The sequence below is a fragment of the Chrysemys picta genome, chromosome 15 (assembly GCF_011386835.1).
Source record: "Chrysemys picta bellii isolate R12L10 chromosome 15, ASM1138683v2, whole genome shotgun sequence".
NCBI classification, from domain to species: Eukaryota; Metazoa; Chordata; order Testudines; family Emydidae; genus Chrysemys; species Chrysemys picta.
This window is the reverse complement of record NC_088805.1, coordinates 24,503,209-25,042,992: the sequence shown is the minus strand read 5'-3', so window position 1 is coordinate 25,042,992 and position 539,784 is coordinate 24,503,209. Positions and strand designations below refer to the sequence as shown.

General features: G+C 43.9%; 2 protein-coding genes across 5 annotated transcripts; both read left to right on the top strand.

Annotated features, from left to right (window-relative positions):
• The first annotated feature begins 6,097 nt into the window (after positions 1-6,097).
• On the top strand, positions 6,098-70,785 carry AACS (acetoacetyl-CoA synthetase). Of its 2 annotated transcripts, XM_065568665.1 has the most exons (19): positions 6,100-6,323; positions 9,216-9,319; positions 11,503-11,623; positions 16,078-16,191; positions 29,054-29,151; positions 40,127-40,241; positions 41,169-41,250; positions 43,788-43,935; positions 47,038-47,118; positions 49,576-49,700; positions 53,531-53,595; positions 53,754-53,876; positions 55,266-55,379; positions 56,233-56,358; positions 61,866-61,935; positions 63,459-63,517; positions 65,081-65,283; positions 66,327-66,453; positions 69,421-69,555. In XM_065568665.1, the coding sequence occupies exons 1-18, from the start codon at positions 6,206-6,208 to the stop codon at positions 66,417-66,419; spliced, it is 1,959 nt and encodes a 652-aa protein (XP_065424737.1). In that variant the 5' UTR covers positions 6,100-6,205; the 3' UTR covers positions 66,420-66,453; positions 69,421-69,555. The 2 variants fall into 2 exon arrangements, with proteins under 2 accessions (XP_005299630.2, XP_065424737.1); XM_005299573.5 differs by lacking the exon at positions 66,327-66,453 and having other exon boundaries at positions 6,098-6,323; positions 69,421-70,785.
• Positions 70,786-118,843: 48,058 nt separating this feature from the next.
• On the top strand, positions 118,844-497,336 carry LOC101934903 (transmembrane protein 132B). Of its 3 annotated transcripts, none has more exons than XM_065568664.1 (9): positions 118,844-119,324; positions 223,355-224,243; positions 277,897-278,043; positions 370,462-370,648; positions 421,557-421,700; positions 475,486-475,691; positions 489,154-489,427; positions 490,657-490,848; positions 492,355-497,336. In XM_065568664.1, exons 1-9 carry the CDS (start codon positions 118,859-118,861, stop codon positions 493,504-493,506), a joined length of 3,657 nt encoding a protein of 1,218 aa, XP_065424736.1. In that variant the 5' UTR covers positions 118,844-118,858; the 3' UTR covers positions 493,507-497,336. The 3 variants fall into 3 exon arrangements, with proteins under 3 accessions (XP_065424736.1, XP_005299628.2, XP_008161707.2); XM_005299571.5 differs by lacking the exon at positions 118,844-119,324 and adding an exon at positions 119,592-120,322; XM_008163485.4 differs by lacking the exons at positions 118,844-119,324; positions 223,355-224,243; positions 277,897-278,043; positions 370,462-370,648 and adding exons at positions 401,251-401,402; positions 403,654-403,750.
• Positions 497,337-539,784: the final 42,448 nt, after the last annotated feature.

Genomic DNA, 539,784 nt, shown 5'->3' with positions numbered 1-539,784 from the left:
ACAAAAACAACAAGGAGTCTGGTGGCACCTTAAAGACTAACAGATTTATTTGGGCATAAGCTTTCGTGAGTTAAAACCTCACTTCTTCGGATACCTCACAGTGCAACACACACTGCACACCCCTCCCAGTGCAACATACACACTGCACACCCCTCCCTTCACAATACACACCCCTCCCAGTGCAACACACACACTGCACACCCCTCACCTCACAATACACACCCCTCACAGTGAAACACATATACTGCACAACCCTGACCTCATAGTGCAACACACATACTGCACACCCCTCACAGCGCAACACACACCCCTCACAGGGGGTAGCCGTGTTAGTCTGTATCTACAAAAACAACAAGGAGTCTGGTGGCACCTTAAAGACTAACAGATTTATTTGGGCATAAGCTTTCGTGATGCATCCGAAGAAGTGAGGTTTTTACTCACGAAAGCTTATGCCCAAATAAATCTGTTAGTCTTTAAGGTGCCACCAGACACCCCTCACAGCGCAACACACACACTGCACACCCCTCCCCTCACAATACACACCCCTCCCAGTGCAACACATATATTGCACACCTCTCCCCTCACAATACACACTCCTCACAGTGCAACACATATATTGCACACCCCTCACCTCACAGTGCAACACACACACTGTACACCCCTCAAGTGCAACACACACACTGCACACCTCTCACCTCACAATACACACACACTGCACACCCCTCACTGTGCAACACACACGCTGCACACCCCTCACCTAACAATACACACCCCTAACAGCACAACACACACCACCACCCATGGTCAGACTCCCAAAAATCACATAATTGGCCAAAAGAGGGGTTGATTATCCTCTCTCCAGGCCTACAGGAGGTGGGGTGTGAAGGGGTAAGCGTGTGTGTTATGTATCAGTCTGATCCTGGCTGCCCTGATGCCTGGCTCTCTCTGAGGTGTGTTTGTGTTTTGAAGAGGGTAGGTGTGTGTTGTGTTGTGAGGAGTGATGTGGCAGGGGTGTATTGTGCTGTGAGGAATGGTGCCAAAGGTGTTGTGCTGTGAAGGGTGTACACAGGGCCGCCCGGGGGGGGCAAGTGGGGCAATTTGCCCCGGGCCCTGCAAGGGCCCCCACAAGAGTTTTCAGGGGCCCCGAGGAGAGTTTTCGGCGGGTCTTTGGCAGCAGGTCCTTCAGTGCCACCTCCGCCGGATCCGGAAGAGGTTACTACTGGCCCCTCGGCCAGAAGTGACGCCGTGGCTGGTGGGGAGCCCCCGGTTCCCCCACCCCACTCGTAGGACTTTGCCAAGAGCCTTGTGCGCCATGGGGGGGCCGCAAGGCGGGGCCGGCTGGGCTCCAGCGGCTCCTGGGCGCAGCGCGGGGCCATAGTGGAGCCCCGTAGTAATGTCACTGGCTCCCCAGGGCGTGAGGCAGAGCCCCGGGGCGGTGAATCGCGGGGAGCTCTGGGGGGCGGACCCCGGAGAAGCTCTGTGGGAACCATGTGTCCGCTTCGTGGCAGGGACGGCTCCAGACGCTGGGCTGAGCCGGCGAAGGCAGAACGGAGAGCGGCCTCGGGCCAAGCTGCTAGGACACGTGCAGGGGAGGCCGAAGGAAACTGGGCGTCCAACCAGTGCCTGTGGCCCTGAAGAACCCCCAGCTGTGCAGCCCGGGGGTGGATGGGGTGGGGTTGCTACTCCTGGGGTGGGACGTTTGGCAGGGGAGGCAGCATGCTCCGCTTGAGGGTGCTCAGAAGAGACGTTTGAGATTTTTTTCTCTCCTGCTCCACCGGCAGCACTCGGTGATCACACAGTGTTTAAGTTGCTTGCAAGAGTTCTGCTTTGTTTTGAGTCCAATTCCAATTCTGTGTGCATAATAACCAAACTTTCACAGCACCCAGTCCAGACTCTCTGTCTGGGAAGCTCAGTCTTTAAAGGCACAGCCTCATATACTACAAACTTTTACAGTGGGGTAGAGAGTGATTAAGGTTATCTCTCTGGGCCACATTTCATTAGACCCTAAATAGCAAGAGATGAAAGGTAGATACAGATAATTACTAGTGTTTTAGAACTACCAATCTCCTCACTTGTACAGGTATGAATATTATTTGTATCTATTATAATCAAGATCTGAAATTACAGCTAGTACTTTCATGTATGCAATAGATTCCAGGACTGAAGTGGCCTCTGGGTGTAAGCTTTTATATGTTGTGCACAAGAAGAACTGGATTTGCTTCAATTATAATGTTGAAGGTTTCCTCAATTGGAGAAGGATCTCCCTCACTCCTCCAGAACAAGCAAGGTCCATCCCTTTGTCCCTGCCTGGTCTGGAGCAGAACAAAGGACATTCAGTGTCTTTTTCGTTACTAAAAGCTTTATTTTGGGAGTTCTCCACCTTCAGAACAAGTCCTCAGAACCACTTGTGCTGAACCTGTTAGTGTCTGCTTATGGAGTTTGTCTATTTTAGAACAATCCTCATAAGGGTGCTTAAGAGTTTAGACTTCCAATCATTCCATAAAATGTCTGTGTTGTGGTGTATCCTGACACCTTGTATCAATCAGACAACCTCTTCAGTTCTCAAAATGGAATTTAATCTTTGGATACTTGCACAGGTTTATTCACATACTTATATTCAAGTGAGTGTGTGGAGTGTCCTTAATCCAAACTTGGAGCGAGGTGTGTGTGGGGGAAGTATCTTGTTTTGAAATGATTTTGTTATACAAAAGTAGCATTTGAAAGGTATTTGGGTGAAAATGGTGAATTACAATGAATACTGTTCACACTATTTTTCTCTGGTCTTTAAAGCTGCTGAAATGTGGATATATTCTAGTGTAAAAAAAAATCGAAAGTAGTCATACAACCATATCCAGTTTTCCTTCAAGTTCTTACAGTTTCCCAAAGCCTCCTTTGGAATCCTGGAAATTTGAGGATGAGACTGAGAAAAGGAGAGAAAGAAATGAAAACAAGGTAAGAAAGGAAGAGGATCAGTAGGGAGAGATGAGAGCAGAGATGTAAGCTGGGGTGGAGTTACTGTAAATGCTGAATATATGTGTCAAGATTTTCTATGGGTTAGAGCATAATATATGATAAAATTCCCAAAGTGCCCCGTCCTCTTTGATCCTCCTGTGTAAACTGGGCCACTTTCTTTTCAATTAAAAATCTCAGCTCAGTAAAGCAAACTACAATGTTCCTCCTAAGTCATTTTGTACTGGCATTTTTCAGGTATGGGCTGTTTTCGGGCAGAGGAAGGCAGTTGCTACTGCTTTTTTATTATCTTAAATGTAGTATAGATTTAATTATCAGCTGGTATGTCTAGACTGGAGCGTAGGTTAGGCATTCTCTTTAGGTCTCTGTCTTGGTCAACTCAAAATAGATAATGTTGCCATCTGCACAAGCGCCAAGTTAAAAGCTTTCCTCTGATTGGGCACACCTCCATCCCATTCTTCAGCTCATTGGTTCACAGCGTATTAGGTTTTTTTAAAGCTATTAGGCAATTAGTCTGTCCTTGTGTCAGTTTCTCCATTGTCTGGCTAGCCTCACATGAGGTGGGTTCTGGGCTGATATGGGACCAGCCAATCACGGGGCAATCTGATTGTGGTGCGCTGCCGCAGGGAATCACTCCGCCTTGCACAGCCGGCGCGCTGTTCAGAACAAATGGGACAGGTGCTATTTAAAGACACAATCAGCCCTTTTGAAAGGGAATTACAGTTTTTCATATAGTCCCCTTCTACACATAAACCGTGATTGTGGAATTTTTTTTCTTGCCGGTTGAATAATAGAAAGTAAAGAGACTGTTGATCATTCTGCAAGGCTGATAAACTGGGATGATTTGAATGAGATTTTTTTAAAAAGATGAATGAAATGTAAAATACCTAACTGCACCACCCACAATGCAAAAAGGCCTCACCTTAAGAGAAAGGTCCTTTTAAAACTGGCTGAAAATTAATGCAAAGTGAGAGGGATTTCACAGTTCTCTTTAGAAGCATACTAAGATACATGAAGTGAACTATTTGCTAGACATTTATATCAGTTTACTTATATAACAAGCAGGACATCTTAGAGATAGGAAGTAGCATAAATTAAAAATCTATAGGTTTACAAAATAATTACAACCTAATCTGGAAATTGGAGAGAAAAATAGTGTGGCCTGCTGGAAAACAGTAAAATTCTCATTAAAGGAGAGAATAAAATTATGATGTCCTTAGAATACTGCTAAAACTATTTGCTTTGTTGCTTCACTACTCCTGTACCAACAGCAGCAAAGAAGGAATTTACCTATGGACTTCCATTTGCATATTCCCTCCTAGAGTTGATGCAGATAGTTAAGTTTTTTTTTGCTCTGGTGTTTGATTTTACTTAGGAAATATTGGGGTTTCATACACTTATTTTTTTTCTGGATTAAAGAAAGTGAAAGCAGTAATAACTCTTCTCTGTCTTAAATCTAGATATATATTTTCAAGTGCCTTAGGAAAGTCACAAAATAGACAGTGCAGACCTCCCTCAGAGATATTGTTTTCGTGCCACCTGCAGATATCTTTAAATCATTTTACATTTGGCCAGATTTTTAAGGTTCTCTTCACACCAGAAGGGCAAGAAACTCAGAGTCAGAGAATCTGCTTCCTATTTTGAAAAGCTGTGGGAAGAGATTTACAGGGAATCTCCATGTAGAGACTACCCCTGCAACAAGCCCCCGTGGCCCCCAAACCTGACAGAACCTGTAGGACCTGTGGGAGGCCAAGGCCATCCATATGGAGACCATGTAGCTGTGTTGCTTTGTCTCTGTCTTCTTGGATCCCAATGTGATTAAATTGGACCTGAATCACCAACAACCTCCTCTGTCTGTAGTTGCCCCAGGAGGGGATCTGCAGAAAAGGTAATACAGTCTTTCCTTGCACCCTACTTCATCCCATTGTGCCCTCCTGGCCCAGTGTGACCCAGCCCCTAGGAAGGTTTTTGTGTGTGTGGAAAAGCAGCATTTCAAAGAAAATTACATTATTCAAACTTTTCTGCCAGCCTTCAAATGTGCTAAAAATGGGTGTATTCTAGTCTCAAAACATCTAAAGTAGCTATATAAGTAATATACTGTGATTTCTACTGTACCCTTCATTAGAGAGACAAGGTGGCTGAGGTAATACAGTATCTTTTATTGGACCAACTTCTGTTGGTGAGAGAGACAAGCTTTCAAGCGACACAGAGCTGGGAAATGTACTCACAGATATGCCTACACTGCACTTAGACACCAGTGGCTAGTCAGTGCCTGCCGACTCAGGTTCCTGAGAGTGGGGTTAAGGGGCTGCTTAATTTTGGTGTAGGCATAGGGGCTCAGGCTGCAGCCTGAGCTATGGGACCCTCCCATCTTGCAGGGTCCTAGCTGGAGCCTGAACATCTACACTGCAATCAAACAGCCCCAAACCTCATGAGTCAGCTGGAACAGGCTAGCGTGGTAGCCTGGGTGTTTAATTGCAGTGTAGACATACCCATAGTGTCACAACTAATGCAAGGCCGAACAGATTGTTTAGCACAGTGGCTTTCAACCTTTTTTTCATTTGCAGACCCCCAAAACATTTTGAATAGAGGCGCAGACTCCCTTGGAAACCTTACACCCCAAGGGATCCCTGGGCCACTGGTTGAAAACCACTGGTTTAGCACAAATAGTTCACACATATTTCAAGGGACCATTCATGGTGAGTGCCCCAGGTACACCTGTCCAGTCTGGAGGTGAGGGGTGTGGAGGGGGAAATGAGGAAAGCCCAGTTGCTTGTCCTTTTGTTACAGTGCCAGCTTGGAGCAGAGACTTGGGGTGCCATTCCCCATTGTGACTACATCACCACCAGGGATGGCAATAGTAGATGCCTGTTCTCCATTCGTTTATCACTGATCGCTTCCCTTCATTAACTGTTCTTAAATCCCCACACCCCTTTCCTTCCTGAGCATTAACGATGCTGGGGACTGTGCTGCATTTATCCCAGGCTTCTGGTTGCTTGGGGTGGAGGTGTGCGGGGAGAGGGGCAAGGCTACCCTGCACGTCAGGGGGTGGGACCCCTGGCTCGCTGTTATCGCCAGCCCCCGGCGGCGCACTCTTTTTCCTACCTGCCCGGCGGAAGGTTACAGGCAGGGGGCGCGCTGTCTGTAAAGGCGGGCCCGGGAGACGGGGCTGGGCAGTGTTGGCTGGGACGCCGGGAGAGTCGGGCAGGCGCTGCGGATCTGTCTCGCCGCTGTCATGTCCCGGAAGCCGGAGATCCTGGAGTCCCGGGTGATGTGGGAGCCCGACTCCAAGCGCAACACCCAGATGGACCGGTTCCGGGCCGCGCTGGCCGGCGCCTGCGGGCTCCGCCTGGGTGAGCGGGGTGGAGGGTGGGCATGGGGGAGCCCTGCTTGAGCCAACGCCTGTGGGGTGGCAGCGGGGGCAACCCGCGGGGGTGCAGCCCCGTCAGCGCCGGGGGCAATGCTGGGCTGGGATAACCTGCCTGGGTACGGCCCCAGCCGTCAGTGGGGGGGAGGCAGTGGTTGGCCTAGGGGGGGTTGGGGGCCAGTGTCTGGGATACAGCCCCATCAGCAAGGGGGGGTAGTGGTTGGGCTTAGGTGGGTGGTGGGGGGCAGAGCTGGGCTGGGATAACCTGCCTGGGTACGGTCCCAGCTGTCAGTGAGGGGAGGCAGTGGCTGGCCTAGGGGGAGTTGGGGGGCCAGTGGCTGGCCCCAACTAGTCACGGATACAGCCCCATCAGCAAGGGAGGGTAGTGGTTGGGCTTAGGGGTGTGTGTGGGGAGGGGGCTGGGGCAACCTGCTAGGGTTACAGCCCTATCCGTTTTTGATGTGTGACTGCACTGACATCAGTGGAGGTACACCTGACTTGCACCCTGGGAGTGAGGTGGGAACCAGGCCCTGTGTCTTTGGGTTATTGCATAACTAAGACAGACAGGGTCCCCTTAAGAAACATCAAATATATTATCTGCAAATAGCCGCGTGGGGGGGAGTCACTTTCTGAGAATGAGTTGCTTACGATTCCTAAAGCATGTTTTGAAACATCCTGAACCCTCTTAGGTCTAGAGGGTAGCCCAGGCTATGAATAGTCTCTGGTGCCCTGCCAGTGCCTAATACGTGAAGAGGCTTCAAAATGCTGCATCTAGTTTTATTAGGAACTAAGAGACTAAAAATAAAAATGTATGGGTTTGCTGTCAGTCTTGGCACTGGGTATCGGCCATAACGGCATTAATATTAGTGGCTACTGTGCACTTACAACTTCCGAGGACGTGAATATCATCAGGTGTAGGTTTTGTTTTGCAAAGGCCTCTATCAAGAGGCAAATTCTGCTGTCTTGGTTTAAAATTGATCTGTTTGGGGATCCCAGGCCTATGAGTCTGTTAGAGAATTAATTTACATAATGCTGTATGCACATGGTATTACACAGTAGCATGTCGGTGCTAAACTAACTACATCCTAAAGGCTCAAGTGAGGACAAACAGTACAAATAAGACCGGACAAACAAAATGGGGAATGGCCATCTCTGAGTATATGATTCGTGAAGAGCATGTGGATCTGTAATTTCTGGAAGGAGGAGACAAAGGGAGTTTGTCCTATATTAATAGGAAGGTTATCCGATTGATGTGGGAACAAATAGGGTAGTGATGAGAAGCTTAGGTGGAATGCAAAGGGCAGAATGGTATGTAGGAGGTTGAGATTAAGGCATATGTAGGCAAGACTAGGGTAAAATATGTAGGCAAGGGTGGAATTATGGTGTGCTTTGTGGATGTGGGGGGGGGGAGAAGTTGTTTGAATAAGATATGGTGGAAGAGTGGGCACTGATGTAGATTTTTCAAGTAGTGGGAAGACCTACTGGGAAGGTCTGGGTAGAGGTTATATTGGCAGTGGCTGCATATCTTTGATCAACTGGAGGAATGAGTGATGAGAATGGGGCAGCCCAGAGAGGTATAGGCTGCAATGATTTAAGATGTCCCGAATGCTGGAATGGAAAAGAACTGACTCATTTTTATATAGGGATCTTAAAAAATTGGTGACAGCATTTGGCAATGGACTGGGTATGAGGAAAGAGTAGAAGAGACGAGTCAAGGATAATCTTCACATGCATCTATCAGTCAATATCTGGTGTTTTTCTAAGGTGCCTGTTATCATGCAGTCTAAGCCCTCAATCTGAAAAATTGACACTTACTTCTCAGCTGAAGGCCTTAAAACAGGAAATAAATGGTTGTAGCACTTCCTGATCTGTCAACCATTGACAATGTGATAGTGACTGCTTATACCTAGGGATCTTGCAAAGAGGAGGTTCATGATGTTTATACTTAGAATTTTTATTCTGTATATCTCGGTGCTTTACAAAGGTGGGCAATATTTTTCATTTACAGATGGTGAAACAGACTTCCTGAGGTTGAGGTCCAAGTTTTCAAAAGTCATTAGTAAATGGGGGTGCCTCAAATGTTGGGTGCCCAGCTTGAAACAATTGGGACCTGACTTTCAGGGGTGCTAAGCATTCAACTCCATTTGAAGCCATTGAGGACTGAATGCTCCTTGATGGTGACCTTTGTGGTAGGGAATGGGAATAGCTTATTAACAAGCAGAACATTTTGTTCTTTGTGAGGGCCTATTGGTGTATGGTTCACAGATGGCTTGACAAAGGTGGGGGCTAAAAATCTGTTCTGAATAAACAAATACACATTTTTCAGTACATTAGTTAATGGCTTGTAAAGCACTCAGGTGAGCTGAAACCATGTGTTACTAATGCTATGTCGGCGCACGTGCGTTGGGGCAGATGCTCTAAGCCGATGGGAGAGAGGTCTCCCATCGACTTAATGACTCCAGCCCCTGCCAGTGGCGGTAGCTATGTTGGTGGGAGAAGCTCTCCTATTGACATAGTGCTGTCCGCACAGGCGTCTAGGTAGGTATAGCTTGCGTCGTTCAGAGGGATGCTTATTCACACACCTGAGTGACATAACTTATGCCAAAGTAAGTTGTAGTGTAGACATGGTCTACGTTGTCTGTGTGGATCAGTCACTACTGCTTAAAGTCATATTGGTAATACCCTTAGCAGGGAAATGGCTATTTATCTTTTGGATGCCTCAGATTGTCCCTTGTTAAACTTCTTAATGTGGATCTGTGATCAGTCTTCCCCTTCCATTTATTCCACTTCATTCACTGACTTTCTAAGCTGGTCGATTATCCTCAGAAGTGTTGTTTAAAAATGTAGATAAGTACACTAATATCCATTTTACTTTTAGCCAACTACAATGAGTTGTACCAGTGGTCTGTCGAGTCCTACTCTGATTTCTGGGCAGAATTTTGGAAGTTCAGTGAGATTGTGTTCTCTCGTCTATATGATGAGGTAAGTCCGTGCTTACTTAATTTTGGTGGTATTTAATAACCATCATAGTGTTTGTAAAATTGGAGTAGGTAGAGGGATGGGGAAAGGAGGTGGAAAATCAATTTTATTAAGCAAACAGAGTCCTGTGGCGCCTTTAAGACTAACAGAGGTATTGGAGCATAAGCTTTCGTGGGTGAATACCCACTTTGTCAGACGCAAGGTGAAGGCTGTGTTAGTTACTTAAGAAACATATATCCTGGCAGTTTACTGAGCTGTCAGAAGGCTGTACCTGGTGCAGCGTTCAGCACGTAAAAGCATCCAGGGACAGATACTGCCTGTGGACCGGATTGTGCCATTAAAGCACTGGCCCACATTGGGGGCAGTCTGGACTCTTGCTGCTTCAGGAGAGGAATTGTGCCTCTGGAAGCACAATTGATCCCTATCTCCATTAAGTGAAACATTTGATTGTTACTGCAAATTAGTCAGTTGTCTAAATGCTAGAATATTCACTTGCTGTTAGTTACAAACACGAAAACTGGGGGCATAGCTGAGGCCTCTTTCAAACCAATGCCCCTAAATACATAATTGGACAATACAGTGCTTCCTTGTGAGCTTTGCTGTTGTAAACAGACTTGGATGGTAAGTTCAGAGTTGCCTCTGGTCAGACACATGCTGAGCACTTACAATCATAAAAACTCTCTTCTTTGAAAGAAGCCCTGTAGCTGAAATTTTACCAAGCTTTTGTAGAAGGCAGCTTAGTACTCGACCAGAAGAATTTTCTCATTAGAATACCTCCACCATCCATGTGATAGGACCTGAGGGCATAAATGGAAGCTTTTTTAAAAAAAGAGAGCATTGTATGGTCATAAGAGAACATTTTTAATTTGGAAAAATAACTAATATGTACTCTACATGGCAGCTTAAAGCAAAACACTGGAACCATTCAGGAAGCTTGGCGTAAAACGAAGCAGTTTTTTTTTCTGTCCCAAATGCTAGAGATACTCCTGAAGTGTGACTTATTGTAACATAATTTGGGGAAAATTGTGAGATGGGAGCCTGAAACCTTCTTGGAACTGATTAGTTCAAGATGTGGCAGCGGATGTTTCTGTTGCACTTTTTTTTTTTGGTAACTCCTTTCTATTGTGGTTTTCCAATCTGTTGGGGGTCTCAGATCCCTGGATGGATGGATCTTTGGTGTGGCGTTGCTTAATGAATAGATAACTCCTTTTGCAGACTTATGTGCAAGTCATAGATGGTGCAAAAGTTTACTTAGGTGCATAGGATCCTGTTGTGCCTTAGGAGCAGAGACAAGGAGAGAGCACTACCTCTGCAAACTCATCTTAACAGCCCCCCACTCTTGTGTGTCTGGCAGTCAAGGCCTGGTCCACATATTAAATTGCGTCAGTTTAACTAAATTATTTAAACATAGCATGATTTAAAATGCCCCGCAGTTTGTTCTTTTTAGGCAAGTCCTAAATTTAATGTTAACTGCATTTTTTTTATGGATAAAATTAAATACCTACCTTTTGTCAAGCACTCTGAGATCTCCAGATAATACCTAGCACTTCCTCTGGATTTCCTAATTAGAGCTAGGGGTGTTGGACATCGCATTGCTCGAGCCTCTTGCTGGTGTGGCACTCAAGCTCTGCCTGCTTGCAAGTAGGACAGCACTCTGTCACTTGGGCACCAGGGTAGATTGTTCCTGTGAAGGAAACACTGCACTCAGTTTGAGATTAGTGGTAAATTTTTATTGAGCTCTGTGGGGGAGGGCAAACAATGTAAATACAAGTTTGCCTTGCTATGTGTATCCATCGTGTGTTTTTTATAAATAGGAAGTGAGAGCAAAAAGCACATTTTCTTGAATAGTACACAAGTGAAGCCTTTCTAGAAGTCACACAAACCAGTGATTGTCACCAAGGGGTTTAGTTCGAGGTATGTGCATCTGTCTTGAACTCAGGACTGGCAGACAGGAACATCTGAGTTCTGATCTTGGCTTGGACACTGATTCCACCTGTGGCAATGGGCAGGTCACTAAACTCTCTGTGGCCAAAGTTGCAGGACCTAGCCTGTCTGCTCCTTGGTAAATGGAATAATGGTACTTGGTTGTTAAAATTACTTCTCTAGCTTATGTCTGTAAAGTCCTCTGAAGATGAAGAGCTGCAGGTTTTCCTATTTTCCAAGGATGTCTGATACTGTTCCTGCAGGTAGTTGACCCATCTAAGGGAATTGCAGATGTTCCAGAGTGGTTTAAAGGCAGTCGGCTCAACTATGCAGAAAACCTTCTGAAGCATAAGGAAAATGACAAAATTGCTCTCTACGCGGCGAGTAAGTATTTAGTTGTGACTTCCATTAGCCAGTAGCCCCTGTGTTTTTCACTTGTGAGATAGTGAGTTTGTCCAACTAAAATAGGCAGTGCTTTTTTTTCATGTGCCCCATCACCTTCTGATAAACCTTGAGTTAAAGTAGGTTTTGGATGAAGGGGGAGGTGGACAGCAAATCAGCCAGCTTAGAAGCATCTGCCCAAGTCCCCTATCTCGGAGGACAGTGAGAAGATGGGCTGTGGTGGCAAGCAGCCAATTCTGGAAAAGTCCCTATGGACTGGTGAAATTGAGCTGGCTTAGTTGGGATTATGTTGTCTTGTTTAGCACCATCATCAACCCTTTCATTTAATAGTCTGCCTTCCAGCATCATTGGGATTTCCATTATAAACACTTGCTTTAAAATGGGGTCTTTCTGATGCAGTCACCCCTGATCTGTTACCTTAGATATGGTCAGAGATTTGAGGGGTTTAAAATCCTTTTTTGATATTACAGGAAGACAGGGTCACATGGGAGTGGGGAACTCCAAACTTCACAGTGCAGTAACATCAAATTCAGTTAAATAAATTTTCCCCATTGTAATAGGATAAATTTCAGGAAAATCAAGGTTTTAGGATGATGGATGGAATCCTCTATTAATGGATGTTTATTGCCCTGTTCATACACTTGAGGTATAGTTGTGCTTTTTTAAAAAAAAAAAAAAAAGGCTCTACAAACACTTTCTAACTTGCTGCTTTAAGTCTTCAAGTCACAAACATACATGGAAGAGAATTGTATGAACTGAGCTGAAATCCGAACATTATTTGCATTGGGTCTGAAGAGGCATATCCAGAAGAGAGATTCTGGCACTTACTTACATGATCTTTATTGCACATTAGTAGAGTTGTGTGTGTAGTCTTTCCTGTCTGCAGCCTCTTTTTACAATATTGGCTCACTGTGGCCGCTCCCTCCACCCAGAAGTGCAGCAGTGGAACTGCTCTGGGGCTTCTACTGCAAACACACAAGCTGTGGTAACTGGTGTGCCACCATTTATCATTTCCTAACATAATTTGCACCCTTAAGAATCTGAATAAGTGTAAGTTATACTATGTAAGTGTTTTTAAATAAATGTATATGACTGCCGTATATCTCCTCTTTTGCAAAAAGATGCACCGAATTTAGTGTAAAGGCTATATCTGGTTTCAGAGCAACAAGCTTTAATGGTTACCAATCGATGAGTCAACTTTTTCAGGAAAATAACTATAAAGTACAAATGCAAAACCAAGATTAAAATTAATTTTAAATCAAAGCAATTTGAATCCTGACTTAAATCACTCAACCCTACTTGCATGTACCAAGATTAAGATTTAGCTTTAAATTTGTCATGGAACTTGGTTTTTTTTTTTTTTTTTTTTTTTCATATGCATAAAAGGGCAGAGCTTAAAGATGTATACAGAACCACCTGAACAGTGCAGTTCACTTATGTATTTCCTTTCAAAAATCTAAACCTTCCTAGTACCTCACAGTATCAAATTCTCTTTTTTGTAACTTTTTTATTTTTATCTCCTACCCTAAGGATTTTAGTTACACACCTTGGAAGGAGATAATGTAATGTAAGGTGTGTGTTGACTCCTTACTGAGTTGTATTCTGAGCTCTCCATGTAGCTTTAGCCAGGCCTGATCCTTCCAGTGAGGACTGGCAGAGACAAATGCCCCTTTTAATCGCTTAATAATAATCAAAGACATATGACCTGCAGCCTGAACACTCCAATTAGACAAAACATGATGTAAAATTTTAGGCTCACTATTGGAATTGTAAAGAGTCTACATGGGATTCTTTTTCTCTTGAATATGGAGAACAGTTAAGTCCCCCCTTAGATACATAAATAAAAACATAGGAGAGCCATCTGCAGTAGGTTACCCTAATGAAGAAGGGAAAGTATAAATAGATGCATTTTGTTTCTTGGATTAATTAAAATGGAACTGAACACCTGTATAAAATCTATACTGAGTCGAGAGAGTGAGTGGCAAAATCTGTAACCTGGTTCAGCTGCAACAAGAAGTGATCTGTTAAAGTGTCATCGAAATGAGACTTATGTAGCTTCAACCTTGAAAGATCGACTTGTCACTTAGCTGCTTTTTTTTCTTTTTTTCTTTTTGAGAGCATTAAAAACATTGTGTAACTAAGAGTTGTTTTTAAACAAGCCCTCTGCAATGGCTGCAAGGCAAACAGTTAGTGAAAGTGGGTAAATCTGTGAAACTGGCTTTAATTGACTTTCATTGTCTCAAGGAAAAGGTTAAAAGTAAAATGAGGTAAATAGTTTCTAAAATTTTTTCAGTTCTGATAATCTAAGGAATTATGAGTAACCTAGGGTTACCATACTTAACAAATAAAAAAAGAGGACCCTCCATGGGGTCCTGGCCCCGCCCATTTCCCGCCCTAGCTCCACCCCTCCTCCCTCCCACTCCCAGCCACGCGAAAAGGGCTGCCCGAGCGCTACCGGCTTCATGGTTTGCCGGGCAGCCCCCAGGGCCTGCGCCCCTGGCCGGCGCTTCCCCAGCGCAGCTGGAGCCCGGGAGGGGAAGCGCCCAGCTGGGGGCGCAGGGTCTGGAGGCTGCCCGGCAAACCGTGAAGCCGGTAACGCTTGGGCTTCGGGCAGCCCCCTTGCCTCTGGACTCTGTGCCCCCAGCCAGGCACTTCCCCTCCCGGGCTCCGGCGGCGCAGGGTCCGGAGGTATGGGGGCTGCCCAAAGCCCATAGCGCTCGGCTCTTAAACAAGCCGAAGAGTCAGGAAGGAGCAGAGCCGCCGCGGGAGAGGAAGTGCCTGGCCGGCATTTTCCCGGACATGTTCGGCTTTTTGGCAGTTCCCCCCGGATGGGGGTTTGAGTGCCGAAAAGCTGGACATGTCCGGGAAAAAACCGGACGTATGGTAACCCTAGAGTAACCTGTTTTAATGAATTAGTTGGTTTAACATATGATTGTTGTCCCTTTTTATGCAGAGATTAGCTTTGTTTGTTCTATTAGGTGTACCTGAGACTCATCGCTTTGTTTAGCTTAACCATGTAATTCAACATCAATAGGAGGAAACACTATTTCCTGATTGACAGGATACTTTTTAATACATAGTTCTAAATCTGCACTATGATTGATTCAGCATGGGCAAGTACTGTATGAGTGCATGAATGCAGTGAGTATCAGTACTCCTTATGCAGAGAGTGCTGAGTTGCATCTGCATCTTTATTCCAGGCCCTTTTCTGCATTTAATCTTCTTAAGTAGTCTTATTTCAGTATATTACTGCTGTGTCAGAATGGAGCTTAAGGAATCTGTCTGGTTCCAGCACTCATTGGTGGTGATTTTAAAGGAAGGTTGTGGGTATTTCAGACGGAAAATTAAATGCAACTTTTATAAACCCCTATCCCCTTCCATGCAGACCTTTAATTTGGATTGCATCTTGGCTCTTGTAATATTTCCCCCAATTGGTTATGAATGTTTGAGGCCTACTACCCACTCCACAGGCAGCTAAACTTGCAGAGGAGGAGGGAGAGCAAATATTATACTCTGCTAAAGGAGCTGTGCTGACCATAGCCAGTCTGCTAGAATACATGCCATCAGATTCAGCATCACTAGCACAATTTACTTGCCACATTCCTGGACTTGTGTATGTGTGTTGGGAATTCTGGACCTTGGAGACAGGGCAGGCCCACTAGTCAGTGGGAGACAGACTGGGGAGCCAAGAGAAGACAGTTACATTTCATAACTCTTAGACATTCTCTTATTTTATTTAGCCAATTTATTAAGGACTTGTGTAACATCTAGTCTTGAATACAAAAATTTAAAACTCCCCATAGTTCTCTCTTGAGATGAACCTGGCCGAGATGAGTGTATTTGCACTGGAGAAATACTGCAGAATTTTCTTCTTGGCATCTTGGAGATCCTAGAGTGCTAGGAGGCCTAGAGTAGACCGTAACTGAGACCTACTAACAGGATTATACATTTCTTTAGTCACCCAGTGACTGGCAAATTTAACTAAAATTTAACCTTAAACTGATTGTTTTGGGTTTTTTTTAGCTCTAATTAGAAAACTAAACAGCAGGTTTTTTTTTTGTTTGTTTTTTGTTTTTTTTCTAGATCAGAAAGGTATGGGGGAAAGCAGTTCATGCTTTAAATTTTAAACAAATGCTGTTTGACTCTTGCCTATCTACAATCAGCAACTTACATTTTCAGGAACAGATGTACAGTCCTGCCCTGTAGTGAGTGAATCCCATCCATTAACACAGAGGTCTCATTCTAAAGACAGGCTTTGCACAGGACAAGAATATTATTAAAGGGCCAGTGTTCACAATTGTCTGAGAGCTTTTTCCTCAAAATAACATCTTCGTCTCTTTCTTTCCCCCAGGATGAATCTGTTGCAGTGGACTCTGGTTCTTGGATTGCAGTGTACCATTTCTAATTGACTTCTGTGTTAAACCTTTTTTCTTCAGAGGAAGGCAAAGAAGAAATCTTGAAAGTCACTTTTGAAGAGCTAAGACAAGATGTTGCTTTGTATGCTTCAGCCATGAGGAAAATGGGAGTGAAAATAGGAGACAGAGTTGTTGGTGAGTAAGGTTTTGGGCAGGGCTGGAGGGGAAATATCCCTGAAGCAAACTAAGTGAGTTGTTTAGGGCTCCAGAAACACAAATATAGGAGGAGCACACCAAAGAAAAGACCCTTGTGCTGGTGCATTTATATTGCTATGAAATATGCTTCTGGAGAGATGGAAGCTGGTTTAGCCTCAAGTTTTCCATCTCTGGAGGAAAAAGTAAATGATTTATTCATAACTTTACTCTGAGGTCTGTTTCACAACTTAATAAGCCCTCTGTGGAAGTCAAAAGTGAGCAAGATGTACACAGCCGACTGGTGATCCTGTTAATAATATATAATGTCGCTGCAGCAATTTGAGCAGATTAATACTCTCATTGAACTCTATCATATGTTTTTATTTTGTATCTTTTTTTTTTCTCAAGAACAAACTATTGGCTAAATTCAAGCAAAGTGTGGGCGAGCATTATGCAAGCTTCTCCTGTTCAGCTCTGTCAACACACCTCATTGGTGGGTGTTTTTTTGCTTTCAGTTTTCTGATCCGTGTGCATGTCTGAAATATAGCATAGGTCTTTGGGGCATGGATGGATCTCCTCTATCTCTGTCTGCACATCATATGTCACACTAATAGTACTTGCACAAATGATGATGCACAGTCCTTTCATCTTTGAAGATCTGGGTTCAAGTTCTCACTTGTGCATGCCGGTGGGCAGTGGAGCACATCTTAACCCTTGATATACTGTTATGCCACCACTGCCCTCACTCCCCACTTGTAGATGTCTCTTGAATAGTATCTGTCAACTATGCTAAATTGTAGGTTGGTCTTGGGGAGGAAACTCGCTCTCACTTATGACTTAAGTAGGGTTACCAGATAGCAACTGTGAAACAACAGGACAGGGGGTCGGGGGGTAATAGGCGCCTATATAAGAAAAATTCCCAAAAAGCAGGATCGTCCCTATAAAAACAGGATATCTGGTCACCCTAGACTTAAGTGAGAACACAAACCCAGATCTTCAAAGATGAAAAGATTGAGCATCATTATTTAAGTCACACTAATGGTACTTCCAAAATCTACAAATGGAAGTAGATGAAATCCATGCTGCAGAGACCTTTACGCTAAGTGGAACATATACTGTGCTATACAGATCAGATAACTGGACCTTCAACTGATATAGCAGCCTCTGGCTTGGTGAAAGGGAAGGACACTTATTAAATAATACACGATGCAGTCCTGAGGCCCTTACTTGGGTGAAATGCCTGTCAGTCAGTGGAGCTTGGCCTGATTAAGGATTGCCTCAGTTTTTATCCTGCTGGTGTCAGGTTCATAACTGACAGGAAAACACTTTTAAATCTGAAACCAAATGTTGAGTGAAACTAATGGGTGGAGGAAAGTTCAGATTTTAGCACTTGCATCTATATGGTTCCAGTTCCACTTCTTATTTGGGGCATGGTATCTTTAACAAGTGCAAGTCATGTATGAATGAAGTTCAGACTTCGCGCTTGCTACTGTTTATTCACCCCAGCAAACAGTCAAATCACTACAAGTAACAGGAACCAAAGGCATTTGAAAATCAGCTTGAGTCGCATAATTGTCCAGTTCCTTTTTCAGATTAACTTTGTAGTGTCTGATTGTGTGTAATTGTGGAATAGACTGAGCAAATTTGTGCAGACTTTGAGCACCATCTATTCTGAAATGAAGTTTCCCCTGGTATGCACAGAAGGAAGTCTGCAGACACTACTTTGTAGACCGTACTTCATGGAGAGAGGGAAACAAGCAACATACCTTGTTTTATATTGTAAAATTGTGACATCTTTTTTTACCACAGAACCTCTCTGCAAGCAGATGTTCTCTAAACTGTATGCTGAAGTGGTGCAAACTGTGTTAAATGTTCATCTGCATCCAGAGGGCTCTCCTGTGGTGGGGTGTGTTTGAATCTCACCTGTATGCTGCAAAAGTGAGATTCATGTTAGTAGCCCCCCCAAAAAAAAAATTGCTGAGGGGAAGCATTGGAAGGGTGGAGGGGAGAAATTTAGATGTGGGACCACAGGCATGTTTTGGGAAGCTGCAAAACTTAGCATAGGGGATGTGGAAGGATTGCAGCACATTTCTAGCCTTCAGGGTTGAATACCGGCCCTGTGGGATCTTCATTACAGCTCCATTGCCTGCCTGTGGCTAGGTTAATTCCATCCTACCCACCTTTGCTTAGTTCCTCTCTAAAAGCCCATTATTTGGGTGTTGTGCATTGATGGAGAATTCTGCTAAATTGAGTGAGTGTCTTGAGCTCTGGGATGAAATAACTTCTCACTAGACTGTAAAAGTTCAAAATAAGTCTACACTTGGCAAGTTTAACTTATTTTCGAGAAGGCTCATTCTGGATTAACTCTTAAAGCATTTCATTTGTTGGGAACTTTGCCATGTGCAGCATCATGAATTAAAATCTCATACATAAGTTCTATGATTGTCTAGAACTCTTCTCATCCAGAAGGGTCCCAGATGCCCTATTCATAAGGGGTGTCCACACTTGTGGCAGTGTGTATAGTACAGAAACTGCACACCCAGCTAGCCATAGGTCTGAATAGCAGCGCGGACGGTGATGCACTGCCTTGCTGAGTAGAGTACAGACACGCTAGAACCCTAGGGCAGGGGTAGGTAACCTACGGCACGTGTGCCGAAGGCGGCACGCGAGCTGATTTTTTCAGTGGCACTCACACTGCCCAGGTCCTGGCTACCAGTCCAGGGGGCTCTGCATTTTAACTTAATTTTAAATGAAGCTTCTTAAACATTTTAAAAACCTTATTTACTTTACATACAACAATAGTTTAGTTATATATTATAGACTTATAGAAAGAGACCTTCTAAAAATGTTAATGTATTACTGGCACACGAAACCTTAAATTAGAGTGAATAAATAAAGACTCGGCACACCACTTCTGAAAGGTTGCCGACCCCTGCCCTAGGGTATATATCCTACACAGCTCTCTACCTGCCCAAGCAGTGACTTCCCATATCTACACTGCTGTTTTTAGCAGCGTAGTGTCCCACTGCTGGAGCCTCCCCCCTCACCCTATCCTGATTTTTCACACTGACTATCTGGTCACCCTACTTGAACCGTGCTTTTTAGTATGCTTTAGATGCTATATATTTTTATTTTAAGTAAGGTCAGGGGACATACCTCCAAAAGCCAAGCAATTCCAAATTTAACTAATGCCAGCACTCCCTCCTCCCAGAAGTGTAGGCATCCAGGATGAGCTGCAAGCATTAGGGTCCCAATCCTGCTGTCCTAACATGAGACTATTCCCTTTGGCTTCATTGGGAGGCTTGACTCTTAAGAACTACGAGAAGAGGTATAGATTGGAATTTCTTGTCTTGTTGTATTACTATTTCCAAAACACACAACTTAAATTGAAAATTTTAGGGAGAAATACTCGTGGCATAGTGGAAAGAGCAAAATGTTTAATTTCAAAGCATTGTTATCTTCCTGGATTTGTGATCTATTAATAAGCATCTGATTCACGACGCAGGGAGGGGGGTCACTTTGTCTACATGTTTTATTCCCTTTCTCTTCATAACCCCCACCCCCTTAATCGCCTTTTAAATTATTTCTCAGGCTATTCCTGCCAGCTTAAATTGGTCTTCAAAATGAGTACAAAGGGAGCATCTCTTCCATTGTAGTGGTTACACTTTTAATGTTAAAATCTCTGCGGCACCAAAAGAAACATTTCTCTAAGACTTTATGTAAAATGCTAGCAAAGGTTCCTATCTGAAGAACAGCTATTTTAAGAGAACCTATATAGGAGTCGTAATATCATACACACTTCCTTATTGCAACTCTAAGGAAAGCTACTTTTTTAGTGATATATGATCTGACTTTTCAAGCCTTGATAGCATAGGAGTTCGTGTCTGACGTTTAATTTTGTGGGTCTTATTACATTACATGCTTTTTCAAAATGTCTCATTTAAAATACTAAGATCACTTGGATTCAGATCTCACAAGCTAAGTAAGAATGGCCTGGGTCAGAGCTCTTATGAGAGACCTTCAAAGAGAACCCAGTTTACTGAAGGAAGTGGTAGTAATGCAACCGGATGCAGTCTTCTGAGTTAGTATTGAGCCAGTGACCTGCTGTAGTGTTCAGGTGAACCACTTGATGCGCCATCTCTTGGATGAAATGAGGTCCTGATGTATTGTCTCTAGAGATGATCTGGGTTTTCACAGGAATAGGGAAGTTAACTCTTGCCACCAGACTCCTTGTTGTTTTTGTATATACAGACTAACACAGCTACCTCCTCTTTTGTCTTGGTCAAATTCCAGTTGGTATCCAAGTCCCAGAGAGCATCTTTCTTTCTGATAAACATGTGGAGGGGAGAGTGAGATGTCAGTTGATATTTTAAAACATGTTCTCTACTACCGCCTTCCTAATCAACTTGGACCTTTGTTTGCCTAGCTTCCTGCCTAGCCCCAGCAATTTACAAATTATTCCACTTCCTGTCCTAAAATTATATTGGGTAGTGTTCTAGGTTAAACAGCTGCCACCTTCCACTTGAGAGATGGCTGCACTTCAGTGGCATGCTGAGTGATATGTATGTGTGAGATAGATTGTCTTCTCTGGTTTGAGAACTCAGCTATTATCTTATAAAGATGTGCTGTAAAGCAAATAATTGCTCTTTATGATGTACAAAAGCAACTTACAAAAACACAAGTTATTTTTCTACTTTTTATATTAGAAAAGTAAGTCCTGACTTGTGCCTTTTTCTCTTGCCTTCCTTATCCTTGAGGATTTTGGCCATCTTTGGATGGCCTGAATTGTGACATGACTGCTGGAGGCTGAAACTGAGACGGTAGCTGTCCAAATGCTTAGTACTATAGGAGGTGGTGAAGGGTGTTAAGTATTAGGCTGGGAAAGCTTCAGCTCAGATTTCCCCACCCACATGCAATATCACAGTCCAGGTCCTCCCAAAGATTGCCACCTTCCACCAGGCCCTAACCTGTTTTGACCATAAAAATAGCACGTAGAAAACCTTTTGTTTGGTATGGGAGCTTTGAATGTTTTACAGCAGCAGTAATGGGCATATTTCCCCCCCCCCCATTTTAGTGAGTTATTGTTTCAAATGGGCAGAAATGCTGTTTAACTGAGTGAGCATTGCCAGACCTTTCCGGTTGCCCTACTGTGATTTGGATGCTCTCCCTGTCGTTTCTGGCCCAAAAAGCCCTCTTGATCTGCAACTACAGTAGCAGAGTCTTGGACTGTTAGAACCTTAAGTCCACGGAAGCCTAATCTATAAGGGAAGGTAACTAGCCCATCCAGTTGACACCCCCTTGTGAATGTTTTACTCTTGTCTCGTTATCTCTTGGACGACAAACTCTTCATCATAGGTAACATGTCCTCTGTTTTAAGTGCAATGAACACTTGCATCACTACAGTAACAAAGATGGAGGTAGGTGAACAAGACAGCGGTGTTGGGGCTTTCTCCTTCAGCTTGGTATCTTCTCCTGGGTCTTCAGCTACTTATCCTTGCCAGATGTACTTAAAAGCTTAGCAGCTGCGAGGAAGAGACATTTAGCAGCAAGCATTGTTTCAAAAGCTGTGGCAGCATCTACATTTTCTGGGGATGTCTTGCAGGTCTGTCTAGATCTTAGAGGCGTGTGTATACATGTTACTGCATCTGACAACCTTAAAATAAACTGAGGATCCCATTGGTGTAATTTGAATGAGCCAATCTTGAGGTACCCCATCCTCCCTCCCCCGCCTCAGTACCACTGCTAATGTAGAACTGGAAAAATAATCCTAGGTGGCAAATAACTGACTGATATCAGGAATAAAATAAGCTCCAGTTTATCTTTATTTCTCATCTCTGGCTAGATGACTCTTACTGTGCTCCTGTAGCAGGTCTTGTTTTATCCGCCAACAAACCCCTCAACTGCATTCAACACAACAGCATTGCATTTTATTGCTTAAAGCTAGTGCTTAAGCTACTAGGGCTAATACAGTTGCTAATGTGGTTTTAAAGCTAGCTTTCTAAGAGGATTGGTAGGTTACTAATAGTCTTGGGCTGTAGTAATATTAGCTTAAATCCAATATTACTGAAAAGGAGTATGAAATGTGTGTTAAGGTTAAAAGTTGACACTGGGGCTCTGGCCTTGAATTGTCCCCTTTCTTATACCAGGCATTTAGGAGTAGGGAAGGAGCTGCCTTGAGGATTTTTCAGCCTTAACTTTGTTGCTTTCCTTGTGTTGTACGGTTTGATGGCTTAAAGTAAATCTTGGCCTGAAGGCCTTTTGCCTTTTCTGAGTGACCAGTGATGTTTGGATGCCTCAGTTTCTGGGTGCCCAACTTCACTCTGCAAAGGAGCTTGATTTCTTTTTCTGAGTTGGGTGCTCAGCATTTTCTGAAAATAGGGTCCTGTGTCATCATTGCAAATTGAGCACCCAAACTCCCCGGCCACCTCTGCTAAAAGCTGTAGGCCCAAATTTCAGGACTGACTTCAGCATTGTAATGTCACTACATGTTTAAACTTAAAACCTCAGCAAACACTAGCTCAGGTAAATAGTGATTCATGGGAAATGCAGAGACCTGACAGTTCTGTGTCTTGAACCTATTTTTAGCATAAACAGCCACTTTTTCTCATTATTATTATTATTATTATTATTATTATTATTTTTTAAGTAGCATGTAGTATTAAGGTCTGGCTTGTGTCCTGCCAGAGTGGGTGTCATAGGTTAAATTACTTGGATGTAGCTTGTGCTTAGAGCCCTGTGTAAATCACTATTTACTGTTGGGAACTTTCTTTAATAAATCATGAAGTACTGAGTTGTGCACACTTTGCAAAATTGAATGAATTTTACAAGTAAACGTAGTCCATTTCAAGGGCAGAATGACTTTTACAAGCTACTTGTAAAAAGTCTTTGTATCCCTGAAATGGACTAAGGTCACCTTTTTGTATTTTAAGAGTTTGTAGATATTTTCCTATAAAATAAATGAAATTAAAATCATGGGGTGGGGCATTTTGACTGTTTTCATGCGCTCTGTGAAATTGATTTACTGTAGGCACTACTCATGCTGCCTCTGTTTTCATGGAAGCTGCATGCTAGTGGTGTAAGAGGTATACTCCCTGAGCCAGCAGTGAGTTCAGCTGATAGCTGGCCACGCCCTCTTGTACCTAGTCCCTGGTTTCTAGCCATGTGGGCAGAACTGGTTAGTTTAAATAAATATCCCCCATGTCTAGGGTTACCATATTTTGAGCCTCCAAAAGGAGGACACTCCACGGGGCCCCAGCTCCGCCCCTTCCCCTGCTTCCCGCGAACATTTGATTCGCGGGAAGCCTGAAGCAGGTAAACGGGGCGTGGAGGGAGGAGGCGCGGCCCAGTCTGGCCCCCCTGGCGTTTCCAGCCTGGGTCGGCTTGGGCCCTGGGGTGCCGGCCCGGGGCCTGGCCCCCGGCCCGCCCCCCCGCACTGCTGGCCCCCGGCGCGGCTCCGCACCGCACCACCGGCCCCTGCATGTCCCGATTTTCCCGGACATGTCCGGCTTTTTGGGATTTTCCCCCTGGACGGGGATTTGGAGCCCAAAAAGCCGGACATGTCTGGGAAAATCCGGACGTATGGTAACCCTACCCATGTCTGGGTTCTACCACGTGAACAGTGCCACTTTACCAGGTGTAACTGGGTTTGTCAGTTTTCCTGCCACCTGGATCTCTGGGTGGGAAGACCTCCAAAGCTCATTACACCATGTGGGCTAACTCCCATATCCTTTACACTCAGTCTCTGGGACAATGTGGGATAGGTTGCATGGGTGCTGGATTGAATTTATGAAAGGGATTATGTAACATGGTTGCCTGAGCTAGCCGGGGATTGGACTTGACCCAGGCTGTCCCTACCAGTTGTATTTTCTTTAGCTTCCTAGGCTTTCTCAGAGTCCATTGATATAAGTATGGTTTTACAGTGTGGGAAATGAGCACCAGCGTTAGTTTTCTCATGCTGAGCTCTGTTTGCTGTCAGTGTCAGGAGAGCTTGTCCAAACCTGCTTGCGCGTAACAGTTCTTTGTAGCGCAAATACAGGAAAAAGGGATGTTAGTCTGACATTTCCCCTTGGATGCTCAGGATGGATCTGTTGAGGAGATGGATCCACACACTTTTCCTGGTCTTACAGGAACACTGTTCTAACCTGTAAATGGTAGGCGTGACAAAGGTAATTAATAGCTTACTCCCATCAAAATCAATGGGAGTTAGGGCCTTTATGAGTCTGGCCCTAAAGTGATTGTAAAAATGGCACTTTCTCACTTAACAGATCAGCTCATTGTTCTTTTAGCCTTGCAGGACCAACAAAGCAGAGTGCACACACTTCATCCTGTTCCTTTTTTGGGTATCAGTAAAAACTCTCTTACCAGGTTTCAGTCACTTATACCTGTGCAAACGTACTGAAAGCATTGGGGGATTCCAAGGATATTCCAGAGTATGATTTGAAAGCAGTAAATTCCACAGATGTGGATAAAGGTTTAATTTGCCCTGCAGAATCGTTGGCCAATGGTGATGTGAGAAGAGCAGAAACCAGGCTGTTTTTCTTAAGTACTTGCTCATGTTGATTCCATTCTAGGTGTGTGCGTGCCCATGTGTGCAGTCATCGGAGATTTTTGCCTTAGCGGTATCTGTAAGGCCCACTGTGGTGCCCCCTATGCTCCATGCCACCGGCACTGCTGGCCCTATGCCCTCTCAGTTCTTTCTTACCTCACGTGGTGGTGAGTCCAGTTGGAGCACCTCTGTCCCTTGCTTGGCAAGCAGCGGGCCAGTGGTTTCTTTCTCAGCCTTATGCTTCTAGTTGTAAAATAGTTTTATTGTTTGTTAGTTAGTAACTAAGTAGCTGTTAAGTGTTCGGTTAGTTAGGGTCCCGACAGGGACTTTGCCACAGGCGGGCCAGGCCAGTCTCTGGGATTTAAGCCCTGCTCCATATGTAACAGCCTATGCCTGTTAGTGACCCACATAATAGTTGTCTGCAGTGCCTCTGGGAATCCCATGTGAAGGAGTGTTGTCACATCTGTAAGAACTTTTGTCCTCATGCAGAGGGATATGCGGACAAAATATGCCTGATGCAGGCTGCCCTGTCACATGTAGCCAAATGGTGGAGTTGCTATAGGGAAGGTTTGGGCCAGGGTAGGAGAGGTCCAAGCAGATTTCTACCTTTTAAAAAGTAGTCCCATACTGTGAAATGTGAGACCGCTTTTTGAAAACAGGAACATGAAGCCTTGCCTCACAAACTCTGATCCCAAGGGAATGAGCATGAGTTTACTACATGAGCCTTTATGCCTTTGGGCACGTGACTTATGAGTGGAACATGAGTCAAACATGGTAGAAACAATGCAAACTTTATGTAAGTCATTGTGAAGAAATACCATCTTGATGTATGGTGAGAGACTTGTATAGACAGTCCTGTATTTCTTCCAGAACTCAGGGCATGTCAGATTTATCTAATCTCTGATCAGGCACTGGATGTGATGTTCCTTGGCGAATGGCAAAAAGCCTAATGGTCCATAAATTAGTGGTGATTAGTCAGCCCTATTTAATGTGGCACACGCCAATGAGATGAAGGGTAATACAGAAATATATCAGTCCACCTCCGAAACCCTCCTCCTGCTCCCGCAAACAAATTTTGTGCTTGTTATCTGGGAACAGGCAGCTTCTTAAAGTGCATCCCAGTAGACTGGCAAACCAACCAACCCAGTGTGTGCACAGAAACCAATAACCGCTGAGTTAATAATTTTATTTTATTTTTTAAAGGGGGCTCTAGGGCCTTGTTTTTAGAAATACCCATCAGGGCAGGGATTGTTTTCCTCTGTGTTTTGGAAAGTTCCTAACACATGGTGGGATACAATGGTACAATTTACTGCGTTGTAAATTGGGCTCATTAAAATCCATGGGAGCTGCAGGTATTTGGCATTTTTGGAAACCAGGCCCCTGGTCCTGTAAAGAGAATTTTTATAAATATATGCATGGGCTCAATTTTAAACTTTGGGGTTCCTAATAAAATGCCTATTCTGTATTTGGGCATTGTTGCTTGCTTACTTGGATGTCGTTTAGGTCCTTAAAACAGATAAGTGCCCAAATCTATGTTTGGGCACCCTAATTTAGATGTCATTTGAAATTTGTGTTTTTAATCGGTGGGTTCAATCCTGACGATTCAAGAATCCATCTCAACCTCCCAATTGACTTTGGGGGCAGGATCAGCCTGTTGAAAATCTACCTCTCCTGACTCTTCTCTTGTCAGAATATCTGAGGAAGGGGATCCCTTTGTGTATTTAAATTGCAAAATTGTGCTGCAGGCTGATAAAGCTGTATTTCAGGTTTGGAAAGTTAATGCATTTTGAATGCAAAGTGAAAACGTACTGGCTGCATTCCTGCTTGAAAAGTGCATGTGTGAGAACACAGGGTATATCACTTTAGGATCTACTGTATATATCCTGCAGTATTGCTGACCCCAAATGTTCAAAAATCACATCCGACTCGCACAACAAACTCATGAGATTGGCTTTAAAATTATGAAATTGTATAAAAAAAAATAGATGTGGGTGTTTTTTTTTTTTTTTTTTTTAGCCTTTAGGGTGCACTGGGGTCAAATTGTGAAGCTTTCTCCACAGACACGAGGGCTAGAAATTTACTGTTTCTTTAAGAATGAAGGCTGAAATCGCGACACATCCATTTGATGTTGGCAACATGCCATAGCCAAGAGGGAAGAGCTGCCTTGTCTAGGCATTGTGATGCACGGTGCTTTTAAGGACACAGCTCTCATTTCCAGGGGCTAAAATCCTGCGAAAAGCCTCTCTGCCCCACACCCTACTCTTGCAACCACTGCAGCTGGCTCACCCCATCTGGGGTGACTTTTATCCCTCTCTGCTCCTCCCTATTCCTGGGTTCCCCTCTCGGCCATGTCTGGCAGTGCCTGTACCCCATTCTTAACCTCGGCTCCAAACCCCAGGCCCTGATCTTTATTTTTTTGTCCCTGGGCCCCTCTCCTTCCCCTGCCTCCAGCTGTTGGACCCTCCTCTACATTCAGCTTGGCCCTTGCTCAGATTCTGCCCATCCCTCCCCTACGACTTGCCTGTTTTGCTCCCCAGGAACAGCTAGGAGCCCCTTGTCAGCCCAAAGGGGTGCAGAGTCAGGGCAGGGGTGATATCAGCAGATCTCCCTGAGCATCCTCCATTCAAACCAGCAGGGTCAGTGACAGGTAACACAAAGCAGCAGATTGTATGGGGCAGCGGATGGAAATTTGACACGGGCACCCGCATCCCTCTGTCCCCTCCCACTCCCCCGTCACTGGGCAGGCTGGCATCACGCTCGCTGTAAACAATGAGAGCTGGGGGCCAGCTTTCCTGGGCACAAGGCCGGGAGTCCTAGTCTGCTCTTCTGGGAGCAGCCTGGGACAAAACCATGTCCCTGCAGCCAGGGTGTAACCAGAAGGCACGGTTCCCGGGGGGGGATGGGAAGGTCCCTCTTACCTTCCCTCCAAGTGGTGCACTCTCTGGGAGCAGGTGGCTGGGTCCCAAGCAGGCTGGGGTCTCTCCACTGGGAGAGTCTCCTGGCAGGTGTTGGAATGTTACTCCTCAATATTAACCTCTCCTGACTGTAACCAGGTCTCTGGGGACCCCAGCAGCAGGCTTGGGGATCTTGCAAGGAGTGTGGACTCCCCAAAGCGACCCTGAGTTACTTCAGCGAGTGCAATTCATTTCCTCCTTCCCCTGGGACCGAGTGACCCTGGTGATCACTGAGTCGCATCCCAGCACCTCCTGGTTTCTAGCGATCAAGCGATGGCACTGCAGCCACCCTGTGCCAGACCCTGCCACTTGAGGATTCCACGTTCCCTGGGCACGGGGCTGACTGGCTTCCTCACAGGGGCTGGGGTTCCCGCTCTCAGCCCCGGGTGACTGGGGCTCCCACTGTCGGCCCTGAGGCTGCCTGACTGCCGGAGTCCTGGCCGCCAGGGCTGATTAAGAGCGGGAGCTCGCCCAGGATTTAAAAAAAAAAAAAAAAAATTGAGATTTGACATTTGAGCTCTCTTGTGAGATCATACGTTGGGCTTAATTTTACTTACAAATTGTGTCAATCACAAGGAATTCGAGAGTTGGCACGTCTGCCCCTGACTCTCATGTTGATTAAGATTAGAGGCCTGGAGCCCAAAATAAATCAGCTGATCTTGACAGGAGATGTCTTGTCACTTCTGCTCATGTATGCAATGTAATGTTGCCTTTGGCCGGATAGCTTTTGCACAAAGCTGGTTAGGTTATCAAAGGTAGGTGAGGAGAGGCAATCTGCACAGGGATTATTTCTCCCTCCTTTCACCTGCCCTGGCATGCTTGTGGGGAGAGAGCTGCAGTTGACTGAATTTGCCTTACAGTTAGATACTGGGCATTTCATAATCCCACCTTCTAAACAAACTTGTTTTCCAGTACTTCTACGTGTCCGGTAGCTTTTCGGTAATGGGTAGCTCTATATTTTGAGTTCACATTTGCCCTGGCCATTAAATTACTGTCCTCTTTTCCCATCCCCCTGCAAATCTTCAGCTTCCTCGGCCCCCGAGATGTTGATGAATAAACAAGATCTGGATCTTTGTGACTGCAGTGTCAATTGGGAGGCCCTCAAATTTGGAGTAACTCTTTGTCAGTGCAGTTACAGCTAACTTTCCCCAGTGTCTGTGATCAGACTCTGGCCCCTTAAAAGGGGAAAATGGCAGCTGGCAGTAGAAACTTGCAGATGCAGTTATGTTTCTGATGAGACATTTTATTTTGTTTCTCTTATTTGCACATCTGTATAACCTGACTACAGTAAAGTTTAGGTTTACTTTAAGATCTGCAGATTCCAGGTCTCTTCCATCTTTAACTATTGAAATCCTGTTCGTAGGTTATTTGCCCAATGGTATTCACGCAGTGGAAGCAATGCTGGCTGCTGCGAGTATTGGTGCTATTTGGAGTTCAACTTCGCCTGATTTTGGAATTAACGTAAGTAATCTCAGTATTGCCCATTCTACAGAACCCTGCCTAGTGCAGATGGTGGTTAGATCTGGGATGCATCTGTTTAGAGTTGACTAAAGATGTACGTGTTCCATTTGTTTACTGCTTCTGCCATCTTGTGGCAAAACCCCAGAAAACTAGATTTCCTTCCCAACTTGAGAAAGGAAACTGATTAGGCTGAGACTTTGCAAACTGCCATGGAATCTGGAAGCCCAGTTTCCATTAATTAAAACAAACTAGGTGTTCAAGTCCATGAGACAGTTTTGAAAGTTTCAGCTTTAAATTGCTAATTTCCAAATCAAGCCTGGGCTGGTAGTGTGCAATAGTTGTTGCTGTCTGACTGCTCATTTGCCATGTTACGTGAATTGGTGCTTAATTCACTCCATAGAGAACAGATCACAACAAGCACCAAGTGGCACCACTTGGTGACCAAGTGGCAGGCCAAAGATTGAATAGGCTATGGAAATTGACAGTCTTCCTGGTGTCAAGGTGGCCTCTCCAGAATATGGCTCCAGCACATCAACATTGTAAGAATATACTGTGGATGGTATGAGACCCCTTCCTGACCTCATCTCTCAATCAATTTATGCCCTGAAACATGCAGATCAATAGCCCTTATGCTAGCTAGGATAGCTTACAACTGCAGAAGCTATACCTATTCGTAGATCTAATTATTTTTTGAATTATACTGAGCTATTTGCCTGCAATATTCACTGCCACGGAATGGTTTTGCAAGTGTTTATATGACAAAAGAAAAACCAGTATCTACTTTCTTCCAGTGGTGTGTGTGTGGGTTTTTTTTTTTTTTTTTCCCTCTCCCTCCCCCCCCTTCTGGTTTTACTTTTATCCTGTTTATTGTAGAATCATAGAAGATTAGGGTTGGAAGAGACCTCAGGAGGTCATCTAGTCCAACCTCCTGCTCAAAGCAGGACCAATCCCAACTAAATTATCCCAGCCAGGGCTTTGTCAAGCCGGGCCTTAAATCCTCGAAGGATGGAGATTCCACCACCTCCCTAGGTGCTTCACCACCCTTCTAGTGAAATAGTTTTTCCTAATATCCAACGTAGACCTCGCCCACTGCAACTTGAGACCATTGCTCCTTGTTCTGTCATATGCCACCACTGAACAGCCAAGCTCCATCCTCTTTGGTTAAAGGCTTCTGTCAAATCCCCCCTCACTCTTCTCTTCCCGGAGAATAATTAGCTGCAGGATGGGACCATGAATCCAAATGCCAAAAAAACCCACTGACGCTTCTATTGGGAGAAAGAAGGAACTTTTTTTGGTAGATGATCCTTCCCTACACCAGAGCTGCTCATCTTCCAGAGGGCTGACATTTGAGCATTAGTATTAAGGATTTTGGAGTTAAGTAGCAAGACTGTGGTTTTCAAAGTGATGTACAGATCTTTAGCTTTAAACGATCAAGGATGTCACATAGAGACCCCACATCTAGAAGAAGCAATGAGAGAATGTAGCCAGGATTGCAATGATCTTCATGTGCCTGCCAAACAGTAGCTAGTGCCATTAAGTGTTGTTGCAGAGGATAGAAGTCAGGCCAAGACTTCTCACACCAATCTCCTTTGGGAGGTGCTCTGAAAGCTAACAAGCAGCCAGTTTCTAACCACTTTGCTGCCTCAGCTTCTGTGCCACAGCAGAATCCTGTGTCTTTCTAGTGCTAAATGCTGGATCTTGCACTCTGCCTCATGTTTGTAAATGTCTTGGAAATCTTTGGCTGGAAGGAGCTGAATGAATGTGAAGTATTACCTGGGATAGGATATCTAAGACATGCCCCTGAGTTGGGCTCGGCCCTTTCTCCCTTTATTTTGCACACCAGCTGCTTAGTTTCACTTCCTTTTTCCATCCGATTGAGGAATGGCTCGGGCAGTACACAATTTACTTGTGACCTCTCCAGGAGCTTGCAGTTAATACTTTGTCATTCTCTTGTGCTCTTCCTCTGACGAGCTTAAGAGGCATTGTTGAATTAAATCTCAGGACACCCCTTTGAGATGAGTATCAACCCCATTTTACAGGTGAGGAAACTGAGGCACAGAGATCAAGGGACTTGCCCAAGGTTGCACAGGAACCCTGCTGCAGAGTCAGTGTTGGAACCCATATCTCCTGCTTCAGTCTGGTGCTTTAACAGTGCCTTAATGAGCGGGGGTTTATTGGCTATTTACCGGAGTCTAACCAAGTTTGGAGCTTTCTGCAGCACGAGACCCCTGTCTTTTCTATTGACTCCTTTATTCCTTTTAAGGTTTTTATTCCTTAAAAACCTCCTTTTTGTTTCCTCAAGGAGGTGAATCACTGAGACACCAGCAGGGCTTGTGCAGTTGGCAGCTTAAGGGTGTGCTTTTGTCTATCAGAAATGCAAACCCAGCTGCCACAAAATAGATGAACCTCTTCTTACTTTTGTGGGTTGCCAGTGACTTTGAACACAGTATCTTAGTGGGTGTCCAGAACTAAATGCCTTTGCCTGGACAGGTGCCTTTCTCAAACACAGTCCATATGCTTTCTGGGTTCTGATTTTATTTAACCTAGAAATGAACAATAATGAAACATAAAGTTCAGTTCAAACCTTCCTCTGGGGATTGGCCCATCCTAGTGCCCGAACTCCAGTTCCTCTCTAAAGAGCAACTCTGCATATATAAAGTTATTTATTCGCCTATCATCTAACTCAGTGACTTAGCAGAACCCCTTTAACTCTTTCCCAGTCGGATCAACATCTGTCAACAGGGTGAGGTGTTTCAGGCTAACATGGCTAATAAAAATGTAAGGCTGGAAGGGACCTTGAGAGATCATCTAGTCCAGCCATCTGAGCTGAGGCGGGACCAGCTATACCTAGATCATCCCTGACAGGTGTTTCATAGAATATCAGAGTTGGAAGGGACCTCAGGCGGTCATCTAGTCCAACCCCCAATTAAATCATCCCACCCAGGGCTTTGTCAAGCCTGACCTTAAAAACCTCTAAGGAAGGAGATTCCACCATCTTCCTGGGTAACCCATTCCAGTGCTTCACCACCCTCCTAGTGAAAGTTTTTCCTAATATCCAACCTAAACATCCCCCACTGCAATTTGAGACCATTGCTCCTTGTTCGGTCATCTACCACCACTGAGAACAGTCTAGATCCATCCTCTTTGGACTCCCCTTTCAGGTAGTTGAAAGCAGCTATCAAATCCCCCCTCACTCTTCTCTTCTCCAGACTAAACCATCCCAGTTCCCTCAGTCTCTCCTCATAAGTCATGTGCTCCAGCCCCCTAATCATTTTTGTTGCCCTCAGTGGACATAAAGAACAATCGATAACTCCTCTTTAAAAGAGCCCTTAATCTATTTGACAACTGTTATCAGGTTCTCTCCCACCCCCCCCCGAGTAATTTTCTCAAGTCTAAACATGCCCAGTTTTTTTTAACCTTTCCTCATAGATCAGGTTTTCTAACTCTTTTATTACTAGAGTCCTGCAAATCTGTGGATAACCACATCCGCAGATGCAGATATCCGCTGATCATTTTTGTGGATAGTGGATCAGATACAACTGTGCAGGGTTCTACTCACTGGCAGCGCCTGGCCAGCGGCGTCCGGTTCAGGCAGCCCCTGGGGCACAGAATGCTTGGGGCCTGGGGCTCGGCAGCAGATTGGAGTTGGGGCTGTCTAGCACCAGCTTGCTGCACCGCTTCCTGTCCAGCAGTACCAGCATCCCCACCATGACCCGGCCCATCAGCACTGGCTGGCCTTCCAGTCCAGGGCCTGGCCTGCCAGCTCCTGGGCAGCAGGACTGATCTGCAGCCACGGGGATTGGAGCAGGTGGTGCCCCACCCATCTGCTCCATTCTGATGCAACATGTGCTGCTGCTGTGTGCCATCACTCGTGGGCCCCGGGCAGCAGAACGTGATGCAATGGCTCCTTACCTCCAGTCCTCACCCTCATGCTGCCTCTTCCCCGCAAGACTCCACTGCGCTCACTCGCTCCTGCCTATCACCATCCCTTGTGAGACTGCTCGCTGATGCAGATACAGATAAAGGACAGCTAGCAGGTTGGATTGCGGGTTGATCCTGACGGATCCACATTTTTGTATCTGCGCAGGGCTCTATTACTTCAATTTCTCTGGGCTTCTCTAATTAGTCCATATCTTTCTTAGTGTGGCCCCCACAACTGAACACTGCACTCCAGCTGATGCCTCACCAGCACCAAGTAGAGTGGGACAATTATCTAGCATGTTTTACATCTGACACTCCTATTAATATACTCCAGAATGAAATTAGCCTTCTTTTCAATTGTTTATATTTGCCTTTTTTGCAACTGCGGTACACTGACTCATGTTCAATTTGTGATCCACTATAACCCCCAGATCCTTTTTAGCAGTACTACCACCTAGTCAGTTATTCCCCATTGTGTAGTTCTACATTTGAATTTTTCCTTCTGAAGTATAGTACTTTGCACTTGTCTTTTATTGAATTTCATCTTGTTGAAGTCTGACTAGTTATCCAATTTGTCGGTCATTTTGAATTCTAATCCTGTGCTGCAAAGTGCTTGCAACCCCTCTCAGCTTAATGTCCTCTGCAAATGTTAGGAGCATATTTTTCATTGTTATCCAAGTCATTAATGAAAATACTGAATAGTACTGGATGTAGGACAGACCCCCGCAGTATCTCATTAGATTCATTTTTCTGTCTCCCCTTCCCACCCCCTCCAGTTTGACAGCAAACCACTGATAACTACTCTTTGAATATAGTCTTTCACCTGTTGTGCACCTACCTTGTAATACCTTCATCTAGGCCACTCTTCACTCATTTTGCTTAAGAGTATGTCATGTGGAACAGTGTCAAAAGTCCTGACCGGCAATCTAGTAGGTGGGGCTCTCCTATATAAAATTCTATTGTAAGTATTCAGTTTTTGGGTGGAAGCTGTTTGTCTTTGCAGAATGAAACTGTTTTAGAAAACACTAAAATGATCATGACATCACAGTTCTCACTTGGCACCTTTGAGCAAGTTGTGACCTTCATTTTCTTATCCACTTTAAGGCATAAACTCCAATCTTATGGGATTGGAAACTCTCTAGCACATCATGAGCCATACTAGATGCAAACCACAATGGTAATACAGGAATATTGAGTCCCTGTTCATTCTTACAAGATTTCTAGATTGAAGGTGTTATGGGGCAGGGACTGTTGCTTGTTATATTCGTATTTTAGAAATCACAATGGGGACCAACCTGGTTTAGATGTTACTGCAATATAAATGGTTAGTAATCATAGAACTGGAAGGGACCTTGAGAGGTCATCTAGTCCAGTCTCCTGTACTCCTAGCAGGATTAAGTATTATCTAGACTATCCCTGACAGGTGTTTGTCCAATCTGCTCTTAAAAATCCCCAACGATGGAGATTCCACAACCTCCCTAGGCAATTTTATTCCAGTGCTTGACCATTCTGATAGGAAGTTTTTCCTAATGTCCGACCTAACCCACCCTTGCTGCAACTTAAGCCCATTGCTTCTTGTCCTATCCTCAGAGGTTAAGAACAATTTTTCTCCCTCCTCCTTGTAACAACCTTCTATGTACTTGTAAACTGTTATCCTGTCCCCTCTCAATCTTCTCTTCTCCAGACTAAACAACACCCAGGTTTTCAATCTACCCTCATAGGTCATGTTTTCTAGACCTTTAGTAATTTTTGTTGCTCTTCTCTGGACTTTCTCCAATTTGTCCACATCTTTCCTGAAATGTGGCACCCAGAACTGGACACAATACTCCAGTTGAGGCCTAATCAGCGTGGAGTAAAGCAGAAGAATTACTTCTCGTGTCTTGCTACAGTACTCCTGCTAATACATCCCAGAATGTTTGTTTGCTTTTTTTGCAACAGAGTTACACTGTTTGACTCCTGTTTTAGCTTGTGATCCACTATGATCCCTAGATCCCTTTCCGCAGTGCTCCTTCCTAGGCAGTCATTTCCCATTTTGTATGTGTGCCACTGATTGATTGATTGTTCCTTCCTAAGTGGAGTACTTTACATTTGTTCTTATTGAATTTCATCATATTTACTTTAGACCATTTCTCCAGTTTGTCCAGATCATTTTAATTTTAATCCTATCCTCCAAAGCACTTGCAACTCCTCCCTGCTTGGAATCGTCCACAAACTTTATAAGTATACTCTCTGTGCCATTATCTAAATCATTGATGAAGATATTGAACAGAACCAGACCCAGAATGAAGCTCTGCAGATTGCTAAAAGTATCGCGCTGTTGTAGTGCTCAATAGGTACTAGAGTGCACCATAATTCCATTTTCTTGTTGAAAAAACAATCTTTTGTGCAATATGAATAAAAAACCTCTACACCTTGTAATGACCAATCTGTTGTACAGATATTTTCTGCTTGGTCTGAAAATGACAGAGTATTTTCTTTGCCGTGTCATTTGATCTTTCATCTGGGGGAAGAGTGTTCATTTTACTTGTTCTACAATGTACAAATGTGTTTCTCTCCATGCTGATGGGCTATTTTCAGTGCCCAGTTTTATTAAGTTTTTGTGATTATTTTTTAACCAGGCTTAGCCTTGGGATAGCTGTATCATCAATATCCCTTATGCTCCTTCTGTTAATCAAAGGCTGGGCTGTCTCAAATTCAAATCAAAGTCTGTGGCCTTGTGATAGTCAGGGAAGTAGCAATATCCGTTTCCACCCAAAGGGTAGATCTTTCTCCTTCCATGTGTTCATGTAACTCCATTAACACAATTTAAAGTTTGCACACCTGCATTTTTGGGGTGGAACTGTGTGGTTCAAAGTAACTTGTGGCTATCAACAATATTTCATAATTAAAGGTATATGTTTGTTCTGTGAAATTTGGAGGTCATCTTGCATTGCTCAAACCATCAATATTTTATATTTTCATAAATCTTAAGCAAGCCTGGAGGAAACCTGTTGCCAGAGGCAAATAAAACAGAGATCTAAGGGGTTCCCTCCTGTGCGGAGCCCTTCCCCCTCCTTTCAACACCCTCTGTGGGCCTTCTGTTTGCCTCCGAGGTATAGCCACAGGCGAAGGGGACAGTTTGGCTCATGCATATGGACATAAAAGCGCAAGTTCAGATCTCACACTGAGAACTGTGTGGACAGACCCTTGCAGGCAGCCCCTTGGAGTCAGTGGGATCCCATGCAGGAACAGGAGACCACCTGCACAGTTCTGAGTACAAGATCTGAGCCTAGGAGAATACAAGCTAATCCTAATGCATCTGGGCTTCCTTGAGATTTGATCCCGGCTGAGCTATCTGGTTGGATTCAAGTCCCAGGATCACCAGTGAAGCAAGTTCAATCTACGTGTATTCTCTTTGCAGAGGAGGGCTTGGGGTGATCTGATCTCATCCTGTCATGAATCTAGTCCAGTGGGTTAGCGTGGCCCAGATAAGGTTCCCCCCGCCCCCCACTTGTAATTGTCTCAGTCTTGGATTTCCACTTCCCTCTTCTCCCCCCCCAACTCTTCCTACACAGGTATTCTCAGTCTTCGTTTTTAAACTTTTTTTAAAAGCCGCTTGTTTAGACACTGTATTCCGTATGGGAGACAGTGGTCTTTAGTGTGTGTGCATATTACTAGGACGCTTGAGCAATTCCTGGACAACACTGCAAACAAATCGATAAGATGGCAAACTGATTTGAGACTGTCACAGACGTGGCTGTAAGCTCTTTGGAGAGCGACTTGAATGTTGTAATGTAATTAAATCAGCATGTCTGAATCTGGGTCTTTTCAACAACGGATGCTTTAGAGAAGTTTCTTAAAAACCTGTGTCATGTCACTGGAGTGAGACTGGGGATTTTTCAACTAACTCAGTGGGTAGGACAAGAAGCAAAGGGCTTGAATTGCAGCAAGGGAGGTTTAGGTTGGACATTGGGGGAAAAACTTCCGAACTGTCAGGGTAGTTAAGCACTGGAACAAATTGCCTAGGGAGTTTGGAGGTTTCTAAGAGCAGGTTAGACAAACACTTGTCAGGGATGTATGTACCTAAAGTGTTAAATAATACTTAAGCCTATCTTGAGGGTAGGGGACTGGACTAGATGACCTCTTGAGGTCCATTCTAGTCCTGCAGTTCTATGACTGAAGCTTGAATGTATTGCCACTTTTTCTCTCCCCTTCTTCCTTCCACTTCCCTGAGAAACACACTTTGCTTTTCTGTGTACCAGAAAATGCTTTTCTTTAATTGATAACCCAGAGAGTTGATGAGTGACTGTTACTAGGACAACTTGTGGAGTCAGGCGAGAGTAGAATTTGAAGGAGACAAGGAAGTGCTTATTGCCCAAAGTGCGAGAAGAATGTCTGCAAAACCCAGGAGCAATATCTGAACTAAAGGGGCATATATCTCTCTATCTCTTCTCTTCCCCCTCTCTCCCCCCCCCCCCCCGTGTGTGTGTGTGTGTGTGTGTGTGTGTGTGTGTGTGTATGGAGAACTGGCATGAGGACGTCTGCACCACCATAAGCCCTATGGCAGGGATCTTAAACTCAAATGACTACAAGGGCCACATCATTGATACCCCCCCCCACCCCTTCTGTGAGGCTCTGCCTCTTCCCCCACCCCTTCTGTGAGGCTCTGCCTCTTCCCCCCCCCCCCCATTCCAACCCCTTCCCCCCCAAAGTCCCCACCCCAACTCTGCCTCCTCCCTGCCCCTATTCCAACCCCTTCCTCAATCCCCGCCCCTGTCCCACCTCCTCCCCTGAGTGCGTGGCACTCTGCTCCTCCCACCTCGAAAGTGCTAAGTGCCGCTAAACAGCTGTTTGGTGGCGGGAAGTGCCTGGAGGTAGGCAGAGGAGCTGGGGGGGGGGGTAGGGAGGAGGAACGGTGGGGGAGGGGAGCTTGGTGGGTTGCAGCAAATAACTCCATGGGCCGCATGTTTGAGACTCCTGCTCTATGGGGAGGCTGCATGGACATTGGAGAGGTTATGCAGGACAGGGTCTCTGCACTCCTTCTGGAGGTTGCATACCAACCCTGACTAGGCCAGCATGGAGAAAATACAGAGTGGGAAGAACTACAAGATGCCTGGCTATGATCTTGCTCACATCAGTCCTACACAAGAGTAACTCCATGGACTCACTCCTGTTCACACTGGCCTGAGAACAGAATCAGTCCAAGTTTATCCTCAACTGTGCAGATCCAGTGGCTCAAAATCGTCCTTCTGGCCTTGGAATTAATGAATCCGCATAGGGACAGTTGCTGGGGTTTTGCTGCAAAGGATGAAATAGTAGGTATACAGGCTGTAGTCCTGCAGCTATGCCTGCAGGTTGAGTGGGTGAAGTCTTTTTTTTCCCAAGCCCACACAGAGCTTAAAGCCAGAGTAATTATGCAGGAGGAGGAGGGGACTTCCAGTTTACTGTAGTGGTCTAATTAGATTTCTACTTCAGTTGGTGTGGTCCCAAAGGCTGGTTCTGTGTAGGAGACTTGTAAGCTGCTCATTATTTAGTACCATTTCTTAGTTGCTGTTACCACATTTACTGTGTGTATAAAAAAAAATAGTCTTTCTGGGCAAGTGATTTAAGGAAATTGCTCTAAGTGCAGTATATAAGAAGCCCACAGGAATTCCTAGAAAACTAGTTGTATCTCATTTGGGCTAATATGCAGAGGGCTAGGCAGGGGGCAGAAAGGAATGGAGGTGGCAGGCAGAGAAGAAACATCCCAGTGAGCTGAGGTGAAATTTTTCGGTCAAATAGTTAATTTGCTGAAAAATGAAGTTTCAGGGTGACCGAAACTATTTGCAAACTTGGGTCCAATCTGGTAAATTTTTCCTTTTTTAAAATTTGGTGGAAAGAAAAAAAAATTAGAAAGTTAAAACATTTCTAAATGTATAGTTGGATATTGTTTCATTTTGAAATGTAGCTCAGTCTGACATTTAATTAAAAAAAGGGGCAAAAAAACTCAAAGGAAAAATTGAGGGGTGAGAGGGACCATTGTTTTGAACAAAATATTTGTTTGACCCAAAATTAATCTTTTTTGGGTCAGTCACTAAACTGAAAAATCAATTACTCTCTCAGCTCTACTAGTGAGGTCTCCTGGCTTTGCAATGTTTTGGGAGATTCTTTTCCTGTGGCCAACTCTGTCAATTTTATGATGTTTAATATTTCAACTAGCACAGCTAGAGAGAGGAAGATGGTTTTTATTAATAGGATTTGGTCCTTGCTTTTGAGTACAAAAGCCCCGTTTCAGGAACGTTTTAGCATGTGGTGTAAATCACTCCAATGTGAGTATAGTCCTGATTCATTGCTGAAAACAGACTCCAGTTAACTGGAGAATAACAGCTGAATGTTTAGTATTTGTGCTCTAGGGAGAAGAAACTCAAAGAACTGCATTAACTGTTTTTTTTCTTTTTGCAATGCCTAATCATGTCAATCAAGTTAATGTTTCCTTTACTAACCTTCATTAGCAGAATAGATGGTTTCAAATTGATGTGGCCTTTCTGTTGGATGTATCTTTTTCTTTTAAATGCCGAAATGTTTTTTGGTTTCTTAGACAAAACGTTATTTTGCTGCAGTGGCTTCAGGCCAGATTTACAAAGATATATTTAGGTGCCTTATGATAGGTGCCTACCTAGCACCAGGCACCTATCTCCCTTACAATCAATGGTCATTAGGTGCCTAACCCACTTAGGCATATTTGCCCTTGTCTCCATCGTTAGACACCTAAATATCTTTGTAAATTTGGCCCTACAACTAATAGTGTTACTATGGTATTCTGGGTAATTGGTCTAGGACACAGTAGTACTTCTGGGGATAGGCATTGGGATTATAAAACAGATTGGCGTGCTCACCCACTGTTCCTTAAAATGTTGGGGGTGGATGGAGAAAACCAAAGTGATTAGTATCTTAACATTATCCCTTCACACTGCCATATCTGTTCTGTTCTTCTTGACATTTTGTGACATGGCTTGGTCTTAGCAACCGGTGGCTTTTCCCCCTTTGCAGTGTTGTTTGTGATTGTATTTCTTGTCCTTTTCCCTTTACTCCACAGGGCGTACTAGACAGATTTTCCCAAATTCAGCCCAAGCTGATCTTTTCTGTTGAAGCTGTCATATACAATGGCAAAGAACACAACCACATGGAAAAGCTGCATAATGTAGTAAAAGGTATTTCACTTCATGCCCTATTACCACACGTAGAGCTTGTGGGAAACTTCAAAGCTGTTCATAAGTGATGAGGAAATCAAATCTTTAGGCAAAACTATTTAGTCTTTTGGGGTTTTTAATTAAAACAGCAACTATAAAAATCCTTATTTTCCTCTTGATGAGAATAATTCACATGGTGGGATTCCTGCAGGATTAGTTGGAAAGAGCATATTGCTGAGCTGACTTCTCCCTCCTACCACTTCTTCCTGGCGCACTTACCTGGGATTGGGCCTTTCTCCACTCAGAGAAGCAGAGAGCACATGGAACATTTATATACTTATGAGGAAAAATGCCATATGTGCTTATGCTGAACAGATGGAGGCAGGGTTTGCTAGTGAATAGAGCACTGGATCATACCTGATTCTATTCCCGTCTCGACTACTAGCCTGCTGGTTGACCTTGGGGAAAGTCACTTTACCTCTCTGTGCCTCGGGTTCCCTATCTGTAAAATAGGGATAATGATACTTGCTTTTTGCTTAAAGCATGTTGAGATCTCCTGATGAACAATGGTCTATAGGAGCTGGGTATCGCTATTCATGTTCATATAGCCAAACTACGCTCTCATGAATGCTCATGAAACCTGTGACTCACCAGGGTTGTGTGGATTTTTCTAATAGGAAAAACTTGGCCCGTGGGACTGGTTCTAATCCTCCCATTGTTGATGTTACACTGTATTTACATCCAAGTTTCAATCTCTTGCTGCTGGTGCTGTTTTTGTTGTCAGTGACTATCAGAAAGATGAGAGTTGGGAAAAGCTTGAATTGTTTCCATTACTCAGTACATACATGACACAAACTAACAGAACAGAGAAGAGGCCTTTTGTTTATGTAACTGGAAATAAGTGAATAATGGTTTTTCTACTCACTTTTTTTTTTTCCCCCTCTCTAGGACTCCCAGATTTAAGAAAAGTGGTGGTGATTCCATATGTTTCATCGAGAGAAGTGATAGATATTTCTAAAATTCCAAACAGGTAATGGGACGGAATCAACTTCTGATAGAGTGCTGTCTCTATCAGAACTAGAGATGGGATGGACCCAGAACCCTACATGGATTTTTCTCACCAGTATGTCCCTGAATGTTGGGAAATTTTTTAGTATTTGGCTGTTTGTAACTAAACTAACTTCATATTAGGGGCCCAACATCATCTCCTCTGGGAAGAATCGAAGTATCAGACTCCTGTTACGTACAAGGATTCTCAGGCATGTGGCAATACAAATCTCATGGAGAAGAGAATGGACACTTGACATAGCACAAGAAGCTCTTCTCTTAGATCTGTGGGATAATCTTGACCGGACACTGAAGAAACCATATTTTTATAGCTTCTCTGCCCTCCCCCTCCCCCTTCTCAGTTGGTCAGATTTTTAAGCTTCTTTGTATTTTAACTTGTTTAACTTGTTTTTCTGTATTTAGCACAAAATTTCAGAGCTGACCATACAGCCCTTATGCAAGCAGTTTTATTGGATCAGAGCTGTTCTCACTTATACTTCAGTAACTCCAATAAGTCAGTGGAATCCTTGCTCTCACCTACACCTTTGTAGATCCGGAGAGTTTAGCCCATTGACTTCATTGGAATGATTCTTGAATTTTTGGGCTTTAGGATCAGGCTTGGAAGTTGACTTAGACTAATCAGGTTTTTTGTAACTTTCTAGTTCATTTCACTTTGTGTTGCATGCTCTAGTATAGTGATGGTGTGCTTAGGTTTCTGGCAGTGCTTAAGGATGCTGCAGTACTCTAAAAGAAAACCTCTTGGTTTAAAAAAACCTTTATTTTGTAAACTATCCATTCAGCAGAATTTTTTTCACACACTTGTGATAGAATAATGGGAGGGAAATGGGGTGGGGATGCAAAAAGTACTTTTGTCAGACTAGTAAAAATGTTGTGTACTTCAGTAAACTTTTTGCTTTATATTGGGGAAACCCCACTACTGACAAGCATGAAGCTAAATGAGCAATTGATTTGCTTTCTTTCATTATAATACTTCTTCTCTTCTCCTGCCCCCCCTCCCCACCCCAGTTATTAGCATTGACCCAGCAAGAAATCTCTCTACAAAGAGAGATGGAATTAGTTTGCTTACAAAATGAATGTATCTTTCAGCTTGTCAATACTAGGTTTATCACTGCTGTCTCCCTCTCGTTCCTTCCCCCAACATAGATTTGTAATATCTTTTACTCGGTCATATTTCACATTTTGTCCATGCAATAATTGATATAAAATAGGAACATCCAGTAAAATTACATTATCCACTTCATTTAGCTTTATACAAAGCAACAAGCTACCCTCGGTAGACCTTCTGAGTTTTGCTTTCCATTGCTGTTTACTTCTTGATTGCTGGATACTGCAGATAAACTTGAACATGAAAAGTGTGGTGAGACTTTTTTAAAAACAAAAAAATAAGTTGTTTGATTTATTGATCATCTTAAAGAAAATGTTTGCTCTGTGAAATATCCTATTAGCACATTTATATAAATGAGATCGGGTATAACGAGGAGAGGAAAGGATGCTCCAAAATGGAGCCATGAACAATCTAAATGACACTTAGAGGTAGTTTGGCTGGTTTATTTACTGTTCAGAGTTAGGTTACTCAGATACCTTTTGATACTACTAATGTTCCAAACTGTGAAGTAAGGGTCAGATTCTGTGTCACTTCAGAACAATTTCATTGTAATTGATACTACAAGCCAAAAGTACATTCATAGCTGAATCAAGGGCTGGCATAGCTGCCTTCTGACTGTCATAACAGCCATTCTGTCTGCAGTGCATCCTGGACCCACATTGTAACTAATATTTCAATTGAGGGACTGATCCTTTATTCCAAGCCATGCCTCAAAGATTTTTCTCAGGCCTGTCTCTCTATATTAAGGCCTGTCTACATGGTGAGTTAGTGTGGCAAGTTATTATTCTAAAATGCCCCAGGTTGCTGCACAGTAACATTCCATCTGGACTCCGTTACAGCACAGGGAGGTCCCGGTGCATGGCTTAGCCTACTATACTTTCAAGTATTACACTAATTTGCACTCTGGGACTTCCAGTGTGCCTGTAGTAGGGACTGCACAGGATGTTAACTGTGCCACAAGTTGGTGCATTGTAGATTCACACCTTGGCTTGCTGTGTGGTGAGTCACAATGTAGACCAGCTCTCTGGTTGTGTGATGGGGCCTACCTGCTACCTCTGCCTCTGTATGGGGCTTTTAAGGGTGACAACTCTTGATATGTGCAAATTTGTAGGCCTGTTCAAATATAGCCCTTGATATCTTAGTCTTAAACATTTTGTTGACATTTCATTTTAAATAAAACCCCCAAACAGCTAAGCAATTTAAACAAAGGTCTGAGAAGCCAAAAGAATAAAAGTGGGGTTACATATACACACTGCATTATTGTAAGAGTGCTGTTGGGTCTGAAGATGATCTTCTAGATATCTGTGGTTGATTAGCAGTTGATCTTGGTGGGTTTTTTTTTTTTTTAATTTGAAGTAGTGTTAAGTAGTTGCTTTTCCCTCTCTTTTGTGCAGTGTTTTTCTAGAAGATTTCCTTGCTACTGGGAAAGGAGACCAGGCCCCCCAGCTGGAGTTTGAACAGCTGCCCTTCAGTCATCCTCTGTTTATCATGTATTCATCTGGTACAACAGGAGCACCAAAATGCATGGTTCATTCAGCAGGGGTAGGTCTTCCCTCTTAGTGCGACACTGCAGCCCCATCTATTTATAACCATCGGAGCTCCATCCTTTTTTTTTTTTTTTTTTTTTTTTTTAACCTGTATGTGGTGATAGTTATCAAAAGCCACTGAGCCAACCTGTCCCCCTTTGAAACTATGTGAAACCTTTCACCTGTAGGTCCATAGTTGAAAGATATGGGTCAATAAGGACCAAAAGTCCTTACTATCTGGAGCTTGTTTTGGTTGTTCATGACACTTCCCAGTGGACAAGTAGCCACACAACCACAGGTGGCACAACTGATGCCCTTGTTGGTAGAGACGAACGACTGAATGAGCCTTGAAAACTGTGGTTAGGTCTGAGTCTCATTCGCAGAGATAACATGGGGAAGTTTGCAACCCCAGTGCTGGCCTTCTGTGACCAGAAGAATTCAGCCACTTGAGCTGTCAATCCAAAACTATCTCCATCCCTAAATTCACTTAGGGCTTGTCTACATTTAAAACACTCCAGCAGCGTAATAGAATTTTTCCGTTGACCTAGTATGGTCTACTTGGGGAGGTGTTAGGGTCAGCTTAACTCACCACGCAGTGGTGTGGATTTGCCACACCCCTGAGTGATGTAGTGAAACCAATCTAATAGTCTAGTGTAGACCAGACCTTTTTGTGACAGTTGGGCAGCTGTTGGTAGCTGCTCCAGGTTCAGAATGTTAGGATGAGCACTTGTAAAGACAGTTAGTGAGCAGAGAAGGTGGTCAAAGGTGTGTGATAAATGCAGTTGACCAGATAGAAAAGGCAAAGGGAAGGGAATTTTCCCTCTTTAAGGTTCTGTTCATCACCAGATTATTTACACAGCTGCTTAGCTTGCCATTGAATCCTACCCTACCCCCCCCCCCTTCATCTGCCTCATCCTCCCAACTTGGTTGGAGCCACACAGTGGTGCTGATACAGCTGAAGTTTAATTTCAGTAGTTAAAAATACAAAAGGAGACGAAATGACAGCAAAAGTCTATTAAATACTGATCACAGTGGATTTAAAATAGCTTGATTATCCCCTGGATCTTTTTACAGGAAATGTTTTTTCTTTGTAATTTTAACTTCATATATCCTCCTGTGTGCAATATGGTAAGCTTAAGCTCATATGTTTCCTCTGCACGTCTGTTGTGGTGTATATTTAAATGATAGCCATAAATAATTTAAAGGAAGACAAACCTTTAAAATGTATTATCCCGCAGGCAGAAGTAAGGGGTGTGTGTGTGTACACACATAAAATATTTTTTGTTTCAGACGCAAAGTGCTAGTGTATTAATGGTCTAAAGAGAAACATGTGGAGGTTGCTGTAGGGTTTTTGTTTTAGTTCTCTAACAAATTATCCAGTAACTTCTTTTTATTTTTTATTAAGTCATAGAAACATAATCCCCCAATTCTAATCGCCCTTACACCAATTTCACACCTCAGCAGTTTCCTCTGATTTACACCCATGTAAGCAAAAGGAGAATTGGGTTTTTTCAGCTAGAATCCAAGACATAAAGGGATTTGTTTCAAAAGAGCTCAGCAGTGTTCTACCACTCTGACCTGGTTTACACTCCATTTTCTCCATAGTAGTAGTTGATAGTTTGTGGGTGGATTCATCTTTTAAAAACTTCATTTGAATTCTCAGTCTCTGAAATAGTAAAGTGTAAATTGGCAAGAAGAGAGGCAATAAAATTTAATTGAATTTGATCCAAATAGGGTATAGTCTCAATTTCTACAGAACTGTAACTCTAAGGATACCAGTAAAAATCCTGCTCTTGCAAAGACTTATGCCTGCGTTTCACTTACCCACTCTGAACTGTCCCTTTAAACATGTGCATAAGTCTTTTGTGCAAGATTGCTTCTAATTTACTATTTGTGGTTCTAGCAAAGCCATGAATTCTGCGTTTAAAATGCAGATTGTAGAAAGTAGTCTGTAGCTAGATGGCAGCATTGTGACATCTCAGTGCACTGGAGCATTAGCAGGTAAAAATCCAGATGTGGCTCCTCTGAGATGCTAAGGGAAAATTGGATTTGCTTGTATATTTTTTATTTAATATTTTTTCCTTTCCATCCCTTAAAGCATATGCAATTTACATTAGTTTCTTTTGTGTTAAATCCATTATAGATAAAAATTTTCTTTCAACATATATTTTGCTTGATTCATGTGAAGTCCCTAATAGCTCCACCATGAGCACTTGCAAAAATGCAAAGCACAGCTTTTGTTTTTAAATCAACCATTTTAATGTGTCACTGTAGTAAAGTGACACAGGGAAGCAGTTTATAAATTCATTGATCCTGCAAAGTCACTCTTGAATGATGATGCAAAGTATTTTAGCCACATTTCCAACAAAAGAGAAAAATGAGTAATAGCATAGTTCAGTGCATTGTCATTGGCTAGTGGCATTTTCCATGCTGCCAGCCGTACGAATGCTTAGGAGGAGGTCTATGTAGTTCTGTCTGCAGTCTCCAAAGAACTACAATTTGAGACAGCTTGAGCTACTTTTGGGACCTAGTATATAACGTGAATGCATTGTGCCATGATGCCTAAGTCCAGAACAACTTTGTGTCCCTCACTCCTACCAGTCAGCTGGGTGTACTGTGAGCGTGAAACCATGTCAAAGGACTTGTTCACTTGGGGAAATGGATCTGCAGAATTAGAGTGGCCTATCAAAGGGTATAGGTATAACTATACCGCTATAGTTCTCTTGGTCAATATCCCCATGTAGACAAATCCTTATGGGCTACATAGGATGCTGCACTACTCTAGTGGCTGGCTATGGAGCGATGCTGCAGTTCTGTAGGGAGCAGGTTGTTTTGTAGGTTAAGTGCAGGCACTGCTGAGATCTGGTGAAGGAGGATGAAAAGTTATACGAAAGGGGAGTGGAGAATGCTATCCATGCTGACGTGGACAGGTTTGGGAGTTGTTGCCTGTTATTTACTTTGAACGGGGGTGGAATTCAATACCTGTCTGTAACCCTGAAATACTCACTGGTGAGGACTGTGCAGCATTAGGCTATTGAAAAGTATATTTTGCCACCAGATCTTTGCTTTACATTTACATAAACTTATTTACCCCTTCACTTTTTTTTTTATTTTTCAGGGCACACTAATTCAGCACCTGAAGGAGCATATTCTTCATGGCAACATGACCAGCAATGACGTTATTATGTACTATACAACGGCAAGTGGGACTTACCACATTTATAAAACACACTTTTTTTTGAAAGAGGGAGGACCTTTCCCACAGTAATACAAATACAATTCTGTGTATTTCTAGTGGTCTCTATAAGCATAGCTGTTTTCAAATTGGGTTAAAAAAATTAGGTGGATTAATAAAATACAGTTGGGTGTAAATTTTCCTGCTAATTAGTGAGAAATGGATTGTGGGTTTTTCGGATTTTAAGCTTATTGCTGTAATGACATCTGCAGTTGCATCTTCAAAGCATGCTCTACTCTCCTGCATCATGTGGGGATCTGGCCATGTTGGAGATGAGTGGCAATTTTGCTCTGTTCATCTTGGTGGAGTGGCAAGAAGCTGTGCCTCCCTGGGAGCCCATTGGAGGGGATATCTAAAAGGCTATGAACCTTCATGGTTGGCACATGAGCCAACCTCTGTCACCCCCAGTTGGGAACTCCATAAGTGCACTTGGACTTTTTTCTTTGCACTTTCCTCTGAGGCACCTGGTTCTGGCCACTGTCAGAGATGTGATGGCCCACTGGTCTTCTCAATTGTGGAAATGCTCATGTTCTAAATGAGTGATTTCTAATAATATAAGGGGGAAGAAAATAGAATGGCTGTTTTGTGACTCCTTGGAGTTTAACAGTCCTTATTTGGTGCTAACGTAGTCAACACAGTGCAACTTAAGTTTAAAAGTGACTTCTTTTTAAGAAAATAGAAGCTTAAAAGGATAGTTTTGGGACTTTTCAAACATTTTAAATATTCTCCTACTAAACTGTGATGCTTTCCATGCTCCCAACAGTCGCTTATATGCTGTTGGGGAAGGTTTAAATTATCTCTGCTGGAGTTCGTTTATATCATTTTGGGGCAGTAGCAAAGTAGAAGGTATCTGCAATACTGTACATGGTATAAAAGGAGTTTCTGCTTGGCTAGCCTGTCTTTCCCTGGTGAGCTCCTGTATAAACTTGTGGCAGTAACAGCTAACCTACACTGCCTCCACTGAGGAGTCGGGTTATTTTTCCCCATCGTTTAGACTCGTATTGTAATGGGAAACAAGATAATACAAGTAGGCGTGATCAGCAGAAGTGTGCATAAACTCAGATCTTTGTTATAAACTCTTAGGCTGTAGCAGTTTGAGGCAGGAAAAATTAGAGAGGTGTGGGAAAACTACATATTGTGCTTAGTTTGTAAAAGTCCTGCCGAAGGCCAGAACAGGGGCTGCTCTGTTCCCTTGACTTAAATTAGAGCAACCCTGCCTCTCCCAGGCTGCTCTGAAAAAGCACGATCTCCAATGCTCAGTGCTATGAACACACACTCCTACCATGACTTGTCTGCTGGAGCTTGCAGTGGAGTTGGGCAAGTAGGACCACTTACAGATGCCCTACTCAGTGCCTGGGCCATGGAGATTCTTTCCTGGCCAGCTGCAGGCCTCCATATGCCACCAAAGTGACATGTATGGGTGGAGGGAGGGAAGAATCTTTTTTTTAGCACAGACACCAAACCTGTGTTCCGCAAGGAGATGCGTATATACAGTGAACACTTCCATAGCTTCCAACACTTCCATAGCTTCTGATGAAGTTTTAAAAAAATGTCATGACATATTGTGTTGGCATATGGAGGGATTCTCAGTGTAAAGCAGCAATGGAGTGTCCTAAAATACACAATAGATACTACAAACCATGTCAGAATTGGTGTTTTAGTTCTCTGAAATACCTGCTGTCACTTGTATCCTGTGAAGTATTTTGGGCAAAATACCAAATCAAGTATCACCTAAAGTTTTTGTGAAAGTTGCTACACAAAATAAATTGTATTTTTGGTGTATAATTACCAGGTAAGTCATATCCCAGATTACAACTATTGTAGGGTATAAGTACAGGGGACTCTGCTATTCTGTTTGTGCTGGATTCTCCATCTCTTGATGTCTGTCTTCAAATCGAGACCGGATGCCATTCTGGTACATGTGCAAGTTACGGGGCTCAGTACAGGACCAACTGGATGAAATTCTCTGGCCTGTGTGTTAGGCAGGCAGACTGAATGATCTAATAGTCCCTTCTGGCCTTAAACCTATGAATATATTATTGGGGTAATTTAAAACAGACATACACATTTTGGGGCCCTACATTAACTCGGTGTGTCTTCTCCCCCTGCCCCCCCCATTTTTTTTGAAGGCCTGAAATAAGGTTACTAAAGCAGGGGCTAGGTTCTGACTCTGCTACAACCAGTGTAAATCTTGAATAGCTTCACTGGAGTTAACCAGGATTTACGGTGATGTTAACAGTTGAAACTGGTTCATGGATTCTGATTAATTGACTCTACTACATTAAACTGGTTTACTGTTAGTATTCTCAAGTAACACTGAGACTGAATTCACAGGTCAATAAATAGTTGGGAGAGATGTCTCCCTAAGAGTATGTGAGCTCTCAAAGATAGAAACTAACATGGGAGTCTTGTCTATTCTAGACTGGCTGGATGATGTGGAATTGGTTAGTGTCTGCGCTTGCTGCAGGAGCTTCGGTGGTCTTATATGATGGATCTCCTCTTGTTCCATCGCCCAATGTGCTCTGGGATTTGGTTGACCGACTAGGGTAGGTAAACAAGATGTTGAAGTGAACTATAGAACTTCTTCTCATTTTAAGTCCTAGAAATTGCTGTCTTCACTCATTAGTCTGTTTTTAATCCCACATAAAAACCGCTTCAATAGAGGCTATTTGCATGATCTGAAGCCAACATAGGGTGGCATAGTTTTTTAAACTCTGGCTTAATTTAGGATAAACTATATTGAAATCTTAGACTGAAATCCTCTTTTAGAGGGAGTGAAAGACCAAGGGTTTAATGTGTGTTTTAGAATTCATTCGGGCATTTTGATTCCCTGTAAATAATGTCAGTTCAGTAGTCAGTTTTAAGAGCAGCTTTTTCAAAGGACAGTAATTGGGAGCAGTCTAACGAGTAATTTCTCAGTGCACTCAGTTTTTGTGAAACAAGGATCCTCTATTTCAGACTACTCAGCATAAACCTGAATTTGGTGCTTGATAGAATTTGAAAGCCTTAAATTGACTGGGACCGTTCAGCAGGGCTGCCTGTATTTTCATATTTTGCTTTCTAATCTGTTTCATTCTTTGTCCAGCAATTTATTAATTGTCATATATCAGTGTTTGAACATAATGAGGTGCCGGGTGCCCTCTACTGGTGCATAAAGAAATAGCAAAACTGAAACAAAAGCTGCTTTAAGACCTTTCATGATATTTTACCTTTGCACACTGGACAGAGCATTGATTTTTTTTTTTTTTTTTTTTATAACTATACCATCTTGCAAACTGGAGTTAAGCAGCAGAAGTTTACATTTTTACTATGTAAATACCCAATGTTTTTAAATTAATGCTCCGTTTTAATACACTTGTGGTGGAAAGTGGATGTAGTGCATGTCACCTTCTAACTGCCAATTAATAATTAAAATGTAGCTTTGCCTTTTGTGCTATGCAATATTTAACAATTGACATTTTGGCGCTGGCTATTATAATTAAAGGTTACATCTTAGTGAAATTGTTTCTAGTGGAAAGTTGTTAAAATCTTAACTTTATTCAAGAGCAGAACCAGTGGGGTAAAGTTAGTCTAGAAATAGAATAATTATTTCCGAGCATCTTGGTATGCGGAAGGTAAACGAAAGCAGTTCAAGTATGTCTGCAGGTCTAATATTTTAATCTATTGCTAAAAGCATTAGCCAACTGTATGCTAGCCTTCTAATGTAGTTTTGTTGCAAAATATTCATGTTGGCTATTAAAGGCTGTTATCTTATGCCCTGTCATGAAGGTGCAGTGTGCTACACATAACTGTTACCCTGGTGATATTGAATAGCAATAACTACTTGATTGGGATGACTTTAGTGAAGTTTCTGCTCAGTATGGCTGGATTTAGCCCATACCAAGGGGTTAAGTCAGGGGCGGGCAAACTACGGCCCGAGGGCCGCATCAGGCCTCCAGACGTTTTAATCTGGCCCTCGAGCTCCTGCCGGGGAGTGGGGGCAGGGACTTGCTCTACTCCACGCGGCTCCTGGAAGCAGTAGCAAGTCTCCCTTCTCCCCCTCCCCCCGGCTCCTACGCATAGGGGCAAATGGGGGGAGGGGAGGTGTTTCCACACATTGCCCCTGGCCCAGGCACGGCCCCCGCAGCTCCCATTGGCCAGGAACCGCAGTGAATGGGAGCTGCAGGGGCGGCACCTGTGGACAGGGCAGCACACAGAGCAGCCTGGCCGTGCCTCCGCATAGGAGCTGGAAGGGGGACATGCTGCTGCTTCTGGGAACTGCTTGAGGTAAGCGCTGCCCAGAGCCTGCACCCCTGACCCCTTCCCATGCCCCTGACCCAGCCCCGATCCCCCTCCGAACCCCTTACTTAGTCCCAGCCCGGAGCACCTTCCTGCACTCTTAACCCCTCATCCCCAGCCCCACCCCACAACCCGCACCCCAACCCCCAATTTTGTGGGCATTTATGGCCCGCCATACAATTTCCATATCTAGATGTGGCCCTTGGGCCAAAAAGTTTGCCCACCCCTGGGTTAAGTGGTGGTAAACTGGTGTTAAATGCAGTCAGCAGGGAGGGGGGAACTCCTCCACAAACATCTGAAAGAGAGTATGTCAAATAGTAAACCAAAAAAACCCAGAGACAAGTATAGAGTGTCCTTGCTTTATAATAAATGGCTCAGAGGGCGCTAGTAAGTAAAATATCGCAGAAGAAAAATACTTCATATGATTGTAGTAAACCACAGCAAAAGGACCAGCCAATCCCCATTTGTAATAGAGAAGAGATTGTGATTTATTCTTTATACTAATAGGTGCCCATCCCTAGCTCATGCAATATTCCATATACTTGCATGTCTCTAAAGCACCTTGCAAAAATAATAATAATCTTCATACACTTCAACATCTCCTCAAGGGAGTTTATTGCCACCATGTAAAACTAACACAATGCCAGCACAAATCACTTGAGCATTACTTACACAGGAGCAGGATTTCTGAAAGGTTAATATATAGATCAGACTAACACTTCCCACAATAAATGGAGTTGGGTGAGGCTTCACTTTAACTTCTTAATTGGTGTGTGGGAACACTTTCTTTCCCTCTCCTTCTTTGTGATAAGAGAACTGAAAATGAGTTGTATGCAGTCATTTAAAAATCTGTTTCCTGGTTAGATTAATGGCATCTCAGAAATCCCATATTAAAGCAGTAGGCAAATGAAGCTCTTGAGATTATTTCAGCCCCAGTTATATTTTTAACTAATGTAGATGAATGTAGGTATTAAGCCTCATTGATTACTTTGGATAGTTTAACTTTGAAGAACTCCCACTGTTCTGTTTGGAGATTTTCAAAGTTTTAGTAGGATTTCTTTTTACTGCATTGCTGCTTGCTATGCAATGCTTCTAGAGTCCATTGGCTTGATTAGGGGGAGGGAGCCAGGACTCCTGGGTTCTATTTCTGATACAGGCTTTGAGTAAGTGACTTTGCCTCTAATTACCTGAACAAATGGGTATTACAAGAATATTTTAACTCCTCGGGAAGTTGTGAAGCTTGATTGGGGGGGAGAAAGGGGTAGCATGTAAGGAAAATGTTTATGCTCCAGATCCTTTAACTGGCTTGTCTGTTTCTTGCATTTGACAACATTCTCCAGCTATAAATCCTATTTATTTATTGCATTAATTGAAATATTTATTTCACTCTGTGCCGTCAGTGTTGGTGTGACTATCTTGTGAATAGTAATGCTGCAGAGCTGATTGCGTTGTCCTAAAGATCTGTAATTTGCAACTGGGAGAAGGAGACTGCTCAAACTGGGATACTGAACACGGTGCCTTAGCCTTTAACTCGGCAAGTGTAGGGAAAAATTGTCTTGTTTTGTGAGTAGCTGAAAGGTGCTGAACCAGGGTTTTCTCCTTATGAAAACTCCCCAAGTCTAGAATTCTTCAACATACAGCCATATATACACTATGCTCTCTGTGTATGCAACTCTCCTGCACACACACAATTCCAACTGAAGTCTATCTGAGAGCAAAACTTGAATTACTGTCTTCTATTACACTGCACTGGAATGACACCGTTCCGATACATGAGACTATAACAAGGCGACGATGCCCTGTTAAACAGGGCAATTATGGCAAATTAACAAATTATATGTTAGGAGATTCCCTAATGTATTTGGAGTGCTCTGTAGTTAAGGATTCCTGAAACTGTAAGTGAACGCTTTCTGCTAGATGGGAAGGCTGTGCTTAATATTTAAAGCCAGAATTAAAAACTTCAGTGCTACAGAAATAACTCCAATGACCTGACTAATTTTGATTGCTGAAAAAGACATGCCTAGAATCGTTAAAACTTTAGGGGCAGCTATGATACTTGCAGGATCAAAGTCCTTGAAAATGTCTTTCTCCTCTCTAGGATCACCATCCTTGGAACAGGTGCAAAGTGGCTGGCTGTGCTAGAAGAGAAAAATTTAAAACCATGTAAGCTTCAAACCTCTGTTTTTTTCTCTGGCCTTGTAGCCTGTCCACAGACAGTGACCTGAGGGTTACGTTTGACTTCTTTGATTTATTCAAGTGGTGAATAGATAATATGATAAAACTTAAATGTTTGTAATTCTTGGTTTTCTTCCCTCTTTAAGGTGACACCCATAATCTTCAAACACTTCATACTATACTATCTACAGGGTCACCACTCAAATCTCAAAGCTACGAGTACGTCTACAAACATATAAAGAGCAGCGTCCTCCTGGGATCCATTTCAGGTAATACTTACTCCAAAAGCTTTTTACCTTTGCTAATTCCTTCTGTAGCCAGTTTCCATCTTCGTTGCTTCTTTGCAACTTTGTTTACAGGAAAATTGGGCTGGAGATCAGTCAGCCTCGGTTATACTTAAACTGCAACTACCTTTGACTTGTGCAGGGTTTTTCTGCATAATTCAACATGCCATTGCATTAGTATAGTAAACTTGGTGCACTCAAGGACTTTGAGATGGAATTATTGTGACAGAGTAGATGTAAGGAAGCAGGATTCTTTATTTTGTCTGGCTGTCTTCAGGGGCCGCAGGGTGAGAGGAGGAAGAGTCTGTTAACCTACAGCACACGTTGTTCTCTGCGTAGTTGATTTCACCAGGAAACTCCTCCTGAGGAGATTTTTGCCAGGCTCCTATTTCAGTTAATGGCCCCGATAGACGGGTCAGTGCATTGGTTATGTAATTAACAATGGAGATGTGTTAAGCCATGTCCAGTGTGGTATGAGAGCTCACTTGAGCAGTTTGTTCTATTCATATAAAGTCGCACTCGGACAGGGCCCTGTTGTGCAGGGTACCAAGGGTCAGGTCTCAGAGGGACCATGTCAACCTAATTTAGACCCCAGATCCAGAGTCCAATCCTTCTGCTATTAAAGTCGATGGGAGTTCTGTCTCTGACTTTAATGGGAGCACGTCTGGACCTTAAGATGACATTAATGGTCTCTGATGTCAAAGAATAGTCATGTGGGTGAGATTTGCAGGATTGGGCCTTTTGTTGTAACTCTGCCTTTTATTTAAATATGAATAGAAATATCCTAATTACTCGAATGAAAACTTTTTTTTTTTTTTTAAATTAAGGCTTAAATATTCCCCATGAGTGCCAAGATCCCAAACATAACTACATTTGTGCTAATGCACAAGAACAAGAAATAACCAGACCAACAGCACCTATCTAGTCCAGCTATATTGTTTGATTGCGAGATGCCACAAGGAACCAAATGGCATAGTGTCATTTCCTCATCTCAAACATCTATGAATCTGTGACCTAACTGTTGACTAAGGGCCTGAATCGCCACTCTCACTCCATGTAAATTAGGAGTTACTCCAGTGACGTTAATGAAGCTTATACTAGTGTTAAACTAGTAGGAGAAGAAAATTCAATCCCTAAGGTATATGCCTATACAAAGGGCATGCACATTGTAAGAAAAGCCTCAAACTTTCTTCATTGTCTACTATTTCTATGCAATTTACAATTTGTATTTTAGGTTTCGTTACTTAAAGTGGACTGAGTTTTTTTTCAGTATTATGTGAAAATAAAATAAGAACTCACATGGCCTTTATTTGATCTTTTAAAAATAAGTTCTTTAAAAGTGTCTGAATTCTAAGTGTCCTCCTTTTGTTATAGGTGGAACAGATATCATTTCATGTTTCATGGGTCAGAATGTTACAATCCCGGTTTACAAAGGAGAGATTCAGGCCAGGAACCTGGGCATGGCAGTGGAAGCATGGAATGATGAAGGTAACCATTTTCTAGTCAACTCCATAGGAATTTCTAACTAAAATGTAATAGCTGCAGGAATTTGGATGGTGATTTATGAGACTGATAGAGACACTGTCTCATCTCTTGATCAGCTGATATTCCAACCCAGTGACCAAAAGTGGTAGCCATCTTGTGGCTAAGTGGCTAGCTGTAAATGAGTTAGTGATCTCAAAACTGTTTCACAACCGTGCCCTTAATGGTGGTGGTCTTTGGTGTGGAAGCTTGTCCCACAAGAAACTGGACTGATCAAATCTGATGGCTGTTTGGGATCCTGGGTTAGTATGAGACCATATCCCAACATCTTGTATTTGTGTTTACTAGTTACAGTCCTGTCCAATTAAAAACTGTCTATACCAGACACTGGACTAAATTCACCACTGACGTAATTCCATTAAATTTTAATAATTTTTTTTGGCCTTCCTCTGCAATGTGGAGTATGATTTGCCTGCTGTGATCATCTGGGTGTATCTCACCTAATCAGTTTCCTGCCATTCTAGGGACCTTGGGCATGGGTAGTACTTTGTCCTTTCCTGTTTAGCTCCTGAGGACTGAACTACCTTGGTCTAATTGGAGTCTTTGGTTTTAATATAGGGGTATTTGGGAGAGGCTAGAGCAGAGGGGACCATTAGATCATCTAACCTTACACTCTGAAGTTAAATCAAGGTTGAATTTAGCCCATTGCCCATAAACTTTTTAGATCAGCTGGCAATGTCCAGAGTGACAGGGCCTCTTGGTGTTACCATTATGCAGAGGATAATCCTATGTGCTTTGCTTCGGTACGCAGCAGTTTACAAAAGGGAAATGCAGAAAATCTGTTTCTATTTGTAAACAGGCGAACCAGTTTGGGGGGAAAGCGGAGAGCTGGTTTGTACCAAGCCTATGCCCTGTCAGCCTACGCACTTCTGGAATGATGAGAATGGAAACAAATACAGGAAAGCTTATTTTTCAAAATTCCCAGGTATGTAGTGAAATGCTTAGTTCATTATTTGAACTGACCAGGCATATAGAACTGGCAGTTGTTTACAAAATTATAAGCCTGCTCTTTCCCACATTTGGGCAGATACAGTATCTAGATTTGCTAGGGTGGCAATTGTAACAAATGTCTGATAAATATCTTGCTATTTATTCCCTGGTGCTTTGGTCTGAATTTCAGTCTGGGTTAGTCAAATTTGAATTTCTGGAAAACTAATTCCTTTCTGTTACTGCTGTCATTAGGCAGATAGGACTGCTACAGCAACTTGATCTGGCTCACCATAGGCGTACGCTGTTGGGTGTATATATGTGAAAGGAGCAATCTTCTATTGAGTGCTATTATATTGATACCAGACTGTTGCTGCCTAGTATTGGAAGTGAGTCCTAGGAGATGAGCCCTGGCCTAGTACCTCATTAGTGTGAGGGATAAGCCAGTATCTTGTGTGACATGCACGTTCTCCACTCACACACCAGCCCTGTGCTGATAAGAGTAAGGGGACAGATATACAGTGGGTTAGATGCTGGCTTGTGCTTATTCTGGGGGACTGGGTCCACCCATAGCCTTTGCTCACACTTGCACTGAAGTACAGCAACATTGCACTCCCTGCTGCATGTTGGGCAAGGGCTTGTGGGATCAAGACCTCGAGTCCACTTCTTTTCAGAGCTAGATGGAGACATTTATCAATCACAGCCTCACAAAGACGTTTCAAGTGAGTAACTGCGAGAAGCCACACTCTACAGTAGGAGAGTGCTACCTTGCACTTAACCACAGGGGTCTGATTACTGTTCCATTCCTGGGCCCTTTTCTTATTTTATAAGCAATATTAAGCTATTGCTGCCATGTTTATAACTTTAGCCACCTTTTCTGTCCCATTGTTTATACCAAGTGGCCAGTTTACTTCCTTGGGGGTGGGGAAGGGGGACGACTGCTTGACATCACCATGCTCGGCGAGACCCCACACATTAAAACTTTGAAATGCAGACACTTGTTGTTGTTCTACTATCTACATACTGCACAGACCACAGTGAGAGATTATGCCATACGTTATCAAAGAAACTGAGGAACCACCTGATCAGCATCCTATACAGCAAACAGAAAAACATCAAGAAAGAGCTCTCCAACCTGGAGACTCTCATAAATAACCAACCCTCCACACAAACGGACTTTACTAAAATAAGACAGGAGATCTACATTACACACTTCACCTCTCTACAAAGGAAAAAGGACCGTAAGCTGTCTAAAATCCTACCTGCCACATGGGGCCACAACAGGGGTACCCCTAACTCACCCAGCAATATCGTCAATTTATCCAGCTACACACTCAACCCAGCAGAAGAGTCTGTCCTATCTCGGGGACTCTCCTTTTGCCCCAGCACCCCCACAAACATGATACAGTTCTGTGGTGATCTGGAAGCCTACTTTCGCCGCCTCCGACTCAAAGAATACTTTCATGATAACACTGAACAGCGCACTGATACACAGATACCCTCCCACCAACAACACAGGAAGAAGAACTCCACATGGACTCCTCCTGAGGGTCGAAATGACAGTCTGGACCTATACATAGAATGCTTCCGCCGACGTGCACAGGCAGAAATTGTGGAAAAACGACATCGCTTGCCTCATAACCTAAGTCGTGCAGAACGCAATGCCATCCACAGCCTCAGAAACCACCCTGACATTATCATCAAAGAGGCTGATAAAGGAGGTGCTGTTGGCATCATGAACAGGTCTGACTACCAGAAGGAGGCTGCCAGACAACTCTCCAATACCCAATTCTACAGGCCGCTTTCCTCAGATCCCACTGAGGAATACACTAAGAAACTACACCATCTACTCAGGACACTCCCTACACTAACACAGGAACAAATCAACATACCCTTAGAGCCCCGACCGGGGTTATTCTATCTACTACCTAAGATCCACAAACCTGGAAATCCTGGACGCCCCGTCATCTCGGGCATTGGCACTCTCACTGAAGGACTGTCTGGATATGTGGACTCCCTACTCAGACCCTACGCCACCAGCACTCCCAGCTATCTCCGTGACACCACAGATTTCCACAATGCATTGGTGACCTCCCAGAAAACACCATCCTAGCCACCATGGATGTAGAGGCTCTCTACACAAACATCCCACATACAGATGGAATACAAGCTGTCAGGAACAGTATCCCTGATGATGACACAGCACAACTTATTGCTGAGCTCTGTGACTTTATCCTCACGCACAATTATTTTAAATTTGGTGACAATATATACCTCCAGACCAGTGGCACCGCTATGGGCACCCGCATGGCCCCACAATATGCCAACATTTTTATGGCTGACCTGGAACAACGCTTCCTCAGCTCCCGTCCACTCATGCCCCTTCTCTACCTACGCTATATTGATGACATCTTCATCATCTGGACCCATGGGAAGGAGGCCCTGGAAGAATTTCACCATGCTTTCAACAGCTTCCACCCCACCATCAACCTCAGCCTGGACCAATCTACACAGGAGGTCCACTTCCTGGACACCACCGTACAAATAAGCGATGGCCACATTAACACCACCCTATACCGAAAACCCACCGACCGCTACGCCTACCTTCATGCCTCCAGCTTCCACCCCGGTCACACCACACGATCCATCGTCTACAGCCAAGCACTGAGGTACAATCGCATCTGCTCCAACCCCTCAGACAGAGACCAACACCTACAAGATCTTCACCAAGCATTCTCAAAACTACGATACCCACACAAGGAAATAAAGAAACAAATCAACAGAGCCAGACGTGTACCCAGAAGCCTCCTGCTAAAAGACAGGCCCAGAAGAGAAACCAACAGAACTCCACTGGCCATCACCTACAGTCCTCAGCTTAAACCTCTCCAACGCATCATCAATTATCTACAACCCATCCTGGACAATGATCCCTCACTTTCACAGACCTTGGGAGGCAGGCCAGTCCTCGCCCACAGACAACCTGCCAACCTTAAGCATATTCTCACCAGCAACCACGCACCGCACCATAACAACTCTAACTCAGGAACCAACCCATGCAACAAACCTCGATGCCAACTCTGCCCACATATCTACACCAGCAACACCATCACTGGACCTAACCAGATCAGCTACAACATCACCGGCTCATTCACCTGCACGTCCACCAATGTTATATATGCCAGCAATGCCCCTCTGCTATGTACATTGGCCAAACTGGACAGTCACTACGCAAGAGGATAAATGGACACAAGTCAGATATCAGGAATGGCAATATACAAAAACCTGTAGGAGAACACTTCAACCTCCCTGGCCACACAATAGCAGATGTAAAGGTTGCCATCTTACAGCAAAAAAACTTCAGGACCAGACTCCAAAGAGAAACTGCTGAGCTCCAGTTCATTTGCAAATTTGACACCATCAGATCAGGATTAAACAAAGACTGTGAATGGCTATCCAACTACAGAAACAGTTTCTCCTCCCTTGGTGTTCACACCTCAACTGCTAGCAGAGCACCTCATCCTCCCTGATTGAACTAACCTCGTTATCTCCACACTGATATATACCTGCCTCTGGAGATTTCCATTACTTGCATCTGAAGAAGTGAGGTTCTTACCCACGAAAGCTTATGCTCCCAGTACTTCTGTTAGTCTCAAAGGTGCCACAGGACCCTCTGTTGCTTTATAAAGTTTTTGTTTTTTTTCTTCCTAGTAGATAGCATAGGATCGTACACCATGAAATAAGTCTTACTCTAAATAAAATAAAGCCCTGATATGCTTAAAACAGATCTTTGACAGCTTTCCACACAAACTGTTCCACAGTCACAAATCAAAACAGTCTTTGTGTTCTTCCATTGCTGTCTTACTACCATTTGAAAGACTGCGTAGAAAACCACAGCACACATTCTGCCTAGCTGTGACAGTAGTTACCAATACACAGACACATCGTCTGTCTTGTTTGTTTGTTTTGTAAGCTTTCTGCTGGAAAGAGGTGTGCGCTTACTTTTAACAATAGATTATTTCTTCCTTTGGCTGTATAGTACTAGGTTCTTCTTGATGCTTTGGCAGTTATAGTACAGTACATTTTAACTGGCCATTAAACAGAGGGGGTCTTTAAGCACAAAAGGGACCACTGAAACCAAGTAAAAGAGTGTGCATGTGCACCCCTAGCAACCACAACTCTAAAAGAACAGATCGCTGTGTTTGACAGCAGTCTTCTCTGAGAAACCTGTAGTTTCAGTGATCTGTTGGAAACCCCATTTTTTGTGGTGGTCTGTAGAAATGTGTTTCGGGTTGAAGCTAAGTATAAAACTGGTTAGCTGAGGAATGGAGTGGTGCCTGCGCATACATGGTTGGAGTTGTTTGTCCTTGAGCATGTCGGAGAATAAGAGTTCTCATTTTTTGTTTGGGTACAGCAAGTCAGGTACTTTATTTTCTCTAACAATTGCTTAGAGGGAGAGAGCTAAACAGGTCTCTCTACAGGTAAACAATTACAGCAAACCTTTATACCTTTCATTACAGACAATAATAAGCAACAACTGCATTTTGTTTATACATAGGCCATCTTGATATCTTATTTTTCTCACTTGTATGTAGACTAGAGTCAAAACAATATTTTCTACACAAGGTCGCAACAACTTCTCACACAGTTCTTTCCCACTCGCCTCACACAATCTTCGCTTCTACAAATCTCGCGTTATTAGGGTTACAGTTAGCCTGACTCTTGCTAACGAACTGTCATGCATTGCATCCCCTTCCTGTCAGTTCTTTCTCTGCTTCCACAAGCAAAATTTGAATCAAGTCAGGTCACATTTCCATTCCTAGCACTGGAGTTTCTCCATGTTAACCCCACTGTAGCTGAGAGAAAACATCTGGCTCAACATGTTTGGCCCAGCTTCTAGGGGTCTGATTCTGATTTTTGCACTAGTGTAAATCCAGAGTAACTCCATGCAAGCAAATGGGAGCCTCCTGTGGACTCCATTGAGAGCCTGCCATGTAGTCCCAGAGAGTGCCTCTGCCCCAGAATTACTGATAGGGTGGAGGGAGACACCAAGGAAGACCACATTCACCCTCTCCCGGGCATGTTATTACCTCTACTGGAGGACCCTCATCTGGGTTCCATACAGACGCATGTTGTGCAGCGTGCTAGAACAAGCCTCTGAAGTCATGGGAGTTAAACCACTGTGTGGAGGATCAGAATCGTGCCTGGAATGTTTAGTATTGGATAGCTCCCTGAAGGGAGCGCTAAGGGCTGTGCATATTCACAGGAGTAGTCTGACAGAATCACAGGACTTGCACCTTGCACATACTTTTAGACTTGTGTGTCCCCTTTGTCATCTTCTAGCTAAACTCTACACACTTAACTTCTAATCTTCCGCTTAACTCACTCTCCCCACACTGGTGCTGTCCCCTTCTGGTCTTTGGTAACTCAATTGGAGTTGCATGGTAAGTCAGTCAGACCTGCTTTGATGGCAAATGGGCTGGTTAACACTTTGTCACCTTCTGACAGGTGTTTGGGCCCATGGTGACTACTGCAAAATAAATCCTGAGACGGGAGGAATCGTCATGCTTGGCCGCAGGTAAAGTATATTTTGGTAAAACTGTACTGAGGGAACATGTGTGAAGTTGGCAGGCTCTGTTGGGTTGCAGGAGGACATGTGTATATTTCAGGTCAAGACTATAACAGGGTTCAAAAAAGAACTAGATAAGTTCATGGAGGATAGGTCCATCAATGGTGTCTCTAGCCTCTGTTTGCCAGAAGCTGGGAATGGACAACAAAGGATGGATCACTTGATTATCTGTTCTGTTAATTCCCTCTGGGGCACCTGGCATTGGCCACTGTCGGAAGACATGACACTCGGCTAGATGGACCTTGGGTCTGACCCAGTATGGCCGTTTTTATGTTCTAACATTTCAGTTGCTCATAAGTTCACAGTTAAGGGACAGCACATTGTAAATAGCTAATATAAGGTACTTGTGCAGGATTGCTAGCCTACAGGTCTTCTTGGGTTTTGAGAGGTCATGCTGCTGAGAAGCTGGGATTTCACAGGATGCAGTAAGGCCCAGTGGGTGGGGCACCAGACAGGGAGTCAAAACTGGGCTCAGCTCTTGGCTCTGCATTTGATTTGCTGCATAAACTTGAGCATGTCACTGGCCTGCACTTCTAAAAGGATCCTTTAATTAGAGTTCTTCTGTTTGGGTTTTTTGCCAGAGGTCCAACCTGAGACACCATGGGTATAATTTTCAAAAGTGCCAAGCACCACAACTCTAGTGGGCTTCAGTGGTAAGTCCTCGGTGTCTCTGAAAATTAGGCCTTGCCATGTCTCAAGGTGGACTCCCAGAAAATGGAGGGACTGAAAATGTCTGCCTTAACCTCTCTGTGCCTCAGGTTTCCTATGGCAGTGTGGGATAATGGTACTTACCCATCTTTTTAAACCACTTTGAAAGCTACAGGTTAAGTGTGAGGTGTTGCTTGGTTATAAGTCGCCGGGCTTGTTTTGAAGAGTTAATAGAACATCAGGATCAGGAGCATTGTTCAATTCTATGGCAGTATTTACCAATCCGCTCTTAGTTTTAATGGTGGGTTAGTGGTCCAGGGTTGTGTCCAGCTTTTCATGCAACAGGCCTGGTTCAGTTCATAGGCTCAGCTCACGGAGTCCACTGTCTGCAGGGCGTGAGAAGTGCTGCAGAAATGGAGATGCTCCGCCTCAGGTGGTGGGAAGGGGAAGACACAATAATCATGCCAAGGAGTGCCACAAAAGCACCTGGCTCTGTTACTTCATGGCTGGATATTGGTGGCTACTTTTGTGAAGGCCTGTGTGCATGCAGGTTTAAGTGAGAAATACCAGTGGAATCTTTGGAGCACGGAGGAAACAAATGATGAAGGGAAGAATGTGGCTTATTTAGATTCTGTGTAAAACTTCATTTTGATGAGCACGAAGCTTCTTTTAGACAAAAGTCTCTTGTAATCCTATTTCTACTACAACTTCCTGCATATTTCATTATACCAAATATTGAGAAACTTGGTAAATTGCATCATTTCTCTTCTTCATCGAACCCTAATTACATTTTTAATGCTCTTTTGTTTGTGTGTAACTTTCAGTGATGGTACGCTAAATCCAAATGGAGTGAGATTTGGAAGTTCCGAAATCTATAACATAGGTAGGAAACTTTCATCCACCTTTTGCAACTGTGACATTTGTGTAGCCTTAAATCTGAAACGTGAGCGTTTACAGCAGTGTTGAAAGGCTTAATTACTCTACTAACACACGAGATCTTTCATTGGAAAGGGGCTAAAGAGGATATCCTTAACAACGAAATACTGCTTTGCCGACTATGAAATTGCTTCCTTTCCAAAAGGATCTACAGAGCTGGAGGTGACTAACTGAAATGCACTGCATTTTCCTCATTAGATGTTGCATTCATGTAATAAGGCTTACAAGAATTGTGCAAACCATTTTATGTGACTTTGTAAGAGAATCCATTATTTCTGTGGCTTGTCCTTCCAAGGCGAACTGTTAGACAGTACTTGATTGTTTTTAGTGAGCCATTGTCAATAGCTGAAATAAATTCTTGTGCCTTTTTTTTACTGCCATAAGTGACTCTGTGCACAAAGGCAGTGTGTGACTGTATGAAGTCAGCAGAAAGTTAACAGCGATGAGGGAGGGCAGAGAGATGGTGTCAAGCATTCCTCTGGCATAGTGAATCGAGGTATTGTTTAGCTGTAAAAGCTGTCCTCCTTGTACAATGTGAAGTCTGGAGGGTCAGCTTCCCTTGTGGGTGGAGGGGCAACTTTCAGAATGTTCATGGCTATTGCCCTAGGCTACACTTCACTTAGTTACTCCCTTACGTAAGCTTTGGAACAGTCTCTCCCTTGTCTTGTTTTTGGAATATACAAGCCGGATTCTGATCCAGGTTACATTGGTGGAAATGATATCTGATTCTGGCTCCCTGTGTTCAAGGGCTTTGCTGTATAACTATCAGTATAGTAAGTAAATGTTTGTTTCAGTTGGGGATGCAGTTGAATACTGAACCAATTTGTGATCAGCCTGTTTTGATGATGTCCCCTCACCTTTTTTTATTGCAGTTGAGATTGTACTACTTGGAGGGAGGGATGCACACACGCACACCACTTAGTCTCTCTGGACCTCCATTCCCCATCTGTACAATGGGGATAATAGCATTGGCCTATCTCACTTGGTGGTTAAGGATAAATACATTAAGGACCCAGAAGTGCTCAGACAGTGATAATAGGGGGTATAGCAGTACCTTAGTTAGCTGTGGTAGTATTGCTTGTGCTAAACAAAAAAGTTTATTAATCCAACAACTATATCAAAATGTTTGGCCTGACCTAAGTCAGTATTTATTGGGTCTATAAACTTTGTTCACTTGAGCAGAAATCAATGACTGGGATTTAAAAAAACAAAAAACCACAAGGGAGTTAAGCACCCAAGTGCACTGACTTTCAGTGCGGTTTGCTTATCTAATTGTCTTAAACTTCTTTGAAAATCTTTCTCCGTGGGATTGGCCTACCTAATTATGTGGCACTTGGGTGCCTAATTCCCTTAGGTGTTCTCTTTAAGAATCCCAGTCAATATCTGCTTGTTTGCCTCATCAGTGCCAGAACAGATGATGGGAGATATGCCCTTTTTAGTGTAAAATTAAAAAGCATCCCGTGGAAAACACAAGTGCATGTGATAACGAAGCACTTTACTTCTCTTTCAGTGGAAGCCTTTGAGGAGGTTTCAGATAGCCTCTGTGTCCCACAGTACAACAAAGAGGGGGAGGAAAGAGTGATCCTCTTCCTGAAGATGGCGTCGGACCAGGTGTTCAGTCAGGATCTGGTGAAAAGGATTAGGGATGCGATACGCATAGCGCTGTCTGCCAGACATGTTCCTAGCCTCATTCTAGAAACCAAAGGCATTCCGGTATGTCATGAAAACACTGCCTAATTTTTTTTTCTTGCTCACCTTGAGCAGTAATTAAGGAGCAGTTGTCATCACTCTTCAAACCCACATGCCTGGAAATTTTAGCATCTTAAAAAGCATTTTCAAGTTTTATAAATAGTTTGTCTGTTGCCTAGCGACTTAACATTTTTTATTTTTTTTTCTCAACTAAGCTTGTTTTTGGAACTCTCTCTACCCATCCTTGGTTTATAAATATACATGTACCCTGCTGAGTTAAAGATTGTTATTTTTCTTATAAAATACTTTCTGTGCTTTCTCAATACGTATTATAAAACTAATTTTAGCTTTTAGGTGTGCCAAAGAGCTTTTGCTTGCCTTTTTTAGTTTTTTCCCATTTCAAATGGTATGTTTTTGAGAGCATTGAGCAAATGTTTGAAATCACTTTTACATCAGTTTTGCATTTCAATTTTAGGTCTATCCATATTAACAACCGCTATAACTACAATAAGAGACTTTTCTCCATTTGTCTAACAAATATATAATTATAGTCACACTATATATAGCACCACTGCAGCATCATTTTAATGTCAGACGCATTCTCTGCAACACAGCTATATCTTGCTCTGCCCATTGAATGGGCTCAGTGGAAATGAATCTTTTTTTCCATCTTGAGCTATTCTAAATCCGTGATCTTAATATGGTGTGTTTAACAAGGCCAGGGAGAAAGGGAAGTCCCTGGTGATGGCCTTTATCCGGTCTAGTGTGCCGTTTTGTGAGCACAGATGTGAATGAATCGTACTTTAATGGGGATATTTGCATGCTATATAGAGATATAGTCATCTTGTCTCTGTTCTCAAGTGTGGGAAACCTTCTCTTCTGATAAAGCAGAGCTGGACATCAAAAATACTTTCCCTGGTTTAACTTTTACCTAAATTCAGAAAAAATATACTCAGTAGTGAGAGAGCTTCCCGTAATTCAGTACTGATATGGAAGGCTGGAGCTGGGATCCTCAGAAAAGAGTATACGGTCAGTAAATGACTGACTGTGTCACTGCTAAACCACAGGGGCTCTTTCTGCAAAGTCGAACACCTCGTTCCTTCCCAAGGAAAACCCTGCTGCCTCCACAGAGTGGTGGACATCTTTATACATTTGTTTGAGAGAGACCCTCCATTTTCAAACGTGTCTGTGCAGGTGAGTATGCTGGGCCTGATTCTACTCAACTGTGCAGCACAGTAACCCGTCTTGTCTTCAGTGGAGTTACTGACACCCCCCCCTCCACCCCTCCGCCGTTGTAAGTCAGGCTTATGGAGCCTGGTCCAAGAAGAGTCTGCTTGGTGCTCCTCTGTCCTTCTTCCAACTCACTGGAGGAGCCTCTCCATTTTAAAAGCCCTATCCCCAGTTGCCACCTGCTGCTCTGTGAGCAGCTCACTGTTGGCAAGGCCGGAAGGTGCAGGTTAGTTCCTGGCAGGCCATGTGCATATGAGCTTAAGTCTTCAAAAACAACAAGGAGTCTGGTGGCACCTTAAAGACTAAGGTGCCACCAGACTCCTTGTTGTTTTTGTAGATACAGACTAACACGGCTACCCCCTGATACATGGTATCAAGTATCAGGGGGTAGTAAGTCTTCAAGCATTTTCTCTAAAGCACTGTAAGCCTAATTTTGCAAACATTGATGCCTAGCTAAAGCCAAATGTAGGCTCCTGACTCAGTGGCCTGCCTTTCAGAGGCACTGAGCACCAGGCGCTCCCATTTGGTTTCATACTTCAGGCAAGGGCCTGATTCTGGTGTCTGTTGGTTGCAGGGGAGTTCCTCCTGGCTTACACTGCTGTAAATAAGTAGCTTTGGGCCTAGCATGTCTTGTTTGCATGAGGGTTTAAAAAAAAAACAAAAACCCACCTTCGTGACTTCACTCTTGAGTGATGATATAGATTTTCTAGACCGCAACTTTGGCTTCTACATAAAATGTTAAATTTCAAAGATGCATAAATCACCTGAATGTAAAGAATGAAGTTGATGGCGATGAGGCATTTATGAGAGCCAGCCTCTTAGGAATGCCTGCTTAGAGCGTTAATTAGTTCACACTGTGACTGAATTTACAATGGAATGAATTTTAATTATATTTCAGATGATAAAATGTATCTGCAGCAAAGTGATCAAAGTTGTCTCCTTGCTTTCTTTTGAAGGTTTTACTTGTGAAGAAAAATCTTTCCATATACTGTTTATTTCTAGATGTAAATTTGCGTTTATAAAAACAAACTACCTGCCCCTATCTAAAATTATAGGGCTTTGAGCCTGGTGTCATTTTACACTGGTTGAAATTGGGAATAACTCAGGCATCAGTGGAGTTAGTTTGTAAAATATTGGCCTGATCCCTTATACCACTATCAAAAACGCTGGAAAAGGCTTGGAAATTGTTTCATGCTTATAGTTATGTTTAAAGAACTTTTTTTGCCTGTGCACAGATAATCTACAGTGATAAAGGGCTGTGCACACAAGCATCAATTTATATTGTAAATTTTTACAATATTCTTGATCTGGTCAGAACTCCTGATCCACTTTGACATCTATGCTGTCTTTTGGACTGGGCTTGTGTTAACTGATACAAAACTGTGGAAGTCCCCTGCTGTTCTGTCTGATGGGTATTTGGTATGGATAAACCTTTCAGGGTTAGTATTTAGGGAATTAGAACTGGGAGAGGTTTGCAGTATCTTGACTGAACGAGCACAGTGGCCCCGATTTTTGGCAAAGCACTTAAGCATACACTTAGTTAAATGCTTGCTGCCAGCCTTTTTTCTTTTCTTTCTTTTTTTTTTTTTTTTTTTTTTTTTTTTTTTGAAACCTGTATGACCAGCTCCCCTTCCCGCGCAAAGAGAAGTGAACTTCCAGCAGCTCCCATCAACTTCACTGGGAATTCTAGGTCCTCCTCGCGTCTCAAAACCAGACTGGCAATCACTGAGGAAGAAGAGTGGCTATTTAGGGTCGTGCAAAGGGATAAGAACTATGTAGTATTAAACAAGGGAAAAATTAGACCAAATGCCTGAATAATTTCCTAACTATACAATGTTGCTAAAGCCCATTTGGCCTGCTCTGAAATTAATGAAAAGGTGTCTCAGAAGGACTAATTTCTGGGCTTCACCTTAAGGAGATCTAGCAAAGCAGCTAGTGGAGTCCCTGGTCCATATGCAGATGGACCAGCTCAGAGTTATCTTGCTGCAACTTCAGTTATCTTAACCAAAATGAAGATTAGACTAAACAAGGCGGCGGTTCGCCTGATTTTTTCAGTACCAAATGATGCTCTTATTCAACGGCTTCCTTAATGGAGACACCTTGTGCTCCCTAAAATGGGATTGACCATCCCTGCCAACAGGAGAGACAGGTCTTCCCTACTGGTTTTGCCAGCCAAGAATTCCACTGTTTGGAGCACAGATTGGGAATTCTTCACTGCACAATTGCAGTAGTGCCTTGGTGAGCAACACTGAAACCCAAGCACAGAGAACCTATCTTTTTTGCCTCCTCATGATGTCTTGTTTCCACAGAAGCTGAGTTTTCTATCTGAATCTGTTTTGATTAACAGCAGTTAAACCTCTAGGGAAACAATTGAAAGTCCTTGAAATAGAATCCAAGTTGTGTAGCTTGGCTCAATCTCCAAGCTCACGGCTTTGAAAAGCAGGGTGTTGGTTTGGCCCCTTATAAAGAGAGGGAACGCTTCTGGAATTGAGATCAAGGTACATGTGTACACATGCACATATGCAGGGCTTCTTGGATCTAGGGTTTTGGTTTTGGCCTATTTCTAGAAAACCTAAAAAGCTGAAAATCAGGTGTAATTTTAAATGGCAGTAAGTTTCAAAATTTTAATTATTGCATCAAGGGGCTGATCCTGCTTCCCTAGAAGTAAATGGGAGCTGGCTTAGGCTGATGGTATTGTCTCTTAAAAACAAAACTAAACTCACTAATCACTCATCAAATTCCGTTTGCTTTTCAAATTGTTTAAGAAACTATTTGGTGTCAGGTGTAGCAGTGGAGGCAGGAATTCTGCGAGGGGTAACGATTCAATTCCAGCCTTGGTGGTGGCTTTTCCATTGGGTCATCCATAAAGCAACCAGAGAAGAGTGCAGCTTCATTTTGGTGACTTTTTTTTTTATTTTTTTTATTTTGCAGTACACAATAAATGGGAAGAAAGTTGAAGTGGCTGTGAAGCAGATCATTGCAGGGAAAGACGTTGATCAGCGGGGATCTTTCTCAAATCCAGAGACGCTGGACTTGTACCAAAATATTCCTGAGCTTCAGAATTTCTGAATGTTTGGTTGTTTGCATCTGTGTTCTGTGCTTGTACTGTATATATGAATACTGTATGTAAAGAAAACACTATTTAAATACCAGTAGTTCTTTTAAAGGAAAAATATTTTAAGTGCATTATGAAAGGCTTGGGTAAAATTTAGCTACTTTTTACCAGATGACTATGCCATATGGATTGGAGTCTATCTTTAAGCCTGGAAGAGGGAAAACTGCCTGTTGGGTTTTTATATATGTGACAAATGCATCTTTTCGGGTTAGATTTAGATCAACAAACTGGAACCTGAATAGCAAACTGTTTCCAACTGATAATGGAATATTGTGTTCATAAAACTGATTTTTTTCCTTTTTTTTAAATGGAATTCAAGCTATTTATTTAAAAAAAACCAACACTGTTAGAGCCAGGTGCAGGGATTATGTGGCTTTTTTTTTTTAAATACTTGATGTTTGTCCTATTCAGGAGGGTAAAGGCATGTCAGCATGGCCATGAAATATAAAAGTATGGAATACTTTTTGTGTTTTTTATAAAGCCACATCTTAATTCACTGTATCTCTTATTTGACTGTCTCAGTTTGAGCACAGTCTTGAAATATCTCATTGTACCGTTGGAGGTAACTGCTGCTTCATTTTGTGATATCTTCACATGTAGTTTTAAGCTTTTAGCTGATATGTTTTTAGATTTTTTTTGGGGGGGGGAAAGGGAGGGGGACAAATGATGTCACATTTCTGTTGGTGAAAATCAGTGTGTGTTTTGTTTTTTGTTTTGGTTTTTTGGATTTATATCAGTGTAACTGAGGATAGAATTTGACTTTTACTGCTCTAAAATCCATTATTAGAGTCCAAAGGCAAAAATCCAGTATTGTATTAGCTGAACCATTCCAGTCTATTAATGTAATAAAAGCCAATGTTTTTGTAAAACCTTTTTTACTATGTGATATTGAAAGTGAGAAACTAAATTTTTTAAATTCTTTATCCTTCCAGTTTATAAAGGGGGACAAACCTTTTATAAGTATGTTGACACTATAAAATGGAAACACACTGTTTTTCACAAAAGATACAATTGCAATAGGTATACAGAACCCCTGGCATTCAGCATCCCATGCACTATTTGAATATTGTGGGTAAAATATTTAATGCATTAAAATCATGGGTGTCCTTTAATTGTGTTCAGTGCATTCATTGCTGTTAATACGTTAAACTTAATAAAAATGAAATAAACTGATCCTTAAACATTGGTTTTCATTTTCACTCAATTGTCTCATTTGACTTTCTTTTTTCTTTCTGCGTGCTCTGGTATGATCTGATTCTTAGCTTAACTTCCTTTTTCTCTTCTCCCCCCCCCCCCCCCCCCCCAACACTTTTTAAAATCTTTCTCTCCCCTCTTCCCCCCAAATTCCTACATTGTATGCTCCTCAGGGCAGGGGTTGCCATCTTCCTGTTATGTACAGCACTGGGCACGTGGCACATTACTTAGATGCGTGTTCATGCATGGGGTGTGGCGCATGTGAACAATGCGGAAGCAAGCCTGCCAGGAATGTGCCACTCTGCTTTACATCTACTGGCACTGTAGTGAAATAGTATGTCAGGCTACATCGGGGTCCCCAACACAGTGCCCACGGGCATCTAAGTGCACCGGCGGACAAGCATCCGCCAAAATGCCTTGTTGGTGGCATTTCAGCGGATGCTCCTCTGCCGCCACGGTCCTCCGTGGCTCATCGTCTGGCGCCCGCCAGATGAAAAAGGTTGGGGACCACTGGGCTAGCACTTCACTGCAAAAAGTGTGTTACTATGGAGACAGCAAACACAGTGTAAAATGCTAGTGGAGATAAGTAACTGGAGTTTTTATCTCAGTGGAGCTAGTAGAGGTCAATCCTGTCTCCCCCACGTGTCTGGCATTTACCTCCCGTAGCTCTGTCCAGTATAAATTCCAGTGCCTGGTCTCCATTAGCATTTTACATTGCGTTCGCTGTCCCACTGTAAATATACACCTTCTACAAGGAAGAACATCTCAGGTCTGTATTACTGCACCTCTCATTCATTGTCAAGTTGTAACTTGAATTGAACTTTTAGGTAATGTGCTATCAGAGCTAACCAAAGCTTTGATCAAAAAGGGACATCATAAGGAAGATCTAGAAAAAGGTGGCTTGAGATGCTGAAGGAAGACCAGAAGAAGCTTAGTGTCAGTTTGGAAGATGTGCTTGAGATGAACAAGAACTGTTGCCCCATCTTGATGGGATAAGACAACAAAGAAGAAAACACTTTCCAAGGGGGGGGATAAGATGAAGAGAAACATCATCATCCTAGGGACAGTGACTTTTTGGGGGGGGGGGTCAAATCCTTCTCCAGAGAGAGAGCCTAATAGGCAACACTGGGTGATATAGTAGGCTTGCTTCAGGGAGCTTGCTTAAGGGGTCCACACCCTTGGAGTGCTGCACAGCTTTCTCTGGGGTCTCCATCTGCCCTAGCATTCAGGGAGGTTGCAGGATCATGGCCATCTGAGACTATATCCCTGTGTTCACCCTTGTTACAAGACTATAATGGATTTTATACAAAGTATACCTTGTGAGTTTTCATTTGAAAACTCATAATGTGCTGATCATTATTGCCCTGGTAAAATATGTGGCAACATTGTATGTTTTAAAAAAAAAAAAGTAAAATCTTGGTTTTTTTTTTTAAACATTTTGAGACTTTTCCAATCTAGAAAAGCAGCCACAAACCGGTTCCTCGAAGACAAAAGGCAAACTGATGCCTCAGCCAGGTGTCGTCAAAATCAAATGGACCATCACCTGGTTAAGCAGCCATTCTTTGGCAGGAAAAAGGGTGAGAGTGAGAAATGTACATGTTGGCAAAGAAACAGCTGGAAGTTCCCATCTCACAGACTGTCTCGTGAACCCCAGCTGGAGACGATTCTCAAAGGGAAGAAAAATTTATTTATGTATTTGTTTTATTATATAAAAAAATGGGGAACAGATGCTCCAAAAGATCTCTGCCTTCATCACTACTCATGGCATCAACACCACCTGAAGGACAAGGAAATTAACACTGAACTAGGAGAGGTCCTGGCTGAAAAGATTCCAGCCAGTAAGACTGCTAAAGCATATGGTGAGAGAAATCTTCGCTTTGAATTCACTTAGCTTGTTAAGTTAGGTATTAGTTTGTGTTTTACCTTTTTATTTCTTCGTAACCTATTCTGATTTATGCCTCATTACTTGTAATCACTTAAAATCTCTCTGTAGTGAATTATACCTCTTAATGTTTTATCTAAATCAGTGTGTGTGGGGAAATGTCATTTGGGATAATGAGATTTGTGCATATTTTCTATTAATGAAATGTCAGACTTTATCTGAGCGTGTGTTGTCCAGGAGGGTACTGAGCAGTAAAAGATGCACATTTCTGTGGCAAAGTCTGGGACTGGGAATTTGCTGGTGGTGTTCTGTAATTGAACACACTTGATGGGTTGGTGGCCAGTCTAGGGAGGGGTGATTTACATGGTGGAGGCTGTGTGGGGGGCAGGTCAGGAGTGGTTGATCTCACAGCAAAGCAGTGTAAAAGGCACCCCAGGTTGGAGAAGCGAGGACACCGCTGTCCATCAGTCCAGATTGTAGCCTGGGTAATGTCACACCATCCCAACACACAACCGTTTGTGGAACTCTTCTGCAACTGCTAATCTAGCTCTCTTCATTTCAGGAAGATGCGGGCCTGGAAACACCTTCCCGGCTTTTGGGGGTCCATAGAGCACTATTGCTAAGCCAAATCCGTTGTCTCAGTGGAATTTTTCTTTAATGGCTTTGAAACTTTAAACAAAAAAAGCGTTACAGGATAGTACCCCCAAAATCTTAGCCTTTCTAGCAAAGTGTTTGTGCATGTGCTTAACCTTATACATAAGAACAGTCCCGCTGACTTCACCAGGGATAATGGTGCTTAAAGTTGAGTACGTGCTTGCTTGTGCCTTACACTTCAACTCCCCTAGAGCAATACATAATCCCTTTAATTGTCCGTTCTGAACAAGCAAAGGGCTGTAGCAAAAATTAGTCAGGTGTTGAATATGCAGTTAGCAGTGGCTATTGTATCAATGCCCTAATAGCCAGGCAGTCCTGTCTTCATGATTTGAACTGAACTATTGATCCAACTGTGAGGTAGCTCTTTTCTCAAACCGGCCCTGCCTGAGCTGGGTAAGTGAATAATGCAGTCATTGTGGGCAACAGTTTCAGGGCCACTGAGGATTGCAGAGATCTTTCATTGCCAAATGAAATTTTGAAACAAGCCAGTTTCCATGTGACTTTGAGCTGTGGCAGGGTAGACAGTTCGTCGTGCTAATATGATGCGCGCTTCCATATAAAGGCCATGCACCCTCTAGAAATGTAGAAGTGAGTTGCTGAGCTGCCAGTAACCTATGATTAAAAGTCCCTCCTATGTACTTTGAATTCCCTGCTCCTCGAGCATGCTAAATATAAATTTTATATTAACTGTGTATATGTAGTCATTAAAACTTCATTACACTGTTCTTTAATTCATGCAAAACGTCTGGAGTTTATCGAGCACACAGATCCGTATAAGTAATTTTGGACTATTTCATTTATAAAAAACAGATGGTTTGGAGACAGATATGTTGATGACATACATACATACACACACACACTATGCCTAGAGGTTGGGTGTGTGTGTGTGTGTGTGTGTGGGGGGGTGTTTTCAATCATGTCTCATATCAAATGCACAGTAGAAAGTTTCTGATTAACAGATGGAATTCGATTTCTTACAAATTTCAGATTTAAAAGTAGTTTGGAAATGGCTTTAGTGCATAAACCCAACACTTGATGTAGGATAATATGCTGTTTTGCATTTGTATAGTGCTGCTGATCTAAGGAATGCAAAGAACTCTAGCACCATTGACTTACACCCTGGCAGGTAGGCGAGTACACCTGTTTTACAAATAACCTCTTTCTGCCTCAGTCGATTTAAGGGTCTTTCACAAGAGCTGAGCATCTGCAACTCCAGCACTCACAAATTCCACTGACTTCAACTGAACAGCTCTGAAAATCAAGCACTGATATAACCTACCGAAGGTCACCTAGGAGAGGCTGTGGCAGAGTTGGGAACAGATCTTCGATTTCCTGAGTCCCACTCCCACATTCGAATAACCTTTTTATTAAAACCACCACCCCTAAAGCTAGGCTAAGGTAAATGCAAATCTCTAAAGTTAGTTGTGTCTATAAGTCTGGGTGCACCAGCTACATTCCACCCTATTGGGGAAAATACAGTACCAGGATAAAGCTGGTATGTGGTGCAGGGACAGACTGACTGGCCCTTGCATGGGAATGCAGGAGGAGTAGAGGGCTCAAAGAGCTGCTTTCCTTCAGGTCTCCATCCCCCTGTGCTCCCCTCTTAGGAGCTGGCGCATTGGGAGTCTTTGCACTCGGGGAGATGAGGACAGTGCTGCCATTTGCAATAGCCTCCTTCAGTAGCCCTGTGCCCTGGGAGGAAGAATTGGCTGGACATCAAGGTGGGTTGATGCTGCAGCCTTCGCCAGGGTGGCGCAGCAGCCATGTGTTCTGCACTACTGTCAGCGTCTGAGCAGCAGAACAGCCTTTGCAGCAGACTCAGCTAAGCTCTTTTGACCACAGCATCACGCTGGGAGCTCATGTTCTGCTGATTATCCACCATGACTCCCAAGTTCTTTTCGGAGTCCCTGCTTCCCAGGATTGAGTCCCCCGTCCTGTAAGGTACAGCCTGCGGACTTTGTTCCTAGCGGTATAATTTTACATTTGGTCATTTAAAATGCGTATTGTTTGCTTGAGTCCAGCTTACCAAACCATCCAGATCACACTCTAATGGTGACTTGTCGTCCTCATTATTTACCATTCCCCTAGTCTTTGTGCCTTCTGCAAACTTTATCAGTAATGATTTAATGTTTTCTTCCAGGCCATTGATGAAATTGACTATCAGTGCCAAGAATTGACCCAAGTGGGACCACACCAGCAACACTCCAGCTCAGTGATGATTCGCTGCTTACAGGTACATTTGTGACCTATTAGTTAGACATTTTTTAATCCAATTAATGTGTGCCATGTTGATTTTTGTATTCTATTTTTTTACTCAAAATGTGTGGCACTATGTCAAATGCCTTATAGAAGTCTAAGTGTATTTCATTAACAATATTACTTTTATCAACCAAACATGTAATCTCATTTTAAAAAAAAAATCTCTTTTCTATAAACTTTAATTGGCAGTAATTATATTATTCTCCTTTAATTTGTTGAGTCCCATATCAGCTACTCCATTATTTTTCTCAGGATCAGAGTCAGGCTGACAGGCCTGTAATTACCATTTATTTACCCTTTAAAAATATTGGAACAACATTAACTTTTTTCCAGTCCTCTAGTGTTTCAAGACTTGTTGAAAATCAACATTAACAATCCAGAGGTCCTCGGCCAGCTCTTTTAAAACTCTTGGATGCAAGTTATTTGGAGCTGCTGATTTTTAAAAACATCTAGCTTTGTTTTTAAACATCTGTTTAACAGCCTCTTTAGTTATTGTGGGAATGGAGAAAGTATTTGATCATCATAAATCATATGACTACATCACTTGTCTTTCCCCTTCTCCCCCCCCAACAAAGAACAGAATATTTATTGAACACTTCCATCTTTGCTCCATTATTATTATTATTAATTCTACCATTTTCATCTAGTAATGAAGCAATGTCATTGTTAGGTTTCCTTTTGTTTCTAATAATATACATGAAAATCTCCTTCTGACTGTTAACCATAGTTTTCTCTGAGGCCTTTTGCTTCCCTTATGAATTTTCTACACTGCCTAGCTTCTGAATTTATATTCATTATTATTAACTTCCCCTTTCTTCTGTTTGTTATATATGGGGTTTCACTTCTTCCCTTCTAAGCCAGGTTGTTTTTTTTAACCCGCGTGACCTTCTTTCTCAGCTGTGGGATTGTGGCTTTTTGACACATAGTAAAATGTTCTTAAACCATTCCCAATTATCATTCAGATTTTTCTGTTTAAATTCTTTCTTCCAGCTAGTTTGGTTCATAATTAATGCGTAACTCATCCAGTTGTGCATTGTTGTTTTATCATGCCCCTACTTTTGAATCCCTCTGCTTTTGTCCTTTTGGTTTAAAACACGTACTTCCCCTCATGTTTACTTTTTAAAAAATTAATTTCCCTTTAGTGGTAGTTCTCCAAGAGGAAATAAAAGTAGGAACACAACAGCCCCTACTGGCTACAGCTGATTAAAATTTTATTTGTATGTGCGAGAGAGAGATTGTGTGTTACCTCTTCAGTGACTTAAAAACACAGGTAGTTGCCTGATGGAGTGGACTTTCCCTGGAGCCATTATTGTCTTTCAGGTTAATACATACAATTTTTAAAGTATATTATTTACAAGGCAGCACCGTCAGGGTCGAATAGGTAAATCTGTGCTAAAATAAAACTTGAAATGCATCAGAGAGAAGTATTAACACTTTAGATATGGTTTATTATGTTATGGAGTGAGAGAATCCCAGGACACAATGGCAGTGTTAAGTTTCTTTAATGCTATTTGCTATATGGATGGCTCGAAGAGAGATCCAGCCGAGTCCTTGCTAAAGGTGCACACATGTATTATTGTCACAACCATCACTATCTCTTACACGTGTCTGAGTCCTGGGCCTGGTCTCTTGACATAGTCGTCATACTGACAAGGTGAGGAAGTGGCATGTCTGAGTGACAAACATTCAGATTCTTTAGCGTCACCAAATATTGAGGTTATGTTGCTAACTAGCCCCATTGTTCTGGACTGTTCATGTGCGATTGCTGAATGCCAATCAGGAGCTGAAGTGAGGAGGATATAAGAACGGCCATCCTGGGTCAGACCAATGGTCCATCTAGCCCAGCATCCGGTCTTCTGACAATGGCCAATGCCAGGTGCCCCAGAGAGAATGAACAGAACAGGGTAATCTATTGAGTGATCCATCCCCTGTTGTCCAATTCCAGTTTCTGGCAGCTGGAGGTTTAGGGACAACTAGAGCATGGGGCCGCATCCCTGACCATCCTGGCTAATAGCCATCGATGGACCCATCCTCCATGAACTTCTCTAGTTCTTTTTTTAATCCAGTTACACTTTTGGCCTTCAAAACATCCCCTGTGAGTTACACAGGTTGACTGTGTATTGTGCAAAGAAGTACTTGCTCATGTTTGTCTTAAACCTGCTGCCTATTAATTTCATTGGGTGACCTCTGGTTCTTGTGTTGATCAGTGGTATTTACCCATTTGCATACTTTCTCCACCCCATTCATAAGTAAGGTGGGCAGCATAGGACAGGGACATCCTCCCTGAGGAGCATTGCGTCCTTCCTATTCATTCAGGAGAAGACAAATAAACTTGTCAGACAGAACGAACAAGCCCTAATGAATTTGTTGTAGTCCGGCACTTGGACTCGGTGATCTGCACTGCTAGTCACTAAGGAGAAAGTGCCTTAACGCAGTGGGGTGAGGAGAGACACTGACTCTGGCACCAGCCTAGCAGGGCTGATTTGTTTTATTTGAAAGCACTCTGTCTGCTTTGACTCAGTTTAAATGTAGATTCACCACTCTGATTGGGAGGAATTTAAGTATTTATTCAAAGTAGTATTCTCTCTCTCCTGGCACCAGCAACTCCTCTCCTCCCATTGACTGCTCTTTATTCAGTTTTTAAACCATGGTGCACTCTGTGACTCTGCCCACAAAGGTTCCTGTCTGACAGAACCGATCTAGTCTGCAGTCTCTCTGCACTTGTGCTTTGTCTTCCTTTAAATTTTTTGGACTGTGGCAAGCAGTTTGTCTGGTTCAACCTCTCATCTCGTTACTGACAAAAACAACTTCCCTCAATATTTTAGTCACCGTCTAGTTCTCAGCTGTCTCCCACAGAGCGGAGATCTTTATTTCACCTGTGCCTGATTCTCCCTCCAATTGTGCTGCCTTCTTGAAGATGGAGTATTTCTAGCTTTAAAGGACCAGAGTTTAATACATAAAGAAGATCTAATTTCCTTTTCCTCCAGTTTGTATCTTTTAGTTTTCACTAAAAAAAACATCTGGTCAATTGTAACTTACTGGAAAAATATCAGTGCATGCCTGTAAATCTTCATGGAGCTACAGTCACACACTGCAAAATATGGTGGCCATAGATATTTGGAGAGTGTACATATTTTTCCTTGCTGGGAATTGGGGCCTTTTTAGATTCAAATGATAAGATAATCAACATCAGTTCAAGCATCTTTCTCTACATGATCTGTTTGAGAAGTGGAAGCGAATGTTATGCAAAGCAGAGGGCGACAGTCTCTCAAATGCCACGAGGGAGTCAGAGTGGTTCAGATAGAATAATTTTAGTCACAGAACAATAAGAAGTCATCAAGTTTTGATGTAGCAGACAGCAGCCATCTGCACAAACTCTCATCATTACTTCTGATGGTGTCGGGAATTTTCCAAGCAACCAGACAGAGATGTATTTCACTGTACAGATGTTGGAGGGGCGATGGGGGTGGGGAATCCCTAGCATGCCGTTTATAACTGGGTTATGTAGCACATTAGTGAACGTTTAATTGGATCTAGTACTTCCCAATGAGAAGATTTTAAATAAGTCACGTCTCTCTTACTACTTTAGGCAGGCGTTTTTGCAAAGTTCAAGGGCATTATCACGGCTCAGTTTGAGGTTAAGCTGAAATCCTAGAAGATTAGGCTTAGAAGAGACCTCAGGAGGTCTAGTCCAACCCCCTGCTCAAAGCAGGACCAACCCCAAATGACTGAGTCCCTTGGAAGAACCTTAATTTCTAGTACTGTTAATTACTGTACAATAACAAATGTAACGGAACACACGTAGTCAATTAATGTAACTACTATGGAGTTTGCTCAAACTCCCCATCTTGCAGCTTAGTTCTTTCATTTGGCACTCTAGCAATAATAAAAAAAAAAAAGGGACAATCAAATCTACTGGGGAGAGGGTGGGAAGTTCTACTGGTGAAAAGTATATTCCAGCATGGTTTCTGTTTTAGTTTTTACAAAGAGGCCATTTATAGCAGTACTAGGATATTCAGATTCAGGCTACAAATTATCCAGAGGTATGAAAACATTCTTTCCTTTCATCATAAATCTTCACCTACAACTACAAACAATTATTTAATTATATTTGATGCTCTCCAAGATGGTACTGGGTATCCTCTCTGGTTACTGCAGTATGGAAGGAGTGAATCGGAAGGGATAGGTTCATAGCAGGCATATGCACCATGTTAGGCATGAATGTGTACAGTGACCTCTAGGCAGTAGAGGGCGAGGAGAGGTACATGTGTCTGTGTAAACAAGAAACAAAGATCATGGTGTGCTGGGTCTATGTAATCTCTGCTGCACAATGCAATCCGTGTGAACAGTGTTCACAAGGTCTCAGCTCAGCAGTAAAACCAGCTGAGGAAGGCGCTCAGGTTGGTATTATTGCCGAGATCCAAGAGCAGGGTAGATAAGACATTAGCAGTGTTCCAACTCTCATGATTTTGTCATGAGTCCTTATGATGATTGTTTTCCTGAAAGTCCCAGCTCCTGGGGTCAAGTGGATATGTGATGATTTCAGCCTTTGTTCTTAAAGAACAAGTAAGTTTCTAACCTTCATGACTGTGGAGAAAGCTTCAAAATGTGACCCTAGTGGCCCCTAAAGACCCAAAAAGCAGAAGACAAATTAAAAACACCAAATCTATTTCTACATAATCTCATGATTTTTAAAGCCGATTTCATGATTTTTGGTGAGCCTGACTCATGATTTTTCGAACACTTGGAGTTGGCAGTAAAGAGGTTCTGGGGCTCAAGCAATTAGGTGCCAGGGCTCAAGCCATTTTTAAAATTTCATAATTGATGCAGCAAGCCCAGAGCTGCCGGGGATATGAACTACCAAGCGTAGAGCTGCCGGAACTCAGCACTGGCCATACTGTGTTACTGAGAAGGATGTCCTGGCAGTAGGTCTGTGACAGGCAGGGGGTCAGAGTGGATGATGGGAGTCTGGTATTGTTCGTCCTACTGTTCTTTGACATGGTGACTTTCATATAATGTGGTTTAACTGACCTATCCCCGTCATCTTCGCCCAGTGGCTGGAGAACCCTGTTTGCTCTGACTCCGATATTTGGGAAAGCTTCTAAAGTTTTGTGAACTGTGGGGTAAATCCTGGTCTCACTGAAGGACTAACTTTTGCTGGACTATAATGGGACCCAGTGGCAACTAGTGACGTAGAGTACTCAGGAACCAACCTGCCTTTGTTGGGTTTTCTGGTTACTCGCTTTGCTTTCTCTTCCTTCTCTACAGTTCACGCTCTCCTCTCTGCTTGAGTCCCTGCTCTTTCCCCTTTTCAGAACAGTTTTTACTTAAGAGTCCGTGACATCACACAGGAATTCGGTATGACGGAAGGATGCCGAGCACTATTAGGGGAGTGCAAGCACTCGAGTAGGCGTTTGGAATTATACACGCACCTAGAACTTTGTCTGGGAGCTCGCCAGTGCCAGAGATTGGCCTGAGCTCTGCAGGCTCTGTGGCCGGATTTCAACATCCCTTCCCACCTAGACTTCAAGGACACTTGGATGATCCAGGAGTTTGGCCGGGCCTATTAATATTGGCCAGCAGTGACCTTTGGATCCAGATCTGGGTTTAGAGTCTGATTTCCCCTCTCTAAAGAGCAGAAGCATTTGGCTTAGTAGTTCTGGCTCAGGCTGTTCTCTGCTGAGTACTCAGCTAGGGGTGATGCTAGCTAGGCAGTGAGACTCTGTTGTTAAGCTCTATCGGTTCATTGCCTGCAAAGGAGTAGGTAGGATGCTTTATACCCAGTGAAATGCTGCTGCCTAAGAGCTCATCTACATGCAGAGTTGCTTCAGTTTAAGGTGTGATTTTATATATATATAAAAAAAATATAATTTTTTTTTAAACCAATTAATTTAAACTGGTGCAACAGTCTGCATGGGCACTCTCATTTTAGTTTAAACCTGGCTTATTTAATTTAACTTAAATTGGTTAGGAAGAAGTTAAAGCTAAAATGAAATAAATTGCTCTTAAACCAAGCTAAGGATGTATACACAGAATGTTGCAGTGGTTTAAATAAAGAGGTTTAAAAATGGATTTTGGTTTAAATGGGTGCAACTGTTGCGTGTGTAGACAAGCCGTAAGGAGCCAGTCCCGAGTGTACCTAATGATATCCATCCAAGAATTTTAATTCTCCTAGTTCTCATGTCTAATAAAATATGCTAGATACATGACGCTTCAGGAATTAATGCAAGTGTATAAGGCATGAAGAGAAAGTCTTATACAGGATTAGTTCTTGTAGTGCAAATTCAGAGTGAGGTTTATAAATTGACCTGGTTATCTGGGATCACAAAACCTATTTCACGCTTCGCGTTAGGAGTTTTGTTCCTGTTTCTTGAGCCATTTTATTGTCACAATGTGTGGGGTGGGCTGGGGAGGAGGGAGACGCACACTCCCGTGTGCACACACACACGCATGTGAACTTTTAACACATCTAGGGTCTCAGTAGGCTATTACCAACCTGTGGAATTGTTGGGAAGTAGCGATGAGCGAGATCAATGTGTCAGATTGCTATCCTCCATCTTCAGGAAATGTGTTAGGGAAAGGCATTATTAAACTCCGCTGGTGTGAATTGGATTACAAGTGCTGCTGAGGCAGGGGAAAAGAAGTCTTGATAGCTACACTACATGTGTTTCTACCTCTCTGGCAGGGTGAGCATGCAGAGGGAGATATATATATTTTTAATTTCACCAAGGAACAAGCCCTCCCCCATCCCCCCTCCCCCCCAAAAGGGGGAAATGCCAGGGTTTGGGTAATAGGCAATGCATGTGGATTATTCTTATGAGAAAGGGCCTTTTCTTAGAGACCGCTCTGGGAAGACAAGTGCATTTCAGCTCAGTCTTGGTGGTTTTGTTCTGCAAACTCAACAGTCACTGGTTGCAGTTATGGCAAGGTGCCGGGTGCGAATGATGCTGTAGAATCAGGCCTGAAACTCGTACTCCGGTAAAACTCCTGTTGACTTCCAGGGGAGTTTTGCAGGCTGAGGAGACCAACTGAATGAGTTCTAAGGCACCCAGGTTGCTTTCACAAACCGTTATGTGCTCCGTTCCCTGATCGCCTAACGTTTAAACTACTGCACTGGCAGCACAGAATGGAGCGACGGGGAGAGAGACCGGGTAAACATTGTCAAACTTCCTACCAGTTTTACCTGTAGTGGCTTGGGGATGACGGATCGATTTTAAAGAAAAAAGTTACCCCTCCCACTCCCAAAATCTCCAAACAAAACAAACCCCATGGAAAACTGATGAAATGAAGAGATTGCTGCATACCATTTCAAATCCATGTTGACACTAGCCTGTTCTCACGTGCACGGTGAAATCTGTAATTAGATTGAAAAGACGACTTTCAATTCCCCTGTCCTAAAAATATTGAGACTTCACCACAAGAATGGAGTTTTCTATTACTGTAGCTTTATTGAAATGTTGCAGGAGGCAAGTGAAGGTATTTTTTGTAGCCCTCAAGGCGAGCAGGTTTCCCCCCAACTATTCCTTACCTTGCTCACTTTAAAAATCAAACTGCAACTTAAGTGGAAAGATGAATTGGCTTAGGACACTCTGCTGGAACTAGATCACATTGTGGTGCTGCCACAGATGTCCCATCTGATCATGGGCTAGTCACTTAATCTCTCCTTGCCTCAATCCCCATCTGTAAAATAGGTCTAATATTTCCTTTCTCCCACCCTTCGTCTAGGCTATTTAGAAGTAAGCTCTTCAGGCCAGGGGCTGTCAGCACAATTGCTTTGCACTGATCTTGGTTAGAGCCTGCAGTTGGTACCCTAATACAAATAATGTCCAGACTTTTAGAAGGGAGGCTTGAGTATTTTTCCTCTGTGAATTAGTGTGTTTGTCTTTTTTCCCTGATGCAAAACCCAACTTCCCGCCAGGTTATGTATTACATAATTACGGTCATGTACAAACTTGAGGAAAGAACTTTTAAAACTGTGCAGATTCTGATATGACAATTCTATTAGGTTTCAGTGCGTACCTGATTGACCCTGTAAATTGAAACTCTGAAAGGTCAGTGCTTCTGTCTTATCACTGTATTTAATTTTCCTTGCCTAGACTCCGGGGAAAGAAACTGGAAAAGGTTTATTTAAATCTGTGTATGGATTGAGTGTGGGGACAAGAACACTGTTTTTTCTAAATGGCTCTAAACACGCAGATAGTGATGGTTTGCTTTATTTCTCCTATTTCTATCTCCCTGGGTCCTGAAATGGAAACATGGTTTTGCAATGAAAGAATAGCTCAGGAGACCAATGTGGCAATGTTGTTTTTCATTTGTTATGATCATAAAGCCGGCTTAATATAGATTCTACATTATATAATTATGACTGTTAAAAATATGTCTGAGCTGCATCTCTAGCAGGTATTTCCCAGATTTAGGGGCATTGTAAGATGGTGCTGTATGTGCATTAATAGCTGAGGGAAGAAACCTCTGAGTTGACATCAGTTGGAACTAGACTACACAACAATTTCAGGTCACAGGAGAAATCACTTCAAAAGAGGAGAATTTAATCATTTGCTGAAATCTTCAGGGTTTCTCCCCTCTCCCCCCCCCCCCCCCGCTCTAAATCTCCTGTACCATTTTTTATATCTTAAATGTTCTCACAGCATGTTTTTCCAAGGGTCTAATTATAAACTTCATTATAATTGTTCATTAGTTTTATTTTGTTCAATTAGTTTAACAAGTTGCCAAATGAAATACAAGGCAGGCAATTAGCTTGATATAATTGTAATGAGCCACTCAAATTGGGTTACCAAATATGTTCTTTCATAGCACTTTTTTTTTCAATCCGTGAATGCTATCGTAAATGCTCAGTGTCTCCTGATCTTTCTTAGTGGAAATTTCCCTCTGCTGTTTGTTAAAGTGGAGAACAAGACCAGAAGAAAAAGAGAAATGGAAACATCTGTTATCTTCAGCAGGAAAGGCTTCAGTGTTATTGGAGACCCTATAAAAATTCAATACACTGAAGACTTTAAAAAATATCTCTCGTATTTTGCAGTACATGACAAACCTTACCATGCCCCTGTTATGATCTCAGAGGACCCTGTGACCATTTGAGGTAGGAAAGGAGAGTTCTGGGGGGAGGGGGAGGCAGCAGGACAGATGGGTGAAATGCCCCTGTAAGTCTGAGTTAATCAAACTTAATGGTCCAACCACAGTTAGTCAAACTTGACTGTGAGCTTCTTCCCAAGCGTTAACATTATGTAGCTCCCTCAACAGGGAGGGGTGTGATCTCCATTTTACAGGGAAGTAAACTGAGGCCCAGAGCAGTCAGGGTCTTGATCCTGTCATGAGCTCTGTGCTAGTGTAGGGATCTAGAGCAATGAATAAGATTACAGGTCACTACAATTATTATTTGTATTACAATAGCACCTAGAGGTCACTTAATCTCTCGGTGCCTCGGTTCCCCCACTGTAAAATGGGGTTAATACAATGTCCTGTCTCCCATGCTTTCTCTGTCTTGTCTGTTTGGTCTGGCAGGGACCCTCTCTCATGGTAGAGACGGGCTCTGATTTTGGGTTGGGCCTCTTGGAGCTAATGTCCTATAAATGATTCCCATAAATATTTGGCTGGATCCATTATAGGTGTGTGAAACTTTCCACTAAGCCATGGGGAGTGGTCTCCTGCTAGAGGTAAGTTACTAGGCTTGATGGACTGACGGTCTGATCCTATTTGGGAAATGCAATATTCCTGTGCTGTAACGTAGCAATGGGAGTTGACCATGATGAACCTGGGTTCTGGGTTACTGAATGCAGCCAGTCAGTAAATCAGAGGATTAACATACAAGCTCCAGCCTTGGATCCGACTTGTTGGGACATAGCGAATGAGACCACAGCCCTTTTTCTTCTATTGCATTTGCAATTCACTGGGGGAAACCAGGAGGAAACTTCCTGTGACAGCTGAGGTCTGACTCAGGCACTTTTGGGGAGCTTTTAATTGGGGTGCGCCAAAAAAAGTGCCCGTTCCAGACTAAATGGTTTTGCATGTCTTGCTGAAATCACAATGGAGAATATTCTGTGTGCAGCCAAACAGAAGGTAAAGAGCCTGTTTCTGAAGAGCACAGTAGCCTTCAAATATCCATCCAGAACCAGTGTATTCTTTGCCATTCCTTTCCTTTTAGAACTTGTGTGTTAGATGAATAAGTGATCTCAGTGGGAGAAAATCTGTCTAAACTCTGCGACATTAGACACTTAAAAACGCCGCCTACAGTAAGCTTTGTGTCAGCTTAGTCTGAGAGCAGGGAGAGTCACCGGCTGAGAAGAAAGAAGGGTCAGGACAACTGGGGCCACGGATATTACAAAACTGTATTTCTCTCCTTGTCCAACAAGCTTGACCTAGAGTGACACAGTAACTCCTTCCCTCCATCGAGGGAGGTGGGTAGGCTCCTGACAGGCATGTTGGCTTCTCTCAACATCACTTACATTGGACATGCAGGATGTTAGAAATTGGGCTCCCCGCCCCTCCAAAGGCCTTGTCTCTCTGCAAATGTGTTCATCCCCTTATCACAGCAGTGGGCGTTCTCTCAGAATGGGTGTGGGATTCTTCGACTGCTGGTTGCTGTGTGAATTCCACATGTGGGTACACCTGTGGCTGGAAGTTTTCCCAGACAGTGCCCATTGAACTGCTTGTGAGCAATATCTTCCCTTGTGGACTTGACCAAGCGTAAAAGGGGCGGGGTGGGTCAACATCACTCCAGTTCCTTCTGACCGCCATGTGGCTTAAGTCGGAACCCTGTTCTCCCTCGCTCTTCTAATCTCTAAAGGAGCTGTAGATATTCGTTGTAAATAGTCATCCGGTAGTTTAGAAATTGTAGTTTACATAGTCTAGTATAGCATAGAAACCTCCCTGTCCCCAGTCAGGGAACCCCGTTTTTATCCTGGGGACCATGACCAGGGTCTCGGTCTTCAAGAACTGCCTCTCCTGCCCTTGCTCCTTTTCCATCAGCGATGAGCCTCAATGGTGCCTCTATTGTCTGGGTGAGGTGCACCTCTCTGCAAAATGCAGCATCTGTAAGTCCTTCCCTCCCAGAACCAGAGAGCAGTAGCGTAGCCAGGTGGAGGGAACAGGGGGAGCATAAAAAAAAAAAGCACCACCCGCTGCAGTGCTTTTACTGAAGGGGCAGTGATTTTTACTCACCCGGTGGTGCTCCAGGTCTTCAGCGGCACCTCAGCGGCAGGACCTTCACTCGCTCCGCAGATCTTCAGCGGCATTTCCTTCAGTGCCGCTGAAGACCCGGAGCGCCGCCAGGTGAGTAAAAATTAAAAAGGCACCAAGATGCTCAGTGGGGGAGCGGCCTCTGCCCCTCTCTCCCCCAGCTATGCAACTGCCAGAGAGGCCTGATAGCTCAGGCTGAGGAAGAACCTGATGGAAGAAGCTATGAGACTTTCCTCTGATCCTGGCCAGGAAGATCTCCCACTTGACAACAGCCTCAGCCAGCCAGCAGTGCCTCTCCGAGCACAAGCCATGGAGTGGAGCCACTGGCTTGGAAGCTCATTACAAGACACGGTGGTATAGTAATTGCTAGAATTAAGGATAAGGTGGTGGTTGTTAGGAGGAAGAGGAGGAGTGGTGGGACGATGGTACCTAGAGGTGTCAATTAAGATCAGGGCCCCATTGTATTAGGTGCTCTACAAACACATAGTAAGAGACAGCCTGTACTCTGAAGGGCTTACCATCTAAATGGACAAGGCAGACAAAGGAAGTGCTAGCATCCCCATTGGACAGGTGGGGAATTGAGGCACAGAGATTCTTTAAGGTCACCGTGGGTGTCTGCACTGCAGTTAGAGGTGTAGTTGCAGCTCGGGGAGGCATATCGTGCCAGCTTTAAGACCCGGCAGCCTGGGCTTCCAAGTGGGCTGGGCACACCCGCCCAAAACCCTGGGGCCCATGTCCTTGCATCCTACTGCTAGCGCTAGCTGTGCTCAGGTCTGTCTACCGTGCAGTCCCACCTTCGACCGGAGTGTAGACCTGCCCCTACGAAGCCTGTTACAAATTCATAACTTCCCAAGACCTTTCCCTTCTGGGGCTGTCGTCTGTCTTGCTTGGTTTCTGCCGGAAGGGGCCACTGAAAATTGAACAAAACCTCTTCAGCAGCTTTTGAATGATGAGAAGAGTGGGGAGGCTTGGAGTGACCGTATACAATTAAAAAGGTTCTAATTTCTATTATTTCAGGAAAGGATAATGCAAAAATGGGTAAACCTTTGCCACAACGGAAAGCAGCATTAACGTTTAAGTGGCATTCTTCAACTTGGCACTGTGTGCGTGCTGCTCCTTTCCTAGACAGGGAAATGCCTCAGCTGATCTAAACTGAGAATGACCTTTTAAAGTAGCTGGTGACAGAATCCCTGGGGCAGCTTTTAGCCTGCAGAAGATGGAGATAGCAGCTTGCAAGCAGAAGCACAATAAGAGGGAGGGCTGGGGAGTTTTTTCTAGGCCCCGTCTTCACTGCATGCTAACTGGGAGTTAGTCAAGCCTAACCCGCGACCGTACGACCATGTTGTTGATGATAACGTGGTGCTGTCATGCCCCACATCCGTGGCGGAGCTGTAGCTGGCCCTCTCTGGGCAAGTATCCTGAGATTCAGAGTGTCGCAACTCACCGCCTGGCTCTGTGCTCACATTCGTAGGGTGCGGGGGGCAGCTTGTCTGCCCATGCTTGGGATTGGGGAGGAAATGGCCTAGACCTTGGTAGGACTCAAAATGGTATGGCAGTGTGCTGCTGTGTGCTGAAGGTCTGGGTCCCACTCGCCCCTGCCGCTTCTCATAGAGGGAGAGCGTAACATAAGAATGGCCATACTGGGTCAGACCAAAGGTCCATCCAGCCCAGAATCCTGTCTGCCAACAGTGACCAATGCCAAGTGCCCCAGAGGGAGTGAACCTAGCAGGTAATAATCACGTGATCTCTCTCCTGCCATCCATCTCCACCCTCTGACAAATAGAGGCTAGGGACACCATTCCTTACCCATCCTGGCTAATAGCCATTGATAGACCTATCCTCCATGAATTTATCTACTTCTCTTTTAAACCCTGTTATAGTCCTAGCCTTCACAACCTCCTCAGGCAAGGAGTTCCACAGGTTGACTGTGCGCTGTGTGAAGAAGAACTTCCTTTTATTTGTTTTAAACCTGCTGCCCATCTTTTCCTTGCCTCTTCAGAAGCTGCTGCCAAGAAAACAGTGGCAAGTGTTTCTGAGGCAGCTTTTAGCCTGCAGAAGATGGAGATAGCAGCTTGCAAGCAGAAGCACAATAAGAGGAGGAGAGGATGAGGCAGTGGGAGTGTGGACTGAGTCGATGCTGTTTCTCATGGCAGATCCCCTGCTATGCACATGGCTGCTTCTGGACCAGGACCACAAGCGCCCGGGTGGGACTACGCTGTGATGGAAACTTGGATGCCCTGCAGTGGCCCAGAACTTTGCCATGAGGAAAGCCACATTCCTGGAGCTGCATGAGGAGCACGTGTATGGCAGAATAAGCTAGACGGGAGAGCCAATACTGCTCAGCAAGTGTGTTGCTATTGTGCTGTGGAAGTTGGCAACCTCAGATTGCTACAGACCCGTTGGCAATAAGTTCAGCGTTGGCAAATCCTCGGTTGGCACGGTGGCCATGGAGGTTTGCAAGGCAATTAATGCTGGATTGTCCCACAGGGCTGCAAAAATTGGAAACATTCCTGAAAATTGCAGTTTGAACAGATGAGGTTCCCAAGCTGTGCAGGTGTGATCGATAGCACACGCAGCATCCTAGGCCACCATTTCAAGCAAGTCCAGTAACAGGAAAAGATACAACTCCATCATTATGCAGGCTCTTGGGGACCATTGTGATAATCTAGGGGTGCACTGGTAGGGTGCATGATACCTGGTTATTCTGGAGGTCTGGCCTGTTGGAACGTGGGCAGTCTGGTACGTTGTATCCCTCACCCCTCCACCCCCCACACCACAGCCATCAATGGGGTGTCTGTGCCAACTATGATTTTACATGACTCAGCATAGCCTCTGCTGCCCTGGATGGTGAAAGGCTTTTCCTGATTTGTGCCAGCCAGACAAGACGCAATTTAATGACATGCTGAGCAAGCGCAGATGGCGGTGGAATAGGCAGTGATCCACTGAAAGCAAACTGGTGCTGCTTCCTGCCTCATTTGGAGGCTTCAAACTGCAGCTTGTCAAAGCAACTAGAACTTCCCTAGTATGCATCAGAACAGCCCGTGCAGACACTTAGTGCATGGCCTTCTGGAACTCCAGATTTACATGGCTGGCTCGCTGCACGGCAAGTATACGTGTAGACACGCCCTCACCGGCTCTCCTAGGCATGGTTGGGAATATGCATATGGATTGAGGATGCTGAACAGAGGTATATGAAGGTAGAACCCTTCTGGTCAGGGGGTCAGAGCACAGGTGGCAAGAAAGTACAAAAAAAAAAGCTGCCTGGGGGGCTTGTGGGAAGGGGGTGAAGGACTATCCGGTATCCATTGTACGATTGGCCATAGCTGCATGCTTCTGCTGCAGTTACCTTGGGTTAGCATCACGCAGCATAAGCTAACCAGAGGTCTGCCCTATACCTCAGGGCATGATGGCTCTCTCGCCCTGTGGCACTAATGGAGCTGTGTGGATGGTGACCACAGAGTGTATTAAGGGGAAAACCTGTGTTGAACCCAACTGAAGTCTGCAGTAAAGACAAGGCCCAAGACTGGATTTTACCACCAGGCAGGGCTGCCCTAGAGAGATTCTGTCCAGCTTATCCAGAGTGATTCCTTTAGGGAGAGGATGTCTCTTTGCTCTCTTAATGGGAGGCACGGATAAGGGCTACAAAGGAGTCATGGACCTTGCTGGGAAGAGTTCGGCTAAGGGAAGTCGAGAGAGGCTGGTTGTGCGGTTATCGCACTAGCCTAAGGCTCAGGGTTCAAATCCTGGCTCTGCCACAGAATTCCTGTGCGACCCTGGGGGAGGCACACTCCATGCTTCAGTCCCCTGCCTGTAAAAGGGGGTGAAAAAATGTACCACCTTTCTCCTGTGGCTGGTCTGTTTAGACTGTAATCTCTTCAGAGCAGGGTTTGACTCTGTGTCTGCTATTTGGGCTGCTAGGTAATGCAACACTGCAGTAAAAATACTAATGAATAATCAGAGAAGCTGCCAGCAAGAGTCTGTTGTTAGTCAAGCTTCTCTCTTTGTTTGTGCTATGGTGACTCATTAGACTGTGTCAATGTTTTTGTATGAGTCTAGGAAAATGTTTAGTTAGTCAAAATCTCTTTTAATTCCTGTACTCTTGCATTTTTGAGAGGATACCAATTAAAGCACCGTGTTCTTTATAAACAGCCAGTCCCTCCAAAAGGAGTAGGAATAATAATAAAAACTAGTTATTTTAACGAGTTTCAATTTGCTGACTTTAACCCTTCAAAGCTGACCGTCTCCAAATGTGGCTTGTGATTATCGATCTCAGTCAGACTTGATAACCAAGACAGCAAAGCACAAGCAGAGAGACCCTGCGCACTGTAAACTCTTTGAAAATTGGCTGCGACATTCTGGTTCGTATTGTGGTTTTACAAGGGCGATTCATAACGGTATCAACACAACCTGAAGTTTAAGGCATTAGCACAAGGGGTCGGAGATGAGGTTGATCATCCAGTCCCAATTCCAAGGGCTTGATTTGTCCGTTTGAACAGTGAAATAATGCTGGTTTTTGGCCTAGTAAAGTTACAGTGAGGTCATATAAACTGTGCGACACATCAAGGAATGACATGGGACCCTGTTCTGCTCTGTGGGGCAGTGAGAATCGGCCAAATCCATATGGAAATTCTGCTGTCATGATGCCTGGTACCAATGGGGCAAACCCGATGGACCTTTCTCAGGCCAATTCCTACTGCAGGAAGCACCCAGGATTTGGGCCAGTGACAAGAGTGGGCGTGTAGGTCCCTATCCTGCAATGAACTCTGCGTGGGCAGAGCCCCATTGACCTAGGTGGAATTCTGCACAGGGGCAGGGGTCCACCAATGCAGAGCGGATTGCTGAAATGGGGCTGGGCAAGGAATGCTTAATCAGCCCCCTGTCACGTCCGCTCCAAGGGGAGTAGATTGAAGCAGGCTGAATAGGCCTGTGCCTGCCTGGCAACTAGCAACAGCTGCCAGCCTAATTAGCCGCGGGCTATAAAAGGGCTGGGAGGACCGGTGGCTCTGGTCGGCTGCCTGTAAAGCCTGGCTGGGAAACAAACCTGTATATAGATGGGGGACAGGGCAGGCTCCAGGCAGCAGCTTAAAAAGCAGGTGCTTGGGGCGGCCAAGGGAGAGGGGCGGCACCAGCAGCAATTCGGGGGCGGCAGGTCCCTCACTCCCTCTAGGAGCGAAGGACCTGCCGCTGAACTGCCGCCGCCGATCGCGGCTTTTTTTTTTTTGCTTGGGGCGGCAGGAATGCTGGAGCCGGCCCTGATGGGGGAATAGCTACAAAGACCGTGCACTGGTGATTGCATCAGCCTGAGGCATCCCTGACTGGTTTGTGAGGGGCCCAGCTGTGCCTTGCTACAGGGGCCTTAAAGAATCTGTGTTTCTAAGAGTTAATTAACAGTTCTTCGCTTGGCAAGTCCTTCCGGAACCTCTCGCCTTCCCCTGCCCTTAGAGTATCCGTTTAAAAGGATGGGAGGGAAACGTGTAACACTTCTGCCATCAGCGGGACAGACTTGCTCCTGCAGGTACGTGCACGGTAAAGCTGCATCTCCTGTATTTTATCTCGGCAGCCCAGGCTCATCCATTAAGGTCTAGAGGGGCCAGGTTCAATCCCCACTATGAGGTGCATGGGTTGGTGGCAGCAGAGAACCCCTGGATCTAAATAGGGGAGACTTTACTGCCTGCTGGCCACGCCTGTAGCAGGATCATCAACCTCTGTCAATTGCTCATCACTAGAAGAGGTACAGCTTGCCACACTGAGCGGCTTCAGCCACTGGAGAAACTGCACCAGAGTGGGGAGGAATTCATCCTGGGGGAGGTTCGGGGGCAGCCCTGCCACCACTGGGATTTCCTCTGCTTTCAATTCCAGCTCGGGACTGCCCAGCAGCTGTCTCTGCTAGGGATAGGCACTGACTCGGGGCTGGAAAGGGGAGTTTCCTTCAATTCTTCCATGTCCCTGATCTGGTGTATGCACTTGTCCTGGCCTCCATCTGGAAGCATTGCCTCTTCTGGGGGGGAAAAGGAAAATCACTGCTTGTAAGAACAAATAGGAATATTGGATCCTCTTCCTTGTTATAAATCGTTCTAAGGAAGGTTATGGATGCACGCACTCATGGAGAGCAGCTGTTTCTGCTGAGACTTTTGGATAACCAAAAAAGAGTGCAGAGATTCATTCTCCAGCTGCAGAGCTGAGGCACTCTGGTTTGTCTAGCTGCTTAGAAAAAGCTCTTGCTTGCATTGTCTGATGAAATTGCTGGGCTCTCTACCAGAAGAACAGCATGTCAAATTCCTGCAAGGTGGCTGCACGTCCGATCTGAAGAACAGAGGAGACAACACACGTGGCTTTGTTTTTTGGCCTCTCAGATAGTGGCATTTCTGTGGCTCTGTGCTGGACTTTGACTTCTCTGTGATATTGTGCTGGGTTTTACTTAATGAAAAGATGAAATATTAAACTGAGCTGAAGATGGAGAGTTGCCGGTAAGTAATTTATAAAATGGTATTTTGATGGCAAGCACAGAGACTTACTGCAGGGCCCCTTGGCAGGGCGAGATCACCTGGCAGCCCTGAGATGAGCATGTGCTGCAGAGCCTGGGATCAAGATTTTTCAAGAGTGACCAGTGACTGGAAGTGCCTTAAAGGGGCTTGATTTTCAGAGGGTGGGTGCTCAGTACTTTCTGAAAATGAGGCTCCTTTAAGGAGGCCTTAAATTGGGCAGACAAAGTCACTAGTTACTTTTGAAACGCTTGGCTGTAATTTTTAAGTCACATTTTTGCCACTTGGTCCCACTGTTGATCCTGATCATCCAGATGTGCAATCACAGCTCTGCTGTTCAGCTCAGTTACTCTTATTGATTAGATTTATAGAGCGTTCATGGTGCTGTACAGTCCCGGCCTTGAAAAAACAGACCATCTACAGGCCCGTTTCTGCCTGCCCATTATGTGCATGAGGGCAACGTTGTGAGGTGGGTACCAAGAGGCGTCCTCCCCACCTTGCACAGCCCTTGTCGGGCTTGGGCAGACTTCCTGCTTCCATTCCCCTGGGGGCACATAGTGCCCTAAAAGAGGGAGGAACCATTCCCCTTCCCCTCTCCACCCTGCACAGCAGGGAAAGTGAGCTGCATCCCATGAAGAGTAGCAGCACGTGCGGCGTGCTCTGGAGTGCTGCATTCTGCTCCAGGTCTCCAGCTGCTCCTCCTGGAGAGATGTGGCTCCATAATACACCCTTAAAGATATGTATCCTCAATCCAAGACCCCTCCGCCTCAGTCATCATTTCCTGTGGAAGGGGAAGATGAGGGTGTCAGTAGGTGGCGTTCCCACCCTGCTTTGTACAAATGTGGATGGTCCAACCTTCACCGTTTCCTGGGGTTTGGCCCTATTGGTAAATCAGATTAAAGCTCCGGCTAAGCTTTCTTCCCAAGCTGGGCCCTGCAGGACCTCTTCCGTCCTAGCTCCCTCAGCTGGTGGGAGAGGCTAATATCACACCAGTGGCTTCAATGGGTTTACTTCGGATTTGCACTAATGTGAATTCAGAATCCGCCTAAGTGCCTGTGAAGTTGACAAGAGCAGGTTATTAATCTGGGGAGTGAGGCAGAAGTAGGTAGCGCTAGAGCAAAGGTCAGTCATGGAGAGTCGTGCTAGCCTAGAGAAGCTAGGGGGATGTTGAAGGAGGGGATGTTATCTAGTGATTAAAGCAGGAGACTTGAAGTCAGGGCTCTGTGATTCTATTCCTACCTCTGTCACTGACTCACTGTGCACCTTAGGGGCGGCCACTTGACCTGCTTTGTGCCTCAGTTTACCGTTTCCCCAAATGACTGTAATACCTGCCTCCTTGGATGAAGCAAGGCTTAATTTATGATTGTAAAGTTCTCTGAGGTGCTCTGGCAGACGGTGCTATATCAATGCAAAGTGTTATCAAAGGGAAAATCTATATTCATTCCTCATTGTTGGCACCTTTCCTCAGCGTCGCTGCCTGACAAACCCAGCGCTCTGACAGATGGATGAGTTTTGTGCTCTTTTAATGGGTTTCCTTTAAAGCTCTTATAATTTCACGTGGGGATCTTGTTCCCATGCCGAAAGGGGGAGAGAAATGATTTGTCTCATCTGAAAGACTAACACCTCCACCCAAGATAGTTTATATGCTTTTTTTTTTTAATCCCTGGCAAAACCCCTGGAAAGCGGCATTATGTCTCAGTACCGTCTCTAATTAGTCTCTGTTTTCCAGATGGAGTGCGGGCTGGTGTCAGCAATCTGTTCGCTTAGCAGGTTGAGATTAAAGACTCTGATAGCACGGGATGGAGGGAATTTCACACCTCTGCCTCTCACACTGAAAGCAGCTCTTACATCAGCTAGTCAAATATTATCTCCAGGCGTTGCTTAGCTTAATGAACACACTTGGCGTTTACTTTAAAGTCTGGGCTTCTGCCTAAACGCGTGTCCTGACGGTGCTTTTCTCCCCAGCTCCCCCTCTTCTCCTGCGTCCTCCTCAGGAATGGAGGGTGAGCCCACATCCAGGACGGAAGCCATTTTGCTCACTCTAGTTCAGAGAGCAAGGAGCACTTCTGAAGGGAAAGCCTTAGGCCTTTGCTGACGCATGTTGCGATGACGTGGAATGAGAAGGTGCTTGAACGGTTCCCGCGTTATTCCTGCGGGGAAAAGGCTTGTTTGGCTGTAAGGAGAATCCGTTCTGATGAGCTGGCCATTAGGTCCCTGGGTCGTCTCCTTCCCATGTAGGGTGGGTCTGTTGTGGAAACTGCTTCACGAAGCAGCCTGGGCCTGTTAACGTGGAGCTGTTAACTAGGCAGCCTCTAGCTAGGCCTGCTCCTGTGCTTTGACAAAATGAACGTGGCCGCTATTGGTCCCTTTTGTGCGCTGGGGACACCGAGTCCAGCTGAGAGACTAAACAAGCCTGGGTCTGAAAAGGGGCAGGTCATGCGGAGAACAGTCCCGGTGGGATTCAACTTGCTTGTAATTCGCTTCAAAGCTTCATTATTCTCTGTGCCCTTCCCTGCCTACGTTTGACCCCGGAGGGGCTGGCTCACTTCCTGGATCTGAGGGGTCTCAGAGCAGGGAATACCACTCGCTCCTGGTTCCCCTGAATCCAGGGGTAGCAGGATCAGGAGTCTGCCAGCACGGCTCTCAGTGCAGCGTTGAGGGCTGCAGTTTGGACAGGTCACAGTTAGGGCCTCTCTACTCTTATTTCTGTTTAAACCAGGCTTACTTCTGTTTGATCAGGGACAGGTTTAATCTAAACCGCAGTAAGCCACTCGGACTTAAGACGCTCCCCAGGGGGTTGCACTGGTTTAATGAAACCAATGCAAGTGTGTGTGTTTATACAAGAGTGGCCATACTGGGTCAGAGCAATGGTCCATCTAGCCCAGTATCCTGTCTTCGGACAATGGCCGGTGCCAGATGCTTCAGAGGAAACGAACAGAAGAGGGTAATCCTTGCGTGATCTACCCTCTGTTGTCCAATCCCAGCATCTGGCAGCTGGAGGTTTAGGGATACCCAGAGCATGGGGTTGCATCCCTGACCATTTTGGCTAATAGCCATTGGGGGACCTATCCGCCTGGATCTTACCTAATTCTTTTTTGAACCCAGTTATTGAGGGAAAACGATGTGTGGATAAACCCCCAAACTGTAATTCCAGCCTTATTCTTTGAACAGAGTTTACAAATCCTGCTGAATCAGACTGAATTGTGACCGTTCTGTGCTAGGAACAAACGTCCTCCCAGTTCAGGACCATCCAACTCATTTGCCCTGGCCCTAGAAGCAGCTTTGAAGCCACACCTCCAAAGGCAGAGGGTAGTCGAGCATTCTCAGTATGGTAATTACTTGCCCGGGAGCCTGGAGGCTCCACAAGGATCTCCTTACTGAGGTCTTGGAGCATTTGTTCCCTGGGGGGAGCAGGGTTTGTCCCTATCGATTAAGTAAGAGGGTCCAGCCCACTCCCAAACCAGCAGGTTTTTGAGAGCTGCAAAGTCCCTATGTATTTACCAGGACTCCAGCTACGCCTTGTCCCCTCTGGCCCCGTGACAACACGTCTCCTCTAGAGCAGTGGTGCTCAACCTTTCCAGACTACTAGACCCTTTTCAGGAGTCTGAGTTGTCTTGCGTATCCCCAGTTTTCACCTCACTTAAAAACTACTTGCTTACAAAATCAGAGATAAAAATACAAGTGTCACAGCGCACTGTTACTGAAAGTGCTGACTTCCTCCTTTTAACCATACCATTGTAAAATAAATGGATTGGAATACAAATATTGCACTTACATTTCAGTGTATAGTGTATATAGAGCAGTATAAACAAGTCATTGTCTGTATGAAATTTTAGTTTGTACTGACTTCACTAGTGCTTTTTACGTAGCCTGTTGTAAAACGAGGCAAATATCCAGATGCATTGATGTACCCTCTGGACGACCTCTGCGTACCCCAGGGTTACACATATGCCTGGTTGAGAACCACTGCGCTGGGGGGGCTCTAACCCATGGAAGGGGAAGCTAGAGCGAAGCCAGGGCTTGCACTAATTTACCAACAAAAGACCTCTGGGCCTAGGAGGGAGGAAGAGAGTTGCAGAGAGCAGCTGTCCTTCCTGCTCCAACCTCTCCCACCCGTAGCCAGCTCCCTCCCAAGGTGTGCGGCCTGGGCTCTGTGGAAGGGCTTCTGCAAAGTCACTTGGTGGAGGAACAAGGCATCATTTCCTCCTTCCCTGCACCCCACAAAGGGAGCTGCCAGCCCCTTTCCCCAGGCACAGGTGGCGAGGACGACTTGGCCCTAATTAGTTTGTCTGGCACCCAGCCTCCTTCCCCACCCCATTGTAAAGGGGCCATCGACTCCCTGGACTCTCCCCTACCTAGTGAGCTGCTCTGTGTGAATACAGCCCCACAGCAGGTGGCGAATAGCAGAGGAGATTGTTAGTCTTCCTTTAAGGCTGTTTCTTAAAGCCCCATTCCCTGAAACTCCAGCTAAGAATATCTACAGAGCGATACTGGGTGGGGAGGGAGGAGATGGTTTAAAAATAGTGGTTTTGGTAAGCCTGTCTTAATGTAAAAGTTGAGCCAAAGCAGATTTGCAGATAATTCTTCAAAGCCAAAGCATGAATGCCATTCAGGGAGCGGGTGGGTGGGGGGATGGATGTGTTCTCCATTCATTTGACTAGGAAGGCTTTTTATTTGCCGGCTTGTTCCGTTTCTGTCTGCAAGGTACCTTTGAAACAGCCTCTTTGAGGCGTTTCGCAGGAGGTGTGTGTGTGTGTGTGTGTGTGTGTGTGTGGAGAATGTGCAAACTTAGGAGAATCAACCTGTAAGAATGGTGTGTGTGTGTGTGTGTGTATACACACAGTAGACAGCTTAACTAAGAAGGGCTCCTCGGATGGAATTGGCTGATAACTTTTCAGCTGTGATGTCTGTCATGAAAACACGAGTGTTTTCCCCAAAACGCCAAGTAATCAATATGTGAAAGAAATAGACCCAGCGAGTCTATTTGGGACGGGACTGGCACTAGGAGCTAACCACCTGCGTAGCCTTTTTTGATGTGCACAATCACGAATGCCTGTGTTGACCATTGACCCACTGTTGAGAAAACCTGTGTGGAAAAGTAGATGTGGTGGGGGATCGCCAAGTCTGAAACTGCCTCTTCTGATAGGGCCTGAAAACTGAACTGCCTAGGACCAGTGCTACATACAGAATTAAAAATGTTATTAAAGTTAATGTTTAAAATCAAATATACACAAGTTCAGAGGGAAGGTACTGTACCTCTGGGGTCAGGCTTGAGTTATGAGGGATTACCGGTATCGGTTACAAGGATGAAGAGATACATATATAACCAGTATAGCCCTAGATTGGGGTGTGGGAGTTTTTAGAGTGTCAGTGGATAAGTGGGCTCATGGCTTAATACACCCATGGAATGTATTAAGAGTCCAAGTCCGCATTGGTGTAGCGAATAAGTACATGGGTGGGGTGCGTCCCTTGGTTCGTCAGGGAAGGAAATGGGTTATTTCCCTGGTCGGCGGTCTCGATTACTCAATGTGGTATTGACGGTGTCCTGTGATGTGTTCCGTATAAATGTCTCTGGGCCACCTGCTGGCATCAGACATCATGAGCTGTCTCATGAGCCGGGCGTAGCGTCGACTGACTCCGCACGCTGTCAGTACCGGCTTGTTGTTGGGGGTCCCACGAGCCTGGGGCTCCCACGATCAGGGCGTGGATCTGGACCTCGTAGCCCTGGGCTCTCAGGGTCTCGGCCAGCGGGGTGTACTTCCGAGCCTTCCGTGCTTGAGCCTCGTGGAAGGCTGGTGACCTGTTTTCAAATGGCACCGTGACGTCTACCATGAGGACCATCTTTTCTGCATCCGTCATGACGATTATGCATCCTAGCTGCTAAAACACAAATCTTGTTTTCATAGAAAAGCTTCAGTAAAAAGGAAAAAACACATTACTACTAATAAATAATAATAATAATATTATGACAGTGCCTAGATGCCCCCGCTGAGATCTGGGCCCATCGTGCAAGGTGCTGTGCAAACAAATAGCAAGAGACCGTCCCTGCCTTGGAGATCTTACAGTCTAAATAGACAAAAGAGTGGAGAGAGAAAATACTAAGCCCATTTTAGAGATGGCTAGCTTAGGCACACAGCGCTTAAATGATTCACCCAACATCACAAAGCCAGGAGTTAAATCCAGAACACCCCAGTGCTACTCCAAGGCCTTCTCCATAAGACCATTTTTTTTCTTGATGCAAATCTTTGGCTCTTCTCTCTCTCACCAAACACCCTGACCCAAGTGAGTGCTGTGTACCAAAGCCTCTAGTTGTCATGTTTTCAGCAAGCATGTAAGAGTTGCACGGAGCCAAATAAAATAAAGGCCACTCCACAAATAGCAATAACAACAAAAAGCCCATAAAATCATAATTATACACTTCCCGTCCAGCTCTGAACAGAGCTATAGTTAAAGCTTTTCAAGCAGTCTCCATCTGTCTGCCATGTTGTGAGAGAGAAGCCATTCCAGATGGCATTCAGGATTATAGCGGATGGCTTGGTGTGCTAATGACTGAAAGCTAATTCTTAATAATGATGTAGCTTTGTAAAAGGAACATCTGGATCGGCTCAAGGTGGCGTGTTAAAATGTGCCTACCTGTGTACAGAACCGGAATGACATTTTGACACTGGGACAGCTGCTGTAGTATTAGAATTAATTTTCGTCCTGAGCTCTGCTACCCTCCCTGGGAAAGCACGCTCGAGTTTAGGCAAGCTGCTTGATTTCTTTCCATTTTAAAAAAAAAAACAAAAAAACAAAAAACAAACAAACAAAACCACCCCAAACTTTGCATGGGGCACACAAGCCTTACCTGTACTAGCATGTTGCAGGAAATCTTTATGCCTTGCATTAGTGCCAGCCCAACTCTGCTCGTGGCAGCAACATTGGGAATGCAAAGATAAGCATGGCACAGATGTTTAGACGACCATGCCGCCAAGAGGAGACCAATCAGACAACATGGCAGTAAAAATGCCCACGGCCTCTGTATGCTACCACAGCCTCAATCGCTGCTGTCTGGCCAGGTGCCCTGCTGGTGGTCAACGCTGGGATTTTTCCTAAAAATGCCACTGTAAACATGACCCCAGAAATGCTCTTTGATGCCTACAAAGGGCATGCTGGAGCCAAACTCCATGGAAAAGAGAATTTTAACCTTGACTTTAGCAGCATATGGGCCCAGTCTGGCTAGGTTCTGAGGGGCTCTCAGCTCCCACGCACCTCAATGGGAGTGGAGGATACTCAGCACCAAGCATGGGGCTGTTCAGGACTCTGCAGGATTGGACCCTATGTGCCCAGCTCTCCTCAGGAGAGAGGGGAGGTGACCTGTCTAGCACTGATGAGATTTCCAGCATTATTTCCTTGGCCAAAGAGGTGTGGATAAGCTACTTAACCTTTCACATGCTTCCCAGAACTGAAGCAAAGATCCAAACCCTTAGCAGTTCACCCGTTGCTAATTTAAATGGCTGGGTTATGAAAGCCACTGAACGCCAGAACAAGGTTAAAAGGCGTAAATGGAGAAGAGCTCAAAGAGGAGTTGTCCAGGTAAAGAGCAGCGTTTGGATTCCCAGCAGCAGAGACAAGCTTCAATTCCAGGAGGCAGTGCTGGCCGCGGCCACGCCCCCGCCACTCCGCTGCAAAAGCAGGAAAAAGACAAGCTGTGTACCTCACCTATTAAAGTAAAGTGCTAACTAAAGACTGTGGGGCCAATCCTGTTCCCACTCACGTCCACGGACGTTTACTCCAAGGGGAAGAGGGATTGGGCCGTATAAACTCTGGTCCCTTGGCCTCAAGTTAATCTACGGTCCAACATTTTCAAATGCGACTAGTGATTGTGTGCCTCCCTTTCTGGGTGTCTGGCTTGAGATGCCGCAAAGGGACCCACATTTTTTTTTTAAAAGGGCTTTGAGCACCGGTTCTTAGAAAATCAGATTGTCTAAGATGTCTCAAGCTGGAGCAGCCAAAATCATTAGTCGCTTTGGAAAACCTTGAGCACCGTATTTTGTTGTACAGCACTGCTTGGTGCAAAGGAGTCCAAACCCAATGGAAAATATGCTCTGGAACACCAGAGAGCTGAGGATGGTGAAAAAAATTCTCTTTGAAGGCAATGGGAGCTTTGCCTGCCTAAGGGGGGGAGGGATAGCTCAGTGATTTGAGCATTGGCCTGCTAAACCCAGGTTTGTGAGTTTAATTCTTGAGGAGGCCATTTAGGGATCTGGGGCAAAAAATTGGTCCTGCTAGTGAAGGCAGGGGACTGGACTCGATGACCTTTCAAGGTCCCTTCCAGTTCTAGGAGATAAGTATATCTCCATATATATAGACTTTATGGTCAGATGGGACCATTATGATCATCTAGTCTGACCTCCTGCACAACGCAGGCCACAGAATCTCACCCACCCACTCCTGTAACAAACCCCTAACCTGTGCCTGAGTTATTGAAGTCCTCAGATCATGGTCTAAAGACCTCAAGGTGCAGAGAATCCTCCAGCAAGTGACCCGTGCCCCACGCTGCAGAGGAAGGCAAAAAACCTCCAGGGCCTCTGCCATATTTGGGGTCAGGAAGGAATTTTCCTCCAGGGCAATCAGTTAAACCCTGAGCATGTGGGCAAGACTTATATTAAATAAAAAGGACCGCAGCACCAGGCTTTTCATTTGCAGCCGATCCACAGTACCATTCCATAAACAGCAATCTGATGACAAGTAAACAAACACGCCGGTTTTATCCGAACTGAGGAAGCTCGCCATTTTGATCAGCCGAAAGCCATCAGAAAATGATGCATCCAGAATATGGTATGAAATTATTTCCCTTTATTTTGACAAAGCTAAGAGATAAAATCAGGTTCCCTGTAATTATGCAAATAATGGCATCTGTGTGGTATACAACTGGTGTTTGTTTATATGCTGAATTATCTTTTTTTTTTTTTAATGGTTTTTATTTCCGGCTATTAGCAAAAATAAATAGACTACTTGAAGGAGGCTTTATCTGATCAGCTTCCACAAGTCCTTGGGCTCCTATTATTTTCCTGCAGACATTGTTTTCAAGGCGTATAGAACATGCTTAGAAAAGCATGCACCGCCTGCAGAAGAGTTTTGCAAATTTTATGTCTTCATATGCTGTGCAACTGCTGAGGCACCCAAAATGAATGACTGAGCCATATTTACATGTACATTTCAAGCCTGGCTATACACATTTTGCAGTAAAGATAACGTTTTCCCAATAAAAATATAATTGAAGCTGTTCCCTTTAAAGCTTTCTTTACCTACCCATAAAAATCTCTTTTCCCTAGCTGTATGTAATACAAATTTTAGAACCTAATCCTGCTTCTCTTGAAGTCAGTGGTAAAATTCCCATTGATTTCAGGGGGAGCAAGATCAGGTTAACAGTGTTGTTCCTTCTATAGCAGTGGCCTGCTTATAATACCAGTGTTTCCTCTCTGATGAATGATAGCAGATGCCCAGGGCCTTGTAGATGTGCTTCCCTATGGAGGAGAAATCAGCGATGCAGAGCCGTTTGGGTGTATTCTAACTGTAACTTACTTTCATGTGTACAGTCTTCCAGAAATCTCAGCCCACATCCCAATGCCTGGTTCCCAGGAAGCTGTCCCGTCTGAAGAATTGAGAGAGAGCAAACTACAACAATACACATTTTTTTTAGTCTTTGAAGCTTACTCACACACTAAGAGCGAACTTGTAAGACTGTGTGATAGTGCCAGCTGGTGACACATGTCATAACAATTGCCTTTTGTCCAGTTCATATTCTGACTCTTGTGTCTCAGTTATGTAATTTCTTCGCCCGCTCCACTCTGTCTCTGGCAGTTTCCTATTTTTCCCCTGCCTCTTATTCCACTGAGGACAGTGAACTCTAGTCCTATCTACTCCCACCAGGCATCTACAGTTTAAGGCAGGGAATATGTTTGAGTACTGTAGTTAAAGCAGCAGCTTGTGATGTCCTGAGTTTTTTCCCAGTTTGACCACTGACTTGCTGTACAATGTTGAGCGATGACCTTGAAGGCAATGGCAGTTTTGGATGTTCAAAGAACACACGCACCAGCCCCTTATGTAAATCACTTTGAGCCAGATTTTCAGAATTGTTTAGCACCTGTAGGTCACAGGGCAACCCTGGCCCTTTAAGCTGGGAGAGACCGCTACCTACCCACGGGAAGGCACCTGGGCCATAGAAATGGGGAGAGAGTGAGACAGAAGGGGCAGCCAGGACAAGGGCAGGGGAGAACTGTCAGAGCCCAGGAGATGGTAGGAAGTTCCTGGGGGAAGGTTGGAGAGCAGGAGAGGGGTTTGCTGGCTGAATTCCCCAAGCCACAGACTGCAGGTGAGAGGGCTAAAGGCCAGAGAGCTGAAGTTGAGAGCTGGAGAGGGATGAAGGCAGGGAGCAGCGGAGGCACTTAGCAGTTGATGTCTCCACGCTGCAGAGCGGGAACAGAGGGCTGAGGGCCAGGCGCAGTGAGGGGTGCTTCCCTAGTGAAGACGGGCTCCCAGGAGAAAAGCTGTGGAGGTTCCCGGTGGAGGGGCGGGGTTGCACTCCATCGGGAAGAGCTGCAGTGATTGTCCTGGTGAAAGAATAGGAGAGGGCAGGTGTGGTGGAAGATGCTAGAATGTGCTATGACGATGGGCTATGTCTGATGGGATTTTAAGGACTGTGGGAGGGGGGGAGAGTGAGAAATGGGCTATGTTTGGGACTATTTGCACTACATTTGGGTAATAAACCTGCCCCAGTGAGGGGGTCTGAGGCAAGGAAGCTATTCTGGAATTACTGGGGACTCTGAAGGATGGAAACAGAGGCAGGTACATTGGCTCTGCTGTAGCCCGTGGCAGGTGCCTGGCCCCTTTAAGACCGAATGGGGCCAGTCCCCTGTGATTCATTATCTACCTCTCAGTCGGGACGATGTAGCTTACCTGGGGCCAACTCCATCAGCCCCAACTGGGGATGGACTTGGAGCCTCTCCTAAAGAAAAGAGCTGGGATTGGAAGGAGGCAGGGAGACTTGCTGGGTTAATGCTGCTTGGAGCAGGGGAGCTCAAGCCAGGGCAGCCGGATTCCCCAGAGGAAGGAAGAAGATATATATAACTGTCAGAAGAGAATAAAGCAGCAAAAAACACACCAGGAAAAAAATACAAACTGATCCTAATAATTGCTCCACATAAAAGCTAAGTGCTCCAGGCCAAATGCCAAGACATGGGCTCCCAACGAAATCAGACTGTGGGGAAAGCTAGAGAGGTTTTGGCCCTCAGAATTTATCATGCAGATGTTCTTCCATTCTGAGATGGTGATGGATGTGCTGTTTTGCCAGAAATAAAACATGAGGGCCCAGATTCTCAAAGGATTTAGGAACCAAATGCCTATTAACATCCAGGGGAGTTAGATATCTGAATACACCTCTACCCCAATATAACGCGGTCATGGGGAGCCAAAAATCCCTTCCGTGTTATAGGTGAAACGCAATTAGATCGGGGTAGGGGCGGCAGGGCTCCAGCGGTGATTTAAAGAGCCCGGGGCTCTGGTCACGGGGAACCCCGCGGGGGCCCTTTAAATCGCCGGCGAGCCCCGCTGCCGCAGCCCCAGAGTAGCAGTGGCAGGGCTCCAGCGGTGATTTAAAGGGCCCGGGGCTCCCCGCTGCTACCGCGCTATATGCGAACCCATGTTACATCGGGTCGCCTTTTAGCGGGGTAGAGGTGTACCTTTTGAAGATCTGGGCTCAGCTGGTTTGGGAATCATATGGGAGAGAATCCATCGCTCCAGGTCTTTGAGAACTCTCTGGTTTGGAGCTTGGAGTGCGTGACTCAATAAGGAATCTGGTCCTCTAGTCTGAGCAAGTGGTAGGAGGGGAGTTACAGGCAGGACACTTTAGGACTGAACTCATCGGCATCCAGTTCAGTGACAGAAACCAAGCAAAATACTCGGAAGCAAATAAGCTTCTGGTGATCACAGTACCACAGAAGGGGTGGGCTGAGGGAACTGTTATGCTACTCGCTTTCTACCAGTTTATTTTGCTTTGCACTTAAGCTGATTCTCTGTCCCCTGTGAGAGCTGTTAACATGGAAGCCACATAAAAGCGATCGCTTAGGAGAATGTGGCATGGCTGCCCTGTACGTAGGCAGAAACACTTGCACTGAGGTTTCTGTTCAATTTTTCACTGAGAACAAAAGTTCAGTTCGTGCTGACCTGCTCTTGAAGGATGGAATAATAACTCCGTCTCTCTTTGGAAACTCTGAACTGCTTATTGTCAGAACACTCGGCGTATTCCAGCTTTGTATTAATAGACCCCGCCTGTCTTATTTTGCACATAGCGCCTGTTTGTAATTCTAAGAGCTGGCACTCATTTTTTGACAGCTCATCCAGTGGCTTTGCCTTCAGCACACTGGGCTCTTGCATCTCCTTGGGGAATCAAGGTTCACAGTCCTCAAACTAATCGGTGGAAAGGCCTGGAGGCAGTGGGTGTCACTGTCTGGCTTTGTGTAGCGTGACCTTGCTTGATAGAGACTGGTTCACAGACAGGGCTATGGGACTATAAGCAGGTGAGGAGATGATAGCTTGCTGCAAACAGCTGCATAGTTCACGGTCCTTTGCTCAGGGCTTTATCTGACTAACTTGGAAGCAAAGATTTCAAGCCAAGCAACCCGAACAGTTTCACTGCTCTTCAGGGCTTGTTTCAGCCCTGGTCTCCAGGGCTACGCAGGCCTCTGAAGCTGGCTCCAAGTCCCTGCAGGCCTTCCCTCTTCTGTCCGCTGGGGTGAAAGCTAGATCTGAGTGGAGAATGAGAATTTTTCGTAACAATTGTTGAGGTTTCAGGTTTTCGTTAAGCATTGGAACAAAACCCAAATCTTTAGAACAGCGTCACAAAAGCAAAATTGCTTCAGGAAGGCAGGGGAAAGGGTGGGGGAGGAGCAGGGGAAGGTGTGCGCATGAAGGCAGGGGAAGTTGCGTTTGCATACGCATGGTTAGGGCTCTGGCCTGAAATGTTGGAGACCCAGGTTCACGTCCCTGCTCTGCCTGATCCGGAGCAGAACTTTTAATTCCCGATCACTGTATCAGACAGAGCAGGGTTTCCAACATCCCAGGACAGGGCCTTAACCAGCCGGTCAGCAAGTCTGTCTGTTGCCCTCCTTCCCAACTCAGACTTTGCCAACAAAAGTTTAATAGAAACAGATCTGAAACTTCATTTTGTCAAAAATGTTCCCACGTGCTCCAGTGAAAACCTCTCTCTCGATACTCGGTCTCTCATCTACTCCGATGCCTAGGAGGTGGAAAGCCTTCCGTGTGCTTTCCTGTAGGGCATGCGGCAAGGAGCAAGCACGTGCCCTCAACTACAACTGCTGGCTTTAAAGTCCCAAGGGTCATACCAAGTGTGCCTGTGTCCCACAAAGCCCAGTGCCCTGGTTCAAGGACCTACTAATGTCGGCAGGAGTTCAAGTGGAGACAAAGGGCCAGGAATGGGTTATACACTCCAGAGACCATAATGGAGGGGTGGGCGGCAGCTGGTCTCGACACACACTCAGTTTGTGGCAAGTTGAGGTTTAAATTTAGTCCGCTGGACACCAAGTGTCCATGGAATCCTGCTGTCGGGCAGTAACAGTTCCTTACTGCAATTTCATCTAGTCCTTGCTCTGGACACAAGGTACCACACGGCTTCCGGAAGGACGGGGCTAGTGATACCCGGACTAGAGGGCGGGCGCTGTCTGGCAGAAACAGGCTGCTGTTCGGGGTCAGAAAATACAGGTGAAAATGTGACCCAAACCATGAGATCTAACCTGCTCCTGGCCTGACCAGCCTCAGAGGAGCTGCCTCTCTCTGGTTGTATGCGACTGAGGGGGCCCGACGGTGGAAATGGAGCCAGGCTATGCGCACGCTTCTTTCTTGTAAAGATTGTATGTTGTGGTGGCGTTGAGCAGTTCTAAGGTTCTTCTCTTCTTCCCTGTGATTGTGGGCGTCTGTCAGAGAGCCTTGATCCTGAACCATCTTATCGCTCTAATGCTCAAGCCTGAGGCAAGATGAGCATGTGTCCTCCAGCCTCTGTTTCCAGCTTGCTTTGGTGCCTGAGGAACGGGCAATCATGTTCTCTGGCTCACTGCAAGATGTTCCCTGCCAGTGCTTTCCTTGCTCACCTGCTGAGTGGTACAAACAAAGCTCTGTTGAAAACCTTCTTCCACATCTCTTCCCTGCTCAGCTTCCACTGAATAGAGCCTCATGAGCAAAGAATCTTTCCTTTCCAAAAAGGAAATAAATAAATCCCACGGGCTGGATCCTGATCTTGCTTGCTCTGGTTTCTCCACAGCCAGGAGGCTGTTTTCTATGGAGTCGCTCCTAATATATGCTGACCTAACCGAATGCAGAATCTGGCTGCGTATGATGTGCCAGGACAAGGACTTTAATTCTCTTCCAAGCAATTGTGAATTGCAGTTTCAAGCAGTTATGTTCTGTCTCTGTTTGTTTGTAGCTGCTTGTGTTTGCAGCAGCGGGGAAGGCAGCAGCTAACCTGAGATGGAAATATTAAAAGTGACTTTAGGGTTGGCAGGGGGTAGGAGTTGTTCATTAAGGAATCTCAAAATCCCCACCTACGTTTTTCTTAAGCTGATGATTTCTTCAGGAAGATCAATAGAGCAGTCTGAACTCTGCCTCCTTGTCAAACTGTGCCAGTAGATGGTGTAAGAGAGGGGGATATGGGAGAGGTTGGTTTTGTTGACAACTGGGACAGTGCTTTTTAAAATTGCTCTTATCTATAAATATTTGCATTTGATAACTTCTGTTTTGAACTGATATATGTGCATGGGTGCTTTGACTGATTTCTTTTTAAATTTAATCTTCTGTCAGATCTGCCTTCAACCTCTTGTATGAAACAGGTGCAGGAGGGAATGTAAATTGCAACAATATACCACCCTTTAATCTTCTCAGGCACTTCTAGCTAATCGGAGCACAGCAATTCAGACTCCAGTTTGTTTTGGGGGCATAGAAGGTGACGTTATTAACTCTTTACCTGCTGGATTACAACACTATTCTAATCAAATATCTATCAGAGGCAGAGAGATGTCAGATTGAACAGAGTGAGGAAGGCTGATTATGGGGTTAAGGTTCTTGAGAAGGACTGAAGAAATCTGGGTTCAGTTCCTGGCTCCCCTATAGACTTCCTCTGTGACCTTGGGCAAGTCACTGAATCTCCCCTGGTTTCCGCTCCCCAGCTGTAAAATAGGGTTAATATTTTCCTTTGTCTATTAGATTGTAAACTCTTCAGGGCAGGGATTGTCTCACTATGTCTTGGTGCCGTGCTTAGCACGCTTGGGCCCTGTTTTCGGTGCTCCTGCAATACAAACGGACAGTGACATACCAAGAAAAAGCTTAAGAGGATTAAATATCCCCGGTCTCTCTAACTCTCAAAATGGAGGCAATGTTTTTGCATGATTTAGGCCCTCTCTCGCATGGCTCTAGCCAGCTAGCTCACGACTTGTGAGCTAACACACAGACGGGGTCTGAGGGGACCACCTGATTTAATGAAGATCTAAAATGAACCGTGGTTTCTAATGGGGACCATCTGGCACCCTGGCACAACTTCCTGCCACCATCTCTCCACAACACAGCCCTAAGGCTGCTTCTTACAAGGAAACTGGCTGACTGATTTGCAATGTCCAGTTGGTGCCTATTAACAATCCAGGTTAAACAGACTGGCAGCATTAAATGTTTTAATTCCATCAGTTCTCGGATCCCAGTGTTACATAATTGGAATGTGTTGCTAAATTGTTGCAGGGTACGAGAGACCCTGATGCTGACATGAGTCTTATGCTCCCTCTCAGTTAAGGTGGACACGGGTGATCTGATTCCAGGCACCGGAGAGGAGACATGAATAAATCCCAAACCACACCCAACTCTAGAGCAAAGTCTCTTCTTTGGTGGGGGGTGGATCCATACGGTTTAAACAAGGGAAGGCCAATGCAGTGAGGGGCCTCTTCCTTGATCCCCATCAAATCCCCTCTCTCCCTCAAAGGTGGAAGCAAACACAGAGCCAACATCGATGAAAATGCCCATAGAGTTCTTGCAGGGCTGTGTAGCTCCAGATCCTCAAAGGTAGGTAGGCACCTGATTCCCATTGATGGCAGTGGAAGTTGGGAGCCTAAAGGTAAAGTCTGAGGAAGCGGGCCTTAGCCAAGCACAGGGCCTGAGGAGATGAGCTGGGCTGGCTTGCAGGAAGCAGTGGCTCTGAATAGCAGCAGGTCCACCAGCCCACTCCCCTCTTTCTGTCCCCATGTGAAACAGCACTCGGGGAATGGCCATGGATCTCCGCTCTTACTGCCTCCTGCCCTGCCTTGAACAGCAGCAGAGAACTCCCTTGACTCTGGAATCACTGCAGCGTGGACCCATCTCCTAGTGGGTGTTTTTTCTTAACCATGCAGGCTTTATATGAGAATCTTGCTTTTAAAATACAGGGAAAGTTTACAGTGCTTGGTGTTGTGGAGCAAAGCCTGAAACCGCTACTCTGAAAGGCTCAATAACCAGAAGGCAAATAAAATTGAACCCAAAGTATGTGTGAGAGAGTTTTGTTTTTTTGTTTTTTAAGCCAGTCTCATGACTTTTGAAGGCGTGGGGTTGGCCCAACAGAGGTAGCAGGCGTCTTCCCTCTAAAGACCATGAAAATCCTGGGCCCCAGCTTTTTAAGCTTGAAATGCTGTGTAATAAACCCAGATTTGGTCCTGCTGCTCACAATTGAATCTGATGACCAAATGCTGTAGGAAGCTTTCAACTAGTGTAATGTACCTTAATGGGTAATTAAATGTTATTCTTTCCATTCGTTATGAATCAGCGGCAGAACAAAGCAGGGATGAGATAATATTCACCGGCTGCTCGCCTTACCTTACAGTTTCCTAAGGTAGTGTTGTTTCTGTTCTGCTCATGAGAACTGGGGCCTGCTTGCTTTGTCAAAAGGAAACCCTCCTGAATTCTCACTAGCCATCGAAGTTCCAATACTGAAAGTAATAATTACCAGTACTACGGCTCTGCACTTCTACAGCACGCTTCCTCCAAGAATCTCAAAGCACTTTACAAACACTAGTTCCTTAGGCATCACAGGATTATCCCCATTTAAAAAAGGGGGTAAATTGAGGCACAGAGGGATTAAGTGACTTGCCCAAGGTCACATATTGACTCTGTGGCAGAACTGTGAACAGAACCCAGGAATTCTGACACCTAATCCTCTTTTCTGTCCACCCAGACAACACTATTATGATTTTGAAACTGTGGATTATGTTGAACAGGTGCAATCCTGATCTTATACCTGAGTGCCCAAACAATGTCAGTTTCCCTTTATTTTGTTCCTCCTTGCAGCTGGGCTTAGAATGAAGGCACAGAATTTAATTAGGAGCTCTGTCCTGATTATGAGATAAAATTTTAGGCATGAGCTCTGATTGGTTCAGATCCTGGCTGGAGCCCAAAACTCAATTCGTACTTTTCTGAAGTTTGAAAAAAAGGTCCTTTTACTGTCTCCTGCCTGTTGTTTTTCACTGCCATGATTCCTCCAGGTTCCAGAGGACCAGATGACATACTGAAAGACAGAAGCATGAGGGAAGGTACTGGGTACCATATGAGAGAGCCTTTTCTCTTTAGATTTCCGCCCCAGTTGGCAGAGCAAAGAGGGGGTGGAAGTGGATTTTTGACTGATTAGATCAGATTTTGTTCAGACACATGGTGACATTTCTCACACTCTCCCATCATTAATGATATTCAAGCTTACAGCTAGGTTCCAACATTTTCTATTTATTGGACATCCAAAGAGTGCATGAGTTTAGGCTGGGATTTTCTAAAGTGCTATGAGAATTGGTGCCTAACTCCCATTGACTTCCAATGGGACTTGGGTGCTTAACACCCTCAGCCCTACTGTTTACTTGGGGCATTCCTGAAACTATATTCTGAGATTCAAGTGAATTAAAAACCCCAGACTTAGTGATGTTCCAAATTCTTCCCCATCATTCATATACAGTTTGTTTATGAGTGTGAAAATCACTTGGGCACAAGGAACACTCAAGCCACAGTCTACCAGCATCATTAAATAAAACTGTCTCGGGAAAAGATTTATTTCAAGAACCAGGTGTGGGAAAAGCCAGCTCATGGTAGCCACAGTTCTGTGTGTCTTGGCTGCTTCCACAGCGTCTCATCCGTGAGCTTGTGCTGCTCTCGCGCCATAAGAATGTGAAAAGACAAGACTCGCTCTAAGCCAGCCAAGGTGCTTGAAGGCAGCGCAGCCACTGATACAGAAACCAGAAGCTCAGATAAATTGAGCAGGTTCAGTCAATAAGCGTTCATTGTTTGGATGCTTTGATGAGAATGCCCACGTTTTAGCATCTGTAACTATGTATTGCATTGATTCAGTTGCAACACTTCCTGGGGGGCTTTATTCCCCAATAATCCCCTTCGGGTGGTGTCGCTGATGTCTCACACCTACTGCTTTAGACTTAATGAGGAAAATAAATCCAGACTGCCCCTGTACTTAGTGACTCGCTGGATTCTCTCTATCACTTTGTGCTCTGATGCTGAAAATGCCTGAAACAATCCCCAATAGCCCCTATTATAGAAGTAACTTCGCTACCAGAGGATCACCATGCACAGTGCATTCTGTGTTGAAAAGCTCTTTCATTCTGATGCCCTTTATCTCTGATAACATCTAGTTTTCATCTGTTGATTTGTACAGAATCCCTAGCGTTTGGTGACAAAATCCTCCAAGGTCTGCCTTCCTGTCATTCTTTTTCTGTTTTAAGATTTGTCTGTTGCAAGACAAATATGTTTGCCCACAAGAAAATGAAAGAGTCGTGTTAATGGGGGAAACCCATTTCACAATTTGTAAATATAAATAAGGCAATTTCCCCACTTATTAGCTAGCCGAATGGTTTTATGTTGCAGTCAAAGGTCTCTGTAGAAGAAATTTAAAATAAAAGCATTATACTTACAACAAGGAAGTTCATGACTTCTTGAGAAATCAACTTCAGGGGTAGTCAATTATTTTTTGTCAAGGTCCAAATTTCTTGGTCAAGGTATAGTGAAGGTCCTGGCTGCAGAGAAAATAACAATAATTAGTAAATAAAAATAATTAAGAGTCCATTCAAAAGTATCTGTCAGTCCAGATTTGGTCCGCGGTCCATCTATTGACTACCCCTGGCCTACATATTTAATGTTTATATTCTCCCTCAGATATGGGAAGACGCAGACCAAAAGAATCATGTATGCAACTAATGGAATCCCACTGATCACTATCAGCCAGTTACATTGTTACATATATAAGTTGGTGCTTCCTGATCAAGTCATCAGAGGTTTTCAGAATCTCTGGATCTGTCTTGCCTCTCAAATACTAGTTAGGGGGTTTTTTTAGTTGAAAAATTCATAGCAATAATGGGAGGATTTCCAGATACCCTGCTCTTGTCCTGTCTTGCTATTTCTCCTATGTAAGGTCCTTGACTTATGTGGGTTACTATTTTGGAGGGGGCTGGAAAAAATGAACCTTTTAAAGGGATTTGAATAAGAAGATGAGGTGGGGTGAAAGGGGAGGTTAGAGCATTAGGATTGGAAGGTTGCTCACAATATTTTGGGCAGCATGGAACAAGGCTTGAAGATAGGATTAGGAGAAGCTAATGAAGGACGTGGAATTATGTTGGTCTTTGTAGGTAAGGGGTAGACTGTGGAGAGGTATGCTAGTAATCTCTTTGGGGCAGGGGAATGCATTTTCGTTTGTACAGCACCTAGCGCACGTGAGAGTTAGTAAATAACTGTTAACTACTTCTAAGGGAAGGGGAAAAATGTTGTTGAAAGCTTTACCTTTGTAGGTGCTTCAAACAGATATTCAGGGAAGAAAGCTGATACTTAACCTAATTCCAGAGAAACAAGAATTGGTTCCTTTCTTCTCTGTTTTAACTCAAGGAAGCCTTGGTCATTGAGGGAATCCAGGTCAAGGACAATTTTACCTTAGGTCAGTAACATTAGTTTCCTTATCACCACTTGACTGGTTGCCAGCAGCTAGTCTCTTTTCTGGGAAAGAAACAGGATGTTGAACAATGTGCATCATATCCAATTAAACTTATTTGGGGTCCATTAAAGCTGAGTTAGCAGCTAAATGTGCCATATAGTATTTTATTATAGTGAGTAAAAGAGAAGAGCGCAAGGTGATCTTCATTATTGCAGTGAGTTCTTTTAATTAACCTTATGTTTCCTTAAGGAAATTTAAACCCCTGAGTTTCCTTTTACTTGCCTTGGCCTAATTCTTCCTGAATGAATTGGACTTATTTTATTTCTCCGAGTCTCACAATTACATACCATTTCATTCTCCTCTTATGAAAGATAAGCATTTATTCATGTTTCCATTTGCATGGAGCGGTAAATCAGAAGACTTAAAAAATTTATGACAATAATAGTTGTTAAGGAGGCAAACAGGATTACAGGAAGTGCTACATCAAAGCTGGCTCATGTGAAAAGGGGAAAAGGAAAAACCCAGAGACATGTTTACAAAAGCACGGAAGAACCCATGGGCATAGATTTAGTTAAACTCCTCTTTCCTTTTTCTCTCCCAGCAGTTTTGTTGTAATCGCATTAAAAACTCAATCCTTAAAGGACTCAGGTTTGCTTTTTAGTGAATATTGAAACTTTTGTTCCTGCAGCAGATTTTTGGATGGAGGGGATAGAGCCAGTGAATTTTGTTAAAGGGCAGTTCAGGAAATATCTAGTAGTTCGATATTTTTTTAAATTGAAACACATTTGAGGGAATTTATGATTAGTTTTAGGATTTTTTTTACTGTGTGTGTGTGATTTTTTTGCACATGGATGTGAGAGATTTTTCCCCCACAGATGTCTCAGCTTTTTTCCTCCCAGCAATAATGAGAATGACCGCTAGAGGGGAATCTTGCTCTTTCATCAATAGGCAGTAACTTGGCCAGCTGAGTAAGGACAGATGCGCTGGAAAAGTTCCGGTCCTGGACTGTGACCACCCAGACGCTGCCTTTTAGCCTGCAAGAAAAAATTCAGCAGTTGCTGGGGCGTCTCTAGGTAATTAAAATATTTTAAATGATAATCAAAGCAAAAATCAGGAGCTGTTTTCCCAGGACCCCTTGAGCACTGCAACTGCATCTAGGACATGTTGCAGAGGTGGTCATTTTGCCTTTTCTGCACTTAAGCAGTATGGATGGACCACTGATATTTATTCAGATGAAGAAGTGTAATCAACACACCCTATTCCCTCCCAAGGCCCCCAGCTGGACTGTGGAAATTTGCAGTGCAGGATGGACCCGTGTCTCCAGCTATATCCCAAAGTACTTGTTAGCTTCTGAGTGTAACCTCTTATAGATAGCTACTGCATCCTGCTGGGGGAAGGGAGGGGGAACCTGTTGATCTGTATTTAGGTGCTGTGTGGGACTGAGGCGTTCTTCCATCTCCAGAAAGGGAGCCCCTGTGAAAGCAAGGAACAGGGAGGGATCCAGACCAAATGCAGAGCAAGGCAGGTTATGCAGAGCACAGCAAAGCAATACATGTGCAGAGAAACCAGTTCAACGGCTCCATCTGGTTCCAAAGAAGATGCTGCCCTATGCCATTGAAAGGGCTGCCCATTGCTTTTCTTACCCTGTGTGGCTGTACTATGTCAATAACACTCATTCCAAGACACATGACCATGCAATCCCCTCTGTCTCCAGTTTTGTAGGGGCAAATGGCGCACACATACATTATGGATCAGTCACAGATGTGACAAATTCTGCCCGGGAACTGGGGACTCTGAATAATTATGTTCTCTTGAATGGAGACAAGAGTGATATTGTAGAGAACAGAGAGTTAGATCCTTAGTTTTTTTGTTTGTTTTTTGTGTTTTTTTGTAGTGAAGGATGATTGCAGTGAGGATCTGCATTAGTCAGGCCAGAGCTGGAGGAGATCAGCTGCAGATGTCATCTATTGTTTCCACTATCTGAGTTAATTTTAATTTTGCATTAGGGTAGGTCATTTGGTGACCCAGTGGGCTAATGAACTAAAACCATTTTACTGCTACTGACAGGAGCTCAGTACTACTTAGGGCTCAGTGAAATCAGTTTGGTGGTCTCCACCTAGGCCCTAGGAGATAGTTGTTTCACAAACGCACCAAGTTGGCCCAGTCTGACAAAAGTGGGATTTTCTACTGGCATGGACCCAGGCTGGGATTGCACAGCCGGGCTGTCTTGCTCGGCTAAAGTTTACAAAGCACCTGGCTGTCTAACCAGTGAAATCAGCACCTCCTTCTCAAGAGCATCAAATTCATAGGCAGTAGTTTTGCCCTTTTTATCCCAGCTGTTAAGTATTGTTTCCAAATAGATCCCAGGAGAGGGGGATTTTGTTATACTTCCCCTTTCTGAGCAAAGCCCCTCAGAAATAAAACTCTTTATTTTATCTTGAAATAAAAATGAAGCTTTGCCAAAATGTAGCAACCCTCAGACAAAAAAAGAAAAAATGTTTAACCACAAAAGCTGTGCACAAGGAAAGGAGAATGATGTTTATGCACAAAACAGGTTGAATCAAAAATCCACACCAGTTTGCCAGCTGCTTCTTGGAAACCTCTGCTTAATTTATTGAACTGAAAAACAAACTGGCTTGGATTTAGTGACTAAAGTTAGGATTCAAAATACAATGCAGCCTATTGTATCCCTGCATCAGAACCAAAATTTGTATAAGTAAATCCTGTGCTTTTAAAATTCAGACTCACTAGCAGAGCCTTTCCCTCTAGTGTGTTCCTAGGTTCGCATTTGGAAGCATTTGCAGTTTTAAATGCATGCTTAGGAAAGACACAACGTGCATAAATACAGCACTTCCCAAAAGCCGGTTGTCAGAAGAAGCCCTGTTTGAAACTGCAGCAAAATGATTCGTAGGGGGAGCCGTTATACGTTTTAACTGCTGTAGTTAAAAGATGGGTAAGAAATCTTCTAGCTTCATGCATAAAATGAGACTAAGTAGTAAGAATGGAATATACGGGAGGTCAGACTCTGACTCAGAATTTAATCTCAGTTCTGTGCAGCGTTGTCTTGGGTAGTTTGGCCATCCTGCCACCGGTAGATTAGGGACGTGAGGTTTCTTGCACTGTTCTCATGGAAGGAAGCTCTTGTTTCTCTGCCTTTTCTGGGTAAATGAACATGCTTCAAAAACAAAAATCAATCAGGCGGCATTGACTATGCTCAGCTGTCAGTGTGCTGTTAACACACATTCTCCTCCAAGTGGAGTGGCAAATTCTTTTGTCTGAAACTTAGTTGGGCATCTATTAACAGTGGCTCTGAAGATGCTCATGGCCAAATGGAGTGTTTTAATACATGGTTTAGTATTTTATGTACTGAAAGCAAAGCAATTATGCTAGCAAATGCCCCAAATTCTCTTAGAATGTAATCTGACCCTTTTTACTTTTGAAAACCACATACATATTTAGTTATAAAAAATCCAGTGGGTGTCATTTCATCGGTTTGTGGGAAGCGGATGTTAATTATATTTTGGCTTGTATGGGCTGGGAGAGACCATCTGAAAAACAAAACCGCTCTTGATAACCAGCGTTATGAGCTGGGTGACACTATGTTATGGGATTGAGGTTGATAGATATGAACTCACCCTTCAGTTATAATAACTGAAAACATAACCCCGCACCTATATACTAGGACATGTGGGCCTGCCCAAAGTATAGGCCCACCCCCTCCACTGAGGGGGAGGAGCTATTAGACCTAGGCTGCAAGTGAGCACTGGGGACAACAAATGAAAAAATAGGAAGGGGACTGAGGATTAAAACTCAGGGATCCAGGGGGGGACACTGAGCAGAGAAACCCTGACAGCAGGCACTGCTCCTCAAAGGTGTCTCAGGAGTCAATGGACATTGCCCCAAGGAACTCTGCCCAGGGGCATGATCGGATGAGGGATGGAAACAGGCCCCACACCTTAGACACAAGGAGTGTGTGAGCCATGCTGGAGCTTTGATTGAATATTGTTTTGGGGGTGCGTGCAGGATGTCAGAACATGAAGAAACTGAGATCAGACAAGAAAAACAGGCGAGAGAGAGAGAGAGACTGCTTAAAGGAGCAGCTGAAAGGAGGATGGCTGACCCTGCAAGAAAACTGGGGAGAGATTTTTGTGTCAGGAGTGCAAGCTGAAAAGCATGCCCTTGCTGTAAACAAAAGAAGCCATTTCCTGCTACTTGATTCTCTTTGCTTCAGAGACACAGGACTTTGTCATTTCTTTGAAAATAAACAACACTACATCAAAGAAATATCGGATTACCACCAATTTCTACTCCCAATTGGAACACCCATCAGGCCCCAAACTTTGACTGGGTGCTTGGGTCAAAAGGGGCAACGCCATAGAAATATGGCAAAATGAGCAGGTAGTTTTTAAACATAGGAGTGGCTGCTATGGATGGATGGAGTTTAGCTTGGGGTGAATTTTTCAGGGCGATGCTGATGGTGAAAAACAACTTCAATATGTGAAAGTAAAACAGAAAGTAGAATTCTCTCTCTCTTCTCCCTCTGGAGAAAACCCTTTGAGAATAGAAACTTTGTGCTGTGGGCAGCTACTGTCCCTTGTTTCTCTTCCATTGTAGTGCTTGATATTCTTGCAATGAGGGTGTGCAGCTGTGAAGCCAGAGGAACCGAAAAGCGCAGAGCATTGATTTGCTATTTTGTGTAGTTCTTAAGCGACTTGCATCCATTCTAGGGCGCACAAAAGGCTCCCTGTGGCATTGCTTGAACTCGGTGGGAGCGCGGGGCACCCAAGGGAGGCAGGGAGCGGTGCCCTTCGCTTTGCTTTTGGGGGTGGAAGGCAAAGTTACGGGCTGCGGGTGGCTGCAGCTTTTGGACATTCCCTTACCATGCTCCAGAGCTGCCTTTGAATCCTTGCTGAGGTTGGCGGTGCCATGCAAACTCCCCGTTGGCGGGTCACACCATGCACTTGATATGCCCTGTCAGGCACCCAGGAAAGGAAAGCCAGGCCCAACAGAGGCTTTGCCTTCCTTCATTCTTGCTGCGCTCTGGAACGTGCCATTCTACACTCCTCCGCCACAGAAGCGCTGCCACACGTTTAGCTAATAAAAGGCTTCTTCAGAAATGTCTGTCCTTATCTCTGAGGCGTCCACTCAATCTAGTGTGAGCACGATGAAAAGAGGGGTGGGGACAGTCACCCAGAGAAATGAGAGCAAAAAACCAGTTGGGGTTAGCTCTTGGTATTTTCCATCACCTACTGATTATTGTGTACAGATTGTATCTCTGGGGGGGGGGAGGTAGGGGCTGTATTTTGCTGCATGTCTGCACAGCCCTATCCTGAGTGCTACTCTCCTGTTAATAACGAATAGCTTCAATCCTTCTGCACTAAGTTCTGTTTGGCTGCAGCGAGACAGATTTCATGGTGGCTGAGGACCTTCTGAACAGCTAGGGACTGTTCATGATTTACAAAGAGCCAGTGTGACAAACATAATCTATAATTAAGGAGGGTTCAAAGGAAGCACTGGCTCTACTCCCCTCCATTTGTTTTTAAAGCAGGACCTGCCTTCACTGCGCTCTGCCTAAGGAGCTGGTTGAAAACAGCCCTGGGCCCAGGTGCTCTATGGCCCAGAGGAGTTTTGTGACAATAGCGGAATGCGAAAAACCTGGGCCTTGTTTGCGCCTCTCTCTTGCACCTGTTGAAACACCAGGGAGTGGCTCCTGCTGGGAGGGTATCCGGCTTTGCTGGGAAGTGGCCTGGGCCCCCACAGTAGTGTTAAGGGGACAGAGACGGGAGAAAGGCAACTTGGAGGGAAACCAGCCTCAAGCTGATACTGACTGTCCCCGAAAACCGCCTCCCGCTCCCCAAGAAATCCTCTCCTGGGTCCTGCCCTATGGATCTCAGCTCCTCAGGGGAGCCGGGGCTGGATTTGGCTTCTCCTACCGCAAACCACTCCGCACCTGCTCAGGAATCAAACCTCCCGCCCGGCAGCGAGCGGCGAAGAGCCCAGCCGGGGGCTGGTATGAAACCACCGAGCGCTGCCCTTCCTCCGGGCCGGAGCGAGCGGGGCAGAGGGAGCCCCGGCCGGGTACGGTCTATGCGCTTCCCCCCGGCAGAGGAGGCGCGCTGGGGTGTCCCCCACCCCCTGCACGGCGGAGTTGAACAACTTCCCGAGCAGCCGCTTCTACCGGCCTCCCCACGGTTGTTCTCCTGGCTGGGGCCAGCCTGGCTGAGATCCTCCTTCCCCCCAGGCTGCTCCTCCTTCGTACCCCCCCATCCTGCGCCCTCCTCCCGCGGGGTGAGCTAGAGCCCCCCCCCCGCTTCCCCGAGCCAGAGCCTCGCTGCCTCCCCCCGCTCCCCTTCGGGCTGCAGCCCAGGCAGGTAAAAGCGATTCCCCGCCCCCGCAATTCCTGGGGGTTCCCGGGGTGTCCGCCCGCTGCCCCCCCCCGCCTGTCCCGTTTCCCAGCCCACCCCCCTTCCATTGGCCCTGCCGCCTTGTCACTCGCCGCCCCCCCGCGCTGTAGCACTGGAGGGGGGGGGAGAAATCCTGCCGCCGCTCGCAGATGCGCCCCGCTCGGAGGTGAGACGGGCGCGCCGCGGTCCCCGGCTGGAGCGCAGCGGTCGCCCGGGCTGGGCTCCGGCCGCAGGCGGGGGAAGAAGCAGGAAGCAGCCGCCGGGGTGGAGCCGGCCGCCGGGGAGGATTTGCAAGCACTCGCGGTGCAGGAGATTCCGGCCGCGGCGCCCGGGGATGGGCGAGGGTTTCCCGCGGCGCTGGGATGAGCGGAGACCGCGGGGCCAGCCGCCTTGCGCCGAGGATGACGGGCTGCGGCGCCCCGGCCCTTCCCCAAGGGGCTCGGCTTTCCCGGGGGCTGTGATGATCGCTGGCGGGCCGGAGCCGGTTCTTCAGGGGGGTTTGGTTTAACCGCAAGGGGAAAAAAGCGGGGGAGGGGGATCTGTTTACTCAGACCCCCCCAAACACGCGCCCCTGCACATAACTCCGCACCATGACTGCTGGGGATGGAGCAGAGAGGATGGAGCCCAGGTGCCCGGTGCTGGCGCTGGCGCTGGCTGCCCTGCTGTGCAAAGGTAACTTCCCTCCCCCCCACACCCCCGAAGTTTTCCTCGTTGTGGCTCCCCGAGGCTGCGGGCTGGACACAGGGGGCGCGGTGCGGGGGTTTCTCGTGTGACCCGGGGAGGATGGGGCTCGCTGGCGTGTCCATTCCCACGCGTGTCCCCAGCCTTCCGTCTCCTGGCTCGCAGCGTTGGAGAGGAAAGATCCGGGCAGCGCAAAGTTACGCAAATAAACTTAAGGCGGAACCCCCCCCTCCCAGGTCGCAAACTGTCCGCAAGGGACTGAGGGTGCTGGGTACCTGGCTGGGGGCCCCCCGATCTCTCACTCTGGGGGGGGGGTAGCGCCTCCCACACTGCCCACTGTGTGACAGTCCCTTCCTGGACCGGCCCTTCTTTCCCACTACGGTCCTGGGGTTCAGTCTCCTGGGGGTGTGTGCCCGAAATAGCAGCCCCCCCTTCAGGTCCCAGCTGTCAGCTCTGGGGCGACCCCACAAGCCCTGCCTGACCCCTGGCAAAGCTCGCTCCAGCTGCTGCGGGGGAGCTCCAGCTTTCCCAGTCGGGAACGAGGGGAAAGGGTTTTCTGACAGCTGCTGCCTCCACCCACCTGCTGGGCTCCCTAGCCTTCGCTCCCAGCCCTGCCTCTCTCTCTCTGCTCGGGTCATGGGAATGCTTTATAGCCTCTCCTCCCCTATGGCTAGCTGGCCGATTCCAGCTTGTGACCCCCCCCCCCCCCGGGACACCCACAGGCGGAGGTGGGTGGCCAGAGGAGTGCTGCCAAATGGAAAGTCTGGCAGTGCCTCCGCCAGCACTGGGGAGATGTCAGGGATGGCTGTAGAAAGTCTGAAGCCATCTGTATTTCTCCTGCTTTGCAGCCCTAGATTTGCACATCCCAGTGACAATGGGGAACTCACCGGCACGAGGTGAAATGTCACCGCAAATCCATGTGCCGGAGGGCAGCTTTCTCTCCCCGGGTTTGCACTGATTGCTCCCCGGTGCCTTCTTATGCGATGCAGGTGCTCAACCAACAGGTTCCCTGATGGTCGCACAATTGCGTTTACTCCCAGGTCCTCGGCCCCTGTCCGGAACCATCCCACGGATCGGTGGGGACAGCCCCGAATCTGAGGGCTTTGCAACTTTCTGGAGGAAAACTTTACCGCTGTGTGTTTACAAGAAATCCAGGGGGAAAAGTTACTCCGACTTGCTGACTTAACAGCCCTGGGGCAAGGGCAGAGTTAACAAAAAGCGAGTGAACAGAAGTGTAAAGATCCCGACTGTCCCGGGGGGGTTGTCGCTGAGTGGGAAATGCTCACCGGACACACTCCTCCCCCCCCTTTTTTTTGCAGTTTCTTTGAAAGAAAATCCAGGAATTCCAAACGCGTAGGTAAAACGATGCTAGGGCCACCTTTCCTGGATGTAAGGAGATTGGCCAGGACGCAGTGTGTTACATGCTCTTCTTGGCTTGATAAATAGCAACAGGGATTGAGGAATAGCTGGGAAAGAAAGGTCCCCGTCCCACAAACCCTGTCTTTAACTCAGGCGAACTAGTCCCCTTGGACCGTATCCCGGCATTAATATATCTTTGCAGACAATGGGGTTCTGCTTTAAAATAACGGATGCCCTGATCGGACCCACTGAGTCTAGTGGGACCACCCTTGCAGGACTAAAGACTCTACCGAACTAGTTTCGCTGGCATATTTAGGACCAGCTCCTGCAAGCTTCACTGAGTGGGGAGTTGAGGGCTCTGAGCATCTCCCATGCGAATCTCAGCATCTTGCAGGTTATCAGGTCTATAGTAGACGAGCCAATCGATTCATGTTTTGAAAGCAACCGATTTTAAACGATATGATATACCTGCGTTATGTTTGCAATTGAGCGCGAGAGCAGCGTTTTATTTTGGGTCTGGGGAAACGGTCCGATTTCCTCTTTAGGGCGAACATTACATCCCCTGCTCTTGCAGAAGTCTCGAAGGACCTTCTCCGGGAACATTAGAAGTCTCCACTAGGAGCGTGGGCTCCCGCCCAGCTGTTTACAACTGAACAATGGTAGTTTAAAAACAAGTTTAATTTAGATGCGCCGGTGCTGAAATTGCGCGGTCTTGCTTCTGTTTTTATTGACCCTGGAGCAGCGTGGCTGTCACATTTGGTTGTAGATATTTAGCTTGCGCTGAGTATGGAAACGCTCACACGGAATAGTTAGTGATTGAAGGATTTCAGATTAAACACGAGTGACCCTCGTGATGTGAATTTAGTAGCCCAGTTATCACTATTAACTGGGACACCAAGAGTCTTTGTATGCAGATAGGACAGATTTCAATAAAGGTCCTTAAGTTAAGGGTGCAGAGAATGGGAAAAAAATGCTGGAAACTGCTAGCTAGAAAGGAGTCAATTTTCAGTCCGTCTGGATATGTCTTCGGGGGGAGGGGAGAATAGGAAGTGTCAGACAGAACTCGAACCAAATAGCCCAAGAGCACAGAAAAACTCAGCAACATTCTCCAAGGCATGTTTAGCTTTCCGCATCTCTGCACTTAAACCTTCCTCTCAGTGGCCTGTCCTGGGAGAATCAGTTGGGGAATTTTTTCTAATCCCAAATCCTGCTGCCAGTGCACGGATAGCGAGGCACAAATTCCATCTCCCTCCCCAGCAACGCGAGCAAATGTGTTTTATCAGCTCGCCCTGGGGGATGTGAGAAAACAGACCTGGGACTCTCTACTTGCCAAAGCTTAACACCCCTCACCCCCATTAATAGACATAGTGCGGGTGGGGAACGCCTGGGCAGTGTCACTGTGTTTGTTGACATGCAAGAGTCCTTTACAAGCTGTTGACTTTTTGAAATATGAATTGCCTGAGTAAGACCCAGCATTTGATTTCATGATAGTTAGAGCTGGAGACCAGTGCTTTGCAACCGTTTTTCATTTGTGGACGCTTTTAAAACATTTCAAACGGAGATGTGGTTCCTTTTGGAAATCTTAGATATAATCTGCGGACCCCCGGGGTCCACGGACCACAGGTTGAAACCCACTCATTGTAATGTGCATCTCCTTTCTGACTCGCTTTTACTGCCTTCTCCCCCCGCACTTCTGTGGGTAGCTACCATGGTGAGAGTAGGTTGTGGGTGTGATTCCTGCAACATTCTGAGTGCTTATATGTATGGAAACCCGCGTTGTTGCTGGAAATGTACCTTCTTAGCCGCCTTCTGTAATGTTCTACCTCTGCTCTTCAAACTACTCTGTGCGCTTTGGGAAGGAGCAGTGCAGTTGCAGTTCGTGCTGGTGTCTGGTGAGCACCTCCAGAGTCCCACTCTTCTCTTTGGCCATCTATTCTAGTGCACCTGTTCACCATACACTAGAGCTGGCCTGTGTCATGCCCATCGAGTATGGCAAGGGGTGGCCAACCTGAGCCTGAGAAGGAGCCAGAATTTACCAATGTCCATTGCCAAAGAACCACAGTAATGCATCAACAGCCTCGCATCCGCTCCCCAGCACCTCCCACCCACCGGCAGCCACGCCGATCACCACCTCCCCCTCCCTCCCCGCACATCCCGATCAGCTGTTTCATGGTGTGCAGGAGGCTCTGGGGGGGGGGGAGGAGTGAGGGCACGACAGGCTCAGGGGAGGGGGTGGGAAGGGGTGGAGTGGGGGCAGGGCCTGTGGCAGAGCCAGGGGTTGAGCAGTGAGCACCCCCCTGCACATTGGAAAGTTGGCGCCTGTAGCTCCAGCACCGGAGTCGGTGCCTATACAAGGAGCCGCATATTAACTTCTGAAGAGCCGCATATGTCTCCAGAGCCACAGGTTGGCCACCCCTGGAGTATGGGTTGTAGATGACAGGACAGTCTATGGTCTGTGAGCTGAGGGGGTTAGAATGAGTGAAAATCTACTTTAGAAATTAGAGACTAATCCAAATCCTGTCTAGCAAATGTCTTCATTCTGCATACTTGTTGTAGACTGCTAACAATACTAAGGGGTTTCCTCATCTCTTGCATTTTGGCAATGAAGGTGGGAATGAGTGGTGGCCCCAAGTTACAAAAGTCATGTCCACTCTGGATTTCAGAGATTGCAGAGTTCAGGGCTGTTGAGATCCGGGGTTTGAGTTTGGGCCATTGGGAAGACAGGAGCCATTTGTGTCTACCATACTCTGTTCTAATATAACCATTAGTAAGCTGAATTTAGTACGCAGCCCTAGGGGAGTCTCACGTGGAGGATTCTCACTCTGTACCTTTTTTGTTTCTTGCCTGCTCTCCCCATTGGTCCCTGCGACAGAGCTTTAGAAAATGTCCTCAGAGCCCCCAATGAAGCCATTAAAACTGGTGACAACCCAAGCCAGCTTTGGGGATTTTGGAAGCTTACGGGTGGCCTGTGTACTTTACTCCTCTTGGGACTTTTCCATGTCCTCCAGTTCTCGTCTTTGCAAATGTGGTAAGTACAGGGGTGAAAGTAACTTAAAGGACTTACTGGTACGCTGGAGTCCTGAGCGGGGGCATGGCCTCAACAGGAGAGGCATGGCCTCAACTGGAAGAGGCGGGGCCTTTAAATCATCCTAGATCTCCCAGCTGCAGAGGCAGTTGGGAGCTCAGGGGCGAATTAAAGGGCCCGGGGCTCTGGCCACCGCGGAGCTCCTGGCCCTTTAAATCACCGCAGGAGCCCTGCCGCTGCCATCCCGGGGCGGCAGGGCTCCAGTCATGATTTAAAGGGCCCGGGGCTCCCCATAGTGGCAGGAGCACCGGGCCCCTTAAATCACTGCCGGGGAAGCCGGTCCAGTCCGGCACAGCGTACCTGCTCTTGCCGGTACACCAGACCGTACCGACTTACTTTCACCTCTGGGTAAGTAACATCGTCTGAAAATCTTGCATGGCTGATACCTTCCAGAAGCAGCACTTTCTGGGGCATCACAAAACTTCACCCAAAGTTCAAACTTTCTGTGAGGCTTTGAAATATTCAGAACTCCTCCCCCCCTTTGTTATATCTGATGGGTATCTTTGCTTCTGCGTCTGCTGGTTCTGAGTAGAAGCAGAAGGTGAAATGCCAAAGGGCTACAAGAAAGTGGAGTTTGTGCACCTTTCTGACCTGCTCAGAAGCCAAAGGGAATTTGATGAGCAAGCCTGTCAGTCTGAGACTACCAGCCCTGTTTCTGCAGAGCCAAGAGGTTCAGATCCTGTGCTTCGAAGAAGCATGCAAAGGTTTGGGTCCTTTTGCGAAATAAACTCCCAAACTCTTTGATGTTTACCCATAATAGGGAGAATATTTTAAAATGATCCTACTCAAAGCATCTGGTGGCTCTTCTTTACCGCTAGTAATGAGAATATTCCACATCTCCGCTCTATAATGAGGAGACAATGCAATATGTCTGCTTGAAGGAAATCTGTTCGTCCGCTCTTTGCCTTTTACCCTTGCCAGCCAGAAGATGGGGAGCAGTGCAGAAATGTATTCAATTTCAGCAGCAACGTGGTTCCCCTTCCTGTTTTTCTGTTCCTCTCCTCACTTCTAATGAGCTCAGTTTAGACCAGTGATACTCGGACCTCAGTGGTTCAGGAAACAAATTAGCGATTAACACTATTCAAATTCATTGAATTCATTGTTTCATTTACTATAGTACTATATATTCATATTTAAATATTTAGTTTATATAAAAAGAGAGAGTGTGTGTGTGTGGATTTAGATATAAAATTCTCCCAGCAAAATGCCTGACCAAGTATTTTATCAACTACTGTTGGTTAATATCACAGTAAAGAACTGATTGGTTAATAACTTAGATTAGTTAATAATTAAATCACACAGTGGTTTAATATTGTGCTGCAAAGACCTGCAAGAGACACATTAAAGAGGCACTCATTGCTCGAGAGCCGCAGTCTGAGTATTACTGACTTAGACAGTCATTCATTTGCGAGCATGGAAGTTGGCATGAGTAAGGGCCAGATCCTGCAGGCTTTATTCTATGTATAGTCTCCATTGGCCTCCAGGACACAGGTGAAGGCCCAATGAGGAGGTTTAAGGGGCTGGCAGGCTGGTGGACAGTTTGGTTTCAGGATAGGCTCATTGCTTTCTCTTCAGGGGGAATGCTGCCCCCCGCACAACCAATAGCTCCACAGGGCAGCAGCAGCAGCTTCTGTTGACCTACACTTGAGCAGTGTTGGAATCCTACAGGGATACGCTGATTATTTCTTCCTGATTCATTAGCAAGTGTGGTAGGTTAACTCTCCTCTGGATATAAGGGTGCATGGCTCTTGGTGAAAGGGAACGTAAGAATGGCCATACTGGGTCATACCGATGGTCCGACAATGGCCAATGCCAAGTGCTTCGAAGGGAATGAACAGAACAGGTATCAAGTGATCCAAGTGTCTTTCTGGGTGCAAGAGCTGAGGTCTAGGATAACATGGTCTTTGCAGGGAAGCCCTGGGAACAGCCAACCTTGAGGGAGGAAATGCTTATTTTGGTGTTATTGCTCATTGCTACTAAACTCAGCCTGTTGGAAGGGGGTCACTTTAGATGAAATACAGGGTGTGCGGTAAAGCAGCTGGAGTTCACACCCTGCTCACAAACTCCCACAACACATGTTTGCTCATCGCCTGATAGGCTTTGAGTGCAATTTGCTTGTGGACCAGAGAGGTGTGGAACAGTGAAAGGCAGGGAAATCTTCCCAAGGTTTCCGTCTGCAAGGTGGTAGCATTTTAACAAACGCCTTTCAGGAATCGTCTGTGGTACGTTACTGATCACCCCAACCATTTCATCTATTTAATACCCCCAGAGCCATGGCAACCTTGGGCTTTATTCAGACAGCTCTGTGGGCACCTCTGTGTCTCGGACCAGTTGTTCTGCTCTGTGTTCGCCTCACCCTGTTCTGGACAGCTTTCTGAAGTGCACGCGACTTGTTTGTTCTCCAGTGCGTTGCCCAAATCACTTTGTGAGGCTCCAATAGAGAGATCAGTCTCCTGTCTCTGGTGGCACAATTACTGGAGCTCATGGGGTTTTAAGCAGGGTGCACACGCCTGGATGCTAGCGGCCCCATATGCCATGCTCTGGAGTGTATCTTCCTGGTGGTGGTCCTTGGTCAGTTGCCATGGCTCTGCCTGGCAGCAGTGAGGCTGTCTCTAAGGTTCTGTGAACAGGTATCCTATGGATGACCTGGACGAGTTACCCGACTTTTCACATGCCTGCCTGATTCCACCTGGAACCCTTCCCATCCTTAAGGCATTGCAATTAGCCTCCTTGCAGGTAGGAAGAGCTGAATGGGATTCTCTTTAGAATCCCTCCAGGTAATTTCTCAACTGGTTGTAGTGGTCACTTTTGATCAACAGGAGGTACTGTCGTCTCCTGTGCAGGTGAGCATGCATCAGTGCTGTTGTCTGCTTGTTGGGTGAGACGTGGAGAGCTCAGGGCCCTAGTTAACTCACTTTTGGTTTAATGACTTTACTGCCTTAATGGCTGTAAAATGTACACAGGCCATGAAGATCCCTGTGTGCAAAAAAAGCACTTGGAATGGAAGAGGTGGAGGGGGATTATAGATGTGTGTATCTACCTATTACTCTAGCTACAGAATATAGGAGCATTTTTATGCAGAGCCATCTTTGCAACTAAAAACCCAGAGTATCTGTTGTACAACAAATTTCTAAAATGTGATCGCACAAGAAGTTTAAAAATGCAGATTATTTTTTACACATTAGTACAGCATCCGCTAGATTTAAATATTTCCTCTAATAAGGTTTCTTTTCACAATGGAGCTTTGTGTGTGTGTGTGTGTGTGTGTGTGTGTGGAATCATATGCTGCCTCCTGCTGAAAGATCCACTAAAGGAATGTATTTCAAACGCTCTGATTTCACATCACACCAGTATAAATCTGGTGTAGCTCCACTGAAGTAAATGGAATTACTCTGGATTTATGGCATTGTTACTGAAATCAGAATCTGGCCCAGTGAGAGTACAGTGCTGTCCTTGCTCAATATTCTTTAGTCACTGATATGGCAGCCTGGTATTGTATATTTCAAACAGTAGAAAATCCTTCAGACTGAGCGTGTTTCAATTTTTGATCATTTTCTTCAATTTGTCAAGGTTGGTCTCAATGCTCCATTCACTGAAATCAGACTTTTTAGCTGATCGATAGTCTCTCTTTAGGTTTCGACTCCAAAATAGTTACATACAAAAATCCATACAGTACAATTAGATTTGGTGTATTTTATTACTGGGCACGATCCAGGCTTCGAGACGCTCACTCGAAACACTGCTGTCCCAGTGACTAAACCGGCGTTAACACTGCTTACTCTTTATAATGGAACCATCTAGGGCCAGACTGGCCCCGCTGCAGGAATTCCTGTGGGAAGAGGGCATGGGGGAGGGAAAACTCCCTGAGGTTCCACTTGCCGAGTTCCCTCCAAATGAATCTTTCGGGACATCAGGGTGACAGGATTTGCTTTCCCATGGGAGTAGCAGGGTGTCCCCAGCGTGTCATCGGCATGGAGATGTTAGGTGAAATCCTGCTGGCTCTGCTGAAGTCTCCCATTGACTTCAGTGGGGCCAGGATGTCACCCTTGTGCCTCCTGTCCCATCCTCTAGCTCCCTAGACATGTGCCTGCCAAAGAAGCCATGCTGCCGCTAAGGACTTGCTTGCTGATTGTTGCCCCTGGTTGTTAAACGGGGTTGCTCGCAGGGTGGCGTGAGTGTGGGTACAGATATGAATAGCATCAAGCTGCTCCCACTGATGTCAATTGTAAAGTTCTCTGGGGAAGCAGGACTGGGCACAGAATGGTATTGGCATCTGCAGATGGGTATGTGCAAAGATACAAGTTTTGTTCACGTAACTGTATTTGGCATGTGTGAAGGAGCCATGCATATTCTCAATCAGCTACGTATCAGCCACTCAATGGACCATGCTTTCCAGAGAGACGCATGCCTGTGAATTTGCCATGTTTACTGTTTAATGAGCCACATTCTTTTCTTGCTACATTAGTTGTAAATCCGGACTAACTCCTCTGACCTGAATTGTTTACATAGTGGTGTAACTGAGATCAGAGTCTGTGCTTGCCTGTTCTTCACTTTCTAACTTACTGATGATAGCGGGCCTGATTCTGCTCTCTCATACAAATTTAAGTGAGGACCAACTTTGCTGAAATTGACTGTGTAAGGGAGATTAAAATCAGGCCCATTGAACTTTCACCAGACACTTGATGCTATTAATGACAGGCAGTGGCTGGAATTTTTTTTCACAGAAAGATCGCACTAACCTTTGACAATTGCTCTGCTGGTGCATTGGAATGTGATTATCGCACATCAACACTCTCCAAGTACAGCCTTCAAATATTCTCACTTTAAGGCTTTTCAGTGAGAATTACCACTTGTTAATGTCCCTCGGTGCTTTTTAGGTAGTGGAAGATGCTTCTGTTCCACATTGTCAGGAATTTTTCCAAATGGTCCCTCAGTGGAGGCTGTCGACATCTGAAAGCGAAGAGGCAAAACTGACATGCAAAGACGTCCTCTGAGGCGAGTTACAGCAGTGGGTAAAGAGCATACTGTATCTGACTCTGTCTAGGTCCTTATGTGGCTCAGATTGCTGTAAGATTTGCTGCCCTGCCTATCCTGGAGGGTGACCACTGGGGTATATTCAGAGGAAGATCTTTGGGGAAGGGGCTATATGTTTGCACCGAACGCAATGGGATCCTGACCTGGCTGGCTTCTAGGCACAAGTGCAATATATATGATAATCAAAAAATACTCTTGCAACACTTTCAATTGTTCTTTGGTTACAGAAGTGGGTGTTAGAGCTGGGAAAACTTTGTTAATTTATGAGGTACTCCAGATTTTGTGTGGAAACTGCTTTTCTTCCAAATTTTGGTGATGAAATGAAGGCAGGTATGCATATTTCAGGAGAGCAGTTATTGAAAGGCAATGTAGACACTATTTTTCACAGAAAACCAGTTTGTTCAAGTGCAAAAGCAGCTGAGACTTGCCACTTGATCAATTTGGCTGTCATTTAAGATCATTTTAAAAGTGTTGATTACACCCCTCACTGTCTCTTGCCACTTCAGGCAAAGACAGAAACTAAGTGTGGCATCAGATTTCACACACACACACACACACACACCATTTTGCAGAGCTTGGGGAAGATGTTTCACTCACTTCTGTTCTCATGAAAGGGCTCTGCTGCGGGAGATACATATGCCAGGAGCAAACACGAGTCTTCCGCTAGGCCAGAGCCTACTGCATATGCGTGTTTTTTTTCTTCTTCCCCTTAATGCAGTTTCCAATATCTTCTATTTGTACAGCTGTGTTCCTCTCAAATCACTTTGCAGATTCTCTCTGTGTGATCACTTCCCCCACCACTGAGATGGCAAACAGAGAGAGGTCTGATGGTTAGGGCACTACTCTGTGAGTTGGGGAAACCTGAGTTCACTTCCCTGATGCTGCCACAGACTCCTGATGTGGCTGTGGGCAAGTCACTTAGGGCAGGTCTTCACTACGGGGGGGTTGATTTAAGATACGCAAATTCAGCTACGCAAATAGCGTAGCTGAATTCGACCTATCGGAGCCGACTTACCCCTCTGTGAGGACGGCGGCAAAATCGACCTCCCCGGCTCCCCGTCGACGGCGCTTACTCCCACCTCTGCTGGTGGAGTAAGAGCGTCGATTCGGGGATCGATTGTCGCATCCCAACGAGACGCGATAATTCGATCCCCGAGCGATCGATTTCTACCGGCCGATTCAGGTGGGTTGTGTAGACCTAGCTTTAGGGCTAAATCCCCAAAGGAATTTGCAATGCCTAATTTTTAGGTACCCTGCCACCTGGTGGAATTCTCAGCCCTGAGTTAGGCCCCCTCGGTTCCCTGTACAAGGCATGGGGACAGTTAGGTGCCTATGAATGGGATTCTCAGAAGCCAGCAAGCTGAGCGGGGAGTGGCCTAAGTCAGCCAGTAGGAAATACTGAGGAGAAGGGTGGGGCTCAGGCCCCACCCCTCTAAGGTACGCAGGTGCCTAACTCCATTTGGGATTCACAGCTGTGACGCCCCTCCTGGAGGTAGGTGCCTCACCCGGGCCTGCCCTTTCTTGGGAAGAGAGAGTGACCTCCACGCAATGATAGCCAATAGCCCACCCAGTGATTTAGTGCAGGGTCTTGATCTCCAGTTTCCCACGTCCCAAGAAGTGCCCTGACCACTGGGCTACAGCGTCAATCTTTCTCTCTGGCCCAGCGAATATTTATTTATATGAAGTAGAACAGGATCAATACGACAGACTTGCATCTGAAGAAGTGAGGTTCTTACCCACGAAAGCTTATGCTTCCAATACTTCTGTTAGTCTTAAAGGTGCCACAGGACCCTCTGTTGCTTTTTACAGTTTCAGACTAACACGGCTACCCCTCTGATACACGACAGACTGAGACACACCCTCCCCCCACACCCAAAAAGCCAAATAGTGCAGGAGCCCAGAAGCTCCCCTGGGATGCAGGCGTCCTGGGTTCATGTCCCTGTTCGAAATCAGGCAGAGCAGGGATTTGAAAACGGGTCTCTTGCAACCTGGGGCTGTGCCCTAACCACTAGGCTATTGGGTATTCTGGGACATGCACACACCCCAGCCCCAGCAAAGTACATTGCTGATCTGGTCACTGCTGGCTTTCTCTTGTGTAAGGCCCAGCCCAATAGGCATGCTCTGAGAACACCCGCGGGCTCAGGCCCCTCAGGCAAGATAGGCAGGGCAATGTCCAAAGCCCCTCTGGAGACTTGGGCATCAGCTAGGGTGCCAAGGAGCTCGGTGTTGTCAGGACTTAAGCGGTTTTGTGCCTGCCCACTGATAGAAATTTTGGGGCCTAGGGGATTTAGGTACCTGCAGGGTTAAGCAGCTAAGCTAAGGGTTTTGAGGGTCTGTGGCACCTCAGGTGTCAATTAGATGCCAAAGTCCCTTGGTGGATCTAGCCCTTAGTCTCTCTGTGTCTCACTTCCCTATCTGAAAAATGGGGCCCATAAAACTCCCAGTAGCCCTGCCTCACATGGGTGTTAAAGGATTAACTATAGAGGAATCTGGATGGAAATTAGGTGCCACTAGATGATGGTCCCTTCTGGCCTTAAACGCTATGAAGCTGGATACAAAGAACGCGAGACCTTCTGACATTATGGTGGTAAGTACCAAAGTTAGAATGGGTGTGGGTTTTTTTTTTCTTTTTTAAACAACAAACGGCAATGCTACAAAGCTATACAGAACGGGAAAGGGAGAAGAATACAATTGAAACCACTGGTCTGTTTAAATTTCCCAATGTAATTACCTAAATCAGAGTCTAGTTAAGACTCTGAGTCTAAAATCTCTACTCCTGTGAAAAGGGCCCTGGGATATTAAGGGATCTCCCCCAGCCTGTGGCGTGAGTAGTGCTTGCTTATTTGAGTTGGTCCCTAATGAGGGACTTTACCTCTCACAGTACAGATACTCCCTAGTATTGAACCACTGTCTTAGCCTGGTGCTAAGTTAGGGGTAGTGTGTTAAGGGAATCTCACCACCTCTAAGGGAACTCCAGGAGGAGTTTGCCTGTGGAAGGTAACGTTTTTTATGCAGGAAGAAAAGTCCTTCTTCTTACCAAAGAAAGAAATCAAGATCCTTTCGAAGATTCCATTCAAGGTGCCTTTGGTCTCTTTTGCTAATATGGAAACATTTCTAAAACCGATAGCAAAGCAGAGATTCATCTCTTGTTAAGTGCAGATGGCTGGTGCATGGGACCCTTATCTTCTTGCTGGCCATGTAATAAACCTGCCAGCAGATGATTTTAATCTAGTTTCTCTGATTGGGAGAGCAGTGGAAGCAACAGCATTTATGATATTTATACATTTTATGTGCAATGTTGGATTTTTAGGACACCGGCAGGATCCAGGCGTTGCCTTCTCTGAAAGAAGACTCGGACATCTTTCATAAAGAATTTCCCAAGTTGGAAAAAAGAACCATTTTACGTCATTTAGCAGACTCTTAGTTGGACTCCAGACCCTAGCCACGTGCATGAATGACACGCATGCTTAAAGTCTATCTTTGTTTAGGAGCCGCTATCATTTAGTTTGGCAGCTGCATGTTTGCCATGGGGTAGGAGTGGGGAGTAATTACATTTAACGGGATACGCTGCTTTGAAAGGAACAAATGTGGTACCCAGAACTTCCTACAGAAAGATACAGGCAGAATCCGTAGACTCTAGGACAGGGAATCCTTGAGCACACCGGAAACGCAGCAGTCGCGGCTGCCAAACAGAAACAGTCTGTTTTCTACTCACTCAGGGGTGACGTTTTTGATTCAGAGAAGAGGAGAACCCCACATTAACCTTAACGGGAGGAGGGGTGTTCTGGGGCTTGAATCACAGAAGTACAAGTTGGGAGATCTGGATTGTATTCTTGCTTCTGCCATGAACTTCTTTGGTAACATTCGTCAAGTCACTGGACCGCTCAGCAGCTCTGGAAATCAGGCAATGAGTGTGTCTGTTCCTCAGTTCTCCAGCTGTAAAATGGGGATGCTGCTGCTGTCCCCTCTCACAGGGTGTTGAGTGTAAATGTCACAGGTGTTTGAAAAGCCCTTGGGAGGAAGAGCGCATCGAAGAGCAAAGTATTATTCAATTCTTTCATGGCTTAATGGTGGAAATAAAGATGAAAATGTGCATGTGCATTAGTGAACTAGATTTTATAATTAGAGAAGTTGAAATCTAGGGTCTAAAACGTATGATCTAATAGCAGCAGCTCTGTGGCTATGCAGACCGAGACAGATCATAGGCTTCTCTGTGCTCTCGTCTTTTTTTTAATCATGGGACACTCAGCTACCCTCATGCATCAGTCACACAGAATCATAGGAATTATAGATGGGAAAAGACCCATTAAGTCATCTTTTTCATTCCCTCCGACAATGCTGAATTGTTCAGTACAGGCTATTCTTAAGCACTTTTAGTCCATTTTTAAATGACTCCAGCAATGAAGCTTCTATTGTATCCTTTGGCAGATCATTTCACAGTCCTATTAGACCTCCCTGATATTCGGCCGAAACTTCCCCTTCCCTCAGTGGCATTCCATGATTCCCAGCTCTGTCCCTTGGATGACCCAGAGGGTAGGTCTACACTTACCTCCGGTCCGGCGGTAAGCAATCGATCTTCTGGGATCGATTTATTGCGTCTTGTCTAGACGCGATAAATTGATCCCAGAAGTGCTCGCCGTCGACGCCAGTACTCCAGCTCGGCGAGAGGAGTACGCGGCATCGACGGGGGAGCCTGCCTGCTGCGTCTGGACCCGCGATAAGTTCGAACTAAGGTACTTCGAATTCAGCTACGTTATTAACGTAGCTGAATTTGCGTACCTTAGTTCAAAGTGGGGGGTTAGTGTGGACCGGGCCTAACTATTCCTCTTCCTGTTCGGTGCTTACACCCTTCAGATCCTTGCATTAGCTGACGGAAGAGTCGGTAACAAAAGGAACTATTTAAATGGTGGCTGGACAGTGGCTAGAAAAATGAGTTCTGTGCAGGTGGATAAATATGATAGTTGTAAGTTATCTGTAAAATAAAGGATACTGGGAATTTAGTTGAACATGGTGAAAGCACACTCTGGCTCATCAAGAAGCAAAAGGAGGAAGGTATGGTCCCACTATCTCTAAAAACATCATCGTGCACTAAGACATTCTCCTCCCTGTTTTGCAATGATGGAGTATATTAGTTATCAGCATTATTACATGTTCATCTATGGCAGCCGCTTGAATTAATATAAAAAGGTTTCTTCCTTTTTTTTTCTTTTTAACCAAAACGATATGCCCTTATTCACTGACTGTATTTCATTTGAAAAGAATCCATTGAAATTTGTTAGCGTCAGTGAATTTGGGCCAGAAAACTCATCTCCATTTAAAAACAAGTTGTATAAATGTTAATGTCATCTGAAGTTGAGACACTTTCCCCTCCCAAATACACTGGGCAGAGCTAGAACAATACCACCTCCTAGCTCTTATTTAATGCTTCTCCCCTGTAGATCTCAAAGTGCATTAGAAGTACGGTCATGCCCATTGTATAGCTGGCCACTATGCACAGGTCTCCAGGACTATACAGGGGGCAAGGCAGTGGAGAACTGGGATCTTGGGTGTCTCCCTTCTGGGCATCCAAAATTAGAGGTCACTTCTGCATCTTTGGCCTATGGCTTTCAACCTTTTTGAGCAGTTGTACAGGATTACCAGCGCGTGCCCTGATCCCGCAACCTCCTGGGAGGTACGGCGTGCTCTTAACTTCTGCTGAAGTCATTGGGAACTCAGGGTGCTCGGTGTCTTTCAAGAGACAGTCAGACCCTGCAGGATCGGGCCCTTGGAGCTGGGTGATTACGTGTGTGCTCTAAAATGCCGTATAGGTCCATGAGGGTTTCAAGTGCACGTGGCTGAATGGCAGCACTATAAATCCAGCACAGACTTACCAGCGAAGTAGGGAGGGGGAAGCCTGAAGGACCCATGGCAGGAGAGGTGTAAGCCCACTAGTGTCTGGGAATTGCTGTGTCAGGCTTTGGTACTGGGAACTTTATAATCTAAGTGGTTATCTACAAAGTGTGGTGTCAGCCCTCCGTTGGAAACGATCTCTTTCAGCGGCACATACGCATTTATTTACTGCCCAGCTTTTCCCATTCGCATAATCATTACCCTTGGCCTGGGTTTGAATTCGGAGCATCCAACGGTGGCACTTAAAAAAATTAATGACAGCAATGAAAGACTTCCTCTCCAGAGTTCCACACATTGGTCTGGCTGAAGTGTTTTAGCCTTGCTTCAATTGGTGCGGCTCTTGTCAAAGGATTGTGAGAACACGCATGGGTCAGTGATTTAGATTAGACAAATTAAGTTAGGAAAAATTGATTTGATTTAGAAAGTGAGCTTTCAGATCAAGGGGAATTACCTGCGTCTTACTCTGCTGGGCTTCCTCTCTCTGAATGAAGACCGGCATAGGCAGATGATTTAGGGTTAAAATAAATGGCTGTTTTAAAAGGTATCTCTGAAAGCTGAAGAAAAATGAGTTGACACGTTTCGTCAGATAAACAAGTATTGACCCATATATCAGAAAGTCAGCTGGAGATACGGATGAGTCGGGATACTTACAAACTAGGCTGCCAGCCTATTCACAAGGCTTGCTAAGAAACGGGTGGGTAAGTATGTACTTTGGAGTTTTAACATTGTGTTTAGCTTTGTTTAGAAATTGCTTTCATGCCTTTTGAATCTGCTTGTTGTAATCTTGGAGTTTGCTCCAGAGGTTGGCTGCAGCCAGCATGAGGCTCTGGTTTGCACTGATATATGCAGAGCCATTTTTACGACTGGGGAATTTGCTGTTCATGATAGTTTCTCATGAGATCAAAATTAGTATTTCTTTTGTCTGTCCGTTTTCCTCAGCTTGAAAGAGACGCTGTTGACTGCAATCCATTATCTTGAATGGGCCTGTGCCCCATAGCAAGCACCATGTCTGGCAGTAAATGCAGGCCAGCCCAGGCCCTAAGAAACACCGTCTGAATTAATCCCACTTCCGGCAGCAGCAAGGAGCTCTTTAGAGAGGAGCTGCCCCTCCAAGTACTGGCCTAGCCCACCCTTATTTTGCTTGTGAGCGTAAAAAGGGCAGCAGAACAAGGGTTGCTGTTGATGGGCAGATCCTGAAGATGCTTGTTGCTGTACTGAGTTACTACAGCAAGTAGTCTCACTGAACTACTAGAGGAGCTTGGGTTGTTTAGTCTGACAAAGCGAAGGCTGAGAGGGGATATGATTGCTATCTTTAAATATATTAGAGGGATTAATACAAGGGAGGGAGAAGAATTATTCCAGCTTAGTACTAACGTGGATACCAGAACGAATGGATACAAACTGGCCGTGGGGAAGTTCAGACTTGAAATTAGACGAAGGTTTCTGACCGTCAGAGGGGTGAAATATTGGAACGGCCTACCGAGGGAAACGGTGGGGGCGACGGACCTGTCTGGTTTTAAGATAAAGTTAGATAAGTTTATGGAGGGAATGGTTTAATGGTAAAACATAGTAGTCAAGGAAAGCCAAGCAATGGTGGGTAAATAGTATAATGGCTAACGGGGTCGGGCTGGAGACTCTTGCCTATATGCTCGGGGTCTTACTGATCGCCACATTTGGGGTCGGGAAGGAATTTTCCTCCAGGGCAGATTGGCTGAGCCTCTGGAGGTTTTTCGCCTTCCTCCGCAGCATGGGGCAGGGATCTCTAGCAGGAGGGTCTCTGCCGATTGCAGTCACTAAAAACAGGATTGGGGACTTCAACAGCAGAGTCCAGGGAAGGGGTAGGGACGGTTTTATGGCCTGCAGCATGCAGGGGGTCAGACCAGATGATCATAATGGTCCCTTCTGACCTTAAAGTCTATGAGTCTATGAACTAGTCAGGGTAGTAAGTATTTCAGGATTGGGCCTTTACAATTTTTTTTTTTTGTTTTTTTTTTTTTGGAGAATGCAGTATTCTTTGATTTTTAAAGAAACGGATCATTTGCTTGAGAGGAAGGATGGTCTGGTGGTTGGTGCACTGACCTGGGACATGGGAGACCTGGCTTCAAGACCCTACTTTGCCACAGACTTCCTGTGTGAGCATGGGAAAGTCACTTAGCTCTCTGTGCCTCAGTTTCCCATCTTTAAAATGAGCTGAGACTTGTGGTGGCTGGCAATCTAGGTACCAAAGCCAAGAAACCAACAGAAGCTGTCCCTACCCAACTTGGCCATTGGAAACAGGTGGTGGTGATGAGCATTTCCTTAGAACTTCAAGTTCTGCTACTTAAAAATAATACTTAATGAGACTTAGACTTTTTTTGCCTTAAAAGAGCTCCTCTAATTTCCAGTCTGCTTAGTGTCACCCATACACCAAACCTCTGCAAGACAGTGAATTTGAAGAAAGAAGCGAGGCTGGAGAAATTGCCAAATCGGAGACCTCTGCCAAATTCCACACTGTACCTAGTTTCAAAGTAGCAATCCATCTGTCCACTTAGTGGGAGAAATGGAGATTGTTCCGCAGTAATCCGCCCCCCTAATGTTTTTTAAAAAAATGTTTTTAGCTTTAATGTGTTTTACTGGGCAAATCTGAAACACACTTGAGTGTGCTCAGAAACCATGAGGCTTTATTAATCCTTTTGGCAAATCAGAGCTACCACATCAAATTAAAAAACGTGAGGAAAAAACTGCTTGCCTTTGCTTTTTAGATACCATGTTGTAACGCCCATAATGTTTCAGAGGTATTCTTCCCTCCCTGAAACGTTCCAGTTAATTACCAGCAGAGTTATCGGCAAGTGAATATTTTTCTGACCCTCCGGTAGAGTCGGGCAGTAAACATTGTCATCTTCCCATATCTCGCAATAATACAGACTCAAGGTGATGCATTATGCAACTGTATTCCCATATGTTATAGTCACTCAGTTATATCAGCCTTTCCATTAAAATCCACAATATGCAAGGGTTTTTAATCTGGTTGTAAAAAATTTGCTCCGGGCTCTAGCTCAGATGACAAAGTCTTCGTCAGGGAGTGATTTTATTTTCTGAATGCATTTCCCAGTGTTTTGAGTTGTAAGAGTGTCAAGGAAATGAACTCCAAAGGCACTTTCAATTTTGTAAAGCAAAATTGCCAGATAGTGAGCTGGACTAAATAGAGTTTCTCTTTTAATGTATGTATAAAAGATAAGAAACTAAATGTTACCCCTGCATTTAACTAATTATTTTTGGTTTTGTGTGCTCATCTCTGACATGTTGTTTCCCATCTCTGGGGCCTAACAGATGGGGCTAAATGTAGGAGTAAGGTGAGCAGGATTCAATCTTTTTGGGCTAAATTAGGACCTAGTGTGCAAACTTTTACTATCAGGCTGAGATTTTAAAAGCCACCTATGGGATTTAGGCACTCAAGCGCCATCCAGTTTTAATGGGAATTGGGTGCCCAAATCCCCTAAGTGCCTTTGAAAATCTCAGCCTGTCTGTGTGAAAACTGTTACACAACTTAAAACGGGGAGTCATTTCTAAGGGCAAAGTTTGAGTTCTCCAGGACTGCAGGTGCAGAGTGGTACAGGAGTCCTTAGGCAGCCTTGCTTATACAGCCCAGGAGAGGAGAGATGGTGGGTGAAGGCAGTTTTAAGGACAGGCTTTCCTTTGCTGGAGAAACAGTAAGGAGGCTAGATAGTCCCTTGTAGCACCAGTGTCTGAGATGCTGAAATCCCAGAGATGTGTTCGTGGAGAGAGCCCCCAGTAAATGATGCAGTGGGACCATGGGCATGTTGGCACATTCAGAATGTGGGTTTCCATGTTTGTGTGTGGGGAGGAGGAAGGAGGTGGTTGATTTTTGGCACCCATAGGCTTGAACAGCATGCGCAGAAATGTCAGAATACCAGGTCTTCTGCGCATCGGGACCATAGCCACTAAATCATAGCAGATGCTTCGCCTGTGCACACCAATTTGTAATTAAAACACAACTTGCCATCCTGATTAGATTAAGCAGTTACATTCATTTGCAATAGTTTTTTTCCCCTCTGCATTGTGTAATTAGTAACATATGATGCTTACATTAGCTCAATTAAAAGTTATAATGATTAATTTGCATTTCAAAGCCTAACCATGAATCAACTGGTACAACACGCTGGAACAAGTTCAGTTATATGGTGACTGTGTGAACTGCTCACGTGAACACTTCCCTCTGCTCATGCCAGGGCGTTTATGTAGAAAGTGTAATGTGTAACGCCATGGACTGATTTTCACAGGTGCTGAATTTTCAGAGGTGGGAACTGTAGGTGGTCAACGCCTCTGAAAATTACATAGGTTCTGTTTCAGAGTAGCAGCTGTGTTAGTCTGTATCCGCAAAAAGAACAGGAGTACTTGTGGCACCTTAGAGACTAACAAATTTATTAGAGCATAAGCTTTTGTGGGCTACTGCCCACTTCTTCGGATGCATAGGTTCTGTGTTCATCACTATGGTATCTGAGCGCCTTCCAACAGTGCATTAAGCAACGTGACTGATATCTGCCACATGGGGGTTCATACCTTCTTTCAGAATCAGGCTCTAGAGATTAATATTTTCAAAAGCACCCGAGTGATTTAGGAATTGATCATCATCCTATTTTCAAGGCTATGTCTCCGCTGCAGGTACTACATAGCAATGGCATGGGAGCAATGCTTGTGTAGGCTCGATGCATAGATGCAGACTACAGCCATGGAAGGGGCTTTTCCATCGCTGCAGGAACTCCGCCTCACCGAGCGATGGTAGCGAGGTTGATGGAAGCGTCTACCCCAGGGGTTAAACTGGCACAACCACGGTGCTCAGTCGTGTGGTTTATCATACCCCCGTAGTGCAGTAACTATGTTGAGCTATGTTTTCAGCATAGACCGTGCCTTACGCAGTTAAGAGCCCAAGTCTCATGGAAAGTCCAAGGGACTGAAGCTCCTAAATCACAGGAGCTTTTGGAAATTTTTATCCTAGGTACTTATTCAAGCCCCGTGTATGTAAGGTATAATTCTGAAATGTTTGGGCCAAATTCAGAATGCTTTCCCCAGGCAAGTCTCCCACTGAAGCTGTAACAGGAGATTTGCCTGAGAAAAGGCTTTGGGACTTAGGCCCAAAATTATTTACATAACTTCGTTTAAAAAAAATAATATTGTAGGCTAACTGTAACAAATTATTTTTCTTTACTCAGTCAAAATGTTTTGTCTTTTTCTCCACCTTCTGCCAAACTCTTAAACAAAAAAACCCCCTACAAAACAATGTTTTGAGACGTTAGAAAAGTACACTCCCATCAACAATATTTCCATTTGTTTGCCGGAGACAGACTCCATAACAAAAGAGATCAGTGTTTGAAAAGTACGTCAGCCGCAGATGGTTTATACAAAATCTGCTCAAACAGCAGTGACATCGTATGAGTTATGGCTCCAAACAAAGATGAAACACACAAGCAGTTTCCAATCTTTCGGAGAAATGGATGGGACAGGCTATAATAACGGATTGCCACTTTCACAATGTATGGGTTTTAAATAAAAAATCTTAGTGGTGAAAAGTCTGGGGGCGTTAGACTATTCATTTATTGCTTAAGTTACTGTATGAAGGCAAAGATAAGATTTCCCCCCCCCCATCTTTTTGACAGCCCTATGGGAACGATGGATACTTATATGGTGCCTCTGTGAACAGATTGCAGTGTTGCGGGAAATTAATCCCCAGCCTTTGGGGGAGTGTGTGTGTGTGTGTGTGTTTATGCTGATGTTACATTGACAGGATGTTAAATGTTTTACTTTTCCAGCCATCAATTTCAATTGAATTTCATACAGCCATTAAAGTTCTATGCTGTTTTCTTCGCTGTTCCAGTGATGTGAGCTCCAGCCATTTATTCGCAATTCCTGCGGCATGATTGCTACCCAGAGCAGCAAAAGTAAATTGGTTCCCAATGTTAATTTTTTCTTTAAATGTCTCTAACTGTCCATGAGCGATATCCTGGGCTGACTACATGCCTCTTCAGCTGGTTTTTCCAAAGTGCTTCTTTGACTCACCCGCTGGTAGATGGAGTGTGTTGAAGGCCCTTGAACGTAGAGTTTAATAGCTGGGTCTCTTGTTTTTTCTGATGATGGTGACAGAGCTGCCAAGCTGCTAGACATTCCCCCCCCTGCCCCACCCCAGGCTTGCAATCTTGTTAAGAATTATACTTGTTTGGATAAATGAAGGATTTCTAACCGTCTCCTGCTGACCTCATTTCAGTACTAGCAGTGTGGCAAGTAGCTAAAAAGCAATCATTTTCCTGTTCTGCTCAGGGTAAAATTAGTCATTAAGATCTTTGTGCTAAAACGAAAAGTTGCACATGGCTCTTAAAAAAAAAAAAATTTAAAAAAATCTATAACACTTACCTTTTTAATAGCTGTGATTTTGATCCTTTCTCTCCAGTTTGCATGCTGTCCTCTTTGTTGCCAGGCTAAAAGCTAAACTCCGAGTCGGAGGGGACCTTGTAGGCTGAACTTCATTTATATTTCAGGAATTCTCTACAATGCCATGATGTAGACTGTGGTCCAAAAATAGCCAATGGCTGTAGTAGTCTATGTAATTTAAACGACTGGAATTGTGGTCTCTAGGCCACCAATAGTTTTCCTAGTGGTTAGTGGAATGAAATGCTTATTTTTTCCCTCCCCCAGAACCAAGCAGTGGGAACCAAGGGAGTTGGAAAGGGAGATGAATACACTATTTTGATCTGTAGTGAAGTGGCTCATAAAACAGGGAAACTCTGAGATCCGCGAGGGTCCTGATTCAGCAGTTCATCCCTGTTCAGCAAAGCATCTAAGATTTGACTGGGACTAAGGCACATGGTTAAAGTTAAGTGACTGCTTAAATACTTTGCTTAATTGGGGCCTATATGAGAGGAGTCAATATTTGCCACATGACTTAAAATAGTTAGAATAAGCCTCTTTGAAAAGTTTAATCAGCCAAACAAATATGCTAGACTGGAGGAATAGAGCTGGGCTGCTAATTCCAGAAAACTGGCTGTGGCTACACATGGAGAGAGTTTGGCATAGCGGACAGAGCGTTGGACTGGGAGTCAAGAGAGCTTAGTTCTATTCCTGCCTTTGCCACTGACCTGCTGGGTGACCATGGACATGTCACTTCCTTGGGGTGCCTCAGTTTTCCTATTAATAAAATGGGAATTAAGATAGTGATGTCCTTTGTATAGCACATAGAGATCTAGTGATGTAGATCTAAAGGCTGGTCCACACTAAGCTCCCAGTTCGAACTAAGATACACAACTTCAGCTACGTGAATAACGTAGCTGAAGTCAAAGTATCTTAGTTTGAACTTAAAGGTACTTACCGCGGGTCCACACGCGGCAGGCAGGCTCCCCCGTCGACTCCATGTACTCCTCTCGCGGAGCAGGAGTACAGGCGTCGACGGCGAGCACTTCCGGGATCGATTTATCGCGTCTAGACAAAACGCGATAAATCGATCCCAGAAGATCGATTGCTTGCTGCCGAACCAGCGAGTAAGTATAGACGTACCCTAAGAATGAGGTGGTGTTCTAGTGGTTTATAAACACAGGAGGATGTCCACGTGTATTTTGCAGAAGTCTTACCTATTGTTCCCTTTTCTTCCTTTCCTCACTTATGCTACTGCTTATGTGAGCATGGATTCTGTGCATTTGCTTTCTCAGCCCAAAAGTTAAACTGTACGCTTAGGATTAGATGACCTACTACTCAAACTGGGGTGAAAATGCATTTGAGACACTGACAGAGTGGTTCAGGCTCTCAAAAAAACCTGTAATTCTGCATTTTTAAACATGAACCTGCATGGGTTAGTGTTTTAACTGAATTTCCTGGAGTTGCAATCCTTGTTTTGGGAAAAAGCGTTTAAAACAAAAATGACAAGAACGTTCCAATTAAGTTACTGATACGTGTTCCTGACCTTAACTCCCGTTTAATACGGGTTTGTGTCTGGGAATAATAGTTATAAAAATGCATTGTCCTGCCTTTTAAACACATGGAGGCCGACCATACTGTACAGGCCTCATTCTTTCACAGAGGCGACGTTTCACCCCATGTCTCCAGCTATCTGGGACAAGCTCTTCCAAGGAATTCGGAAGCGGTTCCCGTGAGGCCCTCTGACTAGCTGCTATTACTGCAGGCTGTTGTATCAGCAAAGAGGGCAGGGGAACAGTTTCCTGTGTAATTACAGTTCATGCTGCCAAAGGGCCTGATTCTGTCATACTGATAGTACCTGACTGGGACTACTCAGAGAGCAAAGTGTCCCTCAGCGTGGTAGAACCCTTAGAGCTTGTTCCAGGATACATCTCCTTCCATAAGATAGAAAAACATCCCACTCATTCCATCACCTTTACTCATGATGGGTAGTTCCATTAAAGTCAATAGAGTTGCTGGCCTGAATAACAGTCCTGGCTGCGGTCTCTTTCTCTCCGTGTTTGCTAGGCAAGTCAAAGTTCTGCTGGGCTGACGTCATTTTCAGAGCCAATGGTACACAAGGGACTGATGTAGTAGCATCATGTCCCTGCCTTTGACTGCCCATTTTGCAGCAGGGTGAACTGGAGGTGATCTTTCCGTGTGAGATCGAATGAGACTTTCAGGAATGCAGTCGAGTGTCTTAACTACTCTGCCACTGCGTCTCTGTCTTCTGTTCACTGTCTGCTACCTTGGCATCCATATATTCTGGGCAGAGTGAGTGATAAAAATATGACTGTCCTCATCCATCAGTGAGGCAACTGCTGGCTTGTGTTAAAAGAGAGAGAGGCAAAACAGCGAGACAAAGGTTTGTTACAGAATAGCGAAGGTGAACTTAGAGTTTCGCCCTTTGTTTTCTAGTATGGGGGGGGGGGGGGGGAACGTGATTTTGGTTCTTTAGTTGAAACCTGCCTCAAGTTGAGTCAGCTTTTGCTTTTGCTGACGCCAATATGTGTGTTGTTGTTGACTTCCCTAATAGCAATATTGGGTCCACTGAGTCACCTTTGTGTCTCTCTCTGAGAAGAGCCTTTTTAGCCTCCTCGTAGGCATTTGCAGCTGAAATTGAGGTTTAAAAATGTGTTACTTAGTGATAAGCCAGCTTTCTGTATGTGCTCTGCTGGGCCGGGCCACTGAAATTCCAGGAGACTTAGGCAAGCCAGTGGCTTGGGAAACTTCCCACGACGTCACCCGCACTTGTCTCATCTCAGATTCAGCGCGATACAGTTTCATGTCAGGAAGTGATCGAGCTCGCTAGGCAATGGGGAGAAATCTCCCTGGAAAGAGCCAGTTACGGGGGTTGGGAAATCAGAGCTAGAGGAATAAATGGATTTTTATGTTGGGACATTGAAGGCTGGATTGTGCCTGACACAGATCAGAATGCAAGGAGTAGAGGGGACAAGGAGCCTGCACTTCATACCCTGTGTTTAAGGGCCAGACAAAATATCAATCTTTGTGCTTGTAACCCTTCTGCTAGTCAGAGTTGGCAGCAACGAGGGTGGGGTTCAGTACCTAGGGGTTCCTTTTCGATACTACAACATAAAACCGGCTTGAGCCCCACCCAGTGATCTGGGACAATTACACACCACCCCTGGGCATCTCTGAGAGGCAATACTTCCCCTCTCACAAGCACAGAGTCTGAGTGTAGCAAAAAACTTTTAATAAAAGGAGGGAAATAATGTGGCATTAATTTGGGGAAACACCGCAAAAAGGGTTTATAAACAAACCATGAGCAAAAGACTCACCACCAAGTAAGTTGGGCCGTGTCCTTTTCCCCTCAGGTTCTTAAGTCCAGCAACCCAGAAGTCCCTTCAACGTGCCCGTCCCTTCAATGCACCCCACTCACAGTTGCTGTCCTTGGACAGTGCAGACCCAGAGTTCAGAGGTGCATCTGCAGAGTTCACCTCCCATCCTGGGTGGGGGTAAGGAGGCCCTTTACTCGCTCTGCTGCTCAGGCCCTCACTCACCACGCCTTTCCGCCAGCCGCCCTGCTGGCCATGCCAAGATGGCTTCACAGCTCCCCCCTTAACACAGCTCTCAGTGATTTCAGCTGTTAGTGGGGGAGCCTCATTGCTGATGCACGCTGGGCAGTCTCTTGCATCAGAGACAGTGTCCCAAAGTAGGTCTAATACTTAGACCTAGGTATCAGTGATTTCAGCTCTGCAGCGTGTAATAAGACTCTCAATTGAGTCTAATTTAACTCTGTTATTACACAGTGGAGAGAGAGAGTCAAATGGTGTCTGGGACCCTTAGGCAGGGCCCACACCACCAGATACAAGTACCTGTCCTCACCCTCTCTGAACTGGGCTTTGGAACCCATGTTCCCTACCTAACGAGTACCATTTAGTTGAGGGTGAGTCCCTCAATCAGGAAATGCCAAGTACAGTTCTGCTGACCTTGATTCACACAACAAGGATAACAACCTGCCCCAATAACAAGGAGACTGGGGATCCCACACCAGCCCAAAGTGACCATTTGGACAGACAATCCCATCGTGCTGAGCACTGAGGCAGGATGGGTGTGCCCATGCAAACAAGATCAGCTCCTGAAGTCCTTTTCCATAGCTCACAACTAGATGTCAGGGGAGAGCTCATTCAGACTCTGCTTACATGCTCAAGGGAAATAGGGATTGCTCCCCCCAGCTCCCTGAATGGGATTATGCAAATCCAAAGGGGGTGGGTAGTAGTTGAGGCCATGGCAAGTACCTATATTGATGTTGGCCCACTAAGCAGACCAAGCATGGGGCTGTACCGTTCCAAAGAGGGTGGCGTGGAGTAAGCCATCATGTTCTTACTATACGTTCTCTTCATGCAAGTGATCCCACTGAGGTCAATGGGAGAAGTCCCATTAATAAGGCAATCCAGATTTATCACTTGCACTTCTCAGTGTGAGCATCAGCCCTGTGCTGGATTGAAGGCGGGTTGCCGTACACCTCACCACTTTGCTGCAAAGTTTAACTGGGTTACAAGAGAACACAATTTACTTTGATTCAGTCATTTCTTAAACAAGTAGATTTAATCAACATGTATTCTAAATTAATTTGATCTGGGCATGGAGCCAGCAGTGATAGGAAGCGAAGATGAATACTCAGCCTGTCGCTTCCTCCTTTTAAAAGTACATTGAAGGAGATCAGAAGTCACGGCGGAGGCTGGCGGTGGATATTTTTCCGAGTGGCGTGTGGATGAATTCTGTTGGTTGTACACCGAGCTGCTGAAGGTAGCACTCTAACAACACCTCCCTTAACTCTAACGCTTCTAAGCAGGTTGTTTTGTAAATGTCTTACTGTAAAAATTGGAGCTCTACCAAAGTTGTCATATTGTTATTTAACTGTATGCCAAATGTTCCTTCACAGCCACCTCTCTGTGTTAGGGACTGGTTTAGGGGATTGTTAAAGGCACATGGAACTCTTGACCTCCAGGTCATCAGTTTGTATCTGGCCCTAGTTGTGGCCAAAGATCGTTCTCATCTAATCACCACTCAATAGCGTACATGCGAGTTGGTGTCTACCTGTCACAAAACTTCCTATCGCTAATTGGGAGCTTTAGTCAGAGAAGCCAGGAATTTAAGAACTGGATTATCTTGGCATGCTGGGAGGAGGTTTCTTCAGGCCAAAGATGTGTAGGACCTCCACCTCCAGGGCTACCTATCTGCCATGTTTAACTGTCTTTGAAGTCACGTCATGTTAAAAATCCCTCTGGATCAGTGTTGCATGCAGGCTAATAGGCAGCTTTGGGCTTCTTATTTTTCAGCAACGTTGAGTGGCCCAGCACTTGTCATCATGAAAGGAGCCACTCCACCCTGAAGCCTTCAATTGGGCAATTTCTGGGGGAAGGGATGAACCATTTCATGCAAAGCCAAGTGCTGTTGGGACGAGTTCCGAAAAGAAAATCTTGTGCATGTAATTTTTCAGGCTGTTAGAGGGGCTGGGGATTAGTAAAGTACATCATGTGCACTGGAATCTAGGAAATAATGTACCTAGAGTAGGTGGTAGCACCTACTGCCACAAAAATAATCGAAAGTATGTGAAAGGAATAATACAGAGATTCTAATCTGAAGGGAAAAGAATGGCCGAGTCCGGTGTCTGAAGAGCAGCTCGCAGTTAAAACGGATGGCCCATGAAGACGAGAGAGGCTGCTACAAGTCAAAAGCAGCTAAGCCATGAGGCAGATCCAGTGACGGTTTTAAAGCTATAAACATAATTGCCTGAGGAGTCTGCCAAGGAGCCAGATGCTGTAAATGAAAGAATCACTTCCACAGCTTGGCATCTGCTTGGAATCCAAAGGGGAGGAGCAGCGGTGGTGAATGCGCGTGGAGCTGGGCCACTCTCATTCTGACAGCCAAATATATATTTTAAATATTTGGTCTTACTGAGATTTCTGGTCTGATCATATTGACAACCGTGGATTCCTCAAAGAGAGCCAGGCGGGGGTGTTGATAGTGAGTTCGTCCGTTGTCTGGATCGTGATGCCCAAACGGGTTGTGCGTGTGTGAGGATCAACAGTTGTTCCACTGCTGTGAAGATTTTGGTGCTGCTCTCACATAAAGAGGCTGGGATAGTTGAGAATGATGCTTCAAATTCTAATCTTTGGGCTGGGTTTCCAATCTCCCGTGGCTCGTATCAGCACCTAACTCCAGAAAATCAGCCGCTTTCCATGCACTGCTAAACTCAGGAACTGATTTTGCGAGACAGGTGGCTATGTCTGACCTGGTGTTTACAGTCAGAAGGGCCTTTACTTTTGAAAACAGAAGAGAAAAGTTCCTTTGATCTTTCTCCAATTTATTTTTACAATTCAGAATAATCACAAACATAGTAAAATACACACCTGAGATTGCCACCATCATTTTAATCAAAACCATTAATCACTTGTTTGGTGTGAAGAGTCCACAACGAGAGACCTTGTCAAGGCAGTTTTGCTTTCTTAAAAACACATACCTTAATGAGAAAAATATTTTATCAGGGATGGGGCGGGGGAGGGGAGAAAATTAATCAGCTGTAGTTCCATTTTTGCACTCTGAGACCCGGCACACTTGGTTACCAACATCTGTGTTTGTAACGGAGACCTGGATCCTTTTTGTGTTTGGTTGAGCTGTCTATCCCAAAAGAAGGTGGTAGTAGCAACTCTGCTATGGTATGTTGCATCTTCAAAGAACATAAACAGCCAATGTTTCTCAATATAACCTTCCTTCTGCACCCCAGGGAAACTGTGGCAGAAAGCCGTGGTTGAAGTAGACTGAAACAGCAGAGGGCACTCTTGCCATGCCAGAGAGACATGGGGGCAGCTCTTTCCCTGCTTTGAGTATCCTCGCTTCTCTTTAATATAATCCATAGAAGAGAGGTTAAGAGAGTTGCCCAGAACTACAGAGGGGAGGCAGTGTCGGGAATGAGATTAGAACTCAGGAATTGTTAGTACCTAGTTCTCAGCTCAACCAATAGACCTGTGGCCCCCACTCGGGGAAAACTCACAGCAGGTCAGGTAGAAGTAGGCTTGGCAGAATTTTTATTTATTTATTATTTTTAAAAATAATTTCAATGGACAATATCAATGTTTATTTTGAAGCATTTTTTAGTTTGACTCAAGTTTTCAGTTGTGCAAAATTCTGGATCTTACACATTTTTTTTTCTCAACTTTTACCAAATGATCACAGTCGTGGGAAAGTAAAGGCGTGTCAGACAGGAATTAATGACAGACACGGAGAGTCAAAAAAGTTGACGCTTTATAACTGTTAAAACACAAATTGTCAACATCACATCTCAAAATAGACACAGCAAATATCCTTAAATCAAACTCAGATAAATTCCCAAGCAGCATTTTTCCTACTCTGCCTATCTGTAAGTTTCAGTTATCGATAGAAATATTTCTTGTCTGTTTGTGTGTTTGGTAAAATTGATATTTACTGATGATCTAATCCTTCCAAGTCGAGGTAAAAGATATTTACTGACGGGCCAGTGGAAGGTCTGTTTAAGTTAAAATGGAGGGTGGTGGCTAACACACACTTTGTCACCCCCCCCCCCCTATTTTGTTGCTTTTCCTGTTGCACCTCTCCATCCCATCCCCTCTGTGTGTAAGTTTGTGTGCATATTTATGTGTGTGTGACATTTAGCTAATGGTCAAAAAGCATTTTAGTAAGGGATGGAAATACATCCACAGTTCAGGGTTAGAATTGCATGTAAGCTCTCTCTCTACTATCCCTTCTCTATTCTGCTAGTTAAAACAAAAAATTGCTCTCATGACAAGCACTACAGCATGAGTACATAGGATTCCTCTCTAACCAAACCTTTATTAATGCTTTCACCTTGGAAATCTGTCCATCACCTGTAAATTGCACTCTGTGCGCGTTAAGAACACTGAACAAGGGCTTGCGTGAGCTTTTATGCACATTGTGGCTTGGAGAACGGTGCTCTATTCTCTGTTTATGTACCCTGCTCATCACCATGGTGTCGGAGTTCCTTGGATATAGGAGGTACCAGAGTGTTGAGCCTTTTTTCCCCCTTCATTTTCAAGGTGAAATTTTATCCTGAGAAGCATTTGGACTAAGTGTTTTTCCTCAGATATGTTACATAAAGAACCATTTGTCTCATTCCCAGCTCCAGAAGCACAAGTGTGTGTGTCTGCTCCCCTCCCCCCACCCGGTAATGGAGAAATTCACCTTCCTCACCTGTTGTCTTCCACAAAAAATGAGCTCTCATGGCAGTGGAGGATTGAATTCACCCTTTGGCCATGGCAGGAGTGAACAGGGCTCTAGCCCAGCCAGAGGCTGAAGTAATGGCTGCTGTCCATCTGCACCTACTCCTTAAAGATGTTGGACCACTGGAGCTGTATAAGCACGGCTGCCGTATCCCCATCCCTGCTCTGCCCCCAAAGGATTCCTCTCACTGGACTTTTCAGAGCTATTTGCAGAGCCTCTCCTACCAATGTGCCTAGGATGCCAGCGGTAGCAGTTTGAATGGAGGCCACTGCAGGGTTGAAAATGGTTGGATTGGCCTTTGCATGGGCCTGGTGTATCTGGGTGAATTTCACTCGCCTGGAATCTAGTGCTTGTGAGAGACTAGCAAGTGAAATCTTTTCCTTACCCTCAGAAGAGGTACAGCACAGATAGTAGCACCATCAACACTTCCCAAGGTATCTCTGCCCTGCTGTGTAGAGGAACCACCTTTTGGTTAAAGGGGATAGACAGATAATGCCCATCTAGACTCCGTTGTGGACACTGCCAATGTAGTGACAATTGGGGTGGTACTTTTGCGTGATGCAGGAACTGGACTGAGGCTAGGTCCACACTACCCGCCTGAATCGGCGGGTAGAAATCGACCTCTCGGGGATCGGTTTATCGCGTCCCGTCGGGACGCGACAATCGATCCCCGAATTGACGCTCTTACTCCACCAGCGGAGGTGGGAGTAAGCGCCGTCGACAGAAAGCCGCAGAAGTCGATTTTGCCGCCGTCCTCACAGCGGGGTAAGTCAGCTGCGATACGTCGAATTCAGCTACGCTATTCACGTAGCTGAATTTGCGTATCTTAAATTGACTCCCCCCTGTAGTGTAGATGTACCCTGAGAATACCCACCTCATTATGCAGCTGCTAAATGGGGGCGAGGTTTGGTCACTACCAGCCGAGGTCACGTTTGAACTGATGATCTTGGAGGGGCATTGGAGTGGGGGCAGACAACATGTAAATAGATTGCGGGCCTGATTCTTCCTCTGTGTGTGCTGATCTAAATCAGGAATCACTCCATTATAAGCAATGGAATTACCCTGGTGTAGATGTGGTCTGAGAGCAGAATCAGTCCCGTGTATTTCTTTAAAATACTGTTCTGCGTGAATTACAAGAATCAATTACTGTACAAATTTTCTATTTAAAAATTTACTTGTATTTGGTCTCCCTCCTTTCCTGACTGGAATCTTCCTTTCTTCACTGAGCAGTTTTGAATCCCCCTGCTTCCCCTAATAGACTTCAGGCATCTGTGTTGGGTTTAATTCTCCTAACGCAGGTGGTGTTGATTTTATATTAGTATCTCTATTGCAGCGTATTAAAATGACTCAGTTTCCAGGGGGCTATTTGGTTTGGTGGTTGCTTTGCCTCTAAAAGGAAGAATATTCTAACCCAGGAAAGAAACAGAAAGCGAAGTGAAAACAATGTGAACAGAGTCCCCATCAAGATTCTTCTTAAGTGTTTTGCGTCAAACTAATGAACGTTGACTATATTAGGCTGATTCATGTCGTCTCTATCCAAAGAGGTGCTATAATGAATGAGCACAAAGGATTTAATGTTCTTCTGCTCATACTTTGCTGACTTGTGGCTAAAAATAGGACACATTTCTAGTATTTCCTAGGTATTGGCTTGCCACATCTGCAGCCTTTTCCTCTAATTAGGGGCAGGGTTCAATACACAGGCTGAAATATTTTTTTGACCCACTAGGGGGGTTCCTTTAGGTTATAACTGAGACACTCATTTAACAGCAGTGTAGTGTTACCTGTGGAAAGCAGAGAGAGATTTTTTGAAGCTATTTTCAGCACAAGCTACATCTATTATAAATTAAAGAGATTGAATAATAAAGGGAACCTGATTGTTCTGGATTTTTTCCTTTTAGATATTTAAATAAGTTTTTACTCTGTACTCCCTTCCCCCACTCTCTCCAGCTCTCTCCCAACAATGCCATCTTACGTGGATGATCCTTTAATGTCACCTAACCTGCCACTGCAAGATCAATAGATGAGCAATTGTGAGTTCTTGGTTGCATCACAACAAGCAACTAAAATCCCCTTTAAATGACCCTGAAATGCAATTTACTTTTTTTAGTTAGTGTTTGAGGTTTCATTGATGTCTACCAAAAAAAAATGAGAATTTATGGTAGCCCCAAATGTAATGCGACACACACCTTGAACGCTGACAAGAAATCTTTAAGGCCAAGATATGAGGATTTCCAAAAGAGGAGCAGGTTGTTCCCAGTTCTCAGTTTTTCACGTCATTTTAACACAAAAAGCTTCAAACACACTTGCAATTTTTTGCATGCTCCTTTAGAGCAATCCATCTTTAGGGGGTAAAATAGACCATAGAATTCTTATTTATGTTACTCCAGTTTTAAAGATGCATCATCTTATTTCAGTAAAATACTTCAGGTGTACAGGTATTTTGATTATTAATGATGCTTTGCTCATCTTTTTTTTTATTTGCAAAATCTCAGTGTTTTAAAAAAAAAAAAAAGGCAGTAAATACAATTATCCCAATTTTACAGGTGGGAAAACTGAGGCACATAAACTTGGTCAGTGGCAGAGCCAGGAATAGAACTGAAGTCCCATGATCTGTCCATTAGACCACACTACCTTTTATTTTTTTAAAGCACTTGTGATATAGTTATAGCACCTTATTAGAATGTCTCTACGCCACCTATGGCCCTTATTCCCCATTGTGGTCTGTTAACTTTGGGTGCAGGGATCCACGTTTAATGAGATTCCATGCAGATGCGGGGGTTCACACTAGCAGATTCTCTTGCAGGGTCATGGTCCATGTTGCCTCAGGCCTAACGTTAATATAAACCAGTATAAAGATGCTCGCTCACCGCTAATGCAGTGCATCCCCTTGTGGCAGCCTCTGGGGCTAGAAATCAAGAGATTAGCTGAAATTCTCATGTACCCTTAAAAAAATTTTTTTTCTGGCTCTCGTGATTGCAGAGGAAAGCATGACCCAACTGTGCTCTAAGGGCTCAGAAACTGGAAGGCAAATAAAATGAATCCCAAATTTATGATTTTTAAAAAGCCAATCTCATGAATTCTGGGGGGCCTGACTCATGATTTTTGAATGCTCGTGGTTGGCAGTGTTGACAACTCTGATGCATAAATTTGCAAGCAGGAATGTATAAAAGAGATGGCAACACTGTTCGACATTTACAGTTTTTGCAGTGTTGAAAATAGTTTGCAGACTGGAAATGGTAGGTGTCTTAAGATCACCCGTACTCTTCTCAGATCCATCTCTGAAAATCAGACAAAATAAACGCTTCCATTTCCAGGGTTGTCAATCTGATGTCTATTGCCATCCACCTCAAATGCACTCAAAATTTGTTTTTTTTTTTTGCTTTTAAAAAATTAAACACAGAGCCCAAACTTCCATGACTTTTGATTTTAAAAAAGTACGGCCCCTTTCGGCTGATCAAGGGGGGTACAATATCTATCATTATGCCTATTCTTAGACACTAATCTTGCAAACACAGTTAGGCATATGCTTAACTTTAAGCATGCACCTAAGTGTTTGCAGGATTGGAGCTGTAGACCAGTGGCTCTCAACTTTTCCAGACTACTGTACCCCTTTCAGGAGTTTCAGAGTAGCAGCCGTGTTAGTCTGTATCCGCAAAAAGAAGAACAGGAGGATTTGTGGCACCTTAGAGACTAACAAATTTATTAGAGCATAAGCTTTCGTGGACTACAGCCCACTTCTTCGGATGCATATAGAATGGAACATATATTGAGGAGATATATATACACACATACAGAGAGCATAAACAGGTGGGAGTTGTCTTACCACCTCTGAGAGGCCAATTAATTAAGAGAAAACAAACTTTTGAAGTGATAATCAAGCTAGCCCAGTACAGACAGTTAGATAACAAGTGTGAGAATACTTACAAGGGGAGATAGATTCAATGTTTGTAATGGCTCAGCCTTTCAGGAGTCTGATTTGTCTTGCATACCCCCAGGTTTCACCTCACTTAAAAACTACTTGCTTACAAAATCAGACCTGAAAATGTCACAGCACATCGTTACTGAAAAATTGCTGACTTTCTCATTTTTACCATATAATTATCAAATCAACAGGAATATAAATATTGTACTTACATTTTAGTGTATAGAGCAGTATAAACAAGTCATTGTCTGTATGAAATTTTAGTTTGTTCTGACTTTGCTAGTGCATTTTATGTAGCCTGTTGCACAACTAGGCAAATATCTAGATGAGTTGATGTACCCTCCCGGAAGACCTCTGCGTACCCCCAAGGGGTTCATGTACCCCTGGTTGAGAGACCCTGCTATGGACTGTAAGTTCCTGAGGCCAGGAAGAATGTCTGTAATGCCCCGTGCGTAAATAAGTAATAGTTTCTTCAGGATTTTCAAGCAACTGGCATTATTGCACACTTTCATTTATTTAAAAACAAGTGTTCTTATTTTGTCCCCTGTAGGATAAAGTTTAAAAACAACTTAAAAAATCCCCCTGTGCAGTATTGTAAGTAAATGTTGATTGACAGCTGGATGTTTCCGATATAACTGGACTGACATTCTGTTTAATGCAAAGGGATTTCCAATCCGTAACCATGAGGCATCCCTTCGCGCACTCGAGAAGACTGTCAAAACCGTCACAACACAATTGGCCACTTACTTTGTCCCCACCGGTTAACTTTAGTTCCCGGAGCAGTTCCCCAGTGGGTTTGATTTACCAGCACAGCAGAAGCCTGGAATGTGCAACAGGTCTGGACATTGTGAACTGGAAAAGCAATGGCGCATTTTAAATACACTGTGTTCCTCGTTGGGGGCTTCAGCAACACACACTAAATTAAATCCTTATTTGAAAGGTTTCATTTGGAGTGTGACCGAGAAAACAAACAGCATGTTCATATTCAGTTGCTTTGGCAGTCACCATCTCTCTCTCACCCAACCCACCAGTAGTCATTGCAGGCCAAGAAGCTCTTCTTTTCTCGCTATAAGCAGTACCTATACTGACCTACGAATTTTGGCCCCATGAGTGCTGGCTCGACCACATTCATTAACGGCTCAGTGCAGGCCACGTTTAGCAATATACAACACAACTCTGAAGCACTGTCATGTCCAGCATATGTAATTTCAGCCCTTTAAAATACAATGGTTTTCATTTGTCATATCTATCAATGACCTGAGTCAATCTCCGCTCAAGTTATTCCAGCCTGAGTGGAAATTTGCTATCTGCAGACAATTTGCAAACAGAAGGAGAGACAAAACTGATAGAATATTGCAAATTATTTGCTGAGCTCTACTAACTTTGAAATATATCCCTCTGCAGCTCTGCTTCTGCAAGGGGATGAGCACTTATCACTGTCACTGAAGTCACTGGGGAAAACTAGGGAAATCTGTGAGGGCAGTTTTCCTCCGTAAAGCTGCGGTGAGCCATAATTGCCTACCTCTTGCAATGTTATGGTGATGAAAGAGTTAAGTTTTTGTAAACTATACTGGAAATGCAAAGTATATGTGCCATTATTTACTTCTCATGTAATCACTCCTCCTCTTTCTCCTCCGCAGCATTCCTATTGCTTTTGAAAAATCTCCCTTCTCCCATGGTGGGGTAGTCAGCACTGTGTGAATTGCTTGGGCTTCATTGCTAAGCAACGCTGAGCAAGCACTGTGTAGCTCAGGCTGTGTTGCAAAATGGATGTGATGTGTGTCTTCTGTGGAGCAGGCATGTTTCCTGGACGAAGTCTTTGCTACATTTCAATCACTCGGGCGTATACTTGGTCTGCACTAGGGAGGGGGGATCGATCTAAGATACGCAACTTCAGCTACAAGAATAGCGTAGCTGAAGTCGATGTATCTTAGATTGACTTACTTTGCGTCCTCGCGGCGCGGGATCGACGGCCGCCGCTCTCCCGTCGACTCTGCTTCTGCCTCTCGCCCTGGTGGAGTTCCGGAGTCGACAGGGAGCGCGTTCGGGGATTGATGTATCGCGTCTAGACGAGACGCGATACGTCGATCCCCGATGGACATACCCTCATTGATATGGGGAGATTACATTGATCGTAAAGTTAGGCAGAAAGTGGCATCGCCAGTAGCTGATGTGAGGCTAACAACATCGACATGTTCTGTGTGAATTGATGCTCATGGCTATTGACTGGCATATGCTTTGCGTTGAATTGAAAGTCAGTCTAGTTGGTTCATAAATGTATGGATGTCAGTTCTTCATTTGACACTAAACTTTCCTGCATCCTGTGTCATTCCTTGAACGTTTTGACTATAGATAAGACAGAAAATATCATATTGGCCCCCTATATAAATCCATGGTATGCCCACATCTTGACTACTGTGTGCAGATGTGGTCGCCCCATCTCAAAAAAGATATATTGGAACTGGAAAAAGAGCAACAAAACTGATTAGGGGGTATGGAACCGCTTTTGTATGAGAAGAGATTAATAAGATTGGGACTTTTCAGCTTGGAAAAGAGATGTCTAAGGGGGAATATGATAGAGGTCTGTAAAATCAGGACTGGTGTGGAGAAAGTAAATAAGGAAGTGTTATTTACTACTTCTTAGAACACAAGAACTAGGGATCACCAAACGAAATGAAAAGACAGCAGGTTTAAAACAAGCAAAAGGAAGTATTTCTTCACACAATTCACAGTCAACCTGTGGAACTCTTTTCCAGAGGATGTTGTGTAGCCAAGACTATAACAGGGTTCAAAAAAGAACTAGATAAGTTCATGGAGGATAAGTCCATCCCTGGCTGTTAGCCAGGATGGGCCGGGATAGAATCCCTAGTCTCTGTTTGCCAGAACCTGGGAATGGGCGACAGGAGACGGATCACTTGATGATTCCTTGTTCTGTTCATTACCTCTGGGGCACCTGGCATTGGCCACTGTTGGAAGACAGGATACTGGGCTAGATGGATCTTTGGTCTGACCCAGTATGGCCATTCTTATGACTAAAATGGCAACTCAATCTGTTGTCATGAACAAAATGGAAATACGGGGATAAGATCTTGGTTGTATATTTACTCTTTTTATACCTTGGAGAGGACAGAGTTTACCACACCTATGCTTTTTAAAAAAAAAACAAACACAAATTTTGCACCTATTTTTGCCATCCTGATGCAGACGACAGAAAGTGGAGTTCTGTGCTGATATCAGGATATTATTATTTGTGCAATTGCATTTGGAGGCTGTGTTATTAAGTAATTTACATTTCTTGTGCATGAATGCACAACGTTTATTTAATGCTTTGGGGACAGTTTGAGCATTTCAAATGTAAGCCGGGTAATAGAAAACAAATGTTCGCTGCTTTAAGATCGCTTTTCACAGTAGCCACGGTGTGAAACGCTGATTTTCCCCCCCCCCCCCCCAGTTTAGTATTAGTTTGCGATGAATTAAATGTTTGGATTCTTAAATCCTACCTGGCTCTCAGAGAGATGTGTTCATTGTCCTTTTGTTTCCAGAGATAGACAATCTAGACTCTGCACACTATAAAGTCCACAGTTAGCTCCCTCTGCATCCTGGCCACCTCCGATCAGGTGCATTCTTCATATCTCTCAGACTTTCCCAGCGGTGATTAGGTAAGCACCGTAAATAACTGGGGCTCTGCTATGGTGCTAAGAGCCTGAGTCCTGCTAGTGAGGAGCTGGAGGTTCACCCAAGCAGTGGTGGTTGGTGGTGTTATGCCAGTGGTGATTGGTAGTATAGAACAAGTATAACTTGCTGCCTCCTGCACTTGACGCTGCCTTCTTTGTGGTGGGAAGGGGCCCAAGCCACATCGCCACTCCATTTGCCGTGTGCCTCTGACAGCGTCAGCATCGTCAGCAGCCCTGCCAGGGCTCAACGTTGCACTCAGGTGGCATATGCAGTCACGCTGTGGCTGTTTCTTGTGAGAACTGGGCTAATGGCTTGCCTTCACTGCAGAGTTAATGCTTCTCGCATTAGCCTCGCTCCAGTGAGAGTGCCCATGCTCGGGAATAAAACGTAAGCAGCACAGAGCGGCTGTTTTAGCAGCTGACACATTGTGCTAGCCCAAGTTTAGCTTATGCCCCCTGCAGGAGCGCCGCCAGCTTTTCTGCCACCCTAGGCAGCGAAAGGTCCCGCCCCCGAAATGCTGCCCCTGCCAGAGGCGACGGAAGGTCCCGCCCCCGAAATACCGCCGCCGACCGGGGCGGCAGAAGATGCGGTCGCCGCCCCCCAAATGTTAGCGCCCTAGGCGACCACCTAGGTCGCCTAATGGGTTGCGCCGGCCCTGGCCCCCTGATGGGCCAGCCAACTTGAGTTAAGGCACCGCCACATTCGAACGATAGGTTTATGTGTGTGGATGGGACCTTAGGGGCCACACTTGAGTTATAAATAGAGTTAACTTTGCAGTGAAGACAAACCTTTAGATCATGATCACATTATTTCACTCGGCTTAACAAACAGTAGCTAGCTAGTAATGCCTTTCCATTACAGTTGACTTGGGTTGGATGCAGACCGATGACCTAGAGATGGACAGTGTTGTGTGTTCCATTACCAGTTCCTAGAGCAGTGGTTTTCAACCTTTTTTCATTTGCGGACCCCTAAAAAATTTCAAATGGAGGTGTGGACCCCTTTGGAAATCTTAGACATAGTCTGTGGACCCCTGGGGTCCACAACCCACAGGTTGAAAACCATTGTCCTAGAGCCATCCAGTTTCCTTATTTTTCTTTATTTTCTTATTTTTGAAAACACTCCCTGTGTTGATATAGGATCAGTAAATGTACCTTTTTCTGTCTGCCAACGTGGGGAGATGAGTATACTTGCACACCTTTGATTCACGGCACCTCTTTTTTGTTTCCAGCTAAACAAACCACTCCTGAAGGATAAGCTTAGACTTAATGAAGGGAGTTTAGAATGTGGTTATTCGTTGAAAAGAGAGTCTACAAATAACACCGTGAAGCTCAATGTTTTTGTGTCTCAGTGACATTCAGATCAAAGTTAGCCCCTTAACAGTGCAAGGATGTTTTCCGAACTGCCCTGGGAATTTAAAATCCAGAGACGTTCTTTGACTTGTCTATCATCACCAATAGTGAAGATACTGCAGTGTGACCAGCACTCAGGTGGTAATTCTGTTGGTGATATGCAAAGCAGAATAAAGTCCACCTTGCTTTCCTCGTGTTGTGCTGTCTTTTGGTGCTGCCTCAAAGAAGAAGAAATAATTAATAAAAAGCCCTTGCTAAAGTCAGCAGTTCTGACTAAATACACATGGGTAGCAGATTGTCTGAGGAAGAAGGTGACATGTTTACATGAAATAACAGAAATTTAAATCCTTATTGACCCTGGCCATAGTCTTTTTAGATACGCTGGGGCTCTGAGGAAGAACAGCTTCCTTTGTAAGGCAGGTATACCGAGAGAGGCCATCCCTGCTATGCTGTATAGTAATGCAAATGAAGTCATTTGTAAAATAGTTAAAATGAAAAGGAGCAACTCCAACCTCTAAGATTGACCATTTCACAGGTCCAAATGAAGTCACATTTTTCCTTCAGCTGATCTTTGGGTGATGGAATCAGTCACTGATGCTTGGGCTCATTTCTGTTTGAATCCACCCACCAGGGACTTCCTTTTACAGGAAATGGTAGGCTCCTGACTTGTCATCTTATCATAGAAATGGAAACCAATCCTGCTGTCGCTTGCCCCATATCGTCAGTCTCTCTAAATTTGCTCCAGTCCAGAGTAATTCTCTAACTGGCAAGAGCAAAGTTTTTGAAAAACAACGTAACCTCTTCCTTAAAACACACAAAGCTGAAGATTCGTCCTGCTAAATAAAACCAGCAGAGACAGCTGAAAATTCAAACCACTGAATAGCTGAGATATAGACACATGCTGTTGACTCATACAAATATGTCTCCTTTGGGAGAATCCCTAGTGTAGGAAATGTCTGAGCACTCATCCTATACGGTTATTAATGAGGACTGTTTTTTACCTTAGTGGATCTATTTAAAAACTGATCTTAATTCTCCTACGATTCAAAATATGTCAAATTACACAAATCAAATATCTGACATGTTAATAGCTGAGGAGGTTCAAAGAGGTGATACTGAAAATATAACCTGAGGAAATACATTGCTTGATCAGTGGCATTTTTTTTTCTGCTTCTGATCTATAGTACTGTAGCTTGCACTTCCTTGGTAGCTGTTTCCTATATGTCTGTTAACTGTAACCTGCATAATGCAAAATGAAGCTTGCATGCAGTAGGTGGACACCTACAGTGTGTGGAAATGAAATGTGGAGCGAGCAATTATTTTTCTTGTAAAGGGCGTGTAAATACACCCTTATTTTTCAGACCATATACCCAATCTGCCACCTAACGTGCATTAAAAAAATAAGTTCCCTTTGGAATCCACTATTCCATACTAGTTCTCTATGGGATTTCTTGCATCAGTGTTAGAGCAGATACTGGACAGGGTTCTGATACAATATGGGAATTGTTATCATCCTGACTTTAGGGACATAGATTGCACATAGTCCTTTCCGTTAAAGGACTCTGTAGCATAGAGCTTTTGTATTTTGCTTTCTAATTGAATTATAAAATTATAACTGTCCTTGTCAGAATAGCAGCTCTAACATCTTATCCACTCAAAAAATTTGGCTCCTGAGAATCATGATCAAGGGAGAATGGATCATAATTTCAGGATATGTACCACTCCCAGTCGACCTTTCTAAAGAAATTCTGACTTCCAGCAAGGATGTGTTAGTACAGTATTTCAGCAAAAGTTGTCAAGCGTCTGCAGACTAGATCAATATGCTGTGCTAGCATGTGTCTGCAGGGGATGGGGCAGGAGAGGGGCTCTCTAAACTGGATTTGATCTTAGGAGGATTAGTCTAAATGAAGATGAAGCATTTCAAATCCTCAACCAAATCCATTACTCCCCCCCCCCCACCCCATGCTCCCCTTCTGCCTGAGGGAATTCATCATTTTAGCAAGGCAATTTACAGCTGTTGTAGTCAGTTGTGCAAGAGGATCGCTCAGCAGAGGGTTAGCTCAATGTGTGGTGGTCATGATTTTGAAGGTTCCAGTCATATGCATAGTGTTGCACAACAACAAGAAAGTTGGTTGGAGCATTAGTTGCAAAGGGCATAACAAGAGCTAAAATCCATTTAGGGTCAGCCTGAAATCCCAGTTACATATTTACCAGTGACTCGGGAGAACACAGGAACCACTGGTCCATCAAGTTTTATATCTTTCCTTCAGCAAGGCCCAATACCTTCAGAAGAAGGCTGAAAGCTCTGCATGATGCCCCTAGACCATTGTGCAATGCTGCACGTGAGTGCACCATGAGCTAACAAAGTCTCCAATCACATACAGGTAGGTCATTCCCCATTTCACATAAGATCTAAACTGGATTTCTATGGCCACTTAGTGCCTGAGCCGCCATTCTTTCTGCACCCCCAGTCTCCGCGTGTGAGGTTATCAGGTGTCGAGTCTGAAAGGAATGCAGGATCAGGTGTACACTGCACAACAGACGCTAGATGTATTGCTCAAGGGCAGGCCGTATCGCTGGCCAGCGATAAGTGGCTATTCTGCGAGCCTTTGATGTGTACTTCCTTGATTTTTAACAATGTGATGCCTTTCTGGTTATGGTTTTTAAGGTATTTATAGAGAGAAGGTGGAGTCTTTACGCCGATAGAATTCCCCCTGAAGGCAAGAACTGCAAGGAAGGTTTACCTGAGTGAGGACAGTAAAGACTAAAGTCAGCATGGTGCTGACTCTCCTACAGTTCCCATTGAAACTGCCTCACAGTAACTCCAAAGGCCAGATGTCCAAGGGCTCAGCACCCACCATTGGGGCCAGATTTTCCGAAGCCGCCTTCTCCTGCTTCAGCACCTAAACGAGGGCCAGAATTTCAGAAAAGTGTTCCTCACCCAGCGACTGCCACTGTGATATTTATAGTCAGAAAAGCTTGGAGTATTGGGTACATAGTGGATGCAAAGCTCTTTTGAAAATTCTATTTCAAGAATCCACTTGCCAGAAGATAGGCTTTTTGGAAGTGTAGATCTAACTTATTACAAAGTATACCCTTGCTGGATGCGTGGGTGTGGAGGATCATTAGGAAAAGGCTGGTTGTTATTCTCTTGGTTCAAATGGACAAGAAGTCTGCATGCTTTTATTTCAAGATCCATGGCTATGTTGCTGTTCTGAGGTTATGAAAAACTGTACAACACGCACAAAATGGAGACTTAGCAAACAATCTCTGATACAGGAAATTCAGATTTTGAGAGTTCTGTTAGGCAGATGGGAGTGGGGACAGTGCTGTGTTTTGCCATGGATTATGAAAGTTCGGGAATGGCAAATTTTGAGCTTTTCTCTGCAGTGTTTTATGTCGCATCATATACCTTGGCAGAACAAATTGGGTCACTGTTTTTACTGTTTGCTTGTGGAATGTGTGGGACTGAAGGGCAACATTTTAAAATTTGCACAGAAATTGGAGTTTAGCTGTCAGGATTTGAGATACTTATTTTTCTTGGATTATGCTTCTATTTATTGGCATTTGGAGGTGCTTGAGAGACCTAAAGCGGGAATAGAAAAATTGGATTCTCGGTTTTGCAGTTTTTTTTTTTAATCCTGCTAAAATGATGTTTTCCTTTGAGAGTTGGATATTGAGTGATCTTACTCTCCTGTGTCTGTGGAAATATGTCAGGAGAAAGGTGAACTACCATATGTATTCCTAGAAGAGAAACAATAATAAAAAAAATTAGTTAAAAAGGAGTAGGGTGAACTATTCCGAATCTGCAACATTGGACTCTGACCCCAAAGAGGCGTTCTGAAACAGTTTGGATTTGTGCTTTTCTTTGTTCTTTAATAGAAAAAAAATAATTGGGCCAACTAATGAAAATCATACTCCTTTAAAACCCCAAATCAAGAGTTGGTGGGAATTTTCCTGAATAAGGGATGTATATAATGAGCAAAGTTAGGATTTGAACCTTTGACATTGTCAGTTTGTATGATGGGAACTTTAAATATTATCCATAGCTATTCCTATTCGTGTTGTTGCAAAGCATTTCATTTTCACTCTTTGTCCTTTAAATTTTGGCATTTGCTCTAGGGGAGGGCAGAGAAAATGAAGATTCTGAATTAGAAATAATGTTTGTTTTTGACAGGAACATATTTTCAGGATGATGTTTTTGTGGTGGTGGGAGGGGAACTCCAATTTCCTCACCCTTTAAACTGGATTTGAAATAACTGGTGTATGCATGGTGGCTGTTGTGACCTTTATGTAATGCTGCTGTGTTCCACCCTAGACTTGGCCATATTTCACTGGGGTGAAATAATTCCTGTTTTACATAAGGGCTAAATTCTTCCATCCACTATGTGCATGCGCCTCCAGTTGATATCAAAGTTGTACAGAAGAGCAGAATTTGGTGCAAAGTTTGTCAAGTATTTTGGGCTCTTTCAGAATGGACGACACTGTCACACTTGCAAGCTAATTCTTCTAATTTTGTTTAATTTTTTATGTCCTACTCTACATAGACTTGGAGTCTTAACTCCATACCTAGCAATTTTAAAATCAAGATTGGATTTTTTCCCCCTAAAAGATGTACTTTAGTTCAAAAAGGAATTATTTTGGGGAAGGTCTATGACCATGTTAGCCAGGAGGTCAGCCTAGATGATCAGAGTGGTCCTTTGGTATCTATGAATTTACCTTCTGTCCTGCTGGAAGGGGCTGGCTTTTTTTTCTGATTTTATTTTTTTTAAAGGCAGTCATGGGAAATCCCATGCAGGATAGGAAGATTTTCAAGGGTCAAGGACAATAATACTGGCTGGGAGTTCCAGCAGGAATTTCTATGGGAGTTGAGCACTCTAATCCCTTAGGGTCCTTACAAATTCTCAGGCATTGTCTGTGTCTGCTCTTAGTCTTATGGATTGGAGCATATTTCAGATTATTCAGTGTTTCCACTAAGTGGCTTCTTTTATATAAGAATGTTTATCTCAGCGCACACACACCATTCAAGAGAAAAATGTGACTTAGTCAAATACTGGTTCTGCTCCACCACTGTTGCAAAAGAATGGTACATTTTATATGACTAGGGGCTTTGCTATTTGAATTCCTACCGTTAAAATAGGGACAGATATGTGCCTGTCAGTGATATATTGATAGGTATTGACCACAGACTGAATAGTCTGTGTGACACAGAAGCCCCTGCAATCTTATCCCACAGTGTAATTGATTACTAGAGAGTTGTATGGCTCCCAAGCCAAAAGGAGTTGTTATCAGATCTGGACTTTAATGGCGACACAGTTACCTGAGGGCAGAATTACAATTTGACAATTCCCGAGCATTTATCCACTCCATCCCTTCTCATTCTTTAATGCTGTTCAAGGTGACTGTCAAACCCACAGAAGTCTTTCCTAATGAAATGTAAAAAGTATGTCAATCTAGCCTTCTGTGCACAGAAGGCTCTTTCTTTTTTATCTTCTAGTAATTGTTCCCCCTAGGATTGGCTGCATGATATTAAAGAATCTTTTATTGTTGTACAATTAGTTTCAAAACAGCTTATTCTGCCTGTGCATTCGTCTTGTTATCCTGGAGGCAGGTGGCTGCGGACCAGAAAGACCTTGGCATTGGTTCCATGGCTTGTTTGGTTTTTTTTCATCCTTGCAGGGTCTGTTTTTAAACATGTGTGTTGCACAAGTCGGATTAGGGCAGGAGAAGGAGCTGCTTGGAGGAGAAATCTGTACAGGAACAACTAGTAAAAAGGCTGCTCATTGAGGAAACATTCCAGTAGGAGTCACTAATGGGCAATTCCTATTCTCAGTGCTCAGCCCAAGGTGGGGGGAGGTCGCTGGAGGGATACAGTGGTAGCTCCACTAGCATGCAGTACATCTATCTATTGAGGATATTTATATGGCCACTGTTACCATAGAAGCCAAATGTCTCACAATCTTTAAGGTGTTTAGCCTTAAGTAGGCAAGTGTTATTCTCCCCACTTTACAGATGGGGTGCTGAGTGACTTGCCTGGAGTCACACTGGAAGCCTGTGGCTAAGCAGGGTATCGAACCAAAGTGAGCACCTTAACCACTAGGCCATCCAGCCTTTCTTTTTGCTTGGGGATTATTCCAAATGGCAAAGTAGCCTCTGTGCTTCTCTTTTCACACATCAATAGCTCTCTGGGGTGGTAGATCCACTGATCCCCCAGTAAGTCCCTACAGAACTGGATGTAGAGGTCTACTGGGGCTGCGTCCCACCTGCACCGGCTCTCAAAATCCAGTGCCCTCCACTTGTGTGGTAGAACCACAGCGTTTCTGATACAGGCAGGGCCTGGGCATTCACACAGACGGTCAGGTAGGGTTTAGGGTTTTACTGTGCTTACCTGATGCGCAAAAGAAATCTCCCAGCCCTATTCAAACCGTGCACAGCCTTGTACAAAACAAGTTGTAATGTACAAACCTTTCAGCTGTTCTGAGACATCCTATTATACATAGAAATATAGTCTAGGTATAAAAGAGTTGAATTAATTCTGATTGGCCTCTTCATACAAGTAAAACTGTGATGGAGATTTTGCCTCAGAAACACTGCACTGTCCCAGTTCGTGCGCCGAGATTGTATGTTCTTGGGGCAGGAATTCTGTCTGGGTTTTGCTGAGTATATTCTGCCTGGTGTAATGCAATCTGGCAGTGTTTAAACAACAATAATAAATGGCTCCATGTTACAATAATACAGGAAAACCGTTGCAGAACACTGTCCGCTTTCAGACTGTCAGCTACATGAACGAACAACCCACTGGTGAGTGAGTGTTATTGGTTATGTGCTATTTGTATCCTATATTTGTTTGTGAAACTGTCAAGTTAACTGTCAAAATAAAAGGTCATGAAACTTAAGAAAACATGAAACCAAACTTCCTCGCCTATATTAGAACGTTAACTTTGAAAACCTCAATGACTTTTCACTGTTTCTTTTTTGTTTTGTTTCCTTTTTGAACTTCTTTCAGTTAAGATGCTGAAAATAAACTAACAACATTTCACTTTTCAAAAAAGAGAAGTCCTTTTTCCTATTTAGGTTCCCTGCATTAGCCCAACGTTCCAGTGTTTAGGTTGCAAAAACTGGAAGGGAATATTTATTTAAATCAACACAACCACCACCACAAAATCCCTCTGTCTAGTGGACTTTCACGGAAAAGATCTACAGAACTGAATAGGTACGAAAACAACAGAGTTCTTTAGAAATTTAATACGTTTTGATAGGAATCACTCTTCAAACCTACAGAATTTAATAGAAAATAATAGGGTTTTTAATCATCCTATGGTAGTGCAGACCGAAATCTTTCTTAAATTTTGTAGACTGGTTTTGGGGGGGGGGAAACCTATGGGAAGATAACTTTCTATTAAAACCTATAAAACTTTTCCATAAAGAGAATAAAAAGTAATTGATTAGTTTCTTTTTGTCTTAAAATTTTTTTTTTTACAAAACCTAAATTTTGGCCATAAATCTTTCTGCCTTGACCTTTGTCCATGGTTCGGGTCTTCTTTGCCCCAAGATTGAGCAGGCAGTAGAAAGAGGAGACTCCATTCAAAATGAGGGTTATAATCTTGCCGAACCCCTGAGTTACTGTGATCCTATGTCTTTCACTGGACCTCCTTTTCTGCTTCGCATAATCCAAGTAGAAAACTGAGTGAAGCAGGACCTTGCTGAAAAAACCAGATCCTGAATGTGTGTCGAACTTTGCTGGATGCAGAATATAGATACACAAATGTACTTTGGCTTTCAGTTCAGAAACGGATTTGCAAGGCCTGTGCTGATGGTGTCTAAGATCTCCCTTCTTCTTTGCTACCTGGCTCCTTCTGCCTGAAAAGCAAGAATCCTGATGTCGCACACAGTCTCGAGTATCCTGTCTGGTGGCATTGAGCGCTCTTGACCGGTCCACTCCACATGTTTTAAATTTGATTCAGGACTGAAGTATATAAGGTAGCCACCCCCTCTCAGTGCTCAGAAGATTCCTAGGTAATCCAAGGAGATGAATCATGCCTCTGGGAGTGTTTAATACTGAAACTGCAAGATTCCTACCAACTGTTTGAAAGATTCAATTTCTGAGGAAGGGATTAAGTTTAGACAGGGGATGAAAAATGTCTGGTCCCTCCCATCTGGTTTGATACAGATAATTAAAAGAACCAGAATGGTTCTGGCCCGCAGTAAAGTGAGGGGGACACTGGCCATCAGCTTTTCTTTCTCTAGAGTTGTTGGATTTGATTTGCAGTGTTTCTATAATAGCTGTAAAATGAAGTAACTAAGGAAAAACCTGAGAAAATCGCCAACCTTTTGGCCACTTGTAATTTCTCGCCAGGCTGAATTGGAGCCTTTATAATGATTGTGATCACATGGGCCATTGGATTTTTAAATGAAACTTCATTCCATGCTTTGAAAAAATACTTGGTGTTTCCTTTAGTACGAGAGAAACCAAGTCCACGGTTCCCCTGGTAAATGGTTTCAGTAATTAATCCTATGAGGCTCGTCAGAGTTGGTGGTGTCTCCATTACTAAGGCACAGAAATAAAGATAAATGGCCCTGGTTAATAATCTTGGGAATGCATAAATCTTGCTTGCTTATGGTAAAAAGTAACACAAGAGGACGTTGTTAGTTAAAGTTTTGTTCTATTTCTGGGGTGACGCCTGTTTATTTAAGATTTAAGGAGGAAATGCTTGCATGTATCCAATATCCTATCTGTGTCTTTGCTGTCTGCAGCTGCCCCCTGAACACCTCACAAAGGGAGGCTCTACAGTGTGAACGGAGAAATATGTGTTGGGGAACAGGGAGGTGAGGCCTAAGACTGTATTAACTCAGGCCAGCTTCCTCCTGTCTGGTGGTGTAGGGGGATGGAAGATAAAATCTGGAGGAGCGTGACTTTCTGCACCACTCCTTCCCATCCTTGGTCCACCCATTCAAGTCTGGAGCCTGCAGATCCACTGTGTAGGTCCTCGCAGCCCCATGGAAGAAGTATGCTTGCTAGTCTGAGCTCCCTCTCTCTTTGCAGGTATAGTCTCCTCTTTGCTTATGGACTTGGTGGGGAGCATTGGATCCTTCTGTTATCACCTTTCAGAGAAGCTTTATCTCCATTTACACCACGCCGATCCCTTCATCCCAAAGAACGTGGCTATCGGAGACATGTCTGCACCTTCCTGAATTATTATTGTGAAGTGTCATGGATGGTGCCAGCTCTCACTGTGAGAAAGTTCAAAGAGTTTGTTCAGAAAAGCTATTGGGTTGCACGTGGCCCTTCATCTTCACTATTGCTGTCTTCTTCTCCTGTGCTTTCTCCTTGTCACCCACATTGCTCCATCCCCCAGTCCATACCAAATGCAGCTGGTACCCACCTGCATTGCCCGTCACTCTGGCTGTATCCTCTTCCTCTTTGGATGACTCCACTGGCTCCCCGCTTTTTCCACCACATCAGCTTCAAGCTTCTTCTGATCCCCTTCCAGGCTATTTTGTAACTCTGTCCCTCCTTGCTAATCCACTCGTGCTTCAGCTCCTCTTCCACGGGCCCCCCTGTTTCACCAGTGATGCCAGCCTTCATTGCCTGTTTGTCTGTCTTGGTACCTCCCATCACTCTGCTCCTTAAGTCTGGAATGCCCTTTTCTGAACTGAGTTATAAGGCCACTGTCCTCTCCTCCTTCAGATCCTTCCTCAATAACCGTTCCTCCTACAATGCCTAAAAGAAATCAGCCAACGAATAGTGTTGAGGGTATAGCTGATGGTTTTTGGAGAAAAAAAAATGTATATCAATACATATTGATTCTATCCCACTTCCTTGCTGTTCAGTTGTTGCTTGTCTCCTGAGATTGAAAATGCTTTGGAGTTAAGCACCTAGGTACCTGTCTGTATCTTTCGGTGCCTAAATACCTTTACAAATCTGGCTCTGCGGTGAGGATTTTTAAGGCTTGAGTGATTTTTGGATACCTCTGGTTTTTGGCTGCTCAATCTTAAAGGGGCTGATTCTCAGCACTTCCTGAAAATCAGGCTCTTGTTACGGTGTCTGAAGTGGGCTCCCTAAAACACTAGTCACTTTTGGAAAATGGGTTTGGCTCTTCCCATGTATGTGTCCAGACAGTGCTTAGCGCACTAGTCAGTGTTACAGCTGTGTTACTAATAATATGCAGTGCTGCATTAATAATATGGTGAAGAAGGACTTCAAGTGTTAACTGTACTGTAGCTTTTCCAAACAGTGCAGAAATAGTTGGGTAATTTCCTCTTGATTCTGAAGCAGTGAAACAAACGCTATTAACTCTGTGAGACTTGTATTAAACAGTTGATATAATTAATGCTGCTCTTTAGTTGGGGCTGCTATTTTTATCCATCCTGAACTCACGTACTTCTGTAGTAGCGGCTCTGGGGCAGACCTCCTGTTCCTCAGAATCCCAAGTGTGAGACACAGCTTTAATAATATTTATAGTTAGTTCACAGTTCAGTGAGCAGAGCTTGGGGCCAGTTTCACAAGTGCTCATCGTCTTTATCAAACTGTTAACAAACACCGGGAAACACTTTGAGTGAATACAAGCAACAAAAACTCTAAGGGGAGAGGAAACTCCTGTGTCATTAACTGTGCATTATGGCATCTGATGGAAGACCGCAACTAGCAGAAGGCGTGTCTAGGATGTAACTTAGAAATCAACAATCACTACAATTACATTGTACTGAAACACAATTTAACTAGCACATAAGTGTGTTTGTTTTTTTTTAAACTTCCCTTTGAATCTTTAATCATTACCTAGGTATTTGTGTCTAGGAGGGAAAAGAGAGGATGTAGTTTTATATTTAAGTCACTAGCTTCTGAGATTCAGGACATCTGGGTTCAATTTTGGTCTGCTACAGGGTTCCGGCATGACTCTGCCTCAGTTTTCTATCTGTACAATAGGGATATTACTATTTCTAGAATTACTAACATCTGTTTGCATGAGTTGCAAACATGGTCATGGTTCCATTTTTCCACTGCTCCTGGTAAGCCCATTGACAGAACTCCAATATCAATACGGCACCATCCTTAATATATCCCTTTTTATCATGCAGATTCTATAAATATATATTTAGGCGTATATCCCAAAAGTAAATGTCTTACTTTGGTTAGCCCAAGAAATTGAACGTTATCCTGAATTACTAACAAGACTTTAGCATAATCGAACTCGTATAAAAATATGGAAGGGTTTATGTTTGACTACGTGGGAAAGATTTTTCTGTATATCCTAAGGTGTGAATCTTCTCTCTCACTCACTCTCTAGACATTCTTACCCTAGTATAAGAATGCCGATTGCTGGTTTAGCTTATATAACTTGGAGAAGGAGTCAAGCTAAATTGGAAAAAAACAACAACCATTTTTGTATACAGGATTAAGCATCCATATGGGGAGGTTCTAATTCTGTACAACTATGTTGGTACAACTAGTAAAATGTTCCCAGGTAGACAAGGCCTAAGACATTGAGTGTCTTCAGTGCATCGCGGGGTGTGATTGCAGCTTGTGTAGACATACTTGAGTTAGCTTTTCCCTAGTTTGCTTGGGTACTGATGCCTTAAAGCCGCAGCAAAGCAGGCGTCAGCATGGGCTAGCTGTTTGAGTAATTACCCAAGGTTCTGGGTGGGCTTGTTCAGCCTGTGCTACTGTGGCTTCACTGCTCTGGCACCTGAGCTAGCTAGACAAAAACTAGCTCGGGTAGGTGTGCGCGAGCTTCAGTCACACCCTGTGACTGCAGCATAGATGTACCGTAGTTGTCATGGTTCAGGACACCTTGAGCCCCCTGTAGTCTCTCACGGTGCACTCACGCAGAGGACCGCCCCTGTGCTGTCACCTCTATCACGGTTCCACCCTGTTCTGACTGTGTCCCTGGGCGACAGCCCCATCTACCAACCATGATTATTCAGCAGGCCCGACTGGGTTCAGGTCCTGTGAGTCTTCCCTGCAGGAGCTGTGACCAGCAGTGACCCAAACCGTCTTTTCAAATCCAAGTATTATTTAATCTCAACAACAGGAACGCGGCATGACAAGAGCAAAGGGTTTGAACACCGCAAAAGGTCTACAGGCATATCTGTCTGACTGTGATGGGATGTATACCCCATATAGCAGTGAAGGGGAGCCGGAGAGGCCAGTTAGCCCATGCTGTGATACCTGGAGGGGAGACTGGTAATTAAGGATTAGACCCAGCTGGGGAGAGCTAGACTGGATGGTTCCTATAAAGGGAGGACTGCCAGGCAGTGGGGAGAGCAGGCCCAGGAGAGCACCAGTTGGGAGTTTCTACGGGCTGAGAAAGAAACCACAGAGGGGCCTGCAGGAAAGTGCCTCTACCCTGAAGGGAGAGGGCAACTGGGGAGAAGAAAAACTCCTAGAGCAGTTCTGGGAGAAGAGAGACTCCAGGGAAGAAGCCTTGCAGGGCAGTGGCTTGGAAGGAGCTGGGCCTCCAGGGAAAAGGCCCTGGGAGGCAGCACTCTGTGATGGAGCGAGGAAGAACTCTGCAGAGCTTGGGGAGGAGCAAAGAGTCTGAGGATTAAGCTTGGGAAGGGTGGAAGAGTTTCTGTTCCTTTGAGCTGGGCCATGGTTACCCTGGAAGGGTGGGAGTCTTAGGCCAGGTCTACACTACAAACTTACATTGGTATAACTACATTGCTGGGGGTGGGAGGAGGTGAAAAATCCACGCTCCACAGTGATGTAATTACACCGACCTAACCCCTGGTGTGGACAGCGCTGTGTCAACGGGAGAGCTCTTGGTGGTGGATTAACTACGTCAATGGGAGAAGTAATGTCGTTGCTGGGCCACCGCAGCTTTTTAAGTGTAGCTCTGCCCTTAGTGTGACCTGGCTGGAGGGCCAAGTCACTCCACAGACCACCGAAGTCTGGAGGAGGGTGTGGCATAGGGGCTGCAATGCCAAAGCTCACCATGAGGAGGCGCTCTGGGATGATGATTGACACTTGCCTATAGACTTAGGTAGGCCTAGCTTACCCCAGACACCACCACCTCAGGGGACAGCAGTTCAAACTTCTCCGCTACAATCTCTGCCTCTCTTTCCCCTGTTCTACAGAGGCTGAGCTTTTATCCACCCCAAGGTTCTTTGTTTCAATTTCAGGATCTCAAGCTCTCCCCTCTCCCTCCCGCCCATGTTACAAGTCAGATGGTTGAACTTGAGCATGGTCAGAGGTAAGACTTCAAGCCAAATGACACCTGAATTGTCCCTATAAGAATTGATAACTGGGACAATCAGAAGTGACTGTGCACTTTCCCGTGTACGTGCTGTCAGCTCCTGCTGGAATTAACCTCTTGTAATTGTATAGCAAACAACACAATAACAGATGGAACATATAATATTCATAAAATATTCTGGGCAGCTCCCACGTCCTTCCAATAGTATATCAGGGACTACGACAGATGTAGTGAAGCCCAAAGAAGCATGTTGGGAACGTAAACAACAAGAGAACTTGAAAATGGGGAAACAGTTTCAGACACTGATATATATATATATATTTTTTTATGTGAGTCGTTGGTACCAGATTTGAAACATGGTGCTGTTCTGCATTGTTTTTTTCCCCCAAGGATGAGCTGAGTATCTCTCAGAGTTCGGATTTTGTTGCTGAATGACGTACCTGGGATGTATGTATTGAGGCCTTTCCATGGAGTACGAGAAGCCCTTAAAGTTATTTCATGTAGCTTGTGCTGCAAGTTTGTAGGATGATGTTTTAGTTTTAATTTTCTGTTTAGGTTATTGAACTAGTACAGAGAGAGAGAGGAAACGGGATGCAGCCAGCTACACATACGCACAATTCAGGCCAAATTCATGGCTTCAGTAGAGCTGCCCCTCTTACGCGAGTGGTGAATTTGGGACTTGTCTCTGGAATTTGGAGCTGTAGTATCTGTGTCTAGTGGGCAAGTACGTTCTCCTGATTATCTGCCCTGAGGATGTGAAGCTGATGATGTTGTTTGTCAAACAGGCCAGTACAGCTGGCAGTTTTCCGTCATCTTTTAATTATTTGTGAGAAGGAAGCCTGCTAATAGACTTTATTGCTTCCTTGTTAAAATATCCCTTCATGTGGTCAGTAGATGGGAAACAGCAAAAGTCAAAACCAGTTTGTACAATAGTCAGTGCTGTACATTCATTTTTCCTTGCTGGTAACCAGTAATTGGGACCCTTGTTCAGCCTTGTCAAATCGCTATTTGTTTTATTTATGACTCAATATTTGTATGACGGCAGCTCCCACAGGTCTGAACCAGGGAGAGCTCTAGTGTGCTAGGCACTCTGTACACATGAAGAAAGACACAGGGTCAAATTTTCAAAAACACCTAAATCTCTAGTTATGTTTAATCCAAATGCGTTACCTAGGGAGGTGGTAGAATCTCCTTCCTTAGAGGTTTTTAAGGCCCGGCTTGACAAAGCCCTGGCTGGGATGTTTTAGTTGGGGATTGGTCCTGCTTTGAGCAGGGGGTTGGACTAGGTGACCTCCTGAGGTCCCTTCCAACCCTGATATTCTATGATTCTATGATTCACTTCCAAAGTGAATTAAGCTAATTTGGAAAATGGCGGTCTTCTTCCTGAACAAGAGTGCTCACACATGGAGTTATTCTGGAATAGCTATTCTGTTTTAAATTCACACCCCATCTTATTCCAGAATAAGTGTCCTGTGTAGACAGGCCCTTAGGCTCCTAATCCTATTGAAAGTCTATGAAATGTAGGCTCCTAAGCACCTAAGTCACTTTTGAAAATAAGATGTAGGTTCCTAAATCACTTCATTTTGAAAATTTTATACACTGTCTCTACAGTAGTCCCCTTTGATGCACATAAGAATTTGCAGGATCAGGACCTATTTGTTTAATGAACTAGCCATGATGATAATTAATGTCTCTGTCAAAAACCTCAGGCCCAGATTCTCAAAGGTATTTAGGAACCATTGATTTCAATGGGAGTTAGGTGCCTAAAATGCCTTTGAGAATCTGGACCCCAGTCCTTTCCCATTCTAAGGTAACAATGTTAGAAAACAATATCTTTCGCAGAGCTCATTAATATTTTTAGGAGGAATTAATGTGAGACTAATGGGACTAACTCATGTGAGTAAGGGGAGCAGAGTTTGACCCCATGTTTCTTTTGGAAAGAGGGAAAATAACATGAAAAATATTTTAGAGAGAAATATTCCTGCTCTTGGGGGGTTGTAAACCTATTGTGACTGATGCACTGGGTGTGTGAGAGGGAGAGAAGGAGATTCCCCTGCTGAACGAACAAGGGGCGAGTCCTAATCTTGGGGTGAGCGAGCTTGTTTGATTGTTTGGGTTTTTCTTTCTCTATCAGGTTATTTTAAAGTTACAGGGTCAGTTGGGATTCTGTGTTTGGGGACTTTGAGTCTTTGTTCCCTGCATCAGTCATGATCATCTTTGTCAGCCTTGTGATCATCCTCCCACTATGTGATTAACGAGGGCGTAGGGCTGACCTATGAGAGGAGGCCTTAAAAGCCACAGGCTAAGTGACCAAGGGGAGCTACAGAACAGGGGACTGCAAACAAGGGAGTTTGAGAGAGTCGTAATATAATCGTTATGGTTATACAAGGCCGCATCGCCAGTGCCAACGCTGCTCCTGTCTCCTCCACCTGCACCTGTATCCAGACAGAAAACCTGACCACGGATGCCTCTACCCAGTTCCTGATGTGGATTTGCAGAGACTGTGGCCTGCATTTCCCACTCACAGAAAACCAGGCCGGGGGGACTGTCCAGTGTGAGAGGTGCCTGCTAGTGGAATCTCTCAGGAAGCAGGTGGGAGAGTTACAGGAGGAGGAGGGGGCCAGGCTGAGGAGCATTTGTGCCCAGGAGGAATTCATTGACAGTATTCATATGGAGATGTCCAAGGCTGAGGAAGCTATCCAGGTAGAGAAGACTGCTGTTACACCACCAGAGGAAGAGGATATGGTCTGTCACAGGGAGGACACTGGCTGCTGGTTACTTCTGGCAGCAGGCAGTGTCCCACCCCTGCTCCCAACCCACCCACCATAGTGATGGAGAACCGTTCTACTGCCCTGGCAACGAACGATGAGGAATCACCCCCAAAGGTGGAAGAGGAGAAGCCATGTACCCCTAAGGCTGGGAGGATCACAGCCACCACTCCCAGGAGGAAACAGAGGGTAGTGGTGGTTGGTGATCCTCTTCTGAGGGGGGCGGAGGCACCCATCTGTTGGCCTGACTTGGCATCCCGGGAGGTATGCTGCCTGTCAGGGGCCAGTATGCGAGACATTACAGAGGGATTGTTGAGAATCATGAGGCCCTCTGACTACTACCCCATGCTACTCACCCATGTGGGCACTACTGATACTGCAGAGTATGACCCTGAGTAGATCAGAAGTGACTGCAGGGCTCTGGGAGTAAGGGTGAAGGAGCTGGGGGAGCAGGTGGTGGTCTCTTCAAGGCTTCTGGTCAAGGGTAGGGGCCCAGGCAGAGACAGATGCATCCTGGATGTGAATGTCTGGCAGCGAGGTCATGGTGTCACCAGAGGGCTTCGGCTTCCTTAACCACAGGATGCTGCTCCAGAAAGGAGGACTGCTAAGCAGAGATGGGGTCCACCTATCAAGGAAGGGGAAGAGCATATTTGGATACAGACTGGATCCAAACTAGATTCAATGGGGGCAGGAGACAAAAGCCCTCAGGTATGTCAAAAACATGGGGACTTGGGAGAAGGGATGGAATCTGGGGGGAGCATGGGCTGTTATAGCAGGGTTAAGGGAGAGACAAGAGAGAAGATAGGATGGAAATCAAATCAGTATCTTAGATGTCTGTATACTAATGTCAGAAGTATGGGAAATAAGCAGGAAGAACTAGAAATGCTAGTCAATAAACACAATTATGACATACATAGCATCATAGATTGACTTGGTGGGATAATACACGACTGGAATATTGGTTTAGAAGGGTACAGCTTGCTCAGGAGGGGAAAAGGGAGGAGGTGTTGCCTTGTATATCAAAAATGTATACACTTGGACTGAGGTTGTGATGGAAATAGGAGACAGACTTGTTGAAAGTCTCTGGGTAAGGATAAAAGGGGTAAAAAACAAGGGTGATGTCATGGTAGGAGTCTACTACAGACCATCTAACCAGGAAGAAGAAGTGGATGAGGCTTTTTATAAACAACTCACAAAATCATCCAAAGCACAGGACTTGGTGGTGATAGGGGACTTCAATTACCCAGGGAAAATAACACCGTAGGGCACAGATTATCCAACAAGTTATTGGAGTGTATTGGAAACAATTTTTAATTTCATATGGTGGAGAAAGCTACTAGGGGAGAGGCTGTTCTAGATTTGATTTTGACAAATAGGGAAGAACTGGTTGAGAATTTGAAATGGGAAGGCAGCTCGGGTGAAAGTGATCATAAAATGAGAGTTAATGATTCTAAGGAATGGTAGGAAAGAAAACAGCATAATAAAGAAAATGGATTTCAAGAAGGCAGACTTTAGCAAACTCAGGGAGTTGGTAGGTAAGACCCATGGGAAGCAAGTCTAAGGGGAAAAACAGTTCAAAAGAGTTGGCAGTTTTTCAGAGAGACATTAACGGCACAAGAGCAAACTATCCCTTTACGTAGGAAGGATAGGAAATCTGGCATGAGACCACCCTGGCTTAACCAGGAGATCTCCAATGATCTAAGAATAAAAAAAAGAGTCCTAAGTGGAAACTAGGTCAAATTGCAAAGGATGAATACAAACAAATAACCCAAGTATGTGGGGACAAAATTAGACAGGCGAAGGCACAAAACGAGATTAAACCAGCTAGAGACATAAAGGGTAATAAGACATTCTACAAATACATTAGATGCAAGAGAAAGACCAAATACAGAGAACGGCTGTTACTGTTGCGCGCCCCCCAAAAAAGGGCAAACATAATTCTGGGCTGTATTAGCAGGAGTGTTGTAAGCAAGACACAAGAAGTAATTCTTCCACTTTACTCCGTGCTGTTTTGGTCTCAACAGGAGTATTGTGTCCAGTTCCGGGCACCACATTTCAGGAAAGATGTGAACAAATTAGAGAAAGTCCAGAGAAGAGCAACAAAAATAATTAAAGGTCTAGAAAACATGACCTAGGAGGGTTTTTAATAGCCTCTAAAGGTGAGTAGCCACTAGAGGATGTCAATGTAACATACACTCAATTAATGCTAAGGCTTCTAGTGCTTTATGTACTAAACAAACTGATATTAAAAACCGGGATCCCTGATCCAGTTTTGACACTCCCACCAGTAGAGGCCAGCAGTAAACTTACACATGACACACAAGAAATTTTCATCTCGGAGAGCTAAGCATTCCTGTAAGCCTTACTCACTTAAGAAATCCCATTGAAACTAATGGAGCTACATGCAAAGTAAGATACTACTCACAGGAAGACAGGGTGGCAGAATCTGGCCTACAATGAGGACATGCTTGGGAGACATTCACAGATTCAACTAAGACAGGTACTTGGAAAGGAATGCAAAACGGCCATGTTTGTGAGCAATCCTGAGCTAGTTCGTCTGTGAACAGGCTAAAGAGAAGTGATTTCATAGCAAAGGAATTGTTAATTACTGAGCTCCTGTGAATTCCTATAATTTTAAAATCACGTTGGCAACAAATCAAAAGAACATGTGGTGCCACAGTGTTAGGGTATTTTTATTTATATCTGATTCACAATTGTCTCCATGGCAATGTGAGAGATGAAGGCGGAAGAAAGAAATGAGTTATCACATTAGTAAATGACCTAGTGGGAAAAAAAAAAAAACGGAGGCATGTTAATGATTAATTTAACATTATAGGGCTGCCTGGCAAGTCATTATCATTATAGTTAAGGAGTTGTTAGCATTTCTATTATAAATGTGGTTTTCAAGTGTTTATAACTCATCTGTTTTAATTTGCATCAGGCTGCAACTTTGCATACAGGTTCTCTGCAGAGAAGCAAAATAAATTGTCATTTTAAAACACCCTGCATTGGATTGCCAGTTTTTAGCTCCAGAGCAGGTCAGAATTTTGTTTCTGGCCGGGGATTATTTTTTGTTGTTGCTCTACTCTAGTAGCCAAATAATGGCCTACTTTTAAAACCTGAAATTTGGCAGGCGCTCCCGGCTGCATTTTTCAAGAGCTGGGTAGGACCAGAGCGATGCGTTAAAACACAGTGCAATACTTCGGAAACATACCTTTCAATTCCCACTGTGCCATTATCAAAAATAAAAGTCATAGATGTTATGTAAGTGTGATAAATATCTGCAAAGGCAGAATCTTAGTCAAAATGCTGTTCTCCTCCCTTCTTTTGTTAACAGTGCGTTTAGCATTGACCCCATGACCCCATAGAGATTATTCTAAATACCGCTGCTGTAAATGGAACTTTTGCATACGTATGGCCAAATTTTCAAACTTGCCGTCAGTGACCTAAATAAAAAGTCTTGATTTCCAAAGGTCATGAACATCTGAAGCTTCTAGAAACCCCAGAGTTAGTTTTGGGTGCCTAGCACATCTAATAATCAAGTTGCCTTTATCTGAGTGACTAACTTTAGACACCCAGGTCTGAAATTGTTGTCCTTGAGGACCTGCTTCAGAAGACTATCCTCCGGGAAGATCTCCCATCAGGTCCTAGTTTTTAAAAGAGAAAAGTTCCGTTCAGATTGCAAGCAGTGTCTCATGTCAGTGTGACAAGTCGAATCCTTACTAGGTGACATGGGGGGAAAGGCATGAATGAGTTAGCGTGCAGTGAGTGTGTCACATGTTCGCATGTCTGCACTGCTGGGATTCTGACACAGTAAGAATTCAATAGCATGCAGGGCAGGAAGATTTCACTTGCATAGTGCTGCAGTCATGTTGGAGACCATTCTCCTCTTTACCACAGCATCTATATGGGAAAAAAATGACTATTAGGTAATTAAATGTGTAGCTAAATTGTCATTATGGTTTTAATAAAAATAGTGATTGCCATACACCTCTATAGCATGTTTCATCCTACAGCGCTTTACAAATCTGAATTGATACCAAAACAGGACTACCTAATATAAAAAGGGCTAACTTTATCCATCATGGAAAGAGTCACTTCTGGGGTGGAGCACAGCAGCTGTTTAACAGTGTGCACAGTAATACTAAAAACACTTTAGGAAGGGAAATAAGGTGTGTTTTGTCCCAATGGAAACTGCTGGGAAATGTAGGTAGGTTGAGAGCAATTACACGGGGTTGGAATTTAGCACTCCGACTTACATGAAAATGCTGTAAAGTCTTTGACTGCAAAGGCTCAGGACCTTACTTTACATTTCAGTTAAAAGACCTCATGTCCAGCAGCGCAGTGCCCCCCGCCACCAGGCTGGGGCACTGGTTCAAGGCTCACTCAGTGGAAAGACTCAGCCACACACCAATTTCCTGCAGCTTCTGCATATTCTTTGGTGGTCTCCCATCTGCCTACTGACCTCCTTTGACCCTGCCGAGCTTTCAACTTTTATTTTTTTTAACAAGGGAACAGCGACCAAACTGTGGGCAGCGTAGAACTGCACAGGTCTTGTGATCGTTAGATCTGAATTCAGTACGTGAGATGCAACTTTTACCTGTTTAAGTCCAATGACACCTCTGCAATCTGCTAACTAGCGCTCTGTAGGTGATAGAATAACTAACTGGAGTAAAAACATCAGGTGAAATGAAATACAGACTGTAAACACCATCCTAATTAGTAGCTTTATGGGAATATTTGACTGAATGATCATGAAGCAGGTTTCTTGTTTTGCATTTTAAGACTGTTTGGACTGTTTAGTCATGGCTGAATGTTTGCCTGCGTCTTACTATCTGGGATTTAGAATATTTTCCTCTCTGTCCAGGCTGCTGAAAACTGTACTTGGCCTCAAACTGACCTCTGTTTTTGCCTCTGTGTCAGTCAAATAAACAAGGGCTCATTTGACAGCTGGAGCTGTAACTACCATCCAAGGGGCTCAATATCATGCTTTTTTTTTTTTTTTTTTTCAAGGACTCCTGACTTGATGGTTTAATTTGGAAATCTGGGAGATGAGTTGCATGTAAATGGAGGAGACAGTACAGGATTTGTAATTTCTGGTGGTCTGTTTTTCAGGAACACCAGAAAATAATGGCCAGTTTGGCCTTTGCCTTACTCATGTGAGTTGTCCACTGAAGTCAATGGGACTGTTGACATAAGTAAGATGAGAATAGTTTTTTTTTTTTTTTTTGCTGTATTGATGAGGTATTAATGTCTTCTCGGTCAAACATGGGTGGATTTATAGGAAGTGTAGGCTGATCTAGTAGTCACAGTGAGGAAGGAATGAAATGGTTTGGGGAAAAATAACAGCTCCTCCCACCAGAACCTCTGAACCCAACCCCAATCTGGTTGAAGTCTCTGAATGGTTTGGTTCCCTTTTGTTGCCTCTGTTCATTTTCCTGTGCCTTGGCTCATCCAGGTTTTGGCAGGGTCCGGAGAAGTGGAGGAAGTGAAGTGAGAATTGAAGCCTGGTAGCAGCACGGAGGAAGGCTGGTCTGATGGTTAGGCTATGACTTGGAAGCCCCAGGTTCGGTTCCCTGCAGACAATTCCTCTGTAGCCTTCGGCCAATCCCTGCTTGTCTCTGTTCTTCCCCAATTGGGGTAGTAATGTCTCCCAAGAGTGTTGTGAGGATGACTACATTACAGGATTGTGAGGTGCTCAGATGCCGTGGTAATGGCGTCCATATAAGTACCAAAGAGGGATAGATAGAGCCACAGCATTATGAGACAAGATTTTCTTGTGGTATTTTTGGCCTGATCAAAGGTACCAAGTGGTGGAAATCTCTTGAGAGAGCCTGTTGTTTCTGATTTCCAGGCAACTTTTGCAGGCTGCAGTGGTCTGGGTAGTTAGCTCAAAGAAGCATCAAACAAGAATCCAGATTTTTGGGTTCCTATTTCGAGGAAACCTGCATTCTGAGCCTCCTGAGATAGAGATGACTCGATCCAAACACTCGTGGAACTTTGTGATGTTTAAAATCCGAATGCAGATTTGGATTTGAATGTGGTTCTGGGTGTGGAAATAGCCTGTATCTCCATGCTGGGCTGATCCTAGCCCCTTATTGTGAGCACACCTGAACTTGGGAATTGCAGGAGCCCTGGCTATGAATCTTGCAGCTTTGCCCACGTCTGCTTTTGAGTTTCACCCCATGCTGCTCCTCACTTTGGAGTCCATTATAACATCACCAGACAATCCTAGGCTGGCGAATGAGCCAAAACCTGAGTTGGAAATTTGTCAAGTCTGTTTTGCTGACAGCAAATGGGCTTAACCTATCTACGTGTAACAGGTCTCTGTGACCAGACTGGTCAGGGACGAAAATTGGGGTATAGAACATTTTGGTGATCAGGCAGGTGATGTTAGGGAGGCAGTGCCCAGAGACCCCCTTTAAAACCAGCACCCCATTGTGGTAGGTGCTGTGGAGACCATGTCTAATGGATTTCATCAGTAGACATGGTCTCTGTTCTGAAGCGCTGACAGTCTAGTAGAACTCTAAAGTTCTTGACCCAACAGAAATAGCAGGAGTGTCTAAAAGGCTGCTTCCATGTGCAGGGAGGAGATGTGGCGGGGCTGATTGCTGTCAGTGGGAAAAGTGACAAAGCAGGGGGTTGGTGTTTAAAGCCTTTCAAGAAAGAGTGAGAGGGAGAAAGATTTCCATGACAACAACTCAATTAGAGGGAGAAATGAAGCCTCACAGAGGGAAACCTGAAAGAAGGTGTCAGTGAAAAGAAACCAGAATGTGGGGCGGGGAGGGAGAAGAAAGAAAATGACTAAGTGGAATCAGAAACTTTAAACTCAAAAGTTTGATTATTACTTGTAAATCAACCATTTCAAAAGGAAATACACGGTTTGAAAAGCAGTCTGAAGCAAGCACATGTCAAGGTGGAGAAATCGCATGCAGCGAGAATGATAGGCAGGTTGTTTGGAATGTGTTTCATAAGACTTTGGCTTAGGGAGCTGGTAATGGGGTTTGTCCGGCATATTCTTGTTTAAATTGCACAGTTCCATTAAACATGCTCTCAATCACATAGCTCTTTATACTACAGTGATGTCTACACGAATGTAGCGAAAGGATCTTTTAATTGAAGGAGGGCATCTGGGATCAGTTTCTAGGAGCTTGATCTCTTTCTCTGTTTACCTGACAGAGCTGCCTGCTTGTGTTCTCTGTTTTATTTTTTTCAGGCCTCTTTCTCTCTCTCTCTGCTCTGAAAGTTCTAGTTGCACTCGTTCGTTTCAAAGTGCTAGCAATGTCTCCCCCATGCCTCCTTATTCCTTTGTTAACTGCCTCCTCACCCGACTTTTCCAAACGCCCGTTTCTCTGCTTGTATGCTTTCTTCCCCGTCTGGTATCAGCCCAGCTTTTCCTTCTCTTCTCTCTTAATCCCAATTCTTTTTGAAGTTGACTAGAAATGACCTGCAGTCTGCAAATTTGTATCTGGACCTGGATCCAGTTATTAAATACCCTAAAGTTTGGTGGTGGTTGGATCTGAAGGCTTGGTTCTGAACCATCAAGGACAACTGACCATTTCAGAAGCATTGATGGGGCTTACGGAACCCATCCTGGGATGCTGGTTGGGAGATAAATGTGGAGAAGCTGCTTTGATGAAATTGAAGAACTTTCCAAATATTTTGTTTGCTGAATAAATTTGAACCACATGGGCTTGAAATATACTTGGATACATTCTCCTACTACATGCCGAGTAGGTATCCTTTTCAAGGGCATTGGATTATGACTAGTAAAAGTCAGGAAGACACGCGGTAGGGAATAAATAACCTGGCCTATAAACAATTAGTGCTAGCCATATGTCTTTGTAATGCGGTGTTTACACAGACAAGTGCACTGGAATTTCGGCTTATCAGCGTAAGAAAAATAAATGCTGTTTTCGGCCAGGCTGGGCAGCATGATGTAGTGTAATACCGTTCATTCTGCAGAAGCTTGATGGGAATGTGCTGTAGAGAGAAATCTGCATCATCATCATCATCGGTTAAAAAGACGTTTAAAATATATTTAACAAGATTGTGAAGTGCTTTGACAGTTACTGACGAAAAGTGCTAGATAAGAGCTAGTTATTGTTATCTGTAGTGACATCAGGCGTGCTGCACCGACTTATAGGAGCTGAGCATCTGATCCTGTGGGTGCTCCACAAATCTCTATCCACCTTCCTAGCAGAACAGCACTGGTTCTGCTGCTGCTTTGGAGGAGACAGCAGGACTGGGAAAGGGTTAGAAGAGCATTTCAGTTTGTGTATTATGGGCGGATTATAGACGCTTCCCATTATTACCCTGTTTTCAGTTGCTTGTAAGCTTTGCCAGACTTGACCCATTTGGGCTGAAATTCTCCATGTCTGATGTCTGCCTTGAGCTGATTTTGTTTTTTTTATTAAGAATTTCAGCCAAAACAATTCAGCCATTTCTGAGTAAGAGGCTAGTGAAAAACACGTGGTTTTGCCTGTGTTAAAATATTCTGGTGACCTTTTGCTTGGGAAGCTCTGGCACCCTCATGCTTTGGACCAGGGACTAGACCTTTATCGGGGGGTTACCTTTCTGTCAGAAATGGGCCTTCTCTCATCCCCTGTGAAAATCTGCCCATATTTGGCAGTGTTATAAACCTTTGAAAAATTGCACTTGGCTCATGTACAGTAGAGACTTCCTAGAGCACAGCTAATTTCCCCAGAGTCCATTGGCATCGAGCATGCTCCAGTCCAGGGCTGCAGGGGGCTGAACTGGTCTCTCTATAGGGTGACCAGATGTCCTGATTTTATAGGGACAGTCCCAATATTTGGGGCTTTTTCATAGATAGGCACCTATTGCCCCCCACACCCTGTCCTGATTTTTCACACTTGCTATCTGGTCCCCCTAACCCTCCAGCACCTGTTGTTTCAGGCCAGGGCCAGGCACCAGAACTGGAAAGCAGAGAGATTCTTTTTGTGCTCTCAGTGCCCCGTCACGCTCCCCCACCCACACTGCTGATGTCCAGACAACATTGGACAAGGAAGCTGCCTGATTTGAATGCAAAGGGGACACAAGCCGGACCTGGGGGGGGTGGCAGGGGGAATAGATATGGACAAGGAGCCTGATTGTGTGTGAGAGATGGGGAGAGAGGGTGGGGGACTGGGACTGGAGGCTGTTTGGGGGAAGTTGGGAAACTGGGGGTGTGAGTTGGAGCTCTGGGGAGACTAGGACTTGCTGAGCAAAGAGAATGCGACTGGGACCTGCAAGGGGATGGGTCAAAGGAGACTAGGAGCTGTCTGGGTGAGACTAAGATTGGATATGCAAGGAGACTGGGATAGGAGGAAAACCGTGAGACAGTGGATGCAGGGGAGAGATTTAGATTGAATAAGGAGATGGGGAGACTGGGATCAGGAACCAGTGGGATGTGTGTGTGGGGTGGGAGGTGACACTGATGAGGTGCCAAGGTGCTGAAGGAGAACTGGGACTGCTGGGCAAAGAAACTGGGACAATGAGCTGGAGGGGGGGAGTGACGTTGAGCTTAGATGAGGAGCCTGGGGGAGGGAGACTGGGAGCCAGTAGAAATGGAGAACCTAGATGAGGAGTGGGGTGAATTGGAGGCCAAGAGTGTGCCAGGGAAGAGATGAGATGGATTTACTCTGGGGATGAGTTGACTTTCTGTAGTGAAACAGTGGATTTCGGGGAGTGTCAACAAACATATGTAACATTATCTTGCTCTGGTAGCACATTTTGTGCAGCATTTGCGAGCTGCAGCCGGGCTGTAAAGTCAAATGCCCATATGGAGGGGCTGTTGACTGGAAGTTTGCTCAGACAGCTGCATGTGAGAAATCAGGCAGCGTTTCTTGCATATTTACCAACTAAACTTTTTGGGCAGGATTGAGTTACTCGTGTCTGAAATGCTCTTTGGCATTGATGGAGGAAAAAGCCAGACCACGCCAATAAACATGAGCTCGTAGGAATGGTGGCTAAAGCACCAAGGGGCAATGTGCCACACTGTTGTTTTGATGGATAATCTCATTTTCACTTTCATTTGCTCTATTTGACTGTAGTTAAACATTTGTTGCTCTGGTTACTTTCTGCTGCAGTTTTATTGTATGTTTTTAATCACAAGACAAGAAACCTACAAAAACTTGGCACTAATTGGGTACAAAATGTTGTGCGGATTGCTGAGACGACTAACATGCAATTTGTCCAGGTTATAGCAAGTGGGGCCATTAGCGTTTGATAAATAGCTTGTACAAGCCACACAAAATCAAAACACTCTTGCACTGCAGGTGAATTGCAAGAGTTTTATTCAGCAGTTGCAGGGAGTAGTTTTGTTAAATCAAAACACTCTTGCAAGGCAGGTGAATCGCAAGAGTTTTTTGAGCAGTTGCAGGGTGTAGTTTTGTTACATAAATAAAATTAGAATAAAATGCTTGTGGACTTGGAAAAATCTCAAATTTCCCAGGTTAAAACTGTGAGAACTGAAAACTATACTAACTGGAAAATGGCTAATGCTCTGGGGCTACGTCCAAGCTTCCGACCCAGTTAGTAATAGATGGAATTAAAACTAGAATATTGTGTGTGTTTTAAGCAATATTATGGTTATATTTAGCCCCTAACGGTCAAAGAGAAATAAACAAATGTTCAGTGTGGATTGATTGCCAGTATGTGGCCATCTGAAAAGATAATGTGCTACAATTTGATATTTACTTTTTCTTTGCCAGTGGAATATATTAGATTTTTTAGAGTAAGTAAACATGGAAGGGAATTTTTTAAAAAAATTATTGGATACAGATACACTTCACTGCTTTTGATCCAAAATTAAAACTTACCTGAAATTCCTGCAGGGAAGAGGTTTGTGAAATTCTGAAGGAAGATGAGGGAAATGAGCAATACAACAAACAGTTACTGGTAGAGAAATCTCAAAGAAAATACGTTCCCTTCAACAAAGCCCCCTGCCTCATAAATTGGCAACATCTGTCCTTCCTATTTCGTAGGTTTATTTCCTTTCTCAATCTACCACTTTGTCTCCCCCAAATGCCCTCACCCCAGATTTACCATTTTTGAGAGATGACCCTGGAAATATCTGAACATTTCGAAGCTCCTTCAACAAAATCAGAAACACTTGGCACTGAAAATACTTGTCACTTTACTGTACTTTGCTAATTACCTCCATGTATCATATATACCCATTTAACAGATGGGTGACTCGGGCTATGTCTAAACTACAAGCTAAGAGTTCCTCAACTTGTTTACACATACTCGGTAGCTCAGTGAGAGCTAGCATGAATATAAACACAGTGTAGCCACGGTACCATGGGCAGCAGCTGTACAAACACTCCTGAAATTGCTGGGTATGTTCTCAGCACAGTCACTGCCACTATCCATGCTGCTGTGGTTACATGTGCTAGCTCTCATTGAGTTACCCCGAGTATATGCATGCGAGTTGGGGAAATCACCCCCACACCTCCTTTGTCTACACTACAGGGGGAGATGGATCTAAGACTTAAGTTATGCAACTTCAGTTACGTGAATAACATAGCTGAAGTTGACGTACTTAGATCTACTTGCCGCGGGGTCCACACTATGCAATGTCGACTGGAGACGCTCTCCCGTCGACTCCCTTTGCACTTCTCATTCAGGTGGAGTTCAGGAGTCAACGGGAGAGTGATCAGAGGTTGATTTAGAGGGGTGTTCACTAGAGTCGCTAAATCGACCGCCGATGCATCGATCGCCACACGTCGAACCCCCGGTAAGTGTAGATAAGCCCTATAGTGTAGACGCAGCATCAGAAGGAGAGAAGTTAAGTGGCTTGACCAGAGAGTGAGTGAACGAGGGAAAATACCCAGGAGTTCCTGCCTCCGAGGGTGAAAACCTGGCTCAATTGAAATCAGTGGTAAAACTTTCATTGACTTCAATGGAGCCAGGATTTCACTCACTTTATCTACTAGTCAAGTCTCCTTGCAGCCATAGTCCTTGCAGCCATAGTCTTACTAGTGAACAATGTGATCAGAGCTGTGTGTGTCCTGCTGATGCTACTGTACAGGTACTGCTGTATGGAGAGACACAGAGCTGAATTTTTCAGTGCAGAACACCTACTGTTGGAACCAGACTTTCAGAAGTGCTCAACTCCCAACCTCTCGCTGTGTAATGCCTTCAGCACGCTAAATTCTTCTGAAAATCTGGCCACTAATTTTAGTGCCTAAATTTGAGCTGAGCTCTCTTGAAAATCTACCCCCTCGGGCCTCATTTTTACACTAATGTAAATTAGACTGTATTACTGGCACTACACAGTATAAAACTAATCGAAGGAAGATCAGAATCAGAGCTGTAGTTTATAATAGCTTTTGCTGCATTAGAATAAGGACAAATGCAATTTTTGCCATATCCAGAGTGCAAAAATGGATAAGGAAAGAGATTTCAGTGCAAAGGTCACAAGAGGTTATAGAAATGCTGTGTGTTACCTCTGGAAAAAGAAACAAGTATGATGAAGTAGGTATCTCTAAGTGCTGGAGTTGAACAGTTTTTTCTACCTCTCTCTTTCTAAAAGCATTAAATTATCCTAGAAACTCTTCAATTCTGAGCTTGCTAAAGTGCTAAAAACCGTAATAACAGCAACCCAAACAAAGCGCAAAGCAGGGATCCTCTAAGCCTAATTCGCCTCACGGAGAAGAAGGCTCTGGTTCCATATGACAGATGCAATTTATGCGTGGCTTGCCAGTAAGGAGCACGGACTGCTGTGAAGAAGAGCTATAGGGATTTAACTCTGCAAGGGATAAATATCAAATACTTCTTGTAAACCGTTGAATCAAACTGAGAATTGACTTACGGAGTTCTAGAGTTTTGTTTAGCTAACTTGGAAGTGTTTGATTCAAGTACTGTGATGTACAATATCGGTATTTAATTTGTATTTGTATGGGGCAGGGTTGCTATGTGATGTGTATTCTCTGCATTTTATATTCCGTGTTTATGATTTTTTAACCTCACAGAGGAAGTGGTACAATTGTAAATACACTTGGCTTGAGGCGACTCCAAAACAGTTTTGGCACAGAGGGTCAAAAGCACTAAAAGCAAATATACAGTGTCATTAGGGCATAGCCGGGAAGGACCTGATGTAATAAATTATACCTTTTGAATTAAAAAGAAGCTTTGGAGTTAATGGGCCAAATTCTGCACTGACTTAAATCCTGTCAGCCTCGCTGGGGTTGCACAGAGTGCATGTCAACACAGAAGAAGGCTCAACTTTTTATTTGTTTTCCCCATTGCTAGTATGACAGGACTCTCCGCTACATCAACCTTTTACCCTAGTTAACTTGTATAATAGCCGTGTCAGTGTTATTACACCGTTTAATTTCACATTAGGCCCTTGCATTTGATGACATGATGGCAGCAAATTCAGACTCATGGCTTAACACTAAGGGTGCCAAGGAAATCAGTAATGTTGACTTAATGAGCCTGATTCTCCACAAACAAACAAAACAACTTTACCTTAATAAAAAGCTACAATAAAATGTTATCATACTACATCATACATTACTTACAGAGGATCAGGTTAATGTTCAAAGAACCTGGCTAAGGATTCTGGCTGGCTGGGGAGCCCTACTCCTCTGAGTAGGCTAAAAAGGATGACCAGATTTCTAGATTCCTGTCCTCTTTTTGGTGCTTCTCTTGTGTATGTACTTGGTGTGAAAGCTTTTACATTACAAGGACAATCCATATTTTACTCCACTGCAATTCCATAGGAGGACTCACATTTTTCCAGTATTGTGCAATACAAAGTCTAGCTGCTAGCAATAAAAAAGAAATTAATTTGTCATTCTGTTTACAATGTGGTTCCTTTACAGGAGCTTTAAGGAAGCAGATCAGGGGATCTCTGGGAAGCCGGCATTTTGTCAGACGGCAAATCCCTTTGATAACTTCCTCCCCAAACCATTTGCTTCCTGGATATAAACACCATGTGTGCAAGTATGTTCCCCACAACCCCTCCAACAGAGCACCTCCCTAATGGCAAAAATCTGTTGCCTCTTAACTGGAGTTAAATAGCATCCATACAATAATTTATACAAAAATTTCTTTATAACCTATGCAGACTGAATATATATATTCCCCTTCCCATGTAGATCATTTGCTTTGTCCAAATCCAGATCATTTACTTTGTCCAAATTCCTCCCCAATCTTTTCATCTGGGTTGTTTTCTTATTAACATCTTTTTAAATCAAAATTGTATATATCTTAGAAATTAAACCTTTGTTCCAACTTTCACCTAGGTCAACTCCTCAATGTGGTTAAAGGCCTAATTAGAGCCACCCCATATTCAGGGCTCACAATAAAATCTTGACTTGTAAATATTGAAAATACAAGATAATTATTATTTACATTATTACATATCTCTTGGTATGGTTTCAAATCAGAATCCAGGACCAGCTGTCTGATTTGAGTAATTGCAGCTCTTACACACAATGAAGAGTCACCTTGATATTTTCTAGGGATAAATGCCAGATTAGAATGAAAGTCGCTATGACTTCCAAAATTTTACATGGAAAAACCGGCTGCTAGTGCACATACAACTTGTGTATGTAGGTATCGCAACTGTGCATACAAATCCAGTATTTGAACCGAGGCAAATGTTAAGTTATACATTTAAGTCTGAAAATGTGCAATTTTGAAAAATTAGGTCCTATCGGTGACCAGAATCTACAGTGCTTCAGAATAGAGTTACAGGCAGGCTTTGGGATAACCAGTTTTTAGGAGGATGCTTAGAGTGTGTAGGACCAACTCACTGGTACCAAACCACAGAGCCTTCACTTCCTTGAATTTACGGTCATTCTTGTTCCCTTCCTTGCCTGCTTGGTTAAACTTGTTCTCTCCAGCGGTACTGAACCTCATCTAAGTCTTCTCTGGACACAGAGGCTTGCAAAATGGAGCAGTTCTACTAAGTGGCTGGACTTGAACAACCTCATATGTGGGGGTATTTGAAACCAAACCCATAGAATTAATATATGCACACCATTGCATGCTCCAAGCCCTCTTTTGAACATGCATGTAGACCAGGGATCGGCAACCTTTGGCACACGGCTTGCCAGGGTAAGCAGCCTGGCAGGCCGGGCCAGTTTGTTTACACAGCACATCCCTCATCCCGCGCTGCTTCCCGCCGCCCCCATTGGCCTGGAATGGCAAACTACGGCCAGTGGGAGCCGTGATCCGCTGAATCTGCCGACACGGCAGGTAAACAAACTGGCCCGGCCCACCAGGGTGCTTACCCTCACGAGTCGCGTGCCAAAGGTTGCCAATCCCTGATGTAGACACTTAATGCCAGTGGCGTATTTGCATAGTGTAGCACTTCAGAGGATCCTTGTATTGCATAGTATTAGAAAACCTTGGGAACCTTCTCAAAGGGCAAATGAAAGCACTTGGAAATGGAATGTAGAATTCTCGATTGGTGTTGAGCAATAATTAGGAACCAAATCCTGGAGCGCTTTAGATGTCCGCGATAACCTTTCAAAATCAATATCCAGCTGTACAGGGAGTAAATATATGTGCAGAGACACTGAAGAAATATACTGGTCTGATTTAATGCCCAGTCCAGAAGTCCTTACGCAGGCAAAAATCTAGTTTATTTCTGCTTTACCGCATTAATGGGCCGTATTAGTCCATTAGTGGTAAATCCTGAGCTTTCCTCCATACCACTGAAGGGGCCAGGTGTGCAGTGGAAGATTCTACTGATGGAGAGGAAAAGGGTCGATGGGAGGAATTGCTTTCTTTCTGCTGGGGAAAGGGCAGCACTTTAAAGGGGGTGTTCACCCCCTGCAGGGCACTGAGCCCAGCTCTGTGTGCACCTGGGGGGCAGGGTGGTTTGTCAGTGATCTGGGGGAGTTAACGGTAGCAGGGCTGATCAATCTACTTGCTATGCTGAGGCACCCACCATTGCCCTCTGCAGTGAGTGTTCTGGCAGTAGAGGGGTTACTGAAGTCTGAGTGTTACAGTAGTGGCCAGGGAATAGCTTTGTGAACAGGAGGGGAAGGAATGCTGTCCTGTCTGTCTCCACAGTGATCACACAGGCACTGTGTGTTGAGTCCCAGGACTTCATGCGTTACTGAGAGTTTTGCCTGGGGTAGGACTGAATCCACTGTTCCAGTGAGCAGCAAGGTTTTACACAACCTAGGGTAATCTTGGGTACTATCCTCCGCTGCATCCGAGCTCTGCTTGATTCTGTTGTGGAGAGGGATAGGTAGCTCAAAGCCACCTTTTGTGGTGCCCTGATGCTGTCTTTGGCTGGGGCCGGGGAAAACGATTTGGATTTAAATAAGAAAAGAAACCAACTCCAAATTAACTGAAAATCCATGCTTTGTTCTTCGCGTACTGGCAATTGTAGCACTTGTAATAAATCAAAGAAAAGAGGGTGGAGAGCGTTATCTTTTAAGCTTGTAATGTATGCTAGGTTAGTCACTGAAAGGTCAGCTAGATTCCTGTACATCAGCAACAGACATAAAAATTAATGAACCAGATTGTTGCTGTGGAATTTTGTTAACGAATGAGAGTCAATTTTTATTTTTTATTTTATTTTAGCATAGTGTAGTGGAAATGAATTTCTGGGTTCTCATTGAGGAAAAGACCACAAGAGACGAAGCAGGAGTGAAGTATCGACTTGACTCTGTGGGTGCCTGAGGCAATACTTCCCTAACTAACCTCTTGTAAGTTGGCCCAGTCTGAGTTTGGCCTGGAGCGTCACTCCATTAGTGCTGTGAATGATCATGCTGGAATGGATCAATGATCCAGTTAGTCCGATATCTGGTCTTTGACAGTAACCGATGCTGGATGCTTTGCATGTAGGTGTAACGTACCCACGGCGTGTATGGCTTGGAAATACAATTAATTTTTGTTCCTGCTAGTGATTAATGTATGTTCTGAGGATAATGGTATGAGGATAGAGGACCTTTGTGACTTTATCTAATACAGCCGCAGATTCTGCAAAACTCTGTCCATCCATTTTAGGTACTTTATCTGGCCCCCATTATTATAGTATCTGAGTACCTCACAACGTCTAATCCTCTCAATCCCCATTTTGCAGCTGGGGAGCTGAAACACAGAGCAGCTAAGTGACTTGCCCAAGGGGACACAAAGTCTGTGGCAGAGCAGGGACTTGACTCTGGGTCCTAAACTACTGCTTTTACCACTGGACCATTCCCAGAGTACCACTCCTAGTGACAATGCTGTCAAGTATAAAGACAATCCTCGGTACCTGATCTCCCTGCTGTTGTATGAACAGCTTTGGGTTTAGACGGCGAAGTTTGGTTTAGAGCATCACATCTTTCTATTTTAGAAGTTGGACTTGTTTGGTCCTTCTCTGAGGTCACCCATATATTCTGGGAATGCTGCAATTAAGTGCTTGGGCAAAAATGAAGCTCAGGTTGCGTTAGTACATCATTACTGAAATGCATCTGTAAAAAAAAAATGCATTTTTTCTTTTTACTTGGAGGAAAGAATTGAGGTTTTTTGTTTCTAGTTCAATCTGTCCAATTAACTGCATGAAAAAAAATGCCGTAGTTCTGAAAACTAATACTCCTGAGGAAAGGAGAGAACACGTTCTGTGTAAATATGATAATCTCCTGTGAATCTTGCGCCTCTAATGTTCAGATGATGATCTTCCAAAGAGACCACCAGAATGGGGCAGCTCCCTCATCAGCTCTGGGGCTGAGAGGTATTAAAATACTTGCTACAAGGAAAATTTAGCTGCAGTTTATGCTAAGGGCCAGACTGACCACTGCAGCTTATGGAGATGAAATCCTGTGGATCCATACTGGGATTATGGAGGGGAGGAATGTCAGCTCACTGGCTTTGCTCGCTCCCCGCCCACTTTCTCTAGACTCTGCAGAAGCAAGTGGGGGGTTGGAAACTGAGTGTATGGGTGAAGTCGCATTAACCCTGGTGCTTTCCCATTATGCCCTAGAGCCGCTGTTAGTGTATTTGGGGGCGGCACTGGTACAATGGGTGTTTGTGGCAGCACTAGTGCATTGAAGTCTTGGAGCAAGGGAGGAGCCATCTTGTGCCAAAGTGGGATCTGCTGATTTTTGAGGGTTGAATGTACTACTTCCCTGAAGACAGGATGCCAAAGTCACTCTGGAAGGGGAACGTTGTATAGTATCCAGTGTCCTAATCTGCTAATTCCTTCAAAGACCATGATTTGGCCCTGTATCTTTACTAATTACTTTGAAAAACTATTATTTTTCTTTGGGATCACTTATTTAGAGGCCACTATGAATCTGTATTTGGTTGCAGACTTAGTTGACAGAGGCATCTTTCCGTACCGAGTGTCAGAGCATTTTTTTTTCCCAGTGCCCTTGCTCAGCAGAGCAGGTTGCTGACAACCAATCAAGTGCCAGGTTGTGACTGGCGGTCACTGCTGAGGTTAAACCGGGATTTTTTGTGGTTTTGCATTGGATTGACAAGTTCCTACTCCTCAATTAATCTGCCCTCCCGTGTTTGAGTTTCTATCTGGCACATCTGGGACTGAAGGCTGTGAATGGGAGGATAAAAAGGGAAGTTCATTTATACTCTGTCTGTAAATATTTGCTCCTGAGCTTTATCTAAAATTCCATGGAGATGGAGAGGTAGAAAGAATACATTCTAGAGAGACACTTTTTAAACCAAATAGCTCTTATTTTACTTCTGCTATTGTTTGCCTATTGGAAGTTTGAACAGAGCCTTAAGAGTTCTCAAAGGGTCTGAACAGAGGACATGCCTACGCTACAAAATGATGTTGACCGCAGTTATGTTGGCCTACAGCCGCAGCAGTAATTAAATTGCTTTTGCGTGTCCATACTACGCTCCTTGTGTCCTCGGGGTGCCTGTCCTCACCAGGAGCACTTGTACCGGTTGCGGGACAGCTTCTGAAAGCCAGTAACAGTCAATGCAAGCAACGCAGTGTCTACACTGACACTGTGTCAACCTAGCTTCATTGACATTGACTCTACGCCTCTCGTGGAGGTGGAGTTTATTAAGTCAGCGTAGCAGGGCAGTTACGTCGGTGGGACTGACATTTTAGTGACACAAGGCAGCTTACATCACCCTAACTCTAACTCTGTAGTGTTGACCAGGCCGCCGTAAGAATTGAGGGTGCGCCGTCTCTCACAGGAGGTGCTCAGCAACTTGTGGCATCAGCATCAAAGGAGTCTGGCATAACCTGATGATGAAATTTCATCAGAGTAATAAAGGATCCATTTCTGAACCCCCCTACTCACAAGGAGTAGTCTTTCCTCATGGTAGTACACCCATTGAGCTGGAAAATACCACCCAGTGTTCCTAGGGGTGGCAGAATTGGTTCCAAAATGTTATGGCAGGGGTGGCTTGTTTAAATAGATTAATATGGGCTATTGCTTCTTTGTCGAGGGTGAGGGCCAGGGAAACCTTGTTGTTTTAATACTGAAGAGCCAAAGCAGGACAGCTGCCAAGGTGAAATGATCTGAATTTGCCAGTTGCAGAGCATGGCTGGGATGGATGAGAACACAGTGGAGTCCAATGTGGTGCTCCCAGTTATCTGAATGTACGTGATGGGCGAGTGCTGTCACCTGGGTGAGTTTGGGCACTGAAGGTTCTGGATGAATTTTCAATGCAGTGGTTGTCAGGGGATGTTGTATCATTATTACACACGTATAGGTTGTGCCGTAGGTGCACATGGCTCTTTGTGTAGGGTCAGCATCTGCAGCCCTTACTTCCTTAGAGTAACATTTACTCAAGTGGCTAGCTCCTGTATTCATGAGACTTATTTCTGAGCTGAAATAACCCCAGCGTGTGTCCCTGTGCCTCGCTTGGTCGTGGCGACATGGTTGCACGTAGCCTTATGAAGGAGCAAGAAAATGACTGGCACAAAAGCCAGGGTGGGCTGGTGTGTGGCTGTCGGCCTGACTGCTGGCAAGGCTTCGTTCAGACTCAGCTGCGTCACCAATCGCCTGACAGCAATTGAACCGTCACCGAGCGCTCTCGCTCCTTCCTTCTTCCCTTGGAGCCTGGAATCCCAGGAGCTCCAGCCCACTTCAGGCCTTGTTCTTGGAAATACTTGATATCAGTGGTTCTCTACCTTTTCCATCCCGGGACTTGCAGCAGAAAAAAGTTTTGGGGACTCCCTCTCCTTTAGCCATCAGCAAAGAAAGGAGGATGGATGTGCCCCCTCTAAACTTGTTGAGACTGCCAGCGGGAGAAGTCCTGCTTTATGGATTCCCCTGGCAGAGTTGATCAGCATGATTTTTCTCCTCCTTCCAAAGTCCTTGTGGCCAACGTCCTTGCTTGTGCATCAGGCTCACAGAATAGGAATATGGGTCAGCACTGGGAATACTCTTATCCAAGCCTCGCAGAAGAGACCCTCTGAGTTTCAGTGGAGTATAGGCTAGAGAAGGTAAATGAAAAGACTCATGGCCCAGCAGTTAGGGAGCTAACCTGAGACCTGGGATCAATTCCCTGCTCCATGACGAGCTTCCTAGGTAATTGTGGGCAAGTCGGTTTTAAAAGGTACCTCGGCATCACCTAAATCACATTTAAAAATCTGGCTCTTAGTCTCTTCATGCAGATGTAAATCTGTAAAATGGGATACGAGCAGTGCTGTGAAGATAAGATGGTAGGGTGCACAGATATTATGGTAATGGGGGGCCTGTGGTGGGGGAGATTACCGCCTCCCGGGCAAGAAGGTGTGAAAACTCCTGTGATCACAATCAGCCCCAACCTGTTGCACCTGTGTGGCTTGTCAGGCCTTGGGGGCGGGCCCTCAAAAGGGAGGATCTCACCCCAGGTGGGGCGGCACTCTGAGACGAGCAGCATTAGAGCTCCCCGGGCCAGGGCACTGGGTTACTTGTTGAGGAACGGTTTGAGAGCACCGCCAGCCCGGGCCTTTTGAGGAAAGTAGATGGCTGGTTTGTTGACCATCCCCCAGGACTAACTCTTGGCCTTTAGCCATGCAAGTGGGCGGGAGATGAGACTATCTGCAGGGTCTGAAAGACGGCTCCCCCTCCTTTTGTGTGAGGGAGACAGACTGGCTCCTCATGGGCCACTAAACTATTTTCCTTTTTTTGTATGGCCCGTTTTACTCCCCATGTCCCTCCCGCCGCCTCCCACTGCTGAAGGAGGTGATATTGGTAGGAGGTACAGCTGGAGGGCTATACCCCAGGATTGGGCCACAGGACTACTGTTGCCTGGGGAATGATGTATAAGGTAAGCGAGGCACCTGCCTTTATCCCAAAGGAGGTGACCTCGAGATGCAACCTTTGACAGGGCCATATAAGTACCTGGGCTAGAAAAGAGCAAGGGGGAAATGCAATTATTGTGTGTGCCACAAACTTGGTGGTGTGAGATTGGTGAAACTCATCAAAATAAAAAAAGATTTATTTTTAATTTTAGTGGACAATCTCCATCAGACCAGAAGGATTTTCCAGTCAATCAAATTTTGAGGCCTGCAGGCATGTTATAAATAAACATAACCTACAAGAGTTAAACCAACAGTAATTAAAGCAGAGCTTGGCTCAGTGGTCCAGAGAGAAACATCCTTTCTGCCAAACCCAAAGGAAATGCAAAATTCACAAAGGAAGAACTGTTTGTCTTCAAGGCTTGTCTGTGGCCATCCTGACCTCCCTTTAATCAAACAGCTACAGAGCAACTCTAGCAGATGTTCTCATGGATCCCTGAGACACGAAGATCCTGCTCCCAGCCTCATCCAGATGGACAGGGAGCACGGACAATCTGAGCTCCTTGCTTGGGAGGGTCCTAGGAGGAAAGTCTTTCAAGAAGCTTGTAGCTCTTTGGTGCAGGGACCATAGGCAAAATTGTCAAACTTGGGTGCATAAAATTAGTGCAGCCAAATCCATATTTAGGCATCTGACTTAAAAGCAGGTTAATTTTTCCCCCTTGGCGGGGCTTATAATCTGCAGCTCCAACTGAAATCAATGGGGGGTGCAGGTGTTCAGCACCCTGGAAAGCAGGCAACTTTTATTTGGGTGCCAAAATATGGGATTTAGGTGCTTAATTTTAGGAACCCAAATTTGCAAATGTTGGTCCTTGTTTTGTATTTCTCTGCAGGAATATATACCTAAGGCTGAGAATTTCAAAGGGGCCAACCCACATTCAATTTCAATGGAAGTCACACACCTAACTCCCTTATGTGCCTTTGCCAATCCATTGCTAACAGTATGCTGGACCCAGATCGCTAAGAGCTTTTATTAACACACACTACAAGATCTTGAACTGAATCCTAGACTAATATTTGACTGCATCTCTTTAAATCAAGATTCAACACTCAGAGTAGAGTTGGTGGATTCCTAGCAGTTGTGAATGATCTAAATTTGGAATGCTAATGTTGCAAACAAACTTGGATCCAAATGGCTCATTATCCAGATGTAAAAAAAGTCGAATATTTTGGCTTGTAAATTTATGAGCTATCAGAGAGCGTATTATCAAAGTCAATGTTTATCTCCCCAATTTGGCAAATTTATGCACCTTAACAACTGCTTCAGATTTATGGCTACTATGCTTTGTGCTCATTACATAGAGTTTAAAAACACATGCTGTTTTGGAGTTCTGCAGTCATAGTCTGAGCCCATCTCTGACGGAAAATATAAGACCAGTTTTAATGACTTATCAACGCAATGTATGATTGCACCAACATGTCCCAAAGCCTGGGGAAACCTGTCAGTTAAAAATTAATGGAGTAGGAAGTCCCAACATAAAGTAAAGCCTTGAGTAAAACTCCATGGCTTCATGGACTGTTAATTCTTTATTAGGTTTTTCTAAGACTGAGATAAAAGGCATTTTATCTTTTTTAAGGTTTGCATTAACATGTCATTGAGTTTTATAGATACATTGATCTTCATTTGGCTAATCTGGAAAGGGTAATAGAAATGTGTATGTTATATGCTATAGCAAAGACAACTCCATAACACTTCAGGATTTTAGTTTTTTCTTTTTGTATTCTTCAAGTTTTAAAATGCGGTCAGTGCCTTGACATCCTGAAATTCAGCTAGATGACTGTTTTATATTGAATGTCCATTCAAGGTTGTTCTCGTTTCTTGTTCCCTGCCTGTCTAACTTGGCAGCAAGGTTGATGCGTCTCCTCCAAAAGCCCCCCCGCCACACTCTCTGCAAAACTTTTAATATACCATCTTTCAGAAGTATGTACTATACCATATCATGTGACTGGTGTAATACTGGCTTCTGTACAAACAACATCTAGAAATAGACAGAACTCTGATACTTTTATTCCTGGGGTGAAAGCATGGCCTCATTGAATAGAGCCATGATTTTCCCTGCAGGTATTTAACAGTAACAAACAATAAATGATGATTAACTATGGGTCATTCTAAATTCTAATTTATTATCTGTTACTGTCTGTTTCGGAGCATGTAGAAGGGGAACAATGTAGCAAAAATATACCCTCAAGGTTCCACTGGAGCTATGGAATCAACTTTCTCCCAGCTCATGGTGGAGATGCAGGACAGACGGAAAGTGGGGTTGCAGAAAAAGAGAGGAAGGGTCCTGGATCTGCCCAGCTGTGCAGAGGAGCTTGTCCTCCTTGCTGCCCTGCAGCTCCACCCTCCCTTGCAAGCCATGGCAGCGTGAGAGGATGAACAGCCATGCTGCCATTGACTTAGCTGTCCCAAGCTGCATTCAGACCATGAATGGTTTCACTCACTAAGTTGTAGGTGGAAGGTCCTGCCTTTTTCCTGGGGAGCCTCATTTAATAGAAACTTTTTGGGGGGCCAAATTCATTGACTTTGATGGAGATATGCTCCCTTATTCCAGAGTTGCATTTGATCTTCGCATCAGCAACCAGCGTCACCAATACTGACCAGGCACTTTAGAACTTAATTCACTTTACATAATTGGGCTCCCACTCCTGCAAATGTTCCATGCTTAACACCAGCCAGCTGTGATCCAGTTTCATTTCTCAGAGAGTAGATTAAATACGTTGTTATATCATAGATGTGATTATATGATTAAATATGGTATCTCTCTGACCTTAGAAATCAAATTTTAGATTTGCATACATGAGTACTTGTTCTGGGAGTGTTTACATACTCCTCCAGTCAGGGAAGAGAAGCAATACCATGTGACTTATCTGACCAATCACAACTAACCAACACCATGAAAACTATGAAAACGTATAGTTCACACCCAATCCGCAGTTAAAAAAAAAAATTGCCAAAAAAAGTCAGTGAAAATTTTTTAACAAATGGAAGTGAGGCGATTGTTGTTAGCTTTGGCTATTCCCAGGGCAGACCAAGTAAGAAAATCCATTCATTGTAAATTATTCACTTGGTTCTCGTTCTAACCAGCAGACATAGCATATAGCCGAGGTGTTCAGTATTCTGAGTTTCCACAGCATTTTGCTCTCTGAACTACAGATGGGCAAACGGTACTGGATCGAATGAGAACTGACTTGAACTTGAATTGACTCGAATCTAAACTCTGCTTATTGTGAAACAAACTCACAGCCAGACCAGGGCTGCTCATTCAGATGCTGTAACACAGCACAGACTCACCCCTGCGGTGCCTCCTGCTGGTCGTCCTTGGGAATTAGCTCGTCCCAGCTCTGGAATGCCTCCTGCAAGCCGGTGATCTGCCTTGCCTCTTGGCCCCTTGTCCCTCCAGGACCCGGTGTCCTGTTATCTGGGACGCTGCCCCCTGGCAGTAACCCCTCAGTCTTAGGGTCCCCTCACCGGGGAACCCCCACCCACTATCCCCACCTCGCCTCAGAATAAGGCCACTGCCAGTCACCAACTAGCCCCCGCTCCCTGGGGCAGACTGCGGTATAGGCCACTCATCATCCGCAAGGTTGGGTTTGGACCTGCTGCCTTTGCCTACCACTGGGCTGCCCTCTGCAAGGCCACAGCCTGGGGCTTTCTAGGCTGGAGCTCCCCAGCTCCTCAGCCTTTCCCCAGCCCTGCTCCACTCAGGTACCCTGTCTCTGGCTCCCTGCAGCCAGGCCCTTCTCTCTCGGAACACAGAGGAAGAGTGCCCTGGGCCTCTGGCTCACAGCCTTTTATAGGGACCAGCTGGGCCTGATTGGGGCATGGCCCAGCTGCAGCCGCTTCCCCAATCAGTCCAGCTTTTCCCTGCCAAAGCTCTCTCCCTGACTGTTTTAAGCCCTTTAGGGCAGGAGCGGGTGTCCACCCCGCTACAGGTGCCATGACACTTCCCTCTAACAGAGCCTGCCATGACTCATCGCTCAGGCATCCTGCAGAAGGCCCCGGCTCAGATGACCCCCTAGGCATAGGTATTTCGGTGACCTTGCCAGAGCTGCAAGTTAGTCTGTGCAACAAAGCTACCTGGCCAGCAACCCTGCGGCTGTCTTGCAGTTTTACAGACTCCCTAGGCTTCCAGTCTGCGCATGATCTGGTTCCTGTTCCTGCTCCCATCCTTGCCTGAGCCCTGCTCCAGCCTGCTTCAGCCTTGTCTGTGCCCTACCCTGACCCGCTGCAGTCCCTCACCCTGTGCTGACCCCCAAACTCTTGGACTGACTCCAAACCGGCTTTGACCTTCAGCCTGCTATGTTTCTGATTTGGCTTGTCCACAGACCCTGATCCTGGTTCTGACCCATGGCCTGTCCCCGGACCCTGGTTTCAGTGCTGCCCTTGGCCTGGTTCTGACCCTGCATCTGGCTTTGACCATCTAGAACCCAGAGCCTGACACTCATGATATTTCCAGCCTGGTGTCTAGATATAAATATATGAAAGTTTTGGATGAACAGAAGGGAAATACGTTTTTCTTGTGGTTCTGTTCCACTGCATGCTCATGCAGCTTTTGTAGTGCAAACCATAAAGTTCAAGTATGGTGGACTGATGTCATCCGCATCCATGAAAAATATGTGATGTATACCTGCTTGCCATATTGATGTACACAACGGGCAAAACTCTGAGCCGAGTTACACAGGAGCCAAGGAAACATGACGCTGACCTCTATGGGAGCAAGACCAGGCTGTTGGCTGAGATTGGGGTCAATGGAGTTATATTGGATTTATGCTGGTGTCATTCAAAACAGAATCTGGCCCTGTAGGTTTGTATTAATGCAAGTGTTGTCGTATATAAGATAAGGACTAGCTCTTAGTATTTCTAACCTAAGTGAGAGATCATTACCCAGCTCAAAATTCTATTCAGTTGACATCTCTTGAATAACTACACTTGTCTGCATGTCTTTCTGCTCAGTTAGACTGATGCAGTGTGTCCTCATCTTAAACGACTGTTGTTTTGATGAACTGTAGCTTGTCAAATGATCTATATTGGTCCCAATTGTAGTCCGCTGCATACAAATGTGACCCCCTTGTCAACAGCACTGTCCTCCTGTAATTGAGGGAAGAAATAGGCCCAATTTTTTAACCTCACAGGTACAGCGGGGCAAATGATTGATTTTTTGGGGGGTTCTCTGGCAGTTCCAAAAAAAAAAAAAAATTCATTTTGGGTCAAAATTTTTGGTGAATTGAAAAGTCAAAACGAAACACTTTGTTTTGATTTTGAAATATTAAAAAAAAAAAATTAAAGGCCATTTCGAAACAAAAAGTCATTTTGAACATAGTGACGCAAAACCTTTAGACTTCCAGAATTTTTGTAGTCGTTCTTACGACCAAAACAATTTGCTGAAATCGACATGAATTCACCAAATCTCTGATAACCCAAATCTGCATTTTTGCTGAAAAATTTCAGTCCAAAACCCAGCTCTACTAACAGGTACTGGCTCTTGCAGTCTCATCCTATATCACTTAATTTTCTTGACTCTTGAAGAGTTTAGAAATGCTGTTCATTCTCAGCTCCTAATGATCATTATATTTAATTACATTATTATATCAACATAACTGAACCACACAGCATGTATGACCTAATGTGTGGAGGCCTAGGATCTTTGTTTTGCACTTCCGAGGTACCCCCCCCACATAAATTAATAATTGTATGTCAGCAAGATAACTGTATTTGGTGCATCACAGCGTGAAAGCCATAATAAGGTTTCACTTTCTTTATGCACCAATATTTTGACAAGATCTCTTGGAATCAGCTCCTCCAGAGCAACTGGGGATTTCCCTAGTGCTTAGGAATTGGAAGGTTAAATTGCTAATCGGCAAGAAGGAGAGAAACAAACAATGAAAGAGACCTATGTAAAGTTGCAAACTTGCTCTTCCCTTCCAGAGAAGAGCAGTGCTCCACATATAAATGACATCTTGCCACCTTTGATCATTGTAGTAGGAGACAAGTCAGACAAAGGGAAGGTTGTTTTTTCTTTTCTGACAGCATCTGCCATGAATTTGTAAAATATGTCAAACGTATATTCTAAACATAAAATAATGCATTCATGCATGAAAAATTATGCTTTGTTCTAATCTCAGGATTGTCTCAGAATCTCAAAAAGAACAGGAGTACTTGTGACACCTTAGAGACTAACAAATTTATTAGAGCATAAGCTTTCATGGGCTACAGCCCACTTCTTCGGATGCCACAAGTACTCCTGTTCTTTTTGTGGATACAGACTAACACGGCTGCTACTCTGAAACCTGTCAGAATCTCAAGGGATTGTGGGGAGAAGATCAGAAGTTATCATACGAATGCAAAGATCTTTTACACAGAAGCAAATTAATGAAATTGCTAGAGGCTGTTGTTGTTTCAAAACTAAAATGTTGGGATGAAGTATAGAAATGTGAGACTGCCCAGAAATTTTTGATCTGGGGATGGTGACACCCCCCAAAAAGGCAAGGAGAGCTGTCCTTTTAAAGGAAATACCTTGTAGTGGTGGTCACTGTTTCCTGAGAGTAATCTATGAACTGATAACTTAATGATATTATTTATACCGAATTCAGTAAGGCTAGCCATGTGCAACTGGCTCTTAAAAGGGCCAGAGATGGCATATTGCTTTTGGATGGTACAGTGGTGTGAAGTTGGCTGCCTTAGAGAGAGATGTAAGGTGCAGATTAGAGACTGGGCACACCGAATTGTTAGGGCTAAGATGCCACCAAACTAATGGTGCGTGAACCTGTGAAGGGTTGGTGCTTTGATTTGTTTTGTTGTTTTAAGCAGTTAAAAGGTTGGATGATATCTAAGGCCCCAGTCTTGAAAATGCTCAAGTATGTGCTTAACTTTAAGCACACGAGAAGACCCATTGACTTCAATGAGACCACTCACATATTTAAAGTTAAGCTTGTGCATAAGTGTTTGCAGGACTGGGGCTCAAGTTTCATGGGGTGTGATCCAGCTCCCATTGTGAAGTAAATGGAAAGACCTCAATGAGAGTTGACCCCTTCCTATAGGCCCTAATCCTGCAAAGATTTAAGCCTGATCTTAACTTTCTCTGCATAGTTAGTAGTCCCAACACTAAACATGTGCATAAGTCTTTGCAGGATTGGGGCCTTAGTCTGCAAATGAGGCTGGAAATGTCACAATAACACTATGACTTAGGGTACGTCTATACTTACCTCTGGGTCTGGCGGTAAGCAATCAATCTTCTGGGATCGATTTATCGCGTCTTGTCTAGATGCGATAAATCCATCCCAGAAGTGCTCGCCGTCGACGCCGGTACTCCTGCTCCGCGAGAGGAGTACGCGGAGTTGACGGGGGAGCCTGCCTGCCGCGTCTGGACCCGCGGTAAGTTTGAACTAAGATACTTCGACTTCAGCTACGTGAATAACGTAGCTGAAGTTGCATGTCTTAGTTCGAAGTGGGGGGTTAGTGTGGACCAGCCCTACCTCTTCTTACTCCCACCAGTGAGGGGAGCTGAGAGACTGGCAGGGGAGGCTAGGGGTGTGCTTCTTATACCTCCTAGAAATACAGAGTGTTTTTAGCACTGTTCCCCCATGAGAACCACGTGTGGGATGCAGAGTACGTCTACACTGCAAAAAAAAAAAAGGTTGTTCTCTGGGGTGAGCTAATCCACGTTAGCTACCTTGGGCTGCAATAGCAGGGAAGCCATGGCAGCTGTGCTTTTGAGCTCAGCCCCAGGCTCCCCTGTATATAGGCTTTTAACTCTGGTTAGCAGCTTGAGTTAAATCTTATAGGGGAGTCTGAGCCAGAAGCTGAGCTGCTGTCTTCATTGCTGGCTCGACCAGCGTTTAGCTCGTGTTGGTTAGCTAACCTGAGTTCAGAGCAGACCTTTTTCTCGCAGTGTAGCTATATCCACAGTGTTCCTGGGAATACAGAGGCCGTGAGATGCGGATGAGAGCTGGCCAGCCTGAGGGTTTTGTGTACATTCAAAGCATGTGTGTTTTAAATAACCAGAGGTACAGTGGCTTTATTCTGAGTTACTTTTACAATGAGCCTTAGTTTTTTGGGCCCGTCAGTTTGGAGCATGTTTGCTCTAAGGTCTGCCAAGTGGCAGGGTGGGGGGCCTGTTCTTCTTGGGGCTAGTTTTGGAACTCCGTTTACTTTTTTTTTTGGCTAGCATGTCCAAAAAGCATGTTGCTGGCATTTTAATATCTACTTAATATCTAATCATTTTATCTCTCACTTCTGGCCCCTCTCTAGTGCCAATTTTCCCCCCCCAATACCATCAAAGGGAAAATTTCCTATGAGTAGTTTTTGCCAGGCTTACAAAATGTTGCATCTAAATAAACTGCAGCTACGGGATAAAGAAGACGTGCACAACGTCTATCTTTCACCTATCCTGTTTGGGTGATTATTTCTATAATGACCACTCAATGGTGCCACAAGAAGGGGTTGGCGCAAATAAAACCAACCAACCAGCATAACAAATACAAATTTAAAAAACACTCAAGGAACTGGTAGCATAGAATTATCTCCAAGACCTTTAAAACACGGAATTGCTGGGTTGTACATTTTAAGCTATGGGAAAGGGGAAGAGGCCCCAACATATGGTTTGGGCCAGTTGTAATCTTCACCACGCAGGATCTAAATCTTGCGGTAAAGCTGGGGAGGGATAGCTCAGTGGTTTGAGCATTGGCTTGCTAAACTCAGGGTTGTGAGTTCAGTCCTTGAGGAGGCCATTTAGGGATTTGGGGTAAAAAGCTGTCTGGGGATTGGCCCTGCTTTGAGTGGGGGGTTGGACTAGATGACCGCTGGAGGTCCCTTCCAACCCTGATATTCTATGTGTGGTTAGTGTGGCAGACTGAAAATTCCCAGGTAGATTGAGGTTTTTAAATAAGAGGTTTTTACTGAATTGAACGTGAACATGAGTCATACAGTCAGTGCAGTGTATCTGTTTCTCTCTCCTGCAAATAAGAACTTAATCTAGAAATTATAAGCACCGATGTTGACAACCCCACCCACACTTGTGACTCCGTGGGCCAAAACAGCCTCGATGGAAATGTTTTGTGGTAAGATGGGCATTGGGAATGCAGCCTGTCCAAACCAACGCTTCATCACTATACCAATGACTAGCCGAGAGATGGCGGTGGACTGTGTATTCAACCTGAGCTGTTTAGATCAATATCTGGATGAGGAGTGTGACTTTAATAAAAGGACTCTCTCTGCTTTCCTATCTCCATGACAGATAGACCCGAGCTAACATAAATCCTAGCCTTTCTGCTGTCAGTCTCCTGGCTTAGCGTGCCATAGATATTTTGACACAGAATACAAATATTCCTGAGCTGGCTAATAGTGTTGAGCATATATTTAAGAGATTTACTTTTACAATTACTACCGGTGCCTTGAGTGAATGTGTTTCCCCGTAAAGCCCTTCTGTTGTCTGGCAAATATATACACACATTCATTTTGTGGTGTTTATGGAATATCACTGGGGGGGAAAATAGGCTGCTTTGCTTTGGATAACAGCTGCATGGAGCCCCATCCTAAATACCTCCTTAGCAACAAGCCTCTTCAGTAGCTGTGACAAATCATATTTACTGTGTCTCAGGAGAGAAGAACAGCGCTCTGAAATAATGGCAGATAGAAGCGATAACTTGTTGGAATTCAGGAGAGTTTGTTCATCGGTGCTGCACAGTAAAAGTTGGCTAAATGAGTGTCACTGGTGCAGAGTGTAGTTTAGTGGTTGGAGCAATATTGTGTGTCAGGGCTCCTAGATTCTGTGTTGAGCTCTGCCACTGACTTCCTCAGCGACCTTGGGCAAGTCACCGAGTGTGGGATTTTCACAAATGCTTTTAGCCCAAATCCTCAAAGGCATTTAAGTGCCTGACTCCCATTGAAGTCAGATACCTTTGAAGATTTAAGCCTAAGTGTCTTAGGAGGGCAAAACCCATTAGCTGTCCATGGGATTTGTGCACATGCATCCCTACGGCACAGATTTTTAAAGTTATTTAGGCACTGCGGAGCACTTAAGAGCCTAAATCCCTTTTAAAATATTTAGTCTCCTAAATCAGTTAGACATTGCAACACTGAGCACCGCAACGCATAAATACCTTTAAAAATCCCTTGGGCTGCAGGGACTTTTGAAAATCCCACCATTAATCTCTATACCTCAGTTTTCTCGTGTGTAAAATGGACATAAAAATACAGGTAACAGAGGAGAGTTGTGAGTCGTAACTAATTCCTGTTTGTAAAGTGCTGAGATCCTTGGGTGACAGCTGATGCGTCAGTGCAAAACCTTATGCATTTTAAGATTGACCCATGAAGCCTGTTTCGAGCAATTTCTGTCATTTGCTAGAGGATCGTGTATTAAGGATTTGCTGTGTAGAACTTTTGCACCGTGACTATCCCTTTCACAAAAGTGTGAACAAGTGGATACTGAAGTGCAGCATTAATGCAGTAGAGTAAAACTGTGTAATCAAGATGCCCCAATGGATTTACATTTGTAATATATGACTACATACGTTGTTGCAAGCTACCCACAGCCAACTCTGCTGGTCTCTTGGAAACTCTCCTGTCCTCTCCTTCTGCTTGTGTCCTTGCATTTCTTGATGGCCTCTTGCTGGTCTTGGAGCAACCTCTAGCCTCTACTGTGTCAAGCAATATTGCTCTTCTCCTTCAGTCCTTTTGATGCCTTCCTCAGGTTACTATCCATCCACTCCTGTTCAGCACCTCCCCCTCATACTTCTCCAAGCTTGCATTACTATGCAAGATGTTCTCATTTTAATGAGAAAAAGTCATTAGGCTCTTGCCAAATGAAATTAGTCCTCAGTCACCCTGACTTCGGGCTGCATATCTTCGCTCCGCCCCTTGGACTTTGTCAGTTTGAAACTGAAAACTCCAGGAGTCACGTGGACCAAAAATAAGGGGCGATGCTCTACCAGGCTCTGTCCACCAAACCAACTGCCCACTCTTGCTGCCAAAATCATATTGTGCTTGCAGTTGATTGTGAAGATCTTCATAATAAGACACTCTCTCTTCTTTCTGGCATGCTATGATCAGCTGGGAAACTTAAATTGTAATCATTACACTCCAGAGTCAACATCCAGTGAGCCACATGGGAGGAGTTCTCACCTCTCTCCATTACTGTTTCAGACTCTCTGCAAACTGAAGCAGGTTTCATTGCGTCACTTTACGCCTGGTCTACAGTGTTAATTATAAGGTCTAGTGGTTTTTTATTACTCTAGTTTTAAATGAAAGCTTACATTCTGCAGCACACGATGCAGTCATCAGTGAGCAGGGTTGGGGGGGGGGGAGAGTACTGGCCTGCTGAGCCACCAGAAACCACCATATTTCACCCCTCCCCTCCCCCCAGTAAACTATTTTGCACCAAGGATGCTGGGTTTTTTTTGCATGCCTCTAAGCTGCTATGCACAATGGTGGAGCTAAGTTTAATACTTATTCCAAACAAGTGACTGTCCCATTTGAAGGCTCAGTCATGCTCTTTAGGCACAACTCGTGCTGAGGAAGGTTTGGAGCTACGCAGGAGTTCTGCTTGTGCTTTCTGAAGCTTGGTGTCTGCGGCTGTAGTCCTTCCAAGGGTAAAGCAAAGCCTTCTCTGCACACTCCATCACCTATGCCATTGCTTTGCTTGTTCCCCAGCCCTTTGGGGTGCTTGCACTTCATGGAAGGTGGGGAATGTGATTGTCTTGCTCCTGTGCAGGGTGAAAATGTGTGTGTGTGATCCTTTTTGTCCTCTCCCGTCTCCAGGTACCAGGGTACAGTCTGGCCCTTAATCACGTTTATTTAAAATGCTATTTAACTTATAATAATAATAATAATAATTAATAACAACATCTCTGTAATTCAGTTGATTCAACTGACAAATTGGTGACCTTTTGCCACTATGTTAACAATTCTAATTGTAATTGACAGGGCAATTTCCTGGTTGCTCTCCTATGAGATCAGCAGAGAACGCTAGCCAGAAGCAATCTGTGACTTTTTAACCACCATATCAACACCTCCTAACTGTAACTGAAATGACAAGTAGGCCAGCGATCATCCCAACAAAGCGGCTTGAGCAACCCTCATAGTCCCATTAAAGCAACAAAACTCTCGGGGAAACAGTATTGTGCCAGGAAAGCCGCTTTCTCCAGTTATTTGCACCTTGAGTGGCTTCTACTGTACCATATGCGCCATTGAAGAGAACTGTGTTCCAGTAATAAACCCAGCGTGTGAGCTAGAAAACCTTAGCTCTCAAAAAGAGCTCCCTTGCGTTTGTCAGTGGAGGGAGGAATTAAAGAGGGATAGTGGGAAAAATGCAAAAGGAATGTAATAATCTAAATGTCTCAGTCACGGCCGGCTCCAGGGTTTTTGCTGCCCCAAGCAGCAAAAAAGGAAAAAAAAAAAGAAAAGAAAAGAAGCCACGATTGTGATCCTATCTGCCACCGCTTCAGTCTTTGGCAGCAATTCAGCAGCAGGTCCTTCGCTCCGAGAGGGAGTGAGGGACCCGCCGCCGAAGAGCCGCCCCTCTCCGTTGGCCGCCCCAAGCACCTGATTGCTGGGCTGGTGCCTGGAGCCGGCCCTGGTCTCAGTGCATTTCTGCCTGGCTGTTTGGGGGAAAGAGAGTGTTTCTAATTTTCAAACAGGCCTCTCTACCCCACGCTTACCACCGTTCCTTTATTAAAAAGTCACCTCTACTACTTACTGTGTGCCTCATTCCCACGTCACTCACGCATTGAAAAGGCCACTTTCATTTTAATGGGATTTTGTTGGTTTTGACCTATGAGTGTCATAGACTTTAAGTTTCAGAGTAGCAGCCGTGTTAGTCTGTATCTGCAAAAAAACCAGAAGTACTTGTGGCACCTTAGAGACTAACAAATTTATTAGAGCATAAGCTTTCGTGGGCTACAGCCCACATCTTTGGATGCATATAGAATGGAATATATATTGAGGAGATATATATATACACACATACAGAAAGCATGAACAGGTGGGAGTTGTCTTACCAACTCTGAGAGGCCAATTAAGTAAGAGAAAAAAACCTTTTGAAGTGATAATCAAGATAGCCCAGTACAGACAGTTTGATAAGAAGTGTGAGAATACTTACAAGGGGAGATAGATTCAATGTTTGTAATGGCTCAGCCATTCCCAGTCCTTATTCAATCCTGAGTTGATTGTATCTAGTTTGCATAGCAATTCCAGCTCAGCAGTTTCTCGTTGGAGTCTGTTTTTGAAGTTTTTCTGTTGTAATATAGCCACCCGCAGGTCTGTCATTGAGTGACCAGACAGGTTAAAGTGTTCTCCTACTGGTTTTTGAGTATTATGATTCCTGATGTCAGATTTGTGTCCATTAATTCTTTTGCCTAGAGACTGTCCGGTTTGGCCAATGTACATGGCAGAGGGGCATTGCTGGCACATGATGGCATATATCACATTGGTGGATGTGCAGGTGAATGAGCCCCTGATGGTATGGCCGATGTGATTAGGTCCTATGATGATGTCACTTGAATAGATATGTGGACAGAGTTGGCATCGGGCTTTGTTACAAGGATAGGTTCCTGGGTCAGTGGTTTTTGTTCAGTGATGTGTGGTTGCTGGTGAGTATTTGCTTTAGGTTGGGGGGTTGTCTGTAAGCGAGGACAGGTCTGTCTCCCAAGATCTGTGAGAGTGAGGGATCATCTTTCAGGATAGATTGTAGATCTCTGATGATGCGCTGGAGAGGTTTTAGTTGGGGGCTGAAGGTGACAGCTAGTGGTGTTCTGTTATTTTCTTTGTTGGGCCTGTCTTGTAGGAGGTGACTTCTGGGTACTCGTCTGGCTCTGTCAATCTGTTTTTTCACTTCAGCAGGTGGGTATTGTAGTTTTAAGAATGTTTGATAGAGATCTTGTAGGTACTTGTCTCTGTCTGAGGGATTGGAGCAAATGTGGTTATATCTTAGAGCTTGGCTGTAGACAGTGGATCGTGTGGTGTGTCCTGGATGGAAGCTGGAGGCATGTAGGTAAGTGTAGCGGTCAGTAGGTTTCCGGTATAGGGTGGTATTTATGTGACCATCGCTTATTAGCACAGTAGTGTCCAGGAAATGGACCGCTTGTGTGGATTGATCTAGGCTGAGGTTGATGGTGGGATGGAAATTATTGAAATCATGGTGGAATTCCTCAAGGGCTTCTTTTCCATGGGTCCAGATGATGAAGATGTCATCAACGTAACGCAAGTAGAGTAGGGGCGTTAGGGGATGAGAGCTAAGGAAGCGTTGTTCTAAGTCAGCCCATAAAAATGTTGGCATACTGTGGGGCCATGCGGGTACCCATAGCAGTGCCACTGACTTGAAGGTATATATTGTCCCCAAATGTGAAATAGTTGTGGGTGAGGACAAAGTCACAAAGTTCAGCCACCAGGTTAGCTGTGACATTATCGGGGATACTGTTCCTGATAGCTTGTAGTCCATCTTTGTGTGGAATATTGGTGTAGAGGGCTTCTACATCCATAGTGGCCAGGATGGTGTTTTCTGGAAGATCACTGATGGATTGTAGTTTCCTCAGGAAGTCAGTGGTGTTTTGAAGATAGCTGGGAGTGCTGGTAGCGTAGGGCCTGAGGAGAGAGTCCACATAACCAGACAAGCCTGGTGTTAGGGTGCCAATGCCTGAGATGATGGAGCGACCAGGATTTCCAGGTTTATGGATCTTGGGTAGCAAATAGAATACCCCTAGTCGGGGTTCTAGGCATGTGTCTGTACAGATTTGTTCCTGTGCTTTGTCAGGGAGTTTTTTTAGCAGATGGTGTAGTTTCAGAGGATAATGGCCTGTAGAATGTGGTGTTAAAGAGCTGTCTAGCAGCCTCTTGGTCACATTCCAATTTATTCATGATGTTGCTTTTCCACAATTTCAGCCTTTGCACGTTGACGGAAGCAATCTATGTAGAAGTCCAGTCTGTTGTTTTGACCGTCCGGAGGAGTCCACGCAGAATCCTTTTTTTTGTAGTGCTGGTAGGGGGGATTCTGTGGGTTAGTATGCTATTCTGAGGTATGTTGGAAATATTCTTTGAGTTGGAGACATCATAATCAAAAAGGCTGACAAAGGAGGTGCTGTTGTCATCATGAATAAATTGGAATATGACCAAGAGGCTGCTAGACAGCTCTCTAACACCACATTCTACAGGCCATTATCCTCTGATCCCACTGAGGATTACCTAAAGAAACGACACCATCTGCTAAAAAAACACTTACACTTACAAACGTCACTGGTTTCATGGCCAGGATCTCAGGCTCTTCCAGAGTGTGAAGGGGGAAATCTCTCCTTTCCACTGGAATAAAGCTCCCATCCCTAGCCTTGCCGGGATGCTAGATATCCAACTTTGCAAGTGTGACAAACTGAGGTTGAGAAAATCTGCTGATGTAGGACTGAATCTTGGGTGAGGTTAATTTTGGGTAGGGTTAATTTTGAGAGGGAATTCTACGTTTCTGAGGCTGGTTGACTTCAAAAAGAAATTTTCCCATGTAGACAAGCCCTACGTCTTTGGGGGCGAATCAGTTGAATGTTCACAATAACGTTATTTATTGCATAGCTTTGCAATTTATCTTCTGGCGAGGGTGGGTGTGAGAATAAACAATAGAAACTCCTCGCCCCAGCTAAGCAAGCTGTGGACTAGTATCTTCCTAGACAATGCGCATGCAAATGCAGAATAATGAAGCAGTGACCTAGAGGACACAATGAGCGGATTCCTTAGAGACTGTTTACCTTTCCCTGAGTCCAGAGTTCTCTGCCCTTCCTAAACTGGACTAATATGAATCATGTGCCTTGTTTCCTTCTGGTTCTCCAAACTTTTTTAACTGGTAGAGAACCTGAGTTAATCTCTGGGCCCTTTGGGTATTGGATTACAGCTATGCCTTGCTTCTCCAGTATTACTGCCAACAATGGCGGAACTGGCATGGGACGCTAATCCCACCATACCTATTCAATCAGTCATTGAAGGATGCGTATGAAAACAAATTGCTAGCCCAAGTTAAATTTAGATTTATTCAGTTGGAGTTAATTATAATCTTTATTTAGTCTCAAGCGATGCCTTCTTATCATACACTTCTTATAGCTGTGAAAATTAATTTTTATTCTACCATAAAGGTGAATGTAATAATCTGGGTTCAGGGCGGGGATTACTTTAATAAGATTTATAGGCAGTCTTTCAACCAGTAGGGTTTTATTACAATCTGTAGGTGGCCTTGCTCTATGCACATGTCTATCAGTATGTGTGACAGTGCCAAATGTAGTACCCGCATACTAACAGTGAACACCAACTCGGAAACTTCCCGGTCCAACTTTGTGTTTTGGCTAAGCAATGCAGGCCCAATAGGTCGTGTGGTGGTAGAAATGATAATTAAACTCTCTTTACTAAACAGGTGGCTGGGCTGTGGGTTTCATCTGCCTGTGTAACTGTTGAATTTTGCACTGAAAAAAGCTCAGTAGGCAAAATATTTCTAAGGACACAGATGTTGATTTCATGTATTTTTCATGCCATAGGCGCATTAAGCAAAGATAAGCATGCAATGTAAGAACAAAAACTAAGATGGAGAAAGAGAGACTGGTAAAACAGAGACTGCCCAGATTTTTGGCACTGAAATATGGGTAATAGCGGCTGACTGACCTTCTAAAGATAGATACATTAGATACAGGCCAAAAATCAGAACCAGCTATTTTAAACTTACTGCAGTTTTGGGGTTTTGGATAAAATGGGTTTGTTCTTTTGTCCACGTTCCCTTTGTTGCCTTGGTTTTGCAACGCAAACGCCTGACTAGCAACATTTTGCAATGCCAAAATCAAGACCTGAGCCTATCTCCAAAGTAATCATTGCACACTGGTTTAGAGCCCTGTTCAGTTATTTCTATCCTATCAAACTCCAGTTGAAACCAGTGGGAGTTAGGAGGGCTGAATGGGGTCCTACAGCTTCTCTTCCCCCCCCCCCCCCCACGATGGTTTCTACAGCGAGTGCTACTAGACGGGCTTTAATTCAGTGTAATGAAGGCCTGCCAGCCTTTCCTAGCTATCTCTTGGAAACTCTTTCAGTTTAACTTCTGCCAAAAGTTACTCAATCAGAAGTGGAAGGAATTATTGTATTAGTTTGATGTTTTAAGATTTTTTTTCTCTCTAGTGCCCATGTATTTTACTGTGGAGCTGATTCAAATACACAACAGTTTAAGATTTATATTTGAGTCAGGCTTGGTCTATTCTTAAAATTTAGGTCACTATAGCTCCGGCTCTCAGAGGTGTGAAAAATCCACACTCCGGAGTGCTGTGGCTATGCCAACCTAATCCCTGGTTTAGACACCGCTAGGTAGATGGAAGAATGCTTCTGTTGCCCTAGCTACCGTCACTTGGAGAGGTGGCATTCCTACAGAGATTGGAAAAACCCGTTCTGTCACTGTAGGTTGTGTCTACGCCGTGGAGTTATGCTGGTATAGCTACAGCACCATCACTATGGGGCTATCCCCATAGTGTAGTTGTGGCCTGAGTGATGCAGGTTGTACTCTTTGAGGGAAGGATGCTAGTGGAAAGGAAAAGAAGCTTTCAGAAAGCCACTAGGATAAGTCACAGGAAGGAACTCTGTAGAGTAAAATGACATGAATCCCACCACCAAATCTCTCATGGCTATCGTATTACATTTATGAATTGGGGGGGGGGGGAAGGGAGGGAGGAAGAGGGAAAGACAAATTGTTGATATGCTCCCAAACTCCTTAAATCCTTGTGTAACCCACACATCTCCTGGGTGTGGTGCTCTGTCCAGGGCCGGCTCCAGGGTTTTGGCCGCCCCAAGCAGCCAAAAAAAAAAAAAAAAAAAGCCGCGATCGCGATCTGCAGCGGCAATTTGGCGGGAGGTCCTTCACTCCGAGCAGGAGTGAGGGACCGTCCGCCGAATTGCCACTGAACAGCTGGACGTGCCGCCCTCTCTGAAGTGGCCGCCCCAAACACCTGCTTGGTAAGCTGGTGCCTGGAGCCGGCCCTGGCTCTGTCCCCCGCTAGTGGCACCGAGACCACTTAGAGATTAATGAGCCTGCTACAGTGTTAGCTAAAAGCCATGTGATTTTAGCTCAGGCAGTAGAGGCTCATTCACTAAGGTCAGAGGTCCTAGGTTTGATCCCACCCACCGACGACTGGGGTCTGTCGGTGTTACATTTGCACAGCCTGAACTCTTCCCACTCAAGGACGTCTCTGCTCACAGTGGGTTATGCAGATGCTCACAATACAATCATTCCTCTTCTTTCGTGCTTTGATCAGCAGTGAAATAATTAATGGTGTTAACTCCCAATTGAGGGGAGTAGGAATAATTCCCACTTCATTTGTTTAGACCAGGTCTACTCTAGAAAAGGTTTGGTGGGATAGCTATCTCAGCAAACTCTCCTAGTGTGAATGCAGTTATACTGGCAAAAATGTGCTTTTGCCATTATAGGCTAAACTATGCTGGCAGAAACACTTTCATGCCAGGATATCTGAATTCACACTAGGGCTTTTGCCACACCCCTAAGCTCCATTACTATTCTGACTTTCTAAATGTTTCTAGTATAGACCTGGCTTATTGTTTCAGATAGTATGCAGACTTTGGCAGATACCAGATTTATGTTTGGTTGAGATCTGGAATATCTTCTTAACCATGATGACTTTTTTTTCTTTTTTTTTTTTTAAATGAAAGCTTGAATTTTGGAGCTCAAGATGGCTGCCAGTGCTCAATGGTTATATTATTTTAGTTAGGCACTCTACTCTCACAATCTCACAATCTTTGGTGAAAAAGTACTGTTTGATTATATGACCATGTGTGCACAAAATTTCATCAATAGACTGCTGCAAATTCATGTCAAGATGTGGCTGTCAATGAAATAACTGCTAATGAAATAACCTGCAAAATATGGCTGCAATGTTAGGTATTGTGCTATACGCACATGGGAATATACTAAACATTTAATAGTTGAGGACAAAAAAGCAAATTCATTAGAAACTAAGGGCTAGATTGTGACCAGCCCTGTGTGGCGATGGGAGACATCCAAAGAAGCCTTCCACCCAAGTGTGTACTTTTCACAGTAGATAGTCACTATCTGGGGGAGTGCTCCTACCTAGTGTCAATGGCAGTGCAGACATGTCTGCGTCGCCCTGTCTCTACACTAGATAGTTGAAGTGGGTGGTTGGGGGAAAGCTCAGTGAAAAGGTGTGATGGGGAACCACACCGACCAGGCTATAACAGGGTTAAAAAAAAGAGCTAGATAAGTTCATGGAGGATAGGTCCATCAATGGCTATTAGCCAGGATGGACAGGGATGGTTCCCCTAGCCTCTGTTTGCCAGAAGCTGTGAATAGGCGACAGGGGATGGATCACTTCATGATTACCGGTTCTATTCATTCCCTCTGGGGCACCTGGCATTGGCCACTGTCTGAAGACAGGATACTGGGGTAGATGGACCTTTGGTCTGACCCAGTATGGCCGTTCTTATGTTCTAGTGGAACCAGAGATTCATGCCCAATGCCGTTATGAGTTCCTGGTGGGGCAGGTTGTCTTGCATAACCCCACTGGCTTTGCGGCAACCATCAGGCCTAAAGTGTGTTAAGTCTTAGCTTTGTCTACATGGGAGAAATTGACCAGTATAGCTATTTCGGAAGTGCTATTCTGGTGTAATTTAGCTATTCTGGAATACCTTCACTGTGTGGACGCTCTGTTCCAAAATAAAAGTGGCTATATTCCAGAATAATTATTTCACTTTGTCACAGGGTCCACCCTCTTGTGCCTGTGCCCTGAGTTGGCTGGTCATATAAATAGTCCTCGCGCTTTCTTCAGTGCTTCACCCTTCTGTCTTTTATTTACAGTGCCACAGTGCAATCCCACTTTGTTCTCCCAACAGTTATCCACATTTAGACCCTCCCCAGGGTCTGCTGGCCCATGAGGGCCCCTTCCTTAGGTGGGGAGACAGAGATACAGCCCTCCTGTCTCCTCCCAGACTAGCCTCTTGACTGAGCGTTCCTCAGGGCTTTTATTGCCTCCTTTATCAGCCCAGCTGCTGGCATTTGACTCAAGTCATTACTGTGAGCCAGCCCTCATTCAGGCCTGCAGCTGGGCCTTCAGTTGGCTGCCCGAGCCCCTGCACTTGGCCTCCTTACCAAAAAGCAGGGCTTAGCCAGCATTTTAGCAGGGCATTCAAGGGGTTTGCCCCTGCCCTGCCACACACTTCTAAAGCACAGTAATTCACTCTGCAATATAGTCACTTTTATTCCAGAATAAAGTCACTCTTTTTGAGGAATAGTGTTGACAAGGAGAGTTCCTGCGGAATCGCTATACTGGTCAATTTCCCTGTATATAGACAAGCCCCTAATCTTCCAGAAAGCCAGGTGAGCCATTGACCATATCATAATGCAATGCCAGCAAGTATTACTTGAAGTTATTCCTCTTTCATGTAGCAGAGTAGCTTAACGGTCTCAAAACACCCGATCCTGCTTACTTTTGTATTGAAAGGCAAAGCTCCCAATAACTTCATGAGTACGGGATTGGGCCCTCTATTTGCTTTCAGAATAATAACATTTACAAAGCTAAATATTTCAGCATTTTCCCCAGTATCTCTTCCATATCTATGAGGGCATTGCTCACAAGTTCAGAGCTCAATTTCTGGCAGGCTTCCATTCGGCTACTGGAGGATTTGCCATTTTTGTTTTATTCTAAGGAGAAATGCGTTTTGACAGACTCTTTTCAAACCAATTTAGATTCAGCGATTTACAATGCTGACATTCAGCTGCCATGATTTTACTAATGTTACAGTGGTTGTTTTGCCTGTTAATTAGAATATTATATTAAAAGTCTCGGAAATACTCTGTGAATTTCATTGGCGTCTTTGGTCTGTTTGGGAACTTCATTTTTAATATCTTCCCCTCAGCCTGCATGATCTTCCTTTGATGAAACCTTGAGTTAGAGAAAAGACTGATTCTCATTGCGTACTGTGATGTTCAGCTATGGATTTGCTTATGTTTTTACTGTCATGTGCTGTGTTTCATTATAGCATTGGCTCAGGGTCAAATGCTATAGCTGGATTTAAAAAAAAATAGTCTGGATAATTTAAAAACTAACAACGTGCAAAGAAGGGAAAGCGAATCTCCTTTTTTTTTTAAAGGCGTAAGCTGATCGTGGTAAGAGTCATGAAGGAAACCTCTTCCCCATGCACAGTTGGGAAAGTGCATTAAAAGCATTGCTGTATTTATTTATTTATTTTTTTGCAAGCTTCCTCTGATGAATCAGGTATTCATCTTTGCCACATTGTACCCGGCCTCATGGTCTAGCAATCTGATGTGACAGGACAAATCCTACTTCCTTACACTGAAGAGCAGAATATTGTCACAAACATGAAGGGCCAAGATTTTCGTAGGTGATTAGTCACTTGGGGCGCCTCATTTTTTGGGAGACCAACTTGGAACACGATAAAGGGGCCTGATTTCCAGAAAGTGCTGGGCACCTGATCCAGAGGTGCTAGAACTGAGGGTGCTGCCGTGCCCCCCGACTTGAAGTTGAAATAAAATTATTCTACTTAACTGCCAGGGGGCAAATTTGTCTCACACACATGGGAAACATGCAGCATCAGCTATTGATAATCTTAACTCAGGAAGTTCCTTCGAGAGGAAATGTAGCCAAACTCCAACCCTGCAGACAAAGGAACTTTCTGTGCCTGCGTCCTGTAGATAACTAACTGCTTGGTTTGCAAAATAACGCAAGGGTGGGGGGAGGTAGATGAACAATAAGGGGGTCACAAGAGGGGCGGATGCATGTAGCTTGCTAACTATGTATGCTAATGATGGCAAGTTTTAGCCAATTATGGAGCAATAGATTGTCATAGTCAACTGCATATAATGCTTTGGTGTAAGTGTTTTCTTTGTTCTTGCTGACGTATGAGCTCGAACCCAATTGCAATTGAAATAAACGGATCGCCCCTCCCGGGGCTCCTTGCTTGATTAGCTTTGTCCGTCTCTCCTTATTCCTCAGCTGGAACGGACAGGAATTTCTATGACAAAGTGGTTTCCATTCTATACAGGGTTTTTCAGTTTGGTTCGATGGCTCTCAACCCCCCCACTATACAGATTGTTTCAGCCCCCCTGCCCTGCCCTGTGGAAGAAAATAATCCCTTTTAAGGCATCTCAAGTTGGGCACCCAAAATCACAGCTCACTTTTGATTTTGGCCGAATGCTTGTGTGTGGTGTTTATATGCATTTCTTTTTCCCCTGGCCCCTCCCCTTTTATTAGTACCACAGTGACGTGACTCTGGCTTAGAAATAGACCATGCTCTGGGGAAGTTCCCTGCTGCTCCACTAGTTCTCTCCCACCATTGTTCTTCTTTGTTTTATTACTTTAAATAGGACCAAATCATGTTCTTCTCTCCTGGTCTTCCTGAAGCTGTCATTTAAAGAACAGGCGATTTAATAGTTGTTTTGTCGCAACTCCTAAAGCTGGAACAAGGTCCCACTTCCGACTGCTACTGTAAAGTGATTGATGCTACGGTGCTGAATCTTGGAATTAAAACTGAGGGGTGCCGGCCCATTGTGGCATAAAGTATTTCTTTTTAGGTGTTCAGACAGCATCATAAAATGCTGCTCAATTCAGATATCATATTTTGTCTCAGGCTGGTTCTGGGACAAAACCTAGCCCTGTCTACTGGTGTTTATAGCTTGCCGTATAAGCTTTCAGACAACAATTGTCTCATTTTATTTGAATTATAGCAGGATAGAATCCACGGCTTCCCACCAATGTGTCAGAAGATGCACTGACTACCACCACTATAATGAAATCAGGGAAGGGGAGAGACCCACCTTTTAAAGTTCCTGTAAATCAATATTTGAGAGAAAGAAAACATCTGGGTAAAAAGGTGATAAAACTTGCTAGAATGTAAATGCTAGTATATTCAAGCCTCACATCCTTTTCCAAAAAAAGAACAGGAGTACTTGTGGCACCTTAGAGACTAACAAATTTCTTCTTTGAAGTGGGCTGTAGTCCACGAAAGCTTATGCTCTAATACATTTGTTAGTCTCTAAGGTGCCACAAGTACTCCTGTTCTTTTTGCGGATACAGACTAACACGGCTGCTACTCTGAAACCTATCCTTTTCCAATTTCTCTTTAGTTCCTAGAATTGCATCACTGTCTAAATCTCCCCAAGAATCTGCTTTGTCTTGGGAGAAGGCAAAGTTTAACATCTCTGTTGGAAATCAGAGGATACCTTGCTGCTGTATGTCCTTTGCTTATTATCTGGACAGCTGGATAAATTTGATGATGAATGAGACTTTGGAAAAGTATTGCCTTCCGATTCAGCTAGCTATATCTACAGTTACTTCATCGAAGGCACTTGTCTGAAATTTGACTTTCCAGCAAAGAAACAAACAACCCTACCCCTCTGCTTTCACAAGAACAAAGTTCACTTGCAGCTACTGAAAGCTGCAATTTCAGTTCTTGCCCTGGCCTGTCTTGCGGTGTCAAGGTACTCTATAAATAGCAGTGCGGTAATGGAGCTGCTAAAACATTCCTTGGGGACTAGAATCGGATTTGGCACTACTGGCCATTTTGAACTTTTTTTTTTTAATTTCCTGCTATAAATAAGACAGGTCGAATCCTGCAGCATGATCATCGAAGAGCTTTCTCGTTAGGCAAAGGAGTGACAGTATTTCTACTGTGGTAGTTGGGGTTGGGTCAACCCAAGAAGCACCAACGGGCCCTGAAATGTTTTGTGTTCCCCAATGCTTTAGCAATTGTAGGGCTCGACTGTTGCTACTGCTTGATCTCCTGGTTTTTTCGCTGAACTGTCTTATTAGTTGGCTCTGTGGGTTCCCTGTGCCCACCAGACTGTCCGTGGCATTCCTCCCCCACCTCCTGATGCCTGTCTTGCTATCCCACCCCCTGGCATGACAGACAGCTGCAGGTTCTCTCTTAGGCTAGCCAGCACGTAGGCAGCTGCTACACATGAACCCATGTTGCTTCTCCTTGGGTTGGCAGCTTCGCCTTTTCTGCCGGCCTCTTTTGCTCCATCTCACGCTACATTAGAATCCCTCCAAGTCCTCTCATCTCCCACAGTTGCTTTTGCACCCAGCCTAGCCTATGACTTCTCATAGAAGATTATTTTCTCCAACCACTGCATGCTTCAGGGCGCTCCTCAGCTACCCCTTGGTTCCCCCCTGGATGAAGAGAAATGCAGCAGTGATGTGATTAATATGCCTTTTCTCATCCTGAGAGTGACTGACAATGGAAGAGCTAGACTGTGACCCTGGTTGTGCTCCCCCCACAGGGGTTGTCAGGATCTCCTCACTCTCTGGCATGGGCTTCCCTTCTTGTGCATCATGCCTGGAGCTGGGAGGGGATATGCTGGTTTTACCATGGGATATAATCTGTTCTATGTGTACGGTTAGTAGAGATCGCTTCATCCCAGGAGCAAGGGAGGAACCAGGAACCAGCTTGTGACTCACAATGTCCACACGGCGAGTGGGAGGTGTGATTGCAGCACATGCCGGCATAACTGAACTCATTAAAAATAGCAACACAGCCATGGCAGCACGAGTATGTACTCAAGGTCCGGGTGGGCTAGCCCGTGCTGTTTCCTGTGCCATGGTGGCCAAGCTGCTATTTTCAGGAGCTAGTTTGATCAGAGATAGCTTGGGTTTGCCGATGAGTGCTACCGGCGCACCTCCCAACTGCAGTGTAGACGTGTCCTCTGAGTCCCAATATGGCTCCAGAGCAGCACAACTTCACTGCTTCTTACTTGGAATTTGTAGCAAAGCCAGAATTAAATCCATAGCCTTTATATATACGCATCTACCCTGATATAACGCGACCCGATATAACACAAATTCGGATATAACGCGGTAAAGCAATGCTCGGGGGTGGGGCTGCACACTCCGGTGGATCAAAGCAAGTTCGATATAACATGGTTTCACCTACAACGCGGTAAGATTTTTTTTGGCCCCCAAGGACAGCGTTTTATCGAGGTAGAGGGGTGTGTGTGTGTGTGTATATATAGTGTGTGTGTGTGTGTGTGTGTGTATTGCACTCGTGGTAGTATCTCAGCTAAACTGTGTGCAGGAGAGGGGATGCTTTTCATGAATATTGTCTTTTGCTAATGCATGTTATGATGTTTTTGTACTTTCTTGTACATGCAGGGAAAAAGCAGTTTGGTGACCACATTTAAAAAAAAAAGATATTTTATAATAAAAGGGGGAGGGATTTAAATAAGCAATAGAAAAAAAAATCAAGCAATCAAAAATAAATGAGTGGAATTTTAAAAGAGAACAAGAATGAAGCAAAGTCAAGGGCGAATAGATGAAGAGATTTGCCTTATAACATATCTTCAAGAAATGTAGCCTTGTTAAATACACAACTTGAAAAGGCATCTTAAATATTACAGCTTTTATCGGTGCTAAATTTTGGCTGACAGTATCTGAGTCATCTAGCATGTAACAGGTGTAATTGTTGCTGTAGCATTGTGCATCTTCTGTAACCAACAATGACAAACGTTACATTTGCACCCTGAGATTTAGATATAGACTGTAAGTGGTTTGACCTTAGAATCTGTCATTGTTCCCACTATCTCTTCACATTATGGAACTGCTTTGTATTTAATAAGTTGGATTCTGTTTGTTTTTGGTATGATTCCCAGAGGATCAGCTTTTACTGGGCTTTTGCCATAAAATAAAAAAATGTTAGTTTAGAAGACATGATTTTTTTTTTCTTTTCTTTTAGTATTATAGTCAATTTGGACTATACTTCACTATTCATTAAAGATGGGCCCAAACTAAGACCTTGCAATCTGTCTCTCCATTTCCCTCTCTTCTCTCCCCTCGCCCCCCAGGAATGTTTTGTGGTAGAAAAAAACGGAATTAGAGCTGGGTGGAGGATGACAAATCCATTTTCTGAACACTTTCAGGGTTTTGAAATTTTTTCCTTCTTCATTGGAACAAAACCAAACCCTTTAGAAGGTTTTTGTGAAATAGAATTATGTCAAAACATCTCTTTTTTTTTGGATCAAAAAGATCAGGCTTCATCTCTCTGTCTGGGGCCCTCCTGGACCTAAGAGACCGTCCCACTGAAACTCCCTCAAAATTCATAGATATCTGTGGAAATATTTTGATTGCAACAAGTGTTCCATCAAAAGGCTTCAAACCAGTTCTAAATGGAACCCTTGTCTGAACTGCTCCTGTTCATAGTTTGCAAAACCAAATCAGGATTGATGCAGATTTGCAATCCCTAAATGGCCTGATTTTTCCTGTTAGAGATGTTGGTCAAAACATAAAGCTTTTGTTTTATTAACTGCTCATCCCCCAAAGTGTGGTGCTTTATATACATTGGAACTAGGGTGACCAGACAGCAAATGTGAAAAATCGGGATGGGGGGTGGTGGGTAATAGCAGCCTATATTAAAACAAACAAACAAAAAAACCCCCAAAATTGGGACTGTCCCTATAAAATCGGGACATCTGGTCACCCTAATTGGAACGTGGATCTGCAGAACTCACGGGTTTGAGTTGGTTGTGCAAAATGAAAATCCAGCCAATAAGGTTTTGTAGACTCCAAAGTAGAACATGGCCTTAAGTCTGCTACTAGTGCCTGATTCAAAAGCCACTTGACTTCAGTTGGCTTTGGATCAAGGCCTTATGGCAAACTTTATAAGGGGCACTACAGGAACCATGGACTGTTAAGTATTGGCATGTCGGGTCTAATAGTGAGCAATGTTACCTTCACGGTGACAATCTGTAAATGCTTTGTAATGGCGACTAACAATAACGATCTATAGTAAGTAATTGCTTCTGGGAGGAACTGAAGAAAAATTGCTAAGTAAATATTAGAATTCTTTTTCTGTTTTCTTTTTCTTTTTCCTTTGGTTTGCAGTGGTGGAAAGCCGAGGAGGAGTCATGGACAGCACACAGAGATTTTTAAACCTGCCGGTATATCTTCCCATGAGCTACCACATCTCCAGTGCTGATGTTTCCTTCTTCCTCAAAGAAGCCAATCAAGATATCATGAGGAACTCCAGTTTGCAGGCGAGGGTGGAGTCATTCTTTATATACAAAGCCAAGCAGCCACCTCTAGTAAATGCAACTTACGGACCTTTTTCAGTGGAACAAGTTGTTCCCGAGGACCTAATGCTGCCTTCTGCTCCTTTTGGTTTCACTAATGAATTCACATTTAATTGGAAATTAAAATCGCACATCATTGACAGCTCAATATATTCCAACAGACCTAAAGTGCAAACCTTGTTCTATATTGCGGGAAAGGACTGGGACGACTATGATTCTGCGGAGAGATTGCCCTGTGTGAAGATGTTTGCTTTCCTGGAGACTAGAGAAGCTGTGGCCAGCTGTAGGTTGAAAGGTCATCTAGGATTATGTGTTGCAGAACTGGAATTAGCGCCGAGCTGGTTCAGCTCGCCTCCACCATTGGTTTTGGAGCATGAGCAAACAGCAGCCTTTTTGGAAGGGATTACTGTGGAGCTCTTCTATAAGATGTATGCAACAGATGGGGAGTGTTCTCCTGAGGATGCAAAATGGGAAAACAACATACATGCAGGTCAAGATCATGCATATGAGGCTTTGCCGCCGATGGAGAGGATTGGTAGCATCATTGTTTATCCAACTCAAGACAAACTAAAACAATCTGCACTGAGGCTAGATGAGAACATCGTGATCCACTTACCGCTCAACCCTGTCAAGGAAGGTGACATAGTAACCTTTCATGTGTCCCTTACCGGCGACTCCCTAGTAGATCAGTTTACCTTAAGGTAAGTGTGTTTTTTTTAAATACTTTATGTATTCAAACAATCTAGCAAACAGCAGGGGCTGAGTGCATCCCAGGTATAGATCCATTGATTTCAGTGGGTGTTTGCCTGAGAAAGGACTTCAAGATTTGGCCTACCGCTTGGGAGAAAATTATAAGTGTTCTTTAAGTATCTGTGAGTATAATAGGATTTGGTACCTGGAAGCTGACTTTGAAGTCTGTGCCATTAATATTTGTATGACTTTCTTATAAAATGTGTTATTGATTATGACTAGTTTAACTGACTTTGCTTCTACTCATTATACCTCCTGTAGGCCAGCCAGAATGATTGACTATGGCTGTCCATTTTGCTAGAGAAATATTTATAATTGGCATTTCCCACTGCTTTGATGTAGCTTTAATCCATCTACTTTTATAGAACCTATTATCACAGTATCTGAGCACCTCCGAAGTATTTATTTCTTGCTCCTCACAATACTCCCACAGGGTAGGGAAATGTTATCCCCATATTTTTTACAGATGGTGAACTGACACACAGAGATTAAGATTCAGTTCAGATTATGGGGGTGTGAAGAGTGGTGCACACCAAAGTGTTGCGTTGTAAATCCTTGCAGATGCTGTGGGCCTGAATTAAAAGGTTCCTAGTTTGCATTATCGTAGTCTGCAGTCCTTTTAGTTTGTGCCTGGAGCATCCACTAGGGGGAGTTACAGTGCAGCACTTTGGTATGCCGTGCTATTTACATCCCCTGTAGTCTGAATTGCCTGGCAGTGTAGACTTGCCCAAGGTCACGCTGGAAATGCGTGGCAGAGCCAGGATTTGGAACCAGATTGTCTGAGTCCCAATTCAGTGTTTTAACAACAAGACCAACCATCCTTCCTCCCCTTAGTAGTATTTTATTTATTTTCAAGCTTAAATGATTGCTTGCTTGTGGCATGGCACGTTTCCATTGAACAGCAAAGGAGAAAATTGGAAAAAATTAACCCACCAAAAATATGTTTTTCTTTGTCTACCTCTTAAAATTGGAATCCGCTTCCCTGTTCTCGAATAGAAATGATTGGAAAACCGAAAATCTTTCTGTGAACATTTTAGTGGCAACTCCCCCCCCCCCATTTTTTGGGGGGTGAAATGTTGTAATTCTTGAAATTTTCCAACCAGTTTTATTAGTGAATTTCAGTTTTATCTGAGAACTGTTGAGTTGCATAGTCCTGATTTCAGGCACTCTTAACCAGCATGAGGGTTAGTGCTGTGTATTTATTGCTATGCCTTTAACTGTTCGTGTTGGTTAAGAGCTACACATAGACACAACTCAGAGAAATAGGACCCAGACTTGAGGGCTAGAAAGGCCAAGAGGTAATTGGAAAGTGTCATACTGAGAGAGTGTTAAACACTAGGGAAAAGAGGAGTTGCAATACACACGGGCAACTTAGACACATTTTTACTCCTCACTTTTAAGTCTAAAAAGGCGCGGGTGCTAGGTGACAGAAGCATACTATCCGTGACACAGATGCAAAGTGAATGAATAACAAACCTTATGCCAGCACCTTTCTTCTTCAAAGCACTTTGTCACGCTGTCTGGATTAGCTCACGACTGTGAGTGCCTACCTCAAGGCAGACTGTCAAAAACAGGGCAGACACCCAAACTGATGGTGTGTTCTATCATTTATATTTCACCAAGCCAGTAACACACGTGAACTCCTGGGTCACTATAACACTCTTCCCATGAAGTCACAGACGGTCCCCTTAGACTCTCCCGCCTATCTTGCCACCCAGACACTAGACTTAGTGATAAATGGTTGCTTACACCAAAAATCACACCATATTCAGGTTGCTTGCAGTCCCAAGAGACTTACCCCAGCTCAATTGGCACCCTAGATCTTACATTGAAGATAATGCCTGTATCCAATCCTGTAAAAAACTATCTAAAGGTTTATTGAACCAGGAAAAAGAAATGAGTTATTTACAGATTAAAGCAAGTGAACATATTCTCACCAAATGAGTTCTCTAAATCCTCTGAGTCACAGAGTTGTAGTGATCTGCCAGTTCAAAGTGTCTTTCAGGGTGGACTCAGGAGATAACCACTTAGGATCTCTGGCTTCAATTTGGTGTCTCTAGTTCTGTCAGAGTTCCACCAGCAAAGAGATGGAAAATTTTCCTGTGACTTTTTGTTTTATTTCCTTCATGCAGCTTCCAAGCCCAAAGGATGAGCTTCCTTGCATGTAGCACTTCCAAGGTGTGATAGGGCCATTAACCAATCCTTTGTATTGCAATGTTCCTTGATGGCCCTTCACGGGGACGGGGGTAGGGGATAAAGGGGGAGAGGACAATTCCCACGTCTGGGTTTGCAAGGTCAGACCAAACATTTTCAAAGTTATAAAGCAAAACTTACATATTTTCTTATGGCCTGGAATACTGATATTACAAGCGAGATTAATGCATTCAGTGACTTACGAGCAATTCATAGAGTCTAAATGCTAAATATATTCTTATAAAACTAATACCTAACAAACAGGTGGACTGGCCTGGTCTCCAGCTATGAGTTTTAGTTCTTAGCTTATGTCTGCAGTCTTGGAAAGAGCTGGCACCTGGTGTACCAGCATCACGTACTTTACAAACATGAATTAAACATTTAAACATAATGTAACATCCATATTATTATGAAACATGGATATTGCAGTCAGAATTAGTCAGTGCCTATTGTACAAACACAGTGAATGACTGTCCCCATGTTGCTAGGGTAAAAATGTCTAATAGATATAAATTCTTATGCTTCAGGGCCTACAACAACCCTTATGCTTATGGTCAGGAAGAAACTTCCCATAAGAGCAAGTTATTCTGTAATTGTTCAGTTTTGGTTTTCTTGCATCTTCCTCTGATGCATACAGTACTGGTTAATCATCAGTGATGGAAACAGGATACTGGACTAGATGGACCAATGTCATGATGTTGGATGGCAGTTCCTATGTTTCCATGAATCTGCTCATACTATGGGAGATATGGAGGAACCGAATCAAAGAGATTTAAGTAATTTGCCCAAGATTGCAGTGAGAGTCCATGTTAGCACTGAGATTCTTGGATCTCAGTTTGGTATTCAGCCTAGAAGACCAAAGTGGAAACTCCCCAAGGAATTAGATAATTTTTTCACATCTTAGCTCATATTCAAAATCTTGTCTGGCAAGTCATTTCTTTCGTTATGTTTGTAAGTCAAAGAAACAGTGGGTGCTTTATTTCAGGAAGCAAAATGCTAAAGGTAAGAGTAAGAATGCAGATCTGTTACCTGCTCACTGATGCTGCTGGGTGGAAAGAGCAGAGGCAGTTGTTGCTCTGAGTGTTTCAAATGACATTCACTCTTTGCCTATGGAGAATTTATTCAACTAAAGTTTACACAGTTAGCAGGGAATTATGCTGAGGGAAATAAAATCACTATAGCTCCTACATCTAATTTATAGCAGTTTTCCTCTGTAGGCTCTCCCTGTTTTTCAGACCATTAGTAATGTCCATAAAAACCCAGAAGGTTATTATACCTAGAGTTTCTGTGTGTTTTCACCAGAGAAAAATATATTGAAGTGAAGGTTTGCCTTGGGGAAATATGTTTTTGCCCAGTATAACCGATTGTTTTAAATCGTGTCTGTTACAAGTGGAGTGTAATGTATTCCATTCTGGCTCATATGAGACTATAGATCAAAATCAAATCATTCTTAAGATTTTCACTGTGATGCAAACTTCATTGATATGACTGTATGCAAACAGAATGGATGTGTGCAATTTTATGTGCCTCTTTAGTATTTCATACACTGTTGTGCAGTGTTTTATTTTGTGCTGAATTTTGTACTAGTAAATACTGAATTTCAGTCCATAAAAAGAATCCAATTCTGCCTTTTTGGGTGAAATATTGGGATTTTAACCTAGCTCTCAAATTACAAAGCTTAACAGCTTCTTGGCCAATGGTGAGGAAAACAAATAGTAATTTGGTGATGGACACTGTTTTTTGTTTTGTTTTGTTTTGTTTTTTGCAACAGTATCAAGAAAGTGGTTCAGGGAATGTATCTGTATTAGAAAGCACTCGAAATGTATCCGTCATACTGAAACAGAATGTTAACCAATTCCAACCTGGAAAACTCAAACCTTTATTACCTTGCAAATGGCACCTAAATCTCTGACATTGTAGACTCAAGTTGCCAACCCAAGCTCCTTTATCGGCATGTACAAATTTTACGTTTTCCAATGAACGTGAACCATTAAGAAGTCACTGTTTGAAAGCCGGTCTCTGTGTGTCCAACAACAATTTCTTTTCCACACAAATCGCTCCTGGAACAACTATTCACTTTTTAAACCCCATCCCATTTATTAATGCTAGCCCCCATCTTGAGTGGGATGCAACTGGAAAGTGAGCCGGAGAGACACAACATACTGCTTTCAATCATTCACCAGTTAAATATTTTTTTTGTTCTTCATTTATGTTACGGATGCTATGTCTGAGTAATAGGAATAACCTATGGCTTTGTAATAGTCCCTTAATAAACAGAATTTAAGATTGATTAAAGGCTTTGACCATTAATCAGTCTCCGCAGACATTTATTGCTTTGTATACTGGAAAGCAGACTATGGAGTTAATGTCTGACTTGAAAGACAGGCAGATAGAGAGACGCACATCCATGCAAACTGCCAGAGTCGATTGAACCCCAGAAAGCACAGAACTTCGGAAGTTAGTCTTGAACGCCATCCGTTAGCCCATTGCTTTGGATTCTGTAGCAAATTCTCTATGCAAAATGTTGCCGGTGTTGTGCCCGTTCCGTAGTGGTGACGTGGACTTGTTCCATATCATTGGTGAGAGCCTCCTCAGCGATGCACAGTTGCATGTGATTCAGCTGCTGCAAAACTTCTACGTAGGAATAACTTTTAAATCAAGATTGAATTTGTTTTAAAAGGGATGCTGTAGTTCAAACGGGGATTATTTGGGGGTAAATTCTGTGACCTATATTATACAGGTGGTCGGACTAGATGATCATAACGCTCCCTTCTGGAGATTGTTAACATTAAGCAGTTTGGAGAACCCTACAAAGCTAGTACAAGAATTATAGGCCAAATTCTCTCTTCTGATGCATGTGATTCCTATGGATACTTACTAACACAAGTTTATGATAAATAATATCAATGGATTAGTATATAATAAATATATACAAAGTGAGAAAAAAAGGAAACTATGAAGGAGCAAGGGGGAAAAATCTGTTTTTTTTAAACAAAAGGAATCTCCTGATATAAGTGGAGAAGTTGTATAAAAATGAGAGCGGATAGAATGATTCTTACTTGACTGAAAAGACAGACATCTCATCAAATAGATGCAGCTGGGGATGGTTTAACATTGCTTTTCTGGAGTGTACAGTTCTTTTAACACTAACTTGGGACAGTAAAGACATTTTGAAAGAAAAATGAAAATATTTTTGGGTCAAAGACGAGCATTTAGGGGAGTAATGGCTAATCCCTTCTTGGTTATGAGAAAAGAAGCCATGACTTTGTTTATAAAAACTTGCGGCGTATCGGTGCTATTTTCCAAGTCTCTTTTAATTGTGACTAAGAATATAGAAATAAAGCAAGGCTGAGGACTAACAAGTTCATGGCTAAAAGGTAGGGTTGTTAGCATACATTACATGTGCCTGATATGAATGACCCGTCGTTCTTTAATCCTCTGTCAGAATGGAAACCGAGACTGGAGATATTCCAATAATAAGGAAGGGACAGACATCATGTAATGAATCGTATACTAGACAAATGAAACATGCTGTAGGTGGGATGTAATCATCACCATGCTTAAGAGGAATGGCAGGAATATACAGAAGCTAAAAAACCTAGCAGCTATTTGGTGCCTAAGCAGCCTAAGGGAAAGGGATTATACACCTTTTTTCTCTGCCGCACTCTGCATATTGCAGCAGTGAAAATTACTTTTTGATTTTGGATGAATTAGTACAAGGTGAAATACAGGAGTGTTAGCTTTTACTAATCACTCGCACTAGCAGAACTGATATGAAGAATTTATATTAATAAACATAAATCCATACAGATGAGGGTAAATGTCTGCCCACTAAGGGGAGAAAAATCACACAGGACATTAAAATAGACTTTACAAGACTTCTTTGTTAATAATGAAAGATCTGTAGAGACATGAATGGTAAGAGGCAGTCTCCTGCCAATAGCTGCCGAGAGCAAAAAGGAAAAACAAAACCGGTTTTAGACCTTGAAATACATAGGAAACAAGAGAACACAGAATATTGGGAACATAGCACGGCTGAGTAGCGAGAACATGCTGAACATGGCCTTCATCATTTAAAATGAAATCATTCTGAATCACGTAGCAAGGCAGGAACAACTAAAATGACTACTTCTTAAAGCCCAAGAAATAACGTTAGTATAAAAATCCAGCACAAGTAGAGTGGGGGGTGGAGGGAAGGACCCATCTCAAATTAATCAGACAGTTCTCTATTGTGCTAGACCCAGGCCAGTTGGGTACAGCAGAAGGCAGATATACTGGCCACTGGATTAACAGTTTTCTGTTCCCTGACTGACCAGAGCAGGGGCTGCTCCAGGCTAATGAGAACACTTGACTCCAATTAACCTGCAAAGAGTCAGGTGAGGGCATTAAGCTAATGTGACCACCTGAGTCTAATTAAGGCCCCGCAGATACTATAAAAAGGGCTCACTCCAGTCAGGCAGAGGAGAGCCAAGGAGCCAGAGGAGAGGAAGTGCGGCTGAAGTGCTGGTTAATGAAGACACCCTCAAGTTATTGATAAGGGAGCCCTAAGGTAAGGGTGAAGAAGGGAGAAGCAGGAGAGCTGTGGGGAAGTGGCCCAGGGAAATGTAGCAACTCTGGCAGTGAAAGGTTGGCTGCCAACAGCTGCTACCATTAGGGTCCCTGGGCCAGAACCCGGAGTAGGGGGCGGGCCCGGGTTCCCCCCAACCCACCACGACAGGAACACTTCCTTGGAGGGAAGTCAGGCCCCTGTCAGGACAGGAGGCTAAACTGTTCTAAAACAAGCCCTAGGGACAACAGAGACTGTGGGAGTTCTCTCACCAACCTCCTTGCTGGCTTATGATGAAAAGGGCGCAGTAGACTGTAACCCTGGCCCTAGAGAGAGAAGGGCCACGTGGAGGGTCACAGAGAGCCACTGAGGCTAGCATATACCGCCTAGAAGTGCAGGACCCGCGGGGACAAGGTCAGAGCTCTGCCACACTATTAACAAATAATCACAAAATTAAATTATTACCGGAGACCATTATGGCAGACATGGGAATACTTGAAAAAAATTTCTAAAAAACTTAAGATACAGTCAATCAATATTGGCACAAACCCTATCCCGATGAGATACATGTGAGTGCACCTGCATGTGCACATCACACAAAACAACTACACCTCTACCCTGATATAATGCCACCCAATATAACACGAATTCGGATATAACGCGGTAAAGCGGTGCTCTGGGGTGGCGGGGCTGCACACTCCGGCGGATCAAAGCAAGTTCGATATAACGCAGTTTCACCTATAACGTGGTAAGATTTTTTGGCTCCCAAGGACAGCATTATATCGGGGTAGAGGTGTATGTTAAAAGGACATTATTAAGGTTGGAAACTCAAGCCTTCAAAGATAGGAAATGCCAGGATTAAGGTTGACTGATGCCGTCTTTAATTGCATCATATGCTAGTTTTACACAGGACCACTGCCTTGTTCAGTGCACAGGATGGATGGTGCTCACTTAATGTAGAGTTATTCTCACTATTTTGCCTCCTTTTCATTGTTCAGCGTCTGCCTTATTACTGAGCATTCTTCAAAACCTGCTCTGAAGACAGTAATTTGCTCATGGGTTTTTCTGTGGAGCGTATCACCACCGTAGTGGAGTGACTCACCGATTTTTCCCATTTTCCAGCTCGGGAGTTTACGTACAGAAATATTAAGATCAAAAGTTTCCGCTAATTTTGACTGCCCAATTTGAGAGGTCTAGGACTTGTATATGTAGCATTATATGGCACTTTCTGTGATCAAAGGTTCAAAGGGGGGAGGAATAGCTCAGTGGTTTGAGCATTAGCCTGCTAAACCCAGGGTTGTGAGTTCAATCCTTGAGGGGGCCATTTAGGCATCCAGGGCAAAAATTTGTCAGGGACGGTACTTGGTCCTGCTGCAAAGGCAGGGGACTGGATTTGACTCGATGACCAGGTCCCTTCCAGCTCTATGAGCGAAGTGTATCTCCTATTGACTTTGGTTGCAGCTGTGAATGCTCAGCACTCCTGCAAATCAGACCCTAGGGTCTCAATCAGGCACCCAGAAAATGGGGAACCCACAATTAGTGATGCCTGTGACTTTCTCAGTGTCACACAGGATCTCTGTGGCAGGGATTGGCATAAAATCCAGGACAGCAGTGGACTGCCTAGGACACCGTCCTTTCTCTTCGTTCAGTCCCCTGCCTCATGCACTCCACCCCTTCCAATACTTGTAAGAAATGAGGCAGGGGTCCTACAGCCAACTGCCTCCTTTACTATGCAATCCTATATCCCCAGAGCAGGTTCTTTCTGTGCACTGAATAAGACAGGGTCCTGTGGGGAAAAATAATGTAATCCTATAGTTAAAGACCGCATCGTAATGCGCGCACACACAAGGGCTGTGAATTGAAGTTGCATAGACTATCTTAATTCTGGCATTTCCTAACTCTTGAGTGCTTGACTTTTGCCGTCTTAATATTCTTTTAATGTAGTTTTTTTTGTGTGCAATTTCCAAGGTGTTTAGAAAAGCAAATGAGAAAACAGAAATCCCATTATGTAGATTCATATAGACACCAACATGATTCATCAGCAGGGTTGGAACCTTTAGATCCCTTTCACAGACTTCTGGTACTTGAGCTAACTGAGTAACTGATAGCAATAGAAGGTTGTCATCCCTTCTGTGGACTGGCATTAGAGAGGGATGAGACACATACTTTGCCAGTGGGTTTCACAGAGATTTTCTGATAGCAGAGGAACAGTGAGATTCAGGAATGCTGGGTTCCGTTCCAGGCTCTGAATGGGAGTGTGCCTAGTTGGCACGGATTCTTCCACCTGTTACCCCCCAAGTTTGAACTTATCTGCCTCATCCACTCCAAACTGTCCCATTCCTAGTATTGCCTTTTTTCCACCCCAGGTTCCTTGTTCCAGTCCCCTTCTCCTTGCCTACCCAGTCTCCCCTCCTCAGGCTTCTTATCCCATTCCTCCTCTCCCCACTTCCTGGTCTCACTCTTCCAGACTCCTTGTCTAGTCAGTCCTAGTTCTCCCCCCATATCCCAGTTCCTGGTCAAATCTGTCTTCCCTGCCACATTCGCTAATTCCTAGTCCTAATCTCCTTGTCCAGTGAGTTCAGGTCTTCCCCTTTTCCCCCATCTTCTAGGATCTTAATGTCCTCCCATATCCCTAGCCTTCTGGTGCCCAGACCCACTCTCCTTGCCCAGCCAATCCCAGTTTCTCCCTCTCCCCATCAGTCCCAGTCTTGCCAGATTCCTTGTCCCAATGTATTCCTTTCCCTTCCTCTTGTCCAGTTTTGTCCCCTCTGCGTTCAGTTCAAATGGCTTCTTCCTCCAGGCTGCCTGCCTGCCACTGTGGGGTCACTGAAAGCGTGGGAGAGACAGGCACTCTACTCCCAGTTACAATGCCTGGCCCCACCCAGACTGGAGCAGCCATTACAGAGAGAGTCTTTCTGAGCCCCCCGCAGCCCTGGGCTGGAGCAGTCTCAGTTGCTCTCTGGGAATGGCGCATGCAGAGTTTTGTCCAGCCATAGTAGCTGTGAGAGGCTTGAGCATGCTCAGTGAGGATGGAACCTTTGAAGAATTTAGCTGCTAAAATCGAAGTAGTCTCTGCTGAGCATGTGCAAACTGTGATTTTTATTTTTGAAAGGCTTATAACTTGGCCAAATTTGGGCAGATTTTCTTGGGGACAGCAAAAGCACCTCTCTGACACAAAAGCCAACCCCTACCCATTTTCAAATCCCTGCTCCAAAGCATGGAGACACAAGAGGTTGCTATACTTTTTAAACATGGGCAAAACGACATGTTTCCCCCCCCCCCCCAGCTTTGTTCTCTGAAATGGCTGAAACCATTTACTAACATTTTTCCAAAAAATATTCAGCCTGAGGCAGGCACCCAAGATGGAAAACTTTTAGCCTGAAGAATTAAAGTATGGCAAAGTGTAAGCAATTGAAAACAGGGCCTTATAATGGGAAGTGTCAGGCAACCATGATAAATTGCACTACCATCATCATCAAACACGCATAGTCTATGAAGGACCATTGTGCCAGCTGGGGTGACCACGATTGATGGCATTGCATCAGTCATTGTGTAGTTCCTAGAGCTGGCTCAATCTTGTGAATCCACGAATCTCTGGGGCGGCCCTGCTGGGGGTGCCAGGTAGGACCCCTTTGTGTGTCGCTGGAGAGTGTGAGAGCATGGTATGTTAGTGTTTTTTTTGACCCTCCTGATGACATGGTGGTACTACCAGCCCCTCCCATAATATATCCTGATATACAATGGTGTGGCATGGAAACATACACTACATGATGATGTGGGCCGAAAGAATTGAAGCCTGATCTTGTGGCCATTGAAGTCGATGATGATGCTCTTGCTATTTTCAGGGGTAAGAATTCAAGCCCTTTATCAGCTTCATTTGGGGATGGATATATTACAACAAAGCATTTTTACCCACTCCCCATGTAGTCTTTTATTGCATCTTTATAAGCATTTTTTATTTATGGGGGGGGAGGGATAGCTCAGTGGTTTGAGCATTGGCCTGCTAAACCCAGGGTTGTGAGTTCAATCCTTGAGGGGGCCATTTAGGGATCTGGGGCAAAAATCTGTCTGGGGATTAGTCCTGCTTTGAGCAGGGGGTTGGACTAGATGACCTCCTGAGGTTCATTCCAGCCCTGATATTCTATGACTGCCACATGATGTACTAAAGCCCATATTTTAGAAACATTATAGAGAATTTCTTAAATATTTTATTAGAGGTTGTGGGTGGTTTTTTTTTTTTTTTTTTTTTTTTTTTTGCTATCCTCTTTGTAAAGTCAGTCTCCCTCACCACTGAGGGTGGTGGTGGTGGTGGGGGGAATTCTAAAAACTTCTGAACATGACCTGAAATAGATTTTTCTAAACATAAGACAGTACTAAATGCTTAAATAACGATAGATGTCCAAACGAGGATAAATGACCCAGTTAATTCTATAAAATCGCAAAGGACTCACAATGCCACAGCGAGCAAAGCCATTTAATGGAATTTTAGATAAAGGGCAATGACCTGCTACAATGAGTAGGGCAGCAATCACTCTTCATATGAAAAACAGGCAGCATAGAGCAAGAGGCTGATTTCACTATTGAGTAACTGGTATGAAATAGTATCAGAAATAACCACAATGCGATGACAATGAAGCAATACGAACTGCAATAAAACTCTCTCTGTCTGACTTCGGTCCTGCAAAAGGCGAAAGCATCAGAATCTCACTGGCTTATGCAGATACAGCGCTTCCCATCTTGTTGTTCAGGTGCATATTCTATAGGAAGAAAGCCTATCTGTGCCGAAGTTTTCCCTTTGTAGAATTGGGGTTAAGAGCACTTCCCTATCTCATAGGGAAGGATAAACCATGAAAACACTGAGGCCGTCTCAGTACCCAAGGAAGATATTAAATAACTTAGTATACGCATATGCGTCTAGATACGTAACTGTAGAATGGAAAGAAAAAAATTATTTATGGAAATTTAAAGGCAACCCACATATAAGCTGGCACCTCGTATACCAGATTGCATTAGAGATAGATAAGAGGGGCCAGGCATAATCAGTTGCAGTGCATCTCCTACAATGTATCAGGCATTGGACTCTGAAGCATTTAGTTTTACATCTGAGTAGCAAACTAATGGAAAAACAAGATTTAGAACAGAAGCACTGACAACCTCTTGTCTACATTGGTGTTAGCAGGAGCTGTTATAATCAACAAACAAGGGGAAAATGTGAAAAACGTTTCCAGTATATTCGGAAGGTGCCAATATACCCTATGGCTTGACACAAATTTATCCTTGTTGACAGTAATGGAATGAGATTTTACATTTCTAAGTAGTTGGGATTTTACAAGCCCATTCTCAGGCCTATCCTTCTCTTCCGAAGTTTCAGCATGACAGCTCCGGCTAATTATCTCCAGCCAGCTTCTGCGTAACTTGATATTTTGTTTCAAAACATGTAAAGATCTGGGGAGCGATGTCAGGCAGATGTGGCATAGCGCACATCAGGGAGCGCATACTGAGGGGGAACGCGTGAGATTCTGTTAAAAGGCTCCAGAGGCATTTCGCTTTCTAAAGCATTGTCGTTGTAAGTGTAGGCTGGGGTGCTGTGATGAGGGTGCATAGTGCTGCAGTGTGACACGCATCTAAGAACCTAGATGGAAGGAGATGTCCACCTTGGAGATGATTGGCTCAATTCTTTGGTCCAGTAAGTTCCCACTGTGCTGGTTAAGTGAAGTGAACTTAGACTGGCTGAAGATTCCTCATGGAGTGTCTTCTCCTCTGGCTGCTTCCTTCTTCTCTGGAGCGGCGGGGAGGGGGGAATGGATATGTCTGGGCAGGAAGGGGAGGCAGGGAGTAGGTTAGGGTGTAGTGGAGCAAGTTTTTGCTGCTATTGATTCTCTACTGGGGGAAGGTCTTTCACCAGCCCTGTAAGTTAAAGCTGCCTCCCTGAAGTTTATGCTGTGGCCAATCAGCTGAGAATCAGGGAACCATGTCCAGTTCACTGACTGCCTCCCTTTTCCACTTGGCCCATGTGTTGCTTTGCTCGGTCACAGTCGAGAACTGAGCCTGACTGGTTGAGGCCCTGATTCAGCAAAGTACTTAAGCATGTGCTTAACTTTAGGCAAGTGTTTAAATATTTCACTGTCTAGGAATGGGAAAGTCACATGCCTAAAGTCAAATATGTGGTTGACTGTTGTGTTGAAATGAGTTCTTCCTTTTGGAGCACTAAGTAGCAGGTGATTTCTAGATGGGTGTTTATGTTAGACGTGGGGGAAACTTTGAGTTATACCCTCACCGTTGAAGGAGAAGGGGCAGGATGTTTTGGACTAATACAACAAAATCTTGGGTGAATTCCTGGCCACTTTGAAGTCAGTGGGAGTTCTGGTGATGACCCCATCTATTGGATTTCACCCTTTAACCTGGACCGTTTCCTAGGGCCGCTCATTCAGGGCTCATCTAAATCTTGTCTCTTCTTCTTGTCTACTGTCTCAAAGATCTGGCCTTTTCCATCTAGACTGATTACCACCACTCTTCTCCAAACCCATATTGTCTCAAGGTTGGGACTGGGGGTGTCTTTGTTTTATTCCAGGGTGTTGTACAAAGGGGCAGCTGATTGTGCCCTGAAAATATTATGGTAATTTAAATAATAAATAATGGGAAGTAAAAGCAGCAAAAGATGGAACTAATTGGGTGAGATTTGCACATACACAACCGGCTCTGAGCTCAACAGCAACTGGAAATGAATTAAAAGCTATTTTCAGTTGACAAAATTGATTAAATATTCAATAGTGCAGCGAGTGATTTAAAGGTAGCCAGTTATGAAGTAAAATTTTTATGTACCCAATTACTTCCTTTAAAAAAAAAAAAAAAAAAAAAAAACCCTCACAAAGCGTGTGATGTATGAGGGTAGATTAAAAAGGTTCTTAGCTTGGGGAGAACATTCTAACTTGCAGAACATCTGCTGGTTTCATGCAAATTGTGTGCCCTAATGACTCTACCAACATGGGGATTGGGATGGGGATTCTTTATTTTGGAATGCGTGTTGAATTCTTCTTTTGCTGTGTGCTGCTAGCCAAGGACTACATGATCAAATCCCAATGTGGGGCTTCGTTAACTGAAAAGGCAGTACGTCTCAGTCTTGTTTAAACAAATTGGATTGCTGTAGTTAGTGGTCCTATGTGTAATGAACAGTACTAAAACAGAAAGTAGAAAGCAGGCACCTTTAAATTTGCTTTCTTTGGGCAACAGACTTTTGGGTCAGATTCTGCTGTCAGTTACACAGGTGTAAATATGGTGTAACACCATTTGAAATCAGTGAAGTTTTACTCTGATTGCATTGATTTTCGTTTCAAATGCTTCAGTTTCATGCTGGTGCATCTGAGCAGACATTTTGTCCCTTTGTTTCCCAGTGTGTTTTTTCACAGCTGAATGTAGGAAGGATAGTCCAGTGGGTTGGACACTATCCTCAGGCTTGGGAGACTCAGTTTCGATTTCTTGTTCTGCCACAGACTTCCTGTCTTTCTATGCCTCAGTTTCCTATCTGTAAAATGGGGCAAGAGCACTCCCCTCCCTCACAGCACTCCTGTGAGGATAAACACACACATTAAAGACTGTTTACACAGTACAGCTCCCACAGTATGACAGTGGGAGCCATATAAGTGCTAATATTCAGTTAGTGCATGGGTTAATTTTAATGCTTAAGAAAAGTAAAGAAATATAAGTCAGATAATTGGCTACAATCCACATTGGTAGATAAGTTGAAAGGAGGGCATTTAAATGGGCACAGTTAGGGCCAACGGGGGAAGGGGGTGCTAGGGCCCCATCTGTAGCTCCATATTATGGCATGTGAATGGAGGGAGGCCAAGTCAACCCCCAATTATGTCTTGTTTTAACTTGGCCATTGTGACAAAACTACCCCCTTCTTGCAATCACTTTCTTCTCTTCGGGTGGTCCAAGCTTTTATGTTGGATTAATGAAAGAGAGTAGTTAGAAGGCAGTTACAGTGAAAAGCCATCTCTAATTGCGCTGGTACTAGAAGGCAGTGAGTGTGTGTGGGGGAAGCAAAAAGCAAAGAAGCCAAACCAGGGTTAGATACAGGGCATTGCTTGCACATTCAAAACATCCACTCACGTTACCGAGGGTTTGGTGCAAGGAATGTAGGAGCTAGGCGGGACGTGTACAAGTTCTTTTATAGAAAATCTTTAATATAGGAGATGATAATAGAATGTACCAATTAATATTTGTAAGTTCCTGGATGTTGAGAGTTTTGGAGTTTGTCCCATGATAGAAGGGGGCTAGTAGTGAAGCTTGGACCTGGATCCAAACAAATTTTAAATTTTGGGTGGTTTTGGATCCAGGGTTTTGGCTCTGGCCCATACTGGGATAATTCCATTGATTCCAGTGAAGCTAGTTGAGGTATGAACGAATGAAAGTAACAGAATTTTGGGGGCGGGAGGTGGGGAGGCAGAGAGAGAGAGAGAGAGTGAATATTGTAAGTTCACATGCATGATAACTAATGGGAAATATGCCAATGCCCGGAGTAGATGGCCTTGTGATTTTGGTGATCTGGGCCATTCATGTATATGTTATGTGTTCTGAACCCTTATTTTTAACGGGATACACTGCCACAGCATAGTAAATCAAACACAGTCTTAGTTATGGAGTTGCTACTGTTGGCTGAGTAACAGAGCACAAGCATCTACACGTAGCTCAGTAAATTTCAGTGCTTCTTTTGCCTTTTAATTATGTTCATTTGTCTGTATTAGCACGGATACTGCCGCTTGTGTGATGCATTCTACAGATATTTTTCAAAATATAAAGAAAATGCTAACAGAACTGTGCAAAAAAAAATCTGCTGTCTAATTCAGTCTTAAGAAGTTGTGCAAGCAATAGACATTGGAGCAATGAGCAATTATGAAATTCTAAAGGAACAGCTAGTTGTAACCAAGCAACAATTGTTTGAAGGTGGCTCTATTTATTTACCTCTGGCATGAATTACGCAGTGGATTCATGCTAAAATGTTTTATATGAATTCATTCAGACTCTCCATTATTTAAAGATGCTTTAAAAAAACTAACTGCCAATGGAAATGTAGGTCAAAAGCTCCATATCCTATATTTGCTGAAAAAGTTGTGCATTGAACATTTCATGCATCTGAGGTTATTAAAGCAAGAGCTGTCCTTTGCACCTTTCCTGCATAGTACCTTTCACCTGGGAATTCCAGAGAGAGATTGATTAACATTAAGGGTCAGGGTTTGCCACCGTTGCTCACCTGGAATAGTACTTTACTCTGCAAATAGTCCCATTAAGGCCAAGGGGAAAGGTACTACTCTGTGTGAGTAAGGGTGGTAGAATCTGGCCCCACTGCAGTAAGCCTCAACCAACTTGCGAAGTAGGGAAGGGAGGTAGGGGTTACTTAGATTCACTCTGGGTCAAAGAGCAACCCCGACCAGAATTGTAGAGTTCTGATTTGCAATACATTGCTCTAACCTCTAGACAATACTTCCTCTTTTGGTGGGAATAGGGGGGTTAGAATGCAGTCTTTGTGTTGGCTTTTAGTACATGAAATGCTAAACTTGCCCCTCAAACGATATCACTGTACCACCTTCCTGATGAAATGCATGTGTACTGTAGGGGCCTGTTTTCTTCTCCACGAATGCCTATGGAGCAGAGAATGACCTCACCACACATTAAGTGGTGGGGGTCATTGTCTGGGTTGTTGGAAAGGCTGTGTGCTCCTTTAAGGGCTAGAGAGCCAGGGTGTGGCTTTCTGCTGCAGACCAGGTCAGCGTGGGGATGCTGACCCATCCCCCCCAGGGGAGTGGAAGTGGTGATGATGGGGACTATATAGGTGTATGCTGGTGCAGGAAAAGCCCTCTTTTATCTGGACTGGGTGGAGCAGCACCTCCCCTCGGACCCCCGGAAGTGGTGAAATACCAGGCCCCGCTCTGGGTCTGGCACTAATCGCTCCGTTCTTGGGGGGGCTGGGAAGGAATTTTTCCCTCGCTGCGAGATTGGCCAAGGCAAGGTGGGTTTTTTCCTCATTTTCAGCACAGCAGGTTCGGGGGAGGCTTCATTGAGGTGAACATGAAACGGGAGTTCGGCTATGATGTTGCAACTCAATATGTAAACATGGGGTGGATCTCTGGTGCAGGAACTCCCTAGGGAAGGATACAGTGATCAGATAGAATGGACTGGGAAAGGATTGAAAGGAGGTAGTCTTTAAAGGAGCAGAAAGAGGAGGGCTTCAGGGCTTCTCTGACTGGTACAGCAGGGAGCCAACCCTCCTATATTTTATAGCCTCCCTTAGCCCTCATTTGGGGTGGGTGGATGCTGAGGTCCCAGCAGCAGGCTGGCTGGAGACCAAGATGGGTAAGGGGGGGGCTGACAGAAGCCCCCTGGGTATATATTGAAATGATGATGGAATTACTTGCTCTGTACACTTTTATCTGCCAGGTACTCCCAGGTGTTTAAGAATTAAAGTCGTGGCCTAATAAACTACACTCAGTGTCCCCTGTCCGTCTTCCAGCATAGCTGCACACTAGGCCACTTCATTTCCAGGATGCCCTCTAGTGGACGGACACTGAGAGTTTTGACAAGGTTTCATGCCTCAGTTGCTGGATCACCCTGATGAGTATGTCGTGTGCAAAGCAGACTGCTGCACGCTCGCTTCTCTACCATCTCCTTGTGGGTGTTTCACTGCTGCCTCTATACTAGAATAGTCAAAACTGAGCTCATCATCTGTCCGCCAAAACCTTCTCCTCCCTGAGGCCCCTCTGCCATCAATTCACAAACTGGATAGTCTCTGAGATACCTTTCTCTTCCACCCCAGCTCTTGCGATGTCCTGCCCCTTCTTCTGTAAAATCCTCCTTTCCACCCCAAGAGACAGAACCGCTTTTTCAGCTTGCTCCCTGGCACCCCCTTCTAGTTTATGCAAAATGCCTCTGTTAAAAAATCTCCTCTGACCATATCATCCCACTCCCACCCAGCTGAAATCCCTTCACTGGCTTGTCCCACTTTTTCTCCATTATGTTTAAGCTCATCCTTTAAACCATCGACAATGCCAGTCCTGCCTTAGATGCTCTCCTCACACCGTACTCCCCCCTCAGGCTTCCTTTGCTTCTCCGTATCCTACTTCTAAACGATGCTACAAGCTGCCTAGTAACCTCACATCTCACTGAAGTTGAGGCTCTCCACACCGCCCAGCGCTGGGCCCTCTCTCATCTTCTCAGCTTCACACTTCCTTTCATGAGACACCTTCTAGGCTTGGAAGTCTCTCATTTCCTTTGTGCCAAGAATTCTCCCTCACCAGCTTAAAATCCCTTTCCTTTTGTGATTCTCTTCTAAGCCGATCTGTTTACTGACAGTGCCCCATGCCTTCTAGCACCTTACCGATCCTCCTCTTTATGGCCTGTGTCTGGAAGTGCTCTAGGTCACGGTTGCTGTATTATGTGTTCCACATGATATCAAGTAAATTCACAGGGCTACATAAATGCTAAATAATACAATATGTATTTGACTCAAATATATGTTTCAAATCAAACACACAAATCTAGTCTACAGTCTTCTAAAGCTAGTTTTATTCAAAGCACTGCTATTCTATGTAAAATTGCCGAGAGATAAGACTTCTGCTATTAATTGTTTTTATTTAAGTATGAAATAAAAAAATCAAAGGGAGCCTTTTTGCAAAGATGGCTTTACTTACTCAAGCTGATAACTTTTTTCCCCTGGCCCTTGATATTAATTTAGTTTTCTCCAGACTGCTATCTTGGGATACCAATAGTTGTCTATTTACCTGTAGAACAGGTAAAGCACAGGAAGTTAGCAATGGCAGCTCCCTCAAATGCCCCTACTGATGTGTCTCAAACCAAGATCTCAAGTTAGATGTGGAGACTAAAGCAGCTTAATCTTTTTTCCATTTCAAAATTAAGATCGTTTTGTGACAAAATGAATCTCATTTCATCTGATAACAAATTTCTGCTTGAATTGTTCATTGTGTTTGCAAATGTTCCTACAAAGAAGATTCAGCTTGCTTGAATTTCTTGAACCCGGCAAGCTGAAATTCAGTATTAAGTGTTTGTACTGTGGTAGCGTGTACGAGTCTTCGTCATGGACCGAGACCCCTATTGCGTTAGGCACTGTAAAAACACAGAACAAAAAGACAGCTCCTGCCCCAAAGAGTTTACAAGTACAGCTCTACCCCTATAGAATGTGATCCGATATAACATGAATTCGGATATAACACGGTAAAGCAGTGCTCCGGGGGGACGGGGCTGCACACTCCGGTGGATCAAAGCAAGTTTGATATAATGCGGTTTCACCTATAATGCGGTAAGATTTTTTTTTGGCTCCCGAGGACAGCGTTATATCGGGGTAGAGGTGTATTGAATTCCTGGAATTGTTTGCAGACAATTTGCACTGCTTTTCCCCCAGCTCTGTAATATGAGTGTCTGAGTTATAACGTGTTGTGAATTGGACACTTAGCCAGAGGGATCTGCTCACAAACTCATTTTACTTAAGCTATTTGAAAAAAGCAGATCTCGTCAGCCTAGACTTGTAAAAAGCTACTTGCCCAGGGTGAGTGAAACATGGTCCTTTTTTCCCCATTGTGATCATTATCATGGAAAAGTATGGATGAGCAGACGCTTTCATTGGGCTGGTAAATTTTCTGGACAATTTTGCAAGCTTTAGTTTATTGTAATATTTCTTTTGCTCAGTTTTTTTTTTAAAAACACAGGTGCTTCTTGATCGTTCTAATACCCTTCTCTAGGATATAGTATGCCTTCCTTCTAGGACTAAGCAAGTTCGTTGCCTGTCTCTGCTGTTATCAAGATGAATGGCATGTTGATTGACATGAAAACTAAGATGACTTCTGTTGAAATCTGTTCTACTCTCTGAAACTACTTACATTCATTATCCCCATGATGAGTAAAAGGTTTACAGTAGTTTATAATTTGGTCTCATTTCTTTCTTCTTGGTATGCTTATTAATCACCTTGTCGTAGAGCAGCCAGGAGAACTTTGTTCATTCTGTGTGGTTTGGCCTGAGAGAGCAGTATTTTTAATATTCGGTTTTCTTGGGAAATTAAATAGATATCCTTGAATTTTGGGGACCATAAAAATAGATGAGTGATAGAATGAATAGACTTTGATTAGAAATTAGAAACCCATAAGGTGTTACAGTTAGAGTGATGAAAGAAACCTATAGCCATACCACCTCAAGATGAGCTCATAAACTACGCAGGCCCGGGCTAGTCAATACTTGGATGGAAACCTCTGAAATCATAGGTGCTGCAGGGCTTAGGGTTGGGGGTTAGTGATTCATTCTCCATTGTTAGTATTGAACCAATGCTCCAGTATGGCATCAGGGGGCGCTGTGTTGATGGAGGTATCCTCTTGGCTAAGAGGTAAAACCAAAGTCCTGATTATTTGGTCATTTAAAGATCCCATGTTACTTTTCACAAGAGTAGAATAATTCAACCCAGCGTCCTGGCTATATTCCAAGTTCAGTAATTACAACTTGCCTACTCAAGTTCTGCCTGCCATTTCAATCCTGTGTACTGTTCTTCACTTCTTTTTTCCTAAAGTGTTGTGTTTCCGTATGCTATTATTGATGATGATGATAATACTTGACATTTTTATACAGCACTTTTCATCCATAAGATCTCAAAGGGTTTTACAAAATCATGGTATCATTTACAAATTATTATTTTTATGACTTGTGTTCGGTCAAACCCAGAATACATTATGCTGTGTAAACTCAGGAAGGCAAAATCCCTGTTTCCTAAGTGGGGAAAGTGAGGTACGGAGAGGATAAGTGAGTGTCCCAAGGTCATTATCACAGTTAGGAACCGAACGCAGATTTGCTCACTCACAGAAGCATACTGAAAGCCTTTTAAAGCAGCTGCTACATTTCACCCTGGAAATGGCCACCCTTCAGGGGTAGGTGAAATGAACTAGATTGTGCACCCCTTTGTACAAATGCTCAGGGACACAACCAGAATTTTCCTAAGGAGGAGGCCAAGGGCTGCTGATTTTTGCGAATGTCTTCCTTGGGCCGAGCATGTGATGGGGAGGGGGCCTATTGCACAGAGGGAGGTTTTTTTTTTTTTTTCCCCCTTATTGGGACCATCATCTCCTCAACCCCCATCAGCCCTTGGCTCCTCCCACCTTTTCCAGCCTGAGGTGCCCCTGCCTGTATCTCCAGCAGCTCTGTGTTGGGGACTCAGCTGCCTTTGTGGAAGAACCTCAGCACCCTGGCCTCTGCAGGATTCCCATACATGATACCTGTACCACAGAGCTGCCCAGCCAGGGAAGGGACTGGGGACCACTGGGTAGGGTTACCATACGTCCGGATTTTCCCGGACATGTCCGGCTTTTGGGGGCTCAAATCCCCGTCCGGGGGGAAATCCCCAAAAGCCAGGCATGTCCGGGAAAATCGGGAGGCTTGGCCGGGGCCTCTTTGTGCGGGGCCGGGGTCGCGGGGCCGGGGGCATGGTGCCGGGCCGGGAGCCGGGCCGGGCGCGCGGTGCGGGGCCGGGGGCCAGGCCGGGCCAGGGTCGCAGTGCCGGTCCGGTCCGGTCCCGCGGGGCCGGGGAGCCGGGCCGGCGGGTCGGGGAGCCGGTCCGGGCCCGCGGGGCTGGGAGCCGGGGGGTGCGCCGGGCCGCCGGGGGTGGTCGGCCGGGGCCGGCACCCCAGGGCCCGAGCCGACCCAGGCTGGAGCCACCGGGGGGCCAGCCTGGGCCGCGCCTCCTCCCCCCCCCACACCCCCTTACCTGCTTCAGGTTTCCCGCGAATTAAATGTTCGCGGGAAGCAGGGGAGGGGGCGGAGACTTTGGGAGGGGGCGGAGTTGGGGCGGGGGGGGGGCGTGGGCGGGGCTGGGGGCGGGGCCGTGGCCCCCGGGAGTGTCCTCCATTAGGAGGCACAAAATATGGTAACCCTACCACTGCGGTGCGTGTGTGTGTGCTTCTGCCAATGGAAGAGGGGTAGGGTTTGGCCCTCTTCATTGTGTGGCCCCAGCAATCACTGGAGAAAGTGGCTTGAGGTCCGACTGGATGAAAGGCGCAGCAAAAATTTCTGTATCTTCTAAATCTGGGACAGAAACTGCCTCTGTATGTGTTGTGCAAGATGCAACCCTGTTTAATTCAGAAACTGTCAATGTTGGCAGTAATTTCACAGTATCCTTGAGGAGAGATTTATTGCATTTTCATGTGGCTTTACAGTGCTGTATGCAGTAGGTAGTCGGCTTAGACATGCCTTAAAGTGTTGGGTATTTAAAAAAAGTAATTATGTGCAGAATGTAGTTTCTGTAATAGGCTTATGGAGAGTTGGTCGAATTTGCATCTTCAGCATTAATAGGCTGCCCAACGACATGATTGTACAGTAAACAATTCTGAAAGGTTTACCAGCCCAGGGACACAGCTGATTAAAAATACAAGGTGCATGTTGTGATCACTCTGTCCTGACTGCAAGGGGTGTTATTTAGTGACACATTTCATCAGCCTGTTGTCTAGGAGGAAAGGTATCCGTTTGTTTGGTCTTTTCAACTTAGTCCCTTTATAACTTCACATTAGATACAGGACCCAGGGCCATTGGGTGCTATTGATTTTTAAGCAGAGCTCCTCATTGACGTGTTTGCATGTAAAATAGGAGTAGAGATTTCCTTACAAAAGCACCAAAATATTTTAAATGGCAGGTATTGGGATTGTACGGGGTTTGTTACTAGTTCTTTGCAGGGCCTGATTCCGCTCTCATGTGAACATGCACAGATAGTGTGTAACCTCACGAGTCCACAAAGAATATTTCTGTTGGGGTGTTCTGTGTGCATTCCCTTGAGAGTCTGTTAATGCTTTGATGCTCATGTTATACGACACATCTTTCATGGCTGAGAAACCTTATATGTTCTCGTTAAAGGGAATCTCATTGACCGTAATTGAAATCCTGGCAGCACTTCAGTTTCATTAAAGGATAACTAAAAGCGATGCGTTTTTCTTCCTATGAATCAACTGCAGCCCTTGTGTGCTGTAGACATTGTACATATTCTTAATAAAACTAACTTTTGGCTTGCAGCTCTCCTGCGTGTGATGTTCATTCTTAGTTTTATATTTTGGGAGACTGCATATTTGAGTGTGGCACAGGTCCCCTGGCACAGTGCAAGGACAAGGCGTGGGGGAGAGTGGCGTTAAAGATGTGTTTAATAAGATAGGAAGGCCTTTAACAACACATGGCAAGGTTGCGGGGGTTGGGGAGTAGAGATTACTAGATGCTGTTCCCTCTTCTTCAATTGAGATGCTGCAGTTTGCTTAATGTCTTTGTGTCTGAATTTATGCACCTGTAAAAAAGGTGTTTTAATACTTGCCTACTTTGCAGGGTGGTTGGGGAGCTTTTTATTGAGATCCTCAAGGTATTCTGCAAATGCAAAGGATTGGTATTCTCGTTACTTCACGGGGCAAAATGTGCATCTGCTGCCGAAGGGGGCGTGATACCTGCGCAGAACGTAACACCATCCGAGGGGCTGCAGGTGGAGTAGAACATGGAGAGGAGCAACTTTTGTTACAGCTTCTAAAAGGAGCGGGCTGCATTCTCTTCACTGCTTGCCATGCTGAGTGGAAATGGCTGGTGCACTGCCCTCAGCCCCATGAAGATGTTTTCTGGCGCTGCTCCTTAGATCTAATCACCTAACAATTCCTAGAGCAGAGCAAAGATCCAAATTTTGGCTAATCAGGACGAAAAGTTGAAACATTGAAATTGTTCTACAGACAGAAATTAGGGTGACCAGACAGCAACTGTGAAAAATCAGGATGGGGGGGTGGGGGGGAGAGGGGTAATAGGCACCTATATAAGACAAAGCCACAAATATCGGGACTGTCCCTATAAAATCGGGACATCTGGTCACCCTAACAGAAATCCTGAAAAATTTTGATTTGGAAATGGCAAAATGTTGAGTTTAGCGTCAGTGCACATTGAACTGCAATTCTGTACATTGCCACATTGCCTTATGGGAGCTGTGGTTTGGAAACCTGGTGCCTTCCTTCTCTCCCAATAGGCTACACTACATCTCATATAAGCATGACTACTGGCATCTGTGTCACATCATGGAACACAAAATCTGACCAGGGAGCCTGGCCTATAAGTGGGGGGGCTTGAACTACAACTCCCATCAGGCAATTTGGCACAATAGGGAACTTGCAGTTTAATGTTGAACTGACCTGAAAAGAATGGTTTCATTTTGATTTTCCTCATAGAAAACGTGATTTTTTTTCTGAAACTGCGTTTTCTGTTGAAAAATGATTTTAACAGAAAATTCCCCACCAGCTCTAATGATGATCCAGTTTATGAGAGTACTGCAGGGAATAAACTCTGTGCACTCTTTAGCATAAGCCACACTAGAAGGGCTGTTGTTTGGCCCCAAGAATACAGAAATGTTTACACTGTGAATTGTATGTAAATAACACTAGCAAAGTAGAGCTGGGCAAATACTTCGTAACAAGTAACATATTAGAAAAATGTTGCCCCTTTCTCAGTTCATGAATTATTTGGGAACAGCTCCTGATTTTCTCAGATTTCTTAGAATTTTTTTGGCTGAATAACCTCTGTGAGCAATTCTTGGCTTGTTTGTTTGCTCCAACAAACTGGAACTGTGGACTAGTGGGTTATGGATAACTGGGCTTCTAAGTTAGAGAACAGTGCTAGTGGCCCCACAGGTTCACGGCTGGATAGTTTACTGTGGACATTCAATGCTTGAACTATTTTGATTGGGCACATGGGTCATATAGTATGTTCCCTTTCCCTAAGTGGATGGGTCCAGTCAGCTAGAATCAGAGTTCCGTCAGGAGCACTCAAGATTGAAAATTTTAAAATTCACTTTCTCTCTGCAGCATTTGCACCAAATTAGCTGTTTCCACGAGCATCCTGCCAGTGATTTTGCTTGAAAGAACACTTGCAGAAATTGAACGCAAAAGGAACATGAACCCAGCTGAAGTGAAGTTGTTTACCAATTTTAAAGAATATTCTTTTAGATTGTAAGATCTTTGGGGAAGGGACTGTCACTTATTGTATTCTTGTACCGTGCCTAGAACAATGGCTTCCTAACCTCATTGGCCTCCAGATACTACTGCAATATACATCTGAAATACTAATATTCATAGAAAACAGTGACTGTGTTCACTCTGCTCTATACAGCAGCAGATATGTAAGACAGCACAGGTACATTTTATCCTCTCAGATCCATGGTCAGTCATGCTCGATAACGGTGTGAAAATTGGATTTGTCAACTAGTAATCCCTCAGTGATCAATAATTAGTTGTAATTATGCGCTGTTTAAGTGCTCTGGAGAAGGAAGTTTGTGGCTGTAATGGGAAATTAAGAATGGCAGATGTATCAGCCCATTTGACATAGGAGAAACTAATTTAAAGAATTGAAGTTGCACAAGGAAAATAGAGCTAAATTGCTTTTCAAAGCCGCATTATGTCACACAGCTGTAGTCCTGAAGATCAGATGCAGCATTTTAGTCAAGAAGTAGGTTAATATAAGAGTTAATTGGGTTTGCTGACCATAAGCACCATAATTTGAATGATAGAGGAGTTTGCTTTATTTATTCGTCCCCTGGTATGTTTCCTATTATGGGAATTGGGTAAGACAACCCTTCCCCACCCCCCCCCGGCCCCCAAAGGATTAGTGTGGAATGTTCTTTTGCTATTTTAGCTGTTTCACAACCAAACCCCAACATATATATATATATGAATAACCTAGCTCACCGTACAGTCCATGAGAAATTAAGTCTCTCTTTAAATATGTAATCTTTGATCTAAGCAAATATATTAACTAGGTATGGAAGAGTCACCCAAAGAAAAGCTGGGCACGAACTATACTGTAACAGATGTCCATATGCTTGGTTTGGATTTAGATCTTCTCTCTTTATTTTCTACTAATGATCCTTAAAAAGTGAACAATATAGACTAGATTTTCAGAGGGCCTGAGATTTATTTCAATGAGAACTGTGGGTACTCAGCACCTCTGAAAATCTAGCTCCTTGGATTTGAATGAAGGACACCCTCTTTGTCTACCACAGGTAGTTCTTCTCAACCAACGAGCTAAAGAGGATATCTGACATCCGATCGGGATAAGTTATTTCTGCTCTCCAGCCATGTCTGATCGTTGTTCTCTTTGCAGTCATTAAAATGACATGAACCATTTAACCTCAGGAAGTGGGAGTGAGAGTAGACCTATTACACAATTATATGTGAGAATGAGCTGATATAATTTATGGTATTTGAGGGACCAGTGCTTTTTAAGGTTCTTGTATTCTTGTGGTACATGGCTAAGCTTAGCAGATTGTTTTTCCATCTCCATGATGTATCCATAGTAACCTGGCTGGCATCCAGTGGAAGTGACTGACTTTTATTTTGAATGAGCCTGTGACACACAGAATTAGAGATATGTTTTCTGAAATCCATTGCTATATAACCAGGCATGCTATTACAACTGAGAAGAAAGATCAATTATAGCTTTATTGGTATCCCTAGATATTGGTCTCTATAATTTCTGGCACCTAAACCTGCTCCACCAAACTGAAATCTACCCTGGCCCAACCTTTTCTAAGGACCTGATTTTGATCTCACTTATATCAGTATAATTAAGAAGCAACTTAGCTGAAGTCAGTGGAGTTATATGGATGTAAGGGAGATCAGAATCTAGTCCTGTATCTCTGATTGTGCCAGAAGAATTGAGAGTAGGGGTCAGTATAAAATAACATTTTGAATACATGCTTTGGGCCTAGTATAACTGATATAATGAACTCCAAGAGCTTGATTTGCTTACAGTAGTACTGATAATCTGTCATTGTAGAGAGACAAGTAAATAATGATGCAAGAGAAAAGTGATAGCAGAGGCCAGTGCAAAGAGAATCAACAGGAGACAAAATGTAACTGAAAGGCTCAAGTGATGTCGTTTGGAACTACAAGTTCTTCCTCTCTTGTCATGGAAACTTTTTAATGTTTTGGAAAACAGGCAGTTACAAAAATTGAATTCTATGAATCCTTAGAACAATTATGAGCATTTTGATTTGCTTAGCAAGGGCTGCAAGGAGAAGGCATCTGCATCTATTTGTCTCTGTATCATGAAGAAATAAACATAAAAAAGCAGTTCTGTTTGTTGGGGACATTTTCCACTGTATTCTCTAAGGAACTAAGACGTGTACAGCAGAGTGGCACAAAAGCATATTTTTAGAACAATTCTCCATGTTATAGCCAACATGGGAACTTTGCTATGCCCTCCTTTCAACAAATGATGAAGAGAATGGCTCTTTAGTGTTTACATAGCATATGGGTAGCAACTGGACACTTGTTTAGTCCTATTGGTTTGAGTTGTCTGATTTCCATAGTTGGCAAGTCACTGGGATTGGCAGAGAAGAGTTAATTACAGTGGAATTATGGTGCTCTAAAAGGAGGACTATACAGTAGACATACATGCTGACTCTGTGGGTCAGACCTTATGAGCAGATTTGGCCAGAAAAGCTAAGGGAGTAACAAGTTGGGAAGAGGAACTGCACTCCATGTGTGAATCTGTGCAACAGCTGAGCATCTGTACTCTTAAGTTGCCAAGTCTGGAGCAGCAGAAATCTTAAGGAATGGGGCAGAGAAAGAAGAAGCATATTTGCACATCTCCAGTAACACTAAAGAGATACCCAGGAGGAACTGTCAAGCAATCAAATCCTATTTCTAAGCCATGCCCTGAAGTCCTTAGGAATTTTCCTAAACGAGGGCTCTCCAGCTCCTATTTTGTTTTAGATCTGACTCACTGTTTTGGAAAGAAGTCTAGATTGTATCTAGAAATGGATCTTTCTGACTTTATGGAAGCCATTTAGGAGTATAATGAAGCAGATAAAGGAAGCTCTGTGCATGTAATAATTCTAAAGCAAGTATTTTACAGAGACTACATGGATTCAGGTTTGCTTCACATTCCTGGTTCTCAGAGAAGAGGAAGCAAGGGAATAAAATGGCTTGAGAGAATGGATGTGAAAGCAAAGGAACCAAATGTTATAGGGCCAATATTATTACCTGATGACTGGAGATTAGGAAATACATAGTGTATGCTGTATTCTTTTTTTGTTATAAAGGCTTGTGGTAATATATTGTAAATTACGAAACAATGATAATACCCATGTCCATACAAGCATTCTGCTTAGAAATATGCAACCTAGTTACTTATTTAAATAAGCTCACCTCATGCAACTTCCTTTATTTGCTGAAAATATTCGAGGAATAGGATATGTTTGTGTCAAAGTCTAATAGACCTAATGGAACCTAAGAAGTCAGAGGTAGAGTTCATTCAGCAGAGTCAAAGGTAACCTGCCATCTATTTTGTAAGCACCATGATTTATATCGTGCGTTTCTCTGCTTTACGGTCTGTGCTCTTATTTTTAGTGAAGGATGTAAGTAAGAAAAACACAAGAAGAGGACAGAGACACAGAATTAATTTGGTAACTCAAACCCTGCCACCAAGCTTAGCAGGATGTGAGAAAGCAGCGCTAAGCAATATAAAAATTGCTACTTCTGCCTTACAAAGAAAACGAGAGATACAGCGGTGGTGAATGGTGCTTTGCACCCCCGTAGCACTTTGCAACCAAGGCTTGATGGACGTTCATGAATAAAGCTTCAATAACCCCAGTGTGGGAGGTTAGTATTTAAGAGAGACTCTCATGCGCTACCTAGCTTGTTGGTTAGTGCACTGGCCTGGAATGTGGGAGACCTGCTCCCCTGCTGGATTCAGAGCCGAGTTTTTCATCCCAACTCGCTTTGAATCAGGCAGAGCTGGTCCTTGAAGTTGGGTCTCTCACATCCCAGGCTATTGCTCTAATCATCAGGCTACCTATGCACAAATCAATAAGCTTCGTTGTCAGTCCAAATATGGACTTTTTGACACAATTTCATTTTTGAGGAAATGTTTGAAAATGTTTCTTTTTGTTCCAGTGAAAACAAATTTTGAAATGTTGAAGGTTGCTGCAAAACAGAATTGTCACCCTCTGGTCAGCGCTAGTATTAGCTCCGTTTTATAGCTAGGGAAACTGAGGCACACTTACATCAAGCCTGAGTTCTGTTACTGCACTCCACCACATATCGCCTGCCTCCTAGTTCTGTGTTTTAACTGGCTGTGCTTCTTCTACAGAGGTACAGTACAGTGCACTGACACAGAAATGTCTCAAACTTTCAATCGGGTTAAACATCTAAAATGGCCATTCCACCTTTCGTGCTACAAACTGTCATGGAGAATATTGTCCTTAGGGCGTATAGCATATGTGCAGCAAATGAACACTTATATAACCCTATTGGTTTATGCTGTATGATTTCCATTGTTGGCTTGCCATGAGGGTTTGGAACAGAAGAGTTAGGTAATATAAATAGAAAGATGACATCCTGAAAAGAGCACCATCCACTGCATGTTACCGGATGGCCACATGGTTCAGAGCCAATAAGCAAATATGGTCTGGAAAACGAGGGTCTGTTGCAATGTTTACAGTAGCAGCAGGACAGCACAAGAATTGGCAACATCCACAGAGGTGAACTCTGTTGATCTGCTTCTCCCATCCATCGCCAATGACTTCAACTAGTGGAGGTTGCCTCTTAGATCAGTGGCAGAAACCTAGGGCTGAATTTAATCTTCGATTATACTTTGGGTTTATAGCTCACATTTCCTCAGTAGACCTCAGCGCGCTCTACAACAGACGTCCGTATCATTATCGCCATTCATTCCTATCAGCGGAGTACTGTGAAGATGAATTGGTCCCATAAAGTGCATTGCCCAGAAGGACTCCTTCTGTTTCTTCAAAAGGTCTCTTTCAAATGATCTTTTCCCTCCTTTCAACAATTATCACGAAGGACAACCAAACACAGACATTTTGCATTTTTTAATACTGTACAAGGTTTGGATGACAGAGTTTCTCATGTCATTTTTCCATTGGCTTTTAAATGGCATCCTGGCACGCATTTGAAATGACTGTAGTAACGATCAGGGCTAAATTCTGAGGTCCTTACTCAGATGTCACTCGGGGCCAAATTCCATGCAGACATGCAAAACCCCCATTATGTATTGATTGAGTCAGGATTGTGGAATTTGACTTCACCGGAAATTGCCTAAATCAGGACAGAGTAAAAACTGAATGAGGACTTCAGGATTTGGCCCATAATGAAATGCTATATTTTAATGACTTTCAGGTAGTTTATTAGGTGAAAATAAACTTGGCCAGTTGAAGGGCTGCAGCAAAACAGGGTGTTATTCTTTGCAGCGGTATTGGGAACCAATGTATATTCAATTAAAAAAAAAGAAAGTAGACTGAAGTGCACTTTTAAGCCGATTGATCCCACTGTTCTTTTCATTTCCTATTGTGACTATTCTGTGGAACTGACTGTTTGAAGGTTTTGCTCAGTTTAAGAGCATCCCCACAGTTGTATAATAGGGACACGGAAAGTAAGGCACAGTACATGTTTAAAGAGGAGTGTTTATAGAAACCTGGGAAATTGTGCTTTGACCTAAGCTTTAAGAAAAGCTGCATGTGTTTCGCTCGCTGCAGCTCTCTGAAAGTTCACATGTAGAGAAGCACTTCTCACCACGAACAAACTGCCAAATGCATTTGAAATGAAAGTTTCTGATTAAAATGGGCAGGTTGGAGCCCCCAGCTGCTGGCAGCCATCTTGTGCAACAATTATAGCCGTTGTGATCCCTGCACAGAAGCTGTTGTTTTAACGACCAGGAGAAGTTTACATACCTAACCCCAGTGGTTAATGGTTTGAATATTCAAGAGTATTGTTTTTCTTCTGATTAACGCAGAAGGGAAACTGGTCTAGAATCAGATTGCCCGTGTCACAGATACAGATATACAAGCAATCGCTTTCAACTTCACTTCATGAGCTTAGATTGATCTGCACAGAGGGCATTTGAGAAGTCTCTGGCCCTATTTGTAAGCCATATCCTGAAATTCCTACTAAGGGAAAGATCCTGTCACCTCTCCTCTCCTCCCTTCCACATCCCATGAAAAGTCCAGAGGAGGACTGTGGGTGCAGAAAAAAATCACCAGTTCCCTTCCATTGAGGGGTTGTTGGGATTTATATGGGGTTCTACCATCCAGAACCGACTGATCTTGGAAGGAAGGGTGGCCCAGTGGCCCAATTCCCAGTTGGTTCTGTGTGACCTTGGGCAAGTCACTCTAACCCCTCTGTGCCTTAGTTCCTCATCTGTAAAATAGAAATAATAGCACTTCTCTACCTTTTGGGGTGTTGAGAATCAAGACATTAGATTGTGAGTGTGGTAATAGGGGTCATATAAATATCTGAGAGGCAATGGGTCCCATGTCATTGCCCTGGCTTCAGTGTCCTCTGTTCTCATTCCAGGAACCCCTGCTCAAAGGAGAAGAGATTCTTTATGGCAGGAGGTGCCCTGTCCCAAAACTAATGCAGCCAGTGATATCTTCAGATTTAGTCTATACAATTTGCTAGAATTTCGGAATAGAAACTCTGATAACAGCCAGGTGTAAATTTGGTCTAGTTCCCCTCTAATATGAACCTGTTCAGTGACAGGTCTACACTACGGGGAGGGATCGATCTAAGTTACGTGAATAACATAGCTGAAGTTGACGTACTTAGATTTACTTACCATGGTATCTTCACTGTGGTGTGTCGATGGGAGACGCTCTCCCGTACATTCCCCTTGCGCTTCTTGTTGAGGTGGAGTACCGGAGTCGACACTAGAGCGATCGGCGGTCGATTTATCGCGTCTATACTAGACACGATAAATCGACCCCCGCTGGATCGATCACTGCCCGTTGATCCAGCCGGTAGTGTAGACAAGCCCTCTGTCAAGCTCATCCATTTACTTATTCCAGATAGAGATTTTAATGTGTAACTGTTCTGCTAGTGGCAGGGAGCAGAAGAATTTCCGCAGCTCATTTGCTGGAGGGAGTAGTTAAACACACTCTCCATACCAATGTATTAATATTTTTCAGGCTATTCTCACCATTTCAGTAGCTGGAAGGACATTGCAGCTAATGCACTGATAAGCCAGAGCAAAACCAGTAACATATCTGACTGATTTGTTTTTTGTTTGAGTCTCAATGAGAGCTTTTTCCTTCTGTCAGTCACCATTGCCATAATCATTAACAGCATGGTTTGCAAATGGATGACGTCGTAAGAATTCGATGATTTCTCTGTAATATTTTTGTGTATCCCCTGAGAGTATTTTATTCTTGAACAACAGAATACAACGAAAGAGAAAAATGGGGCCATAATTGTGTTCAGCAAATCTCACATTGTTTAAGCAAGTAGCCTCTTGCCTTAAGTCATCCTGAAGGAAGTAGGTTTTTCAGTAAACAAAAGGGAAAATCTGCTGAGTATATTTTTGTTTTTGTTCTAAGACTAACATCCAGCGCCGCGGGCTCACCTGCTAACCTGTCTGACTGATGTAAGAATGATCACCTTTTGTGAAGCTGTAGTGCAAAATAGTTTCTGCAAATGTATTGCACCCTGCTAAATGGTAAGGATTTGCAATCTGCATAGATACAGAGGCTGTTAGGGTGTCTGCCCAGCTCAGGAACTGCCTCCCCCTCTCACTCCACTGTACTAGAAGGCACGTCGGTACTCCGCGTACTATAACAGATGCATCAGAATTACCTAAAGAAAGATAGATGTGTCATTGCTGTGCACAGATATTTCCCATTGGTGTCACTGTGAGTTGTTGTGCACAGTGGGATCAGTGACGGGACGTTTTGGTGAAGGAGCAGTTGAAGTACTCCCCATGCTAAACCCTCTTTGAGCCTTGTCTTACCTAAGAGATGACAAATCTGTTATCCTCTCCAAGAGTTGAGGGCTTCTGGCTGCTAGATCATCAATAATACACGGCCACTTCTCAAATGAAGGTTTCCATTTCTTTCTCACATCACTTTTTATAGCAGGTTTGGTATTATCACTCAAACTTCAGCTCAACACCATCCTGGTGTGAAAGGCTTTCACACGATATTCCTGTTTCAGAGCTCAGTAGCATCAGCACATTTTGGAGCCAGAAGGAGCACCTCTCTGTGTCACACAGTCTTCAGTGAGGACAGCCAGCAGGAGTCTTAACTACGTTCTTCCTTAAGTGCCATACCTGATAATAGAGAGACAAGGTGGGTGAGGTAATAGCTTTTATTGGCCCAAATTCTGTTGGTGAAAGAGACAAGCTTCTGAGCTTACACAGACCTCTTCAAGTCTGTCTGTCTCTCACCAGCAGAATTTGGTCCAATAAAAGATATTACCTCCCCCACCTTGTCTCTTTAATATCCTGGGACCGACATAGTTGCAACAACGCTGCATACCTGATAATGGCAGGGGCCCTATTGGTGTGGCCATCTGTTGTTATGATAGAGTGTGGGATAGTGGGACGCCAGTGGCCTGCATTCTATTTCCAGCTTTGCCACTGGTCTGCTGGGTGACCTTGTCCCAGTCACTTTACCTCCCTGGGTCTCAATTTTCCTATTTGTAAACTTAATACAACATAACTTTGAATTAAATATTTTTTAAAAATCCCATGCACTTCTATTGTCTTTTAAAACCGATCTATTTTTCATTAGCTTTCAAATTCTGTTTTCCGGATGAAGGCACATGAATGTGAGCCATCATTCACCTTTTCATTCTGTAGGTGAGCTAGGTGAACTACTGCTGAGTTTAGTCCCTCTTTTCTGTTTGCAAATCACCTGCAAACAGACTTAGATTTTTTGTGTGTGCGCGCAAATTTGGTCACTATTTGAAATGATTCAACAGAGATGATGTGAATTTCTTTCTGTGGGTGCTTGTGAGCTAGTCATTCTGACTATTGTGACTCACGTATTTGCCATTTGTAATTCAGTTTGCAAGCTGTGCTTTTGGTCACCTATGTTGTATGGCATTTTTTTCTACTCCAGGATTGGATAACTAAACTCTCAAAAGGTTTTCTAGCTGGCAATGCAAACTGTCTCAGTGCAATGGCAATCTATTTACTTGAATAGCTATGATGCTTTTCTCTTTTTGGATACATTATAGTAAACTAAAATTTACTGTGAGTGATCATGGACACTGTCTAAAAGGGGGTAGGAGACCTTTTGACTCAAATTCATGCTCTTTATTCAAATTAACTTGTGTTACTTTCCAAAAAAATTATCTGCCCTGCCCTTTTCTGAAGTCACAATTTCTCCCATCTATTTAGTTAGTTAGTTTTCTAAAACATCCCTAATACAGCATCTAGGGGGCACGTACAATATTTAACAGAGGAAGTTTTAAAAACAAAATGACAAAACAAGACTCCTTTGGTCTAAAATAAAATTCACATCAACTCTTCCTGCTCCCAGAGAGCAGAGTTGATCGCACCCTACTCCAAAGTTCAGCAAACTTCTTTGTCATACCAGGAAGGGAAGTGAATTCGACAGACAAAGGTCACCCACTGAGAATCCTCTTTCCAGAAATTTAAATCGATCACCCATAAGTGTGAGCATCCCCTGCAGTTTTATGCCATCACGGTGGTGATCTATGGCTGGTATCTTACCTTTAATTCCCAATGATCATCACAAAGGGCTTATCTACACGTACAGCACTGTAGTGGCGCGGCTGCACCGATGCACCTGTGCCACTGCAGTGTGTCTGCTCTCCCATCAGCATAATAAAACCACCTCTATGAGAGGCGGTAGCTATGTTAGCGGGAGATGCTCTCCAGCCAACATAGCGCTGTCTGCACTGGTGCTTATGTCGCTCAGGTGGGTGGTTTATTCACACATAAGTGCTGTCGACGTAAGCTGTTATGTAGTCATAGCCTTAAGGCCTTTTCTCTTTTTCTCCAAACATGCTGACTAACTATGTATCTGGTTACATCAGACTAATTTTGCCTGGATTGTCATGCTCAATGCAAGAGCATGATTGTGGAGGAGGCTGACTTTTCAACTAGTGGCAGGAAATCGCATTAAATTCAATGTAATTACATTGTTCTAGAGGTGTGATTGTGTTTCAGCTACCAATCTCCCATTAAATTACTTCCAATCAGTCTCAAGCTGCAGAACGAAATCCTCCTGATGTAGATGTAAAAATGTAATACCTATGAAGAAGTGCATTTTGCATTTATATTTTATCTTCACCTGGTGCTGTATATTACACTCTCCAGTTTCACCCTGTTCCCAAAACATATATCTCACCTGTTACACTCAAGTGTGTAATGTACATTGACTTCTCTCTTTATCCTGGTCTGCTCTTTGGTACATCAAGTGCAAACTGTTAGCAGTTAAATTTGATACATAAGATATCTTGGATGCATGAAGGCACTTTAAAGAAAGAGCATTTGACATGTGAAGACTGGTAAAAAGTTCCCACTAGCAAGGCAAAGTTCAACCTTCATCTTTATTATACATCTCAGATTGTATTTTCCTTGCTTTTACAGAAATATGCATGTACATCAGTATCTCTGATCAGAAAGGCTTTAGACAATGGTTTAAAGGTCTGATTTTCAGACAGGTGCCATTTTTTTAGGCAAAGTTCTGTATCTACCTGTAATTAATTGCAGGCAGATAAGGCAGCAATAAAGACTCCATTCAGGAAAGCATTTGAGCATGTGCTTAAGTCCAATTAAAGTCAATGGGATTGAATCAATGCTTAAAGTTAAGCATGTGGTTAAGTTCTTTCCTGAATAGGAATGGATGTAAGCACATACGTAAGTGCTCTGTTGAACTGGTAGCAGGAAATCTAAATGCTACGTTTAAAAAATGGCCTGTCTTTTAGTATCCACAAACTGCAGGCAAAAATAACCTGGTGATACAATTTTGCACCAGTGATTATTTACACAGGAAGTTGCTCTTGGATGCTTGAGTACTTGACTTATGGTGCAGTCAGATAAAGTGTCAGTAATTGCTGGAGGAAATAATTGCAACCACAGTTATGAAGGGAGGGGGCGGGGGAGAGTTTAGGCAGGCTGGCCTGAAAGTTAAGCTCTAAACGTGAACATTTGTGCTGCAATTTGTGGGCGCACAATTGCAGTGTCAGTGATTTTTGTGAACGCCTGCAAAAATATAGAGCAGGTTTGAAAATTGGGCCATAAATGCATAGTTTCTAATACAGCTGTTTATTGCCCCTTCTCCGTCTCTTGACTCTTTCATGCTGAATGGGTAGAATTGCCCAGTCATATCTGAGCAGAGGGGGTATCTGTAAAACCAACATTCAATACTTGTTCCCAGTCTCCGTAGCAATTGCCTTCCGAAACAGAACTGAAAAGTGCAGGTGATTCCCAGAAAATGGAGAGTTCAAGTTTTTGGTTAGATAAAATCAAGCTCTCCAATCCAGATGAGCTCTTTATTTTTCCAAGCACAGGATAATTTTAAACCTTCCACTTCCTCAAAGAATGGGGATTCTAGGTATACAACAATCTGGTGTATCTCAGCTTCATGGTCAAAGGGACACTGGCTGTAAAGAGCCCAGGTCATTTTCTCCCCTTGTTGCCCTACTTTAAGATTAGGAGTGGGTGGACACATGGCTGCTCCCTGAAGACAGAACGCGGAAGATTGGAGGGGAGGAGCATGGCTGTCCCCTTAGAGAAAGGGGAGAGGGAGCCAGCTCACCATTCTTTGAAAATATTGGGGAGAGGAAGACTCCCTTAGAACAGGCTGAGGGAGCTGGGGTCTGCTAGGGAAGGCAGGTTCTGGTTCTGTGGCACTGAGGAGTCTCTAAAGAAGCGGGAAAGCTTATGCATTGTATCCACAAGGGCTGGGATGATGAGGCTGCTTCAGGGCTATCTGTCCCACTGTTACTGAGGTAAGATGGGGAGCTGTCCTACCCCCAGCTAAAAAGAAAGTCTGCTGTTAGGGTTGCTGTCCTCAGAGCCTGGGGAGAGGGAAAATACGAAGAGAAAATCTTCGTTCCCTTCCCGGTTTGGGGCAGAGGAACCATTGAGGGATTCGTCCCTCTCCTCTCCCTGTAGCCTGGAGAGGAAGTACGGCTGTCTTTCTACCCACATATAGCCAGTTATAATTACTTTAGCCTTTAGTTAGTTTAATTGACTCATAAGTGCAGATAGGGATTTTGGTAGAAAATCACTCTTGTGCCTTTTCTTTCCATTCATGCATTTTTTTTTTACTGACTCCAGATTTACTAGCAGATGTTAAGAATTCCTAATGCACAGAGATTGTGTCCCCAGATGCCAAGTTGTGATCCCATCACTTGGCACCTCTGAGTCTAGAGCACTGCAGGACGCCCCTTGTTGAAATGACTTAACAGCTGAGTTCCTTTATTGGAGATTTGGAATACCCCCTAAGCACCACAGAATCCCTTGTTGAATTAGCTTGTCTTTTCTGTGGTTATACGCCTTGTGTATCAGAACAATTTCAGTATTCAAGGCTTCTAAACAAGGCTCATTAATTGCAAATTCATGACTAACAGGGTTAGGGACGAGTTAGAATTAAAAAAGCAGCCTGTAGAACAGGAACGGAAAGTGCTTAATGCTCAGTGGGATTCCATATCTTACTGTGAACGGTTCCCACTGCAAATCTCTGATTATACTATAAAGGGTCATAGCCTCTCTATAGCAGGTCAACTCACCCCCACCCTCCCAAAGTGAAAACCTGTGTTTTCAAATGTTTATAACATTAAGTACCTTGTACCCTTTTTTTGAAACTTTCAGTTTAAAGTACTTGGCAATCAGTGTCTGAAAATGTGTAGCCTTAATTAAATCTGTATTTTTTTCTCTCCCCTTTTTGTTTGTGACATTTCACAAAGCTGATTTTTAATCTGTCTTCTGAAGAGGTGTAGCGGATGAAACAAAGACAAGTCAAGAAAATGGAAGTCTTTTATACCATAGCATACCATACCATGGAAAAGCCAAATGAAACCATGATGGGTGCCACAGTATGCTCTAATTCCTAAAATAATTGTGTGGCATTATTTGTTACTTGTTTAACTGTTGTTCTCAGAGGCCCTAATTAGGATCAGAGCCCCATTGTGCTAGGTACTATATCAGCAATACTTTTGATAAAGCATTTGAAAAATCCCTGATTGTTAATAAATTAATGTCCTCTGCTCTCAATTTACGGGAGCAATTTATGTTCACAAATTTACCATAATTCCTTACCTAATAGCCCCCAAGATTCTGTCATCCACACAGTGGGAACAATAGTACTTTAGACAAAACTATAGTGACATAGTGTTAGTAAATGGACATCATACAGTGGGGAAGTAAAGGGAGGAGGAGCTGTAGGATAATTTAGTATTAATGACAGGAAAGAGAACTGAAGATGGAAAGCAACAGATAATAGACAGAACCTAATTCACAGGGGTCGGAAGCAGAGTGACAGAAGGACCCTTGCAAATGTGGTTAAGATTGCCTTGAATACCTATAGCTACTTTTCTTTGAGGATCTCAGGATGCTCTGCAAACCTAAGTGGGCCAGTTCTGCAACCTTTACTGTCACTAACTAGCATTTTCTCACATGAGTAGGTGCTCAGCATCTCTTGATCATCCATTATTGTCCCCTAAGTTTTGCATTGTTTGTTTGACTTCAATGGGACCTGTTCTCTGTTGCTCCTGTTCTGTCCCTCCTCCAGCTGGTATAGGAGTTTGGGGCAGGTGTGTAGGGGAGGCTGGCTGGATGTTAATTCTTGGGCCTTATTGTGAGTGGTCCAAACAAATGGCTTCACTTGTTCAGGGCTCAGCATTTCTCAAGAACTGGCCCTATATCATCATCAAGCCATACCGATCTATCTTTGCTTTATGCTGGCAGTACCCATCGGAGCCCAACAAGAGTAATGGGGGCAAATGACCTAACTAGTTTTAAGATGGAACTTGATAAATTTCCAAATGGATTATGTGATGGGTTTCCTACAAAACCCAGGAGGACCCTTCCAATCCTGTGATCCTATGGACCAGCATCCAGGGCTTCAGTTCAGATTAGAAATCTGGGACTGGATTTGGGCTCCAGAAACTGCTGTACTTTGTCCTCGAGCCCGAAGGACAGTACGCTTGCTAGCTACTTTTTACTCTCTTTCATTGCTTTGACTGCTTGCTACCTGTCTGTGTCTGCCGTACCTGTCTTCACCCTGGAAGCACAACAGAAAACATGAGAACTCAATTTTAAAAGGGCTATAAGCCTTGCAAACTTTTTAATTGCCCAGGGTGAGTAATTTCTTTGACAGGTAAGGAAAATGTTTTTATTAGTGTCTTTCATTTTCATTGACCCTCATGGTAACTGGAAAATGATTTTGGGCTGTGACTGGTAAATTTTCCTGACAGTTTTGCTAGGCTGGATTAAACACACTGAGCTGATGCAGCGTTGTGAGCAGGCAGTTTCGGGTGGATGGATCATTTTCACTTTCTGCCCATATAATACTCCTGGGCGAATTCTGCACCACGGTGCATGTGCAGAATTTGTGTCCCGTGCAGATTTCTTTGCTTCATCACAGAAAAATGACTTTCTGATGGGGAAGCAAAGGGAAGCCACAAGAGTGGTCACATGCCCCTCCCCAGCAGTGTGGGGGCATTGTTTCAGGCACCCAGAGCAGCTGGCAGAGAGGTAAATCACTGTGGGGGGCGGGGCTGGGGATGCCCCAGCTGGTGGCTCCTACCCTGCACCGAGCCCAGCTGCTAGTCCCAGCAGAGCTGGGGAAGGATGGGACTTCCTCTTCCCCTGCAAGGAGTAGCCAGGGACAGGTCAGACCCACCCCCAAAAACCTTCCCTGGTCCCTTTGCTCCTCAGCTGCGGGGGGAGGGGTCCCTGTACAGGGAGCTGCTCCTCCTGCCTGCCATACGTGCATCTGGAGGCCCCTAGACAGAGATCCCCGTCCTGAGCCTCAACCCCAGCACCCAACCCCCCCTCCACTTCCCCCGTACCCAATCTCCCACCCAGTCAAACCCCACTACCTGCATCTGGACCCCCACTCCAGCACCCAGATCCTCTCTGCTGAGCCCCAAACACCTTCCACTGGACCCCTCTGCAGAGTCCCATTACCCCTGCACCCGGAACCCCACAATGAGCTCCTGTGCACCCAGGTCCCTCCTCACCCAGACCCCCCATTGAGCTGCCTGCACACACATTTCCCCACACAGAGCCCTTTCACCCACACCAAGCCCTTCCACACTTGGATCCTGCTGGGCTGAACCTGCCTGCCTCACACTTGGTGCTCCTGGTGTGGAGGGGCAGGGCCCTGGGGTGTTTCTGGGGCAGGCCTGGCCCTTGCAATGTGTCAGGGTCAGGTGCAGCCTCACCGCCGAGTCCATGTCTCGAGGCGGGAGGGGATCTGCAGGATGATCTCTCACCTCTGTGCAGCCAGTCGCCTGTGCTCTCCATTGCTATGGCGGAGCCTCCACATTTATTTATTGACAAATGAAATTTGCACAATTTTAAAATATTGTGCGCAGAATTTTAATTTTTTTGGCACAGAATTCCCTCAGGAGTAATATAAGAAGGTGGATCTAGTAGGCAGGCAGCAGCTTTCAGAATGTTGCTTTGCTAAATAAGTGGCACAAGAACAGGAAGACGGGGGTTTTGTGGTCTCAGCATCGGAAGCAGAAAATGAGAAAGCTGTAGGGAAGAAACGGCCTCAACATCTTCTTGGTTTAGAAACCTTGCAGGTAAATTGAGGGAGATCCCCAATCCCAGTACCTGACCATGTACACCGATCATCTGTGGAACGTTCTCTGAACTGGACATGAGGACCAAGCCCACATCTTCTGCAGAATCTTCTCAGCAAAGCTGACAAAGGAACAAAGATTGGAATCTGGGCTCAGCGAATCCTCGTGAAACTGTCAAGACCACCAGGGATTAAAGGACAGGTGTAGAAATATCAAGCTGTCCACAGGGATTCTTGAGGAGAGAAGCACCCCACAAGCACCGCCTGTGGAGACAGACCTGGAGCATTCAAAGGGACCATGGATCTCTGGGCTGGAATCTAAAGGACATTTTTTCTAGTGAGCTACAGGACCTGACTCAAGGACTTGTAGGTTGATATAATTGTTGTGAAGTACTTATTCTGTGAGAGAAACTTTCTTTAGTTGCAGACAACACTTCTTAAAGTTTTTAAAGAAAACATAGTAAAAAAGGCTAGGATAGGCTATTCTGCCAAGAGGGCTGAAATCCCTTGGAAATCATACATTACTAGCTCACTTAGTGGTTATTGATGCATCTACTTTATGCCTGAAGTATAAATCACATACTCCTACTGGTTACTAAGGTTTTCACCAGAAGCCAAAAATACGTTTTTTATTTTTATTTTTTTTATAAGGTATGGATGGTGTCTTTTCAGAAAAAGTCTAGGTCTGAGCTACATTGGAAATTTAATTCCATCTTGCTGAGAGAAAGGGAGATTACTTCCTGAGCTTGGCTGATTCACCGTCCTAGCACTTACGCCTCAAGGTAAAGGTACAGACCAAGATGATTGATAGGTAAACACAATAGGACTGCTGTGACGTGTTGACAAGCGTGTAAGGAATGGTATTTTTATTTTTTGACAGTGAAGGGGAAACAGCCTTACTGCAATATCGAGCCATGCACTGTGCCACCCCCACTTGCGTTGCATAGTCTATGGTGCCCTATGTCCTTTCTTCAGTCAAACAAAGGAAAAGCCCATGAAATAATCCAATTAAAAGCAACATCTGGTTCAGACAAACTGCTAGTGTCCCTTTAAAACAGGAAAGGGTTTTCACTGCGGTGACCCCAACTCAGCAATGGTTTTTCATTTTTTCCTTTAGCTGCCTGTTTTCTCTGAAGTGCCTTTGCATTTCCTTGGTTCTTTTCTTTCTCTCCTTCAGATATTGTAGTTACTGTTTCTATTTAACAACCCTTCCTCTTTTATTTTTTTTGTCCTTTAGTCTGATATGCTGAGCAGCGATGTAAAAATACATGAAACGTGCACTAAGGACCATTGGAAACAGGCAACGAATTGTCTCATGCACTTTACCATTAATGTGTTCTATTGTGGTTTCTCGTACAATTCTTAAAAAAACATCCTTTAAAGACCACCTCTCATAAATGACCTCATGTTTCTCTTATCCCTTGATAGGTTGCTTAAAACAGGTTACACTGTAATTACAGTGTAACCTGTTTTAAGCAACCTCTGTACACTAATTGGGAGAGCATGTTTTAAACAGTCAGAATAATACAGCAAACATAAAGGCATGTGCTAGTACCCTCTAGGTGACTGAAACCATCCTATTCTGTTGTCACCGTTTAGAAACTCCATGGTTGACCCTTTTGTAAGTAGTGGAAAAGGTAAATTGAGATTCTCTTTCCAAAGATACCATCTAATAAAAATGTATTATATACACTAATGCAAAGGCCCCACCATTGTAGTTTTTGCTAGAACTGGTTGGAAAGTGGATTTTCCATTCGGGGGGAGGGGGGAGTTCATCCCAAATTGGGACAAAAATCCAACATTTCAAAATTTTTCATGAAATGAAATTCTGAAATTTTTTTATTTCATTTCAATCAAAATGTTTCACTTTGAAGTGGATGCTTTTTATTTATTTAATTTTTTAACATCAAATAAAGTAAATTTCTAAATGAAAAATCGAAACGTTTCATTCTGAAAAATGTCGGAATGAAATGTGTTGACGCTTTCAAAATGTTTATCTCATTTTTATCAAATTCAATTCCACTTTGTAAAACAAAACAAAACCAAAACATGGTTTAGTTAAAAACAGCTTTTTTTCAATGGAAAACCTGTTCTGATTATAATTTTCCCACTAGCTGTGGTTTTAACATCATAGCTGCATTAACGCTATCTGCATTATATCCCTTTAAATTCCTAGCCTAGAAGTGCATGTACAAGTGAACTGCAGAGGTGAGCAAATTTGAATTTCTGCTGCAATACGAAGACGGGAATCATTGTGCTGCTGTACTAAAGAAAGGACTTAATTATTCCAAAATGTTCCATTCACTCAGTGAAATAAATAAATGGAATGATTTCAAAATGACACACGGGGCTCCCTTTGTAAGGTGCTACATGGAACACAGGCAGTGTAGCCTAGTGGATAGGGCATTGGGCTCAGATGCAGGAAACACTGCCACAGCTTTGCTGTGTGACCTTGGGCAAATAACTTTCCTCCCTGAGCCTCAGCTCACACATTTTTAAAATGGGGATAAAGATACTGACCTCCTTTGTAAAATGCTTTAAGATCTACTGATGCTATCGGATTGATAAGTAATACTATAAAATATGATCTAAACCCTGATAGGGCAATTATTAGCTATGTTAATGTCAATTATAATTAATACACTTCTTTCTTTATAACATGGACATTTCATAAGCAAATATTGTTCCTTAAGGGCAAGAAAATGTAAAGAAAGAGCACCAAAAATATTCTGAGCACCAAAAAAAATCAAATTTTGACAGAGAAAAACTGCAGTACTAAGTTTAATCAGTGAACAAAAATCTCCCATTTTTAATTTTCCTTAAATTTTAAGCATCCATGTGTGATCTTTTTACTAGGGAAAGTTTGACAGAGAAAGATGAACAGTTTTGCTTTTTTGGAAGTACCTAAACAACAGCAACAATGACCTTCACAGTTTTTTATTTATAAAGTTGGAAAAATAACACCTTTAATAAGACTTTTTGGTCTCCTACTAGGCCTGACATGTTTTCAGGCTACAAAAAATCTTTTCAAGTTTGATTTCTGAAGGGAACATCTTCTATAGAAAAGGAACCAGTAGGCATCTTGTCTTTGCACAAGGAAACCTATGGCTTACTTTGATATATGGCTTTCAGAGATGTGTTTCTACACGATAGCAGGAACCCCAGGTTCAAATACTTCGGGCACCTTCAGATTTGATAATGCATTTTGCTACTGTACTTCTGGGCTTTAAGAAACAGTTTCATCTACTGCAGCATTACAATGGTTTGATGGTAAAGGACATAGATTGAGTATTTCAGATCCTTCGAAGAAAGGTTGGAGAGACTGCCGGCTTTGATTTTTGTTCTGTAGACCCGTGGTGTTGACAGTCACTCCAGCATTTTGTACAGAGAAGTGTTTTATGGGAGCAGATAGGAATAAGAGGGCATATACTTGAAGTCTTCAAGATCCTTAAGAGAACTATGGGAGCAGATGCTGATAAACTCCTTGAATAATGATAAACAACATGTAGTGCCTCTGGTACCTGGACTAAAAATGAAATAGGAAAGTAAATTAAATCTATCTTCTTTTCTTTTCTTTTCTTAAAAAAAAAAAAAAGGAGAGATGCAGCCTGGTGAACTTGTTCAACAAATGTATTCATGGTGACAAGAAGAAAATGTCAGGATAAGTTCTGGCCAAGAGAAATACGATGACTAGTTTGCACAAACAACCAGGAGCTAAGCTCAGGTGGCTCTTTTTGACCCATACATTCTCTATATTACCAATAGTTAGTTAATGTCTGTACCGTGCCCTGAACATGTAAAATCCTGGGCAAATGCTAGGAACGATGATTTATTTATTTGTAGAGAATGAACAGTGTTTCATACATTTTTCAGTCAGGTAAAAGACAAGAGGCCTGATTCTCCTCTTACTCTGGTAAAAATCAGGAATCAATGATAGCTAGTGTAGGTGAGAGCAGAGTCAAGCCTGTGCTGCCAATGTGAAGAGTTTGCAGCGTAGGTATTAGCGCACAGAACAATCCCCATACATTTATTCATAATCTAATTAAAGTAATTTGTATGTTTAAGGACCAGCAATGTTTCCTGGTGGATTGCAAATTAGAAAATCTGGAGTAGGTATTTAGCATCTTTTTTGATGAAACTAACTGGTAAAGGACTCTTAAATCCACGGTTGTTAGACTCATTTGGAGATTATAGAAATATACTGAAGTCCAATGTAAATTTTTAACTGAACAAAAGTACAGCTTCTCTGCTATACTAATAAAATGTAGCACTTTTTCTCCATAGATCTTGAGGTGGGTAAACTGTACCATCCCCATTTTGAATTGAGACAAGGACAGGTTAAGCGGTTAACAGCCTGTGCAGTGAGTCTGTCAGGAGAAAGGGCACACAGCTAGCCTGCTTACCTGCTAGCTTAGCCAGTCTGACGAGTGCAGCTGGCCCCCCAGTTGAGCCACCTGATTGGCCAAAGTGCCCAGTTGGCTAACAGGACTAGCGGACGGGCTCTTAAGACCAGCGGCAGCAGAAGGTGCTGGCTGCTCAAAGCATTTGCCTACAGCTGGGCTAGCTTCTGCTCTTGTCTTTTTCGAGCCCCAGTCCTGCCTTTTTCCAGCACTGTTCCAACCCTGCTTCTGCCTTCCCTGACTCCACGAAATCTGGTTCTGACCCTTTGGCTTTGATTCTTGGTTCTGACTCTGTTTTGCTCCTTGGCTCTGGCATCTGGCCTCTGACTCTGGTTTTGACCCTCACCTCCGTTTCCCTGCTTTGGATGCCTGCTCCAACAATTACACTGGACGCCTGCTCTGACCACTAAGCCAGACTGCCCACATCCCGATCTCTAACAGTGTCAATGGAATATAACCCAAGTTTCCTGACTCACAGTCCAGAACCCAGCGACCTGTCTCCATTTAAAAATGCAAAGTTCCATTATAGAGTCTTTCCCTTGGTTAACCCTGGTGTTTTAAAAAATGTGAATTTTGCATTTCTGTCACAAAAAGCTCTGTTGAGAGTAGTTCTGAATTTTCACCCTGGATCAATGTAGTAAAGACTTGCAAAAATATCAGCTTTCAGATAAGAATGGTCACAAATAAAAATTAGTAGCTCTACCTTCAAGCTGTTCAGGATGTTTCTTTTATCTTCATTGGTTTCTTCAATTCATTTACCTGTCTGATTTAGATATAGAGCTGGCCAAAACCAGCATTTCCAGCCTGCAGGAAATTTCAGGATTTTGTTTTGTTCTGAAACAGGACAAAAAGTCAAAATCTTGGAATTTCTCATGAGTGAAACACTTTGTTTTGATAGTAAAAAAGTTTCATTTGACATCATCCTTTCAACTTTTATATGGTAAATTATAAAAGTCAAAATGAAACAGTTTGATAAATTCCCATTAACTTTCAATGAAATTGATATGTTCCCACAAAACATTTTCCTTTTGTGGAATCAGCATTTTCTGATGGTAAATTGTTCTGTCAGAAAAATTTCAAACAGATCTACTTAGAGGCTTTGCCAGGTAGTGTTGGAATGCTTGAAGTAGTTAAAATTGTCTCTGTTGATATTGTCTATGCAGCCTTATATCTAGAAAATATTTCTGAGACACACTAAGATCTCTGAGGGAGTGGTATCTCCTTGCCTCACTGCTCACTTTCTCCATTGGACATATGTTTCATAGAAGCAAAATGTAGCTTTAATATTGAGCGGGTCAGGTCAATTGAAGTCAATGAAACGATGACAATTTATACCCGTTGAGGATCTGACCCCGAATGTTTAGAAGTTCTGATGAAAAATGGGGAGTTGGAAATTCCACAGTACTTATTTGCGAAATTGTCCATGTATTTTGACCAGCTCTACAGCTGATTGGAAAAATTTGGGCAGGGGGAAGGAAGCAGGGAAATTCTGCAAAAATAGTCATAGGTTTTTCTCCCTGTTTTTCAACCGGCCCTATTTTGATCTTAATTCTGCTGAAGCCTTAAATGGCGTCTCTATAGAATCACAAGCAATCATACTAAAGTGTAGGTTGTATTAATTTGTCTTCTCTAAGAGTTAATTTATCACATGGACAGTACTTTCAGAATCCATATTAAAATGCTGTTTACTCTTTTCATTATTCAAAATCCAATATGTTCGTGAACTTAATACTTAGCACATTTTGAAACATTTGGTGGGCTGAAAAAAAGATTGATAACTTTACCTCTCTGAGTAGAAGAATGATAATTCTATTCTATTCTCTCTCATACATTCTGCAAACAGTTTTGTTAGTTCATGATCCATTGACCTCTTTCATCTATTAGCCACTATGTTTATTGAGCAATTTTGTTTCCTGTCCTGTATTGTGCTGTTTGGTTTACCTCTTTTGTCTTTCCTTTCGTACCTAATGTTTTGGCATAGAGATATTCCAGTACAACACAATAATAGCTGCTTTCATACAACCTGCATCACCTAATGTTTGTCAGGACAGCTACAAGAGGTTATATAAAAATGGCAGATGCGGAGAGAAATGAAGAAGTATACAGGAGGAAGGAAAGACCTGTTTTCAGATGCAGTTTGAAAGGTGATCGAGAGCTGAGGAGATGAGATACTGGTCCATGAGTTCCAGTGAGAATGCACTTGCATCAGCACTGATGAGAATACTGGGACAGAGAGAGACCCAGAGGAGTGCAGAGAGACACAAATAGGCAGGAGTTAATCCATGAAACTAGAGCCTGAAATGAATGGGAAGTCAGTGGAGTTGTTTCTAGGATGGAGGGGACTTGATGGTAGAACTTCAGGTAAAACTCCTGTTCTCTTTGCAACATGCTGTCTCTGTCTATAGTTACTGATCTCCCTTCATCATCCCTAAGGGCAAACATCTGCTTTGGTCCCATTGTCAATTGTCAGTTACTTTGCTGATAACACCTGTTTCTATTAGGAATATCTCAAGGTCTTGTTGAGGGTTTCTTCCTGTGGTCCTTACTCAAACCCCGTTCCCGGGGGTTTTGTTCAATGCATTGCAATCACTCTCAGCTCCATGTTGCCATCTGCCTACCATCTATCTTTCTCCTTTTGGATTTGTAGGCTTGTTGTTTTACTTACATGATTAAAAAAAACCCATGCTATTTGTGCTTCTACCGTCATACTCTTTCTTGGGCAGGATTCACTTTGCCCCAGAGACTTCATATCATATTTTACATGTATTTCAAATAAAGTTAACTTTAACGTTTTAACAATTCAATATTAATTTCAATAGAAGCATGTGCAGCTGCTATTGTATTGCTATTTTTAGGAGGCTTTGGTAGAGAACCAATTTCAGTGCAAGTCTGTGATGAGCTCATTACAATATAAAAATGAAATAATCACTAAGATGATGAGGATTTAGGGCCTGATTGTGAGACTTGCTGAGCATCCCAAGGGCTGCCTCAGTACCTTGCAGGATGTGCTCAGCATTTCATAGGCTTGGGTCCTTAATTTTTTTTTTTTTTTGCCTAGGTAAGTAATATCATCTTTTCCCAATGCAACAGTTAGGTAGGGCTGATTTCTGTCGGTTTCTTGGCTTAGGTAAGTACCTAGACTGCTACCCACTGCACGTTTAACCCCATTTTGTGAAGTTCTTTTTGCTCCCGCAGTGGAACATTCTATGGAAGCTTATTATTATATCTGTTGTTATTATGTAACCGAGGATGAATTCAATTCAGACCGTGTTGTACTTTTCCATAATAGCAGGGGGAAAATAAATTACCGTCTCAGAGCTATTTTGGAAATCTTCCTTTCTAATCAGTTTAAGTGAGTTCCATCTGCTCTAAGCATATTTCTGGTATAGGTTTCTAAATATCTTTTCATTCTGTTTCTATTTTAAATGTATTTTTGCTGAGGTTGTACATCACAATTATAGCTGCTTGAAAGCTATTGCCTGTGTATAGCAAGCAGACATTTACCTTTCAGCTTTCCCATTTAATTGCATGGGAGGCAGTGGAAGTATCACTGTATCACGTCCTTTCGGTGGTCAGCAATTAAATTCCTTAAGTTCTCTTCCCCAACACAAGTGATCCTTTGCAGCTTCTCTCCTTTTGTTCTTATAATAGCTGAGAGAAAAGGTTCCGAGCTGTTGAATTCATAGGGCCACATGCTTTTAGGACGGGACTGTATTTTAAAGTAACAAGGAGTCTGGTGGCACCTTAAAGACTAACAGATTTATTTGGGCATAAGCTTTCGTGGGTAAAAACCCACTTCTTCAGATGCATGGAGTGAAAATTACAGATGCAGGCATTATATAATGACACATGAAGAGAAGGAAGTTACTTTACAAGTGGAGAACCAGTGTTGACAGGGCCAATTCAATCAGGGTGGATGTGGTCCACTCCCAATAATTGATGAGGAGGTGTCAATACCAGGAGAGGGAAAGTTGCTTTTGTAGTGAGCCAGCCAGTCTCAGTCCCTATTCAAGCCCAAATTAATGGTGTTAAATTTGCAAATGAATTTTAGTTCTGCTGTTTCTATTTGAAGTCTGGTTTTGAAAGTTTTTTATTCAAGTATAGCTACCTTTAAATCTGTTATAGAATGTCCAAGGAGATTGAAGTGTTCTCCTACTGGCTTTTGTATGTTGCCATTCCTGATGTACGATTTGTGTCCATTTATTCTTTTACGTAGAGACTGTCCGGAACAGAACACCACTGGCCATCATCACATACAGCCCCCAGCTAAAACCTCTCTAGCACATCATCAACGATCTACAACCTATCCTGGAAAACAATCCCTCACTCTCACAGCCCTTGGGAGGCAGGCCAGTCCTTGCTTACAGACAGCCCCTGAGCCTGAAGCAAATTCTCACCAGCAACTACACACACCACAGAAACACTAATGCAGGAACCAATCCCTGTAACAAACCTCGTTGCTTACTCTGTCCCCATATCTACTCTAGCGACACCATCAGAGGACCCAACCACATCAGCCACACCATTGGGGCTCATTCACTTGCACCTCTACTAATGTGATATGTGCCAGCAATGCCCCCCTGCTATGTACATTGGCCAAACCGGACAGTCTCTAAGTAAAAGAATAAATGGATACTACTAGTCCACTGTGTAACCATCACACTTCTATCAGTCTGCTCTCTGCTATTATTTCCATTGCTCTGTTCTAATTCTTGTGGAAAAAACTTAAAGGAAGCCTCAGCCAGAAGTGCACAGCACCAACTCTCCTAAGTTCTGGAAAAGTTTGGATCCACTTCAGAACTATAGGTCTCAGGTCCATCAATGGGAGGTGTCAGCAAGATCGTCAGCACTTAATTTACTTTAATAGGGTATATGTGGTTTGATTGTTACACTTCCTCAAGGTAAAGTTTGCAGTACCTGTCCTGTGACTATGTGGTGTTCAGTCTCCAATTCTAGCTCTGGTGTCTTTCATGAGAACTAAATTCAGTGGAGAAAAGGATATAAACGGTGGATGCTAAACATACCACATCCTGGATTGCATGTTGTTGGGGGTACATGGTAACCTACTTTTTAGAGAGCCCCCTCTATTGGATGACAGTATCTATCAGTCTTAGGTACTTCACGGCCCCCGTTACAGAGTATCTAATTAACTCGCAATGTCTGTATTAGAGCAGGTTGAAAAAATTTCAGCATAATAATTTTCCCTCCTAGGGTGCTGTTTTGTCAATATTGAAATCTTTGTGGGATCATGTTGATTTTGGTGAAAATTTGGATGGATTTAAAAAAAAATATTCTGACCACAATGAAATATTTTTGTTTAGATTTTCTCATTTCATTCCAACTTTATCTTCTCATTTTGATTTTTAATGTTTGAACTTTTAAAATACTTTAATTGAAATATTATATTTAATATCCTATATCATGTTTTGACATGACAAATGAAATGCTTTGATAATGTCATTTCAGTGTTTCCAAAACAAAATATTGACTTTTGTCCCGATTTGGGATGAAAGGAAATTCCAAAAAGGCCAAGATTTCCTGTTGGACAGAGTTTCTATTTTCTGGACAACTCTGGAATTTAACCTCACAACACCATTGTGGTGTAAGGAACTGGTACTATCCCTGTTTTACAGATGGGGGATTGAGGCCCAAAGAGACTAAGTGACTTGGCCAAGGTCACACAGGGGTCTCTGCCATAGTAAGGAATGGAGCCTAGGATTTCCTGAGTCTGATACTAGCAGCTTAACCATAATCAAGTCAGTAATGTCTGCTTTAGAAGGAATTGCCCATTTTTTTTCATATTCAGCTCCACCAAGTCTCACAATGGGTTTTCCATGTCCATGGAGCTATGAGACTCTGTCTGAGGGATGAGAGGATCAAAATGTTCTTCTGCAGACTTGTTTAATTTGAATATTTTGCATTTCCAAGTGAGAAGCTGAATTCAATTTCCTCCCTCTCCCACCCTTCCTGGCTCTCATGATATCGAAAAAGGCCAAATGACATCTTGCAGCATTCTGAAACATTTTGAAGAGAGTAAGAGGGAGAAAGAAAGTATGAGACGTTTCCCTGATGCTAACCCAATAAGACAGCAGAAACACAGCAAATAAAATCTGCAGGAGCAGTCAACAAGGCAGCCCTGCCAAAAACCAGAAGGCTTCCTGTTAAGGGACAATACCCTAAGGGGGAGAAGCAAATGGTGAGCCAACGGGACAGAGTCATCCGGGAGTTTCATCTGCCGTCCAGATGGTCAAAAATAGCTCATAGCTGTACTCAGACACAAGAGTAGTAGGTGGCATTGCCTCCTGGCTTACAGGACTCTAGGCACCAGCAGTTGGTTCAGGCGGAAGAGAGTGTCAATGTTGTTGGGTGCAATCTATCTGGGAGAGCTAGAAAAGCGAGAACAGGATGCGGGGGTAGCACTACATGCCAACAGTATTTATGGGAGATGGATCTGAACTATATGCACCCAGACTTTGGTCAAGTTTGGATCTGGAAACCCCTAGTATGTGGTTCTCTCTCTCCTCACCAAAGAGTCTGATTACCCCCTCAGGAGATTCTTCCCTTTCCCTCTTATTCCTCTGCAGAGTTGGTTCTTCCCACATCCCGTAGACTCCACCCCTTTCTGTCTTGTTCCCTGCTGGCATCTTATCTCCCTCCCTCCTGCACATCTTTCCCCCTCAGCATTCTCCCCCAGGGTCTTTTACTCCAACTTCCTTCTCCATGACTAACCCTGATATACCAAAAGTCTCTCCTCCCCCTATGGTTTTGTCCGCCTCTTAGTGTCACTCATTCCCTGCTTCCATAACTCCCCCTGTATGCTGCCCTCTTTCTGCTTCCCAGCATCTCTTGCTCCCTTTCCCTCCATGGCTTCTCTTGGTGTCTCGGCCTCATTCCCCTCCTTGGCGCTCTCTGTCCTTCTTAGCCATCAAAGAGCCTTCCACGCTGATGACTGCTCCTCCAACAGAGGATTAACTTGGGGCTGCGGGAGAGATGGAGGGGCATTTGAGGCTGCTGCATCCACACAGCATCCTCTGATCCCCTCAGCATGCAGCAGTGGGATATCTGGTGGGGGAAGATGCAGAGAAGCAGGCAGGGTGCATGGAGGGGGGACACCTGCAACACAAAACCCCACCAGGGTAAAGGCAAATCTGCAGCCCTGCGCTCTGGGGAGGCCGTGAGTGTGGAGGAGCTGTCTCCTGCATCACTGGGATATAGGATACACCAATCCAAACGGATTCAGCTTTGAGTGCAAGAAAGTGAACACTAAGGAGTTAAGAAATCTAGTGAAATGGTTACATAAGAGGAAGCATTAAAATCAGATGTGTGGAGGAAGTCTGGTGAATCCAAAAAAGATACAGGACCAAATCCTGCTGTCCTTCTTCCTTTGCGTGACTTCTTCCCCCCCCCCCCCCCAGTCTCAGTAATCAGATAAGGACCTGATTCTCTTCTCATTTCCATTGGTGCAAATCAGGAAGTCAATGGAGTCACAGTGCTATAAGTGAGAGGAGGATTTGGCTCAGTATAATTCATGCAAAGTAAACTAAAATTCCTCTGAAAAAGGGGGACAAGAAAGGGGCATTTTGGCTTGGTGAGAGGCTGCTCAGAGATCTGGAGAAGCACGAGGGAAACAAATCTGGCCAGATGCGTTTCCTGTTGGAATTCTTTTGCCTTCAGAGGAGTTGTACTGGGCACGGATTTGGCCTGTCACACTGGTGGAGGCTTGCAAAGGAAAAGATAAGGGTATCATAAAAGGAAAGCAGCCTCCACTGGATCTTGAAGACCCTTTGATCCAAAATCATGAACTCTGTTAGTGCTTAAAGGAGATTCGTAAATAGCTTTCAGTGTAGTGCTAGCACTAACAGGCCACTAGGCATCCAGGGAGTGGGGACAAACCCATCACAATTCACTGTTAAGTAACATTTCAAGCCTCAGCAGTGCTGTTTCATCCCACCATAAGACTTGGAGGTCCCTTTTGGCATTACTTGTAATTCATTAAGTCCGGTAGCAGTGCTTTCAGCCGAAGTATACTCCGAAGCACGTTGGTAGTGCTCCCATGGAAATCCCTGGATTGTTTTGCAGAACTTGAACAGTACAAATGAAGTCCCTGCTGTTACAATGGAGTTTATTTTCCATTCTTTGGCAATCCCTTTGTAGCACGGAATGGCAGCACAAATCCTCCCCCCCCCCTTTTTTTTTGTGGCAATCACACAAAAAGCCTGGCCTGTATCAACCGCTGGACTGACTATAGAATCATTCTCCTCTGCATGTGCTGAAGAAAACCAAGATTTTTCAGTTTTGCTTATTTCGGCAACAAATGGACGGGGGCAATGCTTTTTGTGATCATATCATCCACTAGGTTTGCTAGATCTAAATACAACTCTTGGCATTGTTTTCATTCCGCAATCCACTCACTGTGACGAGGCAATAAAAGACATGCCTCCCCCTCTCCCCTATGTGGTGCTCTTTGACCACTTGCGGTAGGTCTCCCTTGTACGTGTAAGCAGCTTACTCCGAGAGCTCGACAAACATAAGGATCTATTTATACCACATCGCTATGGTTCTCACTGTTAAACTAAAGTATAAACACAACAAATTAAATCAATGTATGCTTAGTCATATCTGTTTCATTTATGTCCAACTGTTGCCACTGAGGCAGAAAGTGCTCTTATTCTTGCCACATTGTTCAAGCTGAAAATTAACTGGCTTTGCGCATAATGAAACTCATACTTGTGTCAAAGAATCGGGTCACTTCTATTGTTTTAAGGCAGAGTGACTTACAGGTCCCATGTATCAGTCTATTATAGATGCAAGGGGGAACATTTCCTATTTTATTTCCCTGGTTATTTTCATGGTGTTTCTAACTAAAACCATCTCTGTTGTTCCCCAACAGAATTAAAGCAGCACCAGGTGTGAAGATAATGGCCATCAGAGTCAGTGATGCAGACCAATGGGGAATTCAAGAGGAAGTAGACAATGGAGGGATGCAGACCACTGCCTCTGTTGTTTGTGTGCGTCATGATCCAAATATAGAGAGCAGGTAAGACATCCAAGCTATCCGATGTGTCACCATAGATGTGATGTCTAGAAAGAAAAATAATAGTACCTTTTATAAATGATGCTGCTTTTGAAAACACTGCTGACCTTTCACCACCCTCCTAAGTTCAAAAGCCTTGCGAAAGCTATAACATGATTCCATGTTATCTTACGAGAGCTTTCGTTTTTTTTTCAGTGCTTCATAAGTGAATAACCTAATTATACTTGATACAGCCAGAAATTACCTCTCGCCTATTGTCTGTCACCTTGGGGGGATGGTAGGAATAAATGCCTGCTGCAAGAGAGCCAACAGCAAGAAGTGGATTAAAATGGGAGAAATACTACGAATAATTTAATGGCATATAGGACAGTGCTCTCACTTTTATTTGAAAAGCTATAAAAGTAATAGCTACCAAGTATCATTCCTTACCACCGCAGCATACCTATGGATGTCTCAGACTTCTCATGAATGCCATATATATATATTTATGATGATGATGCTCTAACAAACTATATCCAAAGATATCAAAAGTAATGGAAATTTAAATCGTGAGTCAAAATTATGTATTTTATAATACAAGCAATTGCTCTTGCAACTACACTATATTTAGAGTACACAAAGCATATGTTAGGCCCAAATTGTATTGTAGCTAGTCACAAAACTGTGTCAGACTTTAAATTCGAGAATCCTCCTTCTGCATCTGTCCTCCTCTGAAGATCCTTTTAGGGAAGAAAAGCAGATGACCGTGTCTGTTCAGACCCAGGGAAATTATTATTGAATGTTTGGATTTCAGATTCAGTTTCTCGCCAGTTTCACATTCCATTTCTCATGCTATATTTGAGGAACAAACACTGCAGGGACATATTTAAACAAAGTTGTCAGTGAGTTTTCTAGTGAAAAATTTCAATTGAATATTTCTATCCATACTGGGTTTCTTTAACTTCTTCTCCCCTATTTAGCCTTCTTCACTCACTCCCCCACCCCCCAAAGTGGCAAACCCAAATTTTGGGGTCTGATTTAGCTGAGTCCCATCTTGGAGGTTGAAGGGAAATTCTAGCTTTTCTTTGTAATTTGCTGCTGCTCATTTTCAGCATAACAATTATCATTACTATTCTTAGAGCTCACCTATTTCTAACACAGGGGATGTTATATAATTTGTATATTTTGTTTCTGATTCAGTTCTTTTTCAGTAAGACACCTTGTGTTTTCTGTGGCTAAAGCTACATGCTAGCTTTCTTTTAAAGCTTTGCAAGGGCTGTCTGCCAGTGCAGGGTGTTTGACTGGGAGGAGAACCACCTCTGTTATACTGGAGTTACAGTTGCCATATGCAGACTTGGGCTATGAAAACTCCAATGATTAAATTCAATCAAGGTTTTTTTTGAATGAACCCAGATTGCCAGTCAAGAGGCTTGCTCAATATTGACCTCAGATAAATGTTAGTTTAGATTTTCCATTACAATAGCTGTGACCTATGTTCCATTTAGAGCAATAAAAATTCATCATATTAAAAGGGAAATGCTGAGGTTCAAGGAAATCTTAATATACTGTAATTCTTTGCTGAAGAAGAATCTATTTAATTGAACTGAAGTTACTAATTTTTGTTTTAGTAAAGCAAAAACTAGGGAGAACACTGGAAGTTTTTGCCTTGTACATTTTTCACTAATCCATGAAATTACACCTGTCACAGTAACTTAGTTTTTATTAACACTGTTTTTTACTTTGTGTTGAACTGTTAAATTATACAAAAGCAACAAATCTCAAGTTAATTAATACTTTGACCCTTTCCTTTGTGAGATTAGTTTTAATATTTCTGGATTAATTAAAGTATGCAAATAGAAACTGCTGAAAGATCGGTTCCAGATTTGCAAATATTGTAGCGCGTAGAGTAAATATTTAACTTTGATCTTTATTTTAATTTGCTTTTTTTTTTTTTGGCCTCGACACTCTTTCTTTTGAACAATGTGCAAAGTTCATATAAGGATTTTGCTATTTTGTTTATTGGTTCATTTAAATCAATAGGGGCCCAAATCCTGCTCCTATTTCAGTCAATATGGCAAAATTGCCATCGGGACTGATTCTGCATCCCTTGCTTCTGTTAGTAACTTCAAGTAGCTTCATTGAAGTCAACTGGAGTTTTGCCTGAGTAAGATGTCACAAGATCATGCTCCTTAATTGTATGGCAGAAGGACAGACTGTAAATGTTGATAAATAATTTTTCCGTTGAGGGACTCAGTCAGTTCCCACAGAAGTCAGGGAGCTCAATTTTATGCCACTGACTTTCCTGGAGGGAAACCAGTATAACGCTGGAGTAACCCACTGAATTGAGCCTACTGCTTTTAGTGGAAGCATGTCATCCTGGAGGAGGAACTTGTTCTGTTTGCTAATATTTGCAGTATATACTTCTGCTCTGCTTTACAATGAAAGGGACCGATCCTGCAATCCTCACTCCAGTGGACTTCAATGGAACTGTATGGATGAGTAAGAGCTACTCATATAAGAGGGAGTTGCAGGAGCGGGTGTTCTGTTGAAATGTTCCTGACTACTTTTGGATGCCCTTACTTTACTGAGGCCTGTTTTCCACTACGTAGGCCTCAGCTGCTATTGCTTTCCCCAATGCTTGGCTCTGATAAGAGTCATGAAGGACCTTGGAGTCAGACTTTGACTACAAGAAGAACAGTGGCTTTAGACTGCAACACATTCATAATCCAGTTTCTATTCCTTTTAGCTGGCATTATCTTTCAGAGCCCTTTCAAATTTGCTTACTTTTCTAATCTTTCTCCTCCTCCTCTCTGCGGTATTATCCTTTATCATGAGTTTTTCATCTCCATTTTTCACATTTGTGCATGCAAATTGAGTGTTTGTTAAAATATTTTAAATTAAGACCTTTCCTCCTTTTATGCCAAGTGCATCATGCCTTTTCTCTACAACACTTAAAAAAAAATCCTTATCACAATGGCTCAGGTGGTTTACATTATATTCTATTAAAAATCCATTTTGCCTAGACTTGTCACCATTCATAGATTAAAGCTTTCCGGAGTGTGTTTTGTTAGGAATACATTCATAAATTCACCTCTTTAGAACTCCAACACATCCCATAAGCTTGTATTTCAAATCTCTTTCGATAACACACTTTAACAAAGAGCATAAAAGGGAGCAATTATTGTATTTATTTATATATATTCAGAGACCCACTGTGTATGTACATACCTATTCTATATAGGTTCGTATACCACCCTCACCACTGTAGTGTCTGAGCATCTCCCAATAGAGTATTAAGAAACATGACTAGCATCTGTCACTTGTTCTCTCTCCCATCCTCTCCACAGGGGCAGAACTCTGTGGTAGTATTTTGTGTTGGCAGCATTGTGGGGTTTTTTAAATGCCCATGCCACTCTGTGTTAATATTCGTGAAGGCAAGGTCTCAGATGTGTGCTTGGCACTTGGAGCAGAAGGTGATGAAGTCTGTGATGATCCTTAGTTCCTGTGGAGTCTGGCACCAGCCCCTGAGAAAACTGTTTCCTGCACAGATGAGTTTTGCCCTTGTTGTGAATACAGGTGTGCACACCTATGCTATTCAGGAATTATTTAATAAGCATGCCTTGTCACTTCTGAGTGGGAACTGTTTATATTTCAACCAGCTCCTGAGAGGTCAGAGCAAAGGAAACCAGAAAAGGAGAAACTAGTGTGACAGACCCAGACCAGTGGGGTACAGGCGTCTGGTAGAGGGCAAATATACTGGTCACTGGATGAGTAGTTTTCTGTTCCTTGAGTGACCAGAGAAGGGGCTGCACTAGAGTAATCAGGAACCTGCTAGAACCAGTTAAGGCAGGCAGGCTAATTAGGATACCTGGAGCCAATTAAGAAGAAGCTGCTAGAATCAATGAAGGCAGGCTAATCAAGGCACCTGGGTTTTAAAAGGAGCTCACTTCAGTTTGTGGTGTGAGTGTGAGGATCTGGGAGCAAGAGGCGCAAGGAGCTGAGAGTGAGAGGGTGTGCTGCTGGAGGACTGAGGAGCACAAGCGTTATCAGACACCAGGAGGAAGGTCCTGTGGTGAGAATAAGGAAGGTGTTTGGAGGAGGCCATGGGGAAGTAGCCCAGGGAATTGTAGCTGTCATGCAGCTGTTCCAGGAGGCACTATAGACAGCTGCAATCCACAGGGCCCTGGGCTGGAACCTGGAGTAGAGGGCGGGCCCGGGTTCCCCCCCAAATCTCCCAATTGACCTGGACTGTGGGTTCTTCCAGAGGGGAAGGTCTCTGGGCTGTTCCCCAACCCACATGGTGAATCTCCGAGGCAAGAAAATCCGCCAATAAGCGCAGGACCCACCAAGATAGAGGAGGAACTTTGTCACACTAGGAAGGAAGACGTGAAAAGATTATATATTGGACAGATCTTTAAACACAGCAGGTACTTAACAAAACACTCTGGTGCTGAATGTAGTAAAAACAGATAGAACGTTGTTCAATTTTTTTTGATCTATTAAGCAAATAAAAATCCTGTCGTTATTCATGAGGATGCAGTTTCTACTCCAAACACAAACACCACTAGATTATACATATGCGTGGAGCCAGAGCCTCTCTTTTCATGGGAAAAAATTATCATTGTGTGTGGGCCTGATCCTGTGAAGGGCTGAGTGCTGCTTGTGAAGGTTTTGTGCACTCTTATCGACCTCATTGGGAATTGAGAGTCCTCCGCATCCTATTTACAGTCCTTACCTTCATTGCAGGATCGGGTCCTTTGTCGTGTAGGAGCGTGTGGTTTAATACATAATGGGGTAGCAAGAAATTCCTTTTGAAAACCGGTCGAATGCCAGTAATTGGGAGACTGCCAGTCACACTAGTGCTTTATAATGTCGTGAGAGCTGATCTTGTGCCCACTAAAATCAATGGACTTTTTCCTTTGAATTCAGGTGGAGCAGGATTGGGCCTTACAACTCCATTGTTCCTTTCTTCACAAAGAATCTGAAAGCGCCACTGGAATGCAGCTACCTCTGGTTAGCATGTAACTGTTGCATAGCAGCCTGTGGCGCAGTAGGGTCGGGGAGCAAAAGGTGAAAGACATTTGGGCAAATACCTACTTTGAGGAAAGTGCTGTGGGAACTCGGGGCCTAATTCTGCAAGGCGCTGAGCACCATCCCTCCCACTGAAGTCAATGGGAAATGAGCACTCAGCATCTTGCAGGACTGGGTTATTTAAAGTCACTGTAGAACAGGACTTCAAAAATCCATTTATTTTTATTTAAAGGTCTCATCTGAAACACTTCCCAGTACAGGACATTTTTTCATGGTGCTCAATTTCTCTCCCCTGGAAGGTTCAGTTAACCCTCCTGGGATTTGAATCTATGGTTTGGTGGTGACTAAGCACCTGAAATGAGATGCTTAGACCAGCAAGTGGGTGTATATTTAGTATGGGCCAACTTCTTTACTCAGACAAAACTCTGCCATTGAATTCTCTGGCACAATTGCCTGAGGGAGGAGTTTGCGATCTGACTCTAAGTCTGTGACGAACTAGCACTTTAATCAGAATGGTTATATTTATGCTAACTAGCAACATTAATTAAACTGATCCTTCCCAGCACAGCTGAGTATAGTATTATTGACACCAAACAAATTATTTTCACTTAGGGGATTATTTCCTCTCCAGGTCTGTAATACTGCTTCCGTCTATTAGGTTATCTACCGCCGTATAAATCAAACTTACACTAAGGTAAGTCAAAGTACAGAAAAGCAGGGGGATGGTGGGGAGCAGGGAAGAAATCTATAGTGATATCTTTTAATTTTCATCAAGAATTATTTATTCTGTCACTAGAAAGTTTTTTTTCATCTGATAGAGGCTAGCCCAACTGCACATAATTTGAAGAAACTGGTCTTTAAACTTGGATAAAAGTTAGAATTAGTAGTTATCTTTCCATATTTTGCATGGGAAAAAAATATATATTCTACCCCTTTTGAAAACCTTTTCCATTGAACTTGAGCTACCTAAATAGCCACACACAGCAAATCAGTCATGATAATAAGTATCTTTAAACCAAAGAATATGTTAGAAGTGGTGTGAGTGTGTGTGCAAATAGATTCTTCTATTCTGAAGAGATTTTTCTGTACTTGGGAGTATTTCTAGAACTGTAACATCACTCAAAAGGAAGGAACATTTTAAGTGTGACTGCCTGTCTGTGTGTGTTATATATTCATATGCACATTCATACAATGTGTGCATATTTATTGCATATGTATTAAATGTATGTACATATTGTTTGACTTGGCACAAAATATTGAACAAAAACACTTTCTTCTTTTCTTTTTCCTGGCAGTTCCTGCCTCAAAAATCAGAGCTTGGGTTCTCTTTTGCTACACTCATCTTTGTGAAAAGGGCTGTGATGATCCCTATCCACTTTATTCTCGGAAACGTTATTTTTCCCACTAGATATTGCCAATCCCACTCAATATTAGAAGGTAATAAACAAATGCTCACCCTGTAGCTGGAATGGCCTAAGATTGTAGGCATTTGGGACCTGGCCTATCTCTTACCATATGTTTGTACAGCACAACACTGATCTTGAATGCGGGTTGGTTGTTATTGTGCTGTTAACCAAACCCATGTAAGGCTCTGGGACATGCACCACAGCACTCTAAGGACACGGTTTACTGCAAAAGAAGCTTACTAGGCCTCAAGCATATAAGAACTACACCAGGCTAACGGAAGCTCAGTTTCACCTGTTGCTTCGACACAAAGCAGCAGTAACTCCTAGAGGGAGGCAAAACTTGTCTTATTTCAAGCCCATGCACATGCTGTGAGCTGGAGTCTGGCTTAGAAGCCATTAGGTTGAAATATTACTAAGAGGAGAGTGTGAAAAAATGAGCAGATGGGACAAAGAGGAAAAACATGGATGGAACTATAGGGTGAAAAATAGAGCAGAATGAAACTAAATGGAGAGGAACCGTAAAGAAAGGATTGGAGAGAACTATTTTCTAGTGGGAAAATAGAGAGGGCTAACTTCTGTAGAGAGTGTAAGCTCAGCTTGCATCAATTTACAAGTGACCCCTGAATTTGGCCCAATGTATGTAAACAGGGCCAGCTCCAGGCACCAGCTTGTCAAGCAGGTGCTTGGGGCGGCCACTCCGGAGAGGGGCGGCACATCCAGCTATTTGGCGGCAATTCGGCGGACAGTCCCTCACTCTGCCTCGGAGCGAAGGACCTCGGCCCTGTATGTAAAGCAACCATCTGTGCTCACCAGCCTTGTGCAGAGGCTTTTCTATCCCTGTCAGAGAAGCTCTGGCTTTTCTTCAGCTGGAAAAACATGTTTGTTTCGCATAGAAAGATGACTCAATTTAAAAAGAGAGTCTCAAGCTACAGAAAAAATGTTGTCAGCTCAAACAGGTTTGGAAGCCTTGTGAAGGCCAACAGTAGCTTTGGTTTATTTTATGGCTGCGTGTGGGCTGAAACGGAGCGTTTGTGCAGTGGGTTTCTGTGTGCCTTGTGAATCAGATGGCACTGGGGAGTGGGGAAGGTTGAGTGTGGACTAAAGGATTTGCACAGGTCCTGTGGTTTCACCATCCAATTGGCAACGTGCTATTGCCACTACCTCACTTCACAGGGGGAAGGGTAACTACCATTGCTCCGGCCCTGAGTTTTGTTGGGAGGGGATTATTTGGATTCTATTCTAGTCTATACAGGTTCTTATACTGCGCTTATCACCATAGCATCTGAGTGCCTTCCAGTGGTTTCTTAAGCAATGGGTCTAAAATCTGTTACGTGTTTGTTCTCCCCAGTAGAATAGGATGTGCAGTAGAGTGCTGTGCAAACTTTGTGTGTGGCAAATTTTGTGTGTGTGTGTGTGTACACACATTGCTATATGTTTGTTAGAGAAGGCAAGGTTAAAGAAATGCCTCTCGCACTTAGAATGGAAGGTTATGAGATTTGTGATGGTGCATAGGTCCCAGGGGAGTTCATTCCACAGTCTTCAGCTGGCCCCTAACAAATCTGTCTCCTGATTCACTGGTGAAGTGGATTTTGCTCTTAATACACCAGACTTTAGGGCAGTAACCTCGATTATGAATAATAGAATTTATTCCAATAAATAACATTGTATAAAGAGTGCTCCACAAAAGCACATCTCTTCAGTCTTGAATGATGTTATTCACAAAGAAAACATGCATTTTAAGGACAGTAACTAAGCTTTGTTTTTTACATACATGGATTAATCTTGCTGCTTTTACATATAAAAGAGCCCCAAACCTTTACAGAACAATGTTCCTGTAAAATAAAAACTTTAATGACCTCTTGCAGTTCCTTAGCATGTAGGAAAAAAATAGACAAATAAATAGCAATGTGAAGGATCACTTGGTGTAGAGAACTATGGTACTGGGATCAAATGATGCCTGGGACTATATAGTCTCTGGAATGATTTTCATTCGAGGCCAGGAACAATGAAATTGTCTGTCCATCTCCTGTTGGGAATCTAATAGCCAGGTAACCACATGAATTCTCCACTAGCCCGCCAGTCATTTTAGTCTGTCGTTTCCTCCTCTTATTTAGTTAGGCTTATTGCTGCTTCAGTAAAATATCTAGTAGCTTTGGGCCATTGGGATTACTGACTGGTAGCTTCAATAATTACTTTTTGGTCCTGGTTCACCAGTCCAGGAACTTAGCAACGTAGTGACACTTGTCACTCTGTTTGTGCTGTTTTGGTTTGGTACCTTATTATGACTGAGGAAAGTGTTTACTGAACTAATAAAGCATTCCTGGTTGGAAAGAGAGAGAGACCCCATGAACAGTGCAGCAGGGAACCAGCTCAAGCTAAATGTCCTGTTGTCTTGTTAAACTTTGGAAAAGTTTGCAGCTTTCCACTGGAAAACTAGAGGGTTTGCCCATATTCAGCAAGCTATAGAGTAGGGAGATGAAAAGCAAACTGACATTGCAAACTTTTCATGTAGAGTGGTTAAAAACATGGGATCCGTGTAGTGCATACTCCTGCGAGAGAGGTTGGAGAGCCCTTTGTGAGTCCAAGTGAGACTGAGGGGCAGACAAGATGCTTGGGTCAATCAAGGCTAGAAGTGGCTGGTCCCATCTCATGGTCTCAATATAGATGGGAGGAGACTTCACACAGGCAGGAGGGGAAGATGCACATATCATCTGAGAGTGAACGCTCAAGAATTGCTGGATTGCTTGGCACACTGATAATTATTGAGGTCAAAATTAGATTCTCAGATCCATACAGTTGATTCTGATTCTAATATTCTGCCCTCTGTGGGCCTGATTCATCTTTGATTTCTGTGGGGGTTGGATCAGGCCCTATGTGAGCTGAAATTCCATTGACATCAAAGTGAGGTCTGTGCTCACAGGTGGAGAATACTTTCTGAAAAATTATTTGTATTTATAAAATTAATCGGGGTGCAAAATTTGCAAATCAAGTTTTTCATTCTTCTTATCTTGTCCTTCCTTTCTACATTGGCAGTTTTAATGAGCACAAATCATTGTAGCCACAACCGAGTTTGTTTAGCTGGCCAACTATGTGGGTTACTAGATATCTAAATGACCTTAATTGCACCAGCAAATAATTGCAGGTGGAAAATTGCAAAATGCACTTATTTGCACCTGCAATTCACTGAGTCAGAACGGGAGGTCAGGTTTCTAAAATTTGGCCTTTCCTGTATATCTGACTTATTTGTTCTGAATATAATTTAGGTTGGTAAACCAAACATAGCAGCAAAGCTGGCCTTCACAACTGTGGCATGCAGGACCTGTCCCCAATTCAAAGAAAGGACTCACATTGACTTCAGTGGGCTTTGGAGCAGGCTAAAATGAGCTATCTTGAATGTCATTTGTTTGGAGAATTGGGTCAATCGTTCCTCAATGGGTCTCGTTTTCAATTTGACCCAATTAGCTTCATTTTTGTTAACTCACATCAATATTAACATTCACATATTGGAATAACAGTTGGCAAAATTTAATTTCAGGTTGGGGAATAAGATGGGGAAAGATAAGTGGGGATTTCAAATGCACACTGAAGAGTGAATGACTGTTCAGATAGTTGTTCATCCACTGGAGACTGCATGTTCTTCTCTGCTGGATGCCAAATGGCATGATGATGAGTTCAGGAGTCACCAGAAACCTCTGAGCCTACAACAGTCTACTGCCTTTCTTTTGAAGCAATGCTTTTTTAATAGCCGTGTGCATGATCACACATGTGATTCACTGCAAAAGGTCTGCAAAATTTCAAAGGCTTTACGGACATAGCTGTGTGGCAGTGATGTATGCTTCAGTTGCCTTTAAGTGATGTCTTGCAATTGAATAGTATATTCCGAGTAAGAATGGGTGCTGAAATTACTATGTTCATAACAGGTGTTCTTGCTAAAGGAGTGAGAGGGAGAATGAAAATAGAGAGGGTTGTGTGTGTGTGCACTGTCGCAAGGAGAATAGGAAGGAAACAAATTGAAGTAAACCTCATGGAGTTTCTAGAAAGGCTTTTTTATTCCGGATGATCAAGCCTTTAATTCAACAAAGGAGCAAAGACTCCCCTAGGAATATCCAACATACTAATATAGTCACAGTTTAAACGCTGTAGCCCTGTCCCTTCTGTTTTGGGCCACTTGGACCTTCTTTCAGATTAGCTTCCTTAATTAGGACATCACCTATGCACATGTTTAGTTGTAAGCATCTGCTTAAGTCCCATTTACATCAGTTGTAATGATAAGGAAGGTACTCAGAGTTAGCTATGTGAATCCTAGTAAAGGCAGCACCATACTGGAAATAGAAATCATGACAGTAAGCCATGTTAGGGATAACTAGATGGATTTAGTCTGTTACACCTGAAAATATTGTAGAAGTCAGACATTAACCTCTTGAATAATACTGAAAGCTTATGAGTAAATTGAAATTTTTTGCAAAGGATTTTTTTTTCTTTTTTTGGCAATCACATACAAAGGGATTTAAGGATACGGAGGCCAGAAGTGTTTTTTCTTATATTAAGAGAGGAGTGATTTAACACAAACTGAAATCGGGAAGCCTGTGTTTTAGGAAACTGTGAGGCCCATCTTATTGATTTATGATTTGTAACCCGGCCAATTGGAAGGTCCGGCACACATTTGAATTCCATTACAGATGCATTGACTTGCTTACTTAACAATCAGAGCATTAAAGTACAAAAGCCAATAACTAGTTTATTAGGCATTTAGCCAAAATTTAAGTCCATTTTATTGTCTGGAGGTGTGATAGTTAGACTGGCAAGCATTATGTTTTTTACTTTTTGATTTATTTGAATCCTCAGTGCTAGATACGTTATAAACCAACTTAGCAGTAACTTTACACAAATTAACTTTTGCTTGTGTTAGAATTCCTCCTCCTCCCCAGCTTAAAGGGTTTGATTGAGAAGTCAGTGATATAATGGGTATAAAATAAAAAATCAAATTGAAATGAGCTGTTAGGAGGTTCTGTGTGCAGGCGTGTTTAAACATTTGTGTGTTGTTTTGAGAAGATATTTTGCTGGAATAAGACTAAGGGCAAATCCAATGCTAATTTTGTAAACTGTGGGGTAGGGGCTGTCTTTTTTTGCTCTGTTTGTACCGCACCCAGCACAGTGGGGTCCTGGGCCATGACTATGACGATATACCTATCTCATAGAACTGGAAGGGACCCCGAAAGATCAAAGATCATAGATCACAGACTGGGGCAAGTACTGATTTTGCCCCAGATCCCTAAGTGGCCCCCTCAAGGATTGAACTCATAATCCTGTGTTTAGCAGGCCAATGCTCAAACCACTGAGCTATCCCTCCCAGAATTTTACAAAGTAAGGTCCTCTTAGAAGACAGCTTTGTTATTAGGGGTCTCTCGTGTGTATGTCGTCTAAAACTCCTGTGCTGAAATTCCCCAATGTAAAAACCCAAAACCACTCAACAAATGCCAGCAACATCTCCAGCCTTGAATGAGTCTTGAATCAGTTGCTGAGTCGCTTGAGTTTGGCACATTTTACTCCTTAGGTAACTGACTATTTTGTTTATGAGTGTGCTCAGTGCTGTACAAGCTGCAAAGAAAGACACGGTCCCTGCTCAGAGAAGTTTTCAGTCTGCACATGAAACTCAAGAAATTCTCCAACTTAACAGTGAATGGAGAGTAAAGATGTTTGGTCTCAAGGTACCTAGTTTTCAACTTCTTTTAGGTAATTTTTTTTCTAGGCTGATTTCATGGATACATAACCGGGGTTTCATTTCATCAGATAAGCACTCGTCTTAATGGTGTACCATTTAATTTCTTTAGTGTCAAGAGGAGGAAATAAGTTATTCCTCTCTTTTAAAAGAGTGATTTAAGTAGGGAATAATGAATGCAAAATGCTGTAGTTAAAAATCAGCAGATAAACTGATGGATCATCTGTCACTCTCGAGCCTTGCTATAATGGGAAGGGAGATAATCATTTAAAAAAATAGAAATGCTAATGATGAATTTAGTGTACGTTGGCTGTGAATCACTTAATAATGAAAACTCTTATTTCTCAATTTATCAAGTGCTGAACACATACACACCCTGCTGACCAAACATATTGTAGGAGCAAGAAGTTATTTTCAAGGGTCTTTTAAAGGACTGAGCACATGAGAGGAGATATTTTGCAGCTTTTAGGCCTGAATTTTCTGTTGGATTACGCCAATTTTATATTCGTAGGTCTCCATTAAATTCAGTGAAAGGGCAGAGTTATTGCAATCATGCAACAGTTTCACATTGCAAAAGAAATTATGCTATAAGATGAAAGGCTTTCATAGACACTAGCATAAAACTGGACTTAACACAGCAGAGAATCGGGCCTTTTGTGTTTTGGTAAACTAGTGCTGCCTGCTTTTATCCAGTTAGAAAAGTCATCATTTGAAGGGAGTTGTCGACAGAGTTATAGACTCATAGACTTTAAGGTCAGAAGGGACCATTATGATCATCTAGTCTGACCTCCTGCATGATGCAGACCACAAAGCCGTCCCAACCCCTTTCCCTTGACTCTGCTGTTGAAGTCCCCAAATCCTGTGGTTTAGAGACTTCAAGTAGCAGAGGATCCTCCAGCTAGCGACTCCTGCCCCATGCTGCGGAGGAAGGCGAAAAACCTCCAGGGCCTCTGCCAATCTACCCTGGAGGAAAATTCCTTCCCGACCCCAAATATGGCGATCAGTAAGACCCCGAGCATGTAGGCAAGATTCTCCAGCCAGACCCTCATTGGCCATTGATACTATATGGGATACAGCAACTTTTCTCTATACTTAGAAAAGGCATTAGCTGTGTGCAGGGCCACCCAGAGGATTCAGGGGGCCTGGGGTCTTCGGTGGCGGGGAACCCCCGCCGCCAAATTGCCGCTGAAGACTCGGCGCTTCAGTGGCAGGTCCCGGGGCGGAAGGACCCCTCCGCCGCTGAATTGCCGCCGAAGACCCAGAGCGGAAGAAGCTGCGGGGGCCCGGGCCCCACGAGAGTTTTCTGGGGCCCCCGGAGCAAGTGAAGGACCCTGCTCCAGGGGCCCCGAAAAACTCTCATGGGGGGCCCCTGTGGGGCCCAGGACCTGGGGCAAATTGCCCCACTTGCCTCCCCCCCCCCCCCCCCCCGGGCGGCCCTGGCTGTGTGGTAACTGTTGACTATGGGTGACTGTTGCCTTTATTAACTTACAAAGAGTTGCTGCCAATGCATTATTTTTTCTTTCATATAAGCATATTTTAACTGTAACAAAAAGCAAATGAAGAATTAAAAAAAATTACTATAAATTACTATCCAAAGCTTAACACAATCCATTTTTTTTTTAAATTAAATAAACTTTTCCTGGGATTTCCAGAAATGTACACTAGGAAAGGGAGTCTCTGTTAAAATCAAACTTACTGGAAAAGTCTTTAAATATCTGCCACATATCAAACATACTGATCCCATTTATTATTAGCAGGAATTTTCTTAAAATTAATTGTTCATCGTTTATATTGTGGTAGCACCAAGAGGTCTCTGCCAGGTCTGGGACTGCGTTCGTGCAATGCCCAGTATACAGGCAAGATTCTTCAGAAGGGCTCAGAACCTACAACTGGGGTCAGGTTTTCAAACGATCTCATCACGGGCCTGATCCAAAGCCCGCTGAAGTCACTGACTTCTGTGCCTTTAGATCCAGCCCTAAGTGAGGTCGTGAGTTGGTTTGAAAAAGTTGGTGTATCTAGGTTCTTATCCCGTGCCCATCGCTACGCTACGCTGACTTGAACACCAAACTTTGCTATTAACAACGTTGTAGAAGGGAGAGTTTCAAGTCCATACTGCTGTATGTTTTCAGCTTATCAAAGATATAGATCCGTTGTGTCTGTAGCTTTATAAAGTGGTGCATTCATCAGGGGTAACATCGGTCCTGGGCCTTTGCAAAGGTGTCAGTGTAGACATGTTTACCTTACCTCTTGTCTATAACAGTTCCACCCAGCAGCACTTCCTCCCTGGGATTCCCCAGGCTATTCACTGTTGATGGCCAAAAGTCGATGAAAGTCTTTCCCCTTGTGGCTTGATTTCTTTTGCAGTGTGAAACAGAGGTGGTCACTCTTGCATGATTGCAATAACTCTGCCCTTTCATTTTACATTGTTATAACAGCTGAACAAAACGGGTCAAACCCTTGGCTGCAGCTCCCCATCCTTGTTATGTCAGTGCACAATTAGCTAAACTTTTCCTTTCTAATTACTTGTTTCAGATTATGTTGTTGCCCCAAGCCAGGTGAACAAAGGCACTTTACAGAAAGGCTGTGACGAAAAATGAGACATGAATATGTTATCAGAAGCCAAAATGACAGGCTTCGTTTTCTGTTGACTTGGCGCCTAAGCATCATTATATTTATTCCTCATGCGACCGTTTTAAAATGCTGCATCTCACACCATTTTTTGTATCTCACAGAACACATCTACCTTTGATCTTTTAAAATTAACAATAAATATCATAAATAGCAGGAGAGCTGGGTGGACAGGAGAGAGATTTGTGTGAAGCGTTCGAGTGGAAAATATCATTGATCACCCATGGCAGAATTTGGAGGAATAGTTGTGCTTTTGCCTTTTGTAATTTAGTGAATTTGTAAGGTTTTTAGTTTGGCAGTAGGTTAGTCTCTTGCATTTCATTTATTTGATGAAGGGAATGGCTGCTGGACTATTTCCTCCCCATCTCCTACGAACTCCAGCAGAGATCCACAGAACTTATGTGGTGATGTGAACTGTAATTCTGTTTCAGCCATGATTATATGTCAGTCTGCAATACACTGTAAGTGGCACTTTTGGATTCCTGCTGTGGGTGGTTGATTAGATTCTGGTAGCTTTTAGTCCTGTACATAAGATTTTTTTAATTTAAATTTTATATTTTGTTTTACAAAGAGAAATGCACACAAATTATGGGGATTTTTTTTTTATTTTGTTTTTGCTAACAGCGCTTGCTTAAATACAGAAATAAAATTTATTAGGAGAGACTGAGTTTCCATCAGAAGTCTTCCCACCTGTCTCAAACAAACAAGTAAATAAAGAAATGTAAAGACTCATATTGGCCTCAGAATTGATAGGGTAGGTCAGGTCTGAGACCAAGATAGAATTTCCTTACAAAACATGACTCATACCTTGCATTTGGAACTCTCTATAATAAAATGAACTGTAACTGCAAGTGTATCTGTTGCCAGGCTTGTTACATTTTTCATTGTCAGCACAAGCTTTCTCCTCCAAATATCCTATTGAACCAAAGAAAGAAACTCTGCTCTCTGTTAATGCTGATGTCTATAATTCATCCCATTCATTTTCTGAACTGTTATTTTCTTAGTGTGCTTCTCAAACTTATATGGTGCAGCAGAACTTAATTGCTCAGGTCTGATGCACTTTTTTCTTTTCTATTCTTGGCAGAAGTGTAGGCTGCTTAAGCCATTCTGTGGGAGATGCCTTCTGGAACATGCAACGTGCCGCACTTTTGGGATATGGCAGGGTTAGGGCTTAATTCAGGAAGATCCTTTTAATTAGTTTTGGACACTTTCTTTAAAGCTGCCAATTAGACTGTCAACTCTGAGCAGCTTTTGCAAGCAGAGAACATTTATTTCTGTAGGCCTGATGCTGCAAGCTCTTTGCAGCATGAGTAGCCCCACTGGGTTTTGTGGGATTACTTGGGTGAGTAAGAGATTGACTACTGGACCCCCCAGTGAGTGCCGGCAGTGTTCATATGCCTGCAGAATTGTGTATGGTAGCTGAATGCAAAGTTAATGACTGTATATTATTATTAATTTAATAGATTAAGGTCGGAAGAGACCATTAGATCAGTTAGTCTGAGTCCTGTATAACCCAACTCTGTGGCGGAGTGTACCACCTTTTTAAGGGACAATCTGGGGCTGATAGCCAAGACAGTTTGGGTGCAATCAAGGAGCACCCTTCCCCGCCCTCAGGGCTGGGCTATATAAACAGGAAAAGAAAGCTGAGCAGGACAGAGAGGACCAGAACCATGCTGGCTGCTACAGGTTGCAGGCCCCTGGTTGCTACTCTGACCTGGGCCCTAGAGATTTTTTCTGAGTATACATTGGGTTGCTGTGGCTCAAGACAATGAGGTAAGGGCCTTATGAAGTCGGTTAAGTGGCAACATCCCAGATTTGAGGTGTAAGGAAAGAGAGAAAGTCTGCTTGCCCCCTAGACCAATAAGACAGCTAAGAACTCTGCTGGCCATGGTTGGTTTGGGGGCTTTCTTAAAGGAGACATGTGGGGAAGGGAAGCTTGTTAGTTTGGTTCTGGCCTCCCTCTTTTTGGATCCTGTAGACAGCCACAGAATTTCACTCAGTTGCCCCTATACTGAGCCCAATAACTTACGCTTGGCTAAAACTTGTCTTCCAGAAAGGCATCCACCTTTCTGGAGATTCCACCACTTCCATTGTTTGTTCCAATTGTTATTCATCCTTGCGCAATTTTTTAACAGCTTTATTTATAATTTGAATTTGTCTGGCTTTAACTTCCATCCATAGGAATATTTTTTTTATTTCTTTTTTTTTAAGTCATTAGCAATGTGCTTGACACTGTATAAGGCATGAACATCAAGACAATCCATGCCCCAAATTGTTGGACCCCCACCCCCAAAATTCACGGTATGTGTAATGGGCCTGATGGGTGAATTGGGGGTGTAACTGCTTGCAGGTTCAGAGTTACACCTGTCAAAATGGAGGCTGTTTTCAAGCTCATGTCCAATAGATTGTAGTTTAGTACAATGCCGGAAGAAAGCAAAATGTACTACAGGTCAAGACATCATATTATTTCTATTGGATGAAATTCACCACTATACAGAGGTCCAGCACAAGGGCTACCCACCACGTAAACCCTCAAAATAGGGTTCAGGTGGGATCTGTAGCACATTGATTGTATGGTGCTCCCCTGCGCAGGGGTAAATATCACCGGCTTACTATAAGGAATACTGCCAATACAATGATAATGTTACTTATGTATAAATGGGAATGAAAAGATTTTAATGGTGACTGATTTAAAGTAAGTAAAGCAGGGTTGCCAAGTCTCACCATTTTATCGTGAGTGTTGTGATATTTGGTGCTTTTCTTACAGCCCTAGCGCCGGAAGTCAAGTGATGATATATTTCATTTTAAAAGAAACATAATATTCTACCCCTCCTGGTTTCAGAGAAAATCTTGAGACTGTGTCTTGACTATCTCCTGGGGCTCAAAAACACAGTGGCAAACAAAGAAAGGCCTGTCATTTAAAATATCTCTAGATTTCTAAGAATATCTCATGATTTTTTGGGGCCTGAGTCATGATTATTGAATGCTTGGGGTTAACAATACTGGTGAAGACTTTGGTTGTTTTGCACGTTTTGAGCTGTCAGCCTGTTTGCTGCAGCATGTGGGGCTTCCAAAGCTGCCAAAATTGGTCTCTGAAAAGTGGCAGTTTCATATATGCCATCATGTGCCAGCAATGCCCCTCTGCCATGTACATTGGCCAAATCGGACAGTCTCTATGGAAAAGAATAAATGGACACAAATCAGACATCAAGAATTATAACATTCAAAAACCAGTTGGAGAACACTTCAACCTCCCTGGTCACTCAATTACAGACCTAAAAGTCGCAATACGTCAACAAAAAACCTTCAAAAACAGACTCCAATGAGAAACTGCTGAATTGGAATTAATTTGCAGACTGGATACCATTAAATTAGGCTTGAATAAAGACTGGGAGTGGATAGGTCATTACACAAAGTAAAACTATTTCCCCATGCTATTTTTTCCCCCTACTGTTGCTCACACCTTCTTGTCAACTGTTGGAAATGGGCCATCCTGATTATCACTACAAAAGCTTTTTTTTTCTCCTGCTGATAATAGCCCACCTTAATTGATTAGTCTTGTTATAGTTGGTATGGCAACACCCATTTTTCCATGTTCTGTGTGTGTGTATATATATCTTCCTACTGTATTTTCCACTGCATGCATCCAATGAAGTGGGTTTTAGCCCACGAAAGCTTATGGCCAAATAAATTTGTTAGTCTCTAAGGTGCCACAAGGACTCCTTGTTCTTTTTGCTGATCCAGACTAACACGGCTGCCACTCTGAAACCTGTAACCATGGAGTGCACACTCATTCTACCAGGAGCGTGATGAGGTTGTAGTTAACACACCATTAACATGTACACTATCAGTTCTGTGGAGCCCTGCACTGCTAATTAGTATTACTGTGGTTTACACTAATCACTTGAACTGGGAATCGGGCCAAAACGAACAGAAGAGACTTCCAGTGCAATCCATCGTTTTAATGTTGCGGTCTGCTCTCATGCATGGGTTCAGTGTATCTGAAGGCATGGTTGGAATAGAGTCTCATTTTTCATCATTAAATATTCAAATCAGGCCTTTGCAGTCCCAGATGAAGCTACTCATCTCTTGATGTGATGCTAGCAATATGCTATCAAGAATAAAAAGCCACTAAAACTCTATTTCACCGATTAAAATGAATATTTCTTTGTAATTTACCCTAAACCTGGAGCAAATTCTGGCCCTGTGTTAAGCGCCCATAACTCCCATTTGCTTGTTTCATTTATTATTGATAGAATGCTTTTGGATTCACAGCACTTTGGAAACATACATAAAAGATTGACAAGTCCCTGCCCCAATGAGCTTGAAAGTTCTGCAAGCTTAGCAGCAGTCAGAATTTGGTCCTATGTGAATTTTGCTTTTAAGCCCACTGCATAAAGTCTGCTGCTACCACAAGAAATGGCCTTCCATCGTTAGTTATAAATGTGTAGTCTTTCATGCTTGTTGAAGGGGCCAGACCGGCAGCATGAGAGGCTGGAATCCTCTCTCCACTGAACACGGGATAGAATAGGGACAGTGTGAAATATCCCATGATGCCCTGAGGATGTGCCTAAGCCCTAACCTGGAAAGACCACAGCTAGCTGTGAGTCTCCATGGCCCATGCAATCCTTCTCTAGAGAGACTGCCAACGAGGGAGCTGTGTAGTGCTAAATGTTGTGGTATGTTTTATGATGTGGACATATCCTCTGTGAGATGGAGAAGATCAATAACTCATTTCACATAGGGCACTGAATACCGTTCAGATGGTAATGACTCTTGGCCGCCATAGGCCTAAGCTAGATTTGAACTGGCGACCTAGATTAATGAAAAGTGTCATATCCCATTATCAGTTCCCCAGAACAGACCTTTAAGTTTAAGTAGATATTTAGAGGTACCTTTTTAGCAATGCTCTCTCTAGATCTTCATACAGGTCAGCCAGTTAATTCTTCATGTGATGTATAGAAAATCGTTCCTTTAAAGTTTAGGGGGCTAGGTATGTAAGGGTGTGAGAAACACCCTGTACTTACACGTACCTCTTTTCTGCGGAATACGTACGTCTGTTAGTATCTCTTTTTATCAAAAAAGCATCTTTTCCCAAAATTTATGTGGAAGTAATTGGACTTGCTTATTATAAATCTTTGGGTTGTAGTTTTGCTACCTCTGGTACATTTTTGCATGTAATATTAGACCTGCAAAGTTTCACTTACAGTAAAATGTGGGTAAATTTCCACTTGCACATAGGCAAAGTAAGGATTTCAAACCAGTTGTATAAGACAAAAATACATCAATAACCTGCCCAAATAATTTAGCAGAATTATATATATAAACATAAAATTAAAAGCAATTTTCTGAGCCTCATGATTACATTGATTTTTTTGTTTGCAGCACACCTGCTTGTACTGACTTATCATATTTCATCATTTATGTAGTAAACTATGTCCCACAGCATAATGTGACACATGCAAATGAATATGATGGATCACAAAATTTCCGAGCAGCAATATTTGGAAAGATACTGCTTTTCATATCAATATGTTTTGAAAGTGTATTTTATTAAATATGGATCAAGGGCCATTATTTACAACTGGGATTTTTAAAGAAACTTAAGTGAGGCCCTCAAATCCCATTGACATTCAATCGGCGTTAGTTACTTCACTTCCTTAGGCTGCTTTGAAAATACCGGCCTACATTTTTCTGGGCAATAAGCCAGTAGAATTACTCTGAGAGGCCAAGTCTTGTTTCCACTGAAGTCCACGGCAAAACTCCCCTTAGTTGCAATGAGAACTGGAACAAGCCTTCTGCCATTGAACAGGTATATTTCTATAGGACACAACAGGAATGGGTGCTGTTTTGTTTGTAGTTGTGAGTTGCCATAAGGAACTCTGATGCTCACCAGGTCAAAGCTGTCTAGGGTTTGGCAGGCACCCCACCTTTCTCTTTGTATAGAAATCCAGCAGCAATCTTGATGCATCTATTATTCAGAGATTTAGCAAATAGTTTCAGAGAGAGAGTCCTTCACTTAAGACTTCAGGGATGAGATACCATTCAAAACCCACCTGTCATTCTGCAAGTGTAAGTGCTTACATCAGTGCTAATAATTTCACATGTATCAGTTCTTATATTTGGCAGTATAGCACCTTCCTCTGATTTTGATTGTCCGTTGTTAGCTCTTTGATTGAAATAAGCATTGATCTTGTTATCAAGGGGCCTGAATCTGGAGTTAGGCAAAACTTACCTTGGCCCATATTCTGAAAATCCTTTCTTGGCTATCACTCTGTCCTTATTCAGGAGATACTCCTGCTCACTTCCAATATGATTGTGGTAGGGGGGACGCAGGCCCTGATCCTAGTCTGGCGCGAGAGAATTGTAATCCTTGGTCCTCGGGAGGGTTGCAGTCAGTGTGAAGAGACTCGAGGGGTCATGTGATTGAGAGGGACGTGTCTGTGGGAACTGTACTAAGCAATACTCCAAACTGAGTCTGAGGGGGGACGGATGTGTCAGGGGCTGAGTAAGACCTGATGCGGTTGTAATCTATAGAGAAGGATAACTGCCTGGGGAAAGGGCAGCAGCCCAGGGTCTGGCGTGGCCTTGTAGACTGGAGGGAGGACCCTGACAGCAAGACTAGTGAGAGACCTTACCAGAAAGAGGGGGAGAGGTCCTGGGGAAGGGCCAAAAAGGACTTGGGGAGTCAGGGTGCAAGGTGAACACTTTTTGTTGCTCTATATTATAAACCTGGGGCTGGAAGCTGAGACTTTCATTTGGCGCACCTGTTGCGTGGTGTTTGCTTGAGCAAATGAGGGAAACTGAGGCGTTGCGGCATACCGGACAGAAATGGCACAGTGAACTGATCACTTTGATTGAGGAGGTCTGTTGTTCCTAATCAGGCATGATATTATTAGCATGAGTTCAGTGGGGTCTTTACCTGAATAAGGACCGAGTAAAAAATGCGCAAGACTTGACTCCACGTGATCACTAAAATGGCATTTATTCGCTCCCTGGAGCAGCCGGGAGCTGGCGACTCTAAATGGCACACTTCTTCGCGGGCTGCTCTAGGGACAGGGCAGCAATGTGCTCGGGCCCAGTGTTATTTTGCATTCTAGCCCATACTGGGTCAGTGCAATGGTCCATCTAGTCCAGTATCCTGTCACTGACAGTGGCCAGTGGCAGACGCTGCAGAGGGAATGAACAGAACAGGGCAATTCTCAAGTGATCCATCCCCTGTTGTCCAGTCCCAATTTCTGGCAGTTGGAGGTTTAGGGCTGCATCCCTGAGCATCTTGGCTAATTGCCATCGATGGACCTATTCTCCATGAACTTATCTAATTCTTTTTTGAACCCAGTTATACTTTTGGCCTTCACAACATCCCATGGGAACAATTTCCACAGGTTGACTGTGCGTTGTGTGAAGAAGTATTTCCTTTTGTTTGTTTTAAACCTGCTGCCTATTAATTTAATTGGGTGACCCCTAGTTCTTGAGTTATGTGAAGGAGTAAATAACCCCTTTCCATTCACTTTCTGCATACCATTCATGATTTTATAGACCTCTGTCATATCCCCCCCCTTATTTCTTTTTTCAAAACTGAACAATCACAGTCTTTTTAAAGTCTTCTCACATAAAAGCTGTTCCTTATCTCTAATAATTTTTGTTGCCCTCTCTGGGCCTTTTCCAATTCTAATATATCTTTTTGCGGGAATGGGACAACCAGAACTGCATGCAATATTCAAGGTATGGGTATACCATGAATTTATATAGTGGAATTATGATATTTTCTGTTTTATTATCTGCCCTTCTTTTAATAATTCCTGATTCTGTTCACTTCTTTTTGACTGCCATTGCACATTGAGTGGATGTTTTCGGAGAACTATCCCCAGTGACGCCAAGATTTCTTTCTTGAGTGGGAACTGCTAATTTAGACCCCATCATTTTGAATGTATAATTGGGATTGTTTCCCAATGTGCATTACTTTGTGCTTATCAACATGGAATTTCATCTGCCATTTTGTCGCCCTATCACTCAGTTTAGTGAGATCCCTTTTAAACTCTTTGCAGTCAACTTTGGACTTACCAAACTTGAGTAATTTTGTATCATCTGCAAATTTGGAAGCCTCGCTGTTCACCCCTTTTTTCAGATAATTACTGATTACGTTGAACAGAACAGGTCTGAGCACAGATCTTTGGGGGACCCTGCTATTTACCTCTTTCCATTATGAAAACTGACCATGTATTCATAGAATCCTAGAATATCAGGGTTGTAAGGGACCTCAGGAGGTCATCTAGTCCAACCCCCTGCTCAAAGCAGGGTCAATCCCCAACTAAATTATCCCAGCCGGGGCTTTGTCAAGCCTGACCTTAAAAACCTCTAAGGAAGGAGATTCCACCACCTCCCTAGGTAACCCATTCCAGTGCTTCATCACCCTCCTAGTGAAAACGTTTTTCCTAATATCCAACCTAAACCTCCCCCCCACTGCAACTTGAGACCATTACTCCTTGTTCTGTCATCTGATACCACTGAGAACAGTCTAGATCTATCCTCTTTGGAACTCCCTTTCAGGTAGTTGAAAGCAGCTATCAAATTCCCCCTCATTCTTCTCTTCTGCAGACTAAATAATCCCAGTTCCCCCAGCTTTTTATAAGTCATGTGCTCCAGCCCCCTAATCATTTTTGTTGCCCTCCGCTGGACTCTTTCCAATTTTTCCACATCCTTCTTGTAGTGTGGGGCCCAAAACTGGACACAGTACTCCTGATGAGGCCTCACCAATGCCGAATAGAGGGGAATGATCATGTCCCTCGATCTGGTGGCAACGCTCCTACTTATACAGCCCAAATTGCCGTTAGCCTTCTTGGCAACAAGGGCACACTGTTGGCTCATTGGCAGCTTCTTGTCCACTGTAAGCTGGAGGTCCTTTTCTGCAAAACTGCTGCCTAGCTGCTCAGTCCCTAGTCTGTAGCAGTGCATGGGATTCTTCCGTCCTAAGTGCAGGACTCTGCACTTGTCCTTGTTGAACCTCATCAGATTTCTTTTGGCCCAATCCTCTAATTTGTTTAGGTCCCTCTGTATCCTATCCCTACCCTCCAGAATATCTATAACTCCTCCCAGTTTAGTGTCATCTGCAAACTTGCTGAGGGTGCAGTCCATGCCATCCTCCAGATCATTAATGAAGATATTGAACAAAACCGGCCCCCGGATCGACCCTTGGGGCACTCCGCTTGATACTGGCTGCCAACTAGACATGGAGCCATTGATCACTACCCGTTGAGCCTGACGATCTAGCCAGCTTTCTATTCACCTTATAGTCCATTCATCCAGCCCATACTTCTTTAACTTGCTGGCAAGAATACTGTGGGAGACCGTATCAAAAGCTTTGCTAAAGTCAAGGAATAACCTGTCCACTGCTTTCCCCTCACCCACAGAGCCAGTTATCTCATCATAGAAGGCAATTAGGTTAGCCAGGCATGACTTGCCCTTCGTGAATCCATGCTGACTGTTTCTGATCACTTTCCTCTCCTCTAAGTGCTTCAGAATTGATTCCTTGAGGACTTGCTCCATGATTTTTCCAGGGAATGAGGTGAGGCTGACTGGCCTGTAATTCCCTGGATCCTCCTTCTTCCCTTTTTTTTAAAGATGGGCACTACAATAGCCTTTTTCCAGTCATCCGGGACCTCCCCTGATAATGGCTCTGCAATCACATCCGCCAACTCCTTTAGCACCCTCGGATGCAGAGCATCCGGCCCCATGGACTTGTGCATGTCCAGCTTTTCTAAATAGTCCTGAACCACTTGTATCTCCACAGAGGGCTGGTCACCTCCTCCCCATACTGTGCCTACTCTTTGTTTCCTATCTTTTAACCAGTCACTGATCCATGAAAGGACTTTCCCTCTTATCACATGATTGATTAGTTTGCTTAAGAGCCTTTGGTGAGGGAACTTGTCAAGGGCTTTTGGAAAGTCCAAGTACTTGTTATCAGCATGATCACCCTTGTCTTCATGCTTGTTGATACTCTCAAAGAATTCTAATAGATTGGTGAGGCACGATTTACCTTTACAAAAGCTGTGTTGATTCTTCTGCAACATATGTTTATCTGTGAGTCTGACTGTATTCTTTACTATGGGTTTAATCAATTTGCCTGCTACTGGATTTCCATCTTGTAATTGCCAGGATCACCTTTGGAGCCTTTTTAAAAATAGGCATAACTGTACATTTTGGGAAGCACAAGTCAGGCAAACAAAACCAACTCTTTCCCCCCACCCTAAATAAGAGTTTTATGGGAGTAATATTTTCTCCTCTTAGAAAATGTGAGCAAATCTGAATGGTGCTGTCTTGATTTATGTAATAATAAGGGCAGTGCAAGCTTCTCCTCTCTCGCCTACCTAAGAATCTCATTCTTGATGTGTATCAACTCAGTGAATCTAATCCTAGGTCTCTCTCTCTCTCTTGTTCAGAGACTGCCAGTCATGCTGAACCATATCAGGTCATGTAATGGATTTGTGATATGCACAAATGTTTTACAAGCTAAGCTTTAAACTATGGGGATCACAGGAACTGAGCCACAGAACACTGCTGGAGGGAGTTAATATCCTGAGTGAGTGCATTGCCCAGAGGGACCATTTTATATATAACAGTCTAGTAGAGAGAGTCATACCATGCGGCTGAGAGGCATGGAACAAAAAAGACTAATGTGCACAATGTTAAATGGTATCTTGGGTTTTGTTGGGTCCTTATTCCTAAAACGCGACAAAGTGGCGACAAGGATAAACCTTATCAGCTGAAAGAGCTGCTGGGAATAACAGAGTTATGTAGTGTCTAAAACAAATCAAACTTTGAAATCCTCCCTTCCCAAGGAAAGTGCAGAGGAATTTAACTAGATTGGACAACTATATTTGCAGAAAAATTGCAGCATTTGTTTGGGAAAGAGGAAAGAAGACTGTACAAGTAGATATTCCCTACCAGGTCAGATCATTGTTCTATCCAGTTTGGTGTGCTGCCTCCAGCAGTAGCTAAACAAGTTATGCTATAGAAGAAACATCCTTCCTAACAGTTGCAGGTGTCCATCTTATGCCCTGAAACACAAAGCTTGGCTAACCTTATTTTCTTAGCTTGCATAGCTACAAAATGTTGGTAGAGGTAATGAAACGATCAAGTCCTCTCAAAACCCCATCCACACTGGCTGATTTGGTGATCTCTCGTTACAGGTTGACTACACGTTGTTTCCTCTGACTGTATTTGTTCTACTCAGGCTGACCTTTAATTGTATTTAGGTTGCCCTAAATTTAAGTTTTTCACAGAGTGGGTCCATATGAGACAGGCCATGTCTATACACACAGCGCTGCAGCTGGGGAAGACATTCTATGCTGATGGGAGAGAGCTCTCCCATCATCGGCACAATAAAACTATCTCTGCGAGCAGTAGACGCTATGTTGGTGAGAGAAGCTCTCCCACTGACAGTGCTGTGCACATGAGAGCTTATGTCAGGGTAACTTATGTCGTGCAGGGGAGTGTTTTTTTTCACACCCCGTAATGATATAAGTTACGCTGACATAGGCTGTAGTGTAGGCATAGCCTTATTCAGTGAGAAAGACGGTCTCATAGTCTTATTTGGTGAGAGAGACTGGTCCAGTGGTTAGCATGCTAGCCCGCAACTCAGGAGACTGCGGTTCAATTCATGCTTTCCTATAGACTCCGTTTATGGCCTTGAATAAGTCACTTAGCCTCTCTGTGCCTCATTTCCCCATCTGTCCAATGGACATAATAGCATTTGGCTACCTCATGAGGTGTTGTGAGGATTAGCACACTAAACATTTTTATGTGCTCAATACTATGATAATGGAGACCATATAAATACCTAAGATCCCATTGTCAACACCCATTGACTTCATTGTGAGTTGGAGCAGGTCCTAGTGACTAGAGACTGGCAAACCAGTTCACACACAATAAGCATTGATTTGAATTTCCTACCAAAGCTCGGACTGAATCTAAAGTGAATCGTATCAGGGAATCCTTAGAAAGAGGAGATAAGCATGAGATGACTTTGCCCCTTAGTCAGTGATTATTTATTTCCTGACATAGTCTCTTGCTGGTATGCGCTGTAAGCCCCCAGAGCTGCACATCTGCTCAGTAATTGGAGGTACTTATAAGAATACCCCTCAGTCCTCTGCTGTAGCGCATGGTCGCTCTGTGAAATCCTCTTCTCGCTTTTCCTCTGGAGCCCCCTACTGGATAACGACTGCATTGCTTGGGGCACTGGAGCAGCTGCGAGGAACGGATCCTTTATCTGGGGTAGGGCAGTGCTCCATTACTAAATCAACAGCAGTGAATGGCATCGAAAACTGGAATGAAGGTGAACTTTATCTTCCTTTGAGTTACCTCTTCATTGTTGTGAACAGGGCAGTGTGGCAGGTATCCCTGGGCCACTGCTCTTATATGATGAAACTTATCAAAAGCTTTTGGAAAACGATGCTCACTCTCAGCTTTATCTACTATTTTATTAACCTTTGGAGAGAACTCCAGCAGCTAAGTGAGACAGTTTTTCCTTGCAGGCACTCTGCTGCCTTGACGCTATCATGTTACACGGTACTTAAAAGAAAATACTACTAGACTGTCCTTAATTAGATTCTAAGTCAGGTTCCCTGGAACAGAGGGAAGGCTCTTGGGTGTGGAGTTCTCCGGCTCTCCTTATAGACTGGAATGGCAGCCCAAGACCCTCCACGTCCATTGCGTGGGGGCGCTGCTTGGAGGTGTTATGCAGATAACCCTGCATAGTTCCCCCCACAACAGTCCCCTGGTTTGAAGAGCTGCCTGCTGCCCTATGAGTGAATTTCCTCCAAATCAGGATTTCTAGTCTTTAAAATAATACTTGTTTCGCTAGAATGCACCCGAGCATTCCTCTACTTCACCAGGCCTTTATAAATCTCCTTCTCGAACAAACCATTTGTACTGCTCTCGCGGTATTCTGAAGCAGCTCGCTGACAGGTTCTGGGTCTCATTTTCACTTTGCTCTTCAGTCTGATTTTTAACTATTTTCCTTCGCAAAATCATTCCTCTCTAGGGTTCCACGCCACTGTGTGGCCACCAGGATGGCAATCTCTTTTACGCAAATAAACCTAATTGTGCAGTGGTCACTGATACTCAGTGGTGCTAACATCCTCTCCTCCTGTATTAAGGCCTGTGTATTCTAGAAGACTGAGTGGAGACTCGCCTCTTTCAGATTATAATTGCTAATAAAATCTGCTTCAAACCCCCAGTGCTTTACAGTATCAATAAATGGTGGGCCTAATTCTCTCCTGCGTTGCGCTGTGTGTAGGCATTTACACCTGTGCAAAGGAGGAGTGGTGTCAGAGTACGAGAAGTAAGGCAGCAGAAATTTAAGCCTTGCCTTGCTGTGATATTCTTCTGTTTATTATGGGCTGTTAAAATCCGCCATTACTGCTGTTGTAATCCTAGATTGTGCATATCTTTCAATCTTCCTCTTTAACATCTGGGGATTTTTTTTTAATGTCTAAGATAAAGACTACTGAGTTTTTGTTATTAAGGCAAGAGCTTTTCACCCTGCCCTATTACCTCTGTCATGCCATATATGACCGTATATATCCCCCAAGGCAAGGCTCTTCTCTTCTTCACACTACAGTATTGTTTGTGAGCTTTCTGCTGTCATGCAGTTTTCCTCTTGCTGATACCCAAGCAGGTTCCCACCGCAGGAAACAAATGGAAATTAAAAAGGAGGATGGAGTGTAGACCTCTTCAGATAATGACTCCCATTTCAGTTCCTTAGGAAAGGACCTTAACTATAAAGGCATTATTGGACACAGCTATTAAGGAAACTGAATCAAGGAAGTCAGATATAGACAAGGCTCCAAAGACTACGTTTATAATCCACCGAAGACTATCTCTTTTATTGGCAGCAACATTTTAAAACATCATTTAAAGACAAGTTTGAAGGGATCAGCTCTTTTGTACGATTGGTTAATGAAGTCCAAGGACTCATCTCCTGTGGTATCTACTGAAGAGCCAGGAAAAGTGTGTTTTCATTATCTAAACATTGTAATCCAGCTGGCTCGCTTAATTCTATTTTAACGAGAGGGGGAAAAATGATAAAAATGCAGATATCTGTTAAAAATGATCAAGATGAGGGATTGCTGCCTATAAAGCTTTGTAAGACAAATTCTTTTACACACCTGTCTTTCTTTTACTAACTGTAATGAAATCAGAAATGGCCAGTAAAAAAGAAATATCTGCTCTAATGAGGTAATCTGACTTATAAGGCTCCATAATGTTAAGTATTTGAATAATCAGATTGAAGACTTGTCTGGAGAGGGGAACATTTTGTGGAAATATAATGCTAGAGTCGAGAGATGTGGAAGAGCTGCAAGTAATGGAACACATGGAAAAACAAGATACAGCCAAGGCAGGGCTAGACTATGTCTGGAAGAGCACACCTGGACCCTCTATCGCTTGTTCTGCTTTCAGAGTGGAGGGAGGATGACTGCAACTTCAAATCCCCAGGAGGAGGAAATACTCCCCACCCTAAAGGTTTTGGGGTAGGAACATATTATGAGGATTAAAGACAGAACTAGGTCTACATTATGAATCAGAGAAGACTTGGTCCATTTGTATCTATGCAACGTGGACTAACGTTCATCTCATCAGAGGCCTGATCCAAAGCCCAGTGACGCCACTGGAAAAAATTCCCATTGACTTCACTGGGTTTTTGGATCAGGCCCCAGATGAGAGAAGTCTGAGATCCACAATGTTGACACAGGCCCTAATTCAGGAAAGCATTTAAGTATGCGCTTAATTTTAAGCATGTGCTAAAGTCCCATTGACATCAGGGGCATGTAGGTTGGAGCACCTTGAATCAGGGCCGTGATGGGGTTAGTTTTGCTACGACTCCAGGAGAAAACAGTATAAGGAATATTGGGATGTGCTTTTGCCAGAGGTGGAAGTGGCTGTGACTGACATTTGCTTGCCACATAACCTCAGCCATGCAGAACACAACGCCATCTACAGCCTCAGAAACAACCCTGACATCATAATCAAAAAGGCTGACAAAGGAGGTGCTGTCGTCATCATGAATAAATTGGAATATGACCAAGAGGCTGCTAGACAGCTCTCTAACACCACATTCTACAGGCCATTATCCTCTGATCCCACTGAGGATTACCTAAAGAAACTACACCATCTGCTAAAAAAACTCCCTGACAAAGCACAGGAACAAATCCGTACAGACACATGCCTAGAACCCCGACCAGGGGTATTCTATTTGCTACCCAAGATCCATAAACCTGGATATCCTGGACGCCCCATCATCTCAGGCATTGGCACCCTAACATCAGGCTTGTCTGGTTATGTAGACTCTCTCCTCAGACCCTACGCTACCTGCACTCCCAGCTATCTTCGAGACACCACTGACTTCCTGAGGAAACTACAATCCATCGGTGATCTTCCAGAAAACACCATCCTGGCCACTATGGACGTAGAAGCCCTCTACACCAATATTCCACACAAAGATGGACTACAAGCTATCAGGAACAGTATCCCTGATAATGTCACAGCTAACCTGGTGGCTGAACTTTGTGATTTTGTCCTCACCCACAACTATTTCACATTTGGGGACAATATATACCTTCAAGTCAGCGGCACTGCTATGGGTACCCGCATGGCCCCACAATATGCCAACATTTTTATGGCTGACTTAGAACAACGCTTCCTTAGCTCTCGTCCCCTAACGCCCCTACTCTACTTGCGCTACATTGATGACATCTTCATCATCTGGACCCATGGAAAAGAAGCCCTTGAGGAATTTCACCATGATTTCAATAATTTCCATCCCACCATCAACCTCAGCCTAGATCAATCCACACAAGCGGTCCATTTCCTGGACACTACTGTGCTAATAAGCGATGGTCACATAAATACCACCCTATACCGGAAACCTACTGACCGCTACACTTACCTACATGCCTCCAGCTTCCATCCAGGACACACCACACGATCCATTGTCTACAGCCAAGCTCTAAGATATAACCGCATTTGCTCCAATCCCTCGGATAGAGACAAGCACCTACAAGATCTCTATCAAGCATTCTTAAAACTACAATACCCACCTGCTGAAGTGAAAAAACAGATTGACAGAGCCAGACGAGTACCCAGAAGTCACCTCCTACAAGACAGGCCCAACAAAGAAAATAACAGAACACCACTAGCTGTCACCTTCAGCCCCCAACTAAAACCTCTCCAGCGCATCATCAGAGATCTACAACCTATCCTGAAAGATGATCCTTTACTCTCACAGATCTTGGGAGACAGACCTGTCCTCGCTTACAGACAACCCCCCAACCTAAAGCAAATACTCACCAGCAACCACACATCACTGAACAAAACCACTAACCCAGGAACCTATCCTTGTAACAAACCCCGATGTCAACTCTGTCCACATATCTATTCCAGTGACATCATCATAGGACCTAATCACATCAGCCATACCATCAGGGGCTCGTTCACCTGCACATCTACCAATGTGATATATGCCATCATGTGCCAGCAATGCCCCTCTGCCATGTACATTGGCCAAACCGGACAGTCTCTACGCAAAAGAATTAATGGACACAAATCTGACATCAGGAATCAAAATACTCAAAAACCAGTGGGAGAACACTTTAACCTGTCTGGTCATTCAGTGACAGACCTGCGGGTGGCTATATTACAACAGAAAAACTTCAAAAACAGACTCCAACGAGAAACTGCTGAGCTAGAATTGATATGCAAACTAGACACAATCAACTCCGGTTTGAATAAGGACTGGGAATGGCTGAGCCATTACAGACATTGAATCTGTCTCCCCTTGTAAGTATTCTCACACTTGTTATCTAACTGTCTGTCTGTACTAGGCTAGCTTGATTATCACTTCAAAAGTTTTTTTCTCTTAATTAATTGGCCTCTCAGAGGTGGTAAGACAACTCCCACCTGTTTATGCTCTCTGTATGTGTGTATATATATCTCCTCAATATATGTTCCATTCTATATGCATCCGAAGAAGTGGGCTGTAGTCCACGAAAGCTTATGCTCTAATAAATTTGTTAGTCTCTAAGGTGCCACAAGTCCTCCTGTTCTTCTTTTTGCGGATACAGACTAACACGGCTGCTACTCTGAAACCTGACATTTGTCAGTGATTTATCTTGCAATGGGCGCATTGTATAAACAACAAGATACAAAATTAAAATACATTTTGAAATCAATGATAATGAGGCAGAGCTAAGGCCACAATCTTCCGTGAATGACGTTAGGATTCTAGGGACATTGTTTTTGATATTGTAAAGTTTTGTGTCAATTTTTATTATTTTTAAAATTTATTTTATGGTATTAGAGCTGCAGCTATTATATTCCAAGCCATTGTATCTATTATATGTAGATGAGGGAGGTCCTAGAAACAATTTAGAAAGTCATGAATAGTTAAAGGATTTTGACATTAATTAGCCATACAGTAACAATGACAGTATTTACTTTAAATCATGACACACTATGAAGTTGGCTTATTCAGGTAGCAATTCATTTGAAGCTAAATAAAATGCCACTTAAATAACAATGGTCATTTAGTAATCATAAGATATCGGTAATAATTCTGTGTATTCAGTAAATTACTTGCTCAAAAGTGCAACCAAACAAATTATAGCCTACATATGGTCTTATGCCCCCTCATATTCAAGCATTTCTCCTTGGTTAAGGAATGAAAATAATTTTAAATTAGGGGAGGAAGAGTTTCCCAGGGTCAAATTTTGAACCAGACTATCAATAACAACAGAAAAAACTTAAATTGGAGGGAGTTAGTTGGCTGCACAATACTGTGTTAGAAGGACTTGTTGATGATTAGCTACACAGAGTTGAGTTGTGCTAACTGTAGGAAAACATGACTTTTTACGTGACGCCCTTTGACTTGAATGCTGGGAAGTGTATTCTCATACAGTTTAAACTATTGAATGTTGAGGGTCGGTTATTTTCTCTAGGCAAGAAAATCCTGAAGGTCTGGGCCCTGGGCTTATATTAGAACATCAACCTCAAATTTTATTTCCAAGGGGGAAAAAGGGTTTCGAATTACATAATATATAATAAAGGTATCTTACAGTTTAGCACTTTTCATTTTAAAGGATCCCAAAGTACCTTGCAAACTCTGGACTACGTTCCCTACTCTGATCCACATGGTGGACCTCATCAGTTTTAGCTTGTTCTCCACACATACTCTTAACTCTATTGATTTATTGTGCAGATTGGAGGGGAAAAGTCAGTCCTATATCTGTTGGGTCTGTGCCTTTGTATACCATATAGTACTGAATACACTGTAGATGCTTAAGGTTTTATTCTCAGTTACACCAGAGCAGTGTAAAGAGGCCTTCTACCACCTGAGAATTCAGGCTTTAGTAAATAACATAGGGTATGTCTTCACTACCGGCCGGATTGGCAGGCAGCGATCGATCCAGTGGGGATCGATTTATCACGTGTAGTGTAGATGCAATAAATCGATCCCCGAGCGCTCTCCCGTCGACTCCTGAAAGGCACAGGCAGAGGCGATGGGGGAGCGGCAGCAGCCGACTCACTGTAGTGAAGACACCGTGGTAAGTAGATGGAAGTGCGTCGACATCAGCTACGTTATTCACGTAGCTGAAGTTGCGTAACTTAGATCGATTTTCCCCCCTTCCCCCAGCGTACACCAGGCCATACAGACATCGCTTCACCCACTGCTGAAATGTGCTCTGAGCCATGTTGGAATGTAACAACTCTCGAACACCACACAGGCATATCATTCATAATTTAGGATGGGAAATAAAGCAGGATACAGTAGGCCAGATCCTCAGCTAGTGTAAATCAGCATAACTCCATTGAAGCCAAAACTGTGCTGATTTCTGTTCTCTTCCGTATCGGTTCTTACATTGCACTCATCACCGTAGTATCTGAGCGCCTGATTTAGACCAGCTCAGGATCTGGCCTTATATTCCAACTCCCAATGCATCTACGTTTGACTCATAGTTTTGTATGAAACATATAATTTTTAAAATACAAAGCAGAAGCCCAGTTTTTCAGAGCTGCCCCTGTGAACGTCAGTTGGGAGGAAGTAAAATTTAATCTTTTCTAGTGGGCCCAAAGACCTTAGTCATTGATCAAAATGTTAGTAAATAGAAGGAGTTTTTCTGAGAAAACAAATGGGCAGGAGAAAAATGCTTTTCTCTTTGGAGGCTGCTGGCACCCTGCCTGGGTTGCCTATATTCTGCCACCTTGATCAACCATGGTTGTCACGTAGCTCTCTTCTTGCCAAAGGAGTAATTCCAGATGGGGCCCCGCTGCAATCAGAGGTGTGACTGAGACACGTCTAGACATACCAAAGCTAGCTTTGATCTAGCTAGCTCAAATAACAATAGCCACGAAGCCCTGGTGGCAGCCTGGGGCAGCTGCTCAAGTATGTACCAAGGGCCTTGGGTGGGTTGTACATGCTTTGCTTCACTGCTATTTGTTATTCAAGCTGGCTTCATCAAAGCTAATTTGGGCATGTCGACATGTGATGTAATCAGACCTCTGATTGCAGTGTAGACATACCCTACACATATTAAGATGCTCAGTGTTTGACCAGGGGGCTTTTCTTGCTGGATTGAGTCTGGGCATACAGAGCAGTTATCTGCCCTCCCCTTTTCTTGACTGCAGGGGCGGTGGGAGGGGCAAAAGAGAGAACAAACACTGCCCTAATTCTCCAGCAAAGTCAGGTATCCTCTTTTAGCCATTAAGGGGTACGTGAAAACCGGACAAATGCAGCCATCTCCTTGTGGCTAGTATTTTCAAACTTCAGTGGCTAAGTTAGGCACCTAAATCTATATTTAATCATATTTAAGCACCTAAATAAAACATGTGGCCTGATTTTCAGAGATGAGGGAGCTGTGTTCCTCAGCATCCCTGAAAATAATCAGACTGCTGTTATATAGGTGCTGTACAGTAGGCCCTCAAGTTTGAAAATCTTGGCCTAAATAAATGTATAGGAACCCAGAGTCATTGATGGGTTGGATAAATGGCGTGGGATCTTTTTGTCACATTTTTGGGGTGATAAATATGTTTTTGCCTATTTTATATTGTTTCCATGTAATCTATGAACCTGAGAATCTTTCCTATCTGAATTTGAAATTATTCTGACATGGTGCACCCTCCCCTTCTCCACTTATGATTATGATTTCTTTGAGAGATATACTGCATTGAAATGTCACTGTATATTTGTAGGGAAACAACAATGAAACTAACAGTCCACTATCTTAAATCCCAGATCTGTTAACATTTGCACATTAGAAATGAGAAGGCACTCTCTCACCTTGGCCATTGAAGTATCTCTCTTTCTGTCGTGGAAACTTTTGCAAAACTAAACTAGGCAGGCGGTTATGGGCAGGATACCTAAAAACTGACTGCTTCCAAAGGCTTTTCTGTCAGTAAGTGTAATGCATGTACACAGAAAACAGCCCTTGCTGCCTGGGAGCCCTCGGGCCTGGACTTCTCTGCACATGAATAGAACACTAGTAGAACATTGTTCATCAGGGCAGCAGCTCTGCTGGAAGAAACCGTAGCCTTACTGTGCTGGCATTTCTGTGTCTAGACAAAAATGTCAAAGGGCAGGTAGAAAGTGAACTCAGGCCACCGTGCTGTTTCACTTTCAGATAACAAGCCAGTTTTCCCACTGTGCCTATTTATGGCCTTAGCCATATGCTCTAACATGTTGATGGCTGATTTAAAAAAAAAAATTGGAATGATTTATATTTATGATCTGGAATGTGCGGTGTGTTCATGTAGTTGTTGTGATGTTCATTCCTGGACAGCAGCAAGCAGACACTGTAAATACAAGTCCGTAGGTATGTGGCACATAAAATGGAGTTTTAGAAATGACAGCACCAGTATCTGCCTGATGCTGCAAATTAACAATAAACCTCAAGGGCATGGTGTAATTATTTACTTTGCTAAATAACACAGAGGAGCTATGGTTTAATTATAGTAGTTTAGCTATGAAATAGAATTGCAGCGATTTTAGCTTCAGTGCATTGCATTAATGAGCCTTGCTAACAGTTACTTGTAATATTGGATAATGTTTCTTTTGTTTTAAATCATCTTTTTTAAATGAGTTGCATGCAGTTGAGAAGGAACCTTTCCAAAATATCTCGATGAAATATTTTTGTTTCCAAAGGACACAAACCAACAAGGCACTTGATAGTACAATTATACTCTATAAAGCCAGATGTGTTTGGCTCAGCGCTTCTGTCACTGACACCCCTTGCGTGCTGGCTTTTGATGTGATTTAATCAGGAAAGGCATGTAACTGAGAATCTTTATCCAGCCGATTAGAAATCTGCATATTTCTACCTGATCACATGCAATCTCAAACTCCATTCCAGTTAAACTGGGGGGAGGGGTGGGAAGGAGAGGGTGGGGGAAGAAGAGGAGTAACAATGCACACAAATGTTTTTTTCTGAAAATGTAGCTAGTCCTGGATTTTATGATGATATGGTACAAGACAACTTTAAGGTCCAGGCCTATCTTCAAAGTGAGCCATGGTTTTGTAGTGTGTCTCATGCAAAATGCATCTCCTTACTGCTACTCCTGCCCGCTCTACACTGGTCTCCCTACATTTAACCTCTTCCCCTGCTTGTCTAGCCAACAGGCTGTTGCTAAAATCATCCCCGTCTCCCACAGTTCTGACCACCTAATGCCCCTCCTTGGACGCTGTTCTCCCATTGAAGGTACAAGAAACTTCCATTTGAGATAATGGCAGTTAGTTGCATCTTGTGGCAGGAGAACTCCTACAACTATTTGTACTGTCACTGGTTACTGTATGCTTGAATTCTTTCATTGTCTTCTCTGCTCTTTCCTTACTAACATGAAGCTCTTTCCACCTTGTCATGGGTTCTGTATACCCCAGCCAAAGGGTTAACAAAGCAACTGCCTGCCTGCTCAGCCAGAACTGATTGGCAGCCCAACAGCGGCTGTGAGGATAAAAGGGCTGCAAGCAGGAATGTCTGCCAGAGAGACAAGGGGATTGCAGAGAGAGGATCCATCCAGCAGACCAGTTAGAAGCTGCCACACCAACCAGTCCACCAAAGAGGGAGAATCAGGGCAAGGAGCTGGGGAAAAGTACAGAGATAGGCAGTAGCTCAGGGAACAGCACGGGACTGAGGAGGACCGGTTTTGGCTGTTCCAAACAAGGACCCTTAGCTGGAACCCAAAGAAGTGGGCAGCCCTGGGTTCCCTTACCTGCCCCAGGCACAGACTGTTAGAGATCTAGGGCTGATTAGCCCCTACTGGAGTCAGGGGAGCTTCTACTTCCCCGTTATCCTAAAGGAGCCAGAGACTACTGAGGACCTGGCCAGGAGGGGTCAGTCCTTGACAAGGACTTGATAACTGCAGAGTTGGGTATGACAGTGTAGCATTTACAGACCCCATAGTGTACCCCCTCATACTTACCACTCAAAGTACAACTTACACCTTTAAATTCCTATCTTTAGTTGATGTGGGTTAATTTTCCTGAGCGCCCCCCTGTAGAATGCTGAGCATTTTACAGTGAGCTGTATTAGAGAAGTATGGGTAAGCATGGAACCTGTGTTAGTTTCACACCTCACTGAGTGGATCACTTCATTCTAGTTTCAGCTACCGACCTAAACTATGCACATGAACTCAATGCTTAAGCAGAATGTGCTCTCTCCTGTCTTGCATCTCAGAAAAGGCTTCAGGACCAGCCTTAGGGAAAATGGCACCCTGAGCAAACTTGCATTTTGGTGCCCCTGGCCTGTGTGAGTGTGGTGCCCCCCATTGCCCCTGGCCCCCATGGGCTCCCCACCCTCCCTTCACTCCAAAGGCCTGTGCCCCCTCCTTTACCCCCTAATCCCTGCACCCCCTTCACTCCGCCCTCTCCTCCACCCCCTAATCCATGCACCCCCTTCACTCCTAACCCCTGCACCCATGTGGGGAAACTGACCTGGATGCCCAAAGCAGCTCTTTCCCCCCACCCCCCTCGACTGCTGCCCTACAAACCCCTAGGGGGCCTGTGAGGGGGGAGTGAGGAACAACATCAGGGCTCCTTGCATCCAGGTCACTTCCCCACCTGGGATGCCTAAGGAGAGGGCAGGAGAGCAGCAGCTCCTGATGTCTCACAGCCCAGCCCAGCCCAGCCCAGCCCAGGTGGGGAAAGTGACCTGGATGCAGGAAGCCCTGGTGTGTGTGTTTGGGGGACTGTGTGAGGGAGGGAGGGTGGGTAAAAACCGCTAACAAAAGCCAAAGCTGGCCAAAATACCAGTCATGTGCTGTGCCTATTAAAAGGGAACCATCACCTTGTCTCATCCTTCACATTTCTCATATGAACTACCAGGGCTTGAATTAAATTGTTGTATGAAATTGGGGTGAATTTAAAAACCATTTTAAAGCGTTTTAAACATAAAAAATATGAAAACTTATTCATAGTGTCATTATTCATACTTGCTGGTTCTTCCCCCTAGGCAGAGACGCTGAGAGACTAAGATCAGGACCAGCTCTGCCCCCAAAAGACCAGGCCAACCCTCCAAATCGGACCTGACCCACATCCCTCCCTAGACCAAACTGACCCAGACCCACATCCCTCCCCAGACTGAACCCCCTGAACTGGATGTGACCCACATCCCTCCCTAGACCAGGAGCACTGGTGGGATAGTGAAGGGGGAACTGGGTCTCCCCCAGGGGCACCGGTCGGTGGATGGGATGAAGGGTCTCCATTGCTCCACAGGACCCAGGTCGAGGGGGCTTACCTGGAGCAAGGAGCACCCACTGGTCGGGGTGTCCGTCCACTGGGTACTGGAGCCACCTCCTGCCCAGCATGGTCTGAGACCCCCACGCTCCCTGGCCTCTGCATTTGAATAATGGCAGGGCCGGGGTGGGCGCACGGGGTGTGTGTAGGGGGGAGCTGCATGTGCAGCACCCTCCCACCAGTGCTGCCCCAGGCCCGGCAGGGGCCCGAGAGCCCAGGGAGGAGGCGCCATGGGGGAGCCCAGCTGTCCACGGTGCGTGGCAGCCAAAAACCTCCGGGCCTGCTGCTGAGCCTCCCCATCCCCAGCTTGCACCACCAAGTTGTACGAGCCTCTGGGAGAGGAGATGGGCTTGGAGCAGAGCTGCAGCAGCTGAGGGCTCCTCTCCACCCATGTCACTGCAGGAGCCCATAGCTGGCGGCCAGCTGGTGGAGAGGAGCAATGGGGAGGGGGCAGGGAGAAGGCAGCCCTGGGCCATCTGGCTGAGAGGAGCTGGGGGTGGGGGGAGAGGCTGGGCTTGGGGGAGAGGAACCAGCAGCGCACAAGTGGAGCTCCGGGCAGAGTCAGTGCATAGCGCCCTCTTTGGCGGGCCGCCCCGGGCAACCACCCCAAAGGCCGGCCCTGAAAGGCGTATCGTAAGAAACACAAAGTGCTTAGTGTGACGAAGAGCAACGTACTTTCCATTAACATGGAAAATCAGCTTGTACACAGCTACTGCAATTTAGATCCAGGCAGGTGTCTTTTAATGGGAACTGGCAGTTCTTCATACAGACTGCTTCCCTGAGATGAGTAAACTAGAGTCTGAATGAGTTCTCCCCTGCCATCTATGGATCAACTGGGGGAAAAGACTTCAGGAGCACACCGTATTTGCACAGACACACCTATTTTGCCTAGGTGATTTGCAGACAGACCTGTTTCAGTAGCGGACGCTTCCTCTGTGGGTCAATAATGAATTAAGATGTAGGGGGAGGTGCTGTAATGTGGGAGGATCTGCCCTTAGATGAGAGGCAACACCAGGGTCTTGACTATTCACATTTATAAGAGGTTTGAAGGTACTTTTCTCAAGAATAGAGACATTAGCCTCTGAGTCCTGCCTACTGAAATTCCCACCCCTGTTTCACTTATATAAAGTTATCAGTTGTTCAAAGTGAGAAAGTTACTTTTCGCTTCAAAATGCGAGGAGAATGTGAGAAGCTCCATTTGTTCCAAATGTGCTCATGAAACTTGGCAAGGTAGAGCAGCCATCTTTAAAACTATTGTACAGTGTGGGCTGAGATGGAAGAGAGGGAAATTCATCATGCTGCTGCTGCTATTAATCCCATTCTGCTTTCCCAAATTTTCCCCCCTCAAAGTTAACTCAGTGGGTGCTCACTAGAGCTGCGTGACTAACTGGTTTTTTAATTTGAATTTGAAAAATAGGAAAAAAATGTTTCAAGTTGAATAAAACATGTTGTTTTATTTCATTTAGGATTTTTTTTACTCTTTTTGGTTTTGGTTTGTGTTTTTTTATTTTTATTTAAATCTAGGTAAATTTTTTTATACGAAATGTCATTTCAAAATAAATAGTCAAAACGCTTTGTTTCAAAAATGTCAATGAAACGTTTTGTGCCGTGTTCACGAAGTGTTCACTCTATATCTAACCGATCAGTCCTCATCCTCAAAGGAAAACTGCACAACACATTCAAAAGACGGCTCTGGGAGCTTAAATTCATAACTTTGCTAGACACTAAAAATCATGTTCTTAATAAAGACACATGGATATATATGGCGTATTACAACAATCTGTAACCCACTAATCCTCTTTTTTTCCTATGACTTCAGGGTGTTAATGGGCTGCTTCACCTTGAATGATCCCTTAGAATATGTGCTAACTATTTATGTCAAACTGTCTGTTCGATCTTGTATTTAGCTGTGACACTCTGAGTATCTTTCTGTGTAGCTCAAAAGCTTGTTTCTCTCACCAATAGAAGTTGGTCCAATAAAAGATATTACCTCACCCACCTTGTCTCTAATAAAACATTTTGACTTTTTTGGATCCCCCCCCCCCTTTTTTTTTGGGCGGTGGGAGAAGCAAAACTGTTTGTCAAATGTGACCCAAATTTGCGAAGAGCTTTCGTTGACCTGAAAGTGCATTTTTTTTGCGAATGAACGATCTTGCTTATCTCTAGTGCTCAAACACATGTAGCTTATTAGTCTGTTTACTGGCCCACGAGTCTGTTTTGAGATGAATTGCTTTACCTAGATGGCTCCTCAGGTCACCAAGAGAACAGCAGTTAAGAAAGAGAAAGGCCTATGGGTCGTGTACAAAAGAGTTTCAGCCAGGCAGGCAGACCACTAGAACACAGCACAGCTCAATACCAAATACAGGGCAACAGCAGGATTGAAAACACAGGCAGCATTTAAATGAGAAAGTATATGTAAAATTGCAGACATGGAACAGCCTCTCCAGCAACAGAAGCAGATAAGCCAGACTGTTTCCCACCAGGGCCCCACAGTGTATTCAGAGCATTACCCATTCTTGTGATCTATACACTGCACATCGAGAGTCACAGAAGTGGTGATCCATAAAATATAGAAGTATAATAAACTCAGACAGTAGCAGCGGAGTTAGGGGCCTCTTGCCATGATCACCTTCCTTCCAACTGTTATAAATCTGTAACCAGAGCATTGTTGAGCTGCCCAGTACACTCAAAGATATTAATATGTTGGATTGAACATATGCTCTGAGTATACTGCACAGAGGCTGGCAAAATGCTTACTAATCTATACAACCATTTGTGTTGCCGCTGACTACTATATTCTGTTCAAATGTAAACCCCAAACTGAATTATTTGAATGATCTGAAGATTTTTGGATTGCCGTCTTACAAGAATAGCTCATGAGATTTCAGTGGTGTTGAATGTTAATTCAAATCCTAGCCATGATTTGGCCTTGAACCATCACCTCAGCTCTTCTATAGACATAAACACGTGTGTGTAATACATTAGTAGTGTGTGGAGAGTACTGGTTGGGACTAAGATGAAAAGTGCTGCATTATATAGTGTATAATATTGTGCTCTGCTGACAAGTGTGTATGTGTTTTTGCCCTCTGCTGCATGGTATCAGAACTGCCCAACTCTGTGTCATAGGCTCTACACAGCTAGTAGCTAATGGGGCTTCTTCATTAGGCCAGTTGATATGGGCCTGTGCTTTAGGAGCCAAAAACCCCTCCAAAAATCTAATTTTTGTCCCTGCTTTTGCTGTGAAGTTCCGAGTGGCTGTGCTGTGCGGCAGAGTTACTAACATGAAGTTCTTTTTGGCCATGGATTTGTTACTCTCTTTATCATCAGTGACTTACTCTTTCCAATAGAGAGAGCAGAGGTTTTGTTCTTGACACTTTTTTCCCCAGAGGCCATAAGGACTTCTTGGCTTTGAGTTGAAGCCCAGGACATGATGGTGCAAACAAACAAACTTTGCATATGGGCCACTGTTATGTTGCTGCCACTAATGTCTGCTCACCTGTAAGAGAGAATCTGTTTAGAGCAGATATGGAATAGTAAGTTAGGAAATACAGCTGGTCAAAGACAAGCGGGAGGGAGAGCAGAGGATGGCTAGGGAAAGAAAAGGACGGGGCTCACTGAAAGGCTGGTGTTAGGATAAAATCTTCCTCTGGTTGCATTCAGGCTACAATGGTCGGTGTGGGGGGGAAGATATTGGTCACTGTGCATTTTCACTTCTGCTAGGCTGCTTCTCATTCTATGAGGAAAGACTAATTGTTTAATTGTTATGTGTAGTTTCCTCCAGTCATATACGAGTGGCTCGAATCTCATTTACGTGACCTCTCCTTTGCACCACTCTGATAGGGTAAAAGGGCCTTCATGTAAATGAGAATCAGCCCCACGATCGTAAAAAAAGGAATCCCCAAGCCAAAATGAGGCTTAGAATCTATTGCTCTATAAGCATTTGAAATAGTCTGGATATTTGCCAGACTGACCGTTAGGTTTTCCCTGTTATCCCAGGTTCTTGGAAATGATGCACATGCCTCAGATCCACAGGGGACATTCATTTGAGTTTAACAAGAGCAACACATAGGTATGGGCTTAGAGAATCAGGCATCTTGCCTGTATGTGTCTATATGGGGTGTATCAACCCTGCACTGGGCAAGAGCGGGGGCTAACCAGTCACTTTGGGCCCAAAAGGCCATGCCCCCCTTGCCTCTGCTGTGCATGCTGTAGGTGGAGGGAGCAGATAAAAAAAAAGCTGGTTAGCTCAGTCTGGGTTGTCTGAGGAGGAGGATGGACATGTGCTGCTTGCTCCTGCTGAAGAGTGGTCAGCCCTCCAGAATGCTGAAGTGGGTGTCCCTGATGACGCTATGGAGAATGCACTGGGTGCAGAGACTGACGGAGATGCCAAGCCGCGGCCCAAAGAAGACAGGCCCAAAGTGGATTTAAGCCTAGGAAATGACCTAGGGAATGTATTGGGAGCCAATATTTGAATCCTGAACAGGGAGATTGTTGGCTTCATGAGGCCCTGGGTTGGAACCCAGTGGGATAGGGTGGGCCCGGGTTCCCCTACCTTCCACTGCACACGGGAAGGTGAGCATTACTGCTGGAGACCCTACAGACTGTTCGTTGGCTCTGCCCCACCCAGAGGGCTGGAGTCTCTGATTGTGTTTGTCTGTCCCAGTTAAGTCTCTCAACGACTGTGTGATGGGGTGTATCAACGCCACACTGGGCAAGCAGGGGTGCCTCCCTCTCCATCCCCCTACCCCCCGAATGGGCAGAGTCCTGTGATAGTGCCCTTGATAAAACAGAGTTGGTGGGGTGATCCAGTTCCGATGAAATAACAACAAATCTGACTCTGGAACTTTCATTTCAATCCTGAACGTGACCTGAAAACTTGTGGAAAAACTTTTCAGATAACTTTTAAAATAAATTGCTATCGGCACTTCCAGGTTCCAGCTGGAGGCCTAGACAGGGAAAAGTCCAAATGCAATGAGAGAGGTGATTCTGAGACTCTTTCTAGTCTGATTGGAAGGAGGAACCACATCTCATAGCAGAGACTTCAAAATTGGTTTTGTAGGCCGATGGTAAGGCTCAGATATTGAGGTGACTGTTGAAGAAGTGACTACTACTATTTGCATGTAAAATTACCTATCCTGTGGCAATCACAGCATTCCTATATTCAACATGTACTTGGAGCATGGAGTACAGTGAGTACCACATTGATATGTTGCAAATAACCTGGCAGTTGTCAATTGGCTCTCAAATAGCATGTTGATGAGCACCATAGAAATGCCTACACGTAAATAAATGGGCAAACAAGTCCAGACCCTGCCAAATGCAACATCCCAACCACTTGAGCTTTGGCCATCACTAGACAGAACACTAGACAATGCCCAACATAAGTTCATACTGAAACATTCTGCTGAATTTTAAACAAAAGCAATTCTTTCAGATCATGGCTCCTGTTTAAGGAAAGGTACAATTAACTCTTCTGTTACACATGTTAATGAATCAAAAAGAGTTAGGGACAGGGAGGGGCAACACAGTTGTTTGATTTTAATGAAGCAATTTTTGGGGGGCATTTTGTTCTGTTGAGAGAAATGTCCCATTAAGCGTCATCCAATGAAAACTCTGATAAATTGTCTTTTCAATCACCCTGTATTAGAAAAAATGAACTAATTTAATGGTGGTAGCTAAACAAAATGGACTACATTCTTTTGTTAGAAATGAAAGGGAATAAGATCTAATATCACTGCAGTTATTTGTATTTCTGATGTGTAAATTAAAAGCATTCAGTGAATAGCAAGATGATCCTCAGTTTCTCTAGCCAGAGTAAAAAATGTGAACCAGTTTTTTAATATGGAAACCTGATATAATTAGAAGGCTGTTAACATTTTTTTCAGCTGTGTGAAATGAACAAGCCACAGGAGACCAGTTCTTCATAATAATTAAAGTTCAGGAATAGCTTTATAATATGTTTCAGATTTGATAGATATCTTTTTAATTTACAGTAAACATCTGCTTATTTAAAAAAAAAATAGAACAAGGATGATGATTCCGTTTGCTTCAGATTCTCCAAAGTCTGTTATTTGCCCAGGACATACATTAGGCATCTTACTAATGAAGGGGAACATATGGGTTGCCACTTCACATGCGGGAAGACCAAACAAACGCAACAGTTTCTCTCCAGTCCTGGATGTGCACTGAGCGTAGCCCTTGGATACCGGTGGATTACATCATTTTTAAAAACTCAGAATGCCGTTCTTGCAATAAAAGGTTGATGAAGCATTGAGGACAAGCTAATGGTAAAGAAATGATACCAGGGTTAGGCCTTTTGGAATTTCATCACTTTTAATATAGCCATTATTTCCACGATGATGTTTGGGTAGCGTATGGTGAAACAAATAAGAGTCCTTGCCCCCAAAGTGCTGAGAGGCTAAGGTCTTGGTCCTGCAAGAGGCCAAGCACTGGATCCAGCAAAACACTAAAGTGCAGGCTTAACTTCAAGTATGTGAGTAGTTCAATTTCAAACAATGGGACTGCTCTTTGTCATGGGCTGGCTGGCCTTGCCTGTGACCCACCAGCTAGCCCATAGCTGATGGTGACTTGGCAACTTAAGGATCATTAGTGATGCCAGCTGGGAAAGGGCTAGGAAAAGGCTGTACAGTAAGGGGTGAGTCTGAAGAGAAGGCAGGACTCTCCTGCAGGTAGGAGAACCCACAGGGAGCAGCTCAGGCTCCTGTGGGGGAAGCCCTGAGCTAGGACCCACAATGAGCTGCAAAATCCTTTGGGGCAGCTGCCAGAGCCTGGGGAAGGGAGGCAGTAAGAGGCCACTCTGCTAAAACCAGAAGCAACTGAGGAAGAACCTGAGAGAGGTTGAAGACCGATACGTTCAGCAGAGAAAGGAGGAGCTGGAAGGCTCTAGGGAGGAGCCAGAGGCCTGGGAATCAAAGGAAGGCCTTGTGAAACACAAGATGCTGGGAAGCAGCACTAGAGGGCGTGGAGGTAGGAAGTGGCCTAGGGAAACAGCAGCATGTCTGATGAAGCAGACCTAGCTGATTACTACAGGGTCCCTGGGCTGGAACACCATAGAAGCGGGGGGGCCTGGGACCCCCTACCAACCCCTGAGGAAGGGGCATGCAAGCCCAACTGAAGGAATATTGAGCCCAGGATGGGGCTGAAGACTGACCCCAAAGGATGGGCTGAGGAATAACCCAAGGGAGGGGTCCTGATGGCTCTTTTGTGTTTGCACTTTGAGTTGGACATTTTGTCACCCCACAAGGGGATTGAACTTTGTGACTTGGCCAGTGGGCTGAGCCACAAATGATCTAGTGAGAGGCAGCCTGCCAGTGGCAGGTGCCGGAGATGATGGCCCCTTGCAACATCACACCCTGGGACAGATCCACGCTATGGGTAGTGAGTGCACTACCTTACACACACAAACTTTGGGGAGCATGGCCATTGCAAAACTCTTGCAGAGGGAGTCAGTCTGGTTCCCTTTTGTAGTGGCTATCTCTGCTCGCTGGGTGCAGGGCGTAGGGCCATTGTTTTGGCCTGCCCTGCTCGTTTCCTACCCATTTAGGGGAGGCTAGTGTAGGCCATGGCATAAGCCTTGAGCAGTCCTTATGCTCAGGGAAGTGCTAGCATCATGTCATCCTATACCCCTGGGATGAGTGTGCAAGGTGCCCAACTCCCATTGACTTGAGCTTGAGCTGGGCGCATGCATGGCTACGCTTTGTGCCTGTAAAAATATCCCCCTAAAATGTCTTCCACCCTCTCTTGCAACCTGTGCAGGCCTGGGCACTGCCTTTCCTGGAATGTAACATGATCTTCCTAGTTGGCACGCTGGCAGTTCTGAGAGTGAAATGTGTCTCCGTCTAGTGCCTTTAGGAACACGGTCGGCAAGATTATTCTTCTGTTGTAAGATAGGTTGCTTTTTCCAAGGCCCTAACTATTAAATCTATCTTCACTCTCATTCTGTTGGCTTACTAAGCCATTTCTTTCCATATTCAATCCTAAACCCCCCGCTTGATATATCTACAAGTTTACCTAAATCGTTGTCATGTGGATGATTTCCAGCAGACAAATAATTCAGTGCATATGAGTGTCTTCTACAATAAATAAAAAACACATCACAGATTCATGGGCACTATGGGATCTGTGTAGCAATTCCACTGCTGTTTTATTCAGATGGCCTGGAAACACAGTTCAGTTGTGTCACATATTGCAAGTTTCTGACATTTCAACGCAGACTGATTTTCCACTTTACTTATAATGGAGAATGGGACATTCATTGTATTATTAAAAAAAAAAAAATCCAATGGAATCTACTTTAACTTGTAGCTATCATGCTCTATCCAGGTCCACAGCAGACTTTAAGTAACATTAGTTATGTCATGCAGACATTGCAGGAAGGCAAACATGCTGTACAAAGGCTTTCTGTACAGTTCTGCATCGTGGCTTTGGGTACAGTGTCTTGGTCCTGAAACATTGACATTCAATTTATTTTGGCTTTCGATCGGCATTTTCAACATACACATCCAGGTCAAGAATCCTATTTTCTTGATAATGCCCAGGGACATATGTGGCAGATCCAGAAGCATGTGTTACAGATTATATAACTGGAATCGAAGGGCAATCTTTCTTTATGTCACTGACCACACTTTCTAGACATGAGTTACCGCATAGAGATTCTTTATGAGCTATATCTCAATAGCATCTTTTTTGCCCTCTTGTAAATTGCAGAGGAAAGAAGAGTATAGATAGGTCATAAATAAGAGATGTAAGTTAGTGCCACCTAGAAAATGAGCAGCTGGGGAAGTGTAAATTGAGGAACCAAAGGTCGTCTGACCAGTAAATAGGGCACTTATCTGATTTATTTGTGGAGCACAAATAAGATGACAATTTGGATCCTTCCAAATTAGTCAAGCTTTATTTTCCTGCCCTGATGATGACGATGATTTATTGCTATTATTTTTAGTTCCTCTAGGAGGAAGTTAATGCACTGGACTAGCATGCAAGAGATCTGGGTTTAATTGCTGGCTCTGGCACAGATTTCAATGTGACCTTGGATCTGCCACGTTTGCACTGTTCCTCAACTTCCCATCTATAGAAAGAGGGATAATCGCCCTTCCCTACACAGAGGGGGGTATTGTGAGAATACAGGAAGTGATGGTTGTGAGGTGCTCTGATGCTATGCCAATGGGTGCCAAATAAGCACTACGCTCGGAGAAGATTGTTGCAAGCAGAAGCTAACTGCAGTGTTAGAAGCACAATAAAGATAATGGATTTCAAGACAGACTTTAGCAAACTCAGGGAGTTGGTAGGTAAGATCCCATGGGATGCAACTTTAAGGGGGAAAAACAGTTTAAGAGAGTGGGCAGTTTTTCAAAGACACATTATTAAGGGCATAATAACAAATTATCCCACTGCATAGGAAAGATATGAAGTATGGCAAGAGACCCTGGCTTAACCTGGAGATCTTCAATGATCTGAAACTCAAAAACGTGGAAACTAGGTCAAATTACAAAGGATGAATAGAAACAAATAACACAAGTATGTAGGGACACAATTGGAAAGACGAAGACACAAAATGAGATTAAACCAGCTAGGGACATAAAGGGTAACAACATTTTACAAATACATTGGAAGCAAGAGGAAGGACGGGGTAGGTCTCTTCCTCAATGGAGGTGTGTGTGGGGAGGAAACAATAACAAAAAATGTGGAAATGTCAGAAATGCTAAGTGATCTTTTTGTTTGTTTTCACCAAAAAGTTTAGTAGCAAGTTTAGTAGGACATCTAACTTAATGAATGCCGGTGAAAATGAGGTAGGATCAGAGGCTAAAATAGGGAAAGAAGAGTTAAAAATTATTTAAACAAGTTAGATGTCTTCAGGTCACCAGGGCCTGATGAAATACATCCTGGAATACTCAAGGAGCCATTAGTGATTATCTTTGAAAGACATGGAAGACAGATGAGATTCCAGAAGACTGGAAAAGGGCAAATAGAGTGCCCAGCTATAAAAAGGGGAATAAGGGCAACCCGGGGAATTATAGACCAGTCTCTTAACTTCAGTACCTGGGAAGATAATGGAACAAATAATTAAGCAATCAATTCGCAGATACCTAGAAGATAAGGTGATAAGTAACAGTCCACATGGATTTGTCAAGAGGAAATTATGTCAAACCAACCTAATAGCTTTCTTTGACGGGGTAACAAGCCTTGTGGATGGGGGGAATGATAGATGTAGTATATCTTGACTTTAATAAGGCTTTTGATACTGTCTAACGTGATATTCTCATAAACAAACTAGGGAAATACAACTTGGATGGAGCTACTATAAGGTGGGTGTATAGCTGGTTGGAAAACCATTCCCAGAAAGTAGTTATCAGTGGTTCACGGTCAAGCTGGAAGGGCATAACAAGTGGGGTCCTGCAGGGATCAGTTCTGGGTCCGGTTCTGTTCAATATCTTCATCAGTGATTTAGATAATGGCATAGAGAGTACACTTATAAAGTTTGTGGATGATACCAAGTTGGGAGAGGTTGCAAGTGCTTTGGAGGATAGGATTAAAATTCAAAATTATCTGGGCAAACTGGAGAAATGGTCTAAAGTCAATAGGATGAAATTCAATAAGGACAGATATAAAGTACTCCACTTAGGAAGGAACAATCAGTGGCACACACACAAAATATGAAATGACTGTCTACGAAGGAGCATTGTGGAAAGAGATTTAGGGATCATAGTGGATCACAAGCTAAATATGATTCAACAGTGTATTAGCAGGAGTGTTCTAAGCAAGACACAAGAACTAATTCTTCCACTCTACTCTGCGCTGATTAGGCCTCAACAGAGTATTGTGCCCAGTTCTAGGTTCAACATTTCAGGAAAGGTGTGGACAAATTGGAGAAAGCCCAGAGAAGAGCAACAAAAATGATTAAAGGTCTAGAAAACATGACCTATGAGGGATGACTGAAAAAAATGGGTTTGTTTAGTCTGGAAAAGAGAAGACTCGGGGGACATGATATCAGTTTTCAAGTACATAAAAGGTTGTTACAAGGAGGAAGGAGGTAAATTGTTCTCGTTAACCTCTGAGGATGGGCCAAGAAGCAATGGGGTTAAATTGCTGCAAGAGCAGTTTAGGTCAGACATTAGGAAAAACTTCCTAGCTGTTAGGGTAGTTCAGCACTGGAACAAATTGCCTTCGGAGGTTATGGAGTCTCTGTCACTGAAGGTTTTTAAGAGAAGGTTAGACAACACCTGCTAGGGATGGTCTAGATAATACTTAGTCCTGCCATGAGTGCAGGGCACTGGATTAGGAGACATCAGGGGGCCCCTTCCAGTCCTACGATTCTGTGATTCTAAGTGCTCATCCTGAATAACATCAAAGCAAGAGAACAAGATGAGCCTGATTTACAGCAATATTACAAAGTAAGAGTGTTCTCCCCTATTCTAGAATAACTGGCATAGGAGAGGGTCAACATTGTAAGTTTCACCTACTTATTCTTCTACTGGGGAAGAGATCTGGGGTTGCCTCCACCATGGAAGAAGCCAGGGGCTCCGATGTACGGCTACGCATACACTACAAGTTAAGGGTGTGATTCCCAGCTCATGTATACGTACTCACGCTAACTTTTATTGAGCAATGTAGACATAGTAGCATAGGCAACGGCATCATGGCTTAGCCATGTCGAGTACAAACCTGCCTGACATCTAAGCCTTGCCACCACTGCTGCTGCCCATAGTGGTCTAAGAAACTATGGATTTCAGGGGATCAGCACGAGACAAGGGGTATCATTGCAGATGTTTCTATCTCTTCTTTGTTTTTCTGGCTCCCCTGGTCCCAGGAGAGCATGACTATAGTAACTAATACACAGCTAACTGGTCATGCCCCTAACCTCTATTCCGGTCCCTTCTTCTCATTTCCACGTATGGGTCATTTCCTATGCAAGAATGATCTCTGGGAGGTCAAGGGAAGGTGGGAGGGTACCACAAAGATGTCTGATTCCTCCATCCACTTCAGCACAGTCTGGGATGGCTTCCTATTTGAACATAGGAGGAATAATCCGCTCTTGATTTTACTCAGTGGGTGTTTTCCCAGAGCGAGCGGTAAATAAAGATTTCAGGATTAGACTCTGTGTGTTGTTAAAAGGGAAAGATGATTATGCTGGTGTGTGAGCAAATGTTTAGGGTTAAAGTCTCCTAGAATTATAGTGGCACCATTTGTGTTATTAATTAAGGTCCTGTCGGTGTTTCCACTATAAATCCTTTTTATAAAATTTCACTCTAGATTAAAACTCAGCCTAGAAAGTTCCCTCCTGGGCGGTGATATCTTGAAATCTGTTACCAATGGTGTCAAGACTCGAGTCATTGATTTTGAGAGACGCCCAGTAGTCTTCTCTTCTTCTTTGCCCCTACCCACACACACAAAAAGGGGAATTACAATTAGTTCTTTAAGGGTTTTTTTTTTGTTGCATTGATTATATAAATAACAAACTGGCATTAAAATAATGAAGCATGTGATGGTAGAAAGCTGCAGCTGGCGCTTCCTCACGATTAACATATCTCTGAGTGGGGCTAATGACAATGGCTAGGTGCACGGTGGTGGATATCTGTATTCTGGTGCTCTGTTACGACGGCATTTTCAAGGGCTCAGCACCCACCTTCAGGACCAGGTGTCAAAAATGCTTAGCACTCGACAGCTCCCAGGTGTGATATGCGAGGCCAGTTTTTTCAGGGAGCACCACACCCAACATGCTGAGCAATTTTGAAAACCTGGCTCTGAGGGTGGGTGCTGAACACTTTTGAGAACCTGGCCCCGATATGCTTGTAGTCTCCATAGGCCTCAAGGGAAGATCCAGGCATGTAGGGAAACCTCAGTGTGGTTCTGAGAGGAGAAATGGACTCTGCGCCAAATCTGAGGAAAGAGATTTGATGCAGGAAAATCCCACAGAGATAGACAGTAGGAGGCCTCCTCTTTTAGGCTGTGGAGCTGGTTCATGGCTGCAATAGTCCATGCAGCTATTGCATAGGGCCCAGGAGACCTAAATTCTGTTTACAGTCTCTCTGGGTAAATTCTGTGCTCAGATTATCTGTCTATCATTTGCACCTACCTAGCTATCTTATTTCAGAATGATAGCCATGTTAGTCTGTATCAGCAAAAACAACGAAGAGTACTTGTGGCAACAGGGTTTGTTGCAAGGATAGGTTCCTGGGTTAGTGTTTTTGTTGTGTGATGTGTAGTTGTGGTGAGTATTTGCTTCAGGTTGGGGGGCTGTCTGGAAGCAAGGACTGGCCTGTCTCCCAAGGTCTGTGAGAGTGAAGGATTGTCCTTCAGGATAGGTTGTAGATCCTTGATGATGCGCTGGAGAGGTTTTAATTGGGGGCTGAAGGTGACGGCTAGTGGTATTCTGTTACTGTCTTTGTTGGGCCTGTCCTGTAGTAGGTGACTTCTGGGTACTCTTCTGTCAATCTGTTTCTTCACTTCAGCAGGTGGGTATTGTAGTTTTAAGATCGCTTGATAGAGATCCTATAGGTGTTTGTTTCTCTCTGAGGGATTGGAGCAAATGCGGTTATATCTTAGAGCTTGACTGTAGACAATGGATTGTGTGATGTGGTCTGGATGAAAGCTGGAGGCATGTAGGTAAGTATAACAGTCAGTAGGTTTCTGGTATAGGGTGGTGTTTATGTGACCATTGCTTATTTGCACTGTAGTGTCCAGAAAGTGGATCTCTTGTGTGGACTGGTCCAGGCTGAGGTTGATGGTGGGATGGAAATTGTCGAAATCCTTGTGGAATTCCTCAAGGGCTTCTTTTCCATGGGCCCAGCTGATGAAGATGTCATCAATGTAGCACAAGTAGAGTAGGGGCGTAGAGGAAGTGTTGTTCTAAGTCAGCCATAAAAATGATGGCATACTGTGGGGCCATGCGGGTACCCATAGCAGTGCCACTGACTTGAAGGTATACATTGTCCCCAAATGTGAAATAGTTGTGAGTGAGGACAAAGTCATAAAGTTCAGTCACCAAGTTTGCCGTGACATTATCGGGAATACTGTTCCTGACGGCCTCTAGTCCATCTTTGTGTGGAATGTTGGATGTAGAAGGATGTATATGGCCCCAATTACTGTAATATAAGAGCATCTCACAATCTTTAACATATTTACCTTCAGAGCTCCCCTGTGACTTAGGGAAATGCCATGATCCCAACGGGGAACTGAGGGCTTGTCTATACTTACCGCGCTGGTTCGGCGGCAGGCAATCGAACTTCTGGGTTCGATTTATCGCGTCTTGTCTGGACGTGATAAATCGAACTCAGAAGTGCTCCCCGTCGACTCCGGTAATCCTGCTCGCCGCGAGGAGTACGCGGAGTCGACGGGGGAGCCTGCCTGCCGGGTCTGGACCGCGGTAAGTTCGAACTAAGGTACGTCGACTTCAGCTACGTTATTCACGTAGCTGAAGTTGCGTACCTTAGTTCGATTTGCGGGTTTAGTGTAGACCAAGCCTGAGAAACAGCGACTTGGCCAAGGTCTGCGGTGCGCTTTTGGCAAAGCAGAGACTTGAAACGTCTAAGTCCGAAGCTAGCATCCTAACCACTGGGCCATCTTTCCTCTCATCGTCGTGGTATCTGAGCATCTCATTTGAGGATAAATCTTCATACCAAACTCTCAGGGGTGTTGTGAGAATAAAACCTTGTCTACATTAGCCTGCACTTGCAGCAGCATGTAAGGTATGTGCAGCTACATGCCGCAGTGAAAGGCTCTAGAAAGGAGGAAAGAGGCAGTGGGAAAAGTCTCAGGCAGCAGGATGCTACACTTCTAAAAACAGCCATGTAGATGGGGAAGGCGCTGCTAGGGTGTGGCGAGAGTGTGTAGGGTTCAGGCATGCAGAACATTCTACACTACTTGCCTCAGCAAGGCCTACTGTCTGCGTAGCGGTTTATGCCCAAGCTAGCTGAGCATGCAGCATCTGTAGTCTCCGTCCCGCCGCAAGTATAGACTTACCCTCAGTTCATTGTTATTTGCATAGTGTTTTGAGATCTTTGGATGGAAGGGGCTGTATTATTATTAGTTATTAATTTATTTTATTAAGACTGTAACTGGAAAAGTAAAAAGCTTGTGTGAACTAATATACACCCTCCCCACCATTCATTTTTTTTGATCATCTCTGAATACATTAACTGCAAGTATATTTTTATCAGGAGACGACTAGGTTCACATCCTGGGATTGGAAAGAGCATTACCATAATTCTGAGTTAGTGCCCACTCCCTGTTAGAACCAGACTCTCATCAGGCACGCTTGAATGATCATTTATGTTTTAACGGGCAGAGTATTTTACTGTCCACAGGGTTCTAAGCTGAGCTGAAATGTATGTCCCCCTCTTTGAAATCATGTGTATTTCACTCTCACTTGGAAATCAAAGAGCTGAATCTGTGAAGAGTGACAATCTGTCCCTGTGGTTTACTAGGCTTTTTTTAAAGGAGTTTTTCGGTAGAAACCGGAGACTGGTGGATGCAGATTTAACAGAAATCAGCTGACTGTGCTGTCATTTACGTTTATATGAGGGTGGAGGAGGAATTGGCAGAGCAGTAGAAGAAAGCTGTCTCAGAGCTATTATCATATTGTTTTATCTCAAATTTCTTTCTTTCCTTGGCGTACAATTTTTTTAGTTGCCTTGATGCTGTGGTTTAAATTGTAGCTTGAAGCTGCCACAGGTCGTAAGGAGCTCCTGGAGGCATTGTGCTTAAGGCACACTCAGTGTCTCTGGGGCCCAGGGAGTCACTCTGATACTGTCTGAAAGGGGACAGCATGCCTTCCTGCTACTCTTGTGTGTAGGGCCTGTGGAGTGAGTCTGGGGGGGATTTTCATAAGGGTGGATAGATAAACAGGAGGAAGGAGCCTGCAGAAATATAAATAGTCCTAAAGAGACAAACCAGATTCACACAGAGATAGCAAGAGAGGGGAACTGTTGCTAGTGTCAACCAAGTCCTTTCCATGCTGCCCGTTAAAACTAGCCAGGAGTCTTCCAACAAAACCTATTTTTTTCTTCAGGAAAATGCTGTTTGTCAAAACTGAAACTTTACACAGAAATATATAATTTTTTATTAAACTTTGTTGGAAGGCTTCTTGGGGTGAGAATGGAATTCCTGGTCAGAGAGAGGGAGACTCCCTGCAACAGCCAATAGTCTAGTGGATAGGGCACTCCCCTGGGATTGGGAGAGCCACATTCAACTATCTGTTCTGCCTGATTGGCCGGGTAGAGCAGGGATTTGAACCAACCTATCAAGAGTCTCTTTCTTAGTGTGGAACAGCAACATCATTTTTTGGAAATCTCAAAGTTGCGCCAGATGGGGAAACCATTTTTTCACCCAGCTCTGGCTGTCTGCAGGGCCATGGCCTACTCACTCCACCCTGCCCTAGACTAGCTTCACACAGTCCTGCTGCTCCCAGATGGAGAAGACTGATCGTGCCTGATTCCTGTGCCAGGGCAGGATTTGAAAAGGGGGAGGCTCCTTGTGCCCCTTTTCTCACCTTGACCACCCACTCATTAGAGTGGTAGAGCATGTTTTCCACTGACATTCATATAGTTTTAGTCCAGTAGTTCTCAAACTTTTGTATTGCTGACCCCTTTCACGCCGCAAGCCTCTGAGTGCAACACAAAATTAAACACACTTTTTAAGATATATATTTAACACTATTATAAATGCTGGAGACGAAGCTGGGCTTGGGGGTGGAAGCTGACAGCTCGCGACCCCCATGTAATAACCTCGTGACCCCTTGAGGGATCATGACCCCCTATTTGAGAACCCGTGTTTTAGTCAGTGTTTAGTCAGTTTTAGTCACAAGGTGAATCTCTGCTGTCTCTCCATTACTCCTATTCAATTAGGGTGGATGTCAACTGTTGGGAATGGGCCACATCCACCCTAATTGAATTGGCCTCCTTAGCACTGACCCCTCCACTTGGTAAGGCAATTCCCATCTTTTCATGTGCTGTATATTTATACCTGTCAACTGTATTTTCCACTCGATGCATCTGATGAAGTGGATTATAGCCCACAAAAGCTTATGCCCAAATAAATTTGTTAGTCTCTAAGGTGCCAGAAGGACTCCTCATTGTCTTTGCTGAACCAGTAGAGTGGCAGGTGTCTTTACAGCTCAAATGAAGCCCACTAGATTTTCTCAGCTTTTCAGATTTTCTCAGCCTGAAAGCTGCAGGTTGCCGTTAGGCTTCTGGGCTCGTGTTGTTGGTGAAATTCCCAGAGCAGCCTCACCGGTGCTCAAATGCTGCTTTCTCTTCTCAGCCTCCTGCAATCGCCCAACATTGCCATAAACACTGTTTAAACTTCTTCACGAGGGGAAACTAGGAAATATGTCTTTCTTTGACTGAACCATTTTGTTTCAGTCTATCCCTAGTGAAGGGGAAAGTATGACCCCTGGAGTCTGTAAATTCTGTTTTCTTGACTATCCTAAAAGCTGGCGCAGAGTTTTCCTTTTTTTGTTCTTGGGGCTGGCCCTAGACCAAATGGCGCCCCAGGCGAGGAGCGTCTTCGATGCCCTCTGCTTCATTAGTTAAACTTTTGAATACCTTATTTTTTATTGCATTTGTAGCCCATTTCACAACTTTGATGCACAATTTGCATGCATGATTATCCCTTATATACCCATGAGGGCATGGCTGACAACATTCTAGGAGGTTTGAGGAAAATGTAGTCCTCACAAAGTCTGGAAGGTTCCATGAGATTCTACAAAGGTCCAGAACATTCTAGGAGGTTAGTGAAAAAAATGAATACCTGAAACATTTTCCTTCAAACATTCTATTTTCCCTTTTGTTCTGAACACCAAAAACAGTATCCCGAGCCCAGAATCTCCCAAGCCTGGCACCCCAGGCATCACATGAGTCACCTGCCCCTGAATCTGCCCTGCTTGTGATTAGGAAGTACAGTAAGAGGGTTTCTTATGTTTAGAGTCAGTTACAGCTTGGAGTATAGTACAAGTGGAATCTGAGATGTAACGTAATCAGAAAGGACAGTTTGAGGATGATTGCAGTGATATAGGTTCTTGACAATTTTTTGACGTGTGTCAGTCACGGCTCAGAGCACTGTGAATGGAATTGTTCCTAAACTCCCTGCAACTCTCCATTTTCAGAAATCTCCAATTCTAATAAGTATCAATTACAGTTCCCAACTCCGCTTCCCTGACCATCATCCACTTTCAAATAAACTTTCCACTAGCTTCCAACTACCAGGCTCCACTTGACATTTAATTTAAATATGAAGCAGCCATATTTGAGATGCTCGGATGCGGGAGGAGTTATTTTTGTGATTATAAAAATACATCCTTCAAAATGCCACCTGGAAAGGGTCTGTTCCATTTTATTAGGGTTAGAATCGTCATCCAGGTCTTGCAGTGTCAGACTGTAGGTGACAAGAGTGTGTGTGTGTGTGTCTATGGGGATGGGAGTGTGTGTGTGTGTGAGAGAGAGATTTGGATATGATTTGATCAGGCTCAGAGGTTATACAATATTTTGCTAAAAAAGCAGTACAATTAAGAAATAGGTGAGAGTAAAAGATTTGGAAAGAGGAATGAAAAAGAATAGCCCTTGATAGAATGGGGAGGGAGGAGGGAATAAGATATGAAGGTGGGAAATTGGAGTGTTGGGATTAGTATTCTGACCTATATTAGATAGCGCCTATGAAAGCCATTAAGGGTAAGGGATCCTGTGTGCTGTAGATAGCCAAGATTAAACAGATTAACGAAGAAGAAGACAGTCCCCATCCCAGGGAGCTCAGAATCTAGGTCAGACAGGATGCAACAGGTGGACAAAACGGACAAATGAGGCGGGAGGATGAGGTAACAATAAAATGATCAGAATTTAGCAGGAAGGCAGACATCTCAGATCACCTACCAGTGCCAGGCATCCAGGCAGAGGTTGGCTTTAAGGTGGGATTTAAGAGGAAAAGGTGGCAATTTTATGAATTTTGACAGGGAGTTTCTCCCAGGCATTATATGGAGGTGGGGCATGGCGGCATGACCGAGAGCGCAGGATGTTTGAGGGGAAAATGGACAGGCAGGCGATTGAGGCTGCCATCACTGGGAGATCAAAAATGAGAACTTGAGTGCATAGCCCCACCCTGTTTATCAGGCCTAAGTGATGAAAGGCCTTAGAGGCTAAGATGACGAATTTGCACTTCATGTGGTGGAGGAGGGGGAGCCAGCGGAGAGAGACAATGAAGGGGGCAGGTAAGCCCTGGTTGAAGTGATGAGCTGGGAAGATGACCCTTGCAGCAATGTTTGAAAGAGACTTGAGGTGGTCAGTATGACTTGCCTGAAAGCCAAAGATTACAGTAGTTAACGGGCAAGTTGACGAGGGCCTGAACAAGAGCTTTGGCAGCCTGGACAGACAGGATATGGTTAATCTGTGAATTTTAATTTGGCTCCATCTAAGGGCGTGTCTGTAGAATGAATTAGTGCACAGCAAGCTGGGTTGTCCATCTCCAGTGCTCTGGTGCGCCACGTGAACCCTGCTGCTGCACACGAAAAGTGCTACAGCAGTAGGTCTAAGCGCACAAGGGAACTTTTAGTGTGCAACAGCAGGGTCCAGATGGACAGCGCGTGGGAAGTTGAAGTGCTGTGGATTTACGGTCCAGCTTGCCACACACTAACTTCTCATAATGACAGACCCATTTTATTTAATCTATTTATAACTGACCTCGGAACCGATTGCAGGAGTGGACTGATAAAGTTTGCGGATGATACGAAGGTGGGAGGCGTAGCCAATTCGGAGGAGGATAGGGATATTTTGCAGGGAGACTTGAATGAGCTTGTGAATTGGAGTATCAGAAATAGGATGAAATTTAATAGTGAAAAGTGTAAGGTGATGCATTTAGGCACTGCTAACAACAATTTTAGCTACAAGCTGGGGACGCATTGGTTAGAAGTAACGGAAGAGGAGAAGGACCTAGGGGTTCTTGTAGACCGCAGGATGACTATGAGTCGACAATGTGACGTGGCGGTGAAAAAAGCCAATGCGGTCTTGGGATGCATTAGGCGAGGTATATCTAGTAGGGATAAGGAGGTGCTGCTTCCGTTGTATAAGGCGCTGGTGAGACCTCATTTGGAGTACTGTGTGCAGTTCTGGTCTCCCATGTTTAAAAAAGATGAACTTAAATTGGAACGGGTGCAGAGAAGGGCCACTAGGATGATCAAAGGAATGGAAAACCTGTCGTATGAAAGGAGACTGGAGGAGCTCGGGTTGTTTAGTCTGACAAAACGAAGGTTGAGGGGGGATATGATTGCTCTCTTTAAATATATCAGAGGGATAAATACAAGGGAGGGAGAGGAATTATTCCAGCTTAGTACTAATGTGGACACGAGAACGAATGGATATAAACTGGCCGTAGGGAAGTTTAGGCTTGAAATTAGACGAAGGTTTCTGACCGTCAGAGGGGTGAAATATTGGAACGGCCTTCCGAGGGAAATGGTGGGGGCGAGGGACCTGTCTGGTTTTAAGATTAAGTTAGACAAGTTTATGGAGGGAATGGTTTAATGGTAAAACATATTAGCTGAGGAATACCAAGCAATGGTAGGTAAACAGTATAATGGCTAACAAGGGTCAGGCTGGAGACTCTTGCCTACATGCTCGGGGGTCTTACTGATCGCCATATTTGGGGTCGGGAAGGAATTTTCCTCCAGGGTAGATTGGCTGAGGCCCTGGAGGTTTTTCGCCTTCCTCCGCAGCATGGGGCAGGGATCTCTAGCAGGAGGGGTCTCTGCCAATTGAAGTCACTAAGACACAGGATTTGGGGACTTCATCAGCAGAGTCAAGGAAAGGGTAGGGACGGTTTTGTGGCCTGCAGCATGCAGGGGGTCAGACCAGATGATCATAATGGTCCCTTCTGACCTTAAAGTCTATGAGTCTATGAGTCTATGACCCTGAGCTGGTGTCATTTACATGCCCTGGAGGCTGGGAGAAAATGTAAGTTACACCATCCCTTCAATTCCCTTTAGATGTTAGATTCCCTTCGGTAATTTGCCTGCCCTCAGAATTGTTGGCATAACTTGGGATGTTGCCATCGCTCGGTGTCTTGCATCACAATTGATTAGGTGCATTCAGAGTTGTTGGTTTTAATTTGCCTTTCTCTGATGCACCAGTTATTGGCTATTGCTGGAGGCTAGTTCCTGGACTGACTAGATCAGTAATCCAATAAGGTAATTCCTATGTTGCATATGATGTTGAATGATTCTTTTTTCAAGACGTGGCAACCTCTGTCATGAGATATGCCTGGCTCTGGGAATGGGAGTAACACAAATATTTCAGTTGTATTCCAGCTCAGATTTGAATTATTTTAGCAACTTCTGGGTAGATGAATTTGAAAAGCAGCAATTTCACCTTTTGAGGGTTTGTGCAAACATTTTTGCTGGCTTTGACCCATTGAGATTCACACCCCCAATATTAGCTTTGAGCTTCACTTTTGAATGAAGTCAATTTTGAGATTTAAATAATATAAAACCACTTAACAGGTAACAGTTTGATTGAATAGCTGGCAAACATTAGTGAACCTTTTGACAAACCCGCTCTGATTGTTGACTTGGTAAACGAAATCTTAGACAAGGTGAGACAGGGGGTGTTGTGTTTCTTTGTGAACATTTTTTCACAGCTCTTTGTCAGAGCTGAAAATCAGATGGCTGCTCTGTGTTTTACTGGCTGGAAGGCATGGGTCACTTGCATATGACTTTGCATGCAAACCTTGTCACATTTCGTACTGATGTGTCAAAAGAGGAGATGAGCCAGTTTAAACCCGGTGGCTAATTTACTGTGGGGTTTTGTGGTGTTGTTGAGAGAACATTCTGTAGATATATTTGTGCATCAGTAACTGTTAAATCAATAATTTCCACTGAGACAGCGGGTTGAAAAGGTGGAGTTTGATTCATCCTTGCATCCAGGGAGGCAGCTGTGCCCAGGCGGAAATTCTCTGTGGGTGGACTGAGTCGTTGTGCTGTCTCCATCTGCCAGAGGCACAGATATAAAATCCATAGGAGTCCCACCAGCACAGGAGATCACAGGTATCCCATCCCCATTTCCTTTTCTTAGCAAGCCCCATCCACTTGGTGACTTTTGTTGGCTGACTGCACACCTTGTCCCTGGAGGAGCAAGGGTTGCAGGTGGCGTGTGCAACCATTGCTCTCAATGGACTTTCTGCTCTCAGGGGCCTGCACTTACTGGTGGAAGCTGGACACTCATTCTGGCTCCTTTTGCATGTGCCAAAGTTAAGGTACTTTCTTTGAAGCTGGCATTGAAAGAAACCCAAGCCTTTGTTTTGTGGCACATGATCGTGCCCTTTTACATAAAGGCATTTTACATTTACTTAATTAAAATTGCCCAGATGAATTTCTCCAATCATTTGCTATGCAATATTGTTGAAAAGCTGTTAAGGGGGTTTAATTCATTTAAATTATAGCACAAGGGAACATCTACTTCACTGTAAAATTACACTACGCGGAGCACTGGAATTCCTTTATTGTAAATGCTTTGTTGAAGGCTCCCTTGCTCACAATCCAGCGTGCATTACAGGTTTCATAATATTTGGCACTTGTTGTGACTCCAGGTTATTAGAGTTGCAGTGTGAGGCCGGAGATATTCACCTCTATTTAAGAATACTAGCTTAATTTAGAAACTGGAAAGCCCAGAAGTATCCATGTGGGGAAATGTGTTTGCAAATATTTCCAGGGTAGTTACTCCTGGTAGATTTCCAAGTCTATTCAATGTGTAACATAAGACAAGCTGGTCCTTTCAATAAGACTGAATGCTCACATTATACTGCCTCCTCGCTGCTCTCCCAACACGTTGCCCAGGCTACAGTGCAAACGAGGATGCAGTCTCAGGCAGCCCTGCACTGTGGTCACAGTTGGATGGTTCTCTTCACTGTTGCGAGGGCTAGAAACTTTAACTTTCCAAAAGATGAAATCTTTATTTCTGCAGAATCATAGAATCATAGAATATCAGGGTTGGAAGGAACCTCAGGAGGTCATCTAGTCCAACCCCCTGCTCAAAGCAGGACCAATTCCCAACTAAATCATCCCAGCCAGGGCTTTGTCAAGCCGGGCCTTAAAAACCTCCAAGGAAGGAGACTCCACCACCTCCCTAGGTAACGCATTCCAGTGCTTCACCACCCTCCTAGTGAAATAGTGTTTCCTAATATCCAACCTAGACCTCCCCCACTGCAACTTGAGACCATTGCTCCTTGTTCTGTCATCTGCCACCACTGAGAACAGCCGAGCTCCATCCTCTTTGGAACCCCCCTTCAGGTAGTTGAAGGCTGCTATCAAATCCCCCCTCATTCTTCTCTTCTGGAGACTAAACAATCCCAGTTCCCTCAGCCTCTCCTCATAAGTCATGTGCTTCAGCCCCCTAATCATTTTTGTTGCCCTCCGTTGGACTCTTTCCAATTTTTCCACATCCTTCTTGTAGTGTGGGGCCCAAAACTGGACACAGTACTCCAGATGAGGCCTCACCAATGTTGAATAAAGGGGAACGATCACGTTCCTCGATCTACTGGCAATGCCCCTACTTATACAGCCCAAAATGCCATTAGCCTTCTTGGCAACAAGAGCACACTGTTGACTCATATCCAGCTTCTCGTCCACTGTGACCCCTAGGCCCTTTTCTGCAGAACTGCTACCTAGCCATTCGGTCCCTAGTCTGTAGCAGTGCATGGGATTTTTCCGTCCTAAGTGCAGGACTCTGCACTTGTCCTTGTTGAACCTCATCAGGTTTTTTTTGGCCCAATCCTCTAATTTGTCTAGGTCCCTCTGTATCCAATCCCTACCCTCTAGTGTATCTACCACGCCCCCTAGTTTAGTGTCATCTGCAAACTTGCTGAGAGTGCAGTCCACACCATCTTCCAGATCATTAATAAAGATATTAAACAAAACCGGCCCCAAGACCGACCCTTGGGGCACTCCACTTGAAATCGGCTGCCAACTAGACATGGAGCCATTGATCACTACCCATTGAGCCCGACGATCTAGCCAGCTTTTTATCCACCTTACAGTCCATTCATCCAGCCCATACTTCTTTAACTTGCTGGCAAGAATACTGTGGGAGACCATATCAAAAGCTTTGCTAAAGTCAAGGAATAACACATCCACTGCTTTCCCCTCATCCACAGAGCCAGTTATCTCATCATAGAAGGCAATTAGGTTAGTCAGGCATGACTTCCCCTTGGTGAATCCATGCAGACTGTTCCTGATCACTCCTGATCCAGAAGCTAATGGAGCCACTAGAGAAGTTTTGGTGCAGCACCCCAGAGAATATCAACTGAGGCCTTATCTAGCAGGGACTACCTGTGATTAAATGTAGGGGCGGCTCTATGGTTTTTGCCGCCCCAAGCACGGCAGTCAGGCGGCTTTCGGTGGCACGCCCGTGGTCACGCAGATTCGGCGGCATGTCTGCGGGAGGTCCCCCGGTGCTGTGGCTTCGGCGTACCTGCCGCCGAATTACCGCCGAAACCGCAGGACCGGTGGACCTCCTGCAGGCATGCCGCCGAAAGCCGCCTGATTGCCGCCCTCACAGCAACCGGCAGACCACCCCCCGCGGCTTGCCGCCCCAGGCACGCGCTTGCTGTGCTGGTGCCTGGAGCCGCCCCTGATTAAATGTAAGCAGTGCTTAAGTGCTTTGCTGGATCAGGGCCTTAGTGATCATTGTCTTCAGAGCTGCCACAGTCCCCTACTCATCAAAGTAATCTCTTGCTCCTCATTTTATGCAAGGCCCAGGTAACGCCACAGAATTTAGCTGGATCGTCTGAAATTGACAGATGTAGGAATGACTGCTTGAAATGCATATGCATTGTAAAGTAACATGCAACACGATACACTGATACTATAGAATGCGAGTTAGAGCTCAAGGTATAGTGTTTTATAAATTTGGAGGAAATGATCATTTGTTAACTGCTTAGCTAAGGAATACCATTGTGTGAATTTATTTACCTTGAAAACTATTTATGTATTTGTTCTACTGGTTTTGTTGGCTGCATTTACCTTAAATACGAGTTAATTGTTTATTTCTGAAACCAATGATGCAAGAGTAATTAAAATTAACAGACAAAAGATTCTAATTAGCCATCAGACAGACAGTTATTGTGCTTTTGTACTAATGGGAATTTCTTTACATGTCATTTTATTGCATAAAAATGCAACACACAGATTACTGGAAAAATTAGAAGTGAGACTATGGAAAAGCCTGTTTGACAAATGTCTTTAAATTTTAAAAAGGTAAGAGTGAAATGAAAAACTTCCTTTAGATTTGTTAGGCTTCTTAGCCAGCTGAGAATTTTAAAGTGATTGGGGAAAACTGTAGAGAATAAAGTATCTCTTATCAGAAAATTATATTATGGGGGTTTGATCCTGCACCCCGCAACTCTCTGCTTCCAGTCCCAGAGGTTTCAAAAGTTTACAGAATTGGACTCTAGCACTTATTTCTCATTGTATTGGGATGAATACAGAATCCTCAAGCAGGTGTTATGGTCCAAGGGCTTGTCTAAATAAAAAGGTTATACTGCTTTAACTCTAGTGCTGTGGTTACCGTGGTATAAGTCCCTAGTGTGGACACAGTTATACCGATATAAATGTACTTTGTATGGCTACTCCTATACACTAAAGCCTGCTCTACACTGGGGGGGGGGGATTGATCTAAGTTACACAACTTCAGCTACGTGAATAATGTAGCTGAAGTCGACGTACTTAGATCTACTTACCGCAGTGTCTTCACTACAGTGAGTCGACTGCTGCTGCTCCCCCGTCGACTCTGTCTACGCCCCTCGCCGAGCTGGAGTACAGGAGTTGACGGGAGAGCACTCAGGGATTGATTTATTGCGTCTAGATTAGATGCGATAAATCGATCCCCGCTGGATCGATTGCTGCCCGCCGATCCGGCCGGTAGTGAAGACATACCTTAAGGGGAATAACTGTGCTGCTATAGGGCATCCTTGGAACCTTCGAATCTTTATACTTGTATAACTGCATGCACACGAAGGGTTGTAGCGATATACCGGTTTAAAATCACACCCCTAACAGGAATAGTTACATGCATTCACTGTGTGTATAGGCCAGGTGTAAGATAAAAGGGGAATTTTTGTTCCTTCCATGCATGAAACAGCTGGTTTCTTAGTCATGCTCTAGACAATGGAATGAACGTTAGGGGGCAAGGGAAGGGGCAGTCCCCTCAGAACCACCAGGCATGGGAACAGAGTGCCAGCTCTGAGTCCCCAGGGAAAGGAGTCTGAAGGAGAACAGTGTTGCCATTGTTTCCCCACAGCCCGGGACTGCCCTTGCAACCTTCCTTTAAGGGGAGGGAGAGTTTACACGTGAAAGTTAACAGCTCCTTTCTGAGACTGCATTAACTTTGTTGCTCAGTCTCCCAGTTTGTGAGATCCTTTTGTAGCTCTTCACAGTCTTGCTTTGGGCTTCACTAGCTTTGCCACCACACTGTTTACCCCTTTTTCCAGATCTGGGCTTAAGGGACTGGGGGGAGGGGGTGTTATACACATTTCCCCCTTGCTCCTACCTCCAGACCACTGCCTCCTCAATCGACATGATGGAGACCTCTCAGACTCACAGTGTATCCTGTGTGGGGTCTGTCCCAGCAGACAAAAAGGCATCCTTTTAAAAACTGGACGGCGTCATCGTCTTCTTTCGTATGGCTCGGGTAGATAGCAACGACTACAAAGACAACCTTCACGTGGTGCTTCTGTTAAGTGTTGGTGTTTTTTGTGCTTTACGTTTTGTGCAAATTCACCAATATACCAATGTCATCAACTGGCTACTGGACATCGTATTACTGACCTCTGAGTGAACGTAGTAACGATTATAAAGTGGAAATTAAATCCTAGTGAGGAAAATAGGAAGGAGCATAAACACTGGCAAGTGAAGTGTAAAAATATAATTAGTAAGGCCAAATTTTTTTTGAAGAACAGCTAGCCAAAGAATCAAAAAGTAATAGCAAAAATTTTTTTAAGTACATCAGAAGCAGTACACTGCTAAACAACCAGTGGGGCCACTGAATGATCGAGATGCTAAAGGAGCACTCAAGGATGATACGGCCATTGCAGAGAAACTAAATGAATTCTTTGCATCGGTCTTCACAGCCGAGCATGTGAGGGAGGTTCCCAAACCTGAGCCATTCTTTTTAGGTGACAAATATGAGGAACTGTCCCAGATAGAGGAGGTTTTGGAACAAATTAATAAACTAAACCGTAATTAGCCACGAGGACCAGATGGTATTCACCCAAGAGTTCTGAAGGAACTCAAATATGAAATTTCAGAACTACTAACTGTGGTTTGTAACCTATCATTTAAATCAGCTTCTGTATTAAATGGAGGATAGTTAATGTGACTCCAATTTTTAAAAAGGGGTCCAGAGGTGATCCCGGCAATTACAGGCTGGTAAGCCTGACTTCAGTACCGGGAAAACTGGTTGAAAATTAAGAACAAAATTGTCAGACATATAGATGAACATAATTTGTTGAGGAACAGTCAACATGGTTTTTATAAAGGGAAATCATGCCTCACCAATCTACTAGAAATCTTTGAGGGGGTCAACAAGCATGTGAACAAGGGAGATCCAGTGGATATAGTGTACTTAGATTTTCAGAAAGCTTTTGACAAGGCCCCTCACCAAAGGCTCTTAAGCAAAGTAAACAGTCATGGGATAAGAGGGAAGGTCCTCTCATGGATCAGTAACTGGTTAAAAGATACGAAACAAAGGGTAGGAATAAATGGTCAGTTTCAAAATGGAGAGAGGTAAGTAATGGTGCCCCCCAAGGGTCTGTACTGGGACTGGTCTTATTCAACATATTCATAAATGATCTGGAAAAAGGGGTAAACAGTGAGGTGGCAAAATTTGCAGATGATAAAAAATTACTCAAGATAGTTAAGTCCCAGGCAGACAGCAAAGAACTACAAAAGGATCTCACAAAAATGGGTGACTGGGCAACAAAATGACAGATGAAATTCATTGTTGATAAATGCAAAGTAATGCACATTATAAAACATAATCCTAACTATACATATAAAATGATGGGGTCTAAACGAGTTGTTACCACTCAAGAGAAAGATCTTGGAGTCATTGTGGATAGTTCTCTGAAAACATCTACTCAATGTGCAGCGGCAGTCAAAAAGGCGAACAGAATGTTGGGAATCATTAAGAAAGGGATAGTTATTAAGACAGAAAATATCATACTGCCTCCATATAAATCCATGGTACACCCACATCTTGAATACTTGTGCAGATGTGATTGCCCCATCTCAAAAAAGATACATTGGAATTGGAAAAGGTTCAGAAAAGGGCAACAAAAATGATTAGGGGTATGGAACAGTTTCCGTATGAGGAGACATTAATAAGATTGGAACTTTTCATCTTGGAAAAGAGATGACTAAAGGTGGATATGATAGAGGTCTAAAAAATCATGACTGGTGTGGAGAAAGTAAATAAGGAAGTGTTATTTACTCCTTCTCATAACACGAGAACAAGGGACCACCAAATGAAATTAATAGTCAGCAGGTTTAAAACAAACAAAAGGAAGTATTTTTTCACACAACGTACAGTCAACATGTGGAACTCCTTGCCAGAGAATGTTGTGAAGGCCAAGACTATAACAGGGTTAAAAAAAACTAGATAAGTTCATGGAAGATAGGTCCATCAATGGCTATTAGCCAGGATGGGGAGGGATGGTGTTCCTAGCCTCTGTTTGCCAGAAGCTGGGAGTGGACAACAGGGGATGGATCACTTGATGATTACCTGTTCTGTTCATTACCTCTGGGCACCTGCCATTGGCCACTGTCAGAAGACCGAATGCTGGGCTAGATGGACCTTTGGTCTGACCCGGTATGGCCATTCTTATGTTCTCTAGCTCCCCCACCCTGGTTCTACAATCCTTACTCAAGCCGAGTAACTCTTACTCAAGTGATTAGCCCCTTGGGATGGTTTGGTGTGTACGTGCTCACCAGGAGCAAGGGCTGCAGAATCAGGATTTGTTGTTAATATTTTCTGTGATCTGATCTTTCCCAAGCACAACCATCTACATCGTACCAAAACATGGGCGGAGGGAACTGCCCTATCTAACTTAAGGCTGTGGAAAGAAGGGAAAGTTTTGTTATTCCTTTTCTCCTTTGTGGTAGAGGATCCTGGAAGGAGTTGCTGTGCTAGTGATTTAACTTAAGCATCAAAATCTTAGGTTGTTGTAAAGAGTTAAACTTACAATGTGGAAGACACTGCACTTGTGTGGAGAAACTAGTCTCCGTTCCCACCCCACACACCCAGCTGCACAGATAAGCAAGGTTCAGCTTGCCTTTATTTTTGGTTACAGCATTCAACTGTTTGTGCTCCCTGTTCATTTCAACAGCTAACCAGTAAACAGCCTGTTAACCACACAACGGCCGTGGCTTTAACTTGCAGCCATTGTACTTTCTCCAATAACCCTCTGCCTTACGCCCAGACTGTAAGCCCCTGTCAGAATTTCCGTTCTCAATAAGCAGGGTGAATTTCCATCCTGCACCCCTGCCACCCAGGAATTAAACTGGCAGTTGTTCTACCATCCCCGGCAAATTTTAGTCCTTGTTTTGTTCCAGAATATCTTGATCTTTCAAGAGTTTGTTAGGTAGAAGCAGAGGAGGAAAGAACAGATGGTCATTGGTATTGCTGAACAGTATCATCGATGACACCTACTCAAATTGGCAGCTGCCATTCTGGTTGGTGCCAGACTGTAGATGTACTGACATGAGTTTTAGACTCATCACTTACTGTAGAGCTAAACTTGCAACATAGGACACTTACTGCTAACCTGCTGAGACCATATGCATCACCAGAGAGTATGTAGGAGTGGGAATCTTTTGGCATGGCACAGAACAAATGTTTTAGTAGATGGAGTTCAGGTCTTAGTGGCTTTTATAGGCTAATGATGAAAGGTTAATACAGGAAGATAGATTTATTGTTAAGGTGTTGGACTGGGAGCTAGGTAATCTGGGTTCTATCCCTATTCTGCCACAGTCCCTATGTGACTTTGTGTCATTTAGGGCCATGTTCTGCAACCTTTGCTCCCACTGAGAAGCACATGGACAGTACCATGGAATGGATGAGGCAGAGTGCATGCTACAAAATGATGATGTGTCACTCTGTGAGCATCAAGGTAGTGATGGGTGAGATTGTCTCCACTTCTCTTCAGCAGCCCCAGGAGTGGTATGTGTCTGCTGGGCCCCTTTCACAGAGCACTGGTCAAATTGTGCAATCTCGCCCTCCATAATTCCTCTTTCTCCTTATTGTTTACACCCTTCAAATACGGCTAGAGTCTTAGCCCCACCTCCTCTCTCCCATAGGCAACCGATTCATAATTCATTTAAACGTTTCTCATGCCTGTCCCTAGCTATTTTTGTTGATCTGCTCCAAGCTCCTTCAAATTTGTCTGGACACATTACCAAAAAGATACAGAGCTGAACACCACATTCCCGTGATGGCCACACCAGAACTCTCTAGAGAAGAGGGGTTGTTACCGCCTTGCTCTTTGAAATGTTGCCTTTAGAATGTAGCCCAAAGCTACACTGGCCTTTTTGCCGCCATGCTGCATAGCAAGCGCATGTCCAATTTGGTGCCTGCTCTCGCCTCTGTTATAAGTCTGGTTTAAGCATTACTGCTGTGTGTGTTAGATTATTTTCCCCCCACAGGTATTAGTTTGCATCCTTCCAAATGGAATCTCAGTTTGTTATTTTATGCTCGTGTATTTGATCTCTTGAGCTCTCCAGGTGATTTCTCTGTCTCAGCCGGTGCTCCAGTTCCTCCCAATTTAGTAGTGTCTGCACTCTCTGTTAGTGTGCCATTTGCTGCCTCATCCATAAATATTACCAGTCTAACACCAGTCCTGGTTGTACCCAGCTGAACACCCTCCTCGGGGCAGCATGTGTTCAACATGTTAAAGAGTCTCTAAGTAAAGAAATTTCTCCTAAATTCCTTTTAATGCTCAGTCATTTCAATTTGGGCCTCTTCTGTTCCACTGGAACAGCTTTGTTACATTATCCAAGTAATGAATATATGTCTGTCATTATTATTCTTATATTTAATATCTATAATAAAATAGGACCATTTTCCAAACTGTACATATTTTACAAGAATCTTTATAGAGGTCTATGTTGCAAACGGCAAGAATCATGGTTTATCTATCACCCACACGTGCAAATCATATAAAATATTGCTGAATAAAACTCTTACATTTTTTATGCTTCTGCAATGATTTTGTTCTGTTTTGTATCCTAACAGGTGACAGAACAAAGCATAAGTGAGTTATTGAACATAGTTTCTAGCTTTGGATGAATAGTTTGTAGTGGATGATTTATTTTACCTCTTCTTCTCTTTGTGAATTGTCCACACGCTGTTTGCAATGTGACCACCTTTATCTGTCGTTTGAAATTATTTGCCAAATATCTTCCCCAAATGATTTTTGGTCTGTAGATTTCAGGCAAGTGATTTATTGTGAGCATTCCATTCACTGCACCTCTCTGCCTTTCATCTCACCCGCTTCTGTAAAATCGTGACAATGATGCCTCCCTCCCTCTGTAAAGCACTTTGAAATTTAAGGGTATATATACCTGATGCAATTGAAGTAAAACATTTGAGGAGTAATGAATAGATTATTCATTGTGTCTGATTCACTCACTCCTAATCTGTGAATGTATAGATATAAGTGTAACCCACACCCCTCAGAGTGATGCTGTCACCCTCTAGCCGTGGCTGGACCACAGTTTAACCTGCTGCAGCCTTGGTTAACAGAAGGGTGTCTTTTAGCTGAAGTAGGGGTGGGACATGCATTTACAACCAGAGACCTCAGGCTCAATCTCTGTTGCCAATTACCGAGGGGCACAGTCCATTATAGACTCCAATCCTGCGAATATTTACAGATGTGCTTAACTTGGTTCTCATGAATAAAGTTAAATCACGACAGTGCAAGCGTTTACAGGAATGGGCCTTGACTCCGTAGCCTATTATAGTATGTTTCAAGCTATTCTTCAGAAGGTATTGCCATTTAAAGATGAAGTGCCGGGGGAGTAGATATTTTTTGTAATTTATGCAAAGAAATTTACTCTCAATAAATCTGTCCTAAATTTTTAATTCAAGAGTTTGTTAGTAACCCTGGCGAAGGGTAATTAACATTTTAATGACAATAAAAACAGTTTCCAGATCATTATGGTTATAATTAAATATATTTTCCATAAATTTATTATGGGAGATTGTAAGTAGCATTATCTTCAAATATTTTTTAATTGCACAGTTTATTATTTTTTTCAAGGTTCAGGAGAACAAAGAAAAGGGAAGATGGGAAAATCTATAATATATATATGTGTATGTATACACATGCTCACACTCGCACACTAAAGGAGAAATGCTTTAGTGCTGCTGGTGGTTCAATAGGTGCAATTTCTCATCTGTCCCAGAACTGACCCAATGGCTCAGGATGCCACAAGGGAAACCTTTCTCGTGCGGTAGAAAATGAAGATCCTGTCCCCATATGGTCTTTGAAGACCCCATGATGTTTTTTTTTATTGCAAGAGTAGGGCTGTCAATTCTAGTATCCGAGACAAATTTGAATTTAGTTAATTACATTCTGCCTCTCTAAATTCTCCTTGTAATTTCAAGTGACAATGTAGTTCACATCCTGTCCTAAAATAATGTGAAATGTTGAGTGACTGTTCTCTTCCACCTATGACATGTTGTCTTTTCAGTGGAGGTGAAGTGATTCCCTGTCGGTGCATAGTCTGCAGGAGCTTCCATGACTGCATAATCTAGGTCAGGATTTAGTGCATGATTCCTTGCTCATTAAAGTCAGTGGCAAAGCCCCCACTGACTTTAATGGTGCAGTATCAGGGTCTAATTGAGACCCTAGGTGGAAACTATATTTGGTACGGAATTTTCAATGAGAATGATTTTCCAATGGAATAATGTTTCCAGTAGTTAGTTTGCTGAATGTGAAGGCTAATGCAAATATTTAGGACAGCCCTTTATTGGGTGAAATATCAAATCTTCTCTGCTGTGTGAATGGAGCACATGCCCAACTTTAAGAATGTGAGTTGTCCCATTGGAGTCAGGGCCTATATGCCCACTCGAACTTATGGAGATTCTCCATTCACTCCAGGGCTGGCGTCTGTCTTTGGAGCGGCCCTGAGCTGGGTCTCTTTTGGCAGGTCCGAACATCATGCATCAATGATGACCATTACACCCTGTGTGCTATTATTATTATTCTAACAAGATTAGTTATCCCCTTACCTCTGTCACCAGCAAAGTCACTTCATTGGGAACCCAGGGAATGCAAAAGCTTTTGTGTGGGGAAAAGTCATTTTTCTAAAGAATAATGTGTAATGTGAATATCTCATCATATATGTGTGTCAGACAGTCAAAGTGCTACTCCAGTAAATACCCCACTCTCCTGCTGGACAGTCACTGTCACTATTATCCCTCTCATTTACTGTGCATGCATCTCAAAGATGCAGATTGAGCCTGTGTAATTGGCTTGTTGTGCTCTTAAAAAGCTCTTCATGCTTGTGCACTGTAAGCTGTGCTACACGTTTGAATGTTTTGGCATTAAATATGAATCAAAAGAACAAGAGTCTGAATTTTCAGCACCCCGATACATAGATGAATATATGGAGAAAGATGAGAGTTTGTTGTTGTTGTTTTGTTTTAAACAAAAAGAGGCTTTAAGGAAGGCCCATTATCGTGATCATCTGGGGATAGAGTCATCTGTCCTTCGCCTCATACACAATCCTTGCTATTCACCTGGGCCTCTTAATTTAAGATAAATTGTTTTAGGGATGCCACATTATCTGCTTTTTTTTTCAACGGCAAAACCACACGCCTACTTGATCTCTTTAGTGACCAGTATTTGAACAGGGGTTGGATCATAACAAAAGCCTTTTGCATACATTCGCCCCCTCACTGTTTAATGAGAGTATTGTCCGCTCTCAGCTGTGTGTGCTTCAATGTAACGCAGTGCCCTGGGGAATTAGTCAGTAGGCGTATGCCTGATTGATCTTTTGAGGGTGGTCTCCTGTAATCACTCTTTTATGACTAGAAGTCTGATTTTCCATCAGGAACTGGGTACCCAGCAAATATTATGGGATAGTGAGGTGTGCACAGAAAACATGCTGTTCCCTGAGGGGTTGAGTGCCTGGTAGACATAGTCCAGTGGAGGGCCAGAGGGAGCCCTGGGCATTTTCTACCCAGGACCATGTATGCTGCACGTCAACTGCTAGACCCTCTTTATGGGGCAGAGCTTACTACTCCTTCGAGTCAGTGTCGAGAGGGGATAGACCCCTACTTCTTGGCCTTCCCCATGCCTTCTGGGTTAGGGAGGGGCAGTCTCTGAACTCCCTCGAGCACAGGAAATGACATTCTGCCCAGCCCTTACATGAGCTGCACCAGAGGGGAAGAAGTTTCTTGTGCCCTACCCCACACTGTGTCCACTTCCATGAGCTGGGCAAACTCTAGATCTGAGAAAGGGAGGCGATTAGGAGGACAATGGGGGCATGTTCCCCGCAGTAAAAAGAAACAGGATCCCCCAGGAAACACCACTCGTACCACTTATGCAATGTAGCCGCGTCTTGTGTGGTTGGTGGAGAAGAAAGGACTTCTCATCTGTTTTCTGCTCTTTACACAACATATGTAATATGTGGAGACCCCATGGGCACAGGAGGGGGCGAGTCCAAGTGACCAAGTTCCCTAATGATACACAATATGCTCTGCCTAGCTACCCTGCTGCTCTGGCAGGGTTTTCATGGCTTCTGGATCACAGATGATGGTGAGGGCCAATATAGGGCTCACAACCTATTTAAAGGGATCCTGCCCTATTCCTACAGATTCCAGAGCTATCAATACATTATCTTTTGTCAGCAGTAAAATTTACACTGTGTTTAGAGGAGGGGGGAGGGGGGCAAATCTGTACAAGCCAAAGAAAAATTACAATTTTTTCCCCAAAAAATAAAGCCTTGATTTTTGTCGATTTGGTTCCATGAAAGATATCCTTCTGTTCCTCATCTGAGATGCCAGCTGCAGGCAGTTTGTTAAAGGAAGCTTAGAATTGATGTGATTTAGAGTATGGTAAGAATGAATGACAATGGCTTTGTTATCTTTTTTTAATTTGTATATTTCCCCCGGAACATTTCCCATTAAGTGTAATTTAAAATTAACAGCTTACTCCAATCACTCCAAGCTACAGGTGGTGAGTAAAAGCTGCCCTTAAGACATTTTGATGAAAGCTGGGATGTTTTAGTGAGGTATTGCTCAGACTTCACAGATTGAAATCAGGCTGCTGGTTTGAGATGTTTTGCTGGTTTGGGTGTTGAATTTGCTGAAAAAAGATTTTTAGAAGAAATACAAAATCCGGAAGCCTGTACTTACCATTACTCCAGGGTCTTTCTACATTTCCCCTTTTCTTTTCACAGTCATAAAACAGATGATGTAGTAGCTGGAGCATAAAGACTACATAGAAGATGGGGGTATGGCTCCAGTACTTAGACTAAGCAGTTTTTTTAGATTGCAGAGACCCTCTTTTTCTTGTGTTTGTACAGCACCTAGGACAATGGGATCCTCGACTGTGACCAAGGCTCCTAAGTGCTATCTCGATACAAATAATAAATGGTGATGATAATAGAAAGTAATCTAGACCCTGCTTCTACAGTCTGTTCTGCCTTCATAGAGCCCCATTTATTTCAGTGGGGCTCAGAGTAGGTACAATGATCTGCCCTGTGGGGTAGCTTGTAGGAGCAGGGCTCTACAGGCAGAACCTATGAATGATAAGGGCTACTGGAAATCTGCAGGAAGCTTTGTTAAATCCTATGAATATTTTTCTCTCTGATTCTTCAGAAAGTGCTGGAGAATCTGCAGAATTTATTCTAAAGCCACTTCACTTAAAACACACACAGAAGCACTAATAAGTTGTATAGTAAAGGAGTGTAAGAGCGAAAACATTTTAAATGTTATCATTAGGTTTCGGAGTCCATGTCACAATCAGATGTATGGTGGAATTCACCTCTGTCTTGGAGCTACTGTTTCAATGTTCTGTTTACAAACTGAGGAAAAAATCAGGAAAGTTTTCTTCACATTCACGTGGCCGATGGAGGCTGGCATCATGGGCAGATTGGAGACGGCAGCTGGCCTTTCCGTACTGAATGAGAGACGATAGGGAGAGCGGCAGTAGATTGTGAAGGGCCTTGAAAGTGAAGGCAAGCCGTTTGTTTGATGCGATAGAGATGGGAGAGCCAGTGGGGGGATGCAAAGAGGTGGCCGATGATGTCAAAGCGCACCGGTTTTCTCTTCCCAATTTTCAAAGAGTGACATGACTGCTGTGGTTTCCTGCCAAGACGTCAGAAGTTCCTTCTTTCCATTGGGTGTATGCTCTGACCCATTTAGATTTCCCCATTCGTGTTTGATATATATCCCTTTTCTTCAAAGGCTTCTTCCCATCATGATTTTCCTTGCCGTAAGAGACCTGGATGGGGCTCCTTCAAGAGTCCCTCAATATCCCCTAGGTAAGGGGTCTCTAGCAAAAAGCAATACCTAATTCTCTCTGTGCAGGTAGTAACGAAAGACAAGGCAAGCAGAAGGCTCAGAGACAGATGAATTTCATCTGTCAAGTATCAAACACAATGTAATCTTTGCAGGATCATCTTTTGCATTATATCCCACCAATCTCATTTGGATTAGTGGGGGTAGAGTCACCTACCATCCTGAGAATGTTCAGTGGCAGGGGTTCATCTCTGAGGAGAAAGTCTGTACAAACTGTGTTTGTACAGCACCTTGCACAGTGGGGTGCAGGTTCATGACTGGGCTTCTAGGTGCCGCATAATACAACATCATAATTAATAATACATCTCTATATAACAGACAGTCAGTGAAAACATGTACAAGGAGTTTTGAGTGGGATTTTCAGGAGAGCCTAAGGGGATTAGACACCCAAATCCCAGCCTTTATTATAAAGTACAGAGGGTTAAGTGAAAGCTCATTACAGTGAAGGAATAAATGGCCTTTGTTATAGCAGGCACAAAGTTTTGTAGTTGGAATGCCTGAAGTGAGTTCAGGCTGTGACCTCTACTTTCGCTTCTGATCCAAGAAGCTTTCAGAGGTGAAAGTCCAGTGCTCCATCCCACTTTCTCACCATGCTGAGGATTAATGGAGGTGCTGTGAAACATCGCGGGGTAGAAACTCATAACAGCGTGGAGAGGGATTTACAGTCAGATGCTGGGAAGAATACAGTAAATCCTTTCTTAATTGACCACTCAAAAGACCAACAAAAATTGGTTGCTTAATAGAGGTAGGCCTTCTAATAAAGGTGGATTAGAATTACACTCAGGGATACTTTTTGGCAGTCACATAAGACAGAAGGTTGCTGAACAACGGGGGTGTATTGTACAGATTCCACTGTAATTAAAAGGAAAACGTGAAACACTTTAATTGAAATTAGAATATTAAAAGTTGAAAGCTCAGTATTCCTCTATTACTGATCATCAGTTCGGAATTGCATATGTGTAACAAACCATTGCATTTTAAAAATGGAACAATAAAAAAGCTGCTGTAATTTAAAAGCAGCCAATTTACTAGGAGTACAGTTTGCAGCTCCGTCACTTGCTAATCAGTCTGTTAAACATAATAGCCATTCTTGTCTTGAGGCAGTTAATCATGTTGTGAATGCACTTATCAGCACATATTAGAAATACAATACAAGACTTTCCGACAGAGGAATGGATGCAATTACTGCAATCAGTATACATTTAGCTACTGTCTTATCATGCTGTGCCTTTTTTTTTTTTAACTAGCCCAGCAGAGATGGAATTTTCTTAGTAAATACAAGTGACGTACTTGATGGGACTGGTAGTACCAAAAGGTTGATCATGCTGCTACAAATGAGGTCAGCCGAGGTGTTTGAGATAACCCTCCCGGTATAAATGAGAAAGGGCTGCTGGCAGTGTATTCTTTGTCAAGCTTCACGGCTTTGAAATCTGATGACCTTCAGGGTTTATTGCAATGCTCATCTTTTTCCAAACTCCTCTTACCCCCAGCTATTTGACCATCTCAATATCAGAGACGATGAATTGTTTGAGTAAGAGGTGGATTAGTTGTTGGTGGGAATCTTAAATTGCTGCCTTTACTAGGGCGAGGATCATTAGAGTGTGTGGATGGGTGCTCTCTTTTTTAGCACTTCCGTAAAACTTACCAAACAAATAAGTTAGACACAAGAGATTTCAAATTCCCTGATACTCAAAAATCATGGAGGCAAATTGCTTCCAGCATAACCATCCACCATGATAGGTGTAAGTATAACTCTCCTGAAAGAAAAACTGGGACAACAAAGTCTAAAACTTTCAGCTAATCTGTTTTCCAGAGCTGAGCAATTCGTTTATAGGGGGAAAAATAGATAAAAGACAATATTCTGAAAAGAGATGCATGTAAAGAGGATGATTTTGTGACAGCTGACAGCATTTTTCATAAAGCCTGCTCTATACTTACCCTAAATGTTAGGACTCTTGATAGTTTACATAATTCTTATGGGCAAAGATGAATTTACTGCCAGTGTTTAGAAGAACCTGCCGTTACACGTCAGACTGCTTTCACATGACTTGCTCCATTTTTCTTGACAGCTGGGAATGTATTTTTTTCGGTAATATAATGATTTTTTAATTGTGTCAAAGGAAAACAAAAAACAGTAACAATTGCAGTAGAATAATTGTAAAGGTAAGTTCAGTATGATGTCCTAGCCATCTTTACATTGATTAATATTTGTTATTAGCGCACTGCTTTTATATTGTAAGAAGACTCCAAGGGGAAAAGGCAGAGAAAAGAGAAACAAGCCAGAGGAAAAAAGGGAGAGATGTTTCTGTGATTTAGGCTTGGATTCAGGAAGGCTGAAATTAGTGCTTTATTGTACTGGGGCCAGAGCCAATAAATTATCACATAGCATGGAGACCAGTTTATAATTATCTTCAGCACTATTTCACCAGGTCCATCAATAGTGCTCTTCCACACAGAGCCATTCTATAATCACCTGTCAATCAAATAACCAAAAGTAAAGAACAAACATTATCAAATGTGTGGAATTCTTCCTCTCCTTTCTGTGCTCCTCATCCAAGAGTGGCTATTTCAGGTAACCCATTGCATCAGTGTTCTGTCCTGGGGGATGTTGCTCTTCGATTGGTATTGTAATGTCAGATGCTTTGCTGTAAGTTAGCTCCAATATCAACAACTCTGGCTGCACCAATGGAAGTCCCTGATATTTAACTGTGCTTCTTCCTAAAAGCTCTGAGGTCTGGTCCTTCTTATGCAGGTGAGTAACTTAACTCACAGGAGTAATCCCACTGAATCCTGCAAAGTGTTGAGCCTCCTCAATGCCCATTAACTTCACTGAGAGTTAAAGGTGCCCAGCTCCTCGAGGAGAGGGGAGGGGGACATTTGATGACCTCAAAGGATAAGGCCCCAAAGAGACATTATACAAAGAAATGTAGGGTTGGAACAAGGACCTCTAGGGGTCATCTAGCCCAGCCCCTGTGTTGAGGTAAGTCCAAGTATTCTATCATATGGATGAAGGAATGAGAGGGAAGATGGAATGCCACTTCCCCCCTTTCTGTTTCTAATTATGCCTTCTCAATTCCCAATGTAATTAACCTTACTTATTACTCCTTTATGAGAATGTCCATCTATTCACAGTTGTGACCCGGTCTCCCAGCAATGTCCCACTGCATCCCAACAACAGCCAGGGTGTTGGAATTCATGTCACATGTTGGGGATGTTATTGTATTGTGAGTGTGACTCAGGAATGATTACCCTCTGAGAAGGTCACCTAGAGACAATGTTGCATGGGTGACCATTCTCTTGACCTCATTTTCATGCCATTATGAAATAATGGTGGAATAATTTTTGAGAGGGGAAATATTAAATTCCCTCTCTGCTGCTTAGTAGATCAGATGCAATATTTATCTTTACAGGTCTAGCAGAGTTCAGATTCATTATTTTCTCAAAAATCCAGAGACACTTTTCATAGAGTAGCTTACATGGCAAATCTTGGTTATTCTGATACTTTTGGTTGTGCCGTGAGCAATCAGGAACGTAAGCTGGTATCAAATAACAAAAGAAAGCGTGTGAAACTACAGTAAGTAGCTTCATTCTGTCAATATATTGAATGTGGACCCTAATCCACTCCCCTATTTGCTCAGCTGGGTTGAATTAATCTCCTTTATTAGTTAAATTATGGTAAAGCTGAGACACACATACAGTGTCATTTTGAGGGTTTATTAAGTGCTTTGAAATCAAGAGTGGGGAAAAATCAGAATAAAATTGGTTCATAATAATTGGCCTATAAAGCCAATTTTGTGCGTGCCCTACTTAAACCAGGAGATTTGGGGGTGTGTGTGTGGGGGGAGGTAATCTCATTTGTGGTGAAGTTAATGGGTTAAACTCATCCCTGGTGTAACTCCATTGACTATCTTGTTATCATTACCACTTATTTTGTTAGCAGATGTGAACTATCCCTAAGACACACATTAAGGCTATGTCTATGCTAGCAAGGTTCTGCGCAACAAGTTACACCACTTTTATTAAAGTGCTGGAATAAAACCGTTGTTGCGTGTCCACACGGCGCTCCTTGTGACGCTGGAGCACATCCACGTTAGCAGCTCTTGCGACGGCAAAGACAGCAGTGCATTGTGGTTGCTATCCCACTGTGCAACTGGCTGCAGGGTGCTTTGGGAAGGGTTTGCAATGCCTCAGGGGCAGGCACAGTGTCACATGATGCAGGTTTCCCAATCCCATTGTTCCACGGGCATCCTACTACATTGCCAACTGCTTTTCAACTGAAGGGGGGGGGGGCAGAGTGTATGACAGGGAGTGTGTGTATGTGTGTGTGGAGGAGGGGAGATAGTGTGTTTTGGGGGACAGAGAGTGTGTCAGCATGCTGTCTTATAAGTTCAGACAGTCCACATTAATGGTTTGCTTTGTGTCCCGGAGCAGATCAACACAGCATGCAAGGGCAGCCGAGTTCAAAACAATGAATGGAGCAGCCATTTGAGGGATTATGGGACACTTCCGGAGGCCAATTGATTGCTTTCTGCGCTGTAATGTGTTTACACTGCCAGTACAGCACTGGAGCCTCTGTGCTGTAAGGCTTCCGACTCTCGTCGAGGTGGTTTTTTTGCAACGCTGCAACTGAGGAGTTTCTGCGCAGTAAGTGGCTTGGCAGTGTGTACCACCTTGGCAGTTACACCGCAGAAAGCTGCTCTGCTGCGCAATAACTTGCCAGTGTAGACAAGGCCCAACTCTTGCTTTGAGCCGTAACAGTAGGTGCAATAGATTCAAAAGAAGTGATGCCCAGTTCGTTAACATTTTTAAAATGTTCAAAACTTGTACAAATCTGAAGAAAATGTAGGAGGACAAAAATAATTCTTGGTTGCATTTTTATTTTAATTTGTTCTTTGATTATTTCATCCATGGACTATTGCAGTAGTTTTCACATTGGACTCCTGGTGATTTCTATCCACCCTCAGCAAGCAGTTGAAAATCAGGTTGCTTGCTTAATTTTCCAATGTCCTTGCTCTCCGTTATTTATTTGTTTACACTGGCTGCCCCTTAAATTGAGGATTAAGTTCAAGGTGTGGTGAGAGGCTTTTAAAGTCCTCCAGCCCACAGCACTCTTCTCCCTTTGTTCTTGTGTATCTGCTCCAGCACATTGGGTCCATTAGTGTCACAGTCTGCAGCTTGTCACCACATCCTTTTCATTCACAAATTCAACACGCAGAGAGCTTGCATCTTTAGATTCCCTCCGGTTGAATTGTCTCCCCAAGGAGATCCAGCTGTCAGACTAGATTGTCTCTCTAAAATCTAAACGGCAACCTGCTTGTGAGTAACTTTTTGCTGTGTCTGAGATGGTGGCTTTATTTAAAAAAAACAACAACATTGTTTGAATTATCTTGATGGTTCTGAATGACTCTAATACTCAGGATTGCCCAACTCCAAGCAGTCAGAAATCATGAGTCAGACTCTCAAAAATTATGAGATTAGCTTAAAAATCACAAGATGTTAAAGAAATAATAAACGGAGGGTTCTTTTTATTTGCCTTCTGAATTTTGAATCTTTAGGGCACTTTCAGGTCTCATTTTCAAGCTTCTTTCTGTAACCAAGAGGGCTAGAAAGAAACTTGTTTAAAAACAATCAAAGCCAAGATTCTTATGTAATCACATGAGTCCTGGCACTGGGGCCAAGTATCGCAAGACCCTGCAACAGTGTGTCCTGGAAATGAGACTGTTGTGACTTTGCTAAGTTTTATGTTATACATATAGATGAGCTAGTATCTGACACTACAAGACCTTACAATTGTAAATGGTTTGATGAGTCATGTGCATTAGCTTTCTTTTTTCAGTCTCAGGTCTGTAGTTTGTAATAGAAGGTCATGGTGCTCTGAGGGTGAAATATACCAAGCAGTGCATGGGCCACGGAAGGTTCTGCGTGCAGTGGAACAATGTGTGGCAGATCTGGACTATACAAAGGCTCCACATTAGTCAGCACAGTATGGTTTTGGAGAAGTGTGCACCGGGAGAGGAGTAAGGAGTGTGTGTTCCTCTGTGCACACCTAGTGGCCGCAAACTCCTGCACATGGATTCATGGAGGAGCTATTAGCAGATTGGGGATGGATTCCTTTCTCGCCAAGCCCTGCATAGATTCCTCACAACAAAGCTCATTTCCTTGGACGTTCTGTGGGTAGGTGAGTCATCCTCAGTGGGATTCCTTCTTATTTCAATATATCGAGCAGATTGTGCTCACAGTGCTGGTACTGCTGTCACATCGTGGACAGACCTAGAAGCTGCCCCCTGACTTTGCAGTGTGTCTCTAGAGACTGGAATTGTAACTGTTGGCTTCTATTTCCTGGTTCTGGCATTGATTTGCTAGTTGACTATAAAGTCACTTAGGGCCTGATCTTGTTCTCTTTGAAGTCCGTTGGAATGTTTTCTGCCATCGACTTCATTGGCAGAATGGCTGGGTCATTAAATCTCCCAGTGCCTCAGTTTACTCATCTGCAATATTGGTAGGGCAATACTAGGGCATGGGGAAACTTTTCTTCTTCTTCTTCTTTATTTATGGTTTATAAAGTGCTTTAAGATCCTTTGAGGAGAAATGCTCTTTACAGGCCTTATTTTATATCATCTAATACAGCTGAAATATTTTTGAACTGTAAATCATCTGTAGATTAAAACTCAGCCACTGCAGATACGCAGGCAGTAGAGGTTTTATGACATATTTTACAGGCTCTGCACAACAATTTGAAAATATACTATGTTATGATGATCTGAAAATGTTTAAGGATTTCTGAACAGGTAAAGGAAAATTACAAATAAGGTGATAAATCAAGGGCTGTTTTCGCTTCAATGTTTATTAACCATTTAAAGTTCAGCAGAATTTCTCCTTATAAATACTTTTTTCCCCTTTAAACAAAAATAGTTGCTTTTATTCAGCATCCGCTAACCCTGATTTCTGCTTTCGTCTAATTGAATGTGTTTGTTAAAATCCCCAGTATGGAGCTTTCTCATGGTGATAAGAGTTCTATTTTAAGAAATATGCAGTACAACAATAAAGAGCTTCTAAGTGGTAGTCAGAAAAATATTCTGGTTTAATTGAAATGTTCTTTTAAACCTAAAGAGCCTCCATGAAGCTTGAGCTGGGGAAAACTGAAACCAAGGACTGAATGGCGCTGTAGTGTAAATGGGTGCATTGCGCTCAATGGAGCTGCACCCAATTACACCAGAACTGACTTTGATCCGTTAAGTCCTGTTTAGTAAAGGCTTGCAAAAATAGTGTCCACGGCCTCTTTTAGTAGAAGGGTTTCCTGCATGCTGTCACAAAGAGAGAGGCAAATAAAAATAATTGTCTCGGTTGTCTCTGGAGTTGTCATGATGATGTGGATAAAATCAAATAAACGGGATGTTATTGCAAGTGTTAGTGTGAGGCACAGTGGTGAATTGGCAGCGAAGAAAGCCGAGGAGCTTAAAATGTTTGCTCATTATCTAGATTTATTGTTTTCGGTGGGGAAATGTTGGCTAAGCAAAAATAACATGGGTAATGTCTGGTCTTGATGGTGTGCTTTGAACAAAAATAGCTCTTTTGTTATTGGGCTATAAGAAATTGCTGTGTCAATCCATACGTTATCACCAGATCATGGTGATTGGCTTCACCCTGCATTCTTTGCACTCTCAAAGCAGCGATGGAAGTCCTGAGGGTTAGAATCAGGGGGTAGCCGTGTTAGTCTGTATCCACAGATACAAATTAACACCATTAATTTGGGCTTGAATAGGGACTGGGAGTGGCTGGCTCATTACAAAAGCAGCTTTGCCTCTCCTGGAATTGACACCTCCTCATCTATTATTGGGAGTGGACTACATCCACCCTGATCGAATTGGCCCTGTCAACACTGGTTCTCCACTTGTGAGGTAACTCCCTTCTCTTCATGTGTCATTATATAATGCCTACATCTGTTACTTTCACTCCATGCATCTGAAGAAGTGTTTTTTAACTCACGAAAGCTTATGCCCAAATAAATCTGTTAGTCTTCAAGGTGCCACCGGACTCCTTGTTGTTTCTGAGGTTTAGAGTGTGCAAAAAAATCAGGATCAGGCACCATGAGAGCATCTTAGGACCAGTGATTGATTGCAATGTAAACTGGAAAAGTGAAGTATGGTACCTTCCCTGTCCCTGCTAGGTAACAGGGCACAAGACACAGTGAGTGTAAATTGGAGTTTTAAAAATCCGTCATGGGGAAATCAGTTTCCAACCACAACGAACAAAGTTCCTTCCCTCTCCTCCCCCCTGAAGCTTGCTGAGAATGTGACAATTCTGCCATCAGTCCTTTGGTCCTTCCTGTTAAACACACCTGCCCTTGGTTTTTGCACAAGCCCTGGGGTTGTCAGATCTGGACTGGCAGGTGATGGAGAAAAGGGGAGGATACCGTCTCTCCTTCCTTTACCCCTACCAGCAGTAGGAGTGAGTCAGGCGGGTGGCTTCTTTTCAGGGCATTGTAGCTGTCTCCCAGTCCCCAAAAGAATCATGTCATTCCCCAGGATGTGCTCATTTTGATGACTAAGGCCTAAAAGCCTGGGATAAGTTTCTGAAAGACAATTAAACAGTCACTTCAGTCAATAACCCCATCTTTTGAAAGTTATGCAACATGTTTTTGTTAAACATACGCAGTGTTCCCATTTCAGAAAGTGGCACTTTACAAAGCTCAACCTGCAGGATAGTGTGGAAATCCTCCTCTTGACTCAAAAATTAAGAGATTTTTCGTTGAGATTTCCATGTATGTGTAATGCTGACAGACCCCGGGCATCAGCAGGCAGGATTGAACCAGGGACCTTTGGAGCTTAGTGCATGAGCCTCTACCACATGAGCTAAAAGCCATGTAGCTGTTAGCAGACTCATTTTATCTCTCTTGCTTTAAGTGGTCTCCATGCCACTAGATGGGACAGAACACCACATGCAGAAGGTGTGTGGGTTACATATGCACTGAAGAGAGGGGGAGTATGCTGAGGGCCTGATTTTCCTCCATTAGAACATATTGGGATCTAACTATTGGGATGGCTGGAAATTTCCATTACATGCGGCTGACGAAGTGGGTATTCACCCATGAAAGCGTATGCTCCAATACTTCTGTTAGTCTTAAAGGTGCCACAGGATTCTCTGTTGCTTTTTATTGGGATCTAAGTGTCTTCAATGGGAGAAGGATTTTTTTCAGAGGTGCTGATGACCAACTGCAGCTGTGATTGACTTTAGCTGGAGTTTTGGGTGCTCAGTGTTTCCAAACAGCTGTTGAAATATGGGGCCTAATCCTGTATCTCTTAACTCTTGATCAACTCTTATATATGCAAGAAGTCCCACGGCGATCAAAGCAGTAAGGCTTGGACTATTGGCATGTTCTGAACCTTACCTGTCTCAGGTCCTACTCCTGTTCACGTTGAATTCAATGGGAATTTGACATTGACTTCAGGAGGCGCAGGAGTAGGTCTTTATTAACTTTAAAATGATCCAAAATATTCTCAAGCGACATGACATCAAAGACACTTATTATTATTAACTAGTTCACACTCATTTTTTTCACAATTTCCCACTGCTGTGTATGTGTCTTATAAACAGATTGTCATTTACTGAAAACATTGTGTCATGAATTAATGAAAAATCATGATTTGTTCTTAAAAGCCAACCCCACTAACGTAACGTTTTGGTTTTTTATGAAAACTGAATTGTTGATGGAATTTGACAACAAACTCTCAAAAATCCAGTGATGCACCTAACCTAGCTGCATTTCAGAACTTGCTCTGCTGTCATCTTCCATGGTGACATTGTGAATATTTCATTCTTTACAAAAAGCAGACACCAGCCTCTTCAGGTATGTTAGCAATCTAGATCTTTGTTAAAAGAATCTGAGTCGGATAGGTCTGCCTTCTTTTGTTTATAAAAGGCAACTACTAAGTAGTCAGATTTCAACTATCATTATGACATAAATCATAGTATGATATTGATCCAGTATTTAGATTGTTAATGCTATAATTCCTGTGTTCCACCTAGAGAAATGTTAAATATAAAGTGGATCCAGTCATATTTCAATAACAATAAGTGATTTTCTAATGCAGGGGTTCTCAAACTGGGGGTCGGGACCCCTCAGGGGGTCACGAGGTTATTACATGGGGGTCGCGAGCTGTCAGCCTGCACCCCAAATCCTGCTTTGCCTCCAGCATTTATAATGGTGTTAAATATATAAAAAAGTGTTTTTAATTTATAAGGGGGGGTCACACTCAGAGGCTTGCTATGCGAAAGGAGTCACCAGTACAAAAGTTTGAGAACCACTGTTCTAGTGCTTATTAATACCTTTGCATTAGAGTTGTAGTACATTTTCAAAGAAACCTATAAGATTGCTAAATGAGCCCATACAATTAATGTATTAATAATATTGATCTAATATTGTAGTGAATATACAGAGTCAAAACCTGCCATCAGTTTTTAAGATAGAGATTTTAAAAGGTATCTTTACTGCCACTTGCATACGTTAAGGTAAAAGAGAAGTGTGTGTGTGTGTGTGTGTGTGTTTGAAAAAAAAAAAAAAAGTACCATGACAGTCCATTGTTTTTTGGTAAAGAAGGTCAATAGAGGTAACAATTAGTCTATATATCAGGCTTGATTTCAAAAGAACCTAAGTGACTTAATAGCACAAATACTATGGACTTTTAGTGGAACTCCTGCTCTTAAGGCACTTGGGTGGGATTTTCAATAGCACTGATAGTCTCTACCTGGAGTCGTAGTCCAGGATTTGTCCCTCTGGAAGACCGTTCTTGATTGGAGACATCCATTGTCTCAAGTTGGGCAAATGCTCTTTACTGCGTTAATATAACTCAGTTTTAGAAGGAAATATTTAAAGCTTCAGCCCTGCAAGTGATATCGCGTAGGAAGATGGCTGCCTCTCCATTGCTGTATCTTCATGGAGGTCCATGAAAGTCAGCAGGGCTCTGCTTGGGTACGTCAACCTGCCTGTGCAATGTGAGGTGCAGGATTGGGGCCCAAAACGTTATTCTGGAATTTAACCAGATTGTGTTGTCCAAATTAATTGCCATTAAATATATTTCTGGATCTAATGAAAATTGCATTTGGAATGGTTTTGGCATGGGTTTCTAAATCATATCCCAGAAACCATATGTTCCAGGACAAGACCACAGAGTTACATAAACCTCCCCATGATTTTTTAGTGCATGGAGCAAAGACAAGTCAGAAAATGGCCCACAGCCACTTTCTGTTGGAGATTTGGCTGAATCCATTAAATACATTTGAGGTGAGACATTTTGGGAAGTTGTGTAAAATCATCAAAATCTTGAGCGCTTCTTCATCTGTTCAGGGGAAGAGATATTGTGACAGTGCAATTACAATAGAATATAGGATTATAATACAGTGTTTTGAGGAACAAGGCCTCCTTACTTCAGGCCGTGCAAAGAAATAAAACTGAGCTATGCTTCCTTTTTCTCCTCTCCAGAATGAAAAATGTCTAATGAATGTCTCATGTCTGAAACACTGGGCTGGATTCATCAAAGGGAGTTAGTAATTACCAAATTGAGAGAATCATGAAGCGCTTTTCTAAATTTGAAAGGCTCATCAAGAATAGATCAGGAGCAGGCAAAATTAATAGTTATGAACTCATTTCCATAGAAATGGACTTATTAGCAAGCATGCCAGCTGCCTAAAATTATAAGGTCTTTTCCTCCTGCTTGCAGGAAATAATCTTTTTTTTTTTTCAAATAAAAGTAAGTTAGACTTTATTTTTTATTGCTCCTCTAAACTGGGTTTGGCAAAATTCTTGCAAGATGGCAGAAGCTTTGACTAGACAATAAAAATGGAGGAGAAGGAAGATGAAGGAAGGGGAAGAAAACAAGAAACTTACAACCCTCGGATTCCATGAGCACCTCTCTGCTGCCAACTTGTTTAGACAAAGATGGAATGGGCTGCAAGAAAGAGTTGCCAGGTCTTTTTAGGACAGAGTTTGGTTTAATAGGATTTAATGGGTGATAACACTGTGAGTTACGCTCTTCTCCTCTGCTGGTAGAATTTCCACTTTCATGGCATTTTATCTTTGCTGGACATCTAAAGAACATCAGTGACCCAGAGGATGTGAGAGCCAACTTCTCAGTATTGGTCGCAAAGTACAGAGTAGGCCAAGGAGAAATTGAAGATTTGACACGACAGGACAGAACTTCTTTCAAAAGAAAAGATGGAACAGAATGGCATGTAGATAATCCCCACTACTGAAGGTGGGAACTTTAAGACAGAGTATCATGGTTGGTAAATAGAGGTTGATGAAGTTTGAAGAAAGTAATTCTCAGGGATTGATTCTGATTTATTTGAGATTTTACTCCAGCCTACTTCCAGTTGCTTCTGTAGAGTTTACTCCTGATTTGCCCCAGTTTAAATGAGAGCTGTACCAGGTCTTTAGTGCCCTAGATTTAAAAATTTCAAAGTTCCTGAATTAACTACTGAGAGGCCTGCTGACAACACACTATTATTGAGAACAGTTAATACATTGCCTTATGTATCAATTAAGCGTCAGCCTTCCTGCTATTGGAAACACAAGGATCTATAGATGAGGGGTAGAACAAGGACTGTAGAGACAGAAGGGAGGCTATGAACTGAGGAAGAAAGAAATTGACTTTTAAAGCTTTATCATTTGTTCGCAATAGCTGTAACCCGAGATGAGATCTGGAACAAAATCTGTGGACCGATCGTACGCCTCTCTGTGGGGGACTCCGTGTCCCAGATACTATAGCACTTGGCATTGCTCTGAGGGCTAGATCTTTGTTTTGAAGAGTGAAAAAGAAAGACCATAGTTTTGGAGAAAATTCATTGACCTGCTGTTCAGAAAGTAATTTGTAGGACTGCCGATGAATAAAGTAGTACGGGGCTTGAATGCCATTTTGTGAAAGCTGTGTACTTGGTGGAGGAACTCTCTAAATGAAACCTAATTAGAACACAGCGAATCTGACACATAAGTACAGCTCTTTTAGCAGTCTTCCAAAAAAAGAAAAAAGCTGGTGCCCTGATTTGAAATGTTGACACCTTACAGTACATTTAAATTGCTTCAGAAACAAAGCAGGAAGCATTTGGCTAGCAATGTTTTTTCATTTAAGTAATGGCAGAGAATTTTCCTGGCAAACTGGATTCCACCAGCACCCATTTTTCCTGTTTTGTAGTTTCAGATTATTCATTACAAGTCAGGGAGTGTGTTTGTGTTAACTGGTCAGGAATTTTTTGACACCAGGTTTCTTTACAGAAAATGCCAAGCTGTTGAAACTTTTCATGGAAATTGTATCTGTTTTGATGAAGGTTTCACTGGGAAAGTTGCTCAGTTTGAGGATGGGATTTCTGGTTAAAATCAGAGAGTGAGATCTCAGAATAGCCAGTGGTCTGTTGGTTAGGGTGTAGGAGACTCAGGTTCAAGTCTTTTCTCTAAATTAGGTAGAGCAGAGATTGGAACCTGCTTCTCCCCTACCCCACATGAATGTGCTGACCACTGAGATAGTGGCTATCCTGGGGTCAGGGCCCTCACTAAAATTTTTCATGAAATGGAATTCCTGATTTCCTGCCAATCCTTGTGAGTGTATCTGATGTTTTCCTTTTGTATTCTATGTCAGAATTTAAATCTGATTTCAAGCAATTGGAGTAAAAAGAGGCATCTATCTTTAAATGAAAGTTATGATGTACGTAGAAGAACTTTGCCTGCTTACAGAGGCAGCGGCCATTTTCCTCCTCTGACAGTCTCTGTAGTCTGTTATATATAGGCTTGGAAGGATTAGATTTTTATTGGTAAATGTTGGTAAACATTGATTTCACAGTTCATACACAAGCCGACGAAAAAAATGTTTCCATTGATGATGATAGAAAACTACAAATAGGCAAAATAAAAATGCTGCTTGAGAACTTATTGGAGTTTGATTTAAGAATATTTATATATCTGTATTTTTTTATTTGATGTTTGCAATTTGCTTTAGCAGTTATAAAGCTTTAACTTTCTGAATGTCAGTGTCTACTGTTGTTAAATAATTTTATGATGCCCCCATGATTTCCTGTCAGTGTGAAAATTTAAATTGATAAAAATAGAAAAAATACTTTAAAATAAACATAGATATCATCTGTCAAAATTACAAAAAAAAAATGTAATTTTGCCAAGTCTAGCTGTATACGGAACACACACACACTTTTCTCATCTAGAATCAGAAATATGTAGGACTGGAAGGGACCTCAAGAAGTCATCAAGTCCAGCCCCCCTGTGCTGAGGCAGGGCCAGGTAAACGTAGATGACTATGGAGACTTGTTCATTCTTGATGTTGTCTTTAACATAACATTGGCCATTTAGACTGTAAGTGTGTAGGTTTTTCTCTGGATTCAGAAAAACATAAGAAGAGGATAATAGAGTTGTGGACTGAGCACAAAACAACTGTCAGCGTGGCATCATGACATTGTTCTTTTAGCTCAGATTTGACTGTGCCTGTAGCACACTGAAATGCTACCTAATCTAACTACAGGTTTCAGAGTAGCAGCCGTGTTAGTCTGCATCTGCAAAAAGAACAGGAGTACTTGTGGCACCTTAGAGACTAACAAATTTATTAGAGCATAAGCTTTTGTGGGTTACTGCCCACTTCTTCAGATACAGACACACCCAAAGGGTTCAAAATTTGAATCTAGAATTTGTATTCTAGGGCTGATCTCTAAATTTAATTTATGACTTATGAGTGTATTCGGTTTGTGACCAAGTGAAACAAATACACCTCTACCCCGATATAACGCTGTCCTCGGGAGCCAAAAAATCTTACTGTGTTATAGGTGAAGCCACGTTATATCGAACTTGCTTTGATCTGCAGGAGTGCGCAGCCCTGCCCCCCACAGAGCGCTGCTTTACCACGTTATATCCGAATTCATGTTATATCGGGTCGCGTTATATCGGGGTAAAGGTGTAGTTAGAAGTAATGAGCAGAGGCCCGTACTGTTGAATTCTCCATTACGCTGACAATATTTTTCTGCAGAAATTGAGAAGTCTCTAATTATATCCCTGACTTTGTATAGTATAATTTGTCTTCGGCATCTTGTTGGTAGTCTGGTTGGTCACCCCGGCGATGCATTAATAGCATCTAGCCTTGCCTGAGGGTAGAGAAGATAAATGAACATTAAGGTCTCTGTACTGCACTTTCACTTCAGTGCAGCAGTATAAGAAAGTTAAACCCATGCATGGATAGACCTTTCTGCAGTATTACTGTAGACTACTTTAGTGGACTCAAGCACTTTGGGCAAAAATCATCTTTAAAAAAGTAGTAGTGTGGTTGTGGGAGTGAGAGCCAGGCATTTGCAGGGGAGGTAGTGTTTCCCAGTAGATAGATCATTCAACTTGGCTTTAGGAGACCTAGGTTCCATTCCTGTCTTCGTTACTGATCTGTTGTATGGCTGTGGGCATGTCCTTGGGCCTAAGACCTTGTTTACACTACAGAGGGAGATCGATCTAAGTTATGCAACTTCAGCTACATGAATAACGTCGCTGAAGTCAACGTACTTAGATCTGCTTACCGTGGGGACCTCACTACGCTATGTTGATGGGAGACGCTCTTCCGTCGACTCCCCTTGCACTTCTTGTTCAGATGGAGTACAGGAGTTGACAGGAGAGTGATCTGTGGTTGATTTAGCAGGTCTTCACTAGACCCACTAAATCGACCGCTGATGCATTGATCACCGCGTGTGGATTCCCCGGTAAGTGTGAACAAGCTCTCAGTGTTGTTCTTAATAAAAGAAACAGAAGTAATTCACAAACAGAGCTCGAATGCTTTGCGTTACATCCACTTTTAAACTTTTATTCCCAGATGACCAAAATAAAGTAATCTTCATACAATTACACGGGTGCATCAGCAACAAGCAGTATATTTTCATGAACTGAAAATAAGGATAATGTAACCCCATGTTTTTGTCATGTATAATTAGCACAAATCCATTTTTTGCATGGAGATAAAGGCAAGTTCATGTTCGAATGAGAAAAGCTGAGAGCTCATTTCTGGTGCAACATGAGGAATGACCAAACATTCTACTGTTTCAGAATGTCAGTATTTGCAACAACAAAATGATATTGGTACTTGAATAAACAATTTAGCAACATCTGTGCTGTATGGTGTCCGGGGCTTATATTACAGGTTCATTGAGATTACTTAGAACCAATGTCTGAGTTTAATGGGAAACATGCTTCCTTTTCAGAAAGCTAAAAGATAAATTGTCAGCTCATCTATAAAGTATAGCCATTTGCCCACTGGATTGTTTGATTTAGTCTTTTATCAACTTCTGTGGCCTATGGGTTAGCCTAGTGGTTCTCAAACTGTGGGTCAGGATCTCAAAGTGGATCGTGACCCCTTTTTAATTGGGTCACCAGGGCTGGCATTAGACTTGCTGGAACTTGGGTCTGAAGCCAAAGTCCGAGCCCCACTGCCCAGGACTGAAGCCCTCAAGCTTCGGCACCCCCCAGGGCAGCAGGGCATGTCATGTGATGAAACCTCCAGGAATACATCCAACCAAAATTGGCAGCTCTAACATGAGCAGAAACTTAACTGCAGTATTGCTATAGTAACTAACTGACATATATCCTAATATATTTGAAATAATTAATATACTAACATAAAGAATAAGGACACCCCAACGTCATTAAAATGAAGAAGTGAGTTATGGGCAAAGGAGGCTGAACATTCTTGTGAATATTCATAGCAGCCATTTATGGCTAACCACGTCCTAGAGTCTACACCATTGAGATCTCAACCATTGGAATCGCTTGGCAGGCAGGATATAGGATTGGACTCTTGTGGACCACCACCTGTTTCTCTACCCTGGGTCTACACAAGGATTGTGTGAGTGTGCGTATTACATGGTGCTGGATGTAAAATTAATATTGCATTACTGTTATATTCTGGTTTGGATTGGAACAGGTGTGTGTTTACTAACTGTGTCAATACAACTATTAAAAAATCAAAAGCCTTTTCCTAAGTGAGTGTTGCAACTGTGCACGTTGGGGTTTCCAATTAAACCTTAACCGATTTCCAACTCTCTGGATTCTTGGAACTGAAGCCTGTCAAACCTAGGCTGTTAATTTGTCAGTTGGAGATTTTTAAATAATTAATACACAATCAATAGATCAGGCAACATTTCCTGAAGTCTGCATGTTGAATTTGATAATTCTCCTATCGGAAAGAAAAAAAAAACCAAAACGGTTGCAATTTATTTTGTTCTTGACATTTTGCTGATGCTTCATGTTAAATTGCACTTAATGTGCATTTTGTTTTCCAGAGCAAACATCTCCTTCTATGAGATCTTGCAGATGGACTTTGAAATTGACAATAGCAGTAGCCTGGCAGGAGCTCAGCAAATTACCTGGCAGGTGGAATACCCCAGAGAAGACTTGATGAGTGAACTGGTGGTCTCAGAGATCTTTGTCAGCCAAACAACATTTGCAGGAATTGTTCCTCTTGCAATGGTAAGAAACTGCTTTTTTGTTTTTCAAATGCTTCTTTTGATTCCTTTTAGTATTCACGGAAACATGAACCATTTTTTTAATTTGCTACTTCCTATGCATCTGCTGAAAATGGTTTAAATGCAAAAAGTACATTTCAATAATATTTTATTTACCTGATATACCATAATGGCTCCTTAGAAACCATTAGAGTCTATTGTGCAAATTCTTTTCTGTTTGTGGATTATTGGCCTGGTACATAGTAACAGCTCCTTTGGAGCTGTTGTCTTCTGTTGTGTTAATGCGACTGCCATGCACGCTCACTAAGGCTAAATGCTACAATTAGTTATGACATTTTCATTTAAATAAATTAGCCCACATGTGTAGAAAACTTCATTTCTAAGCCAGACAACTGGGCCATATTTTGCTTTGCTTTTCCCCAAAGCACTCAAATGCACTAGACTAAATCACCGACTAGCGGGCTGCAAAATGTCAATTTAATAAAAAACTCATTTTGAGTTATACAGTGGGGACACAAAATCGTTTCTAAAGACTTAGATTTTTCGATTTAGAGAGAGGCCCTGTTTTCAAAGCGGGGTGTAATATGTGTGGTCAAAAAAACCTAACCCCCACTTTTTTCATGTAACTGTCTCCTTGTGTATTCAAATGCAGCTTGGTATAGGGACCTTGGGTGTGACTGTGGGACCTCTGTTTCTAAAACTTTGTGCTGGTGCAAATCAACTGCATTTAAATGTGGTTACACTGGTGTAAAAGCTGGTGTAACAGAATGGTGAATTAGGCCCTGTCTGCAGAACTTTCTTTGAAAAATTGGCCTAAAGAACTTATGAAGGACTAATTCTTTTTCCGGCTTAATTTGATTAAAAAAAACCCTCAGTTTTAGACTGAGGACCTGGATGATACATTTCAATCTACTGATGAATTTTAAAGCCCCTCTTCCCCCCCTTGCAGTCCTGAGAAAGGAAGCTAATTTTTATTTTCTTGCTCCTCTACCACCTAATCAACAAAAATCCAAACATCCCTCTCCACAAACATTCCTGCCCCGCTGGGAGAGAAGCAAAGGAGGAAACCAGTAAATACAGACAAGGATCTAGTCAGAACTCTTTTTTTGTGTGATCTCACTGACAATGTCTAAACTTGCTGGATATCGAGTGATAGAAAAAAATACACGTGGGATTTTTTACAGGGTGATTTTTTGGAAGGCTTTCCTGGGGCATATAAATAAGTGGTCAGTACACTTAGAGAAGACTGATCAAAACTAGAATTAACTGGATGTGACGTTGTCAATTATTAGTGATGATTCAGATTGTAATACTAATGTATAGTGAAGGATAAACAATACCACTGTTATACAACACAGCTTGTTTGAAATGGCTCATAAGGTATTTATGCTACTAAGAGTGTGTCGGAGAAAAACACAGTTCTCACTCTTTGGTTGGGTGCAGCAAAGTCAGATACTTTATTATCTCTAGCAATTGCGTGGAGAGGGAGAACTATACAGGTCTCTCTACAGATAAACAATTACAGCAAGCATTTATACCTTTTGTTACATACAATAATAAGCAACAGCTGCATTTTGTTTATACATAGGTCATCCTGATATCTTATTTTTCTTACTTATTTAGACTCTAGTCTACATTCCATATTATCTACACAAGGTCGCAACAACTTCTCACACATTCTTTCCCACTCGCCTCACACAATCCTCACTTCTACAAGTCTCGTGTTATTAGGGTTACAGTTAGCCTGACTCTTGCTAACAGAGACTGTTTGCATTTAAAATCTCCTTCAGATCCCTGTCAGGCCTTGCTCTGCTTCCACAAGAGCTACCGGTATATAGTAGAGTTGGGTTCAAATCAGCAGCCCATGCTGAACTTTTAAAGGTGCATAATGTATGTTTGGATCGGAATTTTGCAATTGGCCCTGCTTTCTCTATAATGGTCCCCCTCTCTCTCTAATTGCTGAATCAGCCGCTGGTGCCTATTTCTAACCCCGGATCTCCGAATGTTGGGCAGAAAGTTTGTAGTCCTGATCTGGAGATGCATCTTAATTTTGCTGCTCATTTATTTTCACCTCTTATTTTACAGCATGATGGGGGGAAAAATTGAAGTGTAATATATATATATTTATATATTTTTGTCTCCTTTTGAGACATCTCAATGTTTCTTCACATGGCCATAGTCCTTGGTGATGTTTTTCATCAGTAATTCAGCTATCTCCCTCTGATTGCAAGCTTGCTTGCCTGGCTGTCCCTAGGCTAACAGAAGAGTCTGAGATAGCAGTAGCAAGAACAACAGGTTTTATTTGCATTCCTTCCCCTCATATTTGCTAATTTATGGTGCTGCTTCACTTCACTTCAAGACAGGCTCCAGCCTGTGTTGCCGAACAGGGAACAAAAGCCAGTGCACCATGCACTGTCATGTTCTGTTCAGTGAAACCAGGTGTTACGGAAAGTTCTTGAAATAAGAAAATATATTTTAATGTTCTTTTTGAGGGGTTCCTCAACTCCTTCCATCACTAATAAGTCAATTTTATTGTAAATTTTTTCCTACCATTTCCTGAATTACACAGAATCTGTAAATAAATATCATCTCATGTGTTTTTGTCCCTTAGAAGAACACTATAAAGTATATTTTAAACTCCTAATTTCTATGTTGAATGTAAGTTACTTGGGGGTCCCTTTAATTTCCTGACTGTTCTAATTTGTCGATACAAAACGTAGAACCAAATGCAAGCTCATTCGCGTGAGAGAAGTTGCATGAATGTGAAAAGAGGATTTGGTCCTTAGTTTGTGGGATCAAGTATTTTGATGACCTCAAAATCCCATGGCCAGTGAAAGATAATTAAGTCTTTGTAGTTTCCTGTACAAATTCACTTTGTGTATAAATCGGACCATCAGCACTGTGTAAAGCTACACTGTATACTGAAAAATGTCTTGTCCGGAAATGTTTTGCAGGTGGCTACAGTTATAATTCGCTGAACACTGGAACTCCAACTCTGGTTTACATTGTTTAGGATCTCTGTATATTTGTTGAGGGAAAACTAAACAAAACAAAACCAGACTGTGAAATTGTGCAGAGCATTAGGGGCCCTTCTTAATAAAGACTTAAACTGAAGTTAAATTCCTAGATCTTTCTGTTGGTCACGATAAATATGCCTCATGCTTATGCCAGAACAGAGAGGGTTTCTCTTACGCATGGTTCAGTGTCTCACTATTGTTTTCTGCTGCTGCTAGGGCCAATCATAAGTACATCTGTAACTTTTTCAAGGCTTTCCTTGAATACAAAATAAAAAGAGCCAGACCCCTCTAGGATTAACATCCCCTCGTTGCATGGTTGTCAGGACCAGGATGTGGGTGGACTGACCTGACGGTTAGAACCAGAGCCCAACCTATTGGTTAGAGAAAGGGACAGGAGCCAGAGCCATGGACCAGATCTGGAGTAAGGAACCAGGAATCAAGCCAAGGGTCAGAGCTAGAGCCAGAAATCAGTAGCTGGAGTCAGAAGCCAGGCAAGAGAGCAGGGCAGGGTGGAATGGAGCAGGACAAGGACAAGGCTGGAGAGGCTGGATACAAGGAAGAAGCAAGGCTGGGTACAGGGGCAATTGCAGATTTGCTGACCCAGTGATGAGCTGCCAAAATCGTAACAATCGGTTCCCTACCGGGTCTCCAGCGGCACTTTGGCGGCGGGTCCTTCAGTGCCGCCAAAGACCCAGAGTGAGTGAAGGACCCGCCGCCGAAGTGCTGCCGAAGACTCGGAGCGCTGCCCGGTGAGTACAGGCCCCAGGTGTTCTATTACGTGTTTGTTTTTTTATTAATCCCTGCCGGGGCCCCATTGAAACTGTTCGAATTGGGACCCACACTTCCTAAAGCCGGCCCTGCACATCGGGGTTGCAAAATTGTATCAGGGGCCAGGTAGGGAAGGCTGTGCCTCCCAAAACAGCCTGTCGTCCCCCCATCCGATCCCCCCCCATATCCTGCCCCCAACTGCCCCCCTCAGAACCCGCAAGGGCCGCAAGCAACCCATCAACCCCCCCTGCTCCTTGTCCCCTGACCACGCCCTCCCGAGACCCCCCCACCCTAACTGCCCCCCTGGATCCCACCCCCTACCCAACTCGCCCCGCTCCCTGTCCCCTGACTGCCCTGACCCCATCCACCACCACCCTGACAGACCCTGGAACTCTCATGCTTACCCAACCCCCCTGTTCCCCATCCCCTGACCGCCCCCCCAGAACCTCCGCTCCCTGCCCCTTATCCAACCCCTCCTCCCAGCCCCGGCCTGGCACCCTTACCATACTGCTCAGGGCAGCATGTATGGATGCCGCGCGGCCCGCTGGAGCTCGCAGCCCCACCCCCTTACCATGCTGCTCAAAGCGGCAGGAGCTGCAGAGCTGCCCAAGAACGGTCCAGAGCGCTGGTGCCGGCAGCACGGCACGCTGCGGCTCTGCGAGAGGGGGGAAGGCAGGGGAGTCTCTCCATCCAGGAGCTCAGGCGGGCCGGACAGGACGGTCCCGCGGCCCGGACGTGGCCCAAGGGCCGGAGTTTGCCCACCCCTTTAACAACCGGTTCTAAACCGGCTTCTAAATTTAACAACCGGTTCGTGTGAAGCGGTGTGAGCCGGCTCCAGCTCACCACTGGGGCTGGCCACTTGGGCAGGCCGGGCAAAATGTGATTCTGCTGCAGTCCATCTTGGCTCATTAACCTGCCCGAAGGCTGAACCATCTAACCCCAGGCTCAGCTGAGGAAATTCAACCCCATGGGTCCTGAGAATGATGGTGGCAGTGTTAGTGGGAGGGATCGTTTTCCATTACCTAACTTATTTTTCTTCTAGATAAAGTAGGTGTGGTAGGTCTCATGCTAGCGTTCGTGTAATAGTCTGATAAAAAGAGCCGATTGCTTGCTTCGGTGGGGTTTACGAATAATCTCTCATGAAATCTTATGTGTTAACATCCACATTTGGTAGGAAGTTTAAGAGATTAGATGTGGGTATGTGAAAAGATACAGTTGATTTCTGCATATTATGTAGCAAAATAGGGCTCCATATCAGCAGACAATCCTGCTGTATTGTGCAGATAGGTGCTGCATGTCCCTGGCTGCAAAGAACACTAGTCCCTTGGTTTAAAATCAGTGGTGCATTAATGAGCAGTGCTTTGAGATTGCTAACAGAGAAGGGCGTTGTGAGGCTGAAATGTAACTCACTCTTACATAGTTAATCACTTTGGGTCCCAGTAAGAAAAAGTGCAGGCGTGTAATGCAAAATGTACATTTTGATTCATTATTTGGGAGTGAGGGGGAAAGCTAAATGGCACATATAATTTCCTTATTGGGTGTGGGTGGCATTAAGGTTTCAACGTACAGTATCTTTATGTGAAAAGGCGATGTGGGCGTGGAGAACACTAATTATCGCACAAACGCTAACCGAGAAATCGGTATGCAAATGTCATTAGGAATTAGCTGCGAATTTATGAACAAATAAGACAGTTCCTGGTTTCTCAGAATTAAAGGAAAACCCCAACCAGGAGAACGGGTGGTAAAGTCAGCTGCCAATTCTAAAACCACCAACCCAATTGCATCTGGCATTCAACGGTAGTGCCCAAGAAGTACAAATCTATTTACATCTACATGTGTATGTTCTGAACAAGTCTGGAACGTCTTCAAGTTTGTGCAAAACTAATGAACTGAAATATTTATTTATTTATTTATTTATTAGGGGCAACTGGGTAGCTTTCAAAGATTTCCTCATTGAATAATATTCCAAGTGTCCATTGGAACCATTTTTTGTGACATGCATCTTCCTGGTTTATATCCAAATCGCAGTTGGACCCTACTTACACAATTTGAGGAGAAGTTATTTGGTTTTGCAGCTTTGAAGTGGCCCAGCCAATAGTTCTTGGTATTATTCTGTTTTACCAGTAACTATGAAATAATCTGATTTTTTTTTTTTTTTAGTGGATAAGTTTGGAAGAACAAGGTTAAAATATAATTTTTGAATTCTGGGAATGCCTGAAAAACTTGAGTCTGTGTCCATTTGGAAGATCATCCATATAATTTTAACTCCAAAGCACTGTTTTTCACTTTTTGAAGATTTTAAATCTAATTTTGATTAGAATAAATACAATAAATATGTTCATGAACAGCAGAAAATCTAAATATTTTCCTGCTGGGAAACGGAGTTTTCTCCACAATTTGAAGCAATAATTCCTTGCTCTCCTCATAATGATAAAGTCCAATTTGAATGACTGTTTAGAACAAAATAAAGTAAAATTTATTATGGACGTGATCAGAATATTTTACTAAATTAGGACTGGGACAGTTTAATTTTAGTTAGTAGAATTGACTTTCTGATAGCCACATCTCTAATTCCAGATGGAACGTATGCATTGTAGGGTGTAACAGAAAAGATGAGGTGGAATAGCAGGCCATCTCCAACTGATTTGGTAATGAAGCGACTTCTCGTGAAATGAGAAAATAGCAAGGTGGTTGATCACAGTTGTTTATAGCCTGCACTTGACTCAAGAACTGATTTGGATGACAGCTATGACAGGCCTACTGCTGTTGCGAAAGGATATCAGTCTACCTTAAGATGAGCTGTTCTTATAAATCAGCTACCCACAGAGAGGTTTCTCTCCTATAGTTCTTTTTATAGTGGCACATGGTGAGAATGCTCTAGTTAGGCTATATCATCATTTCCATCATCCACCTGCTAGAGAAAATATGGAAAAGGAGGTAACTTGCTGTTCATGCTCCGGCTGTGCCGTAAAGCCAAAGTTATGGGAGGTTAAAGGATGTCAGGTGAATGTAGATAGACAAATGTCATTAATCCAAACCATCTGGATGAACACTCCTGCTCTTACAAAAGTGCCATTAGCACTTCCATCTTTTTCTGATGCAAAAGGGGACGTGTTGCCTCCTAATATCCTGCTGGAACATTGGTTCAGTACTGGCTTAAATGGAAGAGTACCACTCACTAAATCATTAGCACCACTTCCAACAGCACCTCCACTAAATTAGGTTGTGAACACAAGATGGTATTGCTGCATGGATTTTCTACCTTTTTAGAAACACACCACAACTGTTTTGTGCAGATCTATGTGTGGCTTCCAATTCTCTTGGCCATCATTCCCAACACAATTTTGATCTTTTTTCTTTTATGGTGAGCTTGTCAGCCTGGGAAGTGATTTTTTTGATGTATTCGAAGGTAGGGAAGAATTTATTTCACACAATACTGAGCTATATGCATACAATTTGTAGGAGGGCAACATATAGCTTGATGGATCTGCCATGCCCTCAAGATGCCCCTTCTCCAGAGAGACACTGTTTCTGTGCATATGTCTAATTTGGGAAGTTCATTGTTTGTGAGTAAGTGTGACCAAATTGATAAGGGCTCCTAATAGGGTATATGCAAACATACATCTATGATGTATAGATGTATATAAATAACGTATGCCATGTGTGGTGGTGAAATCGGTGTAACAAATTGCATTCATCATTTATTTGCCTGTTTCTTCTTAAAGCCATCTATTCATCCATCTCTGAGCAGATTTCCAACATAACAAATCTCTGAGCAGCTTGAAGCGGCTATTTCATAAACATCAAGTTGCCAAATTTTTTTTGCTCCAATTGTACTAAAGTTACTCCCATAATTACACTGCTCCAAGTCGCACATTTCAGTCTTTGACCAATCCTGGTCCAATATCAGGCAAATCACACTTTCTACCCCCCCAAACTTCCCTGCCCTCTATCCAACATACACTCCCTGCTCCCTGCCCCCTTACCGCGCTGCCTGGACGTGACTAGTGGCGCTACAGCCACTCTGCGTGGCTGGAGCCAGGCCGTGCTATGCCTGGCCGTGCGGCTGGAGCCGTGCCGGGCTGGAGCTGGGCCGGGCAGCGCCTGGAGCCGGGCCGCGCTTGCTTCTCAGCCCTCCCAGGCTTTCCGTACGAACAGCTGATTCGTGGGAAGCGGGGGGTGAGGGGGCGGGAGCAGGGCCGGCTCCAGGCACCAGGCACCCAAGCACATGCTTGGGGCGGCACCTGGTAAGGGGCGGCGGGGGGAGCGCAGCGCGGCATTCCGCGGGTGGGGGGCGGTGCGGCGGCGCTCGGCGGGGGGGCGGCACTCGGGGGGGGGGTTTCCGGCGGCGCTCGGCGGGGGGGCGGCGCTCGGGGGGGGGGGTTTCCGGCGGCGCTCGGCACTGGGGGCGGGCTCCGGCGCGTGGCGCTTGACGGGGGGGCGGGGGCAGGCTCCGATGGCGCGGGGCTTGGCGGTGGGGGGGGGTCCGGCGGCGGCGGCGGCGCTCGGCGCAGGGGGGGGTCTGGCTCTGGCGCGCGGCGCTCGGCGGGGGGGTGGCGCGGCTCTCGGCTGGGGGGAGCGCTTGGCGGGGGGGCTCGAGGGGCGGTGCTTTTTTTTGCTGCTTGGGGCAGCAAAAAAGCTAGAGCTGGCCCTGGGCAGGAGAAGAAGCAGGGCAGAGTGTTCCGGGGAGGAGGCGGAGGTGGATCAGAGGTGAGCTGGGGCTGGAGGCGGGGCAGGGAGCTGCCGGAGCTTTAACGGTTTTTAAATTTAAAAGCCCTTTTAGAACCAGTTGTCCCGTGGGACAACCGGTTCTAAAAGGGCTTCTAAATTTAACAACCGGTTCCCGCGAACCCGGTGCGAACCGGCTCCAGCTCACCATTGGGGGTATACATTGGAAGGGGCAATCGGTGATATTAACCTTGAGGAGGTCAAAGACGGATCTTCCCTGTCGAGGCTGTGAGGGCATACATAGCAATAAAACCAGGGTGGGATGAACCCATCTTTATTCATGGTAACGGGAATCCCCTCACAACATACCCATTTATTACAGTTTTAAGACAGGTGTAATGTGCTACAAAAGAAATGAATGATCATTCTTAAAAATCATCACAAATTGACTTTTCCCCCTCAAATACTGCTCTAAATGTAACATTTATATATCATTTATATATTCAAAAAACGGTGCTGGCTTTAATTAACTAATCAATCCTGAATAAATGCATCTTGGTAAGAATGAAAAATTACATGGAAATGAAGCCACTCTTACTCAGTTTTACCTGTTCCTGAATGTTTTATGAGTCACTTTTCAGATTCCTTAAAGTGCTTTTAGAAGCACACTCAAAAGTTCCATAATAATCTGGCTTAATATCTCTAAAACTGATGTACTTATAAAAAGTTGGGATGTGCAACTTGAAGAATAAATTTTCCCACAATACCTAGAGCCTTTATGAATGACTTTGACAATGTAAATACTGATTTATCAACTAAGATTGTCCGTAACTACTTAAGGCCTCTTTAATGCAGGCAAAATTGCCACTGTAGTCAATGGGGAATTTACCAGAGCAAGGACTAATTGTTCCCTTAATTTGGAGTCTAGTTCAAATGCAAAATTTCTAATTTATGTTATGTTTTTGTTTTCTTTTTTTTTTTTTTAATTTTCAGTGCCAGGTAAAAGACACAACCATTGAGAAATTTTGCCCACAGAAAATATGAAGTGTCCTGAATTAGACTCTCAGCATTGTCTATTCTGAATATCTGGAAAGGATGTTCAGACAGTGAGCAAAGTATAAGACCACTTGCTTAGTACAACAGAGCATGATGCATTCAGTATCAGCGTCAGCTGCTTTGCTCCTGTGTAACTTATTTTGTTTTCCTTTCGGCAATAAATAGTTCTAATAATTGAGTCTTTCAACATCTGGTGTACCAATTAACATGTGCTGCTAATGTCTCAGAAAGTAGAAAGGTGATTCATTTTCATCATGTTTAATACAATAACAGAGCGAGGTGGAGAAGTAGAATGTCAAAACACTTAAATTCTTCTCGTTCAGATATTCTGGTGCATTACTGAGTATTCACAAAAGAACTTGCTTTTCAGGATGACAATAATTAAATGTAAACATTGAGCCTGATTTTCAAACATAGGATACCTAGAATAGGATGCCAGTCCTTAATCTGATTACTCAAATTGTGGTTTATGGATCCAGTATGTCTTGCATATTATTATAGAGTTTTTAGTTGGATTTCTTTAGATACCTATGTCTTGATTCTGTTCTCACACCAGTATACAGGAAATCAAGAGTCACTTTCCTGAGATCAATGGAGATATAACGGTATAAAACTGGTATAACTGAGGGGGAATTGTGTCCTTATTCTGCATCTCTGATCTGTTTCAAGAGTCAGCAAATAATTAGGGTTTTCAGAGAAGACCTTTAGAGACAAGTTCTTACCATACCATGACAATGTTTCCCACCTATATTTTCTTCTAATTTAGTGTCATTTTGGGAGTCTTTGTTTCCCCTTGTTCTTGTTTGGTTCTTGCTTATTTCTTTACCACCAATAGCGTCTTGAAGGAGCCATATTGACTGAAGGAGTAGGTGAACATGTGACAGACATATAATGTGATGCAGAGGCGGAATGAAAAGTGTGGCTAGTGATCTCAGTTGTAACAGAAAGACTCAAATTAAAATAAAGTGATATATAGAAGACTAAGTACCTGATTCTCTTTTACACTGAAGGCCCCTGTACATAACTCAGGGCAGGGGGAACAGATCCTTAGATGGTGTACGTTGACTCAGTTGAAGTCAATGGTACTATGACAATTTGCACCAGGAGAGAATGTGCCCCTGGCACTTGCACTTATACCCATTTTCAATCCCCTTTACACTGAGACTGTGGTGTTAAGGTACCTTAGTGTAAATGGAAATCACGCCTTAAAATCTTTGAAGAACAGTTCTGCCTAGAAAAGTGACTATGCAACAATGGCCTCTTCTTACTCAACAGATCTGGTTCTTGTGTGTATTCAGGGTCCTATCTGTTTACTTTAAGTAACAAAATATTATACATTTGTATTCCTTTCTGCTCATGTTAGTCCTGCAGAGGCAACACAGCTAAGAGTATGAACTGGATTCTATTCCTTCTCGTGCATCATCAGCTGACTTATGCACTAAATGTCCATTAGTTACTCCTGTGTAGCTCCCTTGAAGACAATGGAGAGGCATAGATGTCAAAGAGCGTAATTGATAAGTGGGTGGCATGGGGCTCATTGGTATAATTGAGGTATCTAAATTCTTTATTCCTGGGTAAGATATATGAAAAGGAGAAGGACCTTTGCTTGACTCATAGATCCCAAGTGAAGTTTTCAAGGCTGGCAGGAAGAAAAACCATCTTTCTACTTAGGGTATGTCTACACTACGAAATTAGGTCGAATTTATAGAAGCCGGTTTTATAGAAATCGGTTTTATACAGTTGATTGTGTGTCCCCCCACATAAAATGCTCTAAGTGCATTAAGTCGGCGGACCGCGTCCACAGTACCGAGGCTAGCATCGACTTCCAGACCGTTGCACTGTGGGTAGCTATCCCACAGTTCCCGCAGTCTCTGCTGCCCATTAGAATTCTGGGTTGAGATCCCAATGCCTGATGATGCAAAAACAGTGTCACGGGGGGTTCTGGGTACATGTCGTCAGGCCCCTCCCCCTCCATCAGAGCAATGGCAGACAATCGATTTGCGCCTTTTTACCTGGGTTACCTGTGCAGACAACATACCACGGCAAGCATGGAGCCCGCTCAGCTCAGCTCAGCTCACCATCACCATATGTCAACTGGGTGCCGACAGACGTGGTACTGCATTGCTACACAGCAGCAGCTAATTGCCTTTTGGCAGTAGACGGTGCAGTATGACTGGCAGCCGTCATCGGCTATCTGGGTGCTGGCAGACGTGGGGCTGCATTGCTATACAGCAGGAACTCCTTGCCTTTTGGCAGTACATGGTGTATTACGACTGGTATCCATCGTCGTCATATTCCTCAGTGAGTTCGATCAGAGGCATCTGGGCAGACATGTTTTGTCTTCTGGAGACTCAGTCCTTCCGGCAGTCCTATTGAACCGTCTTGACGATGATGCCTAGCAGTCGTAGTACAGCATCTTCTGCCAAGCACCCAGAAGATGCCAATGGCTATCAGTCATGCTGCACCATCTGCTGCCAGCTTAAGATGTAAAAGATAGATGGACCAGATTTGTTCTGTATTCATTTGCTTCCCCCTCCCTCCGTGAAATCAACGGCCTGCTAAACCCAGGGTTTTGAGTTCAATCTTTGGGGGGGCCATTCTGTGTGACAGTTGTTTTTGTTTCTCCCTGATGTACAGCCACCTTTGTTGATTTAAATTCCCTGTACCTGTAAGCCATGTCGTCACTCGCCCCTCCCTCCCTCCGTCAGACAATAGTTTTGCACCTTTTTTCAGCCCAGATGCCATAGCACTGGGATCATGGAGCCCGCTCAGATCACCGCGGCAATTATGAGCACTATGAACACCACACGCATTGTCCTGGAGTATATGCAGAGCCAGAACATGCCAAAGCAAAACCAGGCAAGGAGGCGATTGCAGCGCGGCGATGAGAGTGATGAGGAAATTGACATGGACATAGACCTCTCACAAAGTACAGGCCCCAGCAATGTGCAAATCATGGTGTTACTGGGGCAGGTTCATGCCGTGGAACACCGGTTCTGGGTCCGGGAAACAAGCACAGACTGATGGGACTGCATCATGTTGCAGGTGTGGGACGATTCCCAGTGGCTGCGAAACTTTCGCATATGTAAGGGCGCTTTCATGGAACTTTGTGACTTGCTTTCCCCTGCCCTGAAGCGCCAGAATACCAGGATGAGAGCAGCCCTTACAGTTGAGAAGCGAGTGGCAATAGCCCTGTGGAAGCTTGCAACGCCAGACAGCTACCGGTCAGTCGGGAATCAATTTGGGGTGGGCAAATCTACTGTGGGGGCTGCTGTGATCCAAGTAGCCAATGCAATCAAAGACCTGCTGATATCAAGGGTAGTGACTCTGGGAAACGTGCAGGTCATAGTGGATGGTTTTGCTGCAACAGGATTCCCAAACTGTGGTGGGGCGATAGACGGAACCCATATCCCTATCTTGTCACTGGAGCACCAAGCCACCGAGTACATAAACCGCAAGGGGTTCAATGCTGCTGCAAGCCCTGGTGGATCACAAGGGACGTTTCACTAACATCAACGTGGGATGGCCGGGAAAGGTACATGATGCTCGCGTCTTCAGGAACTCTGGTCTGTTTCAAAAGCTGGAGGAAGGGACTTTCTTCCTGGACCAGAAAATAACCGTTGGGGATGTTGAAATGCCTATCGTTATCCTTGGGGACCCAGCCTACCCCTTAATGCCATGGCTCATGAAGCTCTACACAGGCAGCCTGGACAGTAGTCAGGACCTATTCAACTATAGGCTGAGCAAGTGCCAAATGGTGGTGGAATGTGCATTTGGACGTTTAAAAGTGTGCTGGCGCAGTTTACTATCTTGGATAGACCTCAGCGAAGCCAATATTCCAATTGTTATTGCTGCTTGCTGTGCTCTCCACAATATCTGTGAGAGTAAGGGGGAGACATTTATGGCGGGGTGGGAGGTTGAGGCAAATCGCCTGGCCGCTGGTTACGCGCAGCCAGACACCAGGGTGGTTAGAAGAGTACAGCGGGGCGCGGTGGGCATCAGAGAAGCTTTGAAAACCAGTTTTGTGACTGGCCAGGCTACGGTGTGAAACTTCTGTTTGTTTCTCCTTGATGAACCCTCCGTCCCCGCCCCCGGTTCACTCTACTTCCCTGTAAACTAACCATCCTCCCCTCCCCCCTTCGAGCACCGCTTGCAGAGGCAATAAAGTCATTGTTACTTCACATTCATGCATTCTTTATTAATTCATCACACAACTAGGGGGATAACTGCCAAGGTAGCCCGGGAGGGGTAGGGGAAGAGGGAAGCAAAAGGACACACTGCAGTTTAAAACTTTAAAACTTTAACACTTATTGAAGGCCAGCCTTCTGATGCTTGGGCAATCATCTGGGGTGGAGTGACTGGGTGGCCGGAGGCCCCCCCCCCACCATGTTCTTGGGCATCTGGGTGAGGAGGCAATGGGACTTGGGGAGGAGGGCTGTTGGTTACACAGGGGCTGTAGCGGCGGTCTCTGCTCCTGCTGCCTTTCCTGCAGCTCAACCATACGCTGGAGCATATCAGTTTGATGCTCCAGCAGCCGGAGCATCGACTCTTGCCTTCTGTCAGCAAGCTGACACCACCTATCCTCTTCAGCCCACCACTTGCTCTCTTCAGCCCGCGGCTTGGCCATTTAAAATGGGTTTGCAATGTAAAAGGAGGGGCTGCGGTTTCCGGGTTAACATGCAGCACAAACCCAATTCCCCCCCCCCAATTCTCTGGGATGATCACTTCACCCCTCCCCCCACCGTGTGGCTAACATCGGGGAACATTTCTGTTCAGCCGAGCAGGAATGTGCACCTCTGAATGTCCCCTTAATAAAATCACCCCATTTCAACCAGGTGACCGTGAATGATATCACTCTCCTGAGGATAACAAAGAGAGATAAGGAATGGATGTTGTCTGCATGCCAGCAAACACCGGGACCATACGCTGCCATGCTTTGTTATGCAATGATTCCAGACTACATGCTGCTGGCCTGGCATGGTAAAGTGTCCTACCATGGCGGACGGGATAAGGCAGCCCTCCTCAGAAACCTTTTGCAAAGGCTTTGGGAGTACATGAAGGAGAGCTTTCTGGAGATGTCCCTGGAGGATTTCCGCTCCATCCCCATACACGTTAACAGACTTTTCCAGTAGCTGTACTGGCCGCGATTGCCAGGGCAAATTAATCATTAATCATTAAACACGCTTGCTTTTAAACCATGTGTAATATTTACAAAGGTACACTCACAGAGGTCCCTTGTGTGCCCTCAGGGTCTGGGAGCACGCCTTGGGTGAGTTCCAGGGTCCAGGGTGATAAACATATCCTGGCTGTTGGGGAAACCGGTTTCTCCGCTTCCTTGCTGTGAGCTATCTTCATTGTCTTCATCATCATCTTCCTCGTACCCCAAACCCGTTTCCCTGTTGCGTGATTCTTCATTGATGGAGTCAAAGCACACGGTTGGGGTAGTGGTGGCTGCACCCCCTAGCATTGCACGCAGCTCCGCGTAGAAGCGGCATGTTTGCGTCTCTGCCCCGGACCTTCCGTTTGCCTCTCTGGCTTTGTGGTAGGCTTGCCTTAGCTCCTTAATTTTCACGCAGCACTGCTGTGCGTCCCTGTTATGGCCTCTGTCCTTCATGGCCTTTGAGACTTTTTCTAATATTTTGCCATTTTGTTTACTGCTACGGAGTTCAGCTAGCACTGATTCGTCTCCCCATATGGCGAGCAGATCCTGTACCTTCCGTTCTGTCCATGCTGGAGCTCTTTTGCGATCCTGGGACTCCATCATGGTTACCTGTGCTGATGAGCTCTGCGTGGTCACCTGTGCTCTCCACGCTGAGCAAACAGGAAATGAAATTCAAAAGTTCACGGGGCTTTTCCTGTCTACCTGGTCAGTGCATCTGAGTTAAGAGTGCTGTCCAGAGTGGTCACAATTAAGCACTGTGGGAAAGCTCCCGGAGGCCAATAACGTCGAATTCCATCCATACTACCCCAAATCCTACCTGCAAAGGCCGATTTTAGCGCTAATCCCCTCGTCGGAGGTGGAGTAAAGAAACCGGTTGAAAGGGCCCTTTAAGTCGAAAAAAAGGGCTTCGTCGTGTGGACGTGTCCAGGCTTAATTCGATTTAATGCTGCTAAATTCGACCTAAACTCGTAGTGTAGACCAGGCCTTAGAAACGGAGACATTGGCTATGTTAACTCATTGAGAAACAATAAACATGGAACCCCGCAATGTCTTATTTACAATCACTTTGCAAAGTAGAACTCCAGTTAAAACTAAATATAGAAATTGGTAGTATAAAGATGGATACTGTTGTATAATGATACTGCAGTTCTCCCCGCCATCTCTCTCAATCAGATAGACATCTGCAATTTTTCACAGATTGGGAAACACTGAATCGGCTGAGCTTGTTAGGGTAGCCCTACTCTGTTTCCTGGGGTAGAAGAAACCCCTCCCACACTTTATCCATTCCAGGCTTGTCACCCAGCTTTCCACCACAGAAAATGTGACTGGCTTAAATTGTCTATCTAAAGGTCAAAATCAGCCCTAACCCAACAACCTAGAGAGTTTCTAGGCAAGCAGGAACTTTGCCAATGTGAAGCGCAAGAGATGGTAGAGAGACATTGTAACTGTTTTTGCAAGAAAGCTCCAGCTGCGACCTAGGAACAATAGTTGTTATAATAAAAGAATATTTAGTGTTACCATATTGTCTAGAGAAATGATTTTGGTTTGTGAATGGCAGCACTGGTGTTTTATATATACAGATACAAATCCTTGGCTGTACAGTAATAGGATTGTAATTCCCAGGATGGCATCATCTTTAAAGTGTTTTTCAGATGTAATAATCAATATTTCACCAGTACAGCGAGCCGCTGGCGCTGAAACATTTTTTTGTGTACGCCGCAAGTATTTAATCTATGTCTTCCGAAATCTTGTTTCCTCCCTAAAAATGTAAGCTGTTGGTTGACTAATGTTGTGAATCACTTAGAACCACAGATGGCCATATATACACTAGTGAGTTTTCTTTTAAATGAGAGATTGAATAATAGCATCTCCAGTTGCTGCTGGCAAACATGCTGACAGGAACACCCAGGAAAAATGGTCTTTAAAGATGCCCATTTCTATAACTCAAACTGAAAGAAAATTGCTGAGTACAACACTTTATTTGTTTTAGGATGTGCAAGAGTGCAGAGGTTTTTACATGTTACTAGCTTGCTTTGCCTGCACTATGGCTACGGGGTGATAAGAAGTTTAGAAAAGAGATGACTAAGGGGGATCGGATAGAGGTCTTTAAAATCACGAATGGTGTGGAGAAAATGAATAATGAAAAGTTATTTACTCCTTCAAATAATACAAGAACCAAGGGTCATCCAATGACATTAATAAGCAGCAGGTTTAAAACAAACAAAACAGGTACTGCTTCATACAATAGTCACCCTGTGGAAGTCAGTGCCAGGGGATGTTGTGCAGGCTAAAAGTATAACTCGGTTAAAAATAAAGAATCAGATAAGTTCATGGAGGACAAGTCTATCAATGGCTGTTAGCTAAGCTGGTCAGGGATGCAACCCCATGCTCTGGGTGTCCCTAAACATCTGCCTGCTAGAAGCTGGGACTGGAAAACACAGGATGGGTCACTCAATAATTGTCCTGTTCTGTTCGTTCCCTCTGAAGCATCTGGCACCGGCCACTGTTGGAAGAAAAGCCAGTGGGCTAGATGCACCATTGGTCTGACCCAGTATGGCTATTCTTAAGGTAAACTCAGTTTGTAAGAAACGTTGTGAAATGTCCCACTATACAGCAGGCCACATCATCTTCCCCTTGTCGCATATTCAAAGATCCATGTTCTAGTGTCTCTACTTCCCAGTAATTCCTGCTTGGGAACCAGCCACAGTACAGTATGCTTCTTTGTATGCTTGGTCAAGATCCTGGCTACCCTGCCTGACAGTGTCTTCAACCTATGTTGCAACAGGCACAGGAGTGAGGCATCTTTTCAAAGCAGGAGTAAAGGCTACCAAGGGAGGTCTCCAAGCACAGCAGAATGTCCCAAGCTAGCTCCACATGACTACTACAGTAGTTTTCCCCACACCAACACACCTTACTTCATTGTGCACCAAACCAGAGTCTTATGGATGGAACTGTTCCCCAGATTTAGCTGCTTATGAGTATGGATTGAAATAGGATCAATTGCAAGGAATAATATCATATAACTCTTGAAAATGTTTCTGATCAGAAGTATCTCTTTTGACTCAGTCATTGTTTCTAGTGACCCCAAAAGAACCTGTGGATCTTAAGATATGTTTAAAAGATTAGTTAAAACATATTTAAATGCAGAATACCCTCATACTGTCTGCTTCTTGGGTGAATACAGCACATGTTTTGGGTTTGAAATCAGTATGGGTTTTCGCTTTCCAGTTGCCTTTAAAATTGCATCTCTTCTCTTGGTGCATGTCTATTATTCTGAAAAGAGTCCCATTAAATGCAATACTCTACCTTTGAGGTGTAATAATAATTGTCATTACGGAGGAGAAAAATGTAGCTTCCCACCCCAGAGAATATAAATAACAGTAAGTAAAATATTATCAAAAATGAAAACTTAAGCCCCGATCCTATACCATAAAGGTCAATTGGAGTTTTGTTATTGACTTTTGTCATACATATAAAGGGAAAGGTAACAACCTTTATGTATGCAGTAACATCAAATCCCTCCTGGCCAGAGGTACAGAATCACTTATCTGTCAGGGGTTAATCAGTTCAATTAACCTAGTTGGCACCTGACCAGAAGGACCAATGGAGGAAAGAAGATTTTTTCAAATCTGGGCGGGGGAGGGTTTTGTTTGTGCTTTTTGTTTTTGTTGTTCCCTCTCGGGACAAAGAGAGAGACCAAGCAGGTAACCCAGCTCCTAAAAAGATCCTGAAATGATACATCTAAAATTACAGAAATTGTAAGTAATAGCAAGGAAATGTGTTAGATTATCTTTAGTTTTAGCTTGTGAATTTTCCCTATGCTAAGAGGTAATTTTATTCCTGCTGTGTAATTGGGAAGCAGAATCAGAGGGGAAGCCTATGTGTTTTAAATCTTTTTATTTACCCTGTAAAGTTATCTTCCATCCTGATTTTGCAGGTGTGATTCTTTTACTTTTTTTTTTAATAAAATTCTTCTTTTAATCTTGATTGATTAAATTTATTGATTGATTTTCAGTGTCCTAAAAACCGGGGATTTGGTCTGTGCTCACTTCGTTAACCTATTGGTTAGTATATTATTCTCAAGCCTCCCCAGGAAAGGGGGTGAAGGAGCTTGTATCATTTTCAGCTTGCACATTGTAAAAAGTGTTTTATGTACCTATAGCAGAGTAATCATGCTTTCCTAGTATCTAATATAATTCTGACGGTCTTCAAATAAAACGTTGTTATAGGGCATAAATGATTTTATTGAGTAATGCTATTATGACAATGGCCATAACATATGGCTAATAAAGATGACATTTCTTGGTAGGAATGCAAAATTTAAAAAGATTTCTTATGGAGATTTGCACTGTGCCAGCCAATATAGAAGCCATTTGATCAACGTTGATCAGAGGACCAATCTGATCCTGAAATCTGCTGAGTAGAGCTGCACCAAAGACGTAAGTTCAGTTTCACAAAGGATTTTGAAATGTAGCTTTGTTCCTAATCCAAATGAAAACAAAAAAATTCAAAATTGTTCAGTGAAGGATTTTTTTTTAAAAATTGTTCAGGTTGATTGACTTTTCAAATTGTGTATTAAATGCAAATGGAACAATAATGCAGAATTTAAAAATACATCAACACAAAAAGTTTCCAACTTTAAAAAAATTAAATGTTTTGTGGCTGAAATTGCTGAAATGGGACATTTTGGCATAGTTGGAAGTTTTTTTTCACAGTTTTCTTCTGAAACAAAATCCTGGCAAAATGGACCTGATTGTGTGAAGCTTTTCAATTTTGATGGAATGTCATATTCCGACACAATAAGCTTCCCCTGAAATGTCTTTGGCCATCTCTAAAGTAGAGCATCCCTAGTTGTTACTGGAAGTGTTCAGCATGATTCTGTATCAGGTGCTAAGGTCTTTAGTGGTGTTCAGGTAGTAATTTCTTGCCATCTAAATGGCTGGAATCAAAAATAAGAAATAAAAGGAATAAGTAACCCTGGAGAACAGAGTTGGCACTCGGTGAGACAGAAGTAATTGCATTTTGAGTGTTTCGGTGGAAGCAACGTGACATGACAAATTTTTCGAGGCTCTGTCAATACCATTAATATTTATAATGCACTCTAGAAAACAGCTAATATGTGCCACATCCCTCAAATATTAGTTCAGCAGAATTGTATTCAACTGTTAAACTTTGTTGGATGATGAACACTGAATCACAATAGCCAGAGATTATATGAAGGATTTTATGCTCCAGTTTTATACCTACTTGAGTAAAGTCATCATGTTATTCCATTGTGAGACAACCACCTTCTTTCATAAAATCAGGCATCCTTACCAATGTTTGGTACAGCCAGGGTAGTTATTATAAGTGCAAAACATTCCTGAATATACGGATTCATGCCAAGTGTATCACAGATCTGGTTGCAAGATACCCAGGATCATGTAATAAAGCCAAGATTTTCAGCTATTCCCTTCTTGGAAATCATTCTGAAACATGTCAAATTGCAATGATTTGGCTACAGACTGCCAATAGCTTTCAGTTTTGATGATGGCTGATGGCTAACTATCATTACTCCATGCCACGAAAGCCAGCCTGGAAATCACCCTTCTCTCTTATTCCAAATCCCTCTTTAAAACTCACTCTTCCACAAGGCCCTCAAGAAATGGGTTTAAATTGTCCCTGCCCCTGGATTTCCCAATGCAATAATTCTAAGTATCTAGCTTTAAACTATATGTTCTTCTGGGCAGGAACTATCTTTATTTTCCTGTATTGTGGTGCACCGAGCACAGTTTTGGAGCTAATAAATAATAAACAGTTATGTGTGAAGATTACATGCATTCATATTTCCACATTTGCTGTAATATACCCTCATGTCTGAGATACTAATATCCCAGCAATAAGATATTCCATTAATAGCAGTTATTCACTAAAAAGCTGGCTAATAATTCCTGATCAACTCTTCACCTGTTTGAGAAGTACCCGTGGGATCTTAAGCTCACCATGTCCAAATAAAGCTAGTTTTATATGACCATGCTCCCTATACAGAATATGTGGGATACCCCCGTTTTCTTTGTAGGAATGGGTGGTAGATTCAGAGATTTAAATGAATAGAGGAGCTGTTCCACCAGGTGAATGTTTCTGCAGAAGGGAATTTAGTGCAAATATACCCAGAGATCCCCTGAGAGGATAATCAATAGTAGCGAGACCAGTTGGCGAAAGGAACTAAGCAGTCTCCCGAGAGAGAGGTTGTAAGCAGGAAGAGTCACATCAAATCCCAGGAAATCAGGCCCAGAAACACAAAGGTACTTAGGCACCTAAGTCTTGGAATTTAGTCACCTGAGCCCTAGTTTTGTTTCCACAGTGATCCACAAAACTCCTGCCGAACCCCACAGGCGCCTATCCTCACTCAGAGCTTATATCCTCAGGGTAAAAGTTCACTAGGCACCTATATTTCTGCGCCTCTGCATCGCTGCTTCTCTAGGTGTCTGGAAACCTGTCTCCCACCTAAGCCCCAGAGCCATTCACAAACTGGGGGAAGATAGGCATTCATCCGATTTGGTAGGCATGTTCAGTGGTGTGCCCATTCAAATTTCAGTGGCTGGAGGAGTAAGCAGTGCTGTTGCCCATCTTATATGCCTCTGATAGGCATATCCCATTAGCAGCTCCCCGCCTAGCGTGCTGGCTTTTGTGACTCTGATTCTAAGGCGTCTATCTCTCCCCATTCGTTGCATAGGGAACCCAGGCACCTAACTCGCGGTGGTGTTCCTGGGATTATCTAGGTGCCCAAAAGTTAGGTGCTGTGATGCGCAGCGTTGCAACATCTAAGTTCCTGTGTCGATCCCACCCTCATTGACCAACGCAGACTGGTAATAACCAGCGGAACTGGGAAACGTAGTACATGGGAAGCTACAATGCTCTTAGTTTGCTTACCTAAAGTGAGAACAATTAGCCAATCATTTGGGTTGAGCTCATTTATAATTTTTCCAGAATGCTCATTGCAGTTTTTATTGCCAATTAACTTAGCATTCTAGTCTCAGTCTACAGTTGATTAGCCAGTAATTTGAACTGAAGCCCTCATCAAAAGGGCATCATTTGTAAAACAGAGAAGAAATCTCAGAGATAGTGAAATTACTGTTAATTAAATCTGCATGTGCCTATACTGGCGACACGTGAACAAAATGATATTTGTTTTTGCACGGTGCTGCTAGCTGGAGAGTGAGTCTTATTAGCACTATTTAATTGTCAGTCTGTGTTCATAAAAATGTACAGCAAGCAGAGTCCCTTCTGCATGAATTAATTTTAACGGCATGTGCACATGACTGATGCATATAGTGCTTAGATTATGCAAACAAAATCATGGTCTTGACAAGCAGATGTGGTACCATATTTCTTATATACATATTGTTGCACTGAAATCTTTTTTTTTTTTTTTAAACAGACATTTGTATTTAACGCACATCTTGCTCAACACGGGTGTAACTTCATTGATCTGAGCGTAGTTTACCTTCTGCTTTATGCAGATGTGAGATCAGGATTAGGCTCAGTAATTGTTAATTTTTTCTGTAATTTTTTTTTATTCAATTAAAATGGCGTCGTAGAGATAGAGGAGAACAATAATCTGTCAGGTTTAGAAGTTGTAACCTAGACTCTAAGCTGCTGTTGAGTATAAAGCAATTACTTCCAAAGGTGTCTCTGTTCTATGAAAATGTTATGCTGTAGCATTATTAAGATAATCAAGATACTGTGTAATGTGGTGCTTTGGGAGAATCCTCTACAGCTCATATTTTATTCAATTGTGTGGTACTTGAATTATCAAAGGCTCAATTCTGCCACCCTCTCTCTCACTGAGTGATAATACAACTGTAGTCTGTGCTCGCCGGAGCTTCCGTGTGGTTTTCAAGAGTAGCCTGAAGTGACACATAATACAGTAGCTCACCCCGGAGAGGGCAAAGGCGTGGATAACTGAGATGAGGGCCACACTAAAGAGCAAGGGTCACAAGCTCAAGGCCACTTGAAAATGGTAAAAGCATTTTGTACTTCTGGTGTTACCTGAGAAAACAAGAGCAGCAGCGGATCCAGTGAGACTCAGGGGAGAAAATTCTGTGCTGTGCCTCTTACAGCCTTTATCTACCTTTAAGCCACCTTTGCGGCTTCCTGATGTGACCTGTTCCACGGGTTAGAATTGCCCCTGAATTAATTTTGGCAGTCCCAGAAAGCTGTGTTATGGCAGCCTGCCTCTGGGCAGCACTGCTGTTCGGAATCTCAGTGCTGTGACCCCCAGCCCTGGCATATCTCCTATGCCAGGATTGAGAAATCCCTGGGTTGGGATCCAAAATGAGAGTCATGTGACAGCTCCTGGGGCTCCTGTCCCACAGGGCTGTCTGGGCTCGCCTCACTGCTCCGGGCACTGCAACCTCTGGGGTCCCAGCGCCACTCAGGTTTGGTCTAGCCGTCATAATGACGGGAGCCCGGGCAGGCCAAATTTGAGCGAGTGGCACTGCAACTCTGTGGGCCAGGTCACAACTCCACTCACAGAAATTTGGTCCAGTCACGGGGGGTCGGGGCCAAACCTGACCAGTGCTACAACCCCGGAGGTTGCAATAGCCAGACCGGAGAGCCACGCCAGTCAGCCCCAGAGCACAGGAGCTGCAGGAGTCGACGCTGTGGAGGGGAACCCAATCCTCCTGGGGGCAGAACGTGACCGAAACCACCCTAGGGTCTCCACCCCCAGACTATTTACTGGGTGGTGACAGGCCATGAATATTTACAAATAGGTCCTGAGCCAGAAAAGGTTGAGAACCACTGCCCTATGGTACGAGGGGGTCCTTGGAAGACAGTGGAGCCTGAGGCTGCCTGCCTCAGTTCTTGTCCTTTTCCAGCTAAATCTGTCACTTTTATAGGCTCTATACACTGCTGCAGTCCTTTTGCCTAGCTTTCCGGGGTTGAAATGGGGGAGGGCATCTCACCCAGAGATTACAGGCCTAGTCAGACAAAGGGCAGACCTGATTGCTTGGTCAAAGTTTCTGCAAATTCTTCCAGAGGTGTCTCCACTAATATCTCTATGGGTCTGGAGTTTAAGCTAGATATCGGTGCCTTGGCGAGGCTCTGCGAAAGCGGGAAGATTACAGAATTGAGGTTTGGTGTGAAGGTGATGCAGAGCCATTTGGATACTCAAATATCTTTGTAAACCAAGCTTAGGACAGCAGGTTTGTTGCACTTCACGTCGTTAGAAATTTAAGTGATAAATGGATCACCATTTTTCATTAGCATGTTATTCTCTCCTAAAAGTAGGGATTTTGAAATGTTTTTGATCTCATGCATGTTTAACAACTCTTGTTGTTTCAGCCCTCTATTTTCAGGATTACCTACTTAAAATTAACTTCAAAGGGGGAAAATATGCTATTAAAGCATGCATTAGAAAAGACTGGATAACTAATGATTTTATAGAGCTTTTTACTTCTAGGTTGCCAGTTCAAATCCATCTCAGGTCAATGGTAATTGAAAGTTGTTGGGTCCAAACCACTATGATATTTGATAACTTTGCTGTTAATCTCTGTAGAAATAATAATATCTTGTTTTTCATTAGTAGACCTGAATGCACTCTAGAAAGGTGACAGCATCATTATCCCCATTGTACAGATGGGGCAGCAACTTACTCATGGTCACACATGTTAGTAGTAAAGCTGGGAATAGAATCCAGGTCTCCTGAGTCCCTGTCCAGTGGTCTATCCCCTGGCCATTGGGTATACCTTCCCCTGTTATGAAGTTTGAGAGTGAGATTTTCAAAAGCACCTAAGGACTACATTTTTAGAGGTAATTAGGCACCGAGTAGGATTTTCAAAAGTGCCTAGGTGCCTAACTCTCATTAGGCAGAACCTGCATCTGTAAGTGCCTAAATACCTTTAAAAATCTGACCCTAAGTGAGTTAGGGGAGCAATTTCCATTGACTTTCACAAGACTTGTGCTCCTAAGTCAGTTAGTTGCTGTAGAAAATCCCATGTTGGATCTAAGGCCAAACTTTTCCAAAGCTAAAGGGTGTTTAGATCCAAATTTTGCTTCAGCGGTGTTCATGATCTTTTTTCTGATAACTTCCCATGAACATTTGAGTGCTGAAGCTTTACTAGGGCCAATACTTGCATAAAGTGAGTGCTACACTTGAAAATTTGTATTCAGTTGTAAATTTGCCACTTGACCTCTGCGACATGGGTTCATAGGTCGCACAGTTTTGTTTGTGTTTCTTGATTGGACGACAGCATGAATTGCAAATTGTATACTACCTTGTAAAATGTGCTTTTGCATTGTAGTAAGTTACATAATCCTGTCTGTTCTGTGTAACTAGAACATAATACAAATTTCAGATTGCAAACTGTGAATACTTGTAATTGGTGAATAATCTTCAGATCAGGAATTATTCACTGAAAAAACAGAGTGAATAATTCTGAACATTGAACATTTTCCTAACTGTTCATGAAGAGTTCACAAAGAGGAAAACAAGAAAAATCCCTCAAATTAACTATTCGCTCAGCAGTAGTTGACAGACATTAATTTTTAATGCATGTACATTCACATAATGGTATTGTGTAGATAGCTTCAGTATACAGTGTCTTGATATTAGTAAGGGATATGAATCACCTGGAAGCAGATTTTAATTGGGAAATATATTGGCTTTCTTTAGTGAACTTCCATAAAATGTGTAAATATTGAATCTCTTTAATTTTCCTCTGCGGGGAGAATATAGGCACACGTTGTTCTGTACTCATTTTGATCAGTGGGTAAGCAAATATCTCTTATTCTTAAATTCTAATTTAAAATTCTCAAAAACATTATGTTCATAATGAGGCGAGAAACTGCAATGCAGCAGATGAAATAATAGCGATGTTTTCCATTTCACTAATGATTTTTTTCATTAATCATGTGTAGGACTTCTTTAGAAGAGCTCACGCTCCATCTGGTCCTATTTAATATATTGGCCCATTGAAGTCTTTAGAAGTGAGTGTGGGGTGGAAAACCTAGAATTTTGGGATGAGATCTTTCGCCCCTCATGCTCCCCTAGCTTTCATAGTGCTCTGATAGTGAAAAGCAAAGCATAATTGGCTACCCGGGGATTCTATTAATCAATAGGATCTCCTGTGTCATGCAGAACCAATGTAATGACTGTTCTAATCTCTCTCTTTAGGGTATGTCTATATTACAGTTAGACAGGGATAGCTCAGTGGTTTGAGCGTTGGCTTGCTAAACCCAGGGTTATGAGTTCAGTCCTTGAAGGGGCCATTTTGGAATCTGGAGCAAAAATCTGTCTGGGGATTGGTCCTGCTTTGAGCAGGGGGTTGGACTAGATGACCTCGTGCTCGCATGGTTCAGGCTGCGGGGCTGTTTAACTGTGGTGTAGAAGTTCTGGCTTGGGCTGCAACCTGAGCTCTGGGACCCTCCCACCTTGCAGGATCTTACAGACGGAGCCTGGACGTCTACACCATAATTAAACAGCCCCACAGCCTGGGTCAACTGGACCGGGCCAGCTGTGGGGTTTTAATTGCAATGTAGACGTACCCTTAGCTACCAGCTTAAGAGGCAAGCTGGACACGTGATTTGTGCATTTTTATATCAGGGTGTAGACTAGATTTAGAAAGAGGATTGGGGGGTAGTTTGCTAAATAGACTACTGGCCATGGCAAATCGAAGTTCATGTAGATCACTGTTCAATAAACCAGCAATAATCCAAGTTTGACTCCGTTTTTCTGACAGCAAGATAGCAGTGACAATGAAGAGAACTTTTTTTTCTTAAATTAGTAATGCCTTATGGCAGGTGGTGCAGAAACCTGTATAATTATTACAATAAATGCAATACACTAGAAGACAAGTTGGATTGAATGTAAAGCACAAAATAATAGGCTTTAATAAATTTGTCATTGAACCACCTGGCTAAGTGAACAATTGCAAACAAGAAAGTTTGGGGTGAATTATCAACTTCTCTTGGGTGACCGTAAATTGTATTTTATGTGGCTCCTTTATTACTCTCCATCTGGATACTTTCATAAAATCAATAACAAGTAAACCAAACGAATAACTGCAAAATACACAAAAACTAAGCCACCAGAAATGATAATTTATATAAAGTTTGTGTGTGCACCCGTTTGTTACATCCTTCAAAGTATGCATATAGTGTAGTGCATTTGAAATTTAACCGCATGCAACTCCCATTAACACTAATAGCCTCTGTGTTTCTGGAGTTCCCATGTATCCTTAATGTTATTGTAATGCAATTTTATTTGGTTTTTAATTGTAGTGGTTTAATGATTGCATTAATAAATTAATAAAATGAGCTAACATACAAACAAGCAATTCCACTGACTCCTATGGGAGTTGAACTTGTTTTTCAGAGCAGAATTTGGCCCTAATGAAGTATGGTAAAATACCCACATCTCCCTCGACATTGCAATGTATTTGCATTGCAATGTTACAGTGTCAGGACAAGCACAGGGGAGAAGAGTGTGTTTAAAAAGCAAACCAGCAACGACGCCTCCATGTTTCCAGTTAGTGTTGTCTTTCTTTCGATTTATTAAATAATTGGCCACACTTTATAGTAAGGTTTCATTTCTAAATAGTTTATAAAGGCACAATACTTTATTAATAGAGGATTTAATCCTCGGTCAATCAATTATTACAAATTGTTATAGAATGCAACTGGCCAATAGGTTACTTATAAGCCATGGCTTATAACCATCTTCTACTGATGTAGTATAACCATCTATAACAAATGCTACTTATATCTGTAACATGCTTTTAACAGCTATGAATGGTTTATAAAAGGCTAATAAATGATTAATAAATGGAACCTTAATATAAAGTGTCAACTAAGGGTACATGCTGTGAAAGTTAATAGCAGAGATCTTTAAATGATAGGAAACATGCAATTTAACAGTGTAATAGCCAGTAAGCATCCTCTTTCTGCTAGTTAGAAGTGACTCCTGTTAGAGTCAGTGTTGTTCCCAAGCCTCTCATTGAAGGGCCCACTGTTCTAAAAACCTATTTATTTATAAAAAGAAGTGACATAAGGCACCAGTCTACACTACAGACTAAGCCCTGGTACATGTTAATGCCTTTTAGAATAGGTTATCCATATATGACTATGAAATTACTATCAAAATGTTTTTTTTAAACTGTACAGTACGTGCTGTAAAAAAGGCCCCATTCGGCTGTCACGCTGGGGTAAATCAGCAGTAACTCCATTGATGTTAATGGAGTTACAGCAGGAATGGGTCTGCTCCTGAGTTTGGGTCTTAGTCCACATTACAAAGTTTAGCCAGCATAGCTATGTTGACTAGGAGTGTGAAAGAATCACACCCCTTAGCCAACATAGTTATGCTGACAAAATCCCTGGTGTAGACGCAGCTATGCCAACAGATGGTGTTTCTTAGCTAACGTTCAGGGAGGTGATTTAGCTATGCCAGCAGAACTCCTTCTGTTGGCTTACACTGCATCGCCACTAGGGGAGGCTCTGTCAGCATAGCTACACCAAAGCATTGATAGTCCAGATAAGCCCTGAAGTATGTGGAACAATAACAACACTACATTGATGCGCCAAATTGATGACATCTTCATCATCTGGACCCATGGAAAAGAAGCCCTTGAGGAATTCCACCATGATTTCAATAATTTCCATCCCACCATCAACCTCAGCCTAGATCAATCCACACAAGCGGTCCATTTCCTGGACACTACTGTGCTAATAAGCGATGGTCACATAAATACCACCCTATACCAGAAACCTACTGACCGCTACACTTACCTACATGCCTCCAGCTTCCATCCAGGACACACCACACGATACATTGTCTACAGCCAAGCTCTAAGATATAACCTCATTTGCTCCAATCCCTCAGACAGAGACAAGTACCTACAAGATCTCTATCAAGCATTCTTAAAACTACAATACCCACCTGCTGAAGTGAAAAAACAGATTGACAGAGCCAGACAAGTACCTAGAAGTCACCTCCTACAAGACAGGCCCAACAAAGAAAATAACAGAACACCACTAGCTGTCACCTTCAGCCCCCAACTAAAACCTCTCCAGCGCATCATCAGAGATCTACAACCTATCCTGAAAGATGATCCTTTACTCTCACAGATCTTGGGAGACAGACCTGTCCTTGCTTACAGACAACCCCCCAACCTAAAGCAAATACTCACCAACAACCACACATCACTGAACAAAAACACTGACCCAGGAACCTATCCTTGTAACAAAGCCCGATGCCAACTCTGTCCACATATCTATTCAAGTGACATCATCATAGGACCTAATCACATCGGCCATATCATCAGGGGCTCGTTCACCTGCATATCTACCAATGTGATATATGCCATCATGTGCCAGCAATGCCCCTCTGCCATGTACATTGGCCAAACCGGACAGTCTCTCCGCAAAAGAATTAATGGACACAAATCTGACATCAGGAATCATAATACTCAAAAACCAGTGGGAGAACACTTTAACCTGTATGGTCATTCTATGACAGACCTGCGGGTGGCTATCTTACAACAGAAAAACTTCAAAAACAGACTCCAATGAGAGACTGCTGAGCTGGAATTGATATGCAAACTAGATACAATCAACTCAGGATTGAATAAGGACTGGGAATGGCTGAGCCATTACAAACATTGAATCTATCTCCCCTTGTAAGTATTCTCACACTTCTTATCAAACTGTCTGTACTGGGCTATCTTGATTATCACTTCAAAAGTTTTTTTCTCTTACTTAATTGGCCTCTCAGAGTTGGTAAGACAACTCCCACCTGTTCATGCTCTCTGTATGTGTGTATATATATCTCCTCAATATATGTTTCACTCTATATGCATCCGAAGAAGTGGGCTGTAGTCCACGAAAGCTTATGCTCTAATAAATTTGTTAGTCTCTAAGGTGCCACAAGTACTCCTGTTCTTTTTATAACAACACTAGCATTCTGTGTGAATGAATGACAAGCTACCAAAAACTCCAGGCAGCACTGACACTCAGCAGGCCCCTTTGTAATGCAAAGTAAAAAAAAAAAATCAGATGGAAGCAAGTGGCAATAAAAATAGAATGACATGAAGGTCTGTTCTTTCAAAACACTCCATGCAATTTACAAATGCCACCCCCCTTCATATGTTCATACTTTTCATCGGAACAGTAGAACTGTTCAAACTCAGGCTTGGCCTTTGCAATACCTCCCAGTTGCTGGATCTGACCTCTCACTCGTAAAAACCCAACCCTAATAATTAAGCAAATTCCAAAGAGGATTGCGTTTGGGAATTGGGAGACAGAAGTAATTTAGTATTGTGCCTCTAAGAGTGGCAAATTATTTTTGAAGCTAGGTCTGACTTGTTCTGAAGTGGGTTTAGGTTAGAGAGTATTTTGTAGCATCAGAAGGACGTGCTTGGGAAGTGTGTGTGTGTGTGTGTGTGTGTGTGAGTGAGAGTTCATCTGTGCTCCAGGGCCAGATGTCAGATGTAGGCAGATTGAGACATTCTCTGTAGACTTGCTGTTCCTAAGGACACTGAAGCCATATGTTACCTCCGTATAAGGAAGTCTTTCCATTTTTGTCAACTGTTTACTATTGGAAGGCATTACAAAATGAAAGTAGTCTGTGTAGGCATGTGACCTCATGGGCCATTTCTCTCTCCTTGAAACAGCTAATGTGAAAGCACTGCATTCCCTACAGGAGAGGGGAGGCACATGTGTGATCCAGAGTGGACTCTTGCCTAGCAGTTTAAAACAGCCCAACATCTACAGCTGTTTTCCATCTATTTTTGACAGATGCCAGAGGGCAAGAACCTTAATCAGCTGTAGTCTAATAATACAACAGTCAGTGGGCCAGATTCTCCTCTCAGTCACTGTAGTAACTCCATTGATTTCAATGGATTTACACTGGTGGAACTGAGAGCAGAACGATGGAAAACTGTATAGAGCAGTCCTGCTCTTCACAGAATGGAAAAGTCTGCAGGGATTCTTGAATGTTTTCATAGTGCGAGATACATCTCCATTAGAATGATTGTCTCATAGACACCTCTCCTTCCCTGTGTGATCCTGCAAACCAACTCTACCTCTACAGACAAATGAATAACATCCAGGTGGGTAATGCATCAACTGCTCACATGGGATCGTTAATGTTAGGGAAGAGTTTCATAGAATTATAGAAATGTGGGACTGGAAGGGGCCTCAGTAAGTTATCTAGTCCGGTCCCCTGCACTGAGGCAGGACTAAGTGTTATCTAGACCATCCCTGAGAGGTGTTTGTCTAACTTGTTCTTAAAAACCTCCAATGATGAAAATTCCACAGCCACCATAGGTAATTTGTTCTATTGCTTAACTCCCCTGACAATTGGGAAGTTTTTCCTAATGTCTAACCTAAATCTCCCTTCCTGCAATTTAAGCCCATTGCTTCTTGTCCTGTCCTCAGTGCTTAAGGAGAACAATTTATCACCCTCCTCTTTATAAGAACCTTTGGGTATGTTGAGTTGTCTTTATTGTGCTGTAGCAGCCAGAAACAAGGAGAGACAGCACCCCATGACTAGCCAGCTATGACGGGGTGGACTAAGCGCCCCCTGCTGGAAGCCTGATGGCCCTGCCACACCTCGCCCCAGAAAAGGGCAATAGGGAGGTCCTCCAAGTGGCCTAAAGCGGCTGTGTGAGAAGCAGCCAATCAGGGCCCAGCAGGTCAGTATAAGAAGAGTGAGTTCAGTTCCTCGCTAGAGCTGGCTGTGTGTGGCTGGCTGAGGGAGCTGCTGGACCTCGGGCGAGGTAGTGCTGCCAGAAGCCAGGGAGAGCGAGAAGGAGCCCTGAGCTGGTTGCTGGGACTCCATCTGGACAAGGTCCTGAAGTAAGAGTGAAGATGGCAAAGGGCCGTGGGGAAGTGGCCCAGAGAATTCGAGCAGCAGTGCGACTTAGATAAAGGGAGACAGTGACAGCTGCTATCTACAGGGTCCCTGGGCTGGGACCTGGAGTAGTGGGTGGGCCTGGGACTCTCCCGCCCCCCTTAGCCTCTGGGGGAAGTGGCCTGGGCATTGAGGCACCCCCAGAGGGGGGAACTGAATTGCTGTGGCCCAGCTGGAGAGTTGTGGCCAGAGGGTGAAGACTTTGTCATCAGGGAGGGAGCCCTGGGAACTGTTCTGTCCCGGAGCAGAGACAACTTGCGAAAGACATTACAGGGGGCACTGAGAGAGACCCCTGTTGGACTTGTACCCTGGAAGGGGTTTTGCTTTGCTTTCATCACCCAGACAGACTGTGTGTGGCTTGGCTGGAGGGCTGAGTCATCGAAGACACACCAGAGAGAGAGAGAGCGAGCAGGCACACGCACTCAGCCAAGGGGGCGCTCACAAGAGGTGAGTGTGCCCTGTTACACCAGCTTACCATGAGCCAGCAATGAACCTGCAAGGGTCTCATTTGAGGAACCACTGATATTTGTCATACATGCAAGAAAGCATCATTCATCCATTTCTTAAACATCTTGCTCTATTCAACAATGTGGATATCTGTCACAGTGTGCAGAAGGGCAAAGTGGGACTGGTGATCTGGCCACTCAGTCTCGTTATTTAAATCAATTAGCGCGGCAGAACAAATCACTAAACACATGCACAAAAGCTCAGACTCTTTGCTCTGAAGCGTTTCATCTGGTGTCACTCCTGATTTGCAGCGGTATAAGGATATGTCTGCATTGCAATCGGAGGTGGGCTAGCAGCTCAAGTAGTTATACTCTCTCTAGCTTTAATTTAGCTAGCACAGCTGAAAACAGCAGTGAAGGTGTGGCAGCAAGGTGAGTTAGCCAAGCGAGTGCATACTCACGGTTCCAGGTGGGCTTGTGCAGTCCATGTTGAAGCCTGTGCCTCTGTGTCTTCACTGATACTTTTAGTCATGCTAGGTAGATTAAAGCTAGCATGTATATGCCTACCCAGTCACGCCCCCAATTGCAGTGTAGACGTGCATTTAGTGCGAGGAGCATCAGGTCTAGAATATTCCCACTACAAAACGTTAACATATAGGACAAACTTACCTTACGTATAAGAACAGCTGTTTCAACATATTGGCCATGAAGACTGTATCAAATACAGTATGTTGAAACAGCTGTCTGACTGTTCTGGAGGTTTAATCTACTAAGTCATTGCTCATTTATTACTTTTTTTTCCCAATTTATAGCAATGCTCATATCAGCCCCACTAGGCACCTGGACAGAACAATAACTATAAAGTTATATGCATCATCTGAGCACATGTCAGTTAATGATGATAAAAACTCCCCCACAACAAACCCCAATCTCCTCAAAGCACCTCTTCCGAAAAACGTGAATAAATGCGCTGTGCAATGCTTTGTAACCTTCTCTCACCAGCTCTTGGATGAACACATCTAGGGACGGATGGCATGCAAGCTGGTCTCAGCTGCCACATTAGAATACAAATGGGTGATGGTCTCTGCCAACCCAACAGGTATGTCGACATTGCAGATGGGAGTGAGATTTGCGCTAGCTCAGCTTGCGTTAGTGTGTTAAAAATAGAAGTACTAACATTGCAGCGCGGGTGGCAGTTCGGGGTCTCAAGTCCACCCCTTCTCCTGGGTCTGCGCTCAAGTGGCTGGTCTGGGACCTGGTCTACACTGGAGGGGCGGGGGATCGATCCAAGATACGCAACTTCAGCTACGTGAATAGCGTAGCTGAAGTTGAAGTATCTTAGATCGATTTACCTTGGGTCCTCGCGGCATGGGATTGACGGCTGCGGCTCCTCTGTTGACTCCGCTACCGCTGCTCGCTCTGGTGGAGTTCCGGAGTCGACGGGGAGCACGTTCGGGGATCGATATATCGTGTCTTAACGAGATATAATATATCGATCCCCGATAAATCGATCGCTACCCGCCAATACAGCGGGTAGGTCTGGACGTACCCTGGGTCTCTGCCGGAGCGGCAACGTCCACACTGCTATTTTTAGAGTGCTCGCTTGAGCCGAGCTAGTGTGAGTCTGTCTACTTGGGCCGGGAGGCTTGCTCCCAGCTCTAATTTAGACATGTCTAAAGAGGGCTTTATAGAGCAAAATCAAACATCCAGAATTGTCTGTGAGCCCATCCAGTCTATAGAACATAGAAGTTGTGTGTTCCATGCATGAAGCACTGTGAAGTAAGCAGGCCGCTGCATTCTGTCCAGCTGAAGTTTCCAAGTGGTCTGAATATAGAGCATCCTGCAGTAATCCAATCAGGAGGGAACAGACTTGGATAACTGTAGTGAGGTCTGTATGTGAGGGGGAAAGGATGCAATCTAATTTCTGCAGGTAGACGGGGTGGGGGAATGCACTCTTGACCACTGTTGTTTTCTGGACATCAAGAAGTAGTTGAGGACTTCTAGCATGTGAACCTGAATAATACCGGGTGGACAGAATCACCCACCTCTTAACTGAACAGGCAGATATTTCTGCTGTCTCCAGTGGTGGTTTCCTTACAGACAACCAGGATAACTTTTGTCTTATCCAGTTGGAGGGTCAGCCAGCTAACTCTCATTCAGTCTCCAGTCTCAGCTGGGCCCTGGGAATGCTGAATGTTCAAACCATCTAGGTTGGATGCAAGGAGGGTGAAGAGATGCAGGCTGTCAGCATATAGATTACAATGCAACCGAAACTGTCTCACTGTTTCCCCCGAGGCACGTCCTTAGGTACATAATGGACAGGGAAGGGTGTGTAATAGAACAGTATTTTGCATTACTCCACACGAGGGCCCTCAGAATGCTCGGGCAGTTGCATAGCACTACCTTCCTTGTGGTGTTAGAGAGAAAAGAACAAAGAGATTCATGCATGATACGAGACTTGGTCATTTTAATCATTAATAATCATCTGTAATGTGCTACTGTCCTACAGAGTTGTGCATCCTCTGAAGTGCTGGACTGAGGAAATCTCAAACGAAAAAATGAATGCCTCTGGTCTGAATAAAATGAATAACATTTTATGAATGAAATCCTATGGATTAATTTGTTTTTCAAGCATTCACAGACACAGAATTGCAAACTAACTCACAGCAATTGCCATCAGAAAAATCCTCCAGCAGTCCATTCAGAAAAAAAGAAAAAAGCTAAAACCAAAACGCCCTTTCCAATGCTTATATAATAAATGACTGCCTCACAGGCAGTATATCAGCAAAAGCTTTATATCAGGTCTGCCTTTTATAACAAAATCTTTATATCAAATTCGAGTTTCTTGCATGTTTTCACAAGTGAACAGCCCAGGCAAAAGAACTGGGAAGATCTCGGATAAAAGTCAGTGACTATAGAATATTCCAAAATATGTTCAAATTATACTTTAAGCCTGATCCTGCAAATTCAGACTCCCAAATATTAATTTTATTCCCATGTGAAGGTATCACTATATCATCTAGTCTGACCTAGTATTAAACATAGTGCCTAGCACAATGGGGTCTTGGTCCATGACTGGGACGATCATACATTATGATAATACAAATGAGAACAATTAATAGGAGTGAGGGTTTGCAGCTCCTGGTTCTGTGTGTAAGATATTTAGAGAACAAGAAAAGTCCTGTTATAGAAATGCTGCTGCAGAGGGGGAAGCTGTGGCATGCAATTGCTGCCAGGTAACAACCTTGTCAAAAGAAAACATTGTGAAATGCTCATACTCAGTGAATCTTAGGTCAGCTATGTCTCAGACAGGTGTTGTTACCCTCTGGCTTCAGACCTCATCAAATGCTTCAGTCCCCATCTGGCCAGCAAAGAGACTCATGCCTTGCATTCTGTTGCATCCATGTTTCAGCCTGCTATAAGAAAGAAAGAACATCACCATTTTATTCCTGGTTCTTCTCTGTAATAGTCTTTGTCAGATTGCATTATATATAAATATCAATGAATATCAGAGTTCACTTAAAACATCACCTTAAAAAAAACCCCTTACAATTATCCTCATGGGTAGAATAAAGAAAAAACGATGATTCCAATTTTAGATAAAAGTTACTTGTAATAGAATATAACCTCTAGGCAACAAGTTGACTGGCAGCATCACATTAAAAAAAATCAAACCCAGATCAGCATATTTCCTATGGTTGTCATAGCTCTCTGAAGCTATTTTCATACCACTTGAAGAGTTGGTATTTGTCTGCTTAGCTTGTGTCATACTGTCTTTGAGAAGAGCAAAAACACTTCATGTCTGACTTCCAAAATTTACCCATCGTCAAGCAGGATAAAGTGGTGTGAAATCTTTGACCAATTTTTTCAGCATCACAATGAAAGGCTAATGCAGAACGGTGATGTTACATCATAGCAAAGGGGTAAACAAAATTCCAATTCCAAAATACTTGGGCCTGACTGTTACTATGGTAGTAGGGTCTTTAGCGTGAATAAGAATGGCCAGTAAGGCCATTTTACATTACCAGAGTGATGTAAAAGGGCCTTAACATAAATGAGAACCAAGCTCTTAATCTCCTATAATCCCCATTTCCCAGCAACTCTCATCATCCAGATATTCTTTGTCCAACCATGTTCTCAAACTCATTGATTTATCATTTCTTTGGATTGCAGATACTTAGGCCAAATTTACCAGACACTTCTGCCAGCCTAGTAATATCAGTCAGGGATAATTGTTGGCAACATTGCTAGTCCGCCAATACTTACTGTAGATTCAGTTATACTGGCAACTGCCAGTGTAATTTATTTTCCTTGTTGAACCAATATAAGCTGTACCGGCAGAAGTATTTTTTTGCCGGTATAAGCTGTGTCTGTTCTAGGAGTGTTCTACCAATATAGCCATACCATCATAGCTATACTGGAGAAACTTTTACAGTGTAGATCTAGCCATAGTATGTTCAGACAAATTAGTGTCATGTGAATAAACCGGTAGCTCAAAATTGTCATCACCTGAGGAAACGATTGCAGCTAAAGATCAAGTTTGGGTTTGATTTTTTTCCTACTGCCTTGCACCTTTTATATTCATTTACAGCGGTGGATAATGGGTGTTGAAATGGCACCAATGGCGTGACTGGAGAATTTAGATTTGATAGGATTTTGTACCCACTTTGCATGGGGGTAAATGACTACACAAGGTAGAGGGTATTCGAGGATCAGGTCCAGTACCTTTTGATTTCCTTTCTTTAATGCACCCAGTACTATACCTGCTCCTCCATATAGAGATATAAGCACAAGTATGCTTGACTTGCCAGATGATAGAAATTTGAGAACAGGATGCCTCCTTAATAGGCTATCCCTGCTAAACTGTGGCATAGACTGGGAGCCAGAAATTCTTGCATTCTAATCCTGGTTCTTACATCCATCCTCTTTCATGCCATGGAATCCTTCACTTTGATTTGCTCTAAAACAGTTTCCCTTTCTAGGGGTTTGTCTACATTACCTGCTGGATCGATGGGCAGCGATCGATCCAGTGGGGGTCGATTTATCGTGTCTAGTCTAGACGCGATAGATTGACCGCCGAGCACTCTCCCGTCGACTCTGGTACTCCACCAGGGCGAGAGGCACAGGCGGAGTCGACGGGAGAGCGTCAGTCGTCGACTTACCACAGTGAAGACACCACGGTAAGTAGATCTAAGTACGTCAACTTCAGCTACATTATTCACATAACTGAAGTTGCATAACTTAGATCGATCCCCTGCCTACTGTAGACCAGGCCTAGATGAACAATACGTTGTTGTTTTTCTGCTTGTTCCCATCACTCTTACTGGAACTAAAGGAATATTTTGTTTAGTTTGGATGGAAGAGAGAGCTTTTGTGGCTGACAGGGCAATCAGGAAATTGATATTTTGGAAGCCAAGATAAGAAATCTTTTTTCATCTTTGCTACTGTCCTGTTGTCAAGCTGGAAAACTAACCAAACCCCTCCTTCCAGATAACATGTAAACAGGATAAAAACAAGATTAGAACAGTTTTAAAGTCCCTCCTTGGAAGAAGGCTTTGGGGCTGGTGGGTAGGATAAAGAATTCTGTTAGCAATCTTTGTCACAGAAACACACTGTGATTTTTTTTAAAGTAGACACGTGCTTTTATAGAATAACAAGACATTTGGCTCTTTGCAATATGATGATTCTATCAAAAATCATGGGTACAGTCACTTTCTATTTTCACTTCTTAGACAGAAACGTATGTTATCAACCTGCCTACAGTTGTCTTCTCGCTCTATTGTATTACATGCCTCCTTTGAGATGACATCAGACGCCATCTCAAAATGTAACATTTTACAAGAGTTTAATTTTGTGAGGTCTTCTGTGATTTTCCCCTGAGTATATTTGGCCATCTGTGGCATGGGAGTAAATGTTGTTATCATTTTTCACTTAAGAAAGGTAACAGATGATACTCAAGGAATGAAAGACTTACCAGCCTTTTGTTTGCAGCCTACTGTGTTTTCTTACAGTTTCTGAATTAATGGCTTTCTGTACAACTGAATTTCAGCTAATCAACCAATAAATGAACTGTCTGAGAGAGATGTTAGGCATTCACTGGCTATGCAAAGAAGCCTATTCAAGAGGAAAGGAGTAGGAATCTGTATTTGAATTTTATGGAATCAATGGCTAGAGGAACGTGAGATTTGTCTAAATGAAACATTCACCATATAATTGTTAGAATAGACAACATGGTGTGATTCTGACGTCACACTGTTTCTACGTTGGTGTAACTTCATGTTCTTCAGTGGAATCACATCTGATTTATACCAGCATAGCTGAGAACAGAATCGGGCCAACAGTCTCCACAAAGATCTGGAAAAGTTCTGCAACTTTTTGAGAAACTATCTCCCAGATGCTGAAGACGCGTGGAAAAATATTGATATTCTAAAAAGAAGGGACTGAACAGTTCTGAACCACACGGATGATATTGGCTTTTTCCACAGGAAACACGTATACAATACAGGAGTTCACTGAGAAATTCAATCATGGAAATCAGGAAAGTGGGACTTCACCCTGAACTTGAACAAAATTGAGGTCATTCCTAATAAAAATGGAGAAGAAAAAGAGATAATCAGATGTAGGGACATGACTGAACAAGCAAATACTTGAGCAGGTGCAAGGTGAGGGAGTCTGCAAAAACAGAAAAAATCAGGCCAAGAAAGAATATTGGGAAGTGTAAACATCTTCATTAAATGGAATTTGAAAATTATCTTTGGGGTGCAACCAATACACTGTACAAGAAATCACGTTAGAGGAGAGGAAATAATTAGTATCAGAACGAAAAGCCAGAGAAAGTCTTAGGCAAGCTTAAGGCAAACACATTGCAAGGAGGAAATTACTTTTAGCGTGTATTTCAAAGGCTAGGAGATAAAATAAACAGAGAGAGAGAACATTTTGTAGCGGCATGGAGTGGCAAAACACGTGAGAGCAGCATACATTGGAAGAATGCGCCCCCCAAAAAACAATTGGTAAGATATGAGAAAGCCATTGAGTTTGCAGTGAATGGTGAAAGCTGCCGCTGGTGCTGCCTGACTGGCTACAAATCTACACTACTGTTTTTTCACTATGTCAGATACAGCGATAAGCAGTTTTTTGATGTGACGCAGATGAGGAGTGCCATTGCATTACATTGGTGTACTTCTCTGAAGTCAGAGTTATTGTTAGCAAAGTTGAACGGCTTTCAAAATTCCATTTTTTAAGTCAACACAGAAAAAAGGTAATTAAAGGCAATGTATGGAATATTGTCTACTTGTGAGAGCAAGAACTGGATATGTAAGGGACGTATACTGTAGTTTGGCATTATTATCATTTTTATGTAGTTATATTACAGTTGCACTTAGAGGTCCCAGCTAAGATCAGGGCCCCATTGTGAGAAGCGCTGCACATACATAGTAAGAGACAAGGTGGGTGAGGTATTATCTTTTATTAGACTACTTCTGATGGTGGAAGAGACAAGCTTTTGAACTACACAGAGCTCTACAAGGCTGGGAAAGGCACTCAGAGTGTCACAGCTAAATACAAGGTGAAACAGAGTGTTTAGCATAAGTAGTTAACACTATATATATTCTATAATCTCATTCTCAAATAATGTTATTAAGATCTGACTTTTTTTCTTAACAATTTATATGCTAAGGATATGATCATTCCATTTCCTAACACAAAAGAATTGCACACTTTACTGAATACAGTTTAATTATAAAAATAATACTAATCATATTTTTTTTATGGAAGAGTGGTTGTGATTGTGGTAGATTTGGGAGATCTAAGTATATAGTTCCACACCTAGAGAGAGAATATGGCTATTTTGAGGGATTCTGACAGGCAAGATGCAGGGCATGAACTCACCTTCTTCTTCTCCTCAGCATTTTCAGAACTGGAGAAGATTCCTTTTCCAGTTTCCTTTGTAGTCTTCAGGGGTCTGATTCTCCCTGTGCGCTTTGGGTAGTCACTTATACCTGTGCAAAAGTGGGTGTAAAATGCTACTCTTCTGATTTGTCCCTGTTTTACACTCCCTGTGTGCAGGTGTCAATGAATCACTTGGCGATTACAGTCAGGTTGACCATGACCTCCAGCAGGTCTCCGAGCAGTCAGAAATCTGAGCTGTGAGAGAGAGAGAGCAAATGTGCCAATAGCTATTTGCTAGTGCCACTTCGCAGCTTTCTCTCTGAAGAAATGAACAGAACCAAAAAGCCTTCACAAGTATGGAACTGAATCACATAATTCTTTTTTTAAAATATATATGTGATACCTGAAGAAACATAGATAAAACCTTCCTGTTGTAACTTGTAAGAGTGAACAGAGGTTAGCTGAGTTTTTGTGCCAGTGAATGGTGGGGAAAGTGACAGTGAACTACTGTCCTGCTACCTGCTGTCATGGAACTATAAATAGCTCCATTTCTCTTCTCTGAGAGGCTTTCAGAAATGCGGTTCAAAGCAAAGATATAAGAGGAACTGAGAAACAACGAGGAGTCTGAAAATTTCTGTCCCTTTTAACTTCAAGTTTTCAACCTGTTGATTTTTCCTTTTGAAACCAGGGCTGCTGAGGACTATTCAACTGAAGAGAGCTACTCGTTGTGTGCTATATAAATATTTCGGGCTGGTGTTGGGGTCGGTACATACTCCTCCAGTGGGAGATATCGTCTTCCAAAGTGAAGCATGCTAAACTTTAACTTGCCGGCAAGTATGGGAGGGAGGGGGGAGAAGGGGAGTTGTGGCGTGCTCGGGGGATGGCGGCAGTGGAGCAGAGGTGAGCGGGGGCGGGCCGGGGAGCGGTTCCCGGCCCCCTGTTACTCCCCGCGCCCGCGGGCCCTAGCTCACCTCTGGTCCACCTCCTCCGAGCGCGCTGCAACTCACTTCTCCCTCCCTCCCAGCGTGGCAAGCCTGGAAGGGAGGTGGAAGGAGGGAAGCGCGGCGCGCCTGGGAGAGGAGGGGGGCCGGGGATTTGGGGAAGGGGCGGAGTTGGGGAGGGGGCAAGAGTAAATTTGCCGCCCCGGCAAATTTCCCACCCTAGGCCTAGGCAATAATACGCCGCTGCCTAGGGGTTACAGTGGACGAGAAGCTGGATATGAGTCGACAGCGTGCCCTTGTTGCCAAGAAGGCTAACAGCATTTTGGGCTGTATAAATAGGAGCATTGCCAGCAGATCGAGGGACGTGATCGTTCCCCTCTATTCGACATTGGTGAGTACTGTGTCCAGTTTTGGGCTCCACACTACAAGAAGGATGTGGAAAAATTGGAAAGAGTCCAGCGGAGGGCAACAAAAATGATTAGGGGGCTGGAGCACATGACTTATGAGAAGAGGCTGAGGGAACTGGGATTGTTTAGTCTGCAGAAGAGAAGAATGAGGGGGGATTTGATAGCTGCTTTCAACTACCTGAAAGGGGGTTCCAAAGAGGATGGATCTAGACTGTTCTCAGTGGTAGCAGATGACAGAACAAGGAGTAATGGTCTCAAGTTGCAGTGGGGGAGGTTTAGGTTGGATATTAGGAAAAACTTTTTCACTAGGTGGGTGGTGAAGCACTGGAATGGGTTACCTAGGGAGGTGGTGGAATCTCCTTCCTTAGAGTTTTTTAAGGTCAGGCTTGACAAAGCCCTGGGTGGGACAATTTAGTTGGGAATTGGTCCTGCTTTGAGCAGGGGGTTGGACTAGATGACCTCCTGAGGTCCCTTCCAACCCTGATATTCTGTGATTCTATGAAACTGAATTAAGGCCACGTTAATTCTGAATGAGAGTGTCCACACAGGAGCTTAATCGCTTTAACAAATTCACTTTCAGTTTGCATTAACTTTCCAAGTGTCCCCATGCAGGCAAGAGAAAGGCCCTTCTAGAACTCAAGGGAGCATAAGGGGGGGAGGGTAGACACTGCATCATCCTCTGAGAGATTTTAGCCTCTGTTCTCTTCTAGGTCCATCCAGCTCCACCATCAACTGAGGGAGGGAGACAGCTGGGAAATGACCCTGCTGCCTCCCTGACTGTCTGCTCTCTTGCTAGATGCTAGCCTTTGCCCCATTGTCTGCTCCTTATGCCCCTCAGCACCAAGCCCCTATTGGACAGGGAGAGGAGGCTCCTGTTTGTGCACTGTATTGAAATGACGGTAGATATACATTGGCTGGGCTCTGGCTAAGCAATTCATTCACATTTTGAAGGGCAGCATTTGCATTTGCATGAATCATATGGCTTCACTGGATCAAGTTGCTAGCGTGTTTAGAGCATCCTGCAAAAGAGCTAAATCTATAGTAACGCTTGTCCTAAGTGCATATAGCAAGCGTCTCTCATCTGAGGACCTCAGAGCACTTTGCAGAACTTCACAACAGCCCTCACAAATACCTCCCCATGTAGGTATTATTATATACCTATCTTGTGGGTGGCTTATCAAGGTCAGCTAGTAAGTGAGAAGCAGAACAGGGGATAGATAGGTCTATCTCCCAGGGGTCCTGATCGCAGATGCTTGCTGTAGCTATGAGAGAACGCTCCTCAGGGATGTGGACAATGTATATCATGCAATGTATTAATTTATGTATTCTCCTATAACATTAAAGCGGCTGTTATTACAGAAGGATATGGATTTCTGCCCAGGTAGCAGTCATGACAGATGATGATTACACAGATGAGCAGTAAAATCATATGATAATGCAACCCTATATTTCGAGGTCTGTAGATTAGTGCTGGCTTTACTTTTCAAGCCAGTAAATTGCCAACTCTCACACTATAGCAATGATATAGTAGTCTCTCCATCCCACACAGTAAGAGACGGCTGGCTGAGAAACATTGAAAAGAAATGCTTCAAAATGGTCATCACGCTTTTTCTTTTTGGTTGGACATGCTTTCTTAAACCAGTAGCGATCAAGGTCTCTGGGCAAAATTGCAAACGGTGGCCAGAAATTCAGACCGATAACTCCTATTATAAAAGCAGATAGGATCACTGTGATCATCTACTCTGACCTCCTGTACACAGCACTGGCTTCTAATTTTCCCCGGGGGTCCTCAGCCCCAGACCCCGCCCTTCTCCCAACCCCCCACCCTGCCTCTTCCTGCCCCTGCTCCACCCCCATCCCTGCCCCCACTCCACCCCTTCCCCCAAGGCCCCACCCACATATTCTCACTCCCGCTTCACCCCACCACTTCCCTGCCCCGTTCTGTCCCTTCCCCCCGAGCGCACCCCATCCCCGCTCCCCCTCCCTCCCAGTGCCTCCTGCACGCTGCTGAACTGCTGTTCCATGGCGTGCAGGAGGTGCCAGGAGGGAGGGGGAGCAGTTGATCGGCAGGGGCCGCAGGTGGGCGGGAATGGGGGGGGAGGGAAGCTTGGCTGCCAGTGGGTGCTAAGCACCCACTAATTTTTTGCCATGAGTGCTCCAGCCCTGGAGCATGGAGTCGGTGCCTATGCTCCCTGTATAACACAGGCCATAGGACTTCAGTGAATGAATTCCCATTTGAACTGGAGTCTATCTTATCATAAACTGCTTGAAAAGTTATTTCTTTATCCAGGAAAGATATAAACCTTCCTGCTTCTGGTTTTAAGACAAACTCTAACTATTAGGGATTAGGAGAAGGCTTCCCTGGAGAGAGATTATTCCATATCAGCCTAATGTGAGACTTCTTACGTAAGCATGATGGCCACTGATGGAGTCAGGATACTGGACTAGATGGACCATGGAAGTGAACCAGTGTGGCAATCCTTGTGTTCCTTAACAGAAAAGATCAATATATATTGCTTTGCCGCCTTGGGGTTTCTGAAATTGTTATTTAATTGACATTTCAAACGGAATTTATTGTGCAAGGGTGTGGATTCGGGCCCCGATACTGCAATCCACAGCATGTAGGCAGACTGCAGCAACTGGATGGAGTCCTCTTGATTTCAGTGGAGTTTCTCTGGAGTCACATGGGAGAGGAGCATCAGGTCCACGATTATCATAAGCTAAGTAGCACTGTGTTACCATAAATGTCCAACACAACAATAGTTTTACTATACTGAGAGCATTCCCAATGTGTTTTATAAAGATTACCAGTCATTTACTACAGCATACAGCTGGCATAAATCTACCAGATGACTGCTCAGATACTATGCTAGATAATTAAGCATGCTTTAAATACCTACCTAGAGATTCGCAACGGTTTGCCATATACACGCTATGCAGAATAGGCAATTTCAAAGTAAGAGACGCAACTTTGTCGAAGGCCTGCTTCCAAAATTATTATTGATCCCCTGCTAGATTCCTTTAGCATCCCATTAAAGCTCCCAATAAAGTATCCAAACCACAGATTGGTTGGAATATCCCTTTATGGTTCTTAATTCAAATGACCTACTCTAGGTAGTGGGGGAAGATGCTGAGAAAAGATAAGAAACAGCAAGAAAATTATTCAGAGAGTGCCTGCATAAATAGAGAAGAGAGATTCTAGCTCTGGCTACCTTTAGTTCTCTGACATACAGTCAGTGTCGTACAATCTTTTCACGCGTCCTCTATAGCATGGGACACAGAATAGCATTGAAGCCCAAACCCAGAGAACTCAGTGGGTTTTTCTTCCATGTGGTTTGCCAAAAGCAGACAGGTGACAAGCTTTCTCCTGCTTTGAGAATTTCCCATCCTTTTACTATCACAACCTTGAGTTTACATTTTGGAACACGAGTGTCAAGATGTTTAACACAGCTGGCTTTGTGAATAAAGTCTGTTGGGACGTTCTGGGCTGAAGCAAAACAGTGTAAGCCTATTCTCAGGAAAGCAGAGGATACTGGTGTTTAGCTAAAACACAGGAGACTACTTGACAGGTTGCAATTACTCCTGCCATGTGCATCAGGCTGCTTTCTGAACCTCCACTTAATGGGGTGCAGATCGGCTATTATGAGGGGTTTTTTTTTAAAATGGCATCTTGCTCAGGTCACATATGTGATGTTGTTTATGCTGCTAATCAGGGTTCACCTTTGGCTGCAGGATTTGCTTATCATTCCTGGATAAACCTCAAAAAATGACCAAATTTCTTATTTTTTTTTTTTTAATGACATTGCAGGAGCAAGTTCGTAAAAATAATAGCAAGCATCAGAAATCTCAGCTTTGACCTCCACGGATTTCACGATAAAAATGTCACTCTAGCTGATACCTCTGAGATCCTAGCACATGCTGTGTATAGTATACAAGTTAAGGAATCAGTTTCCTCTAATATATGTTTTGTTAGGAGATAAGACAGTAAATAAAATTTCGTTTTGGAATCTGTGAACAAACATGTTTGCTGATATGTGTTCGTGGAGATCAAGTGTTATTGTAGTGCACACTATAATATACATCTAGAATAATATTCAATTAGGCTGATATGTGCTGCATATGGGCCACGAGAAGAATCTGCGATTAAGAACCTCTCTCCCTTTTATAGTTTAATCTACATTAACTTTGTCTGCAGGATATGGCCTCCTGCCTCTCCTTCTTTGGGAATCCCGGTATGAATTAAATCTATTATGCAGGAAGACAAAAGTGATAAAGGATGACCTTTAACGTTGGCATAATAGCCTGCAGTATTTGCGATTTACCATCTGTCATAGTTGATCATTCTTAATAATGATACAATTTATAAAATGTTCACATGAGAAAACAGCTGGGGCCTGAGAAAGGGTAGAGGGGCAGGGATATGACCTTCTAGTGACATGAATGAATGTTGGGGGCGGGGGGCAGGGCATACAGATCCTTCTGGGCCTGATTCTGCCACCCATGTACATAGAGAATCAGACCTGACTGCATAAGTCGCCCCAGTGGAATCAGCAGAATTAGGCATGAATTAAGGTACTGCTCAAGGTGACTAAAGGTGGCTGAATTTGTAATTTAATATCTTGCAGTCCCTCGACATGCAGAACTCCTGTTGGTTTCAGTCGTGGGCATGTAAGGACAGCAGGATCAGGCTCCCAAGTATGATCAGTGAAGAATCAGATATCGACCAAGCTAGCTGCTCTTCTACGGGCATTAAAGTGTGAGACTGGCCACTTAGCATAAGGCAGAGTCAATGGAGTGTAACTGGATCAATTTAAGGGAAAAAACCCCTCAAAGAACAAAGAGCACTTATGGGAGATTGTAAATGTTTCCTAATGTTTAATAAACACATGATCTCAGTTGTACGTTTTCACCCTTGGGTGAGAAAGTGGCAGATTTTACCTGTGAGTCACAACAGATATGTGGTAGTGGAATGTATAAATAGCTTTCCACCAAGTGGGGTTCGTTAATAGGTATTTGAATCCTACACCACCATTCAGCTCTGAGGGAAACGTACACCAGAATTGTTTTGGATTATAATAATTTTAGCAAAGCCTCTAATTTATATATTAAGCTTGCTTAATAGCCTTACATTGCCTTGCTCTTTGATCTGAAGCAAAAGGTGGTGAATAGTTTATCTAATGAGGTTAAAAAAACCCACGTCACAATCTGCCCTGTAATTTACATTTCTAAGAGGTGCCATTATGGGACTGGAGAATGGGTTCCAAAAGATTAGTTCCAATGTTACAAATTTCTTTTCACGAGATACACACAGGGGAAAAAATAATAATAATAAAGGAATGCAATTCTGCAGACAAACGTTTCAGCTCCATGCCTTCTTCACTAAAGACAATCATTTCAACTAAATGCCAGAAGGCATTTAGCTGTAACATTTGTCAGCAGAACAGGGTTGGCTTTAAGTTTCCCTCCTGATTTACAATTGAGTGTTTTTATTAGATTTACTGTACTGCAACATGTTTTGTTAACCTCTAAGAAATAAGCCAGCCTGTACATTAATCATTCGGATTGATATTCATCCTCATGCACAGGGCCAGCACAAGGTCCTCTGCATTACTTAAGCAACGCAGTGCAGATAGGAGTAGGATGTTTGCGGAATGGCTGCTTATGGGGAAGAAAAATGCTCTTGTGCTTAAGGCGTTGGACTGGACTAAGGAGACTAAGGGTTCAATTTCTGGCTTTGTAATAGACCTTGTCTACATTAGCAGTGATGTGTAGAGTATATATAGCTATACGCCACAGCACTAGATGAACCGCTACGCTGATCTGTTGGCCAAGTACCTCCGCCACAGGTGAGGAATGCAGTTCTCAGCCCGGCGGAGCCGCTCGGCCAGGCTGTGAGCAATGAGCGTGTATTTCAGGGGAAGACGCCGCGCTGTGCAGCACAGCTGTTTAAAGCCTAATTATTTGAGCTTTTCGTACCACTCTTGTGGGTTTCATAGAGTGGGTTCATTAATATCCACTACAGTCATTCCTCAATAATCCCTACTCTCAGTAACAATAGGGAGTGTTGGCAATCACAGCTTTATCATGACTTTTGACAAGTCTCCCATTCATATTTCCCCTCTCCCCCATTTGTCCAAAGCAATGAATTGTAAACATTTACAGTAGATGCACATAGGATTTATTCATATTCAAATAAAGCCATTATCCTGGCCTGGAGTTTTGGTAGTTTTCTACTCTTCCTCTAGAGTATTTCTCTCCGTAGTGCCATCTAATCAGGTTTAGGTTTTAATTAAACAGCTGTCATTTGCTTCCTAGTTCTGTTGCGACCTGATGTTGTATTAAATTTTAATTTAGCCTAGGCTGGATAAGAAGTAGATTCCTTCAGACAACAAAGAAACACTATTAGCAGGTTACAGTTGTAATTAAGAAAAGCTCTGCTGAAGTGCTAATGCATTCAGGTACAGAGAAGGAATTAGAGATAAACACTTATATAATTATTATTCAGAGCAGAGCAGGCAATATGAATATGCAGCTCCCACCTGAGTTAATAGAATTCCATTTTTGTATGCTATCTATCCTTTTTTTAAAAGAGCCTGACTACAGAAGCCAGACTAGGGTATTTACCATTTTACATCTGGGACATTTTAGTCTCCGTGGTTAAGATCCTCAGCTGGTGAAACTTGGCATAGTATCATCAACTTCAGTGGAGTTCTGCCAATTTATGCCAGCTGACCTGTAAATCAGTGTTATTACCCTTCTGTAGATTTCAGGCACTGTCAGTAATAACCACTATAGACATGTTAAATTCAGGAAATGGTTTGTCTCTAACAAGCCCTACTACAGAGATATAAAAGATACCTACTTGAGTCTTGCTGAAATGTTGTTACTTGTCAAAGATCCATTTTAAAAATATAACATATATATCTATATCTTATGGACAGGCAATTAGTTCAGTTCAGACTTCACACTCTTTCTCACAGAGGAAATATATGTTTGGAGTCTGAAAATAGTTAGCTCGGAAAAAGATCTTAAGACAGTCTACTCTAGTTGCATAACACTGGATCTAAGCATTTGAGATATTGATTTTATATCATAACTTTTCCTCCCAGTGAAGTTTATTTTTGTGATGCAGCAACCGCTAATCAGCACGGCGAGTTTCTCAACATGCTGAGAGGAGCACAGGGCAACACTTTATGTCAAGATCAAGCTAAAAGTATTTCAGAACATCCAAAAATAAACAGGCTAGTGATGTGTCAATTCTTAGACCTATTCTCTTGTCCTCAGCTTCCCAGTTCAAATGAAGTGTACAAAAGGAATAGAAATCCTTTTGTAATCTTTGCATTGACCTTCAGCAGTACCAAAGATGATGTCAATGTAGCCGCTAATCGCCAATTGTTTTTTTAAATGAAGTTCATTGGGCCCAATTCTCCTCTTGCTTACACTGGTGTAAAGCAGGAACAACTCCTGGTTACTGGTATAATAACTGGGGCAAAACTGACATACGTGAGATCAGCCAGGCCCATTAAAGCCTGCGAAGTCAATGGGAGTCTTTCCATTAACTTCAATGGGCTTTGGATCAGGCCCTGAGTGGAGAGTTATGTGGTTCATATTCTGCTCCCCACCGGAAAGAGTTCTCAAAAGTAGGATTATTCAGCTGTACTTGTGAATTATGTCCCTTGTGGGACGTATTTTTCTACCTGATCCTTTGAAGAAAAAAGTCCTCTATGGAAGAATAGCTTGGAAAATGGCATTGTGATAAAATGGTCCAGGTGAAATGCAACTTATCACAGGGGCATCACCTCTCCATTATGTATGTGTCATATGATATATTTTATCTATACACACAAGCATATTACTGTGTATGTATATGCGTGTGTATATATGTCTGACTGTATATGATTTGCAGGTTGCTCACCAATGGTTTTGGCATGGATGAAGCAGCCCGAATTTGACCCTATATGTCTTCTGCAATCTAAATTTTTTTCCCCCCCAAGGTGATACATTGTGGTTCTCAGTCTTGCTCGATCTATAGTCCTTGTAAGGACTTGGCGGGGTTTTTGTTTTTTTCACTTCTGCTTCTGTCATCTATTTCTTTTACCCATGCTGTCCCTCCCTACTGGATGACAGCTGGTTATAAATGAGACTGATCAACATAAATGAACATTAAAGAGTCATTTACTGCTCAAAACATCTGGTTTATGCCTTACCTAATGTAGAACAAAGAATGTATATTTATTTCTTGAGGCCTTATTCAGGACAGCACTTAAGCATATGCTTAAATCCCTTTGAAGTAAAAGCTTTGAGTTAAGCACATGCCTTAATACTGCTCCAAATACAAATGGACTCAAGCACGTGCTTACAGGCTTTCTTGGAACCTGATTGATGGCAAAGCACTAGTACACTTTGTTCGTTAGCTAGCTCTGGTGTTTAGTACTTCATTTAATTCAAGCTACTTTTTGTAAAAGTTGCCCACTATTAATATTATATCTTAGTTGCAAGTACTTATTGGTCATCTTCTGAGGTCTGTAGCTTGTGGTGTACTCCCATTGTTTCTTGTTAATTTAGCTAGCTGACAGAAGGAAATGATAGTGAATATACCTCACTGCCTATGCAAGACAGTGTCAGATTTCTCACTTAAATCCAGTTCTGTTTCCACCCAGGCTAATTATGGACTTTAAAGTTGGATTAGTTGGAAAGCTACAGTTGATAAACAAGAAATGATTTTATGGAAGTGATAAACAAAAAGCTAATGGATTTAAATCAATAAAAAAACTCAACCGCAAGGTGCTTCTAGAAACCAGAGACTGAACCCACACAAGCATTGGTCATGCAGTGCAGCATGATGGTCTGGCTCTGGTTGCAAGCGTTTCTTATTTGTAAACCACACCGAGCCTGTTGTGTAAAGTACCTTTGGAGGTTCTACTCCTCCAATCTGCACAGCCACCTACGCAAGCGGGGGACCACAGTAACAGCTCATTTGGGGTAATTAATCATGCTGCATCCACGCCAAGGTGTAGATGAAGGCTGTGTTAATGGAGTCATTAGCGTGCCGGCTCTGTGAATCCATCACAGGAGAAGATAAATATGGCTTGATGGCCAGTAAAATGTCTCCAGGTGGGATTTTGATGGGGAAAGATTTTAAAATTTGCATTTGGCATTCTGTTGTTTTTGGCGCCACATCTCTTTCTAATGTGACATGAAAATGAAGGTTTCACTCAAGCCTCCAAAGAAGGAAACCACTTAACAGGCACATCTTTTAAGGAGAATTTGGGAAGCAATGGGAAGGAGGTGGGAATCCTTTTATCATAACACTTGGTGTCCATATCTACAACCATCGACATAAGTTGGGAGGTAGGGATGGAAAGATTTGTGTAGTTCCATAAAGATTGTGACATATGACCCCGTCTTCTGCAAAGCATTAAGAAGAATGCAGAACAAACCTGATTTATTGCAGCATGCTGGCAATATCTACTGGTGTATTTATAATTTGCTATTTTGTATTAGCACATTACTTTAGCAGTGCACCTAATTTTTTAAATTGCAAGTCAAGGATGAAGGTCAATAAGCATCGTGACTAATTTCCAACAACACCGGAAATGTCTACATTGTGCCGGGTGGTCATGCTTATTTAACGTGCATCCCCTTTTTGTGCATGTGTGTGTATGTGCAGGATACAGAAGTCCTTAACACGGCCATTCTGACAGGGAAGATGGTGTCTGTTCCGGTGAAAGTTGTTGCTGTGCACGAGGATGGTTCCGTGATCGACGTTTCAGAGTCCACTGAATGTAAATCAGCTGATGAAGATGTCATAAAGGTAAGGGGGCTAAACTAAGGTGTGCAAGGTGAAGAGATGGAGCTTCCCCTTTCTGCCCCCCCTCATTGTGCCCCTGAACAGAAGCCAAGCACGATCCCTGTCCTTGTGCTCTCTGTGGCAATTCAGGCCCCCAACTTTGCAGTCATGGAGTCCCCCCAGAAATGATCCAGTGTCAGTGTTCAAAAGGGCATTGGATTTCTGGAGGTTGTGCAGGGATAGCCTGCTCCTTCTGTATTGTGGAACTCAGCGATGCAGGTGCTGTCTATGTGCCTAGCAGAGAGGACGGTGTGAATCCCTGGATTGGACAGTCTGAATGCATGAACACGGAAAGTGCAGGGCCCTCAATGGTGCTAAACCAACCAAAGGGGGGAGAATGGAATCATGGCCCTGCCTCGTTTTTTGCTGGCTAGCAGATCAGTGCTGCTGAGGGGGAAGCACGTGCTTTCTGGTGTTATACTTGGGAAGCATCAAGCCATCATTCAGGGACCCTGGTTGCCATGCAGCCCTTCTGCACCCATTATTACGTAAATAGTAAGAGTTGCTAGGATTGGTATATTGCCAGGTTGCTAATACACTCCTGACCTTTTTGACCTTGTTTTTCCAGTCCAGAGCTTCTCATAAGAAAGACATTGCACTCTACCAAATTCTGAGGTGGCTTTGTGATGTGTATAAGAGTGACAAAATTAGATCAAGAGTGAAATACCGGTACTATTGAAGTCAATGGCAACATTCCAGTTGACTTCAATGGGGCCAAGATTTCACCACAAAGGACTTGAACTGAGTTCTCCAGGGATGAAAGACTACTTGCACTGATACATTAGGCCACCTGGTACACAAGAAAGCAGATTTTTTTTTAAATAAAATCTTCTTTATAGTAAGATCTATGGCTTTTTAAACCACCTTGTCCCACCTACTGTAGCAAAAGCAGACTTTCCTTTCAAATGTAATAGGTTAAATTGGTTCCCTCTACATTAACACCAATCAAAGTAGAGACAAAGCCATTGTAAATATGACCTTTTCAAGTCATTGATTGTATAACTTTGCCACTGTTGTTACCATATAAAACAAAGTCATACAAATTATTATTATTTATTATGTAGACATAAAGGTAGAGAAGCATTTTAACTGGAATTGCGTGTCTATTATGTCTGCTTTTTGTTTGTGGTGCATAAGCATCAGATCTGAGTAGGATTATCTTGCCTTTATCCTTACCTCTATGGAGTTTTCAAAGAGTAGTCTTGGAATGGTAGTTGTTGTTTTTTTGCCTGAGTCGTGTGGACACAGCTGTTACAGAAGATAAGGCTCTACACTTACGTCTTCCGCAAACAGAGATCCCGTGATCCAAGAACTTTAATACTAACTACCTCTGTAGCCTTTGACAAAGAACATTCCTTGTGGTCTTCTTGATAGTAATTGTGTCTTCTCTAAATACATTTCCAGATCTGACAGACCATATTTATATGTTCTCTGTAGATCGCTATTTGAAGCACCAAAGCCTGTGTCTTAGTATTTTAACTCATCAGTGTAACCTTTTTTGTAGATAAGACCATAGAGGTCTTAGTAGATAGCACATAGTTTGTCAGATAATTTTTCATGCTATCTTAGGAAAACAAGAAAATGTATATCATCAGCCTATAATTCATTTTGAAGTATATGTACATGGATTTTCACCAGATCCAAAAATTCACCCTCTCACCTTATTTTAAAAAACATGGAATGAGTTCATTATCAGCCATTGCATCTGGAATGTGGTAAACCAAATACATTCCAATTTATCTCCAAAGACAATAAAGGGGTGTGGGAGTTAAAGAACTTATTTTGTAACTTTACTGGTGAAATTTTAGGGTGTCTATTGTCAAACCAGAGAAGGTGTTTGTAGAGGTGTTACTAGAAAAGGAGGTGTTTTCATCAGTAGCTTGTAAATCTTGATAAAAATCATAAAAAAACCCAAAACATACTTTGGCATGCTGCATTTTATGAAGTGAGCAAATTCTCTTATGCCACGTGTGAAAAAAAGGAATTGTGCTGAAATGTGTATTGAACTCAACATGTGCTTAATTCAAATTCTCTACATAAGGTAATTGATTGAAGAAATACAATGATCTATTGTCAAGCCTGGAAGGATCTGAACCAAATCATACTACATCACCCTCATCATCAAATTCAACACAATATTTTAGCAACAAACAATTTTTCCTGACTGCAGCTTCCTTAATTATGCTATCAGTTGAGGCTTTCACGTTCCCAGACCAATGCTAGCCGGCTTTGTGCACATTTGTTCAGGTTTGCTTGTATTTTTTGTTTCACTCTAACTAGAAACTCCAACCCAACACCTGGCTTGGTGACAAAATCTATAGCCAGGCAACTTTTGCTTGCTTTTGGGTTTTTTGGGGGTAAATACTTAGCTCTCGTTTTCATGAACACAAATCATTTCTGAGTTATCTAACAGAGACCAATTTACAATACAGCTGCAGGGATGATGTGATGGGGAGGGGTTATTTGTTGTGCATTTAAGTAAAATGTTTGTAAACTTTAATGGCCTGGTTCTCATTTCATAGAATCATAGACTTTAAGGTCAGAAGGGACCATTATGATCGTCTCATCTGACCTCCTGCACAACACAGGCCACAGAATCTCACCCACCCACTCCTGTATCAAACCCCTAACCTATGTCTGAGCTATTGAAGTCCTCAAATCATGGTTTAAAGACTTCAAGGTGCAGAGAATCCTCCAGCAAGTGACCCGTGCCCCAGGCCTCTGCCAATCTGCCCTGGAGGAAAATTCCTTCTCGACCCCAAAATATGGCGATCAGCTAAACCCTGAGCATGTGGTCAAGACTCACCAGCCAGACACCCAGGAAAGAATTCTCTGTAGTAACTCAGATCCCACCCCATCTGACATCCCATCACAGGGCATTGCCATATTTACCGCTAATAGTCAAAGATCAATTAATTGCCAAAATTAGGCTATCCCATCATAACATCTGCTCCTTAAACTTATCAAGCTTAGTCTTGAAGCCAGATATGTCTTTTGCCCCCACTGCTCCCCTTGGAAGGCTGTTCCAGAACTTCACTCCTCTGATGGTTAGAAGCCTTTGTCTAATTTCAAGTCTAAACTTCCTGATGGCCAGTTTATATCCATTTGTTCTTGTGTCCATATTGGTACTGAACTTAAATAATTCCTCTCCCTCCCTGGTATTTATCCTTCTGATATATTTATTGAGAGCAATCATATCTCCCCTCAGCCTTCTTTTGGTTAGGCTAAACAAGCCAAGCTCTTTGAGTCTCCTTTCATAAGACAGGTTTTCCATTCCTCGGATCATCCTAGTAGCCCTTCTCTATACCTGTTCCAGTTTGAATTCATCCTTTTTAAACATGGGAGACCAAAACTGCACACAGTAATCCAGATGAGGTCTCACCAGTGCCTTGTATAACGGTACTAACACCTCCTTATCTCTACTGGAAATACCTCGCCTGATGCATCCCAAGACCGCATCCATATCACATTGGCGGCTCATAGTCATCCTGTGATCAACCAATACTCCGAGGTCCTTCTCCTCCTCTGTTATTTCCAACTGATGTGTCCCCAACTTATAACAGAAATTCTTGTTATTAATCCCTAAATGCACGACCTTGCACTTTTCACTATTAAATTTCCTCCTATTACTATTACTCCAGTGACTCCAATGTATCTCCAGGTTTCACCACTCTGGCAGTGTAATTAAATTTGTGACCACTTTCCGATCCATTCACACTGCCAAATGGGTGTAAATAGACCTTCGTGTAAATGAGACACAGTCAGGCCTTAAGTGTTTCTGTTTCCCAGTATAGCCACTGAAATAAAATCACATTTCCTTTTTGCTTTCAACCCATTTCCCTCGAAGTCTTTACCAGAGGAAACATGAATTAATATCTCCACGTGTGACCCAGCTTGATTTTCAAAGGCGCACAGTCCCCATCTATAAATTTCACTATTATTTTTTTGCTGTGTACTATGCTGCTGTTCTTATCTGATTAGTGGCTCTGTTATTTATCACTTCACAATTAATTCAGGTTTCAGAGGGGTAGCCGTATTAGCCCACGAAAGCTTATGTCCAAATAAATTTGGTAGTCTCTAAGGTGCCACAAGGACTCCTTGTTGTTTTCACAGTGAATTGTTGCGCTTGTAATCTCAAGAACTGAGGTGTTTTTGTTTTTTTTCCACTTCAGAAAACCAGATACAGGTCTGTAAGACAGTGCTCATGGACTTACCTTTTGTATTAGTAAAGTTTCTACTAGTTCTAGAATTTTCTGTGGTTAGAGAAGATTGGATTAAGTTAGACATAAAAAGGTCAGGAAAAGGACTTCCTCCCTAATAAAATTAACATCTGCAGCCAGGGCTGGCGCTTCCATTTAGGTGACCTAGGCAGTCGCCTAGGGCACCAGGATTTGGGGGGGATGGCATTTTGCCGCCTTTGGCAGCAATTCGGCGGCGGGGGGTCCTTCCACGCTCCAGGTCTTTGGCGGCAATTCTGCGGCGGGTCCTTCACTCGCTCTGGGACCCGCCACCGAAGTGCCCCAAAGACCGGGAGTGCAGAAGGACCCCCACCACAGAATTGCTGACGACGACCGGGAGCGCGGAAGGACCCCCCCTAGGGCGCCAAAAACCCTGGCGCTGCTCCTGTCTGCAGCCTATAGGGAGGTGTTACATTTCAAAACACTGCCTGTTTAAAATCCAGCTAGTTCAAGCAGCAGCCCTCCATATGGGTACGCTGTCAAAGCTGGGCATGAAGTTGTTCTGGTTCCTGAATTTAAAAGGTCCACTGGAGCCGGCAACTAAAGAAGGCTTGACATGACCTCTAAGAAAAGAGACAAGCTTTCCAGTTGCAGTGGTGAATTTATACACATTGTGAAAGCGAGGCTCCTGCCCTTTGACTACTTTTCTTGTCTTTTTTTCAAAATAGTTCTTCTGCCTGAGAATAAAACCCAAGGGCCTGATCCTAGGCTTATTCAAGTCAATGGGAAACTTTTCTATTGACTTGACTGGGATTTGGATCAGGCCCTAGAACAGTAGATCAAGTCCAGCACCAGTGTACACCCTGTATTATCCCATCTGCGCCCGAGACTGAACAGGGTGTAAATCGGTGCTTAATTTAGTCTGCTGTGTGAAATTTTCTGGCATCAGATTGATAGATTGATAATTGATAGAAGAGACGCTCACCTGGGACTCTGCCTTTTGGCTAGTAAAACAGGTAGACCATTAAATTAATAATTATATAATTAACCAAAGGCAAGAAGTCTGATTCTCATTTATGCTAAGGCCACTTTACCTCACCATAGTCATGTAAAGGCGCCTAAAAGTGAGAGTAATTTAATTTTTTTGGATAATTGCAACAACCTTATAATGTATTTTACCCAAAATTATTTATATGTTCTCTCAGCCTTAACTCCATCTGAATGTGGTTTTTAGCTGGGCATATAGCAGGCTCGAACCCACGATCTGAGTTGGAATTTAGGGCTGGTCCACACTAACCCCCCACTTCGAACTAACATACGCAACTTCAGCTACCGAACTATCTTAGTTCGAACTTACCGCGGGTCCACACGCGGCAGGCAGGCTCCCCCGTCGACTCCGCGTACTCCTTTCGCGGAGCAGGAGTACTGGCGTCGACAGCGAACACTTCCGGGATCGATTTCTCGCGTCTAGACAAGATGCGATAAATCGATCCCAGAAGATCAATTGCTTACTGCCGGACCTGGAGGTAAGTATAGACGTACCCTTAGCACTGACACAGGGGTTAGCTATCTATTTCAGAAAGAACATGTAGCTGCCCCCTTTGATAAGCACCTTTTGTAAAGTCCATATTGATTTCACTTCCAGATGTTTTTCCATGTGCTGTACAGAGTTAAACCCTCTCATAAAAGTTGTCAGCTGGGTTGGATGTAATTTACAAATTTTGTGCTTTTTTACACGATTAATTCCATCCTGTATTGTTCCTTCCTAATTGCAGAGATGTCATAGTCTGTTGGCCAGAACCAAGAGCATTGCATTCTTAACCTTTTATTTCTCTTTAGTAGCTTATGATTTAGTAGATTGTTAATGAGACAATCCTTTTTGCTCATTTCTGTCCTTGCTCTGAATTACAGTGATGTAATTCCACTGAATTCAATTAAACCACTCTGGATTTACATGGATTAAATGAGCATAACCTGGCCACTTACTATTTATGTGTGTTACCAAGTATGTATACATTTACAGCTACCTAGATACCATGTTGACTGGGTGCAGTATAAATACATAGGGCCCAGATCCACAAAGGTACTTAGGTGCCTAAGGCCCTGGGGGGGAGGGATAGCTCAGTGGTTTGAGCATTGGCCTGCTAAACCCAGGGTTGTGAGTTCAATCCTTGAGGGGGCCACTTAGGGATCTGGGGCAAAATCAGTACTTGGTCCTGCTAGTGAAGGCAGGGGGCTGGACTCGATGACCTTTCAAGGTCCCTTCCAGTTCTAGGAGATAGGATATCTCCAAAAGAGCCCATCACATTCACTTAGAAATATGGTCCACACTAACCCCCCACTTCGAACTAAGATACGTGAATAACGTAGCTGAAGTCGAAGTATCTTAGTTCGCATTTACCGCGGGTCCACACGCGGCAAGCAGGCTCCCCTGTTGACTCCACGTACTCCTCTCGCCGAGCTGGAGTACCGGCATTGACGGCGAGCACTTCCGGGATCGATCCGGGATTGATTTATCGCGTCTAGACAAGACGCGATAAATCGAACCCAGAAGATCGATTGCTTACCGCCGGACCCGGAGGTAAGTATAGATGTACCTTAAGTCTTTGAGTTTAGGTGTCTAAATCTCAGTTTTGGCTCCACTGTGATCCACAAAACTCCCGCTGAATCCTGTAGCACCTAAACTCACTAGTGACTATAATTTCTGCCTTTGGACACGCACACGGCTACGTCTCTCTTGAAGCATTCAGTTGCCTAAGTCAAGTGCAGGGCCTGATCTGGTAGGTGTGCTCAGGGAGCTACCTATTGCCCACCTTATGACTGTTAGCCCAGTGGCTGAATACTTGTCCTGGAGGTGGGAAACCCAAGTTCAGTTTCTCCCACCAGAGGGGGAGAAAGAATTTGAACAGGGGTATCCTGACTCTGGAGAATGCTGTAACCACTGAGCTATGCATATTCTCATGTGGGACTCCCTCAGTCTCTCCTGTGGAAGCTGTTCTACAGTGGATAAAGAATGAAAGAGTGATTGTAACAGGGGGACTGGACCCCGGTTCCCCCACCTCCCAAGTGGGGGCCCTAACCCCTGGACATTCTCACTGCCTCTTTCTTTCTCTCTGGCTGAATGTGACAGTGGAACAGTCATTGGGCCAAATTCATCTGTGCTATAATTCCATTGGTTTCAGTAGAGTTAAACCACCGAGGAATATAGCCCAGTTTTTCTTTACTGAATGGACTCTCAACTGCACTTACTAGATTCACCGGGCCTGATTCAGATCTCACACCCGTGTAATGCCACTGATATCAGCACAATTACTCATGATACACCCTGTACTTAGGATCAGGCTCCTTCTGCCTAATCAGAAGCATATATTGAAAACACCGGTGTCATAACATCCTGAGGACTGTGAGAGAATGCATGTCCCTTGTTAGCTTGCCAGGGGAAAGCACTCTAATGCATTATTCCTCATTTTCTGGTAATATGCTGCCTAATTATGATGAAGGTCAAATTCAAACCATTTCTGCCCACTGCTTTAGTACCGCAAACCTTATCTTGAATCCTCCATACTAATGTTATTGTATAATTAATGTATAATTAATGTTAAAACAATAGAAGACCTAATTTCCCCTCCTCTCCCCGCACTACTTTCTGTCTAGCAGTAGCTAACAGGGCTTCATATCTTTATCTGATATTGTAACGAGCAGTAAAGCTGGTGGTTGACATAGATTGAAACATGATGAGGGAGGGGGAGAAACCTCATAGGAGAGCAGGGGGCTCACGCTTACTCCTCCCCTCCCTGCTAGCCTGTCCTTAAGGCCTATGTCAAGATAAGGGATACATCTGGGAATGAGCCTTTCTGGAACAGGAATAAGTGTAAACACCATTTCCGGTTCTGTGTTTGTACAGCACCTAGTACAATGGGGTCCTGGTCCATGACTAACCCTCCTCCCCTCCCTTCCCCCGGTTCGACTGCAGTACAACTAAATTGTAATGTCTGGATGGGCTGGGCTAACCGCCTAGGCTTATGTTTTCAAACCTGGGTCACTACAGTTATGCTCTGGAACATGACTACTGTGATTTTCAGAGGTGGGGAGACCATGGGCGCTTGGGGCATCTGAAAACCCAGGCTCCCAAATTCTGAAAATGTTGGCCCTAGTGCTAAAGGCCTGAGGGGACTATTTAAATACATTCAGCCTCTCTGTTACCTACATGGTAGGTAGTCCTTTCAAGTGTCCAAGCGCAGAATGGCAACCCCGCATTAACGCTGATGAAGGGGTATGCAATCCCCACTCCCCCCTCCCCGTCCCCTCGTTCTACACTCAGAGCCAGGTGGCTGAGGCCCTTTCAGGATAGTAATTTTTCAGTGACATGCCAAGCACATGTATGACAGCTGCCATAGCAGTGATTGAAACGGGGACCTCTGGAGCTAAAAACATGAAGTGCTACCGCTTGAGCTAATGCTCCCTAGCTGGGCCTGTAACAGGGCTTGTCTACACTTCCCGCCAGATTGGTGGGCAGCGATTGATCCAGCGGGGGTCGATTTATAATTGACCGCTGAGTGCTCTGCCATCGACTCCGGTACTCCACCAGAACGAGAAGTGCAAGCGGAGAGCGTTAGCTGTTGACTTACTGCAGTGAAGACACCGCGGTAAGTAGATCTAAGTACATCGACTTCAGCTACGCTATTTAGGTAGCTGAAGTTGCATAACTTAGATCGACCCTGGGTGCTGGTGTAGACAAGCCCACAGACTCATGTTCTCTGTGGATCAGCCACATTAAGGGGGTTTTAATTTTTTTTCAATTGGTTTTTAATTTCTTTGTGACAGAATTAAGAGTCTTTGGCCCAGATCCACAAAGGTAGTCCAGGTTCCAAGCTTCCAATTATTGCAGTGTTTGCAGAGATGTTGTAGCTGTGTTAATCCCAGGATATGAGAGACACAAGCTGGGTGAAGTAATATTGTTTATTGGACCAGCTGCTCTGCTGGTGAAAGAGACAAGCTCTTGAGCTACACAGAGCTACTTCAGGCCCAAAGAAGAGCTCTGTGTAGCTTGAAAGCTTGTCTCTTTCACCAGCCACAGGCACCGACTTTCCAATGTGCCGGGGCGTGCTCGACCCTCAGGCCCTGCCCCCACTCTACCCCTTCCCCCACGGCCCCACCCCCACCTGCCTCTTCCCACCCCTGCCCCGCTTCCACCCTGCCTCTCCCTGAGCTCGCTCCGCCCCCTCTCCTGAGCGCACCTTCCCCTCCCTCCCAGAGCCTCCTGAATGCCGCGAAACAGCTGATCACAGGCAGCAGGCACGGGCAGGGAGGTGGAGGCACCGATCTGCAGGGCCTGCTGGTGGGTGGGAGGCACTGGGGGGTGGGGGGAAGCTGATAGGGGGCTGCCGGTGGGTGCTCTGCACCCATCAGTTTTTCCCTGTGCGTGCTCCAGCCCCGGAGCACCCACAGAGTCAGCGCCTATGTCACCAGCAGAAATCAGTCCAACAAAAGATGTTTATTTCACCCACCTTTTCTCTCTCTATTGATTTCAGCGGAAGTTAGGATCCTAAATAGCTTTGTGGATTTGGGCTCTTGTGCCTGATTCTCCTCCTCCTTGTGCCCATTTACCCCAATATCTCTCCTGTGATTTCACTGATGTACCGCCAGGCAAGAGGCAGAAGAACCAGGGCCAATGTTTTCACTGGGGAAATGTACCAGATTATTCAAACGGGGTTGAAACTTGTTCAGCTGACCTCTGTTTAAACTCACCTGATTACAAGAAGGGTCCCGGATACTCGAGCTTGGTCTGCACTGCCTGGGAACAAGCTTGGAATTAATCTTGAATTTGGGGGGAAATTTTCGCAGAGCGAACAAAGCCTGAGTGTCTCAGTCCAGGTTAGGGAGAGAAGCTGCTGCCTGAAGTTGTTAAGATACAATTCTTTTGCCAGGAGCTCCAAAAATAGAGCTGGCGGCATTCATGATTTGCAGGCTTTGCTGTTGCTTTGTCATTAAAATCTCTGATCAAGGGTGTAACTCACTGTAAATAACATGGACCAGGAATATGAAGGCTAATCTTATCTATCAATCTGTCATTTCTGTAGTGTCTGTCATCAGAGCTTTAGTCAGTGCCCAGTCATTTCCCTCAAGGAAATAGTTCATCCCAGGAGCCCCAACCCTTTCTGGAAGCAATGGAAATACTCAAATGCCAGCTTGGTTGATGGATTTACCTTGGTAGCAATTGGTTTATTACAGCATGCCTTTAGCCAGGTTTTTTTTTAAAGTCAGTTACTTTAGTGCTGTTGAAAGATTCAGGACAGACAGAACAGGAGATGCCAACACTATCTCTTCATGGAAAAGATGGTCATGAGCACCATCTTTTCCTGAAACTGCCTCAGCCAATGGGCGTGAGATGGTTCCATTTAGTGGGTTCAGACCCCAGGTCCAGTCAGCCTTTTTCAGTGCAGGCCAAAAAGGCACTAATTGGTGCCACTGGACCAGTATCACCAAGCCGTAGGATGGAAAATACTTAGTCATAGGGCCAGAGAAAATGAGAGAATGACTCTGTAGCCCAGTGCTTAAGGCACTCCCCTGCGACCTAGGAGACCCAAATTTAAGTCTCTGTTCCAATAAGTATGTAAGGGGACAGATAGCTCAGTGGTTTGAGCATTGGCCTGCTTAAACGGAGGGTTGTGAGTTCAATCCTTGAGGGGGCCATTTGGGGATTGGTCCTGCTTTGAGCAGGGGGTTGGACTAGATGACCTCCTGAAGTCCCTTCTAACCCTGATATTCTATTAAGTATTTTATACCAAGTGGAACCGTTTCAACAAGAGATATTGAGGGAGACCCACCCATTCCCCCAGTGATTCGGGCACTCTCCTGGGAAGAAGAGCCCTGAGTTCAAATCCCTGCTCCACATCAGCCAGAGTGGGGATTTGAGCCTGGGCCCCCTCACATCCTGGGGGAGTGCTCTAACCACTGGACTAAAAGTTGGGCCGGGGCGGGGGAGAAGGCAAGAGCACCACCATTGTTCTGGGTAGGGCACGATCTGCTAGGCAGCTTTGGAAAATGCCCACCAGAATGGCCCCATCAGGTGAGATTGGTAGTGGAATGACAACCTCGAGGATCTAAATTTTGGACATAGGTGCCTAAAGTGGCAGTTAGGCACTCAGTTCCTTTGTAGAGCTAGCCATTAGCCGTGCAGTACCTCAGCTCCCCATCTGTAAAATGGTGATGATGCTACTTCCCTACCTCAGAAGGGTGTTGTGAAGATAAATACATTAAAGCTGTAAGGTAGACCTGACACTTTCATAATCCTATATAGCAAAGATTTATTAGCCTGGCACTTTTTAGGCAGTTTATGGCATAACGTGTGTGTCTTCTGGAAGCTATTTTTCAATGCACAAGGTCTTCAAAGGTAGTTGGAATGTCTTGTCTGAGGGAGGAGCCATTAAGAACACATCGTGATGACGTGCAGTTACACTGCTTTCAAGAGAGATGCTGCTGAGAGGAAGACAAAACTCAGTGGCTTTAGTATTTGGCTGCCATTATAGCAAACAATGTAAAAGGGCATTAATCCTAACCTTGGGAAACGATTGCTTCAATATTTTATGTGAGTCTGAAGCGCAATATTGCTGAGGATAAACACTGAATATTTCATATTAAGAGATGAACTGAGAGAACACTGGCCAAATTAGCCATAACGAGGTTAGCAACAGCAAACTGTTGTGTGCAGAAAATGGTAAACTCTTAAAAGCTTTCACCTCCGATTCTGCAGCAGTTTAATTTTGCTTTATAAACTGTAATGCATGGGCCACTTAAACATTTTAATTAGGGATGTGTGAACCTCCTGGAGTTTGAGGCTTTATACTGCTTCAACTATTGTTCACGCTAGGAAAATGAATTCACCCTCCTGATCCCTGAGTACGTACTTGGGAAGTTCGGCCGAGCCGCCCGCTGTGCAACCACGGCCACACTGCTGTTGTCAGTGCGTTAGCTCGAGCAGAGCTAGCGCCTCAGTCTACCCACACTGGGAAGCACCATCCCAGCTGCAGTGTAGACATACCCATAGGGTTCTCAGCTACAGCCAGGCAACTGTATGGAAGACATGAACAAGTGAATACAGCCCACTGTGGTGGGACCTGGTGGGAAGGAATGATACATACCCCTTTAGCTCCTGCTCCAATTGGGAGGGCTGTAGGGTGGAAGGTGGGAATAATGCTATGCATATGACAGAGCACCCCCTGGGGGGTGAGTAAAGATGATTTGTGCACTTCATTTTGCTACCTAGGTATATAGCAGGATGGAAGAGCCGCCTTCAGCCTTAATAGCCCAATCCTGAAATGTGTTAAGTGCCTGCCAAGGAGCGCTGAGGCTCTGACCTCCTGCTAAAGTCCCTGGGAATTGTGGCAGCTCTCAGAAGGTGCTCAGCATCTTGTAGGATCGGGCCCTTACTTTGTGCTCCCTTGGTTCTGCGGGCCTTAATCAGATTTTGAAAGCTGTATGTTTTTGTAGTTTAATTGATCCACACCTGCATTTTGGTAATGTGTTCCAAGATGCACTCCCTGGAGAGGTATAATTGGACTTGAAGACAGAGATGATGAGGCTGACACGCCACCATCATTTTGAAGTACCTGCAGTAAATTTATTTGACATAAAAAGCACCTGCCATTGACAGATACCAGCAACCTTTCTCCTTCAGGGGGAGAGGCCTCTTTTTTGCATTCCCGTCATGTGGAACTGGGAAACTTGAATAAAACTGATCTTGTTTTCCTCATAGGTAGAGCTGTAGGAGATGAAATGTAAAGGCAACTTGAAAGCCGTGCAGCCTTGTTGTTGGGCACAAGACTTCCTTAGAGAACTGACACCCGACTGTGTTTTGTCCGGCTTTTATTTATTTATTTATTTATTTATTTAATCCAATCAGAAAGAACTTCAGCGATTTATTGGGTTGACACCAGTTGGGCAATTTAAACTAAGCATGAAAAAATAGTGTAACGAACTCTGTGATACAAGAGATGGGAAATGGATCATATTCACTCTGTGTGGCCCTTTCCCTTCTTTCCCTTGCTTCTTGGGGCTAAATCCTGGTGTCCTTATTCAGTAAATCCCCCACTGGCTTCAATGGGAACAACACCTAAGACCACATCTACCCGATCTGGCGGGTAGTGATCAATCTATCGGGGATCGATTTATTGCGTCTTGTCTAGACGCAATAAATCGATCCCCGAATCGACGCCCGTACTCCACCTTGGCAGGAGGAGTAAGCGGAGTCGACGGGGGAGCCGTGGCGGTCGACTTGCTGCCGTGAGGACCGCCAGGTAAGTCGAACTAAGATACTTCGACTTCAGCTACGCGAATAGCATAGCTGAAGTTGTGTATCTTAGATCAATCCCCCCCCCGCCCCCCAGTGTAGGCCAGCCCTAAGGCTTGAATAAAGATGGCAGGATTTGGCATTTTGTTTTCCACCATGGATTCTTAGGGCCTGATTCTCATTTACATTAGCGTCACTTTATCTAGTAGTATAAAAAGGCCTTAAAGACCCACTGTCACTGCCAGAGCGGTGTAAAGTTTCCTTAGTGGTAATGAGAATCCGGCCCTTAGTGCAGGGTCCATGTAGTTCTTTGAGAGACATAAGCATAAAGTAATGGCTTAAAATCCTCATTAAAATATTTACGATCGAGGTCCTTACGTTCAGCAGCAAGTGGCACCTAAATTTTACAACAAAGCCTCTGGATGTTGCAGCTCTCCAGTGTGACAGATTAGAAATTCTCTGGCAGTTCCTGGGAAATTAAAACATGGTAGCTTTCACTGAATTAAATACAAAAACAAATAGCCCTTCTGTTATTGATTTTGATATTGGATTCAGTTTATTTTGCTCTGCCTTTAAATTTTCAATGTGCTACAGAATTTTGTATGGACAACATGATGTGATGTAGAAGTTGCCAGCGTGGAAGATACCATTTTGGCACCTGGGTAGGTGGATGTTGAGGCTTTTAGTTACTGGGAAGGTATGTTTAGTAGTTTGTAATTGTTGGCTAAGCCAGCATGTGTGCTTCTATTAAAATGATTGGCAGTGACACAGTTAACAGTGTTGGCATTTTAAATGACATTGGTAGGTTCCAGAGTCAACATCCTATGTGATGAATGGGTACTGTTCACATTTAAAGCTAGTGCTCTAGACTGTGGCAGTCAACACGATCATTTCACATTTTGTTCAGATTTGGGGCTTTTTATTCAGAACCATATGAGCTAGAAACTTAATTTTGTTTTGAGAAAATGGAGGCTTAGATTCTCCACATCAGTGGGAGCGCTTCATGCAGATTGAGGGCATTCGGTGATGCAACAGTTATAATTAGACTGGAGAAGCCTGTTGTTTAGAATAAGTACTTAATGTGTGGGTGGGTTGGTAGGATGGGTCTGAAGGCAGGCTTGTTACAACAGCGCTAATGCTTGAGGAGTTAAAAGTGATACGCTCAGCTTTAGCCAACAACTCATAACTTGGGAGAAATGATTCAGTTCCTTTTGGTTTCAGGGTAGGCCCCAGCCCTTTTAAGTTCTATTTTCACTTTTCCCACAGTCAATTCATAGTTGATCTCAAAGGTGTGCCGAGATGTTCTGACCAATGAACAATAATTTAAAAGATGATGAGTATTGATCTAATTTAAGGCTCGATCCTGCTAAGCTTTTACTCCCATGAGTAATCCTTGCTCACGCAAGTAGTACCATTTACCCCATAAAGTAAGGACTACTAGTGCAGAAAGCTTTGCAGGATAAGAGCCTCAAACTATGTAAAACTTGTCTTTAAATAGGATACAGCCGATCACTAAATGTTACTCTACTGGTGCGTGCAGTGTTGTTGTATCTGTGTTGGCCCCAAGATATTAGAAAGACAAAATGGGTGAGATAATATCTTTTATTGGTCCAACTGGAGCTCTTCTTCTGCTCATGCTCTGCTGGTGTGTTTCTCTATCGACGTTCAGGTCTGCTCCTGCTAGAGGGTGCTGTATGACTCAAGCTGGGGCAAAGGGTGACATGTCTGTCCTTGCATTATAAGTTGAATTACGCAGTCCTGCTACACACTGGGCCAATGCAAAGAACCTACAGCCATTAATGCAAGTCTAAGGGCTGGTCTACACTGGGGAGGGGGGTCGATCTAAGATACGCAACTTCAGCTACTTGAATGGCGTAGCTGAAGTCAAAGTATCTTAGATCGATTTACCTTGGGTCCTCACGGTGTGGGATTGACGGCTGCGGCTCCCCCGTCGACTCCGCTACCACCGCTCACTCCGGTGGAGTTCCGGAGTCGACGGGGAGCGCGTTCGGGGATAAACATATCACATCTTAACAAGACGCGATATATCGATCCCCGATAAATCGATTGCTACCCGCCGATACAGCGGGTAGTCTGGACAAACCCTTATCAGAAATCTGCAGTAAGCCAAAGAAAAGGGAATTAGTGCCATAAATGGAGAAGTAACGCGCAACAATACAAAGGCCCTTGCAAGTCTCAAACAAGGGTTGTGAAATGAATATACATGTTAACGAAGAGGATCTAGGCACGTATTTGCATTTTACTGCTATATTATTGGCAGAGTGCTGGCAATGAGCTTAGACCCCCCTGCACAGAACATAGTTAGACAGTCTAGCCTTGACGAGATTACAGTTGAAGAAGACAACCACACTGTGGACATTCTGAACGCTAATCCCTTATTTAGTTACTAGTACAAATATCCTATCCAGCACAGCTCAAGCAGTGAGGAAGAGAATGACATTAGCCAGGGAGCACAGAATGCAGATTACCCAGCAGGACTGACAGCAAGCAGAGCGTTCTCTGCACTAAGCTCTGTTGTCAAGTGGGATAAGCTGCTAGCAGGAAATGATCGCTCCTATTCATATGCATTATTTATTTGCTCTTTTCCAATTGGTCCTTTTGAAAATACTGTTTGGATTTAATGTGCACCCCTCCCTAATGGGTCTAACTCCTATGTTTTCACTTGAAAGACTAAATGAAAATCTAAAGACACACAGCGCTTATTTTGATCTCGTACACTCCCCATTACCCACTTCAGGGTGAAGTTAATGTATGTTCTTCCTTATTGTTTTCCTTAATTCACTCCTTTCCATCGAGGCCCAGCAAGTAACAATTTTCCAAGCCAGTTTTTAACAGCATGAACCTACGGTGTTTGCTGTCTGTCATTCTAGGTGACATTTGACGCCCTCAGTCTTTTGGAATATGATGGCATTTTTTTCAGACCCAAACGCTATATGGCCAGCTGATCACACTGCCTGCTGCAAAGAAACGGAATCTATCTACAGCACTACAGATAAATGTAACCTTTGATTTTGTCAAGTCCCCAAACCAGTGCACCCAGGTGATCTCTTAAAATAGTTTCCTTCTGGAAACTGTGCAAAAAGGCATATCAGAAAAACTATTCCGCATTTGGTTATTAAGAGCAGACGGGGCGGCCCGCTGTTCCTTGCCGGTGGAATGTTTGTTTTAGACAAGCCTTTCAAAAGTACACATTGCCACTGGAGAATGCCTCGCTGCACTTTTTATCCCCCCCTCCTGCGAATCAAAGGTTTTAATAAGTGGGAATGGCATGGTACAGCTGTATCACTGAAGAGTTAGTTAAAGAGTCCCTGTTATACACCAGCCACAGTCTTGTAGGTTTCCCCAAGCTACAGAGACCAGCCTCAGAGACTCGCTACAGAATGAGAAAATCCTTCCTGGGGATAAATAAATCATTCCCATGTTTGGACTAATACTTCATTTTACACGTTACAGAGAGCAGGCATACTGCTGGTAAGAGACTAAGGAAAGATTACAGGCGCAGAGTCTCTCAGCCAAGCACAATGGCCCTGGTTCATCCCTGCTCTGGTGCTTGAAGCAGGCAAGGGGAGGTGGCGGCTTGCGCCTACTGTATTCTGGGGCTGCTGGGCTGGTTTCTCCCTGGAGAAAGTTATAGGATGCTCAAAGTTGCACATCGACTACAGTGGCCTCTCGTACCTCTGGCGCATCCCATACGCCACCCTGTGTGAAGGCCTCCTTCTGGGGGGGACCAGAGATGGCTGGGTGTTGTCTCTTTTGCTCTTTATACAATAAAACACCACTATGCAGAAACTATGCAGTAGGGTCCCAAATCACCATGTTCACTAAGCATACACAAACACGCATGGCCTAGCTACATACGCACTGCTACTGTGACTGGTTTCTGGTGGCTTCTAAAACATCAAACACAGTGTTAGCGCCACTAGAGGGCTCAAACTCTTTGAAGGGATACTACTCTATTCTTATACATTATACTCTGCCACCTCTACAGAGGCCCTCGTGCGAGTATTCCCTGGGGGCTATCTGCAGATGTAGCGGAACATCTTTGTGTCCGCGTAACGAGCACAAAGGGGGTCACATTAATCTAGCCCACTGTCTCCAGGAGCACAAGGGAGTGGGAATATGAGCACCTGTCACTGTTCAACAGGGTGTCCACACCTTCATCCCACCTGGGGCTAGTTCCGCTGGTCGATAAAGGTGTGAGACCATGGCCCTGCCCTCTCTGAGGAGTCCAGCAGCAGGGCTAGCATCATGTAGCTAGGGGCTAGGGGAGAGCAAGCGCTGTGACTGTGCCCATCCTGCTCTCCGTCCACGCAGGAGGTTGGACCAATCTAGCCCTAAAAGTTTAGACAAGATCGAGATAAGAATGGCCAGGCTAATCACCAGAACATTATTCCTTCACATTGTTTTGTAATAAATCAAAAGCTGAATCTGTATAAATGTTTCCCAGCATCCTTAGTGGATACCCTGTAATGATAAATATTTGGGTTACAGCCTTTTTTTAAATTGTTGTTGTTGAGTACCGTTGTGTAAAGTCTAATAGACAGCCATTTGCTAAGTCCTTCTGTTCTTCTGAAAACTGAACAGTGGGGCTTATTTAATCGCCTTATGTTATTATTGATATTCTCGTGTAGTGTAAATAATTTTACTGAGGAAAAATGTATTATTGCCAGCTTTGAGCTCCTGAATTCTTGCAATAGACAGCCTCCAGTCTCGGACTGTTTGAATTGTACAAGGAGGATCTTGCAAAGGAATATGAATCCTTTCTGACACTTTCACTGAAGTCGTGTGTGTGTTTGGGGATGGGCTGGGAAGGGGTTGAATAATTCTGGTCACGCATGTTTACGAAAGATGAATTAAACCTGGAACAGGTGCAGAGAAGAGCTACTGGGATGACCAGGGGAATGGAGAGCCTATCTTACAAGAGAAGATTAAAAGAGCATGACTTGTTTGGTCTAGCAATAAGAAGGCTGGGCGAGGATAAACTTTATAAATATAGCCGGGGGGCCAAATTCCAAGAACTATTTGAGCTAAATGACAATGTTGACACAAGAATGAATGGTTATAAACTGGTATTGCATACATTTAGGTCGGAAATTAGAAGACAGTTTCTAATCACCAGAGGTGTGAGATTCTGGAACAGCCTTCCAGTGGGAGTAATGGGGGCAAACAACCTAACTAGTTTTAAGATGGAGCATGATACATTTATGAATGGGATTATATGACATGGCTGACTGCGCTAGCAAGAGCCTGGAGTTGATGACTCAAGAGGTCTCTTCTCCTCCGATGTCCTGCAATGATCCTGAAGAATTTGTGGAGCACTTTTAAGGTTCTTTTCCCCAACTGCCTTAAGAATGATTTCTCTGTCAATCAGTGCTGAGTTCAGAAAGTGCTTCAATGATCTCAGGGAACAGCTTGAGACACCTAAAAATAGATACGGTAGTAAGTGTCTCAGGAGGGGAAGAGTAGGTTCAAGGTAACAAATGCTAAGGAAGTATGTATGGGAAAGAAATGTCACCAGAAATATGCAGTATGTAGAAGGTGAGGCATGAGGCCCAAAGCTTCCTCTCTGCGTAAAGCCTAATTAAACAGGTTTTGCACAGGTGTATTTGCAGAGAGCAGTATCTTCCCCTGCTTCTTAGCTGATACTGCTGTAGCCTCCACATCACTGGATGCCAAATGGAAAGAAAAGGATGGCCAGAGCAACGGCATATTGCAGATCAACTTACCCTGCTCCTGCAACTCATGAGCCCCTGATCTCTTTCCTTTTCAGCTGTGGCTAGAGCTCCTGCAGACCCTGGTTCTATGTCTTTCCGGCTGTATCTATGCCACAGAGGGTAGGAGCTAAGCCTCACCGTATAACAAAACTGTGGAAACATTTCCAAGAATTCAAGTGTAAACGCTGTAGTGGAACCAAAAGTTTTAACTGGAAAAACGAATATGGTGGTGTTGTTTTAATTCTATTTTGAATAAAATTTCAGTGGGATAATTCCCCTCAGGCCCCAGAGCATGGCTAGAAGTGAAGTGTATTAAAGAGAGACCCGGCAGAATAGTTCTACACAAGCAAGCGTCCAACTGTGAAAGGAGGTGTTCCTTCATGTTGAATCAATACGCTGCACTCGTGCCCTGCATCGAACATGAGTTCATTGAAAAATTGGTGACCTATAGCAATCTATAGTGCTGCAGAGGCTAAGTCATGTTAGACAACAACAAAAAGGAGCAAAATGTAGAAAAGCAAACATCTTACAACCATGAAAAAAGGTGCTCTTTCGAGTTAAATCAATAGGACTACATCTATGGCCTGCATAAAACATGAGTCTTTAATAGAGTTATTTCAGTAAACAGCGTCTAATGGCTGTAGTAGCCACAGCTGACTTCAGAGATACCTACCGCAGGAACATGGCTTGTTATTAAAAGGTGAGAACTGAGTAAATTTAGACAATGCACAAACAAAAATCAATGCCTTTAAAAACATGAGCTCTCCCTCCTTGTGAAGGTTTGGTGTGTACGCATTTAAGCTCCATGTTACGGTAGTAAGAGCCACCATTCACCCTTTGTCACTTGTATTAACACTTGTAGCACATAGAAAATAAAATTCATGGTGAGTGTAAGACTCAGGGGAATACGCTGTTTGGATGTGAGTATTGTGGCAAAAGGAAGGTTTTCGGTTTTGTTAATGACAACAACACTTTCTAGGGTATGTTAGATCTACAGTATGTTCCAAGGTAGAGATGCTTGACCTGGTGTCACGAGCTATGGAAAGGTGAGTAGTGGGGTGCAAAGAGGTGTCAAGGGGTGCTAAATGGGAAGGACATCCCCCAACAAGGTAGGAGGAGGTTTGGGTGAGGGGGTGCCAGTATTGAAAAGATTGAGAGCCACTGTCCTAAGGAAGAATGGTTGGCTATTATTGCCGAAAGTAATAAATGAAGGCCCCAAACTAGCAAGCAGCTATGCAACCGCGAATCCTTGCACTCATATGTCATCATTGGCAGGACTGGGGCCTCGAAGAAGTTATGGAGTGTTTCCACTACAGCTGGTAGGAAAATTTCATGCAGTTCAAAAATTTTATGAAAAAGAGGGCAGGGGGTGGGATTGTGAACGTTTTCATTTTTTAACTACCTCCTAATTCCAACCAGAAATAAAAGGGGGATAAAGAGACTACCACCTCCCTGAAAATGGAAGCAGCTCATATGTTAAAAATCTTAATCAAGAGAGGAGGAATAATTGGCAATTACTAAGGGTCTAAGTCTAAAGAAAGCGATGATGGTAATATTTTTAAATAATATTGAAATAGAAGTGGTAACCTAAAAATAATATAGCAATATCTCCAACTCCTGAGAGAAGGGATGGAATCAGAATTCACAGATTATTCACTGAGATGAGAATATTGAGCGGTGCTGGTAGAACCTTGTATACCATCCAGCGGGGAAAGCTCTTATATTCCTAAGCACACAGGAATTGTGATGGAAGAAGGAGTCTTCTTGCCCATACTACTCTGGGGCAGTGCAGCTGCTTCATTGCCTCAGGGCTCCTGTAGCCAACTCCAAGTGCTGTATTCCAACTACCTTGGAGAGAGATTTGATTGGTAGATCTTCATGTTCCAAGATGCCCTGGCCCTGTGCTTTCTAGACAGCAAATGGAGATGGACCCAAGGCACAAATTATTTTAATTTGAACGTTCCCTAAGCTGGGTACATTCTGGTTTGGGCCCATCTCTTGCAGAAATCAAATCACTTCTAAAAGTTATCTTGAGAAATACAAGGGGAGTTTAGACATTTGGAACAAATGCAAACAAGGCCTAAGGAATTTTTGTGGGAGAGGAGAGGACTGGACCAGTTTAGAGTGAGTAGTTGAGGCAACGCAGAACAAACTTTTATCTTTTCACACAATATGGAAATGTAGTGTGAAAATTCTGCTCCTGGAATGTTTAACTCCTGGGCATTGTTAACATGGTGCAGCAAAACTTAGGGTGAAAATTGGACCTACCAGGGACAACTCAATTCCCTATTTGGAGCTAGGCTTGTATTTTCAAAAGAGCATACAACAACCAGTCTTTTTAAAGGTATTTATGCATTGCTCCACCTACTGGCAGAAATGTAGGCATCTAGGGCACTTTAAGTACCTACAGGGTCATGTGGCAGCTGAGGGATGGTTTTGTGGCCATCATTGATGCCTAAATGTTGGACTTAGGCACCTAACGAGGCAATTAGGCACACAAATCCCTTTATGAATCCAACTCCTAAGTGCCTGTCAGTTTTGAAAATCAGATGTAGCCATCTAAGTTATACAGGCCTTACAATGCTGAGCTGAGAAATGTCTAAACACCTTTAAAAATCTGGGCCTTAGGCATGGAACTCCAACTGAATTTCAGTGGCATTTGGACATCCAACTCCATTAAGTACTTTTTTCGGGGGGGAATGGGGGCAAGGAAGGACAAAGGAATAAGCATATATATAGTTCACAAGACCACAGGAAGTGAAAGGGAAGAATATTAAATCTATGAGACAAAGACGACCAGCAAAAATGCAGCGGGAGATTCTGGAGTAGACATAGCCAGAAATGCTAAACAAAACTTCACTACGTTCTCCATTGCCAGAGAAACAAGAGGACAATAAAAGATGATGTTTGAACATTTCTGGATGAAATGGGAAATGAAGCCACAGAGGACTATATAACAGCTACCATATCACAGGCTCCAAAGTGTATTTACAGCCCAGAATATTAAAGAATGGGCTATGTGATAGCAGCTGAGAAGCAGCATTGAGAAAACAACTTCAAGATCAGTGAAGCAGAGAGCAAGCGAGCTCTGTAAAGGAGAGAATGGTAAAATCATCAGAGAGGCCACACAGCTGTTAACTAAGGTTCCAAATGAACCTTGAAAGCATAACAGAGAGACGGCCATGTGATAGCATTCTGAGGCGAATGGAGTCAGTGCTGGAAACCCATTTAGACAGAGAGATAGCAATCCCAATATTAAATTATACCAGCTCTACTCATTCTGTATAAATGATGTAGGAAGTAGCTCTGAGAGCAATAGTAGCTGCAAAAGGATAATATCAGTGAACTGGAAAAGGAAACTCACAACATATATTACATATGGGCCCCTGCCCTTCAGGTTCTAGTAAGCTACGATAATTCCTCCCCCAGGTATGAATAAAATAAACACCTGTGATTTTTATGTGGAAGTAATTTCTGGATTTGTGCTTGGAATAACTGGCATCTGGAATAGCCATCTTGGCTTGCCCATTCCACATGCTCTGTTTTAGGAGCAGCCACTACGCTGGCTTGTTTATTTCTTTTTCTGCTTGTTTATTTCATTTTCTGCTTCCCTTTTCATTCGCTTTTCCTGGGATTCTTTAGTATCGATCCAGCTTAAATAGGCCATTGTTTCCTTTCCTAACAATCTCAACATACCCCTTTGTCAACAATGTCTAACTATTTATGCATTTTTTAATAATAATAATGAAAGTGTAACAAGAACAGAAACATTTGCAGGTTTCTGTCTGGGTACTTACACTACTCTCATTAGCATAGCATGGAAATGCATCACAATTCTGAATGAATTTTTTCCTCACAACACTGCTGTATTTTCATTTTCAGATGGGGAACTGAGGCACAGAATAACTGGGTGACTTGCCCATGTCATGCAGGAAGTTAGTGGCAGACTCAGAAATTGGCCCCACCTCTTGGGTGTCAGTCCAGTGTTTTATCCACCAGACTATCCCTGCTTCTTAGAAAAAAAACCTTAAAAATTCCTCTTAACCTGCAAGGGGAGGACATTTCTTTCTTTTTTTTTTTTTTTAAACAGGAACTCGGTGGTATTCAGGAAATGAAAAAGTTTAAAGGGCCAGATCTGTAGAACAGGGGTCTATAGAATATATTAGCATTCTATATATGGCATCATGGCAAACATGGCATCTTTGAAGCAGATATTAAAAAGGAAATGAAACAAAGCAAGCAAAATGACCTTTCCTATTTTCCCCATTCGTTCGTCACATTGATTTAAATCAAGGATTCAATGTACTTTCTGCAAAGTCTCAATGTCCTGGTATAGGTTGCTTTAGGCCCTTTCCCTAGAAGACTTCCTCTGTAATACCCCCTACTTCCCTCTGCACCAGAAACACAATCCACTCCTCTTATATTCTGGTTGGAATTCATAAAATGCAGCTGCCATTATGACTCAGAAGCAATTACCTTGTGTTTTTATGGAGAGATTAAGGCCCTAATATGATGAGGAGTCAAAACGTGAACCCTGTATCCCTTACCAGGGTTTTAGAATTATTAATATACTGCAACAGGCAAATAATTGTTTCTCAGCATAGTGTCACGTTGACATAACAGGGGAGAGACATCGTTTCTTAGAAAAGATTTGATACATTCATTCAGTTGCTTTCTACTATGCTTAAGCAGCTAGAGACTACTCACTTGGATGGCATGCTGGCTGGATTTATAAGAGACTGAAGATTAATTTTTCTTTCTAGTGCATTAGTACATTCATTTTGAAGGACTTCCCTTTGTTTCTTGAGAGATCCTTCAAGCATAGTTCCTGCACGTAGCTGTCTGCCAGAATAAAGTTCAGCAGCACCAACACCAAGGAGACTTTGGTGTCTCTTTTTTATTTTATTGCATGCTGGATATGTTTAAAGTGTTCATCTACTACAGCAAGAAAGGGGATGGAGGGTTATGGAAAATTCTGGGGCCTCCTTTTTGATTAACCAGCTATACTGTTGGGCTTGAACCAGCTCTGTTGAAGTCAGGAGAGGTCTTTACATTAGCTGTAGTGTGCCTTGGATGAGGCCCCAAATACTGCTGTACCTTTGCTGCCATTTGGTAAGCCCCATATGGCACGTATTTTAAGTGAAAACACTGTAGAGCCAATATTGCCAACCCCAACCATTCAAAAATCATGAGTCGTGCCCTCCTCCAAATCCATGGAATTGGCTTAAAAATCATGAGACATTTTAAAACAACAAGTTTTGGGGTTCTTTGTATTTGCCTTCTAATGTTTGAGCCTTTCGGGTTCACATTTTCAAGCTTTTCTCTGCACCGATGAAGGCCAGAGACTTATTTTAATTTTATAAATGAATGCTGAATGTTTCACATAATCACATGACTCCAGGAGCTGGGGACTTGAAGACAAACATCAAATATTGTGAGACTTGTGACAAAATTGCAAGAGTTGGCAACAGTGCTTGAAGTAATGTGATAGAACGGTCCAGCCAGGACTACATAGAAATAGCCTTGACCATCTCATTTGGGGTCAGAAAAAGAACATATCATGCCAAACTATTTAACTGAAGAACTTGCCTTTGTGGAATGTTATTCGAATGTAGGTTGTGTTGGCTGCATTTCCTTTTTAATTGTTCTATTTTACTTTTTAACTAAGCCATGAATTATTTGTATTTCTCAGGCGAAAAGCTAGCAGGGCAAATGTACATGCAGTGTATGCACCAAAATCTAGGCAGAGGACCAGCATTTTGTTTTCTGAATAAAAATATGCCCCTCTGCATTGCAAAGCTCTTTGTGGATATTTAGAAGTTTTCCCAGCAATGAAATAGAGCAGAGATGGCATATCCCCATCATCACAGGGCACAATTTGAGAATGTAGTGCCATAGCTGGCACTCCTGGTTTAAAGCATTACTCTTAATACTCCAGTAAGCCTGCAAACATTATTACTTGGCTGTCTATTCTTGCGGTAGATTAGGCTGTTATTATGCTTGCTCAGAGGTACCGACCCAAGATAAATTTAGAAGGGCGGTCTTCATTACATTGTCCTAATCAGACAAACCCCTGTTGTAATGAAAGAATATAATTTTCTTGGCAAGTAGTGTACTAGTGGAATGCACTCCCGTGCCAGAGATGTAATTCTGAGACAACATTAGATGTGTCATTCTAAATGTAAAGGGAAAGTTTCCTCTGATGAATGTCCTGGGACTGGGCAGGAGTGCATCTAGTGGTTAGAACAGGGATAGTTGGAATTGAGATTGCTGGGTTCTATTACTAGCGTTGTTGCCAATTCACCATGGGAACTTGTGTAAACCGTGTACATTGGAGGGGCAAAATTCTGCCCTTAGTCCCATACAGCCATGATGGGGGTAGGTGGCAGTGGGTTCCAGGAATAAAGCTGGCTGCAAGAGACATCTTTCTGTAGCAGGGAAGGATGTTTCCTAGGGAGCTAGCACAGTGCATGACGAGGATGATGTAACTGTTCCTCTTGGAAGGAGCAGCACGCATTCCTTATGCACTGAAAGCTGGAGCTGGCTGCTGATTGCAGACAACTTGCTAGCTGGCTGGGGCAACTGTACATACCTCTCATGAAGTGAGTCTGCTACGGGAGGCTTGCATTAGCCCCCCGTGCCAGGCTTGTGTTGCTGGGGACTGTTGGAGCGAGCTCTTGACACACTTTTCTCTCCCACGTGCACTGTAGTGAACCTATTTGGAGAGGTTAGACAGGATTCGGTCATGGTGAATATAGTGCACACAGACAGCACCTGGTAGTTCTCTTGTCTCTCAGACTATCTCAAAGCAGCCTGAGCTGCCTCACATCACCACACCGGGTCTAAGTCCTGCCCTAATCCAGGAAGTCATGGAAGTGACTGTGGACCAGTGGAACAAAGAGCAGATTTTAGTCCTATGTGTCTCAGTTTACCCATTTGTAAATTAATTCTAATTATCCTTGATTGTCACAGAGGGGCTCGTGAGGCTTCACTGTCGGAGATCCCTGGATGACAGGCACTTACATGAAGGCAAATTATGATGACTACTCTCATTCCACAAAGAACACTTCAGGGAGCAGGCCAACAGACTGTATATCCAGCTAAACTTGTATCTGGAGAGGTGTGGGGCTGCCCTGCTCTGGGGATGGGGCAGGCACTGAGCTGCATTCTGCCTCCCACAAGTGTGCGGAGGGAGCATGCACACTCCAAAGCCCCCTTCACAGATGCAACACACTGCCCTCCTCCTGAACAGAATGGAGGGGGCAGAGCAGAGCCACAACTCCTCTGGGACACCGTGTACCCCTGGGGAGCAATGCAGAGATTACAGTACCATCGGGGCCTCATATGGTCCCCGCATTCCACAGACATGTAAGAGTTGGGCAGAATCTCGCTCTCAGCCCTTAATCACAAAGCGGGCGACTGAGCAAACCAAGTCATTCACAGAACTACCATGTTATAAATAAGGTTAAGACTATGCCCGCGTTTTCACTGAAAATTAGGGTTTGCTAGAAGCACATATAACTCCACACTTCAGTAAGGAGGAATCAGACAGAAAGTGTCCCTGCAAGGCCGCCAAACCTTAGATACTCCTGAGATCTTTCAGCTCAGCGTGAGGCAGCAGCTATAAAATCTTTGTGCTAGGATGGAAAATGTGCAGATTGCCTGCACTCTACAGTAACCTGAAGAGACCCTACAGGTCCGTGGGAGTTGGTTAGCTACAGCAGTTATAACTGATGTGTGATGAGATTTTTAATTAGGCACTCTTTAGAAAACTCTGTCTCTCCCGCCTCCCGCCGTACCTTAAAATGTCATTGGCGAAACCACAGAATATACAACACATGAAATTGAATGAATACACATGTCATTTATTTTTTATTTCATGGAGCCTTAGATTTTAAATTTGAGTCACAGGAATTAGATCCATGAATCACCAATACTAAATTTCTCCAGGTTTTTAAAAAACCTGTTATTTGACATAGGATTTCAGTAAAACTGAAGTATGTTACATCTGCCTGAATACTTTCCCCTCTTACTTTTCAGAATAGTGTAATAATTATCCTGTCAACCTATAACTCCATTTACTTGAGTAATTCAAGTGCAAAAGAGAAGGAAAAAAACCAAGAAGGGAACCAACCGCCATTACCTTGTAGTCCCAACATATGTGTTATTTTCACCCAATTAACACTGTTTCTCCTGAGCAGGTTCAGTGTTTGCAATTAGAATTGATGCAAGAAAGAGCTGGCACCAGATGTTGGGGTTTCACCAGATAAACAACTTCTAGGACACCAGCCACTGAATATGAAGCAAATGGATGTTTACCAAAGCTAACAAGTGTCGGTAATGCTTCTCTCTAAAAGTTTAGGGATCAAATACTTAAGTGAAAGTAGCCCTAAATAAGAATGTGCTAAAACTTTGTGCCAGTGAAAGATCTTTTAGCTCATTGTAAAACAAGAAAGATGTCTGTCTGTAGACAAGCATGCTGTCTGGGAAGGATGTCAGCCCAGGAGAGGTACTCCATCATAGTGACAAGACAAACAGGAGGCATGCTGACTCACTTACCAGCATTGCTGAAAAGAAACAGTGACTCAAGGAGGGAGAGTGGAGCAAGATTTCCATTGCAAATGAGCAAACAGGTGGAGGATCCTACCCTGAGCCCGGGGCCATGTGTTCCCATTACCAATGGGCAAACTGGCTGAGACAAAATAAGAACCCGCCCAAGAGACTTGAACTTGCATTCATTTGAGATTTGAAAGCTCTTGGACAACTTGATAAAGGTTTCACATGCATCTGCTCCTCTCGGACTGGAAGAGCCAATATACTTGGAGACAGGCTATGCTTGCGATAGCCTAACTCAAAGTGTGATGTAGTGGAAATTTCCGGAAAGAGCCGGTTGTGCAGAAGGGTCACTCAAATGACAATGTGTAAAATGGCTGACCAAGCTGCATCTTTATTACATACCATGCTGAAGTCTAAATGCCAGGCAGGGACGTCCTGGCACCTACAAAGGGCTTGGTCTAGTGCTCATTAAATCAATGGAAGGACTCCCCTTGACTTCACTGGGTGTTGGATGGTATCCAAAAAAGAGAGAGCCCTGCTTGCCCTTATCAGCTAATCCCTATTTCCTCACCTACACCAGGCCGGAGACCTATCTGGTCTCCCCACTCATTTCAAAGACCTTGTGTGTGCTAAGGCCAATAACACAGCTTCCTGTAATGACAGTCACCTTCCCACTCTTCTGCTGACAGACTAGAGTCCTCAGTGGTCCAACCTCTTTCTGCCTGAACTAATGGTTAGGGTTAATGCCTATTTTCTGGGAGCAAACATATTCTTTTATCTCTCAACTACACCAACTCCTTAGTATAGCCATTAGCCATGACTGCTCGGACTCCTGCTGTCAGAACCATCTATTTCCAATCCGGAAAGTTGCAATGCTGAAACAAATGAGGAGTGGGGAGAGTTGGGAAAACATCTGTTCTCACAAAATTCCTCAATACAATTTTGCAGATTTAAGAGATTTAGAAGAGCAAGTAAAATCCAGCTGATTAATAAAGGAATCTTCAAACAGTGAGGTTTACCCATCACTAGCCACTCTCTGCTGCTAAACAGAAACCAGAAAATATTTTTGCAGAAACCAAATATGGTCCTTGGCCAAAAAACATCCCCAAGCCCTTTCAAAATTCACTGTAGATAATATGTGAGGATGGAATGTTAGAATGTTGGTCCCTGCTAGCAGCTGCACAACGAGCGTGCCCGTTGAGCAATTATCGCTCCATCTGAATGATGTTAAGCCAAGCGGCAGACTGGAGGGAGTCTCTGAGCACAACCACCTTCTCTGTTCCTCCCCCTCCCACCCACACATCCACCCAAGTTGTGTCAGCTCCATCAGTCACACCCCTGCATGGTGTGCCTAGAAATGGAAAGAGAGCAGCTGCTCTGCACCTGGGACTGAAATCCTGGCAGATCGTGTGTATGGTTTAATAATTTTCCATAGATGAACAGTTTTTGAATAGTGCACACACTTCATTCAGTGCAGCAGGTTTTTAAATTCTCATTGGTACATTCATGGATCATTGCACCTTTTCTAAGCCTCTGCAATTGTTCCCATTGTTAAACCAAAATGTTAATGTCTTCCATGCTGTTCTTCCCTCTAGTTCAGTGCATTTCAACGGGGGTTAAAAGGTAAAAACACTCAGAAAATTCAAATGCCCATCCCTATAAGCTATTCCTCCCCGCCCCCCAATATCCCTCGACGCCTTATCAATAGTGTTAAATGCTGACATCTATAGGAGATAATAGAATTACAACAGTGGTTTCTCCAATAAATCAATAGGGTATCACTAATTCTGCTGTGCAAATGGCTGGTGAGGCAGTATTAAAGTGGTGTCATGTTATCAATGTACAGATTTATACATTTGTAATAAACAACTGATTGTTTTCTACAATGGCCTGTTGTTTGGGCCATCATGTGCTTTCCTTTATCCTTTGAACACACATTTAGCTTCAGTATATTCCTAAACCAATGTCTTACTGCACCAACTCCTTACCATTCCTGGAGGAAGGAGCTCACTTTGTATCCTTTTCCGCCTCTAATTTGTTGCAGGCCTCAGTATAAATTCTAGTTCATATCTTGTAAAAATGAAAGTAATATTCTTAATGAGAGATAGGTCCCAATCCCGCAAAGTAGAGAAAGCAATTAGGGGAATGGCTTTTGATGTGATTCTGACAAGTAGGGAGGAACTGGTTGAGAACTTGAAGGTTGAAGACTGCTCTTGATTCTAAGGAATGTCAGGAGGGAAAAGAGCAGAATAAAGACAATAGATTTCAAGAAGGCAGACTTTAGCCAACTCAGAGAATTGGTAGGTAAGATCCTGGGGGAAGCAAATCTAACAGAAAAAAAGAGTTCAGTGAGAGTTGGCAGTTTATTTAAAGAGACATTATTAAGGGCACAAGAACTAGGTGTAGGAAAGATAGGAAGTATGGTAAGAGATCACTCTGGCTTAGCCGGGAGATCTTCAACAACCTGAAACTCAAAAAAAAAAAAAAAGTTATTCCAATAGTGTTAACTAGGTCGAATTACAAAGGCTGAATATAAAAAAAACAACACAAGCATGTAGGGACAACCTTAGAAAGGCCATGGCAAAAAACAAACAAACAAACAAACAAACAAAAAAAAACAGATTAAACTAGCTAGAGAAATAAAGGGTGACAAGAAAGCATTAGAAGAAAGAGGAACACCACAGACGGAGTAGGCCCATTACTCAATGAGGAGGGAAAGACAACAGAAAATACAGCAATGGCTGAAGTGTTAAATGCCTTTCTTGTTTCAGTTTTCAAAGTAGCAGCCGTGTTAGTCTGTATTAGCAAAAGGAACGAGGAATACTTGTGGCAACTTAGAGACTAACAAATTTATTTGGGCATAAGCTTTCGTGGGCTAGAACCCACTTCAAGTAAATAAATAAATAAATGTGTTAGTCTCTAAGGTGCCACAAGTACTCCTCGTTCTTTTTTCTTGTTTCAGTTTTCACCAGAAAGGTTAGCAGTGATTGGATGAGTAACAGAGTGAATATCAGTGTAAATGGGGTAGGATCTGAGACTGAAATAGGGGAAAGAACAAGTTAAGAATTACTTGGAGAAGATGGATGTCTTCAACTCAGCAGGGCCTGATGAAATACATCCTAGACTACTTAAGGAACTGGCTCAAGAGATCTCTGAGCCACTAATGATTATCTTTGAGAACTCATGGAGGACAGGAGAGATTCCAGAGGACTGGAAAAGGACAAAATATACCTGTCTATAAACAGGGGAGTAAGAATAACCCAGAGAATTATAGACTAGTCAGCTTAACTTCAGTACTTGGAAAGATAACACTGGTCTACAATTTTTGAGAAGTCATCTGCTTCATAGATAAAATGTGCTATTTATTATGTATTTTGATGTGCTGAATTCAAATATGACAATTAAAACAACTGATTGGCTACTGTTTCTAAGATATTTAAGTTTTTACATTTTATGTCTATGTATATTGTGTAGATAGTAGAGTTTTAATCATAAATTGTAAACCTAGGTCTTTTCATGTGTTTATGGTTGCTTTACATGATAATATTTCACCTGTCCTGTTTATGTAACACTTTAAAAATCAGCAAAAGGGTTATATAAATAAAATTTATTATGAAACAAAAGGCAAAAAACTATTATGTACATAGTTTAGTCCTATTCAGTGTCTACTCGGCGCTTCTTGGCTTGTCTCTTATATTCATTAAATGGAGCATCTCTTGTCACTGTCCAGCAATAGTCTGCAAGCATTGATGGGCTCCATTTGCCCTGATAGCATTTCTCCATTGTTGCAATGTCCTGGTGAAATCGCTTGCCGGGCTCGTTGCTCACTGCTCCGCAGTTCGGTGGAAAAAAATCTAGACGAGAGTGCAAAAAATGTATCTTTAGTGACATGTTGCAACCAAGGCTTTTGTATGCCTTGAGGAGGTTTTCCACCAACAACCTGTAGTTGTCTGCCTTGTTGTTTCCGAGAAAATTTATTGCCACTAACTGGAAGGCTTTCCATGCCGTCTTTTCCTTGCCATGCAGTGCATGGTCAAATGCATCATCTCGAAGAAGTTCACGAATCTGAGGACCAACAAAGACACCTTCCTTTATCTTAGCTTCATTTAACCTTGGAAATTTTCCACGGAGGTACTTGAAAGCTGCTTGTGTTTTGTCAATGGCCTTGACAAAGTTCTTCGTCAGACCCAGCTTGATGTGTAAGGGTGGTAAGAAAATCTTCCTTGATTCAACAAGTGGTGGATGCTGAACACTTTTCCTCCCAGGCTCCAATGACTGCCGGAGTGGCCAATCTTTCTTGATGTGGTGGGAATCTCTTGCACGACTATCCCATTCGCAGAGAAAACAGCAGTACTTTGTGTATCCAGTCTGCAGACCAAGCAAGAGAGCAACAACCTTCAAATCACCACAAAGCTGCCACTGATGTTGGTCATAGTTTATGCACATCAAAAGTAGTTTCATGTTGTCATAGGTTTCCTTCGTATGGACTGCATGACCAACTGGAATTGATGGCAAAACATTGCCATTATACAGTAAAACAGCTTTAAGACTCATCTTCGATGAATCAATGAACAGTCTCCACTCATCTGGATCGTGAATGATGTTGAGGGCTGCCATCACACCATCGATGTTGTTGCAGGCTACAAGATCACCTTCCATGAAGAAGAATGGGACAAGATCCTTTTGACGGTCACGGAACGTGAAAACCCTAACATCACCTGCCAGGAGATTCCACTGCTGTAGTCTGGAGCCCAACAGCTCTGCCTTACTCTTGGGTAGTTCCAAATCCCTGACAAGGTCATTCAGTTCACCTTGTGTTATGAGGTGTGGTTCAGAGGAGGAGGATGGGAGAAAATGTGGGTCCTGTGACATGGATGGTTCAGGACCAGAAGTTTCATCCTCTTCCTCTTCCTTGTCTGACTCAAGTGAGAATTATTCTGGTGCATCAGGAACCGGCAGTCCTTCTCCGTGGGGTACTGGGCGTATAGCTGATGGAATGTTTGGATAATGCACAGTCACTTTTTCTTCTTTGACACACTTTTCCCAACTGGAGGCACCATGCAGAAGTAACAATTGCTGGTATGATCTGTTGGCTCTCTCCAAATCCTTGGCACTGCAAAAGGCATAGATTTGCTTTTCCTGTTCAACCACTGGTGAAGATTTGTTGCACAAGTGTTGCAGCGTATGTGTGGAGCCCACCTCTTGTCCTGATCTCCAATTTTGCAGCCAAAATAAAGGTGATAGGCTTTCTTAACCATAGTGGTTATACTGTGCTTTTGTGATGCAAAAGTCACTTCACCACAAACATAGCAGAAGTTATCTGCACTGTTCACACAAGTACGAGGCATCTCTGCTCACTTTGGCTAAACAGAAATGTGTCCCTTTGCAAAATCAAACACTAACAAATAGGAGAGCATGACACTGTAGGATTTCTAGAGCTGATATAGGGCAGTTTGTTCAGCAGAGTGATGTAAGCTTCGTTATGATTGCATCATCCATGACTTCTAGGAATAACATGATGCAATTCATATCATGTATGACGCAATACCAGCTTCAGATTGCATCATTCATTGTTTTGCCTAAAAAGCAAGTACTGTCCAAACCCAGTCATAGATTTATTCATAGATCCAGTCAAAGATGTATTTTAGTCATTTCTGGTTTAAATTGAGATCCCTTCCCTTTATAACTCACTTATCCTCCGCCATTCCCAAGTCAAGGGTTGTATATACTGACCCAATAGCTTATCTTGAAAACTAGAGCCAATCAACAATTTTAAGCATCATTTTCGTTCTCAGTGACCCAGAATTAGTAAAGTTTGACTACATTTATTTCAGAAGCATTTTGGCTGTAGAGCAGTGTAATTGTAGGGAGCCAGGGTGGCTTCCCTCCGAACCTGAGGGTAAAGTGCCTTTCCCTCAGCCTGAGTGGGCGGGGCCAGCCCAAGCTCGCTCCACCCCCCGGAAGGGGAGGGGTGGAAGAGGAAGGATAAAGGGCGGGGCCCTTAGCTCAGTTAGGGCAGCACCAGGGAGGGAGGCAGACACAGACCGCGGGCTGCTCCCTTCAGAGCCTGCTGCCACACCAGGGGAGGCCCTGGACCCGTGGAAACCTCACCTGGAGGACGGACTGGGGCTGCCAGGACTGCCTGCTGCCGAGTACCCAGAGGAACTGGAGGAGCCGGAGGGGGAGCGGGAGCTGCCAGCAGCCGAGTACCCAGAGGAGCTGGAGGAGCCTGAGCCTGAGGGGGAGCCGGAGCTGCCAGCAGCGGACTACCCCGACGCACTCACGGGACCAGAGGGATTCGGGCGAGCAATCGGGTAGGAAGTAGCCCAGGGACAGAGCTGCACAGTGGTGAGTCTATGTAGCGGGACGACCCCGCTGACCCAGTGGTGGGACCCTCGTTCTGCCACTGTCAGGGCCCTGGGCTGGAGCGCAGTGGTGTAGGGTGGGCCTGCGTTCCCCTACCCGGCAGAGCCACGCCGGGACCTTAGCCGGCGCTCCCCTGCCTGAGGGGCGCGCTACCGACCTTTGCCGGCGCTCCCCTGCCTGAGGGGCACGCTGCCGACCTTTGCCGGCGCTCCCCTGCCTGAGGGGCGCGCTGCCGACCTTTGCCGGCGCTCCCCTGCCTGAGGGGCGCGCTGCCGACCTTTGCCGGCGCTCCCCTGCCTGAGGGGCGCGCTGCCGACCTTTGCCGGCGCTCCCCTGCCTGAGGGGCGCGCTGCCGACCTTAGCCGGCGCTCCCCTGCCTGAGGGGCGCGCTGCCGACCTTAGCCGGCGCTCCCCTGCCTGAGGGGCGCGCTGCTGACCTTTGCCGGCGCTCCCCTGCCTGAGGGGCGCGCTGCTGACCTTTGCCGGCGCTCCCCTGCCTGAGGGGCGCGCTGCTGACCTTTGCCGGCGCTCCCCTGCCTGAGGGGCGCGCTGCTGACCTTTGCCGGCGCTCCCCTGCCTGAGGGGCGCGCTGCTGACCTTAGCCGGCGCTCCCCTGCCTGAGGGGCGCGCTGCTGACCTTTGCCGGCGCTCCCCTGCCTGAGGGGCGCGCTACAGACTCTGGCTGGCGGCCGCCCCGCCGCTAATTCCCCGCTGACGGAGGCGTGACCCAGGCCAGCCAGTGACCTCGTAGCTCCCCACCGCCCCCTAGCGGGTAGGTGGGCCGACGCCGATCACAAGTGGTGGAGAATGCGGGCATCGCCCCCTATCCCTGCCGGAAGGGATTAGAGCAAGGAGGCAGCGACAGCCCCTAAACAGAAGATGGAGATGGAAAGGCTTATGAAGGTGCTGGCCGAGACGCAGCAGCAGCAGCAGCAACAACTCATACAGCAGCTGGGTACCCGCCAGCAGCAGTTGCTTCAAACCTTGGGGGCCCAGCACCGCGAACAACAGACTCAATGTTTCCAGCAACTTGCCACCCTGTGGCCGAGCCCCGGTGGAGCCCAGCCGGGTGGGGTGACCAGCCCCAACCCTCCTGCTCCACCAATCCGTCTGGCCAAGATGGGGCCTGAGGATGACCCAGAGGCTTATCTCGTGACCTTCGAGCGGGTTGCTGCAGTAGCTGGTTGGGCGCCGGACCAATGGGCAACCCTGCTTGCCCCCTATCTAACGGGGCCGGCCCAGAAGGCTTACCGGGGGCTACCAGATGACGAAGCCCGTGTTTACGCCAGAGTAAAAGCGGCTATCCTGGATGCCTTCGACATCACCCCGGAGACTTTTCGGCGACGGTTCCGGGAAAAGCTGTACCCCTCGGGGGCCCGGCCCCGAGCCGTGGCACAGGAATTAAAGGATGCAGCGTGCCGATGGCTACAACCCGAGCATCGAACTGTGGCTGAGGTGACAGAACAGATCATCCTCGAGCAATTCGTGCACATCCTTCCGACTCCAGGGAGGGTGTGGGTGTTGCGGCACCGACCTCAAACTCTAAGTGCAGCAGTCACACTTATGGAGAACTTTCTAGAGGCCGAGGCCCCAATAGGACCGACAGCCCGACCCCCAAGCTCTGGACCCGGCGCTCAGAAGCCGGAAAGGGGGTCCACCCCCAAAGTCAATGTGCCCGCTCGAGCCCGACGACCAAACGGCGGCGACACTACTTTTCCCCGACGGCCCGAGGCCCCACAACCCGCACCGTCTGGCCGTTTGGCCCGTCCATCGGGCCCCGGCCAACCCCGCGGCCACCCGGGTGACCCGGCACGGCCGGGGCGCACAGAGGTAGGACCTTGCTTTCGGTGTGGTGAGTACGGCCACCTGCAACAAGACTGTACGGCGATGGAATGCGATTTTGGCCAGGTGTACACCGGGGAGAGCCGGGCCCGCACACCATCCGCGGCCAAATTGACAGCCCCCATGAGCATCGCCGGGACACCTGTGGTGGGTCTAATTGATTCAGGCTGTGGGCAGACTCTTGTCCGCCAGTCCCTCCTCCCGGACACCGAGCAGATCATCGGGGAGGTACGGATACAGTGCATACATGGGGATGTGAAACCGTACCCCACCGTGCAGGTCCCTCTCACGGTAGACGGGGCGACTCAGGTACTGAATGTGGCGGTGGCCCCGTCCCTTGCCTACCCAATCATCCTGGGCCGGGACTGGCCAGAATTCGTCGAGCTGCTCCGGTCCCTATCTCCGGAAGAGGCATTCGAGGGAGCCTCCTTTGCGACGGACCCAGGCCCCAGGCGGAGCCCCGACCCCGACGGTGACCCATCCCTTTCACCCAGGCAGGACGGCCAGGAGACAGGGGGCCCCCCGGTGGACATTTGGGACTTTAGCCGAGACCAAAGGGAGGACCCTACGCTCCGGTTTGCCTATGAACAGCTGGCACGGGTAGAGGGGAAGGTCGTGGAGGCCCAGCGGGCTACCCAATGGCCTAGATTTGAGCTTGACCAAGATCGTCTCTACCGTGTGGAGCGGGACCCTCAAACTCAAAAGGTCCGGACCCAACTCGTGGTTCCCCGCATTCATCGACGGGCGGTCCTAAAGCTAGCCCATGACATCCCAGCCGCAGGCCATTTAGGACCGGAGAAAACCGCAGCTAGGGTCCTGGCCAAGTTCTTCTGGCCCGGCATCCACCGCGAAGTGAAGGATTACTGTGGGTCATGCCCGGACTGCCAACGCGCCGCCCCGGCCGGGATCCGGAAGGCCCCCCTAGTTCCATTACCAACCGTGGGCGTTCCATTTGAACGAGTAGCGATGGACCTGGTTGGACCCTTCCCGAAAAGTCAGGCGGGCTACCAATACATCCTTGTCTTGATGGACTACGCCACCCGCTTCCCTGAGGCTGTCCCCTTAAGGAGTATCACTGCCCGCACTATTGCGGCAGAGCTCGTGAAGATCTTCGCCAGGGTAGGCCTCCCTCGAGAGTTACTTACTGACCAAGGGACCAACTTCACATCTAAGTTGTTCCGTCAGGTATGTGCCCTGCTGGGGATTAAGAAGCTGCAGGCCTCAGTTTACCATCCCCAGACGGATACGTTAGTCGAACGTTTTAATCGAACCCTGAAAGGAATGTTGCGACGCTTCCCCACCCAGGACCTCCGTCAGTGGGATCAACTACTTCCCCCTTTACTACTGGCGGTTCGGGAAGTTCCACAGGCTTCCACGAAGTTCTCTCCATTTGAGCTCCTCTATGGGCGACGGCCCCGCGGAGTGATGGATCTCCTGAGAGAAACTTGGGAACATACACCATCCTCAACGCAGGGCCTTTTACAATACGACTTGCAGCTGCAGGAACGGTTGGCCCGGGCGGGTGAACTCGCGAGGGAAAACTTAAACACGGCCCAAAGGGGCCAGGAGCAGCAATATAATCGGGGCACCCAGGTCCGATTATTTGCCCCCGGGGACCGAGTTCTCCTCCTGCTCCCCTCGGAGGAATCAAAGCTTTTTGCCCGCTGGCAGGGCCCGTATGAAGTCCTTCGCCAAGTGGGGCCTGTCAATTATGAAATCCGGCAGCCTGATCACCGGAAGGGAAAGCAGATCTATCATGTGAATCTTTTAAAACCCTGGCGGGAACGGGAAGGACTACTAATTGCCCCATACCCACCTGAACCAGACCTTGGGCCACAACCCCCCGAAGAGTCTGATAATGGGGAACCCCAGCTAGCCGAGACGCTCACGGCTGAGCAGCGGGAACAGGCCCTCTGCCTAGTGAAGGCATTCCCCAGGACCTTCACCACGAAGCCCGGACAGACTACACTTGCCTACCATACAATCCAGACCGACCCCGGGGTGGTGGTCCGAGAGACGACCCGGCCATTGCCTAGGCGAATGCGAGAGGCTGTGGAGGAGGAAGTCCAGGCCATGTTGGGATTGGGTGTTATCGAGCATTCCCAGAGCGAATGGCGGAGCCCTGTCGTCCTGGTTCCGAAGCCAGATGGGAGCCGGCGGTTTTGTATTGACTTTCGGAGAGTCAATGCCATTTCAAAGTTTGATGCGTATCCAATGCCCCGCGTCGATGAGCTCCTTGACCGGCTTGGAGAAGCCTGCTACATCACCACCTTAGATCTCACCAAGGGGTACTGGCAGATCCCCTTGGAACCCCAATCCAAGGAGAAGACTGCGTTCGCCACCCCGTCAGGCTTGTACCAGTTTACTCGGATGCCTTTCGGCCTCCATGGGGCCCCAGCAACCTTCCAGCGCTTGATGGATCGGGTTTTGCAACCTCACACCAAGTACGCCGCCGCCTACCTGGATGATGTGGTCATCTATGGCAGCAACTGGGAGGAACATCTCAACCAAGTGGCGGCTGTCCTCCGAGACCTCCGCGCCGCCGGCCTCACAGCCAATCCTAAGAAATGCCGAATCGGGCGCGAAGAAACCACTTATCTGGGATACACCCTGGGGCGGGGACAGGTACGCCCCCTCATCGGGAAGGTTCAAGCCCTCCAGGAATGTCAGGCGCCAACCACGAAGAGGCAGGTACGTCAATTCTTGGGCCTGGCCGGCTATTACCGGCGGTTCGTACCCCACTTTGCAACCATTACGGCCCCTCTGACAGAACTCCTGACCAAAGATAGCCCCCGTAGAGTGTGCTGGTCTGACGACTGCGAGAGGGCCTTTCAAACTGTCAAAGACCGCCTGTCTAGCGAGCCCGTTCTCTTCAGCCCGGACTTCGATCGGGACTTCATTGTCCAGACCGATGCCTCCGGCGTGGGGCTTGGGGCGGTCCTCTCACAGGAGGTGGACGGGGAGGAGCATCCTATTGTTTACATCAGTCGGAAACTGTTCCCCCGGGAGCGGAACTACTCCGTCCTGGAGAAGGAGGCCCTAGCTGTTAAGTGGGCGGTTGATGCTCTCCGCTACTACCTCCTCGGGGCCCCCTTTATACTGGTTACGGATCATGCACCCCTGAAGTGGCTCAACAAGATGAAGGACGCGAATGCCCGCCTGCAGCGGTGGTATCTTACACTACAAACCTACGCCTTCACGATCCACCATCGGGCGGGACGGGACAACGCCAACGCGGACTTTTTCTCCCGTCTGGGGGAGGCTGAGGACGCCAGCTCCGAGGTTCGGGAGCTGGATTTGAGGGGTGGGGTATGTAGGGAGCCAGGGTGGCTTCCCTCCGAACCTGAGGGTAAAGTGCCTTTCCCTCAGCCTGAGTGGGCGGGGCCAGCCCAAGCTCGCTCCACCCCCCGGAAGGGGAGGGGTGGAAGAGGAAGGATAAAGGGCGGGGCCCTTAGCTCAGTTAGGGCAGCACCAGGGAGGGAGGCAGACACAGACCGCGGGCTGCTCCCTTCAGAGCCTGCTGCCACACCAGGGGAGGCCCTGGACCCGTGGAAACCTCACCTGGAGGACGGACTGGGGCTGCCAGGACTGCCTGCTGCCGAGTACCCAGAGGAACTGGAGGAGCCTGAGGGGGAGCCGGAGCTGCCAGCAGCGGACTACCCCGACGCACTTACGGGACCAGAGGGATTCGGGCGAGCAATCGGGTAGGAAGTAGCCCAGGGACAGAGCTGCACAGTGGTGAGTCTATGTAGCGGGACGACCCCGCTGACCCAGTGGTGGGACCCTCGTTCTGCCACTGTCAGGGCCCTGGGCTGGAGCGCAGTGGTGTAGGGTGGGCCTGCGTTCCCCTACCCGGCAGAGCCACGCCGGGACCTTAGCCGGCGCTCCCCTGCCTGAGCGGCGCACTACTGACCTTAGCCGGCGCTCCCCTGCCTGAGGGGCGCGCTACTGACCTTAGCCGGCGCTCCCCTGCCTGAGGGGCGCGCTGCCGACCTTTGCCGGCGCTCCCCTGCCTGAGGGGCGCGCTGCCGACCTTTGCCGGCGCTCCCCTGCCTGAGGGGCGCGCTGCCGACCTTTGCCGGCGCTCCCCTGCCTGAGGGGCGCGCTGCCGACCTTTGCCGGCGCTCCCCTGCCTGAGGGGCGCGCTGCCGACCTTTGCCGGCGCTCCCCTGCCTGAGGGGCGCGCTGCCGACCTTTGCCGGCGCTCCCCTGCCTGAGGGGCGCGCTACAGACTCTGGCTGGCGGCCGCCCCGCCGCTAATTCCCCGCTGACGGAGGCGTGACCCAGGCCAGCCAGTGACCTCGTAGCTCCCCACCGCCCCCTAGCGGGTAGGTGGGCCGACGCCGATCACAGTAATGAAGCAACTAAACAGTTTGTAGCACCTAGAAGATAAGGTGATAAGTAACAGTCAACATGGATTTGTCAGGAACAAATCATGTCAAAGCAATCTAATATTCTTTTTTGACAGGGTAACAAGTCTTGCGGATGGGTGACGGGAGGAGCAGTAGATGTGATATATCTCAACTTTAGAGAGGCTTTTGATACTGTCTCATACAACCTTCTTATAAGCAAACTAGGGAAGTATAGCCTAGACATATAAGGTAGGTGCACAACGGTTTGGAAAACCATACTCCGAGAGTAGTTAGCAATGGTTCACAGTCAAGCTGGAAGGGCTCATCGAGTGGGGTCCCACAGAGATCTGTCCTATTCTATATCTTCACAAATGATTTGGATAATGGCAAAGAGAGTACACTTACAAAATCTGCGGATGAGACCAAGCTGGGAGGGGTTGCAAGTACTTTGCAGGACAGGATTACAATTCAAAATGATCTTGAGAAACTGGAGAAATGGTCCGAAATAAATAGGATGAAATTCAATAAGGACAAATGCAAAGTACTACACTTAGAAAGTAATAACCAATGCACAAAAACAAAATGGGAAATGACTGCCTAGGAAGGAATACTGCAGAAAAGGGCCTGGGGGGTATAGTAGATCACAAACTAAATATGAGTCAACAGTGTAACACTGTTGCAAAAAAAGCAAACCTCATTCTGGGATATATTAGCAGGCATGTTGTAAGCAAGGCATGGAAAGCGATTCTGCCACTCTACTCAGAACTGATAAAGCCTCAGCTAAAGTATTGTGTCCAGTTCTGGGCACCACACTGGGGACAAACTGGAGAAAGTCCAGAGGAGATTAACAAAAATGATTAAAGGTCTAGAAAACATGACCTCTGAGGAAAAATTGAAAAAACTGTTTGTTTAGTTTGCAGGAGACTGACATCGTAGCTTTCAAGTACATAACAGGTTGTTATAAAGAGGCGGGGGAATTTTTTTTCTCTTTATCTACTGAGGAGAGGACAAGAAGTAATGCGTTTAAATTGCAGCCAGGGACATTTAGATAAGACATTAGGAAAAAACTTCCTATCTGTCATGGTGGTTAAGCTCCAGAACAAATTACATAGGGAGCTTGTGGAATCTCCATCACTGGAGGTTTTTAAGAACAGGTCAGCCAAGCACCTGTCAGGGATGGTCTAGATAACACTTAGTCCTGCTTCAGTGCAGGGGACTGGACTAGATGACCTATTGAGGTCCCTGCTGATCCTACGAGTCTATGAAACACTTACTTGTGAGTTTAGTTGTTGTTGGTCTTTTGGGGTGTGTTTTGGTAGCACCTACTAGGAGCCTCTGTTGTGGACCAGATCTCATTGTGCCAGGTGCTGGTGTGTTACTTTCACTAAGTACGTTTTTGCAGGATTGAGTCCTTATTTCCAGAGACAGAATACTCTTGCGAAGTTCAGACCGCAACTTTGGACCTGCCCCCTTACTCCTTTAGAAGGCCAGGGTATTTAGTTACCTAGGCGCTTTCAAAATCCCACTAGGCACCTAACACCCACTGGGAGTCTAGGAGACTATTTGTTTAGGTGCCTAAATAGCTTTGAAAATCTGGCCCCTAATGCCTGATCCTGCCCCATTTAAATTAATGGAAACTTTATCAATGGGCCCAGGGTCAAGCCTTAATATACTTTTTAAAAATACTACAGTATCCTACAGTAATTGCCCCAAACACAGCCGTATCCTTGCCATAAGGTGTAGTTAGTGTTTTGGACTGTCACTGTAGTACTTTTGGGGGGTTGAACAAGCTTCCCCACCCCCTAAGCTTTGGGGGAGTTCTGAACATCACCCATGGCTCCTTTCTCCACAATGAGCCAAACCCTGGAACAGAGTACCCTGTCAACTTTGGGGACGTGTAGAGCTAGTGCTGAACTTTGCCAATTTGGGCCCATCTCAGCGTGGTATATTTCTCACTTTTGCTGCATTGTAATCTGGGAATAGTGAGTTACTATTATATTCATATTCATAATTATAGTTATTAGACCTGTAAAAATCCCTGGAGTTATTGTTCAGGTGAAGCGGTGAAGGTAGTATACGGGAGGGGCCGAGGGGGAAGAAAAAGAAAAAAGCTAAAGATACAGCATGCTTCATGTTCCCTTAAACTATAGCATGTTACTTAGAGGTTCATCTGAGGTTTTAAATCTACATGTAGTCGATAGCCTCTGACTACTTTCTTGGAATCCAGCTGCTTTAAAGCCTCTACTTTAGACTGGGACCATTCACATATCCTATAGCAATATGCCCGTCTTTAATAATAATAAAAACGGAATATTATCTCGAACTCTGAATCACACAGTACCTATAGTGTTCTTACACGTAATTAGTATTAGGATAAGATTTAAACTCACAGTACCACCATTTGCTTTTGATAAGATCGCTTTGAATTGAACAATAAAGTGCGGTATTTCCTAAAAACAGATATTTATTTCCAAGTAGATTTGCACAATCAGTTCCCTGCACCAAAAATAAAGAGACCCAGAAGGTACCAGTTTTGATTTTGCCTATTCCTCTCCATGCCCCCTGAAGCAAATATGACATTGCATAGGTCGAGGAAGGTAAGAACATATTTGGTTAAGGTAGCAGGACTCAAGGAATTTAATACTTTCTGGTCCCAGTTCAGCAAAGCATGTGTTTAAAATCAATGGGATTGATACATGTGGCTAAGTGCTTTCTCAAGTAGGAATGATTCACTGAATTGGGCCCCCTGTGGGGTTTGGAACATCCTCCATTCCCGCTGATGCTCAGCATCTTGCACAAAGTGGTGCTTACACGTTGCTGCCTGTTTAGGGCCAGGTTTTGCCCTGACAATACCACTGGGGCTGTGTGGGAGGATCATAAACTTATTTGTAATAACTGCTTGTAACCTAGAAGCTGAAATCTGTTTTGTTATTTTTACTCTTTTACGCCTGGACATAGATTGGTTACAGTGGGGTTGCACGTGAGTGCTAAACTGCCGACATAAGTTATGAAAGAAATAGCACAGAAGCTTTCTTGGATTTTTAATTCCCTGGAAAGTATAACATAAAGCTTCCTGCTTTCTTCCTTCCATTTGCAAAAGCTGACTCACTCCTTTGCATTTTATGTATTCTGTGCTTCTATGTACAGTATGCATTATGGATCAGAGCAGAAGGTGGGGTGAATTCTGAATCCACTCCAATTTTGGGGCATGAGTGTATTTGTGAACCTGAAGTGTCTGCGAGTGTTGATGTCCTTTGAATGTGTCTGATGCTCTATGATGGCACAGTTAGCTGTGTCCTGGGGATGAAATTCTGTTAGCTAGCATTCGTATATTTGGCTGATTTTTGTTTTTATTCCCCAGTGGGCTTGTTCCTCTGCCTGCTGAACATGTAAACCCTTTCTCTACATAACTGAACAATTTGTCTATTCACGTTCTTACAACGCTCCCAACATTGTGGTAACAGAGAGAATCACCGATTTATTAATGGGAACCATTCTGTTACCTTTTGCCCTAGATGTTTTCTGTGACTCACTTTGATTAACTATAAAATTAGCATAACAACATTTACTGATCTCTCAGGCATCGGCTGAGACATTATAATGGCTGTGAAGCAACATGGGACCCTTGCATGAAGGGTCGAGAACAGTTACGTACAATTATTAGAAGTATTTTTGACTACAGGTATTTGTGATAGGGCAATGAGACTACAACAGGATTTGGCATGCCTAGGAGGTGATGGGCTTTATTGTAAGAGGGGACAATACATATAAATCCTTTCTTCCTGAATCTTAGTCTCAGATTCTGCCAGCAACTTCTCCACCTCACTCCACTTTCTGATCCCCTCTTATAGCATGTTGGGCCAGAGAATGAATTAATTTCCCACAAAGCTGGCCCAGCTGCAAATCCCTCCAGTCCAAGCTGAGAACTATAATCCTTCCTGTCTAGAGCATTAACCCCTCCCTGCCAGCCTCTGAATAAAGTATGCACACCTGTATTTACCTCCAAACAGTGAAGTAATCAGTATCCAAGAATATGTGGGGCAGGGGTACTTTGGAGCAAGGACAGAATCTTTTTAATTCGATTGCTGTGACAACTTAAAGTTGCATGGAGTGATTCATTTGAAGGACACGCTCTGATGTAATGAGATTGTTGGAGTTGAAACTTAAGATTTCACCTACAGTATTTGAATGTTTTTCCCATTTAATTAATGAAGCAACATATATTTAAAAACAAAAGTAATTGAAACCCAATGACCATGAAGAGATAATTGCAGTGTACATGCATGCGTCTCAGTGAGAGGATTTGTTTGCCCTGGAGAGATTAGCGGAGGAGCTTCTTAATACTTCTAATAAGAATGAAATCAGGTCTTACAGCTGATTCTTCCCAGTGTCTTCTGTTTTAAGGACTATCTGTTTGCAAGGAGCATATTTCCAAATGTCCTGGGTATTCTGGGGTGGGGAGAGGGAAGGCCCAGGCCCTGGCCCCGGGCCCCACAGGAATATAGTATTATATAGTATTGCAACTTTTTTTTATGGAAGGGGCCCCCGAAATTGCTTTGCCCCAGGCCCCCTGAATCCTCTGGGTGGCCCTGGGGTATTCTGGATCTTGTTTTCCAAATAGTAAGAAAATTATACTTAAAAACCCACCAACAACACTGTAATGCATGAATGTACATTGTCTTCTGTGAAAGCTGGATAGTTTGAAAATAAACACTATGCTAACCACAGTAGGTGATTAGTACATGAATTAAATTCTTACTAACATTTTTCAATAGGAAACAAGGCTTAGGATATATCTTCTAGGTTCCCCTGAGGGAATACATACTTGTATCCTAAACTGCCTCAGGATGGTATCATTACTTCAGAGGGAAGTACTTGAAAGAGTGCTAATTTGCTAGTTTAAAAATATTAACTTGGAAAAAAGACATATAAAATGACACTTTGAGGCTATTTTGCACATGTCTAAAATTAAAAGAGTATAAACCTTCTGTTTTCGTCATTTCCAGTTTCAGCATCAAGTTGCCTGGCCTCCCTTCGTCTCATGGATCACGTCATTTGTCTGAAATGGTATAGAAGACATAATTTGCAGATCCCAGTCCACGCATTCAGCCAAGGGGAAGAATTAACCCTGCTTGGGAACAACCTTGGAGGAATTGCACAGATAGAAGCATATCATAAGAATAACAGACCAAATTCCTGTCCTCAAATACACACAACCTCCCTGCAACTTCTATGGAAGTTGCATCCCAGTGCAGGGTGGGGCAGCAGAATGAAGCCCTATATCTTATATTCATATGGTACCTTTATGGCCATTGGATCCTGCTTCGCAATACAAGCTATACCCATTAGTTCCTCCGCTGCAGTCCTGCCACCTCTACGATGAAGCTTTGGAGTGGCACATTAGCACAGTGACACTACACAATAATTTAGGACAAGGAGCAAAGGAGAACATCACAGCCAGTTAAAACGTCGGGGGGAAGTTAGCATGCTACTCTGCTCCTGGGCACGAAGGGACAGGCAACTCCTGGGAAAAGCCTCACACAGGGGTTCTCAATCTTTTTTGTTCTGGGGCCCCCCCGCAGCAGATTATAAAAACTCCACAGCCCACCCGTGCCACAACAGCAGCTTTTCTGCATATAAAAGCCAGGGCCAGTATTGGGAGGTAGGAAGCAGGACAATTGCCCCGGGCCCCATGCCCCAGGGGTCCCCACAAAGCTAAGTTGCTCAGGCTTTGGCTTCAGCCCCAGGTGGCAGGGCTAGGAGCCCTGGGCTTCAGCCCCACGCTGTGAGGCTTCAGCTTCCTACCCTGGGCCCCAGCAAGTCTAACACTGGCCCTGCTTGGTGGCCCCCCCTGAAACCTGCAGGTGGCCCCCTAGGGGGCCCCAGACCTCTGGTTGAGAACCACTGGCCTAGCATATCAGGAGGTGCTGTTGCATATTTAGAAATACCCAAATTATTTAGTGTTCTTGAGCATAACTTTTATTCATGCAGATCCAAGTCAGTTTCAAAATGAGGCCCCGATTCAGGAAAGCATCTCTGTTCAGTACAGCCTGCAAAGGCATGTTTAAGTCACATTGAAGTCAATAGGACTTAAGCATATGCCAGAAGAAAAACATGTTCCTAAGTGCTTTCCTGTACAGAGACCTTGTTCTGGATGATTTAACGATCAATGCCCATAGTACTTCTGTTTATGGCCACAAAGGCTAAGTCCTGTTCTCTTTGAATTCTGTCCTTCCAATCAATCAGTCAAAGAAATCACACCTTGCAGAGCTTTCAGTAGGCGAAAAAGATGAGGTAGTCTGATTATGTAACTTCACCCCTTATTTTCTCCTCTACCACATTCTTTGCTTAAAGCACCATTAAAGGAAGTTATTTTTTATTCCTTTTCTCCAGTTGAAGTCATTCTTTTGGAAATGTTGGAGTAATTTTAGTTGTTTTCAGACCCATCACAAAGGGTTTGGGGCTCCCTTTGGAACAGCTCTGCGTCTTCCTCTCGCAGAATCTTTCCATCACTCCAGTCTGCTGCGCTTGGTAGAACTCACTAAGGAAGCTGAGAAACCAGTTCCAAAACAGCGTGAAGTGTTTGAATGCCCAGCTCAGTCCAGGCATTAACACTGGCAGCCAGGGAAAGTCCTCTAAGTTAACCAGCATGGCGGAGACTTTTGAGTCCACCTCTCTAAGTTCTTATTGTGTTAACCTGCTCCAGTCTCTAATGCCTCATTGAGGCTCCTGATTTAAACGCCTGTTTCTATAGCCCTTACTCATACTGAATGCTGCTTACTCATACTAGCAGTCTCATTGCATCCAGTTGGATTCCTCCCATAAGTAAGTAGCACTCACCACAAGTCAGAGTTGCAGAATCAAGCCCTATGCAAATTCTGGCCATATGTTTTGTTAGTTGTTGTTTTAAAGTTGAAGCTTGCCCTCTGTATTGCCTCTGCCATTTAATATGGGTACAATTAATTCTGCCCACAACAGAACCCATTTAAATGGCTAACTACCTGCTGTAGGTGCAGTTAATAGGCATCTATGGCATCATGGTCAGAATGGTAGGCGTAATAATTTGTACCCTCAATGCTGGAGGCCAGTTCAGAAAACCTGATCCTCTGAGTTTCTGGGAGGCTTCACGACTATAAATGCTTGTGATTACTGGGAAAAAGCCATGCCCCCAAATCATAGGAAGCCATCTGATCTGGCCACATTGCGTGCCCTTGCCACTTCCTTGGTCTTTTCTCTCTGCTTTCTGTTTATTCTTTATGCAAACAACTCCCCCCCTTCTTTAAAAACTACTGCAAGTGCTTTACTTTATTCCACATTCGATCGAACACTTTTTCAAGCACCAAAGTATTTTTGCAACATGGTAGAAAGAAACAAAGCAATTTAAGAAGACTAGTAACTAGAGAAGTAAGTTTTAAGCTCTCGTTTGAAGTGGAATAATGAGTCAATTATACAAATCTCACACGGTAAAACATTTCACCGGAACGGCGCATCATGCCTGGTGTTTGGAACTGGTCAGGGCAGAAAAGGAATGGAGATTCCATAGGTACAATGGAAATCCAGACTGAGAAGGATCTTAAATAGGCCCCTAAATAGGATGCATAAAAGCCAATGACAGCATTTGAGGAGCTGCTTAACATGAGAAGAAAGTTAAGAATGAAGGACCAAATCACCTACACGATTCTGAGTCAGATGTCATTTGGCTAGCGTAGATGTTGGCAAACCAGCAAAGAGACTATTACAATAGTCATGGGGTTCTCAAACTTCATTGCACCGCAACCTACTTTGGACAACAAAGTTACTACATGACCCTGGTGGGGGGGAAAGAAGGGGTGGTGCCCGAGTTCCACTGCCCCGGGTGCGGGGAGAGGGAGTCACAGCCTGAGCCCTGCTGCCCTGGGTGGAGGTGGAACATAAGAATGGCCATACTGGGTCAGACCCAAGGTCCATCTAACCCAATATCCTGTCTTCCAACAGTGGCTAATGCCAGTTGCCCCAGAGAGAATGAACAGAACCAGTAATCAAGTGATCCATCCCTTGTTGCCCATTCCCAGCTTCTGGCAAACAGAGGCTAGGAACACCATCCCTGCCCATCCTGGCTAATAGCCATTGATGGATCTATCCTCCATGAATTTATCTAGGTTCTTTTTTGAACTAGAACTCTGGCTTCAACTTCAGCCCTGCATCCTAGCAAGTCTAACGCTGGCCCCGGCAATCTCATTAAAATGGGGTCGTGACCCACAGTGTGAGAACGGCTGCAATAGTCCATCTGGGAAAGTATCCACAAAGCAGTAACAAATCTGCATCAACAATAGCTAGCTGGAACTAATTCACTGACACTGTCAGCCATGTCAGTATAACGTAGGGGTCTTGGTTCACCATGACTGGTGAAGCAAGGTGCAAATTGTGCCTCCCTATGCCAGCAGAGGCTGCAGGTGGGGAATCCATTCCCCTCGGGAGGCAAGTGGCAGTTATACTGCCACCTTCCCCTACAGCCCCCCGCAGGGAAGGGCAGCTTGAAATTGCAGTTGAGTTCCACAGGAGCCCAAATGGTGGAGGATGCCAAGGACATGATGTGAGTCAATGCATCCACAGGCTGTCCAAATGGCACACCCTTCCCCAGCCAGTGCTGTCCACTTTTGAAGTGCAAAGCTGCCTGTCTGCAGGGGTGTGGGGGGGCCTTACACTCTGGCAGCCCCCCTCTGGGCGGACTCACTGATGCTGGGGTCACTTATGCCTGTATCTGGTCTGAAGTTTCCAAAGCTGTGTGCAGAAGCTTCTCAGGACAAAACAAACTTCAAGAACTCTTGGAGGAAGGAAAGTCAAATAAGCAGTAGAAAACGGAGGAAACGCAGGGTGGGGTTGAGGGTGCATGGCACAGCTAGACAACAAAGAGGTTCAGGACAGCATGAGTAGGGAGGGATTTAATGTATGGTTTATGGGGCAAATCCCACCCCACCTCCACGGGTGTAGAGGCCACTCCAGCAGTGGAATAACGAAGGTGCCCAAGGGCAGGAATTAAGGAAACCACTCAGAAAGTGCAGACTTGCTATGTGGCATGGGGACCAGCTCTTTGGTGACGAGGCAAAAAAAAAAGAAGATTCTTTCCATCCTGCCTCCTCCCAGTTCTCAAGCACGTAGCCAAATTCCTCGAGCTGAGGACCTCATTTCAGACTGGGCAGTCCTAGAACTGCGCCAGCGCCACACAGGGGAACGCATCGTTCAGAAAAACCACACAACGTAGGGTGTTTGAAGTAGCTCAGCAAATTCTCCCTACTGGGATAAGAAAGACAATGCCTCGAAGAATACTGTGGAAAAAGGGGCTAAGGCTGGCATTCAAGAAATATCACAAGATTACAGTTTTTAGTTTATTACAAGAATGAGTCATTTATTCTATTTGCCTTTCACGTTGAAAGTCCCATCACTTTTGTTCTCTTTACAGCCTCAGCCAAGGTCCAGAGATTTTTGCATCCCTCACACGTTTTTTTGGAAAGCAGCAGTATACAGTGCGCCTCTGACCTTTACTGAGATCTATAATGTGCTTGGTTGGTCATTCTTATCCCCCTCTTTTATAACCTCCCCAGCCTGGGCGCGTGTGGCCAAGGTGAACTATTTTACAGAATATTTAAAAGGTTGCAGTCAGACCACAGTCCGCTCTTTCATGCAATGGAGGTTTAAGGAGAGACTGATGGCTTACTCAATGATTTTAACTGGTGTGGGTTTTGCTGTTTAATAGCACTGGTTACATAAATGTAGATATTTCTCCATTTGCCTCATTCATCTTAATCTTGTGGTTCTTCTCCGAGGGTCGCCATGGGCAGCACAATACCTGTGCACCAATTAAACCCTATTTTGAGAGCCAGTGTAAATAGTTCTTAAGCAGCTCTGTACAGGAGTGAAGTTTACCCCAAGATTACAGCCCATTAGGACCTGATTCTGCTCTTACACAAGTTTTAGCTCTACTGGGAAGCAGCATAGCTTAGTGGCCAGCACCAGACAGGAGACGTGGGTTCTATTCCCACCTCAGCCACTGGATTGCTGGGTGACCTTGGGCAAGTCACTTCACCTCTCTGTACCTCAGTTTCCTCATCTATAAAAAAGGGGGATAATGATGCTCACTTCCCTTTCAAAGCGCTTTGAGATCTATGAATGAATAGCACTAGATAAGAAATAGGCATTTTTATTTTTATTTCTATTTTTATTACTGGCTCCAGCTGAGTTACTCTAAATTAAGTGAAAGGAGAATCAACTCATCCCCCCCCCCCACACACACTGCAAGTTGAATTACCTAGCTACAAACTTCAGTACTTGAGAGAACAACCTTCACATTTTTATGTCTAATTTTTTCATGTTTTGCCCAGACAGATTTTGTTTTGCTTTGTTTAACTATATCTAATTCAGCCTCTTTTCTAAATCACTGGCATGCTGTTGAAGTAAGTTCAGGGTCAGGTTATGGCTTTTAAAGAAAGAAACAACTGCAAATGGAAAAATTCATCACGCAAGGGAGGGTTTTGGGTGGGATGTCTGATATCATATTTTAGCATTATTTACCCCTTTGCCTGCTCTCCTAATAGATAAGTAAATGTTCAGTGACCTGAGTTTTAAACAGCTTCCTAGTTAACCTTTTGGATTGCTAGATACTTTGGTACTTGATTAGTCTAAAATGTGGAGGCTGTGACAGCTTGTACAGAAGAAATTGTGCCTTGTAGAATTACTTGTGGGGATTGGAGCCAACCACCCGCTACACATCAGGAAAGGTTAATTACACCTCACTTTCATTTGACCTGAATCCCAGGGTGGATAGCTAGACCTCCTGCTCACCTGGTTGTAATATTTGATAGAGGAAACACTCTAAAATTGCATCTCTTAACTTTGCCAGGCAGATGACAATGGCTAGTGTTGGGCTGTTTTAAAATATGCTTGCTTTGTGCATTTTAGAATGGAGGATGGCTGCTTTAAGCTTCAGATCAAACCCACTCTGGTGTCTTCCCACCATGAAGCATTCATGGGAGAGACAGCAGTTCTTTTAATGTCTTTTACTCTTCCTGATCGCTCGGATATTCAGCAGCAGTTCAAAAGAAACCATGCCATGCAAGACAAAAAACCGAAACCGTTCAAAATCACACAACGGCAGAGGGTGGCTCCGATGTGCAGAGAAAGCACAGTTGCATCTACTATGCCTTTTACCTGGTGCAACACAGTTCCCGCACGTCTTGCTCCTCCCTTCCCCACCTGTGGGGTTTCTGGCAATACTATCAGGGGTAGAGACCCACACTTGGTGTCAGCGAGGGTGCAAAATTCACTGCTGTGCAGAGAGCCAGCTCAAGACCTCATCTATGAAATCCACGAACCACTGATTTTCTTATAGGTACGATGCAAATCAGCCCCTTCTTCCTTTATTTTGCACCTTTCCTGCTGAGTGAAGGAGATGCAAGAACATTTTAGGCATCTAAAAAAACAATCTAAAATATTCATTTCTGTCTTATCATAGAGTAGTTAATCCCCTGATGGGGTCTTGATGTTTATCCTTCCCTCTTCAAGTTTTCTTCATTATTTCTGTCTCGCGTTAATTTGAACAATGCTCCCTAGACGTAGCCTTTATGATTTAGAATCTCAACTGCTCTTCCCATTAATGGCCTTGATTAATGTGCTTAAAAATGCCTCAAGACATTTGTGACACATTGTGAGAGGGGAACGACAAGGGTTTTGAATATGTTCGATTTAATTTGTGATACTCCTTGTGACTGTGAGCTTGGAGTCCATTTTACGTTCCTTAGCAAGTGCTTAGATGATTGTTTTTTATTCTATTACTTTTCAGGCACTGATGTGGAAGGAGCGTGATTTCCAGACAAGTGGCTGCATTTTGTTAGCCAAACGGTGGTAACTTTGGCCAAAGCCTGTTTGGAAAAAGTCATTCATTGTAATTTCAGTCCGTTGATTGGGATTGATCAGGACACGCAATTGAATGGGGATAGACACAAGGATGGGTTTTAAGTGGCAGGCTGCAGCTTGACCAAAATTTAACATGGGAGAGGGGTGCTATTTGCACACTTCCCCATACCAGGCATTTAAGTGGATCCAGTGTGCAGTTTATAGGGCATCTGTCATATAGCCTATAACTCAGGGTAGACTCTCCATTGCCCACCCCAAGGATTCTGCTTACTCTGCTGAAACCTCTCACCTTCCTCCCTGCAAAGGGAACAGAAGAGGGGGCCAAAGAGGGATCTCAGTCTGCAAGGAATTCAGATCTCCCTTTTGCCCATAGACCCGGGGTCTGCCATCAAAATCCCATGTCTCTTATTTTCTGGTTGCTGGCCTTTTGGCCTTTTATCCATACTGGGCACAAGTTGCAACGGACATTCGTTCAGTTCCTAACATTGAATTCCTAAATCCTATCCCTCTTCAACTTTCTATTCTGTGTTGCAACACAATAATGTATGGTGTGACACAAAAAAGTGTTGATGCAAGACTGATATTTATTTAGCGGTCTCAGTGGAATGACGTGGGTCATGATTACTAAAGATCACTGCCCCGCTCAAGTGGCAGAGGTCAGTGTACGCTGACTTCTTTGGCAGCTGTCACATCTTTTCCTTTATTTTAAAAAACAAATTAAAATTATTATTTATCTTGCAGCAGCAGCAGGGCCAGGGTTCCATTGGACACACATGTTGTAAAGCAACGGTCCTTGACTCAAAGAGTTTCCAGTCTAGGTTAAGATTGTTACAGGATAAGAGATTATAATCCAGGGGCTCAGTCGTGCATCCGGATCTGTGTCAATGGAGCCAATAGGGCTCTATGAGGGCGAAGTGGAGCTATCCATACAACTCCAGTTGAAGGATGGGGCTTAGGTTCTTAGTTGCTTACATATAGTACTTGTCCTGGAAATATTTTAGTGTAACAAACATCATGAGAGTACATCAGCTCTATATTTATTTTGGTGAAACTCCTCTTAGAAGTTCTAGAATGAATAGTTAGACTGAAGTTCTGAATGCATATTATGGACCACAAGAAGATCTTCGGCACTGAACCTTACAGTATTTATATGAAAAGAGAAGGATTCTGTTTTATGGGTCTGAGAGTCTTTTTTTCTTATTAACATATGCCCCCTTTTTCTGGATTTTTAAGCAAGCTGTAAACAAAATTTGATGCACATGAAGTTTGATTCATGGAGAATGTAATTTGTCCAGTATAAAAGACTAACACAGGTGATATAACAGCACTGAATTATATGTGTAATTTAAGTAGTATCCATTAAGGAAAGCAGAATTGTTTCCCTGGGGTCCATTTATCACTGTTTGCTACTAATTCGAAAGCTCAAGATACAATATGCATCACTCCCGTTATTAGCAATGTCTTTGTGCCGATGTATCATTACCTCTGCGTCTTCCTGAACTTTCATCCGTTTTGTAATTAATCTTGGGATTTGTTTTAAAGGTTTCTGGCAGATGCGACTCCATCTTTGTTAATGGCAAGGAAATGAAGAGCAAAGTGGATACCATTGTGAACTTTACTTACCAGCATTTTACCACCCAGCTGGAAGTGACGGTCTGGGCTCCACGGCTTCCTTTGCAGATAGAGATCTCGGATACAGAACTTAGCCAGATCAAGGGCTGGAGGATACCTGTCACCTCCAATAAGAGGTAGGATTGCTGTATTTGCATAACCTAGGTGCATGCCTATGGCCAGGGATTTTAAGGTCCAGCGGGTTCATTTGGAGGCTATTTTTCAGAAGGTAGAACATCCCGTTTGCCATCAGAGTTTGCCTTGGGCTGAACCGGTCACTACTGTGATAACGGTAGCCCAAATGCTGTCCTCCTTTCCATCCTGTGAAAACTCCGTGAAATCAAAGCTAGCTGCATGGATGTGAATCTGCGGAAAGAGTGTGGATCTAGCACATCAAGCAGGCAGCACTAAGTACTTAAGGACACAGGGCACGTCTACACTGCAACCACAGGGTGCAATTGCAATGTGTACAAACATGCCCGAGCTCGCTTTGGCCTAGCTCGCTTGGGAACTGGAGGAGCAGACCCTGTGATTGCAATGTACACATACCCATAGGTATAAAACAAAGGCACTCTAGAACAGACACAGGGGTGGGCAGAGGGCAGGGTACCTGGAGCTCTTGAGTCCTAATCCCAATTCGGAATTCCTGAGTTCTAGTTTGACTGTTTGCGGCCTTGTGCAATTTACTGAAGAGGCCAGCCTCAGTTTCGCCATCTGTAAAATGGGGTAGTACTTGCCTATCTCATAGTGGTGCTATCAGAATTTTAGAGCATAAAAAAGACTACACTTTAACTGTGGAGTTATGCTTTAAGGGTTTGCATCAGGTATATATATGTCATTTCAATGCACAGAAACTCAGCTAATGCATAGTAACCCTTCCCCCCTCTCCCTCCATGCAGGCATGTCTATAGTTACAGCCTAATTCTCCCATCCTTACTCTCACTGAGTAGCACCTTACTCTGAGCTGTTCTGTTGAAACCATTTTGCCTGAAAAACATGCAGTTGGACCTCGAAATGCTAATATTCGCATGCACAATTCATTGCAGGTGCAAAACTGTGGGCACAATTACTTGTGAGTACAATATTTATTATCCACAAGAATAGATCATGTTGAGGCCTGGCTGTAAATCAGGCTTTTAGAGTTGAAGTCCTTGCCCCGTTTTCCTTGTGCTCCACATTAATGTAGCTCAGGAAGCCTCGTTACATCTATTACACAAAATTCTGAAGGGAATATGGCGTTTTCCGTTAGACCCCTTTTAATCTCCTCTTTCCCAGAGAATTCAGGCCCAGTTTCTTTGACATTTCTGAATAGAGATGAGCTTCTCATTTCTGTGGATTATTCCATTTGACCTCTGCTGCACCTTCTCCATGACAGTAACGCAGCACAGGGCTCCAATAATAGACTCACCTTCTGTCCCCTTACTTTTCCTGAGCCTGTATCTGCTATTTCTAAAGTCACAACAAGCAGCAAGAGTGCACTTTGTTTGTGCACAGTGTTGTTTGTCATTTTGTCTCATTGGTCTAGATGATTTGATTTTACCGTTAAGACCAGCAAGCTCGGAATATAAGAATGCGTTCAGAAAAGCGGTTTTCAGTGACTTACAGTTTTGCCCATGGTTTGATACTTACACTGACTTACTGTTGCAATGTCATTGTGCCATGCGACACCAGACTTTAAAGAGCACGCAGTGAGTGCCTCAGTTACACAGCCTGGTTATAACACATAGATGTGAAAGAGAGGGGGAGAAACATTTCCCACAAATCATCAGCAATATCAAGAAGGGCAAGGTGGAGCGATCTGAGCAAACATAAAAGCATGTGGGTGAAAAAGGGACAAGGTGAATGAGCATTAAAGCAGCAGATCTTTTGAAGAAGCATCAAGCTTTGTACAAGCAAGTTCTACAGAGGAGCTCAAAGCAGCACTACCCAGAGCTCTGATTTCGGCAAGAAAGCATTGCGGAGTCACAAAAGATTGCGTTCTGATAAAGAGACTCTACTGGCACAAGAGCGGAGGGGGAAAAGGCTTCTTGAGGTCTTTTCTCTTGCCCCTCCCATCCTCAAAGGCCCCATGCTGGAACATCCAACATTTGGACAAGCAGCTAGATTAAGCGTTTCCAGGAATACTACTGTATTGATGAATATCAGGGATAACTTGAAAAATTCTATCGGTGAGCATGGCATGACATCAAATCAAATTTATAATGCAAATGCAAAAGGGTTTCTGGCAGCAGCGATCCTATCACTGAAAATACTAGTAGTTCCAGCTAGGAGCCTGTTGCCAGCTGTGCTCAGTGATTAGGACACATCTTAGCTGTTGAAGAGACCAGAGAGAAACGAGCAGAATTATTTAGCACTTTACAAGGGGGTGTAACTTGGGGCAATGGGATAAATTAACCAGATATTCTGGCAATGAGCTCACTACAAATGGGCAGATAAACAGACATTTTCTTTTGTCTATCTAGAACAGGGGTCGGCAACCTCTCGCACGCGGCTCGCCGGGGTAAGCACCCTGGTGGGCCGGGCCCGTTTGTTTACCTGCCGCGTCGGCTGGTTCGGCCGATCGCGACCCCCACTGGCCGTGGTTCACCGTCCTGGGCCAATGGGGGCTGCGGGAAGCAGCGCGGGCCAAGGGATGTGCTGGCCGCCGCTTCCCGCCACCCCCATTGGCCCGGGACGGCGAACCGCAGCCAGTGGGAGCCGCGATCGGCCGAACCAGCCGACGTGGCAGGTAAACAAACCGGCCCGGCCCGCCAGGGTGCTTACCCCGGCGAGCCGCATGCCAGAGGTTGCCGACCCCTGATCTAGAACATGCTCCTGATCAGGTGGCTGTGTCAAAAGGACAGGTACTGAAGAACTGGCACAATGGAAACTTTTCTAACTTTCACAGGTGAAGACAAAGTTGCTCTCTGTGGAGAGAGAAAACATGCTCGTTGATTGAATTGGTGCCAGCTGCTACAGTAGTCCCAGAATCACTAACTTTCATTTGCTTTAGCAATCCAAAGAGATGCACCTTCTGCTGCTTTTGGGCGGGATGCTGCAGTTCTTACTTAGACGCAAATCCAACTGAAGTCAATGGGGTTTTTGCTGGAGTAAATGACTGCAGGATTGGGTTGTTGCTGTTTATTATAGGAATTGGCTTTGAACACCACGCATGGTGAGTTAGACATTCAGCAGTGGTTAACATCATGGACGTTTTGACTTTCAACCCATTACGCACAGCTTTGGACATTTCCCTCCTAGTGTCTAGTGCTGATTTATTGGGCCAGCTGAAATAAAGATAATGGTCTGAGAGCCTGCACTGTTTGCAAGCTGGCAAGCAATCTTAGTTCACTGCTGCTCAAATTACATCTGACCCATTGGCACATCTTTAGCAACCATTGTTTCCCTGAAGGGTGGAAGAAAAAGTGTGGCTGCTGTATTGCTGCAAAAATGTAACGGGTTGTTTGACACTGTGTGTCAGCTGTCTATGCATATGTGACTGGGAAAGTATTTCAGGTTTCGAGTAGAAATAAATTACCCCGGGTTTATGAACCACTAGCATTTTTTTATTTACTTTTGTTCTCTATTTTAAATCAATAGGTAATCAGGGACTAGCATTAGCTATGCTAGCCTTGACATTTGCACTGTATTGGAGCTTCAAAGTTTCCTTTCCTTTTTCATGCTTTGTGTGTTTTACTCAATATTTCATTGTTTTTCCACGTTTAGAGGGGGTTTGTTTTGTTTTTCTCTCTCTGTCTAGGTGTTTATATTACAACAGCACCATGCAGTCTTTGTATCTTCCACATATTTATGGGTTTATACTCAACACCCCAGCGAGGTAGGGAAGTATTATCCCCATTTGACAAACAGAAGAACTGAGGCACAGAGAGGTTAAGCGACTTGCCCAGGGTTGTGCAGGAAGAGAGTGGCAGCTTCAGGAGTTGAACTTAGGTCTCTTGCTTCTCAGCAGCATTTTAGCTTATATTAGTCACTACTAAACTGCCCTGGAACAGTGTAATGTTGTGTGAATGCCATACATCCGAAATGTGCTCTTGTATCATCCACTGGGAATTCGTTCCAAATGGAGAAAGCTTTCATTTAACACCCAAGAACCTCCCAAAGTTCTGCGTTAGAACAATAACCTTTGTATTGTCTGAACACAAAAACAACATAAGAGTCAATATTGTCTGTCCAAAAGATCTCATGAGCTGTTCAAGAACTAGGACTGGTATTTTTTAAGAGGGCTAAAAGTTAGGCATATAGCTCCTTTTGAAATGCAATGAGAATTGCTGCCTAACTCCCTTAGATTCCTTTGAAAATCTTAGTCTATATTATTAGGAAGTCTTTAATCCTACAAAAAGCAATAGAGAGTCCTGTTGCACCTTTTAAGACTAACAGATGTATTGGAGCATAAGCTTTCGTGGGTGAATACGTCTGACGAAGTGGGTATTCACCCACGAAAGCTTATGCTCCAATACATCTGTTAGTCTTAAAGGTGCCATAGGACTCTCTGTTGCTTTTTACAGATCCAGACTAACACGGCTACCCCTCTGATACTTTAATCCTACAGTTAAGGCTACGTTTATGTCATGGAGGTCACGGAAGCCATGTCCGTGACTTCCAAAGACCTCTGTGACATTCTCTGCTTCAGCCCCAGGGGCTGCGGGACTCTGGAGCTGGCAGCCAGCAGGGGCCCTGGCAGGGTTCCAGTGATAGGGGGCCTCCTGCAAGGTTCCAGCAACTGGTGACAGATTCCTGAGGGGGCCTCCTCAGGGTTCCAGCAACAGGCGAAAGCCTCACGCAGGGTGGGAGGCTGCCTGAGGTGAGCAGTTGGGGTTGTCCCATTTTCTCTTTGGGAAATATGGTCACCCTGTAGCTCCCAGCCACCGTGGGTGGAGGGGGACCCCCCCTGCAGCTTCCAGCTGCTGCAGGTGGAGGGGGAACCCCACAGCTCCCAGCCACCAGGGTGGTGTGGGAAACCATGGAGCCGTAGCAGCAAAAATCACAGACAGGTCACTGCTTCCGTGAATTTTTGTTTATAGCCTGTGACCTGTCCGTGACTTTTACTAAAAATAACCATGACAAAATCTTAGCCGTACCTATAATGGAAAGGGTCTGTTGATACCATGTTATTGTCCACATACCATAGTAATGGAGGGCCTATAACTGTGTGTAATAGTAAGATGTGTGTATTGATCCTTTCTTGCTTAAATATCTTCTGATGTGCAAATTTTCTCAAGGGAAAGTAGGAAGATAGGGTAAAATATAAACATAGTGGCAGACATCCTGAATTCCTTGCTCCCTTCGGATTGGTATGACAAGTTTTCACCTGCTCCTTACTGAATTAAATGGCTTTGACTTCAGTAGAAACTGCATCAGAACTGAGTGAGGAATTTAGGATTTGGGCTATTCTAAAGAAGGGGCATATACAAAGCCGTCTCCATTGTGTATAAGCAGAAATAGGGCTTACTATACCAATCCATAAATATAGGATGAACTTTTATACTTATCCATATGAGACGGAGAATCATAATTTAATCTTTGGTGCGTGCCACTTTCAATAGTGGCAGTCAATTTTCCAGATGAAAATCTGTTCTCTAGCTAGGTATATGCTCATGACTAATGTACTGTATGGAGCCCTTGAGCAGCAGAATGCTAATAGGAAGACTGTTGGTGGAATGAACAGCAGAAAAGCCTACAATCTCAGCAAATGAAAGGAATATATTCAACTTAAAGTCAAATAATAGAATGAGCACAAGGCCCCCATAGAGTCCGACAGTCTAACAAGAGCATTTATTTTGTTTCATTATGCACCTGGAAAATAATGATCCTTTCCTGGAAGTTCTCAGCTATTTACATGAGACGCGTTGCTTCAGCGCGCATGAATGGGAAATGCATGGCGAGAGCCTCACACTACAAGCTGAAACTATACTTCTGCAGTTTAAATCAGTGTTTGCCTACTATGATAGCACCCTATTTTTCATGAGGCTCCTAGGGACACAGCCTTAGTCCAGCTTATACTTCAGCATAAACTAAGCAATATAATTAAAAACACCCTATTTCACCCAGCAATTATCCCTACTGCACTAAAGCCTGTGGAGAATCATAGTAACTTTGAAGGGGTTTAGGGCCAAATGTAATAAGAGTTTTACATAAAGAAGGCAATGGATCTAAATTCCAGTCTGTGGTGGCTGAGAGTTATTAGCTCAGAACCTGCTTGGGGCATATCTACAAGGGGACACCAGAAAAGTTAAGTTGAATTAACTAAAAGTGTGAATGTAAAGTGTATTAGTTAAAGTGCATTCAACTCGTATGTGGGAAGACATGGAGGTCCACCTGACCAAGAGGGGAAGAGCATCTTCATGCACTGGCTCACCAGCCTAGCAAGAAGGGATTAAAACTAGGTTCATAGGAGGCAGGTGAGAAACGGTTGACCTTAACAAAGGGCTGGGTGTTGGCGCGGAGCGGGGATGGGACATGGAAAATCACAGTAGGGTCACAGGAGCAACAAGATGGAAACCAGTGGGAGAATCTGCTCACCATCTTATATGTCTATACACAAATGCAAGGAGTATGGGGAATAAAACAGGAAGAACTGGAAGTATTAGTACATAATTACTTAATTGGCATCACAGACTGACTTGGTGGGATAAGACCCATGACTAGAATATTGGTATAGATAGGAAGGCCAGGCATGGAAAAAGGGAGATGTTGCAATATACACAAGAATACACAAGAAATACACAATATACACAAGAAAATACTTGTCCTGAGGTGCAGAAGGAGGTGGGTGTATTAACAGGAGCAGGGCCGGCTCTACTGTTTTTGCCACCCCAAGCAGCGCGCCGAATTGCCGCCGCGGATGGCAGGGGCAGTCCATGTGCCGTTAGGGTGGCACGTGCGTTTCCGCGGCGGCGGCAATTCGGCGGCAGCTTCTGTCTTCAGCCAGAAGACAGAAGCCGCTGAATTGCCGCCATGGGCAGCTGAACATAGAAGTTGCCACCGCCGTGGAAACGTGCGTGCCGCCTTAACGGCACAGGGACTGCCCCCGCCATCCGCGGCAGCAATTTGGCGCGCTGCTTGAAGCGGCAAAAACACACAGACTGCCGCCCCTTGCAGATTGCCGCCCCAAGCACCTGCTTGGAATGCTGGTGCCTGGAGCCGGCCCTGACAGGAGTGTTGTATGTAAGACATGGGAGGTAATTGCCTTGCTCTACTCACCGGTGATGAGGCCTCAGCTAGAGTACTGTGGCCCTCTCTGGGTGCCATGCTTTAGGAAATGTGGATAAATTGGAGAGAGTCTAGAGGAGAGCAACAAAAATGACAAAAGGTTTAGAACACCTGACCTGTGAGGAAAGGTTAAAAAAAATTGGGCATGTTGAATCTTGAGAAAAAAGACTGCAGGGAAAGTCTTCAACTATGTTAAGGGCTGTTATAAAGAGGACTGCGATCAATTGTTCTCCCTGTCCACTGAAGGTAGGACAAGAAGTAATGGGCTTAATCTGCATCAAAGGAGATTTAGGTTAGTTATTAGGAAAAACTTGCTAACTATAAGGGTAGTTAAGCTCTGGAATAAGTTTCCAAGGAAGGTTGTGGAATCCCCGTCATTGGAGGTTTTTAAGAACAGGTTGAACAAACACACGTGTCAGGGGATGGTCTATGTTTACTTGGTCCTGCCTCAGCATAGGAGACTGGCCTTTATGATGTCTAGTAGTCCCTTCTATCCCTACATTTCTATGATTCTATGTGTACACTTTCATTCAGAATAAAGTAGCTTTTAAAAGTGAAGTAGCCTTCCAATGTGAATTAAGCTGAAGTGAACTAAGGCCACATTACTTCTGCATCAGATCATCCACTCAGAGGTTCAACATGCTTTAAGTAATTCCCTTTAAATTAATACCATTTAGTGAATTCAGCTTAACTTCCTGTGTAGAGAGTTGGAACAGTAGATTTTATTTTTAACATCTGTGAAGATACCACATCATATTTCTTGATGAAACAATGGGTTGAATGTGTGTAGCAGACTTGTGTGGCTTCCAGAAATCAAGGTCTAATGTTGTGAAGTTTTCTATTTGAAAAAGTCAGATTTTTCTGCATCTAGTAGTGTTGCAAAAAAGCCTTAAAAACGTAAATTTTCTTTTTTATGGCATTTCAGATTCAAATACCAGCTAAACTACATTCACTGCTTCTCTTTTTCTGTTAAAAAACCTTAGCAACCGGCTTGAGAACCTGCATGCCTAGTTTCAAATTAAAATTAAAATGAACAAGCTTAAACCACTTGTAGAACAGCTCTATAATAGAAAAGCAGACAGATCACTGATTATATCATTGCTAGCAGGCACCATTATAACAGGGTTGTTTTAACTCTACCCTCTAGCAAGGATTTTATCTGTCTGAAATGTAAATGAAATGGAATTCTGGCAACCTTGGTGCAGTCCAGACAAGCAAAAATCTTCTGAATACATTTGTAAAGGAGCAAGAAATATGGATAAGCAGAATTCTGAAAGATATTCAAAGCACAAGGCTCACTAACCTTAGAGGTAACCAGAAAAAAAAGGCAATATGAAGCAGTAGCTTGCATTTAAGAGGACACATCTTAAAATGAGCTCAAGGAAGTTCAAGGAAGGATTTTAGGCCTACTAAGATCACTAACAAGACCATGTAATGTAATGGATTTCAAACACTTTGTTGGGTCCGAGAAGGCAAAGTACTGAAAAGCTCTGTCTTATTAACTGAGTCAGGGAGTTGTGGCTTTGAAGTGGAAATGGATATAATTCGTTTAAAAACATCCTTGAATTAAAGAAGGACAACTTGAATTGGCACCTGGCAATGGAAATTTGCAAAGCATGTTCTGAAACTGCCGGCACATTACTTTCCGTCTTTGCACCAACGTTACGGGGCGTGGGCTTAGCCTCAGACATTCTAACATCTAACGTACTCTCAAATCTTTTCTAACATTCTACATGTTCGTGCAACGGAAAAGTTTTAAGGTACTAAGAAATGTGGACTTGTATGTAGAAATATTCAGATGACAACAACAGTGGGCTATATTACAAAACCCTTCCCAGGAAGATGAACCCTGATGATTCCATGCCTGGAGAGGTCTGGAGTCTGCAGTGAGGGCAATAATTGGAGTGATCTCTACTTACTGGTAGTACAACTCCTGGGGGAGTCACTCTGCTCTGCAGATACTAGTGCTTGTTGAGGTAGCATTATCTCCCAGGGGGATACCTGTGAGCTCTAGAAAGCAGCATGTTGCAGGTAGCAGCTTCTCGTTGGCTTCACCTCCTGTGGCCAAGGACATAAGCTCTTCTGACTTGTTGCAGGGCTGACCTCATGGTGTTGGAGTGGCTTCCATAGACCGCAGGTAACAGAGGGAGCATGGCATGCGACTTCCCTGTCATCTGCACAAAACTGTCCAATCTGTGTCCCCCAGCTCGCATTTCTGTGGAGCAGAATGGAGCTGACTGACTCCCCCATCCCCACCCTACCCATTTTGAATGGAAACTGAATATATTTTCCCTGTGAACAATTCTAGTCATCTGCAGCTTCAGTCAGCGGACTAAACTTTAATAGCGGCAACACACAGGTGGGTCGGACTGAGTCAGACATTTCGTATGTGACAATAATAAGGAAAACACAAATCTATAAGCACCCATTTTAAAATTGAATTGAAGGGGACGTCTATATGGCAATCAGAGGTGTGACAGCAGCACATGTAGTTTTGATCTGGCTAGCTTGAATAACAATAGCAGTGAAGCTGAGACAGCATGGGCGAGCGGCTCAAGAACATACCCAGGGTCCGGGGGTGGGGTGCTGCTGTGGCTTCACTGCTGTTGTTATTGGAGTTAGCCGGATCAAAGTGACACGTGCTGCTGTCACACCTCTGATCTGGGTTAAAATTTTCCCAAAGTTTGGGGTTATCAGATTTAGCCTCTTTGGTTCGGGCCCATTGCTTAGTATTGATAGAACAAATCTGAATATGGCAACAAAGACAGAGCTGGGATGTTCAATGAGAACCAACAGGACAGAGTCCATCTGTCCTAACTAGAAAGGCTTGGTCTAAGAATGAGAACTCTTTGAAAGTTCATCCCTTTCTTAGCTATATCTGCCCAGCTCAATGAATGGGTAAGGGGACAAGTTCTTTTATAGTATTTTACAGCCTCCAAAGCCCTGAACTGGCTAGGGGCAGTTTAGCTCTGCTCCCACCACATTTGTTTTGCTTGACTGGGACGCATCAGCTGATGGAGGCCAGATTTCATTTTGTGATGGCAGAGGCAAGGACTCATGGTTCTGGAACAGAAAATCCTCTAAATAAAATAAAAGTTTTAGATATTAGATATTAATTGTATCAGAGAAGTAAAAGATTGATTGTTTCCTCCTTTCTCTAAATGAGAAACAGGCCAGATTTGGGTTTTGCAAAACCTCAGTCAGGTTTTGATCTTGCAAAATCCAATCATGGCGGATTCAGATCTGGGTTACATTGTGTCTCATTTTATGGGGCCAGATTACTTAAAAAAAAATAATTCCTAGACCAGGGGTCGGCAATGTTTGGCATGCAGCTCACCAAGGTAAGCACCCTAGCAGGCCGGGCCAGTTTATTTACCTGCTGACGCGGCAGGTTCGGCTGATCACGGCCCCCACTGGCTGTGGTTCGCCGTCCCGGGCCAATGGGAGCGGCGGATGTGCTGGCTGCAGCTTCCCGAAGGGGGTAGATTTTCAGAAGAGCTCAGCAACCAACAGCTCCTGTCCAGGAATCGAAATAACTGGTCAGATTTTCCAAAGAGCTCTTTTAGGCCTGGTCCCCACTAAGCCCCCACTTCGGACTAAGGTATGCAAATTCAGCTACGTTAATAACGTAGCTGAATTCGAAGTACCTTAGTCCGAACTTACCGCGGGTCCAGACGCGGCAGGGAGGCTCTCCCGTCGATGCCGCGTACTCCTCTCGCCGAGCTGGAGTACCGGCGTTGACGGCGAGCACTCCTGGGATCGATCCGGGATCGATTTATCGCGTCTTAACCAGACGCGATAAATCGATCCCAGAACATCGATTGCCTGCCGCCGGACCCTCCGGTAAATGAAGACGTACCCTAAGATGAGAGTTCTGAAGTGGGCGCTGAGAGTTCTGAAAATCTGCCCATTTATGTTGGTGCCTGAATGGGAATAGCTGGCCCCCATTGTGGGCTTAGAGCAATTTTGAAAATCTGCCTTGGATATTTGTTTATTTCTGCTGGCGTGAAATAAATTTCTGTGCATAGGATTTGTACTGCTTTTTGCATGGTCCTGCTCTAAGTCATTCTTCAATATCCCTTTGTTAAAATATAATGTGCCACATTCTTCCTGAGTGTAAATGCCATTGGTTTCAGTGAAGTAACTTTTCAATGATATTAGAGAAATTTATTCAATGATATTAGGCAGACAAGGGGTGGGGTGTGTGAGGTAATATCTTTTAGTGGCGCAATTTGTGCTGGTGAACGAGACAGGCTTATCAAGAGGAGGGTGATAAATTAATCTCCTTAACCACCGAGGATGGGACAAGAAGTAATGGCTTTAAATTGCAGCAAAGGAGATTTAGATTACACATTAGGAAAAAAACTTCCTAACTGTAAAGGTAGTTGAGCACTCGAACATATTACCTAGGGAGTTGTGGAATCTCTGTCATTGGAGGTTTTTTAGAGCAGGTTAGACAAACACCTGTCAGGGATGGTCTAGATAACACTCAGTCCTGCCTCACTGCAGCGGATTGAACTAGGTAACCTATCGAGGTCCCTTCCAGTCCTACATTTCTATGATTCTATGAAACTTCCCTGAGAAAGTTAATCTTATGTGAACAGTTGCTGCATTACCCACATGGATGTGTTATTAATTTGTCAGTAGGAGTGGAGCTGGTTTGCAGGATCACACAGGGGAGGAGAGGTGTCTATGAGACAATCTTTCTAATGGAGATGTAGCTCATAATGTGAAAAAATTCAAGCATCCCTGCAGACTTTTCCTTTCTGTGAAGATTCTACATGGAGCGCTTCTTCCAGCCTGATGTTACCAAGATATTACCTCACCCGCCTTTTCTCTCTAATAACCTGGGACCAACCTGGCTACAACAACACTGCAAACACTATTCAATGATGTACACTCTGGACACGTTGCTGTATACATCAGTACACTAATTTACAGAACACCAGGATTTTCCCCGTTCTAGCACGTTGAAGGATGTGGATTTTTTAGAGCCTTTTTCAACTTATTGGTTGCTAACTTTGTTGTAAGACCACTTACAACAACAATTGTGTTTTATAATAGCTTTTTCATAACTTGTGTATTTCAAAGAGATAAAAGAACAGAACAAACATGAAAATACTTCCCCAAGCCCCATGAAAAATAAGAGGATTCTTCCCCATCCCAGCTTTAGAAATGGTTACAAAAAAGGAGTGAAATCAAATATTTCTAGGCAACGAATTCCACAGCAGGAGGGCATAATGAGAGAAAGTGTGACCACCCAGTGCTTAATAGCTGACTTTCAAGACAACAAAAATGGTTCAATTAGAGAATCTGTGTGCTTGTCCTAGGGTGTAAAGTGAATCAATGAAAAAACAGTGTTTAAAGCATGGAAAATGTTGCTCTGTGTATGAACAGCAGTATTCGTGTACAAGTCATTGTGATACTTTGTAGAAAGCCTATAGGAACCTTTAACTGCATAGCTGCAATTATTACAGTATGTGGGGAGATAATTAGAAAATTATAAAGCAGGTGTCTCTAATGGTACTATTGAGCATAGCTGTGAGTGATGGCACAGCCAGCCAGGAGCCTCAGTCTGTTATTTGCACATCATATGATGTTATGTATTAATTGATATGCTGATTACCTATGGAAGCATTGGGTTCTGTTTATCTGAACTCCTGGCGATGCATTGAATTATACCTGTCCAGTTACCCAGAGGAAAAGGGTTATATTTAAGATTAAATAGTAATGTCATATGTCTTAAATGCACGTGGCTCTGTGAGCTGGAGAGGTGGCTAAAGGAGGAGCATGATCTAAGCGGGGGTCCCTGAATGTATTGTACCTTTGCAGTACATGAGCAAAGATACCGCCATGCAGATGCTACAGAACGGGTCATGCTTAAGAAGTGGCAGCTGCCACCCCGGTTATGCAGATGTAGCCTCCACTTCCCCCAAGGCCGATCTGCAACCATCAGCATGCACGGGGGTGGGGGGTGGTACCGTAGCTCCTACTGTCAAACTTTTCATGATGGTTTTCTTAGTCACCTTGAGGATTTGAGCATCTGATGAAAAAGTAAAACAGGTTCTAGACCCACTCGATCTTCAGCAATGATGCAAATGCCTTAAAGGGTCAGGGAGGTTCAATTTGGAAAAGCATCCAAAAATCTGACGACGATTCTCTGCTGGCCATAACGGAGTGTGGCTTCTAACTGGGACATTATAAAACAGCTGTGCAAAATTGTCATTCAAGTTTTCTTGCCAAGGCATCAAAATCTATTTTCTCACCCCTCACCAGGCTGGGAGATGATAATGAAAAGACTAATATGTTGACTTGCTACTCGGGTGGAAGTTTTGAAGGCTGTAATGTGATCCTGAGAATTAAGGATAATAAATACACATCCATTTACAGGCCTACCCGTGACAGTGATGATGAAGAGGATGATGAGAGGAAGGGAAGAGGCTGCACCCTTCAGTATCAGCATGCCATGGTGCGAGTCCTCACACAGTTTGTAGCAGAGTCTTCCAATTTTGGAGGCCAGCTGACCTATATGTTGGGCTCTGAGTGGCAGTTTGACATCACGGATCTCGTGACCGATTTCATGAAGGTGGAAGAGCCTAAGATTGCTAAATTACAGGATGGACGGGTGCTAGTTGGTCGTGAACATGGGATAACCACAGTTCAGGTAACAGCTCAAAATATACCTATATAGGTGGGGAGAATTTGGGGTGAGAGCAGTTGATTACTGGCTATAATATAAAAGGCTGTTATGTCTGGGGCAAACATTAATTTAACACAGAAGTCTGAATAGGTTTCACTTTTGTTTCCAGTCATTTTCATTGCTTGATTCTCAATTACAGCAACACAATGCAGTTTGGGCCAGTTTTTCAAAGGTATTTATGTACCTAAAGATGCAGATAGGCGGCTAATGGGGTTTTCAAAAGCACCTAAGCAGGTTAGGCATTTAACTTCTTTGAAAATGCCACCTGACAGCTATCTTTAGCTGTAGATGCTTAAATATCTTTGAAAATGTGGCATTTTGTGTTTACAAAATGGTAGCGGGAATTTAAATTATTGATATTTAATTAAAAAATCATGAACTGTTTCTTTCGGCATTTGCTTACATAATCTCCCATTATATCCTTGTATACAAAGTCTATATTTTGGACCTAGAATAAAAGGACAGTGACATTTTGGGCATGAACCAATACTCACTGAATAGAAAGACTCACATTGACTTCATAGGCAGTGGAATCAACATCCTTGGACTAGTTTTCCAAAGGTATTTAGGCACCTACAGGTGAAGATATGCATCAACTGGGATTTAGAAGAGCACCTAAGCAAGTTAGGTAACTAACTCCCATTGAAAGTCAATGGGTGTTTAGTGCCTAATTCACTTAGGCACTGTTGTCAATCCCAATAGCATATTTAAGCACCTAAATGCCTTTGGCAATCTGGACCTCTGTCTTTTTAAAGAGATCAGCCCAGCTGAGCTCGTACAGGTATTATATTCTGAGGCCAGTAGACTGTATTTCTTGTCTGTCAAATTACAGTATCAGTATTATTCAATAGCCAGCAGTGTAATTATATTAATTGGAGATTTTACAGAAATTGTAAATGTAACTATATATTTTTTAAAAAATCAAATACATTCAGTTTAGTTCATTAATCTCCATTCTGCACCATGCTGCTCAGGGATGAGGCTGTAATTTAAAAACAATGACATGTTTAATAAAACTATTTTTGGCATATATAGTAATTAAATGGCAAACGGGTGTAACGTTTTGGGAAACATCAATTATACCTTATAATGAATGCAACAAACATAGAACTGAATTGAAAATCTAGTTACTCTGTTTTAGAACATTGAGTCACTTGTTGTTTAAAACAAGAAGGCATGCTTGCTTTTTGAAGGTGCTGTCGCCTCTCTCTGATTCCATCCTGGCTGAGAAGACAGTGATTGTGCTAGATGACCGCGTAACAATCACAGACCTAGGCGTACAACTAGTAGCGGGCTTGTCTCTGTCTTTACAAATAAGCAAAGGAAATAAGAGAGCTATTGTTTCCACAGCATCTGCTTGTGATATTCTTCATACCCCAAAACAGGTATGGTCCAAAATAGTATTGATAATTATAATTGGTTTGTTTACTGTGTTTTTTAGGATGCCAGACAAAGCCTCCTGTATAGCTATGCAACATGTATAACGTATGCCTGTTTGAAAAGTAGGACATCTCATGCAGCTTAAGACACCGTTCCCCCTCGTAGCTTACTCATTGCTGGCCAACTCGCACCCAAAGATCCATATCACAGATTGGCCATGCATCTAGTCCAAGATTCCTAGCAATGCATGTTGCTCATGGCAGCTGGCTGACCATACACCTCCTTCCAGAGGACCACACCCCATTGGGGAAGAGGAGTGTGTCATTGTAGTGGGCATGTGTACTTCCCAAGGCACTCCAGTGTGCTATGGAAGGATCCTGGCTACTTAGCTAGGGGCAAGATTCCCATCCCTATACCTTGTTCCCCCTTGATTTGGGCCAGTATAGCCCAGGGAAGCTCTTAGCTCAATGGGAACATCTCACTGATTTGCATGGCTGAAATCTTCTCTGAGGGTTTTGAGTACCTTCTATGGGTGCAACCCCTACAGCCCCTAGACAGACTAAGTAGTACGGCATTTGCATGATCAGGACCATTCATTCAGATGAGATGGATGAGATTCAGCCACCCTCTTTGTGCTCACTTTATTCTGTAAGTAGTACCAAGAGTTAAAGTGAAACTATTAAAAGGAATAGGGTATATAACTCAGTGTGAGACAGAGTGGTGGAATCCTGTCCTACAGAAGCAGGTAAGATTTTTCCCTATTAATCAAAGCAGTTACGTTTTGATAGTGAGGTATGTCATGTGCAATTATGTTTGTAGCATGATTAATGCTGCTGTGAAAAACATTGAGTTTGAGCAAACTATCCTCAAAATGTAAGCAGCAGCATATTTTTGTAAGTGTTTCTGTGGTGTCCAAAAGGAACGACAATCATTTCTATACCTTTCCCATACCATTGCATAATTAGAAATACTATGATTGAAAATGTGAAATATTTCATTCAAATCTGTTTCATAATGCATTCTGTTTAAATAGACTGAGCATGAACACCACACCTAGAGTTTATACAAGTGCATTACATTACACATAAGGTTAAGGCCAAGGAGCATTTTCAAAATGTCCCTTGTTATATGACATTTTTCTAAATTTATTAAAAATCGTGATTTTGGAAATCTGATTATTTTCATCAATGGGCTTTGATGTTGAAAAGTGACTTCTCACTTTATACCCAGAAATAACTGTGGGTATGGTTTTGCAAGCACATTTTATTAGAGTGAACCTGCAAATAACATGAATATCTAAATGGAATAGAGCACACAAAACCAGAAGCTGAATTGAAGCATTTTTGTAAAAACAAACAAACAAACAAAAAAACAAAAAAACAAAAAAAAAACATAAACAAAGCTACACAGTATATTTATAACACTGGTGTCAAGTAAGTGTAAGCTCTCAAAACCCTAAAACGTGGTATCTTAACTTTCAAACTATTATTTCTCCCCTTTCCCTCTTATAGGAAGCCATAGTCAGTGCTTGGATTTTGTTCAGTGATGGCTCTGTGACACCTTTAGATATTTATGACTCCAAGGATTTTTCTGTCACGGTCACTTCGCTGGATGAAATGGTGGTATCTGCCCAGCAAAACCTTCAGTCAAAGTGGCCTCTGGTAGTTGCAGAGGGTGATGGGCAAGGACCCCTGATTAAAATTGAAATGGTGATCAGTGAACCTTGCCAGAAGACGAAGCGAAAGAGCATTCTGGCTGTTGGTAAAGGAAATGTCAAAGTGAAATTTGGCCAGAAAGATTCTGACCACAAAGGAAGGACCAACAACATCGATGATTTAGATAGAGAGTTTAACCATCATCTGAACAATGCTATAGAGAACACGGCAGAACAGGAGAGGACAGTGCAAGAATGGGCCAAACATGGAACCTTTATCAATCATGAAGACAATGCTAACAAAAGCACAACTTCCAAATCTCCCATTGATCAGAACAAGGCTCATGAGGATGGCCTCCAAAATAACCCAACTGCTTTCACAAGTTTTCCTACCCAAGTAGAGGTACCAGGACAAAATAATCCCAATGACCTTGCGTTGACTTCTAGAGGGTTAACTGATTTGGAGATTGGCATGTATGCCCTGCTGTGTGTTTTCTGCCTAGCAATTTTGGTCTTCTTAATTAACTGCGTGGCATTTGCTTGGAAGTATAGACACAAAAGGTTTGCTGTGAGTGAGCAAGGCAACATCCCCCATTCTCATGACTGGGTCTGGCTTGGAAACGAGATTGAACTCTTGGAAAACCCTGTTGACATTTCGCTCCCCTCAGAGGAGTGCACTACTATGATTGACAGAGGGCTGCAGTTTGAAGAAAGCAACTTTCTCCTTAATGGGAGCTCGCAGAAGACTCTCCATAATCAGATCCTCAGATCTTGTGAGTATGCTTGTGAGAAAGAAGTTAAAAGTGAACCTATAAATCCTTCCGGGCCAAAACGGAAGCGGGTCAAGTTCACTTCCTATACCACGATACTGCCAGAGGATGGAGGTCCTTACACCAATTCAATTCTATTTGACAGTGACGATAATATTAAATGGGTATGTCAAGATATGAATCTTGGCGATTCCAAGGAACTTAGAGACTATATGGAAAGACTGCAAGACAATATGTAAAATACTTTCTTATGTTTGTATTCACCTTTATGCCTTCTGTTTTACGGATAGTGGAGCAGTCAGTCCAGTCAGCAATAGGAGGTTACAAAGGAGTCTAACTTTTGGAGGTTCTAAGACGATAACTGCACATCATCGAGCGGGTACAAGAGGCTGGCTGAGCTAATCCTGTTTCACTATAAACCAGGATGTGTCCCTGAAACAGCTACATGTAGGTGTTGGAGGTGTCGCACATGATGGCTGTTTTCATATACTGCCTGGTACTAGCTAAATGCTAATACAATTATGCTCAGACTCAGCGGAGACTACAGTTGTTTGTCAACTCATGATAAACAGTGATTCAGAAAACAAGGGATTTTTTGGTTGATTTTTCTAGTCGTCATCCTTTGTAAAGCACAGTGGATATTTCTTGCATACAGCCTGAGACTAGGCTTACTTTAAAAGAGATCTGAATGAATCTGTCCAATTTTATTTGCCTATGAGCAATGCAGCCAAGTAGTCTCATTATATTTTACAGCTACAAACACCCACAGGTGGTTAATTTCTTATCTGTATTGTTTATGAAGATGGTTTGATTTAGGGAACATTAAATATTTTCTTTAGAGATTTTTTTTTTGGTTGTACCAAAGTGTTCCACAGTATATTTACAGTTATTCAGGTTTTCTATTCATGTGCATCAGCTCGAAAGGATACCTCTTCATCACTGATTATCTTTCTCCTTCCTGTGCAAATCTTTCATATTTGGAATGTAGAAACAAATTAGAAATCTCACACTGGAAAAGGGTTGTATCTTTTTACAGGGAACTGTATATACACACAACAATAAACCCTGGAAAATAAAAATCAAGCAGCAGCCCTGGGTTTATTTTGGTCATTGACAATATGAAAAATAACTTAAAACAAAGCAGAACACACTTTAAAGCAAAATTCCTCCAATGAAACAACACTTATGGAAATTCTTTGCGGGCAACACATGTTGTTTTGACGATAAATGCAAACGTAGTATTGAAATGCACTGAATAGGAAGCAAATTGCCTGGGAAATAAGCGAAGACCTGAAACTGGTATTACACTGTATTAAAAATATATATATTATATTGATGCTGCAGTTTAGCAGTACATAGACATCCATCTATAATGGCTGGTGCACACAGGCCCTGTCTAAAAGCCATCTCTAATCATATGTCTGGTACAGAGAAAACCTTTACAACAAGCTCCATAACAAAAGAAAATACTGGGCACAGTTATATAATCGCTATTCCCAGATTTGACAGGAATGCTGGAGATTCAAAGCTTCCATTCCACAAACATTATATGCATTTTTACATTGAAGTACGATTGAAGTGTGTTGACTATTGTACCAAAGAAACCTTTTCGCATGAAATGTCTAAGAGAAGCAAAACAGTACATTGGCCCATCATGAGAAAATGTAATTGACACCTGATCCAAAGGCAACTGCCTCACATCCCCCCCACTCTCCCAAAATAATGAACATAATGGCACTTTAGTGTGAGCTCAGATGTACCACATATCTTAGTCAACTAATGCTCAAGATATTTAACATACAGTCTCTCCTTTTCCAACTGAGCAAGGATTGCTAGAGAAGTCTTGATTGCTATTGTGAACCTGATTAATAAAACCAGAAAATCTTTATACAATTCAGCTCCTCCAGATTTTTCTGCATTTGGCTAACGCGTAAGTAGTTATCCACTCAGTTCAGCAAACTGCTTAGAGTCCATCCATATTCAGCAAAGTACTTAAGCATATTCTTAAGTCCCATTGATCCCAAAGTGACTTTAATACTTTGCTGATTCGGGACCAGTATTTTAATGTCAGACAAGAGTCAGAAGCCACACTGTTTATACTGAAAGTCTTCCCTCTAAGAACAAGACTTGAAAAGAGCAAAATGGTAATTTTTGTGTGTTTCACATTAAAAGTTATGTAGCCGTGAGACCAGGATCACTAAAAGTAGAGTGTACATATTTCCACGCTGGTGTTCCATTGTGTGCACATATAAAATAAATGATGATGTGGAAAAATACAGAGAATATAAGAGGAATTTATAGTCTAGCATGGCTGTTAGCTGATCTGACAAAGAATTTCACTTAGGCCAACCCACTCTCTAGTACAGGATCTGTTTGGTTTTGGAGCCTTGATCTTTGTCCTATGCAGGAGTCACACACAGCAAGTCCACCTAGACATCAAGTCTGGTCGCCAGTTACAAAACACAAACAGTTAAAAAGAGAAGTAAAAGAACTATAGTCGTTAACAAAAACTCAGTAAACAAAAACAAAACAATGGGAACCAGAATTTAGCCTGCCACACCAATACATAGAATCTGGCAAAGATGGAAAATGCTCTGGAACTACAAAAATATATTATAGTTAAACTTTAAAAGATCTAACATGCTACATGAAAGTTCAGAAATAGAAAGTGACAATAAAAATGCACAAGGCCAAAGAATTAAAAAAACAAGGACAACAAAAACTGAGAAAATGAGAATGCCCAAAGTCTCCCCCTCAGTTGCAGCAGTGTAAATGCAGAGCGACACCATTAAAAGCAGCGGAGTTACTCTGGATCTACACCAGTGTAAAAAGTACCACTCCTGTGAAATGAACATTATTTGCAGATCAAGCGAAAGAACATCAAATAAATATTTCTAAGGCTAATTATTAACCAAAGGAAGGAATGACATTTGGAGGCAGATTATATATCATCAAGAAACTTCAAATGACTAAAACCCACCTGGGTCTCTCCAAAATCCTCTAATAATAATTAGATTGCTATGTCCACAACTATTAAGCTTCAGTAGCTGCAGAGATAGGAAATTCCGATGGCTCCATACAGAATAAACAACTCACATTTGTGATGCATGCTGTTCTACATAAAGAAAAGGCAATATGTTGCATAGAGGGTGTTTTTGTTTCCTCCCTTCTCTCCCCCCACCCTTTCCCTGCCAACTATCCATACAAGGGAGGATTCACTGAATATGATGATTCTTAGCAACTTTAGAACTGTAAAATGCCAGACTCTCCGCTACTGTAAATCATTGAGTGGTTAGCTCCACCAGCTGAAGATCTGGCCCATGGAGAATACTGAAGAAAGAATTCATTTCCAACTGTGCAGAACTATTATATTTCATTTGGACATTATAGACTAGCTCCATATGGCTTGTCTCTGCACACTTCCTGATTTAAATACAAATTTGGGAAAACAGGTCCCCCTACTCCTCTTGATGTAGAATGATACAGCTTCATAATGGTACCAGCTGCTGTTCCTTAATTCGTAGTGGGGAATGTAGAAGAAAATCTTCCAGCCATATGATTCAGTAGAAACAATATATTATAGAATGGGATACAATCTGTATTTCAAGGTGGAGTGCATCATGAATGGGATACCAAATAGTCATAGACGATATGCTCTTTTCTGAAATACATATTGTATACACTACATTGAAATACACTGTATAGTCTATAGTGAAATGCATACGCTAACTACTGAATCTACAACACTGAATATGTATATTCATCATGCCCCAAATATTTATACAGTATGGTAAGTCTTAGATGTATAACATAATGAAACCTGTACAAAATAAACTGTAAATGAAGACAATGACAGATGACTTTTATACCTGTGTAATTTGTATACCGATTAAGTTATTCAAGCCTCAGTTTACATCATTAAATGTGCCATTTTTTAAAGTTGTTCATTTTCTATAGGACAGAGTTCAGAAATAAGACTTCACTCTCCAGCAAAGAAGCACTTGAGTGACATTGTGAAACCTGTGAACTCTAACATAGAAATAAACAGATTGCTCATGTGATTCTTCAATTCGACTCTACTATTTTAATCACACAAAAATGAAGGTGATGGGCCATGTGTGTGTGGGGTGTGATGGGCTAGGGAGTTGCATGCACTATTTTGGCAAAGCAATAACGTGGGGTTGTTTGGCACCCACTGCCCACATCGGGGTGAATTTTCAAGCTTTGATACAAATGTTTCATACAGTCCTGTGTATGATATGCCAGTCCAGCCCATTGATTCCATACTGAGGCACTGGGAAAATGGTAGTGATAGTTTGCAGGGGCTAAAATACAAAGGATCTGTAAATGGTGCACATCATCCAACGTTCCACAGTTTTAGTAAGAACACTCCTATAGTTGTGTGAAATATGCTTGTAGTTTTGGGAAGTGGGTTTAAGATTAACCCCCATGCCTGTGCATTTCCCAATGCAAATTATGGGCTAGATTCTTATTGCTACTACGCTGATGTGAATTTATTTTATGTATTTATAGGATTCCTGGGGTGCATGTGAGGATGGTATCTGAGCATCTCCTATTAATTATCCTCACAACTCACTAGTGAGGTAGATTATTAGCCCCATTTTAGAGATGGGGACCTGAGTCAGATGGCTTATGTGACTTGCCCAAGGTCCATAGCAAAGTCCAAAACATAATGCAGATCTCCTGTAGCCCAGTATGCTACCTTTAAGCATAAGACCATCCCGCCTCCCATAGTCAAAACAGTAACTGAAATCAGAGTTACATATGTGTCCAAGCCTTCTCTCATTGATCTCAATAGGAATAGATTTGGGTCCCCAATGCATAAATTGGCAGCCACCAATGCCAAAGGGTCAACTGCGTTTGCCCTAATAGAATCCATTACTATTGCTTTCTTTATTAAAAACACCTTTATTTCTAATTTAATGAAATTTATCTGATAGTGAACAGGTGCCTGGGATGTAAGCTGGGATCGTCAAAGAGGCCGGATGCTGAATTTTAATGGATTTTGGGCACGTAACTCCCATCAGCCGCATTGAAAATCACAGCAGTAATAAAGGAGAAATTTTCAGAAGTGAAATATTGTTCTGAATGGTATTGATGGGGAATTACTTTGGGTCTGACATCAAGTAGCGTCTTCCTAAACAAGGCGATTCCAGGGCGATAACTCATGTTGTCGGGTTCTACTCAGTGCATCAGAACATGGACCTTTATACATAGAAAAAGTTCTTGTGTCTAACTCCAGAATCTACAGTTACATTGCCCATAAACAGCCCTACAATCAAATGATAAAAATCAACCTACCTCTCCAATGTACCTACCAAAACGATCTTTATGGGATGCCTTAACGACATGATGGAGATAGCAGGAGAAGAGTGACTCGATGACCCAGTAGGTCCCTTTCAGTCCTATGTACAAATGAAAAAAATTACATGGATCAATAAACAACTGGATGACAAGTAGGGTACAATTAGGGCCTGGTTTTCAGTTGAAGTTGTGTCTGAACTTTCCCCCCCCCACCCCTGAGCCTTTAGAGTTTGACAGCAGAAAGATCTGAAGGATGATATTTGTCAGAAGTTAAATAGGACAAATCATAAAGTCCTGATGCAGCTGAAATTCCCACTGGTGTTACCAGGAGTTGTGACCAAGACAGGAACTGAACAAGGGCTGCATGATTCTGTTGTATAGGGAAAAGGATAGATAATTACTGATCAGATCTGAGGCCTGAATAGCTTGATGTGTCTTCATATTACACAAAACAAAACCCTGCTATCTTCAATCAGTAGCACCGTCTAGCCTGCAGCAAATAGAGCAAGAAGTGGTGCTTGAGTTTATGTAAGGGTGACATATTGTGTTATATAATGTTTATGAAAGTTTGCGTTTTTGCTTTGTAAAAGTGAAGTGGCAATTTGCAAAACTAAACATTTTTGTAAATTTCTGGGTGCCCAAGAAGTTACATTATCTTTTTAACTGAAAATGTAATTTTTATCCATAGAGTCCATTTGGCACCATACCATAATTTTTAATGATTGTAGGCAAAATAATTGAGTTGTCATGTTAATACACGGGGGCAGTTTAGCTAAAACTTAAAGGGAGGAAAATGATTTTCTGTGAGAATCATCTAGTTGTCCGACTTTAGGTGAAAATTAGTGTTACCCACCCTTGGGCCATATATGGATGATGATGTTGGTACAGAGCACAGGCATTCTAGTTACAGCGTCTGCCTTACCAATCGCATATATAGGCATTTCAGTACTTATTACAGACGATACATGCTAGGCCACACGCTGTAGTCCTTAGTCACATAATGAGCCCGACGCTCAATGGGAATTTGATCTTGTAGAACCTGAGTAAGGAGCTCAAGATTTAGCCCACTGACTAGAGTTGAAGTCAGTAATGGACAATTTTGACCCTGCAGGTCAGAACAATGCTAAGCAGGGTAGCATATGCAATGCCATAAAAACATGGTTGGCCCTAGGACCACATTTTTTCAACCCATGGGGCTAGTTTATATATTATATATAAAATAAAAGCTGCACTCTGTATGGTTGAAATCCTGATCTGACTGAAATAAAAGGCAAAATTCCTATTTACTTTATAAGGGCCTAGATTTCATTCTTTTAGTATACTTTTCCCTAAACATCCTGCAATTTCGGTTACTTCCTGTGCTCAGATACTGTGGTGATGAGTGCTATAGAAAACCCGTGACAGAGAGGAAGGGTGAAATATTGCCCCCAGTGAGATCAATGGGAGCTTTGCCATTGACTTCAATGGGGCCAAAAGCTTTTTTACCCATAAAGTATACTCTTTTCATTCCCTTTTAGCCAATAACTGACCCCTGAGGCAGCAGCAGCAGTTGTACGAGTTGAGGGTTGATTCTGAATGCCCCTGAGGGGGTGTGTGTGTCAATATTTGAAGTTTCTTTATATACACACAGTGCTTATAGTATTAACATGTTCAAGTGCACTCTACTCCTGTAGTCATTCATGGGCTAACTGCATTTCAATACACTGGGCACTACTTTTATTTTACAGTGTTTGCATTTTGTAGAGTGAAACTGCTGTTTTTGCCTTTTGATTTTGATGGACATTTAGACTGACAAAATAATGAAAACAAGTCCATTAAAATGCACATTGCAAACTGTACTCAAAAGGTGATCCATGCCATGCCGTTTGCATAAGTCATTAACACAAAGAGCGTGCACAGGTCTAGCCCAAAGCGTCCCACTTAACCATCACTTATTCCCACCTAAGACCTCAGAGTAGTACTGCGGTGGAACTCAGTAGTGCCTAGATCTTGTACTGAATTTCACCCATTGTGAATAAATTATTTGAAAGTGGGGGAGGGGGAATGAGGCATGAATTTGTTAATTTTTTTTTAAAGCATGTTGAGATTCCAAAATGAACAACACTTGTGATAAGTGCAAGGTGACATTATTAGCCATTATGAATCAACACGTTTTTAAAATATTCAAAAATGTATAACAGCTACTGTATAAACAGATGCCATTTAATGCATCATAGTCTAAAAATGAACCTTTAATTTCAGAGATAAAATATGCCGCCTTCAATGGCAAATTAATTTTGACAGCATGCTTTATTTTATTTCCAATAGATGGTTTAACAGTGTGTTTTATTTCCACAATTTAATTCAATTTTGGAATACAGTGAAAGGCCAGAGCCAAAATCCAGTTGGTGGTGGTGGTGGTTTTGCTGGGGATGGAATGAAGAAGAGAAATCGTATTTGTCTGATTTTAGTTATGACCTTGTTAGCTTCGCCCCTTGGATTTTGTGATTTGGGTGAAGGTGCCTATATTAATGTCAGCTATTGTAAACAAGGCTAGTTTCTATGCCTGTGTGTGTAGATGTACTTTCACTGTGTGATGTATGTGTTATAGGTGGTTTAAGGACATGATATGCAGCGTATTCCACAGCATGATTAACATCTTTCTAATAGCATCACCTCCAATTGGAAGAGCGGGAGATAAAATGTGTTAGGTGATATCCTCTGATGCTGAAAATCCCCCAGTAACTCATATTTTTGTAGGCAGACTATAGGGTTCCTTTCCTGGAGAAGCTCACCGAAAGCAGGGAGATTTATACGCTGCAGATGCGGTTAGGCAGTAGTACCAAGGCTACGGACTGGATCCAAAACCCACAGAAGTTAATGGGAATCTTTCCATTGGCTTCAGTGGCCTTTGGATTAGGACTTAAGTCGAACAGATCACCTAGCACGCTGCCATTATTAATGGGAGGGCACAGTATGTGTAGGGCCAGATTCTGCCACCTTTATTCACCTTGAGTAATGCCTGACTGCAGGAATAGTCTGACTGGTTTTGATACTGAGTGAGCTATTACTCAAGGGTGGCAGACTTTGCTGCATAGGAAAAAGGCAGCAGAGGGGAACCACACCTGTGAAATGTTCGCCCACTCCACCCTCCAGCTCTTCCACCCCACCCCACTTCTTCCCATGTGACAGATGGGCCATGTGACAAAGGGGGAGCAGGGAAGAGTCAGGGAACAGCAACTCTGCAGCTTTTCCAGTGTCTGCACAGCCCCAACAGCAGAAAAGCAGCATTCAATCACCCTCTGGGGTCAGTGGTCTACACTGGAGATGTCACATAATACAGCCCCACCTTCGGAGCCACTGGCCACATGGCTAAGGGACTTGCCGGGCTGCCTCTGCTCACGGCAGCGCCTGAGAGGAGGGCCGATGCACGGACAGCATCCACAGGGTGCCAGCGAGTGTTCTCTCTGGCTGCCCAGCCTACGGGGTCACTCTGGTCACCATCCTTTCCCATGTTTGTGGACCAGGTGCACGTGGCCGTGATGCAGCCGCTCCAGGCGGATGTGACTTTGGGGCGCAGAGTTATTTGTATGATATATCTGCTGAGTGGCAGTGACATGCTCCATGCTGTGCAGACATGGAGGAAGACCTTCTCTGTGCCCTCAGGGGCTTCCTTTCCCAGGCCTTCACACTACGGGGGAGAACAGAGGCACCAGGGGCATTGCGTCACCTTGAAAGTTCACCTGCCACTTTGGTCTCGTTTTCACATGCAAGTAGTTTTGGACTCAAATCTTGTTATATGAAAACTTACTCGGCCATGGGGGCATTCTCAAAGTACTGCACATTCAAAGCTTACTACAAAATCAAAGGTTTGCGCACACATCCGGACAGGAGACTTGGGACTAATGGCCCATCTAGTCTGGTTTCCTCTCACTGGCAATAGCCGATATCAGAGGATTCACTGAACGATGAAACGCCCCAGAATAGACAATTATGCACTAACATACACAACTTTGCCCATCAATTTGACAAGGGCCAGGTTGCCACAGCTCTGGGTAAATGGAGGCTATGAGTCAGCAGAGCAGATTCTGTTATTTTTTTTAATCATTTTAATAAGGGGAAAAAACCGCAGTGAGATGAAAGTACCCATTTCATTTACAGGCATGACTTCTGGAGATTTCAGGACACCAATGCGCGCACAGTGAGAAATCTCTATTCAGCGCATCAGCTTCAGGGAACAAATAGTGGGTACAAAGCATACAGTTGGCTCTGAATTTGTATTTCACCAGAGTTTGAGCTGGGTTTTGATTTGGCTCATTACAGAGGGAGAGGGTGGCTTAAGGCTGCAGTGTGGATTTGAACTTTGAGGGTGTTGCTCTTTGTTATTATTTGAATTTAGCAAACACCGTGTCACCAGCAAATCAAGCCAGGATTAATGTTGATTCCAGGCATTTAGTGTTTGTGCCAGTAGATGCTGGGAGCATAATTAAGGGATTTTCAGTCACTATTCAGCAGAAGGGGTGTTGCTGCACGGCTATAGATAAGGGTTACGAGCTGTCCTGATTTTTAAGGGCAAGCCATGATTTGGAAAGAGTTCAGCTCAGTCTCACCATATGGTTTTCCATTCTCACTAGCTGTGCAAGGTGTGTTGAAAAAAGGTTGGCAGACCACCTGCTAACAACAGGGATATAATGAGACACTTTGGGACTGCCTGTGCTTTCTGTCAGGCTGAAAACCGTGCGACTGCACCACCTGCTGGATCACATTTGAAGCGCAACAGGAGTCAAGGCTTCTACAGGGATCTAGCTGTAAGGTCACCTGCCATTCAAGCAAGAGGAGGGAATGCAGATATACAAGACCCCGGGAAAGCGATCGTGCTAGTATATTAAAAAAAAAAATCCACAAATCCTTTCTGGTAAACACAGAAGTGTTATGTGACTTCAATAACAGAAGGTGTTTTTCAGACTTTTCTCAACAAGCCCAAGTTTACTATAACCCTAAACCAGTGGTGCTGGAACACTTTTAATAGTGGGGGTGCTGAAAGCGAGCCCCCTTACCCTTAGCCACCCACCCCCCTGAGCTGGGAGCAGGCCCATGTCTCCGGGAGTGGGGGACCCGGACAGGGGTAAAGGGGCTGAGACTGGGGCCACAGCTGGGGGCTGGCACGGGGCCAGGAGCAGAATCCTGGGCACGAGGCCATCAGCTGGGACCCTGGGGGGCAGGAGGGTGTGGGGCTGGGAGCCCGCGTGTGGGGCCGGGAGCAGAGCTCCGCATAAAATCTGGGGGTGCAGCAGCATACCCCGCACCCCTGGTTCCCGCGCCTATGCCCTAAACCCACTGTCTCATCTTTAAGACAACTGAATCCACTTAAAACTAAGCTTGATTTTTAAAAAGGACAACTGCTGGTGGCTGAACTTTGTGACTTTGTCCTCACCCACAACTGAAATAGTGTTTTCCAAGGCAAACAAAGATTCGATTGAGGATTGTATGGTACATTCTGCAGGTATCTGACTGTACCCTCTTTTGCTACTATAGCTGATTATTTAGTTCCTTAGTTGCTTATATCATGAGTATTTTTTAAAAATGAGATCTACCCAAATTATGACTCAGGTGTTTTGGGTATAGTATGTGCTGAACAACGTATGAAGGAAATTTTTATCTGTAAATATTATCCATATTGTATCTGTATTGTAAACCAACCAGATTAATGGACTTGATTAAAATCAACACTCCATCATTAACAGTTCATAAAAGTGCATGCATGCTGCCTTCTGACTAAATTTTCTGTCATTTTAAAATGCCAGAATTTCAAGATTACTTCATGCAAGTACTCTGAACCTTTCAACACATAACTTGGAAAGGCTTTTAAAATGAATAAGCATTTACCTGTTTTAACAGGCTGGTTTCCTAGGACGGTGGCAAAACAATAGCTGTTTTTTTTAACCCCCTCTGTCTTCAAGTTGCCAGACTGGGTGGAGGGGGGCAAGAAGGGGGGAACACACACACACACACACACCCCCTGCAGAAACTAACTAAGCTCCCCAGCTGATGTAACTCGGCATTGCTTCTTTGACTTGAATGGAGCAATGCCAAGTTACATTAGTCGAGGATCTGCCTCTGTATGACCATAAACATCTACCCCCCATCCTCACTACTCAGTCCTTCTGGTGACCTCACGCACAGTACAGGGACACGAGTATCTTCTGAGATAAGTCAGCAAACTTTAATGAAGAAGTATTTAGCACTATGGTTTGCCTGCCCCACCGTAGCTCAGCTCAGCTGAGAGCAGTGTGCGGAATAGAGGTGACGTGCGATGAGAAGACAGGAAAAAGGCATTCCATTGATATCTTTTTAAATGGTTTTCTGCTGACCATGATCCTTGCTTGCCAAACCATCCATAAGATGCATGGAGTTTCCTCATCACTACTCAAAATAGATGGATGGACAGAGACAGGGTCACATACTTCCAGAGGCAGATTCTTTGAGCTGAAAGTAACCCCCCCCCCCCCGCCCCAGGGCCAGAGCTGCTCTCAGTTACTCCTATGTAACTCCACTGAATTCTTCCAGCAATACAAAGATATTAAGTTCTTTGAGCAAAAATAGGACACAAAAAGCACATTGGCAAGATATACTGTAATGCAAAACCCAGAGGGACTGAATACAAAGGAAACATTCATGCCTAGCGCTGCACAGAGATCCAGTTTTGCTCAGTTCACCTTACCTGCATATTTTACAGTTCCAAAGAAACAGCAGTAAATATGGTTATCCAGGCTGTGTGATTCCGCTATGAAAGTAAAGTGCATGGGGCCTGTCCTAGCCCCTATTCACTAGTACACCCTATATTATGGGTTCACGTTGGATATTGAACCTAGTTACAGCTCAGGACTAGAATTAATTACATCTAAATGCATTACAATTGCAGGTGACACAGGTACAGAGTAGCTCGGAAGGCGAATGACGGACACTTTGAATTATTCATGGGAAGAAGTGTTTTCTAACATCATTCCTGGAAATACCATCCACAGAGGAATAGCCCAGTGCGGGAATAGCAGTTATGCTGCTATTCTAGGAATGTCACAGCAGAGCCGGGTGACACCTGAGGGCTCCATAATACAGTAGGTTGTATTCCAGTAACAGCAGCACGTGTTCCAGATGTGAGACACCAAGCTTCTGTCTGTATAGAGTGAAAGGGGAAGGCCAGATGAGAGATTAAAAATGTTTCTTGCTCTTTCTGTATCAAGGCTCAGTTGTTTAAAGTACTGTAAATTTCTTAATCCTCTCAAAATGATGTGCTTTTTACTGACGCCATTTCTGCTGTTTTTTGATCTTTCTTAATACATGTGAAACAGATTGAACTGCTCTAGGTCCCCTTCCACGGAAGCAAAAATGTTTCCACATAGGAAGGATACGCTCAGAGAGCCCTCCAAGTATACAAAGGGGGGAGGAAAAAAATCAGTGAAACACTAGGATGCAAATGCGGTGCAGAACCATTAATGCGCCTGGATTCACTGACTTCAATGGAGGAATGACAATTTCCACTAGGCATGAATCCTAAATGGCCTCTGGCCTGTGTTGAAACTACACCCTAGTTTTTGGGGACAAGGTGTGGGCTTTCACCCTTGATCTTTAGTGGTGGGCCACACAGGCGGGGGGGTTGGAGACACACTGGTGAGACAGCTTGTTCTGTAGCTGCCTGCATTGCACTTGTTCTTTGAATAAGAAGCCATGTAAGAGGCCCAGATCAATGGGAATTAGGTACCCAAATCCCTTTGATGGTCTGGGCCTAAACCCCACCCCTTTCCACTGCATTTCGCTCCAGGCTGGCTTAGACATGGAACTTGTTGGCTCCTGAGAATCCCTCTCTTAGGCCTGGGCTACACTAGCGGGCGGGGCGGAGGGAGGAGGTATTCGCAGAGCTGATGTCACAGTATCTAAGTTTGACTTACCTGGCCGTCCTCACAGTGGCAAGTCGACCGCCGCGGCTCTCCCGTCAACTCAGCTTACTCCTCCTGCTGAGGTGGAGTCCGGGCGTCGATTTGGGGATCGATTTATCGCGTCTAGACGAGACGCGATAAATCAATCCCCGATACATCGAACACTACCCGCCGATCCAGCGGATAGTATAGATGAACCCTTAGGCGCCTAACTCAGGGCTGTGAACCCCACTAGGAATTAGGCATTGCAATGCCTGAGTTCCTTTGTGAATCTAGCCCTTTGGTGCTTTTGAAAAATCCCACTAGGCACCTATCTACTTTTTTAGACATCTAAAAACCTGGCCCTTAGGTATATTGGAGCCTAAATCGTATTGAAAAATCAATGGGGTTTGAGCAACTCAGGCCCAGCTTTTAAAGGTATTGGTGCACTCAGTGTTGCAATGCCTAAGTGATTTAGGGTCTAAATCTTATTTTCCAAAGAAATTTAGGCATTTAGGAGCCTAAATCCCATCAGTCAATGACATTTAGGTTCCTAAGTGCCGAAAACCATTATGAAAACAATGCTCCTAAATCAGTTAGGTGCTGCAACACTGAGCACAGCAATACCAAAATACCTTTGAAAATCTGGGCCTACGTGGCTTAGGGGCCTACGCCTCATTTAAAGTAAATGCAATTTGGGCTCCTAAATTATGTCAGCACCTTTGAACGTTTTACCCAACGGTTCTGACACCAGAAGTAACATTAGGAACACAATGCTGGGTGCCTGTCACTCAGACAGGTAACTTTACAGAAAATTGATTTTCTTCAGGCTTTTTAGATACTGAGCAGTGCCAGCTTTATCCTCCTTGCTGCAGGGGAAAAAACAAACAAAAAAACACCCTTTTGGTGCTCAAGTGCACTTCTCCAACTAGGTGAATTAGAAAACACACACTCTTGTCATTTCTATTGTAGTCACAATTTAGTCTTTCCTTTTGGTGAATGGCAGTTCTTCCAATATTAGTGGCAGAAATGAAGAGTCCTTTGCTTATTTACCATATACCTAGTTTGACAAATCCATGGTGTGCTGCTGATATCCATGTACCAATGCTTTTAGCTATTTCACAAACAAGGATAAAGCCTGGACCCATCTTCCCCACAGAAATAGGCCATGACTTCATAAGCTAAGGAAGCTACTAATTATGAGCTATACCATCCATCAGTCAGCCAGTAGGGGGCAGTGGCAAACATACATGCATGCACATACCTTAGACCAGTTGGTGTCTGGCCATTCCAAGCTGTGTGCACTCAGGGGAAAAGTGTTTACAATAAGCCAATCAAGTTACAAGCAGCATTAAATGATTTAACAAAGGTAGGGTTACCATATTCAAACATTTTAAAAAGAGGACACTCCACGGGGCCCCGGTCCCGCCCCAACTCCGCCCCTTCCCCACCCCCGGCCCCGCTCCAACCCTACCCCTTCTCCGCCCCCATTCCAACCCCTTCCCCAAAGTCCCTGCCCCAACTCTGCCCCCTCCTCTGAGCACCCTGCATTCCCCCTCCTCCCTCCCGCTCTGATCTTGGTTGGGGGTTGCTAAGTGCTTCCCTGCTCCCCACTCGCCCCGCAGCCCCTATGCCCTTGCCTGCCCTGCTCCTCCTCACCCTGCAGCCTCTGCACCCCCCCGCCCCTGCAGCCTCTGCGCCCCCTGCTCCCCACTCGCCCTGCAGCCTCTGCACCCCCCCGCCCCTGCAGCCTCTGTGCCCCCTGCTCCCCACTCGCCCTGCAGCCTCTGCACCCCCCTGCCCCTGCAGCCTCTACACACACACACACACCCTGCCGCCTGCCCTGCTCCCCCCGCTCACCCGGCAGAGGGAGAAATGCAGGCTCCACGTGGAATCAAACAGCCCTGCTGCTCTGTGGGGGAGGAGGGAGCGGGGGAGGGGGCGGGACTCTGGCTGCTAGAGGCCCTAGTGGCTGCGAGCGGCTTTCAATCAGGCCAGGCGTCCAATCAGCCGCGCCGCATGAGGGGAAGGGGGAAATCCCGGACATTTCTACTTGATTAGAAATCCCCCCCCCCCCCGCCCCGGACGAAAATTTAACACTGAAAAAGCCGGACATGTCCGGGGAAACCCGGATGGATGGTAACCCTAACAAAGGAACTTCCCCAACGGTCACAAATGTGCAGTGCAATGCACTTTTTTCTGTTTGGCAAGGGAATCTGCAGTGAGAAAAGGGGTCGCAAATACATGCCATTAAGGGGTGCAGCAGGAGGGGCAAGTTGTGCAGCATCATCTCCAGTGCAACAGACATCCAGCACACATGGAAGCAGGTGAACATGCTGGGAGCAACCTTAAGATTTGCTCCCCAGTGTTGAAATGAGGGAAAACTTCACTATACACGATCCTGCTGTCATCAGATGTTTTGTTTTCCAATGCATATTTCTGAAAACAAAAGCAGTCAATGGATTGCCAAAAGCAGAGGGGTGTTGTATCCTCCTGCCCTGCACTACGGGTAAGGGTCCCCACACAAGCAAAGGTTTGTTTCCTTAACTATTGCCATATAGTGCCAGACACTTTACAGATGGTATGAGGACAAAAGCCCAGAACCTCAAAGATTTTTAGGCACCTAACTACCTTTGAGGATCTCAGCTGAGGTCCCCAACCCCAAGCAGGGCTGGCGCAACCCATTAAGTGACCTAGGCAGTCGCCTAGGGCACTAAAATTTTGGGGGCATCGACCGCGGTGGCCGGATCTTGGGCCGCTCCGGTTGTCGTCGGTATTTCGGGGACAGGACCTTCTGCCGCCTCTTGGGGGGGGGGCATTTTGGGGACAGGACCTTCCACTGCCTAAGGCGACAAAAAAGCTGGCGGCGCTCCTGACCCCAAGGAGTTCACAATCTACACAGTACAAATAGACAACATTCAAAACACAACATGATGGGGGAAAGAAAGAGGAAGGGAAATGATAAAAGCCGAGTGGCTCCCATCTTAGTAGCTCCATGGTTGCATTATATTTAAAAATAGCGTAAAGCTCATACATCTGTTGAGATAACACTTGGACTATGGAAGAGAGACTTTTAAGGACTTGAAGGAGGAGGTGTGTGTGTGTGTGTGTATGTATATGTATATGTGTCGGGGGAGTTGGTGGCCTGAGCTGTGCAGGACTAGAGCTGTGCAAATAATGGATTTTTCTGTCCACTGGCTGTTCTAAAAGTCTCTTTTCATTTCAGTTGACCCAAAAGGAAAATGTTTCAGTGCATTAAAAAGTTAAAGAAAAATCTCATTTTGGATCAAATGAAATGTTTTGTTTGTTTAGTGTTTTTTAAAAGCTCAAAAACTAAAGTACATTCAGAAACAAGTCGTTTCCAAGTGAAAAATGAAAGCATTTCATTTGGAAAATGTCTAAACAAAGCATATTGGCTTTTTCCGAATTTTTGAAAAAAAGTTTCAGCCAAAATGTTTCACTTGCTCTAAACAGGACCTGGTGCAGCTCCTGCTAATGCTAGCAGAGAAGAGGTTCAATGGGTAGCATTCCACACCTATTCCCCATTTGGGTGATGGTGCTACAGGGATCCTGGGTGGCCTATTTTTGACTGCCACCTCCTTGAAATGTTTTCTATCCTTCCTCTTCAGACATACACCAGTGCCAGGAGAGCAGCAGTGGAGTGGCTGTCCACTAGCCATCAGTCCTCCCTTGGCTGAAGATCCCAGGACTGCAGCACTCAGATTTGACTCATTGGTTCTCCACACAGTGTTTCCAAGGATTGCCCTATTTCAAGATGCTTTTGTGGCTTACCCTGGTCAAATCCTTACTGCTGAGCGCTGGGCTGAGGTATATCACTGGGAGACCACTTTTCTACATCTCACCTAGCCATGGAGTTTCACTGTCTCAAGTGCTAAACCATACCCAGCATACTCAGGAAGCCAAAGTGGTTGTTTTTTTTTTTTACCACTTTAAATCTTTTTACGCCCTTTCAGTTGGGATAAGGGGTCTTTTATCTCCACCTTCACTTGTCTTCTTCAACTACTGTAAAAGGGGTAGCAACTTTACTAATTTATTTGCAGAAGCCATTGAAGATTACATCTACTGTGATCAAATCCCCTTAAGTAAAATATAAACCTCCACTTCACTGAATTTAAAGCCTAAATCAATAATGGACATGAAATCATCAAGTTTAATCTCAAACGCTGTGAACCCAAGTAATCACTCTTCTTGATATAAAACTAATTCCGTTTGACAATAAAATACTACTAGCCGGTGCCATAAACCAATAGAACAAATAACTTTCTTAACCCTGACAGTTGCTGTCCAGAATCATTACGACAATCTTTCCTGAACTATCAAGCATTTTGCGGTGGTACGGTCTTTAGCAGGACTCTTTAAAACAAACAAACAAACAAACAAACAAAAAAAACCCCATGCCATAGCCGCAAGAGTTGAGAGAGAATTTATTTTAAAAGCAAAGAGCTACAATATTTCCCTCTCTTGCCATTAGCCAAAGCAGTGCTGTTTGTGCACAGCAGCTACAAAACTAATGCCATCAGCGAAAGCTGCTAGTACCGGCATAAGGAAAAATTAGGATTTTTTCCTCTTTTGGAGTTCTCAAGAAAAGTCTTTTATCTGAGCGGTGTTGACGTGATGGACTACAACACCGCAGAGCAGTTATGGTCGATCATGTCAGTGCCGGCTGTATTTTGGGACTCCTTAATTCATGCATCATTGACACAATAGTCTATAATGGCTCCTTTGGAAACTTTTTGGACTATCTTGTCAATATGTACCTAGGTAGTTCTTAATACATTGTTACAGTCTCAAGTATCATAGTACCGCCCGCATGCTAATACACTTATATAGTATCGATAACATGTAGCTGCTGGGCTGGTTTTTCGAAGCTAAAGTGAAATTGACAGGTTGATTTAGGCCCGAAATTTAGGTTTGGCAAAACCTACGATCAGTAGGAATGTGCCTGTAATTTCCTTGAAATATGCATTGCTACAGTCGGTTGAGGAGTTAAACATTTCCCTACTGTGTTTGCAGATGAAGGACCCTTGAATTCAATGGGGCTGGGCAAAGGATGCACTCAGATAGAACTCATTGCCGGATCGGAACCTAGAATGTCGCAGCATTGTAATAGTGCACAGGAGCGGGAAGTGTACATGTACACACAAGCCGGGACATATGGACATCTTTATAGCGAAGCTCGCAGGCACAGACTAATGGCACCTGGCCATGCTCTTGTTAGGTTTTTAGCATATAGACCTCATTGTGTAATCTTGACATCAACCACTTATGTTCCTAATTCCTAATGTCATGGATAAATAATATGCCAAGCATCTGAGACGTGACATCTGTCCTGAATGCCCATACACTTGGAGTTCTACTTGTAATTACAAAAGACCATGTCCTGTTGATCCTTTGAGAGATAGCCGACTAAATATAAGAACACTATTACTCCAGGATACAGGAGCGTTATCTCAGTAATAACTTGTCCTTGTAATAAAGTGTGAGTCAGGCAAACAGAACAGGAACAATGAATGAATGAACATAAACATCCAGCCAGGGCTAAAACAGAGACAAAACCTCCCTACCGCTTCTGAGAGATGAGAACCATTTGTAATACATTACACAGCAGTGTTTGCGATGGAAAGGATAATCCTTATGGCAGAATGTATGACTCCAGCAATGTTAGAAAGTCTGCGGAACCTCAATTCGTTGTTATATACAGAAATTTCTGACTCAAAACTGATTGAACCAGGAGATGAAATTCTACTGACTATGAATTAGCACAGTGTCATTTATAGCACTGTTGGAACTAAGGGCCAGATTTTTCAAATATATTTAGGCACCTATCTGCTTCTAAAAGTACCTAGCTCCCATCAATAGGAGTACGGTCCTAGGCACGTTTGATAATCCTACTAGGCATCTATCCACATCTTTAAGCATCTAAAATAACTTTGAAAATGCAGCCTTAAGTGACTTCACAATTTATGGACAGGTCTTCCTGCTTTCCTAGCAATATCCAAACAGCTATGGAACACTCTTATGAGAATGGCCTTTCAAGAACCCTTTTCAATATGCGGTAGTAAAATTTCAAGTCTATAATGCCTGTTAAATGACCACAGAGTGCTAAGACTTACAACTTTGCAAACATTCAGTAAGCCACAACACATCCCATTAAAGTAGCCCTATCCCCAATTGACAAGAACCTGAGGGACAGATGGGTTCACACTGAGATCGGGGCAGAGTTTACTCATGCTGAGTTAGTACATCGCGTAGCTCCAAAGAAATCAATGGGCTGGATTTTCAAAAGAGCTCAGCTCCCATTTAGGCACCACGGGTGCTGAGCATTTGAAAATCTGGCCTTGGGCTCTTTCAACAATCTCACTCAATGGGACTAACAAAGTAGTAATTCAACATCATAATATCAGGGTCAATGCATTCTGCACACACTAGGGTCTGATTCTGCTCCCATCGAAGACTGAGGGGGCTTGCTCATCAATCTGTCAGATCCTTGGATGGAAAACAGTAAACCAGAGCAAATGCATATTGTTATTTTCTTTTTAATACCCAAGCTCCATTTTTTCCTTTCAATATTTCTGTCACTTAATATCTTGTCATGTTCCCTGATTGTACTTTGGCATCTCTGGAACTGATCGAACATTTAAAATGATCTTACCCAGGCTCTACAAACAAACAAACAAACAAACAAACCTTCATTTGATACAGTCATTGCAACAACAGCTAAGGAATAGGTATAAGTTACTGTGTGAGTGAAAGACATTTCAAATGAGAGTTGTAATTTTATAATCATAACTTTTTGTGATAACTGCTACTTTAATGACAATTAATAGTTTCAAAGCACAATGCAGTCTGTAGATAGAGAAGACATGATTTTTTTGCTTGATCTCTGTCACTCATATTTAATTAAAACGAGAAAAACAATATTCCAACTTACCATGGTGAAAAAAATAATGAAGATTCCTTACACATGCAAATATATTCAAAGTGATATTTTAGATTTATAATTATAAGATTCCAGAAGATAATGAATTTAATGTTGTAAATAACATGCCAGATTTTAAATGACAATTATGGCTTTCTGTGGTTCAAGAATCAACATGCTGTTTTTGTTCTGTTGGATAAATACTCATCAGCACTGCAATAACATTCTGGCTGTAATTATTTAGAGCTTAGTCAGAAATAGATTTCCATTATTACCTGTCACTGAAGGTACAGGAATCTGTGCGGCTGAAGCACGGAGCCTGATCCAACTTCTCTACTCAAAAATCTTCAGCCACATTCGTCCCTCACATGGCTACCTATCAAACATTGCATGGTAGTGGAAGGATTGGTATCTATCTCAAGGACTTCCATAGCACCCACAAATTGCCTCCCTTAAAACTTAGGGTGGCCACTAACACATTCCCAGAACATCAGACATTCCAGTACCTCCAGGAAAAGCGGGGGCAGGCGTGACCTTGCACACACAGTGCGTATGAGGTCATGCCACACAAAGGATGCCATTTTGAAGAGCATGCCACTCCAACTCCACCAGCATAACTTCACTCAGCTATGTGTATGGGGGGTGGAGCAGCCCACCCTTCAAAAATGGTGTTCCTCATCTGATACCAGACAAAACTATGTTTAGTTTTTTCTCAGTACCAGACAGAGGAAAAAACATCCAAAAGAGGACGGTCTGGTTTAATACTGGATGCCTGGCCAATATATTTAAACTCAGATTTGTTTCTACAGGGCTAAGGTTACAACCGCGCTCTGTAAATACATGGCCAGATTCACAGAGAAAGACTGGCAAGAGAAGATGTGTACTGTTTCTTTAAAATTGTAGCAGGAAGCCAGACCAGGAGGGCCCTGGAGAAGGTTCTAGAGAAGCAGAGAGAGAGAGAGACGCTCCAGGGATAAGATTGTTTTCCTTAATTTAATCAAGTTCCTTGTTCAATATTAGAAGAAGGCAGCTTGTTCCATGACCCTTCATTATTGACATGACAAGCACCTTGGCTAGAAACCTGTAAAATGTAACACCAGCATCTTTCACAGGGCTCAGAAACTAAGTTTTTCAGATTCCAGCTAACCTCCTTCCTGCCCCCCAAAACAACCACCAATGTTTCCCCTCCTGTATTTGTTCTAAAGAGCGGTTCTTCCTTATGCTAAACTATTGTAGCACATTCCTATGCCCTATCCTTTTATACGAAGCTTAGTATGGAAATCTAAGCACTGGTTCCTCTAGCTTCCAGATGTGGCCCAACAATTAATGCTCGTGCATGGAAATTACACATACAAATTTTGCAGAAAAAGCGGCATGTGCAGACATGAGGCCAGGCCCTTTTAAGGCATATACCTCGATGCATATGGTAGCAGACAATTGAAGCATGGTTAGTACATATGAGGTGCATGATTGTCACACTCATCAGGACCTCTTGAGTGGAGAAAAAATAACAGGTGTGCCTTGACCACACAGCAAGAGCATGTATTGGCTCATTCATATGGATGAACAAACGACATGGGATAGAGTTACAACTAGAACTGGTAGAAAAGGTTGTTGGAAAATTTTCAATCAAAAGTGCTGTTTCATCAAAATGTTTTGCAGACATGTGTCATTTTGATGTCAAGACATTATCAGAGTGAGATGTTCTGATTTTTCATCTTGAAATCATTTTTTCATTTTTGATTTTTTTACATAGCTGAAATTGAAAGGAAACACTTCAATTGTATTGAAATGAAATGTTCAACTTGACCCACACTGAAATGTTAGTGAAAAAAAATCATTTTGCAGAAAGTTTCAAAATTGCTTCTTTTTCTTCCAATTTGGAATGAAAACAAATTTTGAAATGTCAGAATTTTCTGTGGCATGGAAATTCTGACGTTTGGCCAGCTCCAGTTACAACCTTCACTTCCTTCCACCAGGGAAAATGTGACCTAGAATGTGACATAGAATCACAATGTGGAGTTCCTTAAATGTCTGCAAAAAAGTCCAGGAGCCAGAAAACAAACAAACGCAGACACCTCCCAATAAGGGTTGGGCTCATGTTATTTCCAGACCATTTTTGCAGGCTCATGATGTGAGATGGTACGGACACACTTCGGAGAAGCAATCACAATTTTGGAGTTCCATCTCAGTTTGGATAAGCATCCTGATCTTTACGGGTAGTTGTACATCTCAAAACAACACCCCACTTCTGTCCAGCAAGTGTGGCAGTGCTGGAGGGAACCAAATTCATTCAGTGGGATTCAGTTGCCAGCGAGCACCAATATTATTTAACCACTAGCACTAAGACAAATCTGAAACAAGCCCTCCCTAAAAAATATCATTGATGACGTACCTGCAGCAATTATTGTCCATTATTGTCATGCTCCCTTACCATGAAGTCAGTGCCCTTTTAATTATTGGGCCAAATGCATAGCCTGGTGTAAACAGGCAGACAAATTGTCCCTTTCACTTTCTAAAGTTGAATTTTATGCAACTTTGTGCCTGCGTCCAATGCTAGTTTAGCATTTGGAAATTAATGTACCCATTGGACAGAAAGCTCATTGGCTTGAGTCTGAGGGTCTAGATTCCCAATGGTAGCCTCGGGAGAGGTCACCCACCTATGATTTACTGGGTTCTAGCACCTGCAGAAGGCTATGCTGAAAATAGGATTAATTTTTAATTTCCCAGATTTGACTTTGGCAGTGTAGGAGGTTTCTCTTTCTTTTCTAAAATATTGATGAGTCAGGAGCAATGTTCTGCAGGGGAAAGATCAGAATTCAAATGAAATCTCTGGCCCATAAGCAGCTACTGTTTTCAGGAGAGTTATTTATGGCTCTCCATGAGCCGGCTAATTTTTCTGCCAAATATTTTGGCTAACTGTGGAGATGACATCTGCATCCTTCTGTGGGCTGCCAGGCTAAGAAAACATATGCAAAACATCTAGATTAGATGGGGAGAGGCAGTAACTTACTGCGCCAAATTCTGCTCTCAGTTATGCTGTAAATCCAGAATTACTACAGATTTCAATATTTTTCTTCAAGAATATTGGTTCAAATTTGGCTCCAATTTACACCTTCATTCCCATCGATTGCATTGAATTAGATGGATATAAGCCAGGCAGGAGTGAAAGTAACTTAAAGGATTTACCAGTACGTGGGAGTCCTGAGCCGGGCGTGGCCTCAACTGGAAGAGGCGGGGCCTCAACTGGAAGAACCGGGGCCTTTCAAGATTTAAAGGCCCTGGGGCTCCGGCTGTGGCTGGGAGCTCCAGGACCTTTAAATCACCGCGGGAGCCCTGCCACTGCTACCCCGGGGTGGCAGGGCTCGGGCTAGGGCTGGGGTAGTGGTGGCAGGACTCGGGTGGGAATTTAAAGGGCCCGGTGCTCCTACCACTGCGGGGAGCCCTGGGCCCTTTAAATCGCCTCTGGAGCCCTGCTGCCACTGGGGTAGCGGCGGCAGCGCTCCAGTGGGGATTTAAAGGGCCTGGGGCTCTGGCCGCTGTCTACCTGAATGCCAGGCAAATTGCACCCCAAGATATTTTTCCAGTCAAAGCCACTGGGTTTTTTTTCCAATCCTCTCATTACAACACTGGTCAGGGGCATCAACTAAGCTGCATTGTGCTATATGCTGGACATACACATAGTAAAGGGTCAGTCCCTGCCCAGAAGTGCTTACATTCTAACTAGACAAGAGTGGGCGAAAGTAAGTAGTATTATCCCCATTGTACAGATGGGGAACAGAGACCAAGAGAAATAGTCTTGCCTAAGATCACACATAGGGAGTCTATGTCAGAGCAGGCAACTGAATCAAAAACTCTCCTGAATCCATCTTTCCTCACAATTATAATCTGTTTTTCCAACATCAGTGTTGTCAAAATGACATCAAACTATCAGCAGGCTTAAGAACAACCTCACCGATATTTCATTGCTGGTTTTGTTATCTGGTCTATTTCCCTTTGCTGTCAGAGCTCTGTTCCCTTTACTGCTCTGTCAGACACCACATTCTTTGCTTTAAAACAAAACATCTTATTGCTTGTGATGAACTGGTTTGGAGAAAATGAGAAATGACCTCCACCACCACTTCTTCTCCTTCTTTTCTGACGTTAGATACAAATATAGCTAATATATTTCCCCCAAGTAGCAGATTAGATTTTATTTTTAATTTAAAAAAAAATCAGGACTTTTTCTGAGCAACTGTAGAATTGGTTCCAATTTTGAAGTTACAAATAAAAAAAATCAAATACATTTTCTAAAAATGTACACAAAATTTTCCTCTTCCTTTCAGCTTTATTCTCAATTTCCATTTTTCGTTTTGGACTAGATGACCTCTGGAGGGTTCCAGTTCTATGGTTCTATTATTCTAATATTATTATTGAAGTAATACTTCACACTTTTGGTTCCAGGTACTTTAACCCAAGAATATCCAAGTGTTTGTGAGATGTGTAACCTGAGGTTCAGGAGAAGTTAAAAGTAGTACCGACAGAACATTTTCTGTTAAAACTGGTTTTGGATGGAAAATTGGTTCTCCGACAAAATGAAATTTTCTGTAGAACATGTTGATTTCTTGTTGAAATACTGAATGCACAAAACCAAAAATATTTTGATTCTGAACTATTGCTGCTGTGCCTTGAGGAACTGTAGTTTGGATGCAATGTTCTCATTCTTCTCTATGAGCTGGACTCTCAGCTGGACTCCATCTCCTATGATGCACCACTGCCATCTGACTACCATGATGCAGTCACCAAGAGGGAAGACGGTGGTGCAACATGGGAGATGCTGTTCGCCCAGGGAGGGTGACCTATAGAGGAGAATGGGTGCATGAGGCACCCGAACTACAACTTCCGTAAGATACTATGGCAACATCTTTAAATATGTTGGTTTTTGGCTGAAATATTTTGGATTTAATTTTTCATCAAAAATGCAAACATTTTAACCATCTCTAGCTAAGATTAAGATCATGAAATAAATCCGGAGCAGAGTCAGGACTAGAAGTCAGGGGTGAAATTCTGGCTCCATTGAAGTCAATAAGCATTTTGCTATGGACTCTGATGTGGGCTGGATTTCACCCCATGTTTCCCACCCCTCTCCCCTTTAAGCTAACAACTAAAATATGCTGCCATCTCTTAGAAAGAAAAAAAGTAGCAACTGAATTTTACTCAGCAGTAATTTAAGGGGAAGTGTCAAATATACAAGCAATTGCTGCCCACTAAAAGAAACATTATGCTATTCCATTTATTTTATTTAACAGCGGGCTCCAATAATCTGCTTTGAAGGTAAAGTGGCCACCTGGGCTCCAATGAATGTAGACTGGAACTTCACTCTTTTCTGACTTCTGATGCATTGGTGTTACCATCCTTGACACTGACTAAACTTTTCCTTAATCCACTCTGGCCAAAGGAGAACAATTTCAGTCAAATGTAGATCTTTGTTTGAATACTGCTGCTCAATCATCTGACTCAGTTGAGCCTGGTTCCGAATTTACGTATCAGTGGAAATTTTAACATTCATTCTGTTAACATTATGTAGTTGCTACTTGCTTGTGTGTTAATTGTTCAAAGACTAAATGATCCCCCATAGTTAATATCACAGTCTGGATTTCTGCTCCTCATCAGGAAAAAATGCCCTGTGCAGTTAAAGGATTAAAACAGACAGAGCCAAATTATGTCACCGTCATTATCTACTGTTAACAGACACCTGACCAAAGCAACTGTTTCAAACAAAAACCAGACATGTTTTCTTCATTCCTGAGCCCATCACAACATTTAGAGGAACAAAAGCGACAGCTATACACCTCTTGGAAATGCAGGAGTTGTTCCATTCTATTGGGACAGTAGAACCCTGGCACCCTCTTATAGCCCCGATATGGCAAAGGACGTAAGCACATGCTTAATTTTAGCAAGTGAGTAGTCCCACTGATCTAATCTGGTACCTTGACTTCAATGGGACTATTCACATTTCCTTTAGCACTTTGCTGCATTGGTGCATTTACTGCATTCCCCAAGGATATACGGCAGGAGGAGGAGGAAGGCGGGAGGGGCGGCACTACCTGGGTCCCAGTTTCCCCACAGCATGGGGTGTGTGTGTGTGTGTGTGTGTCTCTTCCGTGCACTGTTCTGGGTCCAGGGGGATGCTCTGGGGAGAAGTGGCCACAGCTGGGCCCCATTTTATCCCTCTATGGCTCAGTGCAGCAGCGCCTGCTTTGACTACTTCTGCAGGTGTTCCTACCAGCTGGACTCTGTGAGGTTTGCTACACCAGATTCACAGTTTTGCAGATTAAAATGGAAAACCTTTGGGGCCTTCCACTGAACAGAGTTTCATGCTATCTTGAAAATCATGGTAAATAGGTTCCACTGTCTAACCAACAACAAAACCAACTTGTGCAATGATTCACACACAGCATGGGGGGAGAAAGGGTTTTTTCTTGGTTTGGAAAGATGGTCAACAGGACCAAGCGCCAAGTCTCCTCAGCAGTTACTGAGGGTCTGATCCAACCTGTCAGTGGAAAGACCCCCATTGATTACATTGGGCTTTGGATCAAGGACTAAATGCTTGAGCAGGTGAGATGCCAAGTGTTCCATTCCCCTAGGTTCACGGCAAGCTGAGGGCACTCATCATCTCACATTATAAATTACAGTAACAACTAGAGGGCTCAGCTGAGATCAGGGCTCCACTGTGCCAGGTACTGTCCATAATGAGAGACCATTCCTAGCGCAGACAGCTTACAGAGCCACAGAAAGGTAAAATGACTTGCCCAAGGTCATACAGCAAGTCAGTGGCAGCAGAGAATAAACTGCTGAGTCCCGGTCTAATGTACTATCCATTGGACCATATGCCTCTCATGGAGCAACGTGAACATGTGCAATCAAATTCTGTATCTGAAAAGCAGCTGACAGATGATTTTTCCTTTCAGCTCATAGAGGTTACTCCCAATGTTTCCTTCTTGCTCTCCACAAGTCCTCTACCAATGGCAGGGTTCCTGTTTAGAGCTGGTCCGAAAACAGAATTTCCGTTCAGCAGAAAATGCCAACATTTCGAATTCGGTTTACGTTCCAAATCGTAATGAAAAACCCAAACATTTTCAAGCAATGAAAATATTATCAATATTTTAATGTAACATTAAAGTCAAAATGAAATTAATCTACATGTTTCAACATTATCAACACAATGAGAAAGTTGAAATAATTCATTTTTACTTTGTCCTGTCAAAAATTGCATTGAAAAGGACACTTGCCATGAAATACGTAAATTTTGACAAAACTGCATTTTCTGATGAAAAACTCTTCCATCAATTTTCTTTTGTCCAGCTCTAGTCCTGTTGCTTTTTGGAGTCATATTGCAGCATCAGTGCCACCCACTGGTCATAGAAATGTCATCCATACATAAGTCCCTTATACAAGAGAACTAATCAGCTCCTTTGATTGTCCCAACTTATGGGAAGGGGGTGTACCGTTTTGGTTCTTGCCTCCTGCAATCCGCACTAACCACAGACTGTAGCTGAACAGTCTCACCTGTATTCCAGACCTTACTAACCAATAAAAGGGCACTGTAGTTACAATCATATTAATACAGCAACACACAAGTACATACCATTTAGCTAACCTCCACCTCACCACCCTGATAGCAGATGAGGTGGACCACTCTTCTATCTATACTCCATGATTCAGAAGAACATAAAATGCAGAAAACTGTGCTCTACATCAATTGTGCAGTAATTGTTGGGACATTTCTTCCTGACCACCAATGGTGGTGAGTTCACGCCCTGAATCTTGAGGATGGATAGGTCATGTAATTTAGTAATGTTAAGTAGCATCCTCTTATCAACATACATCTAGTTGTCTTAGGGAGTGCTGTACAGTCACATCATAGAAGAAAAAATTTGGAGATTATACTATTTTGATTTACAACCAATACCTGCAAAACCTTGGAGTCATCTTCCATATCCTAGAGAAATAAATTTCACTGGCATTTACAAGAAAACTGTTTAGCAATAGTTTGTTGGAATTTAATGCAACAGTTACTGCTAACAAACAACAGTAGCATAGGTGTGTCGTTGGTAGCCCAAGCAAAGCATAAGTGCAATTTGATAGGTATATTTGATAAAGGTTTGTTATTTGTACACAATTGCAGAACTACAGCTGGCTGGACATTTTAAGATGGAACAGTCTTCTGTCGGAAAATGCGGATTCAAGTAAATCAAAATGTTTTGCAAGAACATAATGATTTTGTTGAAATTTTTGATGAAAAATTATTGAAGTGTTTCATTTTAATAAGGTTGAATTTGGACATCACTATTTCAAATACATCATAGAGCACAGCTGACGTGAAGCACAGTGGTAGTAAGCATGTGCTGTATCAGAGCATAATTTGCAGCCATATGTGATGATTGTTTTACTAAAGCAATCCATTACAAGAGGAGGAGTGCACCAACTGACTTTTTTTAATGGCTCATTGTTTCGATGCATGCTTTGTTTGTTAACAATTTGATAATTGACCACGAGGCAGCAGAGTTCCCCAAAACTTACTACTAATAAATGTTATTTTGCTACCTTCACCCCACACTTAACTAACTCTGTGGGGTGCCTGTATCTAACACATCACAGTCTGGTTTCTCCCCTATTAGAGCACCATAGACAAGTATTGTTTGCTAGAGGCCCAGGGAATTCACTGGATCAGTTTCACCCTCATTGAAAGTCCATTTACTGTAACGGAGATACACCAGAGATGAAGACTGGCCCAGTCTTTCCAGCAGGTTAAGATGCTGTTGCCACCGTAAGGTTTTATGTTATATTTACAAAGCTGCATATTTGGCTCTGACTTTGGGGGCTGGCAACTGTTCCCCTCATTGTTTAACATTTTTCCTTGTATGCAGTATGTTTGTTTATTTCATGGAAAGGGAAATTTGCCACAAATTTAAGTCAGCCCAACTTTGGGGCTGCTACTGATAGATCTTACTGGCTTTACAAAATTGTGCTATTTCTTCCTTTCCTATCTTATTTGGGTTTCTTCTTTTTTAGGGCAGCATAGTCAAACAACGGCAGAAGCTAATCTGTATTTTGCCTCTCTCCTGTAGCCTGCTGTATATCCCAGAACCATGGCTGTGTGGCAGTCCTGTTTCAGTCTGTTGTTGCTGTGGACGACCCTGTTTCACTCCAGAATGGTTTAGGCGGCTCTGAAGCAAATCTTCAGAAGGGCTCTGGCAGCTCCTGCTTGTTATGTATTCTACAGGCATTTATTAAAATGATCTCACGGGTCTCACGGTGGAAATATTGTGGTGGATTATTTAGTTTCCCTTCTGTCACATAAAAAAAAAAATCATAGGGCAGATTCAGAAGCAAGACACAGCGAAGTGGTGACGTGAGTTACGTGTTGGTAAATTAAAAAGGCAAAGTCCCAGCTTCGTCCTTAGCCTCCTGCTAGTTGCTTTTCCTGCTGGAGTTCTGCCCGTCCATTCCGTGATTTCGTAACTTACACCACCGTTTATGTCACCTATGACTGCAGCTCAGACTCGTCCCCTAGGGAGGTTATCAGTAAAGATTTTGTGCATCTGCCATCACTTCATTGTTATTACTATTAAATTATTTGTATTATGATTGTGCCTAGAAGCACTAACTGAAAGCAGGGCCGTATTGTGCTAGGTACAGCAACTCCTCACTTAATGTTGTAGTTATGTTCCTGAAAAATGCAACTTTAAGCAAAATGATGTTAAGCAAATCCAATTTCCCCGTAAGAATTAATGTAAATGAGGGGGTTAGGTTACAGGGAAATTTTTTTCACCAGACAAAAGAGACATATATACATACATACATTATACACACACACACACACACACACACTATAAGTTTTAAACAAACAATTTAATACTGGTACACAGTGATGATGATTGTGAAGCTTGGTTGAGGTGGAGGAGTCAGAGGGTGGGATATTTCCCTTACTGCTAAATGATGAACTAGCAATTGGCTGAGCCCTCAAGGGTTAACTCTCTCACTCTACAAGGCAGCAGGAATGGAGGGAGATATGCGCATTTCCCCTTTAAGTACACTGAGTGCCTTGTTAATTAGATCAGCTTGCTGAGACCGCAGCTGCTGCAAGCTCCCTCCATCTTGAGCCCTAGTGTGTTCCCTCTACTCTATGGAAGATGGGGTAAGCGGGGTGCAGGAGCAGGGTGAGGGGGACACCCTGACATTAGCCTCCCTCTTCCTTCCCTCTCCCCCCCACAGCAAGCAGGAGTCTCGGGGATCAGCTCAAAGGCAGAGGGCAGGAGCAGCACATGGCAGTGGGGGGGAGGGACAGCTGCAATTGCTAGCCTGCTGGGTGGCTGCTGCACAGGGAACTTAGGGGAGCGAGGAGCTGATGGGGGGCGGCCGGTCCACCCTGGTTCCAAGCCCCCACCAGCTAGCTGCAATGGGCTGCTCTTCCTGCAAGAGGTAGACAAAGCAGGCGGCTGCCAAACGACATTAGAAGGGAGCATTGCACAACTTTAAATGAGCATGTTCCCCAATTGATCAGCAATGTAACAGAGACGACTTTAAGTGAGGAGCTACTGTACTGCACACACACACACACACACACACACACACACACACACACAGAGTCCCTGCCCCCTGCAGCGCTTTAGAATCTAAGCCGATGAGACAGATGCAGGGCGAAAGAGGAAACAGAAATAGGAAGCAACTTGCCCAAGGACCCACAGCAGGTCAGTGTCTGAGCCTGGAATAGAACCTAGGTCTCTTGAGTCTATGTCCAGAGCCTTCTTCTCTAGCACATGCTGCCTCCCCTCTGATTGCTATTGTGCAACCCACCCTTGCGCCCACTGAAGTCACCTGCAGATTTGCCATTGTTTTAATAGAAGCAGGATCAGACCCTTTAAGATTTGAAACTTGGAAGTGCCTAGCTTCCTGTCTGAAGGGTGCTAAGCACTTTGCACCTCTCAAGATCAAGGCCTCACGTAGTGGGTTTAACGCATGCTGCCAAGAACGTAGGTGATGGTTTGAATGTCTGTGCAGAAGCCTGGCAATGCCTCTTAGGTGACACTTCTTTGGAACGCAAACAGAAAGCAGCCCCGATCGCCTAGTGCAGATTTGTTTGGTGAAGAGTCCTCCCATGTATGTATTTCCCCCCATTAATGAGATTCTGCTGTCAGGTTGAGAAAGCTCTTTAGAGTCATTGCACAGAGGAGAGGGGACACTTTTGCTGACAGCCTAGATTCTACCCGTCTCTTCAAAATGGAAAGCATTAATATTAGATACATACAGATAACTCTAACGCTCCCTCTGTCATGGGAGCCCACTCCAGTGACATCTTTAGGAGACCCACTGCTGGCAGATTCTTCCAACGCTTGCTATGTCGTCTTGTAAAGCAGGGGGAAACTGCACCGTTGCAGCCTGCTTTGAGAAAGAGTCTCTGAAGACAATCATTGGGCCATCAGCTTAGACTCTCTTATGCTCCCTAAATCTGAAGGGGTAGTAGCCATTCCATTCAATACAGTGCTGGGGGAGTGTATTGCACTCCAAAGTGTAAATCATTCAGGACATGGTACATGCATAAGGATCTATTGTTATCAACAGATTATACTAAATAATGCCTTAGTCTATGCTGCAAAAAAAACACCCCATGGCAGAATATTTCAGAGCCTGGCTCAACCAACTTAGGCTCCCGCTATAGGGTGAAAAATAGCGGTGTAGACATCCCTATTTGGGCTGGACTTGAGCTCGGCTCTGAAACCTGGCAAGGGGGGAAATGGCCTCAGAGCTGGGCTGCAGCCTGAGGAGGAATGTCTACAGTGCTAGTTTTAGCCCAGTCAAGCGAGCTGAGTCAGATGCCCTGGGCTCGGAGACTGGCTGCCATGGGTTTTTGTTTTGTTTATTTTGCAGCATAGATGTATCCTGGCCTCATCAACAGACTGTCTCCCGCCGTCACTCCACCAACACACCAATCCTGCACCCCTCCGCTCTGAGTGCAGGAAAAGGGTAACCTGCACTGGGGCTGCACACAGAGCCTTGTAGGTCATAGATCCTAGCTCTGGAGACACTCCCTCTGCAGCAGTGCCCAATGGGAGTTTGAGGGTGAGTCAAGGGAGGAGCTGAGCTGTAGACTCCATCCCTGTTAAGGGCTTCTGGTTCTTCTTACCCCCTTCCCCACAAGGAGTGTGGCTTCTACTCCAGCCTCAAAGAATGGAGGAGGAGCTACAAGGTAGCTCAGCCTCTGAAGTCTTGTGGGGAGAATTGACTTCATGAAGCCCCCCAACAAGGTCCTAGTCTGGATGTTGGGAGCAGGATTCAGCCCACTATGAATAACTACAGAAAGATCATTATTTTACTGCAGCGATGGATGGAGAACAAAGGGCCAGATTTTCAAACCTGCTTGGCTCCTATTTCGATGAGCTGATTTTCATAAGAGTACGTTGGGGGCCGATCTCTTCTGACAAGCTATCCCAATTCAGGGTGCTGAGCACTTGAAAAAAATCTGACCCCAACACTTCGGGAAGGAAAAAGCTTTAAGAGTCCCGATAGCTCGAGAGCTGCTAAAACGTACCAGAGAGCCATCCATTTCAACACGCTCGCACATAGCGAGAGTCAAAAGGCAGAGCCAGGAAGTCACGGACAGAGAAATTTTGCAAGAAATAAATGAAATCATTATTGAAAAAATAATGGTGGTGGGGGAAAAAAAAGCGGTGCATGGGGAAAAAAAAAGTAGTTTCTATATTATGCGAGACAGGGAAAATTGCCGGCATAAAAAGCAAATTCTGTGCTGCCTTTCAGAAGCTAGGGACATTTGTCTCCGCTGAGTTTAGCACAAGTGACTTCAACTAGCATACTCTGTTTCTGAGCCACAAAGAATCAGTATTTAATTGGAAGCATTATATTGCTGGCACTGTCATGGAGAGGCGCGACACAGATTTTCAAAACATTGCAGAGGGAATAAATGGGGGTGTTGACCCTGGGTCCTTGGTTTAGTTTTATTCCCCTCTTTAAAATTAATCATATATCCCCAATGCCCTGAATGGAATGGTGTTAACAGAATGTAACCAAGGAATATATAACTGTTTCTCACCATTTCCTTGCTATACAGAGCACATCACCAATTTTCACCTTCAATCTTCCCATTAACTGCCACACAGCTTAAAAATTATGCGCTCATTTTCCGTGCTGTCAGCTCACATTGGTATATTTACTATATAGTCTTAGGATGATAATTGCATTAGAGTTACGGGGCTCCATATTGCTTCAGTTGAGATGAATGGGAAAATGCTCCCATTGAAAACAATGGACAAGAATAGGCCTGTTGAATGCTAATGTGCATTTCACATCGCTCGCTCGAATGTTCCATCACGAGAAAAGCGCTGCCTACTTCCAATATGGAGACCAAACACTACACGTGCAGTCTGATTATGCAGCCTTGCAAAGTCATCATCGTGGGTGTTTCATTAGCCTAGCCACAATACCTGTGCTCACCCCCTCTCATCATAAAGATGAAGGGGAACAAACATGCACATACCAAACTAATGATATTTTAATCTGACATTAGAAGAAAAATTTGCCCCAGCTAGCCAAGCAAGTAGAATTTAGTAAGGCAGTGATAATAGATATTATTGAAAAAGGGGAAATGTGCATGTGAAAAAACAAATGTATCCTTTTATGATAACAACAAAAATTAGCTCCACTGTAGGAAATTATAGGCTGGCATTCATTTAGCCATTTATGGAGTAATATACTGTAGACTTTAAATGCACACAATATAATTACTCTAACACAGTGATTAGCCAGCAATTAGTGTCTGCCCATCTTACATTAGAATCCTCGCTTTTTTTTAAATACATCTTTTTATCTCTACCTATGTTCACGAGTACAAAAGCTTAGACATGTTCACAGCATTGCAAATAATTAGCACAACTCAGATGTTTCAACAATGCACCACAGTTCACTAACCAGAATGGAAGTCGGTGTGTAACGTAAGGACTAATTCACATCATCTGTATGCTAATTATTCATTTGTTTGCATATTGCTAATTACAGTGTTAACTGTAAGATATTGCTGTCTGTGGACAAACTGTGGGCCTCCCCTTATTCTACAGAACAATGCTGCTGGTTATCTGCCAGACGCCTCTTGACACATTTGGAATAGGGGCCATTCCTAGGGAAGAAAATGAAGAAAAAAAGACAGAATTTGAGTGGATTTGCAAGAACCAACTACAGACACATTGGCACAGAGAAGCTGATTGCACGGTGGCAATTTTGTCTTTGACATTGAGGCATCGCCATGGGCAACAGTGCTGAGAAAAAGCAAACACGCCGGGACTCTAGAGAGCTAAGAAGTGGAAAATTGGGACTAGATGAGTAATGAAAGCCAAAGTCTCATGCGATGAGCGGAGTTTGATAGGGTTGTGATTTATCACGAACTCCCTGCAATTTATTATTAACAAAAAACAAAAAAACAAACAAACAAACAAAAAAGATGGAGACAAACTTAATCAATGAGTTTCCAAATTTCTGTTTGGATCTTTTTGAAGTTGCTAACCAGGGCTTAGGGGTTCTGACTTTTTCCCTGGTTGATCCGTCCAGATTTTAAAGAGATACGAAATAGGTTTTGTCTCGAGAGGAAAAGATTGAGTAGTGACATGACAACAGTCTTGAAATATGTAAATGGTTGTTATAAAGAGAGTTGTTCTCTATGTCCATTGAGGAGAGGACAAAAAAGAATGGGCTTAATCTACAGCAAGGGAGATTTAAGTTAGATATTAGGAAAAACTTTCAAATGATAAGGACAGTTAAGTACTGGAACAGATTACCTAGGTTCCAGGGAGCTTGTGGAATCCTGGTCATTGGAGGTTTTAAAGAACTGGTTGGACAAACACCTATCTGTGATGGTTTAGGTATACTTGGTCTTGCCTCGGCACAGGGGGCCGGATTAGATGACCTCTTGAGGTCCCTTCCAGTCCTACATTTCTATGCTTCTACGAAATACAAGAGGATGGGAGTATTATATTAAACGAAAAATTATTACGACACGCTCAACACTGAAATATTTTCATAGCGGCAGACCTTCGCTTGGAGTAAATTGTCATAGCTCCATCAACTTCATCATTTATACTAGCTGCGTTCCTGCCTCACTGATCTAAGGTCAGAGGGGACACATTGGGAGCATTTGAGTTTGCCTTTCTGCAGAGCACGGCTGTATAATTTTACCCAGTGATTTTTATTTTTTTATTGGGTTGGTTCAAAATAGTTTTGGCGGCTGCGAATGCATGAAGTACACCCTCTCTGCAGTCCTACTGCCCAAAGAGAACTAGCCTATCCTGCTGCCACTGCAAGGTTTGAAGACGCTATCTCTGTAGCACTCCCAGCCCCTGTTCACTCAGAAAATGAGAAACCGTGACTGAGAAATTATCACTGGTCTCAGTAATGATAAATGATAAAGAACGCCATGTCCTGTTCGTGTACTCAGCAGCACTCGATAGCCCATATATTTGCTAAATGCTTACAGGGAGTTTCTTTTTGCTCAAGCGGTAGAGGCCTGTCCTTGCTTTCAGAAAAGGAGGCTCTCAGCTCGCTCCCCAGCCTTAGCATACAGCTCTGAGTGGCTCTGGTATGCAGCAGCATGAGAATCTAGAAGTCCCAGGTTTGTTGCCCTATTTTGTACTTCCATAGCCCTTGGCATTTCAAAGTGCAGTACAAACACTACCGCTTGGCCAACAAGACAATTGAGTCAAACACTGTACCAGGATGTAGCCATTCTCCCTCTCTTTTGTGATATGTGGGTCACAGTTGCTCTGCTCTGCTTAGTGGTCCTTTTACCCATCTGACCTATCGTGAGCAATGAGACTTACGATAAAACCCTGATTCATTCTATTGATTTACCCAAGCAACAAAAGTTAGCAACCCTCAGAATTAACTATCAGAGACCAACAAATCCTCCCAACCTACTCATCCTCCTAATTGGGGTCCCCCTAAGAATACAGCATTATTGAAAACAAATTCTGCCAATTTGCTTTCCAAACGTTTCCAGCTCAAGTTTGGAATCCAGAAGCATTTGCACTCAAGGGTTAGTTTCAACTGTACCGTCAAAATAGATGCATCCAGGGGAATGGTAGAAAAGATGTCTGCAGGAAGAGCTAATGAGTATCAGCATCACGATATAAAGAAGCTGATTATGGAGATAACGGGCTCGGCTAATGATGAATATTTCCTATTCACATGTCAGCAGCAATCAAATTACCCTTAACTGCTGTAATATGATTGGAATTTATTTTCGAGGCCGTGTTTGAATATTTGACATCAGGACTTTCCATTACGTTGCTAAAGAAAACATTCTTGCTGTGATAAATCTGACACTTTTGATGACAGTCTTTAATTTCCATTCTGCCTCGGCAGTGTTTATCTTCACAAACACCACGTGCATCGTTCACTCACCCCACTTTACATTTTCGAAACACTTTTTCTTTAACGATAAAATGGCTGATAAGAGGGAGAAAGAAAAAACTGCAGTATGTTGCCATGAAAGCATTTTATTTTCCCCAAAGAGAAGGAATAAAAACCCAACTTTACCAAGCAGGATCATTTTTGCTCAGGAAAGTCAAAGTTGTGATTGCTTCGCTGGTATCAGTGAAAATCACATGGACATCCCTTGCTGGAAACTCATGTTGACATCTCTTGCCGGTAACAAGGATTTCATAAGTGTTTGAAATAACTGGAAAATTAGAATCAGGACAACGTATGTGATTTCAAGGATTCTGTGGGGACAAAAAGCAGTGCCAGGCCATTAACTGCAAAGCTGGGAATCTCCCTTCCAAGTGGTTTCTGGGATTGCACTGAGCATTGCAAGAATCCAGCCACCTCACTATAAAAGAACTGCTGATTGAATGAGCGCTCAGTCTGATGAGCAAACAGGTACTCCCTGCTGTCGCCTAGGCAATATGCTAATCACTAGGCTGAAATTAAGGCCTCTCATTGGCTTTAGCAGATGCTGTGCACCTCTCAGAATCAAGCTCCTGAGCTCTGAACACATGAAGCAGCTTCTCCAGTCTGTTTTAGCCTGATGTAGCTGCCTCTTTGCCTGGCTCTGAACAAAGGCGCTTGCCTGCACTAACTCAGACAATGACAGACCTACAAGAAAAATGATATAAATTAACTACTGCTTTGGCTAGGAAGATATTGACTAATCAGACCTTACTTGTTTGGTACTATAAGCATGCATGGGCTTCATGTCACTGCTGGCCCTGACCCTGAAAGCTGATCCCTGAGAGTAAACCTCAGCACCTGCACTGACCCCATTAACAAGGCTCTGCATGGGCACAGATTCACCCACATGGATCAGCTTGCAAGACTGGGACCTTAGGGTGGGACCATGTTTTGTAGAAGGACTGCTCAGTTTAAACAAAAGAAAAATAACACTTCATCTACAGGACGCTAGGCTGGGAACTTACTGCTGTATTCCACTGCATTACAACAGAAGGGGGGTGGGGGTGGGAATGACTCTTACTTACAAAACAGGAAGGGAGGTGCTCCATCCCATAATACTCTAGGGAACCCAGTAAACTATCAGAACTCCTGAAAATTTTTGCTCGTGGCGTAGTAAAGAACTTACTTGTGATTTTGGAAGGCTCAATATTCTGGGTGATACACTGTAAAGGAGCCTGATTTTCACAGGCTGGGTCCTCTACACTTTCTGAAAGTCGGCCTCCATTAAGGTGTCTCCACTTGGGCATGCAAAAATCCAAGTACCCCAAATCTCTAGTTCTTTGGAAAATCTTGGTTCGTGTCTTGGAAGTTCAGCCTTAAGTCTTTGTTCTGAATTTTCACCACTGAGAAACTTTTTTACACCGTTCCTCTCTTGGCATCTGAATAAATATTCAGATAAGGAGGTGGGGAGAAATTTTGGCTGCTCCCAGAACCACATTAGCAAATTCTGATTTGGCTCTAATGCCTTTTAGGCATGGCAACATTGTTTTGTTACAGCCAATTTAGCACGCAAGCTGTAGGAAAACAGGCCCAGGAAGTTCACCATCATTAGGATCCAGCTTGAAAATATTTGGAAGAAGTTCTGAAATAATTACAGTTGAATGAGAAGAATAATACTAGTAACGCGAACATGTTTGGGTGTTTTTTCTACTAGCTTTTAAAACAGCAGATAACAGCTCTGTCTGTTAAGTATCTCGAGCGTTCCGACCTGTCAGTCAATATGATGTAAAATTAAAAGCATTATTCTCATCTGCCCATTATTAAATATATACATGTAGAACATTACGTAGGAGTCATTATCTCGCTCACAATAGCATCACTTCTCCGGTGTAGCATATTTCAGTTATTTTGACATCGCTTATTGCTTTAAATATGATAAACATCTAAAACCCAGCCCAGCTCATCTCACTAAATTATACCCTATTCATTCATCGTGCAGCCATTGTTTAATGAAATCTGCACTTTTTAAGCATTTAAGGATTGCCAAACTGTGACTGATGGATTCTTATTGGATATATGAACGTAACACAAAGCCCAGCAGAAGTGAATGCTAAGCAGTGGAGTGGGGTCCAATTTACCAAATGATCCCACCTTTGCCCTTATGCAAATTTTTCATAATGATGAGGGCATGCAAGTAGCTTTACCCCTACCTTAGATAGCCCGCGAAGGCAGGCCAGACTGGCAACTCCTGTGTTAAATGTAGTACAGGGACCGATTCCTTCTGGCTTCTCAGCCAGAGCTGGTGCTAGGCATAAGCAGAGTAAGGAATTGCCTAGGGCCTCAAGGAGGCCTCCTATTAATTATCTGTAGGTGTATGGTGACCAGATAGCAAGTGTGAAAAATCGGCACAGGGTGTGTGTGTGTGTGTGTGTGTGTGTGTGAGAGAGAGAGAGAGAGAGCCCCATATAAAACAAAGCCCCAAATATCGGGACTGTCCCTATAAAATTGGGACATCTGGTCAGTGTGTGTGTGTGTAAGTAATATTCCTGCGCAGGGCCCCTAATGGACTAGCAGCATTGTTCCCAGCACACAGCTATCAAAAAGGGTAAGAAAAAGACAAAGCATCAGAGGGGAAGAATGAAGGTGCAGCACATAAAGAAAGGGGTAGCTGTGGGTGAGCTCCCCCCGTTTGCCCAGGTGCATTTAGAATGGCTCCGACTGGAAAGGTAACAGCCTTGCTGTACTGCGGGCTGTGCCTTAGAGGTAGTGAAACATATGTTTTTACTGCTGGTTCAAAGAAGGAATGGAGGTTTTTGACCTAGGAAACAATTCTCTATTTACAAGCCACTTCTTTGGAGGCTGCAGTTCTTTACAATGCCATTTACAATGCTGACAAATTAAGGGTTACTTTTGTAGCTGTCACATGAGATCTGGCACTGGATGGTGGTAATGGGCAGGGCAGCTGTCTCTAGATCATGGGACAGCTAGTGAGTATCTCACGACGCGACAGTATCAGCAAACAGTTTTAGTGCATGTGATCATCATTCTCCCTCATGCCTTCCAATCGTTTGCCCCGGAATTCCCAGGGATGGATGATGACAACTATTACTGTGCCCAGAAGCAGGCCGGAAAATACTCACACATGGGCACGCAAACCAATCGTTGCAGGTGCGGAAACTGCATTTCTATCACTGGGAAAATTAAAGGGGAGAAAGCAACAGAGGGTCCTGTGGCACCTTTAAGACTAACAGAAGTATTGGGAGCATAAGCTTTCATGGGTAAGAACCTCACTTCTTCAGATGCAAGTAATGGAAATTTCCAGAGGCAGGTATAAATCAGTATGGAGATAACGAGGTTAGTTCAATCAGGGAGGGTGAGGTGCAAGCCCCGGTGGGATTTGGGCACACAAACCAAACAAAGTCAATGTCATCTGTGTGCCAAATTCACCTGGGCCATTTGGAAAATCTCCCTCTCAGCCCATTAGGTCATCTAGTCCCCATGAAGTCGCAGTGGCCCCTGGACACAGTGGAAACAGACCCCTGTCCTACCCAATCACTAACAATGGAAAAAAACACCACCACCCAGAGTAGCAAATACAGGCCAGAAGGGGTGGAGCCTCATCAGCAGCTCAATGACACTGATTGTCATCAGCATTGGTTTGTGGCCATCAGGGCCGGCTCTAGGCACCAGCAAAACAAGCTGGTGCTTGGGGCGGCACATTTTTAGGGGCGGCATGGCCGGCACCAGAATGCCGCCCCTAAAAATGTGCCCCGGCCGCCCTAGCTCACCTCCGCTGCTGCTGCCATGGCGTGCGAAACAGCTGATTCGCGCGCCGATACTTGCCCTCCCTCCCAGGCTCTCAAACCTGGGAGGGACGGGGAGCAGCGGCGCGCAAATCAGCTGTTTTGGGCGCCGCGGCGGCTCGTGGTCTCCCCCTCCCTCCCAGGCTCTCAAACCTGGGAGGGAGGGGGAGATCCCGAGCGGCCGTTTCGCGTGCCGCTGCTCCCCCTCCCTCCCTCCCTCCTAGGCTTGAGAGCCTGGGGGGAGGAGACAGGGCTGGGGATTTGGGGAAGGGGCAGAGTTGAGGCGGGGCCGGGGGTGCGGTAATTAAATAAGGGGGGGGGGCAGCCAAAATTGTTTTTGCTTTGGGCGGCAAAAATCCTAGAGCCGGCCCTGGTGGCCATTATTTTTTGCGCTAATGCTTTATTTTCATTTGATTACCAATGGGGGGGGGGGGAGGGAAAGGAGAGAAAAGAGTTTGAACAACACCTATGACATTGGCCCCTAGGGTAACACGAATAATAATGTAGCAGTGGCCACTGGAGTTAATGCATACTGACCCCCAGCTGCTGACAGTGTCACTGTGCCCCAGTCAGGAGGCAGACAGAGTATAGTTTCTTATCAGCACTTCAGAGCATCAGAGTCTTATTATACTTGGATCGTTATTTATACTATGATAGCTCTGAAAGGCCCCACTCCAGATTGGATTCCCATTGTGCTGGGTGCTGTGCAGAACACACAAGACGACACATCCCTGCAGATCTTACAATCTTTGATCACTTCTATTGTGCTAACTAGGAACGAGGGGACTGGCTGAAGAAATGTGAATGCAAAAATGCTATTGAAGTATATGCAAACCTTTCTAGGAAGTAAATCATCTCTTGATAATGGATTGCCTAAATCCAGTTATCTATTAATAACATCATCGCACAAACTGCACAGGGCTATGCACTTAACTTCATGCTACAGTAATCCTGGTAGTCAAAATCAACTCTTCCTCTGAGCTACTTGATGTCTGGATACTGTTCCAAATGTAGAAACAGGCAGCCAAGAAGCAGATGAAAAAGGAAATGAAGACCACAGCTGGGCAAACAATAGAGCCAATCGTTTAATTGATTTTGCCTCATTTTCAGTTTGCAGATTCTACTGTGGACAGATCACAATGTAAAAACATGCATCTATCTTCAAAGCAATTCAATAAATAATTCCTGTGTGACTAACTCTTGATCGTTAGTGTCTTAGCAAGAAGCCAGTCACTTTTGACATTCAAAATTAAAGCTAGATTTTATTGGCCACATAGGTCACATGGTGTGTTTGCATTCCTGTGACTGGACAACTCAGCATAGTGTCAGAAACCCAATTCTGGTTTAATTCTTCTGATTAGGAATGCAACATTTTTTATTCACATATTCTCCAATATTTGCTTAAAACTTTCCTGTGTCCATAAGTATTCCTACCAGCAAATTCAGTTGGTAGAATAATCACAGAAAGTTAACACAGAAAGGGTGGAAACAAAGTTGAAACAAATTGGTTTAAAAATTCAAATATAGCCAAGTTGATTTTTTTTTTTTGCTTTGCTCTAGTTCACCGTCAATGGGGGAGGGGGTGGTGGAACAGAAGACATGATTTGCAGCAGGTGCTGCAACACTGAAGCATGGCTTGGGTTGAGCTTAAATTGCTGTTTGACTTGCAAAAAGCCGCCCAGAGCTCCCATGCTGGGCTGGGGGAGGATGGAGCAACATGTTACTACCCCTTCCATATCCAGCTAATTCCGCAGCACCAAGAAGAGTTCATAGATTTCCAATGTATGGGCAGAGAGGACGGAAATGGTGCTTTAGGCCAAGTCCTCAGCTGGTATAAATTAGAGCGACTCCACTGGAATCAAATGGAGCGATGCTGATTTACACCAGCTAAGGATCTGGCTCATCGTGTTTATCATTGTTGCAAAGAGCAACCTAGATCATCAAAGCAGATCAGGAGTCCATGAAGGAGGATTTTTTAAGACGCGGTCTTTCATCTGAAGGAAGCTGTAATAGAGTCTTGCTGGATGAATGGTACGAATTACTGGCTGGAGCCCAAGTGTTGGTGTCACTAGGCATAGCTACCAGGTAACTCGGGGGAGTGGAAGGCCATAAGTGCCGATGAAACTCCTTTGCTCTGGGTCTAAGTGAGCCACAGTGACTCCATCTTGTGAATTTTCACCTACTTCTATGCTAACTGCTTATATGCTGAAGCAGGCTGAAGCAGAAATGTAAGGGTCAGCTTTTCCACCAGACAGCTGTAATTTCACTAGCAAACGCTGTAGTGATAAGTGCGGGGGAAAGTAGCGGGGGAAAGACTGCGTGCGCATGAATCTACAAGGCCATAGCTAAGCAGGCGAAGGGAAAGTTTCTAACATGCACAATGTGTACCTGCTGTAACTGCTATTGGGTAGGGAGGGATATGAGGGAGAAACCAGAACAAAAGGCTTACAGAAACTGCTTGGAATATAAAAGGAAAAACTTGCTTATATGTGCTGTGCTTGATTTGAGACGTGCCTGTCTCTCTGCACCACTTTGAGATCTCAAATAAACTTGGTTTACTTCTCCACACCTGGTGTGTCGATTAGTGCGGCGCACACCGGGCAACGAACCCCGCTGCTGCCTCCTCGGGCCCTTTTGGGCTGGCAACACAAGTACTGCATGGTTGTGATGCATTTGCTGTTTAGTAAATGTTAACAAGTAAGGTGCATCACCACCATGATGTTTTAATAATTTTTTTTTAATTATCAGTTTGCACCACAATCCATCATTTAAGTTCTAAATCCCCAGGCAAGAAATCAATACAGTGTGAGTAGTGACCTTGAATATATCAACCAATAGAAACAAAAGCAATTGTGACAATACTTGATTAAAAAAAATAAAAATAAATAACGCCCATGCTTTGTCACTCTTCTCACTAAAGCAAGGAGCCCCCGTACTGAATATTCAACAATTAAGTAATTTTCTGCTTCCTTTATATACATCGAACACCACAGAAACCAGAACCTCCTATTTGCTGCAGGTTCCATCCCTCTGCTCTACTGAGCAGCTACAGAGCTCTGCAGTGCAACATTGTGCGTGACGCTTGCACCTCTGCAGCCACCTCCCACAATAATTGCTCCATCCAGTTGTGCCATGAAGACCTAAGATATGCTTCCCCCTGGAATAGATCTCCAGGGAGCCCCTCCTCTCCCCAGTTCATGCACAGCTAGAAGGAATCATTGCTTTGGCTTGCAGAATGTCTCCTAAAGATGGAGAGTGCAAAGAAGCCTAGTGATGGTTATTGTTATGGAATGCTAAATTGTATTATATTGTTCAGCCACTAGGTGTCACTGAGTGTAAAATACCTTATGGAAACTATACCTAGCCATATCAGGCACAGCATTAAAGGATCTGATGATGAACATATCTGGTGCATAAGCAAGCTCTATAGCCAGTCCATATCTGGTACAGGGACATGACATGGGGTCAGAAGTAAACTAAGAACAAAAACAGAAGGTACCAAAACAGCAAAGTACGAAAAGTTGCAGGATCTCATCAACAGGCCACTTTTCAATGCCCCAGAGAACTTCAGCTTTGACAAAAGTTCAGATAGTACAAACTGAAAACAATATGTTGCAAGATTTTGCATTGCTGCCAAGCTCCACAAAGAAACTGGAGATAGGCAGGTATCTTCTTTAATTTATGCGATGGGGAAGCCAGGAGAGCATATCTTTAAATCTTCTGGCTTTACTGAAGACAGTCACAAAGAAGACAAAGAAAAGGTTCTGGTTATGTTTGATGCATACTTTATACCTCAGAGAAATATGATTTATGAAACAGCATGTTTTTACCAGAGAATTGAAAGACCAGGGGAAAATGTTGAATGTTTCATAAGAGCTCCGCATACATTGGCTGAAAACTGTGATTTTGGGAATGCAAAACATGAAAATATCACAGACAGGCTGGTTACTGGGTTAACAGATAAAAGCCTTTCACAACAGCTACAATTGAAGAGAGATTTAACCATAGCCACAGCTAGCTAAAGAGTAAAACAGTCTGAACTGGTGAAACAGGAAAACCTAGAGAAACCTGAAACTAGCTTAGAAACTGTAAGCAGACACTTTAAAATCAGCATCACAACCCCTGAGGCAAGGCGACAGAACTTCCTGGCTAAGAGAGACAAAGTCCAGCCTACATGCCCAAGGTGGGGAAAAAGTCCTATCCCAAGAGATGATGCACATGCAGCCAAAGGCTCATGGTGTAATACATGCATGAAATATGGACATTTTGCAGCTGTTTGCCCCACCAAAGCAGTCAGGGAGTTGACTCATATTACAGACAGACAATCAAGAGCCATTGTTTCGGGGATCTGTTGCTTGTGATGACAGAGTGTGGTTGGAGAATGAAACTGAATATTCATGGGTAGACTATTAAAGACTATTGACTTTAAAGTTGACTCAAGAGCAGATGTCACAGTCATCTCAGAAGGAATTTACAATCACCTTCAGCCCCTCCCAGAGCTGAAATCACCTGACACAGCTCTGACTGGCCCTGGAGGTATTCTGAACGGTGGTTCACCGCAGAAGCAATTTACAGGCAAAAGTTATGAGTGTATGCAACCAAAGACCAACATCCTTCTCAGAGGCAGAACGGCAGCCATGACGGGCCTACTGAGGAAGGTGGAAGAACTTGTCAGAGGATTTGAGATTTGACTTTTGAAAGGAGATCCAGGACAGATCCATTTAAGAGACAATGCTGAACCATACAGTGTAACATATGTTCAGACATTAGGTGGCACCATGTAAAAAACCCTATTTAAGCTAACCTCAGCCATACCGGGCACAGCAGTAAGAGATCTTATGAAAGACACATCTGGTGTGTATCAGCAAGTTCTGTAGCCGATACATGAGCATGACAGCTGTAGTTGCTGGCAGTGCTTCCGGACCTAAGATGAGGTATGTTTCTGGGAGCAACATGAGCAAGGTTACAGCTCTGTTCCCTGGATGTAGAAGTACTTTTTATATGTGTGCTTCCCTCAGTATCCAAGAGGTATTCTTCTTTTCATTTTTATTCATTCGAACTGATGGTGTTAGCTGAGGCAAGAAGGGAAGTGACTTACTGAAAGTATCTGTGAACTCATAATATCCCAGACTGGACTATATGAATACACAGTCCCCCCGACTTAGAATTTTGCATTTTATGGCCTGTGCTTTCAAACAGGCATGCAATAAAGTGTGCATGTGCTGGAATACATTTGAAAATGGGGGCCCAGATGTGTTAAATATGTCTCTCATGTACCCATCGCCATGGTATCTGCAGAGGCAGGGGTGGCTCCAGACACCAGTGCACCAAGCGCGTGCCTGGGGTGGCAAGCCGTGGGGGGTGGCCTGCTGGTCGCCATGAGGGTGGCAGTCAGGCTGCCTTCGGCGGCATGCCTGCGGGAGGTCCGCCGGTCCCACGGCTTCGGAGGCGGGTATGCTGAATCCACGTTACCAGCAGACCGCCTGCAGGTGTGCCACTGAAGGCTGCCTGACTGCTGTGCTTGGGGCGGCAAAATACATAGAGCCACCCCTGTGCGGAGGGATACTGTTTCTGCATTTTCTTGGCCTGCAGCCCTGGGGTCAGCAATAGTCGAGCTAAAACCTCACAAGAACGACAGTTCTCAGAACTTTCCAGCACAGATGGCCACACCCAGAAGACACGGATTGTTTAAATGCTTTTATGAACTGAACCCCTAATATCCCTTATCAGACATATAAAAAGATCTTAGTCAGTTGTTGTTTTTATGTGACAAGCTCACATGACCAAAGCCCGGGGAAGCATGGAATGGACTTGCTCTGTTAATCCATGAAGATATGTAGCCTTCTGAGTCATACAAGAGCGTGGATCTCATCTTAGTGGCCTGTTGAATGGTTAACTGGGGAAAAAGTTACCTGACTGCAGAAACCTTAACTGTTCCTACTGTGTGGACAGGCCTAGCCCGCAGAGAGAGGCTAATGAGGGAAGACTTGCTCAGCACAGCTCTAGGGGCACAAAGCAGCACAACTAGCCCCTTAAGAATTTCCCCTGCACTAGTGGTAAAGATTCCTCTGCGGCCCTTGGTGCAGGGCCGGTGTCCAGGGGGAAGGGCCTGCGGTGCTATGT

What these genes read in the sequence shown, in the direction of transcription:
- LOC101934903 (XM_065568664.1), top strand. Translation starts at nt 118,859, where the DNA reads ATGGCCCAGAGGAGTTTTGTGACAATAGCGGAATGCGAAAAACCTGGG. An exon ending in GCAGAGGGAGCCCCGGCCGG is followed by an intron (nt 119,325 to 223,354) that starts GTACGGTCTATG and finishes TTTGGTTTGCAG; the next exon opens with TGGTGGAAAGCCGAGGAGGA. An exon ending in TTCTTCATACCCCAAAACAG is followed by an intron (nt 490,849 to 492,354) that starts GTATGGTCCAAA and finishes TCCCTCTTATAG; the next exon opens with GAAGCCATAGTCAGTGCTTG.
- AACS (XM_005299573.5), top strand. Translation starts at nt 6,206, where the DNA reads ATGTCCCGGAAGCCGGAGATCCTGGAGTCCCGGGTGATGTGGGAGCCC. An exon ending in GCTGCATAATGTAGTAAAAG is followed by an intron (nt 40,242 to 41,168) that starts GTATTTCACTTC and finishes CCCCCTCTCTAG; the next exon opens with GACTCCCAGATTTAAGAAAA. An exon ending in TTATTATGTACTATACAACG is followed by an intron (nt 47,119 to 49,575) that starts GCAAGTGGGACT and finishes TGTCTATTCTAG; the next exon opens with ACTGGCTGGATGATGTGGAA.